This window comes from Oryctolagus cuniculus, chromosome X, assembly GCF_964237555.1.
Source record: "Oryctolagus cuniculus chromosome X, mOryCun1.1, whole genome shotgun sequence".
Lineage (NCBI taxonomy): Eukaryota > Metazoa > Chordata > Mammalia > Lagomorpha > Leporidae > Oryctolagus > Oryctolagus cuniculus.
In genome coordinates, this window is record NC_091453.1 from 114,061,194 (window position 1) to 114,513,167 (window position 451,974).

The following is a 451,974-nucleotide window of genomic DNA, read 5'->3' on the forward strand; positions in this document are numbered from 1 at the left end:
AATTAAAGCTCTAAGAAATTATTCTTTCCCAAATGAAACCAATGAGTTGAAGGTTTCTCATGAGCCTCCTTTGCCTGGCTTGGCAAGTGGATTAAATGGGATCTAAGACATAGGTTTAATCTAATCTAATACTAGTATAAAAAGTATAATCTACCATATGAACAGATTAGAAAAAGTAAGTAAAACCACTTTGGAAATATATAACATGAACATAAAATCCATCCAGTTTGATTTTAAAAATGTCTAAATATACCATCTTCTTGTCTTCTCTTTTCTTCTCTGCGTTCTTTTACCAATTTTTGTTTCGTGTCATTTTTGAGTACAGAACCGTCAATTACTAAAAGAAAATGAATATAGTTAAACATCAATAAGTTAACAAATTTTAAAGATAGGACACTCTGACATCTATCAAATCATTGTAGAAATTATACCTGGTTTAAATGATGACCTTAGATTTGCATGTTGGGATGCAATAGGAGTAAATCGATTTTGATTTCGTCTTTCGTCAGCAATTGCTTGTGCTACAGCAACTGAAATATAGGGTGACAAGGGAAAGGGATTAGATATCAAGAAGACAAATAGCTAACAAAGGAGCTGGCAAGCCACAGCTAGTTACATCTCTGATGACAAACATGGGGATGGCCTCAATATGGTAAAATCTTGGCTGAGTAATCTGGGTCCACCACAAAGATGTACTTGATATTTATGATGTTCAATGGTACTTTCATAAAGAGATAAAAATGATTCCCATGCAGGTGCTGGGTATTTGTGGATTCAAAGATAACCAGAGTTGATAGTGGCAGTGCTAGCCCAAGCTTGGGGATGAGCAACAGCCCATGATGAACAGCTTTCAAAAATGTCTAAGATACCACACATTATACTACATTAGTAAAGCTGAGCTGGCAAGGAATTGGAAAAAATCAGTTTCATCATAAATTGGGAATTTAGAAAATCAAAGGTGAAGAATGTATTGATCTGAATCTGGAGGCAATGTGTTAGTAAAGAGATCCTCAGAGATTGGGCCCAATATTAAGGAGAACATTTATAAATAGTCTAGATTGGGGCTTACGTCCCTAGTTGTACACTGGAGTCACTCAAAAAGAAATAGCAATGCTCCCTCTCCCTCAGTCTTTGGTTTGATGCCCAGGCATCTGTAGTTGTTAAAAGTTCTATTCTGATGCACAGTTAAAGTGGAGCGAGAATCCCTGTCTAGAAGAAGGAATTTCTAAGAAATAATAACATTCTAGACACAAGTATGTCAGGCAAACAAATAGAAATCAGACAAGGTACTAACACAAGTTTTCTGTGAGCAGGTGGAAAAGTGATCAAGTTCACTAACAGTGGAGTATAAGGGGGTACGATTGGAAGGAAAGTAAGAAAAATGAAAACTCCAGTTTTCCACATGAGTCATTATAGGAGACCCCTGAACCTTTTAATGCCATTTATGGCTGAATCTGAAAGGTCCCCAAATTCAGGGAAGAGTATGGAAAACCTGAACAATACCTCTGTCTTACCCTAGTCTAAAAGCACAGGAAATATGCTCCTATGATACTGCATGCAAATCTGGTTTCTATAGAAAAAACATAACAGTTGAAGATGGGTAGATAAAATAAACAAGGGAATAGAGCTGTTGTCCTTGCACAAATGAAATGAATGAACTTTGACACGTTAGCTGCCAATGAGGAAAGCTGTCTGGGCGTTATCTTAGTGGTAACCTTGAAAGTGACATCACAGTTGCTATGATAGGGATCACCATTTTAAAAGACAAAAAAATGAGTTTTTTAGTCCCAAGGCCTTAACAGCTCTGATAACCTAGGACATAGCTAAATTTAAAGACTATTCTCAGCTTTTGTAATAATCTACACATATACTGGTGATTTTGTAGACCACAATTATCTTCTGAATTTGAGCATGAGTGTATTAAAAATTCTTCAATATACTCTGTAAGTTAAAATGTTCCTTGGACTTCCCACTTGCAATATTTCTTATATAAGCACAAGAAAATGAAGTCCCTTGTAGCACTGCTAATGCACAGACCGTTTTCCTGTTTAAAAAGCCTACTGAAAGTAGCATTAAGTAAAAAAAAAAAAAAAAAACAAATAGAAAAAAAAAACTAATAGGAAAAGAAAGAAACCTGCAATCAGGGAACCACACGTAAAGCAGATTCACAGATTTATTTATTTATTTATTTATTTGCCTAAAACAGAGACAAAGTCTCAGTGCTGAGAAAAATAGCAGATCTTCAAGACCAAATGAAGACAGCATGTCGTGGAGGGGATAAAAATTTGGTACAAATTTCTCACAATTAAAGCGATCACAACAGAATGGCTATTTGGAAAAACATAGAGCTTGCCATTCAAGTACACATTCAAATGGTAGAAGCTGCCCAGAGTTTTCTAGGTGCGTGTCTGGCCACTGGACTAAGTAACCTTACTGTTTCTCCAGCTCTAAAATTCTATGATAATTTGATTTGCAATCTTAGTAGCTTTCTTTGCATTTGTAGAAAATAGTATTTGAATAATTTACTCTAAACTAGTAAGTTACTTGTGAATTTAGACAAACAAGAAAGGAAAAGTCACAAATCAGTGGCTGAGTTTCATATGCTAATGGGTTGAATTAGTCAAATAAAGTTAACTGGAAAACACTTCTGTCTAAAGACATTTAATATGAACATGTGTTTTGTCGAAATAAGTATATTTTTGCCTTAGCACAGTGCTATGCACATTGAGTGTAATTCAATGAATGCATACATATATTTATATGTAATAATTCATTTATACATATATAAATTTATGGTGGCTGTACTAAGTTATTTGTTCAGGATACCATTTTAACTCTTGCAGCCAGGCTCCCAGCAGGAGATGAAATTGACCTTTGAGCAAAAACATTGCATGGTCTCCTTGACCCTTGGGGAATATGGTGAGACCATGCAATGTTTTTCATTTCTAATATGAAATAGGCAGCAAGGGTGTAAGCTTTTTTGGGTCTGGTTATTAAGTTTCTGGCTAGAAATGTTGTGAATTTGAGCAACTGCGCCCTGTATGATTTAGAAATCCTTTCCAACATTCAACAGATAAATGCTTTTAGGGAGTATCCAGGCCATGGCTCCTTCAACATATTGGGATAAACGCTGCTTAATTTAAAGTATTGAAATAAAGCAATGTCAGAGAACTTCAGGCATCAATAAGCAATACAATTCACTGCAAAATCTCCTGGTGACTTGTGAGCTAGAGCTAGAAGCAACATTGCTTTCTCCTTATGGAATGAAGAAAGTGTATTTGCTTCTGACGTTCTGCGGAGAGAAGATTTAAAGTGTTCTTCAGTAACACATCGCTTCTCAATCTCAATCAATCTAAACATTTTAATCGTAAGTGCATAAAAGCCCTAAGGATTTCAACAAATATCAATAAAACCTTTTGAGTCTCGGTCATAGTGGGGGAACTAACCTGAGAGGCAGCTACAAGCAACCAACCACCCACAAGCAAGAAATACTGTCTTGCTCAGGTAGCAGAGCAGGCTCCCGTTTTAAGCACTATGGTGCCCAGTTTTCTTTAGAAGATTAGAGGTTTGCGGGCTGTAAAAAGCTTATTGCAGATGGGACCCGTTGAGGAGCAAGCACTCTGAATGGCTGACTCTTTCCATTCAGCCTAGGGACTGCAAGATGTTCCATGGAAAGTGACATCTTGTTGAAATCACGGGCTACAGCATGCAAATCAGGAGATGCAGAGAGCCAAGTTTCATCCCAACTTTCAATGCAACTTTCAACCTCCTTCCCCGCCGTCCGCCCCCCCCCCCCGCCCCCTCTTCCCAGCAACTTCCTCCTTGGACCTTGACCGAGAGGCTGAGAACGCCCAGGGTTGGGAAAAACTCAAACTTTCCGTGCCTCGAACGACTGCCCTGGCCGCGAAGGCTGCGCCGGCGCGCGGGGTCCCTCCCTGCGGGCGCCTGCAAATACATCCCCGACAGCGGAGCGACCATGCGATTGTTGCATGGGCTTTCGCTGCCCCCAGCAACAGGCGGTCCGTTTGCGGGGTCCGGGGTTCGAAGCTCCCTCTCCCGTCCCTGCTCCCATAGCGCCCGTTAGTTCCCTCGCGCATTGCCCGCAGGGCTTTTGCCACGAGCAGCGGGACTTCGGTCGTTGGTGGCGCTGGGTGACCGTTCCCCCACCCCCCACCCCCCGCGCGCCCGGCCCAGGACTCCCCTTTCCAGTCCGATACCAGGAGGCTCCAGTGGGGTTGAGGGTAGGACCGGACAGCGCGAGGGGACGCGGGAAGAAAGTTTTCTGGCGCCTGGCGCCCAGCTCCAATGGGTCGGCCACGGGAACTCCGCCCCCCGCACGGGTCCGAGCCGCCAGCCCGCTCACCCATTTGTTCTCGGAGCCCCCTTAAAGATGTGCCACCGCAGGCGCCGCCACTGGTGCTGGGGCGGGCCGCCATCACCCGGACCCGGACTGGAACTGCTGGTGCCCCTCTGACAGAACTGCGCAGGCGCTGGCGCGGCCTCCGCAGGGACCTCGGCGGGGGCTGTGGCCGGGGCAGCGGGGAGTCTGGACTGGGAGGTGGGGCGGGGCGGGGCGGTGGGTAGCGGCGGCGGAGCAATAGGTAGGGGAGGTTGGGGGGGATGCGACGGGGCGGTGGGGCGGGGAGGCGGGGCGGGACGGGGCGGAGCGGTAGGGAGAGGCGGCGGGGTGGGATGGGGCGGGGCAGTGGGGAGGGGTGGAGCGGAGGGGCAGGCCCCGAGGGGCCGCCCCGCCCACTCCGGACCATCAGTATAGGCGGCGCGGCAGTTCTGGCACCGCTTCCTCGCATCCACTGGGCGCCCACTGCCGGTTCTGTAGAATCCCTCTCCTACGTTCTGTCCTTTCTGTTGCAGCATCCTGGGCGCCAGCCAATCAGCGACCTGTATGGCCGTGTGAAATTTCTGTCCTTTTATTACATCTACCTGGCAGCGCAATAAAGTTCCAGCTTTAGCGGTTCAAGGAGTGTGCAAGCGATACCTCCTCGTGTGCGCTGGCATCACGAGTTTTCTAGTCTTTCGGACACTACACAAAGAAAGCCCCAGTAGGACCAGGGAGACACTGGAAGGGGAACAGGTTGCTACAAGGAGCTAGGGCCCCCATTGTGAACAGACTTTCTTAAAGAGTTGCAGAACCAATCATGACACTGTTAGATCTTATTGGCATTCATCTCTCCCACTAAGGGCTGGGTGCAGCGGGTGCAGGGGAGCCCTTCAAGGCTACAGATTTTTTTTTTGACAGGCAGAGTGGACAGTGAGAGAGAGAGACAGAGAGAAAGGTCTTCCTTTGCCGTTGGTTCACCCTCCAATGGCCGCTGCGGCCGGCACGCTGCGACCAGCGCATCGCGCTGATCCGAAGCCAGGAGCCAGGTGCTTTTCCTGGTCTCCCATGCGGGTGCAGGGCCCAAGGACTTGGGCCATCCTCCACTGCACTCCCAGGCCATAGCAGAGAGCTGGCCTGGAAGAGGGGCAACCGGGACAGAATCCGGTGCCCCGACAGGGACTAGAACCTGGTGTGCCGGCGCCGCAAGGCGGAGGATTAGCCTGTTGAGCCACGGCGCCGGCCTCAGATTGGTTTTTTTACCCATACACAAGGAAAGTCTTACTTGGCCTGAAGCACTTGCCCGTTCAAGGTGGAGTCATCCTTGTTACTTGTGTGTTGTGACACAGGTTATAAGGAAGCAGTTTATTATTGGAGTTGCAGATGTGGTGGAGACCCCAAAAAGGGGCAGGAGATCACTTGTAGGATACACCCTTTGATGAGCTCACTCAATCTCAGAATGACAAATGGCAAGGTAGGGGTGGCTGCGTTGTGGCATACCAGGTAAAGCTGCTGCCTGCGACCTGCGACCTGCCGGCATTCCATATGGACAAAGTTTGAGTTCTGGCTGTTCCACTTCCAATCCAGCTTCCTACAAAGGGACTTTGGAAAGCAGCAGAAGTCTTTACGTCCCTGCACCCACATGGGAAACCTGGATGGAGTTCCAAGCTCCTGACTTGCAGCCATCTAGGGAGTGAACCAGGAGGTGGAAGATTCCCCCCCTCCCCTTTACCCCTCTGTGTGTAACTGTGCCTTTGAAGTAAATAGTTAAACCTTTTAAAAAATTACAAGACAGCTATACAAAATGGAAGAATCAAAGAGCAGCAAATATGCATTTTATTATGTGCTAGGCACTGCCCTGACCACATAACATCTATTACCTCGTGTAGTCCCCCTATTACCCTATGAGGGATGCACCCTTATCAGTCCCATTTTTACAGGTGTAACTAAAGCAGAGAGGTTAAATCATTTATCCAGAGTCACATAGCAAGTGACAGAACTGGAATTTGTAAACAAAATATCTCACTGTGGTGTTCACACAGCTAGCATTAAATGATACTATTTCATGAAAGCTGACATATAATTTATGAATGCTTACTATCCAGAATGTGAAATCTAAAAATACATAAGCAAAGAGCAGACTCCAAAATGCAGAGAAAAGGCAAAGCTATAACTAGGCCTTTCATAGGAGAGAAAACACAAATGGCCAATAGAAGAAAAGTTGCTCTTAGTAGCCAGTAAAAAGATCATAACACCTACAGATTTGACAAAAAATTAAAGAGCGAACAAGAAGAATTGGTGAGGATGTGTACTAATACTAGAGGGGGAAAACCAGTTTGGCATTGTAGCACCCAAAGCCCTGCATCTCAGAAATTACACAGATCAATGCTTTGCATGATATCCTTGAAGTTGGCCATGAATATTAATAGGACACACATATAACTAGGGCATCAGCAAAACACACACAAATAAACAAACATAAATTCAGCATTGGTGAATTTGCCTGGGACTTCACTAACAGAAAATTTTGAAATATGCAGTATCATGGTTGGCATTGTGACACAGCGAGTTAACCTGCCACCTGTGATGCCAGCATCCCATTTGGGAACTGGTTCCAGGGCTAATTGCTTCACTTCCCATCCAGCTCCTTGCTGACGCACCTGGGAAAAAAGTAGGAGATGGCTCAAGTGCTTGGGTTCTGCACTTGCGGGACAGTGGGATGAAGCTCCTGTCTCCTGATTTCAGCCTGCCTATTGCAGACATTTGGGGAGTGAACCAGTGATGGAATCTCTCTCTCTCTCTCTCTCTCTCTCTCTCTCTCTCTCTCTCTCGTGTGTGTGTTTCCCTCTCTCTGTAACTGCTTTTCAAATAAGTAAATAAATCTTTTTTTTTAAAGTGCAGTATCATTTTTGTAGTTTCTTGCAAAGTTGTTGAACTCAAATCTAATAATGAAAAAAGCATTCAGGGGCTGGTGTTGTGGCTTAGTGGGTAAAGCTACCGCCAGAAGTGCTGGCATCCCATATGGGTGCCAGTTCAAGACCAGGCTGCTCCACTTCCAATCCAGCTTTCTGCTATGGCCTGGGAAAGCAATAGAAGATGGCCCAAGTGCTTGGGCCCCTGCACCCACGTGGGAGACCTGGAAGAAGCTCCTGGATCCTGGCTTCAGATCGGTGCAGCTCTAGCCATTGTGGCCAATTGCGGAGTGAACCAGAGGATGGAAGACTCACTCTCTCTCTCTCTCTCTCTCTCTCTTTCTCCCCCTCTTTGTGTAACTCTGACTTTCAAATAAATAAATAAATCTTTAAAAAAAAGCAAACAAGGAAGTCCAAAGTTTAAAAGAAAAACGAAAAGGAAAAAGCATCCAGACAAATATAGACTGTGCATATGCTACAAAACAATTGGTCTGGATGCTTCAAAATGTTGATGTCACAGAAGAATAAAATAGAAATCAGAAAGAGTTCTGGATCACAGGTGGGTTAAGGAAACCAAATGCAATGCATGATTCTTGATTGGAATACAGATTTTAAAAAGTAACTTTAAAGGGCATTTGTTACTGGGATGACTGGTATATTTGGAATATGAACTGTATAGTAGATAATATTTCATTATGGTCAAATTGCTTGGATATGAGAATGATATTGTGGCTATGTAGGAAAATGTTCTTCGTCTTAAGAAATAAATGCTGAATAATTTAGGAGTGAAGGCTCATAATGTCTGCAACACACTGGCAAGTAGTTCAGGGGCAAATAAACAGATAAGAGAGCAAACACTGCACAATGTTAAAAATCTCGGTGCTCACGCAAATGTTCCTTTTACTCTTCTTTAAACTCTTCTCTGGTTTGACGTTTGCCAAAAGAAGCCGGGGAGTATTTTTAATCTAGAAAGCTTGTCTTCAGCTTACTTGTAAACAGTGCCACTTGGAAAAATAAAGTTTGATGGAGAATTACACACAGGGAATCACCCTCCATCATCTTTCCAACATTTAGATACTCTAACAGCCTTAATCCAACCAGACTCCAGACTGTGGGAAGAGGGGAAAAAGACATTCACAAATAACCAAATACAGGCAGCACAGGCTAGGCACTTGGCAAATAATTAAAATGTGTTCCAAGATCTCAGAAGGAAGAGATAAGAGTCCTTTTTGGGGTGATTGGAAAAACCTTTGTAGAATTGGCACTTTTTCTGAGGTGGGGACTGTGGGAGCTGTTGCTCTGCCTCCAAAAGAGTATAACCAAGCTTAATTTGAGCCCATGGTTGTTGAGTGGGGTGATAGGTCCATCGGTTGCCAGATTACCTCAGTTTTCAAAATAAGCAGGAAATCTGAAATTTAATGTGAAAAATCGCATATTTTTAAATGATGACATTAAAACTTTTTGAAAACACAGTGTGGGACAAAATAATATTATCAAATGTCTAATCGGTGTTCAAAATCCCCAATTGTTTCATTTTAAATGTTTGAATAAAAATGCAAACAGAGGAGGCAGATGTTTGGCCTAACTAGTTAAACCACTGTTTGGAATGCCCATGTCCCACATGGGAGTGTCTGGGTTCAAGTTTCAACTCCGATTTGAATTCAAGCTTCTTGCTAATGTGAACCCGGGGGAAGTAGCAGGTGATGGCGCCAGTAGTTAGGTCCCTGCCACCCACATGAGAGACCTGGATTGCATTCAAAGCTCCTGGCTCCAGCTCCCAGCCCAGCTAAGGGACAGTCTAAACATTTTAAGAGTGAGCCAGTGGATGAGAGAGAGAAGAGCATGCACTCTCTCTCTCTCTCAAATAAATAAAAATAGATTTTTAAAGATTTATTTATTATTTACTTGAAAGTCAGAGTTACAGAGAGAGAGAGAGAAAGAGAGAGAGAGAAAGGTCTTCCACCCAATGGTCCACTCCCCAATTGGCTTTAATGACCAGAGCTGTGCCGATCCGAAGCCAGGAGCCAGGAGCTTCTTCCAGGTCTCCCATGTGGGCCATCTTCTACTGCTTTCCCAGGCCATAGCAGAGAGCCGGATAGAAAGTGGAGCAGCTGGGGCTTGAACCAGCGCCCATATGAGATGCCGGTGCTTCAGGCCCTGCTGTTAACCCTCTGTGCCACAGTGCCAGCCCTTAACAATAGATTTAAAAAAATATTTTGTTTATTTTATTTATTTATTGGGAGACCTGGATTGCATTCCCAACTCCTGATTCCAGCTCCAGCTCAGATAAGGGACAGTCCAGGCATTTCAGGAGTGAGCCAGTGGATGAGAGAGAGTGTACACTCTCTCTTTGTCCCCCCTCTTTCAAATAAATAAAAATAGATTTTTTTAAAAAATATTTTATTTATTTATTTGAGAGGTAGAGTTACAGACAAGGAGAGGGAGAGATAGAGAAAGGTCTTCCATCTGCTGATTTACTCCCCAGATGGTCACAAAGGCTGGAGCTGGGCCTATCTGAAGCCAGGAGCCAGGAGCTTCTTCCCTGTCTCCCATGTGGATACAGGGGCCCAAGCACTTGAGTTGTCTTCTACTGCTTTCCCAGGTCATTAGCAGGGAGCCAGATCTGAAGAGGAGAGCCAGGACTCGAACTGATGCCCATATGGGATGCCGGTGCCACAGGCGGAGGCTTAGGCTATTACACCACATCACTGGCCCCAAAAACAGATTTTTAAAAATTAAAAAAAAAAAAAGCACAGGCCAGTGCCGCGGCTCACTAGGCTAATCCTCTGCCTTGCGGCACCGGCACACCGGGTTCTAGTCCCGGTTGGGGTGCCGGATTCTGTCCCGGTTGCCCCTCTTCCAGGCCAGCTCTCTGCTGTGGCCAGGGAGTGCAGTGAAGGATGGCCCAAGTGCTTGGACCCTGCACCCCATGGGAGACCAGGATAAGTACCTGGCTCTTGCCATCGGATCAGCGCCATGCGCCGGCCGCAGCGCGCCGGACACGGCGGCCATTGGAGGGTGAACCAACAGCAAAGGAAGACCTTTCTCTCTGTCTCTCTCTCTCACTGTCCACTCTGCCTGTGGGAAAAAAAAAAAAGGACATATGAGATCCACTGTGTTAGTTGGTATGGCAGTTAAGGATTTTTAAGCTGCGGATAACTCTTCTTTCTCTTTAACATTTTTCATAGATTACTGTGAAATTTAAACTTAATTTGGTAAAGAAGTCATTCAATTAAACTTTTAATGAATACCTACTGTGCGCTTGGCAGTATGGGGACAAGGAGTCCGTGAAATAAGCTCTGCCTTCCATGGCCTCTGAGTCTCCCTGAAAGACTCTTAGGACAGTGATGTGTATCAGGCTACCCTGAGACATTTCCTTGGGGCCACAGCAAATCCCTAAGGAACGCCCATGAGACTGTCTGTACTTTTCTCAGAAAAATATTGGAAGCAAAGACTGCCAGCTTGGGGAGAGTGCAGTCTATTCTGGAGCCAGAACAGATGCAGAGCTGGGAAAGGACCCAGGCGGTACCTCTGCTCTCCTCCCTGTATTTGTAACATGTGTGTTCCCCAGTGAGCACAAGAGAACTGGAATCCTTCTCACTTGGTTTCCTCCTTGGCTCTTTTCCCCCCTTAAACCTTACACCAACAGGAAAAATACTCAGAAACCACAGCCACGATAGGTCGAGGAATTGTCACTTTAGTTTTTCTATTAAAAGACGACATTTTTAGAAGTTGTATTCACATAAAAAAAACATTCAACAGCCTTAGCAAGTCTAACAACTTTTCAGTGAAACTGCCACCATCATAGCACTGTACTAGGAGTTTTAAGCTTCCCAGCCACGTGGTGGCTCCCACTGTGGAGACAGGGCTCTGCTCTTGCATTCCTTCTCCTCTCCTCTCTAACTCTTGCCATGAATCTGTTGCAGCTTGGCTGTGATGCACCGGGAAGAGTAATGTTTCTAATCTGGACTTGTTTCTTGCCAAATCTCCTCACATTTTCCTGAATCGGTGCTTTCTTCACCCTAAGTTACAGATGTAGGTCAGAGCCCGGTTATCTCTTGCTCAGTTCATGGTAGCCTTTTTGGCTTGGGAATTTCTCCCTGCAGCACCAGCCCCCACCAACTGACCCTTAGCACCTCTTTTTCTCTTCCCCATGGGGACCTTGCTCTCCACTTTGAGCAAACTGAAAGGATGCTATATATAGGCTGATTTTCATTGCCTAAGTTCACCAGAGTAGGGACAGTGAACTTCTGAGGAGAGAAAGAAGAGGCCACACCTGCCATGGAGGGAATAGCCATGCAAAGTGTAAGATCATGCAAAGCTCAGAGAGGAAGGGTACAGCAGTGGCAGCAATCTAATTGGAGTAGTAGGTAAGTGTCCACGTTACTTAACGGAAGGTAGTAAGACCTATCATTTGTCTAGTTCCTACTCAGTGGCCGGCACGGTGCTAAAGGTCTGACATGGCCTACTTCATGTCATCCTCACCATGAACTTATGCGCTAGCTTCTATTTTCACCTCCATTTTACAGACGAGGAAGCAAGTGCAAGGAGGTTAACTAACCTGCCCAAGGCCGGTGCAGCTTAGGAAATGGCAGAATCAGGATTCAAGTCCATGACTTCAAAAAGTCCATGGAAAATGGAAGTAAAGGATAAGTTTATTTTGGTGAAAAAATTTTGAAATCTGTACATAGCTTTTTTTTCATAGCATGCATTTTCCACAAACTTTTTGAAGTGTCCTTATACATCTAACTCGTGGGTTAGTACTCCTTCCACCTCTCCCGTTTCCCAGTCAATGAGCCCCAGTATGCTTGTAATTCCTAAATCACCTCTTCCACCTCTCCCTTTCTCCATTCCCTCACTGTAGTTACTGAGCTGTTTCAAAGATGCAGTTTCTAGTTGGTAAGATCTTCCCATAACTACATCTCCCAATGCAAGTGTCAGTATAGCTGTCTCTTAAACATTTAATGGAATTGACTCAAATTACTGGGTAAGAAACCATTAAAAATAGGATTTTAATATCTAGTAAATGGAGATAGGACTCCTCTTAAATGGGCTTCATTCTAGAAAGACACTGTAGAGTCAATGAATGCTGAGTTTTGGGGCCCGACTTCAAATTGCATGTGTAAATGAACACATGCCACATTTATCACACTGTTTGTCCTGTAAGGAATATTTATGGAATGAATGAAAGAGGGTACTAAGAGTCCCCCCAGGTACTAAAGGAGGAAGAAATGAAAATATTTTGGATGACTACTGGAGTGTTGAAAAGGTCTAGTCTTAAAATTATTAAAGGGCAAGAAAATGTCCTCTTTTTCTTCCTGACTTCAAATAAAGTAGAGTAAATAAGGGCTGTGCCTTCTCATTCTAAATACAGGCTTGCAATATAAAGGAAGCTTCATAGGATGCCAAAAAGCATAAAATATCAAGGAATGCCCTTTAAGAGGCTTTGGAATTTCTAACAGGGTTAAAAATTGGTAAAATCCAGATGGGAGAAAATGAGAAGGAAAGAGGAGTTGAGACGATTTGTTAAAACACAAACTGTTGGGCCCCCTTCAGGGAGTTTCTGATTCTGAAAAAAAATGTTATTGTTTATACAGCATTCACTCCTAAGGAAATGTACTAAATAAGTCTAGTGTGATGTCAATTATAGCTGAGTACTTAATACCCTTATCCCTTGATGATGGGGAATATTAGAAATTCTAATTCATGTTTAGTGTCATGCACACCCTGGATACTTAATATACTTTCTTTTACCTAAAGCATACAGGTTATTTGCCCTACATTACTGGTGAGTGTCACAAGGCAAGAGAACTCATCATAGTACAGGCAGGTGGAAGGTGCTTCACATAGAGGGAGGTACAGGAAGGGCGCTTGATACCATTTTGTATCCTAAATCCCTGTGACAGGGACTACTAATGCACACTACACATGTAATTTTCCTTCTCTTTTTCCTCACGAGGGACACTATACGCACACATTCAACTGCATTTTAAGAGTCTAGTTAGCCAAACAAAGGGAAGGTGAAATGCAGAAATACTTTCTCTCCTCTGAACCCTGGGAATTTCAAACAGAGATAGAGTAGCCCTTGTTCCCTCACCCACTACATTCAGCCCCCAGTTTATCTTATGGTCACTCAGATGCCTCCAGGGAAGAGGCAATGGTTTGTTGCTTTGAGCCTTGAGCTTGGAAGCTGTGTGCATGGATTAAAGGAGTGCCATTCATATTTATGTATTGCACTTCACTAATCACCAAGGCCTATCTGGGACTACATGGTGTTCTAAAAACTCTTAAGCTATTGAGACTTAGAGACCCAAGCTGAAACCATTCCCAATTGTTAAAAATCTGTCCTTACTCCTGCTCTTCTTGAGCATTTCCCTTTCAAAGGGCTGATAGAGTTCTGTAGCTGAAAACCTCATTGCTGCTTTATGGCTAGCTCACAGATCTGTTTAGAGAATGTGTACATTGGGAGAGCAAAAGGACCATAAGTATAAAAAGGGACCTGTGTGCACACTCTCAGCCCAAAAGCCAAAGGAGGTTCCACCAGTGGGTTCTCATCCTTTCTTATGTGATTGGGGTGAAGGACTCAGCAAAAACACAGAAAACTTTAAAGGCCCAGGTTAGTCCAATAGCCAGCCCTTCTAGCCCCCCACCCAGGAAAGTTTTAAAGAATATTCTTGGGGTGAATTAAGGAGGAAAAGAGGAAAAGTGCAGGCTATCCAGAGGCCTGTGGGTGAGTATACCGTATGCCTCTGCTCTTGTGCAAGACACTAACTTTCAACTTTGCTTTTGTTTAGTTTCCAAATGTTAGTGTTGAGGTCACATCACAAAAGGTCAGAGCTAGAAAGGACAGTCAGGGCCGTCTAGCTTAGTGTTCTCATTATACCCAGAGGCTAAGAAAGACGAGTTGACCCAAGTTCCCATCACTGAGACCCAGGTCTCCTGACACCCTATCGAATGCACTTTCCTCTACACACACATGAGAGACTACCCACACAATCTTGGAAGAAAGAGAAAGTGAGAATGCATGACCCAACGCCGGGAATCATTCTGTAATGCTGCTGGAGTTAGACCTACATCCTCGCAATAAAACTGAGAAGGTGATGAGAAGGAAACAAATGGAGATGCTGCAAAGTTGTTAAAGGTGTGCATGCTAACCATTATTTTTTATGTGTGTGTATGGAAAAGTTCCTTTAAGTTGGTCCCTACCTGCTGTTCTAGAATCATTTCTCACTATTTCCTCCAAGGAAATCAATTCTATATCAGCAAAACCAAGCAAAGAGCTTGACCTGCACATTTCTCTGCCTCTTGATCTTGATTCTTCCCCCATTATACAAATTCAGGATACTATGACGGCAGATCTTAGGAACTCTCCAGCAATCTGAGGAGCCAGAGGAAGAGAGAGCTGCTAAAACAATGGCAGCATACACACACACACACACACACACACACACCAAGGGCTAAATGAGCAGTCAAATAGAATTGCCCATCTGAGTCCAAGAGGGAGGAGGGCAAGTGGGTAGAGGGCCAAGCACTAGCATATCTCAGATGCTTCATGTAAGAAATGGTTCTTACAACTGAGCTTTGTAAGCGGTTGCTCTCTATTGGATGGCAAATTCTTGTCTGTGTCCTCAGAGCTCTGCACAGTGCTGTGTAGAGGATTCGTTTTCAACAAGTTTTTGTTGTTGATGATGATGACATTTTTAATTATGCCTGGGGATAATTAATTCAACTGGAGCACACCCAGGAGGAACTGTTCAGTCTTTTGGAAACAACCAGCCCTTTTCTTTTTCAAGGGGTGTGTATTTGTGCCCATTTCTGATTCCTTCTGGATGTGTGTACACTGGGATGTTGCCGATGAACCTGATCCAAGAAAAAAGGTGTGAGAAATAAAGTGCTGGCTTCAATTTTGGTTCTGTAGAAACATTTAGGGAGATTGTTTGGTGGTGTTTGCATGATTAAAAATGACCCAGTGTGTATGCCTGACAGGCGCATGGGCCACAGCATGCCTGGCATATGCTTTGTGCCTTCTCCATATGTTTCATTTATGTTTCAATCCACAGCCTGCTGGGAAAAAACTGGATAAGACAGCACTTGGGGGACCTCTGTCAGTGGTCTCTCACTATTTTCTTAGCCTATGGTATTCACACATCCTTCACTTGGAGCTGGAATCTGGCCCTGGGCTTGTGGAATTGCTACAGGGCTGACTGTAGGGGAAAAGAAAATCTGAAAAGTGAAATGACTGTTCAAATGTGACTCAGGGATGTGTTTGCTGTGTTTCTAGAAGGAGGAAATGGCATTTGAAGAAAATTGGTTCGGGGAGAAATGCTGCCATTATACAAGCATTCACATTTTAGCCACAGACTGGCTGTGAGAGTCACTGACTGGCTCCACTGTAAATCCCCCAAATGTGTTCTTTATCCACTGTAGTGTGGTCAGAAGACCTAGAGCTCTGGAACTGGCTCTATCTGTTTGGGCTGGAGTTTTGGTCCTGCCATTTACAGACTAGGCTACCTCAAGTCTCAGTTTTCCCATTTGTGAAGTGAGGATAAGGACAAGTGCATACAGCTATTTCATTGCTGTTCAGATCAGTTTATACCAAGGATCAGATCCAGAAGCCAATATAGAGCAAAGGCTCAATATGAAATAGTTGGTGGTAACAGGAATGACTAATAGTTTGGAGGGAAATACTATGTGGCTGGCCCTGCATTAGACACTTAATTCACATCACTTCGCTTGCTCTTGCCAATAATGTTCTGAGGCAGTAGAAATGATCCCCTACAGCGTTAATACTATTAATAATGATAATGGACCACATGGACCACTTTGCACTGGATGACTCCATGCCCCCTATCCCGTCTTAACTCAATAATTACTGGAAAGCTTTTGCCTCCTCATCTCCCTTCACCCCCACCCCCCTTACCCTAAATGTCCTCATTTGTAGACAGATTTTTCACCAGGTGATTAGTGAAAAAAAGAGGAGGTCAAAGAACAAGCAGTTTGCAGCCCAAATGCTGGCAGAAGGATTTGCAGTCAGAGATAAGACATCAGACTTTCAGGGGAAGAATGATAATTGTGTGGCACTATCTAACAAAAAGGCTTGTTTCCGGGGGAATAAACACAGGAGTCATTCATATACTTAAGATCTTTTGAAAAACCAGAATACTGGCGCTTCCCAGAATGTTAGCAGCCTTTGTGTTCCTGGCCCGCCCCCTTCCTTCCCTCACTTCCCTCAGCTGCTGGCAGGGGGAAGGCCGGCTCCAGAAGTGGACAAGGTAGCGTCTATTCCCTTGAGGTGCTGACAAAGCATGTTGCGTAGTCACAGACCCACTCCCAGGCATGCCTCCGAGTGGGCAAGCCAGAAGGCAGGAGAAAATATATTCTGAACAGATGGATCCCAGCCACTACCATGCTTGAACTCTTCCTTTTCTTCCTCAGTACTGATGAGTCTTTAAGGAAGTAGCCTTATAAGCGGATGGATCTTGAAAGGAGAGAAAAACCTGTTTAAGAGTAAGGCTAAAGCACTAGAAGAAACAACTGATGAGAATTCAAGCCACAGGGCCACACTTAACCATAGCAAGCAATGGCAATGAAGGAGGCACAGGGGTCTTCATAAAGGTCAAGTTGGGGTGGGGGGGTGAACCCAGATCACGTGGCTAAATGCATCCAGATTACGTGGCTTCACCCAGCTCAGAAAGACAGTTTGTATTCAGAGAAAATAGTGCCTCCTTCATGACAGGGTGATTTGAATGCAAAGTGAAAATGCTGGTGTGACTTTGCTTTTGGCATCAGGGATGCCACAGCACAGAATTTCAACATTTTCCACTTAAACTCTGTGCATAGTTCCTACTCTTTTCTACGTATGTCTCCACCACACATGCCCCCTCACCAGTCCCTACCCCTGTAAACTGTCAATTCTCTGAAAGTGCTAGACATTAAGCACTTTTAGTTTGGTCTCCACAATGTATAGAAATGTGACTGACAGTAATAGAATATTTTGAATTGTATATTTCTTTTTGTAAAAAGATTTATTTATTTATTTATTTGAAAGGCAGAGTTACAGAGAGAGAGAGAGAATTTTCTAGCTGTTGGTTCACTCCCCAGATGGTTGCAATGGCCAGGGTTGGACCAGACTGAAGACAGGAGCCAGGAGCTTCTTTCAGGTCTCCCACCTGGGTATCAGGGACCCAACTACTTGGACCATCCTCTGCTCCTTTCCCAGGCACATTAGCAGGGAGCTGGATAGGAAGTAGAGTAGCTGGGATATGAGTTGGCACCCAAATGGGATGCCAGCTTCGCAGGTGGAGGCTTTACTTGCTACACCACAATGCTGGCCCCAAATTTTGTATTTCTTTAAAATGGGAAAATCATTGGATTATAGTGGTATTTTGCACTATACTCTTCTTTACATGTTAATGTACATTATGTGCTATGCATTCTGAACTGTTTTTTTTTTTTAAAAAAGATTTATTTTATTTATTTGAAAGACAGTTACAGAGAGAGATGTAGAGACAGAGAGAGGTTTTCCATTTGCTGGTTCACTCCCCAAGTGGCTGCAATGGCTGGAGCTGCGCTTATCTGAAGCCAGGAGCCAGGAGCTTCTTCCTGGTCTCCCAAGTGGATGCAGAGCCCCAAACACTTGGGCCATCCTCTGCTGCTTTCCAGGCACATTAGCAGGGAGCTAGATCTGAAGTGAAGCAGCCAGGACTCGAAGTGGCGCCCTTATAGTAGGGGCTTTAACCAGGTGAACTGCAGTGCTGACCCCTGAACTAGGGTTTTTAGGAGCATCAGAAAGAGGAAGACTGGTGCCAGCATTGTGGCACAACAGATTAAGCCATTACTTTCAATGCTGGCACCACCTATGAGTACCCGTTTGAGTTCCAGCTGCTCCAATTGTGATCCAACTCCCTGCTAGTGCACCTGGGAAAGCAACAGAGGATGTTCCAAGTACTTGGACCCCTACCACCCATGTGGGAGACTGGGATGGAGTTCCAGGCTTCTAGCTTTGGCCTGGACCAGCCGGCCATTGCAGCTATTTGGGGAGCGAACCAGTGGATGGAAGGTCTCTGTCTGTCTCTGTCTCTCTGTGTCTCTTCCCCCTTCTCTCTCATTCTTTTCTTATCAGTTGATCCTTGGCTTTCTGTTAGTGCTTTCCTGGCCTTTTCCTCACTTCCCCTTCCTGCATAGAATCTTGGCATAGAAGGGGACATGCTGATAGGGAACAGGACAAACAGACTGTATCAATAGTAGGCAATGGAGTATGGGAATGGGAGAGAGGTGTAAAGAGCTGTAAAGAGCTTTCTTACCAAATTGATCTTGAAGGAACTACTACCAGTGTATTGTGTCTGTCACCAGTGATGGTAGGACTATATTTCACTCACTTTAAAGTCACATTTTCAAAGCCACAATCCAAATTATAATCTCAACAGTGTTTGTGTGTGTGTATGTGTGCATGGAAATAAACAAAATGAGTCTTGAGGATTAAATGAGGTAATGTTTGTTAAATGGCATGCACAGTAAAACCAACCCTACTGAAAGTGTTGTATTTCTTACACACTTTTCCTTTGTATTAATGTCTTTCTATATTTTAAGTTTACATAATTATAATGTCTATACTACATTATGATATGCCATTTTCACTTAATAAAGCCCAGCATTCACCATTAGAATTCTTGAATAATATTCCATCTTGTAAGTAGACTACTTTTTAAAAAATATTTCTTTCTTTCTTTATTTTAAAAGAAGAGATAGATAGATAGGTAGATACATAGATAGAAAGAGAGATTCTTTCTACTGGTTCACTCCTCCAAATGACTGCAACAGCTGGGGCTGAGCCAGGTTGAAGCCAGGAGTCTGGAACTCCATCCTGTTATACCATGTAGGTAGCAGGGGCCCAAGTACTTGGGCCATCTTCCACTGTTTCCCAGATACATTGGCAGGGAGCTGGACTGGAAGTAGACCAAGGACTTGAACTGGTGCTCATATGGGATGCCAGCATCACAAGATTTAACCTATTGATCCAGAATGCCAGCCCCAATACACTATTTGTAAGGACACCCTGTCATTATGGAACATTTGGATTGTTTTCCATTTTCCACCCTCCTACCCACATTCTTTGGGGACTGTTTGGAATATAGAAATGGGGGAGGGGTGGGAAGACTGTCTTACTAGGCAAAATGTGTTTTACCTCTTCTCTCCAGGCATAGAAAAGGAACTAGGGAATCTTGGCTGAAACTTCCTTTTGCCTCACTCGCCCCACTCTCTAGCCTAGCCTTGTTAGTGCTTTCCTGACCTTTGTCTAACTTCCTCCTTCTATGCAGAAGCTTGCAGCAGAAGTGCCCATGCCGACAGGGAACAGGATGAACAGCCTCTGTATCAATACAAGGCAAAATGGAACAGAAGCTATGCATGTGGAGGTGCGAACATCAGAGTGCTTCACCACATCAGATGTTGCAGATTCACTTGTGAATTTTCTTTGTGGACAAAAATATGATTTTGGTGCCAAAGAGCAGCTGATAAGAGAAGCCTATCTGGATCTAAGTATCCATGGCCTTGGATTTGAGTATTTAGTACCCTGGACTGGTCCTGTTCTGACTCTGTCACTTATGAATTGCCAGTGATTTGTAATGCCAAGTGACATTTTTGAGTGATGAGTTCTTTGTCTCCACACATGAGCTTATTCTGTCTTCACAACAGCAACCCTTGGAGTGGATTCTGTGATTGCCATCTTATGGAGGAGGAAACGGATGCTTGCTCGGAGTCACACAGCTGAGAAGTGCCAGAGCTGTGATGGGGATTGAAGTCTGTTTGATTCAATGCCCTTTGCTCCTGACTGTGTTCTGCACTCGTATAGGCTCCTCACTTGGGAGATGTCATTTTATTGCATGCTTTACTGTCCCTACTGTTGTTTTAAGGATCAAATGACATAAAAAAGTCCCCCAATACATTGTGTAAATGTGTAGGTGATTTTGGAACTGCAAAGCCGTATCATGACTTGGTTTCATTCAGCTAGAGTGTGATCCTATGAGATTCTACCAGTCAGACAACTGGGCCTAGTCCTGGACTTTCTGGAGAAATCAGCAGTCTCTGTCCTAAGACTCATTTCTGAGGAATGAGTTCCCAGTAGTAATTGTACTCTGATATTTGCACATGCAGTGCTTGCTTGTATGAGACTCACCTACACTGATATTTTTGTTTGTGCTTGTTTACAGAGGCATCAACTGACCTGACTGTGGTACCTGGAGACTCACAGCACAGAAAACCTTATGCTTCTGCCTCAGGTTTTCATTGTAGATGGGTGCATAGGAAACTGTGCATTAAGTGGATGAGCCACTCATTCTTTCTCACTTCTTTTTTCTAAAGGAGAAACCTGCAGTTAGCCACATCATACGTTCATGGCAGAATCAGAGGCTTTGCACGGAAAGAGGCCTTAGAGATCCCGCATTGGACATCTGCCCTCCCATCTCCCCTTCCCATTTCTTATGATCCGAATAAAACTTCACTGCTTTGTTGAGAATGCATGCAGTGTCTTGTATAGGGAAAGGAGAAGGAAGACTGTGTGTGTAGCCTGTTGCATCTGACTCTGCCTGTGGAAAGTGGAGTATAAAAATGCCACCAAACACCAGACAACCTGGGTGTGATGTGCTTTTCTGCACTACCCTGTCCTGTGTGTGACACAACTGCATGTGTGTATGACTCACCTCCCTGTCCCTTACATGCACGGCCTTGTCTAATTCTGATAAAACTCTCTCAATGGATATGATCATTATCGCTATATTGCAGGCCAGGAACTCACCAGAGACCCGGCATGGTGCACTAATCTGCCCCAGGATACACAGTTACTGCATGCAACCTGAGCATATTTACTTCCTGAAGCAAAACAAAACAAAAAGGGGTGGGCAGAGGAAGAGATTGGGATTGAGAGTTATAAGATTTGGATCCTATTTCCCATTCTGTCACTGACTACCTGTATGAAGGACAAGTCACTCCAGTTCTGTTTCATCTTCCAAAAATTAAAAGATCATACCCAGTTACTACTCTTTTTTTTTTTAAATTTTTGACAGGCAGAGTGGACAGTGAGAGAGAGAGACAGAGAGAGAAAGGTCTTCCTTTGCCGTTGGTTCACCCTCCAATGGCCGCCGCTGCAGCCGGCGCACCGCGCTGATCCGATGGCAGGAGCCAGGATCCAGGTGCTTTTTCCTGGTCTCCCATGGGGTGCAGGGCCCAAGCACCTGGGCCATCCTCCACTGCACTCCCTGGCCATAGCAGAGAGCTGGCCTGGAAGAGGGGCAACCGGGACAGAATCCGGCGCCCCGACCGGGACTAGAACCCGGTGTGCCGGCGCCGCAAGGTGGAGGATTAGCCTATTGAGCCACGGCGCCGGCTGATACTCTTTTTTCTTCCTGACTTTGTATTTGATATCTTCTTCTGAACTCCGTTTCATGTGTAAATACTCGTAATTGGAATTAAGCCTCTTTATTCATCTGGAAATATAGAAAGACAAGCTATCCAAATACTTCCAAATCAAACAAATCCATGAAGAAGATCATAGCAATAACAAAAAAAAAAAAAAAAAAAAAAACCCAAAAAACCCAAAAAACCCAAAAAACCTTGTTTGTATTTGGCAAAGCTGAGTATTGCTGCCACCTAGTGCATCAAGGAAGCATGACTTCTATGCAAAGTTGGGTTCTTCTGTGGAAGCCCTTTGAAAAATGCCAGAGATCAATCAGCTGATCAGACAATTGATGGGATCTCACTATTGTGTTAAATATCGCCATCTTGGATTCACTATCTTCTTTTTTTAAAAAGATTTTATTTATTTATTTGAAAGAATTACAGAGAGAGGTAGAGACAGAGAGAGAGGTCTTCCATCCACCGGTTCACTCCCCAGATGGCTGCAACAACTGGAGCTGCACTGATCCGAAGCCAGGAGCCAGGAGCTTCTTCCGGTCTCCCATGAGGGTGCAGGGGCCCAAGGACTTGGGCCATCCTCTACTGCTTTCCCAGGCCACAGCAGAGAGCTGGATCGGAAGAGGAGCAGCCGGGACTAGAACCGGCAACCATATTGGTTGCTGGCGCTTCAGGCCAGGGCCTTAACCAGCTGTGCCACAGCGCCAGTCCCTTCACTATCTTCAAATCAATATATTTCCCTTTGAGTAAAATGGGGTTTGGAGAAGAGCTACTTTGGGCACTCTTAAATACAAATGGTCCATCTTTCATTTCCTGCAAATGTCTGGTGATATTGTGTCCTTTCCCCACTGGTCCTCTCGTTCTAACAACTGCAATCCTAGAACTCCAGGCGGTCTGATCAGCAAGAAATTATCATCAGAGAAATTTCAAGGCAATTTCATAATAGAGAGGAAAAATAAGTTAACCAAGGTCACCTAGACAAGCATGACCATAGACTGGTTCCAGAACTCTCAAAGCTCTGATAAAATCCACCCAGAATGGATGAGATTAGATCTGTGCAAAACTGCCTTCAGAAGAGAATATTGCTCCCAGGTCTGGAGCAAGATTAGGAGACTTAGTCAGTGGCATGGGCATATTTAAAAGAAGCCCAGTCATTCTGGTAAGAGGAATGGGTGGTGTGACTGGAGACGTGGAGACACTGAAGCGGAGGGAAGCTTCAGGCATTTGAAGACCCTCTCTGACTGGAAGAAGGGAGGGGTGGCTCATCAGGACTCTCTGAGGCTTGGTGGAATGAAAAAACCTGCAGTGAGAACATCTCAATCTTTATGAGATCACTTCCCACTAGTGAGGGGGTTGCCCAGAGCTCCTGGCACACTAGTTGCAATCTTGTCGTTCCCTGTGCTATCAGGAAAGAGTATCAGGAGGAAGTGTGAAAAGCAAAGGTTATTGTAGGGGTAACTTGAATCTGCTAGAATGTAGTTTTAAAACTCAGAAGGTTTTACTACTATCATAATGGACCCATAGCCACTTGTTGAGATGATCTACTTCTTGTAATGATTCTTTGCAGTCAACAACCTTAACAATAATGATGACAATAACAATGATGGATGTCACCAAGGGCGTACATTGTGCCAGATGCTGTGCATTCATTATCTCATGTATTTGAAAATAGCCCAATGAAGTAGTAATTGTTCTTTCATTTTATAGCTGAAGAAACTGAGGCCCAGAAAGCAGTTTAGTCAAACTCATATTGCTCTCTCTATCTCAGCTATTAATCACTGTGCTATCCCACCTCCTCCAGGAGAGCATGGCTTCCCAGCTGTGCTAATAATGGTAAATGAGCGCACAGGCATTCTAGTGCTACAACCACTCCCCAGGGAACTGATTCATCAGCTTGGTAGGCTAGTTGCCTGTAGGGGGAGAGATTACCTTGGGAAAACCTTTCCTTTAATGTGAAAAAATATTGGTTTGCTGGGTGGAGTTGGAGGGGGAGGCAGATCATAGGAGGATAGTGAATGATTATGAATAAGAATTTTTGAGTATCTGTTACTTCAGATTACCAGAGCAATTGCTTCTATGAACATGGGTCATTAAGAAATAGTTAATGGTGTAGTTAAGTAATTCAAGCTTTGTTCTGTCACACACAAAATTCTCTTCAGTAATAAACAAGCATGCTCAGAATGATTCACTGAACACAGTGGACTTTCTTCTGCTGTTTGTTGTCAAATATAGTATACTCTTCCTCCCATTGAATTATCTAGTAGGTGAGGAGTCTCCTTAACCAAGAATATATATATATATATATATATATATATATATATAGTCACTCTCCCACTCTCTATTTCTCTGTTGATCTATCATTTATTAAATCTACTCATGTAGTATGAACAGAATCTATATCATAATACTTTTACCCTTGTCCTCAACTCAGCCCCATTTAGCTCTTTTGCTTTTTTGATGGTTTTGACTCCTTAGGCTAGAATATAAGCTAAAAAACCCCACCCATAACATTTTCTGTTGTTTCTATTTTTTAAGGCAGAGAATAATAAATAAGGACATTTAGAAAATGTGAACAGGAAATAACGAAACACAAGTTGAAAATGGTGTTAAAAAAGAGGAAGTGAGTTGGGCACTAAAGGAAGCTTTGTGTTCAGAAAGTCATCAAAATAGAAACCACCTATTAAAAACAAACAGAGGATTCACCTCATGCCTACACTTGGTGTGTTAAGTCTAGACAACAAGCAGCATTTTCAGCTGTCTCCTGAAATAATCCTAAGGTGGAAGGCGATCAGGAGGGTCCCCGCTAGGGGGTGAGAGTATATGTCTCCATCATTACATTCTGTTGTGTTGTCTAGCTTAATGCTTGGCATGTTTTAGGTCCTCAATAGATATTCAGTGAGTCAAGATGAACTTTGTAATCAGATACTAGGCGTCAAGAATCAAGTTGTTATTTTTATTAAAAATCAGCCAAAGAAATGAGAAACTATGGAGACTTCATTTCAGAGTGTGAAGGGAAGATTGTAAAGATAGTAAATGTGTTAATCTCATTTTACATGAATCATAACGGTAATAATGCAGCACATATGGGCTGTTTACTGTGGCTTTGTAGCTCCTCTACAATCTGTCTACCTTTATGCCACGATTCATACTAAAACAAGTTTTTAATTAAAAACCCTGCCTCTCTCTCTCTCTCTCTCTCTCTCTGTGTGTGTGTGTGTGTGCATTCGGATGTGTTACGGTATTGGAAAGAAATTTTAGAATTCAACTAACAGAACTCTGTGGCCACTTACGTGGTGACGTGGGTAAGAAGTTCCAAAAGCGTCCTCTGCTTTCTTCCTAGCTCCCCAGTACCATTTTCCCTAAGGAGGCAACAGTACTTTATATTTTGTGTGTCTGTGTGGGTGCAAACTGTTGAAATCTTTACTTAGTATGTACTAAGTTGATCTTCTGTATATAAGATAATTGAAAGTGAATCGTGATGAAGAATGGGATGGGAGAGGGAGTGGGGGATGGGATGGTTGCAGGTGGGATGGAGGTTATGGGGGGAAAGCCACTATAATCCAAAAGTTGTACTTTGGAAATTTATATTTATTAAATAAAAGTTAAAAAAAGTCCTGTGAGTATTGTCTCTAAATGGCTTCTGCTGAAATCACAGAAATTACTGGGAAGAAGGGGAAATATTTGGGAAGAAAAGCATAGAAACCACCAAAAATCTTGGAGGGGAGCACTTACTAGTGCTAGCAATAAGCACATGAAAAGATGCTAAACAGCATCAGTTACTAGGGAAATGCAAATCAAAACCACACTGAAATTTCACTGCATAATTGTTATATGGCCCAAGCAAAAATGAAATGAAAACAAAACCGACAATATAAAATGCTGGCAATGATGAGCATTTGAACTTCTCATGTACTGCTGGTGAGATGAGATGTCTTCAAAGAAAGTGGGGTGAAAATGTGTAATGTAAGGGAATCTCAAAAAGTTCATGGAAAAATGGAATTGAAAGATAACTTTAGGAGTATATGTTTGGCACAGTATTTAAGTCAAATGATATCCACATCCCATACCTGAGTGCCTGGATTTGAGTCTTGGCTCTATTTCCAATTCCAGACTCCTGCCAATGTGCACCCTGGGAAGCAGCAAGTGATGGCTCATCCAACTAGTTCGATCTCTGTGACCCACGTGGCACACACAGATTGAGTTCTGGGCTCCTGGCTTTGGCCTGGCCCAGCCACAGCTTTTGTGGTCATTTATGGAGTGAACCAGCAGATGGGAGATTTCTCTCTCTCTGCTTTTCAAACAACTAAAGTATAACAAGAGAAAAGTTTTTCATCAAAAGATTTTTTTAAAGCTGTATGATTTTAAAAAACTCATGCATGGATGTTTAATAATATGCATTCTCCATGACCTTTTAAAAGACCCCTCATATAATTTGATCTCCTGTCTAGAATGGAGCTTTACTTGCCACGGACTAACAAAGTATTGTATAGGGAGATCCCAGTAGGGCCAGTAGCCAAAAACAGTAGTGGTCAGATTGTGTGGTGACTAGATCAGTAAAAGTGAAGAACCCTAGATGAATACTTACATTCATGATCTTAGCCTGAAGCCAGGTCCAAAGAGGGGAGTTTATTTGCCATTATTTTGATCAAAATTAAATACTTCTGGAAACAGTTTCCATCATTAAGAGAATATCCATCTCCTTTCAATTTTAAGGAATTGATTACTTCTTTCATTTCTTCTGAGTAAAGTTTGCAGAATCACACACACACACACACACACACATAATGGTGACCATCTGTTGTAGCATGTCTGCTTTTGCAGGTGGACATAGTGAAGGCTAGAAGAGAGAGGGGTTTTGGCTAAGGTTACATAGGTCAGAGTTGAGGCCCATTCTAATTCAGTGACTACATCATGCTGCCTTCTAGCCTGAAGGTCTACATACAAATTTGTTGTGCTCGAAATTAGTCATAGCAATCTGAGCTTCCCAGGATCAGTGACTTTTGGAGAATGTCCCTTGATAAGGGGATGCAGGTGGTCACAGGATTTACTGTACCTTTCACAATCAATACTGATTACTTCCTCTCATTAATGGCTTCTGCTTTCAGTAGGATTGGGGCACCTCCCCAACTCTGTTATTTCCCCAGAATAATAAATTACATTCAAGGTACCCTCTTATCTCCACCTGACTCAAATCACTCTCCTGGCTTGGGAGCTCTGGGCAGCTCCTTACACAAATGTTGCTATGGTTGTGTTTGCCTGACTACCTGACAATTTGGTTAATATAAGTAAATAAATGTATGCCCTCTGAATTTTCCTTCTGGAAGGAACCTGCCTGGATTTAATTGAAATAGAGAGCACCAAATAATTTGAATAAACATGCATTGTATTACATAGGGCAACAAATCAAGCTGAAAAGTGATCTAAAGTGATGACTACTATATATAAGCCAGAGTCTGTGCTGTTATTACATGCCTGAATTGCTCATCGGGGGGGCATTTCTTTGGACTAGAAAATGACCCGTGATTGTGCAATCAATGGGATTGCCATCTGCTTGATTTCATTCTGCTTAGTTTGGCTGAATACCATCAACCAGAAAACAATCCATCTGACTGGTCATTTCTAATTGTTCTGACAGAATTGATTGATTGAGGACCTTTTCAGCCATGGAAGTAGCTTGTTTTTGTGTGATTTTGATATTTTAAGAATTTGAAAGTCTTCCCTGTGTAAATGATTCAGAAGTTCCATTCTGTTTCTTAAATAAAACAAATGTACCAGAAGGAAGAAGGTTTATCATACACTATGTCACCTATTGTTTGTATAATGAAATCACTGAGCACTATGAAAATGATCTTCCTTCACTCAGTGCCTGCATGATCTTGCAGGTGAATTTAATATCTGCATCCCTCATCACCTGGAACACACCATGACTTTCAGCATCTCCCAGCACTTACACGGATCTGTTCAACTGAGAGGTCCTGAAGTCTACCTGGAATAAAACAGGTGTTCAATAAATGCTTTTCTTTTTGTTTTCTGCTTAGCAGTGTCTGGTGTACTTGGTGGTAGGGTGAATGAATCACTTAGGAGAATAAACAGAAGCCCTACTCTTGCCCAACTCTTTGTACGAGGATTTGGGCTTGGACACGCCATGCGTTAGTGGCTCCTATTACTTCTGGAAATCTCATGGGGAGTGGCAGGTGCACGGGAGAAACTAGGAGGGCAAAGGAGCAGGGAATCACAAGGTAGTCAGTAAACATCATTGGAGTGAGCTAGTAATAATACTAACAACTGCCATTTACTAAGTTTCCACCTTTGTGTCCCATACTTTCCCAGACATTATCTCATTTCTCCCTCACAATGTCCGCATGAGAGAAATTATCTCCATATATGCTGAGGAGAGCAGGACTCAAGAGGATATAGAGCTTGGCAACATTTCCACAGTAGTCCAAAGCACTCAGACTTTGGTCTTTCTATGTTCAGACTCTGAACTCCCTTACAACCACTGCACTACTAGTTGGAAGAAGATTCTAGGAACATACAGAGTCACCCAGGAGAGGAGGGTCAAAGTTGCTTCCTGGATGCACTTTGGTCTGTTCTGAGGGAACTAGATAGACACCATTGTTTGCCAATGGGATAGAGGATCTGTGGGAGAAAGAACTGATTTGGGCTGTAACTAGGGCTGGGTGTAGGGTGGGACCAAGGAAGGACAAAGCCCCTAATAAACAGAAACAGCCAGCACTGAGAGCTGTACACTTGCTTGTCCTCAGTGAGCAAGCTAGTCTTTGCAGTACAGTTGGCCCCCTCATTTGCCCAAGGAATCTCCTCCAAAGGCAAGCAATCTACTCCGTAGCAATGCAATGCCATGTGTGTTGCTACTGGTGGAGACTCACCAGTGGCAGGAGGATGTCACATCCCAGCTAAGTTCCTTAGCTCCAACCCTGCATTGGATTCTGGAGCAGTGGAAAAAGCAGTGGCAGCTGGGAAAACAAGCAGCCTTCTCAGCTCATCCTGGCATTGAGCTACAGAACACACCATCATTATAGATGGAATCAGTAACATCTGTCTTTCCTGGCCGCTCTTATTTAACTTACTCTTGTTACGAAGCCTCTCCATGTTCACACTCTGTAACCACTGTAAATGATGCAAAAAGGAGCAAGAGACAGAGGCAGGGAGAAAGAGTGAGGGAGAATTAATTTACCACTGAGTGAGATGAAAATGTACTGAAGTGTAATGGAATTTCATTAACTTAGGAAATGATGAATGCTGTCCAAATAATTCTTACTAATGCATAATTCAAGCTGAAAATAGAGTCAATTTCTCCTAAAAAGCACATCCATTTCTGCCCCCAAATTAATTTGGTGTGTTATTCAGGATGGTTGACAGGATAAAAGATCTACTATGAAATGCAATCATCTATTAAGATTGGGAATCTATGAGTCTTTCTGGTTTAGTAGACAATGGTAGCTGATACCAAGTGGCACCTTCAGAGGCAGACACCCACAGTCACAATTTAAATCTCCCCAAAGACATCATTTTAGACATAACCGTAGAGAACTTTGGATGAGCTTTGAGATCTCCATAGCAACCATGGCCCCATTCATATATGTGTGTGTATATATATGTCTCAAAAGAAAACTAAAATCAGTTTCAGTTTCAGAAGATTCAACTGGGGTCAGGAAAAGGCCCATCCATTCTTTGGCTGGCAATGCCATTGTTAATTAATCAATATGATATGTTTATATAGTATATAAACTATATAGATCATATATTATACACTCTTACCTATAATTAAGCTGGGAGATTTTAAAATATCTTTCCAATTTTGTGTAACACAGTCTATCTTATTCTACAAAATCTCAGTGACATTTGAAGCTTAATATCTCAAGACTATGAGCTTTTAAGTAATCTCTTCATAAAAACTCATATATGCTTTTTTATACTCAGGGGAGTGGTAATGGCAGAGAGACCTTTTCACCTTTCTATTTGACACAAACCTTACTCCTGTTTGGTAGAGAGAGACTGTTAGCAAGTAAGAGTCCATCCATTGGCCAAGCTTTCACCAATGGGAATTTGTAGATGACAGGCCTCTCAACATTTTACAAACATGACTTTTCCCACTCATAAGTGCCTTTAGCCATTTCAGAGGCAGTTGGTCAGACATGCAAATAGCTCATGATAATTTCTGCAATCCTGGCAGAATGTATTACATTGAGAAGTGGTATGGGGAAACACAAACATTGCAGGGAGACCCATAATGCTCTTAGGCCTGAGCCTATGCTACGTGGTGTTATGGTAGGATTCAAGCACAATAATGGCTGATATAGAAGGAGGCCATTGCCCAGCTTCCAACAATGGGAAACACGAATAGGGAGGACATCAACACCTCACAATGGAAGGATCATGGCTGCTGTCCCTAGAGGGTTACTACAGCCACTCAGAGGGTAACTGTGGAACCTGCGAATTGCAACATCCATGATAAATTCTTCAACCCTCCAATTGCTCTTTTGGGTAGAATGAAGAGAATTGATGTAATGATACCATGGGGGTACAATACTTTCTAGGACCACCATATCCACTTTATTCTTTCTTATGACATAAACCCATGACTTGGGACTTGGGGATGGAGAAGAAGCACACTGGTTGTTGATTAAGACTGTGGTTAAATAGCAGGACAGCTGTTGTCCGGTTTCCAACAGTGAGAAAACTTAAAGAGACAATCAACACCTCACAAGGATGCATCTCATAAGTCCTCCATCTCATAAGTACCTTCAGTCAATTAGAGAGAATTTTTACTGAAAGGGAATGGTTGCACAGAGGACGTTTAATAATTATAGTATTAGTGACAGAAGTCATGACCTCTGCAACTCTGTACCTATTTATGGTACAATACTTTGACTTGGGGAGCTTTGGTGGGAGTTAAGTGCATTGTCTAGTCATACATTGTCCTTTAATATGAATAAGAGCAGTCATTGGACAGCTTCCACATATTAGAAATTTTAATGGAAAGGACATCAATGCTTGATACTGGAGGCATGATGATCGCTTCCTCCCAAGTGTTACCATAGCCACTCAGGGGACAGCTTGTGTAGAGCTATGAAATATAACGGTTAGGAAGAATGCTCCAAACATCTGATCTTCCTCCTGTGGGAAGAGAGCAGTGTATGAATGTTGAGATGCCCTTGAGAGAGAACTAATTTCTAGTGCCACAATACTTCTCTCTCTCTTTTAAAATATTTATTTATTTATTTATTTTTAACTTTTATTTAATGAATATAAATTTCCAAAGTACAGCTTATGGATTACAATGGCTTCCCCCCCATAACTTCCCTTCCACCCGCAACCCTCCCCTTTCCCACTCCCTCCCCCTTCCATTCACATCAAGATTCATTTTCAATTCTCTTTATATACAGAAGATCAGTTTAGCATATATTAAGTAAAGATTTCAACAGTTTGCACCCACATAGAAACACAAAGTGAAAAATACTGTTTGAGTACTAGTTATAACATTAAATCACAATGTACAGCACATTAAGGACAGAGATTCTACATGAGGAGTAAGTACACAGTGACTCCTGTTGTTGACTTAACAAATTGACACTCTTGTTTATGGCATCAGTAATCACCCTAGGCTCTTGTCATGAGTCGCCAAGGCTATGGAATGTAAGAGTTCCTGAGAAAGAGAGAGAGAGAGAGAGAGAGAGAGAGATGCTTTCCATCCATTGGATCACATCCCAGATGGCCGGCCACAGTGGCCGGGGCTGAACCAGGCTGAAACCAGGAGAAGGAGATTCCTCTGGGTCTCCCATGTGGGCAGGAGCCCATGAATTTGGACCATTTTCCACTGCTTTCCCAGGTCATTAGCAGGGAGCTGGATCAGAAGTGGAGCAGCCAGGATGTGAACCAACACCCATATGGGATACCAGCTTTATCTGCCATACCACAATGCTGGCCACCACAATACTCCTCTTGTTGACTTCACTTATGGTTTGGAGATCTGGGAGGATAAAGAAGCATAGTGGCTGCTGCTCCAGAGGCTGTGATTAAGTAGGAGGGCAGCCATTGGCCAGCATCTATCAGTGGGAAATCTTAAGGAGGCCATAGCACTTCACTGTGATGATAATATGGCTCTTCCATTTCATAAGTCCCTTCAGCCAGTTAAACTATTTACCAAAATGTGAATACTAGTATACACAGAAAGCATTTATAATAGTAATAAAAGTGATGACATCTGCAACCCTCTGAAGTTGTGCCCATAGGGAAAGTATAGTGCGCGGAGGTGCAGATGTCACAGAGGGAGCGATACCTTCTGTGGCTACCCTATACCTTTAAATGGTACTGTACTAAGATTTGTAGTTCTGTGGTGGGAATCAAGCACATTTATGCTCATACAGTTGCCATGATGAAACAGAAGTGTAGTCATTGGACAACTTCTACCAATGGGAAATCATGAGAGAAAGGACATCAACATCCAAGGTCCCCTTCAGCCACTTAAAAGGCACTTTGTGCATATATGAGATTACTAATGTCAGCGATGATGTCTGCAACTCTGATGTTCTTCCCTTAGATACAGTGCAGTGTATTGTGTGGAGGGAACAATAATTTATTTTTATGATTATTATTAAAACTTTTATTTAATGAGTGCAAATTTCATAGGTACAACTTTAGGAATATAGCAGTTCTTTCTCCCATACCCACCCTCCCGCCCCCACTACTGTCCCACCTCCTACTCCCTCTCCCATCCCATTCTTCATTAAGTTTAATTTTTAATTAACTTTATATACAGAAGACCAACTCTATACTAAGTAAATATATCAACAGTTTACAACCTCCCCCCCCCACAACTTATAAAGTACTGTTTGAGAACAAGTTTTACAGTTAATTCTCATAGTACAACTCATTAAGGACAGAGGTCCTACAGTGACTTCTAGGGAAGAGTAATTTCTAAGGCCATCCTTAGTTCTCTTAATGGTGAGACTTCATGATTTGTATTCTTGCAGTGTTAAACAGAGAGGATATAGTGAAAAGGACAGCCATTGGCCCACTTTCCATCCATAGGAAACTTTAGATAGAGAGTACTTTATGCCTGACAAAGGGGGAAATATAGATCCTCCCTTCTTTGAGCCCTTTAAGGCTCTAAAAAGCCTTGTGCTGAAATGTGAGTGGCAATATATTATCAATACTCCTAGGGACATCTGCAACCCTCTCAAGACATAACCCTAGGGAGGGTACATGTGTACAGGTGTGGGTGTTGCATGTGGACCAATACCTTCTCTGGACACTCCTATATGTTTTAATTGTCCAAGCCTGTGATTTTGGATTCTTTAATGAGAATTTAGCATATTGGCCAGATTAAATGGAAGGGAACCATGGGATAGTTCCACCAATAGGAACGTTAGAAGAAAGAACATCGCTTTTGTATGGTACAGCCATCCTTGCACCTTCCTGCTGAGGGTTCATCAGTCATTAGAGTGCACCTGCTCAGATCTCTGAATTGTAATATCAGGGATATGTTCTCTAACTCTATAATCTTCTCCTTTTGTAAATGAACCAAATATTATGATGAACAAAAGCTAACTACTGAGCCTATGACTATACTAGGGTGTCTGCTCAAGCATATACATAATGCCTGCTTGTGAATTCCAGGAACTCACCTTGGGAAAGCCAGCTAAATTTGCAAGGTAATCCAACCCTCCCCTGTCAGCATGGCCAGAGGACTGAATGTATTCTAACAGCCTGTAAAATGTTACAAATAACTAAGGGCACAATAATCATGGACTCTAGCCTGAGTGGGCTTCATCTTGATTAATGAAACATTTAAATATTTTAGTACAATATGTTGGAGCTTTTTGATTTTAGCTAAATAACATTTTGTAGTTACTTATTTGTATAGAATATTCTGCTATGCCTTCCTTATGATTCAGTCCAGCTGTTAAGCAACTTTCTCAAGGAACTGTGTTGGTGTGCAAGACTGATAAAATGCCCTGTCATCAGACCTGCAACCAGCTTCAGCACCTGACTATGTACTCCTGACTTGCCATTAGTCACTTTCTCAGCATCCCAACCTCCCTTTTGTATTCCTTAAAAGACTCAGACTACCCTCACTGACTGGAGAGGACATAGTTCTTGAGCCCCTCAGCCTGCTACCATCTTCATCTACTGGTGGATTATGTTTCTATTTCCTTTATCTCCAGACTGTGTCCTCATTATTCTGATTTGGTATCATTGACAAAGACAAGACTTTTGGTAACACTTTTGTGTAGAGTGTAGTGAATTACAGTGAAGATGTCATGGGGAGTACTACTTCCTAGGATCATCCTATACTTTTTTTTGAAGATTTATTTATTTATTTGAAAGTCAGAGTTACACAGAGAGAGAAGGAGAGGCAGAGAGAGAGAGAGAGAGAGAGAGAGGTCTTCCATCTGCTGATTCACTCCCCAGATGACTGCAATGGCCGGAGCTGTGCCAGCCTGAAGCCAGGAGCCAGAAGCTTCTTCTGGGTCTCCCATGTGGGCTAAGCACTTGGGCCATCTTCTACTGCTTTCCCAGGCCATAGCAGAGAGCTGGATGGGAAGTGGAGCAGCCGGGACTCGAACCGGCACCCATATAGGATGCCAGTACTGCAGGCAGCAGCTTTACTAGGTATGCCACAGCGCTGGCCCCCATCCTATACTTCTTAATTACCTCATCATATGATTTGGGAGTCTGTGGTGGTAATTAAGCGCATTACCTGCTCTTATAGTGGCCTTGTTTAAACAGGAGGATAGCTAGTGGATAGCTTCCAGTGCTGTAAAACCTTAAAGATTAGGGCATTTGTGGCTTCTCCATCTCCTGGATTCTATCAGTAAGAGCAGAATGCTGTATTCAAAGGTAGAATTTTCTTTGGGGAAGCACTAACCCCAAGGGCCACTCTTATATTTTTAATGACCAAATCTCATGATATTGGGTATTGTGGTGGGAATCACACACACACACATCAACTTTACAAAATAGGAGAGCTGCTATTGGCCCACCTTCTGCCAATGGGAAACCTTAGTTTGATGGGTCCTCAATGCCTCATAATGGTGGCATTATGGCTGCTCCCTCATATGGGTCTCTTCAGCCAGTTAGAGAGAACCTTGTGAAGACATTTGAGTAGCAATGTCAAGGACGATGTGCTTCACTCTGAGCACCTTTGCTTAGAGTAGAAATATTCCACTGCAATTAGGAGGTCCCTGAGATCTCTCCTGATACCATTTTTCTCTTTCTTCATTCCTGTCTCTTTTCAGTATGCTTGCTAGTATTGTGGTGTCACATATTCCTTTATCACAGTAACTTAGTAACTCTTGTTAAACACTTACCCTTTCACCTAGGTATTCATACGTAGTCACATTGAGACACATCACTTACTCTATTATCTGACTTTCTTTGCCTAAGGCATATCTCTGTTTAGGTTTCCTATTGTTGAGAATCTTTGGGAAGTGCTGAATTACAAAGGAGGCATCCAGGGGCATCTGTGACTTGTTGCTTATTCCCCTCCAGTCTCTTTCACATCCTACTGCTTCTCTCCCATCATCTCTGCTCTCGAGGCACTGTATTTTGACATCAGTGCAGGAGGTTGTTCTTTATCTCCACCCAAAGTGCTTGTTACTTCAACTCCATGAAGTCAAATATCCCTTATAAGAAGACTTCAAAAGTTAATAGAAGTTGCATATTATGAAAAAAAGTTTCTTTTTTTAAAATCTATTTTAAAGGCAGAGTTTCAAAGAAAGGAGAGACAGAGAAAGAGATCTTCCATCTGCTGGTTCATTCCCTAAACGACCACATGGCCAGAGCTGGGTCATGCTGGTGCCAGGATCCAGGAGTTTTATATGAGTCTCCTACATGGGTGCAAGTGCCCAAGTACTTGGACCATCCTCCACTGCTTTCAAAAGTGCATTATCAGGAAGTTGCATCAAAAGTGGAGCAGCTAGGACTCGATCTGGCATTCATATTGGATGCCAGTGTCACAGCCATTAGCTTAACCCACTGCACCACAGCACCAACACAGGGTTTCAGTTTTTCTGCACCAAAATAAACATTCCCTTTAAATCAATTTTGCTGTGAGCTTTTTAAAGGATTGTTTCATACCTTTTGAAGACCAGGTTCATGATCACATTTGAAGCCTTTTCCCAGCCCCTAAATTTTTATTTTTATTTGAAAGAGTGACAGAGTGGGAGGGGCGAGGGAGGGAGAAACGGAAGGAGTGAAGGAGGGAAATACATTTTATTCACTGTTTCACTCCCCAAATGCTGCAACAGCTAGGGCTGAGCCAGGCTCTAGTCAGGAACTGGAACTCAAAACTCAATCCATATCTCTCACATGAATGAATGCAACTCACGTACCTTAGCCATTATCTGCTGCCTCCTGGGGTGTGCATTAGCAGGAAGCTGGAGTAGAAGCAGAGCTGGAACTCAAACAACGCTCCCATATAGAATATAGCCATTCCGAGGAGAGAACCTCCACTTTGACTATGACCTTGTCTAAACAAGATAAGAGTCGGAGAACTCAGAGGGCTTCCATAGCCTTGGAAACTCATGACTGGAGCATAGGGAGATTACTGATGCCATAGACAGGAGTGTCAATTGGTAAAGTCAACAACAGGAGTCACTGTGCACTTACTCCTCATGTAGGATCTCTGTCCTTAATGTGCTGTGCATTGAGATTTAATGCTATAACGAGTACTCAAACAATATATTTCACTTTGTGTTTCTATGGGGGTGCAAACTGTTGAAATCTTTACTTAATGCATACTAAACTGATCTTCTGTAAAAAAAAAAAGAAATTATCAATTCCCAACTTGACTCTCACTGGGATTAAACATGACAATAGGTCTGATCTGATTTCATCATCATTTTAAAAAAATCATCTATTATTTTTCACTTTATGTTTCTGTGTGGGAGCAAACTGTTGAAATCCTTACTTAATGTATACTAAGCTGATCTTCTGTATATTAAGATAATCGAAAATGAATCTTGATGTGAATGGAAGGGGAGAGGGAATGGGAAAGGGGAGGGTTGTGGGTGGGAGGGATGGTATGGGGGGGAAGCCATTGTAATCCATAAGTCGTACTTTGGAAATTTATATTCATTAAATAAATAAAAAAAAGAATATAGCCATTCCAAGTGACATCTTAACCTCTGTTCTAAATGTCCTCCCCACTCCATAGTTTTTTTAAAAAGATTTATTTATTTATTTATTTGACAGGTAGAGTTACAAACAGTGAGAGAGAAAGAGACAGAGAGAAAGGTCTTCCTTCCGTTGGTTCACCCCCCAAAATAGCCGCTGTGGCCGGTGCTGCACTGATCCGAAGCCAGGAGCCAGGCGCTTCCTCCTGGTCTCCCATGCAGATGCAGGGTCCACTGCCCTCCTGGGCCACAGCAGAGAGCTGGACTGGAAGAGGAGCAACCAGGACAAAATCTGGCCCCTGTATGGGATGCCGGCGCCACAGGCAGAGGATTAGCCAAGTGATCCATGGCACCGGGCCCTACTCCATAGTTTAAATACTCCACTTCGCTGCTAATCTGAATAGAGATTCTGTGTGAGAACTGGATCTTTGTCTTATTATGGACAAGGTTATCTGCTTGTACCTTTATCCCTTGCCCTCTCTTTTTTACTTTAAGATATGCTTAGATTTCTGTATTGAATGAATTCTTGTAAGCTGTCTCCCATTCTCTTTGGAGAAAAATCAGTTAATCAATCCTAAATACATAGTCCTTCTTAGAGCATTCCACTCTTAAGCACTAGCTTGCTGCCTCCACTCTGCTACTTGTTCTATGACTGCATCCACCACATCTCTCATTATTTTGTCCTCTTCCTCTTGTCAGTTATGTCTACTTTTTCTTCTGGGTTTTGATTTATACCCAATACAACTGTTTTCCTGGTCAGTGGATGGGCATTGGCAATTCTTTGGCATGAACCACACCACAAAGGTGGGTTGTGATGTTTTCATTCAGGCTTTTCCTGTGTATGATCTGTCCTAGGGCATGAGTCTGTATTTATACCCTGACTTCCACCAGACTGCATTATTTTGTCCTAATCCATCTATGTTCTAGCCTAAGCTATGAAATAAGTGGACTGGGGCCAGGTCATATATGAGTATATTTCATTTTCTGAATACCTTGTGAGATCAAAGAAACATATTCAAGTATAAGCACAAGACAACTGCAAAAATTGTTTAGCACATAGTTTTTCCAGATCTCTCAATTCACAAGCCCAGTTCACTTTTTGTTCATAAAGGTTCTGAAAGACACTAGAAATACCAGCTTGGCTACATCTATCTCATGAGAGGCTCATTGCTCATTTCAGTCTTTCACTGGACCTGTTGTGGGGAGCACAGATCAAAAACACAGCCAGACTTTTGAGGTCAAATTAGGAGTCTTTATTAGCCAGATGGAGACTGCCATCTCACAGAGCAAGTCCAGAGAAGACAGGAGAAATCATAGTCTAATGGCCTTGGCCATTATAAGGCAAACAGATGTACAGTACTAGAAATGGGCCAGTTACAAACTAACATTTATTTTTATGAAGAACAGGCCCCGTTTTTTAAAACAACCAAGAAAAATAATTTATAGTCTATAACCACCCAGGCGTGCTATACCTTGTAGATAGTTTAAACTTTTTTTATAGCTTAAACTTTTGAGTCACCTGTCACAGACCCAGTAGTAAAGGCGTGACCCCTTTATTTAAGAGCTATAACAGCAATAGCAAAACATGCAAAGATTTTAGTTAGTTAAATTTAGATTAAAGTTAAACACACTGTAAAATCTCTCATACTGAAAAAACAACACTCACCAGTTTTTAGCTTGTCACCTAACCCCCTATAAATCATTTCCACACATCATGGGATATAGTGTTACCCGTTACTGCAATGGTATAAACCCAGCATGCTTCCTTTACCTGAGAAAGGGAAACTTTCTAATCGCTTACCTCTGTTAGAAAAAAAACTTATCTACTACACAGAACTTCTAGGACCCCCTATGTAATCCTAATTTAATTGTGCTTACTAATTACTCATACATAAAGAGTAAAATCAGAAGTTGACAAATAAGATATCCTGCCACAGACTTAAATTTACACTTAAAAGAGAAAGTCCTCACAGAAGTCAAATTGGTACTGATGGCTTAACTGATTGGCGTCATCTAGATTTAACAACTGACAAAAGGCAAAAGAATAAATATAATGATGGTAAATATATACTTTTATGTCGATCTGACTTTAAAATTCTTTGAAACAAAGAAGTTTTCTGGCCTGAACTGAAACAACTATGAAAATGTACAAATTGGGGCTGGTGTTGTGGCATAGCAGGTTAAGCCACTGCCTGCAACACTGGAATTCTATATGAGCACCATTTCAAGTCCCAGCTGCTCTACTTTCCATTCGGTTCTCTGCTAATGGCCTGGGAAAGCAGCATTAAGATGGTCCAAATGCTTGGGCCCCTGCTACCCAAGTGGGAGACCTGGATGAAGCTCCTGGATCCTGCCTTGAGCCTATCCCAGTCCCTGTCTCTGCAGCCATTTGAGGAGTAAATCCGTAGATGAAAGATCTCTCTCTCTCTCTCTCTCTCTCTCTCTCTCTCTCTGTATGTGTGTGGGTGTGTCTCTGTCTCTCCCTCTCTCTCTGGAACTCTGCCTTTCAAATAAATGAATAAATATTTAAAAATTGACAAATTAAAGATCTTTTTAGATGTTCATAACTTAAGGAAATCGCTATGATGAAAGTGGAGCATCACGTAAAGTGCAAGAACCCAGGATCTTATGATGAAACCTAGGTAGGCTGAAAAAACAGCTTTAATTAAGATAATTACTCCTGTAATCACTGAGAAAGGAGAAACCTTAGAAGAATTAAATGAGATTGTTTTTGACCCTCAGAGATAAGGTCCTAATTGGGAAAAAAAGTATTGAGAGAAGAATTTTAAAGGTTTGTTACATAAAGATAATATTTGGTTCTCTCAGGATGAGCAACTAGTAGTGTCAAGTCCTGTAAAATGGAATTCAGCAATATTTTACAGTATCATCCACAATGATGGAAATAGATTGGTCATGTTGTTAAACCAACATTCATGGGGGGTAATTTTAGAGGGATTGTCAAAGATGTTCCCAAAACATGTTCTTCCTACCTGCTAACAATGCTATCCTGGTTGACCTGTAAAAGTGGGTCATAGACAGGATCCAAAGCCTTGAGGGCCCTTTGAACACCTCCAAATGAAATTCTTACAAACAATTCCTCAATGAGCTATACAAACCTATAGTTGCTGATTGTTTTCAGGGTGGGTTAAGACTTCTCCTGTCAGAGGGCTACAGCCCTGTATTTTTTTGCTAGGGCTTCTATAATAGAGAATCATGAACAGTGGGAGGTGGGGATTAGCAATGGCTAAACAAACAGAAATTTATTTCCACACATTTCTAGAGGCTGGAGGTCTGAAATGCAAATTTTGGCAGGGTTGATTCCTTTTAAGAACTGTGGAAAGAAGGATCTTTCTAAACAAACTTCTCTCCAAGGCTTGCATGTGTCCACCTTTTGTGTGTGTGTGCGTTTCTTCACATCAATTTCCCTTTACGTGTGCATATCTCTGTCCAAATTTACCCCTTTTATGAGGATTAGGGCCCCCTCTGTCAACTTCATCTTACATTAGCTAATTTTTTCTGCAAGTGCCTTAGCTCCAAAGAAAGTTGACTTCCAAGTTACTGGGGTTAGGCTTCAACCATGAATAGAGAGGAGTACAACTCAACCCATAAGAGGTCTTACCAATGGCAAAGAAAGCCTCTTAATTTTGTTTTTTTCCAACCTACAGAATTCCCCCTTATCTTTCTAATGATAGGGGAACTCATTTCATCAATGTAGTTATTAAGGAGTTCTGTAAAGTTCTATCTTTTACCTAGGAACTCCATTGTCCTCATCTGAAATACAGAAAATTAATGGAATATTAATAGTAAAACTGTCAAAACTTTCAGAAATCTTAAAACTTCTATGACCTAAAATGTTATCATTACCTTTATAGTCTACAGGATTAACTCCCACTCTGGGATCTACAAATTATTATAGGAATTAAGAACAGGCCACTCCTATGTACAGAGTCTAGGAGTTTTACCATGAGTCTTAGATTTTCCCTTACTACAGAGATATGATATTAGTGCAAGGGACTCACACAATCTCTCCCATAGAGACAAGCTGCATTTTAAAAATCTCTATAGTCTGCAGGATCTGCAGCCTGGAGGTTTGGTCTTCTAGAAAAGACATTGAAGAAACCGTGATCTTTAGCCTCAGTGGAAGGACCCTATCAGGCACTGCTAACAACCAGCACAGAAGTAAAACTCTGAGGTATTGATACTTGGATTCTTGTTTCCCAATTAAAATTTTTTTTGTATTATTAAATGCTTTTTTTAAAATTTTTATTTAGTAAATATAAATTTTCAAAGTACAGTTAATGGATTACAATGGCTCCCCCCCATAATTTCCTTCCCACTCACACCCCTCCCATCTCCCGCTCCCTCTCCCATTCCATTCACATCAAGATTCATTTTCAATTATCTTTATATACAGAAGATCAATTCAGTATATATTAAGTGAAGATTTCATCAGTTTGCACCCACACAGAACATAAAGTGTAAAATACTGTTTCAGTACTAGTTATAGCATTACTTCACATTGGACAACACACTAAGGACAGATCCCACATGAGAAGTAAGTACACAGTGACTCCTGTTGTTGAGTTAACAATTTGACACTCTTATTTATGGCATCAGTAATCTCCCTAGGCTCTAGTTATGAGTTGCCAAGGCTATGGAAGCCTTTTGAGTTTGCCGACTTCGATCTTATTCCGACAGGGTTATAGTCAAAGTGGAAGTTCTCTCCTCCCTTCAGAGAAAGGTACCTCCTTCTTTGATGGTCCCATTCTTTCCACTGGGATCTCACTCGCTGAGATCTTCCATTTAGGTCTTCCTTTTTTTTTCCCAGGGTGTCTTGGCTTTCCATGCCTAAAATACTCTCATGGGCTCTTCAGCCATATCCGAATGCCTTAAGGGCTGATTCTGAGGCCAGAGTGCTATTTAGGACATCTGCCATTCTGTGAGTTTACTGTGTATCCCGCTTCCCATGATGGATTGTTCTCTCCCTTTTTGATTCTATCAGCTAGTATTAGCATACACTAGACTTGTTTGTGTGATCCCTTTGAGTCTTAGACCTATCAGTGTGATCAATTGTGAACTGAAATTGTTCACTTGGACTAGTGAGATGGCATTGGTACATGCCACCTTTGATGGGATTGTATTGGGATCCCCTGGCATGATTCTAACTCCACCATTTGGGGCAAGTCCGATTGAGCATGTCCCAAATTGTACATCTCCTTCCTCTCTTATTCCTCTCTTATATTTAACAGGGATCATTTTTCAGTTAAAATTTAAACACCTAAGAATAATTGTGTGTTAATCACAGAGTTCAACCAATAGTACTAGAACAAAACAAAGAGAAAATATTAAAATGGATAAAGTATTGCATTGTACATCAACCGTCGGGACAAGAGCTGATCAAGTCACTGTTTCTCATAGTGTCCATTTCACTTCAACAGGTTTCCCCTTTGCTGCTCAGTTAGTTGTCGCCGATCAGGGAGAACATATGATATTTTTCCCTTTGGGACTGGCTTAATTCACTCAGCTGAATGTTTTCCAGATTCCTCCATCTTGTTGCAAATGACCAGATTTCATTGTTTTTGACTGCTGTATAGTATTCTATAGAGCACATGTCCCATAATTTCTTTATCCAGTCTACTGTTGATGGGCATTTGGGTTGGTTCCAGGTTTTAGCTATTGTGAATTGAATTTATACATAACTTCATTCTGATTAATGGATATCCACCATTCCACTTGGAGAAGTTAAACTTTGGATTCTTTGGAATCTTCCAGAAGCTACTGGTTTCAGAAGTGGACAGCTTGTGCTCAAGGGGGAAGAACAAGATTTATTTTCTGATTCTTCAACGTCCTCCTCTTTTCCTTTACCCTTCTACTAATCTTGGCTGTTATTTCACTTAAGTGCCTTCTGGAACACTAATGTGTCATCCCTTATCTCTATCCTATTATTTTTGCCCCCTTGCCTACCACTTAAAAAAAAAAAGCTCTCTTTCAGGCTTGTCCCATGGCTGTGACTCTGAAGTTAACTGATTACTGCAAATGTCATCCCTGCCTAACTTTGTTGAAAAAATGTAATAGCCATTCAGGCTGTATATTCCCTTTGACAGGTCTCTCCTGGTCCTTGTTTCCCTCACAGCACTAACTCCAGCCTTTGGTCTTCTAAAGATTGGGCCTTGACCTCATGTTAACAAAACATTTCTGCTGAAGTTATCATAATGCTAGCAGAAAAAGCCCAGTCAATCAGGGATGGACATAAATATTAGAGATTTATTGGTTGCAATGGTCAGTTTGTTTTCTTTGGCCTTCTTTGAAGAAACTGTTTAACTCCACTAAAAAAATCTATCCATTTCGAGTGACACAAATTGGCTTACTTGTATTGTAGTGAGTGAGTTACACTCCTATTACTATCTGTGTAGCATTAGGGTACTATGTCTTCTTTTTTTTTAACTTTTATTTAATGAATATAAATTTCCAAAGTACGATTTATGGATTACAATGGCTTCCCCCCCATACCGTCCCTCCCACCCACAACCCTCCCCTTTCCCACTCCCTCTCCCCTTCCATTCACATCAAGATTCATTTTCAATTATCTTAATACACAGAAGATCAGCTTAGTATACATTAAGTAAGGATTTCAACAGTTTGCTCCCACACAGAAACATAAAGTGAAAAATAATAGATGATTTTTTTAAAATGATGATGAAATCAGATCAGACCTATTGTCATGTTTAATCCCAGTGAGAGTCAAGTTGGGAGTTGATAATTTCTTTTTTTTTTTTTTTTACAGAGGATCAGTTTAGTATGCATTAAGTAAAGATTTCAACAGTTTGCACCCCCATAGAAACACAAAGTGAAATATATTGTTTGAGTACTCGTTATAGCATTAAATCTCAATGCACAGCACATTAAGGACAGAGATCCTACATGGGGAGTAAGTGCACAGTGACTCCTGTTGTTGACTTTACCAATTGACACTCCTGTCTATGGCATCAGTAATCTCCCTATGCTCCAGTCATGAGTTTCCAAGGCTATGGAAGCCCTCTGAGTTCTCCGATTCTTATCTTGTTTAGACAAGGTCATAGTCAAAATGGAGGTTCTCTCCTCCCTTCAGAGAAAGGTACCTCCTTCTTTGAAGACCTGTTCTTTCCACTGGGATCTCACTCACAGAGATCTTTTGCCAGAGTGTCTTGGCTTTCCATGCCTGAAATACTCTCATGGGCTTTTCAGCCAGATCCGAATGCCTTTAGGGCTGATTCTGAGGCTATTTAGGACATCTGCCATTCTATGAGTCTGCTGAGTATATCACTTCCCATGTTGGATCACTCTCCCCTTTATTTATTCTATCGGTTAGTGTTAGCAGGTACTAGACTTGTTTATGTGCTCCCTTTGACTCTTAGAACTTTCATTATGATCAATTGTGAACTGAAATTGATCACTTGGAATAGTGAGATGGCATTGGTACATGCCACCTTGATGGGATTGAATTGGAATCCCCTGGTATGTTTCTAAGTCTACCATTTGGGGCAAGTCAGCTTGAGCATGTCCCAAATTATACATCTCTTCCCTCTCTTATTCCCACTCTTATGTTTAACAGGGATCACATTTCAGTTAATTTTCAACACTGAAGAATAACTGTGTATTAATTACAGAATTAAACCAGTCATATTAAGTAGAACAGACAAAAAAACTACTAAGAGGGATAATGTATTAAGTTGTTCATTAACAGTCAGGGCTATGCTGATCAAGTCACCGTTTCCCATAGTGTCCATTTCACTTCAACAGGTTTCCTTTTTGGTGTTCAGTCAGTCGTCACCGATCAGGGAGAACATATGGTATTTGTCCCTTTGGGACTGGCTTATTTCACTCAGCATGATGTGTTCCAGATTCCTCCATTTTGTTGCAAATGACTGGGTTTCGTTGTTTCTTACTGCGGTATAGTATTCTAAAGAGTACATATCCCATAATTTCTTTATCCAGTCTACCGTTGCTGGGCATTTAGGTTTGTTCCAGGTCTTAGCTATCGTGAATTGAGCTGCAATAAACATTAGGGTGCAGACCGCTTTTCTGTTTGCCAATTTAAATTCCTTTGGGTAAATTCCAAGGAGTGGGATGGCTGGGTCGAACGGTAGGGTTATCTTCAGGTTTCTGAGGAATCTCCAGACTGACTTCCATAGTGGCTTTACCAGTTTGCATTCCCACCAACAGTGGGTTAGTGTCCCTTTTTCCCCACATCCTCGCCAGCATCTGTTGTTGGTAGATTTCTGTATGTGAGCCATTCTAACCGGGGTGAGGTGAAACCTTATTGTGGTTTTGATTTGCATTTCCCTGATTGCTAGTGATCTTGAACATTTTTTGATGTGTCTGTTGGCCATTTGGATTTCCTCTTTTGAAAAATGTCTATTGAGGTCCTTGGCCCATCTCTTAAGTGGGTTGTTGGTTTTGTTTTTGTGGAGTTTCTTGATCTCTTTGTAGATTCTGGTTATTAACCCTTTATCTGTTGCATAGTTTGCAAATATTTTTTCCCATTCTGTCAGTTGTCTCTTCACTCTCCTGACTGTTTCTTTTGCAGTACAGAAACTTCTCAATTTGATGCAATCCCAATAGTTGATTTTGGCTTTGACTGCCTGTGCCTCCCGGGTCTTTTCCAGAAATTCTTTGCCTGTGCCAATATCTTGAAGGGTTTCTCCAATGTTCTCCAGTAACTTGATGGTGTCAGGTCGTAGATTTAGGTCTTTAATCCATGTTGAGTGGATTTTTGTGTAAGGTGTAAGGTAGGGGTCTTGCTTCATGATTCTGCACGTGGAAATCCAATTTTCCCAGCACCATTTATTGAATAGACTGTCCTTGCTCCAGGAATTAGTTTTAGATCCTTGATCAAATATAAGTTGGCTGTAGATGTTTGGGTTGATTTCTGGTGTTTCAATTCTGTTCCATTGGTCTATCCATCTGTTTCTGTACCAGTACCATGCTGTTTTGATTACAACTGCCCTGTAGTATGTCCTGAAATCTGGTATTGTGATGCCTCCAGCTTTGTTTTTGTTGTACAAGATTGCTTTAGCTATTCGAGGTCTCTTGTGCCTCCATATAAATTTCAGCACCATTTTTTCCAGATCTGAGAAGAAGGTCTTCGGTATCTTGATTGGTATTGCATTGAATTTATAAATTGCTTTTGGGAGAATGGACATTTTGATGATATTGATTCTTCCAATCCATGAGCATGGAAGATTTTTCCATTTCTTGGTATCCTCTTCTATTTCTTTCTTTAAGGTTTTGTAATTTTCATCGTAGAGATCTTTAACGTCCTTGGTTAAGTTTATTCCAAGGTATTTGATTGTTTTTGTAGCTATTGTGAATGGGATTGATCTTAGAAGTTCTTCCTCAGCCATGGCATTGTCTGTGTATACAAAGGCTGTTGATTTTTGTGCATTGATTTTATACCCTGCTACTTTGCCAAACTCTTCTATGAGTTCCAATAGTCTCTTAGTAGAGTTCTTTGGGTCCCCTAAATAAAGAATCATGTCATCTGCAAAGAGGGATAGTTTGAGTTCTTCCTTCCCAATTTGTATCCCTTTAATTTCTTTTTCTTGCCTAATAGCTCTGGCTAGAACCTCCAGAACTATATTGAATAGCAGTGGTGAGAGTGGACATCCCTGTCTGGTACCAGATCTCAGTGGAAATGCTTCCAACTATTCCCCATTCAATAGGATGTTGGCTGTGGGTTTTTCATAGATTGCTTTGATTGTATTGAGGAATATTCCTTCTATACCCAATTTGCTTAGAGTTTTCATCATGAACGGGTGTTGTATTTTATCAAATGCTTTCTCGGCATCTATTGAGATAATCATATGGTTTTTCTTCTGCAGTCTGTTAATGTGGTGTATCACATTGATTGTCTTGCGCACATTAAACCATCCCTGCATACCAGGGATAAATCCCACTTGGTCTGGGTGGATGATCTTTCTGATGTGTTGTTTTTTTATTTATTTTTTTTTTTATTTTTGACAGGCAGAGTGGACAGTGAGAGAGAGAGACAGAGAGAGAAAGGTCTTCCTTTGCCGTTGGTTCACCCTCCAATGGCCGCCGCTGCAGCCGGCGCACCGCGCTGATCTGATGGCAGGAGCCAGGATCCAGGTGCTTTTCCTGGTCTCCCATGGGGTGCAGGGCCCAAGCACCTGGGCCATCCTCCACTGCACTCCCTGGCCATAGCAGAGAGCTGGCCTGGAAGAGGGGCAACCGGGACAGAATCCGGCGCCCCGACCGGGACTAGAACCCAGTGTGCCGGCGCCGCAAGGTGGAGGATTAGCCTATTGAGCCACGGCGCCGGCCCTCTGATGTGTTGTTGCATTCTATTGGCGAGAATTTTATTGAGGATTTTTGCATCTATGTTCATCAGGGATATTGGTCTGTAATTCTCTTTCAGTGCTGTATCTTTTTCCGGCTTAGGAATTAAGGTGATGCTGGCTTCATAGAAAGAATTTGGGAGGATTCCCTCTTTTTCGATTGTTCTGAATAGTTTGAGAAGAATTGGAGTTAGTTCTTCTTTAAATGTCTGGTAGAATTCAGCAGTGAATCCATCTGGTCCTGGGCTTTTCTTTGTTGGGAGGGCCTTTATTACTGTTTCAATTTGTGTCTCAGTTATGGGTCTGTTTAGGTTTTCGATGTCTTCCTGGTTCAATTTAGGTAGGTTGCATGTGTCCAGGAATCTATCCATTTCTGATAGGTTTCCCTGTTTGCTGGCATACAAGTCCTTGTAGTAATTTCTGATGATTCTTTTTATTTCTGTGGTGTCTGTTGTTACGTTTCCTTTTTCTTCTCTGATTTTATTGATTTGGGTCTTTTCTCTTCTTTTTTTAGTTAGTTGGGCCAATGGTGTGTCAATTTTGTTTATTTTTTCAAAAAACTAGCTCCTCGTTTGGCTGATTTTTTTGGAATGTTTTTCTTGATTCAATCCTGTTGATTTCTTCTCTGATTTTAATTATTTCTCTTCTCCTACTAGATTTGGGTCTGGTTTGCTGTAGCTTTTCTAGATCCTTGAGGTGAATTGAAAGCTCATCTATTTGGTGCCTTTCCAATTTCTTGATGTAGGCACCTATTGATATAAACTTTCCTCTTAACACTGCTTTTGCTGCGTCCCATAAGTTTTGGTATGTTGTGCTGTTATCTTCATTTACTTCCAGAAAGTTTTTGATTTCTCTTTTGATTTCTTCTATGACCCATTGTTCATTCAGGAGCATGTTGTTCAATCTCCATGTGTTTGCATATTCTCTAGGGATTCCTGAGTTGCTAATTTCCAACTTCATTCCTGTATGGTCTGAGAAGCTGCATGGTATGATTCTAATTCTTTTGAATTTGCTGAGACTTGCTTTATGGCCTAGTATGTGGTCAATCCTAGAGAAGGTTCCATGTACTGCTGAGAAGAATGTAAAATCTTTAGCTGTAGGATTGAAAGTTCTGTATATATCTGTTAGATCCATTTGGGCTATAGTGTCGTTTAAATCTACTGTCTCCTTGTTGATCTTCTGTCCTATTGATCTGTCTATTTCTGAGAGTGGAGTATTGAAGTCCCCCAGTACTATTGTATTGGGGTCTAAGTCTCCCTTTAAGTCCCTTAACAAATCTTTTAGATAAACCGGTGCCCTGTAGTTAGGTGCATATACATTGATAATCGTTATATCTTCCTGTTGAATTGATCCCTTAATCATTATGTAGTGTCCCTCTTTGTCTCTCTTAACAGTTTTTGTGGTAAAGTTTATGTTGTCCGATATTAAGATGGCTACGCCCGCTCTTTTTTCATTTCTGTTGGCATGGTATATCTTTTTCCAGCCTTTCACTTTCAGTCTGTATGGATCTTTGTTGGAAAGATGTGTTTCTTGTAAGCAGCAAATAGATGGGTTTTGTTCCTTAACCCAATCAGCCAATCGGTGTCTTTTAACTGGACAGTTCAGGCCATGCACGTTCAATGTGACTAATGATAAGTGGTAACTTTGCCCTGCCATTTGCCAAAGATAAGTTCTAATATATGCTTTGAATTCCCTGTGATCTCTTGCTGTGAGGTTTCCTTCCTTGGTTTCCTTCCTTTACCTTCTTTCATATTGATGACCGTGTTTCTGTGTTTCTGTGTGTAACACATCTTTAAGCATCTTTTGCAGGGCTGGAGGAGTGGCGACAAATTCTTTCAATTTCTGTTTGCTATGAAAAGTCTTTATTTCACCTTCATTCACAAATGATAGCTTTGCGGGATATAATATTCTGGGCTGGCAGTTGTTCTCTCTTAGTACCTGGGCTATATCTCGCCTTTCCCTCCTAGGTTGTAGAGTTTCTGATGAGAAGTCAGCTGTGAGTCTGATTGGAGATCCTCTGAGAGTAATCTGACGTTTCTCTCTTGCACATTTTAGGATCTTTTCTTTATGTTTCACTGTGGAAAGTTTAATTACAACGTGTCGTGGTGAGGATCTCTTTTGGTCGTGTTTATTAGAGGTTCTGTGAGCTTCCTGTACTAGGATTTCTCTGTCCTTCTCCAAACCTGGGAAATTTTCTGCTAATATCTCACTAAAAAGGCCTTCTAATCCTTTCTCCCTCTCCATGCCTTCAGGAACTCCTAGAACCCGAATGTTGGGTTTTTTAATAGTATCCTGAAGATTCCCGACAATATGTTTTAGATTTCTAATTTCCTCTTCTTTTCTTTGGTCTGACTGTATCCTTTCCTGTTCTCTGTCTTCTAAGTCCGATATTCTCTCTTCTGCTTCACCCATTCTGTTTGTAAGGCTCTCTATTGTGTTTTTCATTTGATCTATTGAATTCTTCACTTCAGTCACTATCCCAGTTTCCTGTTGTACTAGTTGTTTCGTTTCATTTTGATTCCTCCTTAATATTTCATTTTCACGAGAGAGATGTTCTATCTTGTCCATTAAGGATTTCTGTAGTTCAAGAATTTGTTTTTGAGAACTTCTTAATGTTCTTATCAATTTTTTGAGATCTGCTTCTTGCATTTCTTCTATGTCATCATCTTCATAATCTTGAATTGGGGTGTCTTTTTCATTTGAGGGCATCATGGTGACTTCCTTGTTTTTATTACCTCGGTTTTTGCGTTTGTTATTTGGCATACTGGAGATATTTGGTTTCTTCACTGTGGTGCTTTTTCTTGTTATACTATGACTCTAGATTAAGTGGACTATCTGTTTTTGATGGAGCCTTAGGGCTTGAGATGGGTGTGGCCTGAGAGCTCTGTTTGGTGTGCCAAAGGTGACACTCCCAGGTTAGGCGTGGTAAACCTCTCTCTCTCTCTCTCTTTCTTTTTTTTTGATTCAAAAGGGAAGTAATTCTGCACAGCTGAACGAAGTTGGAGGTAGTTAGCAGGCAAATGATATACCCACAGGAGCCAGAGATCAGAAGCTCTTTCCCAAGGACCACACAGGGAATCTGTTCGGCTCTCAGAGTGGGCTCAAATTCTCCTTCAGTCTCCCACTGGGTTGCCAAAGTTACGGAATTGTAGCGTCTCTGGAGAGTGCTCACGTGAATTCCGTGGGTTCTCTCCCCCACCGTCTCTTTTTTCACAGTCTCAGTTCAGTAGCACCACAAATTTACTAGGTCTTAATCTCCTGTTAATTCGCCCTGCCCAGAGTCAGGTTTTTCTGCTAGGCTCAGGCCCGGTGCAGACCTGAGGTCGCTCTGCTTATGACGTATGTCCAAGATGGCGCCTGCTCTTTGTCTTGCTCGCCCTTGAGAGGTGAGCGGAGAGAGAGAAACCCGTGTCCGTACCAGTCACCTTTTTTTTTTCTCTCTCTCTCTTCCAGTTAGCCTGGTGAACTTCCCCCCCCCCCCCGGGGGGTCGTTCCCTCTAGTTTCCTCTTTCCGCTTGCCTGCCGGTGTCTCAGGCTATTGAGGTTCGGCTCACCTCGCGTTCCAGCGCTGGTGTGTTGAGTCTGCTGCTGGTGTCCCGAACTGTGGGCTCCCACGCTCTCCACGCAGGTCCGCTGTGAATCATGCGTTCCGGAAGAGTTTCTTCTGCTGTTTCCTACCCTACTCTTCCTTGAACCTGCAGTATCTCCACTTTTATTAAACTATCTCTCCCTGCACTATCAGTGTGCTCCCTTCCTATTCCGCCATCTTGCCCCACTGATTTCGGTACTATGTCTTCTTTTTAAGAAAGATTTATTTACTTATTTGAAAGAGTTATGGGGGGAGGGAGGGAGAGAGAGAAAGAGAGAAGAGAGAGAGAGAGAGAGAGGGGAGAGAGAGAGAGGAGAGAAAGGGGGGGAAGAGAGAGAGAGGGGAGAGAGAGAGAATCCTCAACCAGCTGGATTATTCTCTAAATGAGCACAATGACTGGGGCTGGACTAGGCTAAAGCCAGAATCCTAGAATTCCCTCGAGTTGTAATGCATGGGTGGCAGGGGACAAGCACTTGGACTATCTTCCACTGCTTTCCCAGGCTGATTATCAGGGAGCTGGATAGGAAGTGAAGCAGCCAGGATTTCAACCAGTGACCATATGGGATGTTGGCATCACAAGCAGTGGCCCAATCTGCTGTACCACAACACAGGCCCTGGGTACTACTTCTTATATACCTCCTTATATTCTTTTGATTTAGGGAGGCCTTATACTTTCCACTGCATATCTCATATGTACTTGGAATAACTGTTAGGTGCCAGTGTTGTGGTGCAGGAGATTAAGCTGCCGCCTGTGATGCTGGCATTCCATATGGGTGCTTGTTCAAGTGTTGGCTGGCCTACTTCCAATCCAGCTCTCTGTTAATGGCCTAGGAAAGCAGTTGAAGATGGCTCAGGTGTTTAGTGTCTTGCTACCCACGTGGGAAACCTGGATGAAACCCCTGGCTCCTGACAGCTTAGCCCAGCCCTGGCTGTTGTGGCCATCTAGGGAGTGAACCCAATGGATTGAAGATCTCTCTGTAACTCAACTTTTCAAATAAATAAATAAATAAATAAATATCTTTTTAAAAGAAGGATAATCATTAGAGAGTTAAAATTACCATCCTTTCATGTTTCCTTGAGAAGGATACCTAAAAGCCTCTAAAATGAGATAAATCCAGGTTATTCAAGAGACTTTCCACAAGATGGATCATTGATTGCCTCTTCATGCTTGCACTTTGGGCTGCAATCCCCATAGTGGGCATAATCCAGCTAGACAGGTGGTTTGAAACTTGTTTCTGACACTAGAAGAAGTTAATGATGATTGATGTCTTCTCTGAAAATCCAACAAACTTGCCCGCATTCATTAGCTAAAGTTGTTATGGACAATCGCATAGCCCTTGATTTCCTCTTAAGCAGCTAAGGGTGAGTTTGTGCCACATGAAATGCTATTTGTTCTTCCTTTCTAAATATTACACACAGAGAGAACAGTTTGTAACTAGGCTGAAAGAAAATGCCACCTGGTTGTCTAAAACGGATCCCGTTGGATTCTGGGATATGATTTCCTTGCCCAAGTTTTATCATCTAGGCTTCTGACTTCACAAGATGTTACTGATGTATATTTCTGATAATTGCTTGTCTTACAGCCAGCTGATACAATCTTCCCAGAGTCTTTTACAGTGCATTCTTATCATGCAGCTGTTTTTGTAACAGAGAATGCAACTCATCCTGTGGCGAGCATGAGACCTAACACCCTCCAAAGTCACTAAGCTAAATCCAATAATAAATCTTTTACTCCTTCTTATTGAAATGCCCCCATGGTTCTCCAAGTTGCTTGTTCTATCTTGTGTGACAAGTAATGACCCATTCTCGTTCTATGACAAATTTATCTGTGGTAGTATTTAGCTGGAACACATTGATCCCAGAAAACTTTGATGGGTGCTAAGAGCTACTAATGAGAACTCATGTTGAAGGCCCTTAAGGACATGTTTCAGAAAGCTAGGCCATTTCAGGAGGACTAATGAAAGTATCTTCCATAGTTTTCTATCTGGCTTAGAGGGTGTGACTTAGGAGACCTTAGCTCCCTGTTAGATAACAAGAGGAAAGATATTGTTGGGCTTTGGTAAGATTTGGAGGGCGCTAAGAGAGGGAATGTTCTTATAGAAATCTCAAACATTAACTGAGTTATATCTTTTAGTTAGCCAAGCCTGTCTCCCTCTTCCCTGTGCCCTAGGGTCCTTTGAATTCTGTCCTATGCGTGTCTCCAGGATTATCTGAGCAGGTCTCTGCCCTCCTGAAATCTTGCTACCCCTATTTTGCCTCAAGGACTCCAGCACTCCAGACTGTGGCTCTAACTGTGTAATGGGGCAAGTCCCTAGTGACTCTGAACTTCCTCAAGCCTCATGTTAACAGGACCAATCATTTGGTAATGCTAAGTGATTTATGCTAGGTAAAACACAGGATTTGAAGAAAGGGAGCAGTAGGAAGATGAAGGTGGAAAAATCCCAAGAGACCAGACTATGGCAGAAATTTCTTTGAAATGCCGCAGGTTTTAATATTATATGTGCATTCTCTTGTCAAAGAGTTTTGGCAGAAAATCCATGCAGTGGATTTGCATTGCAGAGAAGTCAGTCTATTCTGTGAACACAGAGGCATCTTCCTGCCTTAGAGTTCATTCTTAGCACAGCAGTCTGAATGGCTCTTTCAGAACACATCAGATTGCGTCCCTCTTCTGTTCTAGACTCTTAGGTCTTGGTTTCTAGACACCATTCTTCTCTAAAAGGAACCAAGCGTCCTTACAGAAATGGTAGATTCTTGGTAAAAGGTGGGGAAATATGCGAGATAAATCAGGAACATCTTGTTCAAGAGAGTAAGGAAGTTCTCAAGGAATTTTAGGAATATGTCAAAGGGACACCCATTTGAAAGGGCTTCCATTGGCTAAATCTGGGATGATTTGAGCATCAACATAATAATAGTAATAGATTGTCACACACTGATTAAAATGGGAATTTTTGAGTTTATACTGATAAACATGAATGGATGAACGTATATAAGAGAAGGGAAAATGTGGTGGAATGAGAAGGCCATGCCAATATGGCTGCTGGCAACAGAAACTGCCTGGCAACAGGCTGTGATTTGATGGTTTTGGAAACCACATGACAGCGGAGCCTGCCTGGCAACAGGCTGTGATTGGATGGCTTTGGAAACTGCCTGGCAACAGGGTGGGATTGGTTAGGATATAGACTGCCCCTTGACCGGATTGGCTGCCTTGGCTATATAAGCTGCTGTAGCAACTGAAATAAACGAGTCTGCAGGCTGCTTGCCTCAGGCCTGCTTTCACCCAACTCCCAGGGTCTGTGTGGTGACTCCGTGCCTCTTGCCCCCACCATGCTCCTCCTCCCATAAATGAATCCACAGCAACAGGAAAATGCTTTGTATTGGTAGAAAGCTGATGAATAAATGTAGAAAAATGATGGAAATAGATAATCACCCTATGGAAACCATCAGGCAAAAACTAGCAATGAATGTTAAAACTACTGATCGAAGATTTGAGGAGGCACAGGATATTTACAAAGACTGAAGATATTTACCCACAGATCACTTACAGATTACACAATGGGAAAGTGTTAACTTTACTGTGGAGAAATCTGGCAGATACCACCATAACCAAGTGGTTAAAGTGAACATCCTTGCTAATGGGACAAACTGTGTATCCTGATGTGTTGCGCTGTAGAGGATTATGCAAAACATCACGCCTGGGCTCTTCTTGTTAAAAATGCATAACTTGAGCCATGAGGGAAAATTAGACCAACCCAAATTGCGGGGCATTCTATAAAACAACTGATCTGTATGTTTCTAAAATGTCAATGTATTCAAAGTCAAAGAAAGGCTAAGCAACATTGCCAGTTTAAGGGGACTGAAAAGTCATGACAACTAAAAGCCATGTATAATCCTAGATTGGATCCTGAATCAGAGGGAAAAATGCAGTAAAGGATATTCATGAGACATTTGGCTACATAAGAATATGGACTATACACGATTTTTTCAATGTAAATTTCTTTATTTTAATAATTGTACTGTAGCTATGCAAGAAACCACTCTTGTTCTTGAGAAAATGTCTAGTAAAATATTTAGAGTGAAGGAAAATGATGTCTCCAATTTGCTCTCAAAAGCTTCAAAAATATATGGAAAGAGAGATAAGGCAAATGTAACCAAATGCAAAAAATTAGAAAATCTAAATGAAAGATCTTTAAGAATTCTTTATAGTATCCCTACAACTCTTCTATGATTTTGGATATTATTTCAGGATAAAAAGTTTATAAAACCTCTGCAAAGGCTCCCTATCTCTCCAGAATAAAGCTAAGTTTTTTAAATGGCCCTTAAGACTCTGGGATTTGCCCTGCCAAGATCTTGCTTACCTCCTGTTCTCCCCTTTCTTCGCTCTGCTCCAGCACACTGGCTGTCAGTACTGCTCCCAGAAAGGCTTCAACCCACTCTGTGGTGCTCAGAGTATTTCCTCTTGCCCTGAATGCCCTTTCCCTTCTCTGTTCAAATTCACTTTGTCAGGGAGAACATCTCGGATCACCGCATTTACAATTGTACTCCCCCCTTCCCTTTCAAAAACCCTTACACCCTTTCCCACTTCAATTTTCTCAGTGATATTTAGCACTTTCTACTATGGTATATTTTATTTATTTTTCTTGTGTATTGTCTGTCTACTATCACTGGGACATAAACTTTATGAAGCAAGGGAGAGTTATTTGTTTTGTATACTACTGAGTCCCTGATATCTTAGAATTATACCTTGTAAATAGTAGGCACTTAAATGATTATTGACTAAATGAACACTGTTGAGTCTGAAAAATAAGTTACAGCTAGATAGGTAACAATGGCTAATACTTATAAAGCATTTATTATGCATCAGGCAGTATTCCAAGCGCTTTACGTATATTATTTCACTTATACTGTGCAAAGACTGGAGGTGGATATTATCATCATCATCATTTCCATTTTTTTAGGCAAGGACATTGAGGCAGTGAGACATTAGGGAGCCCAAGAAGTCTGGCTTCAGAGTCTATCATTATCTCCTATGCTGTATTGACTCTTTTGAGGTATGATACTTTTTATGTTATGTTTAAAATCATGCAAATTTCTGTGATGTTTAAAGACGTAGCAATATTATATAAAATGGTAGTATATATATATTTAACTTTTATTTAATGAATATAAATTTCCAAAGTACAGCTTATGGATTACAATGGCTTTCCTCCCCATAACTTCCCTTCCACCCGCAACCCTCCCCTCTCCTGCTCCCTCTCCCCTTCCATCCAAATCAAGATTCATTTTCAATTCTCTTTATGTACAGAAGATCAATTTAGTATATATTAAGTAAAGATTTCAACAGTTTGCACCCACACAGAAACACAAAGTGAAAAATACTGTTTGAGTGCTAGTTATAGCATTAAATCACAATGTACGGCACATTAAGGACAGAGATCCTACATGAGGAGTAAGTGCACAGTGACTCCTGTTGACTTAACAAATCGACACTCTTGTTTATGGTGTCAGTAATCTCCCTAGGCTCTTGTTATGAGTTGCCAAGGCTATGGAAGCCTTTTGAGTTCACCTACTCTGATCATATTTAGACAAGGTCATAGTCAAAGTGGAAGTTCTCTCCTCCCTTCAGAGAAAAGTGGTAGTGTATATTGTTAAAGGATGCTCATATATGTAGTGAAAGTATGAAGGCATGCATAGGGGTGACAATGAGCTAGGAGTCTGTTGGATGGTAGTGTTTAAGGTGGAGATCAAAGATAATATGAATTGTCCTTCAAAATCCCTTAGGAAGCCATCAATGCCCACGAGTTCTCCAGCATCGGGCTCTTTCACTGCTTCTGTAGTTGAGGCTGATGGGATGCTCATACCAGGACAAAGGAGAGGGAACAAAGACAATCTGGAATGCTAACACATTTATGGTCTCTTCAAGTGTCGGAAGTACCAATGCCATCTCACTAGTCCAAGTGATCAATTTCAATTCACAATTGATCACACTGATAGGTCTAAGAGTCAAAGGGATCACACCAACAAGACTAGTGTCTGCGAATACTAACTGACAGAATAAAAAAGGGAGGTAACGATCCAACATGGGAATTGGGATACACAGCAGACTCGTAGAATGGCAGATGTCCTAAACAGCACTCTGGCCTCAGAATCAGCCCTTAAGGCATTTGGATCTGGCTGAAGAGCCCATGAGAGTATTTTAGGCATGGAAAGCCAAGACACTCTGGTAAAAAAAAAAACAAAAACAAAAACAAAAACTAAATGAAAGGTCTCTGTGAGTGATATCCCAGTAGAAAGAACGGGCCATCAAAGAAGGAGGTACCTTTCTCTGAAGGGAGGAGAGAACTTCCACTTTGACTATGACCTTGTCTAAATAAGATCGGAGTCTGTGAACTCAAGAGGCTTCCATAGCCTTGGAAACTCATGACTAGAGCCTAGGGAGATTTCTGACGCCATAAACAAGAGTGTCAAATTGTTAAGTCAACAACAGGAGTCACTGTGCACTTACTCCTTATGTGGGATCTCTGTCCTTAATGTGTTGTCCAATGTGAATTAATGCTATAACTAGTACTGAAACAGTATTTTACACTTTATGTTCTGTGTGGGTGCAAACTGATGAAATCTTTACTTAATATATACTGAGTTGATCTTCTGTATATAAAGATAATTGAAAATGAATCTTGATGTGAATGGAATGGGAGAGGGAGTGGGAGATGGGAGGGGTGAGGGTGGAAGGGAAGTTATGGGGGGGAAAGCCATTGTAATCCATAAACTGTACTTTGGAAAATTATATTTACTAAATAAAAGTTAAATAAAAAAGTGGAGATAGGGTCTCAACAAGTCATACAGCTCAGCCTTCTCTGTCGGAGGACAATTCACAGAGCCATGTGGCTACCTAGACCTTGGGGTTTCTAAGGATGTATGGCTCATAACAACCCATGATAGCCTTTTCTGGTGCTTATCAATGCCTGTCATGCATAATGACTTTTATTTATGTCTAACGGCTCCCACTGTGACTTCAGTCCATTTCCCATTACTCTGTAGATACGAAGAACAGCTGGTCAACATTCTCTTTATAACCTTCCAGAGAAAGGGCTTCCATTGAAACTCACCCAGGTGAATGTTTTCTTCCCAACTAAAGAGTTCCAACCTCTTCAGGTTTTTGTATATGTTTCATTTTCTAGTCAATTATTTCATTTGCACTACATTGGGTTTTTAACAAACATAATGCTCTTCTCTGAAAAAATAACACATGCATATGATTAAAATTCTAGACAACAGCAGTGTAGCCAGGACGTACTTCCTAATGGAGGTGTCTGTGTGCCCGAACCTCAAATGAGGTGGGCACACTTGAACCTCAAACGAGGAGGGTATGCTCGAACCTCAAATGAGGTGGGTGATTGGCTAAAAACAAAAAAGGGGGAATATGTGGGGAAATTAGTTACATGAAGCAATTCAAAGATGGTGCCCAGAGGAAGTAAGGTGGGCCGAATCCAAAGTTGTTTACCACCAAAGCTAATTGGCCATGCAACATCAGGGGAGGTAACAAAACTAGTAACAAGTGTATAGACATATGGCTAGTCCTATAGAAATCATCCCATAAAGTGACCTTTTAAGTGATTGGTTGGTCTTTATGCCCTGCCCCAATGACTCTGCAATTTTATGCTTTAAAAGGCTCTGTTCCTTGCAAAATAAATGAGTTCTTGCTTGACTGCTGAGTCTGATTGTCTCCGGGATCAGGAGGCTGGGGAAGGGGCGAGCGATGCACTTACCTTTCCTCGGGCCCAGTCCATCCTCGTACGGGTGGCCTAAGACCCTGCACTAGACAACAGCATATACAGCAAAAAGTGTTTCCCTCCCACTCTAGATTCCTCAGCCTCCATTTCTAAAAGCAACTATTCTCAGCAAGGTCTCCCTCTAGATACATTTTTGACATATCCAAGTATATATGAATGTTCTCCTTTAAATTCTCTTTTCTATTCACAGATATTAAGCATATACTACGTGTAAGGCACTGTGCAAACTCCTAGGGCAGGGCAAGGAGAATAGAGATAGTTCCCAGTCCTCAGAAAGCTAATACTCTAGTACATGAGAAAGGCAAAGTCATTCATTTATGAGACATAGACTGTGTGCCTTGTGTGTTCTGAGCAGTGTGTGAGCCATTGAAAAAGATCTGCCCTTCCAGATCTTTGTGTTGTGAGGGGAGACAGAACAACGAGCAGGCATGGTGTGAAATATAAACTAATGCCAGCAATGTTCCCAGATGCTCCTTGGCAACTGCTCCACAACTTCTTATAAGCTTTGTGTGGATCAGATTACACAAACTTAATATAGTGCCTAGTGGAAAAGAGACTTAGAGTCCTAGACAAGAGCAAGGATGCTGGAATCCTATGCCAGACACTGGACCAAGAACTTCATATACCTTGTCTCACAAGATCTTCTCAGTGACACGAGGTGAGTTCCATTATCTACATTTTGCAAGTGAGGGCACTGGGGCTCCAGAGATGTCGGGGAACTGGCTTTAATTTACACACTGAGATTCAAACTCAAGTCTACCTTTCTGCAAAGCCTAGGCTATCATATTGATCACAGCTTCTGAGAATGGGGGTGAATAATGGATGTTTCTGATATAACCACAACTTCCTTCTTACCCTGTGGAGAATTGAAACCAGCAAATGTGGTTGATTCAGTCTCCTATTAGACTGAATATTTTCACAAGATGGAGTGGAAAGTGCACTGGTCTGGGAGTTGTGAGACCTGGTTTCTAGCTCCTGCACTGCCTCTCACAAGCTCTATAGACTTGGACAAGTCATTTTACCCTGCAGATTGCAGGATCCACATCTGTGAGGGGTAGAGGTTGATGAGGGTCATTGCCAGATCTTTAATGGGATTTGGTGATTTTCCATTGGCCCCAAAGGCTAATGTAATGACACATTCTGGGGCAAAAACTACAATCCCCCTCTCAAGAATGACACAAGACCAGCTTGGCAGATCTGTTTATTTTCAAGGTGATTTGAAGAAGGGATCTCCAGTGAGGGTAAACATCTGGCTTCACCTTACTGACAGCTTGAGATGTCAACATGTTAATGCCTTCTTGACCTTTGCTTTCTGCTCAGAGTTTTGAACACCAGCCCCCTCCTCCTCATTTTCTCAATAAAATGAAATGAGCCTTAGCTAAGAGAGCAAGTACCCATTTAATATATCTGATTTAATTAAAGCAATAATGAACTAGGAACTCAAAATAATCCTTAGTGAAAACTGGGAAAGAGCCCTCAAATTAATGGCTTATTGCAGGTATGTTATAACCTGAGAACATTGCTCATACTCATTTTATGCTCCAGAGACCAGCCCCATGACGTGCTACAAGCCACAAAAAGAGGATCTAAGTGCCACAACGCTAAACACAGAGAGGCTGGCTTTATCTAGAAAGGAAGGTGACTGGGACACGGCCAGCAGATAACAAGTGTCTTGTATCGTGCTCATTCCATTTCACGCCAAATGTAGGAATTTAGAGACCAGCTCTGGTCGGTCCTAAAGCAAACTCTTTTTGGAGCCCACAGTGGCAAGGAGGTGGGAAGTTCTAGAAGCTTAGTTCTCAGGTAAGTTTCTCCCTCCCTCCCTCCCTCCCTCCCTTCCTTCCTTCGTTTCACCTGTCTCCCTTGTTCCCTCCTTCTCTGCCCTTCCTACTTTCTTCCTTTAAAATTTTTACATTATAAAAGTAGCAAATGCTCATCATAAAAGAGCCAAATTGTATATAATTGCGTGAGGTATAAAATGCAAGTCCTTGATCCCCACCCTTCCTCCCTTTTTCTCCTTTTCTTCTTTATTTCAGTTTTAAAAAGTTATGAGAGTAATGTATGCTAATTATAAAATAATAAAATAATAAAGAACTATTGGCAGTATAAAGGAAGCTTATTTAATTTTCATTCTTCCTTCCTATCTCTTTCTTCCCTTTCCTTCCTATCTTCCCTACCTTCTCCCACCTTCCCTCAATTTTTAAAACATATTCAATTTTAGAATATACAAAAATTTTAAAATACTTAAGTAGCATATAACCACTGTAAAAGAATCATGTGGTATAGATTTGAATGGCATATAAAGGAAAAGCCTTCAAGTTTCATCCCCTTCCTCAATGTACCTTTTCTTGCCTGACATAGAACTATCTTACACCTTTTAATGGCTACATAATATTCTGTTGGTGAATGCTCCATGATTTATTTATTGGATGTCAGGTAAGTTTTTGAAAAATACCTTGGAATTTTTATAAAAAATTTAGAAGAAATGGAAGAGAGATATAAATTAGTTTGTTTGCTACTGCAAATTCCATTTTACAGATGGTGATCATATCCATTTTATATATCACTTTATACTTTGAAAATTGCCTTTGAAATATCATCTCATTTGATCTGCTTCTATGGCAGCTTTGGGAAATTGGCATATTATTATTTCCATTTTTACACATAAGGAAACTGAGGCCCAGGGGTAATGAAAGAACAGAAATATATATGTTCTCATGGCTAGTTACATATTCTCAGCCTAGGCCTCTTTTAGCACTATAAATTTAAGCTGCATTTCACCTCACGAGTCATGAAAGATTTAGACTTCCCCTTACTTCTAAGCTTGTAGTTTAGGAAATTCATTCAGGTCATACAAATTCTCCTATTATTCTAAGAATGGCAGCGGAACACTTGGTAAATAGGAAGAGCCTGATTAATGGCTGGTGCTCATAGCAAGCCCAAGCCTCATTTGATTTCCTAATTGGCTTCTGTTACATTAAACGTAATGTGAGTCTTTTCACTCCAAATCCCACTTAGAGGCAGAAAGAAATACAACATGTTGTATTATCCTATAGGAAAAGAAACGTTTAAATCACTAGTCAATCATTCAGAAGTGTATTTTATTTAAAATCATAAAATACCCACTAGCACCCTACTGCCCAGCTTCTGTAATATGTTTCATTAGGATTTGTGGCTTTTACACCATTTTGCCTGGAGAAAAGGGACCATTTCAATGTGTTTCCCAAATAAGAAGCTTTACTTGCAATTAATTAAGGAAAGAAGCCAGATGAGTGTGATGAGATGGTGGTCAGGTTTCTCTAAACAATAGTTTTAAAAATAGGAATGAATTGATGAGTTACTTTACTTAATAAGATGTTGCACAGTGTTCTTTTGATCCTGATTGGATCATTATATCATGTTTACATTTATCAAAATATCTTATTGCATCCTACAAATATGTCCAATTATGTGTCGATTAAAAATGTAAAATTTAGGATCATTAAAACTGCAAATAGCCGAGTTAAAGTTGTGTGCATTAAAGTTGGATACATCACGTCTTGTAATGCATTTAAGGTCTGCCTTTCCTGCTCGGCTAACTGCCCCATAGTGTCTGGCACAGAGTAGGGATCCAGTGAGATCTGCTGAGTGAGTATACAGATAAACCAATCAGGGAGGCTTCAGCCAGACTGGGTAACTCAGGTAAGTATCTGACATGGAGTTGGCTAACCTGACTTTAAGTAGTAGGAAAAGACTTGCAGGAGTGATGTGAAGAAGAGGTATGGTTAAAGGGGCCTTCAAAAAGTTCATGGAAAATGGAATTAAAATTGGAATTTATCTTGGTGTAAAAACATTTAGAAATTATTGTGGTTTTCTTCATAACATGCATTCCATGAATTTCTTTTATGAACTTGGAACCCTTGTATGCATGGGTTTCAAAAATTCTTTTGCACCAACATCAACTTATCTTTTAATTCCATTTCCCATGAACTTTTTGAAGTACCTTTGTACACTCAGAAATTGCTTGTCCTGCATCTGATTGGGAAGTATTTTGAATTTTTTGAACAGAGATGGAGACAATGAAAGAACACATCATATATCAGAGGCTTTATGGATTGATTGTCATGCTGAATTTTATCTTTCTCTCAGGTAAGAAAATGTATTATCTCTTCCAATGTCTCAAAAATAAACTCTTTGAAGAATATTACTAGTGATTTGCCGGGCTGCTTCTGAGCAGCCTCCAATCAATATGAAATAGGATGAATTTCAGTTAATGAATCCATTCATTCAATATTATGTATGGCTGATGGAGAGCTGACTTCAGGCAGGACTTGGACTTGGACTACTGCCTTGGACATTTCCTCCTGCAACTCTGAAATGTCCTTTGGTGGCTAATGCACACCTGACAAGGACTTGTGGGATTTTTCCTGTCATGCACAATGCTGATTCAAAGTTCTGTGGAGCATTACCATATCATCTTTTTGTCGAATATTGGCAGGGATTATAGGATACAGAGGGGGAGCTGCTAACTGATTCATAGTGACAAACAGATATACATTTTGGAAGGACCCAGATCTTGCATAGATTCTGTGACACGAATACAGAAAGACTCCTTGCTTCTATTTTGCAGTAAATAGATGATTAAGATAATTCACTGGAGTACTTGGTAATTTGGAGACTTAAGGAGAAGCCTGTCTTGTTTTTTCCATATTAAATAAGTTTAGTTAATAACACACTTACTTAACAAATAAGTCTTTAGCTAAAAGGTTTGAAATGCCCGTGAGTGACAATTCCTCATGAAACTGACCTGAGATTTAAGTTGACTAGCCCTCAGATTTGAGAGCTAATCTGGAAAAATACCAAGTCATCAAACGTCATCAACAGCAAACACTGAATTCTTGCTGTGTTCAGGCCTGATGGGAAACCATGTTTCTTATAATAAAGGTTGAAATGGGGCCTACAGGGCAAAGCAGCAGCTCTGTCACCTGGCCTTGCCTACCTGCTAAGATGTTGATTTATCTTTACCTTGCCTGTTTCCTCCGGGGCAAGAAGCAGTTTTCTCTACTTTATCCAAAACATCTAATACAGATCTTAACACACAGGTTAGGCATTCAGTACATATGTGCTGATTTAACTCATTAATGGAATTTGAAATTATAAAAACTGAACACCTGCATGGTGGTGATACAGATGACACATCTAATGGTGTGTGTGTGTGTGTGTGTGTGTGTGCATGTGTGTGCATGTGCATGTGTGTGTTTTGAAGGGTCAGGACACAGAATAAGGTGATATAGGAATTCAAGGATGTAGGAGTTTAGCATATCTACACATGGAAGAGTGAGTAGTGCAGGAAAGTTTGGATGGATTTTGTGAGGAGTCTTTGGTCAGTAAAAATCTGTTGTATAGAATTTAAGCCTGCAGAGGTTACTTTAAAGCAGTTACAAGATTTTCCAGACTGCTTAAATTTCAAATCATGAGTCAAGGCAAAAAAATTTTTTTAGGTTATAAAACAATTAAGTGTAATTGTTCTTCAAGTGGTGAGAAACTCATCACTTTCTTCCTGGAAATAGAAGATTCTTTCCTTGAAGCAATAGTATAACTAAGGTTCAGTCCCATCAGGCCTGCACACAGATGAGTCACCACCCTCCCAACTGTAAGGGTCATTGTCAGGGAGAGATTAATGCCAGACAAAGTAGGGGTGACTCAGAGATGCTCTAACTGGAAAGAGCCAGAGTTGTGGAGCAAAGCCCTGTCCACAGAATACCAAAGGAGAAACCAAACCTGCCGTCACATCCAAGGACAAGAGCATGGCCATCTGGAAGAGGTGAAGACTGAAGTCAGGAGCTGGGTAGTTGCAGAATGGAGCAGGAGGTAAAGAGCTAAGCACAAGCAAGAGGAGAGGGCCTAGGATTTAGGCTTAAGTAGGAACTTAATTTCCTGGTGCTCTTAGTCTGCTTGCACCACCACGTTAAAGGATCATAGACTGGGTGGCTTAAACAACAGATGTTTATTTATCACAGTTCCAGAAGCAGAGAGGTCCAAGATCAAGGTGCCAGATGATTCCTGATGAGAGCTCTTTTTCAAAGAGAGCAAGAGAGGAAGAGAAGAGAGAGGGAGAGTGAGAGTGAGAGAGAGAATTCTATTTTCTTCCCCCTCTTATATAAAGGCACTGATCTCACAATGAAGTCTCCATCTTCATGACCCCACATAACCCTAAGTATCTCACAAAGGCTACATCTCCTAAACACCATCATATTGGGGGTTAGAAGGCCAACATAGGAATTCTGGGAGGAGACAAATATTTAGTCCATAACATACTCCTTCTTCTTACTGGTGTTGGCTGCTGGCTGCATGAATGCTGCATTATGGTTAGGTGGGTGGGTCTAGGTTCGAGTCATAGAGCCACAGTAGTTGTCCCAAAGTCTCCCTCATAACACTGTGTGTATGTGCAACATGCACACACACATACGTAATACCTTAAATGCATCCTGGAATAGGATAGGCTTTGTTGGGAGACATTCTTGACTTGGGAGGCTGGAGCATTGTGGCACATGATCCTAGGGGATCTGCAGGCAGCCTCTGCAGTGAGTTCCTATAGCCTGTACATTGGATAGTCCATCTGGGCTGGAGTCAACATGCTCAGAAGTTCTCTCATATGCAGGGGCAACGTAATCAGGAATCTTTTATTTATTTATTTGAGAGGTAGAGAGAGGGAGAGACAGAGAGAAAGCTCTTCCATCCACTGGTTCACTCCCTAAATGGCTGAAATGGCTGGAGCTGAACTGATCTGAATCCAGGATCCAGGAGCTTCTTCCGGGTCTTCTGTAAGAGTGCAGGGGCCCAAGGACTTGGCCATCTTCTACTGATTTCCCAGACCATAGTAGAGAGCTGGGTCAGAAGAGGAGCAGCCAGGCGCCCTTATGCAATGCATGCACTGTAGGAAGAGGCTTAGCCTACTATGCCAAAGCACCAGCCCAGTTAACCAGGAATCTTTTGACACAAGAGGACCCCGGAGTCACATCAGGAGATTTGTCATTATACTGTAGAGACCTGCTTGGTCAGGGTCAGTCAGACAGGCTGCTGTAACTGTGGAACTGTAAAAATATTTTTCATCTGACAGGTGTGTGTGTAGCTAGGGGAAGGAAAAACCTCATTTTTTGGGAAGAAGTCATTTTCTGAGCATGAACCTTAAGCAGAAACTCCAAATTTTTTTTATTTAACTCTATAACTGAGCTGTTCAATATAGTAATGCCTCATAACACATAACTATTTATGACTTAATGCATTGAAATAAAATAAAACAAATTTAGTCATTAATCCAACCTTATTTGAAGTGCTCAATTGTTTCAAGTGACTGACAGTTCCAATATTGGGCTGTGCAGATAGATTAGATGAAAGGCCTTCAGAAATTTCATGGAAAATGCACATTGTGGGAAAAAAAACTATGCATGTATTTCAAAAAATTCTTGCACCAAAATAAACTTATCTTTTAATTTTATTTTTCCATGAATCTTTTGAAGCTCCCTTGGAGAACATTTCTATCTTCATAGAAAATTTTATTGGACAGTGCTATTCTAGAAGTTTATGGCAACTAGCTCTTTGAGAAAATACATTTTTATGAAACAGCTTCATTGAAATATTATTTACATACCATAACCCACCCTCCACATTTAAAGTGTACAATTCAATGGTTTTTCGTGTATTTACAGAGTTGTGAAACCATCACCACTAATTCCAGAACATTTTCATTACCCCCAAAAGAAACCACATACTCTGCCTTCCTAGCCTTCCCAGCCTGGCACTCCAGCAGCTAAGCAATCAATAATCTGTTTTCTGTCTCTATGGATGTGCTTGTTCTGGACATTTCATATAGGTGGAATCATATCACATGTGGCCTTTTGTGTCTGGTTTCTTTCTCTTAAGAATGTTTTCAAGGTTTACCCTGGTGTAACAGGTGTTAGTGCTTCATTCGTTTTTATTAGAGAACAGTATTAAATTGCATGGACAGGCCTCCTATGTTTCTGTTCATGACTTGGTGGATATTTGAATTGTTTCCTCTTTTTGGTTATTATGAATAGTGTTACTGTAAACATTTCTGTACAATTTTTTGCTTGCAAATATGCTTTCAATTCTTCTGGCAATACACCTAGAAGTGGGATTGTTACGTCATACGGCGACTCTATGATTGACATTCTGAGAGATTCACAGCCCATTTTCCAAAGAGTCTGTGTTATTTTACATCCCCACCAGTAGTATATGAAATTTTCTGATTTCTCCACATCCTTGACAACACTTATTATTGCCTGCCTTTTTGGTGATAACCAGCATAGTAGGTATGAAGTGCTAACTCACTGTAGCTTTGATTTGCATTGTCCTCTAACTAATGATGTTGAGCATATTTTCATGTACAAGAACAGACATTTTGTCTATTTTGTCTGCCAATACTCAGGCCTCTTGGTTGGAAAATTATGCCTACCAGACTCTGAAGTATACATTTCTTTAAGTGTTTTTTTAAATATGTATTTCTTTGTTGACATACCCAAGGTGCCTTCATAGCCAGTAAAGGACACATCAGAAAGCCTCATAGGATAGTGTGTTTTTGAGTGACTGTGCATGTCTTTTAGGTGGGTGACCCATACTTACACTCTGCCTCAGGCTATTAGGGTATGGAAATTTCATTCATTAACCATAAAAATATTGATGAGGAATTGCATAGGCTGAAGAGTAGGCCTGAAATGTTGTTGCTCCTAGTGCTCTTATTTCAGATATGGATGGGCTTCTAATATCCTTGGCTTGGAGTTTTAATTACCTAGGCACCTTTGAGTTAGTCTAGCAGGCTAGAGCTTATGGAAACTGCTAGCATCACAAGACAGAGACCTTGTTAGGGAGGCAGAGGGCCTTGTAATTCCACTGCCAGATAATAATCTATAGTCTTTCCCCTTTTAAAAATGGCTCCTCTATACACCCAATTACCAAGCCTAGGAACTATCCTTTCATCTTTCATCCTCTATAGTCAAGCCATTGAGTCTACCTCATGCCACCTCCGAAATATATGCCAAATCTGACTACCTTTTTCTATTCCTTTCTTTCACTTTCTTACCATCTCTACTGCCTCTACCATGGTCTGAACTACCATCATCTTCTCTCTGATAACTTCAATAGCCTCCGAATGGGAATCCCTGATTTCTCTCTTGTTCTGCTGCAGTCTATTCTCAACACAGCAGCCAGAATTATCCTTTAATATATCATGTGAGATCAGGCTACTCTTTTATTCAAAACTTGCCAATAAATTCCAATCACAATTAGAATAGAATTCAACTCTTTAATAAGACCTAAAAATCACTGCATGGTATAGTCTCTGACTGCATCTGGGGCCTCATTTCCTACTCGATTTCCTACTCATTTCCTACTCGATTTCCTTTCTCTTCCTCCACTCCTGACACACTGATTTCCTTCTGTGCCATGAAAAGGTTTATGCATATGCTGTTATCCATGTCTTACTTCATGTCATTGTAACCTTAACTTTTTTTTCAACCCCTAGGACTAAGCTAAACTGGCTTTGTCACAGAACCTTCCCTAACCATCCTATGTAATCTGGACATTCCCATTCTCCTCATCCCTATCTTCCCATTATGTAGGTCATCAGCCTGTTCATTTCTTTCTGGGTACTTTTCATAATTTATAATTCTTTCCTTTGTTTATTGATTTCCTTTCTCTCTGAAAAGTTAGCTGATAAGGCCAGGGACCTTGTGTGTCATATGAACTCTATTTTTATACTCTGACAGTGACACATAGTTGGTCCTCAATGGACATCACTGCTGAATAAATGGATTTTCTAGGAGACTTCTGGTTTTATGAGTAAGGGTATACATTTCATTGGGTAAAACAAGGGCCTTGAATCCTATATTTAAAGGAATAAGCACATTACCTATGTAAGGGTAATTCTGCTGTTTCCTGTTCCAGGAAGAACTCTTAGCAGACCTGGCATTTGCTCAGCATTCTGGGTATTGGAAGAGGGTATGTGCTAGATAACCATGACTGAAGACTTGTGACAGACTGAGGCTCTGGGGTTCAGGGTTGAATGCCTATACATACAGCAGATGTAGATTATCTAAGGATTAGTCTGCTTATTCACAAGACCAGTGGGAAGTGTAGGCAGTAGGTGGCAGATAATAACTTAGGTGGTTCTTTGTGGTTATCCACATTATGCCCAGGGTGATGTGGGAAATGAAACTCTCCAAGATTAGGCACCTTTTATAGCTGTTCAGATAGCCAGGAATTTGCTAAACCAGGATATGGCCTATAAAGGTTTTCAATACTCTAGAACATTGATTTGTAAGGATTTGTGATACAAGGATCCAGAGAATCCATTGCTCAGGTAAAGGCTTTACATAATATGGAAGTGACTATCTGCTCATTCCCCTTTGATGAGCAGATGGTGAAATTTCCCAGTTGCAGCAACTATAGAGTACCCTTGACAGAATTCTCACCTCCAGAATGGCCAGATTCTCTGAAGTATAAACACAATCAGTGTCTCTGGTGGCCCTTTCTCCACATCTTCTCTGCCTCCTCTCATTTCTTGGATAGGAGATATTGCCACATGGTTTGCTGGGCTGTGAATGTATGCATTATTATGAGTTCATAAGTTGAATTATGTCTTCCCTAAATCCATATGGTGAAGTCCTAATCCTCAGGAGGAACCTCAGAATGTGATCTTATTTGGAAATAATGTCATTACAAATACAGTTAGTTAAAATGGGGTCATAATGGAGTAGGGTGGGCTCCTACTACAATATGAATGGTGTCCTTATCAAATAAGGAAATTAAGATTCAGATACCACACAGGAAGAACACTATGGAAAGATGAAGGCAGAATATTGGAGTGATTTGCCCACAGGCCAAAGTATACCAACTACATCCAGTAAACCACCCCAAACTAGGACATGGAACAGATTGTATTTCATAGCTATCAGAGGGAAGTAACCCTGCAAACACCTTGGTCTCAGACTTCTAGCCTCCAGAGCTGTAAGGCAATAGGTGTCTGTTCTTTGAATCATCCAGGTTGTGATCCATCACAAATGACCAACAAGCATATGAAAAGATGCTCAATATTGTTAATTATTACAGAAATGCAAATCCAAATCACAATGAGATACTGCTCCATACTCACTAGAGTGGCAATAATAGCAATAACAATTATTGTCATAATAAAAGGTAGAAAGCAACAAGTGTTGGATATGGACAAATTGTAACCCTCATATGTTGCTGGTAGGAATTTAAAACAGTGTAGCTATTGTGAAAACAATTTGGTCAATACTTAATACATTAAACATAAAATTACTATGATCCAGCAATGTCACTCTAAGATATATATCCCAAAGAAATGAAGACATGTGTTCAAACAAAATGGATGCTGTGAATGTTCATTGCAGCAGTATTCAGAATAGTCAAAGGTTAGAAATGACCTATTTGTACATTAACAGATGGATCAATAAACAAAATGTTATATATACATATTAGGGAGTCCAAGGGTACTTCAAAACATTCTCAGAAAATAGAATTAAAAGATGGATATTTTGGTACAAAAAAATTTGAAATCTATGCATACATGTATTATTCAGCCATGGAAAGGAATTAAGTACTGACACATGTGACAACATGGATGAACATTTCACTAAGTGGAAAAAGACAGGGAAGAAAAGCCATACATTGGATAATTGTTTTTATGAAAATCCAGAATGAGCAAATCCAGAGACAGAAAGTAGATTAGAGGTTGCCAGAGGCTGAGGGGATGGGCAAATGGGGAGTGGTGGCTTGGTGAGTATGGAGTTTCCTTCTGGACTGATGGAAATGTACTGGAATTAAAAAATGATGATGGTTGTACACCATTATGAATATGCTAAATGCCACTGAGTTGTAGACTTTAAATGGTAGAAATGGTGAATTTTATGTTACTTGATTTTTGCCAGTACCAGTAAAATTGTGCTTGGCACTCCTGGGACTGTATCATAGGTTTGCGGAGGTTTGTGATGAGATTTTCCTAACATGGAAAAAATCAGGTATGTTATAATGTTAAGTGAGAAAAGCAAAGGACCAAATGTAGTATACAATATGATCTCAGCCACAAGCAAAATCTGTGCGCAGAAGAAAAATGAAAGCCAGAGGAAATATATGAAAGTGCTCTGAGTGGTTGTCTCTGGGTGATGGAATTCTTGGGTAAACTTTGTTCTCATCTTTGTCTTTCTTATACTTTTCACTTTTTCTTTAAAAAAACATGTAAGGCACAGCTTTTATAATGGAAAAACACCTCTTTTTTAAATTAAGGGAGACAATAAATGTATTTAACGTCAAAGGAAATAGCAAGATAGAGGTGAAGACACACAGAGGAGAAAAAAGCAAAAGAGAACACGCTTCAGGGGAGCAATCATACCATGTGGACTTGAGAATTGCCAGGGAGCAGATGGCAGCATCAAGGCAGACATCTGCAATGGATGGCGAAATCATATGCAAGGACACAAGTGGCCTTTGAAGCAGGCCCTGGGGTGGCTCAGGAGAGAAGGCTGAATGCCTGGCCAAACAGAAGGTCAAGCCTCTCTCTGCCTCGTCTCAGTCCCATCTCCTTAGAGCCTGGCCTGGCTGGGGCCTGGAGGTGCAGGAGGACTAAGCACAGATGTGCTTGCCTATGTGAGGGTGCAAAAGACATTGTGTGGGAGAAGGAAGGGCATTCTAATAATGATACTGACACACACTGCAGCTGACATTTACATGGCACTTCACACCTTAGAAACATTCTCACATACATTACCTGCATGTTGGTTGTCACCAGCTTATCATATAAGAACAAGGCACAGAGAAGTGACATGAGTTTATTTGTTTAACATTTATATTGTGCCCAGTGTCTGCCGGACACCATCCTGAAAGCTTCAAATGTGTTAATTGCCCAAGTTCACACAGCTAGTAAGTGGCAGAACTAGTTCTCACATCCAGTTTTTCACAGTCCACCACACCACACCACACTTCTGCTTATGTCTAAGTAGAATTCAACTCTCTCTGTACAATCTCAAGGCCACCAGTGGTTCTATCCATCTGTCTATCCATCCATCTACCCATCCACCCATATTTACTTTTCTCATTATAAATGTAACACATAATTATTTTAAAATGGAAATATTACCTAAACAAGTAACATAGAGAGTAAAAATGCCTCTAAGTCCCAATCTAAAGATAATAATTTTTAAAGGTTTGATATCTGTTCTTGCAAATTTTTGTATATGTATGCCAACACATTTTTCCCCTTTTAAATAAGATAATATGAGGGGACTTTAAAAAGGTCATGGAAAATAGAATAAAAGATCAGTTTATTTTAGTGGGAAAAAAATTGAAATCCATGCATATAAGGAGTCTTCCAAAAGTTCACGGATGATGTGTATTATGAAAAAATACATATGGATTTCAAACATTTTTCCACCAAAATAAACTTCTTTTAACTCAATTTTTCCCACTTTCTTTTTTTAAGATTTTGTTTATTTATTTGAGAGACAGAGGTACAGACAGTGAGAGGGAGATACAGAGAGAAAGTTCTTCCATCCGCTGGTTCACTTCCCAGATGGCTGTAATGACCGGAGTTGCGCCCATCCGAAGCCAGGAGCCAGGAGCTTCCTCCAGGTCTTCCATGGGAGTGCAGGGCCCCTAGCGTCTAGGCCATCTTCTACTGCCTTCCTAGGCCACAGCAGAGAGCTGGATTGGAAGAGGAGCAGCCAGGACTAGAACCAGCCCTTTTGTGATGCCAACACTGTAGGCAGAGGCTTAACCAACTAAGCCACAGTGATGCCCCCCCCCACTAACTTTCTAAAGTACTTTCATACTATACCCATGCATTTGTGACTCTCATTTCACATAATATTAAGTCTTGAAAATCTCCCTGACTATCTAGGTCTACCTTGTTTTACTATTTTATTGCATAGCAGTAGCAATTTTTGTAACCAGTCACTTATCCACACACATACAGGTTTTTCAAATTTTCTTGATTACAAACAATGCTGCAATAAATATCCTTGTACTTGGATCTTTGTATATTTGTATATTTGTCCAGAACTGTCAGAAATGGAATTGATGGCTCAAAAATATATACACAATTAAAATTGTCATAAATACTGGCAAATTGTTCTCCAAAAAATAATACTTAATTGATACTCCCACCAGCAGTATGTCTATGACTCATTTCTCCACAGACTTGCTAAAGCTGGGTATTCTGGCTTCTAAAATGTTATCAGTCTAATAGGAAAAAATGATACCATTATTGTTTTTTTGTTTTTAAAGAGTGAGATGGCATAGTTTTATATTATTGGCCTTTATATTTCTGATTTTGTACGTTACTCATTTCTATCTTTTGGCAACTAGTTTTATGTTAGTTGGAGGAGAGGCCCTTGTAGACCCTATAAGATTATGATACATTCTCTTTTAGAAGACAGGTGAGCCCTGGAGATTTATGTTTACCATAAAACAGGTTCTTAAATGTTGTATTTTGTGTCATTCTGGAGGGCTGTTACCCAATAATGTTCTGGAGTCATGTTACCCAATAATAATTGAGACACAGGTTTCATAGAAATTATCATGCTGTGGGATGAACTATTGATTTATTAGTCACGTGAAAGATGATAAGATACTATAATCACATAAGCCATGGACAGAAACAAGCATTGGCTTATCCACCATGGATAGTTCAGATATAACAGGTGCACAGCATGAGTTTCTGCATATGGGTGTGCATATGTGTGTGTGCTGGCGAGTCTGTGTGTGAGTGTGTGGGCAGACATATGCATTTGCTTGTTTGCTTTTGGAGGACGTTCAGTAGAGGAGTGGAGCTAGAAAACACTATATGGCCAAAGAATCTCTGGGAGTTTTCATTTGGGGTCCATCTCCCAGAAGTAGAGAAGTGGGTGCTCCCTGCTAGCCCATGTAGTGTGCTGTTGTGGTTGTCACTGTCTCAGAGCAGTGGTTCCAACATTACAACACTAATTATGGGAGCAGTTACAATTCCTTTCTCCCATAGATCTCCTTGTTGGTTTGGCTTGGGCTGTGTTAGTACTGAAACTTTGGGTGATGCTTGGGAACCTTCAGTTGTGTGCCTAGTGGCCTTAGGGTGTGAGGTTTGTAGTGGTGATAGGGTCATCATTCATCAACAGCTTCATATGAAACAAAGGGCAAACTCAATTGAAATTTTCACAGGTATTGCTTAATTGCCTGGCAAAAGGCCCCCAGTGGCTGCATCCTTCCGCTGTGTTTGAGAGGAACTTGAATACATCATTACACCTAATTTTACATAATCTCACACTGTCACTAGGTAGGGATGATTATCTGGCATAGGCTCTAATATGAATGGTGGGCCCTAGAGTTGGACAGACATACAGCATTGTGGCCTAGAATTTCTCACTTTACTGAAGCAAACCTTTGTGGTTCTGGCAGGCTGCGTTACATGTTCAAAATTATGCAGCTGATGAGTGTTGGAGCTGCGATTTCACCCCAGGTCAGACTCCAGAGCCAATGCATGTCAATGGCCATCTAGAGCACCTTAAAGCCACTATGACCCCTTAGCATGGAGAGGGAAAGAGGGCATCAGAGTGCACCCAGGGAAGTGCCATCTCTTGCATTCCTGAGTATCAGTCAGAGACTTGGAGCTTCAGTACTGTCCAGCTGGCCACCCTTTTAGACTTTGTCAGTGCCTTTCAGTGAGCAGCAGTCTCCAGAGACTGAATAAATCAGGTAATTTGGATCAGGAAAAGGCACTGGAGAAGCAAATTGCTGTTGCACCATGCATATAGTAAGGTTATGTGGGTGGAAATAGTTCTCTTTTGATTATACGTGTGAGGAATGTGTGTTGAAATCCAAGCTGCCTTTTCCCTGGTTCCTTCCCTACTTCTCCAAACTGTCCAGCTGGTGTCCACTAATCTAACTTTTTATATTAGCCCAGTGAAATATAATTAGAAAGAAACTCTTCTGTCAGAAACAATTCCAATGTCAAATAGAGAGGATTTCTGTATATCTACTGTTGTAGCTTCTTTATGCCAGTTTTGAGTCATAATTATACTGTATAATCTGGTTTTGACTATATTGCCAAAGAAGATGATACAAATTTTTAACCAAATATTTCATTGGTTTTCTCTTCCCTCTTCTCCAAATATGATCAGATACAGTTTCACTAAAAGGGAAGAAGCTCAATTTTTCTGGAAGAGGAGACAAATACATAAGCCTGATCAACACCATTCCTGAACTCAGCAGATTCACAGCATGCATTGATTTAGCATTAATGGAGGATAACTCAAGTTATTGGATGGCCTTTTCCTATGTTACTAATAATGCTTTCTTGGGCAGAGAAGGCATAGATCTTGGACTTGCAGGAGACCATCAGCAGCTAATACTATACAACTTGGGCAGGACCTTTTATATCCATTGCCAGCTGACTCCATCTCAATGGCACACAATATGCTTGATATAGGATGGTATGAAAGGCAGATTAGAGCTTTTTTTGAATAAAGAAGGGATACTGTTAGTGATGGATCAACCACAAAACCTGACACCTAATGGGACTCTCATCCTAGGGAACTTTCTGAAGAATGGCGACAGCCGGGTTAAAAATGTGGTGCCTCGATTTAACAGCAGCTTATATTACTTGCAACTCGGGGACTGCGTCCTGGAAAATGAGTTTATGAAGTGCTTAGATGGAACTGTAGTTAGTTGGGAAGAAAATGTCTGGCTTATCCACAAGATCATCCCAACTGTCAACAGGATGCTGCGCTGCTGTGAGTAGCATGAACTTTCCTCCTTGCCAGGGTAACATTGATGCGTCCTGCTGCTTGGTGTTCTGAATAATGCACTCCTAGACCCAGGCTCTGTCTTCCTCTGACAAGTCCAAGGTTGCCAGTTTTGTCATCTGCTTTTTAATGTAGAGCAGTTACTGTTTTCTTTAACCTTTTGTTATGATATATTTTCAAACTTACAGAAGAATTGCAAGAGTAAGATAAAATAACATATACTCTTTACCCCAATTTACCAATGATTAACAGTTTCCTATATGCTTTGTCATTCTCCCCATCTCAATCTTGTTTCCCCCCCCCACATGCATTTACACATGCAACTTGTTTCTGAATCATTTGAGATTAAATTGAAGGCATGATTGCTCATTTTCTATAAATATCTCAGTGGGTAATTCTTAATAAGGAATTCCCTTAACCATACTACAATGTTCAAAATCAGAAAATTTATCAATACTAACATCTAATTCACAGTTCATATCCAAAAATTAGCTAATTATCCCAATAAATTCCTTTATAGCTGTTTTTGGCTTGGTCCAGCATGGCCTTTGGTTATCATGTCTGTTTATGTTCGGATTTGGAAGAGATCCTCAGTCTGTCCTTATCTTTCATGACCTAGGCATTTTTACTGTACAGTCAAGTTACTTTTTAGGATATCCTTCAACTTGTGCTGTAATCTTCTCATTGCGTCGCATCAGTGGATAGACACATGGTGGAACATTGTCTTTTACCCATGAGAATAATTTTGATAATTTGATTCTGGTGATGTTGGCCTGATTTCTGCCCTGTACTCTTTTTCCTTTGTAACTTCTGGGGAGATGTTTTGAAATTAAATAAATGTTTTCTTATTAGATTTTCACCTAAAATTTTTACATGGATTTCTTGCCCCAAATCACTAATTACTTCAGTGGTGTCAAAATGATGATTTTTAAGAAGTGTTAGGTTCCTACATTAGTTGACATTCTATTGTAAGGAAGAACTTTCTTTTCTTCTGCATTTACTCATTCTTTCATTCATGTGTTTATTCATATGAACATGAACTCGTGGATTGTCATTTTATTCAATGCTAGTATCATTTGTTTTAATGGTCAAATTGGGCCCAGATTCAACCAGTGGGAGCCCTTCAATCATGCTTCTGTGTCCTTTTGACACATTTCCATCATTCTTTGAGCATTTCCTTATTTTCTGACACGATATGTTCAGGTTCATCTTGTACTTTTTTTTTTTCTCAGTCCAAGAATTAACCATTTTACCAAGGAGCCCTGGTTCCTTTAGCAGGGAATTGTAAACAAATTGTCTTTTCTTGTTAGAACAATGATGGTATTAAAGGGCCATTTGGAATGAAGCTTTTGTAATAAAACTGGCCTCTTGAAGTTACACATGTAGGTTTATATTTTTATCTGGTTTTAAGAAGGAAATATAGCATTGTTTTTCTCTATACAGTATCACTGTTCCCTTAATTCCAAGCCTCTCCACCATCAGCAGCAGCAAACCTCCTGAAGCATGGGTACACAGCAGTAATGGCATCAAGATAGGATTTCTTTCTCAACTCCTGAAGTGTTTGCTTATTCTTAGAGGATGTTATTTGCCATTCTTAAATTTGTTTGGAGAGGGGTGATTACAGAGAGAATGAGGGCTAGATCTGTGCCTAGGAGAGCTTTCACAGACTGGGGATATGTCCCCACCAGCAATCCAGATGCTGTTTGAGTTAATGACAGAGGTACATTTCAGGAGATTTCTGTTTCGTTGTGATCAAACCAACACAAAGAAATAGGAGAGCTATTTATTTGTGCTGCTACCTGAAAGCATTTGAGTTTTCTCTTTTCTGAAGTCCTGAAAATAAAAGAAAATAGCTCTACTTGGCTTTAATTAACAAACCTGAGCTAAGAACTAGAAGGCCAAGCCTGAATAACTCACCAAAAGCATTTTAAAGTAGTTGTAACTTTGATCTAAGGAACCAGAAGCATGGACCTCTTAAATCTGTATGCTTAGCAGTGATCTTTGAAAACCTAATCTGATCATGGTGTCTCCCCTGCCAGGTAAAAAGATCTCTGCGAGTGAGATCCCAGTGGAAAGAACAGGTCTTCAAAGAAGGAGGTACCTTTCTCTGAAGGGAGGAGAGAACCTCCACTTTGACTATGACCTTGTCTAAACAAGATAAGAGTCGGAGAACTCAGAGGGCTTCCATAGCCTTGGAAACTCATGACTGGAGCATAGGGAGACTACTGATGCCATAGACAGGAGTGTCAATTGGTAAAGTCAACAACAGGAGTCACTGTGCACTTACTCCTCATGTAGGATCTCTGTCCTTAATGTGCTGTGCATTGAGGCTTAATGCTATAACGAGTACTCAAACAGTATATTTCACTTTGTGTTTCTATGGGGGTGCAAACTGTTGAAATCTTTACTTAATGCATACTAAACTGATCTTCTGTAAAAAAAAAAAAAGAAATTATCAACTCCCAACTTGACTCTCACTGGGATTAAACATGACAATAGGTCTGATCTGATTTCATCATCATTTAAAAAAATCATCTATTATTTTTCACTTTATGTTTCTGTGTGGGAGCAAACTGTTGAAATCCTTACTTAATGTATACTAAGCTGATCTTCTGTATATTAAGATAATCGAAAATGAATCTGGATGTGAATGGAAGGGGAGAGGGAGTGGGAAAGGGGAGGGTTGTGGGTGGGAGGGACGGTATTGGGGGGAAGCCATTGTAATCCATAAGTCGTACTTTGGAAATTTATATTCATTAAATAAAAGTTAAAAAAAAAAAAGAAAACCTAATTTGGCCAGCTAATGGCCATGGCCTTTCCTACCACTTTGCTGGTAAATAGTTGAATCTAAGTGATGTGTTAAAGACCTAGATACCCTTACTTATTCAGCCAGCACTTTTGTACATTTTTAATATGCAATCCAACTCTTTTGATTGACTCTTCGTGGGACTAATGAACACAATAATCCAATACAACACACAGACTAAGCACAACCTAAAATGGAAGTTGAACAACAAAGGTAGAAAATGTTCTGTGTTCTATTCAGGCTTCTTCAACTGTTCTTTCTAAATCCCAGATCAGGACTTCCTACCTGAGGACCAGAATGGGTTTGAAGGAACTGGCAAAATCCTTGAAATTGTATGAAAACTTTAACAATTCCAGATGGATTTCTTTCTAAGGACAGTCTATAGTTTCCATCACATTATAACACGACATGATAATTGCCATATTTTACTAAGTTCTTACTGTGTGCCAGACATTTCATAGGTGAGAAAAGAGAGGCTCAAAGGGATTAAATAAATTACCTGAGATCACCAATCAAATAAACAGTGGAGCCGGTGTTTGGACAAAGATTTTTCTGGTTGCATATCCCATATTCTTTTTTTTTAACTTTTATTTAATGAATGTAAACTTCCAAAGTACGACTTATGGATTACAATGGCTTCCCCCCCCATACCGTCCCTCCCACCCACAACCCTCCCCTTTCCCACTCCCTCTCCCCTTCTATTCACATGCAGATTCATTTTCGATTATCTTAATATACAGAAGATCAGCTTAGTATACATTAAGTAAGGATTTCAACAGTTTGCTCCCACACAGAAACATAAAGTGAAAAATAATAGATAATTTTAGATGATTTTTAAAATGATGATGAAATCAGATCAGACCTATTGTCATGTTTAATCCCAGTGAGAGTCAAGTTGCATATCCCATATTCTTTTCACCTCCACACCACACAGAACTATTTCAAAGGAATCTGTGATTGGTGTTGGTAACCCATCTGGGGAAATGAGGCTGCCATTGTTGCTGACCTCACTACTGAAGGAGCTGTAATACCTTGGCATTTGCCCTGCTTCTGACTTGGGTGTATGACATCTAGGAAAAGGGAGAAATATATGAATATGTATGAGTGACTACATCAGGTTTTTGTTGTTCATAGAAGGATTATGACCTTTACAAATAAATTTTAATGAGCACATTTCTAGGTTACAAATCTCAATAAATCTATTTAAGCATGAATTAGGACAAGGCTTTTGGGGGAACATTTACTGCAAAATATGACCCATACCTGGGTTTAATAAACAAATATTCTCTATAGTTGGAGATGTCTCAGGAATACTTAGACAGCACAGTGATAAATGATAACAGTTGTTGTTCATTAGAAATTTAGTTTTGGAGTTATCTTTAAGAACCCTTTCCTTATTATTTCTTTGTGAACAAAATGGATTTAAACAATGCAAAGTATATGAACTATAAAGTAAAAGCTACCCCTTCCATTGTTCTCCCCATAGAGGTATTTAGTTTTTTTTTTTTTTTTTTTTTTTTTTTTTTGACAGGCAGAGTGGACAGTGAGAGAGAGAGATAGAGAGAAAGATCTTCCTTTGCCGTTGGTTCACCCTCCAATGGCCGCCGCAGCCGGCGCTGCGGCTGGTGCACTGCGCTGATCCGATGGCAGGAGCCAGGTACTTATCTTGGTCTCCCATGGGGTGCAGGGCCCAAGCACTTGGCCCATCCTCCACTGCACTCCCTGGCCACAGCAGAGAGCTGGCCTGGAAGAGGGGCAACCGGGACAGAATCCAGCGCCCCGACTGGGACTAGAACCTAGTGTGCCGGCGCCGTGAGGCGGAGGATTAGCCTAATGAGCCACAGCGCCGGCCATAAAGTTTTTTTTCCAATGAGCTTATGATAAGTGTGTGTGTGTGTGTGTGTGTGTGTGTGGATGAGTATAGTCCAGAAAATCAAGAATAATATTTAGAAACATACATATTGTTCTAAAACTTGATCTAATTTAACTTAATATTCTCATGGGCACATAAGCCCTTTTAGATTTGGTTTTAAGGCTACCTGTATTCCTTTGTATAGATGTAACATAATTTATTTATCTAACCCAGCATTGATGAACATTTAAGTTCCTTCCAATTTTTGCAGTTATAAATAATGTTACAATAAATTTCTTCAGGCATGTATGGGTTTGCAATTTCATAGGAGACATCTCTAATAGTAGAATTTATTATTAATTTAATTGCACATCAAAATTGATTTTTCTCTTTAAATAAAATTAATAGTGAAAATTTTAAAATATAAATATATCTAAATCTAAAGGAATACTATCGTTTTCGTTTAATACCTTACCCCAAGCATTTTTTCACAAAAGTAATGACTGTGAACAACTTCTTATGTATCCTTGGAAAAACTATGTAACTAGTGCTTAGATTTAAATATTCTTTTATTTTATTTTCATAATTGAAATAATTATATGTATTGCTTTCTGCATTTTTTAAAAAAACCATGTTAGATTTATTTATTTATTTGAAAGGCAGAGTTACAGAGAGAGAGTGAGAGACAGAGAGACAGAGAGACAGAGACAGAGAGAGAGAGAGATCTGCTGGTTTACTCCCAAATGGCCACAATATTTCAGGATTGGGCCAGGCCAAAGCCAAGAGCCAGAAACTTTGCCCGGGTCTCCCACATGGGTGGCAGGGCCCAAGCACTTGGGCCATCCTCTACTGTTGCTTTCCCAAGTTCATTAGCAGGGAGCTGGATCAGATGTGGAGCAGCCTGTATGGGATGCCGGCGCTACAGGTAGTGGCTTTACCCACTATACCACAGTGCCAACCCCTTTCATATATTTTTAAAATTTATTAATGTATTTTAGAGGTATTTGAATGTCATAAAATGTAGATCAACCTGATTATTTTGGAAGGGAACTGAATAAGGGTATTCTGTCATTTATTCAACAAACTCCATTGAAGGACTTTTAAGTTATTTTCAGTTTGAGCTGTGACAGAAGTCTAGTGAATCTCAAAAGTAATGAATGGTGACAGAAATGTCTTGAATCAATCATTAAGGACTAAGTTTCCTCTGTAGGTATGGTGAGCATAATTTTCAGCAAAGGACTTGTTCTGATTTGTGAATGTATGAAGATTAAGCGTCTTCCAAAGACATGTAGATTAAAACTAGTTATACTCTTAAAATTAGTGGCATTATTTAAAAAAATTATTAGAGAGAGAAAGATAATCTTCTATTTGCTTGTCAGCTTTCCAAATGCCCATAACAGCTGTAGCTGGACTAGTCTCAAGATACAAGCTCTGAACTCCATACAGATTTCCCACATGGGTAGCAGGTCTCCAAATATTGAGTCATCATTTGCTGCTTCCAGGATTACACATTAGTAGGAATCTGGAATTAGAGAAAGAGCCAGAACTTGAACCTACATATTCTGATATGGAATGAAGGCATCCCCAATGGCATCTTAGCAATTGTGCCAAATGCCCACCCTCACTTAGTTATATGTTTGAGAAATCTCCTTTATTAAAAAGAAAGAAATCACATGATTTGAGCACGTCCTGGGAAATCTAACCTGTATCAAAACATAGGGTTCTTGTATCCATGGATCATTGATTTGCTGAGGAATATTAATTGATCTAAAGCTCCAGCTGCTATGAATTACTCCATGAACTGGCCATTCTGAAATTATTCAAACAGTACTTTATGTACTTTATGTACTTTCTAAAGGCTTTTGTTAGGTCCCCTTATTAATCCCCTCTATCCAATTATCAGCCGTGATAGAAAAGATTCCATGGTGATGGACTCTACTAGCTAAAATGCAATTTGGTCTTGCCCTTGTACATCAATTTTCTGTGCTATCCTCGTTTTTCATCACGAAAGATAAGCATGAGCTGTTTGTAGTTTGCTCAAAGCCTCCTTATTTGTATTCTCCTGCACAGGGTGACATTATCCTATAGACTCTGAGGTGGAAGCTCTAGCCTCTCTCTCTTGATCACAAGGTTCATTTTTCATGTCCTTTTCTGGAAACTGAATGCAGACACCATTTTGAAAAAAATTTTCATCTCATCAACTTAAAGATACTCATTACATATTTTTTTCTACTCTACAGACAGATCTGTTTGTGTCAGTTTCTGGTCACCATCATCTCTCAGAAACCTAATCAACTCACTGAATTATATTTTCAGAGGTCATGATTGAAAAGAAAAGCTAGATGCAAGATGTGGACTAGAACAACACACAGATTTAATGTGAGGAGATATACCCAAAATCACAACCAGAATGTGGTACCTTAGTAAATGTTCTACTTAATATTCTGTTGGCAGGTACATATACAACAAAATGCTTCATAAATATTCAGTTACTCTATACTTCTGTTCTCTAGCTCTCAATGATTACAACAATACAAGTTTGTCTAGGATGAAAGAGGAAATGGCAATTAAATTCATACCCCCCTGATTTAACATGGATTATCCCCCACTTTACTATACAAGAACAACAAGGCTCATGTAAACCACCTGTAAAAGTGATCACTTGTTCACAAATGGGAGAGAGTGAATGTGAACATGCTTACAAGCCCTCCAAAGATGGAGGCTGATCACATGGCTTCTGCTATTCTTCCAGTACGAATGGGCACTTGATTAATGCTCAGCTCCCTGTACAGTATGGACTTTGATACTTGCTATTTTTAACTGAGTTTTAATTGAAATAATTAGTTTCATATGCAGTTGGAAATCCCTTGTACACTTCGTACAATTTCACTCAATAGTAAGGTTTTGTATAACTGTAGTACAAGAGTACTTCAAAAAGTTCATGAAAAATGGAATTAAAAGATAAGTGTATTTTGGAAAAAAAAATCTTTGAAATCTAAGCATAGTTTCTCAAAATACACATTTCCATGAACTTTTTGAATTACCATCTTATATCAACCAAAATATTGACATGGATACAACCCATCGATTGTATTCAGATTTCTTCAGTTTCACTTTATTCATTTGTGCAAATTAAGTTCTATACAATTTTGTCACTTGTGTTTGTGTATCTATTACTATGGTCAAGATACAGAACCGTTTTAATATCACAAATATCTCTTGCATGGCCATTTTATAACCACATTCACCTCCTTCCTGTACTTTCCCTTTGCCCTGCTCCATTCTTTACATACTGCTTTTAACCACTAATCTGTACTCCATTTCTAAGGTTTCCTCATTTCAGAAAAGTACAAAAATGCAATCACACAGGATGTACCTTTTGGGATTTTTTTCTTTGTGTATCAATAGTTTGTTCTTTTTTATTGCTGAGTCCATGGTATTCACCTGTTGAAAGATATCTGCACTGGCTCCTATTTTTAGTTATTATCTAAAAACACTGTTATAAACATTTGTGTACAGGTTTTTGTGTGAACATATGTTTTCATTTCTCTGGGGTAAATACTCAGAATGGTAGTACAATGCCTACATGTGGCAATTGCAGGCTTGCTTTTCTAAGAAACAGCCAGACTGTTATTCCAAATGGCTGTATTAGTTTATATTTCTACAAGGAATGAGTAGCCCAGTTTCTCTGAATGACTGCCAGCATTTTATGTTGACACTATTTTTTATTTCAGTTATTCTCATGTGTAGTGATATTTCATCATGGTTTTAATTTGCATTTCCCTGGGGACTGATGATGTTAAACATCTTTTCCTGCTTATTTGCCATCTGTGTACCTTTATCACTGAAATGTCTGCTCACTTTTGTTTTGCTCCTTGAAAAAATAAAATTGTTTTGAGTTTTGAAATTCTTTATATATTACAGTCTTTTGATGGATATGTCTTTTTTTTTTTTTGACAGGCAGAGTGGACAGTGAGAGAGAGAGACAGAGAGAAAGGTCTTCCCTTTGCCGTTGGTTCACCCTCCAATGGCCGCCGCGGCCTGCGCGCTGCGGCCGGCACACCGCGCTGATCCGATGGCAGGAGCCAGGAGCCAGGTGCTTTTCCTGGTCTCCCATGGGGTGCAGGGCCCAAGCACCTGGGCCATCCTCCACTGCACTCCCTGGCCACAGTAGAGAGCTGGCCTGGAAGAGGGGCAACCGGGACAGAATCCGGCGCCCCGACCGGGACTAGAACCCGGTGTGCCGGCGCCGCTAGGCGGAGGATTAGCCTAGTGAGCCACGGCGCCGGCCTGATGGATATGTCTTTTGCAAATATTTTCATCTAATGTGTAGATTGTTTTGGTACCATCTTATACTTTATTTTTTCACATTAATTTTATATTAATACAAAATGATCAGATTCATTTTTATTCATAGATGCATTTCTAAGAATATAATGATATTCCTTTCCTTGTTATCTCCCCCTGACTCTGACCATCCCTTTGTTTTCTCTCTCTCTTTCTCTTTCTTCATTTCTTTATTTCTTTCTTAGTTTTTGAGATAACATATTTTAAGTTTACATTAAAGTCAAGGGCTTAATAATCCACTAAGTAAAGAGCTCAATAATAAAATATAGAAAGTTCCTGGTTTAGTAGGAATATAGACAAGGGCTATAAACAATAATCAAATGAACAGATGAGCATTTCACCCATATACAGTAAATAGCACAGATAATTAAAACTATAGTAGTATAATATTCTTAACCATTGGTTTGATAAATATATAAAACAAAATTTGACAAAAGCATATTTGTACCAGTACTGATACACACAGGCATTTTTTTCTTTTTTTGATTTTATTTTTGACTTTTTTTCTTTTTGAATTTTAGCTCTCACATATAAGGAACAACACATGGCATTTGTCTTTTTGTGTCCAGCTTATTTCACTTCACATTATGTCCTCCAGTTGTATCCATTTGAAGCAAATAGTAGAATTTCATTCTCTTTTATAGCTGAATAATATTCCACTGTGCATGTAGATACACACACATAAATATAAAACACATTTTCTTTATCCATTAATTTGATGAGGGACATCTTTGTTGATTCCAAATCTGGACTATTGTGAACAGTGCTGCTATAAACATATTCGTGCAAGTCTCTCTTTGATACAACGTGTTCATGTCTTTTGGGTATATACCCAGTAGCAGGATTGTTGGATCACATGGCAAGTTTATTTCTAGTTACTTAATAAATTGCCACACTTTTCCACAGTGGCTGCAGTAATTTACATTTTTCACATCCTAGCCAGTATTTGTTACTCTTTGTCTTATGGATTTTAGCCATTCTGACAGTAGTGAAGTGATATCTCATTATGGTTTTGATTTGCATTTTCCAGATGGGTAGTGATCCTGAGCATTTTTTATATGTGTGTAGGCCATTTGTAATTTTTGTTTTGAGAATTGTATATTGAAGTCCTTTGCCCGTTTAGGAAACATTCAGCAAAGTGAAGAGGCAACTGAAAGAATGGGAGAAAATATATGCAAACTGTGAAACTGGTAAAGGATTAATATTCAGAATCTATGAAAAGCTCAAGAAACTCAACAACAACAAAACAAATAATCCAGTTAAGAAATGGGTGTGAAGTATCACTATGTTCCTAAATCTGTATATATTAAATACATGAAACTTATATATCTTTTTTTTTCCTTTTTTTTTTTTTTTTGGACAGGCAGAGTGGACAGTGAGAGAGAGAGACAGAGAGAAAGGTCTTCCTTTGCCGTTGGTTCACCCTCCAATGGCCGCCGCGGCCAGCGCACTGAGCTGATCTGAAGCCAGGAGCCAGGTACTTCTCCTGGTCTCCCATGGGGTGCAGGGCCCAAGCACTTGGGCCATCCTCCACTGCACTCCCTGGCCACAGCAGAGAGCTGGCCTGGAAGAGGGGCAACTGGGACAGAATCCAGCGCCCCGACCGGGACTAGAACCCGGTGTGCCAGCGCCGCAAGGCGGAGGATTAGCCTAGTGAGCCGCGGCGCCGGCCCGAAACTTATATATCTTAAACAAAATTTTAAAAAAGAAAATTAGGCAAAAGACTTGAGCAGGCATTTTTCAAAAGAAGAAATTCAAATGGCCAACAGACACATGAAAAAATGCTCAGGATTACTAGCTTCCAGGGAAGTGCAAATCAAAAGCACAATGAGGTTTCACCTAACCCAGTTAGAATGGTTCTCCTACAGAAATCAACACACTATAAGTGCTGTTGAGAATGTGGGGGCAAGGGTACTCTAATCCACTGTTGGTGGGAATGTAAACTGGTGCAGCCACTGTGGAAGACAGTATGGAGCTTCCTCAGAATGACCAGCAGTCCCACTCCTGGGAATTTACCCAAGGGGAATGAAATCAGCATATGAAAGAGTTACCTGATTCCTCATGTTTATTGCAACTCAATTCACAATAGCTAAGTCAACCTAGATGTCCATTAACTGATGACTGGATAAAGAAATTGTGGTATATATACAGTATGGGATGCTACTCAGCTGCAAAAAAGAATGAAATCCTGTCTTTTGCAATGAAATGGATACAACCAGAAACCATTATACTTAGTGAAATAAGCCATTCCCCAAACCACAAATAACCATATGTTTCCCCTGATCTACTAATAGAGTACCAAAAAATGTAATGTATAGCAATCTCAAAATTGACATTGTTTCTACTGTTGAGAAATAGTGTTTTTTTTTTCTTACTATTAGTTGAATTCTTAGCATATGGTTAATCTTATGAGTATAAAGTAAATTGGAAGTAGATCATTGTAAAAATTAAGAAAGGGAATAAGAGAGAAAGGAGAAAGAAGGGTGGCAGCATGGGCAGGTAGGAGAGTAAGGTGGGAAGTATAATTATGTTCCTAAATTGGTGTATATGAAATACATGAAACTTGTTTACCTTAAAAATTTTTTAGAAGTTAATTTAAAAAACAACTGTAGCATAAATAGCAACAAAATAGATTTATTTATTTGAAAGGCAGAGTTACAAACAGAGGTGGGAGGGAAAGAGAGAGAAAGAGAATGGGGGAGAGGGGGAGAGAGAGAGCGAGCACACTTCCATCTTCTGGTTCATTTTCCAAATGGCTGCATCAGCCAGGATTGGAACAGGCCTCGGCCAGGAGTCTGGAACTTCACCTGGGTCTTCCACATGGTTGCAGGGGCCCTAGCACTTGAGCTGTCTTCTGATGCTTTCTTAGGCACGTTAGCAGGGAGCTGGATCTGAAATGGAGAAGCCAGGACAAGAACCAGTGCCCATATGGGATGCTGATGTCACAGCAACTTAAACCACTATGTCTCAACGCTGGTCCCAGTTTGCCCATTTCCTAGCTGGATTGGTTGTTTCTTTGTTGTTGAATTTTTCGAGTTGTTGATATATTCTGAATAGTAATTCTTTGTCAGATAGGTAGCTTGCAAATATTTTCCCCATTCTGTTGGATGTTTTTTCACTCTACTGATTCTATCCTTTGCTCCACAGAAGCTTCTGAGTTTGATATAGTCCCATTTATTTAGTCTTCATTTATCTAGTCTGTGCCTTGAGGCTTTTATCCCAGAAGTCATCCCTTACATCAATGTCTTGAAGTGTTTCCCTTACATTTTATTTTTTTTAAGATTTATTTATTTATTTGAAAGAGTTACACAGAGAGGAGAGGGAGAGAGAGGGAGGGGGAGAGGTAGAGGGAGAGGGAGAGGGAGAGGCAGAGGGAAGGAGAGAGGGAGAGGGAGAGGGAGAATGAGAGGCAGAGGGAAGGAGAGAGAGAGAGAGAGAGAGAGAAGGAGAGAGAGAGAGAGAGAGACAGGGAAGGAGAGAGAGAGAGAAAAAGAGAAAGAGAGAGAGAGAGAGAGGTCTTCCATTCACTGGTTCACTCCTCAATTGGCTGCAATGGCCGGAGCTGTGCCGATCCAAAGCCAGGAACCAGGAGCTTCCTCCCAATCACCCACGCGGGTGCAGGGGCCTAAGAACTTGGGCCATCTTCTACTGCTTTCCCAGGCCATAGCAGAGAGCTGGATAGGAAGTGGAGCAGCTGGGACTTGAACTGGTGCCCACATGGGATGCCAGTGCTTTAGGCCAGGGCATTAACCCACTGCGCCACAGCACAGGTCCCTCCCTTACATTTTCTTCCAGCAACTTCATAGTCTTAGGTCTTAAATTTAGGTCTTTGATCCATCTTTAGTTGATTTTTGTAAATGGTGAGAGTTAGGGATGATATTTTGTTCTTCTACACATGTACCTCCAGTTTTCCTGCAGCATTTATTGAAGAGATTATTCTTACTCCAATGCATGGTCTGGGCACTTTTGTCAAAAACCAATTGGCTGGGCCGGCGCCATGGCTCAATAGGCTAATCCTCCTCCTGCGGCGCCAGCACACCAGGTTCTAGTCCCGGTCAGGGCGCCGGATTCTGTCCAGGTTGCTCCTCTACCAGTCCATCTCTCTGCTGTGGCCGGGAGTGTAGTGGAGGATGGCCCAAGTGCTTGGGCCCTGCACCCGCATGGAAGACCAGGAGAAGCACCTGGCTCCTGCCTTCGGATCAGCGCAGTGCGCTGGCCGCAGAGCACCAGCAGCAGCGGCCATTGAGGGGGTGAACCTACTGGAAAAGGAAGACCTTTCTCTCTGTCTCTCTCTCTCACTGTCCACTCTGCCTGTCAAAAAAAATCATTTGGCTGTATGTACGTGAATTAATTTCTGGGTTCTTTATTCTGTTCCATAGATCATCTATGATCTAGGTTCACTTGTTTTTGTCTGTGAATGTCCAATTGCTTCAGTACTATTTATTGAAAAGGCTGTTCTTCCTTTATTGGATTGATTTTGTATTTTTGTCAAATCACTTGAGCATATTTGTGCAGGTCTATTTCTGAGTTTTCTTTCTGTTTCATTCATCTATGTGTTTATCCCTTTGCTGATACCACACTGTCCTGATTTCATAGCTGTACAGTAAGACTTAATTTTGGGTAGGATGATTCCTCTCATGTTATTCTTTGTAAATAGGCCTAGTTATTCTATGCCTTCTGCATTTCTGTGAGAATTTTAGACTAATCCTGTCCATGTCTACACAAAACCTCTCTAAAATTTTGATAGGAATTGCATGATACTTGTATATCAATTTGGGGAGTACTGATGACATCTTTATTATGTTGAATTTTCCAGTCTATGAACAAAGTATGCCTCCCCTCCTTTTTTAAGAGAAGTTTCAACTTTTTTTCTTTAGTATTTTGTGATTTTTCAGCATACATATGTTTTATTAGGTGTATTCTAAACTTTTTATTTTTACAGGAGCAATTATCAATGAATTGTGCCTCTTATTCCATCTTCTACATGTTCTTTTAAAACATTTAAAAATTTTTTTCAGACAGAAAATTTTACATATTTTGGAATATGATGTGATGTTTCCATACAGCTATACATTGTGTAATCTCCAATCAGGGTAAACACACCTATCTCCTCAAACACTTTTCACTTTCATGATGAAAACATTAAAATCTTTTCTTCCAGTTTTTTGAAGAATAATATACATTACTACATTAGTAATTATATTAGTAAGTATTATATTAGTAACTCTGCTGTGTAATGGAACACTGGAACATCTTGCACCTATTAAACTGTAACTTGGTACCCATTAAGTAACCTTCCCCAATCTCCCCCTCAATCCTACTTTCTCCAGCCTCTGGTAGTCACCTTTATAGTAAATATGAGTAAAATCATATAGTACTTATCTTTCTGTGCTTGGCTTATTTTGGTTAACATGATGACATATACTTCCATCCATGTTGTTGTGAATGACGATATTACTTCCTACTTTATGGCCTAATAGTATCCCATTGTGTATATGTATCACATTTTCTTCATCCTTTTCCACACTGATGGTAATTTTGGTTGATTCCATACTTTGGCTACTGTGAATAGTGTCGCAATGAACATTGGAGTGCAGAGATCTCTTTCATATGCCAATTTAATTTCCTTTGAATATATACCCCAAAGTGAGATTCCTGGGTCATATGGCATATCTACTTTTAGTTCTATGTGGCTGTACTAATTTGAATTCTCACCAATAGTGTGTAAAGTTTCGCTTTTCTCTACAATCTTACCTGCATTGTTTACTTTTTGTCTTTTTGATAACAGTCATTCTAACTGGAGTTAGTTGATTTGCATTTCCCTGATGGTTGATTATATTGAGCATTTTTCCCCATTTATTTGTTGGCCATTTGTATTTCTTTTCCTGAGAAATATTTCTTCAGATGCTTTATCTATTTTAACTGTATTGTTTATATTTTAGCTGCTGAGTTTTTGAGTTTCTGATATATTCTGGAAATTACTGCTCTGTTTGACATATAGCTTACAGACACTTTCTCCCATTCTGTCACCTATCTATTCACTCTTGCTTTTTTTTTTTTTGCTGTGCAGAAGTGTCTTTGATTTAATCCCTTTTGTCTATGTTTTTGGTGTCTTATTCAAAATATTGCCTCCTGTACCAATGTTTTGAAGTGTTTCTTCATGTTTTCTTGTAGTAGTTTCAAGTCTTATATGTAGCTCTTTGATCTGTTTCAAGTTGATTTTTTGTATACAATGAGGGGATGGTGGTGTCAGCATTTAATGTATATATGGATATCTAGTTTCTCATTATCATTTATTGAAGAAAGTGTTATCCTTTCAGTGTATATTTTTGATAACTGTGTTAAGAATCAATTGCCTTGTATGAATGGATTAATTTCTGGAATCTCTATTCTGTTCCGTTATCTATGTGTCTGTTTTTGTGTCAGTACCATTCAGTTTTGATAACTATGACTCTAGGATGTCTAGAAATGAGGTATTGTGATGCCTTTAGCTTTGTTCTTTTGGATTGAGATGTCTTTGGCTATTTGGGGGCTTTTGTGCCTCCATATAACTTTTGGGATTATTTTCTACTAGTTCTGTGAAGAATATCATTGATATTTTGATGGAGATTTTGTTGAATCTATAAATTGATTTGCTAAGTATGAACACTTTAATAGTATCATTTTCTTCAATCCATGAACATGGAAGTACTTTCCAATTCTTTATGTCTTCTTCAATTCCTCTCACTAGTGATTTGATGTAGGTGAGGAGACTCTTGGGGCATTGGGAACAAATAGCTTTCTCAGACCAAGTTCCTTTCAGCCTATATCTTCTGGTAGGGGCGGGAGACTCAGTCCTGGCAAGGAAGGAATGTGATTCCTTTGTCTGCTTATTGTGAGCAGAGTATACATAAATCCTCCTTACTTGTGTTGTCAGGCTTGTCCGATGTCAGAGGAACTCCCATTTGATCTGAAAGGGGAATGAGTCTATTTGGATTGTTTTCTGTTACTCATTTGAGAATTGGAAAACATAGGATCTCAGTTGTTCTTTCATATTAGGGTAGGAGAGGCAAGATGCCTTGAACTATGTCATTCCTCTACTCCTGGGATCTAAAATCAATTTGCTATCCACCTAACATCTTTTATGATTCTTCTTTGGTTGTCTCTTACATAATTTTCAGTATCTGTAGTTGTGCTTATTGGGGAGGTGCAAAAAAAAAGTGGATTTAAGCTATCTTATTCAAGATGAAGTCTGCACTTACTTACAACATCAGTTCTTGGGCAATGGAAGCTTCTCTCTCTCTCTCTCTCTCTCTCTCTCTCTCTGTGTGTGTGTCTGTAGAAGTAGAGTGCAGCAAAAATAATGGCGATGATGTGGCTACCATGGTAGCTATCGTACAGAATTTTCTTTTCTGAGCAGGACAGGCATAAATTCAGTGGAGATAAATGCACTATTTAGGGATTCCCCCCCCCCCAAATTCCCACCTCATATGGGGAAAGTAGAAAAAATTGGTGTGGCAGAAGTACAGTGAACTTCACTCATTAGAAATAATGGGAACACAGAAAGTCTGAATTACTAAATTTAGGAAAATAAAATTACATGTAGATGAAGACAAAAAGGACACCAATAAACAAAATAAGTTATCAAAAAATTTATGTGAGGATACTTAAAAAATTCATGAAAAAGCTGAATTAAATGATGAGTGTATATTGGCACAGAATTTTTGAAATCTGTGTATAATTTCTTTGTAATATAATACACATTTCCATGAACTTTTTAAAAAGATTTATTTATTTATTTGAAAGTCAGAGTTACACAGAGAGAGGAGAGGTAGAGAGAGAGGTCTTTCGTCCGATGATTCACTCCCAGAAGGCCGCTATGGCTGGAGCTGTGCCGATCTGAAGCCAGGAGCCAGGAGCTTCTTCCAGGTCTCCCACGTGGGTGCAGGGGCCCAAGGACTTGGGCCATCTTCTACTGCTTTCCCAGGCCATAGCAGAGATCTAGATTGGAAGTGGAGCAGCCGGGACTAGAACTGGCGCCCATATGGGATGCCAATGCTTCAGGCCAGGGTGTTAATCAGCTGCGCCACAGCGCGGGCTCTTTCCATGAACTTTTTGAAGACTCCCTCATATTCACTATCAGCTTACATTACAAGCTAATTGCTTTGAGCCTGTTAGTTAACCCATTATAATTAATTGCTAGACTTAGGGTTCGAAGGCATCTTTAATTCTATAGATCATGGTTTTGAAAATCTGTTGTTTGATTGGATTGTCTTTGTTTGGGATATGAACAATTCTTGGGGGCAGGTATTTCAGAGAATGGCTGTAATTTGCTAGTTGGGCTAAGAAGTTCAGTATTCATGTTTCTGTCTAGCATTGTGATTCTCTCCTGTTAGGTTTTGTCTCAATATTTTGGGGGATTGCTGTTTTGTACAGTGTTCAGTACTTGTAGAACTTGGTTTTCAGCATCTGGATTTGTTTCCCTTTTGATTCTTTTGAGGAGATTCTCTTCATTTCTTTCTCCTGGGTTTTGGGGCTTCCATGTAAACTGAAGTCATGTATGTATGGATGGTAAATACTGAAGTATTGCCAAATACTCTTGTTTCTTCTCTAAATGTTTTGTCTATGAAAATCTCATCTTCTCAACATTGCCCTACTTTGAGTCTCATCTGTAAATGAGAAGATTGAATACAGTCTCAAAGACCTGGTTTTGTGATTTTAATGAATGAAGAGGTGAGTTTCATTAATAAAGATGCTAGAGGAAAAGTTTGACATAGCAGAACTCTAGGAAAAAAACTTGCATCTGAAAGATCCAATGGTAAATTTGCTGAAATATACAAATCCAGACTTCAGGTTAAAATGGAACAATATAAAATAGATTATTTTCTATAAGATCTTTGGTACTTAAAATATCACCTGCTTGGCAATTTTGTTCAACTCAGTTGTTTTATTTTTCAAAATCTTTTTAAAAAAGATTTTATTTATTCATTTGTGATGTAGAGCTACAGAAAGAGAGAGGGAGAGACAAAGAGAGAGGTCATCATTCCTCAAATGGCCACAACGTCTAGAGATGAGCCAATCCAAAGCTAGGAGCCAGGAGCTTCCTCCGGGTCTTCCATGATAGTGCAGGGGACCAGACACTTGGGCCATCTTCCACTCCTTTCCCAGACCATAGTCAGAGAGTTGGGTTTGGAAGAGGAATGGCCAGGACACCAATGGATGCCCTTATGGGATTCTGTCACCCCAGGTGAAGACTTAGCCCACTATGCCACAGCGCCAGCCCCTATTTTTCAAAATCTTACTTTTTTTTGAGGTGCTCACTGTGTTAACAACTGCTACATCTATAGCTTAGCCATTTCTGATAAAAATGCTATGTCTAACTCCCATGTCTTGCCTTCTAAACGAGTTCCCCCTTACTTGTTATGTTTTATTCTAATCACACTCTTTGAATGTTGTATCAATGAAGATAACTTGGGCTTTTGTAGTATTTAGTGATTTATTGTTTTCCTAAAAAGTGAATATAACTCAATCACTAATCATTTGTAAAGGAGTAGGAAGGAACTGTGTACTCTTCTCTCAACAATTAATGCGTTTGTACAGAGTGATTCAGGCTCTGTGTTGCCTTATTCCTCAAATGTGCTGGAAGCAACACTTTAACAGAGGTTTGCTAAGCCAGTTGGCTGGGGAAAATCCATCTGCAAAAATGCAAACCAAGATTATGACAATTCTTTTACTTGTTGTGGAAAAATTTTAAAGCAGGAGTCTTGAAATAAATATTATGCTGCTGAAATACTCCAGTTTCATGATAAGGTCTAACAGACAGTAGATCTCTGATAATTTTAATACTGTTATAAAATTAAGTAAAAGGGTAGGTGTTAATGTAACTGCTTTTCCCCCTTTAAAATGTGTGCACCTTTATCAGTTTATCTGTAGAGTCATTTGCAGGTTCCTGGTCATCACTCATTCCATTTGTTTATAACAAGAAAGTTCTAAAGAACATCTTATACACACCTAAGGATTTCTGGATAGGCAACTTTAAAGTAATGTTAATGCTCAAGACAGTGAGGCAAGTTAGTAGGTTGTCTACCACCACAGTTATTTCCGCATCATAGGCAATATGCTTTACAGGTGGATAAATCAAAATTCTAATTTCCCTAACGTAAATATGCAGGATTTCATTGTGAGTGATTTGAATCAGAGAAAGATTATGACTCAGCCTTGAATTTTACTATGCACCGTTTTCATTTTACTGTTCTGCCACCATCCCAAATTCCTCTTATTCACATCTGAACAGGGCATTTTTATTCTAAGTGAAGCTGCCTTTCCAATTTTCTTATTTCTATGAATATCACTACTATCCTCTGAATTGCCCAAAAGCAATATTTGAGTTCTCGGAAATTTCTCTGTTTTCTTTATCTCTTAAATATCATTGTTCCACAACTTGTCAATTCTTTCTTTAAAAAAACCTGTAGGATTAGGGATCTTAACATCGCCTAACACTAGCCTAAGCCTTCATTATTACATTAACTTAGAGATATGTATTCAACATCTACCATGTTCCAGGCACTGCACTAGGCACTGAGGAGAGCAATGAAAGATGAGGTCCTTGCCCATACGGTCCACTGAGGAAGACGGACATTAATAAACTCATACAAACACATGTAAAATTGTAGCTGTGACAAGTACTATGAAAAAGTGGTATGACAGGGCCGGCATTGTAGCTTAGTGGATTAAACCATTGCCTGTGATGTTGGCATGCCTTATGGGCATAAGTTTGTGTCCCAGCTGCTCCACTTCTAATCCAGCTCCCTGCTAATGGCCTCAGAAAAGCAGAGGAAGATGGTTCAAGGGCCTCTGTCACCCACGTGGGGGACCGGGGTGAAGCTCCTGGCTTTAGCTTGGCCTAGCATGGGCTATTGTGTCCATCTGGGGAGAGAACCAGAGGACGGACGATCTCTCTGTCTCTCCCTATCTCTTTGTAACCATACCTTTCAAATAAATAGAAGAATCTTTCCAAAAAGAAAAAGAGATATGAGATGCCAGTAAGAGCCTAGAATACACTATTTGATTTAGCTGCAGAGGTCAGGGAAGGTAGGCTTTTCTGAAGAAGAGACACATGAGCTGTGATCTGTAGAATGAATAAAAGTTAATCGGTTGGAGAAGGTTGGGAAGGACTGTTTTAAAGATTTATTTATGTATTTCAAAATCAGAGTTACAGAGAGAGTGAGCTTCCATCTGTACCTCAGGTGCATTAGCAGGGAGCTGGATTGGAAGTTGGGCAGCCAGGACTTAAACCGGAACCTGAAAGCTTAATCTGATAAGCCATAGTGTTGGCCCTGGGAAGGGACTTCTGAATAGAGCAAATAGCATCCTCAATGGCCTTGTTTTGGGAAAGAGAATGTCAAATATGTAAAAATGTATACATTATATACATATTATATATATAATATATATACATATATGTATAATATGTTCAAGAAATTTTAATTCTGAGATTCCAAATAAAAAGCATTTTCAATCTATAGTGTTTAAATGAGTGATAGAAATTTAACCAAGTCAAAGTCAAGTCCAGTATATTTTGAGCACTTACTGTGTTCCAGGTGCCACTCTAATATTTTATGCACTTTAACTCATTTGAGTCTTACAGCAGTTGTGTAAAGCAGCTGTTATTGTAATCCTCATAGCACAGAGGAAGAAGTTGAAGTACAGAGGGTGAGTAACCAGTGCAAGTTTACGTAATGAGTAAGTGATGGAGCCATGGTTTAGAATTACATCTATTTGCATCCTCTCTTTCAGAAGATTTTTAATTACACAATTTAGTTTGTTTAATAGGTATAAGATTACTCAGTTACCTATTTCTTATGTAATTTTTGGTAGCTGTGTCTTTCAAGGAATTGTTCTTTTTCCAAAGCTAATCCTCTTAATTAGTGTACTACTCTCGCATATGTCTGTCTTCTAGGAGTGCCTGTATATTTTATGGAGATACTGTGTAATTGATGTCCTCCTACTACTCACTTAACCAGGTTGATATAAGAAACACAGAGATTTCAGAAAGTAGAAAATCACCCTAAGGAAAACCACAAAATCAAGTGACTTGATTATATCAGTGATACTTAACCCTCTTAAAAATGAAAAGAAGTTACAAAGCTTGTTCTTAAAGAATTGTCCCTGATTTCTAAGGCTGAATCTAAAGTAATACATGCTTTCTGATTTTTTCAGTTGTTTCTGAAAATATGACAATTCAAGAAATGAGTGCAAGTCTTTCTCAACAAGTAGAGTTGACAACTCTGTCCCAAATTACTGGACTAAAATCAACTTCCACTACAGTGATGTCTAAAAGCATGTCTGTCTTTGCAACTGATTACACAACCACATCATATTTCTATACAACATCTCCATCTCTGGAAACAATGACTGCACCTAAACTTTTTAAGACATCTATGGTAGAGACAGCTACATTGGCAGCAGAAGTTTTGTCTGCTTCAGCATACTTCACTGTACCTACCCAGAGTACCTCCAAAGGCAAGACTACCAATTCCATGAAAATAACTATACTTCTACCTTCAGAAAATGCAAGTACAACAAAAATGACTGATGCCATGGACACTGAGACCTTTCATCCAACTATGGCTACTAATTTCCCAACCACATCTGGATTTATCAATAATTCAATTATGTCCCAAACTCTAGCAATCGAATCTCAGTCAGCCATTATGAGGCCAATATCTTTATCCTCAACCATTGAGTCAATATCCATATCTACAACATCTTGGCCCAAACATAGAACCACAGATATTGGTACACTCTCCACAGCTGGACAGGAATTTCTTGCATCTGCAGCTGCTGAGGATACATCTTGGTCAATAGTAGAACAGACTTTATCTACAACTGTTCACATTGGGACTGCATCTACATTCCCATCTGAGTCTGTGCTCATCTCTACTGTTGCTCCAGTGGATTCTGTATTTCCTAGAAATCAGGCAGCATCTACATTGGCAACAGCTGATACAGAAATAGCATTTTTAGTTCATTTGGTTACACTCCCAACTAGGCCTAGTCAGATCACACCTTCCCTAAGAACAGCTAAAACAGAATCAACAACTGTAAATGAGCAGGGCATTTCTTCACCTACAGTGGAGGGTGCCATGTCTAACTCCATGTCAGAAAAGATCTCTTCTATGGCCCTTTCTTTTGTGACACCCTCCACATTCACAGGAATGCGGAGTTCACAGCCAGGTATTAATTCTGAGCCTACAAACATAGCCTTAAGTCCTGGAATCCCATTTACACCTACAATGGCTGAAGCTATACTTTCTCCCACAAGCACAAGGCCAACACATACCCAGAATACCCCCACAGGTAGTGAACACATGATTACTCTGATTTCCTCTAGATCAGTTTCCACACCCAAGGCATATGAGTCAAATCTCACATCAATAACTGATGAATATGCCCATCTATTCTCCACCAATGAGACTACCTGGACTGTCAGACCAGACCAGAAATCTATGAAAACAACCAACTTACTGACATTTGTGCCTAATGAAAATTTTACATCAGCATCCCACGGAAGTACTACCAATACAGAACATTCATCCACAGCTACTAAAATTATCACCCCACCAGAAGCATCCACAGAGGGTGTGGCTTCCAGTACCATTGATACTACAACAGGCAAATATACAGTGGCTCTACCCAAATTGACATCTCCATGGTTTGCTAATTTCTCCACAGTTCCTGGAACCCCATCTGTAACTAATATGCCTGAATTTAAGCTTACTACCTTACCACTAAAATCCAGCTCTATGTCCACAGTAGTTGCAAATGAACTTTCTTTAATAACAAAAGGGACCATTGTTCCACCAATAGGCATAATATCTACCCTTGCTAATGTTAAATCAAATTTTTCTACTAAAGACAGCCCTTCTGAGACCACCCAAACAGAAACAAATGGTACAAGTACATTTGGAGATACAACAGTGCCTGTGCCCAAATCTGCAACAACAGGAAGATTCAATGTTACCATGACAAGAGAAACAGTTTCCCCTTATCTTAAGGGAAAATCAACTATATCAGCAATAACTGAGGTTTCTCCATTTTCAACAACGCTGGAAGCGACAGATGAATCAGCACAAATGCTAACTGCTTCTGTCTCTGTTTTTCCTTTTCCTGTTATCGAAAAGTTGACGACCCCATCAGGCAATAAACCTGCAACTATTGAAGTGAAAGAAAGTAGGCTTTCAACGAAACTGATGAATAGCGTACCTAAGAATTCATACAATGCAACTACAGAAATTTTTAATTCCATTCATATCTATTCAACACCTTGGACTTCAGAGACACCTGAGGGGAATTCAAATCCATCTCTCAATCCTGGGAACACACAGACATTCCCTGAAGCCCTGGGTCCTTCCACCACAAGGATATTTGGGACTAGTTTTATCACTACTCCTACAGACAAGCCAGCTATGTCCTTGTCTGCTAGTATCTTACTTCCACGGTCTTCAGCCACTCATCCTCCAGCAACTCTTACACCTGTTAGCCATATGTCCTCACTGCCAGTTAATGTCTCTGCTGTCACTTCTGTGGTGGTGTCTGACAAGATGAAGGTGACCATGCCTGAGCCCTCTACACTGGCCAGGGCTTTGTCTACCTCTGTGCTCTCAGATGTCTTGACTCTGTCATCAGCTACAGAGACCAAAGCATTGGTACCACCTTTGGCTCAGACTGCTTCTACACCCAATGACACTCTGCCTACCCACAGTGACTCAATTCATACCACTACAATGACCTCTGCCAGGTTGACACCAAGAGAAGTGCCCTCTCTGGCAGAAAATCCAGTCCCCTCACTGAGAACCCCTACTCCTGTTGCAAGTAAGGCTGAGACCACCCTTCTCTCCACTTCAGTTGCCATAGTAACTCCATCCACACACTTTGTTGTCTGCTCAAAACTCCCTCCTGACAACATTTCTAGTGTGTCCTCCACTCCTGTGACTTCAACTAAGTCTGAACTGGTGGTGACTCAATTCATATCTCTGGCAGAGGAGACTTCTACCTATGCTCCAAGCTTCCCATATAGTCTCAGTGCCAGTGAAAATGTTGTTAGTCTGGCTACTGGCATCACAGAAACTTCTGCTATTGATAGGACCAAGCCACTGCCCACCTCTGCCCACAAGCCTGCTACCTCCATAGACATCCATACTTCTCAATCTTCCACACATCAGGTAGATATGCAAGTCTCCACCCAACTAGAGACTGGCCCCTCTACCTTATCTTCTGATGAAGAGCAGATGATCACCTCCCCAGGAAAAACTCCTAGAACTATGGAGGTGACAGAAATGTCCCCATCAACAAATTGTTTTATTTTCTACTCCCAGGGCATTTCAACATTGGTAATGTCAGATGCAGGATTTTCTGAGACCCCCCAGATCTCCAGCCATCAAACACATTCATCTTCAGAGATTCCACTTGGAACTCCACCTAACGGGGACTCAGTTTCATCTTCCATTCCTGGGAGCCAACAGACTATACCTATCTTGACCTCGAGTAATACCGTAGATGTTCACCTTTCAGAAATGTATGCCAGTCACAGGAAAACAGCTCTCCCTTCACAAGATCTTACAATCATCACTTTGTTGCATCCTGAAAAAGAAAGCACAAGTGCCCTTTCAACACATACTCCCAGGACTATGGAAACTGTAGTCAGCTCCACCCCTGTGACTCAGCCTATCTCATTCCATCTGGATACTTCATTTGTGGATACCACAACTTCCAGGACAACCAGAATATCAAATTCTGTGAACATCAACACAACTCTTTCACAATTCCTTTCACTTAGGACTCAGCCTGGCATGATTTCAGTTGCTCCTTCCATTTCTGAAAGCACACATACTTTTCCCAAGCCCTTGTCTCCTTCCACTACTAGAGTTTCTAATGCCAACTTTACAGTGATCACTACTGATGGGACCTCTTCAGCCCTTTCCATTCCAAATGTACCTACAACACTTCTTGGAAAGGACTCTAAGACAACATCCAATCATATCTACCAGATGTCCTCATTGCCAGTTAATATCACTTCCCTGACCTCCAAACAGGTTTCTGGCACTACTGCCATGTTAATGACTAAGTCTTCTAAAACAACACACACAAGTTGTTTGAAAAGTTCCTCTGTAGACACTTCTGGGCCTATGTCTGAGATGCCCTCAGTGTCAGTTAATGACTCTACTTTCTCACCTACAACAGCTTTTTCTGATACTTCCTCATCAGTTGGATCATCCTCTACGTTATTGTCTTCAATTACCCTTAGTACTGCAATGACAATACAAACATCTGCATTGGATGTCACACCTGTGGCTTATGCTGGACCAACTTCAAAAAGCACAATGACTTCCTCTGCTTTCACTGCTTCAGAAACGACAGAGGTATCTTCCAGGATAACAGCTGAATTCCTTTCCTTTTCAAAAGAGCCAAATTTCCCCTCTGTGAAAACTATTCCAATGCCTGCTGTGACTGGGATAGTGATTCCATTTGTAGACATCACTGCCTCCTCTCTACTCAGTTATAAGAACATGGAAGCTATTTCCTCAATTCTGAAGACCAAATTTTCACCACTTCAATCAACAACCCAACAATCATCACCAACAGGTGAGGCTACAACTGCAGGCATGTTACCTGGAATTGCTAAAAGCTCCCTATCCACTCTAAGCAATGGTAGAATAACAGCTCAGCGAAGTACTTATTCTGCAATGGCTGTCCTTGAAAGTGTACTTTCACCTACTCCTTCAGATAATCTTCATACTTCCTTGAACTTTCAGGTTTCCCCAGCTTCCCCATCTTTGACTAGCTTTAAGAACACTCCTGGACCCACAAAAAATATAAAAGGCACCACCTATAGTACAGGAAAGATGAATTCTTTGTTAGAAAATACTTTCACAGCTGAACTACCAAAAAGTGCTACATCTGTGAACATCCCTGTTTCATACCCTCCATGGACCCCATCCAGTGCAACTCCATCCTCTTGGGCATCATTTTCTTACTCACCTCATAGTACTGAGACCGAGTTCTCTATTACAAATACCTTTTTTCTTCTAACATCAGAAATGGTTGAACTTCCACTTCTGAGAATAATAATTACATCTAATAACACCCAGTCTCTTCCTATGACTTCGTGGAACACACTCACAACTAAAGATTTTCAGTTTCCAGTTTCCACTACTACTTATGCCCCTACAACCAACAAGGTGGAAACAGAGCCTCTACCCCTTGCTTCTGGGTCTTTGTCAACATTCACAGCCTCTCAAATGGACCCAGTATTTAGAGATGTTAGGACGGTACCATCAATTCTTACATTAGAAATTTTTCCTACCTTTGGGCTTTCTGGGGGCGCTTCATTATCAACATCTTCAAGAACTAACTCTACCACTTTGGCTGATATTAAGAACACATTTGAAAAAACAATCACATCTGGAACTCCTAGGACCACATTCTTCTCAAGTTCTCTGATGCCACTTCAAGATCTATAATCACAAAGGTCACTATACCTGTGCTGACTTGTATCTTACCTAGTTTCCCTTCAGGTCCCCCTCTGACAACTGTATCTAATGCTCCTCATGTTATAACTTCCACTACAGTGGAGGGCTCAAAATCCACATTTAGGATTTCTGACGTGATACCAGCACACCCATTCGCCAACTTTACAACATTACCCTTTGTTACAAAAGCACATTACTCAACAAGACCACTCCTACACCTACAATGGATGATATCACCACTAGTGTCCCAATTTTTCTCCCTATTTCTACAAAAGTCACAGATGACAGTGTATGCATTTCCACATCCCCAGAGGCATTGCCCAGAACTACTGTGCATGCTGATCATAGGACTTTGTCTCAATCTCCATTCTTTAGTAGAATGAGGATATCACCTTCTACAACTGACTACCCCCTATCTTTTGGTTCCATGCATTTGCCTAGCCTCACAATAACATCTGCATGGAGCAGAATACCAGCTGCATCAGCATCCCATACTTCAATTTTTTCTAAGCCCACAACGGACTCCCCAGTAAATGTAACCACTGCTATATCTGCTGCTACTGGATCCTCATTTCCACTCATATCCACTGGAGAGATACATAATTCTATACTGACTGTGTCTCCATTAGTTTCTTCCTCTTTTGAGACAACCTGGATGGACTCCACCCCTTCCTCTCCATCTTCAGAAGCATTGACTTCACTGATTGGCACTAAGTGCACAGGTACTGTTCCATTATGCAATGCATTTCTAACAAAATGCATGCCATGGTGTCTCCAAAGTGGCCAGTTATCTGAAAACAAAAAAAAAATGAAGGTGTTTCTTATTTTCCCAGACAAGGGTACCTTGTCCAAACACAGAATTCTCTGGTCATCTTTTTTGTCATTGTTTTATTGAAGTATAATTCAAATATGCCTTTTCACTTAGCAAGATATTTCTTTTTCAAAAGTATTTATTTATTTATTTATTTACTTATGCATTCATTTGAATGACAGAGTGACAGAGAGAGGAGAGCCAGCAAATGCTCCCAACACCCAAGACTGGACCAGGCTAAAGCCAAGAACCAGAAACTCCATCCAGATTCCCCATCTGCATTACAGGAACCCAAATACTTGGGCCATTTCCCCCTTGCCTTCCCAGTTGCACTAGCAGGAAGCTGTATTGGAAGTGGAACAGCCAGGACTTGAACTGGCACTCTAATATAGGGTGTCAGTGTCACAAGTGGCAGCTTAACCTGCTGTACCACAGTGTCCACCCCCTTGGTATGAAATTTCTTGGCCTCCTTTCCACCCATTTTGTTCTTGGTGTTCTGACTATAATGCTGCCATATGAACATGGACTAGTAACTCATGCCTTGCCATATGGCCTTAGGGTTGATCATGTTGACCACATACCAGAGAAGACCAGAAGTTATCCTGTCCTGCTATTTGAACTCCTCATTTGCAGGTGTCAGTCTTCTCCAATCCTCACCTCAAGCTGGCTAAGAATGCCTATTCTGGCCAGGGAGTGTTTGCCTTCCACAGTATTCAAAGTTTCAATGTTCCTTCAACTTTCAGCATTCCAAAACAGAAATTTAGTAAGATATACAAAAGGAGAGAAATAAGAAGAGAAAAACCTGAAACAAAATGTAAGACATAGGAAGAAAAAAATAGCTATTTTTTCAAGACAAATGATCTTATGACACGTTGTTCAGCTTAGCCATGAATGGACTAGAAATCTGTTGGATAACAACAAAAACGGAAAATTTGGGAGATTTGTAGAGTGCCTATCAGCTGTAGAAATCATGTAACTTCCCAAATAACTAAAGCAAAAATGAGATGGTAAAATCCTATTTTTTTCTTAGATATGGAGCCAAAATTGCTGGTTCTTGACTTAGAGTTAAGTCAAACAAAATTTAGGAATAAGATGTCATTATTTGGTTTGCTTTAAAACAGAGAGAGCCTTTGATCAAATTTACAGTAGTCGACTTTCTTGAATGAAGTGAATTAAATTAACCTTTTATTTTTAATTACAGTTTCCTTCTACAATGTTGAAATGAACTTCTCTATCTTTGATGAAGAGCCAAAGATCCTTATTACCAGTCTTATTCATGAATTTGCAGAAGACTGGGTAAAATAATATCTTGAATATTTATGATATAAATAAATATGTGTGAATATGTATATTTGTGACAAATATTGAGTCAATTAAAACAAGGTCTTCTCTTTTTTGTACCAGTAACCCATTTCATGGCTAATTTGTCTTAAATTTGCTGCAAATCTATCTGTTCTATACTTAATACCGTGGGAGATGTATGCAATCTCTTCCACACAGCCAATGTGGAATGATTTTATGAAATGTTCTTATTTGTGAAGATCTACACATTTTCCTCCACTGACACAAATTCTGAGTCTTTGCCAAAGTTTCCTATTTGAGGAAAGGAAATAGCAATGATAACAATGTCAATATGGTATCACATTTAAATATTTTTTTCTGAATTTTATTTTTTCTCTATTCAACACAATGAATGTTTTATTCATCCTTATGTTTTTTCTGATAGTAAAATTAATACATGTTCTGCAACAAATTAGACAATGGCATCTAAAACACAAAGTAAATGTCCTCTCTGATACTGCTCCTTGCATTAATTCCTCTTAATAGTTCAAGGTACATTCTCTTAGATTTTTCTGTACTTGTTATAACATTGATACATATGTGTTCTTTCACAAAAATAGTTAGAACCATACTAATTCTGCTGCTCTTCAATTTGCTTTATTCCCACACCTAGCCATGTATCTTTGAGCATATTCATGTTGCTAAATATAAAGCTACTTCATACACTTTAAGAGATGCCTAGTATTTCACTATCTGGCTGTAATATAGTGCATTTTTTTAAAATACAAATATCCTTTGCTGAACCTTTGGTTGTTTCTATTTCTCCCCTATTTATAAAGAATGCTGAAAATAATGCTCTTGCAATAAATTTTGGGGTTATCGAATATTTCTATAGGATAAATTCCTAGAACTGGAATTAGTAGATCAAAGGATATGAACATTTTTAATAACCATCATTAAATGGTCTCCCAGATAGTTGATACCAGCTTGCAGACCTCAAGAGAATGATCGCATCTGCTTCCATTCTCCCTCTGTCAACACTTACTTTCAAGTGTACATGACATGATTTTAAGGGCTTGAAAATGAGTTGGTACCATAAAAGATATTCTGGATTGGATGGCTTAAAGAACAGATATTTGTTTTCTCATAGTTCTGAAGGCTGGAATTCCAAGATAAAGGTGTTTGCAGAGCTGGTTTCTGCTGAGCCCTCTCTGCTTACCTTGAAATGGCTGCTACCTTCTCCCTGTGTTCTTATATGGTCTTTCCTGTGTGCACATGCATCTTTGGTTTCTCTTCCTCTTCTTATAAGGATACCAGTCTCAGTGGATTATGGCCCAACCCTATGACTTCATTTAACCATAATTGCCTTCCTAATGGCCATACCTCAAAATAAACACACTGGGGGTTAGGGTGTCAGCATTTGAATTTGGAGGGGAGAGGGCACAATTTGGCTCATAATACTTGATAAAATGTAAACTGAAAAACTGAGTGTGGAGCAGTTGGAAATGCTGGGCCAGCTGAAATAATGAGTGCAAGCTTAAAGATCATGTCATCCCAGGTGATTTTGCTGGCTTAAAATAGGGGAGTTGGAATACTAAAATGGATTCTTTGGTCTTTTACAGTTGAATTCTATATTTCAAGACAGTGAATTTTCTCTTGCTAATCTGGCTATCCAAATTAAAATCAGGTATGTGAATGACATCTATTGTGGGTCGAAGGGCAAGCTGAAGGCATTCCATAATTTTTCCTATCCAGAGGGATTTCCTTTGTTCACATCCTTGGGGATTTAGATTTACGTGTGTAATGCAGATTCTGTTTGGAATTTAAAAATATGTGTAATGTGTATTATTACTAGAGTGTAATAATACACATATTATATATATATGTGTATATACATTATATAATATATTACATATAATATATATTATTAAATATAATATATAATACATTATATAATGTATTATATATGTATATACACACATATATGTGTATATGTTACATATATACATATATACTGGAGAACAAAACTGAAGAAAATCAATAGGGAAAGTAGTGGAATTAAACTGAATTACCTCTATTGCCCCCTTACTCTCTAAAATTTTATAATTGTGTGACTTAAAAAAATCCTTCCTTAAAGGGATGAAGGGCTAGGAATAGCCAACACATGAAGGTTTAGAATGCCTTTAATTTTGGGTGGTGAATTTTCAAGAATTAGAAATTCCAAAAGGAACTTGGAATGTTTACAGTGAGAAATACCTACAAGTTAAAATTTGTTGGGGACACACATTTCTTTTTTTAAAAAAAGATTTATTTTATTTGAAAGGCAGAGTTAGAAAGAGAAAGAGAGAGAGAGGACTTCCATCCACTGGTTCACTCCTCAAATGGCTGCAACAGCCAGCCAGGACTGGACCAGAAATGCCTCCTTGGAGTCCTGGCACTATTTGAATTCCAAGCTTTGGGGGTGGGATGGGGTCTATAATTTTATATCTGTTCATAGTTGTTTTTCTCCTGAACTTGTGCCCTGAGTATTTGGGACTGTATGCCATTTTCTGTAATTTTGTGATGCTTTTGATACAGAGACACTTGTGAGGAAGAAATGGCCATACACCAAGCTATTGTAAGTAATTTTTCAAAATGAATCTACTTGTGACCCATACTATACCTGATTAGATGTAAGTAAATAGCTCTTTCTCCCAGTGTGTGTTGTTAGGCAAGACTCAGTTATGAAAATTGAGGGTCATATTATTCCTTTGGGAATGGCACAAGAACTCATCAGGAAAACCATCCTCTGATATTCTGAACTCTCCATGTGGTACATTTTGTGGGCTATGAGAATGTTGAATGACAGGTTTGTAGATGGTAAGTGGAATTTCTGGGTTGTAGACATCTTGCAAAAGAGCCTGTCTCACGTTTGCAAGACTGGCACTCACACACACAAAAATCTGCCCTTTATTTCTATGAATTTGAACTCGAAATGTGACAAAACTATCTTGGTATCATTGCCCCAACTCTTGGTACTTATTCCAGTGCCTAAAGCTGTATAATAGTACACCCTGAAATGATTAGTAAGCATACAGTTTTCAAGTTATCTAAATAAGAAATAAATATTTTGACCATGCAAAAATACAATCAAGCCTACAGTGACTTCTGCATTATCTTCCATCATTTAAAATACTTTCTGTAAATAGCTGAATAAGAATTTTAAAATTTAACACATTGGAGATAGCACACTATGACTCAAATTCCTCTCAAACAATAAATGCAAAGGGTTTTTGGTCAGGCTGCCTGAGTTGGAATCCCTTTTGTTCTGATGTCCGACTCTGAGACTGTGGGCAATTTAATTAATCTCTCTGTGCCTCAGTTTCCTCACCTGTATAATGAAAGCTGTTGGAAAAATAGAATGAGATAATTTATGTTAAGTGCTTAATATGGGACTCAAAAATCTAGCAAACATTTGATAGTGTTTTCCACTATCACTATAGTGTTTTCCACTATAGTTTGACCTGGTCAACACCAGGTCAAAATCCAGATACTCTGATTCTGCTCCTAGTGCACTGATTTGTCAACTGTGTGATACTGGGTAGATCATTTAATTTCTCTGGGACTCAGTATCCTCGTCTAGAAAATGGGATGACTATCCTCGCATTGTCCACCCTACGGTGTTGGTGTGAGAACAAAATGCATTGATGTTTTGATGTTGATTTTCCGATGGCAATGGGTTACATAAACATAAAAGCATAACTATGATTACTGTTGTTAACAATAAGCCTCGTCCTCAATTGTGACATTTATTTAAAGATTTTAGTGACCATGTACTTTTCTTTTGGTTTGTTTGAAACAGAGAGAATGGCAAAGAATGGCTACAAGTTTCCATGTACCATACAGGTAGGTAGGAGCCGAGTTTATTCATAGCTGGTACATTTAGTTCTGATTTCCTTCCATTTAATTCTGTGTATGCAGCCTGTTGATCAGAGTTGCCAGAAGGAGATCAAAGTACCCAATGGTTATATTAAAGATGCTGTAATTGGGCTCTTGCCTTCATGAAATAAGTTGTTTCAGTTGGTCGCAGCACAGCCTAGCAGTGTGCTCACTGTTTCTTTGTGCTGAAGAGAAAATGGAGTCCAAAGTGGTTATAATTGGGGATAGGGTTGAATGAAGTGTTGTGGTCAATAAGCTCTATGAAATACTGGGCAGGGAAATTGAAAAGCAATAGCAACAGCAACTTGGAAGCATACTCCATGCTGTTCAGAATTGTGATTAGCCCAGATCCTTCCAGGACCCTGGCTATTGTTGAAATGCTTAATGTACATCATGAAGGACATGTAGCCAAAGATGGTGCATAAAGAAGTCATTGAAATGACCAGTGTGTTGGAGCAGAGGGTGTGTTGCAAGCAAGAGTACAGATTTCAGAAGAGCAGTCCTTTTGAGATTGGAAATCTGCAAGCTGAGAAGAAACAGGCTCCGAAGGGAATGGGTAGCATGAGCAGAAACATCACCAAATATGAATCAGGGAATGAGGAGGAATTACTTAGATTGCATGTAGAAGTTTGGAGTAAGCACAGGTACATCTAACTTTCAGCAGCTTAGCAAATGTGTTCTTCAAAGCTACAAATGGAAATGGGACAAAAGCATAGGTAGGTTTGTGAATCTGAAATGGGTTTTCTCATGGAATATTACAGGAATTTAGAGTGGTTTAGGACCTTGCTATAAACTCTCAGATCAATGACAGTCCTGTTCTTTCATATCTTTTAGTGGACAAAAATACTAGGTAGGTCTTTGTGACCATGCGAAACGTTGCCTTCTCTAAGGCTCAGTTCTCTCTTCTTTAGAATGGGCCGAGTAGCTGTCTTATCTCAGAAGATTGTTAAAAGGATAAAAATGAATCAAGACATGTGGAGCAAGGACTCCAAAAATGTTAGCTATCATTATCATCATTATTATTCTATTATAGAAATAGGCCTTCTGCAGAACACATCTTTACAGACTAATTGAGCATGTGCCTATTTGCCTTATTGCAGTAATGATGGATAAATTGGAGACCAGAAGGATAAAAGGTTTTCCCTGAAATATTAATCCTGAATACTCCATCTTCTCTAATAATTACTACAAACTCCTAGAAAAGTCACAAGGCTACTTAATTTCAAAATCGTGCAAATGTTACTGAGCATTCTTTTGAAAATGGGTTTCGAGTTTACTGCTTAGGATGGGAGAAAATTTATCAGAAGATTTCAAAATGCTGCTTTCCATCATTTCTTAAGATTTGCCACTTAATAACTGTAAAACTTTGACATCTACAGACTACCAATTAAATCAATTGTACTGAACATCAGTTGTGCCAGCCAAGTTACACCATGGTGACATAGCTGCAATATCTTTCTTATGTGTTCTACTTTTCAGCTGTGTTTCTCAGGCCATCATAAAGGCCAACTCTCCTCTAGCACCCAGGAAATTGATTGGCAGGATCAGAAGTAAAATACATGGCAATCTCAAGCATGGAAACTTCACACAAGATGAATTGACGTTATTAGTAAAGTCGGAGCATGTTGCAGTGAGAAAACTAGGTAACTTATGAGAGAGGAGTATTTCAGGTTGAATTTACGCCCCTTCGTATAAAACTCATCATACGTACATGGTAAGGAATGCTGAGTTCCGAGGGAGAAAAGTCATTTTCATGTTCCTTTTTATAAGGACACTTTGAAAGGTTCATGGAAAAAATGCAATAAGAATGTTTGACATTCACAGATAGTATTTTCACAATACACATTTCCCGTGGACTGTTTGAAGAGGCCTCCCCCTACACTGCCTCAGGACTCACCTGCTCAGGCGACCTTTCTCCTAGCAAAAGCTCCTGAGAGAACAGAGTGCTGGAGTGTTTAGCTAGAGACTATTGGTGAGCTCTGGATATGAGCAGTGGCCAGTCCATTCACTGAGTGGGAGGGCTGGCTTTCGTGCATAAATCCCCAGAGATGTGGAGAGCTTCCGTATTGCACAAAAGAGATGCTCAATAGATACCTGCTCATTTATTGATTGACTCAGTCATCCTATTCATCTTGGCAAGTGATGTGGGAACTGTCCCAGATTTCTGCTGCACGCATTTCCTCTTCTGATTAGTAAATCTTTAATGGTAAAAGAGAAAAGCTATTAGGCCATTACACCTTGTTCCTATTACTGCCAGCTTTATATTTTTTGCCCCAGAAAAATCTTTGCACTAACCCAGATAACACAGACAGGCATTAGCACAATCCTTGGCAACAAACTAATGACATTGCCTAGGGCAGGCTGTAAGGGCTGGAGCATGAGAGTGAGGTGGAAGGCAGGGGAGTGTGACAGCTGCTGTGCACCGGATTCTGGTGAACTTGTCTCAAGTGTGACAGCAAGACACCTTTCCCCCTCACTCAGAGATGAGGCTGGGCTGGCTAGGCCACTTCACAGGTCACTCTGTGGAAAAAATTTCCAGAGTCGTGGCTGTGGGCACAGTGGGAGGTCAGTAAAAAGTGGGAGCTTAGCTTATGACTTAGTACAGGTCACATCTTCCTTAAGGTGGAAATGCCTGGTAGCCCAACCATGCCCTAGTAGCATGGTGGAGGTAGTCCTGTACATGCCCTAGTAGCATAGTGGAGGTAATCCTGTACTTCATAATCACCATCAGAAACAGAGCTCTCTTACTTTGACCAGTCATGGCAGCTGCACTGAGTGTCCTCAATCCAAATCCACCCCAAGCGTATGGTCAGAAAGGACAGACCATCCCGAAGTAGTCAGTGCACGGTCCATGCACGTCAAACTGTTAACTGTGGGTACCTTGGAAGGGGGACAATTGGCAAGTGGAGATTTTCTGTATTTCACTCTAACACCCCTTTGTGTGACTTGAATTGTTTTCTGATGCATGGGATCCATTTAAAACAAAACAAAGCAAAAACAGAAACAAAATAAAATACCTCTCCTGTCAACTGGTGGTTTTAATGGAAAGGGTTATAGGAGGTGGCTTATTTAAATATGAAAAGACTCAATTTAATGCTATTTTCAAGGAAGTCCAGTTTCAAAGGCCTAGCAGGAAAAAGTTTCCTCTTTTATTTTCTGATGTTTATGTGAAGGCTAATAATGATGGGTCCTAATGGATGTTCATGGTACCTTTAAGTGCCTTTTGCCCTTTAAAATGTGCATACATTTTCCGTGTAGAGCCGGGAAAGTGCAAAGCTGAGGAAACAGCCTCTAAATACAAAGGGACATATAAGTGGCTATTAACCAACCCTACAGAGACAACCCAAACTAGATGCATCAAAAATAAGGATGGAAGCGCCACTAGAATCTGGTATGTAAGAGCACGTTCTAATTGCTGGACCAAAGATGCACTAACTAATCCCTTCATCTACCTCTGCTACCACTCTTCCCTCCTCGCCCCTTTTGGACTTACTGAAACATGCACATGTGACATAATAACAATTTTCAGGAGGACATGAGAGAAAAGTCACCCACAGCTCCGCCACCTGAACACAGCTGTTTTTAGTGGCTTTATTTTTTCTCTGAATACCTGTAACTTTTATGTAGTGGTAATCACTGTCCTATCAGTAACATAATTTACCCTTTCACTCAATGGTTTATCAAACATTTGCCATGTTTTGCATTCACCTTCTTAATGATTATTTCAAAAATCAGCCTCAGAAGCTATCTCACTGATGGGCTATAATCATTAACTAAATCACTCTTCTATTGTCGACTTTATCATTTTCCTTTGTAAAATCATCAGCCCTCTTTTCTTGCTGTCAATCATTAATGGCTTATGCCACTTACTTAAGTGGGCAAGACCAGAAGGGCAGCAGGTTTTGAACATTGGCTTAAAAGCACTCTTTCACAAAGTGCCATGTATGACTGCACCCTACCTTTCTCTCCCTGCTGCTCATCAGTCAGCAAGGCAGGCGGCTTTTACAGCTAGCCTCTCCTTTCCAGCCCCTTGGCCACTGTCCTGGTACCAGCCCTTTACTATCTTTTGCTTGTGATTACAGCATTTTCCTTGCCTTCTGTCTGCTACCTCCCAACTATATTGCAAACCTTTGCCATTGTGATTTTCCAGAAATCTGCTATCATGCCCACAAATTAAGTTTCACCCCCTAAATACAGTCCACAAGACTGCAGGCTCCCTCTCTTGCCATCTCGCTTGCTACTCTCCCTTCCTTTTACCATGCACTCCAGCCAAAAAGCCATTTGCCATTGTGGGCTCCAAGGAGCACTTCCTGTATCTCTTTGTCTGCTTGTACTATTTGCTGTTTGTGTGGGAGGTGTTTCTCTCCATCTCTGTCCTTACAGTGCCTGCAAAGATCCAATGTTGACAATAGATTTAGCTTTGTTCATGCAGCTGTTCATTTTATATTTTGCCTATCAAACCATAGAATTTGGGGTTCCTCTGGAAAGGAACAAAACCCTGTCTTATTTGTCTGTTACCAGTTACTGTCCTCAGATGAGTTTATTAGTTGACTTGAAATGAACTGGGTTGAACAGGATAAGGCACGGGGGAAGTAGATGATGAGGGCTAATGAGCTACAGAGGGCCCTATACTAATTGCCTTGAGTAAATGAATATACTGAGATGGAGACCACATTCCAACAGGAATGTCTTCTTAAAATAGCAATAAAAAGTGAAAATCAGGGCAAAGAGTCAGGTTTGAAGGGACAACATCTTCGCCTTGATGCTTCAACAGCTGGACGTTGCCATGCCCATCTCTCATTCTCTTGCTGTTTATCCTTCCAAGTGCTGACCCTACATTCACTTGGCTCCCCGAGAACAAAATTTTCTTCACTTTACAAAGAAACGATAGGCTCCCACCTTTGCTGTCTTGACTAAGAGAACAGGGATGGCCAAGGGGGAGGCATGCCAACGACACACCTGTTTCTTCACTATTTGTGTTAACACTATCCTTGCCTCATCCTCCAAGGAGAAAGCTAGATAACGCCTTTTGCTCTCCTCTCCTCTTTTTCAGCTCAATCAGCATCGACACAGGCAAATCTCAGTGGGAAGAGCCAAAGTTTAAGCAATGCAAGTTGCTTCAAGGACTTCCTGATAAGATTTTGGATCTTGCTAATATCACCGTAAGTGACGGTAAGATTGTTTTGCACTCATTACAGAAATAATGGAACCTTAGATAGCTTGCCTCCTTGCCTTGAGACTAGAAAGAACACAGACAAATTTCAGGCAGGAAAATCTATCTTACAATTATCCCATCTCAGAAACTAGGTAGTTGGAGTGGGCATTTGATGCAGTAGTTAACTCACTTGCTTGAGACACCTGCATCCCATGTCCAAGTGTTCAGGTGAGTCCTGACTCTACTCTCCATTCCAGCTTCCTGCTAATGCAAATACTGACAGCAAGTGATAGCCCAAGTACCTAGGTCCCTACCACCCACATGGAAGACTTGGATGGAGTTCTGGTCTCCTAGCTTCAGCCTGGTCCGGTCCTAGTTGTTGTAGGCATTTTGGGACTGAACCAGTGGATGAAATCTCTTTCAGTTCTCTCTCTCTTTCTCTTTCTCACTGCCTTTCAAATAAATACAATTAAAGTTTAAAAAAAGAAAAGGTAGTTAATGAGGATAGAAGTAGTGTTGTAGCAAAAGAAGTTAGTGTTTTTGTTATAATTTGTTGCTAATTATTTTCCATTTTATTTCAATATATAAAAATTTAATATCTAATATACTTCACATAGTTCCATATTTTTTAAAGATTTATTTATTTATTTGAAAGTCAGAGATACACACAGAGAGAGGAGAGAGAGAGAGAGAGAGAGAGAGTTAGTTCTTCCATCCGCTCGTTCACTCCCCAATTGACCACAATGGCCGGAGCTGTGCCGATCCGAAGCCAGGAGCCAGGAGCTTCTTCTGGGTCTCCCACGTGGGTGCAGGGGCCCAAGGACTTAGGCCATCTTCCCTTGCTTTCCCAGGCCACAGCAGAGAGCTGGATCAGAAGTGGAGCAGCAAGGACTCGAACTGGCGCCCATATGAGATGCGGGCGCTTTAGGCCAGGGCGTTAACCCACTGCACCACAGCGCTGGCCCCACATTTTATGACAGGATAGTGTTCTGTGGTGTAGATATAGCAGATTTCATCTATTCACTCACTTTGATGGACATTTGGTCATCTCCACCTTTTGGCTATTATTAACAATCTGGTTGTGAACATTCATTTAAAAATGTTTGTGTAGACATGTTATCAGTTCTCTTGGAGATGTGTGTGTGTGTGTGTGTGTGTGTGTAAAGTACAATTGGCAGGTCATTTAACTTTTCTGTCTGTATATCTTCTTTGGTGAGGTGTCTGCTAAAGGCTGAATATTTGTGGCCTCCTCCTCACCATTTAAGTCAAATGTTGAAATCCTAACCCCACTGTGGTGTTATTAAGAGGCTATTAGATCTTTAGGAGGTGATTAGGACAAGAAAGTTGAACCTTCATGAATATAAATTAGTGCCTATTTAAGCAGGTTTCAGAGAATTTCTTTGTTCTTTCTGCCTTGTGAGGTTATAGTAAAAACAAAATGGATATCCACAATGCAAGAAGTGGGCCCTCACTGGACATCAAATCTGTTTTCATCAAAGAATTTCCATTTCTTTTTTTTTTTTTTTGACAGGCAGAGTTAGTGAGAGAGAGAGAGAGAGACAGAGAGAAAGGTCTTCCTTCTGTTGGTTCACCCCCCACAAATGGCCAGTACAGCCAGCGCTGTACTGATCTGAAGCCAGGAGCCAGGTGCTTTTTCCTGGTCTCCCATGCGGGTGCAGGGCCCAAGCACTTGGGCCATCCTCCACTGCCCTCCCGGGTTACAGCAGAGAGCTAGACTGGAAGAGGAGCAACTGGGACAGAATCCAGCACCCCAACCGGGTCTAGAACCCGAGGTGCCGGCGCTGCAGGCAGAGGATTAGCCAAGTGAGCCAGGTGCTGGCTGAGGATTTCCATTTCTACCCAGCTGGTTAGGTGTGGCTCTATTGCATCAAGTGGGTCCCTTGCATAAAGAATTGTTTGGAATTGAGGAACAAGCATTTCAGTACCTTGCAGAAGGGCCAGGGAATTGGACTTGTCTTCCTTGCAGAAAATGCAAAAATAATATCCTTTTCAAGGAATATCTAGAACAATTAGCAAAGCAAGCATAGGTTTGATGGTTCCTGGATCTGAAATTATGAGTCAGGGCAGCAGGGAAAGTTTCACCTTAAAGTGAGTCGGTGGAAATATAGAAAGGTCTGTGTTTCATGCTGACCTCCCTCCTTCTGAGTGACACATTTTGTTTAGACACGCTAATAGAATTTTCTCTTGTGGAAGAAAAAGCTAACAAATATCCATAACAACAACAGAAGCACTGCATTGGGTTGTTTTTTTTTTTTAAATTACTTTCAGAAGTCACTTTATAAAAAATACTGTGGAGAAAGAGAATAGTTGGATGGTGATTTAGATATATAAAAGCTGAACTATCAAGTTTATTGACTCTGGGGAAATCTTTCTCTTGTCCTTGTAAGTTAGGGTCTTAGTGAACAATGAGTATTGTATGATGTAAAGGAAAGAAAATATCTCTACATTAAAATAATTTATTTTCTTTAGTTTTCAAACTTGCTGACAAGCACTAGAGATCTTGGTTGGAGAAAGACTCTTTGGTTATTTCATATAAATGCTCATTTTTTTCTGAACTTCTCAATATCATTGAGTTAGAAAATATTTCCTTATTTCAAAGTTCTTTGAGTTCTTTTCTGTGGTTAATTTTGTTACCTTTATGATATGGAAGATGCGTCAGGGTTCAGTGAACTTGGGCAGAATTTTTCCCAAAGCCATCTCTGCTCATTCCACTATCAGGGCGGAACTGTGGACAATTAAAAGAGAACAATGAGATTCCTAGGAGGTCAGATAGAAGGACTGCAAAACATGGCTGTCCCAATCCCCAACACTACTGGGAAAAGGAATAAAGGCACAGACGCTGTAGCAAAAAGTGATATCAAAGAACTGAACCTGTGGAGTCAGAACTGAACTAGAATCACCCAGTGTCTTGATTTCTAAATCTATATAAAAGAAATAATATGAGTGCATATCAAATAGGGTTTTGTGATGATTCAATAAGAAAATGCATGCATAATACCTAGCTGTTGTATGCTGTTTAAAAAATGCCAAACATTCTCTCCTTGTCAATTGGGTAAACACCCATTGATTCAGGACTAGCTGGTGACTACTTAGCCTAGTAGTATATGGCAGTAATGACACTGCCAATTAGGGGACTAACTTTTAAGAGGACTGGAAGTTTCTGTATCCTTTCTTTTAGTACACTCTTGTTTGATATGCTTCCCTGTAGAACCCAGACATCATACTTTAAGAGGCCCAAGTGATGTGGGAAAACTCAGGGAGATAGCTAGTTCATGAGCTGGAGGCCACACCTCCCCTGCCCTACCATGTAATCCTTTCAACTCACCTGTCAATCAGACTATGTAACCACTTCCCTTTTTGAAGCTCATAAGAAGTTGGTGAAGGGGAAAGCGCTCTCTCTCTCTCTCTCTCTCTCTCTCTCTTGCCTGGTGGATCTAGGGAAAGCAGGGTATGAAAGTTCCTGTTTACCCTTCCTAGCCCACTTTCCCTTAATAAAGCGCTCATGTTCCTGTGTATTCTTCTCACTTTGTAAATAAACCTTACCATGCTGCGTGTCGTGTTTGTGCTTGTACTTAAAATTCTTCTCTAAGTAAAAGGCAAGAGTCTGAAATATTAGTTTGAGCCTAACCTAGCCCACAACACAAACACTGATGTGTGAAAAATACGTTAACAGCCAGCTCTATCCTAAAATGGTAGATGTGTAGCACTTACTAGTTTTCAACTGACTACATGCAACAATGTGTAGTCACTGAACTATGAATGTGGTAAGAGATGCACACACAGCTTCGATAGAGGTAAATAATCACAAGAACATAAAGTCATAAAATGTAGCAGAATAATGAGGAAGTGATGAGTTTTGAGCATCACAATTATTTTTGGTATAATTGATTTCATTGTAGTTTATATAATTTTTAAACAATAGCTGTGTTTTAATAACAAATTCACAAAATTCCTCAAAATTTAACAGCTGATATAAACTGGAATAAGCTGGGTCTAGTACATCAGAAGCTGGATCCAGCACACCACTGAGCCAAGACACTGGGAGAGGCCATGTCAAGGGGCTACAGTCAACCGCCCCAACTGACTAGTTCATGTTCAACATCAACTCTCAGTCATGTGAGTGAGCCACTTTGAACTTCTAGCCCAGTCTAGCCTTCAGCTATGTCATTGCTATTTGTTCTCTAACTGCAACAGCACGAAGGACACCTAAGTGACAAGTGCTTAGCTGAGCTTAGTCAACACCCAGACCATTAAGTTTCTGTGTGGTTTGTTAGGTAGCGGCACATAACTAGAACACTAGCTCATAAAAATTGTTTAATAAATAACGGGCACTGTTACAACTTTGATTATTGAAATTAGTTGTGGGTTAGTTGTACTTCGAGCAATGGAGATCTATTTATTCTATAGCAACAAAGGAGCACTCTTTTTATTGTTTGGGCTTGGGGACCTAGAATTTTTCCACAATGAGTGTACCTTATCCTTAAAAACCATGTAACTCCTGATGAAGAGCCTATGATTATTTTCTACAGCATAGTTAATCTCTCCTTGCACTGTTGTTTACTTTCATTCTGCCACAGCAGGGACTGAACAAAGTGAAGTCGCACCACTGAAACCCAAAGAATCATGACAAGACAGTTCTGACTGTTCCATTTTCAACAAACAAAGCTGGAGCAATTTAATAAAGGCATGAAAAAGATCCATGAATGAGCTCACTGTCTTGTTTCCTCAGTTTCTCTAACTTCCCAGAAGATAGATGTTAACACAGAGAAAGTATTAATTTGGAAACAATTACAAGCTTAGTAAATTACAAGCTGCCCCCTTCTTTCTCACTCCTCAAGGAAAACCCTTGTCCTTGCTAACTCAGTTCCCATGTAAGCCATTTGTTGGGCAGATTGGGGTAACGGTTAATCAGGGAGGGAAGAGGAACTGAGAGGACTTCAGCTAAGATTGCTTAATTTACATAGATGAGAACAGAGTTGTTTGCAGAAAAAGAGAATAAAGCAAGGAAATGGGGGAGAAAAAATAGAATATGCAGGTTTTATCAGAAGTAAAGTCGTGGGGAGCTTGGTGGTAGGAGAGAGATTTGGGGGGACACTGACATGCACAGATACACACACACACACACAGAGAGAGAGAGAGAGAGAGAGAGAGAGAGAATTTTATGCTGTATTATTTTGTTTCCACAAACACAGTTGGTTGTTTGCAATATAATCTGTGTTAAATGTGTTATGAACCTAATCCCCTCTCTGCAGTTTTTCTTAGCAGATTGTATTTTTTCAATTGTTTGCCTCTATATTTTGGTTATGGGACTTGAATTTGAGTATTTTCAGCTAGGAATATACCACAAGGAATCTCAGCTTCATTTAGTTATATTGAACCAAAATCTATTCGTGTTGTATTTGTTTAGCAAAGCTGCTAACTTTAAAAGTGGGTGATTATTCAAACAAAACCTCTTTTTAATAAAGCATTTATTGGACAATTAAGAATATTAGCACTTACTAGATGTAATGAAAGTGGGCACAGAACAGAGAGGAGACAGGATACGAACTCACAGCCAAAACGAATTTGTTCAAGAACAAAAATACATTCTCAGAGGTGGCCAACTGCTGGTGTGCACATAGACCAAACATGTGGCAGAAGGCCCAGTCCTCCAGTGTGCTGGGCCTTATGTATCTTAGGGTGGGTTAAGGGTCCAGAGAGGGGTTGGGGAGCAGTAGACAGAGGTGAACTTCTCCATACAGGTTTTTGTTTTGTTTTGTTTTGTTTTTTTGTTTTTTTTTTTTTGTTTGTTTTTTTTTTTTTTTTTTACAGGCAGAGTGGACAGTGAGAGAGAGAGACAGAGACAGAGACAGAGACAGAGAGAAAGGTCTTCCTTTACTGTTGGTTCACCCTCCAATGGCCGCTGCGGCCTGCGCACCACGCTGATCCAGGAGCCAGGTGCCTCTCCTGGTCTCCCATGCTGGTGCAGGGCCCAAGCACTTGGGCCATCCTCCACTGCACTCCCAGGCCACAGCAGAGAGCTGGACTGGAAGAGGAGCAACCTGGAGAGAACCGGCGCCCCAACCGGAACTAGAACCGGCCGCAGCCTATTGAGCCAGGGCGCCGGCTCCATACAGGTTTTTTAAGGTTTCTCCCAGGCTTTCAAACCTGGAAAGGAATACAGGAGGTGGGGTGTGGAACAATACAGGGCATGGGGCTGAGCTGGTCTCTTGAAAGAAGGCAGGGGTAAGGGATAAAATAGAATTTTATCTACTTTCAGACAAGGAGATAAAATGGCTGAGGCTTATATCCCTGTTCCATCAATGGATATTTGAATATTACCACTAATTTCAAAATTTAATTTTAATTGGTATTGTGGTTATGACAATTTTAGAAATACATACTAAAATATGCATGGATGAGATGATATGATGTCAGAGATTTGCTTTAAAATAATCCAGGGTTGGGCAAAGATAGATGGGAATGTAGATGAAATAAGATTAGCCCTTCATTGATATTTGTTGAAGTTGGGTGACTCATGCAGTACACGGGGATTCATTATACTATTCTTTCTACTTTTATGTGTGCCTAAAAATTTCCATAATAAAAAGTGAAGGAAAAAGGTGGGCGAGTTAATATCTGTTGTTCTTACTCTCTAGAAAATCTAAATTAATTGCATTTATTGTTACCTGGTCTTTATTTGCTTTTTTCTCTGTCAGTTGATGGGCCTTGACAGGAAAATGTAATCACCACCCTGGATTATGAAAACACAGACTAAATGTTTGCTGATATTTGAATATAGGTGGGATCTGCTTAACTCAATCCAATACTCAAAAGTCTCAATTTAATTAGAATCAAATTTCAAGATAATTGTTCAGTGACAAAAAGATTTCCCTGGTGCATTTGAAAGAGGAATTAATGAATAAAAAGTTGACTTACGTGCTACTTTCTGGGACTACATCTATTGTAGAAATTGAAGTCCATCTATAAACTTTGTTACCTTGGTATGCATTTTCAGTTCACTGTCTTTAGATTTTTAAAGCAAGGAAAGCAGATGAGCATGGCCCAAAAGTACTTAATGCAAGTTGTACGTTTCAATTTTGTTTCCCCCAGAGAATGCAAATGATGTGGCAGAGCACATTTTAAATTTGCTAAATGAATCTCCTCCTCTGGATGAAGAAGAGACAAAGATTATTGTTTCTAAAGTGTCTGATATTTCGCTATGTGAAAAAATAAGTATGAACTTAACCCAGCTTATGTTACAAATCATCAATGCTGTTTTGGAAAAGCAAAATGATTCCGCCTCTGGTCTGCATGAAGTAAGCAATGAGTAAGTATTAATACTTAGGTAAAAGAAATTATGCAAGAAGTTTAAATTATATGCCATTCATACTTTAGCATACAATCATCACCAATTTAAAAGTCAGGTAGTTAGGCATTGAAAGTACAGTTAGTTCAATAAGATGAGGCCCTTTTATTCAAATACCAGTTGTGAAAGAATGCATTCAAATTTGAGTTGTATCTTACTGATATCAACTTTTCAAATAAGCAGTTACCCTAAACCAAACCTCCAATTGATTTCCTTAACCCTGCTGGTACCCCAGTATTCCTCATTGCTAAGAAATTTATTCAAACAAGTGCTAATGTAAGTAACTTAAAAATAGTACTAGGTATCTCCCTCTAGCTGACAGCCAATCATTAACTAACTTCTCTATGAGGCGCCATACATGCATTTTTTTTTTTTTTGGTCTCTTATGTGGTCTGTTGGGATCCATCTGCTTCTGTCCATCTTCACCCCACCCCCACTCGGAGGCACATTTCCTCTCACCTGACCATCTACAATAACCTAATTGGTTTCCTTGCCTCAACTCTTGACCCTCTATGGTAAATCTTCTACATAGAAGCCAGAGTGAGCTTTTAAAGTGTAGAAGAGGTGGCTTCAAAAGTTCATGGAAAATGAGGTTTTAAAAATAATACCCATCTCGCATGATCTTTTTGAAGCACCCCCCTACTGCATGTATTTCAAATTATTTTTTGCATTCAAATAAGCATATTTTAATTCCACTTTTTATAAAAATTTTGAGCTTCCTCATATCATATCATATTCTCTTGCTTTAAACACCATTCAGTTCTATTCCATTACATGGTGAATGAAATCCAAAGTTCTTATCAGGGACTATGAGGCCTAAAGGATTTGGCTTTATAGACAACATTTTTATTTAATTTTCCAAAACAGTCTTTTGAGACGTGTGCTAATATCACCTCCCACTTTGCAGGCAAAGAAACAGAAGTATAGTGAGATCAGTTTATTTGCACACATGATTAGAAATTAGAGGAGCTACGATGTAGTCTTCAGCCTGATTTAAAAGCCAGTGCTCTTATGTAATAATTTCTAGGCAATATAAACATGGTGACTAAAGTTCAGAGCCAAGTCTTTCAATGAAGAAATCTTTTAAGGAGGCTGGGTTTTACATGAAAAAGTAGGAATAGGGAGCAGCAGGTTAAGCCACCACTTGCTACTCTGGCATCACATATGGGAGCACTGATTCAAATCCTGGCAGCTCTGCTTCTATTCCAGGTCCCTGCTAATGAGCCTAGGAGACAATAGCTGATGACCCAAATGTTTGAGTTCCTGCCACCCAGTGGGAGACCTGGATAAAATTCTTAGTTCCTGGCTTCAGCCTGGCTGTTGTGACCATTTAGGGAGTGAACCATCAGATCGAAGTGCACTTGCTCACTCTCTCTCTCTTCTTCACCCTGCTTTTGAAATAAAGAAAGAAATCTTTAAAAACATTAAAGAATAAAAAGGTAGGAACATTCTTTTCCTCTTGTGGTTGCTTGCAGGATTCTGAGGCTAATCGAGCGTGCTGGTCACAAGATGGAGTTTTGGGGGAGAACTGCAAATCTGATGGTGGCCAGACTGGCTTTGGCCATGCTGCGGGTGGACCACAAGTTTGAAGGAGTGACCTTCAGCATTCGCTCCTATACAGAAGGCACAGACCCTGAGGTGAGTGCCGCTTGGGATACAGAGTCATTCAGCCAAGCCCTGGTCCCAGTCTTCATTCATTTACTCCTTAGGTTTCATTTTCAGAGGAACTTCTGAATATACAAATATCCCAGGGAAAATCCATATATTATCCTTAACAGTCTGACAATGATACTGCCTTTGGCCCTGTGCCCCACAACTCATCTAAACTGTCAGCTTATTATTGGCTATCATTGATGGGAACTTACATGTTATATGTGTATTACTGTTTGTGCAGACAAGAAAACAGAGAAATTGAGTAGGTTTTCCAAGGACACACAGTGTATTAATGACTAAGCCAGAATTCAAACCTATGTCTGGCTGGCTTTAAAGTCTGGTCCCTGAATGTTCCCAACACAAAGAAATGATAAATTTTTGAGGTGATTTACATGCTAATTATCCTTATTTGAGCATTACACATACTATACATATATCAAAGTATCCCACTGTGACCCATAAATATGAGCAATTACTGTGTGGCAATTTTAAAAAATGGTCAGTGTCCTTTCTCTCGATGACATTAACCCAGCCTTTGGTAGTCCATAGGCCACCAACCCTACTCAAAGTGATTTGGGAGACTAGATTTTTTAATGGTTACAAAAGTATAAAATTGATATGAAAAAAGCACAAAAATCCTAAGTATATATCCTTTGAATTTTGGCAAATGTATAATGTGTACCAACCAACCCTCTATCAACATAGAAAATATCACTATCAACTCTGAAAACTCCCTCATTCTCCTTTCACAACTAATCCCTGAAACTATCACCTCCAGTGGTAACCACTGTTCTGATAGTTTTCCATGCTAGTTTTTCTTGTTCTAGAATCTTTATACAGATAAAATGGTATGATATGGAATCTCTTAACTAAGGCTTCTTCTTTAAAGAAAAATAACTAAGGTTCTGTAACCTTAGTTTTCCACTAAGAGTTTACCTTGAGGGCATAACTGAACTGAGCCACCCTCCCCACTCCATCTCGAAGGGTTAGAAAGATGACTGTTGCAAAGCAGATCTCAACAGTCTGAAGCTCTGTAACCAGCATTAACTGACAAAAAACAACTTCCATCTAAATCCTCATAAAAACGTTTCAGTAAAAAAAAAGGAAGAAAAAGAAAAGAAAAACAGGGGCAATGGTTACATTTCATCTAATACACGCAATTTTGGCTAGAGTGTTACAGATGGAAACAGCACTACTACAAAACTCCCACTACAGCACGCTATACACACCTGTGTTCCAAGCCCACTCACACCCCCCAGTGCTTCCACCTCCATTATTTCCCCACCTGTTGGGCCTACTGGCAGAGGAGCATTTAGATCTCTTTGATCCAGTCTTTGTTGTGAGGCTGGAATATGTGGGTATCAGCCTGGTAAATAAGATAGCTGAGGTCTGCCAGATCATCAATAAAACCAAACTGACTGATAATCATATGTGATAAGATGGACTTTTGGGATTCAGTCTCTTCAGATATTCCTTACACATTTTACAAACACCTTCCAAGCATTCATTCACAGATTTATAGCCTAAGTTCTGCCCTCTGGCTTCTTGATGGGCTGCACCAGCAAAATGGCGTGAAACACTGCACCCAGCTCTTCTCTTTGTAGCCACTGCAGACACCACTGCTGCACACGAGGTTAGCACAAGGTTTCTTTCATTTAGCATACTGGCTTTTTTTTTGACAGGCAGAATTAGACAGTGACAGACAGAGACAGAGAGAAAGGTCTTCCTTCCGTTGGTTCACCCCCAAAATGGCCTCTAGGGCTGGCGCGCTACGCCGATCCAAAGCCAGGAGCCAGGTGCTTCTCCTGGTCTCCCAGGCGGGAGCAGGAACCCAAGCACTTGGGCCATCCTCCACTGCCTCCCGGGACACAGCAGAGAGCTGGACTGGAAGAGGAGCAACCAGGACAGAATCCGGCGCCCCAACCGGGTCTAGAACCCAGGGTACTGGCACCGCAGGTGGAGGATTAGCCTAGTGAGCCGTGGTGCCAGCTGCATACTGGCTTTTTTAAAATTGAGGTTTGTCCTATTAAATGCATAGCTTTTTCCTTTTTTATTACTGAGTAATGTTCCATTAATTAGCTATACCACATATTGTTTGTGTATCCTGTCCTTGATAGACATTTGTGTTGTTTCCACTTTAGGTTATAAAGAATAATGCTGTTAAGAACGTTCGTATAGAAGTCTTTTTGTAGACATATGTTGTCATATGTCTTAGAAAAATGCATAGTATTGAAACTGCTGACTCAGAGATTCTGTATAAGTTTCTAACAAACTCTCATACTGTTTTCTAAAGACACTAATGATGTGGAGTAGTTTTTTTGTTTCCATTTTGAATATGCACAACTTTTCTTTGGTAAAGTATCTGTCAAAATCCTCTGTACATTTTTAAATTGGATTGTTTGTTTTCTTATTATTGAATTATAAGTATTTTTATATATTCTGGATATGTCATTTTTCAAATATATATATTTTTTTTTTTGACAGGCAGAGTGGACAGTGAGAGAGAGAGAGAGAGACAGAGATAAAGGTCTTCCTTTACCGTTGGTTCACCTTCCAATGGCCGCTGCGGCCAGCTCACCATACTGATCCGAAGCCAAGCAGGAGCCAGGTGCTTCTCCTGGTCTCCCATGCGGGTGCAGGGCCCAAGCACTTGGGCCATCCTCCACTGCACTCCCGGGCCACAGCAGAGGGCTGGCCTGGAAGAGGGGCAACTGGGACAGAATCCAGCGCCCCAACTGGGACTAGAACCCGGTGTGCTGGCGCCGCAGGCAGAGGATTAGCCTATTGAGCCGCGGCGCCAGCCCAAATATATGTTTCTAAAGTGTTTTCTTTATACTTGGCCTATTTATTTTCTGAATAGTATATTTTGATGTCCTTAAGTTTTTAGTATTTCTGAGGTCTAGTTTGTAGGTTTCTTTCTTTTATAAATAACCATATGTAACTTGGTTAAGAGAACTTTGCCAACAAGGAAATCATGAAGATATGCTGTGCTTTCCTTTTAAAGCTTCATGGTCCCAATTTCTATTTGTAGGACGACAATCCTAATTAATTTTTATGTATGGTGTGAGGTAAGGGGTTGGAGATCATTTTGTTCCATGTGGGTATCCAGTTTGTTCAGCACCATTTAAGGAAGATAGCTCTTTCCCTGTTGGCTTGCTTTGGTACCTTTGACAAAAATTCAATTAGTAATACAATAAAAAAGGTCAAATAGTTGTGTAACATGGATCTATGTCTGGGCTTTCTATCCTGTTTCATTTACTTTTCGTAGGGTCTTGAAGGCACATATGTAGGCCCTTGAACTTTATTGTTTTTCAGAATTCTTTTGGCTATTCTATTCCTTTTGCATATCCACATGAATTTTTTAATCTGATTACCAATTTGTACAAAAAACTCACTAAAATTGTGACTGGAATTAAATTGAAGCAATTGATCAATTTTAAGAAAATTTGTTTCCTAATAATAATGACTTCTAATCCAGGAACATTTATTTATGTCTATTTAAATATCTCTCAGGAATGTTTTATAGTTTTAAGTAGAGAGATGTTGCATGTCTTCTGATAAGTTTATTTCAAAATATTTTATATTTTGGAACTGTTGCAAATGGAATAGAGCTTACATTTTCCATCTATTTATTGAAAGTATACAAAAACACAATTGATTACATATATACCATATATAACACATGTACTTTTTCATATTATATATGAAATATATAATACAGGTTGGGTGAGCATATCTAATTGGAAAAGCTGAAATACAAATGCCTTTCAATTTTGGATTTTGAAGCATTTTGGATAAGGGCTGCTGAACTGATAAAATCTATGTAAATATTCAAAAATCTGAAAAATTCCAGAGTCTGAAACATTTTCTTTCCTAACCACTTCAGAAAAGGACTATTCAAACTTTTTAAATAATACACACATTCACGCACACACACACATACAGACATACACCCACAAAGAGTCTTCAAAAAGTTCATGGAAAATGCATGTTATAAAAAAAACCTATGCATGGATTTAATTTTTTTTCAATTTTCCATGCACTTTTTGAAGTACTTTCATATAATTATAAATTTTATATCCGTGCATTTTCTAAATTCACTTATTGTTTCTAGTAGTTATTTTAGTGATTTCTTAGGACTTTTCTATATAAGCCAACATCATCTGACAATTGACAGGTTTTTTCTTAAGTAATTATTTTAATTTCATTTATTACTTTTTTTGCATTTTAAAAGATTTATTTATTTATTTGAAAGAGTTACAGAGAGGCAGAGAGAGAAAGAGAGAGAGAGAGAGAGGTTTTCCATCTGCTGGCTCACTCTCCAAACGGCCACAATGGCTGGAACTGAGCCGATCCGAAACCAGTAGCCTGGAGCTTCTTCCGAGTCTCCCACCTGGATATAGGGGCCCAAGGGCTTGGGCCATCTTTTGCTGTTTTCCCAGGCCATTAGCAGGGAACTTGATTGGAAGTGGAGCAGCCAGGACTCCAACTGGCACCAATATGGAATGCCAGCTCTGCAATTGATGGTTTTATCCGCTACGCCACAGTGCCACCCCCTACTTTTGCTTCATTTTTGATGTCTAATAATTCCAATAAGAAATTGAATAGAGGTGGTTGATGTGAGAATATTTGTTTTGTTCTTGATATTAGATGAAAAGTATTCACTATTTTACTATTACTATGTTGGCCATGTTTATGTTTTTTAGGTGCTCCTTATTTAATTGAGGGAGGTACCTTCTATTCCTAGTTTGCTGAAAATTTTTGTCATGAGTTGTTGAGTTTCGTCAAATGATTTTTCTCTATCTATTGAAATAATTTATCCTTTATTATTTTAATATTGTGATTTACATTGATTTTAAAATGTTAAAAATATCAAACCAATATAGTACATTTATTTTTTTTAAAAAGATTTATTTGTTTATTGGAAAGGCAGAGTTATAAAGAGACAGAGAGAGGTCGTCTATCCACTGGGGTTCACTCCCCAAATGGCCAGCATGACTGAAATTGGGCTGATTCAAAGCCAGGAGCCAGGAGCTTCTTCCAGGTCTCCCATGTGGGTGCAGGGGCCTAAGTACTTGGGCCATCTTCTACTGCTTTCCCAGGCACATTAACAGGCAACTGTATTAGAATTAGGCCAGCCAGGACTTGAACCAACACCCATATGGAATGCCAGTACTGCAGGTGGTGGCTTAACCCGCTAGGATACAGCCATGGTCCCAGACCAATTGTACATTTCTTGAAAAAATCTCATTGGTCACAACGTACTATTCTTTTGTATATTGATATTTACAATGAGTTTATATTTTGTTAATTTTTTTTACACTTGTGTTCATCAAAGATGTTGGTCTGATTTGTTTTTAAATTTCATGGGCTTTAGATGAAGAGTTTGCTACATTTACAGAAGTGAATTGGGAAATGGTATCTTTCCTATTTTCAGAAAGAGTTTGTGTAACATTGGTATTATTTCTTCATTAAAGGCTTGATAGAGTTCTCAAAGAAACCCTCTCGGTCAGCAGTTTTTTTTTGATTTATTTCTTTATTTGAAAGTCAGAGTTATATCTATCTATCTATCTATCTATCTATATATATATATATATAGAGAGAGAGAGAGAGAGAGAGAGACCTTCCATCTGCTGGTTCACTCTCCAGATGGCACCAACAGCCAGTGCTGGGCCAGGACAAAGCCAGGAGTTAGGAGCTTCATCCAGGTCTCCCACATGGGTGGCAGGGGTCCAAGGACTTGGGACATCTTCCCTGATTTCCCAGGTGCATTAGCAGAGATCTGGATCAGAAGTGGAGCATCTGGGACTTGAACTGTTGCTTGTATGGAATGTTGGCACTGCAGACGGTGGCTTTATCTGCTACACCACAATGCTGGCGCCTACAGTTTCTTTGTAGGAAGCTTTTTTGATAGCAAGTTCCATGCATTTGTTGAATATGCAGCCATTCAAATGTCCTCCTTCATCCATTGTGTCCATTTTGGTTAGTTGTATTTTTATAAGAATTGATTTCATCTAACTTGTCAAGCTTGTTAGTGATAGTTCATAGTACGTTCTTATTTTTTTTATTTTTTTAACTTTTATTTAATGAATATAAATTTCCAAAGTACGGCTTATGGATTACAATGGCTTCCCCCCCATAACGTCCCTCCCACCCGCAACCCTCCCCTCTCCCACTCCCTCTCCCCTTCCATTCACATGAGGATCATTTTCAATTCTCTTTATATACAGAAGATCAGTTTAGCATACATTAAGTAAAGATTTCAACAGTTTGCTACCACACAGAAACATAAAGTGAAAAATAATAGATGATTTTTTAAATGATGATGAAATCAGGTAAGACCTATTGTCATGTTTAATCCCAGTGAGAGTCAAGTTGGGAATTGATAATTTCTTCTTCTTCTTCTTTTTTTTTTCGGAAGATCAGTTTAGTATACATTAAGTAAAGATTTCAACAGTTTGCACCCCCATAGAAACACAAAGTGAAATATACTGTTTGAGTACTCATTATAGCATTAAGCCTCAATGTACAGCACATTAAGGACAGAGATCCTACATGAGGAGTAAGTGCACAGTGACTCCTGTTGTTGACTTTACCAATTGACACTCCTGTTTATGGCATCAGTAATCTCCCTATGCACCAGTCATGAGTTTCCAAGACTATGGAAGCCCCTTGAGTTCTCTGACTCTTATCTTGTTTAATTCTTATCTGGTTTAATTCTGTAATTAATACACAGTTATTCTTAAGTGTTGAAATTTAACTGAAATGTGATCCCTGTTAAACATAAGAGTGGGAATAAGAGAGGGAAGAGATGTACAATTTGGGACATGCTCAAGCTGACTTGCCCCAAATGGTAGAGTTAGAAACATACCAGGGGACTCCAATTTAATCCTATCAAGGTGGCATGTACCAATGCCATCTCACTAGTCCAAGTGATCAATTTCAGTTCACAATTGATCATAATGAAAGTTCTAAGAGTCAAAGGGAGCACATAAACAAGTCTAGTACCTGCTAATACTAACAGATAGAATAAATAAAGGGGAGAGTGATCCAACATGGGAAGCGAGATACTCAGCCGACTCATAGAATGGCGGATGTCCTAAACAGCACTCTGGCCTCAGAATCAGCCGTAAAGGCATTCGGATCTGGCTGAAAAGCCCATGAGAGTATTTCAGGCATGGAAAGCCAAGACACTCTGGCAAAAAAAAAAAAAAAAAAAAAAAAAACCAACACCTAAATAAAAGATCTCTGTGAGCGAGATCCCAGTGGAAAGAACAGGTCTTCAAAGAAGGAGGTACCTTTCTCTGAAGGGAGGAGAGAACCTCCACTTTGACTATGACCTTGTCTGAACAAGATAAGAGTCGTTCTTATTATTTTTAAGACCTGTAGGATTTATAGGGGGAATCAGAAAATTTATTTGCTAAAGTATAGATAATAAATATTTCTGTTCTGTTAGAACTGCCATCCAGAAGATGGGAAGAGTGGAAGATGAAGGAGGAGGGGAGGAGAGAAGATAATAGAAACAAAAACAGAAACAGAAACAAAACAAAAATAAGAACATGCAGTAGACAGAGACTGCCTGTAGTTTGTAATTCCTTTACACATATGACAGAGACAGGCAGAGATTTGCACCTGTTTATGCTCAGAATGCGGTATCTCCTCTTGCTGTCTCTGTTCCAGATGTGCCCTCTCTCTACTACCTTCTAGTGGTTGTGCTTCCCCTGATCTTTGTTTTCTGGTTCTACTTGCCAGAAATTCTGCAGGTTTTCCATTGTACTTCACAACGTTAGTTTAAGTATGTTAGCAGGCTATATGCTATAAAAACAGGTAACGCACCTCGTGATGTTACCTTTTTCCAAATGTCTAGTCTTCTCTCAAGTCTGTCTGCTTTTGTTTGTTTTCCAGTGCTTTCAAGTCACTGTTATTTTGTGTAGTTGTTATATACAAGAGGATCAAGTCCATTAGGAGCTACTTAACCATACTGGAAGTAAATGTTGAATTTCCATTGCATTTTGTTTACATTTGAGGGTTTCTATTATAAACCTTGGTGGAGAAATCAACCAACCAACCTCAACCACATTGATGGTTGAAGTGAAATCATGACCACTCCATGGTTCTTCCAGAGTTCATTTGCGCTAGAGGAGCCACATGACTTTGAGTTCACAATTCATTTGTGAAAATATAAACTTTCATTCTCTTAGTATACATCCAGTTAGGTAATAACTCCTTAAAAGACAGTATGGATAATGGGGAAAACAAGGGTCAAAATCACATCTGTCTTTTTCAATCCCATCCAAGCTATGTGAACCTGGGTAAGTCATTTAATCTCTCTGAACCTTCATTTCCTGATAACATTAACAGCTTACCTCTGTGTTCTCGGATGCTAGATCATGTGAGAGAATGTAGGGAAGGGTGCGCATAGACCTTATTTTGCTTGAGAGAGTCCATGTTTAGTACTGTGGTCCCAGTGTAATTATTGATTAGGCTGTCATTCAGTCTCAAAAATGTTACAGTAATTATCAAGTACTACTACCAATCAAATAAGCAAGTCCTTCAGCTATTAAGTCTCTAGAAGAATTCCCTTCCCAATTTTTAACAAAACATTGCTCCATGAACTATGGGGCAAGTGCCTAATGTCCTTGTACTATGTTTGGTTGATGTTTCAGTTTTCACTTTCAGAATTATATGGGGATAAGTGGCTTGATTTCCAGACTGGCTTTCATTACTGAGAACCAGGATCAATCTCCTAGTTTGTCACTACCCTTCCCACCTCTATTGTTACTCCAGTGGAAGCAGATTGAATACAAAGAACCACAGAGACAGGCTTAGAAAGGAATAGGTGGTATGTGCGTGTGTGTTGGGGGGGGTGCTGTATGTGTGCAGGCATGTGATTCCAAGTGTGTCATGTATGTGGGTGTTCATGTGCATGCATTTACATGTGTGTGTGTGCGTGTTAAAGGTGTATCATAGCTTCCAGAGCTAGTTCCCATACTTCAGCCCTCAGCCCGCTGTGTGATATTCTGGGGTTGGGGTTGGGGTTGGGGCTGGGGTGGGAGTGGGCAGGACTGTACTCTGATGGGTGAAGACTGCTGTTTTCATTTCCTGACATTTTTTTTTGGCAGATTTACCTAGGTGATGTCCCTGCGGGGAAGGTTTTGGCCTCTATATATTTGCCTAAATCACTGAAGAAGAGGCTTCGTGTTAACAACTTACAGACCATCTTGTTCAATTTCTTTGGGCAAACTTCCCTCTTTAAGGTAAGTTTTTGCCTCTGGTAACTGTCATGAACTGACATACGGTGGGTGAGTCATTGTAATTATGAACTCCTGCTATTTTCATTATGTTCTGTTTATTTTAGAATACGCTGTCTGATTGATTCTACAAGTCTTCTAGCACAACCCCTGGCCCTCCACATGATTCAACATCTACTTTAATGATGTTGTACCGTTTTTAATTTCACAGCCTCTCAGCTCTGGAAGGGACCGTAAGGCTTATCTGGTGACCAAGCAGAGGCCTCCAGACTTTTCTGCACCAGAAAAGAACAGCGCGTTCTGCTGATGAAATGCCCTTTCAGCTCGCCCGTGCTTTCTTCTCCAGTCTCCCTGGCTCCTCGCAGCCAACATGCCCACTCTTTGGGGCCAATTGCTTTGAGCTGGGTGGATTCTAGCAGCACATTTGCCTGCGGGCACTTGTTGCTCCTTCTCACTGCCTGCACAGAATCTTTTCTGAGGGCTCTGGTCCTCATCCTCATGCCTTAGTTTCCTCCCATGTGAAATGGGATCACAACATGACTACATAGAGCTTTTGAAGGACTGAAGGAGTGAATGCTGCCAAGTGATTATGGTATTGCCCAACACATAATAAACACCTTTGCATTGCTACTATTATCTTCACCCTATCTTGGGCATCTGCCTAACCAAAGACCCGTTACTTCAAGACATTTATTTTCATGTGGCTGTTGGGAAGGCAGCAAGCAGAATTTGCATGAAGTTGATGATGATCAACACTATCGATTATCAATATTTACATTTATTATCTTATCGACTCATCAGTAATCAAGATTCAAAGAAGTTATGCAATTTTGCTCAAGGTCTCACAGCCAGGAAGTGGTACATCTAGGTATCAAACCTAGACTGACTACAAAATTCATGTACTTAGGAGGCCAATACATTAACTTGGCCAGATGTGTTTGTGTTTTTAAAGAGGTTATCCAAAGGAATGAATGTCTAATGGTTAAACATTCGCAGTTATTTTAGTGGAGACTAAACATGTCAAATCACTTTCATCTATATCTGTAAGACTATCTTTAAAAAAGATTTATTGGCTAAAATACGGATTTAAAATTCTGCTTAATAATGTAAAATGTACAATGTTGCCATTAGGAAAAGCTTCTTTCAAATGTATTTCAATTGTTCTCTTGTATATTTTTACCTAAGGTGATGAGCCCATTAAGTAAAGGTTTTTTCAGTAGTATAGAAGACATTATAACAAATTCTTGAAAGCTGAAACAATATTTATTTACGTTTTTATTTAAAAGCCAGAGTGAGAGTGAGAGAGAGAGAGAGAGAGATATCTTTCATCCGCTGGTTCACTCCCCAAATGACTGCAATGGTCAGGGCTGGGCCAGGCGAAAGCCAGGAGCCAGGAGCTTCCTCCAGGTTTCCCATGTGGGTGCAGGGACCCAAGCACTTGGTCCATCTTGTACTGCTTTCCCAGGCACATCAGCAGGGAGCTGGATCACAGGTGGGACAGCCATAACTCCAACTGGTGCCTAAATGGGATGCTGGTATTGCAGGCAGCAGCTGAACTTGCTATGCTACTACTCCACAACACCAGTCCCCATAAGACTGATAACTCTGAAATTCTCTAGCCACTTCTATGTCTAAATTCTATTTGTTGCTTGGTCCAAATCCTGTGCAGATGCCTGCCTAGAGTCAGTCAGTGTATCCCGGCTCTCCTGCTTCTCTCCTGGACAAAAAGTTTTAGTAAAACATTTAAATCAAAATGTAAAATGTGGCTCATAGCTTTGTGTCCCTTTTAATAGGCTTATCACTTCTCTGCGTCCTCTTAGGTGCCATTCTTTTAGTCTTAATTTCTCTCCTTTCTTCAGAGGGCTGTAATGTTTGCTTTTCTCGTCCATGAAAAGCCCAACTTGTTTCTCCCTAGCTTGCACACTTAAGTCATTTTCCACTCACTAACAATCACCTACTGAGAGGAATTAAAGATCTTGTCACAATTCGCCTGCCACCGGGTGCTCAGAATTCACAGGTTCCTGTCTCTTCTTCGTTTTGCCAGTACTTCTTGAATCCTTACCCTGTGTGTTACCTGGTAACACCTGCTCTCATGGGAACTGGCGGTGTGGTGGGCAAGGGAGACCTGAAGGCCCTAACGTTGACAGGTGAATCCGACATGGGGCTCTGTGCCGTGGATTGTTGGAGAGTGAGTGCTTATGAAAGATGCTGCCCTTTAACTACCTGTTGCTGGAGTCTCTGAGTCTCACAGCCTTGCTTTTGCACTGCTGGCTCTAGCATCTTTCCATACCAATCCTGACAGTCTTGACAACACACCCCCTTAGAAAGTGTTGATTAGACCTCAATCCTGAACAACGTGTGCCTTACCCTCCAGGCTTCCACTAGCCGCACTTCTCAGGGCGGGGCAAGGCACCAGGCGAGGGCAGGCTGGCACAGGCGCCGTGGGAACACTGAACAGCACCTCCCATTGAGAGATTGGGAAATGCCTCCTGTGAGAGGGCTCACAGCTGAGACCTGATGCTGATCTAGAAGACTGAAGACAATGAGCAGGAGGGAGAGAGACTTCAGGCAGAGGGAACGGGCTCAGAGGTGTAACAGGGAAAACTGGAGCCTAGTGCACAAAGGTTGGTGGGGTGAGGGATGATCTATTTCCTCTCCAAGCATGACTACCATTTTGTGGGCAAGGGAACCGAAAGGGGAAGTCCTCAGTCATTGTGTGTCTCCTTCTTTTGCCTTTGCAGCAGAGCAAAAGATATCTCAGACTAAGTTGAGAGAACCTCTTACATGTCATCTCATCCACCCTCTTTCTTCATGTTCTCAATGTTCCCAGAAATGGGAGGACTTTCAAGGAACAAGAAAGCCTAGGCTAGTGTGGGGAGCAACTCAGACTAGACTAAGTTACTCGAATTAAGACTTATTCTATGCATCTGCTCTTCCACAATATGGCGCTGGGAGAGGAGTAAACAGCTTCTACACAGCTGCCTCCAGTTCAACCAATAAACTGTAGAACCTGCTCCTGATTGGAGGAGAGCAGCGTACTTGGCGTGTGGGTAGCAGAGTTGGGATTGGTGGAAGAGGACTATAAAGGAGGAGAGAGACAACATGCACCAGGAACACCTGAGGAACATCTGAGCAGCCCCCGAGAGAGCCGGCCTGCGGTGTGCCGCTCCCCTGCAGAAGTGGGGAAAGTGGCAGGGGGAACCGCCCTTCCACGGAGGTGGAAGGGTCGGTAGCCAACCGAGGAAGAACCAGCAGCAAACCCGGGAAGGGCCGAGCAGACAAAAGAACAGTGCGGGGTCCTGTGTCGTTCCTCCACGAAGAGGGGGAGCGACAGGCTAGCACTTGGTATGGAAGTGCCAGCCAGTGTCCAGGTCACTGTATCTTGCTGCGGATACACCTCTAGATCAGGTGTTTCTGGGAAGGGCTGGGGGTGGGATTCCACTGGGAAGGCTGCACTGAACCCCCAGGTTGGCTTTGCATGTCACAACACGGAAGTGAGTTGCTTCATAGTAGACCACAGGCTGCGTTCCCAGTGATTCTGGTATCAGAGACATCAGGGCTCGGGTTGGGTGGAGAAAGGGGGCTCTGCACTATTCCTTTCTAAATATGAATGTCTGGCATCTTCTAAATGTGGCCCAGCAGACTCCCCAAAGGATACCATCTGTGCTCACACCCTCTACACTTTCTTGGCAAGTTCTCAGAGGCTTGCTTATCCTCCCTCCTGCCTTGCACCAGTCCCATGGCTGATTTCCTCACTTGTGCCCTGGAAGAGACAGTCTCTCAGCTGGCTAACCTCTCACAGCTTTGCCTGGTGGGGCTTTGTCCCTGCTAATCAGCAAGTCCTACATCTCAGCAGCTATATACTACTTTGTTGCCTCTAAAGCAACATGTATTAAGCATCCCTACCCTGTCAATCATCAGCTGTGTGATGTTTAGCCATTTAGTCAATGAACCTCCTCAAGCCTCAGTTTAATCTGAAAATGTCTGTATTATTTCATTTAGGACTGCAGATAGTCTGTATGTAACTAGCTTACAGTGAGCATGAGATGAAATACCTTTGTGTACTGTCTGTGTGTAGGAACACCAGGACCCATAATGTCTGGGCTGTGGCCTCAGAGCTCATGGGCCCCTAGTGAGGAGATGATGGTCCTCAGAGACTTGCTTCAAGCTGGATGCCGAACAACTTGCTGCCATCTCTAGTGAGGACAGAATAGGAAGTGCCTTGTACATAGTCACTTCTTAACATGATGACTTCAAGTTTCCTTGTATGGAAGGACCCTCTACTCAAAAGTGTGGTTGTAGGTTACAACTGGGATAAGCTGTGAAATTTCAAGGTCTATAGAGTTATCAGAGTAGGGAATAGTTTCATTTTGTTTCTACTGCAGCAATGAGTACTGGGCGAAAACCCAACGTTTGTTGGATAGGTAGTTGGATGGATGGGTGGATTAATGAATTGCTCTTGCTTGCTGTGATTGAGACCTTAGGTGAATGCAGGAGATGAGATGAATGACCTTTGCAAATGCATTCTTAACTTGTGATTCTATGTTCTACAGTTACTATCAGTAGCACCTCAAAAATTCTACATTGATTATTGACTTTCATATATTTATTTTAATTTTGTCTGAAAGGGAGAGAGAACACACACACACACACTACACACACAAAGAGAGAGTGAGTGAGCAAGAGAGAGAGATCTTCCATTTACCGGTTTGCTCCCAAATGTTCACAGAAACACAAGGCAGAGCCAAATCAAAACCAGGATCCTGGAACACAATTCAGGTCTCCCACATAGGTGGCAGGGATTCAAATAGTTGAGCCATTACCTGCTGCCTCCCAGGGTATGCAGTAGCAGGAAGCTGGAACTGGAAGCAGAGATGGGACTCAAACCCAGACATTCTGGTATGAAATGCAGGCCTCCCAGATGCTTTCTTTACTGCTGTGTAAAATGCTTGTCCTACATTGCTTATTAATATGGAAGAAATTGAAAACCTTGACTTCTTTTCTTTCTGTTTCATTTACAGGTCAAAAATGTCTCTAAAGCATTAACCACATATGTTGTGAGTGCCAGCATTTCAGATCTGTCCATTCAAAACTTGGCCGACCCTGTGGTTATCACTCTGCAGCATGTAGAAGGAAGTCAGGTAGCACATCCATTTTGTCTAAGAATCAGATGGCCTCAGAGCCCCTCCCTCTGTCATTTCCCTGTTAAAAATAATTGACTAATTAACAGATATGATTCTTTTTGTCATGAGGAAGCTTGTTTATCTTCCTGGATTTTTAAAAATATTTTTATTTCTATAAAGAGAACAGATTTCATGTAGTTCATAGATACAATTCTAAGAATATAATGATACTCCCCCCTTCCTCCCTTCTTCCCCCGCCTTTCTTTATTTCTTTTTTAATTTGTGCAATAACATATTTTTAATTTGCATAATAGTCAAAGGCTTAATGCTCAACATAGGAATTCAACAACTAAAAAGTAGAAAGATCACTGTAAGCAAGAATATATATAAGAGCTATAAACAATAATCGAATAGCAAGATGTGAGTCTAAGACTTAATGAAGATTACCTAATTATAAATAGCAAAGGTGGATTGTAATTGGGGCCTTCTTGAAACAATGCTTTATCCTAAAGGGATAATGAATGGTGGGCACTATAGCACTGTGATAGATTGGCAGGGCATGGACTCAAGGCGGGTGGATTGCTTGGTTGTCCTGTCACACTAAATGACATTTAATTCTGTTTACTTTTGAGTGAGACAAACATCTTATTCAAAATAATTCAACATTTGTATTCTTTGAATTCCCAGGAATACCATTAAAATATGTACTAATTATCACCGAGCAACTAAAAGTGTAGTCATATGGCATACCATAAGGTATATATTATTAAATGATCAAATTTAGTCTTAGTAGAAGAAGAATTACTATTTCATTCTTTGATGTTAATGTGTGTCCAGTGTGAAGTCTTAATAGCTTCCTTCATTCTCAATCTGAAAGACCATATGGTACAACATATTTTTCACTAGTCTTGATTCCAGAAGGGAAGAAGAAAAGGGAGAGTAGGAGAGCAAATTTTAAAAATAGACACCAAATGCAACATGTAAGATAGGTAAAGTCTTTTACTTTGGGTTAGAGAAGTCAATCCTAGCCTCCAGTTTCCTGAAAATGGTAGGAGCTGGTGAGGTCTTAAGGGCTGCACCATAGGATACTGCTCAACCTTGCTTCCATGAGGCTTGAGTTAACCTGTGAACCCCAAATTCCAAAGCTGCATGTGGAATACCTACCACACATCAATCCTGCACTAATTATACACAGCCCCTTCCTAAACCTTGCACCAGAAAGAAATGGCAAACTCCAAGGGCTATTAAATATTTTAAAGGGTGAAAACCAGATCATCATGCAGTGATATGCTGTTTTCTTACCTGTCATTCAGAGTTATTTGGGGTTAGCCTTAAAACCAATTCACGTATGCAACAAGTGTATGTGCATGTCTACTGTTTGAAAAGATATTGAGAAGAAAGCAATTGTGCAGTTGCCACTGTATGGAAGCTATCACAAGAAAAGATGCTTATCTCTGATTTCTTCCTTTTTCCAGAAATATGATCAAGTTCATTGTGCTTTTTGGGATTTTGAGAAAAACAGTAAGCATTTTTCTTAGCAAGCTTTGACTTTGCTCCAGACAATTTTCTATTTGGCAGTTGGATGAGAGGGAGTTGTGCTGAAGCTGCTGTCTTATCAGACCTCACAGAACACTCTGCATGACCAACACATAGGATATGATTTCTATATGGTATTCGTGCATTGGAATTAAAAACTTTACACTTGATAAGATACTTATTTGGGTGATTGGGAATCAGAAATATCACACAACTCTGAGGTAAGCAAAATGTGAAGAAAAAAATTTGGAAGGCCCATTGCTGAGTAAAAGTTAAGGAGTGATCACCTGGCTCTTTATCCGTGCTTTCCCGTGGCAAATTTTCAATGTTTGCTATCTCCTTCCCCATTTCTCACCTCATTTCTTCTAGACTGTGTGACCTTGGTTAGGCCATTTACCATCTCTGGATCCCCATCTTTGTTTATCTTGTCGTCAAGCAGATGAGACTTTTTGTTGGCCTCTGAGGGCCCTTCCTACAGGGATAAGCATGAGGCTTGGAGACAGTAAGGGGAGAGGTTGGGATGGCTCTTGTTGAATGGATTCCTCTTAGGTTCCTCATCTCCACTGGAATCTCAAGGGACTTCTGCAAATCGCAGGAAAATTCCACACAAATCAGTTTTTACTGGAATGCCAGGGTTGGCTATGTGAGGAGTTCTTTTACCTGCTGGAGCTCTGCCTGGGAACTCCTCCCCACCCTCCCACCCCAGTATCTTTGGTATTTGGGGACAAAAGGGGAATTATTTTCCCATTTAGTTCCCTGGGATGTAGGAATGCCACTCCATTTTTACAAGCAGAAATAACACTCTTCTTTCCTGGTCCCTTCCAAAGTTTCCCAGGGTAAGAATCTTGGTAAGCAATGAGTGTTCTCCTTCACAGCCTCAATAAATACATGTCCATGTACATTAATGCTAGTGGCTGAGAACCTTCCAGGGCATCCTTTGTCTCCCCTGCTCCTATTCTGTCCTGATAGGTCCTGAATCTCTGGAATCTATGGAATTTTCCCAGATAAAAATATTTGACTATACTTAGATGTACGCCCTTGGAATAACACCTGTGGTCTAGTGCCATGCTAAAGGTTCTATGCTGAATCTGGTCTTGTACCTGAGATATATAGATCATGATGGGATGGTGGTTGGTTCTAGAACTCTGAATATGCTCAGGAGAAACTAGGTATGTGTTAAATACATCAAAGGCTCCAGTTGGCCCTCAGGTGCTCTAGACCATGATGTGACTTTGGTACAAAGTGCTTGAGACCATATGCATTTTGGGTTGAACTGATTGTTTCAGTCTGTGTCAATCCGACCAAGTATACTCAAGTGTCACTCTATATTCCAGAGGTTCATGTCCTTCAAAAAATTTTAGGTTTGTTTATTTCCTATTGTTGGATACTTTTTAAAAAATGGCCCTGACTCTGCTGTTCCAGCATGGTAGCAGGGCTCTTGTTCTTGACTGGAGTCTGTCCTAATCTGTAGAGGTATGGTAAGAGAACAGAAAAGTGAGTGCCAAAGAAGTTACTCCATTTACAAAGTTCCCCAAAAGTCAATTTAGCCTATTAGACTTAATTTAATATCAATGTTCAATTATACCTCTATCTTGTTGTCTTAACACACATGCTAATTATAACACACACTCGGATGGTGCATATAATGAAATGTTAAACATTTCTGAGAAAAACAAAATTGCTTTGAAATTCCCTTCTGTCTCCTGCAGATGGGCTAGGTGGATGGAATTCGTCAGGCTGTAAAGTAAAGGAAACAAACGTAAATTACACAATCTGTCAGTGTGACCACCTTACCCACTTTGGAGTTTTAATGGTGAGTTGTCTCTTCATCACTCCTCAACAGAATTTTGACAGTTTTTATTGGATATATGTGAATTAAGTTATGGAAAAATGATATTAAGTGCAGTGTCCCCCACATCTTTGTTCATCCAAAGTAAAGCAGATTGAAACAAACGTTTATTTTTCTTCTTATAAAGTTAATGTCCACTTCTCAAATTTCAAACACAACAGAAAGGGATCCTGTGATTCCCTCTCATGAAACTATCACCTTTATCAGTCACAAGTGCATACATTTAGATTCTTTGCCTAGATGTCTATTAATGTATATTTTTGTTTTACAAAATGGGTTATAACTATTTATAGTGTTTTTATCACTTTTTTTACCTAATAATATATAGGACAACTTTCTGACAAATATGTATCTACTTCATTTTTTTTAAAAAAAGATTTGTTTATTTGAAAGTCAGAGTTTCAGAGAGGAGAGCGGGGGCGGGGGAGAGAGAGAGAAACACCTCTAGTTCATTTCCCAAATGGCAGCAATGGCCAGAGCTGGGCTGGTTTGAAGCCAGGAGTCAAAAGCTTCTTCTGGGTGTCCCACATGGGCACAAGAGCCCAAGTCTGGGGCCATCCTCCACTGCTTTCCCAGGCACATTAGTAGGAAGTTGGATCAGAAGCAGAGCAGCTAGACTTGAACTGGTACCCATATGGGATGCCATCACTGCGGGTTCTTATTTTAATTTTTTAACAACTTTATAGAATACTGTCTTGTGGATATAACACAAAGAATTAATGAATCCCTGATAGGTGAACATTTTAACTGTTACTGTTTTTCTTCATCATGAACATTGCTGTAACACACATTCTTACTAATTTATCTTGTGACACTGGTCTAAGTATTCCTGGATGATGAATTGACAAAAGTAGAATAGCAGGGTTAAAGGGTATGATCATTAAAATTTTGAAATTTTAATAGTTATTGTCAAACTGTGATGCGTGAAAGATGTAATTTTTATATACTTCCAATACTTAATCTAACAAGAATTATCCAGTCAATTCGCTTCCCAGGCTTAAAGCCTTTGGCGTCATTATTAACTCTTCCAGTCCCTCATTCCCTCTGGTCCTCCCTAACATCAAGACTAGCTGATTTTTCCTTTCAAATAGGTCTCAGGTATATCCCTTTTCTCTACTCACATCTGAATACTAATGCTAAGCTCTTTGAGGGCTGAAAGTCTGTTTTATGTTTCTTTGTTTTTTAAAAAACTCTATTCAACAAATAAGAGATGTTGAATTGGTAAGTGTTGAATTATGAGAATTTTGATTAGCTTCCTAATAAGCTAGGGCATTATAGGAGGAGTCAAATGACTGGTTTTCATGCCTTAGCTTTGTCAGTAACTCTTTGTGATCTTGATCATGTTACTTCACTTGTTTGGACCTTAATGCTTTCTTCTGAAATGTGAATGAATAAAGTAGACTAGAGTCAACTTTTGCACTACTGATATTCTGGCCAAATAGTTCTTTATTGTTGGGAGCTGTTAAGTGCTTTGTGAGATGCTGAGCAGCATCCTGGCTTCTACCCACTATATTTCAGTAGCAATCCCCCCTTCCACCCCAAGTTGTAACTGTCAAAATGTCTTTGGACACTGCCAAATGTTCCTGTGTGAAGGACAAAAATCACTCCCTGTTGAAAACTACCAGAGTAGGACCAGTGTTTCTTAAGCTTTTATGAGTCATGAATCTCTATAACCATCTGATGAAAGCTATAGACCTCCTTCCCAGATTGGTGCACACATATAGTAAGATAATTTCATTTGCCATTTCAGGTCTTTTATAGTCCTCAGATTAAGAAATTACTCAGCTATGTGATCTCTATGGTCCATTTTTTTCTTAATTTTATGAAAGTTATTTAAGGTCTCAGGAAAAGGAACATGTTTTTTGATGTTCTGTGTAGTGTTTTGGGATGTTGAATTCAGATAATGATTCACTTTGCATCCCAAATTCACATCTGACAATGGAATTAAGGACTAAATGTTCTTCAAATATTGTTGATGACTCTCCATACCCTGTACAAAGTAAGATGCACTAGGAGCTCTCAGCAAACAATAAGTGACCTTATCATAACTCCATCCATTTAATCTGGTTTTATAGGAACTATAACAGATATGTTATACATTCTGGGAACCTCTTGTTAGTGAGTACTAGAAACATTTTGCCACAAACTTCCTTTAGGAAATGTATAATATACCACATATTGCATTCCTTAGGATTTATCCAGGTCTACAGTGGATGCAATGAATGAACGGATATTAGTGCTTATAACACACACTGGATGTGGGATTTCCTCAATTTTCCTGGGAATTACAATGATGACATACATAATTTTTCAGTAAGTTGATACAGTGTTGCTCTGAGTAAGTTTTATTTGGTTTGATGGATGCTGTTATCATTGGAAGCTTGTTAATTTCACAAGAAAATCACAGTACGAGGTCAAATCCATTAGATTATGAAGTGGACAAGTTAATAACCAAGCAAAACAAAACAAAACAACCAAACGTCCTCTACACAAAATATTTTAATTGATTTTTAAAGCAAGAACATTGAGCTAGGAAAAGATTTCTCTAGCAGGATACAAGAACATTATCCATACAATAAACAGTTGGTAAAGTGGATTTCATTAAAAAATTTCATTTAAAATTTCCAAAAATTACAAAATTAAATCAATAAATATCAATAAATATTTACTTATCAGAAAAGTAAAGTAACCAAAGGAGATACACATGCACAATATATGTGTTTGCATATATATATTTATATATATTTAAATTTAGAAAATAATTTTTAATTTTCATTAAAACTTTAATTTCATTGAAAACTATTTCATCACAAATGAGTTGAAAAAGCAACCCACACATTGGGAGAAGATATTTGCTATTCATATACCTGGCAAAGGACTTGATGTGGAATAAATAAAGAACTCCTACAAGTCAAAAAGCAAAAGTCAGACAGTACAATTTTAAAATGGGCAAAAGACTTGAACAAGCATCACAGAAAAAAGAAAACAGAATATCCATCCACAACCCTTATTCCAATGGCCAGTAAACATGATAAATTTATCAACATGATTGCTTATCAGGTAAATGCTGATTAAAACCACAGTAATACACAAGGGTTCCTCAAGAAGTCCATGGAATTAAAAGATAATGTGCATTTCCATGAACTTTTTGAAGTACCTTGAACTTCTATGTACCTATTAGAATGGTTAAAATTATTGTTGACAGTAGTAAGTGTCAAAAATGATGTATAACAATTGCTAATGGGAATGTAAAATGGGAAACATACTTTGGAAAAAATTTCAGCAATACCTACTAAAGAAATATACATGTAACCATTGACCTGGAGTTTCACTTTTAAGTATATATTCAAGAGAATTGAGTGTATGTGTCCACTGAAATATATGTACAAGAATATTCATAGCAGCTTCAATCATAGTAGCCCCAAATTAGAAACCCCAATGTATATTAGCTGTTGACTGAATGAATAAATAATGATATATTTATAAAAATGAATTGCTGTATAGCAGTAAAGAATGAACAATTTCTGTACAACACAACATAGTATCTAAATATCATAGACAGAATTGAGCAAAGGATGCTGGAAAAAGAAAATAGCATACCTATTCCAATTACAGGAAAAACTAAATCTATGGGAATAGAAATTAGAATATTGGTTACCTCTGGTGGGGGGTGTTGAGTGGGAGAACTATGAAGGAGCCATCTGAGGTGTGGAAAATATTCTACCTTTTGATTGGGGTAGAGGTTCCACAGGTATATACATTTTTAAAGATTCATCAAGTTGCAATCTTAAGAACTGTGCATTTTACAATTTGCCTTAATTAAAAAATATGCAGAAAGTGAAAATTGAAAAATTTAAATCAATAAACACTTGACAGAAAGGTAAAAGAATCAAAGAGGATACACACACATATATGTGTTTGTATCTATAAATCTGGAAGATACTAGATCAGTTTCTACAAAGTGAAACTGTGATCACTCAGTGAAACTTAACGGCCATTGTTTCCATGATACCAAACATTGGGAATCTTTGGAAAAGCTCTAAGTTGAAAAGGTTTTTGTAGCCGTTTCACTGCTTGCCAATAAATAGAACCAGCCTACCAAAGCGGTGGTGACAGAATCTTAGTATTCAGGAAACTCCTTCCTGAATGATAAAAGGGGACTGCCTAGTTTAGAGACTTTTATTTTTCCTATTAGTGAAGGTCACTATATCTAGGATAATTTGACTATACCTGGAAAGAGGAAGAGAGCTCTAATATTTTGTATATGTCAAGTGAGTAATTTTAATTGACAGTTCTTTTATTCTCTCACTTCTTGTGGAAACAAGATGTGGCAATGCTTAATCAAAAAGAGACCCTCCTAACTTAGCATCATACTTTTCTTTTAGCAAACTTCGGAAAGATTATCCCTCCAAAATCCTGATCAATTTGTGCACAGCATTACTGATGCTAAACCTGTCATTTCTGGTCAATTCCTGGTTGTCATCATTTCAGAAAGTGGGACTTTGTATCACAGCCGCAGTGGTACTTCATTATTTCCTGCTTGCTTCTTTGACTTGGATGGGCCTGGAGGCAGTCCACATGTATTTTGCTTTAGTCAAAGTCTTCAACATATACATTCCTAATTATATCCTTAAATTTTGTCTAGTTGGTTGGGGTAAGTATATCTACCATTGTCCTTGATGTTTCTGCTTTAAGCCTTATGTCTTTTAAAATCCCAGTTCTGTCTCAGCCCATCTTGTGCTGCTAGAACCCAATGCCACAGCCTGGGTGATTTATAAATAATGTAGATTTATTTTTCACAGTTCTGGAAGCTGGAAAGTCCAAGATCGAGGGGCTTGCATATGGTGAAGGCCTTTGTGCTGCTTCGTAACATGGCAGAAGGTGCAACATGGACAAGAAAGTGAGGAAAGGGGGCAGAGTGATCCTTTTAGAAAGAATTCAGTTCTGTGATAACACACTCAGTCCCACAATAATGAATCCATTCCTGAGGGTATTGCCTTCATGATGTAATTAGTCCTTAAAGGGCACACTGTTCAAAACTGTTGTATTGGGGACTAAGTTTTCAACACACAAACTGTGGAGGGCACATTTGTTTTATTTTTTATATTTTCCAAATTTATTCATTGTATTTATTTTGAAAGGTGAGGAGTTAGGGGGTAGAGATCAAGAGCGAGAGAGATCTCCCATCCAGTGATTCGTGCTCCCAATTCTTGCAACAACTGGGGCTGAGTGAGGCTGAAGCCATGAGCCCAGAACTCAATATGAGTCTCCCACGTGGGTAGCAGACACTCAAGGACTTGAGGCATCATCTGTTCTCTCTTAGGGTGTTCATTAGTGGGAAGTTGGATCAGAAGTGGAGCCAGAACTGGAATCCAGTCCCTCAGATATGGGATGTGGGCATCCCAAATGCTGTCTTAATTGCTGCCCCAAACACTTGCCTCTGGAGGTCAAACTCAAAATCATACCAAGTTCCATTAGAGAAATTATTCAGTAAAAATTCTGTTAATGTAATAAATGATAAACTAAGGATCACCTCACTGGTGTTTATTTTTCTATCTTGTTCTCTACTTCTATTTCTGTATAAATTCAACTGAGCATTTATTATGGGAAGTTGATACACAAATATTTACTGAGCACTTGCTTGTGAGCTGGGCTAAATGCTGGATCTGCAGTACTAAACTATCTAATTTTATCCCTCCATTTACAGAAGTTATAGTCACAACAAATACTGATTTGGCAGCTGACAATTAGGCAGCACGTACACGTGCCAGACCTATTCCAAGTGCTTTACATACTCATTTAATCTTCACAAGCTCTCCATGGGATGGGTTTCATCGTTGCTCCAATTTAATAGATGAAAATAGCAGGGCACAGAGAAGTTAGGTAACTTACAAAAGTCACCTGTCTAATAACTGGCAGAACTGGGGGTTGAATCAAGGAGCCCATCTCCATCATTTGGACTTTTGACTTCTGTGATCCTATCATATTGTTAAAGGAACAGGGAAAAGACTTGAAGTGGGTGAAAGAGTACTGGGTCAGCCTTGACCTGACTTACCACACCTGATGACTGACCATCATTGCTGTCCTTGGAAGAAGATAGAAGTGGAATTCAGCATGTGCATTTCCTAATATAAATTTCACTTCATTGGTTTCCTTTCCTGGATTTCTAACTGATGGGGTCAGTGCAGCTCCATTCCCCCTTTCCCCTCATCTATTCAAAACATATCTTGGTTCAGAAAATGTGCCGAATGCATAGGAAATGTATATTAGCTAGTATACATAGGATATATAGTAAAATACATTTTATTCCACTGCCTTTGTGAAGACAATAGCTTCTTAATTAACTAATCATCCTTTTAAGGAGTTCATTAACATAGTACATGCTTTCACTGGACACATAATCATTGCTATCATCTGTACTAATGTGGGGAGCAGATACAGGAAATACTAAACAAAGTATAATCTAAAAATTTTTTTAGTATGTTTTGGAATCCATCAGAAACACAGAACCCAAAATAGTCAATCCACTTCCCTTTTATGCCTGGGCCCCCTCATTTGGATTCCACCAGAGGATTGACAATGTTATGGAAGAGGCTCCATGAATAATCCAAAAAGCAGATGATGTACATATGGCTAATGGTGAAAGGGCTGTAAATATCATTCGATCATGGCTTTTGTTTTTCCTCTTCACCACTCATTCTCAGCTTCCTTTTCAGATCCTTCCTCTGTCACTTGCTCTTACATGTTGGTATTCCCAAGGGCTCACTTCCTGTACCATTGAGATTCTCATTCCATACATTCTTCCTAGGGGTATAGGGGAGACACAAGGCAGGCCGAGGCCTGGTACTTGGAGGCAGGAAACCTTTGCATATCAAGTCCACACCCAAGCTAAAGCCAAAGACCTGACTATCTCAACAAATAAAGAAAGATGCAAGAAACCAGTCTTAGATCCAGCTCATTGTTTACATGATAGTGAAGGGAAGAGTAGCCAAAAATGACAGCCCCCAAGTTTTTGTTCTAAACCATAAAAAGAATGACACCAAAACCAAAAAGGAACAGATGCCCACAGCATGAGTTGTGGGATTCTCTGTTGCTGTGGAGCAGCTCCAGATGGAAGTTATGTGGTTTTCTATTCCACAGCTCTATACACAGAGGACAGGGTACAAAATTAGGCCCATACCTCTGCAAAACCCTGGGAGGTGAAGAGAAACTGTCTTATGACAGCCTCCCAGAGGAGATGGGGAGGCAGGTAAGTGATGGCATAGGAACATCTCCTCACAGGCCTCCTGTCTTCTTGCATTTGTGGAAGACCACAGGCATTCCACCAAAACTGAGGTAAGCTGCAGTCCAAACCTTGGCCTGTGTGTCTTGTGTGGACACATGCAAGGTCACGAGGAAGCCACTGCTGAGTCTCTACAGGGGGTTTCAGAGCATTTAAATATTAGGCAAATGCAATCAACTATCTATGTTTGAAGCTTTCCCTTCCTAATGCCAAAGCAACCTATTGAAAAGGTTTATTTCTTAATTTCAAACCCTGTCCAAAGCAGTATTCTCCACATTTTTCAAATATACCACAAATAAAGACAAACACAGCTTGAGGACTGCCACACAGATTCCAAACTCAATGTGAGGCCTCCCTCCAGTCCTCGCTTTCAGCGTCCAAGGGCTATTACAAAAAAATCTGCAGCATGCTAGGCAAGGTGCTAGGTTTGGGTTGTAAGATGTGAAGAGATTGCCCTGTTTATCACAGTATAGGACAGTAGAGGGTTTTTTTTAAAAAGATGTTTGACACAGCTTTGGAAGGTATCTTACAAAACCCCTAAAATATACATGGGTGGATGCTCTTAGTTTAGGAGAAATCATACCACTTTAGAAAGAAAGACATCATTTAAGTTTTACAATGTACATGAAATTGGATTTTTAAACCTTGTGTCTATATTCATGTCACGTTTGGCCATTTTGACTGAACTGATTGCTTTATTATAGTCTAGCTGAATGGACTGGTCATTAACTGGTCGATCTAGTCAAAATGTCAAACTAGTAACAAGTGTGGAAACAGCTTTTCTGTCAAACAAGACCTGCAGGCTGCAGCTGATTGCTTGTGCCCTTCCTCCAAGGTGACCTAGACCATAAGACACTGGGGCGATATTGAAAGGGAGATAAACAATTGGCGGCCCATCAGTGGAGAAGGACGACTTGATAGGAACTTGCATTCTGATGAGCTAGCTACTTCTATTGCCAAGTTGATTTTTTGGCACTTGAGCTATTTTTAATAACCAGTGGGTGTTGTATTGGAGCCATTGGCGTGCTGTTTAGTTTAGCAGATTGGAGAACTCCTAGAAATGTTTAACATTGAAGAATTCACAAACATTTTGCAAACAATGGTATTTTGATGCCTGCGCATGCTGTGGCTCAGTTAAACAGTGTCTTAATGTATCAGCGCCCACATAATTGATCAGGATTTTTCTTGCAGTACCTCACAGGATGCTTTCACCTTGCTTTCCCACTCTAGGAATTCCAGCCATCACAGTGGCAATCATACTGAGTGTGAGAAAAGACCTGTATGGAATTTTGAGTCCAGCGACTCCATTGTAAGTACCAGCATCTCTGCTTGTCAGTTGGTGGGGCCCTGATCCAGCAGGGTACCATGGGGTGTTCTGGTTTGGGGTTTGTTCTTAATACTGGCTTAAGTGAGTCTGAACCTTTCTCCTGTTAACATGGTCATGGCCACACTCATGTAATGGTTAGGTTACTGAGCTATTTTATGACCTTGGACAAGTTACCTTACCTCTCAGTTCCATTTCCTCTTCTGGAAAATGAGAATAATAATTGAAATGACATGGTGTATATAAGGTGTTCAGCATGTCGCCTGTTCCATGGTAATTGCTGTTGTAATTGGGACCTGTTATAATGTTTAAGCCCACAGACCATTGGAAAGTTAGTGGCCACTAGAAGGAAATACAGAGATGAGTTAGGAGACATTCTCTACTTTCCAACAACAAAGTTATTCCCTGAAGAAGAAGACTATACAGTTCTTCTTTGTCAACTGGCTCATCTTTGTTGTCTTCTTGTTTCTGTTTTTCCTTTTTCATTTGATGTGTGAGCTCATATCTTTAGTTCTCTCAATCACAGTCACAAGATAATAGCCACTCACTCCATTCCACCTCTCCAGAATGTTCTTTTATAGGCATGTAGATAATTACCCTATAATCCTTTAGGCTACACAATCTCATTTCAAATCTTCTGATTGCTTTCCACTGAACCAGATCTATTGTCTTTTCATTGCTTTTCAAGTTCTTGTCCACTGTAGTTTTCCTTTCCTACTAGACTGGAATCAAATGTAGAGGTCTTGCTCCCAAGACTCCACCATCTTTCATATTCAGATGACAGTTTTCAGAGGGTCAAAATAATATTTCTCTTTGCAATATTATTAATATTTTCTAATGAAAATTCTTCATTATCTTTTCTCTCCCCTTTCTCTTCCCTTACTCCTCATCACCCCCTCTGTCCCTCCTCCTCACTGGTTTTGTGACCTACAAGATCCCTAGTGACTACCTAATGGAGATTCTTTTTTCAAATATCAAGCAAAGGCAAAGCTAGAACAACATCAACTCCACTCTTATCCAAAAGAGCCCTTTCATATGTGAATTCATTAGTAAGATGTAGATTTCTCTAATGGGTGTTTAAAAATTAAATTTTGAAGACATAACTCATGCACATTGTACAAAATCCAAAAGTACAAAAAGGGTAGAGGATGAACAGTAAGCCCTACCCTTAACTCCCAGCTACTCAGTTTCTCCTCTTTGAGGTAACTCTTATTACCAATTAGTTATTAGCAATTTAAATTTGCATAGATGTTTTCTTGGGTTTTTTGGGTTGTTAACATTCATTTTATTTTATTTTAAAGATTTTCTTATTTATTTGAAGGCAGAGTTACAGAGAGAGAGGGAGAGATAGAGATTTTCTGTCTGCTGCTTCTCTTCCCAAATGGCGACAATGGCTGGGACTGGGCCAGGCTGAAACCAGGAGCCAGGAACCCAGGAACTTCATATAGGTCTCTCATGTGGGTACAGGGACCGAAGTACTTGGGCCATATCCCACTGCTTTGTCAGGCGCATTAGCAGGGAGCTGAATCTGAAGTGGAGCAGCTGGGACTAAACCAGTGCTTATATGGGTTGCCAGCATGGTGGGTGCTCTGTAACACCAACCCCAAGTTTTGTTTTTATCTTTAACTGACACTAATAATTATACATATGTATAGGTAAGATAAGATATTTTGATAACATGTCCACATTGTATAATGATCAAATAAGAGTATTCAGCATGTCTATCACCTCCAACAATAATCATTTATTTGTGGTGAGAACATTTACAGTATTTTCTTCTAGCTGTTTTGAAGTACACAATATAATATAATATTGTTGAATATATTCAACCTCACCTCCAACAATAATCATTTATTTGTGGTGAGAACATTTACAGTATTTTCTTCTAGCTGTTTTGAAGTACACAATATAATATAATATTGTTGAATATATTTAACCTACTCTGCAATCTGATATCAGAACTTATTCCTCCTTTGTCTCCATTTATCAGCTTCCCCTACTCTCCTCTTCTCCTTCCCCCATCTAATCCCCAGTAACCACCATTCTGCTCTCTACTTTTTTTAAAGTTTTATTTATTTATTTGAAATCAGAATTGCAGAGAAGGGAGAGAGAGAAAGAGAGAGAGAGAGAGAGAGAGAGAGAGAGAGAGAGAGAGAGAAAGAAATGAATCTATGAATTTTCCATCGACTGGTTCACTCCCCCAAATAGCCCCAGTGGACAGGGCTGGGCCAGGCTGAAGCCAGGAGCCTCATCAGGGTCTCCCATGTGGGTATGGGGCCCAAAGACTTGGGCCACCTTCTGCTGCCTTCCCTTATGAATTAGTAGGGAGCAAGATAAGAAGTGGAGCAGCCAGGACTTGAACTGGAGCCCACATAGGATGCCAGCACTGCAGACAGAAGCTTAAGCCAATACTCCACAGCTCCAGCCTCTACTCACTACATCTGTGGCATCAACTTTTGAAGAATCCATGTATGCATAATCTCTGGAATACTTTGTTACCCAAATGGTAGCTATTTGCCATTTGGTACCTTGCTCTTTTCACTTAATTTATCTTGTAAATGGGTCTCTATACAAACAGCATGGCATTATTTTAATAATTTTCTATAGTCTCTTTTTTTTTGACAGGCAGAGTTAGACAGTGAGAGAGAGAGAGACAGAGAGAAAAGTCTTCCTTCCATTGGTTCACCGCCCAAATGGCCGCTATGGCCGGTGCGCTGCAACGATCCAAAGCCAGGAGCCAAGTGTTTCCTCCTGGTCTCCCATGTGAGTGCAGGGCCCAAGCACTTGGGCCATCCTCCACTGCCTTCCCGGGCCACAGCAGAGAGCTGGACTGGAAGAAGAGCAACCGGACAGAATCCGGTGCCCCGACTGGGACTAGAACCCTGGGATGCTGGCGCCGCAGGCGAAGGAGTAGCCAAGTGAGCCACCACGCCAGCCTCTATAGTCTCTTTTAAGGCTGGAGATGATGATATTCATGGAACCCTAAGTATTAGACCTTTTTTTTTTCTTTTTTGACAGGCAGAGTGGACAGTGAGTGAGAGAGAGACAGAGAGAAAGGTCTTTCTTTTGCCATTGGTTCACCCTCCAATGGCCGCCGCGGCTGGTGTGCTGCAGCCAGCGCATCACGCTGATCTGAAGGCAGAAGCCAGGTGCTTCTTCTGGTCTCCCATGCGGGTGCAGGGCCCAAGCACTTGGGCCATCCTCCACTGCACTCCCGGGCCACAGCAGAGAGCTGGCCTGGAAGAGGGGCAACAGGGAAAGAATCTGGCGCCCCAACTGGGACTAGAACCAGGTGTGGCGGTGCCGCAAGGCGGAGGATTAGCCTATTGAGCCACGGCGCTGTCCAGTATTAGACCTTAATAGGGAAATCAAATGTTTTTCCATGTTTTCCGAAAAGACACACACACACACACACACACACAAATTCCCACGTACCAATATGAATAATATGACCAAAAGAGATTTTCCTGGTTTTGGAAAAGAGGTCTCAGCTACGTTGACACACACTTAAATTAGTCAAGCTTGCCTGTTTTCAAAAATCAGAAGCAATTCCTCTAGTAACCAGAAATTATATCAAATGGGGTATCTGTTCATATAAGCCCTTGTGTATTTCTTCTTTAACAGAAACTGTAAAGTCATCCATAGTCCAAATACATTATATTTTAAAGCAATACAACTAGAGCTGTCCTCTTTTTGTTGCATTTTCATTAACTCTGATAATCTCATCATTGTTTGATATAGCGTTCAGAAAAGGTACTCATTGCCTCTGTCCTTTTACTGTGATATTTATCATGCAAAGCAGAATTCATCCTGCAAATAAAAGCTCAGGTAGAAGGTGGGAAGGTGAAGAGCCACTTTGTGGGAAAACACATAATTTGTTTTTCTGTTGTCGAGGAGGAGAAAAATCTCCCAGGGAATTGGACTAAGAGGTTTCTGTATATGCAGGGCAGAAACATCTCCAAGGATTTCTGATGTGGCATTGGAAAGATCTCTGAATTGGAACACAGGACATTGGGAGTCTAATGGCAGCTTGGCTTCTAGTGACTCTTGGCGAGTTAGTTTACCTACCTAGTTCATCTAGGGGTGCTTAGATGCGATGAAACTGACTAGGTGAACTTCAGAGTCTCTGCACAATAGGAGTTTCTATTTTATGTTTCCCTATCTCACACAGCTCCTCTTTGTTTCTTACAGTTGTTGGATTAAAGATGATTCCAACTTTTACATCTCAGTGGTGGCTTATTTTTGCCTCATATTTCTCTTGAATTTCTCCATGTTTTGCACTGTTCTGGCTCAGCTGAATTTAATGAAACTCCAGAGCCAGAAGACCCGGCGGAAGAGGATCCTGCATGACCTCAAAGGCACAACAAGCCTGACATTCTTACTTGGCCTCACCTGGGGTTTTGCCTTTTTTGCCTGGGGACCCGTGAGGATCTTTTTCTTGTATCTTTTTGCCATTTTCAACACTTTTCAAGGTCAGTGCTCCTTCTTTGTCCTTCTTGTGATAGCTAGATCTGTACCAAAGTGTTTGCTTCTTTGGAAAATAATCTCATTTATTAGAGACTCAAAGGAAGGGAAAATACTACAGGAGGCCTCTGTTCTTAGTGAGTTGCCAGGCAGCCTCTGGAAACATTAGTTAGACATCAGTCTTCATTCAGTGAACACACAGCCCCTCTCACTCATGGATGTAGAAAGAAGCCAAGATAGCTAATCTAACTCTAGCTGGTCCACAATGTCTGTATCAAACACTGATTAGTAATATTTCTCATAGTATTCATTGCATCAACACGTTGCACTTGTAAATGTACAGATTCACACACATGTTGACATTTTGAAATATACAGTCTGGCTGAACATAGTAGTTACTTGAACAGTAGAGACATTCAAGTTTTGATCCCATGGGCTCTGTTTGCATCAGATATTCTGATGTTTTGGGGAAAAGCCATACTAGGAAATCAAAGAGTCATACAAGAATGAAGATTAAAAACAAAGAGCCAGGGGCCAAGGCAACAGGTCAAAGTTCTAGTCTTGGTTTTGCTACAAACTAGCCTTAAAGAGCTCCCCAATTTGGTTAGATTGGGTGATAATAAGCTAAGGATTCTACAGCTCTTTAGTCTAATTCTTATATTCTGGTGAAAAAACCAAATGATCAATTGAAGTAATGAAATAGTAGACAAAAGGTAGTATGAAAAGTAAAATCTAGTCAGATCTAAGTAAGAATTGATGCTTATTTCAAGCTGATTTTTAATAATTAAAACATCTTGGGAAGGGGAGGACATGCAGAATGATTTCATGGGAATCTCAAATTCCACTCTATACTCTTTACCCTCAAGTTTGCTTCAGTCAATTTAGGCTACTGGGACAGGCTGAGAAACAGTGGGTTAGGCTCTTCCTTAATACCCTCCATTTTTTTTTCATTCAATAAAGTCCCTTTTCCAAAGTGCAGTCCACTGGAAGGACTTTCTAGTAGGAAAGTTCTGTGATCAAAGAAGCTTGAGAAATGTAGCAAAGTACTTTTCCCCATTCTTGGAGTAGTATAAGATGCATCGGCAGGGTAAAAGTTCTGAGAAACTGTTGGAAAAAATAATCTTTTAAAAATTTGTTCGAACCTCATAACCTTTCTTTTTTTTATGTGTAAAATGACAACTATGGAAAAAGTTCTGGGTGAAGAACTGAAAAAAGTATATTATTTTATAGTTTTTTTAACTTTTATTTAATAAATATAAATTTCCAAAGTACAGCTTAAGGATTACAATGGCTTTTTCCCCCCATAACTTCCCTCCCACCAGCAACCCTCCCATCTCCCGTTCCCTCTCCCATCCCATTCACATCAAGATTCATTTTCAATTATCTTTATATACAGAAGATCAATTTAGTATATACTAAGTAAAGATTTCAACAGACTGCACCCACACAGACACACAAAGTATAGAGTACTGCTTGAGTAGTAGTTTTACCGTTAATTCACATAGTACAACACATTAAGGACAGAGATCCTACATGGGGAGTAAGTGCACAGTTGATTTAACAACTGACACTCTTATTTATGACATCAGTAATCACCAGAGGCTCTTGTCATGAGTTGCCAAGGCTATGGAAGCCTTTTGAGTTTGCAGACATCGATCTTATTTAGACAAGGTCATAGTCAAAGTGGAAGTTCTCTCCTCCCTTCAGAGAAAGGTACCTCCTTCTTTGATGGCCCATACTTTCCGCTGGGATCTCACTCACAGAGATCTTTCATTTAGGTTTTTTTTTTCTTGCCAATGTGTCTTGGCTTTCCATGCCTAAAATACTCTCATGGGCTCTTCAGCCAGATCTGAATGCCTTCAGGGCTGATTCTGAGGCCAGAGTGCTGTTTAGGACATCTGCCATTCTATGAGTCTGCTGTGTATCCCGCTTCCCATGTTGGATCGTTCTCTCCTTCTTAATTCTATCAGTTAATATTAGCAGACACTAGTCTTGTTTATGTGATCCCCTTGACACTTAATCCTATCATTATGATCAAAATGAATTTAACTGATCACTTTGACTAGTGAGATGGCATTGGTACATGCCACCTTGATGGGATTGAATTGTAATCCCCTGGCACGTTTCTAACTCTACTATTTGGGGCATGTCAGATTGAGCATGTCCATAACCCTTCTTAATAGATGTATTTATTTATTTGAGAGGCAGAGGCAGAGAGAGGGAGAGAGATAAAGGTCTTCTATCCACTGGTTCACTCCCCAAATGGCTGCAACAGCTGGAGCAGGGCCTATCTGAAGCCAGGAGCCAGGAGCTTCTTCCAGGTCTCCCATATGACTGCAGGGACCCAAGCACTTGGGCCTGCTTTCCCAGGACATAGCAGAGAGCTGGATAGGAAGTGGAGCAGCTAGGACTTGTACCGGTACCCATAAGGGATGCTGGCACTGCAGGTGGCAGCTTTACCCACTAAGCCACAGTGCTGGCCCCCATACCCCTTTTATGTAGTGGTTGTTAACCCTTTGGAAACCTTGAATAATATGGGTACAGCTTTTGACCTCATGTGTAATAACTCAAGAAACCACCTAATTTTAGCATAATAAAATGAGTTACCCAAACAATTCAGTCCCACCAAATTCTGCCAGTCTTATACAGCAGTCACTCTTATCCATGGTTTCACCTTCTGCAGTGTTAGCTACCTTAGTCTGAAACTATTAAGTGGAGAATTCCAGAAATTCACAGTTTTAAATAACTTGCATTACAGGTTAGTGTTATAATTGTTCTATGTTATTGTTTAGTGTTGTTAATCTCTTCCTGTGGCTAATCTATAAATCAGACTTTATCATGAGTATATAGCATATATAGGCTTTGGTATTATCTGTGGTTTTAGGGGTCCATTGAGGGTCTTGGAATACATTTTCCATGAGTAAGGGTGACTACAATACACCCATATGCTAACTGGGGTGTGAAAAGACACAAAACGTGCTGTTCTAACTCCACATGCCACTTTCATTGCCTCTGGTAGCAGGAGTAGACATTTGAGGAACTCTCCACACCACTCATACTTGGTTTTCTCTGAGGATACCAGCACTTAGTTTCATGCAAGATTGCTGACTCAGGCCCTGCTGATGATTCTACACTTTTTCTCTGGACAGAATTGCCTGGCACAGGCTGAAGCATTCTAATTCAATACTCTAGCACAACGCTTTAACCTCAAAGACCAACCAGCTTTGGCATAATATTCCACAGAAGTGGTTTAGGAACCAGATGCTTTGTAGACTTCTTTCCCAGTGATGACATCAGGCCTCTCTCTGGCTCACTATGTCTGAGGAGAAATGTACTCATTGTATGGAAAGAAGGGTTAAAGCAAAGCTGGCAGAAGAACAAGAAAGCAAAGCAGTTATAAGCCTAAGAAGGAAGGAACAGGTGTTTTCAAAATAGCAAGGGCTCCATTCCTGTGGTACAAGAGGAGAGTAATATATCTCAGCAGGGAGCCTACAAGGGTACAAGCAGAATTTAATTTATATATATATATATATATGTTTTAATTATTCATTTGAAAGGCAGTGTTACAGAGAGAGGGACACACACACACACACACACACACACACTTGCACAGATCTTTCCTCTGGAGATTCACTCCCCAAATGGCTCCAACAGCCAGCTCTGGGCAAGCCTGAAGCCAAGAGCCTATAACTGTATCCAGATCTCTCCCACATGGGTGCAGAGACGAAAGTACTTGGGCCATTTTCCACTGCTTTCTTCAGGCATATTAGCAGAGAGCCAGATCAGAAGTGGAGCTGCTAGGACTTGAGCTGGCACCCTTATGATATGCCAGATTTGCAGGAGGCAGCTTAACCTGCTGTGCCACAATGTCGGCCCCTAATTACATATATTTTTAGAATTATTTACTTATTTTGAAAGAGAGAGAGAGAGAGAGAGCGAGAGCGAGCGCTCCCAGTCCCCCTGGTTTGCTACCCATATATCTGCAACAGCTGACCATGAGCCAGGCTGAAGTCAGGATCCTGGGACTCAGTCTGAGCATTCTATGTGAATGGCAGGGACCCAAGCACTTGAGTCATCATCTGATGCCTCCTGGGATGTGCATTTACAGGGCTGGAATCAAAAGCAGAGCTGGGACTTGAAGCCAGGTACTCCGGAATGGAATGCAAACCTTCCAAATGGTATCTTAACTGCTGCACCAACGCCTGACCCCTTTCTTTCAGGTTAAAACCAAACAGAGCCAAGCTGTCTTTGTTTGACAGATATGCCTTATGTCAGTCAAGAGTCAAGCCTTCCTATTTCTGCCTATAAGATAGAATGTGCCATCTTGTAGCCAGGGGATTTTCAGAACCCTGAACTCAAGTCTCTCTCTCTCTCTCTCACACACACACTCACACACACATGCGTATACACACACAAATAACTTCTAAACAAGAATGTAGAGAAACAAATGAACAAAGCAGGCATTCCAATGATAAATAGTAGCCTTGCAATTCCAGCTGAAGGGGGTCGCCCTGTTGTCAAGAAGGAAAATAATTATGCCCATGATGAGGTATTCGTGAAGGAGGGGTACACGAATGAAAATGTGGGTGACAAAAACCTCCCATCTTCCCTCATGCCTGTGTTCTAGTGAGTAAGCAGATCAATCTGTTATTGGGGAGGAAAAAGAAGGCTGTCGGGCAGAGAGGGAGAGCTGGCAGGCAGCCCATTGGAATTCACAGAATAACCTTTAAGTCTGAGAACTAAATAAACCACTCTGAGGAAATCAGAGCAGTGATAGGTGCTTGATATCACTGTGACCCCTTGTTCATGCTGAAGCTGGAGGTATTTTACCTACTCTGAGACTAGAGTTTGCTTTCATCTGGTTGCTGTACTACCTTCTAGGTGGCTGCTGCTCAGAAAAGGAGGGAATGCTGCTGAATTCATTGCCACAGTTGTTTGATTACCAATGGAGCAAAAGCTCTTGGGAGGGTTAGTGAGACATGCTATTCTGTTCAGCCTCCAGATTGCTACCTTCCACCTGGAATCACAGAGTCTCAGGACTAGGGCCAGAGAAACCAAGATTTTTCCAATGCAACTTCCCTTCAAGTGACAGGAAGTTAACTTGCTTTTGCCTGAAACTTCGTTGGGACAGAGAGCTCCCCATTGCATGAAGCAGAGCATTTAACTTCTAATCAGCTCTGATTCTTGTACATGTCTTCCTCAGCTGAGGGTAGCATAGCGCAATAGTTAAGACCTTGGTGGTGTGCAGATTGCCTGTGTTAAGTCTTATTGTTGCCAGCTCAATATTAGATCTATGATCTGGGTCAAGCCCACTAGACTTCTTGGACTTCTAGGTCTCTCGTGTATAAACATGAGGCTAATAGCACAATGCCTATTATGCAGGCATTGCTTAGTAAATGCTAACTGTAATTTGTTTTAATATGTTTGCTCTGTGGATTCTTCCCATTGCTCCTGCTTCTAACCTGGAAACTGCACATAACAGACTTAATTTGTCCGTTTCATGACAGCCCTTTCAGATCTCTGACTGATGCTACTGCCTTTTCTCACTCTATGTTTTCCCCTCCAAATTGTTTCTTATCCAGAAGCAGCACCCTGGTTCTATCAGCTTTCCCTCAAGCTTATAACTATCCTTATTTTCTCTGTTGCTGACTACTTGTTTGTCATCATCCTCTTAAAACAAAATCTCTCAGACTGAACATGGTGCTGGTGAAAGGTATGGTCAAATCAAGGCAGTTGAAAAGACACTCTCACCCACCTTAGTCAAGATCCTAAGCCGGCGCCGTGGCTCAATAGGCTAATCCTCCACCTTGCGGCGCCGGCACACCGGGTTCTAGTCCCGGTTGGGGCGCCGGATTCTGTCCCGGTTGCCCCTCTTCCAGGCCAGCTCTCTGCTATGGCCAGGGAGTGCAGTGGAGGATGGCCCAGGTGCTTGGGCCCTGCACCCCATGGGAGACCAGGAAAAGCACCTGGCTCCTGGCTCCTGCCAGGATCAGCGCGGTGCGCCGGCTGCAGCGGCGGCCATTGGAGGGTGAACCAGCGGCAAAAGGAAGACCTTTCTCTCTCTGTCTCTCTCTCTCACTGTCCACTCTGCCTGTCAAAAATTAAAAAAAAAAAAAAAAAAAAAAAAAAAAAAAAAAAAGATCCTTTACTTGCACCAAGGCCCTAGCCAAACTTCGATTTAGAGGCATTTTCAATTGATTTATATTCAGTTTGCAGTGGGTTAAGACCACTTCACTGCTGTTTATTTACCTTCAAGACAACTGGTCAGTGTAGAGACAAGCTGAACCCTGTATAGAGCACAAAGTTTCCCAATGTGCACTTGAGCCAAAATAAATACTTAAAAGATCATGGAAGTATTGCTAAGATTGTAGAAACATTTGAGAGTTTATGGATCAAGTGCTTTGGAGTTCAAATCAATGAACATCTTTTGAGCTGCCACACATTCACACATTGTGCTGGAAGCAAAAGGAAAAGTGATGAAAAAGATGAAAAGGAAACACACTCAGCCCTTCAAAGAGCCTTGACAGGAGTTATTTCTGCCAATTCCACACTCAAATTCAGGAAACCCAATTGGGCCTCTGAGAACTTGCAATTAGGATAAACTTGAATGCTGTTCTCATATCTCAAAGAGATATTTTAAAGGATGCTGGTAGAAACCTTAAGAATCTCCCTCCAGAAAGAAGTATGGTTGTCTTCTTGGAATTGTATCTGTGAAATACATGAAATCTGTTCTCTTTATATTAATACAAATTTAAAAAAGATAAAGAAGAATATCTTTTCTATTTGCAAGACAAGATCAAGGTTAACAACAGAAATTGAGGGTAACAAACACTCGCTTTCCATACAATCTAATTTTGTCCAAGAGCATATGTCTTGCCTGTGTAGCAAATTATCTCCCAAGTTTTAACAGCTTAAAACAGCAAACATTTATTATTCTACACAGTGTTAGAGAAAGAGAAACTTAACTGGGTCTTTCTGATTCAGGGTCACTAATGAAGTTGGAGTCATCTGGGACTAACATAATCTTTTTTTTTCTAATTTTTTTTTGACAGGCAAAAGTGGACAGTGAGAGAGAGACAGAGAGAAAGGTCTTCCTTTGCCGTTGGTTTACCCTCCAATGGCCGCCGCGGCTGGCGCGCTGCGGCCGGCGCACCACGCTGATCCGATGGCAGGAGCCAGGTGCTTCTCCTGGTCTCCCATGGGGTGCAGGGCCCAAGCACTTGGGCCATCCTCCACTGCACTCCCAGGCCACAGCAGAGAGCTGGCCTGGAAGAGGGGCAACCGGGACAGAATCCGGCGCCCAGACCGGGACTAGAACCCGGTGTGCCGGTGCCGCAAGGCGGAGGATTAGCCTAGTGAGCCGCGGCGCTGGCCTGGGACTAACATAATCTAAAGGCTAGACCGGGTCTGAGGGATCTGCTTCCAGGAAGGTTCATTCATGTGGCTATGCCTTGAAGCCTCTGTTCCTCACCATGTGGGCTTCTCCATGGGATGCCAGAATGTCCTGAAGAAAGAATACCTGGCTTCCTTCAGAGCAGGTGGAGAGAGAGAGAGAGAGACAGAGAGAGAGAGAGAGAGAGAGAGAGAGAGAGAGAGAGAGAGAGAGAGAGAGAGATTGATTTTTCTAACCTGATATTAGAAGTGACATGTCATCATTTCCACCATATTCTATTGGTACAGTGTGGAAGGGTATTACATAAGGATGAGAATGCCAGGATGTGAGGCTCATGAGCAGCCATTTCAGATGCCATAGCAGACCTCATCTCTCATATTCTGCAATGGACAGCAGCCTAGAGAGAAAACAGTGAAGGCTTAATATAGACTTTTACACATTCTCTGAGAAAGAAGCTAGGTAAATGACATCAGAAAACACGTAATGGCACCAGCAATCTGTGGTGACAAGAGCACACCTGGGTCTGGGCAATGGGGACAACTAGTGAAAGAAGCTGAAAAAGACTGACTTTTTTCTCCCGGTTTAGGCTTCCTCATTTTTGTGTTTTACTGTGTGATGAAGGAGAGTGTGCGGGAGCAGTGGCAGATACTCCTCTGCTGTGGGAGGTTGCGTCTGGATAACTCTTCTGGTAAGATGCCAGCTTGGGTAAGGTTTTTTTTTTTTTTTTTTTTTTTTTTTTTTTTTGTGGTTAACAAAACCTATTTGATTAACTTGCTTTTTCATTGAGTTCATACAGAATCAGCATTAAAATAGGCAACATTTGCTTGTCATGAAAATGATTTGTGCTATGGATGCAACTGGAAACCATTATACTTAGCGAAATAAGCCAGTCCCAAGAAAGACAGATACCATATGTTTTCCCTGATCTGTGGTAACGAATAGAGTACTTAAAATGTATTGTATTGGAGTGAGATGGACATTTTGAGATTCGATGATTACAGCCCTTGTTACTACTGTTGAGAAACAGTGTTTTTTTTTCTTTTTACTGTTTCTTGAACTCTTATTGATAGGGTTAATCTTATGAGTATAAAGTGAGCTAAAAATAGATCTTTGTAAAAATTAAGAGTGGGACCAACTTACCCCTAATGGTAGAGCTGGAAACGTGCCAGGGGATTCCAGTTCAATCCCACCAAGGTGGCATGTACCAATGCCATCTTACTAATCAAAGTAATCAGTTAAATTCATTTTGATCATAATGATAGGATTAAGTGTCAAGGGGATCACATAAACAAGACTAGTGTCTGCTAATACTAATGGATAGAATTAAGAAGGAGAGAATGAGCCAACATGGGAAGCGGGATACACAGCAGACTCATAGAATGGCAGATGTCCTAAACAGCACTCTGGCCTCAGAATCAGCCCTTAAAGCATTCAGATCTGGCTAAAAAGCCCATGAGAGTATTTTAGGCATGGCAAGCCAAGACACATTGGCAAGAAAAAAAAAGATCTAAATGAAAGATCTCTGTGAGTGAGATCCCAGCGGAAAGTATGGGCCATCAAAGAAGGAGGTACCTTTCTCTGAAGGGAGGAGAGAACTTCCATTTTGACTATGACCTTGTCTAAATAAGATAGATGTCTGCAAACTCAAAAGGCTTCCATAGCCTTGGCAACTCATGACAAGAGCCTCTGGTGATTACTGATGTCATAAATAAGAGTGTCAGTTGTTAAATCAACAACAGGAGTCACTGTGCACTTACTCCCCATGTAGGATCTCTGTCCTTAATGTGTTGTACTATGTGAATTAACGGTAAAACTACTATTCAAGCAGTACTCTATACTTTGTGTGTCTGTGTGGGTGCAGTCTGTTGAAATCTTTACTTAGTATATACTAAATTGATCTTCTGTATATAAAGATAATTGAAATTGAATCTTGATGTGAATGGGATGGGAGAGGGAGTGGGAGATGGGATGGTTGTGGGTGGGAGGGAGGTTATGGGGGGAAAAGCCCCTATAATCCAAAAGTTATACTTTGTAAATTTATATTTATTAAATAAAAGTTGAAAAAATATTAATTTTAAAAACTTAAGAGTAGGAATAGGAAAGGGAGGAGGAACAAGGGTTGGAGCATGGACAAGAGGAAGGGTACAGTGGGAAGCTTCACTATGTTCCTGAATATGTATATATGAAATACATGAAACTTGTATAACTTAAATAACATTTTTAAAAAGCTACAAATAGAAGACTTAGAGAGTTGTAGAAACCCATGAGAAAAGAGATACTTTTCGAAAATCAAGTTTAGTCAAAAACCAAAGATCAAAGATTATTTTAAAGATAATAAATCTATTTGTTAAAGAAGATGAACTTTAAAAAGCAATGATAGGGGCTGACACTGTAGTGTAGTGGGTAAAGCCGTCGCCTGCAGTGCCAGCATTCCATATGGGTGCTGGTTTGAGTCCCAGCTTCTCCATTTCTGATCCAGCTCTCTGCTGTGTCCTGGGAAAGCAGTAGTAGATGGTCCAAGTCCTTGGGTCCCTGCACTCGTGTGGGAGAACCAGAAGAAGCTCCTGGCTCCTGGCTTCGGATTGGCGCAGCTCCGGCATTTGAGGCCAACTGGGGAGTAAATCAGTGGGACAGAGGACCTTTCTCTCTCTCTCTCTGCCTCTCCTTCTCTCTCTGTGTAACTCTGACTTTCAAATAAATAAATCCCTTTAAAAAAAAAAAGCAATGATCACAGTAAATCTGAAGTCTGCTCAGGACTGCTTATTGTTTGAAAGAATGTGATTCCTTCTTGCCCCCTTGTCACCACTCTCTTAAGTCATCTGCTGATAACTACAGGATAAAAGCATAGGAATCATTTTTGGACCAATTTTGACTCATGGAGTGGAAGAAGACTAGAAACAGTTACAGCTTTATCACAAGCAAGCGCATTGAACGAGAGACATTTCCTTTAAGCCAGGTCAAGTTTTCAGTTTCTGGCTGTGCAGCAGGTCTGGAATAGAACTATGCCTAGCCTATAATTTTTTTGAAGATTTGTTTATTTATTTGAAAGGCAGAGTTATGCAAGAGAAGGAGAGGCAGAGAGAGAGAGAAAGAGAGGTCTTCCATCTGTTGTTTCACTCCCAATTGGCTGAAATGGCTGGAGCTGTTCTGATCCGAAGCCAGGAGCCAGGAGCTTCTTCCGGGTCTCCCATGCAGGCGCAGGGGCCCAAGGACTTGGGCCATCCTCTACTGCTTTCCCAGGCCATAGCAGAGAGCCGGATAGGAAGTGAGCAGCTGGGACTTGAACTGGTGCCCACATGGGATGGGGTGCCAGCACTGCAGGTGGCAGAAAGACCTGCTATACCACAGCACCAGCCCCATCTATAATTTTTTAATACTTTTAAAAAATGAGAATCTAATTCAGACCCATTGTGGAAAATTTGGGAACTTCAGAAAAATATAAGCAAGAGTCAAGAAAATCTTCCAGGATTTTATTACTTAGAAGCTGCCACTGTTAGTATTTTAACATATTTCTTTCCAGTCTTGTTTCTACACATTGTTTTGCAAAATTAGGATTACATTAAATAAAAAAACTATATTTTTTCTGTTACTTAAAAAAGGAAAATGATTTGTGCTTTTGAGCTGAGATGAATTAAGTCAAGTGAAGAATGTGACTGGGTACCTGTTTTAACCTGGGGAAGCTTTATTTCAGCCTACATTCCTTGGATTGCTACCCTAGCTGTCACTTTGGTCTTGCATCTTTATTTAAAAGAACATTGGTTGAGTGTCTGCTGTAGTCTAGGCATTGAGTTGCAGGGATTTCTGTCCAGGAGGCTACAGTGGGTTAAGTAGATATGGAAGCAAGGAGTGACAGTGGGTAGGGCAAGAATCTGTCAGCGTTTCTATAGATGCCTCACCAGTTAGCTGCTTGAGTAGGCTGATGGCCCTTCATGCACAGTGGGAGATGTGGTAGACTCTGATGCTGCCTCTTGACACTGGCACTTCACTTGAGAATGTCTCTAGTGCAGGCAAACTAGTGTTCTATTCATCATCCACCCAACTGAGGAAACTTCTTTCAGTCTCAGTACATGGTGCAGTCTGTTTTCTTTAGAGAAGGCAGTGATTGAACTATAAGATTCTATAAGCAGCACTGAGTCCCCCCTCCTCTATTCTGGGCATGTCAGTAACTTTCTGGCCCCGTTGCTATAGGTAAGACAAGGCATCCTTGGCAAACACATTAGCCCCTCCTATATAAACATAACAGTACCAACTTCTTTCTCATCACTTCATAGAAAAGCTGATTTAGAATGTACACTGTGTGAACTGAGATTTTTAATTTTTAAAACAGGATTGCTTAGGTATAATATACCATGAAATTCACCTGATTTAAGTGTATAATTTGATGAATTTTATATTATGTTTAAGTTTTTAAAATTTCTTTTCAGATGGGAGCAGCAGATATGGGATAAATGTTGGATATAAGCAGAAGAGAATGAAGAAAACCTTTAAGCACCAATTATTGACACCATCCCTCAATTCAACTGCAACTAGTTCCACTTACAAATCTTTGGGCTCTGCACAAGGCACTCCTTTAGAAATGAATTTCCCAAATGGTGAGACAAAGAAAACTGTGTCATTTACATTTATATTCCAAAGGCACTAAATTAATAAGGGACCATGTACTGCATCTTGGGTATTGCTTTCTCTTCAAAGCTAAATGCATGTGTGCAAGTATATGCCTAAACTCACTCTTGGCTGAGAAAGTATACTAAGAAGCACCTATTGAGTTTAATATGTACAAATTTGACATGTGATTAGATTTATGGAGAAGAAAAGAGACTAGAGGTTTAAAAAGTATGTTATCTCAAAAATGAAAGAAAAAAGAAAGGAAGGAAGGTGAAGAGGAAATGGAATGGATGGAGAGAAGTATTGTTATTCTCTTAGTATCTTTATGTATCTTTGAAATACATGAAATCTGTTCTCTTTACGTTAATTAAAATAAAGTTAAATTAAAAAAACACACAAAAAAATAGGTAATTAAAAGCAATTATCACAGACTGTTGAAACCAAAAGGAATCTTAGACATTGTCTAGGCCAAACTTGTCATTTTTGCAAAAGAGGAACTTTAATCATGGAAGAGGAAAGTGCTTTGTGAACAGTTATTCTGCTCATCAGCAGCAGAATTTGGGCCAGCATTCTGGACTTCTTGCTCTCAGGGCTAGTTCACCTACTAAGATTCTCTAAGCTTCATATCACTCTTAGACTTCCATAGAAAGTCATGTTTCTAAGTAGAAAAAGATATGGAGGTGGGAAGAGAGTGATGGTGGAGAAAGTGTAGGGAAAAGATTGGTCTATAAGCTTAAAGTAAAGAGACAGGCAAAGTAACCAAGAACTTGGTGCTGTGATGACTCTATGCTCTGTGCTTCTAGTTGCATAATGTGCAGTGGTCTTTGACTGCCTTTTATACAGATAAAAGTAGACTCCAGTTCACACACACATAGACTACCTTTTGTGGGTCTGGCTGTAGTCATTCCCCTACCTTCTCAGTGATGGTGGTAGAACTGCCTCATCCACTTTTAATTTTATTCATGTTGACTCCAGAACCCAGTTCTGTTTCCAAGGGTTGAAACCAATCTGGAAGCCACATGGATTAACAAAGCACTGAATTTAGAGTTGAAAGGGGTTGGACTCATATCCCAGCTATGTCCCTAACACTGTGACCTTAGGCACATCACTTTCTTACTTGGAACTACATTGTTTTTACATTTAATATGAGGGGGATAGAATGGAAAATCTCCAAACTGACTCCCAGCCTCAGAATTGTGGGTAAGGAAGCTCAATCTTTCAGTTGGGACTAGTTGACTACTTAAGGAGTCTCGGTCTCCGTGTTTGTATGGGAAAGTTAGTGGCACACATGAAAACAAACTTTCCCTGCCCCCAAGCATCCATCATACTCTGGCCATCTAATATGTGGGTATGTCCTGATCCTCATAATGAAGACACTAGGAAAGCCCTACATACAAAAAACATGGGTTGTGGAAATTCCTTAGTAGCCAATGGTTGGGGCTGATTGGGAAATAGCATTTTTGTAAAAGGGTCAGTCAGTATTGGCTCCACTGCTGTCCCTAGGGGATATTGTTTTATTATTAACAAATACACAGCCTAGATATATATGCATTTGTTTTTAGAGGAAAATAGCACATGGTGTGTCCAGGATTTTAGTGTTGTTGTACCAAACAACAAACTTGGAGAATCAAGGAATCTGGAGCATTTGATAAAATTTTCTATTATGTGTAGTGCCAACTTAAGTAGTCAACTGACTTCACTGGGTGCCCCAACTGAAAATGTTCTTTTTCTTTTCATTAATACAGATGACATTGGCGAAGATCCTTATGGTTTCTCTCCCTTGAGTTGTGAAGCTGTGCCTAGTTATGTAAGAAAAATGTTACCTGCAGAACTCAAAATGAATTCCACTCACAAAGAAAGATGTGATTTAGTAAATCTTAGTATGGATACCTGCTTTCCCCTGCCCACAGATTGGGGAAAATGTTGAAAGTGTGAAGCAATCTTCTCCAACCTCATATTCTAAATATTATCTTGGAAGGAGCAAAATGAGATATCATTTAGTGAATATCAGAATAATTCTCCTACTTGTTATTGTGGTTGTTTATTTTCTTGGGTAAGTTTAGAGCTTATGATTATGATACACAAAGATATTTCAAAAAGTTTGTGGGGAAATGTAATTAAAATATGTTTTTATTTTTAAAAACTGGTGTCAGGTGCAGCAGATTAAGTTGCTGCTTAAGTCACCAGCATCCCATAATTGGAGTGCTAGTTCCAGTCTTGAATGCTCCACTTCTGACCCAGCTCCCTGCTAACACACTTGGGAAGGCAGTGGAAGATGGCCCAAGTAGTTAGATTCATGCCACTCATGTGGAAGACCCACATAGAGTTCCTGGCTCTTGGCTTCAGCATGGCCTGGTCCTGGCCATTGCAAACATTTGGCAAGTGAACCAGTAAATGGAGGATCGCTCTCCCTACCTCTCCTCCTCCCCTGTTTTTAAAATAAATATATCTTAAAAAAAGAAAAATCTGCTTTGGTATAGAAATTTCAAAATACACATATAGTTTTTTTCATGATATGCATCTTTCATAAACTTTTTGAAGACCCCGTGCACTGGGGGAGAAATATCTGCATTGGAGACTTTGTTTCAAAAACTATAAATGCACATATCTTAAAAATTTAAAAAAAATGAAGACTAGGTTCTCTATTGCCCTTACCATGAGATAAACAGTTTTAGGGCTCCCAAGTTTCAGGACACCTGGATGGCCTGACACAACACCTACAGGAGAAGTAAAGAGGAAAAGCCACAAGGTTGTACTTTTGGGGAAAAAAGGAAAACTCCGCCCTGTTCGCCTGTCATGACAAAGTACCTGAAATCCCCTTTATTGAAGTCACACAGAAACCTATGGATTCCTTAGTGGAGATTAATTTCTGAGCTTAGGAATATAACAGGACGGAAGTGGCTGAAGCTGTTTGTTCTCCATAGGATGGAAAGGGCAGGCTGGGGTGAGCAGGAAGAGAAGGGAGATGAAGGCTAGAAGAGTCACCCAAAGGCAGTAGAGTGATCAATGAATATAAATTGAGTTAGCTTTGCGTTCCATGGTTGAGCATGATGGGACACCTGAAGCCCGTCTCAAATACTACCACTGAGATTTCCTAGTCAGGCATGCAGCTCAAATTTGGCCTTGAGTAGAAATGCATAAGAAGATGAACATTCTGGAAGGATATACAAGCAAGTGGTTTCAGTGGTTTCTTCAAGAAGGACTGTGTATCTGGGAGCAAGAGAGGAAGGGGGCTTTACTTTTTTACCCTATATTTCTTTGTATCTTGTACTGGGGGAAGATAGTGCTTCATTAAGCAGTAAATACATGAAGACATAAATAAAGATAATCAGATCTTTCCAATGATAAAAAAGATAAACTCTAGGGTTTCAATTATAGAAATCAAGTTTTCCACTGTCATTGTGAATATATATGTTACAGTGGACTGTGGAGACAGCAGAGATGGGTTCAAATTCTATTTCTTCAATGTGTGAAATAATAATAATTGCTTATTCATTATGGAATTGAAGTGAGGCTTCAATAAAATGAGGGCTGAAAATTTTCTAGCACAAATTACAGTACATTTTAACTGGTTTCTCTTTTTACCCCTCACCTGCTTACCATGTACCCTCTCATGACCCCACTCACCATGTCTATCCCATTAAAGATACCACATTTGATATTTCAAGCAAAATTTAACACTGACTATTAAGACGAATGGGACTGGTGCCAGCCACAGGTAAAAAGCTCTTAGTCCCTCTTGCCCCATCTGTCAACCTACACACACACACACACACACACACGGTAAGTAGGACCTTAGACCCCTGGATATGTGCCATCAGATTTAATGCTCTTAACTATGAAATGTTGTCCTGAGGAAATGCCACATTGTTCCCATATGGCTCCTATTTTGGTAGGGGAAGGTAAGTGTGTGTATGTGTGTGTATGTGTGTGTGTGTGTGTGTGTGTGTGTGTGTGAAGGAATGGACATAAATGATGACCAAACATTGTCATCTGTACTCAAAATAGATCTAAGCACAGGACTTGGCTGTAATTAGGAAATCCACAAATGTATTCATTTTTAAGGGGTTCAATTTTGGGGATCATTTGACCAGTACAGTGTCCATGATTGTACATATTTTCAATAAATAATAGGACCCTGATTTTTGCGCTTTTGCTGGAGTGATGGATGGAAAGTCTGTTTCTAATGACCTGACATGCTGTCAGGAATATAACATTATTTAATAGAAAAAGTTCGTGATTCCTGTCATGACTCCTCTTGCTAATTAGTAAAATGTGGCTTTTCTGAAAATTAGATGACAGTTTGAAACTACAAGGAAAACACTGATTTAATATCTTTCAGGCATCCTTTGGTTTGTTCTTTCTGGGCCTACAAAATGGCTAACACTTGTGTTAAGATAGACTCAAGTAATTAGGGAAAAGAAGCCCTTAGGACCTTGGGCTGCTTTCAATCCACAGTCAACTCCCACATATTCACGGAGTCCTGGCATGGAGAAATACATCTGGATACATCATATTTAGACCACTTCTTCTAACAGCTTGCTGTTCACCAGGGGGAATCATTTACACACTGGAATAGTGAATGATTTAAACAAGGACGTGGTAGAAAAAGGGAAGTACTTCACAGGCAAGAAATGATGCAGGATTCAATTTGGATGAGAGTGGGGTAATTCTGATGGAGCCATCAGGGTTGGGGGTGGATAGCTGTGTAGCACTAGGTTGCATTTATTAATACCAAAAGCAAATGATCTTTATTTTTATTGAAGAATTATTTATTTGAAATGCAGAATTACAGAAAGAAATGGAGAAACGAGAGAGAGAGAGAGGAATCCTCCAACCGCTGGTTTACTCCACAAATGGCTGAATAGCCAGGGCTGGGCCAGGCCAAAGCCAGGAGCCAGGAACCCCATGTGCGCCTCCCACATGGGTGAGAGTACTTGGGCCATATTCCATTGCCTTCTCAAGTGCATTAGCAGGGAGCTGGTCAGAAGTAGAGCAACTGGGATGCCAATCCACATTCCTATGGGATGCTAGTGTTGCGGATAGTGACTTAACCCACTGTGCCACAACACCGGCCCCTCAAACTCTCTTTATTAAGCACTGGTCAACAAATTCACAAAGTTCCATAGAGCTCTGTGGAATGAGCTTTGTCTATTATTCTCCACTGTGCTTGTGTACCTGTGAGCAAACCGGCAAACATTGAATGGTGCTAACTTCCTGTGAGGCAAGTCTGAGGAGGATCCTGCCCAGGACTCTACTCATTGCTGTATTTTTTCAGAAGCCCCAAATGTGGTAGTGACCATCTGTAATGACACAGCTCCCTGCATTCAGGGTATGGTAAGTTGGGAGAGGAACAATAGGATAAGAGGTAAAACTTGTATCTTCAAGAGCAGAGACCTATGGTTAATTGGTGGGTTTCTGGCTATGATCTTTTTATTTTTAAAGATTTTTTTAATTTATTTATTTGACAGGCAGAATTAGACAGTGAAAGAGAGACAGAGAGAAAGGTCTTCCTTCCGCTGGCTCACCCCCAAAATGGCCGCTTCTGCCGGTGCGCTGTGCCGATCTGAAGCCAGGAGCCAGGTGCTTCCTCCTGGTCTCCCACGCGGGTGCAAGCACCCAAGCACTTGGACCATCCTCCACTGCCTTCCCAGGCCACAGCAGAGAGCTGGACCGGAAGAGAAGCAACCGGGACTAGAACCCGGCGCCCATATGGGATTCCAGCACCGAAGGTAGAGGATTAGCCAAGTGAGCCACGGCGCTGGCCCCTCTGGCTATGATCTTTAAACGTTTAGGGGACACAAAAAATTTGGAGCAATGGAGAAAAACATAGTATATATGAATATACATATAAATATAGATAGAGAGACAGACTAGGTAAAAAAGTGGAAAGGATTTAATTCATACATACAATGTCTGGCACCCCAAAGATATTTCATAAATGTTTGTCACATGCAGCCATCAGTGGATGGTCTAAAATACATACATATATGAAAACAGTAGCTGGTTTTTCCTAATCTAGGATTTCTTAGTGCTGAATAAACTTATGCTTTCTATTAATATGTAGGCTTCTTTAGGGTAGAAACTTTGTCTTGTTTACTGCTATACTCTCAGTGTACAAGGTTCCCATCAAGGTTCTTTGGTTGCCAGCAACAAGCCACATGCCACTGAACTGACAATATTGTCAGTTCCAGTTAACCAAGCTTAAGGAAATTTATTGAAAGGATTTGGAGAATTCCAATTCTTTATGGGAAGATTAAGAAACAGGGCTTGAAAAAGGGCAGAAATCTACAAAACAGGAACCACAAGGGTAGTCTTCCAGCAGAGAACCTCATAAGGGCACCACTGCTGGGAAGGATAAGCAGCACTTTCTTCCATCCTCATGTTACTAGCTTAAATCTCAACACTGTAAGATACGGCTTCCCATCGGCTGAGCTTAAATATTGTGCTATATTGAACAGTGAGAAGATAAAAGTGGTAGAGAAACCTTCCAGAAGCCCTTTGATTTTGATAATGGTAAAACAGATTCTTGGATTTACTGTGCCACCAAGAGAGAAGTCACTGTACAAAAAGAAATTAAGGTGTTGCTAGGAATGAATGAATAAGTTTGGACAAAACACTCACATATGTCCACTGCACACAATATAAGACGGACCATATTTTGAGTTAATGAATACCTGCTCCAGTAGCATACTTTTTCAGTGCGGGGGCAACGGTACTTAGAAGAGGAGGTCTCTCTCCCACCCCAGGCCTAATTCAGGCATTCATTTGTTTTTGTTTTTTTAAGGCTAACGTGAATCAGGATGCATTCAGGGAGATGATTAGTTCAAATCCAAGAATGATACAAAAGAGTGTTGTTGAGAAAAGTGGATCTTCTGTATATAAAGAAAATTGAAAATGAATCTTGATGTGAATGGAAGGGGGGAGGGAGAGGAAAAGGGGAGGGTTGCAGGTGGGAGGGAAGTTATGGGGGGGAAGCCATTGTAATCCATAAGCTGTACTTTGGAAATTTATATTCATTAAATAAAAGTTAAAAAAAAGAAAAGTGGCCTTTAGAGATGTTGAATAAAAAACTCATTCTATGGAAAACCCATCACTAACAAGGAACTTAATCGTATGTCTAGGTTACTGCCTTGTTGCATGTCTCCACATGAGTTCACAACTGATCACATTTTTGAGGATGCTTCATCATACAGCTTTCTAAGACTCTCCCCCATCCCAATATCTGAAAATATATTTTGAATCCAAGTTCTAGGACCCTTGAGCTCTGATAAGGAAGATCTCAGTTAGTTGTCCGAGAAGGAAAGATAGGAGATGTGCTACAACCATAAGATTCTCCATCTTATGGTCCTAATGACATGATATTGACAAAGCGAGATTCATAGAAAAAGGGGGAGACAGATGGAATTCAGGACCTGAAACTGGAGGATTGTGCTGTAGTATTAAAAAAAAGACCCAAAAGAAATCAATAAATTGTAACTTCAAATATTAAAAAAGAATCTCCTCTAAACACATAAGAAAAGTGCAGATGGTTCCTTAATGTATGCAATCCTATGCATATTAAATAAAAAGTTGGGACTAGCAAATTCCCAATTTTCCAAGATTTATTTATGTTAACCTAGTATTCATCACAGAAACAAAGTTGAGGATCTTTGGTTAAATCCTATACCACTTAGATGTAAGGGGAGGCTAGACTTGAAGGATATGCTACATTAATAGGGTGAAGACACTCAGGTCAGGAGATGAGCTAGATAGATGGTTAGATAAGTAGATAATAGTTTTCACCTTCAAAATGTTAGCCAGCTAATCCATCATGCTCAGTTGATTGTGGGCAGCAATGGGACTAGAAATGGAAATGAATCTGAGTTGTGGAGAATTTTGATGAAGGCCCAGTTCATGCAAAAAAAGATATTTTTTGTGAATCCTCAGCCACAAATTCCCAGAGAAATGGAAAACTTTTGAGGCAGTTATAATGGAAGAATAAAGACCTATTATAAAAGGCTGTATCAATTCTTCAGACACTAGCCTTTTCAGAAGCAGAAGCATGAGTAGGCACTAAAATGGAAAGAACTTCCCCAGCCTGATCTATGTCTGTAGTGGACCTAGGAAATTGAGTTGTGGACTTGGGGTTGGGACATATTTTCTATTGGAGTTTCTAACCATGGAGCTAGCGAAGAATAGAAAAGGATCCCTCTCCTTTCCCTACCCCTTTAGATCCGAGTCCAGGAATGTGAGCAGATAAAAGTTTCAGAAAGATCTAGTATTCTTTCACTCTGTTAGCTAACCAGGCACTTTCTCTGTGCCCAGTTCTATACCAAGCATTAGTAAAGGACACACTAAGGTCAAAGCCACTGTTCTATCTGCGATGAACTATGATTTTTCTTGTAATAACAAAACATGTGCATCTACATGTAACATAGGTTAACTCTTCCAATTGTGTAGTAGAGACATTTAGGCATGATAAATAGCAACCCCACTTAATTATTAATCCAATTTCACAAATCTTTCTGAGTATTCATTATGTCTGAGGTATTTGAACAAAGACATACAGAATTCCTAGAATCATCTGGGAGACAGACAATTAAATGTGCAGTAACAACACAGTGTGTGGTACTCTCATATACTGTTACTGGAGGTTCCAATTTGTACAAGTGGTGGGAGGGCAAACAGATGTAGCCTATTTGGGAAACCATTTTGTAGTTATTGAAAAAGTTAAAAACATCCTACGACCCAGTATTTCCATTCCCTGGTATACACACTACAGAAATGAAAATGTGTGTCCACAAAAAAAATTGTGCATGAGTATTCATAGCTGCTTAATTCATAACAGTCAAAAAAGTTTAAACAAACCAAACTTCCATAAACACAGTGGATAAACAGATTGTAGGACATTCATATAATGGAATACTATGTAACAGTAAAAAAAAAAGAATGAATTATGGAAACACACAACAACATGGAAAAAGGTATTGAAGAGCAGGTATTAATGCTAGCAGTTATGATGCTGGTCAAGACTCCTGTATCCCACATAGGAATACTTGGATTAACTAATTCCCTATTCTGGCTACTGATTCCAGCTCTTCGCTAATGCAGACCTTGAGAAACAACACCTATGGGACAAATGCTTGGATTCCTGCCACCCACATGGAAGAAATAGATTGAGTTCCTGGCTCCTGGTTTTGGCTTGGTCCAGCACTGACCAGTGCAGGCATATGGAGAGTGAACCAGTGAATAGGAGATCTCATTCTCTATATCACAAATGAATAAAAAAATTTAAAAATATGTTGAGTCAAAGAAGCCAGACACAAAAGCATATATCCTGTATTATTTTATTTATATGAACTGGCAAAATGATTGATGATTCTAGAAACCACACAGTGGCTGTCTCTCAGGGAGAAGTATATCTTGGAAAGGTTTAAGAGGAAACCTTCTGAGGTGAGGGAAATGGTATGTCTTTTTAAAGACTTATTATTTATTTATTTGAGAGTCAAAGTGACAGAGAGTAGGGGAGAAGGAGAGGGAGAGGGAGAGGGAGAGAGAGATATCTTCAATCTGCTGGTGTACTCCCAAATGCCCCACAACAGCCAGACTGGGCCAGGCCAAATCCAGGAGCCAGGAGCTCCATTTGGGTCTCCCATGTGAGTGGCAAGAGCCCAAGTACTTGAGTTATCCTCTGCTATTTCCCAGGTGCATTAGCAGGAAATTTGCTTGGAAGTGGAGGATCCAGGACTTGAATTAACACTCCAGTATGGGATGCAGACATCCCAAGAGATGACTTAACCCACTGTACTACAACACCTGCTGTGCAAATGGTATATATTATATTGATATTTATGAAGGTTACACAGGGGTATGCACATACAAAAGTCCATCCAGTTGCACTTTTAAAATGTTGTACGTTATGTACTTTACTAATACGTAAATTATCTCTCATTTAAAAAAGCAAAGGAAAAAAAATCCATGCAACTGTCTTGAGGACATGTTAGCATTATTTATCCAAAATTAAATGGTACATATACTTACAAATCCTGCTTCTGTCATTCTACCCGAGAACAAGAATACAAAGATTTATGGGCAAAATCATTAACTGAAACCCTGAAATGGTGAAAACTGGAAATAAGCTAAAGGCCCTTAAATATAAAAATGGTTCAATAGATGCAAGCTATACACTCTATAGAATAATATGCAGCTAATAAGAATGAATTATATAATATGGTTAATAAATCAAGGCAACCACAACATATTTTTCTGCTAGAAAGCAATTTGCATGATGGTATATACAGGATGATAAAGTATATGTAAAAACAAAACTTCATGTGCCTGCATATATATATATATATATATATATATATATATATCACAAACAGTCTGTAATTATTGTTAATAGTGGTTTCATCTGTGGAGAGTTATTGGTGATGGTTTTACTAATAAAAGATTGCTAAGAATTGAAGAATCATAATATAGAGTTGGTTTTCAGTGTATAAAGTTAATTGAAAATGATTCTAAATGGAGAATGGGACTGGGAAGGGAAGAGGAAGGAGGCGGAGGGTAGGTAGTGTGGGAAGAAAGGAGAGGAGGACGAAGAGCTAAGTGGAGAGAAGGAAGAATTTGTAGGCCTCTTAGAAATTCTACTTAAGGCCCATGGTCTAGAGAATTTGAGGCAATTGTGTGGCGCATTCCCCTGAGAGGAACAGCAGAGGTGGAGTATCTGCAGAATGTCAAATTCCCTGATCAACAGAGTCAATTGACTCAAACAACCAGTCAACTCGGTGAAGAAAACATTCTAATATAATGACTTGGCACCACAAGAGCCCAAATCCTGATTACTGCCCTGGCTGAAGCATTTGGATTTAATTCCATCACCCAAACTCTACAGTATGTTGGAGAAAAGGTGACCCTAACAGCAGCACTTCATCATTCTAGTCACAGCTCAGAAGCAGCTCCTTATTCACACCCTCACCTACAATTCTTTTGTAAATTGGAGTGCTTCTCATTGCAACATTATTTATGGTGACAGGGAGTTAGTTGGAGGCAATCTGGCATCCATCACCAAGAGAGTGGAGAGGCAAAATGTGGTGGATGCACATTCTGGAGTCGTTTGCAGCAATTGCATGCAAAGGATTACTCGTACATACAGCAACATGTACAGATTTTTAAAACATATAGCTGGCTGGAAAACAAGAGGAAAAAGCAAGATTTTATTTAGTTACACACACACACACACACACACACACGAGGGTATTTCAAAAAGTAAGTACAAGGAAAATTGAAATAAGATAATGAGCTTTCTACAAACTCTTTGAGGTAACATTGTCTATATATCTTCTGCAATACCACAATATATAATTTACAGAAATTAAAAAGACATTCACTCAAAATTGTAATGCACATTTTAAGAACATAGGCAAACACAAATATAATTAAACTGAAGAGAATAGTTGCTAATGAGGAAGGGAGAGAGTTGGAGTGAGGTGTGGAAATGAAAGGGGATAAATAAATTAAACGAAGTACTGATGATGATAAATGTGCTATGGGCTGGGTTTTATTAACTCTGCATCTAAAGACACTAACTAAATACAGAAATAAATAAATGACTTATAAAGCTCTCCTAACCTCTTGTAGACTGTCTCAAGCAACGTCTTTGTTTTCAACCCACAATAATGGAGTCACACAGTGCTGGAGGAGAGTGTGCAGCTCATCTAGGGCTGCCCCTCATCTTGGCACTTATTTTTCCCAGCTTTAGGGACAGACATATAACTGACAAATAAAAAGGACACCTGATAAGTGTTTACAATGTGATCTGATGTGGGTATTCATTGTGCTATGATTGTCACAATCAAGCTAATTAACATACCCATCACCTCACATAGATATCTTTCTTCTCATGATAGCACTTAAGGTTTACTGTCTTACCAAACTTTAAGTATACAATATAGCCCTCATGCTGTACATTAGACCCCAAGAACTTACTCATCTGATGACTGAATGTTGGTACCCATTGACCAGCATCTCCCCATTATCCAGCCCTCCTCTTCTCCCCAGGCTCTGGTTACCACTATCTTACCCTCAATTTCTGTGAGATGAACTTTTTTAGATTCCACATATAAGGGACAGTCTGAAATATTTATCCTCCTGTGACTGGCTTATTTAGCTTAATATAATGTCTTTCAGGTTCATGCATGTTGTTATAAACAATATGATTTCACTACTTTTCAAGATTGAGTAATATTTATTTGTATACATACACTGCATTTTTCTTTATCTGTTCTTCCATAAATATACAGTTTTCTTGTTTTAGTACCTTTTTAAAAGATTTATTTATTATTTATTTGAAAGGCAGAGTTACAGAGAGGCAGATGCAGAGAGAGAGAAGTCTTTCACCCGCTGGTTCACTCCCCAGATGGCCACAACAGCTGGCGCTGAGCCAATCCGAAGCCAGGAACCAGGAGCTTCTTCCAAGTCTCCCACATGGGTGCAGGGGCCCAAGGATCTTGGCAGTCTTTTACTGCTTTCTCAGTCCATAGCAGAGAAATGTATTGGAACTGGAGCATCTGGGACTTGAACTGGTGCCCATATGGGATGCCAGCACTGCAGACTGTGGCTTTACCCGCTATGCCACAGCACCAGCCTCTGTTTTATTACCTTTGCTATTGTGAACAATGTTGCAATGAGCATGGGAGTGCAGATTTCCCTTTAGAATAGTGATTTTATTTCCTTTGGATATATAACCTGGAGTAGGATTGCTGGATCATACAATAATTCTATTTTTAATTTTTATCTCAACTTTTTTATGAACAAGGAAACAGACTTGGGAAAGAGAAATGACTTGGACAAAGTCACAAATTTAGTTGCAAAGTTTGAACTAGAGCCAGGTCTCCTGGGAGTGTACTGCTCTTTATATCACACATATCCATTCACAAAATTCCCACTGATTTTGTGGTAGTTGTTTCGGTAATTGTTGTTTGATTCTTGAGTGACTTAAGTTGCATTCTATGAGTTTTTTCTCTATAATTCTCTTAAATTTATAAATAAAATCAGGGGAAAAATGATACCCTTCTCTACCTACATTAAAGCCAGTAGCTTGCCTAATGCCAAGGAATCTCAACATTTTTTCTTTTGATAATCTATGACACAATTCTGAATCCTAGACTTCTTGGTGGCATACTTGAAGGGATTTAAAAAGTTCATTGAACAAGTCAGTCATGATTGTCATGTCACCCCTGTCGTCCTTGAACTTTGCCTTGCAGGCCCTGGGATAGCATGGGATAGCATATACCTCAGCCTTATGTCACAGTTCAAGTTGAACAGTGCCCTGCCCTCATCATGCCCATTTCTAGACCCACGCAGCAAATGGACAGGCAGGCTTTCCACACAAAGGTGTGATAGTGTTCTGTGACATTCATTTGATTTTTTAAAGCTTTTAAACAGCTTTATTGAGATATAATTGACATATAAAAATGTATATAGTTAATGTGTAAATGTTCTGAAGTTCCCTACCATGTGAACACCTGTGATTCCACCATCACAATCAAGGTCATAGACCCAACACCTCCTGAATTTTGTTGTGACCCTCTTGAGAAATTTTTAAAGTGTACAACATCACATTGTTAACCATGGGCATTACGGTTATATAGTAGATATATTATGTTATATAGTAAATGTCTAAAACTTATTCATATTAGCATAACTGACACTTTATACACATTGAAGAACAACTCTTCATTTCCCTCTCCCCTTTACCCCCGACAATATGTTGATGTTGTCCCGTATCTTTTTCCCCTTACAAGAAATAGAAGTGCAGTCCATATTCTATTGTGGAACCTATTCAATTCAGCATTCTCTCTGAGGGTCATCAACATGACGCTCCGCATGCTTGATTGTAGCCACAATACATTGCCTTCTTGATTTACCAGAAGGATCTGGACACACCTGCTCTCCATGCTAACATGGGAGACAGTTGTATTGAGTCATTAAAAGCATGGACTTTGGTATCAGGGCTGCTGAAGTTTAAATGCTAGATGTATCTCTGTGTAACCAACCTTTGACAAGATACTTAAGCTTTCTAATTCAATCCAACAAAAACATATGGGGCTTTAATATGTCAAGTTGTATTCCAGGCAATTGGATTTCAGTAGTGAACAATGCATACAAAAATCCATGCCCTTATGAGGCTTAGATTATAATTAAAGGGAAATAGATTATAAATAATCATAATAATAAATAAGTAGATTGTATGATGTGTTAGGAGGTGGCAAACACCATGGACTAAAGAAAAAGTTTAGCAGGCTACTCTGGCATGGGGTTCTGTAGAGAGGGAATGGTATAAAAAAAGGGGTGCTCAGGATAGTCCTTGCTGAGAACGTGACATCTGAACAAACAGGGGAGGACTAGCAACATGGGCCTCTGTGGCTGGCAGAAGCATTAGTGATGCAATCAAGGAACACAGTGGAGGTGGTGAGAAAAGCTCGAACTCTGGATATATCCCAGAGGTGAATGCATAATGATTTCATGAAGCATTGGACATGATGAATGAGAAAATGGGAGATGTCAAGAATAACACCATGATTTTTGGCCTGAACAACCAGCAGCATAAAGATACTGCTTATAACTAAGGAAAGGTATAGTTTGGGGCAGGTTTCCTTTCTCTATTACCTCTTTGAAAACAATCTTTCCTGGGGTTGGTTCTGTGGCTCAGTGAGTAAAGCCGCTGCCTGCAGCACCTGCATCCCATATGGGCAACAGTTTGAGTACCAGCTACTCCACTTCCAATCCAGCTTCCTGCTAAAGTGCCTGAAAAGAAGAGAAGGATGGCCCAAGTTCTTGGGGCCCTGCACCTACATGAGAGATCCAGAAGAAGCTCGTGGCTCCTGGTCTTGTCCTGGTCCAGTTCTGGCTGTTGCATCAATTGGGGAGTGAACCAGCATATCAAAGATCTCTCTCTGTCTCTCCTTCTCTCTCTTTCTGTAACTCTGCCATTCAAATAAATAAATAAATATTTAAAAAATCCCTCATAGCATGCAGGGCACTCTATGTACTCTATAGAATACTATACAACAGTAAAAAACAATGAAATCGGTCATTTGCAACAGAATGGAGGAATCTGGAAAACATCATGGTGAGTGAAATAAGCCAGTCCCAAAGGGAAAAATATCATATGCTCTCCCTGATTGGTGACAACTAACTGAGCACCTAAAAGGAAACCTGTTGAAGTGAAATGGACACCATGAGAAACAATGACTTGATCAGCCCTTGTCCTGACTGTCAAGGAACAACTTACTACTTAATTCCTTTTAGTATTCTTTTGTTCTACTTAATACCATTGGTTGAACTCTTTCATTAACACAAAATTATTCTTAGGTGTTTAAATTTAACTGAAAAGTGATCCTTATTAAATATAAGAGTGGGAATAAAAAAGGGAAGAGATGTACAGTTCAGCACATGCTCAATCAGACTTACCCCTAATGGTAGAGCTGGAAACTTGCCAGGGGATTCCAGTTCAATCCCACCAAGGTGGCATGTACCAATGTCATCTTACCAATGAAAGTTATCAGTTTCAGTTCACAATTGATCATAATGATAGGACTAAGAGTCAAAGGGATCACATAAACAAGACTAGTGTCTGCTAATACTAACTGAAAGAATTAAAAAGGAGAAAACAATCCAATATGGGAAGCGGGATACACAGCAGACTCATAGAATGGCAGATGTCCTAAACAGCACTCTGGCCTCACCTCAGAATCACCCTTAAGGCATTCAGATCTGGCTAAAAAGCCCATGAGAGTATTTTAGGCATGGAAAGCCAAGAAACTCTGGCAAAAAAAAGGGACCTAAATGAAAGATCTCTGTGAATGAGATCCCAGCAGAAAGTATGGGCCATCAAAGAAGGAGGTACCTTTCTCTGAAGGGAGGAGAGAACCTCCACTTTGACTATGATCTTGTCTAAATAAGATCAGAGTCTGTGAACTCAAAAGGCTTCCATAGCCTTGGCAACTCATGACAAGAACCTTGGGTGATTACTGACACCATAAATAAGAGTGTCAATTGTTAAATCAACAACAGGAGTCACTGTGCACTTACTCCCCATGTAGGATCTCTGTCCTTAATCTATGTGAATTAATGGTATAACTAGTACTCAAACAGTACTTTATACTTCGTGTTTCTGTGTGGGTGCAGTCTGTTGAAATCTTTACTTAATCTATACTAAATTGATCTTCTGTATATAAAGATAATTGAAAATGAATCTTGATGTGAATGGGATGGGAGAGGGAGTAGGAGATGGGATGGTTGTGGGTGAGAGGAAGGTTATGGGGGTAAAAAGCAGCTATAATCCAAAAGTTGTACTTTGGAAATTTATATTTATTAAATTAAAGTTAAAATGAAATGACATAAAATAAAATAAAATAAAATAAAATCGTTCCTTAAATTGTAAATTGACAAACTGTGAGGTGCAAAGTTGTATTATCATATACGTATACAATTCTTCCTTACCTTTTTTACTGTGGCAAAGATCAGGAGCAGTGTTTTGGACATATTAAGATTCATATTAGAAATCTTTGTGGAGATGATGTTTAATGGGAAGTTCGATATTCAACTCTGAAGTTCAAGACAGAGTCCCAAGCTGGAGATAGAAATTTGGGAGTCATAGGTGTAGAGAGAGCCTATGCTGTCATGAGACCAGATGAGGTCACTTGGGTAGTGGCAGAGACAGAAAAGAGATCCAAGGACTGAATCCAAAGGCCCCACCACATTAGGAAGGCATAGAGGTGGCACCACCAGTAGAGGAGACAAGGAATGATCAGCAAAGTTGGAAGAAAAGCAAGATAGTGTGGTGTCATGAAAACTAAGGAAAGAAAATGGGATTAAGGAAGAAGGCGTGATCCACTGTCTTGAAAGCTGCTGTTGGATCAAGGCGAGTTTTGCCTGAGAATTGACCTATGGATTGGAATTGTGAAGGTAATTAGTGACTTACGTGGAGAAGTTTTTGTGGAACAGAGGAGTCCAGAGCCTGATGGGAGTGGTTCCAAGAAAGGATTGGAGAAAGGGAGTAGACTTTGTACTGATAAAGGCTACAAATGGGAACAAAGAAATGGTGTGACAGTTGGCAGGTAAGTCTTCACTTTTCTCCTCTGTTAAAAATGGATTAATGGTTTTGCTATCTCTTGGGATTTTTGAAAAAGTTTTAAAAGATTCAATAAAGGTTTTTTAATATTATGAGATTATGTGTAATATCTTTCATATGGTAGGCATCTGAAAATAGTAATGATTCCTTTTATAATGTTTGTGCTAGAATTAAAAAGTATATGCTGACATCTTTTAACATCATACAGACTTTACCGTCTCAAACCAACAGCTGAAGTGCTCACCAAACCACATCTCACACAATAACCTGCAGAGAGCACATTTGCTGAGTTTTCATGGCACTTGTGTTCCCTCGGATATAGTAGTTATATGTAACTACCAGAGGGCTAGGAAATAATGCTTCTTTTGAAAATACAATCTTCTTTTAAAATGGGACAAGCATCTCCATTAGTAAGTATATCTCTTGAGTGTGACAAGGCCATAAAGTAAATTGTCCTCCTTTTTTCTCATATATGCATTATTCTCTCTCTCTCTCTCTCTCTCTCTCTCTCTCTCTCTCTCATCCCCTAATTGCCAAGTTAAATGTCATGGAAGTAAACTGACATCTGAGAATTTTTCTCCTGCCCAAATAATGCTCCTTCTATAATCTTTTTTTAGATGATGAACAAACAATATTACAGAAGCTCCAAGTTAAGAATACAGATTAGACCTAATGACAGTTTGGTTGTGAAATAAAACAAAATTTGGGGCTTGCGCTGTGGCGTAGTAGGTTAAACCTCTGCCTGCAGTGCCAGCATCCTGTATGGGTTCCAATTCGTGTCCAGGTTGCTCCACTTCTTATGGCCTCAGAAAGCAGTGGAAGATGGCCCAAGTACTCGGGTCCCTGCACCCATGTGGGAGACCTGGAAGAAGCTCCTGACTTGGGATCAGCTCAGCTCTGGCCATTATGGCCATTTGGGGAGTGAACCAGCAGACCTAAGACCTCTCTGTCTCTCCCTCTCTCTATCTGTAACTCTATATCTCAAACAAATAAATAAAATCTTTTCTTTTACAGGCAGAGTGGACAGTGAGAGAGAGAGAGAGACAGAGAGAAAGGTCTTCCTTTGCCGTTGGTTCACCCTCCAATGGCCGCCGCGGCCAGCACGCAGGAGCCAGGTGCTTCTCCTGGTCTCCCATGGGGTGCAGGGCCCAAGCACTTGGGCCATCCTCCACTGCACTCCTGGGCCACAGCAGAGAGCTGGCCTGGAAGAGGGGCAACCGGGATAGGCGCCCCGACCGGGACTAGAACCCGGGGTGCCGGCACTGCTAGCCTAGTGAGCCACGGCGCCGGCGCCATAAATAAAATCTTAAAAACAAAGAAATAAAACACAACTTAAAATGAACTTGACCTGATAAGTACACATTGCTTTGCATATTTTTAAGGATGCCGTGCATTAACGAGGCTTAAGTCATAAGTGATTGGCATGGACGATTCATCTTAGTTGTTCTTTTTTTTTTTTTTTTTTTTTTTTGACAGGCAAAGTGGACAGTGAGAGAGAGAGACAGAGAGAAAGGTCTTCCTTTGCCATTGGTTCACCCTCCAATGGCCGCCGCGGCCGGCGCGCTGCAGCTGGCGCACCGCGCTGATCCGATGGTAGGAGCCAGGAGCCAGGTGCTTTTCCTGGTCTCCCATGGGGTGCAGGGCCCAAGCACCTGGGCCATCCTCCACTGCACTCCCTGGCCACAGCAGAGAGCTGGCCTGGAAGAGGGGCAACCGGGACAGAATCCGGCGCCCCAACCGGGACTAGAACCCGGTGTGCCGGCGCCGGTAGGTGGAGGATTAGCCTAGTGAGCCGCGGCGCCGGCCATCTTAGTTGTTCTTTGACACCACCAAGCCTGATTGCATCTTTCTTCTTTGTTAATTTTCCAGGTACTAATATTTCTACTAACAAGGAGGATGTTTTCCAAAACATCACATTCTTTTCTGTTTATTTGCTTATTTATCGATTCCTTCTTGTTTCAAAGGAAAAGTGCTCTTCCTTTCTAAAATATATCCTTCTGGCACCACATCAAGGGTGCACCTCCTTCAATGCCCTTTCTCCCATCGCCCATATGCATCCCTCTCTATTCAACATGCTCATGTACTTGACATCCTAAAAGTCCTTCCTAGAACCTGTCTCTTCCTCCAGTCACCACCTGATTCTTCTTTCTTCCATCCCTTATAGTCTACAGGCTCATTTTGTAGCCATTCTTCCTCTCTCTACAACTGAGATCTTTCTTTGTATGTTCTGTTCAATCCACTCTGGCAAAGCAGTTTGATTAACAAACACTTGCTAACTGACCTACTAATTAACCAATTTGATGACTTCCTCTCATCCTTTAGCATTCAAACCTCTTAAGCATCCCAGGCTTTTTACAAACACCCAGTCCTGAAACTTTGTCCCCTCTCAGCTTCCTGGACATAATTTTGTCTTGGGTTTTGTTGGCTTTTCCCTTGGTTCTCTCATTTTTTTCTTCTCTTTGCTCTATGTGTTCTCCCTAGGATAGGAATCCTCTTCTCTGATTTTCTTTATTAATATGCTTCTAACTATCATCTTGTATTTCCAGTCCAAACCTCTCTCCATGGAACTCCAGCCCCATATTTCTCTTATTGACTGTCTGCACCTAAATAACCCATAGACACTTGCAACTCAAGGTGTTCATACCCACATTCATCATCTTCATCCCCTTGGCTTCAGCCTCATGCCATTGCCCAAACTAGAAATCTGGGAATCATTCTGAATTCTCCTCAATCTTTTCTACCCACATTCAAATTGTTTCTGAGTTCTGAAGTGCCTCCAGAATCCTTATGCCCCACTTAATTGTGTATCACGGCTTGGTTCAGGGCCTCTGCATCTGTTCCATGAAGTTCCCCTCCTCCTTGCCATCCCTGCCTCCTGTCAGCATTCCTGACTTCATCCGCACTGAACTCCTTTACTTCCTTGAATGCCCAAAGTGCTCCTTTGCACTCTAAGGAGCAAAGTCTTACGTTTCTGAAATGTATTTTTTTATTGTAGAAAATGCCATCTACATTCAGCTTACAGTATATGCAGGCTCCAAGCCAATTACACTGCATAACTGAATATTCAGTGCATGAGACTCTGGGGCTGCCAGGTTGCAATATGCTTTGTTGCCCTAACAGGTACAGAAGAGCCCCTTTGGGACCCTGGTTTGCTGGCCTTATGAACCCCCTCCTTCTGCCCCTTGCTGGAAGTATTATGTAGATTATAAAAGACAGACTAATGACTGGATTTCATTCAGGGAACTCCTGCCTTATTCTGTACAATGAAGATTTGTAAGAGGAAAATGGCCATTCTCTCACCCAAAGCAAAATGGAACCCTGTGGTGAGCTGGAAAAAGCCTTCCATTCAGCCCACTGGGACAGAATGGATCTGATTGCAGGTTTGCTAAGTTCATTGTTAAAGATTATTCAGATTTAACAAAGATGTATTTTTAAAATGTCTCTGTCTCATTGTTACATTTTTCTTTCAGACAAGAAACCTTAGCATAGTATAGTATTTCTTAGATCTTTCTCTCATTTTTCCAGCCATAGCCTAAATGTAGATCTTAATCACATCATCCCTGGGCAATTACAAGATCTCTCCACCTCCCATGTTAGTCTTCGTGACTCCTTTCCCCAAAGCCATTAACTAATATTTTTTTTTCGGTCAGCCTGTCAGTTTTCTTTCCAGTTAACTGAGTAAGGGCTGTGCTGAGTAAGGGCTGTGCATTGGTCACAGTGCCATGCCCTGAGACAGAAGAAGGGGAGAGAGATGTGAACTAAACTGGATCCCCACAAAAGGTCCACAGTTCAATAGCGGAGTTAGGCACTCTGCCTAGAGGGATACCCTTCTTTTTTCTGTGCAACAGCTGACGCTTATCACAGGTAGAGCTGTGTGCTTTTCATCTGTTCTCTGAATGCATCTCCATTCGGCTCTTGACACACTGTGTAGAATAGTCTCTATCATTCCTAAACAGTGACCTCCTTGATAAAATGGACAGTGACATACCAATCATTAGACATGAAGGGCCTAGTGCATCAGAGGAGGCTCTAACAATGTTTGTTGAGTCAGGTAACACAAGGAAAGTAAGAATTGATTCTAAGCAGAATTTCAGGAAGAGTGTGCTTTAAGGGCACTCACTGACTGAGTGCCCCTTGTCCAGCCAGGCATACGTGCTGGCCATTCCATGAGTAATCATCAATTCATCTATCTCCAACTCCCAGAAATACTGCTCTTGGCCCAACTCTTGTTTGTAGCACAGGGCTTCTTAAATCACTTGGGAATCTCAAATTACTTGCAGATTCTTTGTTGGTAGGGTTGGCAGGGGGACCTGGGATACTACAGATCTAACAAGCTCCCAGGTAATATTAGTTCAAGAACCACACTTCGAGTATCAAAGATTCTAACTTTCCCTGTTCTCTGGCCTTCTAGCCACTTTACACAGTACCACCACACATTTATGTTTGTGTGAAAATGCCTGGTAGATATCAAGGCACCCAAAGAAAACAGTGATGATTGAAATTAAAGCTATGCTCTCCAAACCCTGCAGTCTGGTAATGGCTGCAATTGGGTGGAAGTGACACATTTTCACCCTTTTTCCACTTCCTACAAAGGTTCTGTAAGCTACAGGCAACCTCAGGACTGCACTCATCAGAAGCAAGCACCTGGTTTCTAATTCACACAAAGGTGCTCTATGCTCTAGTGGCCTTGCCCATCAGTGGCACTGTAGCCCACCCCACAATTTATCCTTTGCTCCCCTCTGATTTATCACTCCAGTGGATGGTTCTATATATGATTTGATTCTGCTCTTTTATGTGTATCCCTGCATTCTTTGCTGTTATGTTAGAAGCAACAGGATGTAAAGCAGCACTACACCACTCGTGTGCATCAAAGGACTTGGGCTCTAGCACTGGATTCCTGCTGGGTTTTATTTTGTTTGTTTATTTTGTTTTGTTTTGTATTTTTACTAACTTCATGGCTGCAGGAAAGACATATAAACCCTCTGAACCTTGGTTTCTTCGTTTATCAAATAAGGATTGGTAAGATCTACTTCACTGGCTTCTCTGGGTTATTGTAAGGATAAAAGCGATAACCTAGGGGAAAGCCCTTTGCAAATTGTAAGTTTCTGTACAAATGTTAAGGATTATTATGAAGGGGTTAGGTGGCATATCTTTAAATCCGTTTGTAATTCTCCCCAGCTCAGAAGCACAGTGCCTGGCATGTGGTGGCTTCAGAGCCTACTACTGGTTGACCCACTGCAGCAGGAGGCACTCTCTGAATTCTTTCTAACAAAGCCCAGCTTACCTTAGTGAATAGAACTGGGTGCCAACTTTTGTAGGAACTGTAACCGAACTCCATTAGCTTGCATAGGCAGCAAAACAGCCAACATTTCTAATGTAATGACAATGGCTTAATGGGAGTTAAGCTGTATGGGAACAGCAAAGGGAAGACACTAAGTTCCAAATGGATGATTTCAAGAGGAATCTTTCACTGATTTTTTTTCCCAGCTTTAGAGGGTTGACTCACCTGTTTATGTGCTAAAAAGGACCCCCTTATTTTGATTTATTCATACTTTTTCCCCTACTAGTCAAACTTATTGTGGAATAAAACATTTTGATAATTACTTTTTAATATGATGAAAGGTTGGAACCTCTCCCAATGACAAGGAAATGGGTGAATATAATGGAATGATGTCTTGTAATTTTTATAACTTCCAAATAGCAAATGAGAGTCGTTCATTTATTCACTGAAGTTTCCTTCCAGAATCACAGAATTACTCCTACACAGCAATTAGAAGGGGAAGATGAATGTTTAAGCGTTCGCTGCAGCTTGTCTTTCTGGGGAGAAGGGGACTCATTTTAAGCTGTTAGCAATGAGAAAAGTTCATTAACAAACAGAATAATTTGGGTTTTACTTCCCTGTATTCTGGAAACTTTTTCTAAATTGAGAAATTAAATAAACCATCACTGTAATTTTCAAAAGTTCTTTAAGAAAAGGAGTCAGGGTAAATAATGTAAATGTTTGTATTTTAAATGTTAAATCTTTGCATTAAAACATATGGTTCTTTTCAGGGGGAGGTTTTGTGTCTATCACTTTTCAAAGGACATGGCTAGGCAGCTCAGTGGGTAGGAGCAGAGAGCTGACAAAGTCATATTTTCAGTGCCTTATAGGCTTTTCAACTTCCCTCCAACCCAGTGTCACAGTCAACCCTGCCAGTGTGTGTCATGGCTCACAAAAGGCACTGGCCAAGAGAATGGAGAAGGCTACACACAGAGCCATTCTCCCTCCTGTGGAAGTAGCTCAGAGTTGATGAGCTACATTTTCTTTACACAAGGCGACATTTGTAGCCCATCATGAATTATTTTCCTGATTGCCAAAAAGGCCAGAACCAATTTCAGTATTCAGTTGCAGTGACTTCTTTATCTCCATTCCTAGTCTGTTCACATTTTCCTTTTTCTAATGGAGTTGCTGATTTTTCTTTGTTATCTTCCCTTTAGTTCATCTGGGTGTGTTCTCTCTCTTTGTTCCTCTATCTCTTATCTATCTGTGAATCTTCATATCTCTACCTCTGTCTCTTTCTTACAGTAAGCTTCTTCAAATCCTCTTTCGAAATTGGTGGCTCTGTTAGATTTGAGGAAAACTGACTCACTTAATAGCATAGCTCAGTGGGCAAAGGTTACTTCATGTTTTACTTGAAAACTTGTTTCTTTTAGACAGTTCTCTTCTTCCTCTCTACTTGACATTTTTTCTCACTTATGTCCTTTACTAGATAGCTCTGAGAAAAGAGTAATAAAAATTAATGGAAAAGGACAACATGCCTGTGGGTATCCTGTGTTTTTTGAGTTTTACCAACAGCATCATTGTTTTGCTGAGGGTTGTGTACTTCTGCTCGAATGACAAAGCAGAAAGTGGACTTTTGGAGATGTATATTGTTCCTTACTACTCTAAGCCAAGAGATTAGTCATTACAACAAAATCATTCCCTGGCTGTCCTCTTTAAAGATCTCCCTAATACAAATGTACATGATTTTCAAACCACATCAAATACTTTTTGGGAAAAACAGTATGTAAATAAAACAAGATTTTACTTGCCTTGTCTACTGTTATAGTGTTGTGCATGCCATGGTTTGCCTCCATCATTCATTCATGAACTCCTTGTTCAATAACCATAAACTGGTTAAACATTTATCAAAATCCTTGCTTTCTCCTAGGTCCTTTGCCAGACTCTGAGGACACGAAAATAAATAGAACAAACATTAAAATTCCTTGTCCTCAAGAGACTGGGATATAAGGGAGAAACAAAACTGCCCTCAAAGAGTTTGCACGTTAACAAGAGACATATATGCACCAATAACTACAATATACTTTGTAAGTTATGTGCTCTGAAGGATACAAATAAAGTTTATGCTTCTGCAGAGGACTTGTTGATTGATTCAAAGTTGGGAAGCATGAAGAAGGCTTCACAGAAGAAGCAGGTTTTAAGCCAATCTATGAAAAATAAATTGATTTTTCTGAGCCAGAGCATGGGTGTAAGGTACTCCAGACTGAAATAACATCCTTAGAGGATGGAAGTGCTTGCTGGAGCACTCAGAAGGTGAAGCTAAAGTTTAAAAGGATATTCAGCATTTGCAGATATTCTCAACTGATTTTTAACCTTCTTTCCAACCAGTTATAGTTGTTGTCTGTAATTTTCTGCCTCAACTTGGTTGATGGGCTATAGTGATTGTACTGTTTTCCATAGCTTGATTCTCGAGTACACAGTAAGGATTTGTACTTTAATCTCTTCCTGCCCCTAGTTGCCTTGAGTCCTTCACCATCTTAGCCTTGGCCTTTGGGCTCCAAAGTCAACCACTTTTATCCTAGATAGTTCTCCTCTCCCTTTCCTGATTTCCCTATATTCCCAAGGAGGAGCAGGGAGCAATGTATTCAGACAGGGTCTCTGCTGATAGCATGGGACAGAAGAACTTTCACTATTGCAGTCCTACTTGTTGTTGCTAAAGGCTGGATGGGTTCTTGCACCAAATATCACTCCAAGAGACACAATAAGAATGGATTTAATTTGATATTTTAGAAAACTCAGTTTTGAAACCTCAAAATCACAATAGCATGACACTAGTTGCTTCATGGAAAAGGAAATGGAAAAATGTGAATGATTGAGGGGCAATAAAGACGAATTTATTTTCATCTGAAATATATCTCTTTCTCCTGAGCAGTTTCATTATATTGGGTGAAAGAAAAAGTTTGAAGGCACATGATTGATATCTTTGAACATTTTAGTATGTTAGTTATATTTTATCCATTTTTTCCTTAATTTTGTTTTCTTTCCATCCAGGTTAATATAATGAATGGCATATAGTGTGAATCTGGATGAGTAAGACATCACTGAATTTGAATTCAGACTCTGATACAATATTAAGCATGTGACCTCAAGTAAGTCATTTAATTTCTTGGAGACTTAATTTCTTCTTCAGTAATATACGTACCTACCATATAGGGGTGCTGTACAGATTAAATAAGATCATGTACATAAGAAACTCAGCACAGTGCCTGATACAATCAAGTGGTCAGTAAGTATTTATTATTGCTGCTCTTATTCTCATTATCATTCCATTATGCCCTTTCTGTTATATAGTCATTCCCAACTCTTTTCTTAAAATGTTGTCTCTTCAGTATCCCCAAGGCAATCCATATTATGGAGGCAAAGGGATTCATAAACCTCCCAGATTTAAGTAACTATAAAGGGTAATTGGTCATCTCTACTTAGAAGTTCAGTGTTGGAACTGACACCAGTTAAAGAACAGCTATTGATCATCAAGTTCCCATTAATTTATCTGACACTATTTCCAGAAGATGATCCAGGAGTAATGGATACCCAAATATATCAATTATATGACTTTAATCTTTTCCCTACCCATTATATATCTAAAAATATACCATAGACTTAAACAGGAAATAGCCGTTTCTTTGGTCAGTCACCTGATCTTGAAATGTCTTTTAGTTGCAAAGAAATATCATTACACCTAGAACTCTTGCCTGAATAGTTGGTACCTTAACTATTTTGCTCTAATCTAAGAGCACAGGAACTGATATGTGATAGACAGGATTGTTACTCTGTCCCAAGGAAGAAAGTTTGGCTGAGATGATTGGTCATTTGATACTAGTAAAAAAAAAAAGAACAACAAACAAAAAATCCTGCATACTCAAAAATACCCATTATTAAAATTCTAAACCATTGCTAATAGGGCAAATTAGAGGGACATGTTTAGTGTGGCTATTTAGTTATGTCTGGGTTATTCAGTGTTGTTATTTAGTTATGTCTGTGTTTATCTGGGTGTAATTATGTCTAGAAAGCCTTGCAAATGAATAGAGCAAATGTATTGATCTGTAGCCATTTTTTCCATGTCTTGGTCATCCCTGTTTATGTTTTCCCAATAGAGTGATTGTTGTGAAGTAGTTGACATTCTTTTCTATTTATTAGTAGTACTGAGTAAATAGTGAGATGTGTGTTTTCAAGATAGAGTCACACACAGATTTTTCCCCCCACCACTAATGACAATGCTTTGCAAGGTATTAGATGGAAAATATGATGCCTTGAACCAAATTCTGTGATTCTCCATACTTCAGTATGAATGGAATCATTTTGCTAATAACAAATTGCATTTATGTAGCTCCCACAAAATCTCGAGATCCCTCAGGGAACACCTCATAAATATTCACAAATAATTTCATTTCCTTCTGGGCATCTGCCGGGTATCCCTCTATCTACTGGGCACCTAATGGTCATGGTTACCTTTCATAACATTTGGTGTACTAAAGCTACATAGAACTTTACTTGCAAGCAGGAAACAAGGTCTTTCTTCTATTTGTGGTTTTGTTGTTGCACCTCATGCCATGGTAAACTTAAGCAGAGATGTTGGGGCCTGATGCCTTCCAGAGGCTTTCATTCACATATAGATAGACCTTAAAGCCATGGAACCAGGTGAGTGTGTATAAAGAATGAGAGTCTGTGTCCAAATTCTTAAGAATTGCAACATTTACAGATTAGGTAGAATAAGAGGAACTCACGAAGACACTAGGAACAATGATCAGTGAGGTAGCTGGAAAAACAATGGAGAGGGTTTCCCTACAGGCTAGGAGGGAATGGCGAGATACAGCCCAGGTACTAAGAGAGAAAAACTGCCAGCCCAGAATATTATATCCTGCAAACCTCTCATTTGTGAATGAAGGTGAAATAAAGACCTTTCATAGCATACAGAAATTGAAATAATTTGTTGCCACTCATCCAGCCCTGCAAAAGATGCTTAAAGATGTGTTACACACAGAAAAACAGAAACATGGTCATCAATATAAAAGAAGGTAAAGGAAGAAAATCTCCCAGTAAAAGATCATAGGAATCTCAAAGAATATACGAGAAAATATCTTTGGGAAAATGGCAGGGCAAAGTTACTAGTTATCAATAGTCACATTGAACGTTAATGGCCTGAACTCTCCAGTTAAAAAACACAGATTGGCTGGCTGATTGGGTTAAGGAACAAAACCCATCTATTTGCTGCTTACAAGAAGCACATCTTTCCAACAAAGATGCATACAGACTGAAAGTGAAAGGCTGGAAAAAGATATTCCATGTCAATAGAAACCAAAAAAAAAAAAAGGCAGGTGTAGCCATATTAATATCAGACAAAATAAACTTTAACACAAAAACTGTTAAGAGAGACAAAGAGGGGCACTACATAATGATTAAGGGATCAATTCAACAGGAAGATATAACGATTATCAATGTATATGCACCTAACTACAGGGCACCGATTTATTTAAAAGATTTGTTAAGGGACTTAAAGGGAGACTGAGACCCCAATACAATAGTATTGGGGGACTTCAATATTCCACTCTCAGAAATAGACAGATCAACAGGACAGAAGATCAACAAGGAGACAGTAGATTTAAACGACACTATAGCCCAAATGGATCTAACAGATATATACAGAACTTTTCATCCTACACAGAAAGCATTTACATTCTTCTCAGCAGTACATGGAACCTTCTCTAGGATTGACCACATACTAGGCCATAAAGCAAGTCTCAGCAAATTCAAAAGAATTAGAATCATACCATGCAGCTTCTCAGACCATAAAGGAATGAAGTTGGAAATTAGCAACTCAGGAATCCCTAGAGCATATGCAAACACATGGAGACTGAACAATATGCTCCTGAATGAACACTGGATCAAAGAAGAAATCAAAAGAGAAATCAAAAACTTTCTGGAAGTAAATGAGGATAACAGCACAACATATCAAATCTTATGGGATATGGCAAAAGTAGTGTTGAGAGGAAAGTTTATAGCAAATCAGTACCTACATCAAAAGATTGGAAAGGCACCAAATAAATGAGCTTTCAATTCATCTAAAGGTTCTAGAAAATCTGCAGCAAACCAGACCCAAATCTAGTAGGAGAAGAGAAATAATTAAAATCGGAGAAGAAATCAACAGGATTGAATGCAAAAAAATTACAAAAAATCAGCCAAGAGAAGAGTTGGTTTTTTGAAAAAATGAATAAAATTGACACACCATTGGCCCAACTAACTAAAAAAAGAAGAGAAAAGACCCAAATCAATAAAATCAGAGATGAAAAAGGAAACATAACAACAGACACCACAGAATAAAAAGAATCATCAGAAATTACTACAAGGACTTGTATGCCAGCAAACAGGGAAACCTATCAGAAATGGATAGATTCCTGGACACATGCAACCTACCTAAATTGAACCAGGAAGACATAGAAAACCTAAACAGACCCATAACTGAGACAGAAATTGAAATAGTAATAAAGGCCCTCCCAACAAAGAAAAGCCCAGGACCAGATGTATTCACTGCTGAATTCACCAGACATTTAAAGAAGAACTAACTCCAATTCTTCTCAAACTATTCAGAACAATCGAAGAAGAGGGAGTCCTCCCAAATTCTTTCTATGAAGCCAGCATCACCTTAATCCCTAAGCCAGAGAAAGATGCAGCATTGAAAGAAAATTACAGACCAATATCCCTGATGAACATAAACGCAAAAATCCTCAATAAAATTCTCGCCAATAGAATGCAACAACATATCAGAAAGATCATCCACCCAGACCAAGTGGGATTTATCCCTGGTATGCAGGGATGGTTTAATGTGCACAAAACAATCAATGTGATACACCACATTAACAAACTGTAGAAGAAAAACCATATGATTATATCAATAGATGCAGAGAAAGCAATCGATAAAATACAACACCCTTTCATAATGAAAACTCTAAGCAAACTGGGTATAGAAGGAACATTGCTCAATACAATCAAAGTAATTTATGAAAAACCCACAGCCAGCATCCTATTGAATGGGGAGAAGTTGGAAGCATTTCCACTGAGATCTGGTACCAGACAGGGATGCCCATTCTCACCACTGCTATTCAACATAGTTCTGGAAGTTTTAGCCAGAGCCATCAGGCAAGAAAAAGAAATTAAAGTGATACAAATTGGGAAGGAAGAACTCAAACTATCCCTCTTTGCAGACGATATGCTTCTTTATTTAGGGGATCCAAAGAACTCTACTAAGAGACTATTGGAACTCATAGAAGAGTTTGGCAAAGTAGCAGGATATAAAATCAATGCTCAAAAATCAACAGCCTTTGTATACACAGGCAATGTCACAGCTGAGAAAGAACTGCTAAGATCAATCACATTCACAATAGCTACAAAAACAATCAAATACCTTGGAATAAACTTAACAGGATGTTAAAGATCTCTACGATGAGAATTACAAAACCTTAAAGAAAGAAATAGAAGAGGATACCAAAAAATGGAAAAATCCTCCATGCTCATGGATTGGAAGAATCAATATCATCAAAATGTCCATTCTCCCAAAAGCAATTTATAGATTCAATGCAATACCAATCAAGATACCGAAGACCTTCTTCTCAAATCTGAAAAAAATGATGCTGAAATTCATATGGAGATGCAGGAGAACCCGAATAGCTAAAGCAATCTTGTACAACAAAAACAAGGCCAGAGGCATCACAATACCAGATATCAGGACATACTACAGGACAGTTGTAATCAAAACAGCATGGCACTGGTACAGAAACAGATGGATAGACCAATGGAACAGAATAGAAACACCAGAAATCAACCCAAACATCTACAGCCAACTTATATTTAATCAAGGAACTAAAACCAATTCCTGGAGCAAGGACAGTCTATTCAATAAATGTTACTGGGAAACTGGATTTCCATGTGCAGAAGCATTAAGACGACCCCTACCTTACACCTTACACAAAAATCCACTCAACATGGATTAAAGACCTAAATCTACAACCTGACACCATCAAATTATTAGAGAACATTGGAGAAACCCTGCAAGATATAGGCACCGGCAAAGACTTCTTGGAAAAGACCCCGGAAGCACAGGCAGTCAAAGCCAAAATTAACTGTTGGAATTGCATCAAATTGAGAAGTTTCTGTACTGCAAAAGATACAGTCAGGAAAGTAAAGAGGCAACCGACAGAATGGGAAAAAATATTTGCAAACTATGAAACAGATAAAAGATTAATAACCAGAATCTACAAAGAGATCAAGAAACTCCACAACAACAAAACAAACAATGCGCTTAAGAGATGGGCCAAGGACCTCAATAGACATTTTTCAAAAGAGGAAATCCAAATGGCCAACAGACACATGAAAAAATGTTCAAGATCACTAGCAATCAGGGAAATGCAAATCAAAACCACAATGAGGTTTCACCACACCCGGGTTAGAATGGCTTACATACAGAAATCTACCAACAACAGATGCTGCTGAGGATGTGGGGAAAAAGGGACCCTAACCCGCTGTGGGTGGGAATGCAAACTGGTAAAGCCACTATGGAAGTCAGTCTGGAGATTCCTCAGAAACCTGAATATAACCCTACCATACAACCCATCCATACCACTCCTTGGAATTTACCCAAAGGAAATGAAATTGGTGAACAAAAAAGCTGTCTGTACCTCAATGTTTATTGCAGCTCAATTCACAATAGCTAAGACCTGGAATCAACCTAAATGCCTATCAACAGTTGACTGGATAAAGAAATTATGGGATATGTACTCTATAGAATACTATACAGCAGTAAAAAACAATGAAATCCAGTCATTTGCAACAAAATGGAGGAATCTGGAGAACATCATGCTGAGTGAATTAAGCCAGTCCCAAAGGGAAAAATATCATATGTTCTCCCCGATCAGTGACAACTAACTGAGCACCAAAGGGGAGACCTGTTGAAGTGAAATGGACACTATGAGAAACAATGCCTTGATCAGCCCTTGCCCTGACCGTTGATGAACAACTTAATACTTTATCCCTTTTAGTATTTTTTTGTTTGCTCTACTTAATACTATTGGTTGAACTCTGTAATTAATACACAATTATTCTTAAGTGTTGAAACTTAACTGAAAAGTGATTCCTGTTAAATATAAGTGTGAGAATAAGAAAGGGAAGAGATGTACCGTTTGGGACATCCTCAAGCTGACTTGCCCCAAACGGTAGAGTTGGAAACATGCCAGGGGATTACAATACAATCCCATCAAGGTGGCATGTACCAATGCCATCTCAATAGTCCAAGTGATCAATTTCTGTTCACGATTGATGATAATGATAGGACTAAGAGTCAAAGGGATCACATAAACAAGACTAGTGTCTGCTAAGACTAACTGATAGAATAAAAAAGGGAGAGAACGATCCAACATGGGAAGTGGGATACACGCAGACTCATAGAATGGCAGATGTCCTAAACAGCACTCTGGCCTCAGAATCAGCCCATAAGGCATTCGGATCTGGCTGAAAAGCCCATGAGAGTATTTTAGGCATGGCAAGCCAAGACACTCTGGCAAAAAGAAAAAAAAGACCTAAATGAAAGATCTCTGCAAGTGAGATCCCAGTGGAAAGAACGGGTCATCAAAGAAGGAGGTACCTTTCTCTGAAGGGAGGGGAGAACTTCCACTCTGACTATGACCTTGTCTAAATATGATCAGAGTCGGTGAACTCAAAAGGCCTCCCCATAGCCTTGGCAACTCATGACAAGAACCTCGGGTGATTACTGACGCCATAAACAAGAGTGTCAATTTGTTAAGTCAACAACAGGAGTCACTGTGCACTTACTCCTTATGTAGGATCTCTGTCCTTAGTGTGCTGTACATTGTGATTTAATGCTATAACTAGTACTCAAACAGTATTTTACGCTTTGTGTTTCTGTGTGGTGCAAACTGTTGAAATCTTTACTTAGTATATACTCTATTGATTTTCTGCATATAAAGATAATTGAAAATGAATCATGATGTGAATGGAAGGGGAGAGGGAGCAGGAGATGGGAGGGTTGCGGGTGGAAGGGAAGTTATGGGGAGGGGGAAAGCCATTGTAATCCATAAGCTGTACTTTGGAAATTTATATTCATTAAATGAAAATTTAAAAAATTAAAAATTGAAAAAAAGAAAAGCAATGGAGAGGGTTTTAAGAGGCAAGTATTTAATGACCTCTAGTTCTGCTGATAGGTCAGGTAACTTAAGAACCCTAAAGTTTCCACAGGATTCTTGAAATGAAGATTGTTGGTGAAATTTATTCACGACTGTGTTGGTGGAATGATGGGTAATAAATCCAGATCTCACAGAGCTTAAGAGTGAATGGTAAGTGAGGAAGTGTAGACAGCATAACAGGTGAAGATAATTATACTGACAGAGTTTTGCTGTGCAGGGAAGCAGGGACATCATGAAGTGAGTGTGGGATTACAGGATATTTTAAAATGAGAGATAATAGAGTATATGTTCAATTACTGATGGCAATATCCTGGCAAAGATGTAGTGATTGAAGATGTAGGAAATAGGGGCAATAAGTGAAATAATCAAAACTTTGAGTCAATGAGAAAGATTGGGATACAGGGCAGAAGTGGTAAGTTTGGCCTTTGTTAAGAAGGAGATATATTTCATTGAATTGAAAGGAAGGAGAGGCTGGTGCAAAGTAAGATAGGATCATGAATAAAAGATTCATTAATTCAATGAACACTTATTGGTCACTGTGCTAAGCTGTATCTGAGGATACTCTGAAACAAAATCCTTGTTCTCAAGTCATGGAATTTTAATTCTAAGGGAGGAAACGTAATAAAAAAGTTGAAATACATAGTATATAATAAAATTTCAGAGAGAGAGATAAATGCTATGGAGAAGTCTAAAATAGGCAAAGGGGCTAGAGGGAGATCGTGTGCATAAAAAGTTGAAGTAGTTATTTTGAAAGAGTAGTCAAAGAAGTCCTCTCTGAGGAACAGAGCCCTAAAAGCATGAGAGGAAAGAATGTTTCAGGGAGCAGGAATGCTGAGCAAAAATCTCTGAGGGAAGAAACATATCAGAGGTAATTGTAGAGGAAGACAAGTGTAATTGGAACCTAGTGAAGAAATGTCAGGCTCAGGGTTGCAGAATGGGCATAGGCAGTTTGCGAACATCCTTGTAGGCCACAGCAAAAACTTTATAGATTCTATTGTAGAAGCAGTGGGAATCACTGGGGAATTTTAAGTAGAAGAGTGACATGATACCATTTACTCAACACTCTATAAGAAGTGGATTAGAGGAGAACAAGGAAAGAAGCAGTGAAAACGCTGTTTTGGCAGAAATGTTAAGTAAGACCAGTCTGCCCGGCTGTCTTCTTTCCTCTAGAAAGGTTTAGCTGCTTGGAAGCTGGTACAGAGTAGGTGGAAAGTTGATTTTAACTACCACGGAAATGCTGTCAGGCAAGTCTGATTAAGGGAGAGAGGAGTCAGTCATTTGAAGGTGAATGCAAGAGGGTGATTATAATATTGGGTCATGGGGTCTTAGCTGCATAAGGAAGGAAATGAAGGTGTGAGAGTTTCAGCTGATCAGCGAAAAAGCAAAATGGTTCATGAATTGGAGATCCAGCTAAGAACTAAAGAACGATTGGAGTGGGGGAATTAGAGAAAGTGAGCAGGACAGGTCAGAGGTGGTAGATACTGGGATGCTGTAAGTAAAGATCTTTAAGTGGTACATTTTCTGATAATGACAAGGTCTAAAGTATGACTACGGGAGTAGGTTGCTGAAGTGGGATGAAGAAAAAAAAGAGATGGAAAAGAAGGGAGAAAGACATAGATCTGTGTGTTCAGGGTACTGGATTCATTCCAGAGTTAGATATTGTAATCATTAAGTATATTGAGCATTTGGGCTGAGAATATAGTAAGTCAGGTACTGAAATCATCAATGATGATTAAGACTGGGGAACTGCTAGATGATAGCAGTAAGGAGCTGATTCCTGTTTATTGGATTTCTATTATCTCGATGAAATATTTGAAATAGAGAAATGTAAAAGTTTTAAGTAGAGATAGGGGAAGGTATGAAATAACTATTTTAGCAGATAAGAAAATGAACTTACCAAGGAAACCTAGCAGAAATACCTTGCATTATTAAGTGCCACTTGATTTTGTGATCATGAATTTAAAGTGAAAACTGGCATCCCAGTTCTGTGACTGTCTCCAAAAAACATTCTTGGCTCAGGGGCTGGGTTTCTTTTTTTATGACTTTTTTTTAAAGATTTTTAAATTTATTTATTTGAGTGGTAGCGTTACAGACAGTGAGATACAGAGAGAAAGGTCTTCTTTCCGTTGTTCATTACCCAAATGGCCACAATGGCCGGAGCTGCACCGATCTGAAGCCAGGAGCCAGGAGCTTCTTCTGGGTCTCCCACGTGGGTGCAGGGGCACTGGAACCAGAGCTCATATGGGATGCTGGCACTGCAGGCAGTGGCTTTACCTGCTATGCCACAGCACCGACCCATGGCACTGGCCCCTTGCAGGTGGGTAGGCTGGGTTTCAACAGAGTTGCATTTTTGCCAAGTGAATGCTCTGGGATGTGAGCAGAAAAATACACACACACACACACACACACACACACACACCAGGGAGTTTCAAAGAAGTGATTATAATAATGATCCTTGGAACCAGGAAATGAGGGTGGGAGGAAGTTGAAGAATTGAAAAAAAAAGTGTTAACTTCGTGGATTGGAGATATCAAAGGGGTCAAGGAAAACTGAGACATGTCTGAACCCTAGTTTAGATTTAAACCTGATTAACTCTCTCCCTACACATTCCACTAACAGCAAAAATCCTAACATCTACGCAGCCAATTGGATCTATTCTGCAGCAACTGATTGGTAAAACATTTGTACAATGCTTGACAGAATGGAATATTCTAAATTATTGGATAGTTATTCAGCCTTTGGTTTTATTTGAGTTATTTTAAATACATGTCATAAATACCTAAAGACCTCAGAACACTTTTGGTTTATTTGAAACAGTCACATGTATTCAGAGTTGTAAACACTGTTTACTAAAGTCCCACAAAACTTTAGTATTTCATAAATTTGGGTGATAATCATAAAAAAATTTGATTCTGAATCTCGCACAGTTTTGCTATTAACTCTGCTTTTATAGTACACTCTGTTGAAGAAACCAGTGCTTCAATGATCTGGGTTAGAGAGCAACACTCTGGGTGACAAATGCACTATTTGATGACTTTCAACTCAAGATCCAAGGCACAAGAATATTTTTTAGCTCTCTTCTTTCTGAGGACGAACTCTCTATGATCATCCGTACCCCAGCCACAGAAATTCTTTGGGATCTATTACTTATACCCAAATTTTAATCCTAGTATCCTGGGAGACCATCAATGTCTAAATCCCTTTTGTGATTCCTTTGAAAAGGCCCAGAGGTCTTCATGTAGATATGACTCCTTGAATTCTAAACTGTCAGCCCAGATTTTCTGTTGTGACTTTGAAGATCAGGTTCCTACCATTACCCTTGCTTCATTTAAAAAGAAACTATCAAAAATATTAACAGATTTCAAAAGATATTTTTAGAGAGGTAGAGAAGAGAGACAGACAGATAGATAGAGCTGCTGTCTGCTGGTTCATTCTCTGAGTGGCCATAATAGCTAGAGCTGGGCTGGGCCTAAGTTGGGAGCCAGGGACTCAATTTTCATCTCCCACATGGAGAGCAGGGTCTCAAATACTTGAGCTATCACTGCTATGTCTCAGGGTCTGCATTATCAGAAAGCTGGAGCCAGGAATCAAATCCAAGCACTCCTATGTGTGACAATGCAAGTGTCTTAACTGCTAGGCCAAATGCTCCCAGAGTATTCTTTTTAGGCCATTTCTCTATAACTGAATGCCGTTTAGTCAATTGGTCATAGAAGTCTTATAAAGAAGGTAGTGTAATGTAAGATAGGGCATGAACTCTACAAATGTTTTTTATTACTGGTATTGTACTCTACTAGAATACAAGCACTATATAAGCAGGTATGTCCTCTGTTTTGTTCACTTCTATAGCCTTAGTTCCTGGAACACAACTTGGACATTGTAAGCACTCAATAATTTTTTTGTTGTATGAATAAATAAAATGTCTCACATTGTTTCTTGCAATTCCCACAGTTAGGTACATGCAACTATCTATTAAGATCAAGAATCTTGGAATACTACGATTGGATGAATCTGAGAAATTGACATCAACATTTACATTTTATGTCTGCAGTCATAGAATTAGTTAGTCAGTACAAATGGTTAAGAGCCCAGTGGATTGGCCAACAGCTTAACTAGATAGATTCATATTTCTAACATTTTACTAGCTGTGTGATTTGGACAAGTTTATTTACCTCAGTTTCCTCATGTACAAAGTAGGGATGATGATAACTGTCCCTAGTTCATAGGTTTTCACGAGCACTAGACAAGTTAATTTAAGTATTTTGCATATAATAAATGTTATGTGTATTAGCTTTACTATTATTGTTAGTTGTAGAATTAAGAGTGTTTCTACTTTCAGTCCAATTTGTGTTAGTTGATTGAGTCAGGGATTTCTGCACTGAATGAATGACGTTTTCCTGGGTTTCCACAAAGTATGTAAATGCTTCTGTGAAAGACAGAGCAGATTAGTCTGCCTCAGCTTTCCATGTTACATCCAGTGGCTTTTCACCCTAACACGTAGAATTAAAATGTGGCATTGTTGACATTGTCATCTGGAATGAGAATGGATACTTTTCCTGGTGCTGAGAGTATGTTCTGTATAAACACTATTAGTATCTTAAGCATCTTTTAATTTTTTGTGCCAGCACGTATTAGAGTTTTAGTTACATATTAATTATTTGCTGTTTATTGAGGGAATATATGCTTCTTTCAATTCTTTGTCTCATGATCACACAGACAATGGGGATCAGTAAAGTTCTTTTAAGGGTCAGATAGTAAATATTCTAGGTTTGTGGGCCAGACAGTATCACAGCTCCTCAACCGTGCTATGGAAAGCAGCCACCAACAATACTTACACAAACAAGTGTGTCTATGTTCCCATAAAACTTTATGTAGACAAACCAGTCACTGAGGTGAGCATTTGCTTTAACAGTTAAGGTGCTGGTTAAGTTAACCACGACCCACATCGGAGTGCCTGGGTTCTATACTTGGCTGCAGCTCCTGATTCCAACTTCCTGCTAATGGAGACACTAGGAGGAAGTACAAATGGATCAAGCACTGGGATTCCCGCCATCCATGTGGGAGACCAGACTGAGCTCCCAGCTCCTGGATTGAACTCTAACCCTGTCCCTGATGTCATGGGCATTTCAAGAGAGAACCAGCAGGTGGGAACTCTCTCTAGCTGTCTATTTTTCCATGTGTCTCTCTACCTCTTTATTTTTTTAAAGATTTTATTTATTTATTTGAGAGGTAGAGTTACATACAGTGAGAGGCAGAGACAGAGAAAGGTCTTCCACCTGCTGGTTTACTCCCCAAATGACGGCAACAGCCAGAGCTGAGCCAATCTGAAGCCAGGAGCCAGGAGCTTCTTCCAGGTTTCCCACGTGGGTGCAGGGGCCCAAGGACTTGGGCCATCTTTTACTCCCTTCCCAGGCCATAGCAGAGAGCTGGATTGGAAGAGGAGCAGCTGGGACTGGAACCAGAGCTCATATGGGATGCTGGTGCCACAGGCGGAGGATTAACCTACTGCGCCACAGCACTGCCCCATCACTACCTTTTTAGCTCTCTCTCTCTCTGGCTCTCAAAAAAAAAAAAAAAAAAAGTGGCAAGCCCATGGGCCATAGTTTAGGAACCCTTGGTTTATAGGGTGGCAAATGGGCAAAAAATAACCATGAATAAATAAGTAAATATAGTTAGAAGCATAAATTCAAATGTATTGCAAGCAGTTAATTTTCATTTCAACTAATAAACAGAGGTTTAAGCCATAGAGAAACTCACCAAAGCTTGTCTATTGGCTGTTGTCTGGATTCTTGTTTACCTATACTGGTAAAAAAAAATCAGGCAGCAAAGACCAAAATAAAATTAATAAGCCACAAGTTAGTGTGGAAACTAAAGGTGCAGTGGTATATACTTAGTGCCCATGTATTTTTTTGGCTTCAGATACAGTCGGCCTTCCATATCCGGAGAGTCCACATCTGAGAATTCAATCAACGGCAGATTTGACCAACTGCAGGTGCAGAATAGACCTGCAATGGCTGCATCTCTACTGAACATGAACAGATATTTTTACTTATCAACATTCCCTAAATAATACAATATAACAACTATATATATATATAGCATTTACATTGTATTAATTATTCTAAGTAATCCAGAGATCATTTAAAATATATGGGAAGTTGTGCATAAATTATGTGTAAAAGTGACACAACTTTATACAAAGGACTTCAGCATCCACAGATTTTGGTTTCCACAAAGGATCTTAGAATCAATTATCTGTGGACAGCAAGGGACAACTGTGTATGATTCTTTCTTCATACTGGTAGCTATAGACCATACAGATTTCAGGTGCAGCTGGTCGGTGCCTCCTTGGAGAGTAAAGCATTGCTGGGAGTCCTTCTTGTCTTTTGCCCTTTACTTCTACTCCAAAACCTGAATGATCAACTTTCTGAATGGTTTTGCATTCAACACTGTGGCAGAAAACAACAGGGAAGGGCACTTAGTCATGCACTCATCCAACAATTGACCTTTTCTAAGTTGTGCAGATGGAAACCTAGAGGACGAAGCTAAAAGGATGAAAAAAAAAGGCACCATCCATTCCTGTTCTACAAAATTTGGAAGCTTATATGGTTGATAGGCCAGCAAACAGCATTTACACTATCAACACAATGTGAAATTCTTAGCATCCTTGGAAAGCATTGGCTAGTCTTAGGATTTTTAAATCCTTTGGTATATTGTTTCGACACTGGAACTAGAGGATGTTCAGCTGTGGTAGTAAGTGTAAGTAAAATGAGTTACTCTTTTTTTTAACTTATTTTAAACTTTTATTTAATAAATATAAATTTCCAAAATACAGCTTATGGATTACAATGGCATTTTCCCCCCATAACCACCCTCCCACTTGCAACCCTCCCATCTCCTGCTCCCTCTCCCCTTCCATTCACATCAAGATTCATTTTCAATTATCTTGACACTCTTGCTTATGGCGTCAGTAATCACCCGAGGCTCTTGTTATGAGTTGCCAAGGATATGGAAGCCTTTTGAGTTTACGGACATCGATCTTATTTAGACAAGGTCATAGTCAAAGTGGAAGTTCTCCCCTCCCTTCAGAGAAAGGTACCTCCTTCTTTGATGGCCCGTTCTTTCCACTGGGATCTCACTTGCAGAGATATTTCATTTAGTTTTTTTTTTTTTTTTTTTTTTTTTTTTTTTTTGCCAGAGTGTCTTGGCTTGCCATGCCTAAAATACTCTCATGGGCTTTTCAGCCAGATCCGAATTCCTTATGGGCTGATTCTGAGGCCAGAGTGCTGTTTAGGACATCTGCCATTCTATGAGTCTGCTGTGTATCCCACTTCCCATGTTGGATCATTCTTTCCCTTTTAATTCTACCAGTTAGTCTTAGCAGACACTAGTTTTGCTTATGTGATCCCTTTGACTCTTAATCCTATCATTATGATCAATTGTGAACTGAAACTGATCACTTGACTAGTGATATCTTGGTACATGCCACCTTGATGGGATTGAATTGTAATCCCCTGGCACGTTTCTAACTACCGTTTGGAGCAAAATGAGTTACTCTTATAACAGTTAATTTTATATGCACATAGACATGCTTTAAATTAAATCTCATTCCTAGAAAGAATGTCCTCAGAGGACAAAGGAGTCTCTTAATTTTGTTAGCTTGTGAAGTAGTCATTAATGATTGCAATTTGTTTTGACTTGTGTGGGGAAAGTTTGCTTTGAAAGAGATAACAAATCAAAAGCCACCTGGGGAGAGGCAAAGATCTTTATTTTTTCATGATCAATATGAGGCTGCACAGACTAGGGAGCAGAAAATAAGGGGAAAATATCGCTTAGTATAAATATGTGTCATGACTAAACCCTATCTGATATTTTTTGCTTAGGCAAATGATTGGAAATTCTATTTATGAGCCTATTTACACTTCCATTGTCAAAATGAGTGATTCAGTCTAAGTGAGAGTTTTGCCCATGTTCGTTACCATCATTGCCTGCAATTAAATGTAAGTGTTTTGGGGTTGCCACAAATCTTGATTTTCATGGCAAAACCCAACTCAATTTTTATGGGCCCCTAATTTCTTACCAATAGTCCAATATTTTTTAATTAACAATTAACAAAATGTTTAAAAAGATATATATGTTTTAATAGATTTTATTAACTACTGAATACATACAAAAGTAATGTATATTATAGGTATAAGTAAAGACAATATACTAAACCTGAAATATCCACCATCAAGAAGCAAAAAATATACACACATTTTAAAAAATTAAGTCTGCTTTTGTAAAGGCAATGTATCACATGGTACAAATTCAACATGTACAAAATAGTATTCATTAAAATAATACCATTTTTCTGTCTCTGGTATGTAAACCACTGCCTTATTCTTCTTTATAGCTTAGTAGTATTGTAAATGCCATTTATTTGGCTTGTTACCTACTGGTTTATAATTAGTGTTGTCCAAATTTTACTTTTACAATAAATACTGAAATGACAAAAAGTCATTTCACACATGAACAAGTACATTTGCAAAATAAATTACTAGTAGCAGAACTGGTAGGTCAAAAGGCATGTGTTTTTTCACACAGAGAAAATCCATACTTCTCCCAGCAGTGTGTGAGAATGCATGTTTTCCTGTGCTATTGCCAATAAAGTATGTCATTAAACTTTGTCAGTGTTACAGGTGAAAATGGCACCATGGTAGATTTTAAATTTGCATTTCTATGGTTATTACTGAAGCTGAACTGCTTTTTAAAGGCCAATAGCCACTTAGATGTACTCTTCTATGAATGAAGTGGACGTGATAACCACTACACTATGGAAACCACCTACGAATGTGCTCCTCTATGATCTTCCTCACCTTTTTTTTGTAAAAGGCTTGCTGATCTTTTTCTTACTCATTGGTGAATGGAAATTGACGTTTTAGCTGACATTATTCCTCTTTTGCCCCAATTCATTTGCCTTTTTACTGTGTTTAGTTGAGTTATGGTTTATCGTTTATGGTTTTTGTGAAATATGGAAGGGAGTCTTCAGAAAGTCCATGTAAAATATGTATTATGGGAAAAACTATGCAAAATTTTTTGCACCAAAATAAACTTATCTTTTAATTTCATTTCCATGAATTTTTTGAAGTCGCCTCATATTTAGAAAGTAAAAATAGCAGCCATTTGAACAGAAACATGATTCTTTAATCTCCTTGCTACACAGTTTAAGTACTATTTTACCTGTAGCATCTTCACATTTGACCTACAGCACTGAAGGGAATGGACTGAATATAATGGATGCTGCAGTGAACCTTTAGTCAGGAAACCCGTTGCTATGGAAATTGCATCCTGCTTTGTTGTTTAAAAAGCATCCATTATTTGTCTATTTTGAGTAAAACTCTATGCTAGGCACCTTATGGGATAGAAATATGAAATAGACAAAATTTACCTTGTCTTCCTTGCACTGTTATGTGAGAGATAGGTATGCTAAAAAAAAAAAAAGAAAGAAAGAAAAGGTGATTTAGGAGCATTGAAGAGGAGACTGGTGTGGGCTGTGCATATGGGCAAAAAGTGTGGATGCGATGGTGTATTTAGGTTGAGTTTACACCTAAATATACTATCGGTTACTGACTATATATAGCAGGGCTTAACAAGCTTTATATGAATAAGGCAGATAGTACATAGTTTTTGGCTTTACAACTATTTAATTCTACATAAACTATAGTTGTTGTAGTCCCACCAAACTTCATTTGTGCACACTGAAATGTGAATTTCATGTAATTTTCACAGATCGTGAAATTTTCATTAGCATTAGAAAAAACTAAACAACCCTCTTAGCTCATGGGTATCCAAAAATAAATGGCCCACAGGTCATAGTTGGCAAACTTTAATATAGAAGAATACTTCGGAAATTTTATGCCAGGAGCAAAGATGATCTCAGAGAGACCTATTGGTTATTGAAATACCCAAAAAATAACTCAAAAGTCACCATTTTAGTTAAGATTTACAAAAAGAATATGGAAGCATTGAATGGAGGAGCAATCTATATGTGATCTGCTGCCCAGTTAAACACTACTTCAAGGTGTACAGATGGAGTTATTTGAATCAAATTCACTGATTTCTTCTGTTAAACTACCTTCCATCTAATATTTCTGTCGGAGAATCTAGAAACTATGGTGATAGATGCCATAGAAACACACAGCGAACGAGCTGGGTGATGAGCTTGTAGATTGTGACATGGATGAGAGGCAAAAAGCTTTTTAGCTGCCAGACTAGAGGTAAAGTAATGGAAAAGAACACAATGCTGCTAGCATGCAGGAAGCTTTACGGTTTACAGCACACTTTGCATGTATATGATCACTTTCAGTATACCCCAAATTCAAAATAACCCAATATCGTGAGTATTTATCATTTTTACAATCATCTGAGTCTTTTCTTATAGAACTATTTACTGTGAAGTAAGTGTGAGGACCAGATGTCCTTCAATGCTAAAGCTAAGACAACAATTAATAAATAATGACGAGCAAGGTGATGATATAGTACAAGCGTGTGATTCTCTGGTTGTTGGCTGTTTTCCAAACACAAAGCTAGGAAACTGACATGTGATGCCTCATTTTGGCCTCACCACTGCTCAAGTAAGGAACCATTATGGCATTACACTTAGAATCACAAGTTTTGGAGTCAGGCTGATGAGGTTCAAACTAGTAGAGCTTAGTGACCTGGGGAAAGTTACGGAACTTCCCTGAATTTCAGTTTTCACATATGCAAAAGCAGGTCTCATAATATTATCTACTTCTGGCAACAGCATGAGATAATGAATATAAAATGCTTATCACAGTGTCTCACACAGAGTAAATGCATTGCAAACCTTTATTATTACAACACATAGCTTATAATATTTCTGATAATCCCAAAAAAGTGATTAAATAATTTATTTTATTTTCCATATATCATCAATATTTTAATTGGACTTTTTTATGCAGGACAATGTGATAATTCAATGCATGCATTTAATGTATGATGATAAAATCAGGTTAGTTATCATTTTCCTTTCCTTATATTAAAAAGAATTGAACTGACATTTATAATTTTATTTATTTATGGGGTATGGTGTGATATTTCAATAAACATACAATATGTACTGACCAAATCAGATAATCAACATTTTCCCTATAGTCTGAGAGGAAGTTGAAAGAACAGTAATAACAGTCCTGCATAACTGGCACCCAGCTTCCTCCAATGATCACATGTTACATGGCTGCAGTACAATATCACAATCAGGAAATGGATACTGGAACAATATCGTTAGCTAAAGACCTTATGCAATATTTGCTATTTTTTAAACTTTTATTTAATGAATATAAATTTCCAAAGTACAGCTTATGGATTACAATGGCTTGCCCCCATAATGTCCCTCCCACCCGCAACCCTCTCCTTTCCCTCTCCCTCTCCCCTTCCATTCACATCATGATTCATTTTTAATTCTCTTTATATACAGAAGAGCAGTTTAGCATACATTAAGTAAAGATTTCAACAGTTTGCTCCTACACAGAATCATAAAGTGAAAAATACTGTTTGAGTACTAGTTATAGCATTAAATCTCAATGTACAGCACACTAAGGACAGAGATCCTACATGAGGAGTGAGTGCACAGTGACTCCTGTTGTTGACTTAACAAATTGACACTCTTGTTTATGGCATCAGTAATCACCCTAGGCTCTTGTCATGAGCTGCCAAGGCTATGGAAGCCCCCTGAGTTCACCGACTCTGATCATATTTAGACAGGCCATGGTCAAAGTGGAAGTTCTCTCCTCCCTTCAGAGAAAGGTACCTTCTTCTTTGATGACCCGTTCTTTCCACTGGGATCTCACTCGCGGAGATCTTTCATTCAGGTTTTTTTTTCCCCCGGAGTGTCTTGGCTTTCCATGCCTGAAATGCTCTCATGGGCTTTTCAGCCGGATCCGCATGCCTTAAGGGCTGATTCTGAGGCCAGAGTGCTGTTTAGGACTTCTGCCATTCTATGGGTCTGCTGTGTATCTCACTTCCCATGTTGGATCGTTCTCTCCATTTTTTATTCTATCAGCTAGTATTTGCAGACACTAGTCTTGTGATCAATTGTGAACAGAAATTGATCACTGGGACTGGTGAGATGGCATTGGTACATGCCACCTTGATGGGATTGAATTGGAATCCCCTGGTATGTTTCTAACTCTACCGTTTGAGGTAAGTCAGCTTGAGCAAAACTGCATTCACATGCATGTATATACTTCTACGGAATCTGACTCCAAGTATAAATTCTTGTGCCACCACCATAATCAAGATAGAGAACTGTTTTCATTAGCACAAAATAACTCCCTTCAGTTACCCCTTGGATTTGTCCCTAACCCCCATGCCTGTTCCATGGAAGCCACCAATCATTGCTGGATTGGTTTTGGTTTAACTGTCTCAACAAAAGATATGTTAATTCTAAATTCCCAGGGTCTGTGATGTGAACTTATTTCGAAATGGGTCTTTGTGGATACAATCACATTAAAATGAAGCCATATTGGATTAGGGTGGGCCCTAATCCAATGATTAATGCCCTTATAAGAACGAAAGAGATTTGGACACATATACATAGGGAGAAGACCATGTGACAGAAGAGTCAGAGATTGGAATGATGCATCTATGGACAAGAAGTGCCAAAGATTGGGAGCAACAGCTAGAAGTTAAGAAAAGGCATTGTGGTGCAACAGGTTAAGCTGCTACTTGGGACCCTGGCATCCCAAATCAGAGTGCTGTTTTGAGTCCCAGCTGCTCCACTTCCAATCCAACTCCCTGCTAATGTGCCTGGGAAAGCAGCAGAAGATGGTCCAAGTGCTTGGGCCCCGGCCACCCATGTGCAAGACCTGGATGGAGTTCTGGCTCCTAGTGTTGGCCTGGACCAGTCCTGGCTATTGCTGTCATTTGGGGAGTGAACCAGCTGATGATCTCCTTCCCTGTCACTTTACCTTTAAAAAATAAAAAATAAAAATAAGTAAACAAACAAACCTGTGTTTAAAAAAAGAAGACACAAAAAAGGATTCCTCCTCTCCTGGCTCAGGGAGATTGTGGTTCTGCTGACATCTTGATATTGGATTTGTAACTTTCAACACAGTGAGAGAATAAACTTCTGCTTGTTTAAGCCCATAAGTTTGTGCTCATTTGTTATAGGAAACCAATTTGGTTTGTAATTATTTTCTCCCAGTCTCTACTTTTTGTACAGTATTTTTCTAGAGAAAGGAATTTGTGTTTTTAGTGTCAATGTCTAAGACCTCTTTTTATCTCCTATGTTTTATGCTAAATTCTTATGTTTTAATTAAAATCTATCAACTATTTTAAAGTAATTTTATTTTCAATGTGAAGTTTAGGTCATGGTTCATTCTGATTTTGTGTATAGATATCTAATTTTTTCTTTCTCCATTGGTTGAAAACATTATGCTTCCTTCATTGAATTACTTTATAAAAAATCATTTGTATAGATGTGTGTCCATCTGTGCTAGATCTTCATTCTATTCCATTGATTTTTTAAAAAGATTTATTTATTTATTTGAAAGACTATAGGGAGAGAGAGAGAAAGACAAGAGAAAGATAGAGACTTTCTATCTGCTGATTCACTCCCAAATGGCTGCAACAGCCAGGGCTGGGCCAGGCTAAAGCCAGGAGCTAGGAACTTTATTTTTCAGAACTAATTTACCTATTATAATTCCTTTGCTTTCCATATATATAACATATATGTATGTGTGTATATATATATATCCAGATATACACATTAACATTGTGTATATCTATATGTAATGTGTATATCTATATATAATCGCCCTGACTAAGCATCCAAATAATTCTCCCTCTGGCTTCCTTCCATCCACCTAGCTAGGGGATAGTGTCTCTTACTTGATTCATCCTCCTTATGATTGCTTCTATTAGAAATAGATCAGGCTTGGGAAACATGGGTGGTGGTTCCAATTCCCAACATGAGCAGAGGCCATAAGACAACAATATTAGTCTCTTAGAGAAGAGAATTCTGCAGAGGTCACAGGTACAATGCTGCAGAGACATAGGAACTAGGTTCTTGCCTTCACAGGGCAGCAATATTTCCTCCACCACTTCCTGCTTTCTCTAAATCACAGCTCCCTCTCATTTTCCCTTTTGACTGTTGATTGTCTGCCATCAGGGAAGAGGGAAACAACTCTTGATCCATCCCTCTAATATCCATGTACAATGCTTCTATGGAATATAGATCTGGCTCTGGGGAGATGGAAAAGCTGATGGTCTTCCCAGGCCCTGGTCCCTGCAAAGGCACAAATGCCTATTGGTCTATTTGAGAGAGAAGAAAGGTCTGGAGAGTCCACAGTCTAGACTTACCAAGAGAGGGAGAAGAAAGTAAAGGAAAGGGGTCAGCACTGTGGTATAGCGGGTAAAGCCGCTGCCTTCAGTGCCAGCATCCTGTATGGGCACCAGTTCAAGACCCAGCTGCTCCACTTCTGATCCAGCTCTCTGCTATGGCCTAGGAAAGCAATAGAAGATGGACCAAGTCCTTTGGCCCCTGCACCTGCATGGGAGACCCAGAAGAATCTCCTGGCTCCTGGCTTCAGATCAGCCCAGCTCCGGTTATTGCAGCCAACTAGGGAGTGAACCAGCAGATGGAAGACCTCTCTCTCTCTCTCTCTCTCTCTCTCTCTCTCTCTCTCTGCTTCTCCTTCTCTCTGTGTGTAATTCTGACTTTCAAGTAAATAGATCTTTTTTAAAAAGAAAGTAGAGTGTGTAAACCATGTAAAGATCCTTGTGTAAGAAGAATGAATCAATTTAGGAAAAGCCTGAATCCTTGTGTTTGTAAAAGATTTATTTATTTGCTTGAAAGTCAGAGTTAGAGAGAGAGAGAGATCTTCCATCCACTGTTTCATTCCCCCAGATGGCTGCAATGGCCAAGACTGGGCCAGGCTGAAGCCAGGAGCCAGGAGTTTCTTCCAGGTCTCCCATGTAGGTAGCAGGGGCCCAAACACTTTGGCCATGTTCTGCTACTTTTCCCAGGACATTGGCAGGGACTCGAACTGGTGCCCATAGGGGATGCTGTCATTGAAAGCTGCAGCTTTACCTGCTATGCCACCATCACTTTGGTACTCATGGTTGTTGTGATCATATAACCTTTTACAAATCTTCCAAGAAATCATCTTTGAGAATAAGTAACTCTGCATCATGAAGTGTACTCTAACATGTGGTATATGTGAGAGAGGTCTCTGAAACAGTTCATTTCATTGCTCTTGTACAAAGCCTTCTTAGATACTCTAAAATATATATTTGAAGGGTGAATGGTGGAATGAGTCCTGTTTTGATAGCCTTTTCCACATCCCACCTCTATTAAGCAAACTCAGGCAAATCTGGGGGTGTTTATACCCCTAACCTGATGTCCATCATGGACCCCCTGGTTAGCTAAGGGCAATGAGATTCAGGCAGCCACCTGAAGCTCCTGATGAGCAGCCTCGCACATAGAATGACCTCCCTAGCTTCAAGAGGCAGGCCTGGACAGTTCCTCTGAGGGTAGGTCAGACCTATCAAACAAGAAGGGATAATACAAATGTTGGTGTTTGTAACAGTGATGCACTGGGAAGACGTTGCCCAGCTGAGATCTTCTTCCTAGTGCAATGAACGCCTAGCTTATTTCTAGCTCTTCCTGGCTGCCCCCTGCTGGTGCTGAGTCAATGTTCTCCCCACTGGGGCTGTGAAAGGGCTGGCCCCGTTGCTTTTACACGTGCCAGGTGATGCAGAGAGCTATTCGTCACATTGCTCTGCTGGAAGGAAAGTGAAAGCCAAGGGAAAAGCAGCTCAGAAGTAACAAGAAAGAAAATGTGAATTAAAGTATAATTACAAATCCACAGTGCCACAGCAGTTCGTCTTGCTTGTCAGGAGTCCATGGTCCACTTTGGTATTCTTGTGTGTCTCTGGAGCTTCAAAATCTCTTTATTATTCACGACTCTCAGCTCTGATCATCTTCATGTCTATTTGGCTAGTACTGCTATTAGTTTGGGACTCATGGCTTGTTTTATTACTCAAGTTCCTGCCCTTAAATTGGAAATGTGTTATCGATACACAAATTATACTCAGTAATGAAAATTCAATGGGCTTGGTGTAGAGAGTCTGGGAGTCTATCTTCCAAGAGAGGGCTGTTCTGGGTGGGTAAATACTGTCCAGGAGAGTTAGTCTTCTCTTGCCCCAGACTTTAAAGGGTTTACATGGCCGGGTAGAGGGACAATCCAGATCCTGTCACATCTTAGACTGAGATGTCCTCCTTTCCCCATTCCTGGAACCACAGGTCTCCCACTTATGCATTCAATCCCACACTTCCAGTGCACATGACTAGTCTTGGCTTTGAGGCAAAGGAGTATGTGAGGGGTCCTTTAAAAGGTTGTGCAAATATGTATTATGAAAAAACTATGTATGGATTTCAAGACTATTTTGCAACAAAATAAACTTCTCATTTAATTCCAATTTCTATGAATTCTTTGAAGTGCTTTCATGTGAGGTACACTCACCCAGCATTGTGGGCTCAGCTTCAAGCTATTTTTCTTACTTTTGTAGCTCTGTCTCCACCCTACCTGTCCTAAACTTGGGCCCAAGTCCTTTGCTTGATAATTTGCAAAATACACTTCATCTGGCTCCCTAGATGAGGCATTCTCTTGGTTCTTAGGGAGGTTGGAGGTGGGTGAACTATAGGTCTATGTGTTACTGTAGGGTTGTGGAAGAATCCCTTCAGGGGACTGGTATTGTAGTGCAATGGATTAAGCTGCCACCTGTGATGCCAGCATCTCATATGAACACCAGCCGGAGTTCCAGCTGCTCTGCTTCCTATCCAGCTCCCTGCTAATGATCCTAGGAAAGCAGCAGCAGATTGCCTGAGTGTTTGGGTTCCTGCCACTCATATAGGAGACCTGGATGAATTTCCAGGCTGCTGGCTTTGGCCTGGCCCAACTTTGGACACCGCGGCCTTTAATAGATGGAGGATCCCTCTCTTTCCCCCTCTCCCTTTCTCTATAACCCATTCAAGTAAATAAATAGATCTTTTTTTAAAAAAAAAAAAAACCTCCCATTAAACAGCTAGGGATCTCCAATCTTCATTTCCCCATTCCATAACGGTCCATCTTCTGTGAATGACCTGCTCCCACTTCCTCCAAAAGTCAGTTGATAAGCTGTGGCTGCTTAGCTTCACTGTCAACCACCCCAACCCACTCAAACAAAACCAACTCATAGAAACCAGGCCAGATTCAGATAGCTAAAACTTCCCCAAAGCTGGGGAAGTCCCATGGCAGTGAAAAAATAATTTTTTTAAAAAATTATTTTATTTTTATTTATTTGAGGGCAGAGTGACAGAGAGAGGAAGAGACAGAAAGAGATCTTCCATCCACTATTTCACTGCCCAAATGGCCACAATGGCTAGGATTGGGCCAGGCTAAAGTCAGGAACTTGGAACTCCATCTGGTCTCCCATGTGGGTGTCAGCAGCCCAAGTACTTGTGTTCAACATTCGCTGCTTTCCCAGGCACATTATCAGGGAGCTGGATCAGAAGTAGAGCAGATGGAACTCGAACTGGCACTCTGTATGGGATGCTGGAGTCGCAAGTGGTGGCTTAACCCACTACACCACAAGGATAGCCCTAGGAATCTTATATGAAAATCATCCAGGTCACTAATCAAAAGGGTTATGATCTTAGGGAGTAGATATCTTAAACGGCCATGCAGTGCCCCTAAACTGTGCACCCCTAAACTGTGCTGAGTCCCCAGCACTGCCTCAACTATTATCAGCCTTCATTCCTTGATTCTGACTTTGTCCTGATGTCTGGCTTTGAACATAAATAAGAAAATAGAGCTTGGTCCTCTAAAGTTTTGGGTTTGAATTCTAGCTCTTCCATTTGTAGATGTGTGGGACCTCATGCAACTTTCCTTGTCTTTTTAGCCTTAGTCCTTCACCTCTAAAGCACAAAAACAGATCATCTACATCTCAGAGCTGTCTCCAGATTAAATGGGATAACACACCTGCAGGACACATAGAGCATTCAGCACACAGTGGGTGGGTGTTATTCCATCTCAAATCAAACCACTGAAGTGATATCTATTTCGCCTCTATTTAAGGTTGGCATGGTCTAATGAGAAGACAAAGGAAAACACGTATTTTGCTCTTCGTATTTGAACCTAGTTACTATTTTTACTTTAGCTAGAACACTGCCCTTGACAACTGTGTGGCTTAATCTTACCCAGAGACAGCTCTAGCACACAGGCTTTTCTATTGGCTTAGCCTGACAAATTTTGTTTTGTAGCCCTTCCTCATTCCCAGTCCCTCACTGTATTCCAATAAGCCTTGCTTGTACTGGGCGGGCCCAGAAAACAGGGATCAGGTCTTAAAACTAAGTAAGATTTGGAGATAGTGCCATGAAGATAAGATGAAGTATGGGGGTGGACATTTGTCACAGCAATTAAGAACCTACTTTGGATGTCCACATCCCACCTCAGAGTGCCTTGTTTACAGTCTTGACCTTGCTTCTGATTCCAGTTTCTTGTTAATGTGCACCCTGGGAGGCAGAAGGTAGTGGCTCAAGTACTTGAGTTCCTGCAAATTATGTGGGAGACCTAGATTGAGTTCCAGGCTCCTGGGTTGGGCCTGGCACTAGCCCAGCTATTACAGGCATTTGGGGAGTGAATCAGTGGCTGGAAGATATCTCTTTTCCTTTTCCTCTGCCATTCAAAAATAAATAAATAAACACTTGTTTTACAAAAAGAGATGAGGCATGATCAGGTCACTGTGCTGTTCCAAAATGATCCCCCAGGAATATAAGAGGTCTGCCTTGGTACACCCCTCAGGTGTTGTTCAGTGTGCCTATGGAGGGAGGAGCAGACACTTGTATGTGTTTAAAGAACCCGAGGGGATTCAGACACCTACTTTAGTTCACTCAAGTGCATAGCCAAATCGCAAGTGCAATGTGGCTGCTATATCCCTAGATATCTAACCAAAATAAACAAGAATGGCCCCTGTGTATCTGGCTTGAGATTGTGGAGATGGAGGTCTCCATCGATCATGCTGCTACACAAAAATTTGAGATAACTTCTTATTGCCTGTTGAATGAAGTGCAAACCCAGCCCATAGCATTCAAATGTTTTTTTTTTTTTTTTTTTTTTTTTTTTTGACAGGCAGAGTGGACAGTGAGAGAGAGAGACAGAGAGAAAGGTGTTCCTTTTGCCGTTGGTTCACCCTCCAATGGCCGCCGCTGCAGCCGGCGCACCGCGCTGATCCGATGGCAGGAGCCAGGAGCCAGGTGCTTTTCCTGGTCTCCCATGGGGTGCAGGGCCCAAGCACCTGGGCCATCCTCCACTGCACTCCCTGGCCATAGCAGAGAGCTGGCCTGGAAGAGGGGCAACCGGGACAGAATCCGGCGCCCCGACCGGGACTAGAACCCGGTGTGCCGGCGCCGCAAGGTGGAGGATTAGCCTATTGAGCCATGGCGCCGGCCCTCAAATGTTTTCTACAAGGTAGCCTCTACTGAGCCTTCCAGGTTTATTCATCCGGCTTCTGTATTCACACGCACACTGTGACGACTCTCAACTGTTCATCCCCTGAACATGCCTCCATCCACTCCCACTTCTGTGTCTGTGCTGGTCTGTTTTATGTATGACTGTGTCCCTGTCCCCAGTCTCCACCTTCTGAAATCCTTCACAGTGTCTCTGGTAAATGGGCTCTCTCATGAATCCTTTCTGATGCCTCAGTCCTTCAACAGCCATGATCTCCTTCCTCTGAACCATGATAGAATTGGCTTTCTCTTTTGCTTGCAACTTGGGTTCTAGTTTGAGCCCAAATTGTGGCCCTTGCTGGGGCTCAGAGTTACACAGAAGGCCTGGACAGTTGAAGGAATGGTGGTGGAGCAGAGGGCCTCTAAGGAGAGCGCACTTTCCAAAGGGAGCTAATTACAAAGCATGGCATAGCTGACTCAGGAACCAAGCCCAAGTTTGCAGTAGGAAGCAATTATTTGGAGTACAATACAATACGATGAATCTGCCCCAGGCCCATCCTCCCCAGGTGCTCACCTGTATCCTAGCCAGGGACTTATTTGTATCCATGAAAGAGTCTTGTGGTAGCAGCAAATGAGATACTGAACCCCTCTTCCTAACATGACCCACTGAGAGATCAAAGGCATAAATAATGGGCAATGGCCCAGGATGGTCCCAACAAGGCCAAATTGTGGAAAAGGAACATGGTGCAGTATTCTGACAGGACATTTTCCATGGAGGAGGAATAAATCCACATCACTGGAGCAGGGCTCCTCTGAGGACACACAGTTATCCTGGACATCCTATGGATGCTTTTCAAAGACAAGTGCTATATCTAAGCCACTAAGAGTCAGAACCCCCAGGGACTCAGATAGTTTTTCTTTAGGATATCTCTGGCTGGCATCTGTCAGGGTAACAGTGACACTTTGAGAAACCATTTTAATTAAAATGGATCAAGTCTTGGCTGGCGCCGTGGCTCACTAGGCTAATCCTCCACCTGCAGCGCCAGCACCCCGGGTTCTAGACCTGGTTGGGGCACTGGATTCTGTCCTGGTTGCTCCTCTTCCAGTCCAACTCTCTGCTGTGGCCCGGGAAGGCAGTGGAGGATGGCCCAAGTGCTTGGGCCCTGCACCTGCGTGGGAGACCAGGAGGAAGCACCTGGCTCCTGGCTTCAGATCGGCACAACGTGCCTGCCGTAGCGGCCATTTAGGGGGTGAACCAATGGAAAAGGAAGACCTCCTTTCTCTCTGTCTCTCTCTCGCTCACTAACTCTGCCTGTCAAAAAAAAAATGGATCAAGTCAGCATTCTCTGCTGGAACAAACCAAAGCATGGGTGGGACCACCTCTGTCTGATGAGATACTGGTTAGGACCCCAAACTCTAGAACCATTGACCTGGGTTCAACTTGATCACTTGATTTGCCCTACACTTCAGCTTCCTCATATAAAAATGAAGACAATAGAATACGTCAACTGAGAGCAACAGGTGGAACATACTTGATGCTGGCAATTGTGAAGCCCATTTCAAAAGGTGAGACTAAGTTGCCAATCCCCAGAAGACTACATCAAACAAAATAGAGGACTATGGTGTGGGTATATGAAAGCAATGCTAGAGATTCTTGAGTCATTTAAAGAAGGGAGACAATTAGAATCTTCCTTGAAAAAATAGGTGAGGGAGGTCTCAATTCAATTGTAATTTGGATATTGAAGGATAAGAGATTTTATTTTTAATTTTCAGACTTGTCAGCACTTGTCATGCTGACAACCCAACAGACCATTGGTGATCACTGGAAAGGGATTTTTGTGCTTGGTTGAACAGTGAAAAGACTACATGGCTTAGAGAAGCAGTGTGGAGACTGCAGGGCACAATGTGGAACAGCAACAGACAGAGAAAATCTCTTTGCTTATGTGAAGAGGAAAGATCTCGGAAAAAAACTGAAGGACTCAACAATTGCCATTGTTTAGCCTCAAACTACATGTAAGACCCCAAGCCTTAGGCACTCCCAGAAGTGTTTGAGGTAGATGACTTGACAAGAAACTAAGCATCTTCTATGAATGCCAAAGAAAATCAGATTTCCTAGTTGCTTGTATCCTTACCTTATCTCCTTAAGTTCTGTGAGGACAGGTGCTAAGTCTTACTCATCTCTGTCTCCCCAGAGCACAAAACTTCTTCCTGGTAGAGTGCTGTTGACACTGCTAGAAATTTCTTATTCATCTCTGTCCCTCAATAGCATCTGGTCCTGGCCTTACTCTGTTCCCACCTTTTTAAGCTTCATTGAGGTGTAATTTACATGACACAAATTCACCTATTTTTAAGTGAACAGTTTGAATTTTAACAAATTTATACAATCACACAACCATCATAAGCAACAGTTTAAAATTTATTTATTTGTTTGAATTGTTTATTTATTTTTTGAAAGGCAGAGTGATGGGGTTGGAGGCAGAGAGAGAGATCTTCCATTTGCCAATTCACTCTCCAAATGGCCACAACGTCCAGAGCTGGTGGAAGTCGGCAGCCCAAAACTCCCTCCATCTAGGTCACCCATGTAGGTAGCAGGGGCCTAAGCACTTGTACCATGCTCCACTGCTTTTCCTAGGCGCATTTGCGAGGAGGTGAATCAGAAGCTGAGCAGCCAGGGCTCTAACAAGCACTCTAATATGGGATGTTTGTCTCACACGCAGTGGTTTACCCTATTGCACCATGATATCAGCCCATAATTGTTTTTATTTATGAGAGAGAGAGAAAGAGAGAGAGAGAGAGAGAGAGAGAGAGAGAGAGAGAGAAACTACCCATCTGACAGTTCACTCTCCAAATGTCTGTAAAAGCTAGGAACTGGGACCACCATCCAGGTCTCCCATGTGGGTGGCAGGGATCCAGCTACTTGATACATCATCTTTGCCTTGCAGAGTCTGCATTAGCAGGAACCTGGAGTTAGGAACCCAAGCCAGGAATCAAACTCAGGTACTCCAGTGTGGGACAAAGGCATCTTAACTAGCATCATATGGTTTTACAACACCGACATCATCCCCCAGATTTCCCTGTGCTCCTTGGCAATTACTTCTGTCTCAGGCTGCAAATCCAGGCGACCACAGATGTGTTACTTTCAGCTTCATCTTTCTAGAAGTGTCATATTAAGGAACTTTACAGTGTGTATGGTGTCTTATACTGCAGATGTTTAAGATTCAGCCATGTTGTCTTTTTTATTGTTTTGTAGTATTCCATTGCCTGGATAAGCCACATTTGGATTACCCATTTACTAATTGTTCGGCATTTGAGTTGTTTCCAATTTGATTTCATGAAAATGTGCCCATTGTTATTTGCATACCAATCTTTGTGTAGACATGGGTTTTCAGTTATCTGGGGGTAGATACCCAGGAGTGGAGTTGTGTAAATGTCTGTTCTTCATTGATTTGAAGCACCTTAATAGGGATTAACATTAGGAGGCTTTCTGAAAGTAAATCTCACAGGAATTGGACACAAGCAAATCCAGGGAAAGGGAAGATAACTGAGAAGTGAGAAAGGCAGTAAGAGGGAGAGGGATGGGAGTTGTAGCCCAGAAGTTTAAACAGACGCTTGGGACACTTCCATTCCATATCAGATTGCCTCATTCAAGACCTGGTTACTCTGCACTTCCAATCCAGCTTCCTTACTGGCTTCTGGCTCTTGGCCCACCTCTGGCTTCTGTAGGCATTTGGGGACTGAAATCAGCAGATGCAGACACTCTCTCTCCAAGCCCCAAAATAAATTATACAAATATTTAAAAGGAAGAAATTCAGGGGCTGGCACCATGGCGCAGTAGGTTAATCCTCCACCTGCAATGCCAGCATCCCATATGGGCGCCAGTTCTAGTCCCGGCTGCTCCTCCTCCTATCCAGCTCTCTGCTATGGCCTGGGAAAGCAGTAGAAGATGGCCCAAGTGCTTGGGCCCTGCACCCGCGTGGGAGACCAGGAGGAAGCGCCTGGCTCCTGGCTTTGGATCGGTGCAGCTCTGGCTGTTGCGGCCATTTAGGGAGTGAACCAATGGAAGGAAGACTTTCCTCTCTGTCTCTCCCTATCACTGTCTGTAACTCTCTCTCTCAAATGAATAAATAAAATCTTTAAAAAAATAAAAAGAAGAAATTCAGATGCTCAGGTCCCATCCAGGCCCACCAAATTAGAAACTGGAGGTGAGACTCAGCAATCTGTGCTTAATCAGAAAACCCAATTTAAGAAAATTAGTAATCTAGCTATTTAGTGTCCTTTTCAGTTAAAAAGATACACTAGAATTGTGTTACAACTGTTCAATCTATAACCAAGTAGTTTTGAAAATCTCGGAAGATGATATTGACAAATTATTATATCCCCCCCCCCAAAATTTCATCATGTTGCATAGTTTAAGTGCCCTGCAACTTTAATTACAAATGATTAACTAGACATGGTTATGTTTTTGATTGAATTATAAGGTTGTGAAAGAGGCAGATATAAAATCAGGTGCATTTAAATGATCTATCATGAATTGCCGATTAGCCTGGAAATCTCTTGTTCTTGGGTTAATAGAACATGCAGAAAACCTAAGTCTATGATGACAATTGAACAAATATGGCTCACTGTCAGGAGCAGAGTGTTTTTCAGCTCTTGTCTCTGATTTTAACCTTTCATAACCCAGGGAGAATCTGTGTTTCATTTCAACTCTGCCACCAAGTACTTGAGAGATGAGCTACTTTCCTCTTGTGGACCTCATTTTTGTCACTGAAAATTGAGAACATTTGATTTCATCATCTCTAGGGTCACCTCCATCTCTGATATTCTGGGATTCTAGAATTCTAGGGATCCAACACCCTCAATTCTCTGGCACCACTCTCTCATGACCTTTCCTTACCAGAAGGAAGAGAGAAAGAGAAGCAGGCTGGTGGCTGCAGCCTGCTGAAAGCATGACGGAACTTGGGAATTCAGATAATTTCAGAAGTCACATGCCAGCATCTGTTTCTTACAAAACAATGTTGCGTGGAGATCAACTGTGCTGTGAATTGAGAGATAGTGTTTTCTCCTTGCTAAATGAGATGCAGAAATCCCAGAGGGATTTTTCACTGGTTTGGTGAGAACAAGATGTGACCTGGATTGATCCCCTTTTTGGCAGGCATGGTCTTAAATAACCAGCCCAGTATATGAAATTACTTAAGTGATTATTATTAAAAACTTAGATATATAGTTTATATGTAATATATTATATATTATATATATTTATTTCATAGGATAGTTCTTAGCAAGTTTTGTTATCAACTGCCTTCAAACTGCTCACCAACCACTCCCAAACAACCTGCACACAAGTCCCCAACCACACCTAAGTGTACATGCACACATAAATCACATACTTGCATTTTCCATTTAAAAAGGGCTTTTCTTGCTGATGCTAAGGTGATTACCTTAATTTTCTACTTCCTTAAGCTGATGTAAATGTCATCTATGTGCCTATCATCTCCAGAGTAACTTGTAGCATTTCCTCATCTGGAAATAATGGTTTTCATTCTTACTAGTCCTTTTGTGTTAGGACTTGAGTGGTGTTCTATACTACTTTGTTTTGGAACAAGATCAGTCATTTTAACCATTTCTAGATAAAAAAAAAACCCTCTAACCATCTCTTAAAAAAATCTATGGCATTAAAGCAGACAGATAGTAAAATTGTTTTTATTAGGGCATTTAGAGTCACAGCAACTAATGGTTTGCTTGGATTTTTCCTTTCTTAAAGGTTGCTTTGATGTTGTATAGCAGAGTCCCAGAAGTATGCAGAGTTGGGAATACCCATGTGTCACAGTGAGGTAGCACGCTCAGGTCACCTGAATGGTGACTCTTGGAAGGTGGTATCAGTCCAGTTACTCTTGTGAATGACTTGTTGCCTCAACACCTCTCTGATATTAAATCTTGAAGAATGGGTTCAAGGTTGCATTGCAGGAGCCATCTACCCTTATTTATCATGTAAAAGACAATGCATTAGACTACCATGCGATTGAAGATGGAGAAATGAGGTGTTTTTTAGGAAAAAAATCGACAAGACCTATATGGACCACCCTGGGTAGAAATGAAGACAGGGTGATTCTGACCAACAGTAGGGTGCTTTAATACTATGTATTCATTCAAAAGAGTCCCCAGTGGATAAGAATAAGCAACTGCAGAGCATTTCCTAGCCCCTCCCTCCCCTATGTCACAGAAGCGCCAATAAAACTCCTCCACCTCCCACTCTTCAGTACCAGATCCGTAAGCGTTTAGCTAAGCATGCTGGGAGACACAGAACCACTGAAGGAAAGGAGTATCCGGATGTCTTGGATTTTCTTTCCATTCTCTTCTGTTCTGTTCTCCTGATACCACCTCATTACTAGATGTAGGCAATAGACGTGACAGTCAACTACATCTGAACTGAGCAGAAGAAATATTAAAGGCACACAATCAGGAGACAGGAGAAATGCCTCAAAGGCAGCCTCAGTCACCTAATCAGACTTTAATTTCAATCACAAATGACACAGAATCCTCAAGCTCTGTCGTTTCTAACGATACCACAAATAAAGAACGGACCGGAGACAACTCTCCAGGAATAGAAGCATTGTGTGCCATCTATATCACTTATGCTGTGATCATTTCAGTGGGCATCCTTGGAAATGCTATTCTCATCAAAGTCTTTTTCAAGACCAAATCCATGCAAACAGTTCCAAATATTTTCATCACCAGCCTGGCTTTCGGAGATCTTTTACTCCTGCTAACTTGTGTGCCAGTGGATGCTACCCACTACCTTGCAGAGGGATGGCTGTTCGGAAGAATTGGGTGTAAGGTGCTCTCTTTCATCCGGCTCACTTCTGTTGGTGTGTCGGTGTTCACGTTAACGATTCTCAGCGCTGACAGGTGGGTTTCTTTTCTCTGTTATATTTGTCGGGATGTGACATTTGACAAAAAGAAAGGGAAGCTTGTGCTTAGCATTTACTGGCTACTATTCTGCTTTTCTCACACTCTCTAACCTGGATGTAAGATTGGAAAATCGGGTGGCATTTTAAACAAACTTGGTGTTAAGTATGTTAAATTTCCTGCATTAACATCTGAGGAAAGGTTGCAATTGTATGCTTTAGGGATAATTTATTCTCTTTGAAGTGTGATTGTTTGCTTGAAAGACTGTTGAATGGTGTTTTTATTTTCCTCCAGTTTATTAAGTAAGGGCAAATTGTTGCAGGTGTAAAAGAAAAGAAGTCATGCTTTACACGTTAGTGCAGCCTAGTGGTACAATATAGTTAACATGAAAACATTAGTATAGATGTGAAATTGACCACATATACGTTACTGCATACCGGGATGATGGTAAAAAATTTCATACATCTAATTTATTTGAAATTTAGCAAATTAGCTAATGGTAGAATAATGGTGAGGTTTTCAGTTCCCTGGTAACTGAATGTAATGTCATCAGTAATTCTATGCATTTTCTCTATAGGCATTCAGTGACATTATCGTTTCCAGGGAAAGAAATTAATCCTGATTGACTTTTAGAGCTCTATGGACAGAGCGAGTGAGAACCTCTCTCTCACAGTCAGGGTGGTCAGACTCGGTGTTAGGATATTTTCAGTCTAAGTACCGTGTTTTTCTGTGTTCCTATTGTAGAATGATAACTGTGAAAGCATGAAAAAAATTGAGGCTCCAAATGTTAAAAGCGATGCTTTAAAAAGCCTTCAAGAAGCCTGTAAGTAATCAATGCCCGGTAGCACCAGAAGACATAGCTGCTTCAGAGTCTGCAGTCTGAGAGGAGAAAATGCTTTCCCCGTGTCTTTTTGGATTTTTGCTTTGACTGGTCTTATATGCTATTAGAGGGCAGACTGGCAGAAAGGCTGGAGATTTTCGGGTAGATTTGTCTGAATGAGACGGCATCTTTGCTCCAGCATAGGGCTTCCAATTTCACCCTTGCTTTGCCTAAATTTGCCCATTGATCAATTGGCTTCTGCAACAAATTAGCGCTTATGAATGGGGAAGAACTTAACTCTCCTCCTTACTGCGTAAATCCCTGGAATTCTTTTCTAGGAAGGTTGAAGACTTCTCACTCATGAAGAAAGGAGAATTAATTCGGTTTAACATCAGTCACTTAACAAAAAGGAAGTCTTTTAGAGCACTGAAGGTAATATACAGGTGGTGAATTACTCTCAATCATACATAAAATCATGCCAACAAATATTTATTTGTCCTAAATAGGGGGCCTATGCATAGAATTATAAATTGGAAATCTGGAGAATCTCATAGGCATGAATAAAGGAAAAGCTGATTAGCATAAATAAAATACTGGGATGTAGTATGTGTCTTTGAAACCGTAACCAATTCTAGTTGGTTAATGTTGACGTGGCTGTGCACATATGGATAGAAGGTAGAGCTGATGACTACTGAGGTGACTTCTATTCCTAAGATTCTGTGATAGTTATTAATCCTGACCTTTGCTTCTGATTATGTGTTTCTAGATATAAGGCGGTTGTGAAGCCACTTGAGCGACAGCCCTCCAATGCCATCCTGAAGACGTGTGCCAAAGCCGGCTGCATCTGGATCGTGTCCATGATATTTGCTCTCCCAGAGGCTATCTTTTCAAATGTGTATACTTTTCGAGATTCCAACAAAAATGTGACATTTGAATCATGTACCTCATATCCTGTTTCTGAGAGGCTCCTGCAAGAAATACATTCTCTGTTGTGCTTCTTGGTGTTCTACATTATTCCACTTTCTATTATCTCTGTCTATTATTCTTTGATTGCTAGAACCCTTTACAAAAGCACCTTGAACATCCCTACTGAGGAACAAAGGCATGCCCGGAAGCAGGTATGTATTAATCAGTACTAATACAACTGCGGTTTGAATTGAGAAGCGAAATTCCTACTTTTACACAGTGAGCAACTGTGCATTTACCTGTGTATAAACACAAGAGGAATGTAGCATTTTTGTTGTGGGCATGGGCTCTGGTTTTAACTGCAAGTTTATCATATACTAGTTGAGCAATCTTGAGCAAGTTCTTTAACTTCTCTGCACTCCGAGCTCCTTGTCTGTAAAAATAAAGACAGGGACAAGATAATGTAGGTGAAATTCTTAGCATAGCTTCTGGTGGGGCAGCTATTTTTAGGGAGGGAACAGCTGAAGTTCAAAAGCAGTCAAAACTATTTTCCCTGTGGAATAATGAGGAACGTTGCATGAGGTGAGACTATAACGCAAAGCAGCTTTGGTTGTAGAAAGCATAACAGAATAGGAGAAATGGAGTAGAATAGAAATGGGATAGAAATTAGAAGTAATAGAGTGATAGAATTGGCAAGAACCCAGAACATTATTCAAGCCACTTACACACAGATGAGCAAACTGAGGTCAGTGTGTGTGTGAACGGGGGACATAATGCCAATGACAAGAGAACACAGTGACTCATAGAAACTTGATTAAGACTCTTGAAAGAGCCAGGTGTGCTCTTCTCCCAGAAATATAGACAGAGTAAAAGGGATATTGCTAACTAACACTGTTCTATTTGATTTTTTTAAAAGGATTTCTATCCTCTGGGGGAGGAGGGGAGGGAACAGTACCCAGAGAGCTATGTCACCTTTTGGCACTAGTCCATTCTGGTGATTCATGTAGGTTCAAGAAGCTGCAGTAGCATAGTGAATGCCCATATGAATATTTGCTCCACTGGTGGCCACAGGCTATATCTTTACTTAACCTGATTCATTTCTCTTGTGAAGATGTAGGCAGGATTATTTTCACATACGAAGGACTTGGTTTTTATTCATTTGACCATACGATTAGGATTCTGATAGATTAAAAATACTTCATGATACCAATTTGGCAACTTTAAAAAAACCCTATAAGAATATTCCTATCTTGTCAGCCTCTGCTGATGAAGTAAAAGCAGTTTCGTATTGTGTCTTTGCTTTCAGTCCAATTAGAATTTCCAGAATTCCTGAATAGTCTTTGAGTCAACTGGAGACATCCTAGAGCATCTCAAAATCAGGGGAGGTGGGAGGTCTCTGAATTAGGGTTAATGAGACCAGGATCATGGAATACCATGCCAATTAACTTGCTGTATTCTATAGCCACAGGCTGACTTCCTGCATATCCCAGCCAGTTAGCTAACAAACACATGTTCAAAGGGAGACCACCTGGTTAACTGCAATTTTATTTTTCTTAAAAAAAGATTTATTTTACTTGAAAGTCAGAGTTACAGAGAGAGAAGAGAGGCAGAGAGAGAGAGAGAGAGAGAGAGAGGTCTTCCATCTGCTGGTTCACTCCCCAACTGGCCGCAATGGCCGGAGCTGCGCCAATCCGAAGCCAGGAGCCAGGAGCCTCCTCCAGGTCTCCCACGCAGGTGCAGGGGCCCAAACACTTGGGCCATCTTCTACTGCTATCCCAGGCCATAGCAGAGAGCTGGATAGAAAGTGGAGCAGCCAGGACTCAAACTGGCGCCCATATAGGATGCCAGCACTGCAGCTGACGGCTTTACCCGCTATGCCACAGCGCCGGCCCCAACTGCAATTTTCTACATAAGCTTACAGAATGACTTTTTAAAATCTTTGCCAACTAAGTGATTTTGTTTTGTCATTTTTCTTCTTCTTCTGTAGATTGAATCCCGGAAGAGAATTGCCAAAACGGTGTTGGTACTGGTGGCTCTGTTTGCCCTCTGCTGGTTGCCGAATCATGTCCTGTATCTCTACCACTCATTCACTTATGAAACCTATGTAGACCCCTCTGCTATTCATTTTATTGTTACCATTTTCTCTCGGGTTCTAGCTTTCAGCAATTCTTGTGTTAACCCCTTTGCCCTCTATTGGCTGAGCAAAACTTTCCAGAAGCATTTTAAAGCTCAGCTATTCTGTTGCAAGGCAGAGTTGCTTGAACCTCCTGCTGACACCCCTCTTAACAACCTGGCTGTGATGGGAAGGGTCCCGGGCACTGGGAGCACACAGATGTCGGAAATTAGTGTGACCTTGTTCTCTGGGTGCAGTGTGAAGAAGGAAGAAGACAGAGTCTAGATCTTCCTGTTCAAAAAGGTGTTTTTTTCCCTCCAAGCGGGTATATCCAACTTTAAAGTGTACATAGGTGTATGGTGTCTGGATTTTTGTTGTTTGTAAATTGTGTTGAAATCTTAAGAGTGAAGGAACCCTATGAGTAAAAGACAAACCATGATTTTCTTCAAAGTACAAAGAATAATATTATTGGCTTTCTAAATAAAATGAAGTCCCAGTTAAGTGCAGAAAGACAAGTCTGTGTATGCCAGCAAATTGTAAGGGAGTTTGGATAGGAGGGAAAGTGAAACAAAATGAAAGTCAAAAATCAAATTTGTTTCCATCACATCTCTGATGCCTCTAATTTCTCACAAATTTACTCATGTTATTTGCATACGATTGTGTTTGTGTTTATTATGTGGTATAAATCTAGAGATCATATTATACTTTGTACAAAAGGAGAGAAAACATCTCAATTTTCTTAAAATTAGCAAACCTTCATAGACTGACTGCTCTTTTCCATTCATCTTTACTCCATTATAACTAAATCAGTGCAATTGAAATGAAAATGTGTGGGGGTCAACAAATAGAAATCACTGAGTAAGGTCCTGGGGTAGAGTGCTTGCCTTAACAAGGTCAACATTAACTGACTTAATGCAGTTTTACTTACAACTGCCATTGATTAAGAACCAGGAAAAGGTATTTATTACAAACACTGTAAAGAATTTGCTTCATACACAGGCAAAATAAGCAGCTATGTTTATGAGTGTCATTTGGACCCCCAGAGAAAATCTCTGATGCTGTCACAGTGTCTGAAATTCTTCCTTTAAGGAAATTCCTTTCTTTCTGGTAAGCAGTGCCCTCTTTCTAAAAACATGGAGAAGTACATGAAACTCCCAACACCTGAATCTGAGGTTGTTATCAGCTCAGCTGTCTGCTTGGCTTTCTGAAACCTGATTGGTGCCTAGGTCCTGTAAGTATCTGACTTATTCAGTCTCTCCTGTTGGAAATCAGACAGCAGGATCTCATGTTCTATCCTGTGCTCCTCCTATTGTTAACACGATGCCCTTGTTACTGTCATTTCCCAAAACCGCTGTCAATAGATGTGTCAGATTTAGATGTGTGGTTTCAGAAAATGTTTTCCTGGAGCAAATCAAAGCATATGTTTGGTACTATAGTTCAATTTGTATTTTAAACACTTGATTTTTGAGTGTGTTTATGGTAATTTTGAGCTTTCTCAATGGCTTGCATAGTTGTGAATTTTTGCTAATGATGTGGTTCATAAAGGGGATATATATTAACACTAGACATCAAATCTCTGTAAAACTGGTCTATTTAAAGTGGGGGTGCCAATATTGTATTAATATTAAGATAGACATTGTAAAAAGTAGGGGAAACAAATAAATATGAAATAAAATTTTAAATGACTTGTGAAGCTTTATAGTCTAAAAACAATATTTCTGACAGACTGTAACAGAGAACCTATTTTAATTCCAAAAATTGTTTTCAAGCTACAGAACCCCAAAATATTGTTACTGTTTTCCTCACCCTCAGCAAAAATTATACTCACTTCCTTAAGTGTAACATTTTAGAAATAACTTGATAGAAGCACCAGAATACAAAAGCCAAGAGAACACTTAGTAATCTGTAGTAGTGACTTAGAGATCTGATATAAAATAATTCCCTAAATGGTTTTTAGGGCATAAGCCAAGTCCCAATCAAACAGAAGAATTTGTAATTAAAATTCACAGCCCTGTTTTGATTTTTGGGGAGGGGTGGCTTTTTTTTAGTAACAGATTATCTTTTTCAGCGCTCACCTTACAAATAGCACCAAGAATTCATTCATATCAGTTATTGTGATGTCAGAAATGTTCCTATGGACGATTTAATTTCTTTGGAAAGTCCTAAAAAGGGGAGAACAGATGGGACATAAGCAAAACAAATTTTGCATATATCTCAACTTTGCTGAGAGTCTTTCCTGACCCCAAACTTCAAATAGGAACCAAAATAGTACACTAGAACACACACACACACACACACACACACGGTCACAAAGGTAGGTACAACCAAAAGGCAAGTCTTCATCACTAAAGTTGAAATTGCTACAAAATCTTTAACACTGGAGTACATGCTGAAAATAGGAGAAATGAAACTCCTTCTAACAAAAAATTTACTATTTTCAAGACCAGTAGATTCCTGATATAGAAGGGTTCAAACTGGGGGAATTCTTCAAACTTGGATTTGCTAAATCTTGAGGTCACAGAATGTGGGGAAAGGAAAATTCAGAAACAGAGTGGGTTTGAAAGGGTCATTATGAAAAAACTCTAGTTTGGTAAGGTTCAGGTATTTTCCCAAAAGATTCCCTGGTCCAGGTAGGTAACTTCTCTAGCCAAGCAGTCTATACTTTTGTAGTTTAATAAAGTTTTATCCACCAAGAAGGTCTTGGTCTATTAGGAGTCTAACACACATATTACAACACCCAGAGAGAGAAAAACGAAGCCAGAGAGAAGCTCACTGTCTGGATTCCAGCTGGTTCCTCTTTTAGGTTTAACAGCTTTTCACGCAGGCTATCTATTGTGGTCCTAGAGTTTCAGGAAACCACCTCCTGCTTACCTTTTTAGTCCTATTTTCCTTGTTACCTTGAGTGTTTCTGTAACTTGCAAACAATCTTGAAGAAGAGAAGTTACAAGGATAGAGATGCTTCTAGATTGCTTCAGTTTCTAGAGAGTTACTTTATGACTACACAGGGAAATAAGAACAAATTGGAATGGGGCCTTATAGAAATAATTGTATTGCTAAAATATAACTCTCTAGGAAAAGCATTTGGTGCAGTGGTTAAGCCACAGCTTGGGATACCCACATCCCATATATGAGTATCTGAGTTTTGGCTACTCCACTACTGATCCAGTTTCCTGCTAATACACACTCTGGGAGGCAGCAGATGATAGCTAAGTATCTGAGTCCCTGCCACCCACGTGGGAAACCTGAATGCAGTTACAGGCCATTGGCTTCAGCCTGGCCCAGTCCCAACTGTTGTGGTCATTTGGTGGGTGAACCAGAGGATGAAGATCTTTTTCCGACTTTCAAAGAAAGTGAAAATAAATAAAAAATATATACATAAAACTCTCCGGTCTCATGGCCAATAGAGTGCCATTACAGGTACAATTATATTTATCTCCCAGTTCCACTGCTTTATTATTATAGTGACTTGGTGACCCTCTGTTTCTGCCTGTGATGTTTCTCTCTCTCTCTCTTTTTTAAAGATTTTATTTATTTATTTGAGAGGTAGAGTTATAGACAGTGAGAGGTAGAGACAGAGAGAAAGGTCTTCTTTCCATTGGTTCCCTCCCCAAATGGCCACAATGGCAGAGCTGCGCTAATCCGAAGCCAGGAGCCAGGTGCTTCCTCCTGGTCTCCCATGTGGGTGCAGGGGCCCAAGCACTTGGGCCATCTTCTACTCTTTCCCAGGCCATAGCAGAGAGCTGGATCAGAAGAGGAGCAGCCGGGACTAGAACTGGCACCCATACGGGATGCTGGGGCCGCAGGTGGAGGATTAACCTACTGTGCCACGAAGCCGGCCCCCTGTGATGTTTCTCTTAACCCTTGGGGAACTTCTTCACAGCAGGTCACTGTCCCATCTTTCACCTTTCCTACATGGGTCTCTGTGCTACTATGACCATACTCCTATCTGTTCCACACTCAAACTTCCTGGGAGGGGCTCTCATTGGCTCAGTTAGTGAAACCCAATCTAGAATGCAGAGCTCCCCTGCTAGGTCACCTACAGGCCTCTGGGCAGTCTTTGGACTAGGGTGGTTGGGTGATATGGAACTTATGCATGCATAAGGAACCTTTTTGGTCACCTGATCAGGAAGGGGCTGTGGATACAGCAAGCACTTAAGGAGTGTCATTTGCAGTAGGCTGGTGTAGCATTATCACCTATGCTGTGGACTCACTCAGGAATGAAACGGGAGCCCAATAACACATTGCTGAAAACAACTGTATACTATTTTTGGATCCAAGAAGATATACTTAGCAATGTTTAAATGAGCCCAATAAAACTCACATTATCTATATTATGAAAATGCCTGCAAGTTCAGTTCTCCAATAGTTCTGACCAGAACAAGAATGTAATGAAACAGAAATGTACTTAAAACAAAAATATAAACAAATACAAACCCAAACTACTATTTCAAAAACTATGGTTATGGTTGAAACATGGATTCACACAGTTGGCATGTGAGGAGCCAGGATTTTCTAGAATTCATACTCAGCTGCTAAGTTTCGAAGCAAATGTCACTGGAATAGTAGAAATAATTTTTTCTGAGGAGCTTTTCTCCATCCTCAATGAACACCTAACGGGCTGTCATTTTTAAATGGACTAATAAATACTCATTAAAATGACTGTTTTGGAAATAATGGTAAATATAAACCATATAAACAAAAACTCTTTGGACTCTTCAGTATTTTGGGGGAGTAAAGCGATCCTGTGATCAGAAAGTTTGAGAACCACTGTCTCTGGCACCCCATACCTCTCCTGTCAGATTTATTAGCCTTCCTGAGCCTGTTTCCCACGAGCTGTGCCCATCTTGTTGACTGTTGAGTCACCAGAGCCTAGTACATTGCCTGACACTTACTAGTTCAATAACTGTTATACCAAGTGACAAATATGGACTTCTTCGTTTTCAGCAAAGCAAGTAATTTGCAGGGAAAAAAAAAAGTTCTGTTTAGAACAAAAGCGTGCTGTATCTTTCTAAAGGAAAGACAAAGTTACTGGGCCAGCACAGGTTGTGTTTACACTGGGATGTTTATGTTTACGTTTCAAGTTTGGGGCTTGAGCACTTCTGAATCCTGGAGGACGAGGCAGGCAGAGTCCAACTCTTCGTCCAGAGGAAGGCATGAGACGATCAAACAGGAGTCTGAGATTAGGCAAAGGTTGATCCTTGTGCTTATCCTTGGTTTGTTCGTTCATTCAGTCACTGCACACTAGACAGCAAATCCTGCAGCAGGTGATTAGGCTACCAAGATGAGCCAGAGCCGGAGCCTATCCCAGGGCAATCAGAAACAAATAAGTAAAAGACATGACACCGAAGCAGGGAAGAGTTTTTGGGCGACGGAGACGCGACGTTTTTGCGTTTTAAGGAAGCGAGAGAAACCTGTCCTGCCGGTCCCACCCACTCCCCCAAGATGGCGCCCACTGCAAGGCAGTATTCCCACACCTTCCTTTGGGGTACCGCCCGGACTAGGTCAGCCAGGCCGAACCTTCCGAAGACCCACGGGGCCTAAGGCCCCCAAGGGACTGCATTGCCCTAAAGGACCTCATCTCGTCCACAGGAAGGGCCTGGTGGTCATCAACGCACGACAGCCGCGCATTCCTTGGCGCCCCGCCCCTCCGGACCCTGCGCCTCAGGCCTTCGTCGGCACCTTTTGACGTCATGGTAGGCGTGTCGGCGCGACACAGGACGTCACACCGCGCCCACAATGGCGACTGCGTCAGCCTGAGGAGGGCTCCGTTTGAAGTCATTTCCTGACGCTGCCGCGAGAATTGCAGTCGTCTCAGACCCGAGCGGCGGTGGCGGCGGCGCGCGTGCGCGCTCTCGCCGCGCCCTGGACCGAGCGGCGGCGCCGCCGAGGCCCGGTGGTTCAAGCCAGGTGGGCGGTGGCGGAGCCGAGCTGAGAGGATCGGCGCGCGCGCGCGCAGTGGGCGGGCGGACAGCCGCGCGGAGCGAGGGGCGGCGCGGCGGCGAGCGGTCCCGACTTCCCGGGGATTGCTGGGGCGCCGTGGGGAGGCGGGCCGGGGGGCCGCGGGGCGGGAGCGGAGCACGGCCGACCTCCTTCTCAGATCCCCTCTCTGGCGTCATTTCGGCCTCTTCGCTCGTCTGAACCCTGCTTCTGGGCTAGGTAGGAAACATGAGCGGCAACAACTTGGGTGGGAACGACGAGTTTGATGAGCAGTTGCGAATGCAAGAATTGTACGGAGACACCAAGGAGGGTGACACCCAGAACGATCCCGGCGGAGAACCCGATTCTTTCGGGCAGCAGGCGGCTGACACCCCGTACGAGTGGGACCTAGACAAGAAGGCTTGGTTCCCCAAGGTAAGCGAGTAGCACTGGCGCCACTGCAGAGCGGGCCGCCTGGCCAGCTTCACAGAGCACTTTTACATTTGCTGTGCTCACTCAGTCAGGTCTGTGGTCCTCACCCCCCTGGATGGTGACGCTTGTTTTTGTTGTGTCTTTTGCAGAGTTGATGTGTAAAGGAACGTAAATCTTTCGAATGGGGTATTAAATGCCTTTTCCGTGCTTTATTTTGTCTGTGAAGGTCACAGTTGGCTATTCTATTGATGACTTTTTTATTGCAAAGAGGAAAAACACACAAAAAATTTTGTAGCTGATCATCTCAGATAGCCGCCCTCGCTTACCTCACTTATCGTAGGAATTCACGTTTAGCATATGTCTTCGTTTACAAAAAGTTGCTGTTTATATACTTGTGCTGAATGAACTTTGTTTGCTCCTTGCTTTCTCTGCCTGCTGCGTTTGTCCTTAGGCATTTATGTTTGAACTTTACATCCACAAGAATACAATGAGGGATGCGCAGAGTATGGTTGGAAAAGATGTGTGCATGTTAGTTTGGAGTACTGAGAAATTGTTAGATATTTTATTTCTGCTTGGAAGTAACATAACTAGTGAAACTTGGTTCTGTAAACTTTGCTGTAGAAGCACTCTGTTATTCTGAGTCTCCTGTGGAGGCCAGAAAGACTACTAATAGCACACCAAGACATGCAAACCAACAAAACACAGCGTGTCTCCATTGTGTGATTAGACTGATCTGTGAAAAAGTCTTCATTTCTACTTTTCTTTCCCATTTTATATTTGTATATATTGAAAGTTCTCCAACTTTTTAAAATTTGCTATTTTACAAAAGTACAGGTAGTGTCAGCTTGAGGCAAATTGGCTTTCTTCAGCCTTCTGAGTACTTTTAACAGTAGTCTGGTAGTGGATTAATTTATCGTTCTACATTTTTGTGTTATTGAGGCCCTTACCTCTTCAAACTTTGAGTTTTAAATTTTCCCCATTCATGTGTGTACTGAATGTTGATTGAATTGGTGTGATGCTATAAGCACTTTTCTAACATTATATAATAGTCCATTTTCCCCCCAAAACTAGTTGGATTTGCCCTGAATTGATTCTGATTCTAAATGGTGATTTCATTAGTGATAGATTTCAAATGATCATTTAGCTTTGTAATTATGAGTCTCATTCTTTGTATGCCACATCACACTTCCATTCTATGTGCTCTTTGAATTCACATATTGAATAATTAAGTGGAAATATATGTGTGCTTCTATACAGTAAAAAAAGTGGATTTTGTGGTTAGCTTATTAGTTGACTGTAGGTTGTTATCCTGTCGTATTGTTACCTGGTATTTCCTTTGTTATATGTATGTGTAGCCTTAGTCAGTAGACTGTGGAGAGGTAGTAATTTATAAATGCATCAACTAGAAAAGGGACCAACATCACTTAAAGTGCTTTATTAGTACCACAGACTTTTGTCTTGATAATTTAAGTATTTGTATCAGGTGACCATTCTTGGATTTACACTTTAATCACTACAACTACAATTATTATTCACGCAGCGTCTTCGATGGTAAGTTATATAGCCAAATAGTCTGTAATATGACACAGTTTGAAGTTTATGGGTGGAAATAACTGAATTTCTGTGCATGTGTTTGTATGTGTATGCACACACGTGCATGAACTAAATTTCTTGTTTAGATCACTGAAGATTTCATTGCTACATATCAGGCCAATTATGGCTTCTCTAATGATGGCGCATCTAGTTCTACGGCAAACATACAAGATGTCAATACTAGGATTGCTGAGGAACCTCCACAAAGAAAAACTCCTGAACCCACTGATCCCAGAAAGAAGGGAGAAAAAAGAAAATCCGAGTCAGGCAAGTAGTTCTAGCTTGCAGAATATGAGTGTAAAAACTTAAAAGTGTGAATGTATACATAGAGTTACTTTTTGGAGATTTATAATAGCTTTGAACAAATGGCAAGATTTTTTTATTTAAATAATGGCAGATTCATAATTACCTGATTTGATTAGTTTATGCTCTATTTGTATATTGAAAAATTTTACTATAGCCCATGAAAATGTTTAAGTAGGGATCGGTATTGTGGTGCAGCAGGTTAAGCTGCCACTGGGAACCCGGCACCCCATATCAGAGTGTCAGTTTAAGTTGTGGCTCCTCAGCTTCTGATTCAGCTTCCTGTATCTGTATTCTGGAGGGGAGCAGATGACGGATCAAGTCCTTGGGCCCCTGCTACCCATGTGGGACACTAGGAGGAATTCTGGACTCCTGTTTTTGGCCTGACCCAGCCCAACCTTGTTTGTGGACATTTCAAGAATGAAACAACAGATGGAAGATATCTCTCTCTGTTTTCCAAGTAGATAAAAATAAATAACACATTTCAAAATGTACAAATATTACGTACTAGTCAAAAATCTAAATAATAAGCAACAATCAAAATAAACAGGCCTTTTTTTAAGACAATACTGCATCTGTCAAAAGATTCAAACACTTGGAAAGCTGGGTAGTGCTTTAAATGAGTTTGTCTTAGTTTTCTAAGAATAAGATAAAGTTCTTGTAAGTTTCAACAGACTGCCACTGTTTATATATTTTATAATATAAATCTTACATTACCTTGAGTTTTATATATTTATTTCATTTGTATTTTTAGGATGGTTTCATGTTGAAGAAGACAGAAATACAAATGTATATGTGTCTGGTTTGTATACTTTTAAACAAATTTGGGATAGTGAATACTTGGTTGTTCAGTTTTCTTACAAAGTGATTTTTAGTTTTCAGTTTCTTTAAAGTCCATTTCTTATCACTGTGCTTTGTTGTTGTTGCTCAGCTGTATACATTCATTAAGTATATGTTTATGACAGAACTAGGAAAAATTAAGTATATGTCATTTTCATGCTATCATTTTTGCCTGCTTTAACTAAACTTAGAGAAGTTTGCCAATGCAGGTTCAGTGAAGCCTGAGCAAAGCATAACTTTAATGCATGCTTGAATACACAAAAATGTGAACTTTTCTCTGTTTTGATGATGTGAGATTTTTACATCCATTGAGGAAATCAACATAGCACTCACTTAAGTTGTAGATTTCTAACTTGTAGAACGCTAAGTAGCTCTCATCTTTATTATAACTGCCTTTAGGGATTTAAGAAAATTTTTTCTTAATGTTACAGGTTTGCCTCCAGACATTACAGTGGACGAATTTATACAGCTTATGTCCAAGTTTGGTATTATTATGAGAGATCCTCAGACAGAAGAATTTAAGGTCAAACTTTACAAAGATAATCAAGGAAATCTTAAAGGAGATGGGCTTTGCTGTTATTTGAAGGTTAGTTATATGGTCAGATAAGTTTCTTGTATCTCCATTTTCAACTGAGGAACCAGGACTATAATCTTTTATAGATAATAAACAAGACCAGGAACTGTTCAAAACAGGATATGAGGAAAACTGAAATTTCAGATGGTACCTGTATGTATCACATTGGAAAGGTTATTTACTTGTTTTAAAAGAATATGTAATCAGGCCGGCGCCGCGGCTCACTAGGCTAATCCTCCGCCTAGCGGCGCCGGCACACCGGGTTCTAGTCCCGGTCGGGGCGCCGGATTCTGTCCCGGTTGCCCCTCTTCCAGGCCAGCTCTCTGCTGTGGCCAGGGAGTGCAGTGGAGGATGGCCCAGGTGCTTGGGCCCTGCACCCCATGGGAGACCAGGAAAAGCACCTGGCTCCTGGCTCCTGCCATCGGATCAGCGCGGTGCGCCGGCCGCAGCGCGCCGGCCGCGGCGGCCATTGGAGGGTGAACCAACGGCAAAGGAAGACCTTTCTCTCTGCCTCTCTCTCTCACTGTCCACTCTGCCTGTCAAAAAAAAAAAAAAAAAAAATATGTAATCAGTTCAAAATATTATATAAGCATTTGATATGCTTCTTTTGTCTTAAAAGCATTCTGACTATAAAGGTCTTTTTATTGATACATCTAATCAGTTTAGAACTCTACTTGAAAATTTACCCACTTAGTAGACCAGCATACAGCCTGGTACCCGTTTTTGTAAATAAAGTTTTATTGGAACACAGCCACATTCATTCACTAACACATTTGCCTATGGCTATTTTTATGTTTCATTGGCAAGAGTTAAGTGGTTACAGCACAGACCCCGTGAGTCATGAAACTTAAAATATTTACTAAGTGGCCCTTTTCAAAAGGACTTTTCTGACCCTTGAATTAGACCATAAAGGAGACGGTAATTAATGCCTTGTGATTTAAAATACTTTTTAAATGGGAGAGAAGAAAGAGTGTAGTTAACAGAAATTTAAAGAACCTCATGTGGTAATGGTACTATAAATTACATGGGGAAAAGTTAGAGACAAAGGCAGCCATCGTCTGGAACATCTGCCACCTTAGGAGCATGTGTTATGTATTAGAGCAGGGTACAAAAGGAATGAGCACGGTGGCAGTATGTATACAGTCATAGAACCTGAGAATAATTTCAAAGTAAAATCAAAATGATGAAACAGCAGACACCACAGGTGTGCTGTGAGCGTACAGGATTCTAGTAGGATCAGAGGAGGGTAGGATAAGCTGACATCTTTTTGGGAGATTGGTTTTTGACCTGGATCTTAAACATGATACGTTTAAGGGACATGAGCCTGATCATTTTAGGAAGGTAGTTTGGTAAAGTTCAAATGTAAGGAGATTTGAGGGTTTTACAAGTTCTTTAAGGGTTGTTTTAAAATCTGTGTATAGATTCTTAGGGAGTCTGATTGGATGTTTAAGATTTTTAAAGAAAACAAAGTTTTGAAAAGCTTTGGATGTGTATAATTCAGGAAACATAAAAGTACAGCATTGTCAAACCAGTTAACTGGGTTCCAGAAAAATAATTATTCTAGGATCCATATTTGTACAAGTATCTTGAGTTCAGTGTCCTTTTGTGATTTCTTTGGATCTTTGATGACTCTAGGACTGACAACTGCTGCCTTTGTGTAGGACCCAGAATCCATAAATGTGTTTAATGTACAAACTGTCAAATAATTATCTTCTGTTTCTCAGTATTTTAGAGACCCACATTTTAGTTGGTGAAACAAAGATTTTTAAAAAAAACTTACTTACTTGAAAGTCAAACTAACAGAGATAGAGAGACTTACAGAGAGACAGAGATCTTCATCTGCTGTTCCACTCCCCAGATGACCACAACAGCCGGGGCTAAGCCAGGACAGAGCCAGGAACCAGGAGCTTATCCAGTCTCCCATGTGGGTAGCAGGGGCCCAAGCAGTTGAACCATCTTCCACTGCTTTTCCCAGGCACATTAGCAGGGAGCTATATTGGAAGTGGAGCAGCCGGCACACGAACCAGCTCCCATATAGGAAGGCAGTGTCACAGGCAGCAGCTTTACTTACTATACCATGGCACCAGCCCCCTTAAACAAAGTTTGGCTATGCTATTCCCAGTTTGTTTAATCATCTACTCTTTTAAGAAGGAGTATTGCAGGATTTAAAAACTAGAGTGCACCTTAGAAATCATGCAAGTCCATTTGCCTTGTTCTACAGGTGAGAAAATGGGGCTTTAGGAAGCAAAATTGCCAAATAAGAATAGAATTTATTGAGTACCTTCCATGTGCCAGTCTCTAGCCTTGCCATGCATTGTTTCATTTAATTTTGGTCAGGGACAATAAAGGGAAAACTTTTTAAGGTAAAGAATTAGGGCTTAGGGAACTTGAATAACTTGCCCACGTTTATATAGCTAGTTGGTTAGGGACAGCTGTGTCTCAAATGCAGGTTTCTTGGTTTGCATTCTAAAGTTCTGTATCACAAAGTAGGTAGTTCTGTTTAAATCTTTGTTGTTCGTATAACTTTCACTTCAGTTATAGCTTATGGACTGTTTTATTTTGCTTTTCTAAAGAGAGAATCTGTGGAACTTGCATTAAAACTTTTGGATGAAGATGAAATCAGAGGCTACAAATTGCATGTAGAAGTGGCAAAGTTCCAGCTAAAGGGGGAATATGATGCCTCAAAGAAGAAGAAGAAGTGCAAAGACTATAAGAAGAAGCTGTCTATGCAACAAAAGTTTGTCCTTTTTTTCCTTTTTGAAATATTTCATATAAATACCTTAGAGTATTTTAGTAATAGCTACCTGGTTATGTCTACATATAGTTTTAAAGGAATTTCATTAGATCATCTGGAACCTTCAGTAGTCTATACAATGAGATGATTTGGCAGTGGTGTGGTTTTTCCTTTTTTGGGTGCTTACATGAGCTGAGAGAAGCCAGCTCTTTAGAAAATGCTTTACATCAAATTAAATAAAATATTTTATGCTTACATACCAGAACCATTAGTTCATTTTCCATGTGGATTAAAATCAGTTGCACCAGGAGCTGAATTTTTATATGTAGGTTTGTTAGAAATAGAAATGATAGATTTTATTTTTGTACTTACTATGTAGTCATATGTAATACATATATAAAATGTTCTAAAATCATATATAGTATATATGTATGTATATATAAAATGTTCTCAAGTTATTTAATAAACTTTTTGAAATACGCTAGTTTAAGAAATTAGCTAAAGTGATGAATACTTTTATCATAGTAAATACTTAAAAGCAGTTAGTTGTGCTATCTCACTTTTTTACAAGAGTAGCTAAAATAATACCTACAAATTTTATAAACGAAGTTAGTAAAATTTAATATTGTAACAAAGAATGAACAGTTTTTCATATATCAATGCAATTCTTTATAATGACAAAATGCCTAAAAATCAATACAATTAAAAGATTTCTTTTGTCCTCCAAGTATGTCTTAATCATTTTTTAAGATTTATTTATTTACTTGAGAGGCAGAATTACAGACAGAGAGAGGGAGAGACAGAGAGGTCTTCCTACCAGTGGTTCAATCCCCAAATAGCCACAATGACCGGAGCTAAGCTGATCCGACACCAGGAGCCAGGAGCTTCTTCAGGTCTCCCACAGGTGCAGGGGCCCAAGGACTTGGGCTATCTTCTACTGCTTTCCCAGGCTATCAGCAGGGAGCTGGATTGAAAGTGGAGTAGCCAGAACTTGAACTGGCACCCATATGGCATGCCGGCGGCACAGGCAGATGCTTAACTTACTACGCCACAGTGCCAGCCCTGTATATCTTATCTTGAGAATCATAAATAGTTTCTAACTAATTAGAAATTTTCTAGGAATTTCATTGGAATGTTTGTATAATGAAACAGCAGTTGCTCTGGAAAAAAAAAATATATTCTGGGAATTTCAGTAAGTCCATTTTTCCCTTGCTCAGTGTTTTTATTTCAGAAAGTTCTTTGAATGGAACTATTACTAAAGTACACACTGTTGTTTTAGAATCAAATAATTATCATTGTTAAGTACTCAAGAACTGGTGATATTAGCGACTTGCTTTTTTTCCTCTATGCAAGTCTGAATGAAGTTCACAGTTTCTTGTTACTGCTTTATTACATTAGGCAGTTGGATTGGAGACCTGAGAGGAGAGCTGGACCATCCCGGATGCGCCATGAACGAGTTGTCATCATCAAAAATATGTTTCATCCTATGGATTTTGAGGTAGGACTGACCGCAATGCAGATATGCTTTCTTTCAAAGGAGACCGCAGCTTTCCTTGCCTCAGCATTGTCATGTCACATCCTACCTGTTTGTGTTTTAGTTAAGGCAGGAAAATAGAACAAAGAATCGATCGAAGTTTTTAAGATTTCCCTTTGTTTAGCTCAGTGTTCCTCGAATTGTAACCCATGTAGGCTGTGGACTGTGGCACCCAGCAGCAGCTATTTGGTGTGGGAAATCATTTAAAAATATTAGAAGCTATATGGGAACTGTTTGTGGATTTTGAGTGTAGTTCAACAAGTATGAGCTGAGAATATGAGTCACACTTGCAAATGAAAATTTCACTTTAGTACCAAAAGTTTTATTCTGAAAGATTCCAATTAAACATAGCCCCTGATGTTTAAATAGTGGAGATTATTTTTTCAGTGTCTAATTTTTAGGAAACTCTTTAGTGGCTATTAGGAAGATGTTATAATACTTAATGTCCTTATGAAAATTCAAGTACAGTGAATAAAGAAAAGCTAACTACTAAAGAAGTTTAAGGAATACTGGTGAGTCTTAATTATCATCAAGGTACCTTATGTTGTATTCTGTCTCTGTTCTTATCTCCATCTGCTGGTGTAAACATACAATCATTGGTGGACAAACGACCCTTTGTTCTTGTCTGGTTCTCACGTTGACAGCAGGATACACATGAGTAAAAAATTCACAATGTAAAATTCCAAGATTACAAATGATCTAGTTGCAGCTGGTACACATCCTTGTTTCTTTTGTGCATTTAAACAGAGTCAAAATGGCAATATCATGTTAGCCCCAGTAGAGAGTGCCCAGTTGAGCTCTATCTCAGCAAATCAGGCATCTTTTGAGGTCATGAAGAAGATACATGTGGTCTGTTTATAAGGTTGCATGATTTCTCATCTGTCCAGAAATCCAGAATAATCTTGAAATAGAGTGATTTTATACTTGAAGTGGTAATGTCATGTGGTTAAAACACGCACACACACATTCATGCACACATGTACTACAGATGGTCCTCAACTTAATGATTTCTCAGTTTTATGATGGTGCAAAAGCAATATGCACTTAATAGAACTGTTCTTTGAATTTTCATCTTTTCCTGGGATGCTGATACATGATAGGATCCTTTCTGTAGATGCTGGGTGGCAGCGGTGACCCACAGCTCACAGTCATGCGGTCACAACAATGTACTGTGCATTACTTAGTAAATTACTTGAGAGATTCAGTACTTTATTACAACATAGGCTTTCTGTTAGATTTTCCCCAACTGTAGGGTAATGTAAGGGTTCTAAGCACATTTAAGGTAGGCTAGGTTAAACTATCATGTTCAGTAGGGTAAGTGAAATAAATGCAATTTTTACTTAAGATATTTTCAACTTAATAGTGAGTTTATCAGGGTGTAACCCCATTATAAGCTGAGATGTATCTAGTTGCTTTCTGAAGTGCTGTCTTTGCCAGATGGGACTTTAAAAGGAATGCATAGATGGATAGTAATGCCTCATCTCCTAGATAAAACTCCAGAATCCCCTAGGATTCATTATTTTTTATGCCCATGGTAAATAAGTGGTTTGTTTATTAGGTGACATATTTATTTCTGTGACTAGAAGGCCTTGATTTTCACATTCAATAGTCCTAACACTCCAAAGTGAATGTCAATATAAATTTCATTCAAAGATCTGGAATTTCCACATATGAAAATAAAAGAAAGTAAAAGAGTTAAAGAGAGGCAGAGACAGAGAGAGAGGTCTTCCATCCATTGGTTCACTCCCCAAATGGCCATAACACCTGGAGCTGGGCCAATATGAAGCCAGGAGTTTCTTCTGGGTCTCCCATGTGGGTGCAGGAGCCCAAGGACGTGGGCCATGTTCTATTGATTTCCCAGGCGATAGCAGAGAGCTGCATTGGAAGTGGAGCAGCCGGAACTTGAACCAGCGCCCATATGGGATACTGGCACTGCAGGCAGCAGCTTTACCTGCTATGCCACAGCACCAGCCCCTTTTGTTCTTTTCTTACTGCTGGAATTTCATATTCATTTTTTCTTGTTGAATGACTAAACCTGATGATGCTAGAAATGGTCTCTGGCATTTACTCAACTCTTCCCTGCTTAGCTTTGGGATGGGATGAATTCTCAAATTGGTTGCATTTGTCTCCTTGCCAACTTGTAGTTTAGGGTTATCTGGGCATCTGTGTTGGTAATTGAAATTGCTGTGGTAGCACTGTCGAAGTGGATGCTGATCTTGAGTCTCATCTCCTTGAGTTTCCTTATCCTATCTAAACTGTCTCTGGCATTCTTTGCAGAATCCTCTGTAAGCCCAACACATAGTCTGTCCCACTGGTCTGCCTTCTCCTCCTGCAACATGACTGTCAGCATCTTCTATCTCCATTCCCATACGGTCTATATATGTAGTGAGGTGGGAACCTTTGCCTGCAATAGGCCCAGCACCGTTGGTCTTGACCTTCAGAAGCAATCTCTGACCCTTCGTTCATTCTTCCACTCTCACTATTCTGAATTTCTGTTGGTCATTGCGTGGAGGAACCCTAAGGCGTGGATGGCATATATAATGGTTAAAGTATGTTGCATATTTACTGCCTTGGACTGGAACTCCACCAGGGCCTGTAAGCTTTGTTGCCTCTGCACCCTTTTCTCCTTCAACAATATCAAACACCATAGTCTCTCCATCTCCTACACTGTGAAAGGACTTGCTGGATTATTGTTTATGTCAGCCTGGTGTATAAATACATCTTCCTTGGTGTCATTCTGGTTGATGAAACCATATCCATTTGTAGTTATCTTGCCCAGGCACCAATGATGTGAGGCCACCAGGGCCACAGCTCCCTGTGCCACTGCCCAGTGGTGCTGGGCCTGGTTTCAGCAGCGCTGAGGGCAGGGGTGGCAGGTAGCTGCTGGGTCTCAGCCTTGTTGCTCATGGTTGCAGTGATGGTGACTAGGGCCAGCTGTGACAGCTATGGCTTCTCCCAGTATGTGATAGTAACAAGACTGAGGGAGTGTGGGGTGAGGCATGCTGCTTAAGGCTCTCCACGGTCTGCTTTCTGCTCCAGCTACCAAGCAAACTCCTGCCTTGGTCATTTACTTGCCTTATTTGAGTCTATCAGTATGGGCAGATTTAGCTTTTCTTAGCTTAACAAATACTCTTTCCCACAAAAAATGACTTTGAATTTACCTTGACCCCTACAAATTCCCTCCAGTGAATATTTTTCAAAGTAGAAGTTTCATGCTTACAAATTCCTAATTGTTTAGTATAAACTGTATTTTGGAGTTATAGAGCCTTTATGTTACTCCATTTTGTTTCTTTCATAGAACTTATTTGTTTCCTCTGCTAGACCATGAGCACCGTGAGAGCCAGGACTTTGTCTGCCTTGTTTGCTGCTATACTTCCAAGTGCGTAGAATTGTGGCTGGCACAAACTAGGCTCTCTGTGTATATTTATTAATAGACCCTCAATATTTATATGAAAATAATTGGAAGGATAAGAATGTGAATCCCCTGTTACTCACAAGCCAGGATCTTTTTATTCACCCAGTGCTTAAAACATTTTCTCTTTAGCATCTTTGCAAATCAAGGCAAGTTTTCTTTTCAGATGCCTAACATCACAAAGGGCTTCAGAGTTCATGGGCAAAGACATGCTTGCTGGCATTGTTTTTGTTTGCCAACCTGCCTGGGCTCCTGTTGTCTGACTACCTTGATGAGAGCCTGTTAACAAGAGGGATATGTGTCCGTATAAACCTGCTCTGTCCAGCATGGTAGACTCCAGCCAAATGTGGATATTTGAATGTAAGATAATTTAAATTAGATTAAAAATTCAGTTCCTTAGTTACACTAAGCACATGTGGCTAGTAATAACCATATTGAATAATGCAGATGTACAGCACTTCTGTCATCACAGGAAGTTGTTTTGGATGACACTCATATAGATATTATGTAGCTCTCAAGTGTTAATAGTACAACTTACTTTTATCGACTGTTTTGGCAAAGTGTCTCATTTGATTGAAGACACCATGTGAACCCAAAGAACAGATACCAGCATTGAGCTTTTCAGTGGGAAGTAGAAGCTGATTCATCAGTTCACTCAGAAAGAAATCAGTTTGGGAGGTCGACTATATTATTATTCCAAACAGTATACTTACAAGTACTCTTTAGTTTCAGGGTAAATAATGAAGGCTAATGCTCTTAACTTCAGGGGGTTGTCAGTATTTAATTCAAAGCCTTATTTCAGAATGCATTGCCTGGAAATTTGAATACCAGGAGCTGAAGAATGAAAACTTAGATATAGAGGTAGATTTCTCATTGTTTATAACAGCACTGTCCAAGAGAAATATAATGTGATCCACATGTGTATTTTAAGCTTTTTTATAGCCACAGTAAAATCACAACATGAAACCAGAGAACTTCATTTTAAAGGCGAATTTTATTTAACCCTGTATATCCAAAATATTAATAATTTCAACTTGTAATAAATATAAAAATATTAATGAGTTATGTTACATTGTTCTTTTTCCCTTTGGTACTAAATCTTCAAAATCTGGTATGCTTTGCACCCTTACAGAACACCTTAATTTTAATTAGGTGCAGTTCTTTTGTATGACACACAGTAGCTGTGTGTGTGGATAGTGGTTACTAGCTAACTTTACCAGCATAAATTTAGATTGGAAAGGCACAAAAAATGTGGTTTATTTCTTCCAGGGAAAAACAAAACAATACCCTAAAAATCCTAAGGATTGACTGCAGAGGGTCTTTTTTTTTTTTTTTTTTTTTTTTGATAGGCAGAGTTAGAGAGAGACAGAGAGAAAGGTCTTCCTTTTCCGTTGGTTCACCCCCAAAATGGGTGCTGCAGCCGGTGCGCTGTGCTGATGCAAAGCAAGGAGCCAGGTTCCTCCTCCTGGTCTCCCATGTGGGTGCAGGGCCCAAGGACCTGGGTCATCCTCCACTACCTTCCCGGGCCACAGCAGAGAGCTGGACTGGAAGAGGAGCAACCGGGACAGAATCCGGCGCCCCAACCAGGACTAGAACCCCGGGGTGCCTGTGCCGCAGCTGGAGGATTAGCCAAGTGAGCTGTGGCACTGGCCTACAGAGGGTTTTTGTTTGTTTGTTTGTTGTTTATTTTGACAGGCAGAGTTAGACTGAGAGAGAGAGAGAGGCAGAGAGAAAGGTCTTCCTTCCATTGGTTCACCCCCTAAACAGCTGCTATGACCCGCGCTGTGCCGATCCGAAGCCAGGAGTCAGGTGCTTCCTCCTGGTCTCCCATGTGGGTGCAGGGCCCAAGCACTTGGGCCATCCTCTACTGCCTTCCTGGGCCACAGCAGAGAGCTGGACTGGAAGAGGAGCAACCGGGACTAGAACCGGTGTGCCAGCGCTGCAGGTGGAGGATTAGCCTAGTGAGCCGCAGCACGGGCCAACAGAGGGTTTTAATATATGAATCTGATTTTAGCCTGAGGTCTATTGCTTGCAGAGTCTTCTTAGAAAATTTCTACATGTACCCAGCTAGGTTAAAATAGTATTCCTAAAGAAGGGATTATTATCTTTTAGCTTCAGCAATTAATATAGATCAGTTTTTCAAAGCTGGTAAAAACAAACATGGAGATCTGGTGAGACTTTGGCTAAGATTTGGTATCTTACAGGAAAAGAACCAAAAAGTTGGTTTAGAAATAAAATTGATGCCTCCACCCCACCACATCCTACCCTGCACACCCTAATGGGAATGCTTAGATTTAAAATTGTTGAGTGTTTTGTTTATTTTTAAGTAATCCTGATTTCCATTGGTGAATAAAAGAGATATTAGGAACAATTTATCAAATTCTGAAAAAGCTTTTATTGATTGTTGGCTGTGTATGAAAGTCTGTACTGTAGGAGGTATTCTGCAAGGTATACAAAATGCAGTAAAACAAAGCTCCTGCCTTTTGAAAGCATACAGTCTCATAGTAGCTGACCAGACACACACATCACCAAAGGCTACCACATGACTTTACCAGTGACTTTAATGCATTCTTCTCTGGTGTTATAATTCTGTAGGAAACAAATTCGTTTCTTCAAAATTATATTTATAAGTAGGGAAATCCAGAGTCTTCCAAGTGTAATTTCAGAAGCCTCAGATTTGTGAAAATGAGTAGGACTTTGTATTTTTTATTTTGAATCTAATTTTAGTAAATGCATACCTAGTTGCTTATTTTTGCATTTTGAGAGAACTTCAGGGCAGGAGTGCCATTTTTGTTTTTGTAGTTCTTTGCACTTCTTCCTTAGTTGCTGAGAAAAAAAAACTCTGTAAGAAAGATAGATACATTTAAGTGCTTCCCAGAAAGTGTAAGTTGACTTAAATAGAAATTCATAGAAGGATATCTTCTATTTGTATGTAGTTGAAATTCAGGTTGATTTTCTTTTTCTGTCTTTTTCAGGCATTGAGGATTGGAGAAAAATTTGTTAATTTCTACAGGGAATCTTTTTTTTAACTTTTATTTAATAAATATAAATTTCCAAAGTACAGCTTTTGGATTACAGTGGCTTTTACCCCCCATAACTTCCCCCCCACCTGCAGCCCTCCCATCTCCCGCTCCCTTTCCCATTCCATTCACATCAAGATTCATTTTCAATTTAGTATATCAATTTAGTATATATTAAGTAAAGATTCCAACAGTTTGCACCCACACAGAAGCACAAAGTGTAAAGTACTGTTTGAGTACTAGTTATAGCATTAATTCATATTGTACAACACTTTAGGGACAGAGATCCTACATGGGGAGTACAGTGGCTCCTGTTGTTGATTGAACAATTGACACTCTTGTTTATGGCGTCAGTAATCACCCTAGGCTCTTGTCATGAGTTGCCAAGGCTATGGAAGCCTTTTGAGTTCACAGACTCTGATCTTATTTAGACAAGGTCATAGTGAAAGTGGAAGTTCTCTCCTCCCTTCAGAGAAAGGTACCTCCTCTTTTGATGGCCTGTTCTTTCTACTGGAATCTCACTCACAGAGATCTTTCATTTAGGTCTTTTTTTTTTTTTCTGAGTGTCTTGGCTTTCCATGCTTAAAATACTCTCATGGGCTCTTCAGCCATATCCAAATGCCTTATGGGCTGATTCTGAGGCCAGAGTGCTGTTTAGGACATCTGCCATTCTATGAGTCTGCTGTGTATCCCGCTTCCCATGTTGGATTGTTCTCTCCCTTTTAATTCTATCTGTTAGTATTAGCAGACACTAGTCTTGTTTTGATCCCTTTGACTCTTAATCCTATGTTATGATCAATTGTGAACTGAAACTGATCACTTTGACTAGTGATACCTTGGTACATGCCACCTTGATGGGATTGAATTGAAATCCCTAAGGAAAATCTTTAAACCTCTTGTTATGGGGAGGAAAGTCTACCTGAATTTAAAGCTACTAGAAACAGTAGTGCTTGGATGTTCTTATTAGAGTTGTTCATAGTTGCAAGAAAGCAACAGCAAGAATGTATGTTATTGTCTGTTTAACATCGGGTAGTGCAATGTGGTAGGAGACAAGATGAACAGGAATGCTCATAAGATTTACCCTGTGATTTAAAATAGACTCTTAGAAGCCTGAAAATCAATTATAGAATACTTAGTCATTGAAAAGGCTATGTTTCTCTGCATTCTAACGTTTCTGCAAGTATGAATCTATCCAAAACACAAAACAAAAGGCTCTCATCACTTCCATTGTGATGGCCATAGACAACATAGGAACTAGCAGTCGTTACTCATGTTCCACACTTCTGCCATCACAGTTGATGTAGATTTGGAATTGCCATTGATACTTCTCTTGGCTTTCCCTTACCACTGTACACCCCTTCTGCCATCTGCCATATTTGTCTATTTCTTCTATCTTAAAGCGGGACATATTGTCGTAGTAACAGTGGCTCAAGTAGTCTAGCTTCATTTGATTTTGTTGTTGTTAATTTTATAAACTGTAGACAAGCATAACCAACCTTAAGCAAAATGCTTTTTTATTCAGTTAGTAAGAACAAGATATTTTTCAGGATTTATAGTTAAAGAAGTGAGCAAAAATTCATTTTAATCATTTGTATTTTTGCAGGATGATCCTTTGGTGTTGAATGAGATAAGAGAAGACCTTCGAGTAGAGTGTTCAAAGTTTGGACAAATTAAGAAGCTCCTTCTCTTTGATGTAAGTTCATGGCTTGGACAAATGAATCCTAGATCAGTCATTCTTCCCACTGAATAAGTGGTGACCAGACATTTAGATGCCCATGAATTTTAGATGAATATTTTTATATAGACGACCTGCTATCTTGTGTTAGTGTTTAGTTAGTAATAATTAGATAAACATAGATTGCAAGTCAAAGCTTTGATAGATTTGGTTATTCCTTGTTCATTTTTCTTCATCATCACTCTATAATATTTGATCAGGAAAATAAAGTACAAGAAAAATGTATGAGACCTTATGATTCCCTGTTTGCCTGCCTTTCTCCCTCTCTGGGAATTATTCTCTCCCTGCATATTTGAAACAATCAGGAGAGATAATTCTTCTTTATGTTTCCCCTTTGTATCCTTTTTGTGCTTCCAAAATTAAAGCATAATAATTAAAAGTCACCATTGCTTGTGTACTACATGGTGTGATACATGTTATCCCATTAAATTCTCATAACCCTTGGAGGTATATAGGCATTATTCCACCCATTTTCTGGATGAGGGAGCTAAAATGTTAGAGATTGAGCACTTTGTCCAAGGTCATTCAGCTGGTAACTAACAAAGCCAGGATTTCATTCCAGGGCTATCTGGCTTCAGAGTTTACACTCTTAACGGTTATACTTTCTTGCCTCGCATTAGACAGTGTTGTCAGCAAAAGCATTTCCAAGGACATTGCTTGGTTCTTGCTAGATAAGACTAAGCTAAAGAAGCAGCTGGCTGCATTTTACAAGCTGTGATCAAAGAGAAGAAATAATACATAAAGTCATTTAGCTTAAAGTAGCAAAGAGAACGCTACTCCCTACCTACTGTGTCACATGCTTGTATGTCTTATGTTTTTATCTTATCATTTGTTCCTTTTTTTTCCTTGTTGTCTTTCTAGAGGCACCCAGATGGTGTAGCCTCTGTGTCCTTTAGGGATCCAGAGGAAGCTGATTATTGCATTCAAACCCTTGATGGAAGGTGGTTTGGTGGCCGTCAAATCACTGCTGAAGCATGGGATGGGACTACAGATTATCAGGTAAATTCTGCAGCTGTCAAGGGCACATCCATTGCATCATCACTAACAAGTACTAATACAGCAGCCCTTCACATTTAGGTTTTAGGTTCCGTTTTATCTGTTTAATGTAGCAATACTTATTTTAAATACTATTTTGCATCTGAAGGTTAGTAAGAGAAATATTTCAGTCTTCCAGTTTATGAGTCTGAAATTTTGAGGCTGGCTTAGGATAGTGTAAGAAAAGAAGACATTGAGCCAAAATGTTTCTCTTCCTTTCTATGTCATAAAGTACAGTTGGAGCTAAAATATTAACTTTTGAAAAGGTGAGAAATTGCTACAGTACTGTGGTGGTTTCATTTATTTAAATGATCTTATTTATGGTAAACTCTGGTAAATCATGATGTAAAGTTTTTTAAAATTAATTGATTAACTAGTTCGACAGGGAGAGAGAGAGAGATCCCCCATCCTCCAGTTCACTCCCCCAAATGTCTGCAATAGCCAGGGCTAGGCCAGGCCAAAGCCAGGATCCTGGAACTGCAACTGGGTCTCTCATGTGGATGGTGGTTGGAACCCAAGTACTTGGGCCCTGGTGGATGTTAGCAGGAAGGTGGATTGGAAACAGAAGCAGAACTTGATCCCAGGCACTCCGGTATGGGATGTGAGCATCCCAACTGGCAACTTAATGCACTACCACAACACTTGCCCCAAGATGGAAATTTTTGAAAATTTAAGATGGAATTGTTTTAATTTCTGAAGAAGAGGTACCATTGATCAATATTAGAAATGCCCAGAGAGGTTACTTCTTTTTGCCTAAAAGTTTTTTTTTAATGACAGTTTCTATTTATCCACAGGTGGAGGAGACCTCCAGAGAAAGGGAGGAAAGGCTGAGAGGATGGGAGGCTTTCCTCAATGCTCCAGAGGCCAACAGAGGCCTTCAGCGATCAGATTCTGTTGTTGCAACAGAAAGGGCAGGGCCTTCTAGAGTAAGGCACTTTTCAGAGCACCCTGGCACATCTGAAATGAATGCTGAAGATTCCGCAACTGAAATGGCGCTTGAAGAACCTATTGATGAGAAGTTTGAAAAGGCAGAAGATGGGGGAGGCTTTGAAGAAGATGCTTCTGGAAATGATGCTAAAGAAGGTGGCCCCAAAAAAGAGGCCAAAGAAGAAGAATGTGAAGAGAACTGCCCTGAAGGAGAGTCTGAAGGAGACTGCCCTGAGAGAGATTGTGAAGAAGGCTGCCCTGAGAAAGAGTCCGAAGAAGGCAGCCCTGGACAAGAGTTGGAAGAGGGGACTCCTAAAAAGGAGTTGAAAGAGAATGGCTCTAAAAGAGAAAGAGAATCTCCAAAGAAGAGATTCAAAAGTGATTATGAAGAGAATGGCTTTGTGAAGGAGTCCAAGCAAGATGACCCCAACAAGGATTCTGAAGAGGAGGGTGGCCCCAAAAAGGAGTCTGAAGGGGATGACTCAGAGAGAGAATCTGAGGAAGAACACTCAGAAAAACTGTCTGAAGATGGCTCTGAAAAAGAATTTGAAGGAAACGGTGTTGAAAGAGATTTTGACGAAGATGGCTCTGATCAGGAATCTCATGGAAATGTTCTTGAAAATGAGTTAGAAGAAAATGATACAGACAGATCTGAATATGATGAGGGCTCTGAGAGAGTGTTAGATGAGGAAGGCTCAGAGAGAGAGTTTGATGAAGATTCAGAGGAGAAGGAAGAAGGGGAAGATCCATATGAAAAAGTTTTCGAAGATGAGTCTGATGAGAAAGAGGATGAAGAAGCAGATGAAAAGGGGCCTGAAGATGCTGACGAAAAGGAGGAAGAAGCCAATGCAGATGAAAAGTTCTTTGAAGATTCTGATGAAAAGGAAGAGGAAGAAGATGCAGATATGAAGGCAGGTGATGAGGTAGAGGAGAAGTTATTCGAAGATGATGATTCCAATGAGAAGTTATTTGACGAGGAGGAGAATTCCAATGAGAAGTTGTTTGACGATTCTGATGAGAAAGGGACTTTGGGTGGTTTTGAGAATGCTAAGGAAGAAGGGCCCCTGTCCACAGGCAGCAGCTTTGTCCTCAGTAGTGATGATGATGATGATATTTGATCCCTTAAACTTGCTTCTTAGGGAGAGTCCTTCATCTCCATTTGCCTGTGCTTCAGGGTCATTACTAGTAGTGTTATATGAACATGTGCATAGTGGTAGGCTGCCATCATACTAATGCATTGGAGTTTTTTTCATTGTTACCTGTGCCTAATGATTTTAAATGTGTTCTTTGGCTGTTCAGTTAAAACTTCAGTTATGATGCAAGTAAACTGGATATTTGTCCTTTTGTCAGATTTGTTAAATGCATGCAGAATAATATTTTTAAAAGTATTCTGATTGAAGTTTGTGATATTAAAAAAATAAAAATAAGTTGAATTATGCAAAAACTGAAAATTGTACTTTGAGTTACACTGGATTTGGAGTTCCTGCTATTGCTTTATTCATACTAAAGGTTGGTTTTTCTAAGGACTTGAAAAATCCTGCTGGAGTCTCTCTCTCTCAGCTTGTGTTAACCGCTACAGCCCCATTTTCTTTCTCTAAACTGGAACCTGTTGCTAAGCCCATAAAGGAAATAACACTCGGGATTTTTTCATAGCCCAGTCCTTGCAGGTTACCTTTTATTTGTTTTCTACCTTTTTGTTATTAAAATTAACTGTTAGATATACACAAATGATCTTACTGGAAGTATAGGGAAGGAGATTAGAATTCTACCCTACACTGTTTCTTGACCCTTTTGTGTTTCTTTAGAAGTTGATTACAGTTTTGGGACTTACAGGAAAATGTACACATACACACTACACAGCTGCTTGTGTACTATTTGGGGAGGTTCATGGATCCTCTGAACTTAAGTACCTTTATCTTGCACACTTCAGTTTGCTTTCATTTTTGTTTTAGAATCTCGGTGCCTAGCATTACACAGAGTTGTGTCATCCCAATAAAATTGTGAATCTTTCTTCATTATATCCAAATTCAGAATTGATGCATTTAATTTGTAGCACTCAGAAGTTTTCTTATAAAACAGAAAATAAATTGTGTCGGTGTTCTTTCATCATAGTGTCTGTAAGTGTAATCATTACCCTATTTAGAAAAGGGCTTCTATACTTCAAGGTCATTTGTCTTAACAACTTTTTAGATGTTCTCTGGGGATTTCTTAAAATCCTCAGGATTTTCACCAGGGATAAGTCTGTAAGTAGTTAAAAGAAACTAGTTTAAGAAGTTAAAAAGAAAAATTGCATACCACATAGTGTTCCCTTTAAAGATAATCAAGAAGCATTTGAACATTTATTGGAGAATTGATTTCCTAAATGAAAAGAATATTTACACAGTGATTAGGATACATAGCTGATAACAAATTAAGGTCATTGTAAGGAAGGCATTTCCATCTACATGAAAATGCACTCTTGGGAATCCAGAATCTGTCAAAAGATAATGGGTACATCTAGTCTGTTCAGATATTAACCATTGTTTAGTAAAGATTCCACCATTTGGGGATGGAAAATACATTAAGGATGTAGTAAACTTTGCTTGGGAACTGCACTAAAAACATTGCTGACCCTGGCATGCTACCATCTCCTGTGTAAACACACATTCTATGCGTGTGTGGAAAGAGGCTTCAGTTATGGGAGGCTGCCCTCACATCTTGACCTCTTTTCTCCTGCTCTTTAATTTGGTTGATATTAAATACTCATGTTCTTTTCATATAAACACTCAAAGAAGACACCAAAGAACTATAAAGTGGTAAATAAGACATGATAGAAATTAAGTCATGAGGCACACAGACCCACATGATTATGAATTAGGTTTTATATTGGTTCTGAAAACTATTGTAAAGCAACAATACATACTGTTATCAAAAGGGAATAAATTTTGGGAGGTGGCTTCCAAGTACAGAAATGCTGGAAACTTATCTGATAGAATTTCTAAATTTAATGCTCACTAGGCTATTTAATTTACACAAAATATTGAATAATGCATTCAACCATAAATTCATGAACCAGAAGTTGATTTCTGGCATGCCTTAAATGGTGTGAATGCTTTGTTTTCTGAGTCTATGAGTACCTTGTATGAGTACAAATGTGAAACTTCACATTAGATATTTTTTAAAAAAAATACTGGTCTTGGCAATATTACTGAAATGCTGAAATCATTATTGCTTTCTACAACAGAAACTTTAACAAGGCAAAATTGGAATAGTTTTTGTTAAGTATGTCTCTTTTCCTTTGCAAGTAGTAACTCTCCTTGTCACCCTGGGGAGCCAATGCAGTCCATTTGGAAGTCATTACCTCTTCCTTTTCAGAATGTAATCTATTTCCCTAATGTAAATTGGTTATTTCTGAGGCCCTGAGAGAAGATAGGAATTAGCTAATATTAAGCATTTCCCAAATAATAAGATGAATCACATTTTTTAAAGCCAAACATTTTCATGTAATGCAAAGAAGTGCTCTTAATTAATTTGAACAAATCCATGGCTTAGAGAATAGAGAGAGGCTTGTAAATGTGCCGTTCATGAATATTGTCAATATTCTTTTAAATAAAGATTTCTATCTGAAAGAATGAGAACCACAGAGTTCTTCCATTTGCTAGTTCACTCCCCCAAATGATTGCAATGACTGAGGCTGGGTCAGGCTGAAGCCAGGAGCCAAAGACTTTATCTGGGTCTCCCACATGAGTGGCAGGGGCACTTTGATCATCTTCTACTGCCTTCCCATGCATATTAGCAAAGGGCTGGCTCAGAAATGGAGCCACCAGGACTGTAACCTTACCAGCAATGTGAGATGGGATGCCAGCATCGCAGATGGTGGCTTAACCCACTGTGCCACAACCTGGCCTCTGTTGTCAATATTCCTATGGATTGTTTTTTCCCTATAAAGTTTCAGATGCATGCCTGTTTTTATATGCTCACTTCAATTCATTTGAAATGAGCTGGTTTGGAGCCAGAATTATGGCTCCTTGCTAATGTGCCTGGGAGGGCAGCTGAAGATGGTCCTTGCCATCTACGTGGTAGAGAAGGAAGGAAATCCTGGCTCCTAGCTCCTGTCTTCTACCTGGCCAACTGCCTGATGTGGCCACTTAGGGAATGAACCCATTTTTCTCTGTCTCTTCCTTTCTCTCTCTCATTCTGCCTTTGAAATAAGCAAAAATGTATCTAAAAATGAAATTTTAAAAATCAGTTGGCTGAAGAGATGTTTGCTTCTTACCACATCTCATGTTACATGACTGGCTTTGTTTATAACTAAGTAAAAAACTTCTTGATACAAGAAAAAAAAAGTTCAACTTATTCCTTTCCAAAATCACAAGTTGATATTGCAAATAGCCTAAATTCTTGGATACCAGTTGGCACATAAAACGACTACATAGCAGAAATACTTCATCATGTAAAGTTGACATTTGGTTGTTTGGAATTTTATAGGTTTATTTTACCAAGGTTTTTAAAGCAAGGAAATACTGATGTTATGGTGTTTAAGATGCATTACCATCAGAAAGCATAAACAGATTGTCTTGTGTTCATATTTTAGTTATCTGCAGAACTTAAAGACTGTAATGTTAATATACAGTGTTCATCCCAGGCTAGATTACAGAAAGCTAGGATAGCAGCAGCAGTATGAAAGTATGGCTTTTTTGCTGCCTGTCTTCTGCTTTCTGCACTGCTTCTTAGTTTCTGCTGAAACAGTAATGATAATATTAGAAGAGCCAAGCTCAGAATAAAACAGCTTTTAAAAAATTTCTATTTATTTGAAAAGCAGAGGAGGAGAGGGAGAGAGAGACTTCAGTATGCTAGTTCACTTCCCAAATGGCCACAACAGCATGGGTTATGCCAGGCCGAAGCTGGAAGCTAGGAACTCCATCCAGGTCTCCCATAGGATGTCCTATTCCATGGATGGGCAGAGGCTCAAGGACTTGTGCCATCCTCTGTTACCTTCTCAGGTGCCTTAGCAGAAAGCTGGATTGGAAACAGAGTAGGCAGGACTTGAACTGGTGCTCATATGTGGTATACTATCCTCCTGAGTGACAACTTAATCCACTGCACTATAACAGAATAAAACTGCCCCCCCCAGAATAAAACATCTTTTAATTTACCATTTTCCAGGTTTATCCTTGAAATTAAACAAGCAATATTTGTAAAGCTACATCTTAATGTAAAATTTCCATATTTAACTAAACATGTATGTCTGAATTTAATATTTAAAAATATGGTTATCTTTACTTCTTTTCCCAAAAGCAACTTTATGCTACCTTGTAAATTAAAAAGCACATGCTTCAGTTTTTATGTGATTCTTAAGTAGTTACAGATTAGAATTAATAAAAATGTGTACAGCATTTCAGTGCTTCTGATAATCACCTTAGTGGAAACCTTGATTATCTCATTGACATTCTGTTAGACTATTGATCTAGTGTATTCACACTCACTCTAAAATCTTTGAATAATTTGATTTAGTCATTTAGCAGGCCTATGTTGGGCTAGTGTGTGCCCAATTATATGCTAGATGAGATGTAGCAGTGAACAATATAAAAGCATGGACCCTCCTTCAATGACCGGTGTAATGCCTGTGTTGAAAGACACAGCTGAAAAACAATGTGACATTGATCCAACAAGACCAATTCTAGAGCCTGGAACAGTATCAGCACATAGGAGTTCAGCAAATATTTGTTAAGTGGATTCATTTATCCTGATTCATGTGAAGCAGTTCATTGGCTACACCTACCTTGTCAGTCTTCTCCCAGTCTTACCACCTCTGCACAACTGTTCAAACCAAAAAATCTTGCCTCCTTTATCTCTTATATTCAAGCCCTATTGACTGTAACTCCAAATATATCCAGACTCTGAATACTTTTCCCCATCTCCGCTCCCATCACCTTGGTACAAACTATCACCTCTCACCTGCTTGCCTGAAAGAACATTCAAGCTGTACTGCCTATTTGCACTTTTGTACTATTCCAAGAAATTTTTAAAAGTATTTATTTGAAAGGCAAAATGACACAGAGAGAAGGAGAGACAGAAAGAGATCTTCCATCTGCTGGTTCACTCCCCAAATGGCTGCAATGGATGGGGCTGGGCCAGGCTGAAGCCAGGAATCTGGAACTCCAACTGGGTCTCCCACATTGCTGGTAGGGGCCCAAGCACCTGGGCCATCTTCTGCTACTTCCCCAGGTGCATAAGCAGGAAGCTGGATTGGAGGTGGAGCAGCTGGGACTTAAACCAGTACCTCCAATATGGGATGCTGGAATCGCAGGCAGCAGAGTAACTCACTGCACCACACACTGGCCCACCAAGAAATTTTTTTACAGAACAACTAAGGACATTAAAACAAAAATCACTATCCCAATTGCCCTGATAGCTTTCTATTAAAGTGCTCCAATAGTACTTAAAATAAAATTCAAACACTGTGCTGGGGCTTGCTCGGAAAAAGTCTCAAAATATCTTGCTCCTGCTTGACTCTCTAGAAACTCATCTCAGAACTCGTCCTAGCCCATCACTCTTCAGGCTCACAAGCATTTCAGTTTCTCATGCCCACCTCTTTGCAGACACCTCTGACTGGGAGGATCTCTAGCCAAACTGGATGATTTTTTATCCTTCAGACTGATTAAATATCAGCTACTTAGAAATCCTGACCCTCCTCTATATCCACAGTGACCCATCCCTCCTCCCTACCCAAATATCCTTTGGTGCTAATACTGTTGAATCTTCTTCAGAGCAATTATTAAACTTACATTTGCATGTATGTTCCTTGTCGCTCTACCCCATGTCACACCACCCTAGCAGCATGCAAGCTCTGAATAGCCAAGGGTTTTGTCCTGATCTCTTCCCTATCTCCAGTGCCTAGAATGGTGACTGGCATGTAACAGACAAGCAAATAGGTTTAATAGGATTGGAAAAAAAATTATCCCAAAGTGTTGCATTCTGTTCGGAGATCCACGTTTTTAGAAAAATGTGAACTTCAAGTAGGTCAAGGGAAGAGGAACAACAAGAGTTATTTGTAATATAAAACCAATGAGATAAGATTCAGAGAACAGAAGGCACAGTTAATCACTACTTGGGGACAGAACAATTACATTATTACAATTTCATAATATTGTTTTTCTTCACTTTCATAGGGAATTGGATTTGAAGTATACAAAAGGCCATGCTGAGATCCTAGAGATCCTTGAAAATTCATGGAAAATGTATATTATGAAAAAGCTATGTATCAATTTCAATATTTTGTACCACAATAAACTTATCTTTTAATTTCAATTCTCCATAAACCTTTTGAACCTTCTAAAATTTTCTGATATTTCATCACAGAGGATGCTCTGTGATCCTCACAGAGGAGCTTATGAAATTCTCATTTCTAGATATAAAACACCTTTCTTAAATAAACAGGGAAATGCCCCCTGGAACATCCCTTGATTTGATGTCTAAAATGATTTGATTCTCTGACTTCCCTATACTCTTCTTCTGTGTCATTTTATTTTTTCTATTCTCTATAAAGCTAGAAATGTTGCCAAAGTTGTGTGTATTTACAGCTTGTTTGGATCCCTTGCAGCCCAACTGCATTTATTATCCTTAAGCATTAGGGGTAGCTCCGTGTGGGATTACAATGAAGAAATGATAGCCAGATTCGAATGCAGGTGCCAGTATTTCTGCTACAAACTTAGTCTTGTTAACACCAAGGCACTGAGCTTCATTTTCAGTTCTACTTTGATATGAATTCATGAGGAATGATGGCAAGCATAATGATGAAGTCAGCAGACAGCTTCCTATGAGTGGGAGTACGCAAGTGTATCCCTGGAATGCAAGAACAAGCCTGCAAATCTAGCCACTTTAACCTTTTTGTATCCAAGCCTCATGCAATTGGGAGTTTCCTTAGGAAACTTTTAGAAGCACTAAACTGTTCATTCATTCCATTAATACAGGCTGTGAGCCAGGCACTGTTCTATGTCTAGAAATACAAGAATTAACAGGAGGAGACTGAAGAAAGAAAGATCGTGAGTGTATATATATTTATATTTATATATTTATTTCATATTAAATATATGTATTTAAAAGATAAAATTAGATGGTAGATGCTGGGAACCAATCAAATCAGGATAATGCTCTAGAGAAAACCTGGTGACAGAAGGTAATTCTTTAGCTGGGGTGGGAAGGAGTGAACATCTCTGAAGAGGATCCATTCAAGTCAACACCCACATGATGGGGAAGATCCCAATCCCGCCAGATGAAGAGCTGGGGCAAGATGGTTCCAAGCAGAGAAAATAGGAAAAGACAAGACTGAGGCATGAATAAGCTTGGTGTGTCCAAGGCCAGTGGGATCGGAGCAGTGTGAGCAATGGCAGGAAGGGTGGCAGATGAGGTTATGGGAGCTAGACCAGGATAGAGCAGGGCTTGAGAGGCATGCAGTGAGGGTGGGTTTATTCAGAGTGTAATGGAAATCCATTAGAGAGGTGAACAAACGCAGACTAAGCAGCACTGCAATCTGATTGGTGTATTAAAGGGATCTTCTTAATCGCTATGTGGAGAATGAACTAGAAGGAAGAGATTGGAAATGAGGCTATTTTATTACTACAGGCAAGCAAAGTTGGTGGTTTGGATCAGGATGGTAGCTATGGAAAGAGTGAAAAGTGATTGCGTTGTGTTCAGGGCATATTTGGGAGGTAGATATCTCATGGAAGGATAAGGATGTTAAGAAGTTTGGATTTTATAACCACTGCATGTATTTCTATTGTAATGTTGCACCTGGAAAAAATGTTTCAAAAGTGTGTGCTAAATACAATGGGACTTGTAGCAAATGTATGGTTAGGGCTAACCACTTAAAACCCATGGAAGTTTGTAACTAGAACATTAAGAAGAGCAGTGCTAATTCCAATGATAGTAAATAGTGGAACTTTACTCACTATTTGATAGCACTTGTGCCCCATATCCCAGCCCATTAATGATTTTGTAGCCTTAAACCCTGAGTCACTTTCCTCCAACACATAAGTCCTAGATGACATTCACTTGCAGTAAACAGCATTCTTGTCAACATGTAAAAAATGATCTGGGACATAGTGTTTCTCACCTTTTGTCAGTTAGCATAGGATGTTAAATGTTAACATTGTTTTACACACCTTTGCAGCATCTTCATCTATATTCATAGCTTTCTCAGATGGTTTAACATAGAAGAAAATGTAGCCAATCCTTTAAAAAATGTCATAGCCAATATTTAAACTGCTAAGCTAGTACTAAAGGAAGGTATTTCTGTAGATTTTCTGAAATGTGATTTTTCAGTATATTAAAAGACATAAAAAAGGATATTGCACTGAAAAACATATTTCTTATTTATAAAAGATAACTACCGGCCAACAAGAAAGTTTTAGTATGAACATTGCTTATCTGTGGAAACCTACAGAGGGATTGATAGCATTGGTGGTCTGCTTAATTTTAAAACAGAACTCAACTCAAGCAACCTAATGAATCAGTCTACAAAAACGTACAGTACAGCTGCCTCTTCATCAGGCAGCTAGAGCTAGAAATGATTAAGTTGGTAAAGGTTGAGGAGAAAGGGCTACTGAAGTAAGAGAAAAGCAGGAAAAGTTAGTGTCATGGAAGCCAAGAGGAGAATTTTTGAAGAATAAAAGGGAGTAATCAAATCAGTTAAATGCATCCAAGAGGTTGAGTAGGATGAGGACTGAGAGGTTTCATTCAATTTAGTAACTCTGAGGTTATTGGCGACAAGAGCAGATACTTCAGCGTGCTGAAATGGAAGCTCCAGGGGAGCAAGTGAATGGTAAGTTGAGAGAGAGTGGCAGTAACCAACCATGGACAATAAGTTCAAGAAGCTCTGCTGTGAAGGGCATCAGAGGAATGGAAATAGATCTGGAGGAGGGATTGTTACAGATGGAAGATACATGACATTTTTGAATGGTGATGGGAATGATTCGGTAGAGATAGAGAAATTGAAGCAGAAGAGGGTAAAATATTCAAGATAATCCTTAAACTTGATTCTTTCCCCAATTCATAGCCAATTGTTTCAATATCATTAATTGATCTGTTCCTTACCAATTTAAAACTTTTAAAAATTTGAAAATCTCATTTATGATGGGTCTTGAATAAAGTTCATGGAAAATGCATATTATGAAAAAACTATGAATGAACTTCAAATGCTTTGCATCAAAAATAAATATCTCTAAATTCCAGTTTTCCATAAACTTTTTGAAGTGTCCTCCTGCACTTGTGCTGTATAATCTGTTCCATCTCTATTCCATGACTTAAGCTTTCAAACTACTAAAACACTTTTTAAGTTAGTTCCACTGCTTTTTACTAAGTTATGTTATTCCAGTCACTATGTTTTCAATTTGTTTGAATTTTGTCTTATTCTTTAATTACTGCTTTTTCATAGAAGACTAATTTTAACCTATGATCTCAATATTCTCTTGGATATACCTCAAAGTGCCAATTAAAATTTTTTTGCTATTTTCTTTTTAAAATTTTTACTTAACCACAATTGTACATATTTATGAGCTACATTGTGACATTTCAATGTATGTATACAATTCATACTGACCAAATCAGGGTAATCAATATTTCCCTTTCTTTAACATTACTCTGTGATTGCAAGCTTGAAGTATATTTGTTCATACATTATATACTAGGTCATTGTGAACTATAGCCTTCCCTCTATGCTTTGGAACACCAAGAACTTATTCCTTCTCTCTAAGTTTGATTTGTTACTCACTATCCAAACTCAATATCCCTGCCAGCCTCTAGTAATGAACATTCTGTGTTCAGATTGAGGTTTGTTTTTTAAGCTTACAAATATAAAAGAGAATATGCAGGATTTGTATTTCTTGACTTATTGTTTTCACAATCAAGTGGAATTTATCACAGTGATTCAAGGGTGGTTCAACATTTCCAAAGCAATAAACATCATAAATTACATCAACACAATGAAGAACAAAAACCGTATGATCATCTCAGCAGATGCAGAAAAAGCATGTGATAATATTCAATATTCATTCATGATTAAAAAACTCTCCACAAATGTGCTATAGAAGGAACATGCTTCAAAAGCATAAAGGCCATATATGACAAACCCACAGCCACTATCATACCAAATGGGAAAAACCTTAAAAACATTTCCATTCAGATCTGGAACAAGACAAGGATGTCTACTATTACAACTCTTATTCAATATAGTATTAGAAGTATTAGCAAGATCAATTAAGGAACAGAAAGAAATAAGGCATATAGTTTGGAAAGGAAGAATTCAAATTATCCATGTTTGTAAATAACATGATTTAGACACAGAAAAATCTAGCCACTCCTCCAAAGGTCATTAGAAATGAGAAACCAATTCAGTAAAGTGGTAAGATAGAAAAATCATCATCTAGGGAACACAAGCATTTTTTTAAACTTTTATTTAGTAAATATAATTTTCCAAAGTACAGTTTATGCATTACAATGGCTTTTCCCCCCATAACTTCCCTCCCACCTGCACCCCTCCCATCTCCCGCTCCCTCTCCCATTCCATTCACATCAAGATTCATTTTCAATTATCTTTATATACAGAAGATCAATTTAGCATATATTAAGTAAAGATTTCATCAGTTTGCACCCACACAGAACATAAAGTGTAAAGTACTGTTTGAGTATTAGCTATAGCATTAGTTTACATTGGACAACACATTAAGGACAGAGATCCCACATAAGGAGTAAGTACACAGTGACTCCTGTTGTTGACTTAACAATTTAACACTCTTGTTTATGGTGTCAGAAATCTCCCTAGGCTCTAGTCATGAGTTTCCAAGGCTATGGAAGCCTCTTGAGTTCACAGACTCCGATCTTATTTAGACAAGGTCATAGTGAAAGTGGAAGTTCTCTCCTCCCTTCAGAGAAAGGTACCTCCTTCTTTGATGGCCTGTTCTTTCTACTGGGATCTCACTCACAGAGACTTTTCATTTAGTTTTTTTTTTTTTTTTTTTTTTTTTTGCCAGAGTGTCTTGGCTTTCCATGCCTAAAATACTCTCATGGGCTCTTCAGCCAGATCTGAGTGCCTTAAGGGCTGATTCTGAGGCCAGAGTGCTGTTTAGGACATCTGCCACTCTATGAGTCTGCTGTGTATCCCGCTTCCCATGTTGGATCGTTCTCTCCCTTTTTTATTCTGTCAGCTAGTATTCGCAGACACTAGTCTTGTTGGGGTGATTCCTTTGACTCTTAGACCTATCAGTGTGATCAATTGTGAATTGAAATTGATCACTTGGACTAGTGAGATGGCATTGGTACAAGAACAGAAGCATTTTTATGCACCAATAATGATCTTGCTGAAAGGGAACTCAAGAAAACATTCCAATTTATAATATCTATATGAAATTTTAATATTTAGGAATAAATTTTAGCAAAAGAAGAGAAATATCTCTACAATGAGAATTATAAACACTGATGAAAGAAATAAGCAAGGACACAGAACAAAGGAAAGATATTCCTTGTCCATGGATTAGAAGAATTAGTATTGTAAAAATGTCCATACTACCTAAATCAATCTACAGACTCAATGCAATCCTCATCAAAATAGTAATGAAATTCTTTACAGAATTAGAAAAAAATCCTAAAATTCATCTAGAACCACAAAAGACCCTGAGTAGTCAAAGCAATCCTGAGGTGGAAGAAAACTGGTGGCATCATAATACTTGATTTCAAAGTATACTCCAAAGTTATAGTAATGAAAATACACATGGAATGGGCATAAAAACAGATACATAGGTCAGTGGAACAGAAAAAAGAACGCAGCAATTAATCCATGTTTATTCATCCAGCAGATTTTTCACAAAAGTACCTACAATATACATTGGAGAAGGGATAGTCTCTTCCCTAAATGGTGCTGGCAACGTTGAGTGTCTATACATAAAAGAATGAAATTAGATCTATACCTCTCACTATATACAACATGGATCAAAGACCTAAACTTAAGCCCTGAAACTATGAAATTGCTGGAAGAAAATGTAGTGGAAACATCAAGAAATTGGTGTAGATGATGACTTCAAAAGTGCAGGCAACAAAAGCAAAACTGGAAACATGGGATTATATCAAACTCAGAAGCTTCTGCACAGTAAAGAAAGCACTCATTAGAATGAAGAGACATCTGATAGAATGGAAGAAAATATTTACAAGCCGCTTATCTGACAAAGGATTAATATCCAGAATATATAAGGATGTCAGAAAACTCAACAGCAACAACCACAACAAAAACCAGTCTGGATAAGAAATGGGCAAAGAACTTGAATAGACAGTTCTCAAGTGAAGAAATACAAATGTTTAATAAATATATGGAAAAAAGTTCAATATCACCAATCATCAGGGAACTGCAAATCAAAACCACAATGAGGTATCACCTCACTTTTTCAGAATGCCTATTATCCAAAAGACAGAGAGTAAGTAAAAAATGCTGGCAAGGATGTGAAGAGAGGGAAACGCTCATACACTGTGAGTGGGAATGTAAATTAGTGCAGCCACTGTGGGAAAAAGTGTGAAGATTGCCTAAATAACTAAAAATAGACCTGCCATATGACCCAGCAATCCCATTACGGGGTATATACCCCAAATTCTTGAACACAATATATCAAAGAGATACTTGAACCACCATGTTTATAACAACACCATTCTCAATAGCTAAGATCATGGAATCAACCAAGGTGACCATCATCAAATTAATCATAAAGAAAATGTTGTATATGTACGCAATGGAATACTATGCAGCCAAAAAAAATGAAATCCTATCCAGCAATAGAATTGGAAGACATCATGTTAAGCCATTAGAAGTTTTTTAAAAATTTATTTATTTGAAAGGCAGAGTTACATAAAGGAAGACAGAGAGAGAGAGGAAGTCTTCCATCCACTGGTTCACTCCCCAAATGGCAGCAACTGCTGCAGCTGCGCCAATCTGAAGCCAGGAGCCAGGAGCCAGGAGCTTCTTCTGGGTCTCCCACACAGGTGCATATGCCCAAGGACTTAGGCCATCTTCTACTGCTTTCGCAGGCCATAGCAGAGAGCTAGATGGGAAGTGGAGCAGCTGGGATTCAAACCAGTACCCATATGGGATGCTGGCACTGCAGACAGTGGCTTTACCTGCTATGCCACAGCACTGACCCCACAATTACAATTTTTAAAACATATCTTCTTCTGCTTTCCACATTAAGTTTTCCTTAGAAGTCAGTTGTTTTGCATTGTCTTCTTAGTGTTTCTGTAAAATGCAGTTTTCCTTAAATGTCTAGTGATTGACCATTCATATGAATCAGATTGCTATATTTTGGTACGTTTCTTGGAGTCCTCTGCAGTCATGTACTACTGCAAGTAGTCACTACTCACTGGACAGGATTCCTCTCTGAACAATGGCAGAGCTGTGCAGGTGAGTGTTGTGGGTGTCTCAACAAGGGGGTTCCCCTTTTTGAAATATGGATAGGGAACTGGTTGCAGTCTGGCTAGTTAACAGTTCAGAGGTTAGTAAAGCATCTAATTATTATTGGATATATTGTGTTTTAAAGGTTGTCACTGTGATACCAAAGTCCCTTTTGTCTTCATATACTTTTATGGCCCTAAAATTACCTAAGCACACCCCACTTCTGTCTCTAACCACAAAGTCCACCCTAGACTCCCTCTTTGTTCACAAGAAAGACTTTATTTAGAAAGCTATTCTCACTGGCTATAGCCAGGGCTGAACACTACAATAAGACACTGCACAGAGTTGGAGAGTGGCCCAGTTAATTTGGCATACCTTCAGTGCACTTCTCTAGCTCCTAGCCACTGCTAACTCTGAACTTTTTCTGGGGCTCCATTTGGGAGTCCATGACCATTTCTCCAATATCCTTCTCTTACTTCTCTGTTAACAGGGTGTGAGTTCAGTGTTATCATTTCCAGAATTGCTTTCTGTTTCTGGGAGGTCACAAAACATAGTGGTTTAGCATGGAAACACTAGAGCTAGACTTCCTGCTTTGCCAAGCTATGTAACCTCTCCATGACTCTATTTACCTCATTTTAAACATTGAATAACATGAGGGCACTTCAAAAATTTGTGGAAAATGGAAATAAAAGATAGTTTATTTTTGTGCAAAATACTTTTTTAGGAATCCATGCCTAATTTTTTTACAACACACATTTTACATGACTTTTTGAAGATCCCTCATATAGAAATATCCTTGTGATAATATCCATCTTGTAGAATGATTTAAATGGCTTCATACATGTACACTGTCTATTGTAGTACTTGGTTCACTATTTTTCTCTGGTCTCTCGGTGATACCTTTTCTGACTTTATAGCACTGCTCTGGTTTTTTGCTTTTTTGTGCGGGGGAGGTCCTCTTATTTTTATGCCTTTTGGCATTTTATTAGGATCTTAAGAGGATGAGATTAAAAACATTGGTTCTGTTCATCACCTTGAAACTGAAGTGAGTACTTCCATCTAGAAACACAATTAAATGAATCCTAAGTTGTGAGTTTTCTGCAGTCTTGAATTTCAGCTTTTCTCGATTTGCTTAGAATGGCATAGCTGCAAGACGTTTGAAAGATTATGTAGTAGAGCGTCTTCACTTAAGAAATGGGCAAAAAGTGAGAAATAACTTCACCTAAGTTATGAATCTCTGATTGAAGTCAAGATCTCTTGTCTCCTAGTCTAATTCCTCTACCACTAAAAGTAAAGAAACAATATCTCCCATATGCACCAAAATTATAAAACTACTGAGTCTGTGCCTATCTGAGGCCTCTTTCCCCTTTTATAAGAGAACAATGTTTCCTCCTATGGATAATAAATCCTTCCACCTGTACCTTGACCCCATCGCCTTCACACTATAATAACTTTACATTATTAATAACACTTTCCCTCTGTGGTATATTCAACCTCTTGCTCTCTCAACCGGTTCCTTGCTATTGGCCTATAATCATGTTGAATTCTATCCCTTTATGAAAAAGAGACGACAACCTCACTTGACCCCTGCATCTCCCACCCTCAGATTCTGTTCTTTCTCTCTATTCTTCCACCTCCAAACTCCCACAAAGCATTCCCTGTATTGCCAGTACCAGCCTCTTCCTCTCTTCTCCTCCCAATTTACCTCTCTCAGATGTCTCTCCTGACTAACCGGTTCCAAGGACCCTCAAAATCAATTGCTTATAATAAGCCTTTCTTTTTGAGTCCCCTAAACAAGACATTCTTTCAGTGTTTCCTATCTCAGTGAAGCTGCACTTAATGATCAAATATGCAACCCCCACATTTAGGAATTATCTTTGATATGCCTCCTTCCCTATATTCAATTAGGGAAGAAATTTGTTGATTTTATTTTTGAAAACCTCTTGAATTCATCTGCTTCACTCTACTTCCATCTCCTTCCCCACAGCTCCAGATGTAGCTGCCCTCATCTCTGCTCTAGACCATGAGAATGGCTTTCTATTGGTCTATTCATGTGTGCTTATTCCTTCAGCCCTTTCTCTGCACTATAGCCAGTAGCTCACTGATGTTTGCAAAATGTACATCTTAAGTTATGTCATTTCTTCCCCCCCAACACTCCTTGGCACATAATATTGTAAAAGTCTTTGATAACTTCATATTATTCTCAGAAAAAAGACAAAATTCCTTAATATGCATTGCAATGTTCTTGTTACCTTTCCTGCTCATTTTGTACCATTCTCCCCCTACTGTCTCCACTTGAAACATACTGCTTTCTTTTCTCCTGTCACTCATATTGGCCTGGTCCCTCCCACCTCAGAGCTTTTGCACGTGCTGTTTCTACCACTTGGAACACTCCTCCTTCCTTTCTTTGTTTGTCTAACTCCTTCTCAGACTATCAGATCTCAGTTCAGGCATTGTTTCCACAGGAAGGGTACCCAGTTTTCCATAATTAAGTCAGGATTCCTTACCCTAGGCTTTCCCAGTACCAGGCATTGATTCATCACTGTTGCAATTATACATTTATTTCTATGAATAATTTCTCCCTCCACTTTTTATCCGGTTAGTTGACAAATATTTGCTGAGTCTCCACTGTATCCCAAGCATTACCCTTCATATGCATGGATCTTAAAATTATTTGAACCAAAATAAACTTATATTTTAATTCCATTTTCCACAAGCTTTTAAAAGTATTCCTCACATTTTATAAACAAATAAATACATTTTATAAAAAATGCTGTGAAGGAACATAAATGGAGTGACAGGGTGGAATTTGAAGGACTGCTACTTTGAACAGAACAGTTAAGAGAATGTTCTCAGAAAAAGTGACTGAAGTAAGTGAACAAGTTATGAGGATGCCTGGGAGATGTACATTGCAGGGAGAATGACTAGCTAGGGGGAAGACCAGAGAGTATTTAACCAGTTCAAAGAATAGCCAGGAAGTCAGTAGGGTGGGCATGGAGTGAAGGGACAATAACTAGAGAGCAGGATGGAGGTGGAGTCTGAGGTTTACGATCTTAGAAAGGTTATGGGAAGAGAAGCTATTAAAAGCTTTTAAACAAGGAGTGATTGGATCGTGTGCATGTTCTAAAATGTTCACTGTGGATGTCTTGAGGTGAATGCATTAGAAAGGGCGGAAAGGGGGGAAGCAAAGGGTCCAGCTAGGGGGTTGTGCTGGTGATCCTGGGAAGAACTGCTGGATGCTTAGACTATGGAAAGCATTGGGGAGGTGGAAAAAAGGACAGAACAGAAAGCATTTGGAGAGGAGAGCACTCAGAATTTGTTGATGTGTTCTTGCAAGCCCCCAGTGAGTCTCCTTTTCACTTAGAGGAAAAGTCAAAGACTTCAGCCTGGCCATTGAGGTCCTATGTGATCCGGCCCTTTCTCTTTCTCCCCTCACTCCCTCCCCTCCAGCCACACTGGCCTCTTCACTGTGCTGTGAACAGATTAAGCAGGGTCTCATAGTTTTGCATTTGGTGTTCCCTAGGGTGCCAGGAAAGCAAGAGTCCATATGACTTTCTCCTTCAGGGTTCTGGTCAAATGTCACCTTATTGCAGAATTCTGGCCTCTATACATTAGCACTCACTCCAATTCCCCTTCCCCATTCCATCTCTCTTTACAGGACTTATCGCTAGCTGACATTGTACATATAGTGCACATATATGTATGTACACACAAACATGTAACATATATGTGCATTCATTCTAGGAAGGCAGAGGTTTGGTCTGTTTTGTGTACTCTAGAACAGAGTTCCCAGAATAGTGGGTGTTCAATACATATTTATTGGATCAATACTGTTGAAAAAGAGTAAGAAACAAGCAAAGGAATGGCTTCAGGGTATAGATCCTGAATGATGGTGCCACTTACTAAGATATTACTGAGGGTTTTCAAGATGAGAATTGGGACACTCTGCTTTAAATCTTTTGTTGGGGTCTATTGCAAACTCACAGAAGCCTTAAGCCTTCACTCCTTCTGCAGCCCATGGGAGCCTTTGACAAATCCAGAATGCAGGGTTCTGAGCTCTTTATTTCTTTCCATGGAGGGAGAGGAAGAAACTAGAGGTAATTCAAAGTGGCTCTCAGTTCTTGAGAGTGAAGTGACATCAGGTTGAGATAAACCTCAAACTTGATGGTTTAGATATTATGGACCCTTGTATATGTTTTCAGACAATTGGCCTCCTAGGTCAAGAGACAATATCACAAAGTGCTTTTTAACGCAAAAAGAATGATTTTTTTGTCTAAAAAAAGAGCTACCCCTTTTCCTCATTCCTGTAGGTGCCCAACCAGGTTGACTCGTTGGAGTGCATTTTCTGCATTCTTAATAGATAGCTAGCAGGAAACGCCTTTATACAGTCCAACTAGAGGGGTAGAAAGTAGCAAGGGGAGGGTACAAATGCCCAGCTTCTGCTTCCGCAAGCACTGAGCCTCTCTGGAACAGGCCAGACAGCTCTGGCTATCCAAACGCACCTTTGCCAGCTCTAGGATCTTGCCCTGTCTCAGGTGATGGTCCAGAACTAAGGTAGGGGAAATTGGGTAATTTTAAGGTGGGTGGAGGGATGGAATCTCAACTGGGACAGAATTGGAGGGCATCATATACTTTTCCCAGGGAGATACAATGTGGTCCCTTTGGGCCTTTGGATCCAAGAGCTCATGACAACCAAGCCCTCTGACTGCCTACGCCACCCCCTGGGTACTAGGTATCAATTTGCAGAACTGCAGGAAAGCGTTCATGCAGGCAGACTGCGGGAAAATTGAGGCCAAACTGCTGTTTTTGGATTCTGTATTCAAGGACATTTTGCAGAAGCTTGGGGAAAGTTTCCATGTCCACTTGGAGCATGTAGTGTCTTTAAAAAAAAGATTTATTTATTTATTTGAAAGAGTTACACAGAGAGAGAGAGAGAGAGAGAGTTCTTCAATCCGGTGGTCCAGTTCCCAATTGACCACAATGGCCGGAGCTGTGCCGATTAGAAGCCAGGAGCCAGGAGCTTCCTCCAGGTCTCGCATGCCAGTGCAGGGGCCGAAGCACTTGGGCCATCTTTCCCAGGCCATAGCAGAGAGCTGGATCAGAAGTGGAGCAGCCGGATCTTGAACCGGTGCACACATGGGATGCCAGCACTGCAGGTGGCGGCTTTACCTGCTACCCCACAGTGCCGGCCCCTGTAGTGTCTTTATATTTTGTGAGTGGTATCCCTTTAGATGCAGCTTCATAACATTTCTTTCTCCTTGAAACAGGACCACCCCAAAATTCAGGCATAAATGAAAGAGACCCTTTGTGGAGGACTCATTTGAGGATGAAGCTGCACAAGTTTCTCCAGAGGTGCAGTGAGACTCAGTTCCTCTCAGGACTAAGCCACACACCATTTCTCAGAATTGTTTCACTTTATTTATTTATGTATTGTTTTCTATTTGAGAAGCAGGGAGAGAGAGACAGAGAGAGAGAGACAGAGAGAGAGAGAGACCTTCCATTCGCTGGTTCACTCTCCAAACATCTACAAAATTTGGATCTGGGATTTGTCAAAGCCAGGAGCCTGGAATTCATCCTATGTCTCCCACGGGGTGGCAGGGACCCAAGTACTTGCCATCATTTGCTGCTTTCCCAGGAGCATTAGCAGGGGGCTGGAACTGGTAGCAGATTCAGGACTCCAATCTGGGACACAGACATCCCAAGGGGTGTCTTAACTGTTGTGCGAAAGGCCTGCCCCACTTCTCAGTTTTAATATCCCTCAAGATGAGTACCGTTCCCTCCACTGTGGTCTAAGTTCAACTGAGAGAATTGCTTGTGAGAAGGATTCAGAGAAGTAGCCGATGGCTTTCCTTTTGAGTGTTGTGTCATGTGTTTGGGGAAGAAAAGAGGAGTAGAAATGCTTGTTGTGGTTTATTCAGAACCCGTACGTAGTTTCCCACAGTCTGAGGCATTTGGGGTGATAGGACTGAATGATTACCTCCAACATTCTCTGTCTCTAACTTTCCTAGCTGAGGTCTCTGTACAAGTGTGCTTCAGGGCCCTGTTTACCCCAGCGTCCAGCAAGCTCTTTCCATTGTGGCCTCAGGGGGAGTTAGTAAAGGTATCTTGCAAGCTGTATCAAGCCCAGTGCACTGATTGCGGGAAATTCTGAGTGAAGAGCACTAGACTTTCAAAGGTAATACCCAGCAGCCAGAGGCTTCCAGAAGAAGCCCTGAGGGAGCGGTCAGAGGTCTGCCTGCATTCCCTGGAGGAAACCAGATGGCCAGCTTAGGGTCTTGGCTTGAGGCCTGCTCAGGATTAGGGGCTATCCTATTCAATAAACAGGGAGACTGGTGCCTATAGACTGAAGGGACCATTAGACCCACCAGATAGGCAGCAAGCAATGGTAGGCTAAAGACAGACATTGGAGACACATAGACATGGGTTCAAAGGTCAGCTCTGGCTGGCGTTGTGGCACAGTGGGTAAAGCCGCTGCCTGCAATGCCAGCATGTCATCTGAGCCCTAGTGTGAGTCCTAGCTGCTCCACTTTCAATCCACCTCCTTGCTAATGGCCTGCAAAAGGCAGTAGGAGATGACCCAAGTGTTTGGGCTCCTGTCACCCATGTGGGAGACTCAGATGAAGCTCCTGGCTCCTGGCTTCAAACTAGCCTGGCCCAGCCTGACTATTGCAGCATTTGGGGAGTGAAACAGCAAATGGAAGATCTCTCTGTGCCTCTTCCTTTCTCTGTGTGTAACTGACTTTTAAGCAAACAGATAAATCTTAAAAAAAAAGAGAGAGAGGCCAGCTCTGCTTCTACTCTGCTATGTTGCCTGGGCAGTTTATTGCGCTTTCTCTAAACTCCTGTTTGCTCAACTGTAAAACGGGGATAATAACACCTACCCTGAGAATTGTAAAAGTTGGAGAGGATAGATGGATAACTTCTGGCCCAGTTGGTACTATGTAAACTGCAGATTTAAAAAAAAGTGGTGGGTAGACATTGTCACACAGTCACTTAAGCTGCCACTTAGGATGCCTGCATCCTTTATCCCGTATCTCCCACAGGAGTGGCAGGGGCCCAAGTACTGCAAATCATTTGCTGACCGATTTAAGTCCAGTTACTGTATGTTTCTCATGCAGTTTCCTGCTAATGTCCCTGGGAGGCAGAAGATGATACAATAATTACCTGAGCCCCTGCCACCCACATGGGAGACCAGAATAGAGTTCCAGGTTTCTGGCTTTAGCCTGGCCTGGTCCCAGCTGTTGCATACACTTGGGTAGCGAACCAGCAAATGGAAGACCTCTCTCACTCCCACTAGCTCTCCATCTCCCTGTACCTTTCCCTCTCTCTCTACCTTTCAAATAAATAAGTAATCAAATAAATAAATAAGTGCTTTTTTTTTTAAAAAAAAAAGTACTGCCTCCACATTTACCACATCACTTTGTATTTTATAACATCTTTGCTTTATTTCTATAGCTCCAAGTGTCTGAATATATCATGTGATTTTTTTATTGGGGAATAATATGTCTCAGTGAAATGCAAAGATTCTAAGTGTACAATCTGATGCATTTTGACAAAAATGTATATCCATGTAGTAACCATCATCATCATCAAAATTTAGGACATTTCTGACATCCCCTAGGTGCTCCCTTATGCCCCTTCTTAGTCAGTCTTCATCCCCAGGCAAGCACATTTCTAATTTTTTAAAAGATTTATTTATTTTTATTTGAAAGTCAGAGTTACACAGAGAGAGGAGAAGCAGACAGAGAGAAGTCTTCCATCTGCTGGTTCACTCCCCAATTGGTGCAATGGCCAGAACTACACCAATCCGAAGCCAGGAGCCAGGAGCTTCTTCCAAGTTTCCCAGGCGGGTGCAGGGGCCCAAGGACTTGGGCCATCCTCTACTGCTTTCCCAGGCCATAGCAGGGAGCTGGACCGGAAGTGGGGCAGCCGGGACTCAAATTGGCATCCATATGGGATGCTGGCACTGCAGGCAGCTGCTAGGCCACAGCGTGGGCCCCTGTTCTAACTTTCATCACCATAATGTATTTGCGCTTGATCCAGGTATGTGAAATCCTATAATATGGGGCTTTTGTAGATACTTAAATAGGGTTTTTGAGGTTCATCCACGCAGTTGTGGATTCATAATTTATTTCTTTTTATTGCTGAAGGTCATTCCATTGTATAAATATATCACAGCTAGTTTTTAATTGCCATGGTATAGACACTAGGCCACATTCAGTTTTTTTTTTTTTTTTTCTGGCTACTATAAATAAAGCTGCTATGAACATTCATATACAAGTCTTTGTGTGGATATAGTTTTCATTTCTCTTGGCTGTATGTTCCTACAAGTGAGATTACTAAGTCATATGGTAAGAACATGTTTTTTTAAAGACTAATTTTTTATTTATTTGAAAGACAGAGTTACAGAGAGAGGTAGAGACAGAGAGAGGTCTTCCATCCGCTGGTTCATTCCCCAGATGGCTGCAACGGCCGGAGCTGTGCCGATCCGAAGCCATGAGCCAGCTTTCTCCGGGTCTCCCATGTGAGTGTAGGGGTCCAAGGACTTGGGCCACCCTCCACTGCTTTCCCAGGCCATAGCAGAGAGCTGGATCGGAAGAGGAGCATCAGGGACTAGAACCAGCGTCCATATGGGAGGCTGGTGCTGCAGGCCAGGGCTTTAACCCTCTGCACCACAGCACTGGCTCCAGAACATGTTTAACTTTTTTTTTGACAGGCAGAGTGGACAGTGAGAGAGAGAGACAGAGAGAAAGGTCTTCCTTTGCCATTGGTTCACCCTCCAATGGCGGCCGCGGCCGCGCCAGCGCGTTGCGTCCAGCGCACCGTGCTGATCCGAAGCCAGGAGCCAGGTGCTTCTCCTGGTCTCCCATGCGGGTGTAGGGCCCAAGCACTTGGGCCATCCTCCACTGCACTCCCGGGCCACAGCAGAGAGCTGGCCTGGAAGAGGGGCAACCGGGACAGAATCTGGCACCCCGACCGGGACTAGAACCCTGTGTGCCGGTGCCGCAAGGCGGAGGATTAGCCTGTTGAGCCACGGCGCCAGCCCAGAACATGTTTAACTTTGTAAGAAACTACCTGTTTTCCCAAGTGACTATTCACATGAATGCAATGTATTTGTGCTTTTAGGAAGTTCCTGGTTAAGCTTAGCATGGCTGTCAATCAGGGGAAACGGAATGACAGTGCTCAAACACTTCTCTAGACAGCACAATCTAGTTACATCTGGATCTAGAATAATTCTGAAAGGAAAACTTCTGAGAAGGGGTCCCTTGCTCACTGTCTGTTGTTGCTTCCCATTGTCCTCAATATCATCTGTTGACACTTTTAGTAGAATCATAGATAACTAGGCTACTACATAATTTATGTGCTCCAGTGCCCTTTTTACCTAAGAGGAATATGGGGCCCATTAAGGCCATATAATGTAATTCCCCCCAAAGTTACATAGACAAGGGAAACCCAAGATCTTCTGAACCCTTGTCTGGTATGATTTCTTTGCATTGTGCTTTCTTTGCATGAAATGGCATTCAGTCATTCAGCCATCATTTAATGATCATGTGCTTTGTGCTATATGTTAAGAATAAAGCATCACTGATCTCATAGACTAGAAAGATAGTTTGTTAAACTCTGATTATTTTCATCCTATTCAGAAAAATAAATAGATTAAATCCATGTTTAGCCAGAGCACATGGCAATTCAAATTGGGTTGTCAAAGGTAAAAAGATATGGACAGGCTACTTCCCTGCTTAGGGAAGGCCACAGTATGTCTTAAGTGTCCTATATGTGCTAAGTGCTGTTCTGGATGCAAACCAATCGCCTCTGATCTCAAGGAACTCACATGATGGGATGTGAAGCCAGTGATGGAGCCCGGGGTTTAAAGCAATTCAGCACATAGCTATTGAACATCTGCTCTATCCTAGGCACTGTTCTAAGTTCAAAGGATATATTGATGAACAGAGCTGACAATATTACAATTTTCCAGGGGCTTTCCACCAATGGCGCCCATATATATTAGCATAGAAATGTTTGCTGGAGATCTACATGTGGTTCAGACTATGTCTGGACACCTTAGAGCTGGTGTTGTTTGTAATTGCTAGTTTCTACAAATGAGTGTTGGTAGTTGCAGGACACCATCTTACATAGCTTAGGAAATTAGGAGGAGTAAGAGAATCGGATGTGTTTTATTCTCTTGCATGGAACTAGTCAAGACAGAAAGCAATGCTGACCATGTAAGCTGAAATTGCCGATCTCCCACTGGATTGCTTAGCCAAGCTCTCCAGGGAATCTGGTGTCTACAGATAACTCTGGCCTGACCTTGGCTCATTCAATTGGAAGGGAGGCACCTCCTCAGAAGGCAAATATGTAACTATTTTGTCTCAATGTCCTTCTACTCCACTCCCCATTTCCTGATGCTTTTTCCATCATGTTGCCTGATGATTCTTCTCATTTGTAAGGGAAGCCCCTTTAAACATTTTATGGAGCTTTGTTTTGATGTTTCCTGAACACTGATTAGATAAGATCAGTCCTCAGACCAGCATAGCATTGTTGTTGACCTTCAAAAACTCAAAGACTCATTGAGGCCCCAATGATAGCCTGTATTGGTAGGAGAAAACTGCTTGTCCCCAAAGATGCTGCTCATCCAAACGAAAGTCAAGCCACTTGATAACATAGTGCCAATGATACTTTGCATTTGGTCCACAGCTGTCAACTTTGTTGCTCACCCACAATGGAAGAAATGAAGAAGACTGATGTCCAGCAGGACAGAAGTAGGCAGAGGCCTATAAAGACGGAGTGGAATTCCCGGTGTGTTCTTTTCACGTATTTCCAAGGAGACATTGGCAGTGTAGTGGATGAGCACTTCTCCAGAGCTCTGGGAAATATCAAGAGTCCCCAGAGATTGAGTCCATCAAGCCCGAATGAAGATGTGATCCTAAGGAATGGTGAGCATGTTAAGAGGGAGGAGGCTGAAATTCCCTGTGAAAACTATCACTGAAAGACCAGGTCTTTGATGTACTTGATGTGCTTGGATATGTGTGTATTTGCTAAAGCCAAGTCCCCTTGTCCAGTGAGAAGTCACAGCTCTTCTTAGAAGTTCAATATAAAATGGACACTGTTTAATCAACTTAGTTCACCTATTTCATTATTTCCTTAATCGTAGTAAATGCTGGGTGTACTGCTGAGCATGAAATGAGAGCTCCATCACTGTTTACCCTTATCATCATTATCAATATTATTATTGTTACTATTATCATTAATATTGGACATGATGAGAAAAAGAGTGTCCCATGTAGGTTGTCTCCAGGCTCTTTTCAACTAATACTGGGTGATTTGGTGAGCAAGGGCAGGGGTCAGAGGAAGACACATGAAGAGTCCACATCCCTCTCCCACCTTTCACAAGGTCAGAGGTATGTATTGCACACATTATTTGATAATTTTTTAAAAAATAAGAATTCTTACATGTCAAAGCAGTTACTTCAAGAGAGAACACCAAAATATGCAGGTTTGGAGAAAGCTTTAACAATAAGCCAACAGGGGCAGCAGTATGACTTTCATGGACTCACACGCTTTCCCTCACTGGCCCCTTCCTCCATAAAAATAGTAGGACTGCATTAGTATAAAAATGAGTAAAATCCAGACTGGATATATTTTTTAATATATTCAGTATCATTTTCATATTGATCTTTTTCATTCTGATTCCAAATATGGTAAAACGTTTGTGTGGGCACCAGAAAGCACTCATGGCCCTGTGACTCCTGGACCTAATGGAGAAGTTCCCCCTGCCAAGCAATGTGAAGCATTGTGGCTCCTCTTTACCTTTCTGGAATGTGCGAATTCACCAGAATAGGGCTAATTTTTAAAGAGTTCTTTATTACTGGTGCCAAAAGCACATGTTGAATGTCTTGCTCCCATTGGAGGGCATGGGCGCCTCCAACTGGGGTACTTGTGCAATGCAGATGAGCAGGCACTCCACCTTTGGGGCAAGAGCTTACCTGTTTCCGGAAGCCAGCACTCTGGCTGTGTTCTTTGGATCCAGACGGGGTGTTGGTGTGTATGTTACGTACTGACCTTGGCAGGATTCACTTCTCTCCTAGAAATTACTGTTCAGTGAAGTGATGTGATTTTCTTGAGGGTTAGGTCACCATGTGGAAGAGCATGGTTAGCAGCAGGTGCTAAAAGGAACTACTTTGAAACTTGGTGTTAAAATGGGCACAAGGGGGCAGTGGAGAGTGGGGAGGTGGTGACCCCGAGTGTTAAATAATCAGAGCAGGAGCAGGAATGACTGTGATCTTTAGTGCGTGGGAGGTTGACATGGCAAGAGTTGAGAAATGCGGTGTGTGGGATTCAGAAGATCTAACTAACTCCTTGATAGGGTCAGAATCCCAGGCACTTAACACACAGACAAGTATGCTGACTTTGGCTGACTTTGGCTATTTGACTCTGATTTATTTCTGAATGCACAGGCTTGGATTCATTACAATCATTTCCTTGTAAACACCATCAATCCATGCTCCCTCATTTCCTCTGTTCTATTTGCCCAGTAAAACCCAAGCTGGGATAAGACCAGTTCTTGGTGTAGTACCTCATTTCTCTGCTTTACTTGGCAGCAAAATCCAAAAGTGACATCAAGGCACACTCAGTCCTCTTCCTCTCCTCTCATACTCTCTATGCTCCACTACGTCCATGCTTTTATTGTCATGCAATCTTGAACCTTCACTTTTAAAACCACTCTTATCAAGGTTACCCAGTGGCTGCCACTGTCTTATGGTCTTTCTCTGTCCTCAACTTATTTGGCTTATCAGCCTCATCTGCTGAATTCAATTGCACCCTCCTTCTAGAAACACCTCCTTCACTTGGATTCCATAACATCACACTTTCTTGGTTGTCCATTTACCTCCTTGGTTACTGCTACTTCTCAGTCTCCTTTGTGGGTGTCCTTTTCTCTTCAATTTCTAAATGTTCTCGAGCTCCAGGACACAAGTCTTGGACATCCCTTAGGTTACTTCTTCCACTACTGTCACCTTGGTCCTAGAGACCATCATCTCCCCCTTACATTAGTTCAGTAGTCTCCTAATTGCTCTCACTGCTTCTGTCTTTCCTCCCCTTCAGTCTGGTCTCAGGATAGCATTGAATGCCACCATTCAAATGAAAATGGAAGTCCTGTCATAGCACTCTTGTGTTAAAAACACTATAATAGCTTCTCATGTCACCTGGAATTCAATCCAAAGTCATTAACAGGCCCCCATCTCATCTGGCCCCTGTTATCTTCCTCATCTGATATCCTACCACTTTCTACCCCAACTACTTCAGTCTTGTCTCCTCACTATGTGTAATCTGTGCTAAGTACAATCCTGCCTCAGGGTTTCCCTTTGCACTTGCACTTGCACTTGATATCCCCTCTGCCTGGAATGCTCTCCCCTGAGCATCTGCATGGTTTCCTTTTCCTTCATGTACGTCTCCGAGTTTTACCTCTCCAGACAGGCTGCCTCCTCTGAATGATCTGTGTACAAAATAGAAGCTCCTACTCTGTCACTCTGTTTTTTTACTGCATTTGATTTTTCTCCTTAGCATTTGTCACCACCTGCTATGTTACATGTTTATACGTTTCTTTCATGACTGCCCTCTCCCCCTGCCTTAGACTCAATTCCATGGTAGCAGTGATTTGATCTGTTAAATGATGCTTTCCAGGTACCTAGCACAATGCCTGACACACACAGAAGGCAGTTAATAAATATTGCTTGCTTGAATGAAATTGTGTTTTGGATCAGAGAGTACTGATCTCACGGACAGGCTTACCATAAAAGGGGATGTGCTATGTTGTGCAGCTCTAAAAACAGGCCGATGGGGGCCAGGTGCCCTCCATCAACAGTGTGATCTGAAGGCATATATCTTCGCCTCTTTGTGACTTGGTTTCCTCACCTCTAAAATTGAATGCTATTTAACTAGAGGAGAGTTCTTGTGAGGAGTGAATGAGGCAATGCATGCCAAGTGTTACATAGCAAGTTCTATGTAGGGGTGGCTTACTTTTGTGGGAGTAGTGCCAAAGCTTGACACATGTTCTTGAATGGTTAGGAAGGATGTGACAGCCTGAATTCAAAACATTAGGATCACAGAACAGCAGGCCTTTCCCATAAGCCTGCAAGTGTTCTGAGAGTTCTGTTGTGCGGCTGCTGTGGTGTTTTCTGTGCCTTCTGATGCCAGCCTGTATCACTGTGGGAAGCCTCTGCCCACTGAGGAAGCTTGGCTATGGCCCTGTTTCTTGTCCAAAGCAACCCTTAAAGGCCACATAAAGAGGTGACTTTCTTTTCCACCCACCTTCTGGGTTGTTGCATTTCCCTGTGAGGTGTTGCCTCCCTCACAGAGTGTGCTGTGGCCCAGGCAACTATTTGTTTGCTATGAAGGAAAGACTGTGTTTCTTAAGACCCCTCTTAATGGCAGTTAGGAGTCAAGTTTCTCTTAAGCTTTGTGACTCTGGGGGAGGGTCCCATGAAAGAAGCCCGATCCCAGAGAGGTTCTCCTTAGAGGGATTGTATGACATACGCAAAGCTTGAAGAATGGTGAGAAATCTATAAAGTAGCCTTTGTGACTGACCGTTACTCAGCATGCTCTCAACTCCTGCAGCCTGCACCAGGCCATGCAGCCTCAACGAAGCCACAACAAGGAGACCAGGCCTTCATTTATGGGCTCCCATTACTGATTCACCCCCATTCTATGGGCGCTCTCTAAAGCCAAATGTGCAAAACCTAAGCATAGAGACCTGTGTGGCTAGGAAATGCCATCGAATTTCCTGACTTTCCAAATCAAAGTTAGTTTTTAAAAATCCTTATGTAGGCCGGCGCCGTGGCTCAATAGGCTAATCCTCCACCTTGCGGCGCCAGCACACCGGGTTCTAGTCCCGGTCGGGGCGCCGGATTCTGTCCCGGTTGCCCCTCTTCCAGGCCAGCTCTCTGCTATGGCCAGGGAGTGCAGTGGAGGATGGCCCAGGTGCTTGGGCCCTGCACCCCATGGGAGACCAGGAAAAGCACCTGGCTCCTGGCTCCTGCCATCGGATCAGCGCGGTGCGCCGGCTGCAGCGGCGGCCATTGGAGGGTGAACCAACGGCAAAGGAAGACCTTTCTCTCTGTCTCTCTCTCTCACTGTCCACTCTGCCTGTCAAAAATAAAAAAATAATAAAAAAAATTAAAAAAAAAAATCCTTATGTATAATTTATCCTGCTGACTGTACTTCAGAAAACACACACACACACACACACACACACATATACAAGTTGAAGGTGTCTTTGAATTACCTCCCTTTATAAGGACATGAAGAATTTTGGAGTTGGTGACTAGACAGGCTGTGGCAATTGTGATTTCTGGGGTGGATGAAGGTGCATGGTCACGGTGCACATCCAAGCTTGAGTTCTTTATGTCCTACTCCAAGAGCAGTCCCAAGCCTGGCCACAGACCTGGTTATATGTTCCAGGGCTGCTCAGAGAAGGTGGGAGGATGTACACTTAAGCACCTAGAAGACTTTCATAGCTGCTCTCAAAGCTCCCACCTCCTTCTCTCTCCCATCCCTTCTGCCATTAGTGGGGGTGGGAAAGCAACGCTGGGTTGCATTTTTACTGTGAGTAGCTACATGAGATCCAGACATGTTAGTTGCTTTTCATCCTTGTAAATACTGACAAGTTTATGTCCTCCTTCCCAGTAAGGTAAAGGAGTCTGCACACAGGTTTATTGAGCCACACTGGGTGCCAAACAGCTCAAAATCCACTGTGATTTATGAAGTTTAAAAACAGGCAAAGTGACTGTATGGTGTTAGAAGACAGGCCTGTGTTTGCCTTTGGCTGGGTGATAGTGACTGGGAGGGGGCCCAATGGGGCCCTGTGGAGGTGGCACTTGTGTTTGGTTACTCTGTCTGGCTGTTCATTCCTCAGCTTATGAAAATTCCCCCAGCTGCATGTTATTGTATTTCGCAAAGCTGCATTGCAATGGACATTATTATCCTCCGTTTTACAGCTGAGCCAGGATGCGCTCCTGCAGATAGGGCACACAGTCAGGGAATGGGAGAGATTGAAACGCAGGGCCATCACACAAAGGCTAATCTCTTGATGACTTTACTGTCCTGCCTTTGTAGTCCCCGATAACAGCCCCTGTGAGAGGGTTAAGATCCACAAGCACTAGAGCTAATAATGTTTATTATAGCTCACACATATTCAGCACTTTGTAAGGGCCAGGCTCTTTACTAGGGGCTGCCCCATGGATGATCTCACTGAATCCTCACACCAAGCCTGCCTGCTAATGCATACTGTGTACTTTTTCTTGGTGAAGAGATGGCAGCTCTGAGAGTCAAAGGACCTGTTCAAATCCCACAACTAGTAAGGGGTGGCTATAGCATTTATTATCACATGGGTTCGGTGCTATCAAGTTACTCCCCTAATTTCAGTTAGTCACTCAAGTGATTTTCTTTTCTCTCTCTCATCTGTGTGTGTCTTTCATCATTCTTTCCTTCCTTCTCTCCTTCCTCCTTCCTCCCTCCCTCCCTTCCTCTCTTCCTTCCTTCATCCCTTCCTTCCTTTCTTCCTTCCTTCCTTCCTTCCTTCCCTCCTTCTTTCCTCCCTTCCTCATTCCCTTCCTCCCTCCCCCTCCCTCCCTTCCCTTGCTTCTTTCTTTTTTGTTTTAATAATCTACATGCAAGTATCACTTTGGTAAACATCTTTGATCCAGTACACGTATGTATCTATGGAGTGCAATTGATGTTTCAACACATGTATGCATTGGGTTATTATCAATTTTGAGTAATTGGCAGATTCACCATATCAAACATTTATTATTTCTCTGTTGTGAATATTAAAAATCCTCTCCTTTTGTTATTTTGAGACATACAATACATTCTTGTTCAATATAGTCACCCTGCTGTACAGTAGAACACTAGAACTTGTTCCTTTTATCTGACTATAACATTGTACCCATTGACTGATGCGTTCCCATTACCCCTGTCCTCCTCTCCTCCCCAGCTTCTGGTAACCATTATATCCCTCTCAACTTCTATGAGATCATTTTTTCTAGACTCCATATATGAGTGACATCACATGGTATTTGTCTCTCTGTGTCAGGCTTATTTTCCTTACCATAATGTCCTCCAGGTCCATCCACATTGTCACAATTTTCCATACTACTATCACTTGTTCTGCATTTGATTTCCACCTTTAGTTGGGTAAGGAAACCCAGGGATGTTCAACAAGAGACTAGATGCCCCAGAGAATAACGGTGGGACTGAGCAGTTACCCCTGATGCCCTAGGACAGGGTCTCTCCACTAAGCTGTTCCTCTGCCTTTTGTAGTTTTGACCTCAGCTCATTCAAAGAACTTCTTACTTGTTCCCAAAGTGAGTGAATGAGGGACAAGTGCCACCAGCTAGGCGTGCAGAGAAGGCAGAGACAATGTGTGCAGATTGGGCAGGCCAAAGGTCGCACTTTCCTCATGCAGGGTGAGTGTGTTCTCTTAGTGTTCTTAGTTTAAGCTTCATTGTAAAGTAGAACTTGTATTAAGGATGCAGTTAGAGAAAGGGTAGATGGAAGAAAATAAGGCAATTATGGATTGGCTGTTTGCAACTGTGACTCATCTTTTGGGGGTTCATTGGTCAAGTGGTTTCTTAAGTTTTTGCTTAAGAAATAACTTTTCCAAATTACAAAAAAATAAAATGTGGTCTTTTTGAAAATTTAGTAAGCAGGTAAGCTTCAAGGAGCAAAAAATAGTGGATGTAAGTCATAGACATCTGTCCATGCTATCACATGTTCTATTGCATTATTTTAATGAAGACTATTGTTTCATAGATGTACCAAATTTATTAAATTTTTTTTGGACATTTAGGTTGTTGCTAATTTTTGCTGTATTATCATCATCACTTTGAACATCTTTGTTTTTACATGCATCATTTATTATATCCTTAAAATAAATTGCTGTAAAGAAAATGACTGGGTTAAAGGGTGTGTACAAATTTTATGGTTCTGATATCTACTGAAAAATTGCTCTCCATAAATGTTTTGTCAATTTGCATGGCCTCAGGCAAGTTGCTTTAACTACTCTGAGTCTTTATTTTCTCATCTGGGTTGCTGTGAGGACCTGATGAGATCATGCATGTGGAATGTTAAGCAAATTGCCTGGCCCATAGTAAATGCTCAATAAGCCTGTTATTCTATATTTACATGTTGTTCCTGCCCAGCTCTGATGTATTATAGATGGGAATAGACACAGACTGAGCAAGGCTTCTGAAATTCTGCTTTGACAGCAAAAATCAATCCATCCTCTATGCCCCCCCTGCCTACAACACCAGGTGATTGATGGCAGGGTGAATTCTCAGGGCTCATACATTTATTAATGTCTTGCTTTTTCCTGGGTTGGTTACACAAAATGTTGCAAAGCAGTAAAGAAACTCATAGTGGGTTTATTAAATGGAAATGACTAACAATAACAACAGCAAGGACTACCACTTATAGAATGCCTATTGAGGGGGCCGGCGCCATGGCTCACTTGGTTAATCCTCTGCCTGTGGCACCGGCATCCCATATGGGCGTTGGGTTCTAGTCCCGGTTGCTCCTCTTCCAGTCCAGCTCTCTATTGTGGCCTGGGAGGGCAATGGAGGATGGCCCAAGTGCTTGGGCCCTGCACCCACATGGGAGACCAGGAGGAGGCACCTGGCTCCTAGCTTCAGATTGGCGTAGTTCCAGCTGTAGCGGCCATTTGGGGTGTGAACCATCGGATGGAAGACCTCTCTCTCTCTCACTGTCTACAACTCTACCTGTCAAATAAAAAAAATTATTAAAAAAAGAATGCCTATTGAATACCAGGCAATATGCAAAGCCCCTTACGTGGATCATTCCATTCAATCTCACAATAGTTCCTTGAGACTCAGAGGTGTGTGTATGTGTGTGTGTGTGTTGGGGGGAAGGGGGCATGCTCAGTGTTACACAGACAAAAGTGGCAGATCTGGGACTGGACTCCAATCCTACCTGACTCCAAATCTGTGTTATTGACCAGTTTGAATGATGCCCTCTTCAATATTAAAAGGTTCAGTAGGGAGCTGTGTGCATGAGTGAGTGTGCATTTGTATATGTGTTTGTGTGCAATCATGGACATTCACATGTGTGTGAGTGCATGCATGTGTATCACTAGAAGAGTATTAAGTCAGGCTCTACTATGTTCCAGGCACTGTGCAAGTTCTTGGTGTTGTATGATGAATAAAAAAGAAATTATCCCAGCCATCTTAAGGCCTACTGGATAGAGGGGAAGACTAATAGTAAATGAATAAGTGAGTAAATTAAGCAATAAAGAATTACAGATTAACATTACAGTATGATGGACAGAAATATGGTATAGTCACAGAAAGCAATAGGATACCAAATCCTAGATTGGAAGTCCTAAGAGGGTCTTTTAGAGATGGTGACACTTAAGTTTGTGTTTCCAGAAAGTAGGCTGGGGTCAGGAGTCATGGCCACCATGCAAGACATTGTGGCAGGAAGGCCCCAAGGGGTGGAGGCAGGCACTTCACTGTCCAAAGATGTCTTCCAGAGAGTTCTGGAGCTCCCAGAAGTGAATATGGGTAGGTGTGGGTGGGGTTTTTGGATGTGCTTGGGTGGGTTGGGGGAGAGGTAAGAGGAATGGCCTACCAGCTTCATCCAAAAGAGGCAGAATGGGAGCTGGAGACTACTCTCTGAACAGTCCTGGTCTTAGGAACAAGTGCCTGAGGGATTCCAGAGGCATGGATGGGACTAGGAGGTAGAGCCTAGATGCCTGAGGTTGGAATATATGGAGCGGAAGTCTTATATTCCTGCAAAAGAAAACTCCTTATCTTCCCCAAGTATCCCTGAATCAAACCAACTTCACCCTCCTATTCATTCATCAGTGTAGTTTAGGGTTTGAGAAGGCAGCAAAGCCTCCACCAGCTCTACCTCTCTCACCTCCTGAGGTACTTCATGGGGTACTTGAGTAGGAAAATGTCACCCAAACTGCTTCTAGTGGCAGCAGCACTTTGAAGCAGCCCAGATTATGATTTAAGATGCGATGCCTTCACATGTCCACATGGTGAAAGGGTCTGGTTGTTGGAGCAGTTGGCCCAAGAAGCCTGAGAAAGAGTGGCTTGCCCAAACTCAGAGTCTCAGCTCTAGGAGCCACCAACACCCAAGCCTTGTCTGGGAAGATGGATTTCCCCAGCTATCTGAGACCCACTATTGGATTGTTGTGAACTCATGGCTGAGATAGTCTGTGTGTTCCTACAACTTCCCATGCAAACTGTTCTCTGGTGACCATAAGAGACCTTGAACTACCCTCTTGCCTAAACATTTCAGTCCCAGAATTCTGGAGGGTAATGCACTTAGGAGAAACAATCAAAGCACTCTGGGGCCCTGCTTTCCTCATTTCAAACACTCAGTAAGCACCTAGGTCATATGTATGAGCTCTGTAAAGCCAGTTCAGATGGAGTCAGCCTGGCTGTCAGAGGCTGTGCTTTGTTTCTAATCTGTGCATAGGACATGCAGTACCTTTGTTCATTATGAAGCATGGACAGTGATTATACCAAACCAGTTTAATCAGTGTTTGTACCACAGAGTGCCCTCGATTGCTTTGGGTCTGGAGATATCAATTTTCAAAAATAGGATTCAGTCTCAGGAACACATCTCAATATGCTCCTTTGCCCTTGATTTTATTAAAAGAGATCCGCCATCACCCAAAACTGATTGTTAGTGGTGTAAAATTCTGGGCCAAATGTCCTGCCGCATAGGTTTGGGCTTCTTTTTTTTTTTTATCATCTGTGTTACATGGAATGTCATGGTGGTGAGTGAAGGCACTGTAGTAACACTGTGCGGGCCACATGTTTGTTTTTTTCATGCACTTTTCAATTTTTATTTTTATTGACAAATAATAACTGTATATATTTATGGAGTACAGTGTGCTAATTACATACATGTACACAATGTGTAATGGACAAATCCAGGTAACATTCTGTCTCCTTAAACCTTTATCATTTCTTCGTATTGGAAAACTTCAAACTCTTCCAGTTATTTATAAAATACGTAATTCAGATTCCTTTAGCAAGTAGAAAATTCAGTCAACTTGAACTTTTTATTTTTAAGATTTGTTTATTTATTTGAAAGACAGAGTTACAGAGAGATGCAGAGCCAGAGAGAGAGAGGTCTTCCATCCAATGGTTCACTCCCCAGATGGCCGCAATGGCCAGAGCTGAGCTGATTCAAAGCCAGGAGCCAGGAGCTTCTTCCGGGTCTCCCACATGGGCGCAGGGGCCCAAGGACTTGGGCCATCTTCTATTGCTTTCCCAGGCCATAGCAGAGAGCTGGAATGGAAGTGGAGCAGCTGGGACTCGAACCGGTGCCCATATGTGATGCTGGTGGGCAGACCAGGCCTTTAACCTGCTCTGCCGCAGCGCCAGCCCGTCAACTTGAACTTTGGGGAGAGCTGCCAGAAACATATGTGGAGGGCAAAGAGGCCAGTGTACCAGGCAGCCAATCTTTCTTTGTATCCACACCCACACATTCCTCCTTTGTTATCTTGAATAGATGAGTGGCTCCAAGATTTAAGCTCCACCTTGCAGAGCTTTTTCCCTCCTCCTGTCTCACCTGAGTGGGTGCTGAGATTGGGGAAAACATTCATTCATGTCGTGAGCTGTCCTAGACGAGCAATATCCTAGATTCAACCACTATGATAGACAGTCAGAATAATGTCTATGGGACCAAAAGAGACACTGTGTCCATTCCTCAACTTTGCAAGAAGAAACAGAGTCACCTGTTGACCCTGAACATTCTGCTTTTGCAGGACGAGGTCCAAGAAACTCCTTCCCTACCTGTCACTCATTCCTCTAGCTCAGTTCCCCACTGGGCTATTCTGCATTGCTATCTTGGTTCTGTTTCTTAGCTTTCCCATGTCCCCAATTCCTTGGTCTAGGGTTTCAACCCCTAGAGTTGTGCGGTGACCAACACAGGCAAGCACTGAACCCTTTGTAAAGTTCTATGGAGTCTTCTAGTTTGGTATATGTAAAACACCAGCTATAAAATAGCTAACAACATGGAAGTTAAGCAACAGCATCAACCAAACACAAATCAAGCATTTTTCCTTCTAGAAAAGTTCCACTAAGAAGCTCATTGGACATGGGGGCAAAGATGTATATACAAAAACTCTGATTACCATGTTGTTCAGATAACAAAAAAAAATAGAAATAATTGAGCTGCCCACAGATATACATTCTGTTAGTCACATCTTTGCTTTAATGCAGAGTACTGAACAGCCATTTAAAAAGCTGCTCTTTGACTGTATTCATGGCAATAGGAGGATGGTCATGATATTTTAATGAAGCAAAAGCAGCTTTCATAACAACATGTGTTGTGAAAATATGTTCTAGAGAGAAGTACAACTAAAAGAGGATATCTGCTATTTCTGGATATTATGATTAGGGTGTTTTTTAGCCTTTTCTATATTTTCTTCAAGTATGTATTAGCCAGAAAAACATTAATCTACTTCCATTTTGAAAAGAATAAACACCTAACATATCTTCAAAATCTTTCCTTTTCAGATGGTGACATGCCTCCAAATCAGTGGCGTTTCTCTTCTTCATGGACAAAGCCACAGCCAGAAGTGTCTCTTGCACATGGCGTCGCCAACTGTAGCTTGGATGAGTCTGGTCCTGTGCCTGTGGATCAGTATCCATTGTCCCTGACTGGGGCCCCTTCTGCTCAGCCCAGGGAGCTGTGGCATTTCTCCTCCCTCGCCAGCTCCAGGCCCCCAGAGCCTGGCTACCCTCGTGCCTTCCCCACTGAGCACTTGGTTCAGGAGCCTCAGCCTGATGAGAAATGTGAGTGCCTCCTAAGTCTCTTCCAGTAAAACAGATGCCTCTCCCTTCTTCAGGAATGTGTTATGAGGGAATAGTGCCACTCTGTCAAGATAGCTGGAAGCATGGAATTGCTCTTTACCCTGCCTCCCAGCTCTGTGCACTATAAGGAGATGGCTTCAAATGCCTACTTGGAAGGCTGCCTTTGATTGGTGGCGATGGGGAGTAAGTTAGCATGACATGGGGTACCAAGACTAATTGTTGCCTCTCTGACATGGGGCTGCTGAGAAACAGAATGTTCTGCTTAAATGTTCCATATATCTTCACTAAGCTTCATTGGTATGCACAGTTTAATGACTGATAAATAGTCAACCAGCCAGATTTGGCCTGAAATATTCACTGCAGTCTGTTGACTTGGCCTTACCCTACAAAAATGGTGGGCTACTGCCTAAAATTGTAGGGTCCTGCATCTACCTTGTTGGGAGCCACTAAATAATCTATCATTAAAACTGTGCCATTTGACGTACCTACTGGCTCAAACATTACTCTCAAACAGGTTGGCAACTTGCAATGATGCCAGACTCATGAGCACAAACAAGAGCAATCTACACCAACCATCTGCTCCATGCATTAAAATTCAAAGCAATGGGAGAGGCAGCCCCAATGCTGCCTGTAGAAGTAACAGGGCCTGGCTGTCTATGGCTTACTCCTGTGCCCTGGGCTCCTCCTACTTGGCTTCCTTTGGATTCCTGCTCTCTGACCACTATTCTACCCCCTGAAATCAAAATACCCATAAGGGTCACTCACTTCTTCATTCACTCACTCATCCAATGAATATTTAATTTGTTCCTACTTGATGTAAGATATTCATCAGGAACAAGACTCCTTTCTTTGTAAAAGGATGGAGAATGATTGGCCTACACTATACTTTCATGAAGAAGGCTATCCACTATGCTGCAAGCTTTGCTTTTCACATGAAATATTTGTTATAATATATATTTTTATAGTCTCATGGGGCCAAATCTGCATCCTCGGGATGCATTTTTTTTTTTTTGCTCCCTAGTCCATGTGCATCTGTGATTCTAGTGTTCTATACCTTAAGGAAAGAACTGGAAGCTGTCTTTGCTCTGAACTAAGCATAGAGTACACAAAGAGCCCATTCACCATAGCCTACCTAAGTCAGGTCCTGTGTTTCATCCTAGTATCACAAACAAATTCCCCATTAAAATAACACTCCATCACTTTCAGAGTTTGATTAGGAAACTACATAGAGAGTTAGTCATAAAAGTGTCATGCGTGGGTAACTTGTGAAAATTCCCACCCCATACTTTTTCACAAGTCTCTTCCTACTGGATTTGGAGGGAAAATTAGGCCAACTGTGTTTGTATATATGCCTGTGCATACGCACATCAGAGTTCTGTTTTAACAGTTGGTTAAAACACAGATGGCTCAAATCAGCACCTTCCAAATATAACAACTCTGTACAGTTCAAATCCAATTCAGTAAATATTTAGCGAGCACCTACTATATGCCAGGGCATCATAACAAAAACTATAATGTAGGCATTATACTATTTCTGACACCTCTAGACACATTGACAAGCAAGTGTTCATCACTTAAGTTTCAGCTGCTGGGAACTCTGCATGCTCTCTTACTAATGCAGAGATCAGTTGTAGTCATTGGTAACCGAAGGTCCGGGATCTATTGGGGAAGTCAGTGACCCTGACTCAGGAAGATGGGAACACAACCTAAGGAGCCTTAGAAAACAGAGAAGCTGCTCTACTTTTGTGGCATCTGATAAGAGAAAATAAGCCGGCTTCCCAAAAGTGACAGGCAGGCCATCTAGGGTTACTGGAGGTGCTGGTGGGCACTTTCTAGTCCAGCCTCAGAGATGTCACTTCCAATCATGTTTGCTTCTTCTTCTTTTCTAGATAAGAAAATATTTGTCTCCCCCAATCATGGACCTGCCAGTACCAGCCTTGCAAATGAAAGTATGTATCTGGTTCAGCCTTTGAAAATGTACTCTGAATCTGAAGAACAAATGTGGGGCACTATAATTTAGTATTTTTCATAGATATAATTGATTTTGTCTTAGTCTCCCATAGTGCAAATTTCAGATTGTGTAAAATGTCCTGAGCATTTTTTTAAAATTTTGCTATAAGCAGCTCCACTGGGTTATTTAATCTGAGCCTAACTTAACCATGGTAACCAAGGTGACTCAGAAAGATGAACAAATCCATGAGGATTAGCTTGTTCTGTCCCAGGTGTTCAGATTCAGCCATGCGTATAGGGCCACTTCAGGACTCTGTAGTTAGGGAAAATGTCAGCTGAGGCAAGACCATGACCCTTGGGCTCCATGTTGAATTTGAAAGAGATGTCCACAGGAGCTTCCAAATGAGGGTGAGCTGAGTAGACTGGCAAGAAAATCTTCATGACCTAGGTTCAGGGTTCAAATCCCAGCTTTGAAATTATTAGCTTCAGGAATTTAATCTCATTTCTTAATCTCTGTGTGCCTCATTTGCCTCATCTGTATAATGAGAATAAAAATAGTGCTCACAGTATAGAGTTTCTGTGAAGATTAAATAATATATTCAAGGGTCTAAGGTTGTGGTGTAGTGGGTAAGGCCACCACCTGTGATGCCTCATTCCATATGGGCACTGTTTTGAGTCCTTGCTGCTCCACTTCTGATCTAGCTCCCTGTTAATGTGCCTGGGAAAAGCAGTAGAAGATTGTCCAAGTCCATGGGGAGAGGCACCCATGTGGGAGATCGGGAAGAAGCTCCTGGCTTCTGGCTTTGGTCTGGCCCAGCCCTAGATGTTGCAGCCATTTGGGGAGTGAACCAGCAGATGGAGACTTTATCTCTCTCTCTCTCTCTCTTTCCATCTCTTTCAGTAACTATACCTTTTAAATAAATAAAAATAAATCTTTTTTAAAAGAAATAATATACTCAAAAGCTTAGCACCATACATGGCTCAGAGTAAGTCATACAAAAGTGTAAGTCTTGTTTTTTTTTTTTTTTAAAGATTTATTTATTTGAAAGGTAGAGTTATGGGGGGTAGAGGGGGAGAGAGAGAGAGAAAGAGAGAGAAATGTTCCATGCTCTGGTTCACTACCCAAATCAGCCAGGGCTGGACTGGGTAGATGCCAGGACCCAGGAGTTTCATCTGGGTCTCCCACATGGATGGAAGAGACCCAAGTACTTGGACCAGCTTCCACTGCTTTCCCAGGTGAGTTAGCAGGGAAAGCACTTCATCAGAAGTGAAGAAGCAGGGAACCAGCACCTATATGGGATGCTGGCATTGCAGGCAGCAACCTTACTCACTGTGCCACAATGCCAGCCCCCAAAAGTGCAGCTATTTTTGGAGAATAAGGTCACACACTAGCAGGTGGTAGACATAGTTTATCTCTTGGCTCTTGCACTGTTGTAAAATCATCAAAAAGAATTCTAAATGAAATCAAGTGCACAATGGTTGGAATTAGTGATGACATTATTTAACTGCACGTGAGTCACCATTTATCATATCCTAAAATAAAGGAGCAAAGCAGAAGGCTCAGAAAGAAAGTTAAAGAGCAAAGAGCAGTACTACTTTGGGACAGTGGTAAGGGGATATTCTTGCCTGGGGAGAGTAGTTGAGAGATGGTGGCATGAGTGCCTGACTATGCCAACAGTCTGGACTCTGCCATTCTACCATTGTAGAGAGGAAGGCATCAGAGAACATAGTGGGGAGGAGGAAAATTTCCTTGAGTTCCAAATAAAAAGATCAGAATATATAGCAAATTCCATGCTCTTACGCATGACGCTGGTCTCCCAATCTTCGCTGATGGTAACAACCACCAACAGACTTTGTTAGCTGTCTGGTTTCTTCACCTCCACTTCCTAATTGGTAGATTTGGTGTAGGACATAATCACCTCTTGAAATATTTTAATCTTTTTGTATTTCATATGAGTGTCATTTTAAAATGAACCACATGAGGGCCGGCGCCGCAGCTCACTAGGTTAATCCTCTGCCTTGCGGCGCCGGCACACCAGGTTCTAGTCCTGGTCGGGTCTCCAGATTCTGTCCCGGTTGCCCCTCTTCCAGGCCAGCTCTCTGCTGTGGCCAGGGAGTGCAGTGGAGGGTGGCCCAAGTGCTTGGGCCCTGCACCCCATGGGAGACCAGGAGAAGCACCTAGCTCCTGGCTTCGGAACAGCGCGGTGCACCCGCCGCAGCGCGCCGGCCGCGGCGGCCATTGGAGGGTGAACCAACGGCAAAGGAAGACATTTCTCTCTGTCTCTCTCTCTCTCACTGTCCACTCTGCCTGTCATAAAAAAATGAACCACATGAATCTTTGAATAGGAATTTTGGAGATTCTGAAAGATTTTCTGCTACAGATCCAGATAAATATTTGTCAAAGGAAGGGAAGCAAAGTCTCCTCCTACCCCAGTAATATGGACCTGCTGCTTTCATGTGCCTATGACACAGAGGCCAAGTGATGCAGGGCCTTATGGGTCATGCTGGGATACTAGATTTCATATTCTAAGTGACTTGGTGAGCCATGGAAGGATTTTAAGTGTAATCCTATTTGCATTTGATAAGATCACAAAAGCCGTTGTGGAGAATTGCAAGAATCCAAAGGAAGAGATGGGCTAGGAGACAGGAGAGGGTGATAGCCTGGATTAAGCAGCAGTAGTAAAGATAGAAGTCGATGTGCTGGAGATACACTTGGAAAGTTTATGGCTTAGGACTTACCAATTAATTGGATGGGAGTGGTGAGGAAGAGAGGAGAATCTGGCTAGCCCTTAAGTTTCCTGCTTGGGTAACTGGGTGCATAGTGTTAAATATCAAAATGGTAAAGACTATCAGACAACACCATTCTGTTTGATCATGTGAATCTAAAGGCACCCATAAAACAGTCAAGTGAATATACCATTTCAACAGTTTTATATGTAAGTGTGGAATTCAGAAGAGAAGTCTAGATAACCATTCAGGACTCATCAGTATAGTATAGTGTATAAATGACATTTATGGCTATTGGATATGATCACACAGGCAGAAGATGTAAATACAGAGGAGAACAGAGGACAGAATCCAGAAGAATTAACACATTTAGAGGCTGGGGACATGAGACACCAACAAAGGACATTGGGAAGGAGAGGCCAGTGCAGTAGAAAGAGAACCAGAACAGTCTGGTGCACAACAGAAACTTGTAACAGTGTTTCAAACCTGACAGAGTGAACAGCTATGTCAAAAGCTGTCCAAAAGAAGAGAAGGACAGAGGAATTTCTGTTGGATGTGACATCAGAGATGTTGGGAACCTTGTTAAGAGTGTTTTCCAATATGTAAAAGAGCAGTTCCCCTTATGTAATACAGACAGAGGCCAGGTTGGAGAGGGTTGAAGAATGAGTGGGAGATGAGAAAATAGAGACAGTGAATGTCAGCAACTTCTTAGAGAGGTTTAGACTTGAAGAGGTGAAGAGAAATGAAGTGGCAGCTAAAGAGATTAGTGGGACCTGAGCATACTTTTAAGAAAACAAACGTTAGAGCCCATTTGTGCTAAATATTTGAGCAAATTATTTCACTTAATCCTCATTCTCTGCCTTCGAAATTCTTGATCCTACCCACAAAGCTAAGAAGCAACTTGACCACATAGTAATTTGACTACCACATATAGAGACACTGCTTTTAATACTAAAATAACAATGGACATTTATTGAGCATGTGTGTGCCAGCCACTGTTCTAGGGCTTTACATGAAGGCTCTTGACATTTATGGAAAATGCATGCAATGAAAACACTGTGCATGAATTTCCAAAAAAAATTTTGCACCAAGACAAATTTATCTTTTAATTCCATTTTCCCTGAACTTTTTGACATACCCTCATGTGAGTTTGACTCATTTAATCCTCACCATACCCCAAGGAGGTAGCTGTTATTGATATCCCCATGCAACAGGAGCACAGCAGGGCTCAGAAAGGCTTAGGTAACTTGCCTAAGGTCACACAGTTAGGCAGTGGTGGGGCTGGCACTCAAACCTGGGCACATTTGACCTCATAGCCAGCTTCTTAAACATCATGCTTATCCTGTTTTTCAGGAAGCCAGTCTCCAGAGAGAAGAAAGGATCTGTTCTTTTATTGAACTTCGGTTTAAAGAAGAGAACTCTTTTTGACAAACCTGATCATAATTTCTACTGTGAATCCTGAGAATCTAGATATCATACTGTCCTTGTCCTTTTCTGTTTCTGCCACTAAAGAGCAGTGAATCAGGAGCAAGTTTACATGCTCCCTAAAATTGTGTACTTGTCTTCCTTGGTACCTGTGCCCTACAGCAGAGGTTTTCCAACTCACTAAGTGAATTCCCAGTATAAAGTAGCTAACGGAACTGTTCCTGAGTTGCGAGCATAGAGGCCCTTTTGTTTGTGTGTCCCACTCCCCACTGCACCCATTGCCCTTTGACTTAGAAACCATAGCCCCTTCACTTTCCTTTTGGTAGGGTCCTTCAAACCAAGACTGACCACGTGGCATCCTAAGGGATTGTCTTACTTTTCCAACTGATTATCAGAAACAGCCTGAAGCTTTCTCACTTTAACCAGATTGTGGCCAACATTACTTCTTCCCCTAGCAAAAGCATAATGAAAAAGGGCAAGACCATGCATCTTCAAACTTTGGAAAGAAGCTAAAAATCAGTTTGGCCCTGATGCATGACATAGTTTCACTTGAAAAATTTGATTCCTCAATTCTAAACAAAGGATTCCAAATGGAATTGTTGAGCAAGCTGCTCCATTCCAGGTTGGGCCTGTGGCTGGAGCAGGGCTTTTTCTGTTTTTGTAACATTTCATGGATGCCTGAGTTTCTGTCTTCTCTTGCTTCGAGGATGAGGATTTGGGCATACGATACCCAATAGGCATTTGCACCTTAGGAGCCTTACAGCCTCCCAGATTGGCCCACTTGATTTCTATAAACATTACAATGTCCCTTTAGCTCTTTCAGAGTTAGTGACGGCTGAGAAGTGTTCACTTTGTTTTCATCACAGAACTGTTAGGGCCACACACATTGATACCCAGTGTCTTTCATCAAGCTGAAGGAGAAAGGCAAGTCTTGGCACCAGAGATGGCAGCAGGACCTTTCGTCATGTTTTCCACATAAAATGACGATTTCTCAAACTCACCCGTCTTTCCAATCTGGTAGACAGCCTTGTGTCTATTCTAAGCTCAGTACTTGCTCCTGGACAATCATGGAAACCCCTGCTATCAGTGTTCCCCGTCCACAACTCACTTATTCCTGTGTAACAGCTCAGCAGGTAAACAATAATAAATCTGCCACATGGCACTATTCTGAATTCTAATTTCTTTCACATTCATCATCTCATTCAAAGTTTTCAAACACCTAGGGGTTAGCATTATTTCCTTCATTTAAAATATGTGAATACTGAGTGTTAGAAAAGGTAAATGACAGGGCTGGTGCTATGGCATAGTAGGCTAAGCCTCCACCTGGAGCACCAGCATCCCATATGGGCACTGGTTGGTGTCCCGGCTGCTCCATTTCCAAAACAGCTCTCTTCTATGGCCTGGGAAAGCAGAAGATGGCCCATGTCATTGGGCCCCTGCACCCATGTGGGAGACCTGGAAGAAGCTCCTGGCTCCTGGCTTTGGATCTGCTCAGCTCCAGCCATTGTGGCCATTTGGGGAGTGGAACAGTGGATGGAAGGTGTTTCTCTCTGTCTTTCCAGCTCTTTGTCTGTAACTCTATCTCTCAAATAAATGAATAAAATCTTTAAAAAACAAAAGGTAAATGACCTGCCCAAGGTCACACAGCCAGTAGCAGAGCCAACACTGAAACGCATGCCTCTGAACTCAGTGCTCTTTACCTTCCACAACAATAATATCAAGGGTTAATGTCAGCATGCCTCTTAGATATTTTCCTCTCCCAACTGCTATGTAAATAAAGACCACAACACTTGCATTAGTGAATTGATGATCTTGGCAGTAATACTGCAATTCTCCTGTCTCAAGAGCAGTTTTTCCAGTGTGTTACATGTGTTTCCTAAATTTAGTAAGAGGAAAAAAATGAATTAGTATATTACCCCTCAATGTTGTTTACCTTCAAAAGCCATGTGCTTTTTAGATGATGGTTTGAGAATTTCAAAGTGGAGGCTGATTCTTGCACTTGTGTTACATAATTCTACAAGTGTATGTTTATCTATTTGTCCTACAAATATTCATCTGTATCATCAGAAGTGAACTCTTAATCTTCTGTGTATGGAAAAAAGGAAGTGATTCTGATAGAGATGACATCATAGGTAGCCTAGGGTGATCCGATAACATTTCCATACAAATCCCTGGAAATCTTGAATAAAGCTGAAGGTGGTAATCAGTTTTCTTACTTCAAGAGGAAAGAAAAGATCTCTTGCTGCTGAGACAACTCTGCCTCTCTAATATTCACAGAAAAGCCCTGGTCCAGATCAATTGCTGGTTAATATCATGCTTAGATATTTGACTTTCAATATCCACTCTGTTTTTCATTTCCCACTTTATTTTCAAAGGTCTAACTGGAAAATCATTACTTTGACTCACTTTCTCGTTGTACTCTGACGATTAAAAACACATCTACCCCACTCCCTGGCATATGAGATATTCACCCCCTTTATACACAAAGGTGAGGTGATTGGCCCCTGGTCTTTCTTTGTGTGGCTTTATCTAATTCTAGTTGATAATCTTATGAGATGTTAATTGGTGAAGGGTGGAGGCGGTGATGGAGTTTTCTTTAAAGTTGTACTTATTTATTTTGAAAATCAGAGTTACACAGAGAGTGAAATCTTCTATTTACTGGTTCATTCCTCAGAGGGCCTGATGGCCAGCGCTGGGCCAGGCCAAAGCCAGGAGTTTCATTTGAGTCTCCCACGGAGGTGGTAGGGGCCCAAGCTCTTAGACCAGACCTTTAGGAGGGAACTGTATTGGAAGTCGAGTATCCAAAACTTGAACAGGCACTCATATGGAATGCTGGCATTGCAGGCAGTTGGCTTTACAACCACAATTTTGGTCCTGGTGGTGAAATTTTTTTTCACTAGATCTGTCAAGATCTTGAAACTAGAGAGTCGAGCCCAGCAAGCCTACAACCCATAAAATATATTCTTATTTTTTTCTACAGTTTTGATCATTTGTCATGTGGTCTGGCTCACCGGATGCCTCTGCTCTTCAACCCACCCCTTGAGATCCATATCCACACTAAACCTTTACAATCTAGATGAATTGAAATTGCTTCAAATAGGCTGAAAACTCTCACATATTTGAATGAAGCCTGTCTCTTGAAAAAAAAAAAAAAAACAAAACAAGAAATGTAGCAGTTCTCTTTTTCTGGAAGCAACAGCTATCTTTAAAACATTCCAAATAAGAATGTCATTCACAGGTACAATTGAGACTTGTGTTTAAACACTTTTCCATTCTAAAAGCAAATGGAAATAAATTTTAAAATCTGCAAATAAAATCACAGCTCCACAAATAAGTGCCAAATAGAATATATCAGCTATTTTTCTCCTATGTAAACAATAAGTTTACAATAGTTCCCTAACTATTTCCCTAGTTCAACATAATTAATTGAATATAATATTGTAAACCATTTATAGTTTCAAAATGTCAGGTAACAATGCAATGACAAACTTCAGTTTTTTATTGTAAAGTTTTAAAATAACATGCTACTATGTATTCTGGAGATTAATGTGATTAAACAAGTGAACTGGGCCATAGAATTTTCATTAAGATTACAGTTTTGTCACTAAATACAACTTTATAAATTAAGTCTCAAAGATCTTCAGTTATTTTATTTCCAATTTTAAGTTTCTTAATGCTTAGGAGCAAGGTAATGAGAGTATTTATTTACAACAGTTACAGTTACTATTTAATTGAAAACTGTGACCCTCTAGTAATCTTTCAAAACAGGCAGCCCTTGAATGGATTGTAAAACAAGACTCAACTATTCGGGCCAGCTCTGTGACATAGCAGGTTAAGCCACTTTATGCGATGTTGGTATCCCATTTGTACACCAGTTCGAGTCTTGGTAGCTCCACTTTTGATCCAGCTCTCTGCTGATGTGCCTGGGAAAGCAGTGAAAACTGCCCAAATCCTTGGGGCCCTGCACTCATGTGAGAGACTCAGATGAAGCTCCTGGCTCCTGGCTTCTTCCTGGCCCAACACTGGCAGTTGCAGCCATTTGGAGAGTAAACCAGTGGGTGAAATCTCTATCTCTCTCTCCCTCTTTCAAAAAATACTTTTTTTTTTTTTCAAAAAAGGACCCGACAATTTGCTGCCTGCAGGAAACACACTTTAGCATCAAAGATATACGCAGATTGGGGGCCGGCACTGTGGCGTAGCAGGTAAAGCCACCGTCTGCAGTACTGGCATCCCATATTGGTGCTGGTTCCAGTCCTGGGTGCTCCATTTCCTATCAGACTCTCTGCTATGGCCTTGGAAAGCAGTAGAACATGACCCAAGCCCTTGGGCCACTACACCCATGTGGGAGAACTGGAAGCTCCTGGCTCCTGGCTTCGGATTGGCAGAGCTCTTGTCGTTGAGGCCAATGGGGGAGAGGACCAGTGGATGAAAGACCTCTCTCTCTCTCTTTATTTGACAGGTAGAGTTATAGACAGTGAGAGAGAGAGAGAGAGAGGTCTTCCTTCCATTGGTTCACTCCCCAAATGCCTGATACTGCCAGCACTGTGCCAATCCGAAGCCAGGAGCCAGGTGCTTCTTCCTGGTCTCCCATGTGAATGCAGGGGCCCAAGCACTTGGGCCACTTGGGCCATCCTCCACTGTCCTCCTGGGCCACAGCAGAGAACTGGACTGGAAGGGGAGCAACCGGGACTAGAACCCAGTGACCATATGGGATGCTGGTGCCACAGGTGGAGGATTAACCAAGTGAGCCACAGTGCTGGCCCTCTCTCTCTCTCTCTTTCTGCTTCTCCTTCTCTGTGCAAATCTGACTTTCACATAAATAACTAAATCTTTAAAAAACGATATACACAGATTGAAAGCGAAAGATAGTTAAAAAGGTAGTCTGTGCTAATGAAAAGCAAAAACAAGCAGGAAAGCCATCCTAATATCATCAAATAGACTTTAACAGAAAAACTGGTAAGAGATAAAGAGGGACATTTTGTACTGATTAAAGGATCAATTCAACATGAAGAAGTGACTATAGTAAATGTAAATGCATCCATTGCCAGGGCTCCTGCCTATTTAAAACAAATGTTGGGACTGGTATAGTAGGCTAAGCCTCTGCCTTGGGCACTGGCATCCCATATGGGTGCCAGTTCATGTACCAGGCGCTCCTTTTTCAATCCAGGTCTCTGTCCATGGCTTGGAAAAGCAGTGGGTGATAGCCCAAGTGCTTGGGCCCCTCTATCCATGTGGGAGACCTGGAGGAAGATCCTGGCTCCTGGCTCCTGGCTTTAGATAGGCCTAGCTCAGGCCGTTGTGGCCATCTGGGGAATAAACCAGTGGGTGGTTTATTCCTGGTTCTCACTCTTTCCATCTGTAGCTCTACCTCTCAAATAAAGAAAGAAACAAAATAAATGTTAATGGATCTAAAGGGAGATATAGATTCCAATACAATAATAATGGGAGGACATCAGCACTGGTGTTATAGTGGTGAGCACAGCTGCCTTCCAAGAGTAATGTGGAACTTCAACAGCCCACTTTAATCAATGTGTAGATCAACTACACAGAAAACAAACAAAGAAACAACAGAGCTAATCTAAACTATGGGTCAAATGGAACTAATTGATACATACAGAACATTTCATCCTGCAGTTGCTGAATACACATTAATTTCATCACTTCATGGAACTTTCTCTAGGATGGATCATATACCATAAAGCAAGTCTCAACAAATTAAAAAAAATGTAAAGCATACCATGTATCTTTTCTGACCACTATAGAATGAAGCTGGAAATAAAAAAATTAAGAAACTCTAGGAAATATGCAATCACATGGAGACTGAACAACATGCTTATAAATGAACAGTGTGTCATAGAGGAAATCAAAAGATAAATAAAACATTTCTGGTAATCAATGAAGATGACAATATATCATATTAAAACTTATGGGATACAGGAAAAGCAGTGTAAAGAGGAAAGTTTATAGTAAATTATGCCTACATAAAAAAATTGTAAAGACATCAAGTGAATGAGCTAACAATGCATCTCAATGATCTAAAAAAAAAAGAACAAACCAAACCCCAAATTAGTAAGAGGAAAGAAATAATTAAAACTAGAAAAGAACATAATGATATTCCCTTCTCATTATGTTCTTGGAGTGCTATGAACAAATCTGTTAAAAAAAACTAGTTAAAATTAAGATAAAAATGAACTAGAGAATAATTAAGCAAAATTGAAACAAAAATACTTCAAAAACTCAGTGAAGCCAAGAGCTATTTTTTTTTAAAAAATGGATATACCATTGGTTCAACTAACCAAAAGAGAGAGAAGACTCAAGTTAATGAAATCAAACATGAAAAAGAAGATGTAACAGTGGATACCACAGAAATAAAAAGAATCATTAGTAATTACTACAAAGAGCTGTAATGGCAACAAACTAGAAAATCTAGAAGAAATGGATAGATTTCTGGACACACACAATCTACCAAAATTAAGTCATGAAGACACAGAAGACCTAAATAGACCAATAACCAAGACAGAGATGGAATCAGTAATAAAAATCCTCCCAGCAAAGAAAAGCCCAGGGACAGATAGCTTCACTGCTGAATTATATCAAGTTTTTTTTTAAAGATTTTATTTCTTTGAGAGATAGAGTTACAGACAATGAGAGGGATAGACAGTGAGAAAGGTCCTCCATCAGCTGGTTCACTCCCCAATTGGCCACAATGGCCAAAGCTGTGCTGATCCAAACCCAGGAGCCAGGAGCCTCTTCTGGATATCCCACGTGGGTGCAGGGGCCTAAGTACTTTGGCCATCTTCTATTGATTTCCCAGGCCATAGAAGAGAGCTGGATCAGAAGAGGAGCATCTGGTACTAAACTGGTGCCCATATGGGATGCTGGCACTGTAGAAAGAGGATTAACTCACTGTGCCACAGCGCTGGCCCTTCAAACTTTTAAAGAAGAACTAATTCCAGTTCTTCTCAAACTACCCAAAAACAATCAAAAGGGAAGGAATCCTTCCAAAGTCCTTAAATAAGGCAAGCATCACCTTAATTCCAAAACCAGAAAAAGATACATCAGAGAAAGAGAACTAAAGACCAATTTCCCTGATGAACATAGACAAAAAATTCCTCAACAAATAGTAGCCAGTCAAATCCAACAACACATCAGAAAGATCATTCACCTGGACCAAGTGGTATTTATCCCTGGTATGCAGGTATGGTTCAACATATGCAAATCAATAAATATGATGTATCACATAAAAATTAAATAAAAACAATATGGTTATCTCAATAGATGCAAAGAAAGCATTTGTTAAAATACAACATCCTTTCATGATGAGAACTTTAAGCAAATTGGGTATGGAAGGAATATTTCTCAACACAATCAAGGCAATATATGACAAACCCATGGCCAGTATCCTATTGAATGGGGAAAAGTTGGAAGCATTTTCCACTAAGATCTGGAACCAGGCAAGGATGCCCACTTTAACCATTGCTATTCAATGTAATGGAAGTTGTTATTCAATGTTCTGGAAGTTTTAGCCAGAGCCATGAGGCAAGAAAAAGAAATCAAAGGGATACAAATTTGAAATAAGGAAGTCAAATTATCCCTGTTTGCAGATGACATGATCCAGTATATATAGGGAAAACAAAAGACTCCACTAAGAGAGTATTAGAACTTATAGGAGAGTTTGGTAAAGTTGCAGGATATAAAGTAAACACATGAAAATTAGTAGTTTTATATACACAGATTATGCCATGGCTGAAAAATAACTTGAAAGATCAATGCAATTCATAATAACTACAAAAATTTAAAAACATTAGAATCAATTTAACTAAGGATGTGAAAGATCTTGTCAATAAAAATTACAAAATATTAAAGAAATAATAGAAGAAGTCACACACACAAAAAAGAATGAATCTTCCACATTTGTGGGTTGGAAGAATTATTATCATCAAAGTGTCCACAGTACCCAGAGCCATTTGCAGATTCAATGCTATCCCAATCAAAATATCAATGACATCCTTTACAGATCTAAAAAAATGATGCTAAAATTCATATTGAAACACCCGAGACTCCAAATAGCTAAAGCAATCTTATACAACAAAAACAAAGCTGGATACATAATAATACCAGATTAAAGACATATTACAGAGCAATTATAATCAAAACAGCATGGTATTGGTATAAAAATAGACATATAGACCAGTGGAACAGAATTGAAACTCCAGAGTTAATCCACACTACTACAGCCAACCAATCTTTGACAAACGAGCTAAAATCAATCCCTGGAGAAAAGACAGTCTCTCCAAAAAATGGTGCTGGGAAAATAGGATCTACACATGCAGAAGTATGAAACGAGAATCTGACCTATCACCTTCTACAAAAATCAACTCAAAATGGATCAAGGAACTAAATCTACAACCTAATACCATCAAATTACTAGAAGAAAACCTTGGAGAATCCCTGCAAGACATCGGCATAAGCAAAGACTTCTTGGAAAAGACACCATAAGCACAGGCAATAAAAGCAAAAATAGACAAACAGGATGTCATCAAGCTAAGAAGCTTCTGCATTGCAAGGAAACACTCAACAAAGTGAAGAGGCAACCAAGAAAATGGGAGAAAATATTTGCAAACTATGCAACTAATAAAGGATTAATATCCAGGACCTATAAAGAGCTGAAGAAACTCAACAACAATGAAACAAACAATCCAGTTAAGAAATGGGCAAAATAACTGAGCAGGCATTTTTCAAAGGATGAAATACAAATAGCCTACAGACACATGAAAAAATACTCAAAATCACTAGCCATCAGTGAAACACAAATGAAAACCATAATGAGGTTTCACCTACCCCAATTAGAATGGCTATGAGACACAGATAAAAAAACAATAAATGTTAGTGAGGATGTACAGGAAAAGGTACACTAAAACACTCTTGGTGGGAATGTAAACGAGTACCACCACTATGGAAGACAGTATGGAGATTCCTCAGATCATTGAAAATAGTTCTATCGTATGACCTGGCCATCCCATTCCTGGGAATTTACAAAAACAAATGAAATCAGCATATGAAAGAGTTATTTGTACTTCCATGCTTATTGCAGCTAAATTCACAATAGCTAAGATATGGAATCAACCCAAATGTCCATCAACTGATGACTGGATAAAGAAAAATGTGGTATATATGCATTGTGGAATACTATTCAACCATAAAAAAGAATGAAATATTGTAATTTTCAACAAAGTAGACCCAACTGGAAACCATTATTCTTAGTGAAATAAACCAGTCCCCAAAAGACAAATATTATATGTTTTTTTCCGATATGTGGTAGTTAATATAGAACACAAAAATGTGCAGGAATAAAACTGACATCTTCTGATTTGATTGTTGTATTTACCCCTTGTTTGTACTGCCATGGAATGTGGTTTTCTACTTTTTACTTGCTGAATATTATGGTTCATGGTGCATTAAACCTGTGATTATACAAGTGACTGAAATTTTGTTTTGCAAAAATTTAAAAAAAAGAAATGTTGGAAGGGGGGAATTGAGAGACGGAAAAAGGAAGGGAGGGAGTATGATTATTTTCCTAGAATTGTACCTATGAAATACATGAAGCATGTTCTCTTTATTTTAATAAAATATAAATAACAAAACAAAATGGACAGCCTTTTCTTAACGCTACTATAAACCTGCTCTGAGACTTAGGGCATGTGGAGTCAAGTCCTGCTTCTGCCTTCACCAGCTATGTCATCTTGAATCACTCACCTTCACAAGCACCACCACCACCACCACCAACAACAACAACAACCCCTGTCTCCCTTGGTCTCAATTTCTCCATGAGTAAAATGAAGTAATCCCAAAGATTATTTCCAGCTCTAAGACTCTACTTTGAAATGAATGTAGTACTTAAGAAAAAACGCACTAACAGTGATTATGCTGGATATCAAAGAAGAATAGAAGGTCTTCATAACTGAAGAAGAGAATGGGAACTAGTGGCAGCTATGGAGAGGTGCTGCCAGGAACTCCCTTCCAGAAAGAATTTTCCATTCAACTGCAAGGAATGCAGTTGATTGGGTGCTTCCACCTATTAACACCTTATTATTGGCTTTGACGATCTCTTTGTGGGCATCCTCCAGCCAATGACTGAAGATTATAGAGATCCTAGCACCTGTACATTTCTATCTGAAGTGGGCCATAATGGCTCCAAAGATCCTGTTAAGTTGGCAGATCTGCAGTGTGGTCTGAATCTCATCCTGTTTGAACTTGCTTCCTCTTTCATTTCTCTGTCACAAGTCTTATCCTCCACTTCATGTTCTCATAAACTTCTCATAACCTAAACTCCTTAGCATCTACTTCCGGAGGAGCCAGGTGACACAAGCGTATAGCAGAATTTCCAGAGCAGAGAGAGCCAAAGCCTAAGACCCAATGAAGAGAAAGTGGTTAGACTTGCCTGGCTGGAGTCGAGCATTTGGACTGAGGAGCAGCTGAAAATCAAACTGGAAAGGTAAATTAGCTTTAGATTGAATAGGCTCAATAACATTGTCACATGAGAGAGAGAATTATGGTTGGTGCCAAACTGTAGCTCCAGGTCAAGCCCAGTCGCATCTTCAATCACCTCTCTAGGCCATTCTCTAGGCCAGCAAGTGATTGTCTACATAACAGGAGTTGGCTACTTCTGCAGAATATGTGAATCATATTAGTATTCTCCAAATCTCCACTTGATTCAATAGTATCTCCTTGGGAGCCTATTGAAAATAAGCACCCCTGGGACCAGTGGTATGGCATAGTAGACTAAGCTTCTGCTTTCAGTGCCAGCATTCCATATGGGCACCAGTTCGTGTCTTGACTATTCCTCTTTCAATCCAGCTCTCTGCTGAGGGCCTGGGAAAGCAGTGGAAGATGGATCAAGTCCTTGGGCCCCTGCACCCACATGGGAGACCCAGATGAGGCTCCTGGCTCCTGGCTTTGATGGGCCCAGCGCAGACAGTAGTGGCCATTTCAGGAATGAATCACAGATAGAAGATCTTTCTGTCTCCCCCTTATGTCTGTCTGTATCGCTGCCTCTCAAATAAATAAACAAAAACTCTTTTAAGAAAAGAAAATTAACACCCTCAGCTCTTCTCTGGACTACTGAATTGATGTCTCTTGGAGTAAGGAACACCGTTTCCAAACCCTGCTCTTAGTCTCATGTGTCACCAGGTGTACAAGTTTCCTATTGCTTCTATAACATGACCACAAACTTAGTGTCTTAAAACAACAAGAACTTATTATCCTGCAATTTTGGAGTTCAGAAATCCTCCTGGAGGGGTCACACTGTACTAAAATCAAGATGTCCTGAAGGCTTCATTCCTTCTTGAGCCTCTGGGGAAGATTTACCTCCTTGCCCTTTTCAGCTGCTAGAGGCGGTCCACATTCCACATCTCATGGCCTCCAGCCTCCATCTTCAAAGCCAGCAACACTACATCTCTTCAATTATTCTTGCACAATTATAGCTCTCTCTAACTTACTTCTTTTACCTTACTCTTCCATTTTTTAATTTTAATTTTTAATTCATTTTTAACAAATTCGATGTGCTTTGTAAATACAATTCCAAGAATGTACTGATATTTCATTAGCTTCTGTTGCTTCATAAGAAAATCATTTTAATATAACTCAGGCATAAAATTTTTAGAAAAATGTGCAGTGGGTATTGTTCAGTGGTTAATTATGTGATAATTATGAAGCAGCAAAATATGCTTTATTCTTTTGAATCTGCTCTGACAACCAAGACTAGTTCTCTTTCTGTCCTGTTTTTTGTCAACTGGAAGAGAAGCATGAACTCCCAGTGGGCAGATATAGTGTCCAAGAGATTACCTAGGCCAGGCCTGTGCCTCAAACACATAAAGAATTTACTTATATTTTATTTTTGAAACTTTTATTTATTCATTTGTAAAGGAGAGAGAGAGAGAAGAAAGAAGAGAAGAGAAGAGAAGAGAAGAGAAGAGAAGAGAAGAGGGGAGAAGAGAAGAGGGGAGAAAAGAAGAGGGGAGAAGAAGGGAGAAGAGGGGAGGGGAGGGGAGGGGAGGGGAGGGGAGGGGAGGGGATCTTTCATCCATGGCTCTATTACCCAAATGCCTGTAACATCCAGGGTTGGGTCAGGCTGAACCCAGGAGCTGGGAATTCGATCTGGGTCTCTTAAGCGGGTAACAGTGGGTCAGTATTTACACTACCACCTGCTTCCTCCAAGGATGCACAACAGTAGGAAGATGGAATCAGAAGCATAGCTGGGAATCAAATCTAGGCACTCTGATGTGGCATACTGGTATCTCTAGCAGAGTTTTACTCACTATGCCAAACATTTGTCCTGCTTATTTGAAGGATCCATGACAAATTGCTGTTTATCAGGAAAATGTTAATAGCTCTCGTTGGGAAATATTAATTATCTGCATTAGGTGATTAATTTTTTCAATTTGTTACAATTCCTGTAGAAATAAAAATGAATTTTAAAAACATTTATTTGGTGTCTATTATGAAATTATTGTCACACACATTGTCACAATTTAAATTTCACAGTGATCCTATGCAACTGACATGAGGAAATGGAAGCTCAGGGAAATGTGAACATATTGCTAAATGGGAAGAAGGATAGGAACTAATGTTTAATAAGCACCTACTATGTGATAGCTACAGTACATAACTTACTTCATTTTGTCTTCACAACATGTAACTGTTAGCATTCCCATCTTGCAGATAAAGAAACTAAGGCTGTGGGAGGTTCAGTTATTTCTCCCAACATCACACAGCTAGAAACTAGAAAGAGCCAGAATTTCAGTTCAGCTCTTCCTGTCTAAGGCAAGTGTTTTTCTCCATTAGCCTGCTGGAATCATAGCAAGTTTTTCCTGGTAAACTCTGTATTCCCTTGATATATCCCTTCAATTTAAAAAATTAACTTCAGGGGCCAGTGCCATGGCGTAGCTGGTAAAGCCGGCACCTGTAGTGCTGGTATCTCACATGGGCGCCAATTAGAGACCTGGATGCTTCATTTCTGATCCAGCTCTCTGCTATGGCCCGGGAAAGCAGTAGAAGATGGCTCAAGTCCTTGGGCCCTTGCACCCACGGGGGAGACCCAGAAGAAGCTCCTGGCTCCTGGCTTTCGATTTGCGTAGTTCCTGCTGTTGTGGCCATCTGGGGAGTGAACCAACGGCTGGAAGACCTCTCAATGTCTCTCTCTCTCTCTCTCTCTCTCTCCCTCCCTCTCCCTCTCTCTGCCTCTGCTCTCTGTAACTCTGCCTTTCAAATAAAGAAATAAATCTTTAAAACATAAAAAATGAACTTTAAATTTTTTCAGACTATAGAATACCTTTGAGTGTCTCAAAACTTCTGCTCCCAGCTCTTGTGAGTGGCAATGGTTGCAAGCATCAACTCAGCTCTGAGATTTAATTAGCAACAGCAAAAAATTAGAGTGTCACTATTTCAGAACCATTCATTTGTTGTTGAAGTAGTGGGCAGGAGAAAGCCGATTATTTTTGTGATAACCACTGTGTTTGGTAAAGACGCTCATCCGTATAAGCATGTCTCTGAGTGATCCCTTGATATAACCTATAAAGCAGGGGGAGGGGGAAATGGGCAGTTGCTGATTACTAGGCCTAGAGTTTCAGTTTTGCAAGATGAAAAAGATCTAGAGTTCCGTTGCATAACAATACTGTGAATATATTTACTACTGAACTCTACACTTCAAAATGGTTAGTGTGGTACATTTTATGCTATGTGGGTTTTTAAACTAGAATATATAATTAAAAATAAAACCAATTAGTTCTGAGAACTTTTAAAAGAAGTGCAAGAAAGAAAAATAATGAAAAGTGATGAACATGTTATTTATTTTCTTTACCCTAACAGTGTAAGTGGATTTTTGCCTTTATCCTTGTAATCAATGCATACCTAGACTCTTCAGATTGCACACGTGAATCAGTTGTACTCATGACAAGGTAAGAAATCAAGCTGTAGAGCTCAAAGAAATAGCAAAGAGTTATGCAATGAACATTTCCTTACACTTACACTCTACAAATGGAATAATAACCCACGATTATCCAAGCACTCAAGGGTTCTCTTAAAGGGCTGTTAATTGGGGGCCGACATTGTGGCACACAGGGTTAAGCTGCATCCTGTGATGCTGGCATCCCATATGGGCACCGCTTTGAGTCTTAGCTGCTCCACTTCTACTCCAGCTTCTTGATAATGTGCCTGGGAAACAGTAGAGGATGCCCCAAATGGTTGTGCCCTTGCCACCCATGTGGGAGACCTGCAAGAAGCTCCTGGCTCCTGGTTTTGGAACAGCCCAGACCTCACCATTGCAGATCAGTTTATGTGAAAACTTTTTTGCCTCTTCCTCTCTCTCTGTAGGTCTACCTTTCAAATAAATACATACATAACTTTTTTTCCAAGGAAAGGAGTACCTTTACTAAGTTATAAAACTTTGGCAAATCAATACAGTACTCTTTAATGTAACAAAATCATATTTTTTGTTGGAGTCATATATTCTTATAGTGCTAAATGTTCACTCCAAAAATACCGTTTAAGAGCTGGCGCCGTGGCTCAATAGGCTAATCCTCCGCCTTGCGGCGCCGGCACACTGGGTTCTAGTCCCGGTTGGGGCGCCGGATTCTGTCCCGGTTGCCCCTCTTCCAGGCCAGCTCTCTGCTATGGCCAGGGAGTGCAGTGGAGGATGGCCCAGGTGCTTGGGCCCTGCACCCCATGGGAGACCAGGAAAAGCACCTGGCTCCTGGCTCCTGCCAGGATCAGCGCGGTGCGCCGGCTGCAGCGGCGGCCATTGGAGGGTGAACCAACGGCAAAGGAAGACCTTTCTCTCTCTGTCTCTCTCTCACTGTCCACTCTGCCTGTCCAAAAAAAAAAAAAAAAAATACCGTTTAAGTACCAAATCAAAACACTGCTTTTTTAGCATAGCAAGTTATTTTATACAAATTAATGTCTTTTGAAACTGTACAGTTTCTCCTTTTACAGTGAATTCCCTCATGCAAGCTGTTGAATTCTACGGCAGTAGCACATGGTGCATTTGGAAGAGGAGGCTCTGTTTTATTCTGGGATTGGTCCAAAGCCAGGTAGAATTCCAGTGTATGAAAATCTTTCAGTTCTACCTCTGGGGAATTAAGATACTCACTTCAGACAATACTAACTTCAGATGATCCTTCTGATTTATAAGCCCTGCGTCTTTTTATTTTGATCAAAAGTCACATAGTCTTACTCCAGCTTATTAAAAAATTCTACCTAAAATATAGTTGTACTTTTTCAATAACAAATAAATACATTGGCCTGAAGAACTGGGAGCCTGATAGAGAACGGACGGCTGTCATTTCTCTACAAAGGACGCCGCCGTCGGTGCCTTTATGCTTCCTCTTGCCGACGCTGCCAGTTCTTCAATCGCAGCATTTAATTTATGTATTAACCACTCCGTTGCTTCTTGGCCTCTATTAGCATTTGAAGATGTCGTACTTGCCATCAGTCCTCCAAGGTAGCTGCTGAGGCTGACTCCTTTCACAGTGATTCTGGCTTCTTGAATTACAGCAGTTTTTTCTGGGTTCTGAGGATATGGTTTGTATATGAGTCTCTTATCTACTGAAATTGTTTTTGTAAATGAAGTATTAGTATATTTGAGTTTCAGCGTTCTCCCTACAGGATCAACTACAGAATGTTCTTGCACATATGTTTTGGTTCTTGCTGCACCAATAAGAGACATCATGATGGAGGGCAGGCCTCACTCGGTGTTGAGGAGCCTGTGGCTGTGCAGCTTTCCAGAGGGGTCTACGTGTCTGTTCAGCACATCCACTCCAACCACACTTGGGTTCATTGGATTTGGGTGCTTTTGCATTGCAGCTGTTATAACAGTTGCCCATGGGTGGCTACTCAAAGACATGTTCTGTGGTCCAGATCTTCTTGGTGCTGGTGGATCATATGATATTCAGGAAGCACTAGGGGACAAGGGAGCAAAGAGGCTACCAATACCTACATGTTTTTAAAAAGAACTGTTTATATATATGTGTGTGTGTGTGTGTACATATGTATATATCAGCTATATTTGAATGTACCACTAGATGGTACAAAAACCTAGGTTTCTGGTAATGATTCATTCATTTTGAAGGTAACAATAGAGTATTTAACTTGATATACTCCAAATATGTAGATTGTGAATTTGGGGAGTGAAACACATAGGAATAATACCTGGAGAAAAGAACAAGACATCATTATTTTGTGTTAGTTTTCTTCCAGTTTGCTAAGGACAAAAATGGTACATTTGGAAAAGCAATTTAGATAGTTTCAAAATTTCCCAACTCTTTGGGTGGTATTTTGTGTCCCCAAACCTAATTATAATGGTGATATGTCCACTCTAAATGGATTAACTGTAATAATATTTAAAATTTTTAAGTTAGTTTAAAAATGTCTGCAATGCTACATCTGAAAAGCTTGGCCTCTTTAGAGCATATTGTTTTTTCTGAAAAGAGAAATAATTTGGAGTCCAAAGAAGAGATAGCAATATTCCTTTTATACAGTGTCCACAATCAAATAGGCAAAACGAATCTATGGTGTTAAACATCAAGCTTCCAAATAGAATGAAACTAGAATTTTAAAACTAAACTAAACTAAAAATACCCAGAAAGATTCTTCCATCTGGAAATTAAAAGAAAAGCCATCTATGAAGCAACCTTTGGTGAAAGGGAAAAAGTCAGAAATTATAGATTTCCTGAAAAAAAAAAAGAAAATGAAAACACTACACATAAGAATTTAGTAGATACATTTTTAAATTTATTTATTTTCATCTGCTTGAAAGGTAGAGTGACACACACATGCATGAATACACACACAAAGAGAAATCTTCATTCCACTGTTTCTCTCCACAAAAGCCCACAGCAGCCATGGTGAAGCCAGGCCAAAGCCAGGAGATGAACTTCCATCCAGGACTCTAAAACATACATTTAAACAGTGGCCAGAGGAAAATCCATATCCTTGAATATTTACAACAATAAAAATATAAGCGTGAAACAGGAGTCACTGTGCACTTACTCCCCATGTAGGATCTCTTTTCTTAATGTGTTGTACTATGTGAATTAACAGTATAACTAGTATTCAAACAGTATTTGACACTTTGTGTTTCTGTGTGGGTGCAAACTGTTGAAATCTTTACTTAGTATATACTAAATTTATCTTCTGCATATAAAGATAATTGAAAATGAATCTTGATGCGAATGGAATGGGAGTGGGAGATGGGAGGGGTGCGGGTGGGAGGGAAGTTATGGGGGGGAAAGCCATTGTAATCCATAAACTGTACTTTGGAAATTTATATTTATTAAATAAAAGTTAAAAAATATAAGCATGAAATACATTAATTAAGTTCCCAACTCAAAAGACCTCATGCTTAGCATAATACCTTTTACAGAGTAGGCACTTAACAATTGATAATTCTCCTTTAATGGCTTTATATATGCTGCCAATGAACCCATCATTATTAGATAAGTGTGAGTGTATCATAAAAATGTGAGTCTATACATAATGAAAGTAATGTCAATACTTTACACACATACATGTTTATTAGTTTACAATTTGAAGCCCTGAACCTCTGACTTTTGGGTGGAATGAGTCGCCAGATCAGGTGAAGGATATAGATCAGATGTGTGTATGTGTGTGGAAGTTTTCCTGACCTGGAAATGGTGTTATAGTGATAACAGTAGGAAAGGGAAGCCACTTACTCAGACAGGCAACGGGGGCACTTAATCACCCTGTATCACTATACAAGCATCAAATCGTAAAGGCAAACATTCGTTTTGACAACAAACTTACCCAGGATGTACTATTATTATTTTCATTTTACTGATCATAGAATGGAGGGTCAGAGTAGTTAAGACACTTGTGTCACATCACACAGCTAGAGACAGTAGTGAAGTTTTGACTCTACCCCTGGTTGGACTGACTCCAAAGTCAACATTATTCCCACTCTGTTGCAGCTGCAGAGCCAAAATAGATAGGTGACCTCAGTCAGTGAAGACTAGATCACTGAAGTTCTCCTGGTATAAAGGGTATTGTTCAACTTATCCAGGGAATGACTGAGAAAACTCTAGACCAGCTGGGGGAAATGAATTGGGAAAATTTGGTTGGCCCAAAGCCAAAGGCTGTGGTTTAGTGTGGTCATTCTGAGAAAAATGCTCATTTCAGGTTTCTGATGTGGATAAGCTATATAGAGGTCTCCCTAGACAGAGTAGCAAATCACTATAGCCTATTCAATTCATTAGCAAAGGGCTAAGTTCCAAAAGGAATTGGAACAGTTCCTCTGAGCAGTTTCTAGATAACCCAGCATGTGGGATGACCAAACTCCATCCAGAGTGGAAATTCAGAATCACAGTCACAGTTTGAGCTAATTGGTGGATTTTTCCAAATGACCTACAGCTACCAAGCAAGGGGCATAGTTGTATTTTATTAGAAAATCAAAATCATGACTATTTTTAATCTCTCAATTTCATAAGCCTCAGTTTCTATTATAGACTCAAATACTCAGGAGGAAATGAAGGGTTGGAAGCTCCAGGAAAGAACCTTCAAGAGGCACCTGGGGGATGGGTATGTGCACCACAGTTAAGTCACTGCTTGGAATGACTGCATCCCACCTTGCAGTACCTGATTTGTGTCCTGACTAGTCCACTTCCAATCCAGCTTCCTGCTTATACTCTCTGGGGAGCAGTCAATGATAACTCATGTACTTGGTTCCCTACCACCCACATGCGAGACCTTGGTGGCCTTATGGGCTCCTGGCATTGGTATGGCTCAACTCCAGCTCACGGGTATTTGAGAAATGAACAAACAGATGGACAATCTCCCCCTTCCATCTCTCTCGATTGAAAATAAATACATAAATTTTAAAAAGAGACACTTGAATAGAAATTGAGAAAAGTGAACACGAGAACAAGCAAGCAGGGGACATAGGAAGAAGCAGTGATGTCTGCCCAAAGAAAAGAGTGAGCTTTAATAGACATTCTGAAATGAATAAGCATACCATTTGAAATTGTCTGAGCTATTTGCTCAGAAGCACAACTGGTAGTATCTCAACTCTCCAGCAAAGCAATTTAGCATTTCCTGCCCAAGTGCTCTACACAACATCCGCACGTTGTCACTAACATTCAGCTTGATTTCATCCTCAAATCTGAACGATGGTCACTCTTTAAGCTTCTGTCAGATAATTCCGTAACATGCAGGAAGTTCCAGAATTTCAAGTATATTTTCCTGCTCACGAACCAACACATTTTGTGACACAAGAATAACAACCAACAGATGTTTTAACCAGGAAAAATCCAACCAACGAATTCTTCAGCTTTGACTATTGCTACTTGTAACCTGAAGCTGGTAGAGTTGATAATTCTGCATAAACTGAAGAGCATCATTGTCACTCCCACCCAAAAAAATCACAAAAAATCCACCTTTCAGAAAGGCAATGCCCATGTCTGAGCTGTTTCTCTACATGGGATGTTCAGAAAGTTTGTGAAAAATGTATATTTTGAAAAAAAAGCTGAATGCATTTCATTTTTTTCACAAAACAAACTTATCTTTTAACTGTATTTTTTCTAGGAAATTTTCACATGCCTTCATATTTTAAATTTATTTATTTATTTGAAAGGAAGTGTGAGAGAGAGAGAGAGAGAGAGAGAGAGAGAGAGAAAATCTTTCATTTGCTTGTTTATTCAACAAAAGGCTGCAGGAGCTGGTCAAAGCCAGGAGCCAGGAACTCCTTTTGGGTCTCCCACATGTGTGGCAGGATCTCAAGTACTTTAAGCCATCACCTGCTGATTCCAGGGCACATTAGCAGGGAGCTCAATCACAAGTAGAGTAGCTGGGACTCGAGCTAGCACTTCCTTATGGGATGTGAGTGTCCCAAGGGGTGGCTGAACCTGGTATACCACAATGTCTGCTCCACCCTCATATTTTATTGTACCTAGCATAATAACCTAGGTAAGTACATTTCTATTCAAAGGTAAATGAAAGATAATAGCACTATGCCACTGACCAATTGATATTTGTCAACAAAAAAGAACAAATAAATTTTCTGATCCTTCCAGGATCTTTCCCCTGCTCCCAACCTAAGGCCTCCTCTGAGCTCCCAAAGCTCCCTGGGCTTCCCTTATCACCTAACACAAGGTCACAGGACCAGTCACATCATGTTTATTCCAGTTGTATGTTTTCTTGTTTATCTTCCCCCACATGGCTGTAAGCCCTCAGCATCACTACATCTCTAGCGCCATGTGGGTGAATGGCTGGATGGACAAATTCTACTCTATGTTCCAGGAGCACAACTTTGAGGCTAAGGAATAGTGGATGCACCATACCTTCTCCAGGCTTAGGCAAATAGCTCAGCTCCCTGGGAGGTAGCCTAGTCAGAGCAGTCGACTCAGAGACAGATATCGAGGAGGTCATAGCACCTTCCCTGCTTCAGGGCTCTAAGAGAGTCCTAAACCTGGAGGAAAGAGCAGATTGCTTTTCCAGAACAAAATGGACAGGGGGCAGCCATGCTTTTTGTGATTAGGTACAGGGCCCTGGGCTTCAAACACGCAAAGATTTCCAGCACTTCCTGACGAACTCTGGGTAGTTGCCCTGTCTCTCTAAGCCTCATTCCATCTTATCATTACCATCAACTGTCCCAAAGGTGAGTTCATAATTGTAGATGTATATATGCTTCCAATTTTCACATGATTGAGTAATAATGGCTGCAATTCACTGAGTACTCATCATGCAGCAGGCTGTGGGCTAAGTGCTTTATGTCCATCATTTCACTGAACCTTCCTAATAACCCTTTGAGGCAAGAATTAGTGTGCTGTTTTATGGATAAAAAAATTAAAGCTTTGAGTGCTTTAGTAAGTGGCCCAGACCGTGCAGCTGGTAAGCTGTAGAGCTGGGACTCGGGCCTGGTTTTGTCTGATTCTGTGAAGCCCATACTCTTAGACGCTATGCTCAACTGCTGTGGAATAATTAAGGGATGTTAAAGTGGAAACCTGCAAAAGCCAAAGATAAAAGTAAATAAAAGGAAAAGCTTTTGCCTTCCCTTGAAAGGCCATTAGTTCTAGCGGTGTTTTGGTGTCAAATGGAAAAAATAATAAGTTAGTGGAAGCAAACAGGCCACTTCATCAGTATACTGGGCCCTTATTCCCATTGCTAGCTAAAATAATTACTGTCCATTCATCCACTTTAAGGACTCTCGTCCCGGAGATGTGGAGCTTTCATTTGGCTCTCTACTTAACTGGAGAACATCAGAATAATATGTATCTGGACAGCTCACTTGGGGATTTTGCAAGCACTGTTTCAGAAACAAATCAAAAGTCACCAGTTCTGAATCTTTTAAATCCAGGAATTCTATCAAAATTTGAAAGACTTTTTGTCAAATGCACTTAGCTCTGTACAAAGACAGTGGAAAGCACCTGTTCCACTGTTCTGCACCACAGAGTTTCAGACCTCATGGATGCTCTCTGTGGTTTAGTTAACATTGGGAATGGCCTTGGTGACTAAAACTGCTCCTGTTGCCCTAGTTTCAGGTTGAAATATGCGAACTGCTTAGATGTCAGGGAAGCACATTTTAGTCAAACCAAGTGCCATTTCCACGTTTTAGAGACAAGCCAATTGCAGCTCAAGATAAGAGGAGTCCTGGGGCTTGCCTAGAGACAGATCTATCCTTCAGGGTCTCTGCTGCACTCTGCTGGCCACATGCCGTTGCTGTAGTTTCCGAAAAAGTGACTTTCAAAGTACTGCGGCTGGGGCTTCTCCTACTATAGCTGCTGCTACTGTTACTACCACTAATACCTTTTACTGTATGTCTTCCTGGTGCCAAGTTCTGAACCAGGTGCTCTGGAGACTAAAATAAAAAGTCTTCTTCTCCATCTTTGGCAAGCTCTGTCTAGTGTGGACGACGGATTCTCAAACAAAATTAAAATAAAGTGCAGGAAGCATCAAAAGAGAGTTGAAAAGGATCCCTGGGTTTCCTAAATCAGCAGGACAGTTGTCCCTTGGTGTCTGCAGGGGGCTGGTTCTGGAGTCCCCTTAAACACTAAAATCTGGATGTGCTAACTTCCTGATATAAAATGCTATAATATTAGGCCGGTGCCGTGGCTCAACAGGCTAATCTGCCTAGCGGCGCCGGCACACCAGGTTCTAGTCCCGGTCGGTTCACCGGATTCTGTCCCGGTTGCCCCTCTTCCAGGCCAGCTCTCTGCTGTGGCCCGGGAGTGCAGTGGAGGATGGCCCAAGTTCTTGGGCCCTGCACCCCATGGGAGACCAAGAGAAGCACCTGGCTCCTGCCTTCGGATCAGCGCGGTGCGCCGGCAGCAGCATGCCTGCCGCGGCGGCCATTGGAGGGTGAACCAATGGCAAAGGAAGACATCTCTGTCTCTCTCTCTCACTGTCCACTCTGCCTGTCAAAAACAAAAAAAAAATGCTATAATATTTGCAGTTGGCCTATGCAACCTTCCCATATACTTCAAATCAACTCTAGATTAGATTACTTCTAATACCTACTATAATGTAAATGCTATGCAAACAGTGACTTGACCAGCCCTCGTCCTTTCTGTTGATGAACAACTTAATACTTTATCCCTTTTAGTATTTTTTTGTCCTACTTAATACTACTGGTTGAACTCTATAATTAACACACAATTATTCATAGGTGTTTAAATTTAACTGAAAAGTGATCCCTGTTAAATATAAGAGTGGGAATAAGAGAGGGAGGAGATGTACAACTTGGGTCATGCTCAATCTGACTTGCCCTAAACGGTAGAGTTAGAAACACGCCAGGGGATTCCAATTCAATCGCATCAAGGTGGCATGTACCATTGCCATCTCACTAGTCCTGGTGATCAATTTCAGTTCACGATTGATCATAATGATAGGTCTAAGAGTCAAAGAGATCACATAAACAAGACTAGTGTCTGTTAATACTAACTGATAGAATCAAAAAGGGAGAGAACGATCCAACATGGGAAGCGGGATACACAGCAGACTCATAGAATGGCAGATGTCCTAAACAGCACTCTGGCCTCAGAATCAGCCCTTAAGGCATTCAGACCTGGCTGAAGAGCCCATTAGAGTATTTTAGGCATGGAAAGCCAAGACACTCTGGCCAAAAAAAAAAAAAAAAAAAAGAGAGAGAGAGAGAGAGAGAGAGGACCTAAATGAAAGATCTCTGTGAGTGAGATCCCAGTAGAAAGAACGGGCCATCAAATAAGGAGGTACCTTTATCTGAAGGGAGGAGAGAACTTCCACTTTTGACTATGACCTCGTTTAAATAAGATTGAAGTTGGCGAACTCAAAAGGCTTCCATAGCCTTTGCAACTCATGACAAGAGCCTAGGGTGATTACTGATGCCATAAACAAGTGTGTCAATTTGTTAAGTCAACAACAGGAGTCACTGTGCACTTACTCCTCATGTAGGATCTCTGTCCTTAATGTGTTGTTCAATGTGAATTAATGCTATAACTAGTACTCAAACAGTATTTTACACTTTGTGTTTCTGTGTGGGTGCAAACTGTTGAAATCTTTACTTAGTATATACTAAATTGATCTTCTGTATATAAAGATAATTGAAAATGAATCTTGATGCGAATGGAATGGGAGAGGGAGTGGGAGATGGGAGGGGTGCGGGTGGGAGGGAAGTTATGAGGGGAAAAAGCCATTGTAATCCATAAGCTGTACTTTGGAAATTTATATTTATTAAATAAAAGTTATAAAAAAGAAAAAATCGTTCTTATACTATGATTTAGGAAAATGACAAGAAAAATATCTGTACATATTCAGTACAGACAAAATTTTCAAAAATGTTTTTGATTCAGAGTTGGTTGAATTCAAGGATGTGAAACCTGCAAATACAGCAGGCTGACTATAGTGAGTTTGCACAGTGTTAACTACGCATTCCAACAGTGTTAACTGCCAAGTGGAGTTCTGGGGAAGTAAGCATGGAGCACTGTCATTTTAGCTGTGTGCCTAGTGCATATCTCATCTCATTTCATTACCACATATACACGCACACACACATACACATGCACATTCACACAGACACAAACCTGTGAAGTTTGTAGGGAAAATATTAGTAGCCCCATTATGTAGATTAGGAAACCAAGGCTCAGAGAGCCTGCATGTGTTGACATATTTAACTCAGTTGGCTGCCAGGTTACAAAAGCTTGGACTGAACTGAGTTGGAATCTACTCCCTTTACTGCTGTACCACACTACTTTGTGCTGTGTTGGTAGTGTAATGGTTAAGGCCAAATATTCCTAGAGGCAGGATGCCTGAGTTCAGATCCTGGCACTATCACTGTCTACCATCAGACAAATTACATAACTCCTCTGTGCCTCCTCTTCCCCATCTTTTAAAGGGGGAAGAATAACAGTACTTAATTTTTGAGGTTATTTTGGGAACCAAAGTAGTAAATGCTTCTGCCAGTCATATAGTAAATATGTACCAAATGTCAGCTTTTAATTGCTGTCAAAATATGAGGCAGAACAACTGTGGGCAAGTGTGAGGAGGAGGTGGTTATACATTCATCTATGATGCTAAGCGCTGCTGAAGTTGTGTCTAATGGGTTTCTCTGGCTTGCTTAATGGGGAAAATCCTCCATCTCTCTATGCAGAGCGCACTTTGACAGCCTGTTGCCCAGTGCCCCAGGGGCAACACCTCTTCTTTGTGTCTCCAACAGTATCTGCAGAATAATGGGCTACAGAGAGTGGAGGAACTCATTCAGCCCTGAAGATGTGACCTTGGTGTTTGTAGGCCAGGGAGCAGAAGGAAACTGTCAGAGGGACCAGGACTTATAAAAAGAACTATAAAGTATGTATCATTGAAAACATTTCATATTACCCTTATCTTCTAAACAGGATCAGTAGGGGCTGCTACTTAGAATGTGGGCAGAGAATTATACAATAGTTGTTTAAATTTGATCTTTCTATCTCAGCGTGCTGGGATTGCACACCAACCCCTTTCTTCAGCTTTGCTGCTTTTCCTCGAATCTCTCTGACACCTCCTCTTTTGGCCTCTTCATGAGCCCTTCTTTCTCAACCACTCCAGGAATGTCAGCAATTCCCCAGGGATTTTGCCTTGGCCTGCAGCCTTCACACATGACATCCATTTTCTAAATGCTTTCTTCCTTTCCCATAACATCAGTGACCATCTATCTCCAAGTTGATGACTCCCAAATCTCTGTCTCCTACTAAGACCTCTCTCCAGGCTCCAGGCTCCAGACTCATTATCTTGGACATCTATGGGGCACAGAGGCCCCAAAAGGCACCAGCCCCTGACAAATGCGTTCCCCTACTTATGTCCTCTGCATTATTTAATGATATCATCATTAACCCAGCCAGCCAAAGTAAGAACTTGGAAGTCATGCTTTTTTACTATGAAATCATTCATATACCATTTAATTTACCCTTTTGGAATATACAGTTCATTCTTTTTTAGAAATTTAATAAAATCATTTCTACAAGTAGCCCCGCAATCCAGTTTTAGAACATTTGATCACCACCACCACCACCACCACCCCCTCCCCACATTAGCAGTCCCTCTTCAATCTCTCCAGTTCCTGGAAACAGCTCATCTTTGTCTCCTTGGATAAAAAGCAATCATGCCATATTTGGTCTTTTGTTACTGGATTCTTCCAACTCATGTGATATTTGAAGGGTTCATCAATATTACAGCATATAGAAGTCCTTCATTCATTTCTGTGACTGAAAATATTCCATTGCATGAATCATACCATATTTTATTTATCCATTCATCTGTGGGATAATTTGGGGTAGCTTTCTCTTTGTGTCTGTGATGAATAATGCTGCTATGAACGTCGACATACAGGTTCTCTGTGTGGACCTGTGCTTTCAGTTCTTTTGATTATATACCTAGGAATGCAATCCTGGGCCATATTTAGGATTTTGAGGAGCTGTCAAGCTTCTTTCCAAAGTGAATGCATCATTTTACAGCCCCACCAGCAGTGTTTTATTGTTCAAATTATTTTCAGAGTTATACTTCCTCCCTCTCCTTCAGTCCACACAGCTAAGCAGCTTGCCATTGTACATCCTAAACTTCTCTTAAAACCATCCCTTGCTCCCTAGTCCTGCTACTACTGCACTTCACAAGTCCTATATCTTCTCTCACCTGGACTATTGCAATGGCCTCCCAACTGGTTTTTGCTTCTGGCTACTTCTCCACTTGCTGTCAAACTGAGCTCTCTACAATAGGCACCTGACAATGACATTACCCTGCCTGAAACCCTTCAATGCAGGGGGTTTCAAACCTGGCTGTAGAATTGCCTGGACAGATTTCAAACACTTGCTTCCTCAGACTGCACCCTTAGCTGAATAAATCAGACTCTGTAAGGGTGGTAGTCAAGGATCAGTATTGTTAAAGCTCCGCAGGTGATTTTAATATGTACCAGAAATAGAAACACTGCTTGAATGGCTCCCTATTGCTCACAAGCTCTCAGTTCTCATTACCTAGGGAACTGCTACTCATTCCTTAAGATTCAACACTCCTAAGACCTCATTGTTTATCATATCCTTTTTTGTCTTTTGCATTCCTTCAGCCCTATTTAGCTTAGCTGATTTATTCATCCCTCAACATACACTGTATGTAGAACCCTTGGGTGATTGAATAAATGAATGCATACCTATGAAAGAATAGAAACACAATATTTTGTTGTGTGCCATCTTAACACTCAAACCCTGAAGGCAACTAGACCAGAGTAGACAAGAACTTCTACTGTGGAGAAAGAGCCTGGTGTACCCAGACCCCTTCACACCAGCAACCCTAGAGTGAATGCACCATTTTGTAACCTACACCAGCTTCCCCAGCCAGGAGAATCATAGGTGCCATTGAACTTCGACACCAACTAGAGAGGCTGGCTGGATCTATACTAGAACACACTGAACACGAAACAAAGTAGGATTTTAACATGAAGTGGATGACTTAGCAGACCCTTCCTTTAAACTCCAAAACTCCTGACAAAGGGGCTGGGGGTCACTGGCTGCACCTGAGCAACAGACTCTAGTGTGTGACCAGTTGTAGCACCTTCCTTCATTGAGCCCTTTCTAATGCTCCATCTGGTCTCTAGGGCTTCTATGTTATGTGCTTCTCCACTCTATGAAACTTTGAATCCCAGATACACGTTGTCTGCTCTGATAAGCCTCTGCCTGCCTGGCTTTCATAGCTTAGCTCAACCTTGACCATCTGGTCACAGTTGACTGGCCAACCACACCATGTGCTAAGGATCTTGGGCTCTCATGGGCCCATCTCCTGTGAAGGGCATCAGATTTGCCAGCCCTCAGCCTGCCCTACATCAGGCCCCGGAACTGACCTTTTGTTTAGGTGTTCTCTCTGCATACAAGTGTACTTCAAAAAGGTCATGGAAGTGGAATTGGAATATAAGTTTATTTTGGTGCAAAAATTTTTTAGACTGTGCCTTGTTTTTTTTTTATAATATGCATTTTCCATGAACAAAAAGGACCCCTTCATATATATCTTGATACTAAAATGACATCCCCACTCTGCTATAGACCGAATGTGTTCTTCCAAATTCAATGTTGAAATCCAAGCCCCAACATGATGATATTAGGAGGTCAGGCCTTTGGGAGGTGAAAAAATTGGTGCCATTGTAAAAGTGACCCAGAAACCTCATACACTCCTCTCAACAGCAGAGAACACAGAGAGGATATGGCTATCTACGAACTAGGAAGTGGACTCTCAACAGATCCTGAATCTGCTGGCAACTTGATCTTGGACTTCTCAGCATCCAGAACTGTGACAACATTTTTGTTGTTTATGAGCTTATGGTATTTTGTTATAGAAGACCCAACAGACTAGAGCAAACACTAACACTAATTGCCCATACTGCATGCCAGCTCTAAGGGAAAGCACCATTTGAAGAAATACGTAACTGTAAATATGTTGCAGTCTATTATTTTAGATATGCTTTATTTCTGCTTAATTCATGGTCCTCAACATTGCCTGCACATTAGAATCACTTAGGGAGTTTTTTTTTTTTTAAATTCTGATACTTACAAGTAAATCATTCAATCCAGTTACACAAGTATATAATATAAATAAAAATATTGATTCTTGTGTCTTGCCCCCAACTCACAGAGTCTGAATTTGTTTTTGGAGGCAAGTTCAGGTATTACGAGTTTTAAATGCTCTCCAGGTGATTCTAATATATATGCAAGATTATAAACATCACCTTAGGGCTACTTCCCTTCACCTGGTTCTCAGGAGTTGACATTGGCAGTGCTTCAACTTGGTCTTATAATGGGTCTAGTGCCCTCCCCCACTTCCTCTCATGCCTCATATCTTAGAGGCTATGCCAAGGACATTATTTGAGCTGACCACATCTGTGTGCTTTCTTCCCTTCCCTCTATTACACTTCTATTTTCATTATTCTCTTCATTCCACTTCTATTTTCAAAGTAGCCTGGAACCCAATCTTATCCGAAGTTTGGCCTTTGAAATCATCCCTCTGGCTTTAATTTTTGGCTTCTTTCTGTGTCCAAACTGAAAGCTTGAATTGAGAGAAACCTATGCTACAGAGTGACTCACTGGGCTTTGGTGCCAAATTTTACAGCACCCACTTTTCAATCAAGGGTGACTAAATTATGAAGTAGCACCACCCTCACCCCTCCTTTTTTTAGTTCCTCACAGTGTCTGCTATCATTTATGTTATAATTAGTAGCTTATTAGTGTGAAAAATATCTTCCTTCCTCAATTGGGCTTTGAAACGGTTCTTTCCAAATTCTGATCTAAACTGTAGGCAAATTTAGGATTTTTGTTGGTTTGTTTGCGTTTTTTTCAGTCACCAAATCCTTCAAACATTTATTGGACAAAGCAACTTGAAAGCAGAGTTAGGTTGTTTCTGTACACACAGAAAGAGAGCACCTAAGCATGTGTTTCCAGCAACGGCCTTCTGTAGGAAAAGATCACAGCCAACAAACTTAGGAGACCAAAGCTCAAGTTTCACATAAAGGAAGCTGGATTCACTTCTCCAAGTGACACACAGAATCTATATTCTACAATGAGAACTTACCAAGTCAGGACTCTCTGTTTTCATGGAGAGTGGGGATCCTACATATGGAATTTTTAGGGTGCACATGATGAACAGTTTTGAAACATTTCCTCATCAGATTATTACTGCCCAAGGCAGAGGCAGCACAGCAGCCTTCTCCCTGAGAAGATGCCTCCCACGCAGAGTCCCATTTCCTTTTCAAACTTTACTTATTTTGCTCATCAGCAAGAAAATGAAAATGTCTTTTTCATGCTCCATAATCATCTCCCCAACTCAGCAACTTAAGATGCCTCTGTCACTTTGATTTATTCAAATGATTTGAAATGTCAGCCTATTGAAGATCTGGAGGGGACCGTGGGTAGTGTCACCCACTGCTCTGAAAGCCAACGGATCTCAACTCTCTGAACGGATGTCAGAGAAGGACAAAACTGAGCCCGTGGGATCTCTTCCTGCGGTGCTTCTCAATGGAATGATTCAAGGTGACTCAGGCATACTCATTGAGGAAATCTATCTCCTGTCAGTTGAAATGGCATCATCTTCACAGAAAGGAAGATTGTCAGGGAGGGGAGACTTTTTCCCCAACTCTGAATTCTTAGAGAGCCATGTCATTGTGTTTGATGCCTAATGAAGCAGAACCTTTTGGTTCCAACCACAGTCTGGTCTTACTGGGTTGGCAAAAGCCCCAGAAAATTGACAATTTAAATGAAGGTGCCACGGGTTGAGGACCTCATGTTATTCCTCATTAATTAGTCTGTGTGGATAACCTCACATGGTGCTCGGCAGAGAGACAGAAAGCACTCATTGCATGTTAGCCATTACTACGATTAATGAAAGTTCATTTCCAGAGGGTTCCATTAGTAGCTGAAAAGTATGCTTAGTGTGCAGTTGGGATTTGTCTTCCAACAGACTCTAATTATTCCTGTGGGTCTATCCTACTGGTGGTGGCTGGCATGGAGCTCCAGGGTAGTCAAAGCACTCTTAGAGAATTGTATAAAGTATTCTATTTGATTGAAATGCAGTGAAGTCTGATGGATCTTTGAATCACTGGGTGTGGGTCTGAGGCTTGGATAGGCAAGAGTTCTTTGTGTGGGATTTGGTGTGAATTTGGTATAAAGAGTAGACCTGTACTATCTTGCTTGCTTTTTTAAGAAGAAAACTGATGTTAGCCCCTGACAGGAAGACTGAAACACTTAACAGAGTCTCCTTGTGTTTTTCAGTGGGGAGTGACACATTAGCTTAATGGGTCAGAAGTTGTTGGTAAAGTGTCACATATAACAGAGATCTGACCTTGTTGTTAGCTGAGGTTGGTATGGCTTCCTCTAGAGCTTTATTTTTTTGCCAAGTGGCCTTTGTGGTTAAACAGCACACTAAGCTCTCCTTAATTTGTTTTAAAGTAAAGACAAAAATCTGGACACATTTGGCTGCCTCCAATGAACATCAGTGAGTGACTCCTTTGTGCTAGATTCTGGAGGTGCTGTGGAGGTGCTGTGAGTAGCAAGATAGTCTCTGTCTTAGCTCCCAAACTCACAGTTCAATCTGGGAGACGTGATGTGCTCAAGTCAGCTCCTACTGGCTCATGAGAATTGATAAATGTTCAGAAATTTTGCAATTCATTATTAAGTAGATAATTTCTAAACATTTAATTATATTAACTTATAATTTAACAAAACAGCTTTAAAACAAAGGTCACGACTGCTCAAAAGTTACCACTTCCTACTTCATTTAATATCTTTTGTTATTATCTATGCTCTTGAGGTTACCTACAAAGATAATACCAGTACAGTACAAATGCAATATAATGGTGTGCTGCTGGGCATTTATCCCCAACTCAGATGTGCGACTTCATGTTGGTAACTTGAATTTGGCCAGTGTATTTCCACCATGGAAACTGGTAATTATTATAAACTAGGAAATTTGATTTCTCTCAGGAAACCAGTTATTAAACATTTACTAACACACCAAGATAGACTAGTAAATAGGTGATTACAGTTAATCCAGTGGGTCACATATCTGTAGAGGAATGTGAAAAAATGTTGAGAAAGGCTTCGCACAAGAGGCAGGTGCTTGAGTGCTTGAGAAAGATCCAGAAGCAATAATAGAGCAGAATTGATTGAAAAAATGTGGCCCTTGCCGTCAAGGTTTCTCGAGTCTCTATAGGACCAAAACAAAAGAGGTGCAGAGCCACATGCTCCATGGGGCCTGATGGGGCTGCTATAGGGGCACAGAAGAGAGCACCATGCTGGTAAGGGTAGAAGATGGCTTCTCGGAGGAGATGATATAGCATCTTAGACCAAGATCAAAATAGAACTAGAAGTAGCCACCTCTTTTGTGATGGAGGTAGAAAAGTAATGGCTTCAGGGCTGGAGCTGTGGCATAGCAGGTAAAGCCACTGCCAGTAGTACTGGCATCCCATATGGGCTCTGGTTTGAGTCCCGACTGCTCTACTTCTGATCCAGCTCTCTACTATTCCCTGGGAAAGCAGAAGAAGACGGCCCAAGTCCTTGGGCCCCTGAACCCACATGGGATACCTGGAGGAGGCTCCTGGCTCCTGGCTTCGGATCAGCTCAGCTCTGGCTGTTGCGGCCATTTGGGGAGTGAACCAGCGGATGGAAGACTTCTCTCTTTGTCTCACTGCTTCTGCTTCTCTGTAACTCTGCCTTTCAAATAAATAAATAAATCTTTAAAAAAATTTAAAAAAAGAAAATTAATGTCATCTTCTATATGAAAATATGTTGCTACCACACATTCAGGATAGAGGAATAACTCATTCTTTTAAAGGGAGTTCTCAAGAAGTGCCTCACTCTTTGTATGAGTTTATGTAATCCCTGAGATACTACCTTGTGGGTGCGGGGGTGGAGGCTTTCATTTCTAGTGCACAGCTTCATTCCCAGTGTAGGGCTTTGCTTTACAACAGCCCTCCTGAAGCCTTCCAAATGCTGCCTGAATGCTGTGGGGATGGGCGCAGAGAAGAATTGGATGCATTTGTTAAGTTCTGAACTGCACAGGACCAGAGACTTCATTTGAGGGAGTGATTATTAAACCCTGTATGCAAACTCTGATGTTTGCTAAGCCCTAAGGTTTTATGGGCAAAGCATAAAGACCATTCACTTCTCAGTACACACTACAGCCTAACTTTCCCAAGAAAAGTTAGCCCTGGGATAAGGATGAATTACATTCCAGCATATATATGACGAGTAGGAACCTTGAATGGTCAGCAGGTCTCCTAATGATAGAGAGTCTAAGAAATGATGTTGTCTCACGTTGTTAAGAACACAAGGGGAAAATACCTACTTTCTCTTTACATTTCATTTTTAAACTAAAGGTCAGATTAGCAATCTAAAAATGAAACTAGAATTGAGATGAGAAAGAAGGAGCAGTGTGACATTTTACCCCGAGGCCAAAAAGAAGGAACACATCTAGTTATCCAAGCACCTGCGTCTGAAATGCAGGCCCTTGCTGGTGGACACACAATTAACTGCTCCACAAAGAAACGCAGAGAAAAGCTTGGGATAAATTTTCTGAGTCTGCATTTTCATTTATCCCTTTGTATTTTACTCATGTTTCTTGTTTACAAGCAGCAGAAATCTACCAAACTGCTTCTGATACAGGGTGGATGGGGACATGGAATTCATTCAGAAATATTAACTGAGCCCCCATTGTGTGTCAGGTTCTGAGCTTTAGGAGTTCCTGGTAAGCAGTCACTAAGAGGGACACAGGCCCTGTCCTGACACAGGTCTAAACGAACAAGCATGCAATGTGCTCTTTATTTACAAGTGTGCCTTGAACTCTGAGGGCAAAGAGAAAGGACTGTGATATCCCATGGAGCCCTAACCTAATGAGACTGAGAGAAAAGTCAGCTCAAGCTTCCCTGGAAAAGAGATGCTTGAGAAAACTCAGGAGCAGACCTTCTTCTGGTGTGAAGAGGACATTATTTGGAGCCTTTGTTTTTCTTTGCAATTTCCTTATCAGGAAACACATTACAAAATCTGCACAAAAACTGAGCAATTAAACTCAGAAACAATGTAGACAAGCAACTCTCCAAATCTGTTTTATAATCACAGGCTGCTTTCACCAATATGCTGTTATTTTCCCTGAAAATAAAAAAAAATGTCCCCAGAGCATTTATTTCTCCCAGGGCTTATTTCTTGGCTCCTCTTGCTGCAATTGCTGTTTGGCATGACTTTTGAAAGGTGTGCATCTCCAACAGAAGCCACCTCCAGTAGGATTTCCATTGGGGAATGCATGACCTTAGTCATGGGTGTGATGGCGCTAAAATGTTGTAGTTGTGCTGATTATTTCAACATGGCATTATTGAATTGTAGCCAAATAATATTCTATTGTGTATATGTACCAAATTTTCTTTATCCATTCATCTGATGGTGGACACTTTGAGTCCATATTTTGGCTATTGTGAACAGTGCTGCTGTAAACATGGTGATGTAGGCATCTCTTTGATACATTGTGCCCATGTCTTTTGGGTACATACTCAGTAGTGGGATTGTTGATTATATGACAAGTCTATTTCTAGTTTTTTTTTAAAGAAATTTCCATACTGGTTCCCACAGTGTCTGCACTAATTTACATTTCCACCAACAGTGTAGGAGTCCCTCCCCCCCGACATCTTTGCCAGTTTTGTTACTTACCTTCTGTCTTTTGGGTAATAGCCATTCTGGCAAAGTGAAGTAATATCTCATTGTGATTTTGATTTGCATTTCTCTGATGGCGAGTAATGTTGAGCATTTATTTGTACACTTTTTGGCCATTTGTATTTCTTGTTTTGAGAACTGTCTGTTGATGTCCTTTGCCCATTTCTTTTTTTTTAACTTTTATTTAATGAATATAAATTTCCAAAGTACGATTTATGGGTTACAATGGCTTCCCCCCCATACCGTCCCTCCCACCCACAACCCTCCCCTTTCCCACTCCCTCTCCCCTTCCATTCACATCAAGATTCATTTTCGATTATCTTAATATACAGAAGATCAGCTTAGTATACATTAAGTATGGATTTCAACAGTTTGCTCCCACACAGAAACATAAAGTGAAAAATAATAGATGATTTTTTTTTAAATGATGATGAAATCAGATCAGACCTATTGTCATGTTTAATCCCAGTGAGAGTCAAGTTGGGAGTTGATAATTTCTTTTTTTTTTTTTTTTACAGAGGATCAGTTTAGTATACATTAAGTAAAGATTTCAACAGTTTGCACCCCCATAAAAACACAAAGTGAAATATATTGTTTGAGTACTCGTTATAGCATTAAATCTCAATACACAGCACATTGAGGACAGAGATCCTACATGAGGAGTAAGTGCACAGTGACTCCTGTTGTTGACTTTACCAATTGACACTCCTGTCTATGGCATCAGTAGTCTCCCTATGCTCCGGTCATGAGTTTCCAAGGCTATGGAAGCCCTCTGAGTTCTCCGATTCTTATCTTGTTTAGACAAGCTCATAGTCAAAGTGGAGGTTCTCTCCTCCCTTCAGAGAAAGGTACCTCCTTCTTTGAAGACCTGTTCTTTCCACTGGGATCTCACTCGCAGAGATCTTTTGCCAGAGTGTCTTGGCTTTCCATGCCTGAAATACTCCCATGGGCTTTTCAGCCAGATCCGAATGCCTTTAGGGCTGATTCTGAGGCCAGAGTGCTATTTAGGACATCTGCCATTCTATGAGTCTGCTGAGTATCTCACTTCCCATGTTGGATCACTCTCCCCTTTATTTATTCTATCGGTTAGTGTTAGCAGGTACTAGACTTGTTTATGTGCTCCCTTTGACTCTTAGTCCTTTCATTATGATCAATTGTGAACTGAAATTGATCACTTGGAATTGTGAGATGGCATTGGTACATGCCACCTTGATGGGATTAAATTGGAGTCCCCTGGTATGTTTTTAACGCTACCATTTGGGGCAAGTCAGCTTGAGCATGTCCCAAATTATACATCTCTTCCTTCTCTTATTCCCACTCTTATGTTTAACAGGAATCACATTTCAGTTAATTTTTAACACTTAAGAATAACTGTGTATTAATTACAGAATTAAACCAGTCATATTAAGTAGAACAGACAAAAAAACTACTAAGAGGGATAATGTATTAAGTTGTTCATTAACAGTCAGGGCTATGCTGATCAAGTCACCGTTTCCCATAGTGTCCATTTCACTTCAGGAGGTTTCCTTTTTGGTGTTCAGTCAGTTGTCACCGATCAGGGAGAACATATGGTATTTGTCCCTTTGGGACTGGCTTATTTCACTCAGCATGATGTGTTCCAGATTCCTCCATTTTGTTGCAAATGACTGGATTTCGTTGTTTCTTACTGCGGTATAGTATTCTAAAGAGTACATATCCCATAATTTCTTTATCCAGTCTACCGTTGATGGGCATTTAGGTTGGTTCCAGGTCTTAGCTATTGTGAATTGAGCTGCAATATATATTAGGCTGCAGACCGCTTTTTTGTTTGCCAATTTAAATTCCTTTGGGTAAATTCCAAGGAGTGGGATGGCTGGGTCGAACGGTAGGGTTATCTTCAGGTTTCTGAGGAATCTCCAGACTGACTTCCATAGTGGCTTGACCAGTTTGCATTCCCACCAACAGTGGGTTAGTGTCCCTTTTTCCCCACATCCTCGCCAGCATCTGTTGTTGGTAGATTTCTGAATGTGAGCCATTCTAACCGGGGTGAGGTGAAACCTCATTGTGGTTTTTTTCGCTCCCCGTCTTCGTGGAGGAACGACACAGGACCCTGCGCTGTTCTTTTGTCTTTTCGGCCCTCCCCGGGTTTGCTGCTGGTTCTTCCCGGGTTGGCTACCGTCCCTTCCACCTCCGTGGAAGGGCGGTTCCCCCTGCCACTTTCCCCACTTCCGCGGGGGAGCGGCACACCGCCGGCCGGCTCTCTCGGGGGCTGCACAGGTGTTCCTTCGGATGTTCCCCTTAGATGTTCCTCGTGCATGCCGTCTCTCTCCTCCTTTATAGTCCTCTTCCACCAATCCCAACTCTGCTACCCACACGCCGAGTACGCTGCTCTCCTCCAATCAGGAGCAGGTCCCACAGTTTATTGGTTGAACTGGAGGCAGCTGTGTAGAAGCTGTTTCCCTTCTCAGCGCCATATTGTGGGAAAGCAGATGCATAGAATAAGTCTTAATTCCAGTAACTTAGTCTAGTCCGAGTTGCTCCCAGTTGCTCCCCACAGTTTTGATTTGCATTTCCCTGATTACTAATGACCTTGAACATTTTTTCATGTGCCTGTTGGCCATTTGGATTTCCTCTTTTGAAAAATGTCTATTGAGGTCCTTGGCCCATCTCTTAATTGGGTTGTTGGTTTTGTTTTTGTGGAGTTTCTTGATCTCTTTGTAGATTCTGGTTATTAACCCTTTATCTGTTGCATAGTTTACAAATATTTTTTCCCATTCTGTAGTTTGCCTCTTCACTTTCCTGGCTGTTTCTTTTTTTTTTTTCCGTTAAGTTGTAGGAATTTATTTTAAATAACCTACAGTTGATTAAAACGGAATTCATGATAAAAATAGAAGATACTTGAGGAAAGATGTGGGAAATGGACTCTGCACACACGCTAAAGTAACAATGCCTCTAAAACTAATGATTATAGCAAAAAATGTCTTCACATTAAAATTCTGCTTTTTATGTTTTTTCCCATTTTTTACACAATTACAAAAGAAAAAAATAAAAGCCCTAAAATCTTGATTATTTTCCTTTTTTTTGGACCAAATACTCATTTTCCTCTAAATTTACTGACCTGTGGAACTTTTTATACCATAAAATCTTTCAAGTGAAAGACTGGGGTTTAAAAACAAAAAGATGGGACATCTTAAAGGGTACAGAGAATGCTCAGAACAAAGGATGATGGGAAAATGGTTTCAGTCACTGATTATTTCATTATCCTTAGACTCACTCGCCCTTCATCCCTCCCCAACCCAATCTACACGATCTTTAAGATCAAGAAAAAGGTTTAAATATTTTAAAATAATTAAAAAGAAATAAAAATTCACATTTAAAAAGGAACACTCAAGTCAGGAAATATTTTCCCATCATGCTTTTCTGTGAATTCTCTTAGCTACTGTATGCGAAGTCCGATTATATTGGTGCGTTTTTACAGTTAGGGTTTTGCAATAACTTCTATATTTTAATAGAAATGAATTCCTAAACTCCCTTCCCTCTCCCCTGTTTCAGGAATTAAAATTAAGTAGAACAAAAACCTAGCGCACCTGTTAGAGTTGTCACTCTCTATTGTCATGGGAATCAGTTTTCATTAAACTTGAAGCCGTCGTGACATCGGCAGTGTTTTGGTTCAGACTCCTGGCTGTTTCTTTTGCAGTACAGAAACTTCTCAATTTGATGCAATCCCAATAGTTAATTTTGGCTTTGACTGCCTGTGCCTCCCGGGTCTTTTCCAGAAACTCTTTGCCTGTGCCAATATCTTGAAGGGTTTCTCCAATGTTCTCTAGTAACTTGATGGTGTCAGGTCGTAGATTTAGGTCTTTAATCCATGTTGAGTGGATTTTTGTGTAAGGTGTAAGGTAGGGGTCTTGCTTCATGCTTCTGCACATGGAAATCCAGTTTTCCCAGCACCATTTATTGAATAGACTGTCCTTGCTCCAGGAATTGGTTTTAGATCCTTGATCAAATATAAGTTGGCTGTAGATGTCTGGATTGATTTCTGGTGTTTCAATTCTGTTCCATTGGTCTATCCATCTGTTTCTGTACCAGTACCATGCTGTTTTGATTACAACTGCCCTGTAGTATGTCCTGAAATCTGGTATTGTGATGCCTCCGGCTTTGTTTTTGTTGTACAAGATTGCTTTAGCTATTCGAGGTCTCTTGTGCCTCCATATAAATTTCAGCATCATTTTTTCCAGATCTGAGAAGAAGGTCTTCGGTATCTTGATTGGTATTGCATTGAATTTATAAATTGCTTTTGGGAGAATGGACATTTTGATGATGTTGATTCTTCCAATCCATGAGCATGGAAGATTTTTCCATTTCTTGGTATCCTCTTCTATTTCTTTCTTTAAGGTTTTGTAATTTTCATCGTAGAGATCTTTAACGTCCTTGGTTAAGTTTATTCCAAGGTATTTGATTGTTTTTGTAGCTATTGTGAATGGGATTGATCTTAGAAGTTCTTCCTCAGCCATGGCATTGTCTGTGTATACAAAGGCTGTTGATTTTTGTGCATTGATTTTATACCCTGCTACTTTGCCAAACTCTTCTATGAGTTCCAATAGTCTCTTAGTAGAGTTCTTTGGGTCCCCTAAATAAAGAATCATGTCATCTGCAAAGAGGGATAGTTTGAGTTCTTCCTTCCCAATTTGTATCCCTTTAATTTCTTTTTCTTGCCTAATAGCTCTGGTTAGAACCTCCAGAACTATATTGAATAGCAGTGGTGAGAGTGGACATCCCTGTCTGGTCCCAGATCTCAGTGGAAATGCTTCCAACTATTCCCCATTCAATAGGATGTTGGCTGTGGGTTTTTCATAGATTGCTTTGATTGTATTGAGGAATGTTCCTTCCAAACCCAGTTTGCTTAGAGTTTTCATCATGAACGGGTGTTATATTTTATCAAATGCTTTCTCGGCATCTATTGAGATAATCATATGGTTTTTCTTCTGCAGTCTGTTAATGTGGTGTATCACATTGATTGTCTTGCGCACATTAAACCATCCCTGCATACCAGGGATAAATCCCACTTGGTCTGGGTGGATGATCTTTCTGATGTGTTGTTGCATTCTATTGGCGAGAATTTTATTGAGGATTTTTGCGTCTATGTTCATTAGGGATATTGGTCTGTAATTCTCTTTCAGTGCTGCATCTTTTTCCGGCTTAGGAATTAAGGTGATGCTGGCTTCATAGAAAGAATTTGGGAGGATTCCCTCTTCTTCGATTGTTCTGAATAGTTTGAGAAGAATTGCAGTCAGTTCTTCTTTAAATGTCTGGTATAATTCAGCAGTGAATCCATCTGGTCCTGGGCTTTTCTTTGTTGGGAGGGCCTTTATTACTGTTTCAATTTCTGTCTCAGTTATGGGTCTGTTTAGGTTTTTATGTCTTCCTGCTTCAATTTAGGTAGGTTGCATGTGTCCAGGAATCTATCCATTTCTGATAGGTTTCCCTGTTTGCTGGCATACAAGTCCTTGTAGTAATTTCTGATGATTCTTTTTATTTCTGTGGTGTCTGTTGTTACGTTTCCTTTTTCATCTCTGATTTTATTGATTTGGGTCTTTTCTTTTTTTAGTCAGTTGGGCCAATGGGGTGTCAATTTTGTTTATTTTTTCAAAAAAACAGCTCCTCGTTTGGCTGATTTTTTGTAATGTTTTTCTTGATTCAATCCTGTTGATTTCTTCTCTGATTTTAATTATTTCTCTTCTCCTACTAGATTTGGGTCTGGTTTGCTGTAGGCTTTCTAGATCCTTGAGGTGAATTGAAAGCTCATCTATTTGGTGCCTTTCCAATTTCTTGATGTAGGCACCTATTGATATAAACTTTCCTCTTAACACTGCTTTTGCTGCGTCCCATAAGTTTTGGTTTGTTGTGCTGTTATCCTCATTTACTTCCAGAAAGTTTTTGATTTCTCTTTTGATTTCTTCTCTGACCCATTGTTCATTCAGGAGCATGTTGTTCAATCTCCATGTGTTTTCATATGCTCTAGGGATTCCTGAGTTGCTAATTTCCAACTTCATTCCTTTATGGTCTGAGAAGCTGCATGGTATGATTCTAATTCTTTTGAATTTGCTGAGACTTGCTTTATGGCCTAGTATGTGGTCAATCCTAGAGAAGGTTCCATGCACTGCTGAGAAGAATGTAAAATCTTAGGTGTAGGATTGAAAGTTCTGTATATATCTGTTAGATCTATTTGGGCTATAGTGTCGTTTAAATCTACTGTATCCTTGTTGATCTTCTGACCGGATGATCTGTCTATTTCTGAGAGTGGAGTATTGAAGTCCCCCAGTACTATTGTATTGGGGTCTAAGTCTCCCTTTAAGTCCGTTAACAAATCTTTTAGATAAACCGGTGCCCTGTAGTTAGGTGCATATACATTGATAATTGTTATATCTTCCTGTTGAATTGATCCCTTAATCATTATGTAGTGTCCCTCTTTGTCTCTCTTAACGGTTTTTGTGGTAAAGTTTATGTTGTCTGAAATTAAGATGGCTACGCCTGCTCTTTTTTCATTTCTGTTGACATGGTATAACTTTTTCCAGCCTTTCACTTTCAGTCTGTATGGATCTTTGTTGGAAAGATGAGTTTCTTGTAAGCAGCAAATAGATGGGTTTTGTTCCTTAACCCAATCAGCCAATCTGTGTCTTTTAACTGGACAGTTCAGGCCATTCACGTTCAATGTGACTAATGATCAGTGGTAACTTTGCCCTGCCATTTGCCAAAGATAAGTTCTACTATATGCTTTGAATTCCCTGTGATCTTTTGCTGTGAGCTTTCCTTCCTTGGTTTCCTTCCTTTACCTTCTTTCATATTGATGACCGTGTTTCTTTGTTTCTGTGTGTAACACATCTTTAAGCATCTTTTGCAGGGCTGGACGAGTGGCAACAAATTCTTTCAATTTCTGTTTGCTATGAAAAGTCTTTATTTCACCTTCATTCACAAATGATAGCTTTGCAGGATATAATATTCTGGGCTGGCAGTTTTTCTCTCTTAGTACCTGGGCTATATCTCGCCATTCCCTCCTAGCTTGTAGAGTTTCTGATGAGAAGTCAGCTGTGAGTCTGATTGGAGATCCTCTGAGAGTAATCTGACGTTTCTCTCTTGCACATTTTAGGATCTTTTCTTTATGTTTCACTGTGGAGAGTTTAATTACAACGTGTCGTGGTGAGGATCTCTTTTGGTCGTGTTTATTAGGGGTTCTGTGAGCTTCCTGTACTAGGATTTCTCTGTCCTTCTCCAAACCTGGGAAATTTTTTGCTAATATCTCACTAAAAAGGCCTTCTAATCCTTTCTCCCTCTCCATGCCTTCAGGAACTCCTAGAACCCGGATGTTGGTTTTTTTAATAGTATCCTGAAGATTCCCGACAATATGTTTTAGATTCCTAATTTCCTCTTCTTTTCTTTGGTCTGACTGTATCCTTTCCTGTTCTCTGTCTTCTAAGTCCGATATTCTCTCTTCTGCTTCACCCATTCTGTTTGTAAGGCTCTCTATTGTGTTTTTCATTTGATCTATTGAATTCTTCACTTCAGTCACTATCACAGTTTCCTGTTGTACTAGTTGTTTCGTTTCATTTTGATTCCTCCTTAATATTTCATTTTCACGAGAGAGATTTTCTATCTTGTCCATTAAGTATTTCTGTAGTTCAAGAATTTGTTTTTGAGAACTTCTTAATGTTCTTATCAATTTTTTGAGATCTGCTTCTTGCATTTCTTCTATGTCATCATCCTCATAATCTTGAATTGGGGTGTCTTTTTCATTTGAGGGCGTCATGGTGACTTCCTTGTTTTTATTACCTTGGTTTTTGCGTTTGTTATTTGGCATATTGGAGATATTTGGTTTCTTCACTGTGGTGCTTTTTCTTGTTATACTATGACTCTAGATTAAGTGGACTATCTGTTTTTGATGGAGCCTTAGGGCTTGAGATGGGTGTGGCCTGAGAGCTCTGTTTGGTGTGCCAAAGGTGACACTCCCAGGTTAGGCGTGGTAAACCTCTCTCTCTCTCTCTCTTTCTTTTTTTTTTGATTCAAAAGGGAAGTTATTCTGCACAGCTGAATGAAGTTGGAGGTAGTTAGCAGGCAAATGATATACCCACAGGAGCCAGAGATCGGAAGCTCTTTCCCAAGGACCACACAGGGAATCTGTTCGGCCCTCAGAGTGGGCTCAAATTCTCCTTCAGTCTCCCACCGGGTTGCCAAAGTTACAGAATTGTAGTGTCTCTGGAGAGTGCTCCATTGAATTCCGTGAGTTCTCTCCCCCACCGTCTCTTTTTTCACAGTCTCAGTTCAGTAGCACCACAAATTTACTAGGTCCTAATCTCCTGTTAATTCGCCCCGCCCAGAGTCAGGTTTTTCTGCTAGGCTCAGGCCCGGTGCAGACCTGAGGTCGCTCTGCTTATGACGTATGTCCAAGATGGCACCTGCTCTTTGTCTTGCTCGCCCTTGAGAGGTGAGCGGAGAGAGAGAAACCCGTGTCCGTACCAGTCACCTTTTTTTTTTCCTCTCTCTCTCTTCCAGTTAGCCTGGTGAACTTCCCCCCCTCCCCGGGGGTCGTTCCCTCTAGTCTCCTCTCTCCGCTTGCCTGCCGGTGTCTCGGGCTATTGAGGTTCGGCTCACCTCGCGTTCCAGCGCTGGTGTGTTGAGTCTGCCGCTGGTGTCCCGAACTGTGGGCTCCCACGCTCTCCACGCAGGTCCGCTCCCCTTCCAGCGCCGATGTGTGGACTCGGAGCCCTGGACGTCCCAAGCCTCCCCGCTGTTGTCTGTGTGGCACGCACTCCCCTTTGAGCACTGGCGCGCAGACCCTGCGGCTTCCGCGGCTCGGTCCCGTGGCTCGGCTTCCGCGCGGTGGGCGACCTTGTTCTCCCAGTGGGTCCTCCGATTCACGGCCACTCGATCCAGAAGAGTTTCCTCTGCAATATTTTCCTGGTTCTTTTTTCTGAGGCTACCGTAACTCCCCTTTTATTAAACTAAATTTTCCTGGACTATCGGCGCGCGCCCTCACTATTCCGCCATCCCTTTGCCCATTTCTTAACTGGACTGGTTGTTTTTTGGTTGTCGAGGTTTTTTTTTTTTTTAAGTTGCTGATATATTCTGAATATTAATCATTTGTCAGATAGGTAACTGGCAAATATTTTCTTTTTCCCATTCTGTTGGATGTGTCTTCACTCTATTGATTGTTTTCTTTGATGTGCAGAGTTTTATATTATCTCTTTTTTTTTAGTTCTGCTTTTGTTGCCTGTGCTTTGGTGGTTTTATCCAAGAAGTCATCCCCTATACCAATGTCTTGAAGTGTTTCCCCTACATTTTCTTCCAGCAACTTCACAGTCTCAGGTATTAAATTTAGGTCTTTGACCCATCTGTAACTGATTTTTGTATATGGTGAGAGATATGAATCTAATTTCATTCTTCTATATTTATACATTCAGTTTTGCCAATACCACTTTTTGAAGGGACCGCTGCACTGTCTGAACACTTGTCAAAATCAGTTGGCTGTATATATGTGGATTAATTTCTGGGCTCTTTCTTATGGTCCATTGGCCAGTGTAGCTGTTTTTATGCCAATATCATGCTGTTTTAATTACTATAACTTTGTTGTATGCTTTGATCTCATGTATCGTGATGCCTCTAGTTCTTTTTTTTTTCCCCTCAGGATTGCCTTGGCTATTCTGTGTCTTCTGTGATTCCATATGAATTTTATGATTGTTTTTTCTAATTTTGTAAAGCATGTCATTGATACTTTGATAAGGATTGCATTGACTCTGTAGATTGCTTTAGGTAGTACAGACATTTTTTTTTTTTTGACAGGCAGAGTGGACAGTGAGAGAGTGAGACAGAGAGAAAGGTCTTCCTTTTGCCATTGGTTCACCCTCCAATGGCCGCCGCGGCAGGCATGCCGCAGCTAGTGCACCGCGCTGATCCAATGGCAGGAGCCAGGTACTTATCCTGGTCTCCCATGGGGTGCAGGGCCCAAGTACTTGGGCCATCCTCCACTGTACTCCCTGGCCACAGCAGAGAGCTGGACTGGAAGAGGGGCAACCAGGACAGAATCTGGCGCCCCGACCGGGACTAGAACCCAGTGTGCTGGCGCCGCAAGGCGGAGGATTAGCCTAGTGAGCTGCGGAGCCGGCCAGGTAGTACAGACATTTTAATGATATTGATTCTTCCAATCCATGAGCAAGGGATACCATTCCACTTTTTTGTATCTATGATAATCACCAATGTTTGATAAATTTCATTGTAAAGGTCTTTCACTTCTTTGGTTAAATTTATTCCTAAATATTTGATTTTTGTGGCTATTGTGAATGGGAATTATTTCTTCTTTCCTCTTAAAGTGAATTCATCATTAATGTATAAACCACTGTTTTTTGTATGTTTATTTTGTAACTTTCCACTTTACTGAATTGGTTTGTCAATTCTAACAGCTTTTTTGGTGAAGTGTTTATTTAGGTTTTTCCATGTTCAACATTATATCATCTGTAAACATGGCTAGTTTAACTACCACCTTTCCAGTTTTGATGCCCTTTATTTCTTTCTCCTCCCTATTTGATCTTGCTAAAAATTCTAGTACTATATTGAATAGTAGTGGAGAAAGTGGGCCTTCTTGTCTTGTTCCAGATCTGAGGGGAAATGCTTTCAGCTTCTCCCCATTCAGTATGATATTGGCTGCTGGTTTGTCATACATAGCCTTTATAATTTTGAATTATATTCCTTTTATACCTAATTCATGGAGGATTTTTATCATAAAGGAGTGTTGAATCTTATCAAATGCTTTCTCTGTAACTATTGTGATGACCATACAGTTTTTTTGCTTCATTCTATTGATGTGATTGATTTATGATGTTTATTGATTTGCTATTGCTGAGCTACCCTTGCATTCCTAGGATAAATTTTACTTGATCATGATGTATGATCTTTTTGATGTGGTTTTGGGTTCTATTTTCTAGTATTTTGTTGAGAATCTACATCTGTTCATTAAGGATATAGGTCTGCATTTTCCTTTTTTTTTAACTTTTATTTAACGAGTATAAATTTCCAAAGTACAGCTTATGAATTGCAATGGCTCCCCCCCGCCCTAACTTCCCTCCCACCCGCAACCCTCTCCACTACCGCTCCCTCTACTCTTCCATTCACATCAAGATTCATTTTCGATTCTCTTTATATACAGAAGATCAGTTTAGCATACATTAAGTAAAGATTTCATCAGTTTGCTCCCACACAGAATCATAAAGTGAAAAATACTGTTTGAGTACTAGTTATAGCATTAAAACTCAATGTACAGCACACTAAGGACAAAGATCCCACATGAGGAGTAAGTGCACAGTGACTCCTGTTGTTGACTTAACAAATTGACACTCTTGTTTATGCCATCAGTAATCACCCTAGGCTCTTGTCATGAGCTGCCAAGGCTATGGAAGCCCCCTGAGATCACTGACTCTGATCATATTTAGACAAGGCCATGGTCAAAGTGGAAGTTCTCTCCTCCCTTCAGAGAAAGGTACCTCCTTCTTTGATGGCCCGTTCTTTCCACTGGGATCTCACTCGTGGAAATCTTTCATTTAGTTTTTTTTTTCCAGAATGTCTTGGCTTTCCACGCCTGAAATACCCTCATGGGCTTTTCAGCCGGATCCGAATGCCTTTAGGGCTGATTCTGAGGCCAGAGTGCTGTTTAGGACATCTGCCATTCTATGGGTCTGCTGTGTATCTCTCTTCCCATGTTGGATCATTCTCTCCCTGTTTTATTCTATCAGCTAGTATTTGCAGACACTAGTCTTGTTTATGTGATCCCTTTGGTTCTTAGTCCTATCATTATGATCAATTGTGAACAGAAATTGATCACTGGGACTAGTGAGATGGCATTGGTACATGCCACCTTGATGGGATTGAATTCGAATCCCCTGGTATGTTTCTAACTCTACCGTTTGAGGTAAGTCAGCTTGAGCATGTCCCAAATTGCACATCTCTTCCCTCTCTTATTCCCACTCTTACATTTAACAGTGATCACTTTTCAGTTAAGTTTCAGCACTTAAGAATAATTGTGTATTCATTACAGAATTCAACCAAAAGTATTAAGTAGAACAAACAAAAAAATACTAAGAGGGATAATGTATTAAGTTGTTCATCAAAAGTCAGGGCAAAGGCTGATCAAGTCACTGTTTCTCATAGTGTTCATTTCACTTTAACGGGTTTCCTTTTTGGTGCTCAGTTAGTTGTCGCCGATCAGGGAGAACATATGGTATTTGTCCCTTTGGGACTGGCTTATTTCACTCAGCATAATGTTTTACAAATTCCTAACAGGGATCACTTTTCAGTTAAAATTTAAACACCTAAGAATAATTGTGTGTTAATTACAGAGTTCAACCAATGGTACTAGAACAAAAAAATACTAAAGTGGATAAACTATTACATTGTACATCAACCGTCAGGACAAGAGCTGATCAAGTCACTGTTTCTCATAGTGTCCATTTCACTACAACAGGTTTCCCCTTTGGTGCTCAGTTAGTTGTCGCTGATCAAGGAGAACATATGATATTTGTCCCTTTGGAACTGGCTTAATTCACTCAGCATGATGTTTTCCAAATTCCTCCATCATGTTGCAAATGACCAGTTTCGTTGTTTTTTTACTACTGTATAGTATTCTTTTTTTATTTTTATTTTTTTGCTTTCAAACTTTTATTTAATGAATATAAATTTCCAAAGTACAGCTTATGGATTACAATGGCTTCCCCCCCATAACGTCTCTCCCACCCACAACCCTCCCCTTTCCCACTCCCTCTCCCCTTCCATTCAAATCAAGATTCATTTTCGTTTCTCTTTATATACAGAAGATCAGTTTAGCATACATTAAGTAAAGATTTCAACAGTTTGCTCCCACACAGAATCATAAAGTGAAAAATACTGTTTGAGTACTAGTTATAGCATTAAAACTCAATGTACAGCACACTAAGGACAAAGATCCCACATGAGGAGTAAGTGCACAGTGACTCCTGTTGTTGACTTAACAAATTGACACTCTTGTTTATGCCATCAGTAATCACCCTAGGCTCTTGTCATGAGCTGCCAAGGCTATGGAAGCCCCCTGAGTTCACTGACTCTGATCATATTTAGACAAGGCCATGGTCAAAGTGGAAGTTCTCTCCTCCCTTCAGAGAAAGGTACCTCCTTCTTTGATGGCCCGTTCTTTCCACTGGGATCTCACTCGTGGAGATCTTTCATTTAGTTTTTTTTTTCCAGAAAGTCTTGGCTTTCCATACCTGAAATACCCTCATGGGCTTTTCAGCCGGATCCGAATGCCTTTAGGGCTGATTCTGAGGCCAGAGTGCTGTTTAGGACATCTGCCATTCTATGGGTCTGCTGTGTATCCCGCTTCCCATGTTGGATCGTTCTCTCCCTTTTTTATTCTATCAGCTAGTATTTGCAGACACTAGTCTTGTTTATGTGATCCCTTTGGTTCTTAGTCCTATCATTATGATCAATTGTGAACAGAAATTGATCACTGGGACTAGTGAGATGGCATTGGTACATGCCACCTTGATGGGATTGAATTCGAATCCCTTGGTATGTTTCTAACTCTACCGTTTGAGGTAAGTCAGCTTGAGCATGTCCCGAATTGCACATCTCTTCCCTCTCTTATTCCCACTCTTACATTTAACAGCGATCACTTTTCAGTTAAGTTTTAGCACTTAAGAAGAATTGTGTATTGATTACAGTATTCAACCAAAAGTATTAAGTAGAACAAACAAAAAAAATACTAAGAGGGATAACATATCAAGTTGCTCATCAACAGTCGGGGTGAGGGCTGATCAAGTCAATGAGCATGGAAGATTTTTCCATTTTTTGGTATCCTCTTCTATTTCTTTCTTTAAGGTTTTGTAATTTTCATCGTAGAGATCCTTAACGTCCTTGGTTAAGTTTATTCCAAGGTATTTGATTGTTTTTGTAGCTATTGTGAATGGGATTGATTTTAGAAGTTCTTCCTCAGCCGTGGCATGGCCTGTGTATACAAAGACTGTTGATTTTTGTGCATTGATTTTATACCCTGCTACTTTGCCAAACTCTTCTATGAGTTCCAATAGTCTCTTAGTAGAGTTCTTTGGGTCCCCTAAGTAAAGAATCATCATCTGCAAAGAGGGATAGTTTGAGTTCTTCCTTCCCAATTTGTATCCCTTTAATTTCTTTTTCTTGCCTAATAGCTCTGGCTAGAACTTCCAGAACTATATTGAATAGCGGTGGTGAGAGTGGGCATCTGGTACCAGATCTCAGTGGAAATGCTTCCAACTTTTCCCCATTCAATAGGATGTTGGCCGTGGGTTTTTCATAGATTGCTTTGATTGTATTGAGGAATGTTCCTTCCAAACCCAGTTTGCTTAGAGTTTTCATCATGAAAGGGTGTTGTATTTTATCAAATGCTTAGGTCTGCATTTTCCTTTCATGTCATGTCATTTGGTCTTGGTATCAAAGTGATGTTGGTCTCATAAAAAGTATTTGGCAGAGTTCCATCCTGTTCACTATTTTGGAATAGTTTGAAAAGTATTGGAGTTACTTCTTCTTTGTATGTTTTATAGAATTCAGTGTAAAGCCTTTAGGTCCTGGATTTTTCCTTGAATGAAGACTTTTGATTACTGCTTTAATCTCATTGCTTGCTATATATCTGTTTACATTTTCTATATCTTCTTGACTTAATCTTGGTAGATTGTATGTATCCAAGAATTTACCCATTTCTTTGAGTTTTTCCAGATTATTAGCATATAGTTCTTCCCAGTAGTTTCTTCTTCAATGATGTCATTTGTAATTTCTCCTTTTTCATCTATAATTTTATTTGAGTTTTTTCTCTTTTCTTTTTTGTTTGTCTGGATACAGGTTTACCTATTTTGTTAATGTCAAAAAAAACACTTTTTGTCTTGTTGATTTTTTTGTGTTTTTTGTTTGTTTGTTTGTTGCAATTTCATTTATTTCTGCTCTGATCTTCAGCATTTCTTGCCTCCTGCTGATTTGGTGCTTGGTTTGTTCTTATTTTTCTAAGTCTTTTAGAGGCATCATTACATCTTTGAGACATTTCTCTTTGTTAATGTAAGTAACTTAATGCTATATAAATTTCCCTCTTAATACTGCTTTTGCTGTACCCAATAGGTTTTGATATGTTGTATTTTCATTTTCATTTATTTCACAGAAGTTTTGCTTTTCTTTTTAATTTCTTCAATGACCATTGGTCATTAAGTAGCATGTTGTTTAATTTCCATGTATTTATGAGTGTTCTATTCTTCTTGCTGTTGTTGATTTCTAGCTTTATTCCTTTATGGTCCAAGAAGATACATAGTATGAGTTCAACCCTTTTAGATTTGCTGAGACTTGATTTGTGGCCTAATATGTAGTCTATCCTAGCAAATGTTCCATCTGCTCATGAGATTAATCTGCATTCTGTAGCTGTTGGGTGAAATGTCCTGTAATTGTCTGTTAGGTCCATTTACTCAATAGTATGCTTCAGGTCTGATGTATCTATTGATTTTCTGTCTGATCGATCTGTTCATTAAAGAGAGTGGGGTGTTGAAGTCACCAGCTATTATTGTATTGGAGTCTATCTTTTCCTTTAGGTCTAATAGTATTTATCATATATATCTGAATAGTCTTGTGCTGGGTGCATACTTACTTATGATTGCTATATCTTCTTGCTGAATTGAACCTTTTGTCAAAATATATTATATTTTATCTCTATGATCTTTATCTCTTTATCTCATTTTGTAGTTTTTGATTGAAAGTCTGTTTTATCTTATATCAGAATAGCTACGCCTGCTAATTTTTTGGTTTCCGTTTGCCTGTTATATATTTTTCCAGCCCTTTACTTTCGGTCTTTGTGTATTTTTGTTTGTGAAGTGAGTTTCTTATAGACAGCATATAGCGGAGTGCTGGTTTTTTATTGATTCAGCCAACCTAAGTCTTTTGGCTGGAGAATTTAATCCATTTATATTCAAGGTTTGTATTTATATATAAGAATTAATATTTGTCATTTTGTTGATTGGATGATGACTATAGTGCTCTGTTAGTGAATGTTAGTGTATCTCGTGGTGTCATGTGTTTTTACAATGCTTACTTCTGATGCAAAACCCCTTTAGTACTCCTTATAGGACTGGTCTAGTGGTGGTGAACTCTCAGTTTTTATGTATCTGGAAAATACATTATTACTCCTTCACTTTTAAAGGACAGCTATACTGGATACAATATTCTTGGTTGGAAATTTTATTTTTCTTTTAAGACCTTGAGTCTATCATCCTACTCTTAGACTGTAGAGTTTTTGCTGAGAAGACCGATGTTAATCTAATTGGTTTTCCTTTATATGTAGCATGTTGCTTTTCTGTTAATATCTTTGGGATTCTCTCTTTGTTCTTAATTTTCTGCAATTTGACTACAATAGTCTTGGAGAATAACTTTTTTTTTTGGTTGAGTCTGCTTGGCGGTTCTTTAAGCTTCTTGTATCTGGATATCCCTTTCTCTTTCAAGTATTTCATATAGCAGGTCCTCAATGCTTTTTCCCTTTTCTTCTCCTTCAGTAATATCTATAATATGAATGCTTAGTCATTTAATGGCATCTCACATTTAATGTAGGCTTTCTTCATTCTTTTTAATTCTTTCATCTTTATTTTCACCTGATTGAGTTATTTCAAAAGTCTTGTTCAAAAGGCCAGAAATTCTTTCCTCCACTTGATCTATTCTGCTGTTAAAGCTCTCAATTGTATTTTTTTATTTTGCTGATTGAATATTTCATCACCAAAAGTTCTATTTGGTTCTTCTTAATGATTTCTATTACCTTAGTGATATTTTCATTCATGTCACTCATTGATTTCTTTATTTCTTTAATCTGTCTATTTGTATTCTCTTGAATCTCATTGAGGCTCCTTATAATCATTATTTTGAATTCTATATCTGTCATTTCATCGATTTTTTTTAGTTCAGGATCTAATTGTAGAGGATTATTGTATTCTTTTGGAGGCATCATGCTACCTTGCTTCTTCATGTCTCCTGTGTCCATACATTGACGTCTGTGCATCTGATGTAAGTGTCCCTTCTTCTTTATGGAGTAGCTTTTATTGGAAAAGAGTTTACAGTTTAGCTGAAATGATGATTATCACTTGGCTTGTTGCCTTGGCTTTGGTTCTAAGTGAACCCACAAGCATAGTCTTTGAGTGTTTTCATTTTTCTTAATCAATGTCATTGTTTCTATAAGTGACACAATGGTCTACTCTGCTGCAGATCATAGAGATAAAAGTGTGCTTTGAGATGAATATGGGTGTACTAGGGTGTGTATCTTTTGTCCGAAAAGAGTTTTGTGTCAGTCTCCATGGGGATTTGATAACCAGGGCCTTATTCCCGGTGCTGAAGTAGAGCTATCCCGTTGTTGAGCTATCCCGTTGTCCCACTGACAAGTCTAGTGATGCTTGGGCTTGTGGCACAAATTGCTGTGGCTCTATGACTGTGTGATATGAATGGACTCTTCCTCAGGTCTTGCTAGAGGAGTCCAAAGTGTGCTGTGGCTTATACTACCAACATCCCTACTCATGGGACTAAGGGCATGTGAACCAAAACCTGCTCCTATTCTACAGTGTGACTACAAGCTATACAGGAGGTTTTGTTCTGGAGGGTATGAGTCCAGATAAGTGGAATGCAGGTAGAGTCTTCCCTAGGTACACCATGTAGATTCCATTGGGATTGAGAAATTTAGAACGAATTGTTATAGCCCTGGTGTTACAGGGTGCAATGGGGTCATTACACAGATCTCTCAGGGTGAGGGTGGATTTTTTTTTTGACAGGCAGAGTGGACAGTGAGAGAGAGAGAGAGACAGAGAGAAAGGTCTTCCTTTGCCGTTGGTTCACCCACCAATGGCTGCCACAGCCGGCGTGCTGCAGCTGGTGCATCGCGCTGATCCTTAGCCAGGAGCCAGGTGCTTCTCCTGGTCTCGCATGCGGGTGCAGGACCCAAGGACTTGGGCCATCCTCCACTGCATTCCCGGGCCACAGCAGAGAGCTGGACAGGAAGATGAGCGACCGGGACAGAATCCGGCGCCCCAACCGGGACTAGAACCCGGTGTGCCAGCGCCGCAGGCGGAGGATTAGCCTAGTGAGCCGTGGCGCCGGCCGAGGGTGGATTTTTTTAATGAGCTAAAGGTGGTGTTAGCCCGCAGAAGCTAATGGGAGTCCCCCTGGCTCACACAGGGTGTGTGAATGTAGCTCTGTGGCTAATGCCTAAAAATTCCCAGAGTTGCAGGATGCTGGGAATCTGTGCTTTGCTCCACCAGTTGCCATGACTCTGGCTCTGATTGATTCCGGTAGTAGTGGACAGAGGCCCACTGTGCAACTTTTTGCTGCAGAGTCCAGCACTTTGCAGGAGTTGGGAAAGGGAGGGAAGCAATGTGGTTTCCCATCTCTAAGTCCAGCAGTTTCTCAGACTCCAGTCTGCTTCCCAGGCTGAAACAAAGGTCATTGGGTGACTGTGGAATTCCTTCTCAGCTGAAATTGGGACTGACAGAATGGGACTATTGCTTCCTACCTTGATATGGTAAGGTTGCAGGTCATAGCCAGCAGCTTCCTGTGCCTCACAGCCAGCTGCAGCAGTGTCTCTGCCTTCTCTCTTCTTGTCCCATGGAGTCTTCCTTGTTTTTTTCGCTTCTCTGCCAAAGCTTTCTGTCAGTCAGACCCCTGGAAACATGGTCCTTCTTTGTTCTTTTGTACCCTAAGGCAGCTGAAGTTAGTGTGGTTATACTCTATTCAGCCATCTTGGATCTTGTCCCTTTACCATAACTTTAATGACTCCAGGATCTGCTGTGATATCCTTATTTCATTACTGAAATCAATGATTTATACCTTCTCTTTTTACCTTTGTCAAATCTGTTATAGTTTGACTAATTTTTCTTTGTTTCCAATAAACTGCTTTTTTGGTCCATTAATTTTTTGATTCCATTTACAATATCATGGATTTCTGCTCTTACCTCTATTATTTCCTTCTGTTTTCTGTCTTTGGGTTTATCTTGTGTTCCTTTTTCTAGGTTCACAAGGTATGGGTTTAGATTATTGATTTGAGATATTTTCTCAAATGCAAGGCATTTTCTTATTTTTTTTTAAACTTTTATTTAATGCATATAAATTTCCAAAGTACGACTTATGGATTACAATGGCTTCCCCCCCATACCGTCCCTCCCACCCACAACCCTCCCCTTTCCCACTCCCTCTCCCCTTCCATTCACATCAAGATTCATTTTTGATTATCTTAATATACAGAAGATCAGCTTAGTATACATCAAGTATGGATTTCAACAGTTTGCTCCCACACAGAAACATAAAGTGAAAAATAATAGATGATTTTTTTTAAATGATGATGAAATCAGATCAGACCTATTGTCATGTTTAATCCCAGTGAGAGTCAAGTTGGGAATTGATAATTTCTTTTTTTTTTTTTTTTACAGAGGATCAGTTTAGTATACATTAAGTAAGGATTTCAACAGTTTGCACCCCCATAGAAACACAAAGTGAAATATATTGTTTGAGTACTCGTTATAGCATTAAATCTCAATGTACAGCACATTAAGGATAGAGATCCTACATGAGGAGTAAGTGCACAGTGACTCCTGTTGTTGACTTTACCAATTGACACTCCTGTCTATAGCATCAGTAATCTCCCTATGCTCCAGTCATGAGTTTCCAAGGCTATGGAAGCCCTCTGAGTTGTTATGAAAGATAGCATTTAATTTTTTTATGACTGAGTAATATTCCATAGTGCATGTATATCACATTTTCCTTATCCAGTCATTGGTTGATGGTCATCTGGGTTGATTCCAAATCTTTTTTTTATTTGACAGGTAGAGTTATAGACAGAGAGAGAGAGAGACAGAGAGAAAGGTCTTCCTTCTGTTGGTTCACTCCCCAAATGGCCGCTACAGCCGGAGCTATGCTCCAATCTGAAGCCAGGAGTCAGGTGCTTCCTGATGGTCTCCCATGCGGGTGCAGGGGCCCAAGCACTTGGGCCAATCTCTACTGCCCTCCCGGGCCAAAGAATATAGCTGGACTGGAAAAGGAGCGGCCATTTTTGGGGTGAACCAATGGAAGGAAGACCTTTCTCTGTCTCTGTCTCTCTCTCACTGTCTAACTCTGCCTGTCAAAAAAGTTAAGAAAGGGAATAAGAGAGGAAGGAGAAGGAAGGGTGGGAGCATGGGCAGGTAGGAGAGTAAGGTGGGAAGTATAATTATGTTCCTAAATTGGTGTATATGAAATACATGAAACTTGTTTACCTTAAAAATTTTTTAAGTTAATTTAAAAATAACTGTAGCATAAACAGCAACAAAATAGATTTATTTATTTGAAAGGCAGAGTTACAAACAGAGGGGGGAGGGAAAGAGAGAGAGAGAGAATGGGGGAGAGAGAGAGAAAGAGAATGGGGGAGAGAGAGAGAGAGGGAGCGCACTTCCATCTTCTGGTTCATTCTCCAAATGGCTGCATCAGCCAGGATTGGACCAGGCCTCGGCCAGGAGTCTGGAGCTTCACCTGGGTCTTCCACATGGTTGCAGGGGCCCTAGCACTTGAGCTGTCTTCTGATGCTTTCTTAGGCACGTTAGCAGGGAGCTGGATCTGAAATGGAGAAGCCAGGACAAGAACCAGTGCCCATATGGGATGCTGATGTCACAGCAACTTAAACCACTATGTCTCAACGCTGGTCCCAGTTTGCCCATTTCCTAGCTGGATTGGTTGTTTCTTTGTTGTTGAATTTTTTGAGTTGTTGATATATTCTGAATAGTAATTCTTTGTCAGATAGGTAGCTTGCAAATATTTTCCCCATTCTGTTGGATGTTTTTTCACTCTACTGATTGTATCCTTTGTTCTGCAGAAGCTTCTGAGTTTGATATAGTCCCATTTATTTAGTCTTCATTTATCTAGTCTGTGCCTTGAGGCTTTTATCCCAGAAGTCATCCCTTACATCAATGTCTTGAAGTGTTTCCCTTACATTCTCTTTTTTTAAAGATTTATTTATTTATTTGAATATTTATTTGAAAGAGTTACACAGAGAGAGAGGAAAGGGAGGGAGGGAGGGAGGGAGGGAAGGAGGGAGAGAGAGAGAGAGAGAGAGAGAGAGAGAGAGATGTCTTCCATCCACTGGTTCACTCCCCGATTGGCTGCAACAGCCAGAGCTTTGCCGGTCTGAAGCCAGGAGCCAGGAGCTTCTTCCTGGTCTCCCACGCGGGTGCAGGAGCCCAAGCACTTCGGCCATCCTCCACTGCCCTCCCGGGCCACAGCAGAGAGCTGGACTGAAAAAGGAGAAGCCGGACTAGAACCTGGTCACTGTATGGGATGATGGCACCGCAGGCGGAGAATTAACCAAGTGAGCCACAGCACTGGCCGCTCCATATCTTAGCTATTGTGAATTGAGCTGTTGCAAATGTGGGGGTACAAATTACTCTTTCATATGCTGATTTAATTTCATTTGGGTAAATTCACAAGAGTGGAATGGCTGCGTCATACAGTATGTCTATTTTCAGAACTCTGAGGAATCTCCATGCTGTCTTCCACAATGGCGGTACTAGTTTGCATTCCCACTAGTGGTGGATGATGAAGCATTTTCCCCACAACCTTGCCAGCATTTATTGTTTTTTGATTTGTGTATGATAGCCATTTTAACTGGGGTGAGGTGAAACCTCATTTTGGTTTTTATTGGCATTTCCCTGATGGCTAGTGATCCTGAGCATTTTTTCACGTGTCTGTAGGTCATTTGAAATTCATCTTTTGAAAAATGACTGTTCATTTTCTTTGCTCATTTCTTAACAATTATTTATTTTGTTGTTGTTGAGTTTCTTAAGCCCTTTATAGATCCTGGATATTAATCCTTTATCAGTTGCATAGTTTGCAAGTATTTCTCACTCTGTCAGTTGTCTCTTCACTTTTCTGAGTGGTTCCTTTGCAGGGCAGAAGCTTCTTAGCTTGATGATATCCCGTTAATCTATTTTTGTCCTTATTACCATGCTTCTGGTGTCTTTCCAAGAAGTTTTTGCCTATGCTAATGTCTTGCAGAGTTTCTCCATGTTTTCCTGTAGTAATTTGATGGTATCAGGTCGTATATTTAGATCCTTGATAAATTTTGTGTTGATTTTTGTATAGGGTGTAAGGTAGGTGTCTTCTTTCATACTTCTGTACATGGAGATCAATTTCTCCAGCACCATTTGATGAAGAGACTGTTCTTTTTTCAAGGGTTGATTTCAGCTCCTTTGTCGAAAATTAGTTGGTTATAGATGTGTGGATTAATTTCTGGGGTTTCTATTCTGTTCCATTGGTCTACAATGTCTATTTTTGTGCCAGTACCAGGCTATTTTGGTTATATACCTTGTAGCATGTCTTGAAATCTACTATTGTGATGCCTAAAGCTTTGTTTTTTGTTGTTCAAGTTTGCTTTAGCTAGTCAGGGTCTCTTTGTTTCCATATGAACTTTGCCATCATTTTTTCTAGACCTGAGAAGAATGTCCTTGGAATTTTGACTGGGTTTGCACTGAATCTGTAAATTGCTTCCAGTGGTTCAGTATTGTGGACATTTTAATGATATTGATTTTTCCGATCTATGAACATGGAAGATTTTTCCATTTTCTGTCTCCTATTTCTTTCTTTAATCTTTTGTAATTTTCATTGTAAAAATCTTTCACATCCTTGGTTAAATTTATTCCAAGGTATTTAATTTTTGTAGCTATTGTGAATGGGACTGATCTTACAAATTCTTTCTCAGCCATGGCATTTCTTGCATAAACAAAGGCCACTGATATTTGTGTGTTAATTTTATATCCTGCAACTTTACCAAACTCTCTTATGAGTTCCAATAATTTCTTAGTGGAGTATTTTGGTTCCCATATATATAAAATCATGTCATTTGCAAACAAGGATAACTTAGCTTCTTCCTTTCCAATTTGTATCCCTTTGGTTTCTTTTTCTTGCCTAATGGCTCTGGCTAAAACTTCTGGAACTATATTAAATAACAGCGATGAAAGTACACACCCTTGTCTGGTTCCAGAACTTAGTGGAAATGCTTTCAACTTTTCTTCATTCAATATGATGTCGACTGTGGGATTGTCATATATTGCCTTGATTGTATTGAGGAATGTTCTTTCTATACCCAATTTGCTTAAGGTTTTTATCATGAAGAGAAGTTATATTTTATCAGATGCTTTCTCCACGTACATTGAGATAATCATATGGTTTTTATTATTAAATTTGGAAATGTGATATATTACATTTATTGATTTGTATATGTTGAACTATCCTTGCACACCAGGGATAAATCCCACTTGGTCCAGGTAAATGATCTTTCTGATGTGTTATTGGAGTTTATTAGCTAGTAGTTTGTTGAAAATTTTTTCATCTATGTTTGTCAGGGATATTGGTCTATAGTTCTCCGTCTTTGTTGTATCTTTTTCTGGTTTTAGATTAAGGTGATACTGGCTTTATAATAGGATTTCATGAGGATTCCCTCCATTTCTATTATTTTTGGATAGTCTGAGAAAAAAAATAAAATTAGTTCTTCCTTAAAAGCTTAGTAGAGGGGCTGATGCTGTGGCGTAGAAGGTAAAGCCACCACCTACAATGCTGGCATCCCATACGGGAGCTGGTTCAAGTCCTGGCTGCTCCACTTCCAGTCCAGCTCTCTGCTATGGCCTGGGAAAGCAGTAGAAGATGGCCAAAGTCCTTCGGCCTCTGCACCCACATGGGAGACCTGAAAGAAGCTGCTGGATCCTGGCTCCTGGTTCCTGGCTCCTGATAGGCCCAGCTCTGGCCATTATAGGCAATTGGAGAGTGAACCATTGGATGGAAGAGCTCTCTCTCTCTCTCTCTCTCTGTAACCCTGACTTTAAAATAAATAAATAAATAAATTTTTTTAAAAATGTATTTGACAGATAGAGTTAGACTGAGAGAGAGACACAGAGAGACAGGTCTTCCTTCCGTTGGTTCTCCCCCAAATGGCCTCTACGGCTGGAGCTACACTCCAATCCGGGCCACAGCAGAGAGCTGGACTGGAAGAAGAGTAACTTGGTCTAGAATCTGGCACCCATATGGGATGCCGGCACCATAGGTGGAGGATTAACCAAGTGATCCATGGCACCGGCCCCAATAAATAAATATTTAAAAAAATGGTTGGTAGAAATAGCAGTGAATCCAACCAGCCCTGTGCTTTTCTTTGTTAGGAGAGGCTTTATTAGTGATTCAGTCTCCATCTTGCTTATTGGTCTGTTTAGGTTCTCTGTGTCTTCATGATTCAGGTTTGGTAGATTGTGTGTGTCCAGAAATCTATTCATTTCTTCTAGATTTTCCAATTTCTTGACACATAGCTTTTTATAGTAATTCCTGATTATTCTTTTTATTCTTGTGGTATTCATTGTTACATCTCATTTTTTCTGCTCCAGTTTTATGCATTTGGGTCTTCTCCCTCTTTTTTTAGTTAGTTAGGCCAATTGTGTTACCAATTTTGTTTACTTTTTCAAAAACCAGCTCTTGATTTCGTTGATCTTTTGTATCATTTTTTGTCTTTATTTTGTTTATTTCTACTTTAATTTTAATTATTTCTTTTCTTCTACAAATTTTATATTTGGTTTGTTGTTGTTTTTCTAGGTCCTTGAGATGCAATGATATCTCATTTATTTGATGCCTTTCCATTTTCTTGAAGTAGACATTAATTGTTATAAATTTTTCTAACATTGTTTTTGCTGTGTTCCATAAAATGTGGTGTGTTTTGTTGTTATCTTCATTAGTTTCCAAGAATTTAAGAGTTCCCCTTTTGATTTCTTTTATGACCTTCTTCATTCACCAGCATGTTTTTCAGTCTCCGTGTGTTTGCATATGTTCTAGAGATTCTTGAGTTGTTAATTTCTAGCTTCATTCCATTGTCACCAGAAAAGATACATGGTATGCCTTCAATTTTTTTGAATCTGCTGAGTCTTGTTTTATGGCCCAGAATAAGGTGTATCCTAGAAAAAATTCCATGCAGTGATGAAAAAGATGTATGTTGAAATGTTCTATAGATATCAGTTAGGTCCGTTTGTTCCCTAGTGTAAATTACTTTTTTTGATTTTTATTTATCTTCTTTCTAGATTATCTGTCCGTTGATGAAATGTGGGGTGTTGAAGTCCCCCATTATTATTGTATTGGAGTCTATAGACAACTTATATTTAAAGTAATTACTTAATTGCTAGTGGTTAACTCTGCTATTTTAATATTTATGTTATGTTTATTTCCTGTTTCTTTATTTCTTGCAGGTTACTTGACCAATGTTTATACTTACATTGTATTTATTTATAATGCTTTTGAGTATATTGCTTTGTATAGTTTTCTATGTGGTTGCTCTAGATATTACCACACATGTACATACATGATTACAGCTTACTTGTGTTGACATTTTACCACTTCGAGTGCAAGATAGAAATCTTAATTCCATTTAATTTTCTTTATCCTCCCTACTTTTCAAATGTATTTGTCTTATTTTCTCTACAAGCATTGAGCTCCACTCATATGGTTTTATGACATTTGCTTCAGCAATAAAATATGAAGATAGAAACTCATGAGCTGAAGGAATGTTTATTATGTCTACATCTATTTTTTAAACCAATTCCACTGTTGTTCTGCCCTTCCAGAAAGGCCATGTCTTCTTCTTTTACCATTTCCTTGCTCTTTAGAGAATGTCCTTTGGCCATTTTATTGAGTAGGTTTGCTAGTGGTAAATTCTTTTAGTTTTCATCTGAGAATGTTTTGATTTCCCCCCTTCATTTCTCAGTGATAGTTTTGCTGGAATTTGTGGTTGATGTGTCTTTTCTTCAGTACTTTCGTGTGCATTTCTTTGGGTTCATCATCATTGGGATTTGATCAGATTTTTGAATCCTTAGGTTTATGTCTTTTGTCAACTTTGGGGATTTTTAATACATTATTACTTCAAATATTTTTCAGTCTTGCTATGCCACACACACACACACACACACACAATTTTGTATCTTATATTTTCTTACTTGTTCTAAGATAATCTATAAATTCTACAGAATTTATGATATACTATTGAGATATTTTTGTTACATCAACTTTAAAATGCTTGTCAGATAATTCTAACACATGGGTGAACTAACTATTGGTGTCAGCTGATTTTTTTTCTCATTTAGACTGTGGGTTTACTATTTTTTGTATGAGGACGATTTTTAAAAATATATTTTGTAACTTTCTATTATTGGTAAGAGATGGTTGAAGTCTTCTATTTCAGCAGATTATTGTCCTGCTTAGGTTTAGCATTTCGGTTCTGGCCTACATGTATGAGTTTTAGTTCCAATGAAAATTCCATTTTTCTGGAGCCGTACAGTCCCTGTCTTAGGCATGTAATAAAATGTGCATTTTCTTTTTCCTGCTTTAAAAAAAAGAAAACCTATCTGCCCGTGTTGTGGGATAGCAGGTTAAGCCGCAACCTGTGGTACCATCATCCCATATGGGTGCCAGTTCATTTGCCAGCTGCTCCAATTTTAATCTGGCTCCCTGCTAATGTTCCTGGAGGAGCAGTGGAAGATTACCCAAGTCTTTGGGGCCCTGAACCTCTGTAGGAAACACGGATGAAGCTCCTGGCTCTTGGTTTCAGCTTTGCCCAGCTATGGCTGCTATTTCTCTCCTTCTCGCCATAACTCTGTCTTTCAAATAACTAAATGAATCTCTTTACAAATAAAAGAAAATCTGGTTTTCTGAGCCCTTGATAGCATGATTCTATTGACATCTGCTCTGGGTTTAGGTTATCTCTCGAGATTTCTAAAATCCTTTCAGGAAACTGAATGAAGTGTCCAAAGCTGCTAGGCAGTTTCTGGAGTGTTTATTGGGTAAGGACTTTTTAAGATAATAGAGATGTAGCTCAAAACCACTATTTCTTCCACTGTAGCTACCAATATTTGGTAAATTATGCTGACTACAGAGGCTGCCTTCACAATGTTTGATGGTGACATTTTATTTTTTTCTACTAAATTGGATTATATTGCAAATTTTACCTTTTTACACAGCAAACATATGCCTTTTCTTTACTAACATTGTCTTGCAGAGTTTGATTGAAACAATTTGTTTTTTGTCAACCTCATGCTATGACACTAATTAATCTGAAATATTTATTTTATTTATTTTCATTTTAATTGAGAGGGAGAGAGAGAGATTTTCCATAAGGTGGCTCACCCCAAATGCCTGTAATAGCTGAATCTGGGACAGGCCAAAACCGGGGGAGCCCAGACCACCATCTGGGGTCTCCCTCGTGAGTGGCAAGGACCCAAGTACTTGAGCCCTCATCTGCTGCTTCCCAGGTTGCACATTAGCAGGAAGCTAGATTGGAAGCAGAGAAACTGGGATTCAAACCAAAGGACTCTTATATGGGATGCAGGTATCCCAATCTGTGACTTAATCACTTTGCCAAACACTCACCCTGAAATAAAACTCCAGCCAAGAATTTTAAATAAATTTAACTGCAACCAAGAATTTTAGAGGTTAATTTTTCTGATGGACTAAGAAGAGTAATACTACATATGTTTGCCATCTTGCTCATATTTTAATCAAAGTATTTTACTCATCATAAAAGAATTATGGGAACAATTTCAGACAGGCTAGTTATGGAAGGTCATCTCAAAAGATATAACATTTAATCTGAGATGATACAAGGAAAATCTGGTTACATAAACAGCTAGGGGAATAACCTCCATGACATAGGAAATAGAAAGGCGACGATTCTGAAAGGGAAACATGTTAAGCATGTTTGAGGAACAAGGAAATAAGTGTGGCTATAAAAGCGTGGGTAGTAGAAGAGATCAGAGAGAATAACAGGACCAGTCTTATTAGGACTTCCAACATCACATATAGCACTTCGGACTTTGTTCTGAGAAATTCCACTTACATAGACAGCAAGGCATTGGAAGATTTTAAAAGAATTGTATGGGGTGAGCTTTTGGCTTGAAAGAGCACTCTCACTGTGGAGAATGTATTGAAAGGGACCAATAGAAGAATGAGAACAGAAGACAGAGTGCTATTTCAGTGGTCCAAGCAAGAAATGATTAATGTCTCTGGTCCAGGCTTAACTTCGAGGGTCACTGTGGAAGTGGTAAGGGGTGGTCAAATTTTGGTGTACTTTTAAAGTATAGCCCACTGAAATTTTTCAGAGTTTGAATGTAAGAGATGAAAAATTAGGTGTCAAGAATCACTCCCAGGCTTTTCCCTGGGCAACAACTGAACTGTGATGCCATTTACTAAGATGGGAAAGGCTGTGGTTAGGAGGCTTGTGGGGCTAGGATACGAGTAGGGAGTCTCACGTTTTTCTTGGGCCATATTAAATTTTAGATGTATATTAGGCATCTAAAGGGATTGGTTAAGTAGGAGGCAGGTTATACTAATGTTGAGTTCAAAGGATAGAACTGAATTTAAGATTATAACTTTGATGTGATCACACACATAGATAATATATGAAGGCATGGGATTGGAAGAAAACATTATAAGGAATAGGCAGTTGGGATATCTCACTGCAACATTTAATAGTGGGATAAAGGGGGAGACATTGGCAAAGAAGATCAAGGTAGCAATTGATTGAGTAGGAAAATATGGCGTCACTGAAACCCAAAAAGGAAAGTGTTTTGAGAGAGGATTCATGTTGAATATTGCTGAATGCTTTAGAGGCGAAATAATATGAGAATAAAGAGGTGAACATTGGATTAAGAAATGTGAAGGTCATTGGTGACTTTGACAAATATATTTTCAGTGGACTGGTGGGAATGAAAACCCAGTTGCAGAAGGTTGAAGAGCACATGAGTTAATTGAGGAATAAATAAATAAACTGAAATATTCAGACAATGAAATATTATTTGGCCATAAAAAGGAATGGAGTAATGATACACGATACAACACAAATGAACCTTCAAACATACTAAATGAAAAAAGCCAATTACCAAAGACTATATATTGTATGATTCCATATCTATTAAATGTACAGAATAGGCAATTCTATAGAGACAGGAAGTAGATTAGTGGTTGTTTATAACTTCAAGAAGTTGGGAAAATAGGAAGTGATAGCAAAAGGATGCAGAATTTCTTTTTTTTTTTTTCAAAACTTAGTTCTATTAAATCTAACTATCTGAAGATTTTTTTAATTTTTTTTAACTTTTATTTAATGAATATAAATTTCCAAAGTACGATTTATGGGTTACAATGGCTTCCCCCCCATAACGTCCCTCCCACCCACAGCCCTCCCCTTTCCCACTCCCTCTCCCCTTCCATTCACATCAAGATTCATTTTCGATTATCTTAATATACAGAAGATCAGCTTAGTATACATTAAGTAAGGATTTCAACAGTTTGCTCCCACACAGAAACATAAAGTGAGGAATAATAGATGATTTTTTTTTAAATGATGATGAAAACAGATCAGACCTATTGTCATGTTTAATCCCAGTGAGAGTCAAGTTGGGAGTTGATAATTTTTTTTTTACAGAGGATCAGTTTAGTATGCATTAAGTAAAGATTTCAACAGTTTGCACCCCCATAGAAACACAAAGTGAAATATATTGTTTGAGTACTCGTTATAGCATTAAATCTCAATGCACAGCACATTAAGGACAGAGATCCTACATGAGGAGTAAGTGCACAGTGACTCCTGTTGTTGACTTTACCAATTGACACTCCTGTCTATGGCATCAGTAATCTCCCTATGCTCCAGTCATGAGTTTCCAAGGCTATGGAAGCCCTCTGAGTTCTCCGATTCTTATCTTGTTTAGACAAGGTCATAGTCAAAGTGGAGGTTCTCTCCTCCCTTGAGAGAAAGGTACCTCCTTCTTTGAAGACCTGTTCTTTCCACTGAGATCTCACTCACAGAGATCTTTTGCCAGAGTGTCTTGGCTTTCCATGCCTGAAATACTCTCATGGGCTTTTCAGCCAGATCCGAATGCCTTTAGGGCTGATTCTGAGGCCAGAGTGCTATTTAGGACATCTGCCATTCTATGAGTCTGCTGGGTATCTCACTTCCCATGTTGGATCACTCTCCCCTTTATTTATTCTATCGGTTAGTGTTAGTAGGTACTAGACTTGTTTATGTGCTCCCTTTGACTCTTAGTCCTTTCATTATGATCAATTGTGAACTGAAATTGATCACTTGGAATTGTGAGATGGCATTGGTACATGCCACCTTGATGGGATTAAATTGGAGTCCCCTGGTATGTTTCTAACTCTACCATTTGGGGCAAGTCAGCTTGAGCATGTCCCAAATTATATATCTCTTCCCTCTCTTATTCCTACTCTTATGTTTAACAGGGATCACATTTCAGTTAAATTTCAACACTTAAGAATAACTGTGTATTAATTACAGAATTAAACCAGTCATATTAAGTAGAACAGACAAAACAACTACTAAGAGGGATAATGTATTAAGTTGTTCATTAAGAGTCAGGGCTATGCTGATCAAGTCACCGAAGAGACAACCGACAGAATGGGAAAAAATATTTGCAAACTATGCAACAGATAAAGGGTTAATAACCAGACTCTACAAAGAGATCAAGAAACTCCACAAAAACAAAACCAACAACCCACTTAAGAGATGGGCCAAGGACCTCAATAGACATTTTTCAAAAGAGGAAATCCAAATGGCCAACAGGCACATGAAAAAATGTTCAAGGTCATTAGCAATCAGGGAAATGCAAATCAAAACCACAATGAGGTTCCACCTCACCCCGGTTAGAATGGCTCACATTCAGAAATCTACCAACAACAGATGCTGGCGAGGATGTGGGGAAAAAGGGACACTAACCCACTGTTGGTGGGAATGCAAACTGGTCAAGCCACTATGGAAGTCAGTCTGGAGATTCCTCAGAAACCTGAAGATAACCCTACCGTTCGACCCAGCCATCCCACTCCTTGGAATTTACCCAAAGGAATTTAAATTGGCAAACAAAAAAGCGGTCTGCAGCCTAATATATATTGCAGCTCAATTCACAATAGCTAAGACCTGGAACCAACCTAAATGCCCATCAACGGTAGACTGGATAAAAAAATTATGGGATATGTACTCTTTAGAATACTATACCGCAGTAAGAAACAACGAAATCCAGTCATTTGCCACAAAATGGAGGAATCTGGAACACATCATGCTGAGTGAAATAAGCCAGTCCCAAAGGGACAAATACCATATGTTCTCCCTGATCGGTGACAACTGACTGAACACCAAAAAGGAAACCTGTTGAAGTGGAATGGACACTATGGGAAACGGTGACTTGATCAGAATTTCTTTTTGAAGTAAAAATGTTCCAAAATTGATGTGGTGATAGTTACACAGCTCAGTGAATGTACACAGATCATTCAATTGTACACTTTAAATGGATGAATTGTATGCTAATTTAATTATATCTTAACAAAGCTGCTATTTAAAAATAAGAGAATGGGCAATGAAAAAGTGAAGAGATTATAAACAAGCATTTGCAAAAGAAAAATTTGCCTGAGTGGGAGCGATTGGAGAGATATATAGGATTAGAAGAGGATATTTTTTAATTTTTTTAAATTTTTTAAAGATTTATTTTATTTATTTGAAAGCCAGAGTTACACAGAGAGAGAAGGAGAGGCAGAGAGAGAGGTCTTCCCTCTACTGATTCACTCCCCAGTTGGCCACAATGGCCAGAGCTATGCCAATCCGAAGTCAGCAGCTTCCTCCGGGTCTCCTACGTGGGTGCAGAGCCCAAGGACTTGGGCCATCCTCCACTGCTTTCCCAGGCCATAGCAGAGAGCTGAATCAGAAGTGGAGCAGCCAGGTCTCAAACTGGTGCCCATATGGGATGCCAGCACTGCAGGCAATGGCTTTACCCACTAAGCCAAGTGCTGGTCCCAGAAAAATAATTTTTGATTTTTACCTTTTCCAAGGTAAACCTTTAACTTTTTTGCAAGGCAATAGTGGCAATAAATTTTGTTTGTCTGAGACAGAAAGTCTATCCATTTTTGAAGGATAATTTACAGGATACAGAATTCGAATACTGAATTGTTTTACCTCAATATAAGCATTTCACTCCACTTTTTTCTTCATTGCACAGTTTTTGAGAAGTCAGATATAATTCTTATTTCTGTTCTTCTGTAGGTAAACTGTTCCCCATCAACTGTCCCCACCCTCAACTTCTTTAAAGATTTTTCTTTATCTTTGATTTTCCAGAGTTTGAATAATATGTTAGGCATAGTTTTCTGGGCTTTATCCTGCTTGGTATTTCCTAAGCTTCCTGGATCTGTGGTTTGCTGTCTGACATTAATTTGGAGAATTTTTCAGTCATTATCGCCTTGAATATTGCTTCTGTTCCTTTACTTCTTATATTCCCATTAAGCATGTATGTTATATCTTTTGGAGCTGATTCACAGGTCTTGGATATTCTGTTTTTATTCAGTTCTTCTTTTGGCTTTTTAGTTTTTTTTTTTAAAGATTTTTATTTATTTGAAAGGCAGAGTTACGGAGAGGCTGGGAAGGGGGTGTCAGAGAGAGAGAGAGAGAGATCATCCATCTGGTGGTTCACTTTCCAAATGGCCACAATGGCCAGAGCTGGGCCCATCTGGAGCCAGGAGCCAGGAGCTTCTTCTGGGTCTCCCATGCGGGTACAGGGGCCCAAGGACTTGGGCCATCTTCTACTGATTTCCCAGGCCATAGCAGGGAGCTGGATCAGAAGTAGAGCAGCTGGGACTCGAATTGATGCCCAGGAATCAAACCCAAGTATTCTAACGTGAGACATGGACATCTTAACCACCAGGCTAATTGCCTGCTCCCAGTGTGTTTTTTGTTGTTGTTGTTGTTGTTGTTGATCTCTTTGATTTTTTTTTACTCTTTCTTAGAATTTCCATCTCTGTTTATGTTTTCCATCTGTTTTTACATGTTGTCTACTTTTTCCATTGAAGCTCTTAAGCACAGCATTCTGTTTTTAAAAATTCCTGGTCTAATAATTGCAACATTCCTGCTAAAACTGACTCTGGTTCTGGTGCTTGATGCTGTTTAGTCTCTTCAAACGTTGCTTTTTGCCTTTTAGAATGTCCTGCCAAAAGGCAGGCATGATGTATCAGATAAAAGAGCTGCCGTGAGGTACCTTTCTCTGAAGGGAGGAGAGAACCTCCACTTTGACTATGACCTTGTCTAAACAAGATAAGAGTCGGAGAACTCAGAGGGCTTCCATAGCCTTGGAAACTCATGACTGGAGCATAGGGAGACTACTGATGCCATAAACAGGAGTCAATTTGTAAAGTCAACAACAGGAGTCACTGTGCACTTAACTCCTCATGTAGGATCTCTGTCCTTAATGTGCTGTACATTGAGATTTAATGCTATAACTAGTACTCGAACAGTATTTTTCACTTTGTGTTTCTATGTGGGAGCAAACTGTTGAAATCTTTACTTAATGTATACTAAACTGATCTTCTGTATATATAGAAAATTGAAAATGAATCGTGATATGAATGGAAGGGGAGAGAGTGTGGGAAAGGGGAGGGTTGTGGGTGGGAGGGAAGTCATCGGGAGGTGGGGGGAAGCCAATGTAGTCCATAAGCTGTACTTTGGAAATCTATATTCATTAAATAAAACTTAAAAAAAAAAGATCTGCCATGAAGGAAGTAAAATGGTGGTAGGTGTGGGGAAACAGAAGCACTGCTTTACCGCTTTATGCTGTGCACCACCAGTGAGTCTCAGTACTTCTCCCACCTAAAGTGGGTCAGATGGCAAGGAATGGCTGGAACTGAGTATTTTCCTGTCTCCCCCAAGGAAGGCAAAACTGGCTACTGTTGGATATTTCCCTTTCCCAAGGTAAGACTGGTAAAACCCCGGTAGGTTAGGCTCTGGTGAAGTAATTTCTACTAAAGATATGCCTTGATAAGAAGAAAATGCTGGAGCAGGTACTGTGTTCAGCTGCTGTTGGGACGTCTGCATCACATACTGGAGCACCTCGATTTCAGTGCTGCCTCTGCTTCTAATCCAGCTTCCTCCATAGTAGAGTCCTGTAGCAGTGCACATCCGCCACTGTCCCTGATACATTCCTGCTCTGCTGGGGCTGCACATCTGGACGATGACACCTGCAATCTCTTGGGGCTCTAGCGATCTCACCATCACCATGTTCACATGTCCAAACTGGTCTCCCCTGACATACTTAAGACAAACCCCTGGAGGCCAGGCCTCTGCCCCAGAATTCTGGATCCACTATGTTTTTATAAACTGAGTATCAGGAAGAATTGATTCCCCTTCTCCTATGGTGACATCTTCAACAAAGGACATGGAGGGCACACTGATATTTGGGCTCTCAAAGTCATAATAGGCTCCAATTGCTGCTTGCAGGTTCCAGTTGGTCATGTCCAGGAAGAAGGCGCAGCTGGCCGGGTTGAGCTGGAAGCCGAGCAGCCTCTGGAACTCGGAGATGAGCACGTCCTTGTCGGTGGTGCCCAGGCAGCTGAACTTCTGCATCAGCTCCGGGTCCAGGTCCACGTCCATGCCCTCCATGGCGGGGCCGGACACCCGCTTCCCAGCCTCCTTATAACAGAGCCGCCGCACCGCCGGGCCTGGGGACCGGGAGGGGGCCCGTTGGTGGCAGGCTCCACAACCCTGCTCCTTTGAAGTAGGCCCCGGGCCTCTCACTGCCTCATAGGGGTAAACTCACTCAGCCACTCACTCACTCTCGCGCTACCCCCCCTCCCACGCCCCCCAGCGCCGCCGCCTCCGCCTCCTCCCGCATGCACCCACTCAGGATTTTTTTTAAACTTTTATTTAGTAAATATAAATTTCCAAAGTACAGTTTATAGATTACAATGGCTTTCCCCTCCCCATAACTTCCTTCCCACCCGCAACCCTCCCATCTCCTGCTCCCTTTCCCATTCCATTCACATCAAGATTCATTTTCAATTATCTTTATATACAGAAGATCCATTTAAAGAGGACATGTTTTAATATAGGGACTGTTGGACAGTATATGTTAGTGGCCTGGATGCAATCAGAAGGGAGAAATTGATGATTCAGGACAGCTACCTTCAGGACTTGGTGGCCTCACGATATATGCAAAATGGAACTTATTATCTTTTCATACTAAAATTGCATTTCCTCTTGAATTCCATAATTCAATAGATTTAATCTGCATGTTTAAGAAAGATATCTAGGAATTATGCTGGACTCTTTCTTCCATCACTCTCCCTTGTAAATTGTCACTAAATTCTGTCATTTTTACTGCCCCAAGAGCTTTAAAACCTGTCCCCTTCTTCCCATTCCTACTCACACAACTCTGTAGCAGATGCCAGTATTTTTCTGATGAAACTATTGCAACACCTTCCTTAAATTTGGCTCCTGTCCTCTCATTTCCTGCTTGTAATCCACCCTTCATTCTGCTGCTAAAGTAATATTTCAAACACAGTAATCAATCCACCTTCACCCACTCTGCTTAATTTCTCAATGTGTCCTCTCCCCACATTGCTACAGCAGAAGTTTTTAACTTGGTGTCTATGGCTTCCAATGCCCACATTTAAAAAAGAACTCTCTCCAAACATGCCCGTTCCCCAGTCTTGCTCATTTCACCATCCACCCAGGTGTTTAACCCTCATACCAAAAAACCCATTCTCCCATATCTTCCTCCTCTTCCAGTAGGTCCTTTTGACTCTAATGCAAAATTGTATCCCTAAGCCATCTAGTTCTCTCTACTTCCATTACTGTCACCTTGGTCAAAGCCACCATCTTTCAGTCCCCAAATAGCTGCAACGGTCAGGGCTGGGCTGATCTGAAGCCAGGAGCCAGGAGCTTCTTCCAGGTCTCCCATGCAGGTACAGGGGCCCAAGGACTTGGGCCATCTTCTACTGCTTTCCCAGGCCATAGCAGAGAGCTGGATCAGAAGAGGAACAGCCAGGACTAGAACCAGGGCCCATATGGCTTTACCCGCTGGCCCCTTAAAATCATTTAGTGTATTCCCATCTTTCTTACAAGTCCAGGCTCCTAACTTGGCCTACAGCATTCTCCAAGATCTGGTCCCAAGTCTTTATCTTCATCTTTGACCTTTCTCCCTTTACAGATTGGGCTCCAATCACAGAAAATTTCTGTTCTCACCTCTGAACCTTGTACATGGATATTTTCACTTCCAAAATACACCTCCCATGCCATCATCAGCTCCAGGGTTGTTATCTCCAGGAGAACTTCTCTGACTTCACTAGAGATAGGTACTTTCATTTCTTAGCAGCAATGGTCACCTCCACTAATGCACCTACCATAGGCAGATAGGTATGTTGCCTCCCATGGATACTGAGATCTGGAAGATGGGAACCAATTTTTACTCACCTCTACATTTGTAGCCTAAGTGGTGTCAGTTGGAAAAGGCCTTCAAGGATGAACGGAAAAAAAAAAAAAGGTGGGCATTTGATGCAGCTGTTAAGGTGCTGCTTGGGATGCCCACATTTTATTTTGGAGTGCCTGGGTGTGAGTCCCAGATCTTTTCCAATTCTTGCTTCCTGCTAATGCTCACCCTGACAGGAAGAAGCAGGTGATGACCCAAGTGGGAGACTTTTATTGAATCACAGGCTCCTGGCTTTGGCATGTCCCAGCTCAGGATGTTGCAGGCAATTGAGGAGTGAACCAGTGGATGGAAGATTTATAGATCTATAGATATATAGATATAGATATAAATATAGATATACGTGTGTATGTAATTTATATGTATATATATGTTATTTTAGAAAAGATTTTTTTAAATCTTGAAAAGATAGATCACAACTTAGAGAAGAACCTTCTAATTCCAACAATAAAATGTATTTTAGTAACCTAAATAGCACCTAGTTTCTAGATACTGAATGGCCACTCATGTTAAATGATAATCTAGGAAGCAGCTATGCATTGGAAGGGAGGCTGAACTGCAACTGGTCCCCAACATGTCAGTCAAATCTGAATGTCTCTGATACTATGAGAGGCTGAACTTCCCCTTCCTTCTCAGAGGAATCTGACTTCTGGACAGGACATGTCACCGTTGAACTCCCAGTGACAAGGGTTGGGTTAGAAAAAGGTACTTTCCAGAAGTTCACCATCCCAGGCAGACACAGAGTGCATGGCTTTGCCTTCTCAGCACCTCTGACTTCCCATCTGAAAACTGACTAATACTTGCTAATTGTATGTTCTGAGATCCTTTGATGAAAATGCCATAGTGTGTAAGTATCTAGTACTGTTATGAATAATAAAAAAGGAATGAAGTTTCTGTTGCTTACTCCTTGGGTGACATTATAGAAAATGGATGTCTCTTGTCAAACCACAGGGCATATTTGCAAAGTAGAAAAGAGCCTTCAAAACATATTTAACCACTCAGTCTTTCATGTTTAACATAAAATATATTTGATTATTCCAAGGCTCTCTTGATTACAAAAACACCATAGAAATTTTAGTGTCATTGTGAGCTATGGTCTGCAGTCTTCCATCAAATACAATAAAATCCTACTACAATGTTCTTATAAAACTCTGTTGTCTGGACAGTGATTGGTAAGAGAGAAATGGACACCTGATCCAAGGTGGGCCAGTCAGAATCCTTCCAGGTACTTTCAATACTTGGGATTATTAAAAGTAGACGTTCCTTTCTGGTAACAACTCTGGAGGTATGAGTACAAACTTAGCCAGCTGCCACACATCTAGCTGTGTGGAAGAAGTTTGAGAGAATGAAATGGACACTCACAGAGACAGAAATGGGAAAGGAAAAAAGAGAAGGAAGAAAAAAGTGATGAGAGAGGGAGAGGAAGAGGGAAAAGGTGGAGACAGAGATAACTGTGTCAATTATTTGAGTTCTTTCTTTCCCACAGCTTGGTTGCATGAACTGATAAGTCTTTTTTTGGCCTAAGCAAAATTCCATACAGGTTTAAGTCACTGGAAACCACAAGAATGGTTGACTAAAATACACCTGGACATGCTACCTGCCCCAGAAATGAAGAAAGAGCCTTATGGTCTCCAAGTGCTTTCAGCTTAAAATATCTTTTTTTATTTATTTGCATGCATATCATAAATACTACATAAGGTACATAAAGAGAAAAGGAAAGTGAATACATTGACATTTGCCAGCACTTGGACATGAAAGGGGTTTCCAAATGATCTGGTCAAACCTTCATTGTTTGTATGGGGAAATAGGACAGCAGAGACTTGAAAGGATGATGTGCTCCCAAAGTCACACACGGAGTAAATTAACAACATAGTCAGAACTAGATTCCAGTTCTCCTATTTGCTTCCAACTCTCTAGTTTTCCACAGGCTCCTGATCTGAAATTATATAAATGAAATTGTAATGGATGTTAAAAAATCAAGTTTAATTTTCCACATGAGTGTACGCCACCCTTCCCCCACTCATTTTATTCCTTCAAGTTCATGCATACATGAAATGTCAAGAATTTCAAGTTTTATGTCTGCTGTCAGAGCTATTAGAGAGTTAGTTCTGCAAGGCATTTTGATTCATATCCAATTCTCAAGTCTAGTATTCTCAAGTCTAGATGAAAAATCAGGACTTCAAAACTTTTTCATTTCCTCTTAAAAAACTATTTTTACATTTGGTCTCTAAGAAGTGATATGTGAGTGGGCATTTGGCACTGGTTAAAATGACACTTGAGATATCGTGCCCCATATCAGAGTGCCTGGATTTGAGTTCTGCTTCTGTTCCCACTTCCAGTCAGAACCACTACCAGTCCTAATAATACATACTGCAAGGTAGTCAGTGATGGCTAGCCATCCACGTGGGAGACCCAGAATGAATTCCAAGCTCCATACTCTGGCCTGGCCCAGCCCAGACTGTTGCAGGCATTTGGAGTGAACCAGTTATTGAACAATCTCCCCCTGTCTGTCTCTGTTTCTGCCTTTCCCTATGTCTCTGCCTTTCAAAAATGTGGTCAATTTTCATTTTGACAGCTGTATCCTCAAGACTTCTGCAAAATGGTAAAATTGTCATTGCTGTGAAATTATCCTCTAACCTGTGTGTGTGTGTGTGTGTGTGTGTGTTTTGTAAATCACCATTATTTAACTCAAGTTATTTTCAGGCCATTGAATATTGAATATTGAATATTTCCTAAGAAAGAAATATGTGCAAGCCAGATATTATTATTATTATTAATCAGTCAACAGATCAATCAATCATTGAGTATTAAGTAGGCATCTAGCACCATTCTAATTGAGGAAACAAAAGAAATATAAGAACTCTGAGACACCTTAAATATATGAATATAGATTTATTTTCTGTAGTAAAATAGTAGCAGCTTCTCTGTGGCAGTTTACTTTTGTTATAATAGAAAGCTACATGGTAGCTGCTTTGATGCAGCAGGATAAGCTGCCATCTGCAGTGACAGCATCCCATATGGGTGCTGGTTTTGATTGCTGGCTCCTCTACTTCTGACCCAGATCTCTGCTACTGAGCCTGGGAAAGCAGCGAAGGATGCCCCAAGTGCTTGGGCCTCAGCCACCCATGTGGGAGACCAAAATGAAACTACTGGTTCCTGGCTCCAACCTGCCCCAGCACCAGCCATTGTGACTATTTGGGGACTGAACCAGCAGATGGAAGAACTTTCTGTGTCTTTCTCCCTCTCTCTGTAACTTGGACTTTCAAATAAATAAACAAATCTTTTTAAAAATTAAGAGAATGTGGTTTGGAATCAGGCTGTGAAGAGCTTGAACACCCATTACTAATTGTGCAAAACCAGAGAAGTCCCAAGCCACCACTGTCCTCACTCTCTTCCTTTGTAAGTTAGAATAATAATAGCAATAATATCTACATTTCAAGTTTATTCTGATAATTAACTACTATCACTTACCTGATATATGGTAAGTGCTCAAAAATGCTAACTAATTGCATTAGTGTGTTTTCTGTTATGACAAAATACCTAAGGCTGTATACTCTATAAACTTAAGAGGTTTATGGGTGCTGGTTAGAGATCTGGCCAATCCACTTCTGATCCAGCTCTCTGCTATGGCGTGGGAAAGCAGTAGAAGATGGCTCAAGTCCTTGGGCCCCTGAACCCACGTTGGAGACCAGGAAGAAGCTCCTGGCTCCTGGCTCCTGGCTTTGGATCAGTGCAGCTCTGGCCATTGCTGCCATCAGGGGAGTGAACCAGAAGATGGAAGATCTCTCTTTCTCTGCCTCTGCCTCTCTGTAACTCTACCTTTCAAATAAATTAATAAATCTTTTCAAAAGAGGTTTATTTAGTTCATAGTTTTGGATGGTGAGAATCCAAGTTTGGGCAGTTGCATCTGCTTGGCTCAGGTGGGGACCCCCTTGGCTGAATCACAATATGGTTGATGGCATCATGGCAGAAGTCACATGAGAAGTAGAGATCACAGGAAGCCTGAGAGCAAATGGGGCATTTTTATTATAGATTTTATTTATTTATTTGAGAGGGAGAGGGAGAGAGAGAGAGAAAGAGAGATAGAGAGAGGAGAGACAGAGAGAAGTCTCCCATCCACTGGTTCGCTCCCCAGATGACCACAACACCCAGAGCTGGGCCAATCTGAAGCCAGGAGCCAGGAGCTTCTCCTGGATCTCCTATGCAGGTGTAGGGGCCCAAGGACTGACTTCACTGGTCACCTCTCCCATCGCTTTCCTCTCCCCTCTCCACCATTGTAATATCTTATCTCAATGAGACTGCATTTATGAAGTTGTCTTATCGTATGCTACTCATAGAAAGAAATGATACCATAGAAATCCTAGTCCACTGAAGTAGGATAAGAGATCAAAAACAGATGCATTTTCTGCTTGATTTCAAAATTTGCTATATTTTCTTTAAAGGCAGCTGTCAGATTTGATCTTATTACAGTTTAGTAACTTAAAACAACAAATAATAGTTTGGGGATCTGTGCTATGGCAGGAATTCTCATTTATTATTTTCAATTCAACATTTTACCATAAGCCTCTTACCCCAAGGAAATGTAGACACTGAGTGCTTGCCAAAATATTTCATATCCCTTCTAAAATTTCAATACCATGAAAACGGAATTTAAACTATTTATTTTTAAAATGCCACTAAAGCTCTTGATAATGATATGTTTTTTATACACCAAAAATTTTTTTTCCTACCTTTATAGGAAATGCTTTTCTTTCTCTTCCAGAAGACCCAGGGCAGACATCCTTACCTCTTCAACACAGTGATTCGATCATAATTTCAACTTTCTCCTCTTTTCTGTTTAAATAATTATTAGATTGAGAAAGTAGGAATTCCACCTGTCTCCCCAAGGGTGGAGAGGGAGTAATTATCTGAGGAAGTCGATCAATATTCCCTAGTGACTGTCGGTCTAGAATACTTCATCTCAGGTTGGCCTCAACAGCCTCAAGGGGAATAAAGGCAAAAGGGTACCAAAAGTATCAAGACTAATTGCCTTCGATCTGGCCTTGGTTTTGCCTTCATTTATTCACCTCAGGGTTCACTTGCATAAGACTAATTGTGCCCCTTCTATGTGCCAGGCACTGACTGTTATAGACACTAAGGGCACAACAATGAAAGACACAAAGTTCTCTGCCCTCAAGGAACTTATAAAATCCCTAATTTGGGGAAAATTAATACTCACAGGTAAGAACACAGCATGTGAAAGCATGAAAGAATTTTAAAGAGCCAACAGGATGGATCAACCTCCTTATTGGATAGATGAAAAATCTGGGTCTCAGAGCATGGATGTAACTTCTCTAAAGTCACACTTAATTGATCTGCGGAGACAGACTTGGAAGTCATATCTCCTCAATAATCATGGCTAACATCGATTAAATGCACTGTGCTCCATGCATGGAGATAAAAAAAAAAGTTGATATTCTTTTTTTTTTTTTACCTACAGAAATGAGTGTCTCAGAAGATTCAATCTATTATCACATTAAATTCTCACAATCCCATAAAGTTGATAATCTGTCATCTCTGATGTATACTTGGGGCAAATGAGACAGAGAAGTTAAGTAACATTCCCATTTGACAAAGCTGGATTTTGAACTTGGATCACTTTGATTTTAGGGCAATACTTTTAAGCCTCTGCACTATGCTGCCTTCTGAGTAAGTAACTGTTACTTTCCACTGTTCTCTTTCTCACCCCTGGGAACATGCAGTCAGTGAAATATTTAAAACTAGAAGTCTAGATCTCACAAACTCAGCAGTTCTACAGAAATCCTTTAGGTGGACATTACTTATATGAAATGAATCTGAAGTGTCAAATACTTCCTGTGAAATTTCTTATAGATTTCAAAAAGCTATTTTGAAAATAGTGTCATCTTTATGTTTGAAATAAAAATTCAAGAACAAGTAAAGCTATTTTAAAAATATGTGCTGAAGCCAAAAGCAGGCAATTCTAATCACTTTATATCCTATACACACAAATGTCCTTCCTAACAACTTGCTCCTCTTCTACTGTTCATATCTGATGATATCATTATATTCTCAGCTATTCTGGCCAACAAAAGTCAGTCTGTTTTTTTTTAATTCTTCCATCTTCCTCATTTGACACTATCTAGTAACCAATTATTCAACAAAGCCTGATAGTGCTATCCTCAAGTTGCTCTCTTTTTTTAAATTTTTTTAAGAGAGAGACACAGAGAAATGTCTTCCTTCCGTTGGTTCACTCCCCAAATGGCCACTACAGCCGGCGCTGCGCCAATCCGAAGCCAGAAGCCAGGTGCTTCCTCCTGGTCTTCCATGCGGGTGCAGGGCCCAAGCACTTGGGCCATCCTCCACTGCCTTCCTGAGCCACAGCAGAGAGCTGGACTGGAAGAGGAGCATCCAGGACTAGAACCTGGCACCCATATGGGCTACGGGTGCCGCAGGTGGAGGATTCACCAAGTGAGCCACGGCGCCGGCCCCTCAAGTTGCTCTCATAAACACAATATCACATCCCTGTTACTACTTAAGTTCAGCCCTCATCTTTTTTGGGGTGGTGTGGTGGGAAGGCAGGAGGCTCTGATGTGACTCCTCATGATGCCTTTTCAAAATGCAATAAAGTAAAAGAAAAAAACGAAACAGTAATTCTATCCATACTGCCCCCTCCCAGGAAAACTGCAGTTTTGTTTTAATTTTGTAGGTGGAATATTGTAAATTGCATGAGGGATGAATCAATCCCAGCAGTATGAATGGAAAAGCAGAAATAGACACTGAAATTTCAGCTGCATCAAGGCCTTTGCTGCCTCAGATGCATGTATAACAAGAATGCAGGGCTTCTTGGCAATGCTCTGTCTGTCCTGTGTACATGATGATCAGGATAGAAAGAAAGTGTAGTCCTCCACTTGGAGTCCTTGGAAGTAGACTCTCCATAGGACTCTGAAAAGTGCCTGCATCAGTAGAAATTCCAAAATAAAGTCGCCGAAAATGGAGGCTCTTCAATGGAGAATGAATGTTTGGTAATCTATGGAGGTATTATTAGAGGTCAAATACCACATAAGCATAGGAATGGAATCAGGCTAATGTTGACATTGGGATTCTCTCCAAAGGCCTCATCTTGTGTGTTAGTTTCTTAGGACTTCTAGTAACAAATTGTGATAATTGAAATGACCTGAAACAAAAGAAATTAATTATCTTACATCCCAGAAGCCAGAAGTCTGAAATGAACGTATTGGCAGAGTTGCTGCCTTCTGGAGGTGATGAGGGAGAATCTGCTCCATCGTTCTCCTAGCTTTTAGTGGTTGCCACTAACCCTTGGAAATTCTTGGCTTGTAGAATCCTAGTCTGGTGTGATCCCATCTTAATTTAAGTAAAGTCATAACAACTTTCTGGTCAATTACAGTGACCCCGTAAGATTATAATGAGCTAAAAAAATTCCTATTGCCAAGGGCCAATATTGTAGCGCAACAGATTAAGCTACATCCCATGTTGGAGTGCCTATTTCAGTCTCAGCTGCTCTGCTTCCAATCCAACTCCATGCTAACAATGCACCTAGGAAAGCAGTGGAAGCTGGCCCAAGTCCTTTGTTCCTTGCCACCCACATGGGAGACCAAGATGAAGTTCGTGACTCCTGGTTCAGCCTTGTCTGGTCATGGCAGTTGTGGCGATTGTGATATGAACCAGCAAATGGAATACCTTTCTCCTTCTGCCTCTCCCCCTCTCTCTGTCATTCTGTCTTTCAAATAAATGAATACATCTTTTAAAATGCCTGTTGTGTAGTGACACTGTACTCATCACATCATCCAGCACAGTGCATTATTCATGTGTTTTTGGTATTGCTGGTGTAATCAGACCTACTGTGCTAACATGCATATAAAAGTAAAGCACAGGCAGTTATGTACATGATGTACATAGTACTTGGTAATGATAATAAACACCTATGTTACTGGTTTATGTATGATATCATAGTTTTTATTGTTATTTTAGAGAGCACTACTTTTACTTTATAAAAATTTTTACCATAAAGTAGTCTGCTGTGTTAGTCTGCAGTAACCTCATATATCTCTTAATTGCATCATTTATCTTGTACTTCAATTAATTTCATGTTGCTTTGTTCACTATGAGTCCTCAGCAAACAAAATGCACTGCTAACGTAGTCAAAAGTGGCTATATTGAGTGATTCACCTGGACATGAAATCAGAAATCATTTACAACTGGTAGAAAGTGATGGTTATTGCTTGCCATCCAGGTATGTTTCATTCCACCATAGCTATGATCATAAAGAACTGGAACAAGTGGTAGAAACTGTTAAAAGATATTCTACTTTATTGAAAGCAATGAGACTAACAGAAACTCTAGAAGGGTCTATATCAGATGTGGAGAAACTTCCAATGACCTGTACTGAAATCCAGACACAGAAATGTAACCCTCTCAGCACCATGATGATGACAGAAAACGTAGAAGTTTCTCTGGAGAGCAAAGGGCGTGGGAAGGGACCATCCGTCACTGTGGCTCAGTGATATAGACTGCCATTTGTGATGCTGGCATTCCATCTTGGAGTGCTAGTTGGAGTCTAGCTCCCTGCTAATGCACCTGGGAAAGCAGCAGAAGATGCCCCAAGTGCTTGGGCCCCTGCCACCAACTTTGGAGACCTGGAAGAAGCTCCTGGCTCTGTGATCATCTGGGGAGTGAACTAACAGATGGAAGATTCTCTCTCTCTTCCTTTCCCTCTCCCTCCGGCTCTCCTTCTCCCTCTCCCTCTTCTTCTTCCTCTCCCTCTCCCTCCCCCTCTTCCTATCTCCCTCTTTCTGTGTTGTTGTGCTTTTCAAATAATAAATCCTTTAAAAAATTCTCTGGGTGACTTAAATTATTCAAGTATCATTATTCATTACATAATGTGAAAGTGAGTGGTGAATCTGTGAGTTCTGTTGTAAAGGCAGTAAAGGAATTTTTGGAAACTACAGAAGTTGTAGTGGAGGAAAATTACTTGCCAGAGAAATCTGGTGAGGCAAATGGAGCAGAGTAACAAGCTATAGCACATAGTAGGCTATCTTGGGTGTGTTATAAAATATCTCATCTAACTTTGTGGAAGCACATCCTTTGATGTTCCTGCAATGACAACATGGCCTAACAAAGCATTTCTCAGAGTGTCTCCCATCATTAGGTGATGCACAACTGTAGTTATATCTGCACTGACCCTGTTTCCAAATAAGATCACCTTCTGAAGTTCTGAGAAGATGTGCACTTTGGTGGGGAGGGGAGCACTAGTCAACCCAGGTATACTTCATACTAGGATTTAGTAGCAGCATAATTAGGATGGCCCACAAAGGAGGTGATTGATATGAGTTCTAGACTCTCCTTTAACATTTTCTTCCTATAGCAAAATAAACAAGCAAAAACAAAATTCCTGTTTTGAAGGAAATATATGAAACAACAGAGGCCAAATGGAGTGCTTCTGATTGCTATTTTTAAGGTCCCAATTTGTTTGGAAATGTTTCCATGTAGAAGTTGTTTATGGCTTCTTATTAGTTTGGAATCCACTTGATCTCAGATTCTTATTGGAGTCAACTAGTCCATTTTCAAGAGGTCTTTGTGTTGCCCAACTTTTGCGTCTCTGCCAAGTCACATATTATAAGCCAACTGATTTCTAGTATCATCAACTAGGTAATCATCATAATTTCATGTAGAAAAGATTGCTGATCTCATCAACTTGGGCAAAGGCAAAGCAAATAGTATGAAGGGTCTCTTGACCACGTGTTAACACAATTAAGGCAGAATTTATGTCCATGTTGCTCTGATGACTGCTCAAAAAGGCCATTGTCAATTCCGCAGAACACCAAAAAGCAATTGTGGGATTCTCTGAAGAGGCTACAAATTCCAGGGCTCATCTCATGACTCCTCAGAATTGCCTGATGCCAGGTTAAGGGACCTCACAGAAGTTTTCCAATTGCAGAGCTGAAGAACAGCAAAGCCATTGATTTCATCTTATAATGTCAACCTCCAAAAACAGTCTAGTGTTTCTGGTGAGAAGTACATCGAAAACTCTTACCTTGGGTATAGTAGGGTTATGAGAAACCAAAATGATGTATTGATGAAAGTTTGAGCCCCTTAGATGGTCTTTAAAAACTTTCTTCTGTTTACTATTATCTGTTTTGTTTGCTTCCTGACAGCTGAAAAGCCTCTCACCTTATGAATTCCCAGAGAGAAAACTGAATGACGTGAAAGCAATGACTGAAATTCTTAGGTTTACTCAAGTTCTGGAGTAGAGGCAAAATTCTATCACTCACCAGCAATTTTTTAAAGAGATATTTAATTAACATATAATAATTGTATGTCAGAGAAGCTTCAAAAAGTCCACTTTTTGAAGTACCCTTGGATATATGGGATACAGTGTGATAATTTCATGCACATGTAACAATGTGTAACAATCAAATCAGGGTAATTAGCATTTCCATCTCCTCAAATATTTATCATTTCTTTGTATAGGGAAAATTTTATAGCCTCTTAAGCATTTTACAGTTTGTTCTCCCTAGATTTCTCTGGGGCCAAATAAGAAAAGAGCCTACCAGTAATTCCTGGGACGAGTTTGACACTGATAAATATTTCAAATCTAGTTCATGCCTCTCCCCAGATACATTGTTGGAGTAAGAGTGGTGAAAAAAATAACCCAGATACAAGAAGGCCTTCAGAAGCCATTTTTTGTTGATGATGATTTGTAATTGCTTACTTCATTGAGTGAGAAAACTTCTTTCTTCCTATGACTCAAAACTGAATATCTTGTCTCCTCTCTGTATGCCCTACCCAGCCTGTCCCTAACAAGCAACTAGTAGAACTAAGAAATGACCTCCGCAGTGCTGCAGTTGAGTCACAACCTGGGATGCTAACATCCCATATTGAAGTGTCTGAGTAAGCCTGGTTTTGCTCACATTCCAGCTTCCTGCTCATGTGTGCCCTGGGGGATAGCAGGTGATGGTTTGGATGGTTTGATCCTTGCCATCCAGATAGGAGACCCAGATGGGTTGCTGGCTCCTGCATTAGGCCTGGTTCAGCCCCAGATGGTGTGGGCATTTGGGGAATGAATTAGTGGATGCAAGATTTCTCTGTCTCCTTACTTTTCAAATAAAAATACATAAATTATTAAGAACGCTCCAAGTCTCATTCACAATGACCTCCAGTAACTGCTAAAGTGGAGGCATTATTATGAACACATTTATAGCAGTCAAAGGATGGGTGTGGCTTATTCCATCCCTTTTTATTAGACATAAAACCTAAACATATATATTTTTTACTACACTTCTCACATTGGGCAATTTTTTGTGTGTCATTTTATGGATGGAACAATATACCTTCATGAACCACATTTTCCTACAAAATGTGAGTGATGCAGATATCTACAATAGAGAAATGGATAAGCAAGTTATAATGCATCCTTCAATAAATTTCTACATACCTAATAAAAAGCAGAGAGTCTAAGTATCCACATAGAAAGATCTTTGCATATGATATCCAGTGAAAAGAAAATGGAACAGAGGACAGTATGGATACTGCAATCCCATTTGTGTTAAGTAATGGAAAGAAAACCAAAGATATGTATATATGAACACATAAAGTCTACAAAAAAAGACACAAATCTATAGTGGTGAGTATAACCTCAAGGGACTACGAGGGGACAGGAGTATTTTCATTTTGTGCTTCTGTAATGTTTGAGGAGATGTTTTGTTTTGTTGTTCTGTTGTTTGGGATTGCTGCAAATACCATGCATTAGTTTTTTAAATTTAAAAATTTTAAAGAGTTGAGAATAAAATATGTATTTCTAATAATATGCAAGTATAAGATAAAGGGAGTTTAAATTACCAGAAATCAGTATTTTAAGAAGCATCCCAGATAATTCAGATAAAGGTACTACAAGAACTACATATTTATTTTTAATTGTAATTAAAATTTTATTTTTATATAGAAATATTTTATTTAAGGTATACAAGCTTCATACATTTCATAAATACACACTCCCACACTTCTTCCTCCTCTCTCTCCTATTCATATTCTTATGGTTTTTTTTTCAATTAAGTTTGTACACATAAGGTTATCCCTACACTAAATAAAGAGTTCAACGAATAGTATGAAAAAAGTTTTTTTTCAACTTTTATTTAATAAATATAAATTTCCAAAGTACAACTTTTGAATTATAGTGGCTTTTCCCCCCATAACCTCCCTCCCACCGCAATCATCTCATCTCCCACTCCCTCTCCCATCCCCTTCTTCATCACGATTCATTTTCAATTATCTTTATACACAGAAGACCAACTTAGTACATACTAAGTAAAGATTTCAACAGACTGCACCCACAAAGACACACAAACTATAGAGAACTGTTTGAGTGGTAGTGTTACCATTAATTCGCACAGTACAACATATTAAGGACCATCCACCCAGAACAATTGGGATTTATTCCTGATATGCAGGGGTGGTTCAACGTTCAAAAAAATGTTTTAAACTTTTTAACATTTGGTTCTCTCTCTCAGTAATTCTGGATACTGGAAAATTAGCTGCAGGTATTTTATCAGTATTTTAACTTCACCCCTAAATATTTCAACATGTATCTCCCAAGAACAAGAATATTTTCCTACACAAGCACAAGGCCATTATCACACCCAAGACATTGCAATGCTTAAAAAAAAAAACAGTCAAAATTCTATTTCCCAAATTGTCTCATAATACCTTTGATAATTTTTACTCTGACATCCAATTGAGAATTCTGCATTGTATTTTTTTGTTATGTGCCTTTTGTTCCTTATAAAACAACATCTTTCTGCTCCCAGCCCACACTTTATCCTTCAAGAACCATATTCTAGAGAGAATTGCTCATTGGCTTGAGTCCTTATTGTGGTTTTTCCTCCTCATTCTATTCTCTTTTCCTGGTGTTTCCAGGCATTCTCTCTTAAACCCACTACATCAGGATTTTATCCCCATCATCCATGTTCATATCAAGGTCACCAAGCACTTCCATGTTCTCCCATTTACCTCCCCATTTCTAAACCCAGTGTTCAACTCTCAGGCTTTCTCTTACTTAATCATCAACAGGCTGTGACATAGTGGATCACTCACTCCTCAGCTTGCAGGCCGGCATCTCCCTCCTTAATCTTTCCCCTACTTCATTGTCCATGCCTTAGTCTCATTAGCTGGTTCCTCTACGTGGGAGTGCTCTAGGCTTCAGATCACAGTTCCCTATCTCCATTCACTTCCCTATTTCATCTACTCTACCTTCAGCACAGCAGCCAGAGTAATACTTTGAAACTTTAGATCCCACCCCTCTTCTCAATCAAAACATTCCAGTGGGCTCCCATAATGCTGTTTCCTCTCCTTGCCCCTTCAGGCTTAAATATTTCTGCACAAATCTTAGCCTTGTGAGTCCTGTTGCCTTGTGTCCTGTGGCTCTCTGCCTCCAGTCCCTCTGCCCCAGCATCACGAGCCTCTTGATATTTCTCAAGCAGTTTTTCTGCCTCAGGCCTTTGTTTTATCCTAGACAGCTGCATTAGTTACTTCCTCACTTGCTTAGCAGGTCTGCCCAAACGTCATCTTCTTGGACCGCCCTTCCTTCCCCACTTTGTAAAATAGCAGCCTACTCTCTACCTTGCAGGGCAATCCTTGGCTCTCTTACTCTGACTTATTTTCTCTCTATAGTCACCCTACATATTATGGATTCATTATAAATTTGTTTATGGGCCTGCCTCTCTGCATTAAAATGTAAGGTTCAAAAGGGAAGAAATTGTGTTTTGTTCACAGCTGCAACTCAGTCAGTGTTTAGCCTGGCACATAATCTAAAAAATATTTTTAATGAATGAATGGATGGATGAATTAATTATGTTACTTATTGAAGTGCATGGAGAATGATCTTTAAGAATACACTGTAAATTATCCCACTGGATATTCTGGGGAATGGGATATATGGAAGGGGTGGTTTCACTATTTATTTCATAATGTCTATTGTAATTTTTATAACAAGTATATGTTACCGCTGTAATTAGGAAAATATCAGCAATAAGGATGTAAAGTAGAAAAAGAGCTTGAAAGTGCCAAAGAAGCACTTACAAGAGCAGGTTGGGCAGCAGGTGGCAGGATTGTTTCAACTTCTACTTCTCTCTGCCAGGCTGGCAGGCACCAGAGTCCATAGGCATGCTGGTCTGGCACTGGCAGAATGCCAGTAAGACTGGAGTGAATATAGAAAAATAGGGTGCAATTAACAAACCAGTGGCTATCTCTGGATGTGGGGTTGCCATATTTTAAAAATCTTCTTTGTGCTTTTCTACATGCTTTGATTTTCTCCGTAATGAACATGCAGTACTTGTGGAGTAGGAAAAAGAAAAGCATTTCATCTTTTCTCTTAGCTTTATTGAGGTATAACTGATACACAAAACTTGGCACATGCTGAACACATATATGTTGATGAATTTGGAGGCATGCATACACCCAGGATGTAATCACCACACTGCAAATGGTGTCAAGTCCCACCTTCCCAAGTAGGAGGCTGCTCAGGACCAAGATTTTAGTAGGATTCTACAGCATTGCTCTGCCTGTGGGAGCCCCAAGGATAACTTTGGGACAGTAATGCTTGACATTCTAACTTTGTGTCAGTGAAATCACCTCTGCTTCAGATCACTAAAACTTTCCCAGGTATTAGATGAGGGGGTTGGGGTTGTTGTTTTGAAGCCTTGCTAGGTTCATAACTACAGTCTGTGTACATCTCTATGTATTTCAAGAAGGAAATCTAGAAAAATATTTTCATCTCTGTTTCCTTACCTGGCTCCCTATGTTTTTCACTGCTTTATGACAGCTTCTGTCACCAGAGGCATTTCTAAACAAAGAGTTTTACCCTTGGTAACAACATCAAAAACAATGGTTTAATGAAAGTTGCCACTCTATGTGGTTGAGTCAGAAGGCAGAAGGGACTGACCACCCCTGATGCCTCCCAGCCTACAGGATTATGCTGCATATCCCACCTTGGGTTAAGATCTTGATGTAAGATCCCTATCTTCCCACACACACACTTGCCAAACACAAAGATGCACATATGTGTACAAAAACATGTGTGCACACACACATTTAGCTCTGGGCAGAAAGCTCCTAAGGTGCTTCTGTGCCTTTGTATTTTGCCATGCTACCAGGTGTCTCCCCCTTTACCCACCCCATGCTTCCAGATTGCCCCAGTGCTGCCCTGCCACAGTCCATCATCCCATTGAATATCTACTGGTCTATCACTCCTCAACAGAAAAGTGTGTGTGTGTGTGTTTGTGTGTGTGTGTGTGTGTGTGAGCTTTGGGCAGGAGGAACAAGCACAGGTCACTATAAGTGGATCAAGATCTCACGACACTCCCTGAACAACCACCACCATGGGACTTGGAAAAGGAAATGAGGCTGCTACAATTTTTGGCTCTCCTTCTAAAGACCCAAGATCTCTCCCTTGGCATCTCTGATCCTCTCTGCACATGAGCTCTAGTCTGCTAATTTTATTTTCTCAGAATATTTGCTCATACACAGTTGTTCACATTTGACCCAGCTCTGAGTATGTCTTATAGCCTTTTGAGCCCAACCTATCAATCTTTCAGCCTTTCATCTTCCCGATACCATATTTCAAATAGAAGAATCTGATTGTCCAAGCTCATTGTTAAACCCAGGCTGTATGTTTTGAACAGTGTTTAGCTGCTGGTATTTTTGAACAGTGTTTAGCTCTCCAAACTCATGGAGACGTTTGAACTCCAACGTCCTGTGTTAACAGTTAATGGATTAATGATTGAAAGATTAGGGTGGAGGTTCAATTCAAGTATGGCGTCTGAAGGTGGGGTCTAAGGGAAGGGACTAGATTGGACTACATCGCTGAGGTGGAGCCCCGTGATGAAATCATGATGGATTTATAAAGAGACGCATGGACATGGAGGAAGAGAGTGCCCCCTATGCCTCCTTGTCTCTCTCCTTCCTGGATCCCCATGTGATTTTCCCTCTGCCATCCTCCCACCTCACCAGCAGCCTGAACCAATGGGGCCAACCCAATCTTGGGCTGTGAACTTCCAAACTGTTACCTGAAATAAACCTTCCTTCACAGTAGTTAAGGTAATGAAAAGATGATTGATCTTCCTGCCCAAGGAATCATTATTGGGTCAAATACCTACCAATCCTGTTAAAATTGGACAAGATGGGAAAGGGATAGGAAGTCTAAAGGTCACAAAGAGATTTAGGAGCCATGGGTAGAGCAGATTCTCTAAAGGTAATCAGGGAAATTATCAGCATCTCAAATTCCAACAGGCATGGAAAGCAGTCTGATGAAAACCCAAAGCCCATAAAGATTTGATAATCTTATATGTGTCCTATCTATTCTCAGAAACTCCCAGAGTTGTCAGATCCAAAGATCCATCAGGCCTAGGCATTTTGTCCAAGCCCATGTCCATTAGTCCCTGCTGCCTACTATTTGAGTTCTTTTGTTGAAACAACGTGCGGTACTTCCATATTATAGAATAGTATGTAGTCATGAAAAGGGAGTACTGACACATACTACAACATGAATGAACCTTGAAAATATTATGATAAGAACTAGTAATCTACATACCAGGGGATTCCAACTCAATCCCATCAAGGTGGCATGTACCAATGCCATCTCACTAGTACCAGTGATAAATTTCTGTTTACAATTGATCATAATGATAGGACTAAGAACCAAAGGGATCACAGAAACAAGAATAGTGTCTGCAAATACTAGCTGATAGAATAAAAAAGGGAGAGAATGATCCAACATGGGAAGTGAGATACACAGCAGACCCATAGAATGGCATATGTCCTAAACAGCACTCTGGCCTCAGAATCAGCCCTTAAGGCATGTGGATCCGGCTGAAAAGCCCATGAGAGTATTTCAGGCATGGAAAGCCAAGACACTCTGGAAAAAAAAAAAAAAAACTAAATGAAAGATCTCCGCGAGTGAGATCCCAGTGGAAAGAACGGGTCATCAAAGAAGGAGGTACCTTTCTCTGAAGGGAGGAGAGAACTTCCACTTTGACCATGGCCTTGTCTAAAAATTATCAGAGTCAGTGAACTCAGGGGGCTTCCATAGCCTTGGCAACTCATGACAAGAGCCTAGGTTGATTACTGATGCCATAAACAAGAGTGTCAATTTGTTAAGTCAACAACAGGAGTCACTGTGCACTTACTCCTCATGTAGGATCGTTGTCCTTAGTGTGCTGTACATTAAGATTTAATGCTATAACTAGTACTCAAACAGTATTTTTCACTTTATGTTTCTGTGTGGGAGCAAACTGTTGAAATCTTTACTTAATGTATGCTAAACTGATCTTCTGTATATAAAGAGAAACGAAAATGAATCTTGATGTGAATGGAAGGGGAGAGGGAGTGGGAAAGGGGAGGGTTGTGGGTGGGAGGGACGTTATGGGGGGGAAGCCATTGTAATCCATAAGCTGTACTTTGGAAATCTATATTGATTAAATAAAAGTTTTAAAAAAAATTTTGTTAAATTACTTGAAAATTTAAAAAATTATTTAAAATTATTATTACTTTTTTGAATTATTTAAGTAAATTTAAAGTTCAGTGTCTGTCTATATTTTTCCAATGTACTTAATTATTAAATACCTTAAAAATTACATCAACAGGGGCCCATGGATAGAATAAGAAAATAGCAGAAAATTCCAGGGTTCAATTCCCAGCTACTGATTCCAGCTTCCTGCTAAAGCAGACCCTAGGAGGCACCAATGATGGCTGAAGTAATTGGGTTCCTACAACCCATGTGGGAGACGTGGATTGAGGTCTTGGTTCCTGGTTTTGGCCTGGCCCTGCCCTCAGCCATTGTGGGCATTTAAGGACTGGACCAGGGGATGGCATCTCTGTCTCTCAAATAAATATTTCTTGCAAATTCTAAAAATCTTAGAAAGATAACTATAATGTATGAAATAATCAATGAGTTTTGTAGCAGTATGTTTGTAATTGCTGTAAAATGTGCAGTTTGTGTTCTTTTCACTATACAGACTTTTGTAAAACAGGATTTTTGTATCATCAGGCAAGAAAAACGAAACAGGAATAAACATTACGCTCCACCTGGCATGAGAAACATGAAGATGCATGTTTAATATTAACCGCATATTATGGAGAAATTTTTTATAAATATATACATATAATCAAATTATCACACTGTAAATCACAAAGATGTACAATCATTTTGTGCTAATTCAAACTAAATACAAGCAAAAATATTGAAAGCTGAGTAATATAAATTAGTCTGAAGGTCAGACTTGAAAAAGTTTTCCCTTCAGTTGGTTTGGTCTCACCTTGACATACCCGTTCTGTGGAGGTTTGTCCCCTGTATTCCTTCTATGCTAGTAGTTTTGAAAATATGGCACTGCTCTGTTTACCTTTACAAATTCTTTGAGATAATAGCCTATTCTGGAATTCTACAGATTCAGTTGTCATTTGGAAAATCACTAGTTGGCCAGTAAAACTCTCTCTTTCCAAAATAAGAAATTTTGCCCTCCCTGCTATCCCTTGTCTTTTACTACTGTTTTGATCTAAAAGTGACATCACAGGCAAGAGCAACTATTTGGCTAAGCTCTAACAACTCCTTGGTAAAGTTTGATGACACAATCCATGCACATACCCCCTTTTATTTTTATTCTTTTTTAAAAAAGATTTATTTATGTATTTGCAATGTAGAATTATGGAGGGAGAAGGAGATACAAGGAAGGAAGGAGGGAGGGGAGGAGGAAGGGGAAAAGACAGAGAGAGAGAGATCTTCCATCATCTTCCATCCACTGGTTCACTCCCCAAAGTGGCTGCAACAGCCAGAGCTGGGCCCTCAGAAGCCAGGAACCAGGAGCTTCTTCCAGGTCTCCTACATTAATGCAAGGGCCCAAGGACTTGGAGCATCCTCCATTGCTTTCCCAGGCACATTAGTAGGGAACTGAACTGGAAGTGGAGAAGCTGGGACTTAAACTGGTGCCCATATAGGATGACCACATGGTAGGCAGCAGCTTAATCCATTGTGCCACAAGGCCAGCCCCTACACTTTTATTCTTCTAACTACTGTGGGAAAATTGTGAGCTCTGGCATGGAGTTCTATTGCCATGCTTGGCTATCTTCACTGGGTTTGAACTCCTGTGTATTTCATGACTCATCTTTTATAAAAAGGAAAAACTAGTTGGAAGCACAAGCAGCTCACATTTTTCCCTCACTTGAACTATTTCTCACTAGTCTGAGAAAGTCTTTTTGAAGTTCTACCTCTTTAAATTTTTGAGAGATGTGGATATTAGCATATTCACAGCTATGTGCAACTGTAACCAGAGGTAATTCTAGAACATTTTCATGACCTCAAAAAGGAACTCCATACCTTTGAGCCATCATCCTGTATTTCCCAACCTCCCAGCCTTAAGCAACCACCAATGTTCATTCTGCCTTTATAGATTTCTCTGTTCTGGACTTTCAAATGAATAGAATCATATTAGGATGCAGTATTTCATGTTAGATTACTAGTTCTTTTTTTTAAACTTTTATTTAATGAATATAAATTTCCAAAGTACAGCTTATGGATTACAATGGCTTCCCCCCCATAACGTCCCTCCCACCCGCAACACTCCCCTTTCCCACTCCCTCTCCCCTTCCATTCACATCAAGATTCATTTTCGTTTCTCTTTATATACAGAAGATCAGTTTAGCATACATTAAGTAAAGATTTCAACAGTTTGCTCCCACACAGAAACATAAAGTGAAAAATACTGTTTGAGTACTAGTTATAGCATTAAATCTCAATGTACAGCACACTAAGGACAACGATCCTACATGAGGAGTAAGTGCACAGTGACTCCTGTTGTTGACTTAACAAATTGACACTCTTGTTTATGGCATCAGTAATCAACCTAGGCTCTTGTCATGAGTTGCCAAGGCTATGGAAGCCCCCTGAGTTCACTGACTCTGATAATTTTTAGACAAGGCCATGGTCAAAGTGGAAGTTCTCTCCTCCCTTCAGAGAAAGGTACCTCCTTCTTTGATGACCCGTTCTTTCCACTGGGATCTCACTCGCGGAGATCTTTCATTTAGTTTTTTTTTTTTCCAGAGTGTCTTGGCTTTCCATGCCTGAAATACTCTCATGGGCTTTTCAGCCGGATCCACATGCCTTAAGGGCTGATTCTGAGGCCAGAGTGCTGTTTAGGACATCTGCCATTCTATGGGTCTGCTGTGTATCTCACTTCCCATGTTGGATCATTCTCTCCCTTTTTTATTCTATCAGCTAGTATTTGCAGACACTATTCTTGTTTCTGTGATCCCTTTGGTTCTTAGTCCTATCATTATGATCAATTGTAAACAGAAATTTATCACTGGTACTAGTGAGATGGCATTGGTACATGCCACCTTGATGGGATTGAATTGGAATCCCCTGGCACATTTCTAACTCCACCATTTGGGGCAAGTCGATCAGGGAGAACATATGATATTTTTCCCTTTGGGACTGGATTAATTCACTGAGCATAATGTTTTCCAGATTCTTCCATCTTGTTGCAAATGACCGGGTTTCATTGCTTTTTACTACTGTATAGTATTCTATAGAGTACATACCCCATAATTTCTTTATCCAGTCTACTGTTGATGGGCATTTGGGTTGGTTCCAGGTCTTAACTATTGTGAATTGAGCTGCAATAAACATTAATGTGCAGAAAGCATTTTTATTTGCCAATTTAATTTCCTTTGGGTAAATTACAAGGAGTGGGATGGCTGGGTTGTATGGTAGAGTTATATTCAGGTTTCTGAGGAATCTCCAGACTGACTTCCATAGTGGCTTGACTAGTTTGCATTCCCACCAACAGTGGGTTAGTGTCCCTTTACCCCACATCCTCGCCAGCATCTATTGTTGGTAGATTTCTGAATGTGAGCCATCCTAAGCGGGGTGAGGTGAAACTTCATTGTGGTTTTGATTTGCATTTCCCTGATTGCTAGTGATCTTGAACATTTTTTCATGTGTCTGTTGGCCATTTGGATTTCCTCTTTTGAAAAATGTCTGTTGAGGTCCTTGGCCCATCTCTTAATTGGGTTGTTTGTTTTGTTGTTGTGGAGTTTCTTGATTTCTTTGTAGATTCTGGTTATCAACCCTTTATCTGTTGCATAGTTTGCAAATATTTTTTCCCATTCTTTCGAAGGCTCTTCACTTTCCGGACTGTATCTTTTGCAGTACAGAAACTACTGAATTTGATGCAATCCCAAATGTTAATTTGGCTTTGACTGCCGGTGCTTCTGGGGTCTATTCCAAGAAGTCTGTGCCAGTACCAATGTCTTGCAGGGTTTCTCCAATGCTCTCTAATAATTTTATGGTGTCGGGTTGTAGATTTAAGTCTTTACTCCATGTTGAGTGGATTTTTGTGTAAGGTGAAAGGTAGGGGTCTTGCTTCATGATTCTGTACGTGGAAATCCAATTTTCCCAGCACCATTTATTGAATAGACTGTCCTTACTCCAGGGATTGGTTTTGGATCCTTGATCAAATATAAGTTGGCAGTAGATGTTTGGATTGATTTCTGGTGTTTCAATTCTGTTCCATTGGTCTATCCATCTGTTTCTGTACCAGTGCCATGCTGTTTTGATAAGAACTGCCCTGTAGTATGTCGTGAAATCTGGTATTGTGATGCCTCCAGCTTTGTTTTTGTTGTACAAGATTGCTTTACCTATTCGAGGTCTCCTGTGTCTCCATATGAATTTCAGCATCATTTTTTCCAGATCTGAGAAGAAGGTCTTTAGTATTTTGATTGGTATTGCACTGAATGTATAAATTACTTTTGGGAGAATGGACATTTTTATGATATTGATTCTTCCAATCCATGAGCATGGAAGATTTTTCCATTTTTTGGTATCCTCTTCTATTTCTTTCTTTAAGGTTTTGTAATTTTCATCATAGAGATCTTTAACGTCCTTGGTTAAGTTTATTCCAAGGTATTTTATTGTTTTGTAGCTATTGTGAATGGGATTGATCTTAGAAGTTCTTCCTCAGCCGTGGCATTGCCTACGTATACAAAGGCTGTTGATTTTTGTGCATTGATTTTATATCCTGCTACTTTGCCAAACTCTTCTATGAGTTCCAATAGTCTCTTAGCAGAGTTCTTTGGGTCCCCTAAATAAGAATCATATCATCTGTAAAGAGGGATAGTTTGAGTTTTTCCTTCCTAATTTGTATCCCTTTAATTTCTTTTTCTTGCCTAATAGCTCTGGCTAAAACTTCCAGAACTATATTGAATAACGGTGGGGAGAGTGGACATCCCTGTCTGGTACTAGATCTCAGTGGAAATGCTTCCAACTTTTCCCCATTCAACAGAATGTTGGCCGTGGGTTTTTCATAAATTGTTTTTAATGTATTGAGGAATGTTCCTTCCAAACCCAGTTTGCTTAGAGTTTTCATTATGAAAGGGTGTTGTATTTTATCAAATGCTTTCTTGGCATCTATTGAAATAATCATATGGTTTTTCTTCTGCAGTCTGTTAATGTGGTGTATCACATTGATTGTTTTGCACACATTAAACCATCCCTGCATACCAGGGATAAATCCCACTTGGTCTGGGTGGATGATCTTTCTGATGTGTTGTTGCAATCTATTGGCGAGAATTTTATTGAGGATTTTTGCATCTATGTTCATCAGGGATATTGGTCTGTAATTCTCTTTCAATGCTGCATCTTTTTCCGGCTTAGGAATTAAGGTGATGCTGGCTTCATAGAAAGAATTTGGGAGGATTCTCTCTTTTTTGATTGTTCTGAATAGTTTGAGAAGAATTGGAGTTAGTTCTTCTTTAAATTTCTGGTATAATTCAGCAGTGAATCCTTCTGGTCCTGGGCTTTTCTCTGTTGGGAGGGCCTTTATTACTGCTTCAATTTCTGTCTCAATTATGGGTCTGTTTAGGTTTTCTATGTCTTCCTGGTTCAGTTTAGGTAGGTTGCATGTGTCCAGGAATCTACCCATTTCTGATAGATTTCCCTGTTTGCTGGCATACAAGTCCTTGTAGTAATTTCTGATGATTCTTTATTTTTCTGTGGTGTCTGTTGTTACGTTTCCTTTTTCATCTCTGATTTTATTGATTTGGGTCTTTTCTCTTCTTTTTTTAGTTATTTGGGCCAATTGGGTGTCAATTTTGTTTGTTTTTTTTTTTTTTCAAAAAACCAGCTGCTTGTTTTGCTGACTTTTTGTAATTTTTTTTGGATTCAATCCTTTTGATTTGTTCTCTGATTGTAATTATTTCTCTTCTCCTACTAGATTTGGGTCTGGTTTGCTGCAGATTTTCTAGGTCCTTGAGATGAATTGAAAGCTCATCTCTTTGGTTCCTTTCCAATTTCTTGGTGCAGGTACCTATTGATATAAACTTTCCTCTTAACACTGCTTTTGCTGTATCCCATAAGTTTTGGTATGTTGTGCTGTTATCCTCATTTACTTCCAGAAAGTTTTTGATTTCTCTTTTGTTTTCTTCTACGACCCATTGTTCATTCAGGAACATGTTGTTCAATCTCCATGTGTTTGCGTATGCTCTAGGGATTCCTGAGTTGCTAATTTCCAACTTCATTCCTTTATGGTCTGAGAAGCTGCATGGTATGATTCTAATTCTTTTGAATTTGCTGAGACTTGCTTTATGGCCTAGTATGTGGTCAATCCTAGAGAAGGTTCCATGTACTGCTGAGAAGAATGTAAATGCTTTATGTGTAGAATAAAGTTCTGTAGATATCTGTTAGATCCATTTGGGCTATAGTGTCGTTTAAATCTACTGTATCCTTGTTGATCTTCTGTCCTGTTGATCTGTCTATTTCTGAGAGTGGAGTATTGAAGTCCCCCAGTACTATTGTATTGGGGTCTAAGTCTCCCTTTGAGTCCCTTAACAAATCTTTTAAATAAACTGGTACTCTGTAGTCAGGTGCATATACATTGATAATTGTTATATCTTCCTGTTGAATTGATCCCTTAATCATTATATAGTGCCCCTCTTTGTCTCTCCTAACAGTTTTTGTGGTAAAGTTTATGTTGTCCGATATTAAGATGGCTACGCCCGCTCTTTTTTCATTTCTGTTGGCATGGTATATCTTTTTCCAGCCTTTCACTTTCAGTCTGTATGCATCTTTGTTGGAAAGATGTGTTTCTTGTAAGCAGCAAATAGATGGGTTTTGTTCCTTAACCCAATCAGCCAATCTGTGTCTTTTAACTGGACAGTTCAGGCCATTAATGTTCAATGTGACTATTGTTAAGTAGTAACTTTGCCCTGCCATTTGCCAAAGATATTTTCTAATATATGTTTTGAACTTCCTGTGATCTTTTGCTGTGAGGTTTCCTTCCTTTACCTTCTTTCATATTGATGACCGTGTTTCTGTGTTTCTGTGTGTAACACATCTTTAAGCATCTTTTGCAGGGCTGGACGAGTGGCGACAAATTCTTTCAATTTCTGTTTTCTGTGAAAGGTCTTTATTTCACCTTCATTCACAAATGATAGCTTTGCAGGATATAATATTCTGGGCTGGCAGTTTTTCTCTCTTAGTACCTGGGCTATATCTCGCCATTCTCTCCTAGCTTGTAGAGTTTCTGATGAGAAGTCAGCTGTGAGTCTGATTGGAGATCCTCTGAGAGTAATCTGATGTTTCTCTCTTGCACATTTTAGGATCTTTTCTTTATGTTTCACTGTGGTGAGTTTAATTACAACATGTCGTGGTGAGGATCTCTTTTGGTCGTGTTTATTAGGGGTTCTGTGAGCTTCCTGTACTAGGATTTCTCTGTCCTTTTCCAAACCTGGGAAATTTTCTTCTAGTATCTCACTAAAAAGGCCTTCTAATCCTTTTTCCCTCTCCATGCCTTCAGGAACTCCTAGAACCCGAATGTTGGGTTTTATAATAGTATCCTGTAGATTCCTGACAATATTTTTTAGATTTCTAATTTCCTCTTCTTTTCTTTGGTTTGACTGTATACTTTCCTGTTCTCTGTCTTCTAAGTCTGACATTCTCTCTTCTGCTTCACCCATTCTGTTTGTAAGGCTCTCTACTGTGTTTGTCATTTGATCTATTGAATTCTTCATTTCATTATGATTTCTCATCACTATCACAGTTCCATGTTCTACTAGTTGTTTCATTTCATTTTGATTCCTCCTTAATATTTCATTTTCATGAGAGAGATTTTCTATCTTGTCCATTAAGGATTTCTGTAGTTCAAGAATTTGTTTTTGAGAACTTCTTAATGTTCTTATCAATTTTTTGAGATCCGCTTCTTGCATTTCTTCTGTCTCATCATCTTCATTATCTTGAATTGGGGTGTCTTTTTCATTTGGGGGCATCATAGTGTCTTCCTTATTCTTGTCACCTCGGTTTCTGTGTTTGGCATTGTGGAGATATTCTTTGATTTCTTCGCTGTGGTGCTTTTTCTCGTTATGCTATGACTCTAGATTAAGTAGACTGTCTGCTTTTGATGGATCCTTGGAGGCTGTGATGTGTGTGGCCAGAGAGCTCTGTTTGGTTCTTCAGGGTTAAGGGTGTGCCAAAGGTGACTCACCCAGATTGTTCTTTTGCTCGCTCGCTTGCTCTTTTTTTTTTTTTTTTTACTCAGTTGGGAAGTAATTCCACACAGCTGAGTGGAATTGAGGGCAGTTGATGCAGCCCTCAGTGTGGTCTCAAATTTCTCTGCAGTCTCTCACCGTGTTGCCAAGGTTACCGAGTGTGTGTACTCGGTGAGTTCTCTTGCCCCCCCCTCAGATTTTCACAGTCTGAGTTCATTAGCTCTACACTTTCACTAGGTCCTAACCTCCTGTTATTTCTCCCCACCAGAGTCAGGTTTTTCTGCTTGGCTAATGGCGGGTGCCGCTTTACATACATAAAATGTCGCCTGCTCTTTGTCTTGCTCGGCTTTGTAAGGTGAGTGGCGAGAGAGGCTAATGTCTGTGCCAGTTCCCCTTATTTATTCATTTTTTTCTCTCCTCCAGTCAGCCTGGTGAACTTTCCCCAGTGGGGCTTCAGGCCTCGTTCCCTCTAGGCTCTTTCTGCCTTTCCCCGCCAATGTCTCGGGTTACCAAGGTTTTTGTCTCACCTCTCCTTCTAGTGCTGGCGCACAGACTCTGCGGCTCAGCTCCCGTGGCTTGGCTTCCACGCAGTGGGCGACCTTGCTCTCTCCGTAGGTCCTCTGTGTCATATCCACTAGATCCGGAAGAGTTTCCTCTGCAATTTTTTCCTGAGCTTTTTCCTGAGGCTACAGTAACTCCACTTTTATTAAACTATCTTTTCCCGGACTATCGGTGGGTGCCCTCACTATTCCACCATCTTGGCTCCTCTGTCCTAAGTAATTTAAATTTAAATTATTCACAATAGCCAATATATGGAATCAACTACATTTACTGGCCACTTTAGTCAACATGGGATACAAGTATCTTAACTTCTAGTTCAAATGTTTGTTCCTCCCTCAGATTTTTAGAAATGGAGCTGAGGTGGACCATCCTTACATTGAAGTATTTCGGCTTTTGTTTGCCTCCTGCATAGCTTGAGAGACATAAACCTCTGCTCCTGATGTCTAGCTTCTTTCTGTCTGTCGTGAGCCCACAGGAAATGTGTAAATGAAACATACGCATTTAAGAGACAAGATGTAAAGCAGTCTATTACAAGTATATGTTATTGGAAGGACAAGCACAGCCTGTTCCATCATCTCTCCAACCCAGGGTTGCAATTAAGACCAAAGAATAGTGAATCCGCATTGAGCCTCCCTTCTCAGGGGCCTCCAAAATAAAGAAAAAATTTGTCATGTCAAAGCTTCTGCTAGTTCATGAGACAGATGTCTCTATAACAGACTTACTTTATATGTGTCTGGAAACTCTCTCATTTCACCCACCCTGAGCATGATCTGGAAGAGGAAGCAGAAACAAAATACTGGCACTTGCTTTCCTTAACAATAGGACTAAGTATAAATATAAGCTGGCAGGGCCAGTGAGGAAAGCCTTTTTAGCTTTCTTTGGAAAGGATTTGTCTTCCTCAGTAAGAATCATACTGCACCATCCTGGATCATCAGTGAGGACATGTGAAGGCAATGTTAGCACAGGAGGGTACAGGCTGAGTCAGACCGCCCAGGTTCAAATCCACCGTTTACTTACTGTGTCACCTTGAGTAACCTTAAGGTGCCTAGCCATCTAATCTGTCTGATCTTCAGTTTCATCATCCATAAAATGTAGATTAAAAACTAGCCCAGTGGTGGGCATTGTGGTACAGAATCCCATATCAGAGTGCTTGGATCAAGTCCTATTCTGCTTCTGATTCCATCTTCTTGCTTATGCTCCTAGGAAGCAGCAGATGGTGGCTCAAGTATTTGGATTTTTGCCACCCATGTGGAAGAACTAGATGGAGCTCCTAGCCCCTGGATTCACCTGACTCAGCCCTGGTTATTGCTGGCATTTGGGGAATGAACCAGCAAATTGAAGATTTTTCTGTGTCTCAATCTCTTTCAAATAAAGAGATGTGAAATTCGGGACATGCTCAAGCTGACTTGCCTCAAACGGTGGAGTTAGAAACATACCAGGGGATGCAAATTCAATCCCATCGAGGTGGCATGTACCAATGCCATCTCACTAGTCCCAGTGATCAATTTCTGTTTACAATTGATCATAATGATAGGACTAAGAACAAAAGGGATCACAGAAACAAGAATAGTGTCTGCAAATACTAGCTGATAGAATAAAAAAGGGAGAGAACGATCCAACATGGGAAGTGGGATACACAGCAGACCCATAGAATGGCAGATGTCCTAACAGCACCCTGGCCTCAGAATCAGCCCTTAAGGCATGCGGATCTGGCTGAAAAGCCCATGAGAGTATTTCAGGCATGGAAAGCCAAGACACTCTGGAAAAAAAAAAAACTAAATGAAAGATCTCCATGGGTGAGATCCCAGTGGAAAGAACGGGTCTTCAAAGAAGGAGGTACCCTTCTCTGAAGGGAGGAAAGAACTTCCACTTTGACCATGGCCTTGTCTAAAAATTATCAGAGTCAGTGAACTCAGGGGGCTTCCATAGCCTTGGCAGCTCATGACAAGAGCCTCGGGTGATTACTGATGCCATAAACAAGAGTGTCAATTTGTTAAGTCAACAACAGGAGTCACTGTGCACTTACTCCTCATGTAGGATCGTTGTCCTTAGTGTGCTGTACATTGAGATTTAATGCTATAACTAGTACTCAAACAGTATTTTTCACTTTATGTTTCTGTGTGGGAGCAAACTGTTGAAATCTTTACTTAATGTATGCTAAACTGATCTTCTGTATATAAAGAGAAACGAAAATGAATCTTGATGTGAATGGAAGGGGAGAGGGAGTGGATAAGGGGAGGGTTGTGGGTTGGAGGGACGTTATGGGGGGGAAGCCATTGTAATCCATATTCTGTACTTTGGAAATTTATATTCATTAAAGAAAAGTTAAAAAATAATATATATATATATACAAAAAAGTGAGAAAAACTAACTTTTTTTAAAAAATGTCCTTAATGACAGAGTCATGAGGATTAAATTGTCACATCTCAATGAATCTAAGGCACCATCAATTGTGATAGACTATTACTTTATGTTCCATTACAAAAAAGCAAAACCAAATAACATTTGAAATCTATATGCCATTGATTTTAGTACATATCCTGGCTTCATAAATGCTAAAATATTAAATAGGTGCATTTCGGAGTCGATAAGCTATATATTTAATATTGATAAGGTACTTAGAGTTAACACCTGACATAGTAAGCACTCAACATTCATTATTACAGGGTGGGATTTTTCCAATGGAAAGTAGCGATCCCCTCCTTGGAAATGGAGGTCTTATTTCAAAGGAAAGCCCATAGCCCTCATTATGGGAGAGCAAAGGTAAGAACTAGGCCATTATGACAAGAAACCCTTGTGTGAGGGTTAATTCTTTCATGTTTTTCTGTTGCATAGCACAATGGCATTTTGAATGCACATTTTTTTCATCCTTCTCTTCAACAAAGATCAATATTTCTACAAAGTTCTGCATGATAGAGTTATAGGGACTATAAAGGTAAAGAGTAAATGAAGGAAAGACTGCTCCACATTCAGCTTGGAGCTGAGGTCCTGGCAGAGGAACCCCAGGAAGGGCCACTTATCACACATAATGATACTTACCACAAGGAGCAGTAGCCTGCAGGGAAACTTACAGAGGGATCCAAACATGACTGCCCAGTGAACATTTCACTAAGGACTGAATGTGAGAAGACAAAACTCTTTCCATAGGATTTTTATGAAACAGGAGACCCTTGGCGTGGTAGAAGTGGCTAATGTTTAGATCACACGGATGATGACATCATATAACAATGTGTATAATCTAGACCAGCAGCCACTGAATCAGATCAGTATCTTTACTCCATTTTTCTACTTTTATTTCTTTTCTGTCCACTGGTTCACTCCCCAAATGGTCACAACAGCCAGTACTCGTCCACGCCAAAGCCAGGGGCCTGGAACTGCGAGGGCTCAAGTACTTGGGTGATCTTCTGATGACTCTCCAGGTGCATTATCAAGGAGCTGGATGGGAAGTAAAGCAGCCAGGAATCAAACTGACACTCCAATATGGGATGCTGGTATCACAGGTGGCCAATTAATCTACTGTGCCACAATGTCAGCCTCTATTTTCCCACTTTTGAAAAGCATGTTTTCCACATTTCTGAAATAAGAACTATAATTATGTTGTTGATGGTGATGATGATGATGACGACGATGACAATGACAATGATTACATACCACTTAGTATGTCCCAGGTGCTATTCTAAGTGCTTTATCTGCATCGAGTCATTTATAATTCTTTTTTTTTAATTTTTATCTGTTATATTAATATAAGAAAATAGATTTAATGTATTTCATAGATACAGTTCTAAGAAGACAACCATACTTCCACCCTCCCTCCCTTAATCCCCTCTTTCTTTAATTCTTTTTTCTTTAACTTTTGCAATAACATACTCTCAATTTACTATATAATTACAAGTGTAATGCACCACTATCATAATTTTCTTTTATAATTCTATGAGTTAGGTACAGTTATTATCTTCTCTTTGACAGTTGAGGAAACCAAGACACACAAAGGTTAAGTAATTTTTCCTAATTGTCGCACACATACACTTCTGTATTAATTTATAGCAGTGGGTAGAATCAGTGACCATGGCCCCTTCACTGTCATGTAACTTAACAAGACCATGAGATTTATGTCCTTTCCCAAAGTTTCTCCTAAACCAATGCTTCATGTTAACATTATCAATGGTATTTTAGAATCATGGAGTTCCAAGTAATAGTTAAATAGTGCTTACAGTCCAATTCCAACCGCATCTTCCTGCACTGGGGACCTCTGAGAAACAATATAAGACTGTGGCAAAATGCCCAGATGGTGATCTCTCGCTACCTGTGTCTGAGTCCCAACCACTAGCAAGCTGAGAAGCTGGTTAAGCTTTTTAATTCCTCTTTCCATACTTTCCAATAAAATGAGAATAATCCTAAGATTTCCTATCTCACAAAAGTTCTGTGAGGAGAACAAGAGCTGCTGTGAAGATCTTTGCACCCTGCAAGTACTCACAGCGGAAAGTGCATCCATCTTGTATTTTGACTTCCTAATGTGCTCAGATGAGAATCTGCCTGCTCTGCGAGTGAAGGGGAGGATTCTGATGTCATGAAGACTAGTGTCTTTAGAGTGTGGTCCTCGCCAGTCACCTCAGGCTTTGGAGATTCTTCTCAATGCTTTAGTGTGCACAACAGAGCATAAAGGGGTTACCAGCAAGGTTGCCATGCATCTGGAACCACATGTACCCCACACTGGGGCAACACAAACTTGTACATGAGACATTTGCTTATTTTAATTTAAAAAGAACTCCCCTAGAGCTTTGCTTCACACCATACAACTTTTTAGAATATATCAAGCCTTAAGTATGTGAGAAGAACCTTGTTAAGAAAAGTTGGCACTGAATCAAACAGGCACTGCAGATGGTCATATGCCAAGTAAGAAACTGCAAATTAATGATTCAACTGCTGAAGTGACCCCTAATTGAGGAGGGGAGGAGAAGTTGGGAGGGGGCCTATGGTCATCAGGCAAATCCCTTTGTCCTAAATGTACGCTTATTTCCTCCTGCTTTTCTCTTTACAGAAAAAAAGACAAGCTTTTAATCCTCCCCTGGGTAAAAACTATCATCATGGAACGAACGAATTTTTGGAAGAGGTTTGAAAATCCATTGTGACCAAGGAAAGAGAGAAAATGGTGCCAAATGACCTAAGCGATATGAGATGTCTGCACAGGAAGGAGAAATAGAGTAAGAGTTTCACTAATACTGCATTGTCTTCTATATAGGGGACATCTTGAAACTGACTTGTGGATTATGGTAAGGCAGTACAAGCTTGGCATCTAGCTGCCTGGAACTCTTTCATTTCATTATGGTACAAAGAGAGAGGGAGGGAGGGAATTATGTTTACCTTTTTATAATTTTACCTATAAATTTGTTCTCTTTATATTAAAAAAATAAAAAAGAAAAGAATAAAACAAAACTACTACTACAAAAAATTTAAAAAAAGGAAGAGTGGGTCCATTGCTGTGGCATATTGGGTAAAGTCACCACCTGTGATGCTGGCATCCCATATGAGTGCCTGTTCGTGTCTCAACTGCTCTTATTTCAATCCAGCTCCTGGCTAGTGCACCTGGCAAAACAGCAGAAGATGGCCCAAGCGCTTGGATCCCTGCAGCCTTGTGGGAGACCTGGATGAAACTCCTTCCTCTTGGCTTCAGATCAGCCTACGTCCAGCAGTTGTGGCCATTTGGGGAGTGAATCAGAGGATGGAAGACCTCCCTCTATCTCTCTCTCTCTGTCATTCTGCCTTTCAAGCTTTCAGGTAAATAAATAAATCTTAAAAAAAAAAGACCAGTTAAACTATGTCTGTCAGTATCTGTTTTCATTTTGACCTGCTCCTCTAGGAATGTGGATGGATTTTTGGTTTGACGTCTTCAGACTCTTCCCCTCAGCATGTGTCCCTTGAGATAAAACATAAACCACACTCAGCTATCATCCTCTCAACCCCTAGCAGCAAACTCACGACCCTATCATTACAAGCACACTGCCCCAGTCGGCTAACCAGATATAACCAAGCAAAGCAATTCCATTGACAGAACTGCTCTCTCTCCAAGTTCTGGGCAGGATTTCTCGCTATATGTAACAACCAAACTCTGGGCTCTCATCCCAGTTTTCAGCAAGATTTTGCTTTGGCTCAGAGTTTCTGAAAATGAGATCAGTCATCTCTAAAAAGTCGAGTGTCTGCCAGCGCTGACTCTGGGCATGGTGCCCACCCAACTCACAGTTTCCAGATAATAAAAGCTGCAGTGCTCATTTGAGCTTCAGAATTTGATTCTCTGAGGAAGAAGAGGGTATGACAAACACTTGGGGGAAATGTGTGGGTGGCTAACAAATAATTATAAGCCAGCTGGTAGACATTTGGTGAACTATTCTTCTAGGTAAGTTGAATCGTTAAGCTAAGTCACCACCTCCAATCTTTTCTGGAAGTAGTTGGGGGAGATATAAATACATGAAATGAACAGCAGAGGCAGAGTGTAAGCAAACACAAAAGAGCAGCTGGAAATACTGAGAGCTAGGTAGCATGTTTCATAGGCGGTGGGAGAAGCAGGAATGACATGATGGGTAAGAGACAAACTTAGGAAGCAGTTTGCCTAGATTTGTATCCAAACATGCTATTTTGTAGTTGGTTAAGTGAATGGACCTTCTTAGACCTCAATTTCCTTATTTGTGCAGGGGGGATTATCAGGTAGCTACTTTATGGAGCTACTGTGAGATTAAACATGTGAGATAAACACATACTAAATTCTGTATATTACTGTTGCTTAGTTCTAGATGTTTCCAGCATGTTCGACTTAGTTTGGCTATTATGTCAGCTTAGTGGGTAGCCATTAATAATAGGACAATTCAAGAACAGATGAGAGGAGCGCTGCTGTAATATTTCCTATCTCAGGTCATTCATTACTGCTTGCAAAGGTTCTTGTTGAAGTTAGGTTCATATTTTACACACCCACATTTTGGGGGCAGGCAAGTGTTTTCACATGGAAATTAAAGATTGAGATTGCTTATTTCGGGAAAAGCACAAATAAACAATATGGAGGTGCAATTGGGACTGTCCCCACCTACTTCTAGCAGCTTCATAGGAAGCTGGCACTAGCCTTTTGAACAGTGCGGGTCATCTGGGCCTGGTTCTGTTACACACCCACTCTTTTCTATTCCACCATGTAACAAAGAACCAAGTCACCGTTCTTTGGTTACTGATCACTTTGATGAGTGTAGCTCTTCATTTCCTAGTAACCGTTTCCTTCCTCATTACTAAGCCCTACCAACCGAAGGCCTCTGAGCTCTTCCACTCTGACTCAGAATGAGAGGCTCGCATGGTGAGCCTATCTCCATGAATCAGAGCTTTTCCAGTGTTTGTTGATAGGAAGGGAAGAATGCAGGTATGGCAACAGTGATCACAAGATCTATGGCTTTGGAAACCTCTCAAACCAATTTCTAGTCACTAGTCATCTAAAGATTGTTCCTGAGGGGTAAGGCACCTTGACGCAAAGGCGGATATGATGCCACAAAGGCTGTAAGGGCTCCTTCTCTACTGTACTTCATCCTCTACCCATCTCAGCCCCTTCGCCCACATTTTGCTTCATCCCTCTGGATGGGATGGAAAGGATTGCACATCAAATTCATATGAAGGTGTGAGTAATGTGCGTTCCATTCCTTTAAGCAGCACTACAACATGAAGGGACTCTCTGGTAACATAAGACATTGCTAATGGTGGACACCCAAGCCCAGTTATCTCTACTCCCCAAGTCCCAGGATGAGATGGGCTAGTTTGAATGAGACATTTCTTAATTATCCCAACTGTACCCTCTCCCCAATTCTGGTCATTCTCTAACCAATCACTCTTTTTTTTCATTTTCTTTTTCTTTTTTCTTTCTTTCTTTTTTTTTTTTTTTTTTTTTTTGACAGGCAGAGTGGACAGTGAGAGAGAGACAGAGAGAAAGGTCTTCCTTTTGCCGTTGGTTCACCCTCCAATGGCTGCTGTAGCCGGCGCACCGCACTGATCCAAAGCCAGGAGCCAGGTGCTTCTCCTGGTCTCCCATGCGGGTGCAGGGCTCAAGGACTTGGGCCATCATCCACTGCACTCCCGGGCCACAGCAGAGAGCTGGACTGGAAGAGGAGCAACCAAGACAGAATCCAGCAGCCTGACCGGGACTAGAACCTGGTGTGCCGGCGCCGCAGGCGGAGGATTAGCCTATTGAGCTGCGGTGCCAGCCTCTCTTTTCATTTTCTACCTAACCCTTATTACTACTTGAAATCATTTTGTTGATTTATCTATTTGATTATTGTTTGTATACTCTCTCAAGAGTGTAATGGACATGAGGACAGAGTCCTTGGTTTGTTCACTCCTATACATTTTAAGGATGTAGAACAGTGTGCCTGGCATGTAACAGTTGCTCTACAAATAATTGTGGAATGAATGAAGTGTAATGAACTGAAATGATCCTTAGGCAAGTTCTTCTGAAAGTAAATCATTCACCACCCCCACAGCCTTTGACAAACCAGACCCCAAAGATTCTATAAGGTGCAACTCAGCTACCCTTTGTTCTTCCCCTAAATAGCACTGGACTGTAGCAGTGATAGGGAGCATGAGTTATGTAGTCACCATCACTCAATAGACTTTCCATGAGAGGTAGGCTGGAGTGCAAGTTGGAATAAAGGTTTTCAAGAAGCCAAGATGCCCTCGTACGTATGCAAGCACAGGTTTGGGGCCGGAAGGGAGCACTTCACTTCTAACGTAATTGAAATGCTGAAGAGGAGTTTGAAAGATGGAGATAACATGACAACCCCGCAGTTCTGAAAGTTCAAAGGTTTCCACTTTGTTAGATGTACATCTTCTAATGATCCCCCACTCTCTGTAGCCTTTGCCTACAATAACCCTCACAACAGCAATAAGGTATGTAGGTGGCAAGTATTATTAGGCCCGTGTACAGGTGGAGAAAGTGAGGCATAGTCAAGACAGAGTGAGGTAAACAAAGCACTTGGCTTACTGTGTGCTCCATTCAAGGCATCACTCACAAATCTTGAGCCTTGCTAAACAACAGCCCTCGCTATTTCTTCCATTCTAACAGGCTTGGACTTGCTTAGCTCTGGATTGGGAGTGGCTTCTCCAACAGTCCAAACCTGCACTTGAATGTGCAATCTGAAATAAACACAGCAGAGAAGGCCAGAATCCTGAAATCACACCAGTGCCTAAGAGTGGTGGATTTTCAATGTAGAATGATGAAATCTTCTGACTTGTTTGTGATCAGAAGGTTCACTAGAGGCCAGGCACTATGTTTCCCCTACATTATCTCATTGGGTCTTTACAACCCTTGAGGTAGGAAATATCTTCATCCTCCTTTGACAGATGAGGAAACTAAAGCTCACTGACATGTCTAAGGTTCCAAAGCAAGTCAATGGTAGAGCCAATTAAACATGAATCACCTAGGTTGTGTTTGATTCTGGAGGCAATCTCAGGCGTCTGGGTTTCCAACTGAAGATAGGCCATCTAGTATTCCTATAACATTCAGGTAAAGCACTGGAACTCTGTTGTCCTGCACTGGCCAGAAAGCTCATCTGTCTAGAAACCCACATAGTCACTACTGGCATATTAAACCACATTAACAGCCTCTGCACTCAATACATGTTGAATGAATGCATAACTAGATTTCATAATGAAGCCATTTAATTTTCAAGAAAGTGGGACCACATGTTTAGAGTCTTCTATTGAGAAGTAGCATTAAATGAAGATTTTGGTGCAAAGTTTTAATTTGTAAGTTCTCATATAAAAGGCTGACTGTTTCATAAAATTAACCACGTACTAAGTAGAGAGTTCATTAATTAATATGAAGAACAAATAAGAAAACTAAAATAAAATTTTTCCTCAACTATGAGAAACAGCGACTTGATCAGCCCTTGTCCTGACTATTGATGTACAATTTAATACTTTATCCTTTTAGTATTTTTTTTGTTTTGGTTAATACTATTGGTTGAACTCTGTAACTAACACACATTTATTCATAGGTGTTTAAATTTAACTGAAAAGTGATCCCTGTTAAATATAAGAGTGGAAATAAGAGAGGGAGGAGATGTACAATTTGGGACATGCTCAATCGGACTTGCCCCAAATGGTGGAGTTAGAAACATGCCAGGGGATTCCAATACAATCCCATCAAGGTGGCATGTACCAATGCCATCTCACTAATCCTAGTGATCAATTCCAGTTCACAGTTGATCACACTGATAGGTCTAAGAGTCAAAGGGATCACACAAAAAAGACTAGTGTCTGCTAATACTAACTGGTAGAATAAAAAAGGGAGAGAACGATCCAACATGGGAAGCAGGATACACAGCAGACTCATAGAATGGCAGATGTCCTAAACAGCACTCTGGCCTCAGAATCAGCCCTTAAGGCATTCAGACCTGGCTGAAGAGCCCATGAGAGTATTTCAGGCATGGAAAGCCAAGACACTCTGGAAAAAAAGAGAGAGAGGACCTATATGAAAGATCTCTGCTAGTGAGATCCCAGTAGAAAGAACGGGCCATCAAAGAAGGAGGTACCTTTCTCGGAAGGGAGGAGAGAACTTCCACTTTGACTATGACCTTGTCGAAATAAGATTAATGTCCGCGAACTCAAAAGGCTTCCATAGCCTTTGCAACTCATGACAAGAGCCTAGGGAGATTACTGATGCCATGAACAAGAGTGTCAAATTGTTAAGTCAACAACAGGAGTCACTGTGCACTTACTCCTCATGTAGGATCTCTGTCCTTAATGTGTTGTTCAATGCGAATTAATGTTATAACTAGTACTCAAACAGTATTTTACACTTTATATTCTGTGTGGGTGCAAACTAATGAAATTTTTACTTAATATATACTAAATTGATCTTCTGTATATAAAGAGAATTGAAAATGAATCTTGATGTGAATGGAATGGGAGAGGGAGCAGGAGATGGAGGGGTGCGTGTGGGAGGGAAGATATTGGGGGAAAAAGCCATTGTAATCCATAAACTGTACTTTGGAAATTTATATTTACTAAATAAAACTTTTAAAAAACAGCAAATTGTTTGAATATAAAGATTATCTGAAAAACTGATCTTTGTAAAAAAATAAGAATTGGAAAGGAAGAGAGTGGAGAAAAATGGGCAGGAGTATGGGTGGTAGGGAGGTGTGGGGGAGGGGGGAAGAATCCTCATGTTACCAAAGCTGTATAAAATGCATGAAGTTGTATTCCTTAAAGAAAATATGCTAATTTAATTTTAAAGTCTGGCTTGAAACTGTATGGAAAATAATCTCCAGAAAAGTCTTTCCCTATGGTTCTGGATAGTGGACTTGCTTGCCTTCACTGTCGTTCCTTATATGTAGTGGATGACTGTGTAGTCTTAAGTTGCAGTGATAATGAGCACAGACTCAAGTTAAACCACTAGACATCTAATCTCGGCTCTGTAACTTGCCAGAATTATAAGCTTAGGCAAGTTAATTTATCTCTGGGTACCTCCATTTCCTCATTTGTTGCATGGATTCAATGAATCATTACTTGTAAAGCACTTAAAACAGAATCTGTTGTAGTAAACTCTACGTGAGTTGTATACCGCTTCAAGTAAGAAATCATCCTGTGATAAAAACCTGGCCCATTGATAAACCACCAAATGGACAAAGTTGAAGCAGCAATTTGAAGGTTAAGCCTGCAAGTTTGTTGCTGCGCTGGAGAGTAGTTAGATTGTGGCCCACCAGAAGCCACACTCTGTGACCACCAAAACCTAGAATTGCCCACCTCTGTCTTCTAGAAATGCTGGGTAGGTGACTCAGCGCTCACTTTCTAATTCCTCCGTAGTACCGTAAGCCTGAGGCTAGCATGAACCACAACAGTGGGTGTTGGCTGGGTGGCCCCTTCACTCATTCTTCCAATTCTTTCAGGTATACAGTGCTGTTTTCTTAAAAGATTTATTTTCTGATTTATTTATTTATTTATTTGAAAGGCAGAGTTACAGAGAAACAGAGGTAGAGAGAGAGGGGGGTCTTCCATCTGCTAGTTCACTCCCCAATTGTCCGCAACCATTGGAACTGCACTAATCCGAAGCCAGCAGCTAGAAGTTTATTGGTCTCCCACATGGGTGCAGAGGCCCAAGGACCGGGGCCATCTTCTACTGCTTTCCCAGGCCATAGCAGAGAGGTAGATCAGAAGTGGAGCAGCTAGGTCTCAAACCAGCCCCCATATGGGATGCCAGCACTGCAGGCAATGGCTTTACCCGCTACGCCACAGCTCCAGCCCCATCAGTGCTATTTTAAATGACCCTGGCTGTGCAGGGTGCTGTGCAAAGAGACACCTCTTATACTGCTGTTCTAGAGCTTCAAATCCAAATCCCAAATGAGTTTCTTGTTGGGCAAATTGACATACTTTATAGTGTATGGGATCCAAATAGCCTAATCATTCATTCATAAAACAAAAATGCTCTCAATTAAAATATGAGAGGTTCTTTATCTTTGTTAGTGAACTTTGAGACTTATCCAAGACAATTTTGTCACCACCATGTTGGATCTTCCCATCCCCTTTCTGAATCCCTTCCTCCTTTCATCAAAACTATCCTTGAGCTATGTGTTCTGTTTGTTTCCAAATCAGCCATAGGAAACCACATTTTTTTCATTTTCTTTTTTTTAAAACTTTTATTTAGTAAATATAAATTTTCAAAGTACAGCTTATGGATTACAATGCCTTTTTACCCCCCCATAACTTCGCTCCCACCCACAACCCTCCCAACTCCCGTTCCCTCTCCCATTCCATTCACATCAAGATTCATTTTCAATTCTCTTTATATACAGAAGATCAATTTAGTATATATTAAGTAAAAATTTCATTAGTTTGCACCCACACAGAATATAAAGTGTAAAATACTGTTTGAGTACTAGTTATAACATTAATTCGCATTGAACAACACATTAAGGACAGAGATCCTACATGAGGAGTAAGTGCACAGTGACTCCTGTTGTTGACTTAACAATTTGACACTCTTGTTCATGGCATCAGTAATCTCCCTAGGCTCTTGTCATGAGCTGCCAAGGCTATGGAAGCCTTTTGAGTTCGCGGACATCAATCTTATTTAGACAAGGTCATAGTCAAAGTGGAAGTTCTCTCCTCCCTTCCGAGAAAGGTACCTCCTTCTTTGATGGCCCATTCTTTCTACTGGGATCTCACTCGCAGAGATCTTCCATTTAGGTCTTCTCTCTCTTTTTTTTTCCAGAGTGTCTTGGCTTTCCATGCCTGAAATACTCTCATGGGCTCTTCAGCCAGGTCTGAATGCCTTAAGGGCTGATTCTGAGGCCAGAGTGCTGTTTAGGACATCTGCCATTCTATGAGTCTGCTGTGTATCCCGCTTCCCATGTTGGATCGTTCTCTCCCTTTTTTATTCTACTGTTCTAGAGCCTGTTGGATCATTCTCTCCCTTTTTTATTCTACCAGTTAGTATTAGCAGACACTAGTCTTTTTTGTGTGATCCCTTTGACTCTTAGATCTATCAGTGTGATCAATTAGTAAACCACATTTTAAAAGCATCTATAAAGGAGCTCTATAACGTCTCTATGAACTCAGAGGGGAATGTTTGATACCTCTGTATCTTTCTAAAATATTAAGATAGTCTGCTACTATTTTTTTACCTTTAAGTTCAGAGGTTTTGGAAAAGTTTATGCTCGAAATCTCCAAGGAATAAAAAAGGTATAATGACCTTTTTTCTTGATTCAGAGGACCACATTTTATCAGTAAAATATAATATGAACTCATATATATAAATAATTTTCATGATGCATTCATCTATCCTTATGAAATACTAGCTTTAGTGTGAGTAAAAGCATATGGTGGATGATTTAATATCAAATAGATGGGATTTCCTCCCTGACATCTGATTTTTCTTAACACTTCTCACTTCCCTAGGCAGCCCTATACTTGGGTTTGTTTCCACTCTTCTGCTCCTCTTTTCTCTCTCTACCCATTTTATCTCCACCATCAGTTGCTTATCCCTATTTATTGTAGAGAACAAGACAACATTTACACATATTGAGTTGTGTTGCCCCCTCCAAAAAAATTCATGCATTGAAATTCTTACCCCCCACACTTCAGAATATGACCTTAATTAAAAATAGGGTCTTGCAGATTTAATATGTTGGGATCTCACCCACTGGAGTATGGTGAGTCCTTACATAATATATTTGGTGTCCTCTAAAGGGTGAAAACTGGGATAGGACACACACACACACACACAGAATCCAGTGGAAAAATTGAAGGCAGAAATTGAAGTGATATGTCTACAAGCTAAGGAACACCAAAGATTGCCAGAAGCTAGGAGAGTGCCCCTAAAAGGAAACAACCTTGCTAACATCTTGATTAGAGCTTAGAGCCTCCATTGTGAGACAAAAATTTTTGTTGTTGTTTAAACCACCCAGTTTGTGGTACTTTGTTATGGTAGCCCAAGCAAGCTGATACACTACATCTGTAGCAATTAATAGTATTCCTTTTGGTTAGTTAAGGAGATCAGATATTCAAGCTTTTAATGTTCTGTATAAGTCAAGGGATCTGGCCTCCTAGGGAAAGTCTTCAATAGGACAGCTATATTCCAAAATCCAGGATCTCAGATGGGTAATCAGAAGAGAAATAGCTGGCTGGCATAAACCACAGCGACAACATTTTGTGCATACAGTCTGGCTCTCTAGCCCCAGAAAAGTCTGTGCTGTGCTGCAGTTCAGTCATCTTACGGGAAACACAAAAGACGGGAGCATAGCTCACACTAGGACTGTTGTACAAGGGGAAAGCCCTGCACTAAGAACTGGATACTCTGAATCTTGTTCTCCCTTAATTAAGCAAATAAATTAACCTCTCAAGGCCTCTTTTCCCTTATTCATAAAATGAATTAGTTGTACCTTCTTCCTGCTGAGGCAGGGGATCTCAATGCAGCTCTACATGGACTTCCTGCAGCACAATAATTTTGTGTTCCTGTTGCCACCCCAGATGCACTGAGATAGAATCTCTGGTGTTACAGTCTTTGTCTTGGTCTTGGAGTACACCTTTTAGAAAGCTCCGTTGACCTAAGACCTCTTAGGGGCTGGTGTTGTGGTATAGCAGGTAAAGTCGCCACCTGCAGTGCTGGCATCCTGTATGGGCGCCGGTTTGAATCCCAGCTCTCATCCATCTCTCTTCTGTGGCCTGGGAAAGCAGTAGAAGATGGCCCAAGTCCTTGGGCCCCTGCACCCACATGGCAGACCTGGAAGGAAATAGCTCCTGGTTCCTGGCTTCAGATGGGCACAGCTCTGGCCGTTTAGGCCAATTAGAGAGTGAACCAGCGGATGGAAGATCTCTCTCTCTCTCTCTCTCTGCCTCTCCTTCTCTCTGTGTAACTCTGCCTTTCAAATAAATAAATAAATTTTTAAACAAAAAACCTCTTAATATTTCATTAGTCTATGACCTGTTACTCATTCCATCTGCATCATCCATTTGAAAATAAGACTATTTCCCCACCTGGGCTTCTTACTACTCTTTATTTCTAGTCTGATCCTTAGTGCAGCTGTTGGTGTGCTCAAGTACTTTCTAGCTCTAAAAGCCCTATTTCCATTTCCAGCAAAGGAAGACCTACATCAAGGAGAAAAGCAACACTACAGGTTTGATGGGGAATAATTTTGAAACTACTAGTGTAACAAAAACTTTTGATATTTCCTGGCTTTTAATTTTCCAGAACCTGTTTGTCCCTCATGAACACAAATGAACTAAAAATTTCCTTGAACTGGTTCCTTTCATAAAAAGAGAGAAAGAGAGAGAGAGAGAAGGGGAGGCTTGCTAATCATTTGAGTCCTATCAAACATCACGCAATTGTTTTGCATATTAGTATTTTAGCCTTTCCTTCTAAAGGTCTTTCCTGGGTTTTGCAAACAGGAGATTGAAAAGAGCCCTGGTACTAAGTGAGTTTTCTTGGTAATGTCACAAAATTTCCAACCACAAAATCAATCTGTATTTGACTCAGAGCAATTAGACGAAGAATAATGGCTATGGACCAAGCTATTGAAATACTTCATTGAGGAAGGCAAGTAGGAATGCAAATGGGAAAATTTCTTTTCATAATAGCGGAGCATAATCTGTTACCTTTGATTAATGAAATGCCCAGAAGCTCTTTTTAAAGAACAGAAGGAGATATGAACATTCAGTATTCTGTTTTATAGGTCCAGCATTGTGACACAGCAGGGAAAGCACTGCCTGCGAAGCCGGCATCCCATCCTGGCTGCTCCTCTTCTGATCCAGCTCCCTGCTAATATGCCTGGGAAACACAGTGGAGGATAGCCCAAGTGCTTGGGTCCCTGCACCCACGTGGAAGACATGGAAGAAGCTCTGGGATCATGGTTTCAGCCTGGCCCAGCCCTGGTCATTGTGATCGTTTGGGGAGTGAACCAGCAGAAGAAAGATTCTCTCTCTGTCTCTTCCTCTCCCTCTCTGTAATTCTAACATTCAAAAAAAAATACCTTTTACAAACTGTAGGGAATGACATTGAAGGATGCTTTTCTTGGACTCCCTGTAGCATCACAATCCTTTTTTCTTTTTTTTTCACAATTTTTCCATAATTCAAAATTTAAACCTGGACTTTTAAATGATCTGGCACTGCCTACATTCCAGTGCCTGGGTTGGTGCCTCAAGGAAAGCTGTTCATCTCAATCTATCCAAAACATTGTTGGTTGAAGTCACTAGTAAGTTAGCAAATATATATGTTCTTGGGCTCAATATAAAAATGTACTAAAAGGTTAATTAGAAAAGCATATAAAAGTAATTTTGAGGACAGCTGAGTATTGGATCAAGGAGTGGTACCCTGTACAGAAGTCAGAATAGCCATTAGTATATTAAAGCCATTATATCAATACAATTTAGGGTTAGAGATTTGCAGTAAGGTAACAAAACTCAGTCACTCTTATCAGGACTAGAGTTATGAAACCTCCATCAGCTGGTGTCAGAGCCGCTTGGTGTCAGAAAGACTTTGCTTTTCCTTTTGTGATTTAACTTGTTGTCCTCCAAGATGCTAGACTCTTCTCACTTGGTTACCAGAGGGCTGGGGTGTAAACCCACCAGGACACATTCCACAGCAAACCAACCAACCAGATTAAAAGGGTGTGAGAGAGGATCCCACACATACAACTTCCACATCAAGGCCACTGAAACACTTCTTTATCTAGAGTAGATCATATAGGTGCCAATACAAAAATCTGAGTTTGAGAGTAATAGTCTTCGGTCACTGAAAATGACTCATCTTGTTGTGCCCATACATACTCCATTGCTTATAAACTATCCAGACTGTCCTACTCACGTTTTGTGACTCCAAGGGTCTTTGAAGAAATGAGTATCCCCACCAGAAAGAGTGCAAATTCTTTGAGGGCAGCATCAATGTCTTTAACCTCTTCACGCTGTACCTATTGCAGAAATAGGAAAACCAATTTGACAGTGATATGACATCATTAAAAAGAAACATTCTATCATGTTTCCTTTTAAAATGGTGTTTATTAAAATATGGAGCAACATAGAAAAGTGCTTATTGGAAAAGGATAAAAGAAAAATGTGGGATGCAAACATTATATAGATTCTATAATCAACCATGTATAAAGTATTTAAAGAAAAGACTTAGAAGGAAATATTACAGTAGCAGTTATACTAGAAATGTAGGTTTTTAGTAATGGTACTTGTATTACTTTTCTATTTCTTTTTTTGATAGCATTGTTAAACGATTCTTTTTCTTCAGAACTCTACTTTAAAAATGGATTTCTGGGCAATTATAAAGTTAATTTCTCAGGTTGGAAACTGAAGGTGTTTTTTCCCCTTGCCTAACTCAGTCTTCCAGAAACTGAGACTCTCACTGGAGTGAGCCATTCTTTATATCTTAAAACAATTGACTAGAAGAGTGTTCAGCTGGGCCATGGTTGTCAATGGCCAAAGGAACTCTCAGTTACCCCAGAAAAGCCATCAGTCTCACTCCTATTTGTTCCTCTAAGTTGAGACCTCAATGCAACACATTTTTAGTGTGCTTGCCAGGCTGCTTTCAGAGAGCTGAAACTCAAGCAGGAGCTAAAGAACAGCACCTGCTTTTAGCTCAGTGTAGGTAAACTGGAAAAGGAGCATGCTGGGTACAAGATGGCACCTCTGCTTCCTGGGAAAGATTACCTTTGTGGCTAAGATTTGCCACTTAGAGTTTTCCATGGTGCCCACAGGTGATTAAGTGAGTCATCAGATTCACTAAAATACTTCTGTAGGGGCTGATTACTACATTGTCCAAAAAAGATCTCAAAAAATATGTTTGAATCAATTCAGCAATTGTTTATTGAAAAAAATCAAGAGTAAAGGTACAGGGCACTAAAGAAGCTTAATATCTTGTGCTGGTTCTGCATCTCATAAATTTGTGGGAGAGATAAAAACACAGTTAAGTACTAGTGCCTGGTACTACATAATCAAGGAGCACATGAATGGAAGTTATTTTCATTTCTTTATTGGCTTTGGGTAATTGATAGTTATGGAAAGTGGCAGTGCTAAAGTCAACTGACTCATTCACAAAATCAGTTCTTAAGAGGGACAAATTTAGAAACAACTTACATAGACAAATGCCATTTGTCTACTTAAAAGTGGGTTACAGACTCCATATGCTTGCAGGAATGCATAACGTATGCGCACTTATTGACAGAGAGCATACAAGCCAATAAGTAGAAGGAAGCACTCCAAAATGTTATCAGTGGTTATCTTGGGGTTGCGGATGCTTTTTGTTTCCTTCTGTATATTTTTCTGCTTGCTAAAGTTTCCCACAATGAGCACTTATCACTTTGCTCATCAGAAAACCCGAGCTCCCCCTGGCCTTGGGGGCTGAGGCATTCTCAAATGTAGAGCTCTCCGAGAAAATAATAAAATGGGTTTAATAACAGTTTGAAAGAAACCCCTGGCTTGCTTAAGATGAATTCTTAAGAGAGATGAGGCTTTTTTGAGGTAAGCTTTTATTCCACTGAAGTTCAGAGGCCAGCCACACCCTCGCACCAACCTTCTCTCATATCTCAGTGTCTTGACAGACCACCCAAAGCCTGAGTGATCAGGATAGCTAAGTACTCCCATTGGTTACAGGAAGAATTTGAACTTTAGCTGACTAAATCCCTTCCAGCATTTCCTACTGTAGTAAGAAGCATCATAGAATGGAAGTTAAAGGCACAAGCACAGTCATGGACAGAGTGGGATTTTTATATTCTTTGTGTTGCTCGTTAGCTTGGCCAGATAATCTGACCCTTTCCAACTTTAATTCAATCTCACAAGTTGGTGCTGGCAGCCTCTAGTGAGCTACAGCATGTCAAATCCTCAGCATGGGCTGAGCAAACAATAAGTACCCAAAGCATGTTACCCTCATCCTGGTTCTTTCTTATCCCCACCCCAAATTCTCAAGTACTATAATATCTTGTCCGCTATCCACCAGGAAATAAATGCCAAAAAAGGCAACACAAGATGGAGAAAGATGATGGCATTGTGGGATGCTGTTCCTAGCCATCTGCAAGGCGCATATAATCCAGGGCCGAGACCTATGGTGGATGGTTTAGCTACCCTGGGAGTTTAGATCAAAGAGGGAGCCACAAGCCCAACCTGGAGGAGGAAGAGCTGGGGTGGGTCTCAGATGAAGGAAGGAATTACAGGTAAGATGAACAAAAGTGGAGGCATAATGGAGGCAATAACAATGTTACATTGTTGAACTAAATGAAGGCCTTCCCTACAGCAGTAGTTTGTGGGTGGAGTATTAGAACAGCAAAGTCCATTTTTATGGTTCAACCCCATTTAAGGGTCCAATCCCTTCATGTTAAATCTCAGAAAACTGAGCTCCAGGAAGAGAAGCTCATACAATCACACAACCAGGACTGGAACCTTTGTGTTCTGACACCCCCTATCTGCCGAGTCCAGTGATGTGACTGTGAGAGCTTCGGGCCAGGGAGCCTGCCTTAGTCAAAACTGAGTGAGGAGCATGGGAGATGGAACAAGACTTCTAAAGAGGACAGAGTTTCTTTTGGGTGTGATGAAGATGTTCTGGAGTGAGATAGAATGAGCAGGCGATGATGGTTGCACAACTCTGTGAATATACTAAAACTCATTGAACTGGGCAGTTTACATGGGTGAATCATATGGTATGAGAATTATATCTCAATAAAAATGTTGCAAAAGTTACTGCGTGGACCCATTCAGGTCTTGGCCCTGAAAAGGATCTCTGTCTCTGGGAGTGGAATGGGGTTTGTGAGTGGCAAAACAAGAGAGTTCAGACCATACAGCAACTGCAATATTTTAATACACCTCAAGCAAAGCAAAACCAACTGAAAACCTGGGTGCTTTTGAGGTATTGAATTTGTTCTCTGAAGTTTTTAGGTTTGGCCTTAGATACCATTTCTTCCCCCTCCTTTCCTCACTCAGGATGCCCTTGATCTCTTCATAAACAGTTGAGATCAGATGGTGCTTCTGTGTTTGGAGTGCCAGGTGTTAGGTTCTGGGTGCCAGCAAGGAGCTAGAGCTGAGTGTGTAGGGACCCTATGGTGTGGGAAGTGTCTAAGCCAGCAGACATCCTAGTTAGCGCCCCCATTGTCTCTGGTAACATGACGAGCCCCAAAGAAGGCTTCAGGCTTGATGCTCACGAAGTCTAAGCTTCACAGCTTCCCACAGCTTTCTACGAAGTTGCAAGGGCTCCTGCAGCTTTTTGAATAGTGGTAAGCTTTTGAGGAATGGAGGCAGACATATCCACAACTATTTTTTCCTTAGTTCTTTTATTTTTATTCATTTACTTGTTCATTCATTTTACATAACAGACAAGGGCAATGTGGAGTTTATAATTTTGTGGGGGAAATCAAGATTAATCAATCACTGTGATAGGCAGAATTCCATGATAGACCCCAAGAGTCCTATTCCCTGGAATATATGCTTTGTATAATGCCCTCCCCTGCCTGTGAGCAGACACTTGCGATTAGGATACATTATGTGGCAAAGAGGAAGGGATTTTGCAGATGTAATTAAAGTCCCAAATAGACTTTGACTTATTCAAAGGGAGGTTATCCTGGGTAGGTCTGGCATAAAGACAACTGGAACAGATGCTGCAGAAGGGGAATGCATGGCACTGTGAGTGTCTACAACCGGAATATTTGAAATAACAACAGCTAGCACTTAACATGGTATCTACTGTTTTCTGGGGGCTACTCTTGGTGCCTTGTTTAGGACCCAAGAAGCAGAAACTATTCTTCCTATTTTGTAGGTGATGGAATGGAAGTGCAGTGAGTTTATTTTTTAAAATATTTATTTTAATTACTTGAAAGGCAGAGTTACAAAGAGATAGGGAGAGACAGGAAGAGAGAGATCTTGCATCTGCTGATTCATACCCAAATGGCTACAATAGCCAGGACTGGGCCAGGCTGAAACCAGGAGCCAGGGGCCAGGAACTTCATTGGGTCCCACTTGGGTGGCACAGGCCCAAACACTTGGGCCATGTTCTGCTGCCTTCCCAGGTGCATCAACAGGGAGCTGGATCAGAAGTGGAACAGTGGGGACTCAAACCAGTGCTGATAAGGGATGCCAGAACTGCAGGCAGCTGCTTAACCCTCTCTGCCACAATGCTAGCCCCCGGAGTAAGTTTAACGACATGCCAAATGCTGTGTTCTTCAGGAGTGGTGGAGTTGGAATTTGAAGCCAGGCAGAATGGATTTTGTTCTGAGGGTCAGTCCACACCTACTTTCCCAGAAAAAAAAAAAAAAGCCTTCTTTGGGAGTGAGTACTTCAGCAGACATGACAAAGTTGTGCTTTGTCCCTGCATCATTTTTTACTCAATAGCACTTCCCTACCCTGATTCTCTGTTCCTTTGACCCCTCCTTGCTTCTCTTTTTTTCTTTAACTTGTGATATTCTACCAAGAGCTGGTTACTTGCTCCCTGCTCTCTCTTTTAAGTTATCTTTTTTTCTGGGAGCACATTTACTTTACTGAATGGTCTTTTAGGGTGTTATATAGTCATCTGATTAATTTTTATTAATTTCAGAATCAAATGGCATTTAAATCAATTAGTGTAGAACTAGTAAAAGTATTTGCAACTTGGAGTGAAATAACTGTAGCATCAATTTGCAATTCTAGTTGCCCAGTAACATCACTTGGGGAAGCTCTTCCTTAATTCCATGGGGCAGACAGGGATGGGAGCCATTGAGGCATTACAACCAATGAAGCCACTCCGTACAACCTTTAAGGGGATCTAGGAGTTAGCATGGAGGGAGAGTGGATACCCATATGGTTAGGAAGAATGTTGCTTTGTGTACAAGACAATGCATGCATAAGCCAAAGCCAGGGCAGTAATAAAAATATTCCACCTCCATGAGTACATATGAAAAAAAATACAGGAAGATTAAAAAAAAAGATAGTATAACATTTGCTTAGTGTGCTCCATACAGTGTTAATGGGTGTCACACATGTAAGGAGTAAAGCAGGAAGAGGTTGGGGAAATCGGGCATGTGTGATAGCACTGCATATATATGAAGGGATCTCAAAAAGTTTGTGGAAAATAAAATTAAAAGATACTGCAAATTCTCCATGAACTTTTTATAGTCCCATCTTATTTAATCCTCGAATGGTAATGTTATCCCTATTTAAAATATGAGGGAATTGACTCACAAAGAATAAGTGACATGCCCAAAGTTATAGAGACAGTGGGACTAAAATATTTATTCATCTCAGGAATGAAGGACATTATTATTCTTCAAAAATAGCATGAGGAATTGATGTTAAGCTTTTTGCTTTTTTCCCATTTAATACAATAATGTTTGTCATTTTTCTATTAAGTGAATTAGATGAATAGATTTTCTAATATTAATCCATCTTTTCAGTACTGCTAAGAATCATTCCCTCTTGGTGAAGGTGTCAATTCACATACTGCCAGATTCCATTTACTAATGTTTTGCTTGACATTTTTATATATATATATATATATATATATATATATATATAATTATTTGAAAGGCACAGTGACAAGAGAGAGGGAGAAACAAAGAGATCTCTTTTGTCTTCTGATTTATTCCCCAAATAGATGCAACAGCCCAAGCTGGGCCTGATGGAAGCCAGGAGCCAAGGATTCCATCTGGGTCTCCTACGTGGGTGGCAGGGACCCAAGTATGGGCCATTTTCTGCTACTTTCCCAGGCACATTAGTAGGGAGCTGAGTCAGAAGGGGAGAAGCAGAGCCTGGAGCTGTCACTCTAAGAAGGGATACTCGTGTCACATTCAGCAGCTTACCTCGCAGAGCCACAAGGCTGGCCCTATTTGCTGTATTTTGAATAAATGTTTATGTGTGAGACTGATAGACAGTTACATTTTCTATTCTCTTTGTTAGATTTTATATGAATGTTATGCTGATTTGGGTTTAATAATTGAGTTTTTTTTTGCTTTTGAACATTTTAAAAGGTATCAAAATTACCTATTGCTTGAAAATGTAAGAATTTATTCATGGACCTGTCTGAGGCAGATGTGGTATAGGAGGGTTGATTAGTTTAAAACATTCCAGTTCACATCATAGGAGCTTAACCCAGGACAAGGAACCCAGAGAGCAACAGAACACATTTATTCATTCTACTCCATAGGCTGTTTTGTTGCTATTTCCCACTCACTTACTGATTCATTAGTGACATCCATATGCTTACCTGGTAAATCTTTCTTTTTTTTTTTCTTACCCCAATCTGGATTAGTTTTAAAATAGTGTTGACTTTTCCAGGGCCACATGTAGGTATGTGGTATTCTTAGCTATGCTCCCAGTTACAAATGGGTACCTGATAGTCTTTTGACTTAAAAATGCTTCCTGTGAATGACGTGATGTTTTCTTCTCTGTTTCCTCCACTTCCTTATTCCTGGCTATTTAATCAGATCCTTTCTTCTAGAAGAGATGGCTGGGCAAGAGCCACATAACTAGGTTAGAGGGTGGGGAGACAGAGTGGAAAACTATCAGATACCAGAAACATTTATTAGGGATTAGACTTTCCCTGTTTTGCCCCCTCCCACCCAAAAATGCCTACAGTTCTTCCGGGCCATGGTTTGAGCCTGCCATTCTAGAATGTTCCACAATGCAACTATTACTTTCCTGCAGAGGTCATGAAACGTAGATTTTTTTTTTTTTTTTTGGTTTCCGGTCTTGTTCAAAGATCTTCATTTCAGTGAAATACCAATCCTGAAGCTACTTTGAAAAGTGTCATATGCCGTCCCCAGTGCTGGTTTAGGAATAATTTGTGCAAAAGCCACAATTGCACTTCTTCATGAAACCTCTACTGTGGTTTTCACACATCACTGACAAGTCGAGCACAGTCTTTCCTTTTTCTTACAGGAGTAAGAGAAAGTATTAGCACTATGTCAGCTCTGTTCGCATTTCCGGTTTCAGAGGAGCTAACTCTGAAAATGCAGTAATCTTCACCCCTCACCAACTCTGTGAAGCATACTCCCAAATCCCACTCCACAGAATAAAATTTTCATGTGTCCTAAGCTGCAGACGAATATTTTGCTAGCACATCAGAGTGGATTTTGAGATAGGCTTTTGTTAACAAACATGAAAATAGACATTGGTAATTGACACAGTGCATTACTTTTCAAGTTCAGCCACAGGAGTGAAATCATGGATAGGCATTTTCTACCTACTCATTACCACTGCTGTGAACCCTAGAAGGTTGGGGACAGAGATACGCAGTGCTGTGAAAAAAGAAAAACACCCTTGTGATTGCCTGCCTATATTCACTCAAAGATCCTGGGGAGATTTCCTTTGCCAGAGGAAATGCATGCTCTCCTGGAATCCTTTGCTCTCAAAACTGCACCCCTGGGGTGCATAGACTGGGGAATCATCTAGAAATGGTCTCTAACAAAGACTGTGATCTGATCTTGCCTTGTTTTTTTTTAAAAGATTTTATTTATTTATTTGAGAGCTAGAGTTATAGACAGTGAGAGGGAGAGACAGAGAGAAAGGTCTTCCTTCTGTTGGTTCACTCCCCAGATGGATGCAAAGGCCAGAGCTGCGCTGATCCGAAGCCAGGACCCAGGAGCTTCTTCTGGGTCTCCCATGTGGGTGCAGGGGCCCAAGAACTTGGGCCATCTTCTACTGCTTTCCCAGGCCATAGCAGAGAGCTGGATGGGAAGAGGGGCAGCCAGCACTAGAACTGGCGCCCATATGGGATGCTGGCGCCGCAGGCAGAGTATTAACCTACTATGCCATGGAGCCGGCCCCTAATCTTGCCTTCTTAAGGCAACTTCCTTACCAACAATTTGTTAGCTCGCTCTTCTCCTTACGCTTCCTCTTCCTGGCCTGGGGTGTGTGGAAAAGGCCAGAGCTCTGTTCCCTGACTTCAGTCCTCAGAGATCCCTTAGGGTGTCTCCCCTTCTCAAATTCCCCAGCTTCCCCCAACCCAGATATTGTCAACATGGAGAGTAGTCACACCCTCTTCCTCTCTGGCAGAGAGGGGCCAGTTTTAATGCTTCCTGGACATTTACTCCCTAAGCAGATTTTCCAGAAGGATTTGTAATTAAAAAGACAAACTGGGAAAGAGACCTGCCCTCTAGGAAGCCTGGTAAGAAAGTGCCCTCTGTGTGGCAGAAGTGAGGATTTCTACTTAGGAGAGTGGGACTCTTCTACCTGCCCCAAATCACCTTCCTTGGTTCCATTTGTTTCACCAAGATCTTCCTTCCTGGTATGTTTTTTGGACAGCTTCTGCACTTTCCTGGTTCTTTTCCTAAAGTGTTTCACTTACTTTCTGACACTTTCTCTCCATCTCTGGGGTTATTTCTTCATGTGTCTTGTTTCCTGTCCCAGAACCAGTATCCTTAGAGCCTGGTGTCTCTTCACCCTTGAGGCTTTTTGCTGGATGGCACTATTTTTGGACAAGTTGCCCTTTCCAGACATACCTTGAACCACACAACATAGAAGCCTCCTTGAACGTGATATAAGAGGCAAGCTGTAGGAATTAGTTGTCTTTTCCCTGGGAGTGGGAACCAGAATGTGGAAGCTGAGAGACTGGAAGGACAATCAGATGCCTCAGCAGCCCTGCTTGCCTTCTGCAGAGGACAACAGCCTGGCTTACACAAAAATGTTCCCAGTGACAGAAAATATTTCTCAGGGGAAGCCTGTTTTTGTCACGTGGCTATTATACATTCATTCAATGACAATTTACTGGGGCCAGTGTTGTGGCAGCAGGTTGAATCCACCTCCGGCAATTCTGGCATTGTATATGGGTAGCAGTTCGCATTTATGTAGTTCCCAGCTAATGCACCTTGGAAGACAGCAGAAGATGACCCAAGTGCTTGGATCCCTGACAGCCACTTGGGAGACCCAGCTGAAGCTCCTGGCTCCTGGCTTTGGCCTGGCCCTGCCCTGGTTCTTACAGCCATTTAGGAAATGAATCAGAGGATGGAAGATTCTCTCTCTCTCTCTCTCTCTCCTCTGTCTCTCCCCCTCTCTCTGTAACTCTGCCTTTCAAATAAGAAAAATTTAAAATCTTTTTAAAAAATTACAATTTACTCATCACCTACAACATGCCAAGGCCAGTCTAAATACTGTAAATACACCCATGAACAGGACAGCCAAAAAGGCCTGCCCTTATGGATCTTACATTTTACAAACTGCTGCTGCACCAGCCATGAAGACCATGACTCATTAGCTATGAGACCTTGGAAGGGGTGCTCAATAGCTCTCTGAGCCTCAGGATCCTTATCTTTTAGAAGGGTATCAAGTTAAATGGGTTATTGGTTATGGAGGCATGCTCTTTGAAAAGTATCAAATACCATAACAATATATGTGTATCAGTCCATTTCTCCTTTACTGTACTGAAATACTTGAGGTTAGGTACTTTATAAAGAAAATGGGTTTATGTAGCTCCCAGTTTTACAGGCCCTCTCTCTGGTGATGGCCCCTCTGGCTGCATCCCATCATGGTATGTGCCATAGTACATGGAAGAAGGAAAGATCACATGATGGTATAGGAAGCCAGAGACAACTAGGATCCCAAGAGGATTTGTAAATCCCTTCCAAGGACATGACCTCAATGACCTAACAACCTCTTTTTCCTACCTCTTAAAGGTCCTATCACTTTTTTAAAGAAAGATTTTTATTTATATGAGAAATGGAGTTAGAGAGAGAGGGAGGGACAAAGAGAAAAGTCTTCCATCCACTGTTTCACTCCCCAAATGATTGCAATGGTTGGAGCTGGCCAAGAGCCAGGAATTTCTTCTGGGTCTCCCAGGTTTTTGCAGGAGCCCAAGCACTTGGAGCCTTCTTCCACTGCTTTTCCAGGCCATAGGGTCCCATCACTTTTTAACATTGCCACACTGAGCCCAAGCTTCCCACATTTTAATCTTTAGGAGACATTTAAAACTATATACAAACCATAGCAATATGGTTTTATTGCTCAACCCTGCCACAATTTAAACAAGTAGTGCTTTCCTAGCCTTGGGCCTATAAAAAATGAAGATATCCTGGGCAGGGTTCTGCAAATAATTAAAGAGACTCGGATGGAGAAATATGCATAGATGGTGTTTGGATATAGATATAGAATCTTATACTAGCAATACATATTCCTTGTTGGAAATTTTAAGAATACAGACGAGTTAAAGTAAAAGAACAAAAGTATCACAGAACATCTAAAGAAAGACAAATCTGTGGTATCTTCCAGACTTGTTTCTTTGTGCACATATAGACCAGTGTTGAGTGTAATCAAAGGAGCCACACAGTCCTTCTGCTAAACAGTGAATCCTCCTAATGAGCATCTTCCTTACATGTTATGATCACAACAACATTTCAGAGAATGAGGTCAATTTCTTTTATAGAAGTATCATCATTTCTGAGGCTTGCTTCAACAAATGACCACAAACCAGGGAGGCTTAAAACAACACAAATAAGGCCGGCTCAATAAGCTAATCTTCTGCCTGTGGCACCGGCACACTGGGTTCTAGTCCGGATCGGAGCGCCGGTTTCTGTCTCAGTTGCTCCTCTTCCAGGCCAGCTCTCTGCTGTGGCCTGGGAGTGCAGTGGAGGATGGCCCAAGTGCTTGAGCACATGGGAGACCAGTGGAAGCACCTGGTTCCTGGCTTCGGATCAGTGCACTCAAAGCGGCCACTGGGGAGGTGAACCAACAGAAAAGGAAGACCTTTCTCTCTCTGTCTCTCTCACTGTCCACTCTGTCAAAACACACACACACAAATATATGCTCTTACAGCACTGCCGATTAGAAGTCTGAAGTTAAGGTGTCAGCAGGGCCACACTCTCTCTAAAGCATTTGGGGGAAGAAGTTGCCTTGCTTCCTCCGAGCTTCTGGTAGTTGCCAGCAATCCTTGATGTCTCTGGCTTGTGGCAACAACCCTTGGTGTGTATCTGTGTCCAAAGTTCCCTCTTCTTGTAAGGACAGTGTTGATTAAATTAGGGCCTATCTTAAACTGCTATGACTTCTTAATTTAACTGATTGCCTTGATAAAGGGTCATATTAACAGGTTCCATGTGGACATGAATGTGGGGGTAAGAAGCACTATTCGAGTCCACCCAAGTGTCAATCTCACTGCTTATTTGAACATGTTTCTGAAATGGTTGATGCCCCATGGCAGGGGAGAGGTCCAGGCAACAGCAGACTTATAGCAATAAGGGGCACCAAGACTTCCTGATCCTTTCAGTCAGAAAACATCCTGATGTCAAAATCAGGGGCTACAGGGTTAGATGTGGATATGCTCCAGTGAAAACTGTTGCAGGTTCACACCCAGCAAGATGGCACAGTTCACCGTGGGACACTATCAAGGAGAAGCGTTCTCACTCCATTTATTCACAGGGGAACACTTGTGCCACCCTAGCTTCCAGAGGTCATGGTAATCACTTCCCAACTATCAACCTGTTAGCAGAAGTTAACATGGGGACAGATAATTGAGGGGAAAAATGATTTCCAACTATCACTCATAGGCACTTTAGGAACACTCTCCACTGATCTTTACAAAAGTAGAAATATGCAAACAGCCTAATTTCACAACAGTTGCATAAGGGGTCCTTCTAAGCACTGACTCTTCTTCTATGCCATAAAATATTTAACTGACAAACTAAAATCTTTGGCTACAGCCCCTCCCTTTCCCACCCCCACCCTCTATCATCCCTGTGGTACAGTTGTTCTGAAAGATCAACTTCCATTCACAGTTTAGTGTTAAATTGAATCTCTCCGCCTCCTTTAGCACTCCCCACACAACCAACAAGAAAAAATGCTTCCTGCCCCTGGCATTTCTTCAATCATATGTAGACATGGCTGGGCAATCTTTGTGGGGCTGCTGAGTCAGAAGCCTGGACGGGCCAGCTTTGGTTTTAATGAAGTGACTCAGGAAGGAAGTACAGAAATGGGTGTACCATGCAGTCAGTGGGTGGGAGCTGATGGTTGCTAGAAGACCCAAGCCTTTCAAGAGAAAGCCTGATTGCTGGAAAAGTGCATTGGGCTGGAAGTCACAAAGCCTAGACCAGTCTCAGCTCTTCCACTAACTTGCTGCATGACCATGGTAAGTCATTCCCTTCCTCTGAGCCTCAGTTGCCCTATTTGTGAAGCAATGGAGCTAGCTCCAGGAGATACTGTGGGAGATCTAGAAGTTTCTTGAGTTAGGGCCCCATGCTTTGGAGATAGCTTGGGAGTAGAGGGTTCATTTCAGAAAAAGCTCTCAAGAATGATCAGGAATGGACCACAGGGAAAACTGATGAGAGCAGCAGAGAGATACAGAGAGAGATGGATCCCCTTAATGAGTCAGTTAAGAAGAAGGGTTGGGGTAGGGATTAATTAGGGGCACCCAGGGAAAAGTTGTGTTTCTGGGCATGGAGCTAGAGTGTAGCCAGAGTTCAGTATCTCTTGGGCAGTTGCAGGAGGCAGGCTGGGACTGTAACAAGGGAGGTTAAAAATGAGCTGGAACCACATAGGAAAGTGTTAACTTGTCAATCCCATCAGGCTGATTTTTAAAAGAAAATTGGTGTGGTAATGTACCCACCTGCAGAGAGCACCTGATCCCTGAGCTCCATCACCCTGGAACAGAGGGAATTTTTTTCTTACTATAAAGGCCTGATAATCTGTGTTCTACCTTAAAGGCCTATTGGGAGTAGTTGGGGTTCTGTGCAGAACCCAGAGCCAGGCTTTGGTCCCAAGCATGTAGCCTCAAGAAAAGAAAAAGACCCTAGTCTCCAGGCTCTGAGCTCTTCCATGTGTTTTTGCATGTCCTGGAAAGCATTCTTCTTTTGCCCAGAGAATGCCCTCACAACTCTAAAGTTACCTCTTCCAGGAAGCCTCCTCTGACCCTCTCACCTCTTTACCATTACTCCTGCTCTATGCTGAGTGCCCTCTGCACTTCTGTATTGTGGTGTTTACCCAGTGCACTGTGACCTCATGCTTTTCTATCTCCTTAACTAGCAGTCCTTTCTTTCTCATTTTGGATTCCCTGACCTATCAGAGAGCCTAGCGCTCACTAAGTGCTGGGCAGTTATTTGCTGAGAGGATTTTGACCATTTGATGTTAGACACAAAGCCACTCCGACTGTCTTACCACAGCACACATCAATGCAAGAACATTTTGGAGTCCTATAGAAAGATGTCACTGGCAACTTGTGTCCTGCTAAATACACAGTAGAGGTGTTAAAGTTGTACACGGGGTTTGACAGCATCCAACATCCCAGTTATGACTAGAAATTTCTCCTAGAATTCCCTTTTAAGCAGGATCCCCCTTCTGTATTTGGGGGAAGAGGACAGCAGAGGGTAAGGTGACAGAATCAGGCAGAATCCTGCCTCTGGGACTCAACTCTAGAGATTTTTCCTTATAACCAGAGAAATAGAAGTCACATTGTCCTGCAGGTGCTTGAGCCACTGACTGCCTCAAGAGCAACCTTCTCTCTTCTGTCCTCTTGCCAGACTTTCCCAGAAGGTCAGAGAGGACACTGATGAACATTTACTGTGTCGGGCACAGAGCCAGGAGCTTCACATCATCTTCTCAACTAATACTCAGGACAACCCTGTGAAGCACAAATTGTTATTCTGCTTTACTCACAAACCAAATGAGGCACAAAGGGGATAAATAGCCTAATTTCCCACAAGGAAGTACAATAGTTTGGAATGTCTGCTACCAAATTTTGGCTACTCCCACCACCTCAATCTGCCTTTCAGAAGTATTGTTACATTCAAGGAATATTGCCTGATCATGTTAATGGCACAGTTATTTTCTAGCATTGAAAAAATTATTATGTTCTATAATGATAGGGATGTTAACAACAAGGAGAGCATATGGATAGCAAATGAACATATACAAAAATATTTAACATAATTAACAGAAATGCAAATCAAAACCACAATGAGATCATAGTAGAGACCTATTGGAATGGCTAAGATAAGAAAATTGATGACATAAAGTGCTAGTAGAATAAGGAGCAACTAAAACTCTCTGTTGGAACTAATTTTTGGTGATGTAGAGAGAATAGTGCTTACTTTTGTGAGCAGTGCAGATGATTGGAAGGAGACGAGGAGTTTTCTGAGAGATCAGTAAAGGTCTACAACTGAGTAATAATTACAATGAGTATGTATACTTTATGTTTAGCTTATGACTTGTGCACTTTTGTATGTAAAGTTTGACTTGGATAAAAACTTTGTCCAAAATAGTTTCTCATAAAAGTAAAATAAGTCCATTGCAAAAATAATACAATGAGCATAAGAGTAAAGAGCAAAAAGTAAAACTCGCCTCTCCTTAGCCCAGTTCTTCTTCCAAGTAGCAGCAACTCTTAACTGTATATTTTGCCTAAGAACAAAAATAAGTACAATATTTTTCCTTACAAATTTGGAAGTGAGGTCAGAACATCTTCAATGAAGAAACAGAATTTGCTAAGAAATTTAACCTTGGAGAATTTGCATGGAGGTCAGCAGCTGATTGGAAAACAGCTTGAGCATTCTGATCACGCTATCTAAATGAATATCTGGAACCAGGCCAACACCCCCAACAACCCTGGTCCCCACCACACTTGTCTATGCTGGAAATGATTATCCACTTAATCCCCTCCTACCTTACTCTTCTTGAAACTTTGGAGTTTCAGAGAAAATATAGCCAACTGGAAAACAATCTGCACAAGGGTGAAGATTCCAGACTAGAAAAATAAAGGACAGCAGAAGAACATTCGATGTTAGAATTTGTCAGTGGAATGCTACAAGTCTGGATGTGAGGGAGCCTTTCCTGATGTCTCTTCTATCTCAGCTCCTCTGGCTGGACAGATATTCCTCTTTAGTGTTCCCACAGCATTCTGAATTCATCTCTTTTGTGACACTTTTCACATTATTTGGGACTGTCTGCTCATGTTTGGATCAGCTACTCTGTAGTGGGAGTTCCTCGAAAGGCAAGGATTATCATCTTTTCCTTTGTATCCCAAGGGTCCTGCTTAGCACTTGATCCACAGTAAGCACTTAGTGAGTGTTGATTTAAACAAATAAACTGATTCAGAGAAGCGTCTCTTGAAATTGCTTCTTACCAGTGTAGGTAACAAAGGCAGCATCTTGGATGGAGGTACCAGAAAACACCTCATTTTTGACTTCCTGCTGCAGACCCTGGAGGAGAATCTCACATGGGACAGCCAAAATCCTTGAGGCCACTTGAACTTTGCATTAGAAACTTGAAAATATGATGTGTGGTGAGTAAACAGTAATTCTGCAATCATCTGCCTTTAAGTGTGATCTGTTTATATGTTGATTGGTTGACGCTAACATGTAAGTGGATTTCAGCCTTCCAGATCCTATGAAAATATCTGAAAAAAAAATTTTAAATGAATAAGTACTGGATATTGTTGCAGTATTTTAGAATACCGCAAGACTGGAAAAAAATTAAATATTCATCAATAGGGGATGGATTAAATAAGGTATGATATATCATTCATAAGATGGAATACATCATACATTTGAAGGAACCCAGTGGATGCCTCAAATGGTAGATAGTACCTCACTCTGTTTTCTCTTAATATAGCACAATACCTGAGACTGGATAATTTATAAAGAAAAGAGGTTTAATTTGGCTGAAGATTTTGAAGGTTGGGATGTCCCAGATCTGGCAGACTCACCTAAGATGCTGCTCCAATTCATGACAAACAGGGGAAGGGCAAGTGGGTACACGTCAAAGAGAGAGAACACAAGGGATGACCTTGCTTTACAACAATTTGTTCTCTAATAGCTAATTCATTCCTGTTAGAGTGGAAACTCATATGAGAAGGATATTCACCCATTCATGAGATCTCCACCCCCATGACTGAAATATTTCCCATTAGTCTCCATTTCCAAGCATGGCTGCCATGAAGAATTAAGATTACAACACATGGGAAGGAACGGGTCATCAAAGAAGGGTACCATCAAAGAAGGAGGTACCTTTCTCTGAAGGGAGGAAAGAACTTCCACTTTGACCATGGCCTTGTCTAAATATGATCAGAGTCAGTGATCTCAGGGGGCTTCCATAGCCTTGGCAGCTCATGACAAGAGCCTAGGGTGATTACTGAGGCCATAAACAAGAGTGTCAATTTGTTAAGTCAACAACAGGAGTCACTGTGCACTTACTCCTCATGTAGGATCTTTGTCCTTAGTGTGCTGTACATTGAGATTTAATGCTATAACTAGTACTCAAACAGTATTTTTCACTTTATGTTTCTGTGTGGGAGCAAACTGTTGAAATCCTTACTTAATGTATACTAAGCTGATCTCCTGTATATTAAGAGAAACGAAAATGAATCTTGATGTGAATGGAAGGGGAGAGGGAGTGGGAAAGGGGAGGGTTGCGGGTGGGAGGGACGTTATGGGGGGGAAGCCATTGTAATCCATAAGCTGTACTTTGGAAATTTATATTCATTAAATAAAAGTTTTAAAAAAAGTTATTTCTCCTATAAAAAAAAGATTACAACACATGAATTTTAGGGAGATACTTTCAAATCATAGCAAGATCAAAACCAATATGAGTGTATGACTTTGGTTTTTTCCTATATACATAAGATTTTGGCAAAGTTTAATTGATAAATTGTTCACAGTAAGAGATTAACAATAAGTAATAATAACAAGGGAGAACAATTCTAACAATATACTATAATTAAAGTTATTTACAACTTATAAATTGTGTATTTCTGGATTTTTCCACTTCATATTTTCAGGCATCGACTAAAACCAAGAAGAACTACTGTACTACGCAAGTGCATAAAAGAATAGAGTGTTTTGTTGACATGGAACAATCTCCAAGATAAATTGTTAAATGAATAAAAAAGAAACCCAAAGATGCAGTGGCAGACGTTGTGGTCCAGTGAGCTAAGCTGCCACTTGGGATGCTTGTATTCCACATCAGAGTGACAGTTCAAGTCTCTGTTATGCCACACTTCTTTGTTTTTTAAAGATCGATTTATTTTTTGAAAGGCAGAGTTACAGAGAGGCAAAGGCAGGGAGAAAAAGAGTGAGAGTGAGAGCGAGAGCGAGAGCAAGAGCGAGAGAGAGAGAGAGAGTCTTCTGTCTGCTGGTTCATTCCCCAAATGACCACAATGGCTGGAGCTTTGCCAATCCGAAGCCAGGAGCTTCTTCCAGGTCTCCCACGTGGTTGCAGGGGCCCAAGGACTTGGGCCATCTTTTACTGCTTTCCCAGGCCATAGCAGAGAGCTGGATTGGAAGAGGAGCAGCCGGGACTTGAACCGGCACCCATATGTGGTGCTGGCGCTGCAGGCGGTGGCATCACCACCACACCACAGCGCCAGCCCCTGTGCCACACTTCTGATCCACCTTTGTGCTAATGAGCCTGAGAGGCAACAGATGATAGTCCAAGTACATGGGTCACTAGCACACATGTGGGAGACTTCAGTGGAGTTCCTGGTTCTTGGCTTTGGTCTGGCTCAGCCCTGCCTGTTGCTGGCATTTGGTGAATGAATCAGCAGATGGTAGATCTCTCTCTCTTGATCTCTCTCTCTCTCTCTCTCTTTCTCTATGCTTCTCTCCCTTACTCTCTATCACTCCAACTTAAAAAAAATAACAAATCCTTTTAATGTAAAAATAAAGGTGCAGGGGAATGTATTATATACTACTGTGTGTAAAAAAATGATGAAAGAATATATATTTGCTTAAATGTGCATAAAAGCATTTCTGGAAGATATATAAAAATTTATAACATTTTTGACAATAGAAGACCAGGAGGAAGAGATGGGAAGAAGATTTTGTATTGCACTCTTTTGTATCTATTGCATTTTTAACCATGTGAACATATTACAGTACTTAGTCAAAAATAAATGTCAAAAGAAAGAAGCCAATACAACCATGAGAAATAAGCTAAAGTGACAACGATGTAACAAATTTTGAAGGAAACCAGAAAGCAATAAAGGCAATTAAATGGACTAACAGAGAAATTAGAGTAGAAAACATTGCAATTCAAGAGTACAAGTATGTTTTCCCAAGAAAACAGCAATCTCATAGTCAAAAACAAATGTGAAGAGCAGAGTTCAGCTGGGAGGCAATAATTATGGGAATGCGTTAAAGGGCTGCAGTGGAAACATCTGGGATGGATGGCAGGTGGGTGGGAGGCTTTTCCCATATTCTTCCTTCCCCTGTGGACCTTTTGTTAGCAGTAGCATTTGGTCTTGGACTCAGGTGAAAGTTGTCTGGGGAGAGCACTAGGGAGGGTACTGGTACCTCCACAACAGATAGAAGGGAGAAACAAAAGGAGAACTAGCATCAGTCAAGAGTGAAACCCTCTAAAGAGTTCCACCCCCAGAGAAAAGCCCTCTTAACTTTATCAGTTGTGGAGGGTCCCTGGTCTTCCTGCCTCTCCACCCACATGACCTAAATAGAAACCTGCCTGTTTGCAGGCACTACCCACTTAAACAGAAGCCACAGTCAGTCCTCCTATTCCAGAGAAGGGTTTGCGGGGGAAATAGATCAATACAATTGAAGCGGAAATCCATGGAATCCACCCAGAATAACCAATAGAGTTTTTCATTCATAAATGCGATCAAACAACTGAGAATCACCAGACACTTCAGGAAAACTGCCAACATGAAAGAGAAGGGAAAAAAACTGACTCCAAAGGAAAGAAAGGTAATGAAAGGACTAGAAGAAATCTTAAAACCAACATGTCTATTTGTATCACCAAAGAGCCTGGACAGTACTATTCTTCCAGGTTAGACTCCTTCACAATCTCCCTTTCTAACTCTCTAAAAAAAATTTTAAAAATTGACAAATATTTACTAATTCCTTAAAATGTGTTAGATCAAATGATTCTGAGATTTATTTTAAAAAGTCGCTTTTGTCTGGGAACTGATGATAAAGAAATCAAACCAGTCAAATATACTGCGATGTGGCAAATGCTGTAACAGACTAAGCACATAAGAGGGAACCTTATTGGCTGGGAAGAGAGATTTTACTTCAACATTAGTGGTTAAGAGAGAAGGGAATCAGTTTATACACAGGGAACAGCATGAAGAGCACAACATGCTTAGGGGGATAAAATTGGCTTGATATGCTTGGTGCTCATGGATGAACATGAGTGAGTTGTGGAAGATGAAGAGAGAAATAGGAGCAGGGGTCAGGTTATTTGCCATCTGAAGAATCAAGACTCTGGGGTCAGCATAGTGGGTTAAGCCACCGCCTGCAACGTTGGCTTCCATATGGGAACTGGTTCGAGACCTGGCTGCTCCACTTCTGAGCCAGCTGCCTGTTAATGCAACCGGGAAAGCAGCAGAGGATGGTCCAAGTCCTTGGGCCCTTGCACCAATGTGGGAGACCTGGAGGAAGCTCTGGCTCCTGGCTTCAGCCTGGCAAAGCCCTGGCCATTGTGGCCATTTGGGGAGTGAACCAGCAGATGGAACGTCTCTGCCCCTCTCTTGCTGTAAATCTGCCTTTCAAATAAATAAATAAATCTTAAAAAAAAAGAATCAAGACTCTGTCCTCTACGTGAGTTTTCCAGACATATTCAGGAAAAAGAGTCCTTGATGGAACAAACAAAACACCGATAAATTTCACTCTTTCGTATGCACTGGAAATATTTTTCCTAGTAGAAACTATGACTATGTTCTATGTTATCAATGTAAAATCATAACCACAAGCATATTCACACCAAAAACAAGCTGTTGAATTATGATCCATTGTTTTTAAAAATTTTTCCCTTGATGCTTATTAGCTACAGATCAGTGGCTAGCTAGCAGAAAACCATGAGTAAAAAAGGGGTGACAGAAACAAATTCTGTGTAATAATTAATGAAAAACTAGGCAATTTAATCTATTAACAATTCTTTCTGTAAAATAAGGAATATATTGCCAATATTTGATTTTGACTACAGGCACCTTCACAAACTCCATGGATCTACAAATTTCTTGAAACCAAGTTTGAGAATCATTTCTGGGCATATAAGGCAGCAGAAGACTTGAAATGGGAGCCCATCACCATGACCCTCTCTCCTTGTTGGGGGTAGACAAGAATCAGTGATCCTGACACACAGGGCTTCTGTTAGAGAATAGGAGCTTCTGTTTGGAAGCTGGGAAAGTAGCCTATTGTTGCGTCAAGCTAGAGGACCAAACAGAAGAATGGAAAAAAGAGAAGGCTTCAAGCACTGAAGCAGAAGCCGAGTATTCTGGAGCTGATTCTATTCATGTTGAACCTGCCAGAGCACTATGTCAACGTGCTTGCTTGGATCTGGGACAGTTAGGGAGTCTAAGCAGGTTAGAGAATGTGGTCATTTGTAAGATTTGGAAGTCATTCTCTCTCTCTCTCTCTCCCTCTCTCTCTCTCTCTCTCCTCTCTCTCCTCAAAATAAATCTTTTTTAAAAGGTGGGGCATTGTGTTGTGTTGCAGTGGTTTAGGCTGTGGCTTGTGATGACAAAACCGCATGCAGTACCAGTTCCAGTTGTGGCAGCTCTGCTTTTGATCCAGTTCCCTGCTAATGCTCCTGAAAGGGCAGCAGAGGATGGCCCAAGTACTTGGGCCCCTGGCCACACGTGGGAGACCCAACTTGGTGTTCCTGGCTCCTGGCTTCAGTCTGGCCCAGCCACAGCTATTGTGATTATTTGGGGAGTTAACCAAATTGAAGATTTCTTTGTATGTATGTGTTACCCTGCCTTTAAAATAAATAAGTAAATCTTTTTGAAAAGAATTAATATTCCTCTGACTGTGGAAGATGGGTGGGGTACATGAGAAATGGAAACAGAGGATAAATTCAGATGGTACAGTTTAATAATCTACAAAAAAAGGATATGGATGGGGTCCTGCACTAGGATGGTGGCACTGGGCATTGAGAAAAATGGTGGCAATCAAGGAACTTTGGGGAAGAAGAAGCCCCTGGGACTGAAGAGCAATCTGGAATGAGAGAATGGGAGGACTCTTGGGTGACTTCCAGGTCTCTGAGTAATTAATTAGATGGATTATGGGACCATTCACTGAGACAGAGAACACCTTAAGAGAGGTGAATTATGTTTGGGATCTGTCAGCTGTGAAGTAACTATGGAATATCTGAGTAGCGATATTCAGAGGTAGCTGTGCTTACAAGTCTGAAGTTCAGATTTAGAATTTATCACGATGAAGATGATAGTGAAAACTGTGAACACAGATGGATATCACCCATGGAAAATGTGTAGAACCAGAAGAAAGGGAGGGGAGGGAAGTGGAGAGGGTTTAGAAAAGAAGAATGAGGACAGGCGATACCAAAGTTTTAGGGCTATAAAAACAGGGGTCTCATGAAAAAGGAATCTGAAAGGCAGAAGTCCTTGAGAACATGGTGATAGAGAATTCAGGAATATTAAGAAGGATGACAACAGAGAACAGGGAGGTCACTAAAAATGAACTCTAACAACTATTCAGCCAAAATTATTGTTGCAATAATAGCAATGGGTGCAGGGGAATATTGTGAACAGAAGACAGATTGCAAGAGGCTGGATGGAGATCAAGAAGTGGAGGCAAGAAAACAACTCTTTCTTGAAGTTGATAGCGTGAACAAATCCTGACACTGTCGGTGTCTGTGGTTCTTTCAGCATCCTTTCTCTCAGGGCTTGCTTGAACTGATCTTCACGGGAGTCCTTGCAGCTCTGGCATTTGGTAATTATTTGAAGTTGCCCTTGGAGAAGTCCTTGAGCCCATTTTGGCTCTCATAATAATTTTCCTTCAGCGGAACTAAGGTTACTTGTCTAAGAACCAAAGCCTCTAACTTGACTGATCAAAGTTCATCACATGCATCGAAGCCACCCACTTGGCAGATGTAGTGAAAAGCTACATAGATATGGGCGCAGGACAGGATGCTGGTGCGTGGGAGGGGAAGAAAGCAGGTGCTAACTATACAGACAGCATGCCTATCAGAGCAGTTTTTATGCTTCCTATGTGTCTCTCAAAACAATTTTATAGGAATCACCAAAGCAATCTTATCATGGTTTCCAGACCAGGTTGGGTTGTGGGGTAGGGATTTCCACAGCTGCTTTTAGATTGGAGGCAATCTGATAAGATGATGCAAAAGCCAAACAGAAACGTATAATCCTGCACACTTCGATGATACAATTCATTGTCAAAACTTCAGGATTTTTTATATTATTTTTCATTCATTTTTTACCAGTATGTAAGGAGCTGGAAATCATTTGGAAAACTCATATCTCACATCAACCAAATTCCAAAATGAGTTGTCTATTGCTTAACATTCTCCAAATTTATTTCATGCACATCTTTATTTGATCTTCACAATAACCTACAGGATAGGCAAGGCACGTACTCTCTGTAGATATGAGAAAAGTGAGGTCCAGAGAGGTAAAGTGATTTGCCCATGTTTCATAGCAATTTACTGGTAGAGAAAGTACTATGGTCCAGGTCTCTTACCTATAGCCTATTTCCACTACTCTGAACTATTAGACTGGCTTCAGCAACTATCTGATGGATTTGAATAGTGTAGACAGGTGACTTGACAAAGTTAAGCGCTAGTATTCCTACTTTAACTTCAATCTCACAGGTTTGGCCTGATTTCCATCAAGACCCTACTTATTTTTCCTTTGAGAAGTTTATTTTTCTTGCATTAGCTTCCCAGCTAAATTTTATTTAATAATTGTCAGCACTCTTTTTTAATTTATGCCATATAAACTTGACTTTAACAGCCGCTGCAATTTCTTGAGCTAAAATATTAAAGAGGTGATATCTTGAGAAGCAATTAGCTAGTGGCGCACCAGTTGTAAAATCAATCCAAACATTTGTTGACATTTGTTTCTTTCTCCGTGTGCCAGGTTCCCGCTTTATATTAGTAAGATTGAAATTGAAATAAGTGTCTTGCTGGTGGATTAATTTGTCACTTTCCTTGAAACTGGTGAACCCAAAAAGTTAGACAGCGATAGGAAAATACGGCCATTGTCTGTTAAGGAGTCTATGACATTTCAAGGCAAGAATGAATATATGGAAGAAGAAACTTGTTTCTTCTTTACTAACAAAAGGGAAAGCCTGGAAGTGAATGATATGGGTATAATTAAAAAAAGAAAAACCTTTACGTAACTTTTTTGCTGGGAGAGAAGACTACGAAGCACATTTTCCAGGAAGTGTGGGCTGCGACGATTGTGTGCTCTTAACTAATCCTGAGTAAGGTGGCCACTTTGACAGTCTTCTCATGCTGCCTCTGCCACCTTCTTGGTCAGAAGATACCATTTCAACTGCAACCCAGCATGATCGAAACGTACAGCCAACCTACTCCTCGTTCTGTGGCCACTGGACCATCTGTTAGCATGAAAATTTTTATGTATTTACTTACTGTTTTTCTTATTACCCAGATGATAGGGTCAGCGCTTTTTGCTGTATATCTTCATAGAAGGTTGGACAAGGTAAGATGAACCAAATGTCTTTTAAAAGTAAATTAGGGGTCCTTACTGACTTGTGTGTTGATTAGTTTTAGTTCTCTCCAAATGGTGGATGATGGTATGAACCCAAGTAAATGAATGGTCTTGTGTCCTAATGTTTGTTGTCAAGTCAGTGAAGTCTTATGTCCTAATATTATGTTAAGATCTTGGGATCTGGAGTCAGATTTCCTTGGTTCAAATCTTGGCTCTGTCCCTATAAGCTCTGTGATCATAGGCAAGTTACATTTCTATGTCTCAGTGTCCACATTTGAGAAATGGTTATGGTAATGGTATCCATCTTATGCAGTTAATGAGGTTAGTCATGTAAGGAGCTCAAAACAGTGTTTGGCACATGAAGAGGCACCATAACTGTTAGTTAACGTTTGGCTTAAAAGTATGCTATTTTTTTTTCTGATGGATACAATGTTTTCCTTTTAAATTTGAAACTAGAGAAGGAGAGCATCAATATGATTTCAGATCTCATAATGCTTCACATAAGCATAGCCAAGGATAAATCCTGAAATTTGCAATCGTTTAGTGACACTCTGTGCATAATTCTTTGAACGCTAATTGTAGCTGGAAGCTGCTCAAGTTCCCTGAAATGTTGCACACTCTTTAATGGTTAGACATACAGGAACAAAAGATTAGAATAACTTAGTAGATTATTTTTCATTCCTAGGAAAAGATAACCACCAAGATTAATTCTCTTCCCGTGTATTTATGTATTTCTACTGAGGGGCATTACTGACTGTTTTGTCAAAATAACTATGATAAATGTAAAGAAGAAAATCAATCAAATTAATGCTCCTAATAGTCTGGATGTGGGAGATGTGTCTGGGAAGCAGCTGGATTTTTGCAGGGTTGCCTTTCTGTCCTCTCTTGGGCCGCAGACCTAGAATCAAGGCCATGGGATTTTCTATCAGGATAAGTGAGGCTTGAGGCAGTCCACCGATTTACTCGAGTTTTAGGGCTCACTGCCAGTGAAAAGGGGGGATTTCTGGATCTGTTTGCTTGCTTTTGTCTGGGTGGGCCCTTCCTCCCACCCTCCCTCACCTCTAAAGGGGGAAGAGTGGCCTGATTAGAATCAAAAGACTCTCACATTTAGGTGTGCTCCTAATGACAATGAAAGCCGCCGGCTAATAGGATCTTGTTTGGAGTCTTTAAAATTGATTTTTGGCAGTAAGAAAATGACACAGAATTTGGGGATGATACAAGTGAATTACATACCTTTAATTTTTCCAAGATGTTGGAAAATAAAATATCTTGTTAGTCTGGAATAAAAGATGACTTCTTTAAAAATGCAACTATTTTCCGCAAACACTGAAGTTCAGAAGGGAGAGAGATGTAATTAGAACGTGAGTTAATGGACACACATTACAAATTAACTTCTTTTTGTAAAGTACTGTATCAGTAACCCTAAAATGAACTGGGTAAGTTAGCTCACCAGAAAACTATCTTATAAGTTGATTAGAAATATGACAATTATAGAATAATGAAAAACTTCAGTTTGTAATGAGAGTTAATTAGAATGGCTGTGATTTCTACCTAGGGTTTCAATAATATGACATCTTAAATGTTGTGTTTTTTTAATTTATAAATGGCAAATACCAAAAAGCAATAATCCAACATAATAACTTGTCATTCTCCATTTATGTCCTCCAATTCCTCCTCTTGTTACTGGTACTGTGCAAGTGAATGTGGAGGAAGATGTCATTAGCTGCATTCTCCCTCAGAATGACACTTCTCATATCCTTGTTATTTCTAAATAGATAGAAGATGAAAGGAATCTTCATGAGGATTTTGTATTCATGAAAACGATACAGAGATGCAACAAAGGAGAAGGGTCCTTATCCCTACTGAACTGTAAGGAAATTAGAAGCCAGTTTGAAGGCTTCGTCAAGGTAAGGCACTCAGTTGTTGGTAAAAATGTCATTTAAAAGTTGTACTATGTTTGATCAGTTGGGAAACTGAAATGCAATTATGTAAAGGTTTAAACATTTTTTATTCACTCACACACGCATATGTAAATATATGCCCACCTATGTGTGTATATATATGCATACAAGGGTACTTTAAAGAGTTCATCAAAAATGAGATTAAAATATTATTTTGGTGCAAACAATTTAGAAATCCATGCAACAGTGTTTTTGTAATATGTACTTCCATGGACATTGTGAAGACCCTGTGTATGCATGGATGTCAAGCTTCTGGGGATGCCAAAATAACTTGCTTTTAAATTCCATTTTCCATCAAGATTTTGAAGTATCCTCATACATGCATGGATATGGATGTATGTGTGTGAGTGTGTTTATAAACAAAATAAATCAAGGCAACATCCTATGTTAAAAAGGAAAAGAAAGAAGTATGCACTTTCCTACTTGATAAGAGCAAAAATGGCTTTGTGTGGGGAAAATATGTAGTCTTACGGGCATACTCACACATACTTGCAATCTCATGCATATACCACTGAGCAAAATTAAGAAGGACATCAAGTTTGTTCTTTGTATTTCTGTATTGTCCCATCTAAATCTTGATGCCTTCCCACTGTGAACCCATGATCTGATCTTCATTTCCCAGGGAATCAATAACAATTGGTTACTGCCATGTGCCCAGTCACAAGTGAAACATTGCCTAAACTCAGTGTAGTAGGGTCTCTTGAAGACTGGTACCGTCTCTAGCACTTCCAGTGCTCTTCTGATGATGGTATGATAGTGAGATCTTTCCCTTTTATTGTGAGGAGAGGTGGGAGGAATGGGAAATGAATATTCTCATCACCCTTCAAACCAGACCCCATATAATACCACTTGCTCATGAAGCAAGTCCTCTTCTGGCAGTCATGACCAGAGACCATTAAACGTTTTATCCCATTAGGCTGTTAGCCAGCATGAAGTCATTAGTGACTGTAGCCTATAATGGGTACATAAAATGGGAATTTTGGAATCTTTATGTTAATTCTGTCACCATAGACATGGGGTCAAAGGATTCTTTCACCCAAGACATAATATTGAGAATTTGAGAATTCTCTGTGTATTTCTCTCTCAGAGAACTCATTCAAATACATGCTTGGCCCTCACTCAGTTAGGGGTCATGTTTAGGATATAATACTCCATGTTGAGAGTAGCTCTGTGCCAGGTGGATAGGTACCTGGATTATCCAACAGGAATTAGTTCTCACATGTAGTTGATGTTTAATTTAATGGGGGAGAAAAAAGGCTTAAGATCTTATTTCTGAATTTACCCCTGCCCTCCTGTATTATCATTGATGTGTAATTTAATCCAGTAGTGAAAGATCTAAGAGCCTATTCCTGAGTCACCCATGGGGATCAGAATGCAGCTTAAATTCCCTGCTGGCTTTCAGGTTTGATACATGAAACTAGATTTTATATGAAACTCCTAACACTTTAATTGCAATACAGTCCAGCTTAGAACATCGTGTGAGTCCGTTTCTTTAAGAATAGTTGTCAGTACAAGGAGTCTTCAAAAGTTCGTGGAAAATGCATATTAGGAAAACAAACTATACATGGATTTCAAATTTCTTGCACCAGAATAAGCTTATCTTTTAATGACGTTTTCCCCAAACTTTTTGAAGTACCCTCACATTACATGGTATTGTAAAACATTGCAATTTTTCTAAACACTGCTTAACCATCCAAAAAGCATATTGGAAGTGCTTGGCTGTGAGTCTCTGAGCAAATGACTTAATCTGTCTGGGCTTCGGTTTCCTCATATATAAAGTGAGAAGGTTGAGATTATCTATAAGGGTCAGCTCGGACATTCTTTCATCATGTTATCAGTCCTCAATTCCCTCCAATGGCAGTAAGAGCGAATTAATAATTTTGTCTTTCCCTTTCTTTCTTACTGAGAGTTTGATAGTTGAACTGCCAATTCTTCATGATTTAATCTTGGATCAGAGATGTCATGCTTCTAAAATCAATTACCTGGGTTAGGAGCAAGGAAAGGAGCCAGATTTGCCTCCTTGCTTTTACTTGTATTAACAAAGGAACAACCCCAAGGTTTTATATTTGAAAAAGCAGACTTTCTCAAGCATGCCAACCAGGGACATGGTGATTTGCTTACCTGTGACCAAGGATCTGCCTTTTTGCAGATGTAGAACCTACTCAATGCCTAGGATACACACAATGGTTAGCTACAAAATCCTCTAGCTATTCAATCATTTTCCAATGATTGACCCCCATTTCCAATATCCATTCTTCAAAATTTCTCACTCTAAAACAGTATTTTAGATTTTTTTAACAGAGCAGACCAACTCATCATAACCCCAGATTGAATTTGTATTTTTTCAGCTAATGTTACCATGCTTTCTTTTTGGGCCACAGGCTGGCTGCATCTGAGCAATTTTAAATTCGAATTTGGGGACTTCAAATCATAGGTCTCAACAAGATTTCAGAAATCTTCAAATCTGATTCTCAATCCAGTACTTCTGTCTCCTCTCCACAGTTCCTACCAAATATTCACCCAATCTCTGAACACCTCTGGTAACAAGGAATTCATTACCTCCTTAGGCAGATAGCACCAAGTTTGCATTTGAGTGAAAGATAGGATTCAGGGTTCATGTTAGGGTAAGCAGAAGCATCATTTTGAATAGCATACTCTCACTTTAAAACTTACTACGCACTCCACCTCCTGCTAGAATGTTTAGTTTTCTGATTATCTGCCTATTGATGACTGAGATGCCTTTGATAGGCTCAAAGCACTGCCTTTTCGAGTTAAAGGGCAGTGTGTTCATAACTGCCACATAGGGTGCCCACTAAGAGAAAAATAATCCCAGATTTTCTGAAATTCAACTTAAAAAGGAATTTCAGTTGAGATATGGAGTGATGCCAATAATTAAAAAAAAGGCTCTAGGGAGTGTGGCTGGGGGAAAGTTCACGGAAAGGCAAGGCTAGGCGAATAAAAGACAAACTGCTGACTTCACGTTTTCATTGCCAAGCCCTGACACCAATGCAACCACCTAGCCTAAAAGTATCTCAACCTCAATCATCACACTCCAGTTTTTGAAAAGACACTAAATAGTCATTTGTTTACTTGTTATCTCACAAACATTTTCCTGTGCTGGTTTTTCATAGCGCCCCACTTCAGCTCAAATGGAAAGTTTAAGCTCTGTGGCCCATGTGAGCTTTTCGAGGCTCAGGTTCCCTTTGGGGCTCTGTGACTTATGTTCTCACATCTGGGAACTGAGTTGAGCTTACAGCAACACAGTCAATGTAACAACACAAATTTCTTCTAGGGGAAGAATTCAAAGTAAGGGCCCTATAGACAACTAATTTCAGGAATGGGAAGCAGCATAGGACTTTGATTATCAGAAGGTGTGAAAATACTGCTGTCTTCTCCCTTTGTGTTCAGAATATAGACTGATAGAATGAATTGAGGAGGCCAATTCATGAATGTGAATGTGTGAGCTCAGTTTCTACTGTAGGTTTAAATGTTAGACTTTTTGGGTGACTTCATACTGGTCAGTGAAGCTCTCCCGGCCTTTTGTACAGTGTCTTTAAAATGATAATAATATTCTTTATTATCTTCCAACTTGTGCTAATGGAAGTTCCTGTTAGGTTCTTCCTATAGCCATCTATCCTTTTATAAGTGAAATGAAATATTTTCAGAAGTGTTGTATTTGTATTTGAACATCAACAACATTGGAAGGTTACCTATGTTTCCTAAATGTTGATTGTTCTAAATAAACACAGGCTACACAGGACAATCATCTCAACAGGACAATCTCTTCAGCCCATTGAAAGGGATGTTGACATTTAAAGTGTCTGAGAGTCTTTTCAGACTCTAAGAGTTCTCTCCCAGGGTCAAACTTGCTATTGCCCTTTCCTACAAGATTTCTGACCAATTTTATTCTAATAGACACACACCATGCTTTATGTTAATAATATTCCATATGCCAGTTCCTAGGGTGGAATCATCTCCACATTTAACCTTATTTGTCAATATGTGTCAAAGGCAGGGAGGTCAGGGTCATCAGAAGGGTCAGTATCTCAGCCTCTCATCTAGAGAGAACACTGGAATGTAGATAATAAGGCCTCAGTTTTGCTTCCAGATTTTCCCCTGAGGTTTCTGGGCTGTCAGATCATCTGTCAGAGCCATGGGCTTCCAATTGGTCTGATGGAATTAATGACAGCATCTGAGTCTATATGATAATCCTCACCAGAAGCAGGCAACAGAGTAATGACAGATACCAAATGAATGATAACTCTAAAACCCCATAACAGAGCCTCTTTCAAAATGACATTTTGCTATGATTCTTCTTTTAGGATATAATGCTAAACAAAGAGGAGCCGAAGAAAGAAATAAATTTTGAAATGCAAAAAGGTAAGTTGTTATTAATCAATTTCAATGATGTTTAAAAACTAAAAGGAAGATTTAGATTGATCATATTCAACAATCCAGTGTTAAATCAGGGAACTTTTAGCCTTGGAAATAAAACAGGAACACAATTGTCAAATTCACACCTTCCTTGGTTCCTGTGATTCAGGAAGGCCTCATGTATATATATTCATGGGTAAGACTATGCTCTTTTAAGGCTGACAATACCAAGTATGAAGAAATTCCATTATGTTCAATACTTTAATCAAAGAAAACATTAATCCTGGTACTATTTACATAGGGAGAAATGACAGGAAAGTCATAATTTGGTAGCAGCAACACTAACTCCTCAATAATCAGTTTTTTATGGGGAAGGATGGCAGGTGAAGTCAGAGCATTCTGAATGTCTCAGAGTTGGAAAGGACCTTGAAGATTCTCAAATACAGCACCATAACCAGAATTTGTTCACAACAGCACTGATCATTTGGCCTCTGATCTAACACATTTACAGATGAGGTACCTTCTACCTCATAAGGCAGCCTGGTCTACCTTTGAATGGTTCTAATAATTGCAGTCAGATTACTATACTACCAGAAGGAGATCTTACCTTCTCTTCAGTCAAAATTTGTTTCTGTAATTTCCACTCATTGGACCCAATTCTGCTCTTTGGGGTTGTACTAAACAAAGTCTAATTCATCTCTTACAAAGCAGTTGTCCAAATTTTGAAGACAGCCACTGGAGCCCCTGATCTTGATTGAGCTTTTTCTTCTCAAGGCTAAACATCCCAGTGTTTTTCACTGTTCCTTCTATGACACTTTCCAGGCCTTTTCCTCACCCAGTTATCTCCTTTTCTGGAGACACCAACTTTTCCTTGTTCCAATTAGAATGTAGCATGCCAAACCAACAAAATAATGCCAGAAGTGACTTGAAAAGCAAAGTATGATAAAGAAGAGATTTCTTAGAGACTATCATATCATAAAAGTAGTGAACATGATGCTATGACTTGTGCAAAACTGTTGTACACAAAAAAATATGTATGTAAAGTGACATAGATAGGGTTTTCTGAGGGAAAGTGAGTTCTCAGAGTTGGCCTTAACCATTGGTATGCATGCTAAAAGGTCTTCTGATTTACAGGAAGGTCTCATCTTTAGCGTGATTTCAAGATATGCCAAATGGCAGCATATTGGCTGTTAATTAAAGTGACATTTGAGGAAACAGTTAATGCAGATGCTACCTAGCAGACTTCAAGTATGATAAACTTAACAAGTCATGTAGATCATGCAATGTACCTCAACATTTGTGGGTCATCTACAAAGTACCTGACACCAGGGTTCGAATTGGAAAGAAGAAACTTCCATAATGGATTCTGAAGTTAAGAACCAGCACATCTAATCAAGGGGCAGGACTTTCACATGAAAAGCAATAGTTTGCCCAGCTGTTTGACTGAATCAGACACAGTAAGCATCTTCCTAGCCAAGTATGTAGGCACAAACTTGGACCCACTAAGGCTGTTACTAAAAAGCAAGATTCAAGGCATGCTTAATGAAGACCAGGTTTTTTAGCATCCTGTTTCAATCTATGTAAAGCGGAATCAAGTGTTGAAAAACTGTTAGGAGAATGTAACCAATGGAAACAACTAATTCAATTACTGTGATATTAGAAACCACCTTTTCCTTCATTGGGGAGGATTTCACACCTTACCTTTTGCATAATCTACTTTGGCAGTCTCTATTTTACACAGTTGTGTAACTGGACCAAATAGTTCTGTGGGAAGTTTTATGTTACCTTGGCCTGACAGTTCACCTCTGGTTTCATTTCAGGTGATCAGGATCCTCAAATTGCAGCACATCTCATAAGTGAGGCCAGTAGTAAATCATCATCTGGTAAGTGCCACAGCAACTGAGTGTCATCCACCCAAGAGGGAAGGCTGCGATGCTAGAGCAATGCAGCCTAATGGTTAGGCTTCTCTATTTCTCTGAGTCCCCATTTACAAACTTACCCATACATCTCTCATATGCTCTCCTTTGTCTTCAAAGTGAGCTTAAATGAAGATGGGACTTAGCAGGACAAGAGGAGGTGGGAAGCAATCCCAATGCTCTCATTATGTTCTTGCTCAATGACTGATTCTAAATGATAAATTACTGGGTGCAGGGACTATTATTTTGACAGCATAGGAGCAATAGAGTACCCCTCCTCCTAACCCCTCCTCTTGGTGTAAATGGGCCTCAGAGGATATTTCCTGCCATCTGTCAGTCCCCGAATGATTAACCCCAGCCTCACTGGAGCCAACCTCAGGGAATTTAAAAGTAAAATCATTCTGTAGAGATCAATAGGTGCCAAGACGTTATATTTTCCAATGAAGTAACAACAGACAACACAGTGTGATCTTTTCAACTCTGAACGATTTTATTTCCATATATGTTCTGCCATCATTGTAGCCTTTAGATTTTTTTCCCAAATTTGTACCTTGCAGTAGCTGGTACTGGAGAATGTGTTGCATCTGATAAATGAATGGAAACATACACGCTAGCATAAAATTCTCCATCTGCAGAAAGGCAAAAGCATGAAAACAGTCTTTGAAAAATTAAGCAGAGTGCTCTTCAATGGAGTTTTAAATAGTGTGTGTGTGTGTGTGTGTGTGTGTGTGTGTGAAAGAGAGAGAGAGAGATACCACCTCAGATCTGAGGCAGCTGGGGCTTCTCAGTGTGTGTAACACTTGCATGAGTGGTTTAGATCATGGTTTGGGAATAAGAGCGCTAGAAAGGGAGTTTTTGAAAACTGAGGTTCAGGAGCCATGACCAGTAATTTCTTGGGTGACCTTAGGTAAGTCCCTTTACCTAAACAATCATTTCCTGACTCACCTATTTTGTGTGTGCGTAGTGGGGAGAGTTGATCATTAAAAAAGTTAATGTGGAAAAAAGTTATGCTGCCAAGTACTATACAAATTTAAGGTGCTGCTACTTATTTCATCATGTCTGGAATGTCAGAGTAGGGGCATACAGCTCCTCATTAATATCAATTATTCACACAGTATTTAATAATTATGTCAATTACAGCTTTCTCAGAAAATACCCTTATGGGAGAACATCATGATTATATTGCCATGTCCGAGTTGGTTGTTCACATGTCACCTTATCTTTTGGATTGGATGACAGCAGATAAACCTAGAAGAACAGTTTCTCACTGTCCTTTGCCCATCTGTGTCTAAATCATTGCCCTGTATATATTTCATGGAGCTCATATTCCTCCAAAAGTCTCATGACTGATATTGGCCTTACAATATTTTATATTGTGCATCAGAGTTGGTCTGCAGAGGATCAGGTGGAAAGACAGTAGCATTCTTCCCCCACCCTAGTCCCAAACATCCCATTCCTACCTTGTCATGCTGCTGTGAACTTGACCTATATCCCGTAGCAAGGACTAAAATTAAAAGTAAGCTTAGTGGACTATAAGATAGAGAACCTACCCCTTTTTCTCAATTAAATTACCCCAAAGTGAAAACATCGTAAGGAGGCATGATTTCTGGAGTAGTGAGGAGGGTCCAAATACATCAGGCATTTCAGGATGTCTCACTGCTACTAAAGAATGACTCTAACTAGATAGGGTCTTGTGCCCCAATTAGCCTAAGACCACCAAATAAGAATCAATGTTTTAGAAGCTCAAGGAAGAAAATGTGTCTAAGCTTTCACTTCTCCCCCAGCTGCCAGCCTCAATAGTCAATCTCACTCTCTGTGGGAGCTGAGATTTGAAATTGAGTGCACACACTACTTTGAACCCACTCAACCTCTCAGCCAATAAAATGGCACCTTGTTGGTGGATACTCTGGCTTAGCCACAAGAATATGGGTACTTTCAAGTTGGTAGCACCCACTACAATGATAGATCAAAACACACAGTGAAATGAACACACAGTTTATTTTCATACTTCCTTGCCTAATTTTAGTCCCTGCTGTGGGAGGAGAGTTGGGTTTGCCACAATACAGTCAGGTAGGAAGAAATGGGGTCTTTTCTCTGGGCTGAAGCTGAAACAGGCAGACTAAAAATTCTTTACTTTGTAAAAATCAAGGCAAGCAAGGTATCCATCTTGATATTAGCAGGGATTTTGCCTGAATGATTTGATATGCATAATTTATGATGTGAAATTTTAAAATCACTTGTACTTTATCTAGTTTAAGGGCTTAAGAACTCTAAAGGGAGAGGGAAACTCACTGCAATATAATTCTCACAAGTCTCAGAAATATGAGGACACTTCAAAAAGTTATTGAAAATGAAATTAAAGGATAAGTTTATTCTTCTGAAAAAATGAATGCATAGTTGTTTTTTTTCATAATGTGCACTTTCCATGAACATTATGAAAAACCTCATGTGTACTTCATATTGGCCTTGTATTGTCAATGGGGAAATTAAGTTTGGAGATATTGTCTTGCCCAATCTTGTAAAAAGGCGGGACTCTGTCTGATTCTAAAACCCATGCTGAATTGTTAGACAAAACTTCTCTGGAGACACTGAGACCTAGACAGAGCCTTGACAATCCATTCCTACACAAAGCAGTATCCAACATTAAACTACATTTTCTGTTAGAATGTGAACCCTGCTCTGCTTCTCCTCACCACAAATTTTCCAATTCTGTTACAGTTCTACAGTGGGCTAAAAAAGGATATTACACCATGAGCAACACTTTGGTAACTCTTGAAAATGGAAAACAGCTGAAAGTGAAAAGACAAGGATTCTATTATATCTATGCCCAAGTCACCTTCTGTTCCAATCAGGAACCTTCAAGTCAAGCTCCATTTATAGCCAGCTTATGCCTGAAGTCTTCTGGTGGATCAGAACGAATCCTACTCAGAGCAGCAAATGCCCGCAGTTCCTCCAAAACTTGTGAGCAGCAATCCATCCACTTGGGAGGAGTATTTGAATTGCAAGCGGATGCTTCGGTGTTTGTGAATGTGACTGATGCAAGCCAAGTGAACCACGGGACCGGTTTCACATCATTTGGCTTACTCAAACTCTGAACAGTGTTACCACACGGACTGCAGCTGAGCTCATGCTGGTGGTCTTCGTAACACACAGAAGCAGTTAAAAGCACCCCCTGTTGAACTGCCTATTTATAACCCTAGGATCCTCCTCATGGAGTACTATTTATTATATATCCCAAGGCATGCAGGGCTATAATAAAGGAATGGCAGGGTTAGTGAAGCCAAAACAGGTCTTGCTCCATAAGAGATTATATTCTGCAGCAGCAAGTCCAGAGAATCCTATGAAAAGACAAGGTCATTATGCACAGATAGAATTCTGAGTAAACCACAAATAATTAACCAAGTTCCGTTTTGTTTCTCTATGTGCAGTGTCTTTCAGTGGATAATCTAGTTGATTTATCAGTGAAAATGCAGAAGGGAAATGGGGAGGTTCAGCTCACAATTATCATTGACTTTGGGCCCCTGTGGCCCTGATGGAGGAGGCCAGGTTCTAGAAAGTCAACAGCAGTGGAGACCTGAGAAACCCTGCTCCCACACCAGCACTCTAACACTCACACATTCTCTACCTGTCTCTTTCAATTTCTCTCTGTGTCTCTCTGTCTCTCTCTCTCTCTCTCTCACACACACACACACACACACACACACACACAGTTGGGTCATTGCTAATTGGTTATCTTATTTCCACCCTGTCCCTATTTCTAGCGCTGTGGATGAGAGGCAGGGAGCAGGAAGAACACTTCTGAGCATGTCTGTTCCTCATTGTGAAATGACTGTATTTACTGTATTTAAAGGAAATCTATTGTATCTACCTGCAATCTCCATCACTTCCAGAGTGACTTTGTGATTATCTTGTTATTTATTTTTTGAATAATAAAGATCCTTTAACATAATTGTTGTTCTTTAGTACAATAAGCCCTTGGTCATGTTGGAGGAAGAGGAAGCACTTGGATGTAATGTTCCCAATGTTTGTAATGTTTTCATAAACTTGCTTCTCTTCTCAAGCTTGTTATACCCTAAAATATCTTGGCAATAGCACACTCTCTGGAAGTCTGTGATAGTCTTTGGTGGATGACATGGGAACCTGTTAAGCGAAAAAGCAATCTGGGTGTTTATTCACAGCTTGCTCTGAAAAAGGTGCAGGAGATTGAAAAGATATTATTTTTATTGATTAATCACAATTAAGTGAGGCTGAAGACAGGAGGGCCATAGATAAGAAACAGTAGCATATCTTTTTAATAGATGTCTAGGTGGTTCCACCTTAAGCAAGAAGAAATGGAGTGGGGCCAATCTGAGAGGAACTATTGGCCCCACAGTCTTCCACTGAAGCCAAGGGAGTCATTTCTTGACACTCCCAGTAGAGGGATTGCTCATGTAAAAACCAGAGTGTGTCTCAGAGGGGAGAGATTTTACCAGCACAGGAGCCTATTTGCAGGTCATGACTCATCCCCACTCCCATATAGTAGTTGAGTGTCTAATTGCTAGTATTGCCATTTTTAACCCAATTTGCCTATATGAGGCAACAGGATTGGGGTTGGGCAACAGGCATCACTACATCTATAGAGTTCCATAGAAGGGAATGTGTGGGGAGCAACTGGGAGCAACTCGGACTAGACTAAGTTACTGGAATTAAGACTTATTCTATGCATCTGCTCTCCCACAATATGGCGCTGGGAGAGGAGCAAACAGCTTCTACACAGCTACCTCCAGTTCAACCAATAAACAGCAGGACCTGCTCCTGATTGGAGGAGAGCAGCGTACTCGGCGTGTGGGTAGCAGAGTTGGGATTGGCGGAAGAGGTCTATAAAGGAGGAGAGAGACAACATGCACCGGGGAACATCTATCTGAAGGAACACCTGTGCAGCCCCCGAGAGAGCCGGCCGGTGGTGTGCCGCTCCCCCGCGGAAGTGGGGAAGGTGGCAGGGGGAACCGCCCTTCCACGGAGGTGGGAGGGACGGTAGCCAACCCGGGAAGAACCAGCAGCAAACCCGGGGAGGGCCGAGCAGACAAAAGAACAGCGCAGGGTCCTTTGTCGTTCCTCCACGAAGACGGGGAGCAACAGGAATGCATGTCTACTTGGACAAATGTTTTTATAGTATTTATATACCTATGCCCTCTTTGGATATAAACATTGCCCCTGCATTTTACCCTGTCTTCTTTAGGAGTCATTGTCTTCCAGACTGATCTACCTCTAGCAATCAAGTTGCTACCAAGATCTGTTTTCAGAAGTAATTCTATTGATACAAAAACATTCTGCATTTTCTTGGCTATCTCCTCTGTTGTATGGTTTCTACTGCTGTATAAATGCTTCCCCCCACCTTCATTCCAGCCCAGACCTTTCTCTTAGCTTTCAGCTTCACATGGCCAAATGCCTTCGACCTTTCAGATTGCTTCCTCATGAGGTCACCTTGATGTTTCTAAGGACTCCAGGTCCCATGATTCACCTTCTTCTCTTCCTGTTCTGTATGTTCACACCATGGATTGTCTCTCCTGGGTTCATGGTTTTTATTAGTACTTTAGCCCTCATTTTTCCCCTATAATTTTCTTGCATTTACATATGGGGCACACAGAGTTTCAAATCCAACACAAGAAAATGGAACTCTTGGTCTTGTCCCACACACACGGGGATCAACTCTCAGTGTTGCCCATTCTAGTGAATGGCATCCTTCTCTGCCCTGTTTCTCAAGTGAGAAATCTGGCTTGATTTCTCACTGTCCTCAGTCTCTGTGACCAATCCTATCAGCCTATACCCATCAACCCTATTTCTTGACTATTTCTTGATTTTTTTTTCTCTACTGCTACTCTCCTAGCCCAACTATCACCATCTCTCTTCTAGAACACTATAACACCTTTTAGACACCAGTCTTGCTCCCTTCCATCTATTCTCTGTGCACAGACAGAATGAATTCTTAAGTATAATTCATTACTTACTTTAATTACTCCATGCTTCTCATTGATGTTAGAATAAAGACCACAATAATTAACTTATTTCATCTCCTGTCAATACATCTCTTTGTTTCTTGAATTCTAACTTTCAGATAATTTCCTTCCTTGGAAACCTGGCATGCTGTTTTCCCTTTTTGTAACATCTATTCCCTTCTGCCACTGCATCCTGCACTTCACTATGGTTGAGATTTTTCCTTTTATGCTGTGAGCTTCGTGAGGCCCAAGAACTTATTTCATATTATCACAATAATAACTTCAGTGTTTACCACAGAATCTGGCACATAGTGGTCTCTTTGTTGCATGAAGGAATAAATGAAAGAAGAAATGAAGCTGCTTTTATCTCAATAGTCTATGAAGGGGCTGGCTCTGTGGCGTGGCAGGTAAAGCTGCTGCCTGAAGTGCTGGCATCCCAGATGGGTGCCGGTTCAAGTCCTGGCTGCTCTACTTCCTGTCCTGCTCTCTGCTATGGCCTGGGAAAGCAGAAGATGGCCCGAGTCCTTGGTCCCCTGCACCTGCGTGGGAGACCTAGAGGAAGCTCCTGGCTCCTGGTTTCGGATCTGCACAGCTCCATCCATTGCAGTCATCTGGGGAGTGAACCAGCAGATGGAAGACCTCTCTCTCTCTCTCTCTCTCTCTGCCTCTTCTTCTTTCTCTGGGTAACTCTGAATTTCAAATAAATAAATAAAAAAGTATATGAAATATCTCTGTGTTTTAGTTGAAGCAAAAATTTTCAATACTGCAGAAACTTGCAAGATGTCAAAAATATCTAGATGGGCCGGCGCCGCGGCTCACTAGGCTAATTCTCCGCCTTGCGGCGCCAGCACACTGGGTTCTAGTCCCGGTCAGGGCACCAGATTCTGTCCCAGTTGCCCCTCTTCCAGGCCAGCTCTCTGCTGTGCCCAGGGAGTACAGTGGAGGATGGCCCAAGTACTTGGGCCCTGCACCCCATGGGAGACCAGGATAAGCACCTGGCTCCTGCTATCGGATCAGCGTGGTGCGCCGGCCGCGGCAGCCATTGGAGGGTGAACCAACGTCAAAAAAGGAAGACCTTTCTCTCTGTCTCTCTCTCTCACTCACTGTCCACTCTGCCTGTCAAAAAATAAATAAATAAAAAATAAAAAACAGATATCTAGATGGTAAAATGCACTCATGGCACAGAGAATGAGAATTATAGTTAAAAATAGATAATATGCTTCCTTTTGCAAAAATAGTAAGTGAAATTTGCTCCAAACTTCATTTACCTTTTAAAAATGTTTACTTATTTTCATCTACTTGAAAGGCTGGATGACACACACGCAGAGAAAGTGGGGAGCCAGGAGAGAGAGTGATCAATCTGTTGCTTCACTCCCAAGAGGCCTACAATAGCCAGGACTGGGCCAAGCTAAAGCCAGGAGCCCAGAACTCCATCTGGATTTTTCACATGGGTGGCAGGGGTTCAAGCAATTGAGCATCTTCTGCCTCCCAGAGTGCATTAACAGGAAGCTGGATTAGAAGGGGAAGATTTGGGACTTGAAACAGAACTGTGATAGTGGATGTGGGTGTTCCAAGTAGCAACTTAACCTGGTGTGTCACAATGCCCACCCACCACTTGAACATTTTTCAATTATTTTAATAAAAGATAAACACTTGAGTTCATTTCTGATCTGCCTGCAATATTCTAATCATAAATTATCCAATTTCATTTCATTTCTATAAACATGTCACTGCTACATTCCCTCTAAGGGTAGGGAGAAGAAGTTTTTGAAATATCTAACAATTTTTATTTCTAAATAAAGAGAAAATGAGTAAAAGGTAAATGACTTTGTCTCTGTTACTTGATAGAAAGCAAATGACTACAAAGTATCAATGGTGTGCTCTAACGAGCTGTCAGCATGGGGCACACCACTCAAAGGGAAACAATAGGTAGACACTTGGACTTCAGGGGGGAATATATTTTGTGTTATATTCAAACATTTCCATGGGGCCTGATACCACTATGTTGGGAGCTGCACTGCCTTAGGCCTGTAAGGTAGCCTGAAGTACTTTGGGATACAGAAACACGAAACTAAGCATGATTTTTCTTATGTTATTTTCCTCTATAAAGCAAATCACCATTTAAACAAAACCAAACCGGGAATATGCATTGTAGTGTAGTAGTTAATTCTAGAGTCAAACAGGATACAGTCTTCATCTAGGCTTCACTGTTACCAACTTCAAAATTATAGGCAAGCCATTCCATCTCCTCAGGTCCTCAGTGTCCTGATCTGTAAAGTAGGAATGATAATGCCTACTTTTTTGCAAGATTTGTGAAATTCCAATGAGATTGTTCCAGAAGGCCCCAGCAGAGTCTGCTTTCTTGGTCACTAAAGTGGATCTCCACCCCCAGCACACCAATCTGCTCCCAGTGGTGCAACTAGACAGGATGGAACTCAAAAATGGTTGAGACCAAGGAGAATGTCTGGCAGCCCAGATATACATGCGAGGCCTTGCCCACACAGTAAATGAAAGATCACTCCCAATGTGAAGCAACAAGAAACAAAAAAAAAGTGAGGTGAAATTGTGGAATAACACATGCATAATATTACAACAGATGTGTGTATAACAAAGATTCTTTGTTACTGTTTCATTATCAGAGATATTTAAGTACTGGGGTTTGAGGTTACCAAAATTTTGAGTAGGCTTGAGTACTTCTATATTTATAAATATTTCCATTATTTGAAAAGGAGAGAGGGAGAGAGGAAGAGTGGAAGAGAGAGAGAGAGAGAGAATCTTCAATCTGCTGGTTCACTCCCCAAATATCTACAACAGCTGGGGTTAGACCAGGTCAAAACCAAGGAGTTACATCCAGTCTCCTACATGGGTGACAGTGACCTAACAACTTGTGCCATCACCTACTGCCTCCCAGGGTATACAATAACAGGAAACTTGAATAGGAACTGGAGCTTGGAGCTAAACCCAGATACTCTGATATGAGATGCAGACATTCCAAGCAGCATCTTAACAACTGTACCAAATGCCTGCACCAGGAAGAAATCTCTAGATTTCACTGCAGCACTATTTCAAACAATCACAATATGAGATCAACCTATGTATTCATCAACAGATGAATAAAGAAGATGTGATACAGATAGATATCTATATCTAGATTTAGATATATAGAACAGAATACTAGTCAACCTTTGGAAAGAAGGAAATCTTATCATTTGTGACAACATGGATGAAACTAGAGGACATTATGCTGAGTGAAGTAAGCCAGGCACAGAAAGACAAACACTGTATAATCTCACTTTATGTGACATCTACAAAGTTAAATTCCTGGAGTCCGGCAAGATGGCGGGATAGGAAGGGAGCACACTGATATTCCGGGAAGAGACAGTTTAATAAAAGTGGAGATACTGCAGGTTCAAGGAAGAGTAGGTGAAGAAATAGCAGAGGAAATTCTTCCGGAAATAGTGATTCACAGTGGACCTGTGTCGAGGGCGCAGGCACCCATGGCTCAGGACACCAGCCGCAGAATCTATGCATCAGCACTGGAAAGGGAGGTGAGCCGAAACCTCAGTAGCCCGAGACACCGGTGGGAAAAGATAACAGGAAGTTCAAAGCATATATTAGAAAATATCTTTGGCAAATGACAGGGCAAAGTTACTACTTATCAATAGTTACAAAGAATGTTAATGGCCTGAACTCTCCAGTTAAAAGACACAGCTTGGCTGATTGGGTTAAGGAACAAGACCCATCTATTTGCTGCTTACAAGAAACACATCTTTCCAACAAAGATGCATACAGACTGAAAGTGAAAGGCTGGAAAAAGATATACCATGCCAACAGAAATGAAAAAAGAGTGGGAGCAACCATCTTAATATGAGACAAAATAAACTTTAACACAAAAACTGCTAAGAGAGACAAAGAGGGGTATTATATAATGATTAAGGGATCAATTCAACAGGAAGATGTAATGATTATCAATGTATAAGCACCTAATTACAGGGCACCGGTTTATTTAAAAGATTTGTTAAAGGACTTAAAGGGAGACTTAGACCCCAATACAATAGTACTGGGGGACTTCAATACTCCACTCTCAGAAATAGACAGATCAACAGGACAGAAGATCAACAAGGATACAGTAGATTTAAACGACACTATAGCCCAAATGGATCTAACAGATATCTACAGAACTTTTCATCCTACACATAAAGCATTTACATTCTTCTCAGCAGTACATGGAACCTACTCTAGGATTGACCACATACTAGGCCATAAAGCAAGTCTCAGCAAATTCAAAAGAATTAGAATCATACCATGCAGCTTCTAAGACCATAAAGGAATAAAGTTGGAAATCAGCAACTCAGGAATCCCTAGAGAATATGCAAACACATGGAGACTGAACAACATGGTCCTGAATGAACAATGAGTCACAGAAGAAATCAAAAGAGAAATCAAAAACTTTCTGGAAGTAAATGAGGATAACAATACAGCATACCAAAATTTATGGGATGCAGCAAAAGCAGTGTTAAGAGGAAAGTTTATATCAATAGGTGCCTACATCAAGAAATTGGAAAGGCACAAATAAATGAGCTTTCAATGCATCTCAAGGATCTAGAAAAACTGCAGCAAACCAGACACAAATCTAGTAGGAGAAGAGAAATAATTAAAATCAGAGAAGAAATCAATAGGATTGAATCCAAAAAAAAACATTACAAAAAGTCAGCAAAACGAGCAGCTGGTTTTTTGAAAAAATAAACAAAATTGTCACACCATTGGCCCAACTAACTAAAAAAAAAAGAAGACAAAAGACCCAAATCCCTAAAGCCAGAGATGAAAAAGTAAATGTAACAACAGACACCACAGAAATATAAAGAATAATCAGAAATTACTACAAGGACTTGTATGCCAACAAACAGGGAAATCTATCAGAAATGGGTAGATTCCTGGACACATGCAACCTACCTAAATTGAACCAGGAAGACATAGAAAACCTAAACATACCCATAACTGATACAGAAATTGAAACAGAAATAAAGGCCCTCCCAACAAAGAAAAGTCCAGACATTTAAAGAAGGACTAACTCCAATTCTCCTTAAACTATTCAGAACAATTTAAAAAAGAGGGAATCCTCCCAAATTCTTTCTATGAGGCCAGCATCACCTTACTTCCTAAGCAGGACAAAGATGCAGCATTGAATGAGAGGTACAGACCAATACCCATGATGAACATAGATGCAAAAATCGTCAATAAAATTCTGGCCAATAGAATGCAACAACACATCAGAAAGATCATCCACCCAGACCAAGTGGGATTTCTCCCTGGTGTGCAGGGATGGTTCAATGTTCGCAAATCAATCAATGTGATACACCACATTAACAGACTGCAGAAGAAAAACCATATGATTATCTCAATAAATGCAGAGAAAACATTTGATAAAATACAACACCCTTTCATGATGAACACTATAAGCAAACTGGGTATAGAAGGAACATTGCTCAACACAATCAAAGCAATTTATGAAAAACCCACGGCCAGCCTCCTATTGAACGGAAGCATCTCCACAGAGATATGGTATCAGACAGGAATGCCCACTCTCACCACTGCTATTCAATATAGTTCTAGGGCCAGTGCTGCGGCTCACTAGGCTAATCCTCCGCCTTGCGGCGCCGGCACACAGGTTCTAGTCCCGGTCAGGGCACCAGATTCTGTCCCGGTTG

The 451,974-nt window shown here is 40.5% G+C and overlaps 6 protein-coding genes, 1 long non-coding RNA gene and 3 pseudogenes across 7 annotated transcripts in view; 6 read left to right on the forward strand and 4 right to left on the reverse strand.

Moving 5' to 3' along the window:
- Window positions 1-4,678, reverse strand: part of MAP7D3 (MAP7 domain containing 3) — a 34,060-nt gene extending 29,382 nt beyond the window's left edge. Inside the window, exons 1-3 of the mRNA XM_051827582.2 lie at window positions 4,364-4,678; window positions 432-530; window positions 254-337 (exon numbers count right to left, since the gene is read on the reverse strand). Of these exons, the coding sequence (XP_051683542.2) occupies window positions 254-337; window positions 432-530; window positions 4,364-4,436 (256 nt within the window). The 5' untranslated portion in view covers window positions 4,437-4,678. The remainder of the gene's footprint in view (window positions 1-253; window positions 338-431; window positions 531-4,363) is intronic.
- A 14,908-nt stretch (window positions 4,679-19,586) lies between these two features.
- ADGRG4 (adhesion G protein-coupled receptor G4) lies at window positions 19,587-218,797 on the forward strand. Its single transcript, XM_051826944.1, is given in 25 exon segments — window positions 19,587-19,785; window positions 74,677-75,288; window positions 96,504-101,774; window positions 101,777-101,998; window positions 102,001-102,537; window positions 103,828-103,922; window positions 105,530-105,594; window positions 106,485-106,531; window positions 107,747-107,792; window positions 109,305-109,468; window positions 111,084-111,216; window positions 112,879-112,997; window positions 120,094-120,310; window positions 121,825-121,987; window positions 131,125-131,259; window positions 136,275-136,394; window positions 137,852-137,897; window positions 139,622-139,725; window positions 141,953-142,074; window positions 144,147-144,415; window positions 148,274-148,352; window positions 152,559-152,839; window positions 160,811-160,912; window positions 164,649-164,816; window positions 218,721-218,797. Coding segments are annotated over 25 exon segments (9,393 nt in total).
- Window positions 123,276-127,980, reverse strand: LOC108178678 (enhancer of rudimentary homolog pseudogene; annotated as a pseudogene).
- A 4,588-nt stretch (window positions 218,798-223,385) lies between the features above and the next one.
- BRS3 (bombesin receptor subtype 3) lies at window positions 223,386-228,021 on the forward strand. The gene is made up of 3 exons (XM_002720325.4): window positions 223,386-223,853; window positions 225,440-225,791; window positions 227,567-228,021. The coding sequence occupies exons 1-3, from the start codon at window positions 223,420-223,422 to the stop codon at window positions 227,975-227,977; spliced, it is 1,197 nt and encodes a 398-aa protein (XP_002720371.3). The 5' UTR covers window positions 223,386-223,419; the 3' UTR covers window positions 227,978-228,021.
- Window positions 228,022-233,465: 5,444 nt separating this feature from the next.
- On the forward strand, window positions 233,466-253,853 carry HTATSF1 (HIV-1 Tat specific factor 1). The gene is made up of 10 exons (XM_002720326.5): window positions 233,466-233,599; window positions 233,849-234,043; window positions 235,720-235,900; window positions 236,691-236,738; window positions 237,208-237,362; window positions 239,924-240,087; window positions 241,483-241,582; window positions 249,654-249,743; window positions 250,647-250,784; window positions 251,615-253,853. Exons 2-10 carry the CDS (start codon window positions 233,858-233,860, stop codon window positions 252,863-252,865), a joined length of 2,313 nt encoding a protein of 770 aa, XP_002720372.2. The 5' UTR covers window positions 233,466-233,599; window positions 233,849-233,857; the 3' UTR covers window positions 252,866-253,853.
- Window positions 253,854-259,652: 5,799 nt separating this feature from the next.
- Window positions 259,653-296,271, forward strand: VGLL1 (vestigial like family member 1). Its single transcript, XM_008273255.4, has 5 exons — window positions 259,653-259,771; window positions 276,850-277,088; window positions 288,708-288,986; window positions 290,894-290,953; window positions 295,035-296,271. The coding sequence occupies exons 1-5, from the start codon at window positions 259,722-259,724 to the stop codon at window positions 295,076-295,078; spliced, it is 672 nt and encodes a 223-aa protein (XP_008271477.1). The 5' UTR covers window positions 259,653-259,721; the 3' UTR covers window positions 295,079-296,271.
- A 14,169-nt stretch (window positions 296,272-310,440) lies between these two features.
- Window positions 310,441-311,017, reverse strand: LOC100351859 (PRELI domain containing protein 3B pseudogene; annotated as a pseudogene).
- Window positions 311,018-362,494: 51,477 nt separating this feature from the next.
- Window positions 362,495-363,460, reverse strand: LOC100352105 (protein ILRUN pseudogene; annotated as a pseudogene).
- Window positions 363,461-420,579: 57,119 nt separating this feature from the next.
- LOC138847635 (uncharacterized) lies at window positions 420,580-426,586 on the forward strand. The gene is made up of 3 exons (XR_011385559.1): window positions 420,580-420,739; window positions 423,798-423,883; window positions 425,378-426,586. It is a non-coding gene; the product is annotated as an uncharacterized lncRNA (long non-coding RNA).
- Window positions 426,587-431,875: 5,289 nt separating this feature from the next.
- On the forward strand, window positions 431,876-443,386 carry CD40LG (CD40 ligand). The gene is made up of 5 exons (NM_001256781.1): window positions 431,876-432,031; window positions 433,816-433,947; window positions 438,324-438,381; window positions 440,196-440,258; window positions 443,010-443,386. The coding sequence occupies exons 1-5, from the start codon at window positions 431,876-431,878 to the stop codon at window positions 443,384-443,386; spliced, it is 786 nt and encodes a 261-aa protein (NP_001243710.1).
- Window positions 443,387-451,974: the final 8,588 nt, after the last annotated feature.

What these genes read in the sequence shown, in the direction of transcription:
- HTATSF1 (XM_002720326.5), top strand. Translation starts at nt 233,858, where the DNA reads ATGAGCGGCAACAACTTGGGTGGGAACGACGAGTTTGATGAGCAGTTG. An exon ending in AAAAAGAAAATCCGAGTCAG is followed by an intron (nt 235,901 to 236,690) that starts GCAAGTAGTTCT and finishes TTGTATTTTTAG; the next exon opens with GATGGTTTCATGTTGAAGAA. An exon ending in GGCTTTGCTGTTATTTGAAG is followed by an intron (nt 237,363 to 239,923) that starts GTTAGTTATATG and finishes GCTTTTCTAAAG; the next exon opens with AGAGAATCTGTGGAACTTGC.
- CD40LG (NM_001256781.1), top strand. Translation starts at nt 431,876, where the DNA reads ATGATCGAAACGTACAGCCAACCTACTCCTCGTTCTGTGGCCACTGGA. An exon ending in AGTTTGAAGGCTTCGTCAAG is followed by an intron (nt 433,948 to 438,323) that starts GTAAGGCACTCA and finishes TTCTTCTTTTAG; the next exon opens with GATATAATGCTAAACAAAGA. An exon ending in CAGTAGTAAATCATCATCTG is followed by an intron (nt 440,259 to 443,009) that starts GTAAGTGCCACA and finishes ATTCTGTTACAG; the next exon opens with TTCTACAGTGGGCTAAAAAA.
- BRS3 (XM_002720325.4), top strand. Translation starts at nt 223,420, where the DNA reads ATGCCTCAAAGGCAGCCTCAGTCACCTAATCAGACTTTAATTTCAATC. An exon ending in ACGATTCTCAGCGCTGACAG is followed by an intron (nt 223,854 to 225,439) that starts GTGGGTTTCTTT and finishes ATGTGTTTCTAG; the next exon opens with ATATAAGGCGGTTGTGAAGC. An exon ending in AAAGGCATGCCCGGAAGCAG is followed by an intron (nt 225,792 to 227,566) that starts GTATGTATTAAT and finishes CTTCTTCTGTAG; the next exon opens with ATTGAATCCCGGAAGAGAAT.
- VGLL1 (XM_008273255.4), top strand. Translation starts at nt 259,722, where the DNA reads ATGTCTAGAAATACAAGAATTAACAGGAGGAGACTGAAGAAAGAAAGA. An exon ending in GCCTCAGCCTGATGAGAAAT is followed by an intron (nt 288,987 to 290,893) that starts GTGAGTGCCTCC and finishes CTTCTTTTCTAG; the next exon opens with ATAAGAAAATATTTGTCTCC. An exon ending in TACCAGCCTTGCAAATGAAA is followed by an intron (nt 290,954 to 295,034) that starts GTATGTATCTGG and finishes CCTGTTTTTCAG; the next exon opens with GAAGCCAGTCTCCAGAGAGA.